We start from the raw sequence: 576,716 nt of genomic DNA on the forward strand, positions 1-576,716 counted from the left end.
TACATGCACGTGCATACAGATATATACAGGCGTGCATGTGCATATAAATTAAAATAAACAAGAAATAGAATTTATTATGAATACTCATTCTTGGTTCCTGTTCCTCAAATGATGTCAAGTTTTCAACCAAACCAGAATTTTCTGGGCAGGTGTCTCTTTTTTTCTTTTCCATTGTGCAGCATAGAAAGGGACAAAGGAGCAGCTTCAATGCTGGGTCTTTGGTACTGTAGGAGTTAGTTTGCACGGCCAACTTTTTTTAAAAAGCAGCTTTCTTCAGTGTGGCTGTAGGAGACATAGGAAGTCACCTCTGCCCTGAGTGCTAAGCACGATAGAATTCTTCAACAGTTGTGCCAAGTGATCTTCACGCTTTGGTGTGACTCAGAACTATCTAGGGAACTTGTTAAAAATAGAGACGCCTAGGTCCCTTGCCACAGGTTCAGAGTCAGCATGTTGGTGTGGGCACTGTGTTTTTAATGGTCTCCTGGGATGACCCTTGAATCTTCCAAAGGTTGAAAATAAGTGCTGTTTCTAGGACCCAGAATCCCATGAACTTTGCATTGCTTCTGTGCCCACTGGTCAGGGCTTTCTTGCTCTTTTAAGATTTTCTTAACAAGAGACTGGGGAGGCGAGTCAATGGGGGTCTTTGATAGGGTCTCCAGTGCTGCAAAGAGACACCATGATCATGGCAACTCTTAGAAAGGAAAACATTTAATTGGAACTGGCTCATGGTTCAGAGGTTTAGTCTGTTATCATCATGACAGAAAACATGGTGGCATGCAAGCAGACATGGTGCTGAGGAGGTAGCTGAGAGCTCTACACTGGTTCTGCAGGAAGAGAGAGTGACACCGGGCCTGGTTTGAGCATCTGAAATCTCAAAGCCCACCCCTGGTGACACACTTCCTTCAACAAGGCTACCCCTACTCCAACAGGGGCACACTTCCTAATAGTGCCACTCCCTATGGGTCTATGGGGGCCCTTTTCATCCAAACTACCACCATCACAGTGGACAAGAGCACTTGTTGTATAAGCATGGGGATCTGAGTTCAAATCCTAGCGTCCATATAAAAAGTCAGGTATATTGTTCACCTGTTGGCAAACTCCATGATCCCCCCACCATTAAAACCTCTGCAGTGCTGGTGACAGCAGGGTAGCAGGTGGAGACAAGAGGATCACTGGGACTCACTGCTCACCAGCCTGGTTTCAGGGCCACTGAGAGACCATGTCCCCAAGGGAATACGGTGGAGTATGTCAGAGCAAGACACCCAAGGTCCTCTTGTACTCTCTGTGATCATGTGGATGCAAACATATACCATACACCCACACAACGTGTTTATCATGTTGAGATACATTGATGAGCCATGGGAAGACCCCACCACACCCCCTTGCCACCGAGTAAACAAAATAATAGTCTGTAGATCAGTAAGGGCAAGAAGGCCTCCACCATGTCTTGAGGTTAGCAGATTGCAGTAGATTTTAAATACCAGGAAGGTAATTGTGTTTGGGAAGATGTAAATACTTTCTCTTTGGTTAGGTAGAAAGACATACTAGGCTCTCAACTGGAGGTGGTCTCTCTTCTCACTGTGGATTCTTCTTTCCAGAGTGTCTGTCTGGATTTTGTCTACATGGGGCGTCTGGTTCAGTTATTTCACTGAGTCTACCCAGCGAGGTTGTGTCAGAAGTCAGCCATATGGTGGTGTGTGAGGCATGAGGATTGCCAAAGTTGGAGACCAACCTGACTTGGGCTATAGCATGACATCTTTTCTAGAAACAAAGACCAAAAAAGTGTGTTAGTTTGACTAACATGTCCTTTCTTTTTAAAAAATACATCATTAAGAGTATTTTGACTCCAAGGAAACAGTGTCTTCCAGGGCTGTTGTTGGTTTCTTTTATTCTTTACTGTTTAGGGTGGGGAGGTTGCCACCCAATTCCCAAATAAATGCATGGAGTCTTATTCTTACTTATAAATGCCCAGCCTAAGCTTGGCTTATTTCTAGCAAGCGTTTGTTAAGTCAGATTATCCCATCTACCTTTTGCCTATAGGCATTTACCTTACTATATACCTTTCTTTACCTCTTACCCCATGGCTTGCTGTTTACCTGTGTGACTGGCCGCTGGAGTCTTCCTCCTTCTCTTGCTCCTAGATCTACGTCTTCCCAGATTTCTCCTACTATTTACTCTCTCTGTCTGCCAGCCCTGCCTACCTTTCACCTGCCTAGCTATTGGCCGTTCAGCTCTTTATTAGACCAATCAGGTGGTTCAGACAGGCAAAGTAACACAGTTTCACAGAGTTGAACAAATGTAACATAAAAGACACAACCCATTTTGCTTCGTTAAACACATAAAAAAGGCAATGCATCTTTAACTAATATTCTACAACACAGAACTAAAAATCATATGAGCTCACAAAGACTGGGGCAGCCCTTACAGACCTGCATAGGGTCAAGCAAGATGGAGTCCCAGCACTGATGTGTGTGGGGTGCACATGGTCTCCCACCCCTAACCAGGAGTCTCTGTAACTGATACCTACTGCCAGAAGAAAAGAAGTCAGTTTTCTCCAAGGTACATTAACTACATTTCAGGGAAGGCCCCACATCCGGGAGTATTTGGCCAACACAAAATGAACTCGATAATATGTTTGTCTCACTTTGCTTTATTTGGGCTTTTTTTGTCTTAATGGTTTTTACTTCTTTATTTTGATTTTCCTTTTTGTGTTGTGTGAGTGCATGTTTCTTGTTTTATTTTGTTTTGGGGTATTTGTTTTAAAGAGAGAGAGAAAGAATGCAAAGTTGGGTGGGGAGGATCTTGGGGAGACTTTGGGAGGAATTGATGGAGGGAAAACATAATAAAAATGTACTGTATGAAAATTTTATTTCATAAAAGGGAAAATGATTAATTTTAAATTGTATGTGTGTGCACATGAGTGCAGTGCCCACAAAGCCCACAAGAGGGCGATGGATTCCCTGGAGAGGGATTTTCAGGTATTTGGGTCTAATGTGAGTACTAAGAAAACAACTTAGGTCTTCTGCAAGAGCAGGAAGGCCTCTTAAGTAGTTAGACATTTCTCCAGATCTTATTTTTTATTGTTTTTATCGAGCCATACATTTTCTCCACTTCCCTCCCTTCCCCCCTCTCTCTTTCTACCTCTCCTATGACCCCCATGCTCCCAATTTACTCAGGAGATCTTGTCTTTTTCACCTTCTTATGTAGATCCATATATGTCTCTCTTAGGGTCCTGTTTGTTGTCTGGGGTTGTGGACTGTAGGCTGGTTTTTCTTTCCTTTATGTCTAAAAGCCACTTATGAGTGAGTACATATTATATTAGTCTTTCTGGGTCTGGGTTACCTCACTCAATGTGATGTTTTCCAGATCTATTCATTTGCCTGAAAATTTCAAAATGTCATTATTATTTTTTACCACTGTGTAGTACTCCATTGTGTAAATGTACCACATTTTCTTTATCTATTCTTCGATTGCAGGGCATCTAGGTTGTCGCAGGTTCTGGTTATTACAAACAATGCTGCTATGAACATAGCTGAGCACATGTCCTTATGGTATGATTGAACTCCTTTTGGATGTATGCCCAACAGCGCTATTGCTAGGTAGATTATTTTCTAATTGCCTGAGAAATCACCATACTGTTTACCAAAGAGGCTGTACCAGTTTGCACTCCCACCAGCAATGCAGGAGTGTTCCCTTTACCCCACAACCTCTTCAGCATAAGTCGTCATTGGTGTTTTTGATCTTGGCAATTCTGACAGGTGTAAGATGGAATCTCAGAGTTGTTTTGATTTGTATTACTCTGATGGCTAAGGATGCTGAACATTTCCCCTAAGTGTCTTTCAGCCCTTTGAGATTTGTCTATTGAGAGTTCTCTGTTTAGGTCTATACCCCATTCTTAAAAATTGGATTATTTGTTCTTTTGATGACCAATTTCTTGATTTCTTTGTATATTTTGGAGATCAGCCCTCTGTCCGATGTGGAGTTGGTGAAGATCTTTTCCTGTTCTGTAGGCTGTCGTTTTGTCTTGTTGACCATGTCCTTTGCTGAACAGAAGCTTCTCAGTTTCAGGAGGTCTCATGTATTAATTGTTTCTCTCAGTGTCTGTGCTACTGGGATTATATTTAGGAAGTGGTCTCCTGTGCCAATGCATTCAAGTCTCAGCTCTTATTTTTTATTTATGTGTATGTGGGTGGAGGGGAAGGGTGTGCACATGTGAATGTGGGTGCCTGTTTGACCCAGAGGAGGGCATTGGGTCCCCTGGAGCTGGAGTTATATTTAGTTGTGAACCACCAGATGTGGGTGCTGGGAACAGAACTTGGGTCCTCGGCTGTAGCAAAAAGTTCTCTCAATTGATGAGTGATGTCTTCAGTCTACATGTTTGTATGTGCTTGTATGTATGTGTGCATGCTTGTTCACGCATGTGAAAATGCACATGTGTGCATAAGCATGTGCATGCAGGAGCATGTTGAGGTCAGAGGTCAACCCTGTCTTTCCTCAGGAGTTGTCCACTTCCTTTGAGACAGGGTCTCTCACCAGGACTTGGGGAGGGGGGATCTGGCTGGTAGGTCCAGGGGGGATCAGGCTGGTAGGTCCAGGGATCCTCCTGTCTTCCTCCCTGCAGTGCTGGTACAGCAAGCACATACCACATCTAGCTTTTTTCCCCCCACATGACTTCTGCAAATTGCACCGAGGCCCTTATGCTACAAGGCGGGTAGTTCACTGACTCAGCTATCACCCAGCCCTGCTTTTGTTCTTTCCTGGTCCCTGAGGGAAGAGAGTCCACCAGACTGCCCTTGCTCAGCCACTTGCCACCTGCTGCCTGGAAAAAAAAAAAAGTCACAGGTAAAGCCTCTAACAGCATCATCCGCGTGAGTCAGCGGGCTGTTGTTCCGGCACAGCTTAACGAGGGGACTGAAGGGTGTAATTTGCTGGAACACGCGCACTCTCCCCGTGAATAATTACATCGCAACCCACACACTTCTGGGGACCCAGAATTCATCTTAAACCAAACGCTTCTTTGTCGTCTTCTGTCTGAAGAACGACAGCTGCTCCCTAGTCAGGAGCGAGGGGTGGTGGGCAGAGGGGTGGCGTGAATGGAAAAACAAGTGTTGGAGGGAAGCTGTTGCTTCCTGCGTCATTCCCCGCCCCTCCACCGTGATGAAATGCCTAGATGATTTATTATTGTGGATCTGGATGCAAGCCAAAAGAGGAGATAGCCCTGGTGATGTCTGGTCAGCTACATTCCCAAACCTGGCAGACCTTTATCTCCTACATCTTACTCCAGCCTGATTTTGGATCAAGGGTCCCCTGGTTTTTTGCTTGTTTGGTTTGTTTTTGTTTTTTTTGGTTTTGTTTTATTTTGTGTGTGTGTGTGTGTGTGTGTGTGTGTGTGTGTGTCTTAGTCAGTGTTCTATTACTGTGAACAGACACTATAACCAACACAATTCTTATAAAGCATTTAATTGGGGTTGACTTACAGTTTCAGAGGTTAGTTCGTCAGCATCATGGCGGAGAACATGGTGGCACACATGATGCTGGAGCAGTAGCTGAGACTTATACATCTTGATCTGTAAGCTTCAGACACCGAGATAGACACTAGGCCTGGCTCGGGCATTTGAATCTCTAAGCCCATCCCCAGCAACACACCTCCTCCAAGGACATATACCTTTCATCTTTCCAAACAGTTCTTCAACTGGGGACTAGGCATGCAAATATATGAGTCTATGTGAGCCGTTCTCATTTCAACCATCACTCTCTCTGTGTGTGTATATTTGTGTATGTGTGTGTGTGTGTGTGTGTGTGTGTGTGTGTGTGCAGTAGGCACTCATGGGTGGGTGAGTGGATGCATGGACTGATGCATGGGTGGATTCAGAGTTCATTCAGTGGCCTGCTCGGTCACTCTCTACCTCTGTCCTAGTTAACTTCAGCTGTCCATTTGACACAGCCTGGAGTCATCTGGGAGGTGAACCTTAACCGAGGAATTGCTTAAATCAGATGGGCCTGTTGGAACGTCTGGGGGCCCTGATTCACTGTGGAAAGCACCATTCCCTAGGCAGGTGGTCTGGGATTATGTAAGAAGGGCCGACTAAGCAAGAGCCTGTGAGTGTGAGCGAGCCAACACACAGCATCCTTCATGGTTCCTGCTGATTTGACTGTGAAGTGAATTCTTTGGTCAGAGGTAATAATGTGTACAGTAATAAGGAGACCTGCCTTCAGCTTCCTGCTGTCCTGACTTCCCCCAGGGTGATAGATTGTGACTGGACACATAAGCTCTAGAAGCCCTTTCTTCTCCCAAGTTGCTTCTTGCCAGTGTTCATCACAGAAACAGAAGTAAACAAAAGCAGTCTTCCTCTGTTACTTGCTAACTCTGTCCTCCACCCCAGTCCCTGAAGATGTTCATTTAGTACAAGGACCTCCATTCTCCTCCTGGTTTCCTGTTTATATTTTATCTGTCATTGCTGAATCTCTTCAGAGAGCAGCCTTCATCTGTGCCCAGCATCAAACTGTCCAAGAAGACTTTTGTCAATATTGTTGGTAGTGATTTTCTTTCTGTGGACATATTTGAAAAGAGTGAGGTTAGAAATATTGATATTTGTGTGATTTCCTCCCCTGCTTTTATACTTAGAAAGGTCTCCTGCAACCTCAAAGGAGAGGAATGTGATCTCACAATTTCTTCCTATGGCTTCTTCCTTTCTATTTAACTCTCTCATCTTTCTGCAATATATTTATCTTGGCAATATCCAAAGACTTGAAATGCCATTCTGATTACTTACTGAATATTAATATCTACTTCATGTGTCTTTCAGAGTCTATTGCTTGTCTCTGTGTGTGACATTATCTATATATAGCATGTATGTGTGTGTACATATGTATATGTCAGTGTGCATGCACATGTATGCACCTATCCATGTAGGGGTCAAATGTCAACACTGGGTGTCTTCCTCAATTACTTTTCACCTTATTTTTTTTTAAGATTGGATATCTTTTTTTAATGATTTATTTATTTTTGCTTCATGTGCATTGATGTCCTGCTTGCACATGTGTCTGCGTGAGGGTGCTGGAGCCCCCGGAACTGGAGTTACAGACAGTTGTGGATTGCCTTGTGGGTCCTGCCTGGGAATTGGATCTAGGTTCTCAATCTAGGTTCTCAAGATTGGGTCTCTTGGTAAACCCAGATATCATCAATTTGGCCAGATGAACTGCTCAACAAGCTACAGTTATTGATCTGTATGCACCTACCCCTCTAGCCTGGGAATACACACACACACACACCACCACCACCACCACCACCACCATCATCACTACCATCGTGTTCTTTTATAGAGATGCTGGAAACCAGAACTCATGACCAAGTCATCTCCCTGGCTCAGTGGTAGATCACTCACCTAGAGTCTTATAGAGAGACCCGTGTTTATTTAGTTTTGTTCTACGCTGTTATTTTTTCCCATTCTTATACCAGAAGCAAAAAGTGTCTCGTGTGTGTTTTCTTGAGCTTTGACATAAAACTGGTTATGTAACAGATGATCAATAAATATCTGCTGCATGGATTTATGATTGAAGACTCGAGCAGTGGATGAATTCAGAGAGAATCATTACAAGATTCTGCTAAAGCGTTTTTAGAGTGGGTTACCTTGACACCACAAACAAGCAAAACTAATAGGCACTCAATAAAATATTTAATATGTAATAGGAATTTTGATGTGTCCATTAATTTTCCCATAGCTGTGATAAGATACCCGACAAAATGACTTAAGGAAGACAATGTTTACTCACAGTTCAAGGATGCAGTCTGTGATGGTGGGGGAGGCATGGCAGCAAGAGCCTGAGGTGGTTGGTCACATTGTATCCACTGTCAGGAAGCACACTCATTGGGGGATTCTTGGCAATCAACCTATCAGTCATACATACACCCAGCCCTTATTGTTAAGATTCTAGGACAAGACTGTTACTGAGACCTGTCCTCAGCCCCTCACTGGGAGAATCAGGGCAAAGGCTCTACTGCTGTGTTACACTCCAACCCCTCACTGGGGGATTCTAGGCAGGTGCTCTACCACTGAGTCACACCCCAGCTCCTCACTGGGGGATTCTAGGCAGGTGCTCTACCACTGAGTCACACCCCAGCCCCTCACTGGGGGATTCTAGGCAGGTGCTCTACCACTGAGTCACACCCAAACCCTCACTGGGGGATTCTAGGCAGGTGTTCTACCACTGAGCCACACCTCAGCCCCTCACTGGGGAATTCTAGGCAGATGCTCTACCACTGAGCCACACCTCAACCCCTCACTGGGGGATTCTAGGCAGGTGCTCTACCACTGACCCACACCCCAGCCCCTCATGGGGGATTCTAGGTAGGTGTTCTACCACTGAGCCACACCCCAGCCCCTCACTGGGGGATTCTAGGCAGATGCTCTACCACTGAGTCACACCCTAGCCCCTCAGTGGGGGATTCTAGGCAGGGCCTCTACCACTGAGCCACACCCCAGCCCCTCACTGGGGGATTCTAGGTAGATAATCTGCTACTAAGCCACACCCTCAGGCTTGCTTTCAGTTTCTTAAACTACCAACATAATTTTCACCCCAAACCTTTACTGGACCTGTGGTTCTGTGCCGTGTCTCCCAGAACTGCTTATTTCTTGTCATTCAGAACTTTAGCCACCTGCTATCTTCTCAGACAGACCTGCACTGACCCCCTAGACAAAGCATACCCACCTCCAGCCCGCTGTCAGTCTCTATACCAACAGTGTCTTTCAATGATTCAATAATACTTTTTATCTAATTTTTGAAGGTTTTTGTCCAACAATGGGCATTCTACTTCCCTAAAATGTAAACTTTGTAGGAATCATTTTAAAAATCCTTTCTTCTTCTTCTTTTTTTTTTCTTCAAAATCTGTCTCACGTAAATGTTAAAAGACGGGCACATGATGCCACATAGCCTAACCAGTTCATGTGACACCACATTATAAATGTAGGTAGAGATGTACGCATACACCTGTACCCAGACAGGCACACCTTTCTCCCCAATCACCTGGGTAATTACAGCCAGCATAGTATTTCAACCTAAATACGGTTTCTTACATTTCCCAAGATCAACACATGCCTTGCAGAATATCACTATGCCCCCTCTCTTAAAACCTAACAGTTTCAAATTTTCATCTATTATACAGTCCAACATTCTCCTGGTGCCCTGAAAATGTCTTTTTCTTTCTGTCACTTTTACCTTCCCCCTGATCTGGGCTCCATTAACAGCCACACTCTGCACTCAGCTGTGATGGCTCCTCAGTCTTTTATATTTACTTTGCCCATTAATTTTTCATGGTGTTGACTCGTCTGAAATCTCTAAATTCTTCAAAGAGTTTGAGGAGCTCATCTGTCCTGTAGAGTGTGCGGCCCTGTGAGTGTGTCTAGGCACCTCCCTGTTGTGTTAGCCTGCTCCTTCTCTTTGGGGGGAAGATGTACACATGTGTGTAGATCTGTGTACAGAGGGACACAGACGAGAGTTTGTGCATATGTACATACATGTACAGATTATCAGTTGACCTTGGGGTCTTCCTGAATTACTCTCTACCTTATGTATCAAGGCAGGGTCTTTTTCCCTGAGATAAATATAGGAGGAGGGACCGCTTGTTCGTTCTGGCCACCCGGCTAGCTTAGCCTCGAAATAACCACACAGAAACTGTATTAATTAAATCAGTGCTTGGCTCATTACCTCTAATTTATTATCGGCTAACTGTTATGTTAATTTAACCCATTTCTATTAATCTGCGTATCACCATGTGGCAGCGGCTTACTGGGTAAAATTCCCAGCATCTGTTTTTGGTGGCTCTATGGCATCTCTCTGGCTCCACCCTTATTTCTCCCAGCATTCAGTTCTGTTTTCTCTGCCTACCTAAATTCTGCCCTATAAGCAGGCCAAGGAAGCTTCTTTATTCATTAATGGTAATGACAGCACACAGAGGGGACTCCCACACCACATAGACTTTACCAGTTTGGCCAGTCTGGCTTGCTAGTTTGCTTCAGGGATCTCCCATCTGCAATCCCAGCTTTGGGATTACAGGGGGACTGCGCATAATCCCACCTACCTGAGTTTTATGTGCATTTTGGAATCCTGAACTCCGCTCCTCATATTCTCATGGCAAGTCCTTTACCTGTCCAGCCATCTCCCAGCCCTGCTCACTGCCTCTTTCTGCATATTCCTGCATGTGCATACGCACGTGCATACTTCCCCCTTGTCATAAATTGGAGATTAAATGGCATTTGGCTTCTAAATACCTTCTCTTTTGTTTCTTAAGAATAATGATATTTCCCTCTTGTAATGCAACTGATGTCCTCTTTCTTAAGAAACCTAATGATTTCATAATTCCATCTATTATACATTCCAAGTTCTTCTAAGTGCCCTAAAAATATCTTTTTTTCTGACAGTTTTATTTTCCTTCCTGATTCACAAAGGGCCACAGTGTGCACTTGGGTATGATGTAAGACTAGGGCCAGGGAACTCCAAAGATCAGCCTGCTTGCCTTCCCAGTGCTGGGATTGGAGGTCGCGCCACCACACTTAGCTTTTTACACGGCTCCTGTGCGATCTGAACTCTAGGCCTCACGCTTGAGCTACCAGTAATTTACTAATTGAGTCATCTCCCAGGTCCTCTTGTTGTTTTAATACAGGGTCTTTGCTGTGTGACCTAAGCTGGCTTTAAACCCACAATCCTCTTTCCTCAACAGATGGGGGGTTGACATGCAGCTGTGTGCTACCATGTTCATCTGAGAAGCTACTTTTTAAACCGTTATACCACGAGCTCTGTCTGGCTTGAGAGCTGTAAGAAAAATAAATAGAGACTAGAGAGATGGTTCAGTAGGTCAAGGCCTCTGGTGCCAAGCTTGATGACTTGAGTTCAATTCCTGGAATCTGCATCCTAGTGGGAAAGAGAGAAATGACTCCCAAAAGTTATTCTCTGACATCTAATGTGTGCCAAAGCACACACACATGCGCACACACACACACACACACACACACACACACACACACACTAAAAAGTCAGAGGGGTAAAAGACAGGACCAGTTAAAAGTGACCCAGTGGGCTGTGAAGACCTGTGATGGTTAGTTTTTCTGTTTTGTTTTATTATTATTATATATGCACGAGAGTTCTGTCTTTGTGTTTGTCTATGCACCATACATATACTTGGTGCCCAGGGTCCAGAAGAAGGTGTGGTATCCCCTGAAGTTCCAGACAGTTGTGAACCACCATGTGAGTGTCAGGAACAGAACTTGGTTCCTCTAAAAGAGCAACAAGTGCTCCCAACCGTGGAACCATCTCTCAAGCCCTTTTTAAAACATGAAAACATCATTATGACCATTATTATAATTATTATAGAAAAGGCACACAGGTGCCATAGACCACATGTGGAGGAAAACTTATGGAAATCAGTTCTCTTCTCCCACCATGTGGGTACCAGGGATTGAACCCAGGTTGTCAGGCTTGGTAACAAATGCCTTCTACCCACTGAGCCACCTTGTCAGCACACATCTTTGTAGTTACAGGAAGAAAGTAATACAAACCAAGTTTCTGGGTTCTATGAAAAGCTTGGGGGGCACTATTATATAATAACCCTGCAGTGGAAGGCTGTGCCTCATAACAATGACCTTTCACATGTAAGTCAGACGTGGTTGTAGGCAGATTTTTCTGTCCCACCAGCCAGCTCCCAAATCATTCCAGTGAGATTTCTTAATTATGAAAGTTTGACTGATAGCTTAAGCTTGTTTCTAACTAGCTCTTATAACTTAAATTAACCCATTTCAATTAATTTGTTTTCTGCCTTGTGGCTTTACTACCTTTGCTCTGGCCTGCTATGCTGCTTCCTCTGAGTTGGGGCATCTCCTTGTGACTCCGCCCTTTTTCTTCCCAGCATTCTCTCTAACCCGAAAATCCTGCCTAGCTATTGGCCTGTTAGCTTTTTGCTAAACCAATCACAGTGAAATATCTTCATACCATGTAAAGGAATATTCCACTACACTTAGTCCCTGGAAGAATCTTTGAAACTGGCTCCATCTAAAGACCAGATTCTCACCTGCCATCCGTACAACAAAAGTGTCACCTTGGCATCACCAAGTCCAGAACTGAAGAGATCAATGCTTATTTGAAGTGTTTTAATCTAAATGTTCTTCCGTGGCCTTAGCTAAAGTGACTAAGTGCAGCATAAGAGAACCCAGTGTCAGTCTGAAGCATTTTTTTTCATTTAAATTTGCTTAGAGGTTAACTGTTTCCATTTATGGAGGACCCCACTTTTATAATGACTAGACTGTATAACATGTGGGCCGGCTTGTTAGGGTATCTGTTCCCGCCCGGTACCCCACAGCTGGCAAGTCTCAGAGAAAATCAATCACACAGAGATCTCTCTAAGTTATAAAGCTGATTGGCCCATTAAATCAGGCTACTTCTTAGCTCTTATAACTTATGTTACCCCATTATCCTTATCTACGTTAGCACATGGCTCAGTACCTTTTCCAGCGGGGCAGCTTACATCTTTCCTCTCCGGTGGTCTGGGCAGAACTGCGGAGGGAGCTTCCTGCTTGCCAGAATACTCCCAGTCTCTTTGCTCCACCCCTACTTCCTGTCTGGGTTTCCCGCCTATACTGTCTGCCTGGCCAATCAGTGTCTTATTAAAATATGATTGACAGAATACAGACAATTCTCCCACACCAAGACTGGGGAAGTTTGATGCCCTGGTTGCCCAAGTATTACCTCATAGAGAGCATTTCAAAGGGACTGAATGGCAAGATCCACTTTTGAGCTAGGAGGAGACTTCATGCAATGGGGTCTGGGAAAACTCCATTTTATACAGCTCTTCAGGAATCTTGGGTTAAAATGTGGAATAAATTGTGTACCTTTGTTTCTACTTCTCTTGTAAGACATACTAAAACTATAGAAAAGAGATTTTAAAAATATAATTGAGAAGGCTGGAAACATAACTCAATGATTAAGGGCATTAGATGATCTTCCAGAGGACCTGGGGTCAGACTCCAGGACCCACATGATGGCTCACAACTGTCTGCAATTCTACTTCCACGGGTTACAGTACCCTCTTTTTGCCTCCATGGGAGCCAGGCTTGCTTGAGGTGTCCAGATATACATGCAGATGACTCATCAATATGCAGAAAATTAAAAACAAATCAAAAAGCTTAAAAGATGTATTTTAGGGGCTGGTGACTTAGCTCAGTGAAAAAAGGTGCTTATAGCATCCAACCCCAGGGCCCACATGATAAAAGAAGAGCAGTTCCCTGAAACTCTGTTCTCTGACATTCACATGTGTGCCATGGCATGAACAGACACATACATATGCACACACGTATATAAGTGTAACAAAAATTGTTTGAAATTTATTTAGAATCCTGTTTCTATGTATAATACACACACACACACACACACACACAGAGAGAGAGAGAGACAGAGAGAGAGACAGAGAGAGAGAGAGAGAGATAGCAGCATCCCTTGCAAGTGCTAGGTACTTTGCCACTGAGATACATCTCCAGTTCCTGGATATTTTAATTTTGTAGTACTAATTATCTTCACACACACGCGTGTGCGTGCACACACACACACACACGTGTGTGTGTGCCATTTATTGACATACTATTAAAATAAAAATATTATTATATATTAATAAAATAGAATCAAGGGACTAGAGAGATGGCCCAACAGTTAAGAGTATATGCTTTAGCAAAGGCCTCATGTTCAGTTCCCAGCACTGACTTCAGACAGCTCACAACTGCTTACAACCCCAGTTCCAGGGCATCCGATGCCCTCTTCTGGTCTCTAAAGTCACCTGCATACATACCTATAGGTACATACCCTCCTACCCCCCACACATATGGACATATTTAAAAATTGTTTAAATAGAATAAAAACAGATCATAAAACAAATAAACCTGAAAGGACTGTTATGTGATTATAATGATTCTTTCACTTGGAGACTGTTTAATTTTCCAACAGTCTTAATAGACAGCGCTTCGCTAGAGCCAAGAACAGGGAGGCTAGATACAAAACGAGGACCACTGACTTTGTGTCACTGTTTCTCATGGTTTAGTGGAAGAGGCTGACTCTAGGTCAAGAGAAACCCTTCACATTGCTAAGTGAAATGACAGCACTGCTCTGAGCTCAAGGAAACAGAGAAGAAGGTGAGAGGGTGTGAAGGCTGGTTGGGAAATATTTTCTGAGTGGCATGTCCCTTAAATTGGGTCTGGAGGGATGAAGCATCGTAGAGAGGCAGAGGCTTACATGAAGTCATAGCACAGAGTGTCTGTGGTGAAGGCCAGAGACCAGAAGCGACATGTAGAATATGAAAGAAACAATGACTCCTTGTTGCAGGAGGGCAACAGAAACATGGAAGGTAGAACATGAGGCTGGAGAAGGAAGGATCTAGCTTGGAAGTTCAAGTTCCTAGAATTGGTCATTGTTCTAAGAGGGCAGAGCTAGATGTGTTTAGCTTTGCCTCTTTGGTTACTCCATGAAAATCAGGTTTGAAAGTGTTTTAGTTATTTCTCTATTATTGTGTTTAGACAACATGACCAAGGCAACTTATAGAGGAAAGATTATTTGGGGCTTACAGTTCCAGAGGGTTGAGCCCATGATCATCATGACAGAGAGCATGTAGCAGGCAGGTAGGCAGGCACAGTGTTGGAGCAGTATCTGAGTGCTCACATCTTGAGATACAACCATGAGGCAGAGACAACACACTTGGAATGGCATGAACTTTTAAAATCTCAAAATCTACCCCCAAACAGTGACACACCTCCTCCAACAAGGCCACACCTCCTAATCCTTCCCAAACAATTCCACTAACTGGAAACCAAGTATTAAAATACACGAACCCATGGAAGGCATTCTCATTCAAACTTTCACAGTAGAGTACTAGTAAGAAGTGATGGAACCAGGCGACAACAGGTATCCAGCTAAAGGACAATAGTGATGGAAGGCATGGAGAGGGTGATCCACTTTTATGGAACAAGAAGTAAACTCAATAGAACTTGGGATGGATTGACATCACTGGGAACCATTGGGCAGGTGAGGGCAAGGAATCTGGAGATTTGAGATTCTGTCTAACATATTTGAATAGATGAATGATCTAGAAAGGTGGGAAAAGCTGGATCAAAAATAAGGTATCCAGGTAGGGAGGCAGAGAATGTTACCATGATATATTCTCTTGAGTATATAAACTCCAAGTCCATCTTGAAATGGTCCTGCTAAGCAAAGTCTTCTGGGTGCTTTGCCCAACTCCTTAGGACAATGGACATCAAGATTGTCAACCGAGGTTTTTGTCCTGCTCCAATCTTGAATCCATTCAGTCCCAAAGAAATACACAGAAGTCTACATTAATCATAAACTGGTTGGCCTATTAGCTTAGGCTTCTTATTAACTCTTATAACTTATATTAGCCCATAATTCTTGTCTGTGTTAACCATGTGGCTTGGTACCTTTTTCAGCGAGGTGTCCTCATCTTGCTTCCTCTGTGTCTGGGTGATAGCTGCAGACTGAGCTTTTCTCTTCCCAGAATTCTCCCATTCTCATCACCCTGCCTCTACTTCCTGCCTGTCTACTGGCCAATCAGCATTATCCCATGGCACTTCCCCCCCTTTTCTCAAAACAAGAACTCTGAATCGAATCTCCTTTGTTTAGCTTTTCTCCTGACCATTTTCCATAACAATGTGTAACTAACATTCTAAACAAAGGCAAACATTCATGATCCATTTTTGGGGGGGAATGTGGTATAGTTTTCCCGGCTATTTCTTGCTGATTGGGGGTACTCATAATTATACAGGGACCTAAAGAAAATTTAGAATTGCAATCAAGTCCTGACTGGAAAATTCTGAGTCTTGATCATCTCAGCTAGCAGTCTTAAAACTGTTCTGGTTGTAGAACTCAGAGGAAACTCCAACGGAGGATCATCTGGACCATCTGCTCCTATTGGAGATTTCTCAGAGGGGTCTTCCTTGATCAAACCTCATTTTTCTTAGCCCAGAATGAATCCACAGCCTCCCATTTCCTGTGGAAACAAAAACAAAATCTCTTCTCCAAAGTAACATATCTTTTGACCTACATTTTGAAGTCAAAACATTTTCAAAATATGTATGTTGGATTAATCCAGCAACATTTATAATCGAATGTCTTTTAGCAGCTGTTGCTTCTTCCTCAGCATACAAACAATTTAAAGACAACACAATAACATACAGTATCCAGAATCTCTGTGTATTTTTCATCTGTACGTGACTTTATTTAAAACTCTATTTCTTTTATTTTTATTTTTAATTTTTGACTTTTTGAGGCTAGGTTTCTCTGTGTCTCTTTGGATGTCCTGGCACTCACTCTGTAGACCAGGTTGTCCTTGAAGTCACAGGGATCCACCTGCCTCTCCCTCTCAAGTGTTGGGATTAAAGGTGTGTGCTACTCTCTTCCTTTCTTTTTATTTTAAGGACTTTATTCTTTTTCTTTTCTTTCCCAAGTCTACATATATTTTTAAACACATTGTAAACCATTTAGAGGTTTTCTTCATCTTTGAATCTATCTTTACTGTATATCTCTTTTTCTGACCAAATGAGCGTTTAATTTGCTAAATGATATGGCTAGGTTTAAAGCTGTGGCATTGAAGGCTGGATCCATCCCATTCCTTAGCTTTCTAAGAGTCTAGCTTCATGGCAGAGGTACTGGCTGAAGGCATATTTATTGCCACAACTCTATGGCGTTTCAATGTCCCGCCACCACCAAGAAGCATGCTGTCAGCTATTGATAAACACCATTTAAGAGTTTGGTGGCAGGGTCTCTTAAAAGAGCTGCAAGGTTTTGCAGCTAAAGCTGAGTCAGGAAGCTTCTCTTCAATGATATGTGTTTGTCTCTAGCAACAAGAGCCCACCTGAGAAAGTGCTGCTATCAATAAGCCATGCTTAACTCTATTCTTTTCTGTCTAGAATTACTTCCCAAGCTCTCTCAGGCTTTATGTGGATGCAGTTGTCCACGTGGGTGCCATTTTTTGACCGTGGTTTCTGTCCCTCTCAGTCCCACTGCCATTCAGTCCCAAAGAAACATACAGACGTCTACATTAATCATAAACTGGTTGGTCTATTAACTCAGGCTTCTTACTAACTCTTATAACTTATATTAGCCCATAATTCTTGTCCGTATTAGCAACATGGCTTGGTACCTTTTTCAGCAAGGCATTCTCATTTTGCTTCCTCTATGTCTGGGTGACGGCTGCCAACTGAGCCTTCCTTTTCCCAGAATTCTCCTATTCTCATCACCCTACCTCTACTTCCTGCCTGGTTGCCCTACCTATACTTTCTGCCTGACTACTGACCAATTATCATTTTATTAAAATACAAGTGATAGGGTACAGACCACTGTCCCACAGCACAAGGCGAAGTGTTTCTTTTTAGAAGGAGGCAAAATTGGAGCTGGAAAGTTCCAAGGGAGGGCTTCTTCCTGCCTTCATCATGTAAATACTTTTTCAAAGCTCAAGGGACCTTTTTTCCCCTCATTCTAATGCACATATATATTTCATACTTTAACTGTGTGCACAGATAGATGTAACAAAATTTATGCTTGGCATTGTTTTGTGTGTATTGAACAAACGTATGCCTAGATACATAAGCATATGTGTGTCTATGCATTTGAAACCAGAGGACAATGTTGTGTGTCTTCCTTCACCTTAATTTTTTGAGGCAGGAAATCTCACCTAACCTGAGATTTGCTGATTTGGCTGAGCTAGTTGGCAAAACACCAGGAATTCTATCTGTCTCTGCTTTCCTAGCACTGGGCTTACATATGCTTCTTATTGCCCCTATCTTTTTATTTTTTATGTTTACACACACACACACACACACACACACACACTTATATATTTAGTTTTTCAAGATGGGGTTTCTCTGTGTAGCCTTGGATGTCCTGGAACTCACTATGTAGACCAGGCTAGCCTTGAACTCACAGGGATCTGCCTGCCTCTGTCTCCTGAGAGCTAGGATTAAAGGCGTGCCCCACCACCATGTGGCTCATTTTTACATTTTTGAAAAAATATTTTTATTACGTGTACTGGTATTTGGCCTGCATGTATGTCTGTATGGGGGGAGTCAGATCCACTGGACACTGAGTTACAGACAGTTGTGAGCTGCTTTGTGTGTACTGAGAATTGAACCCTGGTCCTCTGAAAGAGCAGCCAGTGGTTAAGACCACCGAGGCACCTCTCCAGCCCCTTTCTATTTTTTAACTATTAGTTAATAATGGTTATCATCTTGGTAGAATCTAGAGTTATGTAGGAGACCATGCCTGTGAGGGACTGTCTAGTTAACTAAGGAGGGGAGAGTCACCATTAATGTGTGTCATTCGTCTCCCTCTGCTTCCTGACTGTGGATGCAATGTGACTGGCCACCTCCTGCTCCTGGTTCTGTGCCTCTCCTACCATGTGGGCTGCACTCTCAAACTGTAAGCACCAATAAGCCTTCCTCCCCTCCCCTGTTTCCTTTTGTCAGAGTAGTTTATCACAGACAGGAAATTTCCTAAGCACACATCGAATCGAAAACTCTCATGAGCATAAACTTTCCCTCTTCGAAATTCCACCCAGTTTAAACGCATCCTTCTGTGTGCTGAAAGCCACAAAGAATGATAGTCTTGACAGCATTACTCAGACAACATATGCCACCAATAATGGAGCCATAACTCAAGTGCGTGAAATTTTTTAAAAGATCTCACAGACCCAAAGGAAAAGAAGCAACAGAAATACGGAGATAAAAAAGTAGGCAGTCACGGTACAAAAGAAGATGCCCAGATGACGAATAACACGTTTGAAAAGGGGCTAATGTCATTAGTCATCAGAGAAATGCAAAGTAAATCAGTATTCATAAACCTCACACCTCCATCTGAATGGCTAAAAGCAGATAAACACGGCTGGGAGATGGTTCTCCCAGTATTCCAGCAGTAGAGTGCTCCTTGGGCAAACATGAGGATTCGAGTTCAGTCCCTCAGTATTCATATCAAAAGCCCAGTGTTGTGTTGCATGTCTACAATGCAGAGCCAGGGAGACAGAGGCAAGAGGGTCTTCAGGGCTTGCTGGCCAGACTAGTTCCATGGGAGACCCTGTCTAGGAAAATTAGATGGAGAGTAACTAAGAGAATCAGTCAATGCGCGCGCTCTCTCTCTCATAGACCAAATATAAAGGTAATCCCTGAGACTCTTCTGCTGGCAGAAGCTAGGTACAATCACAGCCCTCATGCACTGGCAGTAGGACTAAAGCTTTTGTGACCCTGTTAGCACTTTCTGCTAGGTTTCAATATAGAAACATATACAATCTCCACATCCCAGTAGGTTCACTAGGATATACACTTAAAGGAATTGTCAACGGGGCTGCAGATGTCCATGTGCTTGCTCAGTGTGCTTGACATCCTGGTTTCATCCCCAGTACTGTATCAACTGGCTTGTTGGTGCATGCCTGTAATCCCAGCATCTGGGAGGTAGAGACAAGAAGCTCAGTAGTTCAAGGTCATCCTCGGCTCTATAGCAAGTTGGAAAAACTTGCCTGGGTACATAAAACTCAGTCTCAAAAAAAAAAATGTATGGGCACCTTATTCAAAAGAAACTCATGACACTTGTATTAATTTGCTTTCACCAGTGTGATATCTGTGACCTAACAAAGAGAATCAAAGAGATGGGGGATTCAAAGGGATCAGTCAGTCCATGGTCAACTAGAGACAGGAACTTAGACAGAACGCAGTGATGGGAACACAATGACCATGGGAACATGTGGTAAAGGAGAGGTGTTCGTACCAGGACAGACAGGAGACAGTGAGATGGGGAGTGGCTCTGTACAGCACACCTGCAAATCCTCCTGGCCCTACTCCCCACATCCCCTCTACTCCCCCACCCCCGCTAGACTTCACCTCCTAAGTCTCCAGAACCTCCCCAAACAGCACCATCAATCATCTGGGGCCAAGCATTCAACACACAGGCCTATAAGGGATGCTTTTTATTCAAACCCTAATGATAGTCACAGTGGCAGTCTCTGTAATGGTCTTAAGGGCCATTTGTAAGAAATTGCAACATGGGCATTGCAGGCAAACTCTGTATCTTAGTTTCTCTCCCTGTGGCCCTGATAAAATACCCTGGGGAAAATGACTCAAGGAAAGCAGGGGCTATTCTTCCTCACAGTTGGAGGTACAATCCTTCATGGTAGGGAAGCTGAGACAGAAGTCGGAAGAAACTGGTGAATATCTGCTCTCATCTCGCTGTCTCTGTCTTACATAGTCTATGCTTCCCTGACAAGGAAATAGTCCTTCCCATGATATAAGTCTTGTACATCAATTAATGTTATCAAGATAATTGTCCACAACATGTCCTAAGGCATATTCCCCAAGTGATTCTGGATCAAGTTGTCAACTTAACAAATGTTCACCATCATGCTCTACAACTCTCAGATGAATGAGACAGACCCACAGTCAACCACCCAGCTGACCTTCACAGTCGAAATGTAGAAAGCTGCCTAGGCCAAAGGGTACATTATGTGTGATCCCACTGATCTAAGTCAAACAATTAGGTGTTGGAGGAGGGTCGCCTGTTGGTTCCCGGCTGCCCGGCTAGCTTAGATCCAAAATAATCACACAGAAACTGCATTAATTAAATCACTGCTTGGCCCATTAGTTCTAGCTCCTCATTGGCTATCTCTTACATATGAGTCTAACCCATTTCTATTAATCTGTGTATTGCCACGTGACAGTGGCTTACTGGCAAAGTTTCAGCATGTCTGACTCTAGCTGCAGCTCCATGGCTTCTCTCTGACCCTGTCTCTTTTCTCCCAGCATTCACTTTAGTTTTCCCTGCCTAGCTCTGTTCTTTTGCCCTATCACAGGCCAAGACAGTTTTCTTTATCCATTAACCAATGAAAGCAGCACGTAGACAGAAGGACCTCCCACAGTTTGGGAACTCAGCAATAGAGGGAATAGGGAAATGCAGGAAGTTAATAAAACTAAGAGAAAACCAAGCCTGTTTACAGAACATTCTCTCCTTGACCAAATTTGCCCATTTTTATGAGAACCCTTTTATTTTTATGAACTCTTTTGATCATATGTATATTTATGTTGTACGGAATGATAATTTGAGACATGTATACTTCATGCAACAAGCAGCTCTTTCTAAGAGTTTCTAAGAAATGTCTAATGGTTTCTAAGCCTTGTGGTGCATGCCTTTCATTTCAGCTCCTTAAGAACTTGAATCAGGAGGATGATAATTTCAAGGCCAGCTTGGGATACAAAGCAAGACTCTTAAAAAAAACTATAAAACCAGGCCATGAAGACACCAAGTTTGTGGCAATTTATACACCACCCCTAGGAGGCTAGTGTGGCAACCACCTACTTTGTAAATTGAGTATGCCATCTAGTTCTGTCAGGTCAACAGCACAGAGCTGAGGAGCCTGAACACCTATTAAACTGATTGTTTTGCTATCTCCTGTGTCTCAGTTCCTCATGGATAAAGGAGGTGGTTACAGCATTGACCTTAAAGGTCTTGAGGTTATAACAAGTCAAGTCATATAAAACAACAACAACAGACCACAGAGACAGCTCAGCTACATAGTGCTGGCCAACAGATCTGACTTTGGATCCTTGGAACCCTTCCAAAAGCCAGACATAGTGACACTATCATGTCTATCATCAATAGATGCATCTGTCTGTCTATCTATCTTTCTGTCATCTGTCAGTCCATGTATAATCTATCATCTATTTATCCATCTTCTATATGCCTATTATCTATTAAATATAGATGAGTAAGTGAATGGATACATAGATGATGGATGGATACATAGAAACATACATGGGTGGATGATAGAAGATAGGAGGTTGATATATAGGAGGGGAGAAGAGGGGAGGGAGAAGAGAGAGAGAGAGAGAGAGAGAGAGAGAGAGAGAGAGAGAGAGAGAGAGAGAGAGAGATATGAATCATCCCTGGAGCTCTCTGTTCAGTGAGAGAACAAATCATTGAGCTTGGGGTTTAGTGAAAGAACCTGCCTCAAAAAATAGGGTGGAAAGAGATGAAGGAAAACACTTGATGTCATCCTCCAGCCTCCACAGAAAAAGACAGAAGGACCACCTCCAGTCTGGGCCATTAACCAGGATAGAAAGAACAACACGAGAGGGTGTACCGGATGGTGTACCACAAGCAGTTAACCTCACTCTCATCTCTTCATTGGAGAATTTCCTCAAGTGTCTCAGCCTCAAATTGAATAATTTTCCAATTTCCTCCTTAAGGTAATTTTTTAAACTACTGAGCTTTATAGGCTGGAGCATGTGAGACACTGACTACTGTATGTCTTTTTAATTAGATCCTCTACATGATAATTAAAATCTCGCTCTGCATCCTAGCTATTCTTAAACTCTGCAGTGATGCTCTTCTGGCTGGAATTGAGCTGACCATCTGGAAGCAGTAAAATATCTTAACCTTAAAATGCGAGCTATCAGTTAGAGATACCACAAATGAGACTCGCTTGCCGTTTCTTTAATGGGGAAATGCCAGGGTTCCATCCTTCATTCTGTCTAATCAAGAAACTGCAGAGTCTCACAGTTGGAAGAAGGCTTCCAGAAGTCACGTGGGCCTTCTTCCTTCATCTCTGTAGAATAAGTCACGGCCCACCCTCCCACTGAGGGCCTTGGGGCACATGGCATTGCAGGGGGAAACTCCAAGCCTGTTCTTGGAAGCATCTTCGAATTTTTTTTTTTTTTGATTATTTGGGAGTTGGAGACAGAGCTCCAAAGCCTTGGAAGTATATGAGTGAAAATGAGATTGGCTGGAAGCTTAGAAATAATTGGAGAAGAGAGAAGGGAACATGAGGAAGAAATAAAGTGAGAAGAAGTTATGAAAGAGAGATGCTGAGGATGTAAAGAAGGATGGGTGAAGAAGGAAGCCCTTGATGTGGTACCCAAGAATCCTCACAATGGAGCCAGGCGTGGTGGCTCACAGGGACAATGTTAATGTTTGCTGTGGAGGGAAGACAATCATTGTAAGAGACCAGAAAATGGAGCAGAGGTTTTCCATTAGGGAATTTCTGCAAGGTGGTCCAGGAATCCCGACCATTAGCCAAGGAGTGTTATAGTTTGTCATCACAGAGCTTCAGCGGTGACAGGAGCCTGTCTCTGCTTCCCCAGCCCTGGGATGACAGACATGTGCCCTTCTCCTCAGGCGTGGATTTTGCGTGTGTGCTGGGGATCTGAATGCAGGTCTCCGTGCTCAGACAGTGTTCCACTTTCCTTTCTGCTGCTGAGATACAATACTCTGACAGAAAGCAAGTTAAAGGAGAAAGGGTTTGACTTCCAGTTAGAGAAATCGAGTCCGTCGCGATGAGGAAGCCATGGCTGCAGACTGAGGTGTCGTGGTGACAGCTGCAGGAGTCTAGCTGACCACGTGACAGCTATACTCAGGAAGCAGAGTGAGAACAGGAAGTGGAACCAGGCTGTACAACCCTAAGCTCTCCTCGGGTGACTGCTTCCTCCTGCCAGGCTCTGCCTCCTAAAGGTTCTATATGACGGCCACCAACTGGGGACCCCTATACAAACACATGAGCCTCTGGAGGACATTCATCATTCAAACCGCAGCATGTAGTAAGTCATTTGCTGAATGAGCCGTCTCCCCAACCTTGAAATTGATGCTTCCTGGCCTCCGAGTTTGGCATTCTATGCTCAGGTCTGTATTTTTCCATTTACGGTGACCCTGGGCCAAACACATGACTGTATTAATTAGTTTTCTTGTTCACATGGCAAAATACCTGAGAGAAGCGGTTTAAAGGAGATTTTTACTTGACTCACAGTTTCAGAAGGTTCAGTACATTGTGGTGGGGAAGGCACGGGGGGTTGGAATGCCTTGGTCCATAGCAAACGGAGTTTGGAGCTGCTTAGTTTTACCACAGCTGCTGACAAGGAGCAGAGAGACCTCATGCAGGAACCAGATGCAGATACTGCCTTCAAGGCAATTTATTTCTGCTGGCTAGACCACAGTTCCGAAGGTTCTGGAGCCTTCCAATACAGCACCACCAGTAGAGGACTATGTGTTCAAATACATTTCACAATCCTAACAGTGACTTTTATTAACTTTGGTTTTCTGACCTATAAGGTTTATGAGTTTGTCTATGATTTATGAGTTTATCTATAGGGTTTCTGGAGGATCCTGAGGCGATAGGAGTACCTGCTGTTGTTGTTGGTGTGTGTGCACATGTGTGTGCATATAAGTGCATGTACACATCTGCACACACGTATGTGGAGATCAGAGGTCTAAGTTAGATGTCTTCCTCTATCACCCTCCACCCTACTATCGAGTAGGGTCTCTCATTGACACATGAGCTCACTAATTCAGCAAGAAAAGATGGCCGGTGAGTCCCAGAAATCCTTGTCTCTGCCTTCCTAGTGCTAAGATTACAAGTAGGGCACAACTCCACATATGACTTTGTATGTGGTTGCTAAGGCTCGGAACTCACTAAGCAGTTTGCCTACTGTGCTTGCTCCCCAGGCTGTGGCTCTTGCTGTATATGTGGATTTTGGAGATGTTCACCTGTTCAAGGTCAGGGCAAAGCCTCTGAGATAAACCTCTGAGAAGCGTTCTACTGAGTGACGTTCTTCACGGGCACTGGCTGCTCTGGTGTTTGCCCCCTGACCCCGGAGCTCTGAGGCACAGAAATATTTTGCGTCAGGACCAAGCCTGTCTGGAGGAAGGTTGTAACCAGCAGTCCTGCTGGAGGGCAGCTGAGCCCTTTAGACTTAATGGTTTACAACCGGGGAGCTGCTGGTGCAAGCTGCAGTAACCTTGAGCTGACACTCCCCACTTCCCGGCGGAACACTATCAAGATTCTCTTAAACCATTCTTCCTCATTTTCTCTGCTGGGCACCTTGGTAGGAGGCTGGAACCAGCAGCCCAAACAGTCAGACAACTCACTGAGTCCCAATCCCTCCTCTTTCCCTTTTGAGTTTCTTTACCTTTCCACACTTCCTCTCCACCCTCTTCCCATCCAAACTTGATCCAGGGGACTAATTTAATTAGAATAAACCCCAGGTCTCTGAATATGCTAATCCTCCTCTCGAATGGCTGCTGTTTCCACTTCCTGCTGTCTTTTACAGCTCTGCTGAGTGCAATGAGCCTTAGCCAGAAGCTGGGATAGGAGGCTGACATCTTCCTTGTTGCCCTGAGCCTGTACTCATTTATTTGGTAGCAGGGCTGCTCCCTTTGATGAGGATAAATGGCCGCAATTGCTGACCCACAACCCGTGGTGTCTTCCGACTCCTTCCAGGAGTGCATCTGTTATTTGATTAAGGGGGGCGGTTGTGAAGGGATGAGGCATGGTTTCCTTTCTTACCAATTTGTGGATGTCAGGTAGATTCTTCGTTTTCTGGACTCAGTAGGACTTGAAAGGCTGAATGTTGGCTCGGGTCAAGGGATGTTTAATTCATTACCTGTGAGACTTTAATAGCCTCATCTAGGTCCTGGTGGGAGTTGTAGGTGGCTAATAACTTCCGAGAATGTTCTTTACTTTCTTCTCAATTCCCCTTTGTTCTTGCCCGCTATATATGGAAGTCAGATTTGAAAGAAAGGGAAGGAGTTTCTAGGCTGTAGTACTCCTACATGGCACCGCTTCTATCTCTGCCCCTCTTCCCTCCCACTCTGTGATAGTTTGAGAAATGACCCTCAAAGGCTCCTGTATTCCAACACTGGGTTTTCAACTGATTCTGTATGGGAAGGTTATAAGACTTAAGAAGGTGCTGTCATGGGGGAAGGGTGTCACTGTGGGTGAGCTTTGAAGGCTTATAGCCTAGCCCCACTTCCTGTTCTCTCTCCGTTTCCTGTGTGTATGTGAAAATGTGTTCAGCCAGCTTCCTGCTCTGGCTGCCATGGCTTCCTTACCATTATTCTATCCCCCTGGAACCATCAGCTAAAATAAACCCTTTCTTCTTTGAGTTGCTTTTGGTCATGATGTTTTATCACAGCAGCAGAAAAGTAACATGCACACACACACACACACACACACACACACACACACACATGCACTAAACACCAGAAAGTGAACTCGATATGGCACATATTAACTAATCATCCCCACAAACCTAGGTTAGTTCACATTAACTACTAGAGATGATCAGAAGATTCGGATCAGAAGATTCGGCTAGTTTCCATGGCCAGGATAATCCAAGTCACTCCCTACTGCCAACTGCATATGGCGGGAACAGAGTCCTCCACCTCATAGTAACAAACCACTCAGACTCAGTGTGATCAAAGTGAGTGAGGCAGATTGTTTAGGAGCTGTCCAGTTCTGGTACCCACAAACAAAATGGTAGACATGCCACCTAGTCCAAAACAGTCATGCATATACCTCTAAGCACAAACTGCTTCTCCCTCTTCCTCATTGGCTGGATGCTGGCAGAGGTTCAACTGTTGCCTCAGCCACCTAGGTCTCATTCACCCCTTCCCTTCCTTTCTTGTTGCCCACCCCAAGTTATGACCCATGTCCTGCTTGGCTGAGTTTTGATATCGTAGATGTGCTACTGTTCCCCCGTGAACATAACCGACTAAGCATCTGCCTTAAACCACCACCACCCTTAATGCCAGCACTTAGAAGTTCCCTGACCTGACATCAGCCTTTGGTTTAAATGTATGCTATCCAACAATCAGCTGCTGGGGCAGGAGAGCCTGCTGTCTCCGGTGGATCTAAAGTTTGTACTTACGTAAGACACTTTGTCATGAAAATGGACCACCATATTTTGTTTCTCACACACAGAAGAATAATATTCCTGTCCAAAATATAAAAGAATTCTTATGATTCAATGCACTCATAAATAGCTTATTGAAAAATAGAATTGAGGCCAGATGTGGTGGCGTAGACCTGCAATCCCAGTACTGTGGAGGCTGAGATAGGGGCTTCACAAATTTGAAAAATGCCTGGACTATGTAATGAGACCCATTCTAAAACAAAACAAGGGAAGGGAAGAAGGAAGGAAATGGGGGAAGAGAGATGGAAAGGGAAAGGAAGGGAGAACAGGAAGAAGGAATTTGAACAAATATTTCCTTGAAGAAAATCTTTAAATGATTTAAAAATATACCAGTATTTGTTATCATTCATTATCGGACAGAATGAAAATGACCCAGGCATGGTGGTAAACATCCTGGGCTGGCTAGTTTTATGTCAACTTGACACAAGCTAAAGTCATCTCAGTTAAGGAAATGCCTTCACAAGATGGGGCTCCAGGCAAACTTGTGGGGCGTTTTCATAATTAGTGATTGATGGAGGAGGGTCCAATGCATTGTGGACAGTGCCTTCCCTGGGCTCTACAGGAAAGCAGGCTGAGAAAGCCATGAGGAGCAAGCCTGTAAGCAGCATCTTCCATGGCCTCTGTATCAGCCCCTGCCTCCAGGTTCTTGCCTTGCATGACTTCCTGTCCAAACATCCTTCAGTGATGGACTACAGTGTAGAAGTATGAGCCAAATGAACTCTTTCCTCCCCGACTTGTTTTTGATGTTCCATCAAAGCAATAGAACCCTAACTAGGACGAATCCCAATACTTGGTAGGCTGAGGCGGAAGACTTGATTTAATTTCAAGGCCAGCCTGGGCTACAAAGTGAGACCCTGTCTAAAACCACACCACCACCAAACCCACAATAAGGAGCCACGTTTTCCCCACAATGATGGCCCAAATGAAAAAATACGAGCCGTATTGGCAAGGATGTAGAGTAGTTCGGTGGTTTCCTACGGAAGAAGATGTGTTCACCATGTTTTGCTGCAGTTATATGCCTAGGCATGAACTCAGGACACACAAAACTATGTTCCAATCAAGGCTTGTCAGGAGAGCAAGATGGGTCAGTGAGTAAAAGCGCCACACAGCAAGCCTGACAATTCAGGTTTGATTCCAAGAGCCCCCATGGTGGAAGGAGAGAACTGACTCCCACAAGTTGTCCTCTGACTGCTATGTACAAGACAGAGTACGTGCATACATGCACATATGTGTACATGTTCACACACCTGAGTAAGATAAAATAAAAGGAAATTAGAACAAAAAAGGCCTGTACATGAATGTTCTTAGCAGTTTTACTCCTAACAGTAAAACGTGAATCTCTAAGGTCCCTAACATGGCACTTAGGGGCAGCGCCCTGCTACTACAGGTCTGTAACTTTAGTTACTTCAGAGACTGAGGGAGAAGGGTCATAAATTTAAGACCTGTCCGAACTACGGGGGGAGGTCCGGGCAACCTTTAGCAACTTAGTGAGACCCGGTCTTAAATGACAACAAGAGAATCAGGAATATAATTCAGTGGTAGAGTGTTTGCCTAGCACACACAAGGCCTTCAACTTCAGTGCCAGCAGTATCAAAAATAGATTAAAACATTAGGTCTTGGGAAAGAAACCGGAATGTCTCCAGGTAATTGAACATTACTTTTAATCACAGAACAAAGAGTGAGTTATTGATATGTGCTGCAATACGGATTAATATCAAAATAGTTGTTCTGAGTGAAAGAAAAAGTACACATTGCGTAATTTCATTTATATGTAAACCAAATCAGCTTGTGTCTGGAAACAGAGTTTAGAGAGACCCGGTTAGTTCCATGGGTGCAGAAGGGAACTTGCTGGAGGGACGAAAACTGCCTGTCTTTCCCACAGCGTTCGCTGCTTTGGATGTTACAAACCCACAGCAACTCTTTACTCACTGCTGTGGCCCGATCCCTGGCAGAAGTGACTTCAGGAAGGAAAGGTTTCTTGTGGCTCACAGTCCAAGGACGCAGTCCGTCATGGTGGGGAAGGCATGGCAGGAGGAACGTGAGGCAGCTGGAAGCTGAGAGAGAAGAACGTGGGTGCTCAGCTCACTTCCCTTTGATGTGGATCAGGACCCCAACCTGTAGGGTGCTTCTGACCACATTCAGGGCAGAATAGGACCCCCTGCTAACCCTCTCTGGAAACACCCTCACAGATATACCTGAAGGTGTGTTTCCATGGTGACTCTAAGCCCATAAAAAGCCTGGCTTTGCAACTAGCGCCTGTAATCCCAGTTCTGAAAAGGCAGACAGGCATGTCCCTGGGGCTTGGTGGCCAGTGAGTCATGCTGAACCGGGTTCTGTGAGAGATCTCGTCTCAAAAACTACGGTGGCAAAAATAAAATAGTGAGCTGCTGAAGAAGACACCTGATGTCAACCCCTGCCCCACACCATGCACATGCGCGCACACGCGCACACACAGACATACGCACACACACGAGGTGTATCGAAGAGCAGACTGTGGTTTCCTATAAAACCACACCAGTTATGTTAGGAATAAAGCCTAGTCGTTTGTAAGAGGCAGGCTCGAGTAGAAAAGCAATGGTCTCTGAACTCTGGAAATGTCAGTTCATGTGACTTTTTTTTTTATATACGTCTGTGTTGAAGAATTGAATACACTAAGCTCTGTGAAGTTATTATGGGTCTGGAAGGCACGGGGCAGATGGTTTTATGTTGGGTTTATGAATATCTATAAAGAAATACCTCCACATACTCTGTACACTGGCCACAAAGAGGTTTTCTCTTTCCATCACATTCAAATACTTCTTGTATTTCTTTTTATAGGAATCAAAGTCTCGATATATATAACGGCAGGCAGGACTAAATTCCAGGACAAATTGTCTGTATTTCAGCTGGAGCATAAGCGTGAACCCCTGTGGTACAAGCCCGGTGTCCCATCCAACCAGAAGCTGTTCATGCATTTTCCCTCTTCCTTCCTTTCCCTCTCCTCTGTCTTTCTCTTTCCCCCACTCCCCTCCCTTCTCCCTTCTCCTCTACATCCCCTGCCCTCCCTCCCTGCTTCCCTCTCCCCTGCCCTCCCCTTTCTCCTCTTTTCTCCCTTTTCCCCTCCTTTCCCTTTTGATGCTGGGGATTAAATATAGGATTTCACACATGCTTCACAAATTCTCTATTAGAGAGCTATATCCTTAGACTTTTACTTTTAAAATTATTAACGTTCCTTGTTTTTTACCTTGATTAATTTTTTTCATTGACAATTTCATATCTGCCTATAATGCTGGCTCTCATAGCCACCCGTTTTAATTTTCCTTCCTCTTCTGTCATCTCCGTCCTCCCTCCACACCCTCCCTATTTTCTGTCTTTTTCTTTTGTTTTGTTTTGTGACACACTGATTTTTAACAAGGGCAGTCTATGTGGCCTCATATTTGGAACTGTCATTTGTAACCTGACAGACCCTCTTTTGGGTATGCCAGTGAAGGCAATGACTGTCCCTCCTCCAGGGTCTACCAGTTGCTGACAGTTTAACAGAAAGGATTAGGGCCTCGTGAGGCCACCACTGATCCATTATTGGCAGTTGATAGGACCAGCCTTGTACAGACTCAGCACAGGCAACCACAGATGCTGTGAGAACTGTGGACCCTGCAAAGTACAATACCAACCTGCCATGCAAAATGTGCCCACTGAGGCAACAGTGGCACAGCTGTTATGGGAGTAATAAACTGCTCTTGGATTGGTTTAAAGGCCTGCTCCACAGGAGAAAATTCATGACACGCACTATAATTCCAGGAGTAGTTAAGAAGTCAGGCAGCGGTGGTGCATGTCTTTAATTCCAGCACCTGGGAGGCAGAGGTAGGTAATCTCTGAGTTCAAGGCCAGCCTGCTTTATAGGGTGAGCTCCAGGACAGAGCCAGGGCTGCAGAGAGAAATGCTGTCTCAAAAGCAAACATGCAAACAAACAAGCAAACAGCATGGTCTCTTAGGGTACCTGGGACTCATCAGTTTGACTTTCGTGGCTGTCAGGCAAGCTCTAGAGATTTTCCTGTCTCTACCTCCACAGTGCTGGGATTACAGGTATGTGTCACTGTAATAGTCATGGTTCTCTCGAGGAACAGAACTCCTAGGATATACATACATGGGATATTGTACATGTAACATATTTACATATATACATATTAGCATTGAAATATATATGTGCTTAATATATTTATATTACATATACTTGCATATATATCACATTACATATTACATATAAATTACATACACACACACTTATGTAATATTATATATTACATAAGTACATATGTTAATATATGTATTAAATATACACATATTTGTTATACACATATATGGAATTTATTCAAATGGCTTCAAGGCTGTGTTCTGGCTAGTTCAACAATGGCTTCCTTTTGATGCAAAGGCCAAACATCCTGTAGATGTTCATTCTACAAGGCTGGATGTCTCAGTTGGTCTTCAGTCTATGTTGGAATCCCAGAGAAGTATGTTCTCATCTCATAATCGTGAAGGAATGCCCCAATGGCAGAATAGATGATCTTCTCTGATATGGGATTCCCCTCTGTATGCTGTGAATATCTTTTATCACCATTGGTTAACTAAAAAAAAAAATCTGCTTTGGCCTATTAGCCTAGGTTTCTTATTAACCAGCTCTTATATCTTAAATTATCTTATATCTTAAATTAACTTATTTCTATTTCTCATGGTTTGTTACTTCTTGCCTCTTGAGTGGCAACATGGCATCTACCTACTCCACCTTCTTTCCTCCTCTATGTCTGCTTGAATTTCCCACCTTGCTATATTCTGCCCTGCCAAAAGCCAAAACAACTTCTTTATTAATCAGTGGCAATAAAACATATTCACAGCATGCAGAGGGGAATCCCACATCATTTGTTAAGTGTGAGGACAAATGAAAACAAACACAAAAAGCTTTCTTTTTTCATGTCCTTTTATGTGGGCTACCATCAGAAAGAAATAGTCAAATTAACAACTAATTATTCATCACAGCTACCTGTTCAGTTCTCTTTTCTTTTTTCTTAAATATGGGTCCTAAGGAATCAAACTCAGGTCCTCACACTTGCATAGCAAGTGCTTTACCCACTGAGTCACATCCTCAGCCTCCATTTATGTATTTCTTTACCCATTTAACCAGTGTTACTGTGTAAATCACTACACAGATACAGAATATGGCTTTTAGCTATACTTTTCTGGCACCAAGCAAAGAAATGTGAGTGAATAGTTACAAGGATGGTAAACAATCACTGTGCCATAGCATCTAAACAGATGTTCAATCACTGTGCCCTAGCATCTAGACAGTGTGCAGTCACTGTGCTGTAGCATCTAGACAGATGTGCAGTCACTGTGCCATAACATCCAGACAGATGTGCAATCACTGTGCTGTAGCATCTAGACAGATGTGCAATCACTGTGCCCTAGCTTCTAGACAGATGTGCAATTACAGTACCATATCATCTAGACAGATGTGCAATCACTGTGTCGTAGTATCTAGACAGATGTGCAGTCACTGTGCCATGGCATCTAGACAGATGTGCAATCACTGTGTCATAGCATCTAGACATGTGTGCAGTCACTGTGTCATAGCATCTAGACAGATGTGTAATCACTGTGCTATAGCATCTAGACATGTGTGCAGTCACTGTGCCATAGCATCTAGACATGTGTGCAGTCACTGTGCCATAGCATCTAGACATGTGTGCAGTCACTGTGTCATAGCATCTAGACATGTGTGCAGTCACTGTGTCATAGCATCTAGACAGATGTGCAGTCACTGTGCTGTAGTATCTAGGTAGATGAGCATAAGTGGCACATATTAGGATTTCTTTGGAGGAATGGGATGCTAGGCTGGAACTTTGCTTTTTTTAAAGTTTTTAAACATTTTAAATTTGTAATGCTGTATATGTATGTATGTGTGTTTGTGTGCATGTGCGCACGCACGTGCACACGTGTGTGCTTGAGGGCATATATGAACCATAGCACAGGTGTGAAGGTCAGAGGACCTCAGGTGCTGGGGTCACCTTCCACCTTGTTTGAGGAGGGGTCTTCTTGCTCACCACTGTGTATCCCAGGCTAGCTCTCCCGTGAACATCAGGGGATTCTCTATTCTCTGCAATCCCATCTCTATGCTGGAGGCTGGGACCACAGATCCAGGTTCTCCATGCCTGACTTTAGGTGGGTTCTGAGAATCCTAACTCAGGTCCTCAGGGTGGAGCAGCAGGCACTTTACCTCTGAGCCATCTTCCAGCCCAGGACATATTACTGTAATGTAACCTCAGGACAGTCATAGAATTCCATCACTCCCAATAGTCCTTTCAGTCATTGATCCATTGATAGATTATTGATAGCCAGAGAACTATGATCCAGACTCTTCTGAGCACACTGCACTAGGAATCATGGCCTCAGAACAAAGATATTTGTAGTTTAACTGAACTTCATAAAGAAGAAAAATTTGAGGATCCATCTGAGATAATCCCTCCCTCCCTCTGGCCATCCCTTTCTTCCTCCCTCCCTCCCTCTGGCCCCCTCTCCCTCCCTCCCTTCTTCCCTCTCTCTCTCCCTCCCTCCCTCCCTCCCTCCCTCCCTCCCTCCCTCCCTCCCTCCCTCCTCTGTCCTTTATCCTCCATCTTTTCCCACTCTCTCTTTTCTTTTTAGAGACACGGTCTCACTTGCACTGCTCTCCTTCCTCAGCCTCAGATTTTCTAACTTAAAATCTTGAAACACTCGAGTGTGGATGGTACACGACTGTGATTCCCAGCACTCAGGTGGCCGAGGCAGGAGGATCATGAGTTTGAAGCCAGTCTTAGCTACCTAGTGAGTTCCAAGCATGCCTAGGCTACGTAGTGGGACCGTGTCTCACAACACGATCAGTAAAAATAAACGAGTTTTTTTCCCTTAAAGTCAAGAACCAATCTGTTCCTTGGCGACAGAAGGGAAACACAGCCCTCACCTCCTGGTGATAGGCCACTCAGACACAGATATGTTGTTTTGCTGATTTCTCTAACAGGACTGGGGCAGATGGTATAAGAACAGAGGGAACTGATGGTTGGGGGAGCATCACCACCCCTTTTGGGAGACTGAAGGACAGGGCTCTGTGATGTTCTTTCATCTATGTGGATGTATTTTATATCTCTGTGGGCCTGTGAATTTACCCGGCAGGCAGAACTGATTTAATTCATTTTTTTTCCTATCTGTTCAATCTTCGTTCATAGAAACATGTGGGTCTCTGCCCTGAGTCTTTTCTCCACCAGACTCTGAAGCTATGTGATAGTTCTGCCAGCCTTGGCTCTCTCGACACTGCGCTGCCTTCAGAGCTGTAGGCTCACAACAGATACTCAACGACTTACATTCTTCTATATACACTCAGTCGTGTAGATCCCCAGACTCAACCAACTGCAAATGGAAAATAGCAGGAGGAGAAGGGGAGCTGGGGATTTGGCTTAGTCAGTGAGGAGAGTGCTTCCTGTCCAGGAATGAGACCTGAGGTAGGTCCTCAGAACCCACCGAGGGCTGAACATGGTCGCACACAGTGTCCTCCCAACACTGAGATGCTGAGACGGAGGGTGGATTAGGAGACTCCTGAGGAGTTAACAGAACAGATAGCCTGGCACACCCAGCAGTAAACAAGAGACCTTGGCTCAAACCATAAAAGGTGAGAACACCGGAAGCTGCCCTCTGATACCCACAAGCATCCTGTGCCAAACACACATCACACATACAAATTTCATCTATACTAATCTTTATTTCCCTTATCATTGTTCCCTAAATAAAGCAATACCAATGATTCCCACAGCAATTACATCATGCTAGCATTAGTGAGCTAGAGAGCACTTTTGTTTTAATTTTGGTTTTCTGATTTTTGTTTTGAAAGAGGGTCTCACTCTGAAGTCAGTGCTGGCCTGGAATTCATGTATGATTCTCTTCCCTCAGCCTTCCAACCACTGGGACTACAGTCACTCAGCACCCCAGCTGCCTTAGGCAGACAATTTAAAAGGACATAGAATGATGTAAATAGTTCATACCACATCATTTTATGTAAAAGATTAGCATTCGTTACTTTTTAATTTAGCCTCACCTAAATTCTTAGAACAGGGTCGAAAGGCAGCCAGATTCTTTGCCAGAATAACACACAAATGGCCTCTAGCCCAGTTGCTGCTAAAGTCCTTGCTTCCCTTGGAAACACTGTGAGCCAGGTCTCTACCGTCTACATTTTCTCTGAGCCCAGCTGTCGTTTAGGCTCCCATTAGAAAAACCTGTGAAGCTCTGTTTACAGCAATCAAACACTTTCCTAGCTCAAACTTCTAAAGTACCCCACGGTCCTCCAAAAACCAATACAGTCATGTTCTTCACAGTGACATTCCTACTGTCCCTAGTCCAGACTTCTGTATTGTTACTTTTTGCTGACCAAAGTGACTTGTAGAAGAGATCATTTGGCTTACAGTTCCAGTGGAGAATCTATGACAGACATGGAAACCTTGAGGAAGATGTGACAGCTGGCAGTCAGATCTGGAAGATGACATATCACATCTCCAACCACACACAGAAAGCAAAAAGAAACTGAATTGGAAGTGGAGCAAGGTTATAAACTCTCAAAACCTGGCTCTCAGTTGTTGTGGAATATTAACTATGTAAAAAAGTGTTACATTTGTTTATGCTGTGAAGCATTACTTTAACTGTGTAAAAGGGTGTTACATTTGTTTCTTTGATTCTGCTGCTTTTGATAATGATGTAAATATATGTTACTTTTGTTTATGCTGCATTTGTTGAACTATGTAAGCATGTGTTGCTGTTTCACCTTGCCTGCCTAAGGCACCTGATTGGGCTAATAAAAAGCTAAACAATCAATAGCTAGACAGAGAAAGGATAGGTGGGGCTGTTAGGTAGAAAATAAATAGGAGAAGGAATCTAGGCTGAGAGAGAGAGAGAGAGAGAGAGAGAGAGAGAGAGAGAGAGAGAGAGAAGAACAAGGGAGAAAGAGAGGAGCAAGGAGCAAGCCAGGGGCCAGAAACCAGCCAGTCATCAGGCATCCAGACACTGGAGGCAGCAGGAGATAAAACCTACAGAAAGAAAGGTAAAAAGACCCATGGCAAAAGGTAGATAAAGAGAAACAGATTAAAATTAAAGCTCAGGTAAGGCTGAACATTCAAAACTAATAATAAGTCTCCGTGTCATGATTTAGGAGCTGGTTGGTGGCCCAAAAAGAAAAAAACCTGTTACACCTAGTGACATACTTCCTCTAGCAAGGCTGCACCTTTTGAGGGTTCCATAACCCTCCCAAACAGCAGTACCAACTTGGAGCCACATATTCAAATGCAAAGGCTACATGGGGTGTTTTTTATTTTTCTATCAGTAAATGGCAATGAACCCAGGTGGGTATGACACCCAGCTATGGTCGTATTTCCAAACTGGAGTAATAAATTTAAAGAATGGGGAACAGAGTTCAAGTAATGGGGAAGTTTACAGGCCAGTTCCAACTTCAGAGCTTTTGATTTTTACCCTAGCTAGCCAGGGACTTCATGGGCCCCTCTGGCCTAGATGAGCTGGTAATTTCATGAGTTATCTATAGGATTTTCTCTCCTCAGCATACACAAGCAGTCTGTGGAGCATCTGTGTTCACAAAAGACTATCTACATTCTAATCTCAAGGAGTGGCCAATGATCATGGACACAGCAAGAGCTACCTTTTCATGCAGACACACTCAGACACGCTCAAGTCCTATAACCCTGCAGTTAAAACTCTATCCTGTATTGAAAATGTAGCTCAGTGGTAGAGCCCCTGCCTAGAATCCCCCAGTGAGGGGCTAAGTGTGGCTCAGTGGTAGAGCATCTGCCTAGAATCCCCCAGTGAGGGTCTGGGGTGTGGCTCAGTGATGGAGCCCCTGCCTAGAATCCCCCAGTGAGGGGCTGGGGTGTGGTTCAGTGGTAGAGCACCTGCCTAGAATCCCCCAGTGAGGGTCTGGGGTGTGGCTCAGTAGTGGATCCCCTGCCTAGAATCCCCCAGTGAGGGTCTGGGGTGTGGCTCAGTGGTGGAGCCCCTGCCTAGAATCCTCCAGTGAGGGGCTGGGGTGTGGCTCAGTGGTGGAGCCCCTGCCTAGAATCCCCCAGTGAGGGGCTGGGGTGTGGTTCAGAGGTAGAATCCCTGCCTAGAATCCCCCAGTGAGGGGCTAGGTGTGGCTCAGTGGTAGAGCATCTTCCTAGAATCCCCCAGTGAGGGTCTGGGGTGTGGCTCAGTGGTGGAGCCCCTGCCTAGAATCCTCCAGTGAGGGTCTGGGGTGTGGCTCAGTGGTGGAGCCCCTGCCTAGAATCCCCCAGTGAGGGGCTGGGGTGTGGTTCAGAGGTAGAACCCCTGCCTAGAATCCCCCAGTGAGGGGCTGGGGTGTGGCTCAGTGGTAGAGCACCACCCTCCATCTATTATCTTCAGTGCAGGCCTTTTTGTTTTATCCTATTGCTTTTCTACATGAGTATCCATTCTTCATTGCATAAAAACAAACAGTTCACAGTCTGGGCATGGTGGTATGCCCCTGTAACCCTAGTCCTTGAGAAGATGAGGCAGGAGGATCATAAGTTTTAGGCCAGTCTGGGCTACATAGTGAGATTGAGCTCAAAAATCATACCCAAAACCAAACCTAATCCAACCAAACCAAATTTCCCTTGCATCTCAATACCTGAAGATTCCCATGTTATAGAAACCGTGGTGAAATTAGTATGGTACGCTATCCTCTGACTACGTTGTCTCATATCTTGGGAGGGAGGGGGATGCAGGAAGGGTGATCCACAAACGTGGGATTGAGCAAGGACAGCACATCTTCCAGCCCTTCAACAGCTAGCCTCTCCCGAGGCTCTGACACTGGCTGCCCTGGGTCTTCAGTGAACAACTGTGGAGACCTGGCCTCAACTGGTCCCTGATGATCTGAAGGCCTTGAAAGCCAGGGTTTCCTCGCACCCAGCTTCACTCTTACTTCACAGATGTCTAAAAGTGATTTTTCCATGCTTTTTGATATTTTTTTTGGTACTTGGTTCACTGTAGATTATAAAAAGTCAATACCCTAAGGATCTTGTTGAGCAGGCTCCAAAGAAATGAAAAATAAAACTGGAGGCCAGTGAGTTGGCTCAGGGAGGTAAAGGTGCTCGTTGCCAAGTTCGACCACTTGGGTTCAATCCCCGAAACCTGCAGAGCAGAAGGAGAGAAATGACTCCTCCATGTTGTCCTCTGAGCTCCACATGTGGGCTGTGGCTAAAATACACACCCAGACACATACGCGGCTAAGTAGATTTTGAAATGGGAGGAAATGGAACTAGAGAGACATCTTACTGCTCTCTTAGGAGAAGCGGAATTGGAATCTGTCTTAGTTAGGGTTTTTAATGCTGTGGAGAGACACCACGACCAAAGCAACTCTTAAAAGGGAAACGTTTAATTGGGCCTGGCTTACAGTTTCAGAGGTTTAGTCCATTGTCATCATGGTGGGAAGCATGGTGGTAGGCAAGCAGACATGGTGCTTGAGAGGTAGCTGGGAGTTCTACATCTTGACCCACAGGTAGAAGGAAACTGAGACGTACTGACGAGACCTGAGCTTCTGAGACCTTAAAGCCTGACCCATCATCAGTGATATACTTTCTCCAACAAGGTCATACCTACTCCAATAATGCCACATCCCCTAATAGTGCCACCCCCTAGGTGCCAAGCATTTAAACACATGAGTCTATTGAGCCCACACCTATTCAAACACCATAGGATTCAAGTACCCCTCAGCAGTGACTCACAAACACTTGTAACTCTAGTTCAAGGAATCAAATACCTCCTTCTGGTCTCTATGGGCTTACACACACACACACACACACACACACACACACACACACACACACACGTGTGTGTATGCACACATGCTCACATGCCCAATGCACACTAATAGTGGAATAAAAAGAAAAGAATAAGATATTAAAAAAGAAATGAAGATTGTTATGGTTTTTCAGGCTCCCCCCATCCTTTCCTTTCCTCCTTCCCTCCCTTTCTTTGGGGATTAAACTGAGGACCTCACAAATGTCCAACAAGTACTGTATCAGTCAGCTTTATCCCTGTAATTTTCCCCTTTATTTTTATTTTAAGGTAGGACCCTTGCCAAACTGCCCAGCCTGGCCTTGAGTGAAAGGTCCTCCTGTCTCCCTCAGACCTCTGAGCAGCAGACCACACGCACACCACCAAGCCTGGCCTTCCATGGATCTTTTTTTCCCAGTGTGAAAAACTGTAAAGGTGCTTGCTGCTGTTGTTTAAAATAACAAGCAACAACAACAGAAAACATCCCCCGCAAACAAACAAAAAATTCTCTGCTGAAATGGAGGGCCCCGCTTGGAGACAGTGACTGCCATCCCAGGACTTGGCACGTGAGGTCAAGAGAGTCAAGAATCAGGAGTTAGGGACCAGCCCAGGCTAAGCCAGACTGAATAAACAAAGAAACACCAAAATTCTAACAAAGTCCAAACAAACACAGACCAAAAACACCCCCTCTCCCCTTTATAAGAAACCCAAGCGAACCTGGAACTTACTTTGCAGCTGCGGAGCTTTCTAGTTCCTGATCCTCCTGCCTCTACTCCCTAAACGTTGGGCTGCTAGGTTTGCCACCAGCAAGACTGGGTTGTGAAGAATGGGGGATCCAGCTGAGGTCTAAGCAAGCACTCAACTTGAGGTTCAACAACAGAACTACAACCCAACCCCAAACCCCAAACCCACCCACTCTTCCTCGCCCTGCCCCAAATAGAAGCCTAAACCCAAACCAACCAAACAAAACTAATCAAGGATCGACAATAAACTTTCATGGGGTAGGAAGAATGAAGGGAAAGCACCCTGAATTCACTGGACTCTGTTGGCAGCCTGGTTTCTTTCTCTGGCCTAACAAATTAAAGAATCAGAGGGCAGGTTTGGATTCCAGTCTTTGGCACTCCCGGGTCTCCAGAAAAGGAAGAGGTTGTGGAGACCCATTAGGGCCATAAATCCGTGTGCTACTAAAACGATGTTTACTGAAGTGTAGGTGAGCACAGAAGCCGCAACTAGGATGGTCACAAGTCTCCCAGGGCCCTAGCAAGAAGGACACAAGGCCTGGCTCCGAAAGTAGCGGAATCCGAGTCTCCAGGCCAGATTTTCCCTCTAGCCATTCCGGGCCAAGCTAAGCAGAGCAGCTTAGCCAAGAGAAAGGAACGTCTTCCTCGTCTGCCGGGATGGAACAAACCCGCCGGTTCAGAGAGCGCTGAGAACCCCAAGGGTCCCTCGCAGCCCTTAGCAGCCAACATGACTTGACTGCTCCCGGGTCCCGCGCGCTGCCCACTCTCTCCTGACGCCCCCACCCTTTCCGGGTGCGCGCGCAAGAGCGGGCCAGCTTCCCTTGGCTGTGCGCTCCGCAGCCTGCGGGTGGCAGCGGCGGTGGCGACTGTCTCTCGGGGAAGAGGGTGACCAAGGGACCGCGGAGGAGGAGTCGGCGCCGCAGCCGCTCCCCTCGGGACCGCGCCCCGCCGTCCGTCACCACCTGAGCATCCCCCTCCTGTCTCCCCAGCTGCTCCGGTCTATCCCACCATCCCCCTGGGAGACAGTGTGTACTCTCAGTGCCGCAGCAGCGGTGTCATTGCGTCCAGTGATCGGGACACTCGGATCTTGGTTCCCCTGGGGGCTTGGGACGAGCGGCACCGGCCGTGGTGACAGGCGGCGGAGGCACCAGCGCGCATCCCTCCCCCGCGACGTTTAGCGAAGCGTGTAGCAAACTGGTGTGACTTTGGAGGTCCGACTCTTCCTTCCGGCCAGCCTCGCGACGCGCCACCTCCTGAGACAGGCCAGTGTGTCCGGCAGGCCCGGAGGCTCGTGTGGGGACTTGGAACGTGTTCGGTAACCCGTGGCGCTGTGCGCACTGGTGAGTTTTGCGGGCGGGGTGGGGGCGGAGAGGACGCAGCGCTGGGTTCCTGCTCCCGCCCCTTTCCTGCCCCCCCCCCCCACTTTGAGAGAGTCATTGAGATTTAAGCGTGACTGCGGAGTCTGGAGGATGCGGGCAGTGGAAGCGGGCTTTTCCTCCTCCCGGAGTGATGGAGAGGGCCGGTGAGCTGAACAAAGACACCCGCCCGGAGGAGCAGGTCCTCTGCTGAAGAACGCTGTCCTAACCCCGCGACGGGCGCCTGCGGGAGTGTCAGCGGTGCAACTCCAGGAGTGGCGCGCTCTTCCGCCGGCGGGCGCAGAGCTGGAGCAAGGCACCTGCGCGCCACTCCCGCCACGTCTCTGGAGCATCCCGACTACCTTCGGGCTGTTCCTGAAGGTCCACGTCTCCAGAGGTCCAAAATCCAAAGACGACTTGTTCTGGGAGAGACCCCGGGACCTTTATCTTTTGCTGCCTCTTAGAAGTGACGGCGTGCTGTGGACGAAGCAGGCATTTCAGGGACACTTTTGCAAACCAGGGGCTTTCCATGTGAGTGATCACGCTTGGTCCCCAACAGCTGTGTCTTCCCAGTGGTCTCTGTCGCCTGAGCATCGGCGTTTTGTAGCCGGCAGCAGCTGGGATTCCTCCAACCCACTCCTGGCCATTGTCAGGTGTGAAGGGTCTGCAAGGTCTTGGGCTGCCCTGTGCCTCCCAGGTGAGGCTGGTAGAGGCGTGGGTCCAGGGAAAGGACCAGCCGTGTTGTTTGATGGCTTCACTGAGGAGAGTCAAAGTGTTGTTGGTGTTGAACTTGATAGCGGTGGCCGGCTTTGTGATCTTCTTGGCTAAGTGCCGGCCTATCGCGGTGCGCAGCGGAGACGCCTTCCACGAGATCCGGCCTCGCGCAGAGGTGGCTAACCTCAGTGCGCACAGCGCCAGCCCCATCCAGGATGCGGTCCTGAAGCGCCTGTCGCTGCTGGAGGACATCGTCTACCGGCAGCTTAATGGTAAGGACGTGCCCTGATGCCCGTGGGTCGCTGTGCGTGCGGGGTCACAGGGTGATCTCCCTGGCTCTCTGTGCTCTGTGTACTCTAAGCTGACATCTGAATGATGTCTCCCTTCCATTCCGGTTCAGTGTCTGGGACTATTGTAGAAACTACTACCTGCTTCTTTCCCATAATACACTCAAACTGGAAGTTTGGTCTTAGGCTAGAAACATGTCACTACAGTTGACTCTGTTTCTGCTTGTGACTTGACTCTAGCTTCGACAGGATGGACTGCAGGCTAGGGACATCTAGGGGGGAAATAGCTGTCCGTGCATGGTGTTTGATGGGGGAGCTGGTAGCGAAGTGGATGCCGTGACTTGTAAAGTGAAGGCTTGAATGGGTACAATATCCCTTTAGGTTGAATGCATCACTGAGAAGGCAGACTCTTCCCTTCCCTCGGCCTGGGTGCGGGGTGAGATTCTGAACCAAGCAACAACCGAGGATCAAGTTCTCAGTGAGTCTGGGAAGCAGATGCTCACTCACAAAGTTCAGACAAACAAGGAGGCACGGCATCTAGGTTTGTAGCATTTTCCAGAACCCGTCCCATCTAAACTATTCTAAAGGAGTTACCGTAAAAGAGAAGGACCAGTGGAACTCATCACTGTTTCCGTGTGGTTCAAGGAACTCATGGTCCCTGTGCACTTGCTGTCTTCAGGGTGTCACATCATCTGTCTAGTATAAAGAAGACTCAGCCAGTACACACGCCCAGCCCTCTCCTCCCTTCCCAACCTTTTGCAGGTTTCCATGGCCAGGAACTGCCAGCTGTTATAATGACTGATAATAATTCTTGGCTGTGTACTAGAGAGACATTACAAGCTCTGCGCGTTCAATGGTAGGACACTACCGTTAGTCCAAGGAGGTTCCGGCCCCTCCCTCACAGGAGAACCCAGCAAACCAGACGGGGGAAGTTAACCACACTGCCTGTGTACTGATGTCAGTAAGTAGTACTTTAGAGGCTGGTTGACCACAGAGTCCTTGTTCTTGGCTACAAGGCACAGATTTCTTTTCTTGTGTCTGTGGTCTGTGTGCAGGAATGTGTGTGTGTGTGTGCACGTGCGTGCACATAGAGGGCAGGGGTCAATCTGGAATATTATTCCTCAGAAATATTTACCTTGGATATTTTGATACGGGGTCTCTCACTGACCTGGTGCTCGCAGAGTGAGGCTGGTCAATCAGCATGCCCAGAGATCCAACTGTTTCTACCTCTGGCTCTGTGATTACGAGGACATGCTACCATTAAAAAAAAAATGTTGGCTTTGGGGACCGAACTCAGAGCTCCTCGTGCTTGCAAAGCAAGTGTTTTACCACCTGAGCCACCTTCCTGGTCCCAAAGCACACATTTCTGTCTATAGCCTCCTACTTTGAATTTAAAAGTGTGTGTGTATGTGTATATGTATGTGTGGGTGTGCGTGCATGCGTGCATGAGTGTGTGTGTGTGTTGTGTTATGTGTTTTGGGATGGTGAATACATACCACAGACCACATATAGAGGTCAGAGAACAACATAGGACAGTCAACTCTCTTCATCTACCACGGGGTCCTGGATGGTCTCAGGTCCTCAGGTCTAATTGCCTTTGCCCACTAAGCCATCTCACGGCTGGCTCTGAGTTTTAAAGTATAATAGTTTTTTTTTTTTGATAAATGAACTACATGGATCTGTAAAGTTTACATATAACCCGTGTAAACTTGGGTTGGGGACCAGACTTCACCTGTCTTCACTGGTGAGAGTGACAGGTCAGCCTCAGGACAAGTGGCTGGGGACTAGGGAAGACAGCTTTTTTCTTGCCCTTTGATGAGGGGGATGTGGGCAGCCTCCTGCAATCATGAAAAGATGTCATAGTGTCCTTAGTACCATATCATTAGTTTCCAGGGGGCTTTGAACTTGCACCTGTAGTGTGGAGTTGTGGCCCTAATTACACCTCTCACAGGTAATGAGACCAGACCACCAGGGCAGCCCAGCAAGGCAGTGCTGAAGCTCTGCTCCCAAGACCTCAAGACGAAATGAAGAGAGCAAGATTAAATCCTTCAGTTCATTTCTAGAGCAACTAGAAGAGCATGCTCTCAACACTCCAGAGGTGGGGCAGGAGGATCAGAAGTCTAGGGCCAGCCTGGCTAAGTGAGGAGAGCTGGGAGGTTGAAATTATTTTCTTTCTGCATAAATCCCCACAGAAGCACATTCATAAGACACCCCCAAAAGAGACAGCGCTTGCTGTCTCTCAAGCTACATTCAGGAACACATTAGTTTGTAGCAGGTCATCTTAGTAAGAGTTTCCATTAGTGACATAAAATACGTTATGGCCACACCTTTAATGGCAATTATAAAAGTTCTGTGTGGTACTATTTATTTATGTATTAACTAATGTGTTCATTGACTTATTGTGGTGGGAATGCATATGCACACGCATACATGTGGAAGCTGGGAGTCAGTCCCTAGTATCTTCCTCAGTCCCTTCTCTGCCTTGTTCTTTGAGACACAGTCTCTCACTGAACCGGGAGCCTGCCATTCTGGCTAGACTGGCTGACCGGCAAACCTCTGTGACTATCTTTTCTCAGCCTCCCCCGCGCTAGGATTAAAGTCTTGTGCAGCAAGCACTTTACCCAATGGAGTCATTTTCTCGGACCACTCTGCAGTGTTTTCTAAAGGTAGCAGATATGCATGACTTTCTTAGCATTTGCAGCGACCCTGCGAGGCACCTGCCCTTCTTTGTCCCTTTGAGACTTGCTGGCAGTTACCCAGTGACTATTAGGGCTTTAAAATGACTCTGGAACTTGTTGCCTGAAGGTGGAGGCTCTTAGCTGCTATTCTACTCTCCTGCCGGGACATTACTTATCAAAATCCCTTGCAGGGTCTGTGTGTTTGCAGAATTCAGGGCTCCATGTCCTAGGGGCTTCTTTTCAAAAGGCAGGGGGTAAGGGCTGAGACTTTGCCTGTAATGAACGTCTTACTCTCTCCATCAGACACCCCTCTTTGCCTATACCAAACCTAGCAAAGGCACACGACACACTCAGATTGCAAAGTCAGCTGGCCGGGTGGGACTTGCGAGAAGCCAAGATTTGCTTCCAAGGGGCTCTGGGTCTGGCTTCTTTCCCTGAGCCTTTTGCTTTGCAGAGAAAGCCCATGCTAGGGAGATGCAGGTGTAGCTCAGTTGGTAGAGCCTTTGCCTAGCTTGCACAGGGCCCTAAATTCTATCCCTAGCACTGCATAAACCAGGAATGGTGGCACCAACTTCTAAGCTCAGCCCTAGGGAGGAGAAAGGAGGATTAAGACTTCAAGATCATCCTTGGCTACCTATGGAGGCCAGCCTGGGCTACATGAATCTGTTTCAGCATGAAAGGTTGGTGAGATTTCCCGGGCAGGGAGTAGGGTGGGTAGGAAGGTAGAAAAAAAAATGATTGGTTGAGTGGAGAGCTAGAAGAGGAAGGCTGGGAGCTGGCTCAGTGACGTTCAGTTGAGAGTTTTCCTGGACAAGCTATGACTTCAATCTGTCTTCCAGGACCCTGTGTGTGATTTGTAGGGGCGCACAACCTGGAGAGCGAGAACAAGGAAAGGTTGTGGTGTGGAGAAAACCCTCCCCATCTCTACCCTGCCCTCAGGGGCACCAGTCTTTGTTCTTGTTTTGAGGACTGCTTATTCTATTGATTGTACCAGGCTGCCTGCTGTACCAGGAGGCTGGGGGAGCCGGGAGGTAGAACTCTTCCTGGTATACAGAGAGCTGTGACCAGGGCTTCAGTGAGGCTTAGGCTGTGCACCTGACCCATTGCCACTGACAACAAAGAAGGAGACCTCGTTGAGCTCAGGGTTCCTTATTCCTCAGCTAGAGTGAGGCACTGGGCACATAGCAACTCATAGCCAACTTCTTAGTGCTATATGAAGCTGGCATTTTTAAAGTTGCTCGGAGCTGGTCTAGGGGTATAGTTCAGTGGCAGAATGCTTGCCTAGTGTGTGCAAGGTCCCGAGTTTGATCTCCGGAGCAACAAAAGACATACAAATAAACAAACAAAAAGCCATTCGGGTTACTTAAAGCCTTCCTGTGGCCTCTGGGCTCTAGCAGGAGAAATTCATAAAGATTCCACCAACCTCTGGGCTTTGGTTTGCTTGATTGTTTTTGCTTGTTTGAGGTTGTGCTTTGAGGCTGGATCCATGTAGCCTAGACTAGCCTGAAGCTCCCCTAAGTAGCCAAGGATGATTTTGAACTCCTGATCCTCCCGCCTCCACCTTCTCAGTGCTGGGATCACAGGTCTGCCCAGGCTGTTTTCTCTGAGGCTCTCCATCTTTCTACTCATAATTGGCGTCACCTCTGGCTCTTTGCTGAGACCCCCGTCATTGACCTTAGGCTCTGTAGCCTACACATTGCAATTCAGTCTTTGAGAAGAGCTGGTTTTACTGACTTCTCTGCATAGTCCTCAATTCTGTCCAACCTTTCAGGCTTGGCTCTTGCGGCTTGTCAAATGTTATGTTAAGCTGTTCAAGGTTTTAGTGATGGTCATTTTGCAGCCTTAGCCTGAACTCTTATGCCTCAGTGGGTTTAACTTTGGAGTCCAGAAATGACTCAAGGCTTTTTTTAAGGGACTGGGGTCCTATTTTAGACTTCTGCATCCCACCCTGTCTCTTACCATCTGTGCGTTGCATATATGGTGGGCAGTTGAGGTTTATTGATAGCTGGATGGAAGCTGAGTTTTACAAAGGAAACGATAGCCCCAGAGAAAATAGCCTTCAGATTGTGAAGGCTGGGATGGGTGGTGTGGCGAAAGGAGGGGGCGGGAAGGACTTAACTCGGAAGACTGAGTATAAGAAGCTGTCTTGTCTTCGTCACACTGCCTCAGTTTTCTTGCCGATGCCTTCTTGCCTGCTCTCATCTTGCTTCCACCATCTTGGCTCTGCCTTCTGGCCAGTGCTTTCTTGCTTCTGACACATTGCCTCCATCATGCTGTTCCCACTATCTTGTCTAAACCGCCTTTCCTCTCTGCCTTGTCTCCCCCGTCTTACCCTCACCAGTTTGCCTTCCCTACCTTGCCCTTGCTATCTGCCTCCCCCATCTTGCCTGTACCGTCTTGAAGTTCATCTAATCTTCTTTCTTCCTGAATTAAAGGAACCAAAGGAGCTTGGAAGTAAGGTGGTATACCAGGTTAGACACTAGACCAGGTTAGACACTAGCCAGTATCAGTATATTTGGGTGTATGACTTTGTATTATGAATATAGTTTTAATATTCTTTTCTGTAGCATAAAATCAATCTATAGAACATCTGGAAAAATCTTTTAAGAATCATACAGAAGAAAGCAAAACTCTTTAAAAATCTGTTAAAGCCGTTGCCCAGTGGTTCTTATAGACACAGACACTGATTTCGTGGTTGCTGTTGGAATTCCCCGGTCACGAGGTACGTGATGTTTGGTTTCCTGTCATCTTTTCTGTCACCTTCTAAGGAAGTTATTTATTTCTCTCATTTTAGAGATGAGAAAGGTGAGAAATAGAGATATTGTTAGATTTAGCTGGTGTGATCCACTAAGATGCAGGCAGAGTGGAGGATTAGGAATATGACTTTCTCCCTTCACCCAGAACCATTGCGATGAGTGGAGGGGAGTGGAGGAGGGACCCGTGCCAGCCTCGCTCCCCCCTCAAAGTCCCCAGCACAGTGAATTGGAAGTAGGAACACCCGAGCTTCGGCCCTGTTCTCTGTCAGCCCTGGGCAGCTGTGTCGTAAGAGGAAATGCAATTGATTTGGAGTTAGTTTCCAAATTTAGATTTCAGAAGGATATTGAATAGAAGCCGGGCTGCTTGGAGAAATTGAAAAATCCTCGCGGAAATAGACAGAAGTCAAAATTACCTCTCCTGCTCCTGCCTCTAAGCCACACGAGTGGACGGAGCCAAAGTCTAAAACTGCAAAGAAGAAGAGGGAAAATTAAAAAAAAAAAGGACAAAAAACAAAAACTAAAACATTCCCAGATAACCCAAGGGCTATGTGCCAAAATTCTCCAGGCAGGGAGAGTGAGTTGGCACAGTGGGCACAGAGGGAAAATCTGCTCTCTCTTGACTGCAGGTTAGAGCCAGAAAAAGCAGGATTGTGGGCAGTCCAGGCTGGTCTCAAGCACCCTATATAGCTGAGGGCGACCTGCAACTCCTGATCCTCCTGCCTTCACTTCTATGGTGCTGGGGTGGCTGGTATGCATCCCGATGACCAGGTTGTGTTTTGGGTTTTGTTTTTTCAATGTTGGGATAGAGTCTAAGGCTTTGCATATGTGTTAAGACAACCCTCGACTAGCAGAGATGTTCCCAGGCCAAGGCTGTTCTTTGGTGAGTGGCAGAGCCCAACCCAGCATTGTTTCCCTCTCCTACCTGGATAATGGTATACTTACATAGACCTTGGATGCTAAGTGGTACCTGCATGTCCTTGCGGGAAGGACTAAAGGAGAAGACAGCGTTTGTATTAAACCCAGCCACTACATGACTGCCGGGCAGAGAGATCAGTGGGAAGAGCACCTGCTGTTCTTATAAAGGGCTGGGGTTTGGCTCCCAGGAGCCTCTTCCATTCCAGGGGATCCTGCACCCTCCTCTGACCGCCGCAGGTACCAGGCACGCATATACCTCCATGCAGCCAAAACAGTCATGCGGATAAAACCAGAGTAATAAATACATCTTGAAAAGCCTCAACCACTGGGTTGATGGCTCAGTAGTTAAGAGCCCTGACTGCTTTGGCAGAGGACTTAAGTTCTATTTCCACCATGCTGGGCGACTCACAGTCACCCTAGCTCTAGAGCTGTGGCACTCAACCTTCCTAATACTGTGTGTGGCCCTTTAATACAGCCCCTCATGTTGTAGTGACCCCCTCATCATAAAATTATTTTTATTGCTATTTCATAGCTGTGATTTTGCTACTGTTATGAGTTGTGATGTCAATATCTAGTATGCAGGGTATCAGATATGCAACCCCTGTGAAAGGGCCCTTTGATCCCTCCACACACACCCCCCCCCAAAGGATTGGGGACTGAGGTTGAGAATGGCTGCCTGAGGGGGGGGTCTAAAGGCCTCTTCTGGTCTCCGAGGGCACCTGCACACACAGAAACAGACACATACATAAAAATAAAGATTAACCTTTAAATCAACAAACAAAGCCAAAAACAAACAAACAAACAACGCTAATCACTAGAGGGAAGTCAAGTTTGCACACCTTCTCTACGCTCAGTCTAGACATTCAACAGGGCCTGGAGGCAAGGTTGGCCAGTGTTCTAGAAGGTTTGATCCGTGGAGGTGTGGGTGGGTTGAGGGAGAGGGGGTGGGATGGGAGGGTGGAGCCGAGTGCTTTTCCTTTCTCCCTGGCATCTGGGTGAAGCTGGCTCCTCCCGGAGAAATGGGGAACTCTTTTCTTGGACAGCATGGACCTGTGCAGATAGGTCTGAGCAGTGTTGAGTGTTGGACACCCTGTCAGTGGGGAGCAGCTGCCTCCTGCCCAGTTCGGGGGTAGCAGGGGAAGCAGCCAGCATTAGCTGTCATGATCATGATCATCTTCATCATCATCATCATCATCATCATCATCATCATCATCATCATCATTGTTGCCATCATCGTCATTGAAGAGATCCAACCGCCCCAGACCTGTGCTTGCGGCCACACGGGGACACTACTTATTAAAAAGGGAGAAGGCTTAGCCGTGAGTGTGAAGAATGACAAGGAGAAAAGGGAGCATGGGCATGGGAGGCCTGAGTCCCCGAGACAGCTGAGATCAGACAACCTGCGAGTCTTTAAGATGCCTGCAGAAGAAAGGTTGTGGAAGAGTGTCAGACAGGGCCGGTTTCATTTCCAGAGCTGTCAAGTTATGAATGCTGTGATTTTAGGTCACTGGCTCCACTTTTTCACTCTAAAGTGGGGTCATGGTATGTCAGGATGAATTGAGAATAAAAACAGAGGGTATAGGGGGCGGGGGTGGTAGTCCGGTTGGTGCCCTGCTTTATATTCTTCAAGCATGAGGACCTGAATTCGAATCCTCAGACACCACATTGAAAAAGAATCTGGGTGTGGTGGCATGCACTTCCAATCTCAATGCCGGGGAGATGGTGACAGGGAGATCCTGGGCTTCCCAATCTGGCCAACCTAGTGTAATCATGACTCTAGGCTTGGTGAGTCATGTCTTGTCTCCGAAAGTCTGGTGGATGGGGCCCCAGGAACATCCCCCAAAGTTAGCCGCTGGCATCCACATATACATGCACATGTTTACAAACATAAGCATGTGCACCTACATATTTGTGCACACTGCTCATATGGGCTGACATTTGTGGCCATGCATGCACACATATGCACAGGAATACCCATGCTGGCGGCAGCTGTGGCAATGCCAACTGGCTTAAAGGGACCAGTGGGATGACACCCCATCATATTCCTGATGTTGGTAGACGTCTTGGGCCACAGTAGCTACTCAGTAAGTTCTTCCGAGCAAGCCAACAAACAGCAGGAGCTGTTTGAGAGCCAAGTGTGACCCTGGTTATCTGATCCCAGAGGAGTAAGTAAGGGCTCTTTTTGCTCTAATTTTCTTGAACTCCATCTACTAATATTTTTTGTTGTTATTTTTTGAGACCAGGTCTTATGTAGTCTAGATAGACCTCACACTCCTCCCTTTTCAGCCTCCCCGCTCTATGGGTTATAGCTGGGTATCATCCTGACTGGCTCTGCTATGTCCTGTCTTTGATATGGTGACATGATAGCATCTATAAAATTCACATATGAGAATTTTGTGTTACAGAGATATTGCGAAATCAGTCTCATAATGTTCTAAGGAGGCTGCTGATTTTGTGTGGGGCTGTGGCTTGTACAAACCTGCTAGACTAATTCGTGGTCCCTTTTCTTTTCCGTGTGTTTGCCTGGAGCTGTCCTTTATGTCATTTTTCTTCCTCCTCTCATTACCCCGCCCCTCGCCTTACAACGGCAGCACTTTTGAGGCCTAGGAGAAGGAATGGCAGCCTATTACAGCAGCCTACCCCTTAGCCAAGGTTTCATTGTCTGCAGTTTTAATTACTAGAGGCCATTGGCAATCGGCAGTATAATAAGATCTTTTGAGAAAAAGAAAGAGGGGAGAAGGGGAGGGGAGAGAGAGAGAGAGAGAGAGAGAGAGAGAGAGAGAGAGAGAGATTGAGAGAGTTGGAGCTGCTCACATAACTTTTATTATGGTCTATTGTTGTAATTGACTCTTTTATTACTAGTTACCGTTATTAAACTATCGATCTGCTTCATTTATTAGTTGAGTTTAATTATAGGTATACTGTGTGTGTGAGTGTGTGTGTGTGTGTGTGTGTGTGTGTGAGAGAGAGAGAGAGTGTTTGTGTGAGTGTGTGTGTGGACTGTGTGTGTGAGTGTGTGTGTATGAGTGTGTGTGAGTGTGTGTATATGAGCGTGTGTGTGAATGTGTGTGTGGAGTGTGTGTGTGTGAGTGTGTGAGTGTGTGAGAGTGTGTGTGTGTGGAGTGTGTGTGAGTGTGTGTGTGTGTGTGTGTGTGTGTATGAGAGTGAATGCAGGTGTGCATGTGGAGTTCAGGGGACAACCTCAGGTGTCACTTTCTACCCTGTTTGAGACAAGGTCTCTTGTTGCATATGTCAGGCTAGCTGACCTGAGAGCTCCTGGGAATTCTACTGCCTGCACCTTGTCTTTTGCCATAGAAGCATTGAGATTATAGAGATACACTACAGTGCCTGGCTTTGGATAGGTTTATAGGGTATGAACTCAGGTCCTCAAACTTGCATGCATGGAAAGTGCTTTACTCTCTAAATCACCTGTTCAGTCCAAGATTTTGTTTGCTTTGTCTTGTAACAGAGAATACAGTATTGGAGTTATTAGCTTTATATTACTGTAATACATAGTGGAAATAAATCAACATATGGAGAGGAGATTCTCATCTGGGTTGGTATGATCTGTAGTTTCAGGTGATCCCTAGGAGATTGTGGGTGCCTTGTTGTGTGTCAAGTCTCCCTTACAATGGATGCTGGGCGCTCACCTTGGTGAGTTAACATGTCCTTGCCACTAGGTGTGGACTACATGGCAGAAACAGGGAGAAGAGTAGATAGTGCCTACCTAGACTTTGCATGGTACTTAGAAACATCAGTGTGTGCATGTGAATGTATGTGTACATATGTGTTCATGTGTGCATAACTGCATGAGTGTCCAGCTGCACATGTATACACAAGTGTGTGGGGTGTGTGTGTGTGTGTGTGTGTCTGTGTGTGTCTGTGTTTGTAGGCTAAAGTCAACCTTGGCTATCATTCCTCTAACTCCTGTTCACATTTACTTTTAGACAATGCCTATCAATTGCCTAGAGATTGCAGATAAGGTTAGGCTGGCTGGCCAGTGGCACCCCAGTGCTGGGATTACACGTATGTACCACTACACCTAGATTTTTATATTAGTTCTGGGCATGAAACCAGTGCCTCTTGCTTGCAAGACAAGCGCTTTGCTAGTTGGGTCTCTTTCAGTCTGTCTGTGATTTTAAAGAATGCTAGACTAAGAATGGATGTGATTGGCTGGAGAGGTGGCTCAGCAGTTAAGAGTGCTTGCTACTTAACCTTGAGGCAAATTCATATCCCACAGTCTCCTTGGATGGATCACAAACACCTATAATTACAGCTTCAAGGGTACCATCTGACTACCAGGAGTCTTCTCCACACGTGTACACACATACTCCCACCTCCCACATGCAGGTGCAGGATCATATGTATGCATGGGTATAGAGGTCAGAGATTGACTTTGCATGTCTTCCTCAATTGATGTTTTACCTATTTGTATGCACATCCATGCGTATGCACGCCCCAGAGTACAGGTGCAGGTCAAAGGATAACTTTGGGAAGCTGGGTTCTCATCTTGTACCTTGTTGAGGTTGGGTCTCCTTTGTTATTTGGTAGCTGACCTGTGATCTTCTGGGCTCTTCGGTTTCTGTCTATTATGTTGCTGTAGAAGGTATGTCCCTGGACTTGTAGTTTAGTTTTTGTGACAGAGTCTCTTCTGGAACCCAGGGCTCACTGATATAGCTAGAATGGCTGGCCAGTGAACCTAAGGAAGCTTCTTGTCTCCACCTCCCAGTTCTGGGGTTACAGATGTACACTACCGCATCTGCCTCTTCACACAGGTTCTGAAGATCAAAATCAAGTCCTCATGCTTGTACAATAAGCACTGTAGTGGCTGAACTGTCTCCCCAGCCTGGATGCTTAAACTCTTATATTCGCTGGGAACCAAACTGGGGTTCTCTGCAAGAGCCAAGTACTTTTAACCACCAAGCCATTTCTCTAGCTCCTTCTCTCAAAATTTAAACGAAGAATCAAAAATATAATTTGAACATCCGTTACCTTTGTTATCTCTTTTATTCCCTCTTCCTCTTTCCTGCCCTAACACTTCGAATAAATGCAAGATCCCCATGGATAGACCTTCCTGTCCCGTAGCAATCACTTCCATCCATCTGTGGATGCTGGTAACATGTAGATGGCAGTCACCTTCGTCATAGGTAGAGTTATCCCTTTTAATAACAACCTTCCTAACTGCAGAGCCCCAGCTTCGCCATGCATGAGTACCAACGCTCTGTCATGATGATGGGTGGCCACATCCTTAAGTCACTATGGAACATGCCAACAGTGAGCATGTCCTGGAGTTCAAGACGAGCTCCACCATAGCCTCGAAGAGCAGGCCTAATGGTATGGTTAGCACTTACTTTAGAGTGTCCTGGGACTGTCCAGGTACAGCGTGTGTGCATGTGAGCCTCTCCTGGTGTTCCTCCCCGGTACAAAGGATACGAAGACAAATCAGAAGACCTGGATTTTAGGCCTATTCTCTTTCCTTTTTATTCCTTTGTGTGTGGGGCATGCATATATGTATGAGAATACATATGTATGCATTTGCCTGTGGAGGTTAGGGGTCCTTCTTAGCTGTGGTCCCCCAGGTCCACAGATCAGTGCCTAGTCTTCTAAGATAGGGATTCTTGCTGGCAGGGAATTTATCTACTAGGCTAGGCTGGCTGGCTGGCCAGTGAGCTTCAGGGGTCCATCCTCCCGTCTCTGTGGCTCCATTGCTAGGTTTACAAATACAACACTCACACACACACACATACACACTCACAAATATAAATTATTCATTCATCAGGATTCTCATGATGTTCTGCAGGGTCAGCTTTTAGCCCTTGATTTGTAGAGGGATATTGACATGCCTGACTTACTAGTTTGTAAGAGAATACATCTTGTTCATCTGTGTGTCATTGGGGAACTCATTTACAATCCTCCTGCCTCAGCCCCTCAAGGGCTGATACTGCAGGTACTGCAAACACCATATCCAACGCCACAACTTTTTATTGAGATCTGCTCTAGTTTTGTTCCGGTTGCTGTGACAAACGCCTTGATGAGAAACAACTCAGGGACCCAAAGGGCTTCTTTAGGCTTACAGTTCCAGAGGGATAAAGACCCTTATAGTGGGGAATGCACAGCAGCAGGAGCCTGACACCACCCTGACAGCCAGAATCCATACATAGAGAGAGGGAAAGAAGTCACACCAGGCTGTAAAGCCTCTAAACCCACCCCAGTGACACACTTCCTCCAGCAAGGCTCCGCCTCCTGAAGGTTACATAACCCCCCCCAAAAAACAGCGCCATCTACTGACAACCAAGTGTTCAAACACAGAAACTGAGGGAAGTTTTCTTGTTCCGACCACAGCATCTGATGCATTTCCTCCGCCAAACCTACTTATCTCATTATGTCCTGACTCATACACAAGGAAGCTGGACCTCAGGAGATTTAAATAAGTTGTCTGGAGACTCCCACCAGTAGCTCCATTCTACATCACCCGCCGCTACACGGCACGTACTGAGGCTGAGGTGTGAAAGAAGTATTTATTCGGCAGGTGGCAGCTGGTCCTGGGGCTGCTGAGGGGAAGTGGCCAGGAGTGAGGCAAGACTGCGAACCCTCTAGGCAGCCTATGGCAGGATGATGCGAGAGCGCCCTTCCTCAGGCTTAGCAGTTACCCATGTGTAAAGTTGTAAAGCTGTTAATTTTAGGGCTCTAAATTATGCTGTGTGAGCTTTAAATCCAGCCCATAATTAGAATAAAATGTGAGAAAAGTGAAATTGATATTAAGTTAATTAAAAGGCTTTGCTTATATTGCAAGGAAATTAGCACAACAGTGTGGGATTGCTGACACAGGCTCATTGTTAATTTCTTCTGTTTGGGCAATGCTCAGCAAGCCTCAGGCAAGCTTTGTTCTATGGCGGCTGCCCCCCCCCCCCACCTCCCGTAGACTTACTACTTGGATAGCTGATGGCACATTCCTCCAGTGGAATCACCAAGGTCGATCATGTATCCACCTGTTGGGGTAGCCAGGCTCAAGTCTGTATTTCTATTACAGGGTCTTGCTCTGTGATCTAGGCTAATATCAATCTCACGATTCTCCGGCCTCAGCCCTCTGGAGTTCTGGAATTGCAAGTGTAAAGGTGCCTGGATGCCCACCTGCGTCTGTATATGGGCATTTTATTTTTTCATTTTTTATGTTTATTTATTTATATATGTATGTATTTATTTATGCTGTGTCTGCTTTATTTGAGGCAGGGTCTCTCACTGACCTGGAGTTCATGCTGTAGGCTAAGCTAGCAGTAGGGCGAGCCCCAGGGTTCTGACTCTCTCTGCTTCTGCTTCTCTGAGCCTCCAAGTATATGCCACGGTATCAAGATTTTTAATTTTACTTTAAATCTGGATTCTGAGGACTGAGCTCAGGTTTTTATGTGTCAGGCAGGGGCTTGCTCATGCCGTGGCACACATGTGGAGGTCAGAGGGCAGCTTCCAGGGGTCAGTTCTCTTCTTCCAACATGTAGATCTCAGGGGTTCAAACTCAGGTCATCAGGCTTGATGGTACATGCTTCTACCTCCGCTCTGTTGCTGGCCTTGGTGATTTTTTAAAAAATGGATATGTATGGCTGTCTCTGTCTCTGTCTCTGTCTCTGTCTCTCTCTCTCTCTCTCTCTCTCTGTGTGTGTGAGAGAGAGAGAGAGAGAGAGAGAGAGAGAGAGAGAGAGAGAGAGAGAGATGTGGGGATGTGCATGGACATATGGAGGCCAGAGGGCAACCTTTAATATTGTTCCTTGGATTACTTTATTTGAGGCAGGCCAAGCTGGTTGGGTGGTGAGCTTCAGGATTCAGGATTCTGATGATCTCTGCTTCCTCTTCACTGAGAGTACAAGTGTGTGTCAACTGTATCCAGACTTGGTTTTTAAAATCTAGATTCTGAGGATTGAACTCAGATCCTTATCCTTGCAGGGCAAGCACTTTACCAGGTAAGCTTTCTCCCCAGGACTCAGTCTCTGTTTTCAGTACGATCAGCAAAAAATGAATTGCGCATAGACCACAAGTGAGGTGGTAGAAAGTGGCTGGAATGAGAGTCACCTATTTCCTTTTTAATTTAATTTTATCGTTGCTATTATTGTGAACTTTGTATGTGTATCTGTGTGTGGGTATGTGCCTGTGCATGTAGGTGCGTACGTAGTCTAAAAAGAGTGCATTGGAGCTCCTGATGCTGGAGTTGCAGTTGGCTGTGAGCTGCCTAATATGGGTGCTGGGAACTGAACTTGGGTCCTTTATAAGAGCAACAGCGCTTTGGACCAGGAAGCCATCTCTCCAGCCCCGAAAGTCACCTATTTGCAAGCCAACTTCTGTATTTGATCTGTTGTTGGCTTTAAGAAAGCAGGCTTCTTCTTAGCATCCCAGCATCCTGTTTACAGAGTGACGGCAGGGGCATAATCACTCTTACTTACGTTCCTCGTGGAGCCCAGGCAGTAAGTACTGAGATATAGACCGGCTGTTTGCATTTATAACAGCTAAATGATAGATGCGTTGTCTTTATTATGGCTGATAGAAACTGGCATTTTCCACGATGAAGCGAGGCAGAAAGGCGAGTTTAAGCATTAGCAATTAAAAACAAACAAACAGAAAGAAACAAGAAGCCCTGGCCGCTGCAGTCTCTGCATCCTAAATCATGCAAACATTTAAGTTTGTGCCAAAGTTGCCCAATTGCCTTTCGAGCAATTACCGAAATCCATTCAGAGATAAAAACGGAGTTCAGGGAAGACTATTTAAGAGCTCTTTAATGAGGTTAAAAACTTTATTAATTTGCCAAGTTTCTCTAAAATCCACTCTTTTTCTTCTTCTTCTTCTTTTTTTTGTTTGTTTGTGTTTTCTTGCCTACTCATCTTCCTGCGGTTGAACTGATTCCAGGAGTTTTTGAATAAAGGGGCAGAGAGGGCTCTGAAAGTATACAAACCTCAGGAATTATTTCTTTTCCTTCATTAGCTAAAGGTGAATATTCAGGGAGATGTAAGAACACTTGGGCTTTGTTTATTCTCTTTAAGCAATTTGATGTGAGAGCAAAAGCTGAGCAGTGGTTATAGTGGGTGGTTTAAATTAAACTCTTTTTTATTTTTTTAAGGCAAGATTCTGCGTTCCTTGGCTAGCCTTGAATTCACTCTAGCCCAGGCTGGCCTTGAACTTTGTGGCTTAGTGTAATGGCTAGCTTTAAAAGTCATTGTCTTAGGGTTTCTACTGCTGCAATAAAACACCATGACCAAAAGTAAGTTGGGGAGGAAAGGGTTTTATTTCCCTAACACTTTCCGGCAATAGTCCATCACTGAGGAAAGTCTGGGCAGGAACCTAGGGGAAAAAAATGAAGACAGGACCTAACTACTAACCATGAAGGAAGGCTGCTTATTAACTTGTTCGGTCTGCTTTGTTATACCCCAGGACCATCTGCCCAGAAGTGGTACCACTCACAACGGGGCCATGCCTTTCCCACATCAGTCATTTGTAACATGAAGGGCCGGCTTGTTGGGGTTTCTGTCTCGTCCGACACCCCAACAAGTCCGCAAACCCCAAAGAAAATCACACACAGGACTCCATAACATTATAAACTGATTGGCCCATTGGCTCAGGTTTCTTGTTAACTCTTATAGCTTATATTAACCCATCATTCTCATCTATGTTAACCATATGGCTTAGTACCTTTTTCAGCTGTCAGCTCACATGTTGCATCTTCGGTGATCTGGGCAGGAATGGCAGAGGAAGCTTCCTGCTTCCCAGAATATTCCTGTTCTCATCACCCTGCCTTTACTTCCTGTCTGGTTAACCCACCTATACTTCCTGCCTGGCCAATCAACATTTTATTAAAATACATGATTGACAGAATACAGACAATTCTCCCATACCATTTCCCTCTTTTTTTTTTTTTTAAAAAAAATCAGGCTTCTTATTAGTCCTTGTAACTTATATTAACCCATTATCGTTATCTATGTTAGCCACACGGCTCAGTATCTTTCTCAGCATGGCAGCTCACATGTTGCCTCTTCGGTGATCTGGGCAGGAATGGAGGAGGGAGGGAGCTTCCTCCCTAGCCTTATCCTATTCTCATTGCCCCGCCTCTACTTCCTGTCTGGTTGACCTGCCTATACTTCCTGCTTGGCTAATCAGCGTTTTATTAAAATACATGATTGACAGAATACAGACAATTCTCCCGCGCCAGTCATTAGTTAAGAAAATGTACCACAGGTTTCCGCAGGCTAATCTGGTGGAGGCATTTTATTATTTGAGGGTCACTGCTCACAAATGACTATAGTTCTGCCAAGTCAACATGAAACTAGCCAGTGCAGTTAACTTCATGTGACCTAGAATCACTTGGGAAGAGAATCTCAATGAGGGATTGTCTACATTGGACTAATTTATCCAAATGCCTATAGGGGATTGTTTTAATCTGAGTCAGTTCATGTAGGAAGACCCAGAATACTGTAGGCAGCACCATTCCCCAGGCAGAGGGTCCTAGACTTCATCAGAGTCAAGAAATCAACCCGAGCACAAGCAAGTAAGTGAGCCTGCATGCATGCATTCATTTCTCTCTGCTCTTGACTCTTGAGTGTGATGTAGCCAGTAGCTTTGGGTTCTTGTCACCTTGCCTTCTCTATACCACTGAGCAGTAACCTGGACCTGTGAGCTGAAACAAATCCTTTTTTTCCCCTAAGTTGTTGTTGTTACTGTTATTATCATTATTATTTTGGCCAGGGTATTTCATTACAGTAGCAGAAATGAAATGAGGTATACTTAGGCTGTCCTTGGACTCTGAATCCTTTTGTATCACTCCCCATACTGGGAGGCACTGTACATACCTGGCTTTTTAACTTCTTTATTCTCATCTTGCTCATCCAGATCTGAGCTTGCAAAACTTAAAGCTAGTCCATGTCTCATGGTCTCCCCATCCTGAAGCACCATTATTCACTCCTGCTTCTCTTTGGGGGGTCACAGGAGACATTAATCTGTTTGGTCTCCTCCCCTCAACACAAAAAAAGGATATAGAATTCACAGTTCATGTTTTCATTAAAGTGGAAGTTAACTTTTTCAGAAGTGTCTTTCTTGAAAGCCTAATCTAGAAAATTCTATGGCACTGAGTTCCAGACAAGGGTCAGAAAAGTGACCTGAACCTATCTATATAGCTCCTACCAAAACCACCTAAAATCCAGGACATTTTGTGCAATGGGCTATGAAGGGGTCCTGAAGTTAGATATAGTCTGTATTAGTCAGCTTTGCATTGCTGTGACAAAATAACTGAGGCTAGCAACTTAGAAAGAGGAGAGATTTATTTCAGTACATGGTTTGTTGGCCCATTGTTTGGGGGCCTTTAGCAAGTGGGAACATCATAGAGGACATTTGTGGCTGAGAAAGTTGCTTATGGATGACATAAAGATAAAGGGAAAAGGTGAAGGAGAGGGTCTGTGGATCCAATCTCTCTTTCAGGGGCATTCCCAGTGACCCTACTTTCACGCATTAGGTCCTGTTTCTTAATGGTTTGACCACTTCCTAATGGTGCTGTAGTCTGCCTCAACACATGGGCATCTGGATCACATTCTAGATGGAGACTATGCAAGAATCTCAAACATCCATTTGGGTTTTTCAGAAGGCCAAGACAAAGCTTTGGGTTTGGGTAACTCACAGTAATGGTTAATCTTCACGGTCAACTTGTCTAGTTGTAGAATGACCTGGGAGATGCACGCACCTCTTGGTATGTCTGTGAGAACATTTCTAGAGAGTTTTAGCCGAGAAGGAAAGATTCATCCCCAATGTGGGCGGCACCATCCTATAGGATAGGATACTTGATGGAATAAAAAAGAAAAAGAAAGAAAGAAAGTGAGCTGAGCACCAGCATCCATCTCTGTCTGCTTCCCGACTGGATACAGTGTGATCAGCTACTTCCTGCTGTTGCTCTTGTTTTTCCTGCCTTGGTAGACAGTGTCTTCAAAATGTGAGCCACAATAAACCACTCTTCTGTAAGTCGCTTTGGTCAGGTGTTCGTTTACAACAAAACGAAAGCAGCTAACACACTCAGGTGGCCTTGGTGAGTCTAAGTTTATCCATCTGGAGAGCAACCATTGTCCCTACAAATGCAACACAAAATCTCTGCAAAGTGAAATATATAAAATATCTTTAAAAGTAGCTTTGTGTAGAAGATTGTGGAATAGCGTTATTGATTTTGTGATGGTGACAATTATGGCCACCAAGGAACAAAGCTAGTAGTCCCCCCCCCACAGCTCAGCTTTGTCTCCTTAAAAATCTAAATAATGGAGAAATGTGTTCATGTTCTGAATTTTTTTTGGAATCAGAAAGACAGATTTGTGCCCGGCAGATGACTCAGTTGGGAAAGTGTTTGTTATATAATCACAGAGACCTGATTCTGGTCCCTAGAACTCAGGTGAAAATGTCAGATGTGGTAGCAGATGCTTGCAATTCCAACTGAGGAAGTGGATACAGGAGGCTCCCTGGGGCATACTAGCCAGTTACCCTGACCTAATGGATGAGCTGCAGGCCAATGAAAGACCCTGCCTTAAAAAACAAGGTGGATGGTTCCTGAAGAATAATTTCTAGGGTTGACCTCTGACCTCCCCCACGGATGTATCTACATGTACTTGCATACATAGGCATACCTAAATGTACACATACATTCACTAAATAAATACATAAGATGTATTTAAAGATAAGTGAGTACATTTCAGTGTAAATGATGATTAGAGCTGATCATATCTACATCTTTAAAATATTTCTCTCTCTCTCTCTCTCTCTCTCTCTCTCTCTCTCTCTGTGTGTGTGTGTGTGTGTGTGTGTGTGTGTGTGTGTGTGTGTGTGCATGTGAGTGCAGTACCCACCGAGGCCAGAAGAGGGCATCAGATTCCCTGAAGTTGGAGTTACAGGTGATTGTGAAAAACTTGATTTAGGTGCTGGGGACAGAACTTTAGTCTTTTACAAGATCAATCAGCAAATTCTCTTTACCATCAAGTCAGTTCGCAACTTTCAGATCTGCATCTTTAGGAAGCAGATCTAAAGGAACAGGAAGTGATTTTTCCATGGTTTTCAAAACATTATCTGTACTTTCTTTGACATTCTTCTGATCAGAAGGTGACATCTAGTCCCCTTCTAGTTGCTTATGGCTTTAGTATCTTACTTCTAGTGAACAGAATTTAGTGAAAGACTGTCTCATGATTTCTGAGGCTGCATCACAAAGACTAATAGACCCTCTGGCCTGGAAGCTCTCTGGGAAAGCCATGTTGGATGTCTGCCTGGAAAGAGATGGGCTCTCCAAAGAAGTAACCTGCTAGTGTTTGCCCACTCACCAGACACACACGATAGCTACTCTTCCTATCACTTTGACTCCCAGAACCCCCAGACTCCTCCGACTGATACCAAGTGATCTAATCTAGACACCAGATGTCCCCACTCCCAAATCTAGACCCAATGGCAAATTTACGAGCAAAATAAATGTGGCTCTTGGTTTAAGCTGCTAACTTTTTATACAGCAATAAATCACTGGTGCAAGAGGATAGTAGTATCCTTGTGCTTAATAAGGGTTTTTTCCCCCCTTTATAAAGCATAAGAATAGCTGGCTGCTCATGATGAAGGCATTGATAGCTGCACTAGCAGTCATGAAGGTAGCCACAGAGGGCACTTATTGGGCACTTGTTTAATGTACCAGTCACCGTGCTAAAGGCTTTATTTGGACATAAAAATGGGTAATGGGTTTCTCTGGCAAGTCTTGGATTCACCTGCCATCACTGGACTGTGAGTAAAAACCTGCTTACTACCGGGAAAGTTAGGCCAGCCAAGAATTTCAGATGTCTTGCAGCCAAGTCTCTGGCAGTTAGCCTGGACGACTGTGGAGCACTACTGGATACGGATCGGAGACTAGGGCTGTCTCTCGATGACGATGACTCCATCCCAGTGGACATCGCTTTGGTTGCTGTTACAGTTTGAACGTGAAGGGTCTCCCTCAGACTCAGGTGTTGAAAACTTGGTTCCCAGAGGGTGACGGTGTTCTGAGAGGTTGTGGAAACTTCAGGGCGGGGGCTAGGGAGTGAGTATTCAGATGGAAGAAGTAGATGGTAACAGACCTTTAGTGGGTATCTTGGGTTAGGAATTTTCCTAACGCGAGCTCTCTGCTGATGCAAAAATCCCAATCAAGTCAAATCACAACAAGCCAAACTTAAAAATATCCAGATTTAATGGGATTCCTGTGCTCTTGGGTGGCCCTGAGGGGAAACTGGGAAGCCGTGAGTGCGACCACCACCTGGGGGAGAAGAAAGAAGCCACAAGAGAAGCAGTTTAAATAGACTGGGGGAATGGTCAAGATTTTGGCGGGCTGTCTTGACACTCCTCTAGGGAGGAGTCAAGGCTTGGCGGGCACAGGGACAGGTCTCCAAAGATGGAGGCCAGAGACCAGGACTTGGGACTTACATCTTGTCCTTGATGTTTTTTATTGTTGTACACTCTCTCATTCCTATGTGACATAAAGACCTGTCTCTGAGTGATGTGGTGTAAACAGATGTTTTTGTCCCTCCTGGTCCCACAGCCGTTTAGTCCCAAAGAAACACACAGAGGCTTATATTAATAATAAACTATTCTTATATTATTAAGCAGTTTTAATTAGCTCAGGCTTATTATTAACTAGCTCTTACAGCTTAAATTAACCCATAATTCTTGTCTATGTTTAGCCATGTGGCTTGGTACCTTTTTTCAGTGTAACATTATTATTTTGCTTCCTTTGAGTATGGGTGGTGACTGCAGACTGAGCCTTTCCTCTTCTTAGAATTCTCCTAGTCTGGTTGCTCTGCCTTTACTTCCTGCCTGGCTACTGGCCAATCAGCATTTTATGAAACCAATTTGAGTGACAAATCTTTACAGGGTACAAGAGCATTATCCTACAGCATTGTGGAAAAGGTTTAGTCAGTAAAGTCATGAAACCCTGAGTGTGGATCCCCAGTACCCATGGACAAGCTGGGTATGGTATTGTGTACCTGTGAACCTGCTGCTGGAGAGGTTGAGAGAGTCAGGCCCACCCTTGGAGTTTACTGGGCAGACAGTGTAGCCTACTGGTGATCTCTGAGTTCAGTGAGAAATTCTGTCATAAGAAACACAGTAAAGAGTGACTGAGGAAGTTCCCCTATGTTTACCCGTGTCCTGTGTGCATGTGCAAATATACAAGTGTGCAAATAGTGGGCCGCTTGCTGCTTTAAGATGTGACTACACTGTAAACACACAGTAGATTTTCCTCTCCGAGGGTTAAATAAAATATACCTCAGTCTTCTTTTTTATTCTGATGATGCAGTGAGCTGGTTTAAATTATGGTCTCCTTGCAGAGGAAACAAATCACTTTTTCCAGAATGACAGCATCTCTTGTTCAATTCTTATTCTGTTTGAGTGAGCATATGCGTGGGCATGTGCTTGTGTGTGTGTGTGTGTGTGTGTGCACGCGCGCTCACACACACACACACACACACACATGATTGAACACATGCTGGAGTGAAGGGGATGTAACAAGCTATTGCTTCTCATGCTTGACTGACTTTCCTGTTTATGTGGGGAACTTTTGAAAGAACTTCCAATCCCCGGCTCCCTCAGCCTTGAGATTCAAAATTTACCAGTACAGGTTGGGGTATCTAAAATCTGAAAATACAAAATGTGATAAGCACCCAAATCTAACACTTTCTGGGCGATTGACATGCCAGATTCTTGAGTCTGGGTTACACATATTCAAGTGGTATGTTCATTTGTGTTTGTGTGTAGACACAGCACACACACACACACACACACACAGGTGAAAGTATGTGGGTGAGTGCCTATATATAGTAATGTTTTCATTTGGAAGTCAGTGTGCAACCTTGGCTATCATGCCTCGGATACTATTCACCTTAGTGTTTTTTTGAGACAGGATCTCTCCCTGGCCTGGGTCTCACAACGCTGGGTCTGTTGGCCCTTGTGAGTCCCAGGGAACCTCCCTTCTCTGCCTCCTCATAGCTGGGATTACAAGTGCATGCCACCATACCTGAGTTTGAAAACATACGTTATGGGTACAGAATTCAGGTCTTTATGTCAGCTGTGCAAGCATTTTACCTCCTGAGTCATCTCCTCAGCCCCTTGCCTGGTATATTCCAGTCAAATATTTGAAAATGTTATGTGCTTCCAATCCCAAGTATTTCAGATAAAATGGCACTTGAACCGTATTAGGTAAGAGTTCCTTTGGAGACAGGACTAGCTTCTTTTGTATCACTTGGACAAAAAATACATGAGCACCTCTCACAGGGAGTATCTATTTTGACTTGCAGTTTCAGGGAGTTCAGTCCATGGTCACTTGGCTCCACACACCTTGGCAGAACATCATGGTGGCCGGAGGGTGGGGCACAGTTGTTTTTTCACAGCGTGGTGGACAGGAAACAGATGCAAAAGGGATTTCTTTTAGCTCTGCCTCAGAGGGTTCAGTCTATGATGGTTTGGTCCTATGTACTGGAGCAGAACATCATGGTGGGAAGGTGTGGCAGAGCCTGGTCCTCACTTCTTGGCAGATGGCAAGCATAGGAGGAGGATACAGGAACAGGCTAGGGTAGGATGTAACCTTAAGGATTTGCCTCCTGTGACCTCCAATTGGACCTACCTTCTCTCTTTGACTCCATCCCAAGCATACTGTCACATAATAAATCCATCCAGGGATGAGTCCATTGATTAGCTCAGAGTCCTTGTGATCTATGATTTCTGGAAACTTCTTCACAGATACACCCAAAACTGTGCCTCACCAGACAGTCATGATTGACTATCACAGATGTGTATAGGCGTGTGTGCACGCATGTGTGTTCGTGTGTGCTTGGAGGTCAGAGGTCAACCTTGAGCATTCCCCTTCACCGCTCTCTGTGTCCTTTTTGACAGAGTCAGTCACAGAACCTGGGACTTGCCCAGTATGCTGAGCTGCCTGGATTCCTCCTGTCTCCATCTTTCAACACTAAGGTTGCAAACATATAACACCACACCTAGCTTTTTGTGTGACTGTTGGGGACAGAACAGAGGTCCTCCTGCTTGCACAGTGAGCATTTTACCAATGGAACCATCTCCCAAACCCAAGTAATCCTTATTTTACCTAATGGCTGGAAAGCTCAAGAATAGTGAAGCAAAGGGGACATTGAACCCTACGTGGTAGGACAGATTTGCACCATCCCGAGGCTCCCCAGGAAAGACACTGTGTATCCAGGGTCACTGTTACCTACAGTTTTGGGGCAGCCACTGTGATCCCTCCCTCCCTCTCTCCTTCCCCCCTCCCTCCCTCCCTCCTTCCCTCCCTCCTTCCTTTCTTCCTTCCTTCCTTCCTTCCTCTTTCCTCCTTCTCCTCCTCCTCCTCCTCTTTCTATTGCCTCTCTCTCTCTCTCTCTCTCTCTCTCTCTCTCTCTCTCTCTCTCTCTCTCCCTCTCCCCTTTCCCTCTGGATCTTTCTGTGTAGCCCATCATGACTTCATGATCACAATTGATCCTCCTGCCTTAGCTTCCTGAGTGATGTGCTCTAGCTTCTGACTCCTAGTGGATTTTTCTTTTATTTTTTTGAGACAGGGTTTCATGTAGCCCAGGCTAGCCTCAAAGTCTCTATATAGCCCAGGCTGGCCTTGAACTCTGGATCATGCTGCCTCCATCTCTTGAGTAGTGTGATTACAAGAGTGTGACACCATGCCTGGTCCTTGGGATGCTGGTGGTTAGATCCAGGACTTCTTGCCTTCTTGGCAAGCACTCTACCAACTGAGCCACACCCCCTTTCTCTCTTTTTTCTTTCTCTGTTGCTGAGGAGTCAATCCAGGGTCTTATGCCTGCTAAGCAAGTTGTTCCACCAGCGAGCCACACCCCAGCCCTTCGTAGTGGTGTTATTCCAGCCAGGTTCTCCATTACTGAGCCACACCCCTAGCTCCTTTTATGCTATTTAAAGTGAATCTGCCCCTTCCTTTGGGGCTTCCTTTGTGGGTTCATTGCAGTACTGATTTCCTTGATTGACATGCCAACAACGCCTTTGATCTTTCTCTTCATACCCAATAGCTACCCATAGCCAGTTGGTGTCAACTCCCCTTCCTGCATGCCATGTCTGCTGCCATCCTGTGCTCTCTCCCATCTCACTGGGACTGGCGGGACTGGCGTCTGGTTAAGTGTTTCAATCTCTTTGGTCTGTGAAGTGCTTTGCTCACTCAGACAAAGCAAGCCTTGTACCAGTCCCTCCTCTATTAACACCGTTACCTTAGCCGGTATTTTGTCCTGTATCACTGTCCTTGTGTATAGTGTGTATGTTTCGTATGTGTGGAAGCCAAAGGTTGATTTCAGGTGTCACCCTCGATTACTTCTAACCTAAAACAACAACAATACTCCCCCGCCCAAAAAAAAAAAAAAACCATTTAATGTGTGTAGTGCAAGTATATGTATATGTCATGGTGACTTGCAGGTGTAAGGTCTCTTTTTCTACCTTGAATCTCAGTAACTGAATTCAAATCATCGGGCTGTACCCACTGAGCTGTCTTTCCAGCTCCCACGTCTTTTTTGAGACAGGACTCTAACTGGCTGACTGGCCAGCAAGCCCCAGGGATCTGCCTGTCTCTACTTCCCCAGTACTGAGATTACGAGTATGCACAGCTTGCCCTGCTTTTCACTTGGGTTCTGGGAGATTGAACTCAGGTGGTCACGCTTGTATAGCAAGCAAGCATTTTCCTGACGGAGCCATCTTTCCAGCCTCTGAGCTACAGTTCTTAAAATGCCCGTTATCCCTCTGAAAAGAGATGCTCTTTGATAGGAAGGTGACATATCATGTCACAGTTTCTAAGAGCAGCAGGGTTGGACTCCCAGGAGAGGCTATGATGCCATGGGCAGAAATCATGTGTATATTTTATGAACTTTTCCAAATCTTTGGGCAAACCTTCCTAGTCTGGGCATTTCTTTTTCCATCTTTCCGAAATGTTCAACTTGGGTTTTACCATCCTTTTTATCCCCCTATCACACATAATGTCATCAGTTTATGTAATTTAATATGATTATATAATTACAGTAACAAGCACAGCTGGCATGAGGAGGTGGGGGGATGGCAAAGTTGTTGGCAGGTGCACAAGTCAAGTGACAAGAGCAGACGCAGGCAGGCCCAATAGGTATCTAGCAGCCCTGAAGCGGTGGAATGGAAGCATCCCCGGGCATTTGCGGTATCTGTGCTTGGCAGGGATGCGGGATGCCAGGCAGTGCGGTGAGTTAGTTAAGAAACTTCCTATTGGGCTGGAGATTTGGACCAGCTGGTAGAGTACTTGCTTAGTTGCACAAAGACCTAGGTTCCACCATCAGCACCAAATAGATTGTAAGTGGTGGTGCACATCTGTAATCCTATTCCCAGGAGCTGGAGGCAGGAGGATGGGAATTTGAGGGTCATCCTCTGTTGCATAGAGTTCTAGGTTAGCATGGGCTCTGTGAGACATTGTCGCCAGAGGGGCAGGGAGAGAGAGGGGGGAGGAGAGGGAAGGAGGGAGAGAGAGGGAGGGAGGAAGAGAGAAAGAGGGAGAAGGAGGGAGAGGGAGAGGGAGGAAGAGAAATTTTCTGTTGATTTAAGATGTTTGTTCTAGTAAATTGGGAAAACAGCAAAAATAGAAACACAAAAATAAACTAGTTACAATCCTACAGCCTTAAAATAATATTTTGTTCTTTTGATAAACATTATTGCATCTTTAAGAACACAGTGAAATAAATGCCAGTGTTTGTCTTCTATGCAGCTAGTAACACTGTGACATTGTCACCCTGTATTATTATATTTTTTTTCTGTTTGTCTTCTATACTGCTAATAATATGTTATCATTAATGTCGCCCTGTTATTCTATTAAATTATCCTGTTACTGAGGCAGAATACCACACATAAGCAACTTAAGGGTGGAAGGATGCATTTTGGCTCATGGTTTCCCAGGTATCTGTCATGACTGGGAGGGGATGGTAGACAGGAAGCAGAGGGAAAGTGGGAGGCTACAGAAAGAATCCAGGGCAAGACAGAGCCCCCAAGAGCTGGAAGAATGGCTCAGTAATTAAGAGCATAGACTGTCCTCACAGGAACTGAATGGTTCCCAGCACCCAGACTGGAGGCTCACCACCGCCAGTAACTTCAGTCAGGGCATCTGACGCCCTCTTCTGGCCTTTGCAGGCACTTGCAATGCAGTCATGCACATTTCTCTACACACACCATAAAAAACAAAACAGCACCCCAGGGACACCCCTGATGGTGACCAATTTCCAACTAGACACTATCTACCCTTCCCCACTTGCCAACGATGCCTTTGTGTTATGAATTCATCACGAGATTAGTCATTGATCATGCCAGAGCCATCAGCTCCAACAAGCTCTGGAGATGGCCTCGCAGTCACACCCTGATGTTCCCTTCAATGATTCCTTAGGTGTTTCTTAATCCAATCAGGCTGACAGTTAAAATCAACCACTGCGCTGATTAAAGGCCTTCTAAGCGCACATTCCTGGTGCTGTGTGTTATTTTCATTCAATCTTTCGCTATCGGCAGATACTTTTTAAATCCTTTGAAATGGCATGACACGAATAGTTTTTTTTTTTTTTTTGTAGAGTGCTTAATGTCCAATATCAAATGGAAATAGTCTCCTGTGGATTTTTTTTTTTAAAAAAAGCCAAAAGGTAGAGGCTTTTAAAAGGCTTTTGATGTATTTTGTCAAACTGTTTTTCCATTAGAGTTCCACTTCTGCCAGCCATGCGTAAAGTCTTTGTGGTACCTTGTTTTCCTCCACAGTGAATAGATATCAGAGTTTTTCAAATCTTTGCTAATTTGACAGATTACAATCACATTTTCTTTCATTTCCGTGATTGCCAGTGAGGTGCAAATTTTATTTTTTTTACCCCCAAATGCCATTCATTTGCATTTGTTTGAAAATTCACGTTCTGATTTCGCCGTTCAGAGTGGAGCCTGTCTGTTGATGAGTTCGATTGTTGATCTGCATGCATCTTGATAACTTGAAGAAGTTGTCTTTGTCTTTCACACCCAAGACGACTTTTCCATACGCACCATTTAACTCTTTATTGCTGAGATTTTTTAAAAATGAGATTTCCAGCTTGTACATTTTCACGCAACATTCCAATTTTTAACATTTTCCTCCCTTTAATGTCTTGAAAGATTTAAACTTTCCCCTCCATTTAAAAATTTTGTTATTGTCGTTATTTGTTGTTGTTGTTGTTGTTGTTGTTTATGTGCATGGGTGTGGTTGTGTGTGCATGCATATGCATGCAGGAACCTGCAAAGGTCAGAAGAGGGGGCTAGAGCTACAGGTGGCTACATGTGAGCCTCCGGTCCTCTGCAAGAGCAGTAGGTTTTCTTAATCACTGGGCCTTCTCCTAGGTGGGCGTGGTAGATTTGAAAGAAAATGGCCCCCAAAGGGAGTGGCACTATTAGGAGGTGTGGCCTCGTTGGAGTAGGTGTGGTCTGGTTGGAGGAAGTGTGTCACTGTGGGGGTGGACTTGAGGTCTCATATATGCTCAAGGCTCTCCCAGCGTCTCAGTTCACTTCCTGTTGCCTGCAGGTGTAGGACTTTCAGCTCCTTCACTCGCACCGTGTCTGCCTGCTCGCCACCACGTCCCACCATGATGATCATGGATTGATGATAATGGACTAATTCATCTAGGCTTTCAGGCCAGTGGGCCCCAGGGATCCTGCTGTCTTCACCCTCCCAGCACTGAGATTATTGGTACCTGCCATCACATCTGGCTTTTTACTCAGATTCTAGGGTGTTTAACACAGTGAACACCTTGCTGGCTGAGACTTCTCCCGTGCCCCTGAAGTATAATTTGAAGATAGAACTGATAGGGTATGATATTGAGGGAAGAGGACTGTCAGGGTGACACTAGTTTTTACTTTGTCAGAAAGAAGAGTGTCCCTTTCCCTCAATGAGTTTCATACCGAAGACAGAATACGTCCTGAGACTCCATGTATTTAAACTTCCCTAGTATGGTCTTGGTTGTAGCCCAGGCTGGCCTCAAAGTTGTAGTCTCCACAATTCAAAATATGATTCAGGGGCTCTGTGGTTGAAATAATTGCTATGCAAGCATGACAAACTGAGTTGGGATCCTCAACACCCACATAAAAGCTGGGCGTGGCGGGGTGTGCCTCGAACCCCTGCACTGGGGGATAGGAGACAGGCAGAATCTAGGGGCTCACTGTCTAGGCAACCCGGCCAAAATGGTGAGATGTGGGCTCAATGGAGGGCAACAGAGGAAGACATCTGGCATCAAATCTGTACTTTACACACTCATGTACAGATGCACACAACTGCACACACACATACCACACACACACACACACACACACACACACACACACGACTAAATAAAAAGTAGAAGGAGCACGGCCTAGCATATGTGAAGTCCTTAGGTTCAGTCCCCACTATTACCAGCATGCATGAGGCTGAGGCAGGAGGATTGCAACTTTGGGGTCAGCCTGGGTTACATAAGGAGTTAGTCACCAGCCGGACCTATGCTAAGAATATTTGCAGAGGAAGACCACACTGGGGGAGTGCAACTACCCAGAGCCTGCACGATGTATTCTGTCTTCAGTATGAAACTCACTGAGGGAACAAAGGTGCCAGCACACCGTCAGGCAGTCTGGTGACAGGGTGAGTGTGTGTGCATGTGACACGATTTTTATTTTGCTACCATCCCAGTTGTTCATTCCCTTTTTATTTTATTTTTAAGTTCTGTCTATGCGTTTGTCATGTGGGTGTTGCATATGGGTGAAGTACCCACAGAGGCCAGGAGGGGGCGTGAGCTTCCCTGGAGCTCAAGTTACAGGTGGTTGTGAGCCTCTCTGGAATTGAACTTGGGTCCTCTGCAAGAACAGTAAAGTGCTCTTAACTGCCGAGCCGTCTTTCCAGCCCCTCATTGCCTTTTAAAGATGACATTAAACCAACGAAGGATGCTTGCTGTGCTCTAGAGTGGGTTAAAGCCCATCTCATTTCTCGTGAGTGATTTCAATATTGCATAGCTCATTTATAATTGAATAATGGTGGCTCCCCCCTGCCGCCTCCATTTTGAAGGCATTCTCCAAAAAAAAAAAAAAATGCTGTTTTGTTTTTTCTTTCCAAAATAAACATGAATCTGCATGAGAGATCAGGAGTCTGTGGAAGGAATCGATAAAATTAACTGGAATTAGGTCTCATGTTTGAATGCATCACACATCACGATTAGGAGAGAGAGGAGAGAAAGAAGGGATGGGTTCAGAGAGGAGCTGGGTCTTGAAAGACCGACCTACTTCAAGGAGATGAATATTTAAAAATAAAAGCTTTGAAAATAATACATTTATATCACGGGGCCAACACTCACAGCAACAGAGGTATTTACGAGGAGCCTGCTTTTCTAAACCAGAGCCGCCTGGCTGGCGCTGTGCCTACAGGAGTACCTACCCTTCTGGAAGGAGCGCTAGGCTTCAAGTTTGAAGACGCGTGTTTTGTTTTAAATACATGTTTCAAGTTGGACCCTTTAACACTGCCTCCCTTGGATGCCTGGTGGTATGCTTCTATAATCTCAGCACGCAGGAGATCGAAGTAGGTGGCATAGCCTCAAGTCTGATCCCAGCCTGGGCTACACGTGGAGTTCCAGGCCAGAATGGGCTACTTAGCAAGATCTTGTTTCAAAAAAAAAAAAAAAAAAAAAAAAAACGAAACAAAACCTAAAGGCCGGGCATGGTTCTTTACATCTGTAACCCCTGCACATGAGAGGCTGAGGCCAAAGAACGCAGCAAAACCTTGAGACCCACGTGGTATCTGTGTGGTGAATTTCGTCTTTAGCTCAGGCTGGTCTTGAACTCATAAAGATCCTCTGCCTCTGTCTCTTGAGCTCTGAGATGGCAGGCCTATGTCAGCACACCAGCTTCCCTGCACTTTCGAATGAATTTGGATGCAGTCTCATTCTGGGAGGAGGCCTCATGCCTTTTCTTTTCTTGCTGGATTCGGTTTGCTTCTATTTAAAGTCATTGTGTCAGCCTCCAGAGGCTGGTGGCAGCAGACACCATTCCTGTCCCCATGGGAGGCACAGGCACTTTTACCTCCCAGCTTTTGGGGGTGGTTCTTTGCTCAGGTTTGGGGCAGTTTCTCATACTAATGCATTAATCAGATCCAGCTAAGGCTTGATGATACCTCTGTAGATCTGAGTCCTGTGTGGCTCTCTGCTCTCTGTGTGACCCAGTGATTCTGACTGCCTTGGTCTCTCTGGTCATTTTGGGATAGAGTGATTTCTGCAGCCCAAGCACTTGGGGAGGTGGAGGGAAGATCAGAGGTGTAAGGGCAGCCCCATATGAAACATTTGAGGCCAGCCTCGGTTTGAGGAGGCCCTGTCTGTGTTGACAACAATACCATCTGAATCTTGCATGTTGCGTGCATGTTTGTGTACATGGATCTCTAAAATAATGACAGGGTGTTTACTGCATCAATATTGGTATACTGATGGCTGATTGGGAACTGAGTTGTCCTTCCCCCTAAGTTCAAGGTATAGATAGCTTCAGGGGACAGAGATCTGGGATCTTCTGATCCTCAGAAATAGACTTTGTTTTCCCCTTGCAGTACGGGGGCTGGAACTGTTGAGCCTTCTGCGTGCTGGGCAAGCACTCCAACACTGATCTACGTCACCATAGACAGAGTTTGTCTTTTACTGTTTATTTCTGATATGAGCTTCCTGTAGGTAGCCCAAACCATCCTCAAACTCATAATCTTCCTGCCTCCGGCGCTAAAGTCCTTGGCTTACAGACTTCTACATTGTACTTGTTTGTCTATATATTTATTGTGCTGGGGGCTGATTCCAGGGTATTTCATATGCTAGACAAGTGCTCGTCTACTGAGCTACAGTTCCTTTTACTGCTTTCTTTGGTCTTGCAGTGATGGACCATAGAACCCGGGGCTTTGTGTGCGCCAGGCAATCGTTCTGCCAGTGAATTCCCTCACTGGTCCGCATTAGAAGTGTTTTACTTAGAAGTTATTCTAAAATTTATGTGCATGCATGTGAACCTGCATGAATATTTGTACACCATGCGCTTGCCTGTAGAGCTCAGAGGAGGGCATCAGACCTGGGGTCACAGGTGCTTATGAACTGCCTAACTTGGGTGCTGGGAACTGAACTTACATCTTCTTCAAGAGCACTGAGCCATCTTTTAAGTCCCAGTTTATAGGTATCTTAAACAGCCAAACTGTTTTGTTCTTTTTTTCCATTTTATTTTGTGTTGTTCTGTGTTAGATGTTATAGTGATTTCCCAATAAATGTAGTTAATTGAAAGCCTTTATGGGATCTTTATTTTTTTTTAATCTTGAAAAAACTGTGGTTTACAAAGATCTATTGTTGTCCTGGCTCTGTATGTAACTGAGGATGACCTTGGACCCTTGGTTCTTGCATCTACCAAGTGATGGGATTACCATGGGCCACCGTGCCCAGAATCTGGAATTTTCCTGCCATTACAATGCCTAGTGAGTTTGAGGGACTCAAAGCCCAAGAGAATTGGGGGGAAAAATAGGCCAAAGGCTATCTGTATGAATAATTATTTCAGAAACAGAATTTAAATTTCATTAGGCGTATTCTCATTAGAAAATTTTGATTTCCAATTACTTGCCTGTTACTGTGTGAGGCGAACTCGCTTATTATCACCACCAGGTCCCCCGCTCCATTCTCCTCGATCCCTGCTCGTAGCTATCATAGAATATACAATGAGTGGAGACTGGCTTTTTTAATCTCTTTGGACAATTTGCAGGCGTGCAGCCCACTGTAATGGAATTTGCGATGTTGTGCCGAAGGAATTTTTTGTTTTCTTCCGACTCTGAAGCCCCTGTGCTATTTGCTTTTGCTGTATTTGAGAAGGATTCTGGGCCGCTGCCAGGGACAGCTCGGAGTCACTTGTAACTATATTAGCCATACACACAGCTGCGTGGGCTGAAGATGAGGGTTACTGTTGGTGCCGGGTTGGGCGATGGCTTGTCTTTAATTATGGTGATGGGATTTGTAAAGGCATGGCCAGTCGGGGAAAGGTAGGCATCTGGGGATTACACAATCAGAGCAGTTTTGGAGTGTCTTGAGTTTCTATAGAAGTTTCCTTGACCAGCTTTGATTTTATATTTGGTTTAGAGTGATATTTTCAGAGAGAGAGAGCACACCTTTGTCTCCCTTGCTCACTCATCTATAGCTTCCTCTTCCTCTTTTTCTTCCTAATTTTTTTTTTAATTGAGACAGGGTTTTCCAATGTAGCCTATACTGGCATCATATTCTCCTGATCCTCTTGCTTTGACCTCTAGAGTCCTGAAGTTATGTGTGTGTATATACACATGTGCGTGCATGCATGCTCTGTGTGTATGTGTTTGTGTGCACGTAATGCTTCCAGATGCATGTGTATGGATGTTAGAGGTTAGCATCAGGTTGAAAAAGAATGGCTTATTGAATCTAGAGTTCACTGTTTTATCTAGGATGGCTGGGCAGTAAGTCCTAGGACCCTCCTGTCTCTATCTCTCTAGGACTAGAATTACAAGCATGAGCCACAATGTCCAAGGTTTATTTTGGTTTGTTTGTTTGTTTGTCTGTCTGTTTTTTTTTGTTTTTGTTTTTTTGAGGAACCAAACTCTGGTCCCCATGCTTACAAGGTAAACACTTTATTAACAAAGCAGTCTTCCCAGTACCCTGAGGATGTTGTTTTAGGAAGGATGCCCTGATTCTGTCCCTCATGCTAGTTTCCTGTCTGACTGTGTTGTCTCTTGCTCTTGAATAGACCTTGAGATATGTAGCAGGTGATCAGAAGGCAGTGCGATGTCTTAAGCCTCCAGAGCATTGATGGCCGGCGCTTATTGTCAACCCAACGTGATCGAGAATCACCCAGGAGACAGCTCTGTTCATATGTCAGTGAGAGAACTTCTGAGCTCATTGAGGAGGGAAGACCCACCCTGATTGTGGGCAGCACCAGTCCATGGACTGCTGTTCCAAAATGAATAAAAAGGAGAAAGCAAGTAGAGTGATAGCATTCATCTTGCAATGGCAATGCTAGCATTCATCTGGTTCTGTTTCCTGACTGTGGATACAATGTGACCCATTGCTCCACATTCCTACTGCCATGCATTCCTCGCCAAGATGGACTGTGTACCCTCAAACTGTGAGCCACAGTAAACCTGTTCTTCCTTAAGTTGCTCTTGCCAAATACTTTGTTGAAGCGCAAGAAAAATAACGAATGCAAGAAATATGGGCTAGCTAATTTTTTTTCCTTAATCAACTTACATAGAGCTTCAGGTATTTCATGACAAAAGAGGAAAAGGAAATATAGTTAGATTTGAACGTTGAATGTGGGGGACAAGGAACAGCAAGGACTGGGAGATAACCCTCAGATTTCTGCTTTGTGAATCTGAGAGGGTAGAGGGCAGTCAATGTGACAGACAGGACAAAGTCTGCCAGGAAAAGGGAGCTACTGAGAAAGGAGTTTGCTTTGGGGCCTCTTTGATTCGTTAGGGGATGCTTGCACATAGCTTCGGGAGCTATAAGCCCACAGATGTAGCTTCAGTGAGAATGGACAAGCATTTTCTAGGAGCTTTTGGATAATGTCGGATTGAGTGGGATTTTTCTGGTCTCTCTGGCTCTCCACAGAAATCTGCTATGAACTCTGAGCCCATGCCGAGGCAGCCAGCTTTAGATGTGTTCTGAAGCATGCTGGGAATGAAGTGGCTCTCAGCACTTGCTTAGCTGTGTGGTGTTAGGGTAGTCAGTCAGGACTTGGAGTTACTCAATTCATCTGGCAGCAAAGCTGTTGAGTTGGTATGATGAGACCTAAGAGAATTTAAGTGTATAGAAGACCAAGTGTTATGGCTTGACCCCGAAACACCTTGTACAAACTCATTTTTAAATGCTTGGTCTCCAGATGTTGGTGTTGTTGGAGGAAGTTATGGAACCTTTAGAAGTGAGACCTGACTGGAGGAAGTGGGCCACTGGGGGCGAGCCTTGCCGATTCGTAACTAGGCACTCTCTGCTTCCTGGGCTGCTGTAGGTGGGTGGCTCCTGCTATACACACTCCCCTATCACCATAACCTGGGTAAATCCACCAGATCTTTACCACAGTGATAGGCTGTGCCCTGTGAAGCTGTGAGCTAAAAGAAGCCCCTCCTTCATTGCGTTGTTTTTGCCGGGTTTCTGGCTACAGTGATGAGAAAAGCAGCTACATCAGCAACTTTCCCTCTTGGGATCTGAATGAGGAATGTCCCCCACAGGCTCATGCATTTAATTAACCACTTGGTCCCTGGCTGGCGGTGCTGCGTGTCCAACCATTAGGAGATGGAGCTTTGGTGGAGGGAATGGGTCTCTGGGAGTCAGGATTGAGGCTTTGTATCCAATTCCTACTAATGGCTCTTTGCTTTCTGACTGTGACTAGGCTGTGGCCAGCCAGATGCATGCTTCTGTAGAGATGCCTTCCCTTCATGATGGACTTTATCTGCCCTTCCTCCCCCAGAACTGTAAGCCTGAAAGAAAACCCTTCGTTCCTGAAGATGCTTTTGACAGGATATGTTATCCTAGCAATAGAAATAGCAACAACAACAACAACAACAACAACAAACCCAGTATGCCACCCTAAAATGTTCTGTCTGCAGGAAGGAAGATGTTTGGGTTACAGTTTCTAAACTCCAATTACTGAAGAGACATGGTTGCGAGCCAGAACCTGGGAAATATGTGTTTACTGAACTTTGTTGTTGCCTCTGGGTTTCCTATCAGCGTCACAGCTACTAGCGTACAGATTTCCCACCCATCCTCTACCAAGAGAAGTAAGGTCATCCAATTGAATCTAGCCTGACAGATGGTATATGCAGCACTGAATAGAATAGAGGGACTAGACCATGCTCACTGGGAACTTGAAAAATGGATGTTTCATTTCTTGAAATGTTTTGGAAAGTTATAGAACTGTAAAGTACATTAAAATAGATCTAAAATGTGTACTTATTCCTACTCAAATTAAGGAAATTATATTAATTAAAAAATACAGTGTTTGCTTGGTGATTTCAGTGACCTTATGAAAGATCTGATCCTATTGTTAATCCAGAGACTTCTGGATACATGCCATCCACAGCGTTCCTTTCTTTTTCTTTGAGATAATATTTAGAGGTATCAGTCCTTTAGAAAGAGGAGATTCCCTTAGCATTTAGACTTTTTAAACAAGATTTATTTTACTTTTAATTATGTGGATGTAGGGTATATGCACGTAAGTGAAGCTCCCACAGAGGCCAGATCCCCCTGGAACCGGTGTTACAGGCAGTCATGAGCTTGGTTGCTGGGAAATGAGCGTGGGTCCCCTGCAAGAGGAGTATGTGCTCTGAAGCAACGAGCCATTTCCCCATCCCCTAGAAAGTCTGATGGTGTAATTCAGCTTGTGACAAATTCTCTAATTTTGCTCCCTTGTGACAGCTTTATTTCATTTTCATATTTGATGGATTATTTTGCAGTACACAGGAGTCATGTAGGACTTTTAATGCCATCATTATACTGTCTTCTGCCCTCCATAGCTGCGGATGAGAAATTCACTGCTACCTGTGCTATTGTTCCCCCGTATGTAATGTGTCATTTCCCCCTCTATTTTCAAGATGTTAAAATGTGTTTATCTTAATATTTATCCTGCTTGGGGTTTATTAAGATTGTATCTATCAATTTGATTTTCAACAAACTCGAAGGTGTAGGTATATTTCTCCATCTCTTTTGCTCAGTTCTTTCCCCATTTTCCTCTGGAATCACAATGACATATATAATGAGTTGATTGGTATCATCACACAGACAGAGAACTGTGAAGCTCTGTTCATTTTTTTAATGTTTCCCCCCTCTCTCTTCTTTCTTTCTTTTTTCCTTCCTTCTTTTTTCTTTTCTTTCTTTCTGCTTTCTTTCTTTCTTTCTTTCTTTCTTTCTTTCTTTCTTTCTTTCTTTCTTTCTTTCTTTCTTTCTTTCTTATAGATAGGGTTTCCCTGTGTACCAACCCAGGCTGTCCTAGAATTTTCTCTGTAGACCAGGTTGGCCTCAAACTCACAGTGATCCACTTGCCTCAGCTTCCTGAGTGCTGGTATTAAAGGCCCTCACCCCTTTTCTTTCTTTAAAGTGACAATTTCTACAGATTGTCCTGACTTTTGATGACTAGTTTGCTGGTTTCCATCCTTTAGTAATCTTGTCCAATTAATGTAATGATCTTTTCATTTCTAGAATTCTTGTCTATTTTACATCGTTTCTTACTTTGACGTTGAGATTTCTTTGTGTGTGTGTATGTGCGCTGTGTATGCATGCTTTCCTCTGTGGTGTGTGTGTATACATATGTGTGTAGGTGCATGTGTATGTGCACATGCATGTGGAGGGTGGAGAGTGACATTAGGAGTCCCTTCAAATGTTCTCATGTTTATTTATTTATGGATAAGGTATTTCACCGATCATGGAGCTCATCAATTTGGCCAGACTTGCTTATCACCCAGGGGTTTGCCTGTTTCCACCTCCCCAGCATGGGAATTACAAGTGTGTGCTGCCATGCTTGGCATTTTTGTGGGTTCTATGGGATGGAACTCAGGTCTCTGTGTTTGTGTGATAAGCACCTTATGACTAGCCCATCTCCCCAGTCCCCAGAAAACCCTCTCTATCCATTCTTTCACTGAATGGACCCTGTGATTTTGGGGTAGAGGAGGCTTGACACATAATGTTTGGTGTGGTTTGGGTGTGACTTGTCCACCAAAGGCTCCTGCCTTGGAAGCAGGTATAGTAGTAATCTTTGGAGGTGGCAATATCTGAGGGGTGGGGCCTCGTGGGCAGAGATTAAGTCATGGCCACCTGAAAGGATTAAATCTGCTTTGGGGGTTGTTAGATCTGGTAAGAGTGACTTAATTCCCCATAGAGGGAGTCATTGGAAAACAGCAATCTTGACTCCTCTTCAAATCAGCCTTCTGCTTTTTCCCTCCTGCCATATGGCCCGCCTTTCTCTGTCGCTCTGTATCTTGTTCTGCCTTTCTCTCTTTGTCTTTGTCTCCTCACACATTTCATAGCCAGAAGTACTCACCAGGGTCCAAACATATGGAACCACCCAAACTTAGACTTCAGCTTCAGAGCCTGGGAGCTTCAAAACCCCTCTTATCTTTCTCTCTTTTTAATTTAATGTAGCTTTTTATGTGTATGTGTGTTTTGCCTGCATGCATGTATGCTCAGAAGAGGGCATTGAATTTCCTGGGGCTGGAGTTACAGATGATTGTGAGCTGGCATGAGGGTGTTGGGACCCAAGCCCAGTTCCTCTGCAGGAGCAGCAAGTGTTTTTAACTGGTAAGCCATTTCTCCAACCTTTCCCATCCTCACTTTTTAGCAATTAAGAAAAATCTTTTCCTTTTGTAAAGTATTTTGCTGTGTAACCCTAGCTGACCTAGAACTTGCTTTGTAGACCAGGCTGGCCTCGAACTCACAGAGATCTGTCTGCCTCTGCCTCCTGAGTGCTGGGATTAATGTGTGTGTCACTGTGCACAGCTTGATTTATTTTAATTGTATGTGGGGGCAGGCATGTGTGATATCTAGGGTGGTTATAGGCACATACTGTCATGCCTGACTTTTTACATGAGTACAGAGGATCTGAATTCAGATCCCCATTCTTTCATGGCAAGTACTTTATTAACAGATTTATCTCCTCAGTCTCCAGCCATAGGAATTTTGTCACAGCAGCACAGCATATACAGAGACAGTGCTCCCTAAATAAAGTTAAAATGGATCCATTGGTGATAATGAGGACAGCGTGTTTCCTGGCTTAAACCACAGACTGAACCTTTTTCTTTGAGTAATGTATTCCCAATTTTCTTCTGTCTTCTAGTGACCAGGTTTTGATCATCTTCCCTATATTCTGTAATAATTTACATTTAGTGCATAATTTATTTGCCTGTGTCTTGGTGGAGTTTCTGATTCAACAGGTCATGGATGGCTCCCAAATCTGCATTGTTAAAAAAAAACAATTTAAAAAATTGATCTAGTGCCTACATGAGGTGGGTGTGGGTATGCATGGCATGGCATACACGTGGAAAGTCATAGGACAACTTTGTGGAGTCCGTTCTTTTTTCATTGTTCCCTGGACTCAGGAGATTAAACTCAGATCATCAGACCTGGCGACAAGTGTCTTTACCTACTGAGTCATCTCATGGGCCTGAATCGATACTTTTGACTAACAGCAAATACCAGGGTGAGGCCACTGGCCCTGGGCTGCACCTTGAGAGTCAGCTGTACAAAGCCAAGGACACATTTAATGAACACTCCTACCTGCTCTTTCCTTGGAGTTGGTAGTAGTGAAGGATTTTGCACAAAGACTTTTCACCTAGTATTGTCAGGGGTATCTTTGGGATCATTAAATTTTATCTATCTATCTATCTATCTATCTATCTATCTATCTATCTATCTATCTATCTATCATCTATCTATCTATCTATCTATCTATCTATCTATCTATCTATCTATCTATCTATCTATCTATCATATCTACCTACCTACCTACCTATCTATCTATCTATCTATCTATCTATCTATCTATCTATCTATCTATCTATCTATCATATCTATCTATCTATCTATCTATCTATCTATCTATCTATCTATCTATCATCTATCTATCTATCTATCTATCTATTATCTATCTATCTATCTACCTACCTACCTACCTATTTATCTATCATCTATCTATCTATCTATCTATCTATCTATCTATCTATCTATCTATCTATCATATCTACCTATCTATCTATCTATCTATCTATCATCTATCTATCCATCTATCTATCTATCTATCCATCTATCTATCTATCTATCTATCTATCTATCTATTATCTATCTATCTATCTATCTATCTATCTATCTATCTATCTACCTACCTACCTATTTATCTATCATCTATCTATCTATCTATCTATCTATCTATCTATCTATCTATCTATCTGAAATCTACTTTATGGCTCACTTAATCTCCACAACCAAGAATCATGTTTCAAGAGCCTCATAGGTAACATTTTGAGAAAGCCACGTCCCCTGCCGTATATTCTCTGTGTTCAACTGTTAGACCTGGTTCTGGGTCATGGTGAAGGCAGAGCTGGGAGGTTTCAGCAGTTGTCAGGGTGTGGGGTGGGGTCCTCTTGAAATTCCAGATGCTCTCTAGCTAACTGCAGAATCATGATCTTATGTGTCATCTGGAAGCATATTCTGGTCACCATGCCAATTTATTAGAGAGTTTTATTGAGTTATTTAGAAAAGAATGCTTCCACGTGAAGGAACAGCTCAGCGTGTTCAGGGCTGGCAAGCAGAGCTGTGGGGTGGGGAGGGGAGTGGTAACAGCGCCTTTGAATACTGCATGTATTCCAAGTAGTCTTGTCCCAAGGAGCTCTCGAGAACACCAAGCAGACCCCTTGGCCTGGACCAAGGCTTTGCTGTTGTCCCATGATTCCTGTCTCTCCACCCAGACAGGTAACATATTCTCCCATCCACATGTGCTTAAAGTTGAAGGGCGTCCAATCCATTCTTCAGATGACTTCCCCATCCGCTGTGGTTCTTACGGGAGAGAATGGATTCCAAGCATTGTTCACGAAGACCCGACTCAGAGATCTCCCCCAGGCTAGAGTCAAGTGTCCCTCTGTAAGAATGAACAAAGCACACTGCCCAGCTGTACCACTTCTGGGTATATGCCTACAGGAATCTCAGCCTAGAGATAGCTGCATATTCAATGTGTGGAAGCAGCCTAGGTGTCTGTGGTAGTCTGAATGAGAACTGGCCCCCATAGGCTCATATATTTGAATGCTTAGTCATCAGGGAGTGGCATTTCTTGAGAAGGATTAGGGGGTGTGGCCTTGTTGGAAAAAGGATGCTCCTGTTTTTGTTTTGTTTTGTTTGAGGTTTCAAAAGCCCAAGTAAGGTCAGTGTCACTCTTCTCACTGTCTGTGGATCTGGATGAAGAACTCTCAGCCTACTGCTCCCACACCATGTCTGCCTGCATGCTACCATGCTTCCTGCCATGTTGATGATGAACTAAACCTCTGAAACTGTAAGCCAGCCCCATTAAATGCTTTCCTTTATAAAAGTTGCCATGGTCGTGATATCTCTTCATATTGATAGAATAGTGAATGTCCATCAAAAGATGGTTGGATAAAATGTGTGGGGTGTGTGTGTGTGTGTGTGTGTGTGTGTGTGTGTGTGTAGTGAAATAGTATTTGGGCATAAAAACTAAAATTAACTTTTTAACTGCCAGCCCATCTATGTGTATATGTGTGATAATTTTACTTTGTTATTTCAAACTAGAAGGTACAATTGCATCCCTTTTGTTAGAGTTTCTGTTTGGAATGCTGTCACTATCCTTCCCCAAGCCCCTGTGTGTTAAAGATTCACTCCTAGGTTGGTGCTGTTGGGAGATGGTGAACCCCTGAAGAGGTGACTTAGTGGGATGTTATAGCTCTTGCTCTCTCTCTTTCTCATGCTGGTAACTGCCATCATGGAATGCTGCCTCACCGCAGGCCGCAAAGCATGGGACTGGCTTCTCCAAAGCTCTGAGCCAACACAAACCTTCCTCCTTCTTTTTTTTTCAAGATTTATTTTGTTTTTAATTATGTGTAGTTGAGTGTTTATGACTGCCTGGTGTGTGTGCTAGGAACTAAACTTGGATCCTCTGCAAGAGCAGTATACACTCTTAACAACTGAGCCATTTCTCCAGCCTTTCTTTTCCTTCTCTTCCTCCTCCTCCTCTTCCTTCTCCTCCTCTTCTTCCTCCTCCTCCTCCTCTTCTTCTCCTTCTCCTCCTCTTCCTCTTCTTTTTTCTCCTCCTCCTCTTCCTCCTCCTTCTTCTTCTTCCTTTTTCTCTTCCTCCCTTTTCTTTCCTTTCTTACTTATTTACTTTAAACATTTTATTAATTGTGTGTGTGTATATAGAGGTGTGTGTATGTGTGTGGGGGTGTGGGTGTACAGTACCAAGGCACACATGAAGATCAGAGAACAGCTTGTAGGTGTGGTTCTCTCCTTCCATCAGGGGTAGAAATCAGAGGCCATCAGCCTCGGCAGCAAGAGCCTCCACTTACTGAGGCATCTTTTCCATTGATAGCCCTGGGTATTTGTTACAGTAACAGAGACTGAGTGACATACTCTCCATTCCTTACCCTCCATCCCCTTCCGCTTCTCTTCTGGAGAATGGGACACTTGGGTCAGAGTCTAGGATGGAGAGGGCCTGAGGTTCCAGCTTCTTCATAAAAGCATGGTCTCTGCTTTCTCTCACCTCTGCTGCAGCCCTAAAAGGATTGAGTCTCCCTCCTGGACCAGGCCAAGTCTCTTGCTGTTTCTGCTTTATCTTATTTGAGCTCTGTGGCTACAAGCTGGGGTATTTTAGATTTGGGGTTCATGGCAAATGGGACCTTGAACATGATCCTAAGTGCCAACCAGTTTTGATGTTCATCTTCCATTGGCCTTTACTTGGCTGTTCAGCACTGGAGACAGTGGAAAGGAAAGATGGTCCCAGTTTATGGGAACTCCAGACTCAATCCCCTAATGTGGAAGTTGGTAGGAGTTACTTTCCTAGTTAGTACTGAAATGAAAGAAGGGTTTGGACCTGTACAAACAAATGTAGCAACCTGGTCTTCTATGTCAAGACTGGTGATGTCTTGGGAAAATATTTATTTTCCCTAAGGCAAGAAAGACCAAGCATGCTGTAACTTGGCAACTCTGTCTCTGTGGACATACATACTGGAAGCCATCTTTTTAGTCTTTCGTTCTCCCCCTTCCAGATTCCTTCTTCTGTTTCTTTCTGGATTTAATATATTATTTCACTCTTTACTATTTTAATGTGTATGTTATGTGCATGTATGTATATGCATGCTTCTCCCCACCTCCATGTGTGTGTACCTATATGACTGTACATGTGGAGGGCCAAGGTGGATGTTGGGGGTCATCCTCAATGTTTCTTTCCATCTTACTCATTGAAGAGGAGTCTCTCAGTCAAAGCCAGCACTTGCCCACTTGAATAATCTCTCTCTAGACAGCTTGCTCTGGGATCCCCTGTCACTGCCTTCCAAAGCTGGGATTAGAGGCAGCTGCCATGCCTGCCTGGCATTTTTGTAGTTTCTGGGCATCTGAACTGCTCCAGTCCTTACACGTATGCAGCAAGTGATCTGAGCACTTGAGCCGCTTCCCCCAGTTCCTAGATTTACTATTTTAAAACAAACTTGATTCCACACCTGCAGTGTGGAAAGGTACTGTATATACAAAGAGATGCCATCCTTGAATCATGAGAGATTGCTTAAAACTGGTAATTGGGTAAGAAGATCTGGGAGGAAGAGGATGAGAATAACGGGGCCTGCGAGGTGGCTCAGTCAGTAAAGTTCTGGTCTTACAAGCAATGGGACCCAAGTTTGATTCCTGGGGGGATAAAGGCAGCTATGGTGGAGAAGTATAGCGGGTGGATTCCTGATGTAGAACTAGGTCCTTCTGAACAAAACAGCCACCATCTTCATCGATGGATCTTCTTGTAAAATCCATCATGGTTGGGCTTGTTTGCATTCCCTCACAGAAGGAGGGGTTAGGGAAGGTTAACAGACCCTCATCTGAGATCCTTGCCACTCCTCCAAGCCACTTGAGTACAATTCTGCCATAATTACATGTATGCTTAGGAGCTCTGGATCTTGCAGGTCCTGGAATATATACCCTGGGGGAGGTTAATCGAAGGGGCTCTCTGTTGGTTAGTGTTTGTAAACATGGCATACCTAGAGTTGCCTGGGAAGAGGGAGCCTCAGATTGAGGAATTGCCTCCATCAGATTGGCCTGTGAGGAAGTATGGAGGGCTTTTTCTTGATTAATGATTGATGTGGGAGGACCCCACACACCATGCAATGCCTGGTCATGTGTCCTGGGTTGTTAAAAAAAAATAGACTGAGCAAGACATGAACCGAGCCAGTAAGTAGAATTCCACCATGGCCTCTACTTCATTCAGTTCCTGCCTCCAGGTTCCTGTCTGACTTTCCTCAGTGACCGACTGTGGTCCGGAAATAGAACGAAATAAATCTTTTCCTCTTCATGTTGCTTTGGTCATGGTGTTTTATCACAGCATCAGGAAGCAAGCTAGAATAGGAAGCCATCATCTCTTCTGGGTGAAGATTTCCCAGGGCCACTGCTGCGGATCCCCTATGCTCCTTTAGGAAACCCTTTACCCATGCTCTGCAAGCAAGCTCAATAGACTGATTTGCTCCCCAGGAGGAACACTGGCCACCTTGACCTACTCTGAGTTCAAGGTCAGCGATATCTTAATCACAAGGTGGAGGCATCTGAGAAGCATTAGTTGATTTTGTCTTCTGGCTTCTACATGTATTCACGCACACACGTACACACACATGCACACGCACACACATTCATGCACGTTATGCATGCATGCACACACAGAGGCACAGACTCACATACCCTCCCCTCAGAGAACCTTGAGAGAGACTAAGTAGACTCCTCCCCCAACTTGAGTTCCGCTGCAGTCTGTCTGCTTTGCTTATTTATATCGTTGTTGGGAATTTGGCTTCAGTGGTTCATTTTCAAAGTAGCCTCTGAAATAGTTTTCTAATATTATCCCCTCCACCCTTCATCCATCTTCCACTGTGGGATTCTTTGGGGAGTACAGGGTGTGCTTCCATCAACTCCTGCTGGCTGGAATACAGGCTGTACTTGTCCTGAGTGATGCCAGAAAATGATGGATGACTGGGCTTCCCGTGGAGGGTCAGGTCACTTGACACATTGAAATAGCCATTGCTTTGGACACATCACAAGGTCCCTAGCCAAAAGTGTATCTCATAAGAAACAGGGCCAGTGAGGATAGGGAAGGGCTTTAACAGAGAGGTAGCCTAATTTAAATGGAAAATACATTTAATGGTCTGGGAAGTGTGTAATGTGTGGGGGAGGGTATGCACAAAGTACAGTGTGTGTGGAGGTCAGAGGAGACCGCGGAGAAGTCGTTTCTCTCCCTCCTCCATATGGATCATGGGGGTTGAACTCAGGTCACCAGGCTTGGTGGCAGCCTTTTTTGCCTACTGAACCATCTTGGTGGCTCCACCTTGTTTTAGGAGTTAGGGTTTCAAAAGTTGCTTCTGTCAGCCATTTGTCCCTGCCATTAGGAAAGTAACTAAGATATAGATATCACTCCCTAGAGAATAGGCACACTCAGAGAAATGGAGGCCGGAGGGCCTTTGGTCATCAAAGTGGTGTGCAAGAAGAAGGGCCACCTCATTATCATTGTTGCTCTGGGCATGCTCCCAGGGGCTCCATTAAGGTCTGTCTCAGTTAGAACACCAAGGGAAGGGTTGACTTAGCTTCTACACTGCTTCCCCTGAGCCTCTTGGACTTGAACTTTTAAACTACACTGGATGTGTCTTTCAGGAATGTTTGAGCAAAGACTGGATGTGAAATAAATATGAACATGATTGTTTTTTTTGAGGAACAACTGACTATTAAGAAACATCTGCACAAGATAATCTTAAATATTAATGTGAAGCTGGGGCTATTTAGAATCCAAAGGGAAGAGAAAGAGCCTACCCTGGCTTTCTTGCGATAAACGGTTTCGACTTTTTAGTTTAACATGTAATTTGCTTAAATAATGAAATCCATAGTTGTGTATGGAGGTCAGAGGACAGCTTGCTGGGGTCACCTCTCCCATTCTACCATGCAGGTCCTGGGGGTTGAACTCTGGTCCCCAGGCTTGACAGCAAGTGCCTTTATGTTCTGAGTCATTTTACAGGTCCCTGTGTTTTTTAAATGGTTTTTAAAATGTTCTTTAATAGTTTGGCTTGAGAGTAATAAAGGGCAATTTATGAGGTTGAAACTCTGATGTTCCTTTTTAGATTTAATTTATTTTTAATTAAAATATAATCACATCATTTCCTCCTCCCTCTTCTCTCTCCAAGCCCTTCCAGGTTCCCCTGCCTCCCTTTCAAATTTGTAACTTCAATTTCTTTAATTACCATTGTTGCACACATACACAAATAAATATATAAATATGACCTGTTAAGTCTGCTTAGCACTGCTTGTGTGTATATATTTTTACAGATGACTGTTTAGTATTGAATAACCAATTAGGGGAAGATTAAGTCTCCTTCTATCACCTAAGGGATAGGACCCCCTCTAATTTTCCCATCCATATTAGCATGTTAACTGGTGTTGTCATTGTCCAGGTCCTGATTTGAAAGTCATATGGTTAAGATTTTATGGGTGTAGCTTCCCTGTTATATCTAGAAGACACAATCTCTGACTGTTCCAATCTTTCCACCCTCTCTTCTTCAACGTTCCCAGTTGGGGCTAGGCTCCCCACAATCCGTGGTTTTCTGCATTTTAACCAGTTGTAGCTTGTTGTAGTGGCCTCCATCTGCGGGGTAAAAAAAGCTCCTTTGATGAGAGGTGAGAGCCTCACTTACCTGTGGGTATAATTATTTAGAATGCAGTAATAAATTATAATGGTTTAGCAAATGTGACAATATTAAGTTCTCTCCTAAGACCCATGACCTCACTAGCCATGAGCAGTTGGCTAGGTTTCCAGAACCAGGTACGACTTCCCTCCTGTTGATCGCATCTTAAGTCCATTTAGAGAGCCGTTGGTGACTGCAGGGATGCGAGGGCCACTATTGCACCTTTAAGGGTATCTCGCCATACTGGTCAGTGTGCTGCTTCATAGGTGCCAAGCTGGGTAGAACTTCAGATTACTTTCCTCTCAGCAGTTTGTGTAGCATCTTCTGATAGTGTGAAAGCTAGTCCCCAGAGAGGAGGCTTTCAAGTCCTATCTACCTCAGTTCTCTCAAGTCCTGTGTCTACAGTGTGTGGTGGCTTCAGAAAAGGGACTTCCTTTCAACTTCTGGAAGGCAACCAAGGGTCTGTATTGCTTCGGGAGTCACTTGAATTATCTAGATAAACAGTTCCGAAAGAGATGTCTTATGCTTGATAGTGGGGTTTTGTTAATCTATGGCTCTTGGAAATATCATTACCACCCCAAGTAGCATAACTTCATTTAAACTGTGTGTGTGTGTGTGTGAGAGAGAGAGAGAGAACAAATGCCTTTATGTGTACTATATATAATCTTAGATAAATATAAAACATGATTTATGTGCCTTTTCTAAACATTCTTAATTTTATTTATTCATCCTTCTTCCCACCATCTTCTGCATTGTCCTCCTCCTCCCTGTCCCCAGTTCAAGCTCCCCACCTATTTTCCCATTTCAGACTCATCAGCAAAGGCCTTCAGGTTCTGAATCATCTCACAGGCCCCCATACTTGCCCCCTGCAAGATCTCATGTAGGTCAGCCTAACCTCAGACTCACTAAGAAGCTGAACATGACCTTGGACACATCTTCCTGCTCCCCAGTGCTGCGGTTACAAATACATGTCACTGTGAGACCTAAAAAGCCATAGATCTTGTGTGTGTGTAGTTTGATCCGTTTTGATAAGTGTGTATTATGTAGCCCATGCTCCACTCCAGCCATGTAGAGAACAAGTGTATTCCCCAGAAATTCTTGGTCGTCTTCTTCTTCTTCTTCTTCTTCTTCTTCTTCTTCTTCTTCTTCTTCTTCTTCTTCTTCTTCTTCTTCTTCTTCTTCTTCTTCTTCTCCTTCTCCTTCTCCTTCTCCTTCTCCTTCTCCTTCTCCTTCTCCTTCTCCTTCTCCTTCTCCTTCTCCCTCTCCCTCTCCCTCTCCCTCTCCCTCTCCCTCTCCCTCTCCCTCTCCCTCTCCCTCTCCCTCTCCCTCTCCCTCCCCCTCCCCCTCTCCCTCTCCCTCCCCCTCCCCCTCTCCCTCCCCCTCTCCCTCTCCCCCATCTCTCTCTCTGTATGTGTGTGTGCATGCACATGGTCCAAAGATTGACTTCAGGTGTCTTAATCTTATGTTTTTGACAGATACCCTGGAAGGCTAGGGATCCAAAGTAATCCTCCTGTCTTTGCCCCCTATCCAACTGCTGGGATTACAGGCCTGCGCTGCCACAGCGGCATTTCTTTCGTGGGTTCTGGGGTTAGATTTCAGATCCTCTTCCTTGCAAGGCAGACAATTGAGCTGTTTCCCCAGCCCCATTCTGGTATTTTTAACCTGTTAATTAGTTTTGTCAAGAACTTCACGAGGATGAGTCCTGAGATACATAGTTCCTTGTTTCTCCATTTTTCTCCCCCTCCCATTGAGCGTGTTTCCCCCTTTTATTTTTGTCAGAGTTCTGCAGTTTTTATAGCATAGCAGATAGTAAGTATGTTAGATTTGGCAACCACCGAGGTTCTGTACTAATTACTTAAATGTGCTGTCATGGAAAGAAAGTAGCTGTAGGAATATGTAATTGACTGAGCGTGACTATGTTTCAATAAACCTTTATTTAGAAAACAACAGGTGGCTAGTCTGCAAGGATAAGTGAGCGCTCCTCTGATGAATATTATCTTGTTTCTCAATTTTATTTTTAATCTTAATTGTGTGTGTGTGTGTGTGTGTGTGTGTGTGTGTGTGAGAGAGAGAGAGAGAGAGAGAGAGAGAGAGAGAGAGAGAGAGAGAGAGAGAGAGAGAGAGAAAGAGAATGATGACTGCAGGGGCTAGAAACGGGCATCAGAGCTCCTAGGGCTGGAGTTATAGTTATATAATTACCATTGTAGATGCTGGGAACTGACCTCAGTCTCTCTGCAAGAGCAGTATGCACTCTTAACCCCTGAGCCATCTCTCCAACCAGACTCTCATTTCTTTTTATTGCTGACTAGCATTCCCTGTATGGGTGGATCACAATGTATTTATCGAATAACTCCAACCATTGCTCATCTGATGGGCCAGATCGTGTTTTGTGTGTGTGTGTGTGTGTGTGTGTGTGTGTGTGTGTGTGTGTGTACAGACACTGTCAGTGGCCAGAAAAGAGTGTTAGATTCCTTGGAACTAGAGTTGCAGGCACCTGTGAACCATCTGAATGTGGGTGTTGAGAACCAAATGTGGATCCTCTGGGTGAGCAATGAATGCTTTTAATTGCCAAGCTACCCCTCTGGCCTCTACCATGGACATTTTGTACATGACTCGCATATTTGAGTGTAGTTGGTTGTTTTTTACTCTTTTGCTCTTTGGGGATCACCACCCAGCTCCCAAATAAATTACATGGGGGGGGATTTATTCTTACTTATAAGTGTCCAGCCTTAGCTTGGCTTTTTCTAGCCAGCCTTTCTTAACTTAAATTGTCCTGTCTATCTTTTGTCTCTGGGCCTTTATCTTTCTCTGCTTCTTTCTCCGTGGCTTGCTTGTCGCTGGGTGGCTGGTCCCTGATGTCCTCCTCTCCTCCTCTCTTCTTGTTGCTTGATCTTCTCTTCCCAGGTTTCTCCTTTTATTTATTCTCTCTGCCGCCAGCCCTGCCTATTCTTTCTCCTGTCTTGCTATTGGCCATTCAGCTCTTTATTAGACCAATCAGGTGTTTTAGACAGGCAAAGTATCACAGCTTCACAGAGTTAAACAAATGCAGCATAAAAGAATGTGACACATCTTTGCATCACTAAACAAACAGCATAAACAAATGTAATACATCCTAAAATAATGTCCCACAATATTTGAGTTTTGATTTCTCTCGTATAAATATCTAGGTGGGTGTGGGATCACTGAGCCACAAGGTGGTTGGCTGTTTAACTCTGAAACTGCTTTACAGTTTAACAAAATCCAATGTGAGCGTTCTAGTTGCTCCTTGTTTTTTTGCCAGTATTTGGTGGTGTTAGTTTTTCCATTTTAGCTGTTGTGGTGGGCAGGGAAGGTATCTCTATTCCTGTGCTTTGAAGACTTATTGATTGACATAACCCAGTATCTTTATTTCTGAGATAGCAAGCTGCCGTTGATCTGTAAGATGTTAATAGCCCTCACTTCACCAGTATGTGTGTACTCAGAACTGTTGGCAGATCATATCTTGGTCATTAATCCTCCGCTTTGTTGACATGAACGATGTGAACCGATGCCCAGGTACCTTTTTGGATGTGAGTGCTGAACTTATGCGATTTGGCTCAGCTGGTGGCACAGATCTGACCTTACTAATGGTTTTTCATAAATGCCAGGATCCTTCTCCCTCCAGAGCCTAGAAATCAGGCCAGTCCTCATTTACGGAAACAGTCACTGCAGATTCTGAGGCCTTTCTCCCTTGAGAGCCTGGGGTTCAGGCCTACCCACCCCCCACCTTCACCCCTATTTCTTGAAACACCCCCTGCCATCTGGCTGATTCCTCCCTCTGGAGGTAAGATCGAGAAAGCACACCCATATGCTGTGGGTTATTCTGTTTGTGTTTGGATGTGGAGTTTAATTTGTATCAGAAAATAGCAGCGTTCTTATTCCATTGATTTTTTTTTGCCTCTTTTTGTCAGAGGGAAGAATGAAAGCTGGGAAATGAGTTACAGGAATAGCAAGCGAATAATAAGATAATGTGTTTTGGTCGGTGTGCTGTTACAGAAGGATGCGTGTTTTACTGTCCTTCCATCTGTGTTGACACAAAGCAGACTGGATCCTGGTATCAGTGTGGTATTTTAGAGATAGAGAGCGTTTCCTGTACACGTGTTCTCGGTAATAAAAGGAACCCCTCAAACCAGTTTTGAGTGACTAGGATGTCTATTTTATGAGTGAGGAGTCCGAGGGTCATGGAGGTCTCCCGAGGAGCCCCCGAGTTGCTGCAATAGGATGCTGTGCTTAGGGAAATAGGTTTTGCAAAAATTCCTTGGTTTGTCACATGCTTCTTTTTAGCTATTATGTCCCCATCCACCTGGGGAAGAGGGAACATGGGGTTGGATTGTCAAGATCAAATAAAACTCCTTATAGCAACTGGAAGATGGAGAAGGAAGGAATAGGTAAGGAAGAGAGCGTCATCAGTGACTCATCCTGAAGTAAGACAACCTAATGCTGGGGCCAGTGGGTAAAAGTGCTTGCTACTGAGTCTGATGACCCAAGTTCAAATCCCTAAGACCCATATAGCCTTATATAGTCTCGCATGCACACACACACATACACACAGAGATAGAGATAGAGAGAGAGAGAGAGAGAGAGAGAGAGAGAGAGAGAGAGAGAGAGAGAGATCCAGGATAGTCAGGACTACACAGAAAAATCATGTCTCAAAAAATCAGAAGGAGGAGGAGGAAGAACCCAATACTTACATTACTAGTGAGGATGTGGTGTGACCCTGGGCGGTCCTGTTTCTCACTGTACCTTCATTTCTCACCTGTGAAATTAGGTTCTTAGGCATGAGCTTCTCTCTCCTTCCTAGTTTGAATGGAACTCAGTTCCTCTGCAAGATCAGGACAGGTACACTGTTAACTGCTGAGTCATCTCTCTAGCCCCCACAACTATGTTTGAAGCTGGTTAAGCTACTTAATACAGTGTGTAAATATATGGATCAGCTTATATCTGTGTGTGTTCATATGTATGTATGTGCACGAAGCAGGTATGTGTGCATGAAACATGTATGTGGGGAGGCCACTGGACAGGGCAGGTGTTTTTCCTTGGAACCCATCCATCTTTTGATTGTATGTTTGTATGTATGATGTATGTATGTATGTGTTTGTTGAGACTGGGTAGCTCACTAGCATGGAGCTCAGCAAATAGACTAGGTCAGCTGGCCAGAGATCCTCGGAGAGCCTCCTGTCTCTGTCATCCCAGCCTTGTCGTTAGAATCATGCGTCACCCTGCCCACCTTTTCCCGTGGCTGCTGGGAGAATCAAACTCAGGTTCTCAAGGTTATGGGACAAGCACATCACTGAGCTGTCTCCCCAGTCCCTTTAGTATTATATGCTAGCTCCTCATCTCGACAAAAAGAGACTGAAAATACTGGCTTCTCTGGGATGTAACTTGTGCTAATTGAGAACAACCCCATGGTTGCCCTCTGTAAGGGCTGTACGCTTCTTTTCTGCTGTCTCGTCAAGAGCCCATGGCTGATCAATAAAGGTCTGATGGTTCCATGGCTGTCACTTAAGAACATAAAGACCTTTAGATCTCTAGTATCCGCTCCTCAACCATTGGGTTATAGTCACACTCTCTGTTGATGTGGAGTCTAAGTATGGCCTTCCCTCCCTCTCCCTCCCTTTCCCTCTCTCCCTCCTTCCTTTCTTTATTCCCCTCCCCTCCCCTCCCTTTCCTTTCTCTCCTGAGACAGAGTCTCATGTAGCCCAGACTTGCTTCACACTCACTGTGTGGCTAAGGTTTATCTTTAACTCCTGACCCTCCCTCCTCTAACTCTTACTACTGTGAACCACTGCATGTGATTTATGTGGTGTTGGGTCAAGAGCTTGGGACTTTGGGCATGGCCAGGCAAGTGCTCTACCAACTGTTATACCCCTAACCCCGAATTCACCTTGCTAAATTGTTTCCAGTTCCTGCTGCTCTCGGGTTATACTGGGAGAATTCCTGCATTGGTCAGCAGTCTCGTACCAGCATAACTGTTTCTGGCTGAGATCCACGTCTCTTCTCTGTCGAGAGTGACTCATTTAAGCACTTCAGGATGCTGCTTGAACTCTGATGAAGCGGCCAAGGGGACTGAGCCTAATGGACAAGGCTGGAAGCTCTCAGTGTTTTCTTGAAAGTTTCACAAAGGACCATTCATTTCCCGTGGAATGACTTTTATGCATTTGCATGGTTCCCTTGTTTGGCTCATGTTAGGAGCACCATAGGTCTTACTATTGTCACTTTTAAAGCCCACTGGTCCATATAAGTTGTTTGAGGAAGTCTTCGCAGATTAGGGTTCATAACCTGTGTATTTGTGTATCTCACAATGCAGCTGTCATCTATGTATGTATGTGTCTATGCATGCTTGTATATAGCTATGTATGTGTGCATGTTTGTATGTCTTATCTATCTATCTATTTATCTATCTATCTATCTTCTATCTATCCATCTATCATCTATCAGTCTATCTATCATCTATCTATGTCGTCTGTATTGATTTATCTCTCATCTATTCATCATCTCTTTTTCATCTATCCATTTGCTTTCATTCATTTACTCGCCCCATCCATCCATCCATCCATCCATCCATCCATCCATCCATTCATCCACCCATCTTTCCTTCCTTGTACACATCAATACATACTGTTTTTTATCTGTTTACCCATTCATCATCTACCCACCCACCCACTCCTTCATCTCTTCATCCACTTACTCCATCCATCCACCTACCCACTCACTCACCCATTTACCCCTCCATTCATCCAACATTAAATGTGGTTAGACTGAAAAGATATAAGGAAAACGCAGGCCATGTTCCTTTAGTCAGAGGATTATTGGGCTGTAATAAAGCTCTTATTCCTTCTCTTCCTGGAAATGAAACATACACTCTCACACATTAGTTCTAGTGAGCTGAACTAATAGCTTGGTCCATTAGATTAATATTGACCCTTCCTGTATACACATCTCTTCAGAAAATGTTTTGGGAAATGTGCTGACTTCTCGAAGTAAAGGCACAAATGTCTCCAACCTGATCTCTTACGTTAAAAATCGATTCCTCCCGGAGAAGCTTTGCAGAGCCTCATGGTGCTGATGACAGGAAGCTTTTCTCTGAGTAAGCCTGCTGCTGTAGCAAGTTCTGTCATTGTATCAGGTTGCCTTAAAAGAGCAATGTCTGTTTCCGTAAGTCTGCCTCGTGGTTCGGGCATGATACGTTGGGATGGCATGTCTACAATAATGGATTCTCCACCTGCATTCATCTTTACTGTGCACCCACATTCATGCACATCCCTACAAATCATCCCAGAAATAATCTGGGATTCATGGACCAGCCACTTGATAGTATTTCTTGCTATGTAAGACTATAATTTGGATTACTATGTGTCTGCTGATAGGAACTTCTCTAATGATTCCTAGAGACTACATGCGTGTGTTCCCTTGAGTGCATACATGTGTGTATGTACACACCCATGTGCATGTATGTACTTGTGGAGGCAAGAAGTCAACTTTGTGTGTCATTCTTCAGGCACCAACCATATTGTTATTTGAGACAGGGTCTCTCGCTGGAACTCTGGGTTCACTGATTAATTTGCGTTGGCTGGATCCTCCTGTCTCAACCACCCTAGAACTTGGATTATAAGCATGTGCCACCAAGCCTGGTGTTTTTAAAAATTGCTTTTATTTTGTATGTGCATGTGTGTGAGTATGGTGTATGTGCATGCCTGGGGATGCCAGAGTAGGACATAAGGCATCCTGATCTATTTTCTCTGCCATATTTCTAGGCGACAAGGCATCTCATTGAGCCTGGAGGCTACCAAGCCCCAGTGATCCTCCTGACTCTGTCCTCACAGTGATGGGGATCAGAGTCCTGTGCGATCCCTCCTGACTATTTTCACATGGGTTCTGTTGACCTGTTCAGCCCTTGTGCTTGTGGAACAAGCCTCTCATGATCTGGATGGTCTGTCTAGCCACTAGAAGCTGGATTGTAATCATGGTATATGGCTTGTCACCCTGCAAAAGTGTTTACCAAGTTGGAGCTGAGCTTGGGTTAAAAACACCACATTTCCCTCTTTTCTTCTCCTCCTTCCATCTTTCCATGAATGCATGAAGCTATGTGCGTGGTTGTCATCACTATGGCTATTCAGATTATTTCTGCATTTTCCCTTCGCATCATGTGGTAAATGTCCTTTCTCACTCTTGCCTGGCTGTGATGACATAATTGCTCATTGTTTGATATGTCATTATGGCTGTCCCATTGTCTACCCGTGGATAGTAGGTCATTTCTGTTTTTTAAAACACTGAGTGCTCCCCTATGTAACATCTGTAACACAGACACGGAAAGGACTGCATTTTCTTCTTCTGAACTACTCACGTGTCCAGAACGCTGTGTTTATTGTTATTACTGTTAGTTTTAATTGCTCCTCATAACCAGGTATACTCTCTTCTCAAAGAATCAAGCCAGTTTGAGGATCTCTCTGCCAAAATTGGCCTGAATTTTTTTCCTTTGTGCTTTCTAATTTGGTAATTTGTTTTTATTACTGTTAAATTTTCATTCTCTGTTATGCTGAGATGAAACCCAGGATAGGTGAACACAAATCTCTGCCCACTGAGCTACATGCCCAACACTAATTTAATACATTTTAAATAGTATGCATACTGTTTGGACTGGCATTTAATTCATACCTCCATTAAACCCATGTCCAGTGACTGTCTTTGTAAAGAAGTTTGGTTCCAAATGGGACATGGTGGCTCCCCTCTGTATACCCAGCACGTGGGAGTCTGAAGGAGGAGGACGCAGAGTGCCAGGTGACCCTGGTCTACATCGTGATTTTGAGGCGAATGTGGACGGTGAAATCTTGTCTCAAACAAAAGCAAAAACAAACAAACAAAAGAAACAGCAACCTCAAAGCAACAAAGAGACTTTGCATTCATGTGTTCTCATATGTTCTAGAAACTGGTAGAAGATTTTCTTCTGCATGAGCTATTTATGTGCTCTCTGTGCCCCTGAGTGCATTTGTAATATGTACACAGATTTTCTAACGTTGATATTGTCATCCTTTCTGTGTATTTTATGCATTCTTAAGATTGCTAATTTCTCTAAAATTACATGTAATAATGCTTGCTGCAGAATGGGAACACGCATATTTATTGAATGAATGTTTGTTTTTCCTCTGAAGCTTCTGTTATTATAATTTTAAAAACTCGAGTTAAGAAAAGAATGTAATTTTGCTTCAGTCTATTTCTTCCTATTCGGCCTGTTGTACTTAGCATTGCTTTGTCAATGAACTTAGACTGAATTTGGATTTAAGCTAATTTTTCTTCATTTCATTCTTTCATTTTAGATGTAAATGTATGAAGCTGTATTTTATTATACTGTAGTAGAATTGGTGCTATATTCATTACTTTCTCGTTGCTCTCACCAAACACCTCACAAGATGCAACTTAAGAGAGGAAGGGTTTTTCGTGGCTCTCAGATCAAAGGTACAGCCCATCATGGTGCCAAGGCGTGGTGGTAGTAGTGTGTAGCAGCTGCTCACGTGGCGCTCACAGTCAGGAAGCAGAGAGAGAGGAATGCTGGTGCTCGCTTTCTCCTTTTGATTCAGTCTAGGATCATCTGAGCAAAGGCCTTGGGAGGGAGGAGACAACATGTCTCCTAAAGAATCACTAGTGCCTAGTGTTTGGCAGGGGGAGACGAGGAATGAGCTCCACGTCATCAGTTAGCAGCCCTAGGGGAACATGAGTACAATTTAAACGTGAAGACACATTGAGCTCCCGAAGCTGAGTCAGCATTCGTTTGAAATAGACTCGGCAGCCGCTGCCGTGGTGTTGCATGCCTATAATCCCAGTACTTGCAGCAGTGCATGAGTTTGAGGCCAGCCTGGGCTACATTATGGGACCCTATATCAGTTAAATCTCAAGTAGTAAAGACAATAATTATAACAACAACAACAACAACAATAAATGGTGACGATGGTAGAGACTTTGAAGTGTACTTCTCTTTCTACATCGTGTCCCACACAGACATTTGGAGCCGTAGGTATACGCATGCGCTGAGATACAGCAGATACCTACGGCCCGAGAAGAATGATGGAGGAATGTAGTGGGTGGGGTTCTACCCATAGATTCCTGTAACCACAACCCACACTCAGTCTGAACCATACCAACAAATCTTCCCAAAGAAACTGTACTGAGGATCAAACCACGGCCTGATGTATACTAGACAAATGCTGTACCGATGAGCCACGCCCCGAGCCCCAGCCTGGGGGAATTCTGGGTAGGAACTGAACCTACCTATGAACTGAACTCATAGGTCTGAGTGACCCATGAACTCCTTTCCTTTTTGTTAAAAATTTTGAAACAGGGACCTCTTGTGGCCTTAACTCACTAAGGTACCTTGGCAGATCTTGAACTCACCGTCCTCCTGCCTCAGCTTCCTGAGTTGTGAGATTATGGGCCTGCACACCAGCCTTTACTTAAACAAACACTTATAGCATAGCCTTTGTATCATGTCTGGGCCCATGTATGCACAACATTTAAAATCATTTATTTGTCTCTCTTTTCTGGTATAAACCAGCTCATTATTTTTATGACGTGATGTGGCCTTCCAGGAATGGGATCTTGATTTATGATATTATATTCGTGCAGAGCAAATAACTGATTTATGAGTCCTTGACTTGCTGCCTTTGTTTAATAATTGGCAGGTCAGAGGCTGGCACACTTCTTCTTCTAAAGGCTAGGGTGGAGTATTTTTAGCTCTAAGGGACATATGGTCTCTGTCACAATGACATAGCTGCCACATCACAGGAACGCCTCTGTAGATTGTGTAAACAAAGGAGTCCAGTGGCCCCATTCCAATAAAACTTTATTTTTAGACTGAAAAATTTGAATCTCCTATGATTTCCATATGTCTCTAAATATCCGTTAGCTTTCTGTTGCTGGAAACTCTAAGCTCAACCTCAGATGGAAAATACTGAGAAAAAAAAAACCAACAAATTCTGATCTTTCTTATCATTGCCCCCTAAATAATACAATATCACAACTGTTTACATACATTTACATTATATTAGGTATGCTAAATAATCTGGAGCTAATTCAAAGTAAACAGGAGATAGATTACATGCAAATATATTGTATAATTTATACAAATTATATGCAAATATGACACCTTTTACATAAGGGGCTTGAGCAAATTCTTGGTGTCTTAGGGTGAGGGGAGAGGGGGGAGCCTAGAGCAGATGTCCCTCCCCAAAACAAAAGATTATATTATTTTTCTTTGGGTGTAAAAATTAACATGCAAAACTCTTTTTAGCTCGTGGATCTCGTGCAGACAGGAATTGGCTAGGCTTGGGCTGCAGGTTATCCTCTTCTGACTTAGGGATCTGTTGAAGTCTCTCTTTCTTCATCACTGTGACCAAACAGCCACTGAAGGAAGGGTGTTATTGTGGCTCACAGTTTGAGAGCACCCAGTCCATCATGGCCATAGAAGGCATGGCGGTAGGCGTGTGAGGCGGCTCGTCACATTGCGGCTGGTGCTCAGCTCACCGTCTCCCTTTTATTCAGTCCCAGCTTATGGGCTGGCTCTGCTCACATTCAGGGTGAGACTTCCCTCCTCAGCTGAACCTCCTTGAACACACTCTCGGAAGACATACCTCTAGGCAATTCTAAGTCCAGTCAAGTTGACAGTTGACCTTCACAGACACGATTGAGAGTGGTCAGCTGAAAGTAGTCTGCATAGCTAAGGTTTCCTTAGCAAATTCTCTGTGCTAGGTCCTGTGCACTTGTCCTGTATTGACTTGCATAATTTTTGTAAAAAGTTCTGAATCATGCATGTATGTATTTGTGTGGAGAGACTGTTTAGTTGTGTGGAGAGACTGTGGCTACAATGAAACCTCCTTGTGGTTATTTATGGCTTGCATAATAGCAGGAAGCAATTTCAACTGAGGTTTGTGTGTCTGAGTTGAGTTTTAACTGTCAAGCCCTTATTCTTGAGTTTATGGGGTTAGTGTATAAGGCAGTGGGTAAAGTTTGCCATTGTAGATGGATGTTCCCACTGTTCAGTTGGTAAATCAGTTCCCTAGATTTTCGGAAAGTCTTCGAGCCATTAGCTCTGGAGCTCCTTACCCCTCCTTTTTATCTTTACTACCCCCGTATTCCTTTGCTTTTTTTTCTTTTCTTTCTCCTCCTCCCTCCCTCTGTCCCTTCCTCCTCATCTCCCTTCCCTTTCTCTCCTTTTCCTTTGTTCCTCTCTTTTTCCTTCTCTCTCCTTTTCCTTCTCTTTCTTTTCTTCCCTCCCTCCTCCGTTCTCCCCTCTGTCTCTTTCTTAGATTAGTTCTTTTTTCCCTCCCTTTTGAGCCATGTCTCACTTCACAGCCCTAGCTGGCCTGGAGCTCCATGTGGACCATACTGTTGTCCTTCATTCTGTCTCAGATTCCTGAGTTCTGCAGCTAGAGATGTGCATCAGCAGAGCTGGCCTTGTTCCCAACTGTGCTACAATAGGAAGAAGAAATTGCCTGCGCTTGAACCTGATACCACCCTTCCAAAGTTCAATGACCCTCAAGTTAACAGTGATCAGTTTTCTCACCTATGAGATGCACGCATGAGCCATCCTCATTACGAGGATTCCCTGGCAGACTGTGAGTGAGGTGCACAGCCCACAGATGGTAGATAAGAGTAAGCGTGCCTGTTCGCCCTGCAGAGTGGAGTGGGTCCCTCTGTGACAGTGTTTAACTCAGACTACAGATGCTGGAGGGATGATGGCTCAGGGGTGAATTTTCTCAAGAACTCAAGTCTCATTTCCAGCATGCATGTTGGCTGGCTCACAGCAGCCTGTAACTCCAGCGTTTCCAGCACCGTCTTCTGGCTTCTTCAGACACTGCACTCACTCTCTCACACCACACACACACACACACACACACACACACACACACACACACACACAAGTAAATTAAAAATTAAAAACCCATATAGTGCCGCTAAAAGAGCCATCCTCTGTTCTGTATGGGTGGCTTTGCTATGGAATAGGTGACATTTTATAGGCGAGCATAACACACATCACATTTACCCCCCCCCACTTTCCAAAAGGAAATGCAGAACAATTCCTCTGTTTACACAACTCTTAGTACACTGTCATGGTTACAGGATACAGCAGGATACAGGGTACTGCATGCCTGCTGCTGTTCTGTTCAGAACTCCTTTGCCAAGGGCTGGATGATAGCTCAGTGGGTTAAGCAAGTGCTTGCCACGTGACCATGAGGACCTGGGTTCAGATTCTCGGAGCCCTGGCAAAGCCTGGCGTTGTAGTTGATATGGATCAATAATCTCAGCATGGCTGTAAGTTGGGAGCAGAATCGCGCATGCCTAGCTTCGTGGGCACAACAGCGATGAGACCTCGCTCAAATAAAGTTGATGGTAAGGATCGGTACTTGAGGCCATCTTCTACCCTCTGCAGGCATGTCATAGCACACGAGTGCCCCCACTCACACACACATAATTCACACACAGGTCTCATGCGTACACAGAGATGTAAAAATCGAATTACCGTGCCACACCCTTACCGCTATTAAAATGCCCTGTAGAGTTCTCAGGCTCAGGAGAGTTCCTTGTCTCTGTGCCTATATATGTACAATTTCTTTTTTCTTTTAGAAGTGCGCTTCCCCCACTAATTAATATTTTATTTGAATTTTTCTTTCTCGTTGGCTTTCTATTTTAAACTTTTATGGGAACATATCAATTATCATTGGACTAAACTGTTTTGTGCTATGTCACTGTGCTCGGCTCTCAGGAGTGAATTCTTCCTGCCATCACTTGCTATGTATCAGGCCTAATCCTGTCATGTATTTTTGTTTTCCCCACTTTTTGTTGGCGCTCCCCCCACCACTTTCCAAAAGTATATCTGGTATATCAATAACCAGTTTTTGTGCTCATGTATCACTGTGAACATTTTTTTCTGTAGCCTTTATTCACACGTGACTGGTGTGGGAGAATTATCTGTATTGTGTCAATCATGTTTTAAATAAATGCTGATTGGTCAGGCAGGAGGTATAGGCGGGAAAACCAGACAGGAAGTAGAGGTGGAGCAAAGAGAACAGGAGTATTCTGGGAAGCAGGAAGCTTCTTCCACACACCTGCCCAGACCACTGAAGAAGCAACATGTGAGCTGACAGCTGGAGAAGGTACCAAGCCACATGGCTAACACAGACAAGAATTATGGGTTACCGTAAGATGTAAGAATTAGTTAATAAGAAGACTGAGCTAATGGGCCAATCAGTTTATAATCTTATGGAGTCCTGCGTGTGATTTTCTTTGGGGCTTGCCGGCTGTGGGGTACTGGGCAGGACAGAAATCCCAACAAGCATGCTCCTTCATGTTACACGTGGCCAGAGGGTTTGACTTCAGTCATCATTACTTTTCTTAATTTTTAAAGATGTACTTGAATTTTAATTATATGTCTTGTGGGTACACGGCTATGAGCCCGGGTGCCCCTGGGGGCCAGAAGAGGGCATCAAGTCTACTGGAGCTGAAATTCAAGGTGGTCGTAAACAATCTAATGTGAGTGCTGGGAACTGAACTTGGGGCCTCTTGCCAGAGCAGCAGGCGTTCTTCCTTGCTGAGCCATCTCTTGGGCGCTCTAATTACCTCCCTGTTCTTATTGACATGCAGAATATTATCAATCATATTGGAGCTGTTCCTTCCAGGTTTGGAGAGATGGCTCAGTATCAGAGCTCCTATCAGCCATTGGTGAGGTTCAGTCTGCAGCACTGGACAATCGGAGAAAGGAAGTTTTCTCCTTTCATGTAATGCCTCCTAATTCCCCACTGACCTAATCTTATCAGTTGTGTGTTCCAGATAGCTTTCTTTTGCTTCTAGTTCTTCTAGATTATAAAAATCCCAACAGCATAATTTTATGACAGAGACTCTATTAAACTCTTTGTATGTCTGGACCATTAGTTTTGATTATGTGATACATTTTACTGCATGTTATTTGTCCTGTCCAAATATGTATGCATGTTTGCATGCGTGTGCTTATGTGTGGAGGCCAGAGGTTGGTGTCAGGTATCTCTCTCCAAGACACTGTCTCTGAGGCATTGTCTCTCACTGAACTTGGAACTTTCCAATTTGGCTAGTCTAGCCTGCCAGCCTATCCTGGGGGCTTACTTGTACCTGCTTCCTAAATGGCAGAATCACAGGTAGACCACCAGCCATGTATGACTTTATGTAGCTTCTATGAACTCGCACTCCGTTCTTCGTGCTGTGTGACAAAATCTTTATTCACTGTTCCATCTCCCAGCCCCAGGATTTCTCTTGTCCCCAGTCCTGGGATTCCAATTTGGGTGGCCATGTTCAGCTCTCTGTCTGTCTGCCTGCCTGCCTTTCTGTCTGTCTGTCTGTCTCTGTCTCTGTCTCTCTCTCTGTGTATACATATGCAACGCATGCATACACACACACACACACACACACACACACACACACACACACATACACACACACGTGGAGGTGCATATGGAAGTCTGCTAACAACTTTCTTGAGTCAGTTCTTTCTCTTTCCATCGTGTGGGTCCCAGGGAATAAACTCAGGTCGTCAGACTTGGTGACAACACTTTTATCCAGCCGAGCCATCATGTTGGACCTTTAACTATTTGTTTGTTTAGCTAGTTATTCATTTATTTATCCATTCATTCATTGCATGGGTTCCAAAAATTATTTTCAGGTCTTGTGCATCATCGACAGAGTTATCTTTCTAACCCAATATTTTTTAATTTTCTGCTACCTTCCCCATTCTGGGTGTTGTTGGTGTTTTTGCCAGGACTACTGCTAGGGATTAATACTGAGGCCTTACATGTGCTAAGCAAGTATTCTACCATGGAGCTTTGGTCCCAGCCCTTTAGATCCTTCCCTTTTAATTTGAGTCTGACAACTTGTCTAGATACTTTGCCTGTTAGAATAGCTCTGATCACTACTTTGTTTTATTGAAGGCTGTGTAGCAGAATGTAGCTTGCCTGCGGTTTACATAACCAACCTGCTACGGACGGACATTGAGATGTTTCCATTTCTGTCCTCTCTCAACCATTTCTGCAGTTACCGTCCCCGCTGCAGCCCTTTCTGTGCTATTTATAATGTTTCTCCTCATAGAAACCTAGAAATAGGGTTCTCACTCAGAAGTTATGTCCATGTCAAATTGTAATAGATACCACTGTCCTAGTTAGACTCAACTGTCAGCTTGGCTCGGCCGAGAGCCACCTGAGAAGAGAATCTCCGTTGAGAGATGGTCCAGATCACAATGGCCTGTGAGCATTTCTAGGGGAGATTGTGTGGGTTGCTAATGGACATAGGAGGGCCCAGCCCACCGTGGGAAGGTGGCCATGGGCTGTATATATATAAAAATCTAGCTATGTATGTTTGTTAGCTTTTTGTCAGCTTGACACTTCTTTGGTCTTCTGGAAAGAGGGAATGTTAACTAAGAAAACCTCCACCAGACTGGCCAGATAGGCAATGCTTTGGGGGACATTTTCTTGATTAACATTGATGTGAGAGGTCCCAGGTCACTGTGGGTGGTGCCACCCCTGGGCAGGTGGCCCTGGGTTGCACAAGAAAGCAAGATGAGCCACCCCGTCAGTCAGTGGTACTCCTCCAGGTCTCTGCTTCTGTTCCTGCTTGCCTTCCTGCCCCAGCTCTACTCAGTGACGTCAGATAAACCCTTTCCTCTCCAAGCTGTTTTGGGTTAGAGCAGCTAGTGGTTCGCAACTGTCCTATTGCTGCGGCCCTTTAATGCAGTTCCTCATGTTGTGGTGATCTCCCCCCACACCGTAAAATTATTTTTGTTGCTACTTCATAACTGTAATTTTGCTATGTTATGAATCATAATGTAAATAGCTGTGTTTTCTAATGGTCTTGGGTGACCCCTGTGAACAGGTCATTTTCCTCCAAAGGGGTCGTGACCCACAGGTTGAGAGCTACTGGGGTAGACGTTTATTTCCATTATTTATTTCCATTGTTTTATCCCGGCAATGGAAGAAAATTAGATCCCGGCCTGCTGTTCTCTCACCAGGGCCGCACCAGGCAGAGAATTCTCTGTTCTCATTTCATGTCTGTTTATGTGCCGAGTTGCTTGTTGTCACTATTTTGTATTCTGGATATTAATCCTTTGTCATATTTTATTTGAATGGTAAATATTTGCTTCCAGTGTTCCACTTGGCTTTTAGCTTTCTTGCTGGTTTTTACTTTTTAATCTTATTTTCCCAGTGCAATGAAATTTCTCAATTTCTTTGCATACTTCAGGTGTTTCCATGTATGAGATGCAATTTTCTGACTTCCTCGTAATTTATTTTGGATCTCATTACTATGTCTTCAGATGCCTGGGGATTCATTGTTTTTCCTGGATTTAGGAGGAAGGTGCTGATGTTGGGAGCATTGTGGGGTAGAAGAGAATTGTCCTCAGGGATGATGCTCAGGCAGGTGGGTGACTGCTCTTCTGGGGTTTTTTGTAGTTTGGATTGCATCTGCCTCAAAATTTATTTGCATGTGTATATGTGCAAATGCATATAAATAATATATGTATATTTGTGTGTGCACATGTGCATAATATATTTGTGTGTACATTTGTGTATGTATATGTATATGTGTATATGTATATGTATGTGTGCAAGTGCATGTGGCCACTGTGTACATGTATGTGTGAAGGCCAACCTCAGATGTTGTTTCTCAAGCCCTGTCTGTCGTATACTTTTGAGACAGTGTCTTTCACCGACCAAGAACTTACCAAACAGACTAGGCTAACTGGCTAGCAAGTCCTTGGAATCTACCCATCTCCACTTCCCTAATAGTGGATGGGATCATAAGCATGAGCTACCAGGCCTAACTTATTTTACATGGCTCTAGGTATCCAAGTCAAACACTTCCGCTTGTGAAGCAAGCAAGTTACCAGCTGCACTGTGCTTCTAACATATGATAACATATAGTTTATATTTTAAAGTCCAGCCTCCATACTTCAGAATGAGACTGCTTTTTGAAATAGGGACTTTAAAGAGGTAATGAAAGTTAGATGAAATCTTCAAGGTGGGCCTTGGTGTGATCTGAGTGTGAAATGTCCCCACAGGCTTGTCTGTCTAAGCCCTTGGGCCCCAGCAGGTGGCACTGTTTTGATAGACTGTGGAATCTTTAAGAGGAGGGGTTTTGCAGAAGGGAGTAGATCACTCTGGGGTGGGCCTTGAGGCTTTCTAGCCTGACCTCACTTCCCATTAACGTTCTGCTTTCGGAGTGTCGAAACATGTGACCACAATCCTCATGGCTGGCAGGGAAATGGTCCGCACGAGATGAAGAATTCTCGGTTCTGCTGGCACTGGGTCGAAACTTCCAGAATTTGACCTCTGGATTTATTTCTTACACATTTCAACACAGCAAGAACTTTTGGGAAAAGGTTTCCACGTGACAGTTATCACAAAAAGCTTTAGGTATAGCTATACAGAGACTTCCTAGCGTCGTAACAAAACACCCATGACCTTTACAATAATGTTCTCTTACCTGTACTATAATGAGTTCTATTGACTGATAAACAGTGCTCAAAGAAAGAACCTAAGGAGGAGTGGTCTATAATAAATATCAGGATAGATTCTGCTGGTGGAGGATGCCGTATAATTGGGACCTCTTTCATAAGGACAAATCCTATTCACTGATAGACGAAGCTCAGGATTGGGGCCTGAATAAATGTCCAGGATTAGAGGGTGATTCAGGAAGGCTGGCTCCATAGAATAGCCAAAAGATCACCACATTGCCACACAACATTCACTCTAGCATCCTGGGTGACCAGGCGGCAGTCCTGTCCTTCCTTTGAGCAGTGCCTTCTACAGGTACTGGGGATCGGATTCAGGTTGTCAGGCTTGGTGCAAGCTCTTCCCGCTGGTCACCCACTGAGCAGCCTTGCTCGTCCAACTTTGATAATTTTGAAGGGAGCTGGTTGGGTTTCTGGTGACTATGACACAACACAACCCTTATTTCTGGTGTCTTCTCTTCTACGTGTGTTGTTTGGGCTTCTGCGTTCCATCATGAGTTGAGATAAAATGAGGTCCTCCCCAGATGTAGCCACCTGATTCTAGACCTCCCAGCCTCCATAACTGAGAACGCAAATAAACGTCTCTCTTTTTCAGCTACTTAGCCTCGGGGTTCTAGGGCAGCAACAGAATGTGAGCTATGACAACAGTGCCAGAAAGGGGAACCGCTTTGTTTCCGATTTAGTCAGCCTTCTCCTGCGGTGACAAAAAACTGCTGAATACAATGTAAGGATTTTTTTTTTCCTTACCAGACAGGCTCCATTGCTGCTTGGTTCAAGCAGAGGCAAAATAACATGGCAGGGAACATGTTGTAGGGCACAGCTTCTCATCTCATGGTGGCCAGGAAGAGGAGAGAGAGAAAGATGGCGAAGCTGGGTGGGGGAGTCAGAAAGAGGAAAGAGGTTGAGGAAGAGGAGGGTTCAGAGAGGAGAGATATCCTTTCTGGACACACGCCATGACCATGCCCTCGGCAGAGGCACCTTGGGTGGGGGACACTTCACATCCAAACCCCAACACTGTGATAGGAGCAACAAGAAGACAGGTCCCCCTTTGCTAGGACGATGACGTGTTGAAAACAGGGCAGCTGGTTCCGTGGCAGCCGCGCTGTCATTCTGAGTTCAGAGAGAAGTCATTGCTGTAGTATCTCTGGGAAGAGCCCGGGAGTGAAGCCAGCCCTGGTTGGAGGAGCAAACCCAGTGAATCTCTCTGAGTTTTGATTGAGTTACTGCTACAGCCTCCTTCAACACAGCCCACTCATGGACCAAAATACTCCCTTTATGACTGTAGCTGATTTGCAAAGCTTTCCTGACACCTTTGTTAGTAACTAATATGGTCTTTTTTAAAAATGTGCATTTCTACCTTAGGTTTGCAGGCAGAATGTGCGATGGTTTATTATATCTGAATCGATCTGCAAATATTTTGAAGCAAACACATCTTATTCTCTTTCTGCGCCAGAAAGAGCTTTTTGCTGCTTAATGATGGCAAAAATTACATAGGAAACTGCCTTTGTTTGACATCTGAGATGTTCGGGGTTGTAAACTCCCCGCCACAGGGCTTCTCTCAGTTAGAAATGCCAATTAAGTTCAGTCAATAAATAAGGCTGCATGGTAGTCTCCACACACAGAGCGGTACTGTACTGTGGCGCTGAAGATGCTTCCAAAAATGCCTTGTTGAGGTGAATGACACAGCTTCCTTTAGATCAAGACATTGTATCTTGGGAAATTATTTCACAAAAGTAAGTGCATTAGGACTCTGTAGAAAAACAGAAATTATAGAATGAATTTATCTATTTATTTATCTATCATCTATCTTTCAATCATCTATCCATCTAGGTGTATCTATATTTAAATATAAATCTATAGATAGATAATAGATAGATAGATATAGATAGATGATAGACAGATAGGAGATAGATAAGTAGATAGATAGATAGATAGATAGATAGATAGATAGATAGATAGATAGAGATAGGACTTATTAGAATGCCTTAAAGGCTGTGATCCAACCAGTCCAACACTGTCTACCATCAGAAGGTCCTAGAATCCAGTTCAGTCTACAAGACTGGATGTCTCAGCTGGTCCTCAGTATACACCAGAATCCTGAAGTAGTAGTGAATGCCGGTGCCAGTGAAGGAATGAACTTGCTAGCAAGAGCAAGAACAAGCAAGAAAAGAAAGAACCATGTTCTTCTTTCTGTATCCTTTATACAGGTTGCCAGCAAAAGGTGTGGTCCAGATTAAAGGTGGAGCTCCGTACCTCGAAAGATGTGGATGTACAGCTTTCCAGTTGATAGGTTAGATTAGAAGTGGGTCTTCCTACTTCAAATCCTTAATTAAGAAAGAATCTTTCACAGGTGTGCCTCGTCATTGGGGTTTTAATTAAGTCCACATGTAATTCAGTTGACTACTGAAAACATCTGTCACACTAAGTATATAGTTGTGTTACACAGGAGGAAACGTATACAGGATACTCCAGTGCTAATAATACCGGGAAACATTTGGGTATTGGGAGAATGTGACCAATAAGGGCAATTTGTTACATTAATTACTGTAACATGAGGGGGCCTGCTTGTTGGGGGTTTCTGTCCTGCCCGGTTCCCACAGCTGTTTAGCCCCAAAGAACATCACACAGAAGTCTCCATAAGTTATAAACTGATTGGCCCATTATCTCAGGCTACTTATTAGCTCTTGTAGCTTATATTAACCCATTATTCTGATCTATTTTAGCCACATGGCTCAGTACCTTTCTCAGCCGGCAGGTCACATCCTGCTTCCTCGGTGGTCTGCACAGGACTGGAAGGAATCAGCTTCCTCCTTCCCAGAATTCTCCTGTTCTCATTGCATCACCTTTACTTCCTGTCTGGTTTTCCTGCCTGTACTTCCTGCCTGACCAATCAGCATTTATTTAAATTGACAGATTACAGACAATTCTCCCACACCAAATTATCACATATTCATACATCGGTATACAATGCAGCCATTAAATGGCGATGTTGATGTTTATTTTTGACATAACAATGTTTATAGCATTCTGATGTGTTAGAACAAAGACAAGTTATACCACAGTAAGAAAAGTAAGACATCTAAAAGAACATTGTGTAGGCCAGGAGAGATGGCCCAGCAGGTAAAAGGACATTACACTCTTGCAGAGGACCTAGGTTCAATTCCCAGCACCCACACGTGACTCTACTACTACAGTCTATAACTGCAACTCCAGGAGACACAATTCCCTCTTTTGGCCTCTTTAGGCCCTACACTTACATGCCATACTGCACCTAAGTAAAAGGCTTTCAAGTCCTCTCTTCCGTGTGTGTGTGTGTGTGTGTGTGTGTGTGTGTATTGACAAGCACATGTGTTCACATACATATGGAATCATAAGGATAACCCTAGGTCTTATTCTTCAGGAGTGGTATGTACCTTTTTTAAAAGAAAAGGTATTTCCTTGGCCTGAAGCTCAAAATCTTGTCTAGTCTAGGTGGCTGGCCAGTGACAGTTCCCACCTTCACCTCCCCAGGCTGGAGATTATGAGCTCATGCCCCCATATATAGCCTTCTCACGTGGGTTTTAAGGACTGACCTTAGATCCTCTTGTAAGACAAAAACTTTAGAATGAGCAATGCTTCACCCAAACCCTTTTAATGATTTTTGTTTTTAGTTTTTCTAAGTCAAATCATATTACTTATGAAATATTACATATTAATAAAGTTACTTAAGATAAAACTAGTTCTATGATACTATGACACTACACTGGAAACCTAAACATTTTAACCACTGTGGGCATGAGGTACCTCATTAATATTATATATGTACCAGTACATTCTTAGAGATCTGTGGTTTTGATATCGTATCTACCCGACTCTACACTGGGGTCAATATGGCTTGTCCTCACCAAAATTCATGTGAAGGTATGGTTCCTAATACAGCAGTTTTCGGGAGTGGGCACTAGTGGGAAATGTATGGAGACCGTGGATCAAGTCCTAAGGAATGGATTAATGCCTTTCTTTTGAAACTGGATTGGTTACCTCAAGAGTGGGTTGGTATGTTTTCTTTCAGTCATAAGATTGCCATTTTAGAGTAGAGAGTACCATGGCCTGGTAACCATGGCCATTAGGTCTCTAATTGAGACCTACTAGAGGTATCTCAGTCTACAGTAATAGTGATGAGCTATTGACACTCTCAGGTAGATCCAGGAAAATTTACATGACCCTTACCTGGGTTTTCAGTCATTACTCCTTTGTACTGTAAGGTTGCAAGGCATCTTGGGAGATACTAAAATATCTAGGAAGTGGAAGGTTAACGGAAAGGGGGACTCCAAGGTGCATCTTCCATGAGGTCATCATCTATGATGGGGTGGGACTAAGTGGTGATGCAGCCACTTTGGGGTCACCCTCATCCCTGTACGTAACCCCTTCCTCATGCTCAGTGCATAAACCCAATAAGCTCATTCCCTGGCTGAGTTGGACTTTGATGGAGAGATTACTTTGGTCTGTCGTCAGGGCCTTATCTGCAATGAGTAGATGTTTGCTGGTGTCTCCCCAGGAAAAGTCAACCCTGTCCTTGTGTTCTGTCACCCTCTCATAGTCCAACTCATCCTCATTACCGCAAGTTGAAGCCACACCTGGCCCTCATCAAGGACGGCTGTCTCGTCTTGGGCTTCTGGGCCTACAGACGGTGAGCCAAAACAAATACCTATCTTAAAGATTACACCCAGGCATTCTGTTAGAGCAATGGAAAACACACAAAGGCACACCTGTCTTGTCCTTCCCAAGGGCTGGCCTGGGAACCCTGGGGTGCACATTAGCTTATCTTTGAGACAGCATGGACAAGTCTTTGAAGCCCACCAGACAGTCTTTGAGTTCAGGATTACTTAGGCTTGGGGGAGGGGGGTCTCACTGGAGTGCTTTCATTTCCAATTAATACCAGTCCTATATCCTCTCAGGACAAGATGAAGTGGGCTTCTCCTATTCGGTACCTATGCAATAATAAATGACTTATAACTTGCCCCGTGAGGTCTGAAAGATGCCATCAGCTATGGTGGTTTCTCTGCAAAATGTCCCTCATAGGCTCATGTGTAGGAGGAACACTAGGTTCTCAGCTAGTGATGCTGACTGCAGAGAGGATGGAACTATTAGGGGGCGGGGCTTAGCTGGAAGAAGTGGATTGTGGGAGATAGTCTTCAAAGTTGAAGGCTGGCTCTCTGTCTGGCCCTAGCTCTCTCTTTCTGCTCCCTAACAGCTGTTATGGTGCAATTAGCCACTTAAGTCTGAAACTTCCCCTTGAGCAATTTCTGCCACCATGATGTACTGTATCCCCTGAACTATGAACCACAATGAATCCTGCTTCCTTCAGGTGTTTCTGTCACCGTGAGACCAGTAACTAAATAAAGGAGACAGATGGGGAAGGGTTTCTGGTCCTCTAAGGTCTCATTTGGAAATGAAGCTGGAATGTCTTCCTTTGCCGTTCATCCTTCTGAAGTCAGCAGACCCACACAGCTTTGGAATAAAGGAAAGCTGGAGTGGAGGGTGTGCATGTCCCTCTAGCCTGTGAGACCCGCCTCAGGGTCTGTGGTTAACACCTTCAGGTGTAAACACTGGGGAATTCCCTGGGCTATCTGGATGCTGACTTATTCTTCCATTAGGAGCTCTGATGAACCACCTTTCTGCCGTTTTCTCCCACTTTTCTGTGGACACATAGTTAGATGCACTCGGCTCTTTTTTCCACAAGCCATTGATTACGCCTCTTTGGCAAGGGGCCTCCGTTATCCCTCCTGCTCCTTTGCCTGATGGCTTCCTCCTGTCGGCACCTACCATTTGATTTGATTTGATGGTGTTGCAGCATGAGGCTCCCACATCATTTCTGCCTGTTAAGCAAACATGTATTTCTGGGATGGATGTTTTTAATTGAATGAAACACAGTCTAATGAGGGTCAGCTGCAGCCGTGAATTTTTTTATGGGCCATTTGCTGAGCAGCACATCCAATGCAGACTCCTGTGTTCAGCCAAGAGAGTCAGGTTGAGTCCGTATGGCAGCACGTTGGTCAAGGTTTTGCTGGCTTTGGTGTGCTAAGGTTTCTGGCTGTGAGCCACCATGGTGCTGGCCCTGTGACATGCCTTATTCTCTAGGCTCCTGTTTTCTTGGTATAAACAGGAAGTAATTCGCTCAATAGAGGAGAGACAGTGGTCCTGGGAGACCTCAGTTTGGAACATGCTCCAAAGTCCTTCTCCAAGATACAGCTGGGTGAGGAAGGAAGACCTTGCTTGGGGTGTGTGTGTGTGTGTGTGTGTGTGTGTGTGTGCACATGTGTGCATGTGTATGAAATAGGTGAGTTTCAGAAGGTGAGTTGGGAAATACTCTCTCCTCACCATTTCAAAATGTATGTGTACACACATGTGTGTGTATATGAAACAGGTTGTATATGAAATAGGTGTGTATGTGAGATAGGTGTGTGGGGGTCAGGAAGTACTATGGGACTAAGGTATGCATCAGGAAATGAGGTAGAAAACTCTTCCTCCATGGTCTCAGTGTGTGTATGTCTGTGTATGTCTGTGTGTGTGTATGTACATTAATATGAAGTAGGGGTGTGTCAGGAAGTGAGGAGGAAAACCCACCCCCTTCGTAGTCTCAGTGAAGGAATCTGAGGCCTTTATTTCCGATTTAGAAGCCATTGTATAGGTTTCCTGTAGCCATGGTAACCAATCACCACATGCTTTGTGGATCAAATAACAGAAATTTACTTGCTCACAGTTTTCCGCGGTGCAGAAGCCAAGGTGTCCCCAATGTCACATTCCGATTGGATGCCATGAAAGGGAATCTCCTCCTTGTCTCTTCCAGCTCCTAGTGGCCAGGCATTCCTCAGCTCTTGCCCACATCGGTCCGTTCTTCAAGGCCAGGGTCTTCGAGTCTTGGCTTCTTCTTTGCCTGTTTCCTCTTCCTGTGTGTGTCTATTGAATCCTTCTTTCTTTAGAACAGCATAGGTTCACATTCAGGGCTATGTTAGTGGTGTTTTATCACAGTGACAAACATCTGACAGAAGCAACCTAGAGAGAAAGGAAGGATTCTTTTTGTGCACAGCTCCAGAGGCCTTGGTTACCATGGCGCAGAGGTCCTAGCAGGGCTGTTGTGGGATAATGCTTTTTGTACCCTGGAAAGATTTGTCACTCATATTGGTTTAATAAAATTCTGATTGGCCAGTAGCCAGGCAACCAGACTAGGAGAATTTTGGGAAGAGGAAAGGTAGAGACACAGTCACCAACCAGACATAGAGGAAGCAAGATGAGAATGCCTTACCAAGTCACATGGCCAAATGTAGAATTATGTATAATTCTATAGTTGTAAGAACTAGTTAGTAATAAGCCTGAGCAATAGGTCAAACAGTTTATAATTAATATAAGCCTATGTGTATTTATTTGGGACTGAACAGTTGCAGGACTGGGCAGGACAGAAACTTCCATCTACACAGGGCCTTTCACATCATGGCAGACAAGAACCAGAGAGCTTGACAGGAAAGGGCCTGTGATAATACACCTTCAAGGTCATGTCCCCGGTGACCTACTTCCTGCAGTTAGGCTCCACCTCTCCTTGAGTTTCTAGAACCTCCCAAAATAGCACCACCACATGTTCAACACATGGGATTGTGGGAGAAATTTTGTATTTAAACCATTAGAAGAGTCCACACGGCTCAGGCAAGTCAGTCCTGTCAGTCAAGGGCCTTCATATCGCCACACCTGAACTGACCGTTTCCACATGAGATGACTCTGATGGGCTCCAAAGGTTAGGACTAGCTCTCTTTGGGTGGCCATTTCTCAGTGTCTCACAACCCACTTTTACAACTCTCAGTGTTATCCTTAGCCAATACAGGTTGAATAACCTTTACCCTAAATTACTTTGGATTAGAACTGTTCTAGTCTTTAGATTGCTTTTAGATTTATATTATTATTATTATTTTTTTTAGAGACAAGGTTTCTCTGTGTAGTTGTCCTGGCTGTCCTGGAACTAGTTCTTGTAGACCAGGCTGATCTCGAACTCACAGAGACCTGCCTGCCTCTGCCTCCCAAGTGCTGGGATTAAAGGCGTGTGCCACCACCACCTGGCTAGATTTATTTTTTATATTTTGAATATTTGCATATACATAATGAGGAATGATGGGGTGGCATACACATTGAAAAGACATAGTGCATTAATGTTTCATATACATTTTACATATATATGCAATATTTCATATATATGCTTCATACACAGCACCTATCTGTTGCTGGAAGGTAATTTATTTCTTTTGTGTGTGTGCATGTGTGTATGCGTATATGTTGGAGAGTGTATGTGTGTAGGCATGCATGCAGGTGTGTGTTTATATGGAGGCTAGAGGTCAACCTTGGACACTGTGCTTCCCTGTTTTCTGAGACAGGGTCTCTCATTGCCCAGAACTCGTCTCTAATTCACCATGCTGGGGTGATAAGCACATGCTACCTACCACGTGCACCTTCTTTACAGAAGCACTGGGTTGAACCAATGTCCTTGTGTATGAAGCGAGCCCTTGACTGACAGAGACGACTCCCCAGTACCCCCCAGAAGAAAATTTTGCATACTACTTTTAGTTCACCTGGGTTTGGGTTGTGAGCAGGTGTGGAATTTTCCACTTGTGGAATCATGTTGACCTTCAGAAAACTTTTGATGTTGGAGTATTTGCGGTTTCACCATTTCAGGTTAGAGATGTCCAGCCTGTGTCCTCTCTCTCTCTCTCTCTCTCTCTCTCTCTCTCTCTCTCTCTCTCTGTGTGTGTGTGTGTGTGTGTGTGTGTGTGTGTGTGTGAGTTCATGGCCACTTTCCTGGCTTACCAGGGAGATGGCTCAGTTCTGACCCATAAGATGGAAGGGCAGTTCATCGGTGGGGACCCAGGACATACTCCCTTCCCTGGCAGAAAAAAAAATTAAGAGAGGTTCGTGGTACCATCACCACCCACATATTTAACCGTATACATGTTCTCTATGTGTGTGCATGCATGTGTGTGTGTGTGTACACGCATGCACGTGTGGAAGGCAGAGGTGAATCTCAGCTGCTATTTCTCAGGCACCATTCTCATCATCATTTTTGAGACAAAGTTTCTCATTGGTCTGAAACTCAGACTGGTGAAGCCCAGATATCTGCTTGTCTCTGTCTCCCAGTGACCAGTGTACAAGCTCCCACCATCATGCCTGGCCTGTTTATATGGGCATGAACTCAGGATCTCATGTTCTCAAGGCCAGAAGCATCTTCCCGACTGAGCTATCTCCCAGCCTCACCTCTTCCTCAGTATCTCTATATCATTACCAAATTCTATTTTCAGGCCCTGACTTGATTTCTTTATTTCGTTCAGCCCTTGGTTGTGTGTTTTCTTGAGCTTCAATCAGTTTGTTCCTGTCCTCTGTGTCCGTTCACTCAGAAAGTCTGTTTCTGGCCTCTTTAAAGTCTCTAAGCATGATTACAATCACTCTACTGAATTCTGTGTCTTGAATGCCATCAAAGCCTGTTCTCTTTGGGAACCCTTGATTTCTCAGGAGGAGTATTTTAACTTGTTTTCTTGCTGTTGCTTGTATTTCTCAAATTAGACCTGGGCATATGGATTTAGGTTGTTGCTTTTGTCTTTTGCTATGTGTTTTCAGCCCATCTGGCCAGGCCAATGCCTAGAGGTAGCTGGTAAGACTGTAACATTTAAGGGAGGATGGAATGGAGACAGAGTTTGTTGCCGAGCAACTCTCTTGCCAGGTCTCTGCTAGCCTGGGACAAGTAATTGAAGATAAATTGTAACAAGCTCTTAAGGCCAGATAGGGTCACAGGCAGTCTGGGCAGAAGGATTTTACCTAGTCCCTACCGGGTTCAGCAGAGCTGCATGGGGTCATTCATCTGGGGCATCCTTCCAGGTTTGTGGAAGAGTGGTGGACAGTGAGGATGGAATGATTCCATCCAACACGCACGCACACGCACACACACATCACACACACACACAGATGCACACACACGTGTGCACACACATGCGTGCACGCACACACACATACATCACACACACACACATACACACATACATATCACACACACACACTTCATTTTCATAGACAAGTTTTTACTTGTAACTCATGCTAGCCTTGAACTCAAGATAGACCCTCCTGCCTTAGCCCCTCAAGGCCTGGGATTTCAGGCTTGGGCCACTATAGGAGTTCACATCTTCGCCGTCTTCTTGTTCGAGTGCTGGGAGTGATGTAGCCATTTTACATCTATGGAAGGTGACCAGGAAGATCACCCAGAATCTGGCCTAACAGCCAGTGCTGTGACTGAGTCCTATCTTTCTGGATTATGCCACAGAGAGTCAAAGAGTTATAGTAGAGCACTGTTAACTGACTCAGGCTCCCCTTGGAGGGCTGTTCTTGTTTTTTTCTGGCAGGTGGCATTGGTCTGAACAGCCTTGGGGTGACAATAAGATGGGGCCCAATCTGGGTCCCTGAGTCATCTCTCAGAGCATTTTCTGGCACTTGCCTCGGTCACGGTGGATTTGAGCAGCTGCCGGCCACACCATTTGGCCAGAGGCCATGCTGTGCGCTTCACACTTTGGTAGCCAGTGAGTGGGTTTTGAAGAGCAAGGTCAAAGCGGGGAACTTCATCTGGTGCGACCTTGGGGACGTCTATGATGTGTTCCTGTTCTGGCTGTGAGTCTAGCAACTGTTCCCAATGATCTTGATGTTTTGGTGCAACAGCGGCACGGGGAGGCTGGAATCTACTAAAAGGTCCCAACTCAATTTAGCAATTTAAGTCTGTGCACGTAGCCATCCGTTAATCACATCTGGGACCCATGAGAATGTAGCTCAGGCTCCTGAAACCTTCAAAGGCTCAGCAACCTGTGTCATTACGCTAATTAGAGAGACCAGTAGGGCCTGGGAGATGACCCAACAGTTAGGAGTATATCCTGCCTCTCTGGAGGGTCCAAGTTCGGGTTCCATCATTCATGTTAGATAGGTTCACCATGTAACTCAAGCACTAGGCTCCCTACAGCCTCTCCTGGGCTTCACGGGCACGTGCAGTCATCCATGCACATATCCCCTCCCCACATATACATATAATTAAACATAAAATAAAGAAAATCCATTAAGGAAGAGTGAAACTGATTTCAAATCGGTGGAACCTCCATGTACATAGCCAGGGGCACAGTCGATAGCTCCGGTTCTGGAGAGGTGAAGGGGCAGAGGTAAAAGCATCACTGGGTCCCTTCTTAAAAGATGTCAGACTCCAGATTTGTGAGAGACCCTGTCCCAAAGCAATAACATAAAGTGTGATAGAGCAGGATTTCCCATGACCCTCTCTGGCCTCTGTGTGCACACGAGGGTGTACATCCGCACATTTGAACTCTTTAGCTTTTTTTCTCTTTGGTTGAAAGCAGACCCCTCTGGCCAGCATTTGTGACCTGATGCCACCCAGGTCTCCAGCACCCCATGTCTCACGTGCTAGCGTTGCTCTGGCTTGACTCTCTACTGCTTGTATTTGCTAAGGATCTGAAGTGACTTGGATAGAATTATGGCTGGAATAAATGATGTATGAAATGAGAAATCTTTGTCCAGGGCAGAAAGTAGGAGAGAGAGGGGGGGAGCCCCTCACAGAAGCAATTGCTTGGAATTAGTCTCTCCATGGTCAGAAACTGCTAAAGGAAATGATAGAGTCATCAGTTTGCTTGTTTGTTTGTTTTTACATTTACTGAAGAATCGGACATTTGTCAATACCTTTTCACTGCTTTCAGGCTCCCGGTGATGGAAAATAGATCTTAGACCAAGTGAAAAACTATCTCCCAGCCAGTCCAACCTAAGGTCTGTGTGCACAGAGGTGAAGCCCAGGGGAGTATCAGCAAGAGGCGTTTTCTCGGCCTGGGTTTCTCCTACCTGTTCAGGGTAACACTTCCTTCTACTTGTTTTCAAGTAGCCCCATTCTCTGGTCTTCGCACTACTTAAAATTTTGCTATCAGGGAGCTGCAGATATTGCTACAGTGCATTTGCTACAGTGCATGCCTGGCATCCAGAAAGCCTTGAGGTCCATCCCAGCACCATGTAAACCAGGCATGGTGGTGCCTACCTGCAAACTCAGCCTGTAGGAAGTAGAGGCAGGAGGATCAGAAGTTCAAGGTTGTCTTAGTTAGGGTTTCTATTGCTGTGAAGAGGCACCATGACCACGGTAACTCTTATAAAGGGAAACATTTAATTGGGGTGGCTTGCTTACAGTTTCAGAGGTTCTGTTTCAGTGCATTACGATCATAAGGGGAACATGGCAGCATGCGGGCTGAGAGTGCTGCATCTTACAGGCAACAGGAAGTTGACTGAGTCACCCTGAGGGAAGCTTGAGCAAAAGAGACCTTAAAGCCCGCCCCCCACACTTCCTCCAACAAGACCACATCTCCAAATAGTGCCCTTTAGGGGCCATTTTCTGTCAAATCACCACATTGGTCAAACTCTGCCCCATATCAAGTTTGAGGTGAACTTGGGCTACATGAAACCTGCTTCAAACATCAAAACCAAGCCAAAAAAAAAAAAATTATGTGCTAGCTGGGAACGTGCCTCAGTGATACAATGCCCTGGGTTTCATCTCCCGCACTGCAAAATAAATAAGCAATGAAAATCCAAGAAACAAGATAAAGATGAACTTAACAAGATGGTTCATATGAAGGTACTTGTCAAACCTGAGGACCCGAGGCTCAATCCTTGGGACTCATGGTGGAAAGGTCTGCGTTCTGTGAAGTTCTGTCTTGGAATGTCATGGACTATGTCCCTGATCTGCAGCAACAAATCCAGGCCATCCCTCAGCAGGAGCCCCCACCCCCATCCTTGGACCCTTTGTCTATCAGCTCTGGAAAGGTGTCTTGTGCTCTGCACATACATACATGCACACATGTGCGTGCGAGCACACACACACACACACATGCATACAACTAGTTGTTTAAGGATATAGCTCACTGGTAGCATACTTGTCTAACACGTACAATACCACAAATTCCATCCCAAATGGAATGGAAGGAAAATTTGTAGACAAAGGGATTGTTGTTGAATGGTATGAAATTGAGTTCTGGGGCCAAGTCAGGAAAAGAAGAGCTTTGTGTAACAAGAGGGAAGGCTGAGCTGGGGGTTTGGTTAGGTGATAGAGCACTTGCTTGGCATGTCAAGGTCCTGAGTTCCATCCTCCACAGAACAATAAAATCCCTGAGTGGGGGCTGGGCTTCCTGAGCGCTGCTAGCCATGAGTTTCAGCTGACCATCCACTGCACTCCTACAGCCGCTGCTGGATGGGCCCCATCTCTTTGTCAGGACAAGTTAGTAACCCTTCTTCCTTGGGGTTTCTATGGCTGCGATGAAACACCACAACCAAAGACCAAGGTGGGGAGGAAAGGCTTAATTTGGCTGACACTTCCACATAGCTGTTCATCACCAAAGGAGGTCAGGACAGGAACTCAAACAGGGCAGGAACCTGGAGGCAGGAACTGATGCAGACACCATGGAGGAGTTGCTCACTGGCTTGTTCCCTGTGCCTTATTCACCTGCCTTTTTATCGAACCCAGGACCACCAACCCTGGGACAGCCCCACCCCCACTGATCACTAATTAAGAAAATGCCTTATGGCCAGATCTTATGGAGGAGATATTTTCTCAACTGCGGCTCCTTCCTCTCTAACGACTCTAGCTTGTGTCAACAAGAATCAGCCAGTCCAGCTGCTATTGCGAGGCTACCTTTTCCCCTGCCGTTCTGCCTTGTACCTCCTGCATCCTGCTTTTGTGCTGAAGCTCTGTTTTAGAACGTCATGGACCGTGCCCCTGATCTGCAGCAACAAATCCAGGCCATCCCTCAGCAGGAGCCCCGTGCCCTTGGCCTCTTTGGCTATGCTTCTGAGAGGTGTTTGCAAAACCCCACTTCGGCTGCAATTGCTGACAGTTCACGTTCGAGAAAACGGTCAATGGAAGCCTCAGGAGGAGAGAAGCAATGCAAGCCAGGCCACAGAAGTCACTATGAGGCACAAAGGAAATGATCCCCATGAGGCGTTATTTTTGTCTCGGTACATGCTCATGGGGTGTCCTTGAGGGAGTTGCCTGACTATTCCATCTCCGTCACTGCCCTGGCCGAACCACTCACGCTGTTTGACAGGCTCACAGAGGTTCCCATGCTTCTCTGACAATGTATGAACACACTCTTAGGTTCTTCTAGGGGTTGGGTGCTGAGACCAGAAGGTAATGGTCTAAGTCATAAGAGGAACAGGAGTCTTCAAATCGTAGGCTGATTGTGAGCTTATCACTGCCATTTGGAAGCAGCTTCATTGACTGTTTATGACCCACATAACCTTATAGACTGCCAGTAAAAGAAATAGCTGGAACTTACTGACTGCCTACGGTATATACTTACTTAAGCATAGCCATTCCCTTAGCCCCCACCCCCACCCATTTTGGAACAGACTACCAGTATGAGGTCCAGGTTGGCCTGGAACCTCTAATCCTCCTGTCTCACTTTACAGGGTATTAGAATTAAAAGCATGCATCACCATGCTCAGTTCTTATTTTGTTTGTATTTATATGGTGTGTGCGTGTGTGTGTGAATTTGTGTGCATGCATGTATATGTATGTATATGGAGGTCAGAGGTTGACACCGGCTGTCTTCCTCAATTTTGCCCCGCCTTATTTTTGAGACAGAGTCTCAACCCTGAACCTCGAGCTCATTTAAGCTAGGCAGGTTGACCAACAAGCTCCAGGAATCTTCCTGTCCCCACTGTCACCAGTACTGGGGTTACAAACACGCACCTGCTTTTATGTGGGTGCTGTAGATCTGAACTTGGGCCCTCACACTTGTACAGCAAGCCCCCCAGCCTCTGAGCCATCTTCCCAGGCCCCCAACTCTACGAATTTGGACCAACTCTTTAAGCAGCAATATAAAACATATATACAAGTCTCTTCTCTTCGCACATGAAGTCCTGGCGATAGTTTAACTTCTTACTCCCAGGAGCAGAGCAGCCTGCCCCTGGGGGAACATCAGCTCAACCAAGCAGTGCTCAGACATGGTTTCACCCTGAGCCTTAGACTAGGGACTCAGACAAGCTGGGACACAAGAGGAGGCTGTGAAAACAGGTTTAAAAATAACTTTGCCGGCTCACACTTTGAAATTTAGGCCATCCACTCCGGAAACGACGAATGCCGTTCAAAAATGAACTTTTTTTTTTTTAACATTATTACTCTTCAAGAACAAAGTGGTATGTGATGAAGGAGTAGGGGGAAGTGGCTGTGTGTGGAGTTTATTAAAAATAAGTTGTCGTCTTCATCCTAGATTACATCTGAGGCCCTGGGAATTGCTACTTGGCTTTCTTACGTTGGCATGCTTTAAGGGACCCCGAATATACAGAAAGGAAAGGATAGCATCCAGCCTCACAAAAGTGACATTTTGCAATTTCTCCCTTTACCCTCTGGAATCTGTAAAGCTTCGTTAACTCCTTTGTGTTCATATCAAGTGGTCACAAACCAATGGGGGAATGTTCTCGAAATCGACAGGTGTCGATTGATTACACACTGCCCCAGCCACCTCAGCAGACAGGCGCTATCAATTGTATTTGTTTACCATGCTTTGTTTTGTTGACGTAGGGTCTCATGTAGCCCATACCAACCCTGAAGTCTCTATGTAGACAAAGACAGCCTTTGAATTTCTGATCCTCCTGCCTCTACCTCCACCAGTGCTGGAATTAGAGACATGCACCACCGCCTGGGGGTGGGACAGACAGAGTTCTGTGCATGCTAGGCAAGCACTCTACCCACTAAGCCACACCCCGGCCATGTCAATTATACTTAAATAAGGCATATGCTCAGATTCCAAACTCACTTTTTTTTTCTTCTACTTCTTCCCCAATCCCAGTTTCCATTTTATCCTATTGGAGATGAAACCCTATTCTTGTGTGTGCGCTAGACCAACATTCCTGTCCTAAGCCAGGTTCCCAGCTCCTCACTGTGGAAGAGTGGCAAGCCTTCTAGCACTGGGCCACGAACCTAGAAACAGTTGTGAGTGTCTGGAGGTTTAACAGTCTGTGGACCCTGGGGACTGGTTCTGGCTGGCTGGGCTATTTTGGATGTTCTACGTTCTGGCATTCTGATGGGCCAGTGCAATGAGGATCCGTAGCATCAGATCTGTGGCTAAATGAATGTCTCAGATTAGCTTTTGGAGATGGGATATTTTAAAAAGTACCACCTGAAAACAGAAATCTACAGGGACAGGCTGGCATGAAATTGTGAGAAATTGTCAAGAGAGATTTTTTTTTTTAAGAATCTGTGTTTTCATTCTTGCCCAGTGTGGTTGGGGTGCTGCCTAGCCCTGTGGGCTCCCAGCTACCTGCTCTTCTTGTGTGATGTGGTCAGCTGTACATCAGAAATCCTTACCATGAGTCATAGAAGCATCTCATTCCTCTGAACTAGTCATTTGTCTTCTGAGGGCTTATCGGACATCAATGTCAAAAGAGGAAAAAGAAAAGCTGCCTGATTTTAGCACCAAAAATTTAGGAACCCCTAAAGGCCAGTAGGCGTGGCAAAGACATTTAATGGCACCTTGTGGGGCTGGAGAGATGGCTTAGAGTCTGAGAGCATTTGCTGCTATTGCAGAGGACTAGGATTCGATTCCCAGTACCTATGCCAAGCACTTCACAACTGCCTGTAGCTCCAGCAAATCTAATGCCCCCTCCTGGCCTCTGTGGGCACTGCACCCACAAGTACACACCCCTGCCCCATACATATACTTAAAATAAAACAAACCTTTAAGTTCTGATAGGTTGTATTTTCCAGTACTGTAATTATGAATTCCCTATGAAATCTATTTGAATTAATTGCCTTTTATAACACAAATGAAACAAAATATAATGCAAAATTTTGTCTTCTCTGATTTATATATAAAATATATATGTACACACATGTCAATCACAGTGGCACACAGTTGTAGTCTTAGTATTCTGGAAGCTGAGGTAGAAGTACTAAGAGTTTGTGGCCAGCCTAGGCTACATAGTAAATTTGAGGCTAGCTTGGGCTATATAACGAGGCCCTGTCTCGAAATAAGTAAAGTTAAGCCTGATAATAAACTTTTGTAATTCCAGCACTCAGGAGAGGGGGGGCAGAAGATTCAAAAGCTCAAGATGCCCTTGAGCTACATGGTGCATTTAAGGCTAGCCTGGACTACATAAGACCTTGTCTTGAAAAACAAACAAGACAAAAAAGATGCATAAAATAGAAAGAAGCACTAACAGGTACTCAGCACATGTGCACACACATGCTCCCATGCATGCATGCACACATGCACGAGCGTGCGCAAACACACACACACACACACACACACACACACACACACACACACGGGGGTCTGGAAGGAACATACACACAGAAAATGAGAATGGTTGATAGGCCCCTGTGGGAACAACAGGAGCAAAATTTTTTTCTTTTTTAAAATAGCTTCAATTATTGTTGTAATGGCTCTGAAAGTCAAATCCTGCCTTTGTTTATGAATTGCTGTGTTTTTTCAGCTGATCAAGGGATATGATAGTTCATATATTAGCAGCCCGCTTCCCTCCAGCTTGTGTAGTAAAGCCTGTCTCTATACCAGCTTGTTCTGTCTTTTCTACCTTCCGCCTTTCCTCATTCAAATTGTTATTTTTCATTTTGGGTGTGTGTGCATGCATGTGCGAATGTGTGCATGTGTATGTATGTGTGTGCACATGTATGTATGTGCGTGTGTATGTGCCCTCTTGTGGACATCAGAGGACAACCTCAGGCGTCCACCCTCAAGCTCTGCCCACCTTGCTTTTGGAAACAGTGGCCTGGAACTTGCCAAGTCACCTGGGACTGGCCAGCAAGCCCCAGGAGGTTACCTGTCTCCACCTCCCTGGCTCTGGGTTTACTAGTTAGTGTACACCACTGCTCCCAGCCTTTTTCATGTGGCGCTTGGGAATTGGGGGGTTCTCATGCTTTCAAAGTTTGAGTTTTGCTGACCAAGTGGTCTCCCCAGACCTCCGTCCCACCCTCCTCAGGACTTACAGACAAGCTAGCGCTTAGCCACCTTGCAACGTCATTCCGAGCAGATCTGGGCCTTCAAAACCGCACGGCTCAACGCTGAAGGTGACGCGCATCACACAGCGTCCGGTATGTTCTCCTTGCCCCTGGCTTAGCTGCTTCTTTCCAGATGTGCTCTCAGTATCGGATAATGCACATCCCCCCTGGGCCTGGCATTTAGCGACAGTCCTGCTGATCGCCTTCTGCATCATCACAACATTTGTGTAATGAAGTCACGACAGAAAGCAATGAAAGCAACATTGGTGCCAGGAAGGTCGTGGTTACAGTGAGTGAAGCTCAGAGCTGATATATCTCCAGGCACTGGCCTCGCTTTAATGGGTTTCTAAGGTCGATTTTGAAGTTAGAACATATTTTACTGCTCTACTCTCTTATGAGTTAAATGTGTCTCTTGTGATGGAGATGCCTGCTTCCCAGCTCTGTGGAACTCCCTCTTCCATTATAAAAGTATTTTGCATATTTATTCCTCTGCTCATTAGCATGGATGAGATGTGTTGGTGGTTTCCAGTTTTACCTATTTCTATTTTCCCCCTTATATGTTTTTTTCTTTTCTTTTCTTTTCTGTTCTTTTTTGTACAGTCTACTGATAAATTAATATTAATTAATTAATTTTATTCTTTTCTTCAGTACTGGGATTGAGCCTAGGACCTTAGACATGTTAGGGAAAGACTCCACTACTGAGCCACACTTCAGCCCCTCACTGAGGGATTTTAGGAAGGAGCTCTACCACTGAGCCACACCCCAGCCCCTCACTTGGGGATTCTAGGCAGGGACTCTACCACTGAGCCACACCCCAGCCCCTCACTGGGGGATTCTAGGCAGGTGCTCTACCACTGAGCCACACCCTAGACCTCTTGGTGAGTCTAGCAAGTGTTCTATTCTAAGCTAAGCTCCGAGTCCTCCTTTTCTTTCTGTGAATTAAGGTTCCATTTAGTTGTACTGAATTGAATTCATTCTGTGGTGCTAGCTGTCCGTGAACTTTCTCTCTTCCTATTTCAGCCTGTCAAGTGGCTCCTATGTCAGGCCTGCACCCCCAGGCCTGGCTCTATTCATGACAGCTTTTGAGTCCAATCCTTCAAAACCTACATATTTGCTTATTTATAAATTATATGTGTGAGTCATTAGTGGATGATACATAAGAGAACAAACGAAAAGATGAATGAAGTAAGGCAGCTGGCGAAGTGACTTCTATCACATATTCTTTAACAGCACAGACATCCTCTGTGCTCTTTTTACAATGCTGTTACTGGTCATATTTTCAAAGAAGGCCATCTTAGTGAATATGCTTTATTATGTTTGACAATTTTAATGTAATACTGCGTGATATAATAATCCAAATGTCTGGCTTCAGTGCACTAGTTTTTGCTTTTAATAGTGAGAAAGGAACCCTCTAAAAATATATGGATCCGGGTTGGAGAGGTTTGAAGTTCATGGTACTCACTAAATGGTGACAGTCAGGTTTTTCAGCACCCTGCATGGATTATGCACAGATTCGGTGGAAGGAAATTCAGCTAGCAAATTTCCTTTTCTCAGGATGCAGCAATGAATGCCCTTCATTACTTTTTCTTCAGATTAACTTTTAAATTTTTTTATGTGTGTGTGTGCATGCATGCCATGTATGTAAGTATATGTATGCCATGTGTGTGAGTCATCTCTCCAATCCCACTATCAACGTTTTTAACCAGTGAGTTCAAAACTTGCCAACATTCTTTGTTTGAGTGGCACTGCCAAAGCCACACAAAACCCTCTCCAGGATTCATAAATATACACATGTGAGTTTCTAGTAAGCCATATTCCAAAATTTTCCAGAATAAATAATTAATTAGTCATAGACATATATTTTTCAGAACACTTCTCTGATGGTAAAGACTTTTGTTATTTTTCTCACTCATTCTTAAAATGCCATCCTTGGGGGAGATGGCTTAGCGGTTCATAGCACTTGCTACCTTCACAGAGGGCTTTGAATCCCACTTCCCATGACAGGAAGCTCACAAGGTCCTGTACCTTTCACTCCAGGACATCTGATGCCCTCTTCTGGACTCTGTGAACATCCCCTTCCCACATGAACATGCACATAAATAAAAATAAAAAATTAAACCTTAAAATATTTTTAGTGCTGTCTCTTCCTTGAAAGAAAAACATGTTTCTACTTTTTTCTGGAACTATCTGCTGGATGCTCTATGCATATTTGTATCTGCCTGTCTTCTAAGAATGGGCTATCAAATTATGCGTTTAATGAGAATGCCATTTACTGTTAAATTTGCAGAGGATCTGAGTTCTTCGAGAGATGACCTGCAAACTTCTGCATGTTTCCTAACGGATATAGGTTATTGCTTATTTTGTTAAAGGAAAAGTATAACATTATGACTAAATTTTAAAATATTTGTTTTGCGATGGGAGCAGTGAAGGTCAGTTTAAATTGTCAACTTGACGTAATCTAAACTTGTCTGGGAAAAGACTCTCAATGAGGGATTGTCTCGATCAGGTTTGTCTATGAAGGGTTGCCTCTGTTACACTATCTGAGGTGAAAAGATGTGCCCACTGTGGGTGGCACCATTCCCTAGGTTGGGGTACTGAACTGTGTAAGAGTAGGGAAAGTAAATAGGGCACAAGCAAGCAAGCATGTATTTATTTGTTTCTTTGTGTTCTTGACTGTGAATGCAACTAGCTACTTTAAGTTCTTGTTATCTTGGCTTCCCTTCAATGATGGTCATAAACCCATTCTCCTTTAAGTTACTTTTGTCAGTTACTATTTTTTATCACAGCATCAGGAAAAGAAACTAGTATCATAGCCTCCTGTGCACTTTGCTCCAGTAACTTTCTGTGCTAGTTTTTTGCCAACTTGACACAAATTAGAGTCACCTGGGAAAAGGGAACCTGAGTTGAGGAACTGCCTCCATCAGATTGACCAGGAGGCAAGTCTGCTGGGTTTTTTCTTAATTAATGATTGATGTGAGAGGGTTCAGCCCGCTGTGGGTGGTGCTACGCCTGGAGCCCTGGTCGTGGGTTGTATAAGAAAGCAGGTTGAGCCAGCCATGAGGAACAAGCCCGAAAACACTGATCCTCTTTGGCTACTGGTTCAGTTCTTACCTGCAGGTTCCAGCCTTGAGTTATTGCCCTGGATTCCGTCAGTGATGGACTCTAACCTGTAAGTTAGATAAAGTCAGTAGGCCAGATTGCCTGGCCAGAGAGCCCCAGGGATTCTCCCTTCTCTACTTCCCAAATGCTGACATCACTACTATCTGGATTTTCTTTGTGGGCTCTGGGAATTGAACTCAAGTCCTCATGCGTGTGTGACAAGCACTTAATTGGCTTAACTGACTGATTCATCTTTCCAGTCCTCTCGGGATTTTTTTGTTTTTGTTTTTGTTATTTTTTTTTTAGTTTTTGGTTTTTTTGGTGTGTGTGTTTTGAGGCCAGGTCTTTCTTTGTAGCCCAGGCTGGTCTCAAATTCATAGCCTTCTTCCTGCTCAGCCTTCTCAATGGTTGGGATTCCAGATGTAAGCCACCGGGCCTGGTATGTTAAAAAGCCATTTAATTTAGCATGTAAAATGGCCGCAAATCTTTTGTTGATGACTCATAAAAATAGCATTTAATATATGTCATTATGGAGAGGGAATCTAGCAAGTAACTCAGATTCCACCCACCAGGATGCTGTGGGCATCATGTTCACGTGCTCGTCCACTCTGTGTGGGGCTCTACCGGCTGCTGTTTCCTAGGGAAGGAGCATGTCGAACTCGCTGCCAGGGTGTTCTCTGTGTTTGGATGAAGCCTGGTCTTTTCTCTCATGTGTCTTCTGATTTTTTGAAGTCAGCTGGGAATCTTGACAGAAAATTAAGATGTTTAGTTGGGGGAACAACTGGAACTTACTGAAGTCACATCTGGCTGGGTGTTAAAGGTTACTGGAGAGAGCAGCAATTGTTTTTCCCTTTCTGTTTTGTTTTAAAATGCAGTGGTAGGATGGGGACATGGTACAGGGGTTAAACTGCTTGCTGTCCAAGCGTGAGGATCAGAGTTTGGTCCCCAGAACCCATGTAAATGCTGGGCGCGCATGGTAGCCCACCAGTAAGAATCAGCCTAAAACTGCCCAGTGTCAATTCGTATGTGTAAATGGAAGATATCATTTTTTTAAAAAAAATATAAAATATTGATTCTGAAACCTGCCTGGGCCCAACTCTTGGGCATAAATCTGACCCTCTATGCTCCTCCCACCGCCCTGTGGATTTTTCTGGGACTCATCAATATATTGCCAGTATATAGAGGTGACTCTAACTCCCAGGAGAGTTGTAACTCGTTCTGGAAATCTGGAAACTAGAAGGTCAGTGGAACTCAGCCACAACTGTCTGTCCAAGTCACACCACACTGCTACTCCGAGAAGAAGGTTATGGGTACAGTTAAAGCAAGAGCTTCCCTCACACAGCCCAGATAGTCATGGACGTCCGCCAAGTGAAGTCTTCCCTCCCTGCCAGCATCAGCTGTGAGAGGCAATGTCGGCGAGTGGGGCGGAATCACAGAATGTCACATTAGTACGTTTGTCAATGTATTACCGTCCCCGTCACTCACCCATCCCACAACATATATAAAGGACCTGGGCCAGGAAGGAGCTCAAGCTGAAGTTCGTGAGATGCAAATAGCCTGCTGCCATCTTGCCGCCTGGAAGCTGTGATAGACAGCACTTTGCCCCGATGCGGTTCAAGTCTGCGGCAGTGAATGTGTAGGACTGCCTTAGCTTCTTGGCTTGTTATTCGTGTGTCTGCCGCTGCTGTTGTTTTAATAGAACGTCTTTTTGACAATTCTGTGCAGGTATGCCGTGTATCTTGATCATCTCCACCCCAAATCCCCCTCCCATTCCAGCCAGGTACCCCCAACACCTCCCCTTCCCCCGTTAATGTTTTCTCCTTTGGTGAATAACCCACTGTGTCTGATTAGTACTGCCTGCTAGAACGTTAACTGATCCTGATCTTGTGCACGTGACCATAGTGGCAGTGAGTTTATGAGTTCAATGGCCTTGTGTCCAGAAGACAGCAAGTCACAGCACTCCTCCCCAGCCTTCAGGGCTTACATTTTATCCCACCTCCTCTTTCATGACACACTCTGAATCTTGGAGGGGTGGGGCTAGGAGGGGTGGGGTTAATACAGATGCCCCAGTTCAGCCTGAGCACCCAGTGGTCACTATCTTTCAACACTTGGACGAGTTATGAGTTTCTGCATTAACTGCTGACCACTTCAGAGAGAAGCTTTTCTGGTCAAGACGTGGCTCACGTTTGGAGGAAGACACGCGCCGTCATAGTGAGGAAGACATGGCAGTGGGAGCGGCTCAGGGCTAGAGGATCAGTAGCAGCCTCGTGGGGCTGCTTGCTAACATTTTCTAAGACCAGAAAGCAGAAAAAAAAAATGAATAGTAGAATCCAGTTGGATCCTTCTGTTTCCGTTTTTGTTTAGTCCAGGTCCTCAGCTGATAGGATGGTGCGGCCCACGTGAAGGCGGGGCTTCTGCCTCCTGTCAACATCTCTGAATGTTTGCATTACAGACAAATACACTAATTCCCTAGGCTGTCCTTAATGCAGCCAAGCTAGTAATTAAAAATTACCATCACATGGCCTTGCAGTGGACTTGGGAGAGGAATCTCCACCGGGAGTGTTATCCACAGTGTGGTCCCAGAGAAGATAACTCCTGGCGGGCGGGGGGATTCTCAGAAGTTAACTAGGGCTATTCCAGCTGAAGGCCACGCCGGTTGAAGGAACAGCATTGGTGAGGGCTTGATCTTGTCTGCTTAGCTCAGTATCCTCAATCTTCCCGTCTTAATGTGGATTGAAATGTGGGTGAATGGGGTGGGGGGATGAAACTAGGTTGAGTCTTGGGTATCTTAATCCCCAAGTGTTTGCCCTGAGGGGTGTATATATTTCTTAGTGTTCTGATATTGCAGGCCAGCCTGGGCTACAGAGGGAGTTCAAGGCCAGCCCGAGCAACCCAGTGAGCCCCTGTCTCAAAGCAGTATTTATAAAAGGGCTGGGGGCATATCTCAGTGGCAGCGTGTTTGCCTATGCGGACATGACTCCAGTGGAGAACCTAGGATCCCCCAGGAAGGGGCTGTGTGGTATGACTCAGGTAGAGAACATTTCAGAGTGTCAACGAGTTTCTTTGAAAGTATGACCCCTGCCCTGCATTGTTGTAGAAATTCCTGAGATACCATCTGTGTTGGGTGGCTGAGCACTCAGCTTGGCCACTTCTGGACTCTTTGATTAACGCAGAAATCAGTTCTGTTGTGTGGCTCAGAATTTGTAGGCTCCACTAATTTTAAAAGCTGATATTTAAGGACTCTGGTGTAACTCCAGCGTGTTCTTTTTTGGGGGGAAATGGGTGCAGGATATTTCAATTTAATTCATTCTACCTTCTCATTTTTCACACCAGTTGTCTTATTATTCTTAACTATTATTAAAAGGAATGATAAAATGCAATTAACCATCTGGGACATATTCCTGCTTCCTATTAGTCAGGGCATCTATTATAAAACCTCTCTAAAGTTCAGCTTTGGAAATAAATTCTCTAAGTAGGTGGATTAGCTAATGAATTATTCTTCTCTAAAAATGATTGGCTATTTTTTTTTCTTCACCCAAGACAGGACTTCCAGTGGCTATTCATCAAAGTGGGGAAAAGTAGAAGCAAAAAAAAAAAAAAAAAAAAGACCAAGTTGTCTGTATAATATACTGCGTAAGAGCTGTGGATTTGATATGATTTTTATAAGGCTTCTGTATCAGGCTTTGCCGCTCATATTTATGGGTTTAGCAGGTAACCTTGGCTTCAGGGAGATAAGTCTGTATTCATACAGAATGCTTGTGTGAGGTCCCTTAGCAGTCAGTATTTCTATTCATTCCTTTCTGTGGGAGTGGGAAGACTGGAGATGGCTCTGAACAGTGGAAATGTCGGAGGTCCCTGCTTAGCTCATGGAGGTCCCACAGTTGATTTTATGCTTGTTTTGAGATGTGATCAAGAAGGAATTATATCATGGGCTACTGTCTCCATGCCATCTGTGATGTGACTTTTCTTGTGGAGATGTAAATGAATGTCTTTTTACCCCAGATAATACACCAATGACAGACCCAAGAAATGAGTCCAAATACGGTGAACCAATGTGTTTATTTGGCTTATTCCCAGAAAGATTGACGAGGGGTTACTTACAAGAGTCTTACTGGGGGATTCTAGGCAGGTGTTCTATCACTGAGCCACACCCCAGCCCTTCACTGGGGGATTCTAGGCAGGTGCTCTGTAGGTGCTTCTTCTAGGGTAGAACACATGATCATGTCTCCTAGAGTTCAGAGGCTCCCGCCCTGTCATCTGTCAGAAGAACCGCGTGACTTTTGACCGCTCCATCTGAAGCTGTTCGCTGTTCTCTGGAATCCCCACAGCACGAAGCCGAGTCATGTCCAGGAGAGAGCATTTCATGCTCCGTGAACCCTTCCACGATTTCTCATTAGCCTGATAAGGTTTAATTCATTTCTTTTCATGAAGCTCCGATAAAGGTAGCTTACAAGTGAGCTGTGTTCAACACATAAAGTCCCCTTTGTGTGGCAAGCCCCACACTAGACTCTGAAGATCCAGGAAGGAGTGAAGCATGAACCTAGAAGTTCTCCATGCTCATGATAAAGACAGCTATGGGCTCATAGTTGCAGCACAGCTCACAAAAAATCCACTTAACAAAGGGGTTATATCATAGTGGGGAAGGTATGGTGGCAGGAGTGTGAGGCAGCTGGTCACGGGACACCCATAGTCAGGAAGCAGAGAGGGATAGACGCTGGTGTTCAGCTCACTTTCCCCTTTTCATTCAGTGCAGGACCCCAGACCGTGAGATCACGCCGCCCACATTCAGGGTGGGTCTTCCCGCCTCAATTTAAACTCTGTGGAAACATCCGCACAGACACATGCAAAGGCTCGTGTCTTCAATGATTCCCTTTCCTGCTGCACTGATGGTATTAACCATCGTGGGGGATATCAGAGGTCCCAGGTCTTAGGAGCCGGGACAAGTCCCTTTGGAGGCATGAGGAATTTCAGAGGGGTGTCGTTTGTGCTGGGATTTGATGTACTACAAGCATTTGACAGGTGGAAAGCCAGGTGAAGCAATAGGGAAGGCACATAAGATCCAAAGGACATAGACAGAAACACGACTTGATGGGTCATGGGATAAGGGCACTGGAACTGCGGCTCAGCAGTTAGCAGTGTATATTGGTCTTCCAGAGGATCCACGTTAGATTACCAGCACCCAGGTTGGGCAGCAGCACGGCACCCTAAAATTCCAGCTCCGTGGACCCACACGGTCTGGCTTCCGTGAGCACCTGCAGTCACATTCATATGAACACATACACTACATCTATAATTACAAAAAGATAAATAAATCTGTAGGAAAAAGGAATGTCACACGTGACGATTCGTGATTTTCTTTCTATGTGTACATGTGTGTGTGACAGGCTGTGAGGGTGGGAGCGCAGGGCGCATGTGGAGGTCAGAGGACTACTTAGCATGTACAGTTTTGCGTTTCCACCCTTGTGTGGATTCATAGGATGGAACTCGGCTTGCGGGGTGAATGCCTGTCCTTACTGAGTTATCGTGCCAGCCTTCACGTGCTTCTTGCCCCTGATATTCAGGTCGTGAGTCCCCAGGACATAGGAGAGGAGGCTGAGCATGAAGCCCTTTCTGGTGATATTTAATGTTATAGCACATGCCTTAGACTCCAAGCATGGAATGCAGGGCTCAGTGCAGAAGCGGCAGGAAGTCCCCGCAGGAGGGGCATCTAGGAACTTTATGCTCAAATAAGTGTTGAAAGCCAGGAATTAAATAAAGCTGCAGGTGTCTTCGTAAGTGGGATATGGAATTTGGAAAACACAAAATGTGTTGTTTTAGCCATGGAACAGTGATTGTGTTCCTCTCTACCTCCATATGTATTGTGTAAGTGTGTGTGTGTGTGTGTGTGTGTGTGTGTGTGAAGTTGGTTCTGTCCTACTATGTAGTTTCTGGGGCTCAAACTCAAGTCATTGGTCCTGCTAACAAGTGGCCCTATTATCCACTGAACTATCTCACTAGAACCCTGGTTGTATATTCTTGTTTTGTGCGAGGACGTCTTTTCTCTCCAAACAGAAGGAGGAGAAATGGTGTCTGGCTGCCATTCCTATCCAAGATTGGCTGGACAGCATCGTCTTGCCCCGGTTGCCCGAGATTATAGAAACTGAAGATAACAGAGTGTGGATACATGAAGTGTGTCTCATTAAAGTGTTCAAGGAGGCCAGCAGTGATAACCTGTCATCCCAGCTACTCAGGATCACAAGTTCAAGAGGAGGTTGTGAAAAAGAGTGAGTTCAAGGCTAACCTGGACGAGTAGTGAGACTCTGTTTCAAAATGAAAATTGAAAAGAGGGCTGGGGAATGTAGCTCAGTGGTAGGGCACTTCTATAGCATGAAGGAAGCTGCAGAGTTAATACTTGTAACTTCAAAACATGGAAAAATGTTTATGTGGAAGAGGAGTCCTGCAGCCTCTTATTCTGTCCTATGTATAAAAATATTAAGATGAAATGCCAAAATTAACTCTAACATTAAGAGAAGATAGAAAAGACATCTCTCTCTATGTCTGACCCACACCCCAGCCCCTCACTGGGGGATTCTAGGCAGGGCCTCTACCACTGAGCCACACCCCAGTCCCTCACTGGGGGATTCTAGGCAGGGGCTCTACCACTGAGCCACACCCCAGCCCCTCACCGGGGGATTCCATGCAGGTGTTCTACCACAGAGCCACACTCCCCGGTCTTTAGATATTTCCAAGCACAAGAAGAATTCTTCTTGCCCTGGTGGCCTTAGGGACAGTCTCAGAATGCAATGGAATAGCTTCCCTTGAACCATTGATGTTGTATAGTATTGTAGCAGATTGTTCAGAAAGAGTGAAGCTGCCTATATGGGGAGGTGAAGACATTAAGGTCATTGTTAAGGGGATTTGTTTGTCTTGGCTGTGGGTTCCACCCAGTGACTGGCCATGTCTATACCCATCGGGAATGTCAACAGATGTCTTCATTCCTCTCTCATTCTTCTTTCCATCTGGCCCCCAGGAGAGGGTCTGATCTGGGAAGACACTAGAAGTTAGTTGAGTAGGCAGCTGATTGACAGTCAGCCTCTGCTTTCATTATTTCAGTGGGCGGAATCTACCTGCAGGCAAATTTGAGGAAAGTATTTTTAGTAAAGACAGCTGTTTTCCAGGGACCTAGGTTCCTCGAAATGCTCGGCTCCTCCTCTTCTATGTCAGATTTGATCATTCTGCAACACTGCCTCCCTCCCTCCCTCCCTCCCTCCCTCCCTCCCTCCCTCCCTCCCTCCCTCCCTTTTCCCTCCTTCTTTTCTTTTTTCCCTCCCTTGTTCCTCCTTTTCTATATCCCTCCTCTCTTCCTTCTTTCCCCTCCTCTTCTTTCTCCTGTTTTCTTTCCAGTTCTACTTCTCTCCTTACTCTTTCCCCTTATGCTAGGACTCCCAACATCGCAGCAGTTGAACCCACGGCACCCTGCGGAAGCCAGCATGCCTGCACTAAGTCCCACCCCTACCTCTGAATCATTTTCTTTTTCGACTCTACACTACTTCGATTCTAAAGGGTTTTAAACAGTTTAATATCTAGGGCTAGACATGGTGGCATACATCTGTAATCCCAGCATTGGAGGTGCTGAGGCAGAAGGATTGCTGTGGGTTCAAGTCCAGACTGGATTTAGAGTGAGCTCCAGGCCAGCTTGACTGTCTTGTATGACAGACCTTGTGTCAAACAAACAAAGAAACAAAAAACCAACAATGTAATAAAAAAAAACTTTCAGTGTATAAAGGCAACATTCTGTTGAGTGTCAAACACCCTAGCCAGTCTTAGTAGTACAGACCTTAGAATTCTGCCCAGGAGACTATGGTGGGAGGATTCCAGGCTCAAGGATAGCCTGGGCTAAGGGTGGTGTTCAAGGCTAGCCTGGGCATCTTCATGCGAGCATATCTCAACACAAAAAGTAGAAAACAAGAACTGAAGATATATCTCAGTGGTAGAGTGCTTGAGTTACAAGCATCCCCGGTACCGTAAAAAAACAACAATGCAAACCCTTCCGGTCCCTGATGGGCCATGATGGGAATGGTTCTCCTATTTGTCTGTGAGTCCTCGGAGAGCTTGATAAATTCCCGTGTCTGGTTTCACCTAGTAGTATCAGACCGTAAAATTGATCTTTTAGAGCATCAGAAGCTTTGAGAGCTCTTTCCGTGTTTTCAGCTTGCTGGCCAGTCCAGGCCCCTGGCCAGAGCTGGTTGGCCTCACTTCCATTTTAGGCTGTAAAGAGGTTGAGCCATGCAGCTTCCAGGCCCAGCACCTGCAGGCTGAGCGCCCCAGGCAGTGTCTTGATCCTCTGGAAAAAAGCTCTTTAAAAAAATATTTTTCAGTGTGTGTATGTGTGTGTGTGTGTGTGTGTGTGTGTGTGTCCATGTCCTTGTACACATGAGTATAGTGCTCACTGAAGCTTGGTCTCAGGTCTCAATGTGGTTTCTGCAAACTAAACTCAGGTCCTCTGCAAGAGCCCTAATTGCCTAGCGATCTCTCCAGTTCTAGGAGTGTTTGCCAGCGGCTGATGTCATCCTCCTGGGTCCTCGGATTGCTGTCTGGTCTTGTAGTTGTGACAGTAATAATAATAGTGGTGATGATGGCCAGAACTCTTTTAGAATCTAGACCTGCTTGCACTTGGCCTTCTGGTAGGGGTTGGTCTAAACCAGTGGTTCCCAACCTTCCAAATGCTATGACCCTTTAACATAGTTCTTCATGTTGTGGTGATCCCCAAACATAAAATCGTTTTCATTGCTACTTCATAACTGCAAATTCGCTACTGTTTTGAATCATAATGCAAATAGTTGTGCTTTCTGATGAACTTAGGCAACCCCTACGAAAGGGTTGTTTGACCCCAAAGGGGGCCGTGACCAACAGATTAAGAACCACTGGTCTAAACTCTCTTACTTATGGTGAGAATGGGCCTCCTGCAACACAAGGGTGGCCTTGAACTCTTAATCCTCCTACCTCCACCTACTCAGTGCTAGGATTATAGGAAGCTACCCCATGCCCCATTTATATGGTGCTGGGGAATGAACCCAGGATGTGTGTATACTAGGCAAGCAGTGTAGCAGCTGAGCTAAATCTCCAGCGTTGTTTTTGGCTTTGTAAGATGGGGTTATCCTTGAATTCATATAGGGCTAAGGATAGTCTGATCCCGCTGCTTCTACCTCTTAGGTGCTGAGATTAAAGGCATGCCCTACCAGACCCAGCGTGCTCTACGATCTTTGCGCCTGAATTCTATTTCCCTCTCTGAGAAGCCATAAGCAGTGGTTGCTATATTTACCTCAGCCTGGTCCCACGGACACCTGTGTGGCACTCAGTGACATTGGTGTGTCATGCTGGAGTAAAAGTGAGGCACGGGGTGATGATGAGAGAGTCTTCCGCTCCATTCTGGGAGCCCTGGGCATGAATAGGGTATTCCTATTATCCCAACTCACACCTGGGGAGACCTGCCTACCACACACAACGGTGATGATGGAAAGGGGCATGACGGGACTGGTAAGATGGCTCAGTGGTTAGGAATGTGTACTGCTCTTCACAGAGGATCTAAGTCCAGCTCCCAGGACCCAGAGAGCTCACAGCCAACGGTAACTCCAGCTCTAAGGGATCCAATGCCCTCTTTTGGCCTCTAAGGGCACCTTATGCTCATATGCTATAAAGATTTTTTTCCCATGCCCACATCACTCACCATGACAAGAATACAGACGTTGTTCCCAGATAGGTATGGTTTTGATTCTCGGATTCCGTTCTCTGCTCCCCAGGTGACGTTCTCTGCAAATCCACGCATCAAAGTCTCAACTTCTAGGTCCTCACAGAATGTGTTCGTTTTTTGTTAGGTGAGGTCTTTAGAGATTGTTACAGTGAGACCCGTGGAGTGTAACTGTCATAGCTCTTTTTTCATGACTGATCTAGCTGTTAAGGACCTTTTAGAGCGTTGATGAGACACGCCTCTGGGCTGGGCTGGGAGGGGGTTACCAGAAAGGTTGAAATGAACAGGGCAGACACATCCTAACGGTAGGCAGTGCCTTCCCGTGAGTTGGATCCCTGGACTGAATAAAAAGGGTGAATGTGAGCCAAGAAATAACATTCTCTTGTTTCCTGGTGGTGGATCTAAAGTGACTAGCTGCCTCACACTCCTGCCACCACCAACCAGGAGGGACTGTGCCCTTGAACGGAGAGCCAGTAGTCGAGCCAGTAGTCGCCTTTCCTTAAGTCATCTTTATCAGGTAATTTATCACAGCACCGGGAAGAGTGACTAACCCAACTGGCCTCCTTTATCTCGGTCACGCCCATCAAGAGAATGCATTCGAGGCCTTCAGTCGACTGCAGTAGTCTGGCTTACACCTCCTGGCCTTTGAAACTCTTTCTGGAATCCTTCTGGGACACAGAGATGTCTGTACTCATCAACATTCACCAGGTCTCAGAGTGTCAGGCTTTGATACATAGTGTCATTCGTTAGTCTGGAAGTTGTTAGCATGTTGTGTACGGTGTTTGCCAAGGGGAGATGCTAGCTCTGGGGACTTCATCGATTCACGTGTAAACATTTGGGTGTCCATGATGAGGCCAGGGAGGCACCCTCTCCCTGCTACCCTGAAATAACAGTGACTCTGTTAACCTTGGCTAAGCTTGGCTGATACTTTATTTCCCTCTCTTCCGAGAGGCTGTCGAGTCTTGAAAATGGGTGTAGATCAACTTCAGTGCTGGAAATGACTCTGAAATAATTTATGAGGGAGGAATCATTGAACTGGAACTATCAGGCAGCGAGTTCCTTGCCTGTGTATCACCAGAGATGGGCTTTCCTTAAGGTAATGGTCCCATGTCTGTTCCAGTAGCATCTGCTGATGGAGCTTGCACCTCTCTGTCTCCTGTGACTTTTTCAGTGTATGCTTTAAAAAAATATTATCCTGTTTATTCTTTAAGACTTAGAAAACGGTAGATTTCTATGTTTAATAATGGGCCATTCCTGAGGAGTTGGCTCTGTTGTTAAGTGCTCGTCATGTCGCTTGAGAAACTAAGTTTAATCCCCAGTACTCATGTAAAGGCTGGAGCAGTGGCGTGTACATAATCCCACAGCTGAATAAGCAGAGACAGGAGCCTCCCTTGGGCTCCCTAGCCAGCAAGCCTAGCCAAACTGGCCAAACTGTTAAGCCCCAGATCCCAGTGGGAGACCCTGCCTCACAAAACAAGGCAGACAGTAGCTCAGAAATGACCTTGAAGTTAACCTTTGCCTCCACACTCACGTGCACACTCATGCACACAACTCCCCACCCCACCCCAACGCACACTTGTTGCCCAACCAGCCTAGGCCAATGGGTGAGCACCAGTTCTCAGAGACCCTCTCAAAAGTAAGATGGATGTCACCTAATGAATGACGCCTAGGGTTGTCCTCTGGCTTTTACACACGTGTGTAAGTGTATACACACACACACACACACACACACACACACACACAGAGAGAGAGAGAGAGAGAGAGAGAGAGAGAGAGAGACCTAAAGCCATGCAAGTTCGGAAAATCGCACGATGGAGTTAATCTATGCATTACTGAGCCTCAGCAATTCTTATGCCTTCCAGCACTCTACATGCTTCGTTCTGCCTCTTTCAGCAGATTTATTTGAGGTAGTAGATGTTTGCTGAGTGGACAAATAAGCGAATTAAGTAAAAGTGTTAAAGAGTAATTGCCATTTGATCTATAACAGAAGACCTCAGCTTTCTTTGGTTTAAGATACTCCTTCTGAACACACTCTGAAGTTCAACTGAAGAGAATAAATAAAGAAAAGGAACTTAAGTACATTAAAATCTGCATGCTGAGTTAGTTTTGTCCTTGTCTTATGTGACCATATTTAGTCAGACCAAAACAAACAAACAAAAAAAACCCCAAAAGAATGCAAGACATGTCCCCGATTTTTAAAGAAACAATTCTTACATAAATCTTTTTCACATTTTATTTTTATTATTTTAGTTATGTGTTTTCCTTACAAAAATGCAAAAGAGTCATGGTTTATGGACTCACAAGTCTTCTAAAGGGAGAATTGATTGTCTCTTAGGGTTTTCCAGAGCTGTTCATGGTGATATGCATTTGTCATCTCCATTTATGAGGAGGCTTAGGCAGGATTTGAAGTTCAAGGCTAGTGTGGGCAACGTAGTAAAACCTTGTCTCAAATTAAAGAATCAAAAGAAGTTACAGGGCATGGCTCAATAGTAGAGCATTTGCCTAGAATCCCCAAGTGAGGGGTTCAGGACGTAGCTTAGTGGTAGAACACTTGCCTAGAATCCCCAGTGAGGGGCTGGGGTGTGGCTCAGTGGTAGAGCCTCTGCCTAGAATCCCCCAGTGAGGGACTGGGGTGTGGCTCAGTGGTAGAGCACCTACCTCGAATCCCCCATTGAGGAGCTGGGGCGTGGTTCAGTGGTAGAGCCCCAGCCTAGTATGTCTCATCACCAGGGGGACGTTGACAGTATATACAACTGAGTATCTATGAGCACAGTCAAGATACAGAACAGCTAGGCTTGCAATCCTTTAACCCTTTTCCATTCCATTACTCCCTTCAGCTCTTTGAGGCTCTTTACACCACTGAATTCTTTGGGAATCCCTCTCTACAGCACTTTTTATAAATTTTGCGCCCTCCATGGGTATCCCAGATGATGCATATACATCTGAGGATTCAAAGCTAATATCCACAAATGAGAGAAAGCATGCTGTTTGTCGTTCTGGGTCCTGAGTTACCTCACTCAGAATGATGGTTTCTTGCTCCATCCATGGGCCTGTTAATTTCACTGTGAATAAGGTGCAGAGAATGTGAGACTGGTATGCTTGGCCCTAAATCACACACACACACACACACACACACACACACACACACACACACACACTCATATACATACATGTACACATACACACACATATCCGCACATACAAACACATACATACACACACATACATGTACACATACACACACACACACACACACACACACACACACCAGGGATCGTTTGAAAGAGGTAGAAAGAATGTAAAATCCAGAGGCAGAGATGACTACAGGAAAGCAGTGTTTTCTGGGCACAGCAGGCCAGCTGTATGAACGGAGTCTCAGTGGTTGTGACAGCATATGCTGCACAAGACCTGCCCAAGCTCAAGCCAGACAGAATGCCAGCAGGGACAGAGAGACGAGCGTGAAGTCCCAGTCTTAGCTGAGGAGCTCTTGGCGACAGAAAACTGCCGAGAGAGGGAGAGGCAGGTTTCTTTAAGGATGCGGTCCCTGGCAGGTCAACCATGCTACAGTAGAAGGCCACACATTCCAGAGTATAGAGGCAACGCAAATTGGAATCAATTGAGTTGAAAGAAAGAAAGGAAGGAAGGAAGAAAGAAAGAAAGAAAGAAAGAAAGAAAGAAAGAAAGAAAGAAAGAAAGAAAGAAAGAGAGAGAAAGAAAGAAAAGAAAGAAAGAAGAAAGAAGACACAATGTTGTTGCATGGGTAGAGAAGGATCTGGGACTGGGAGGAGTTTGGGAGGAATATCATCAAAATACATTGTATGAAATCCTTAAAGAAATAATTAAAACTTGCAAGCAAACACAAAAAGGCTAAAGATGTCCCTCGTTTGTAGGGAGCCTATGACAGGTGCCGGGGTCCCTCCCCAGACACCCCTAGGAACCTATTTCTCCTGCTAGTTTCTCCCTCCATTATCAGAAAGTAGGCAGCAGAATCTCTTTGCCACTCATCTGTGGGGCTCTTCAACCAAAACCTGGGTTTGAGGACCGGGCAGAGTAACGGGGTAGATGAAAGATGCGTGAGACTCTCCCCTACTCATTGCAAGCTGGTCCCTGCTTCTTCAACCAAATGTAAGAGATGAGCCCCCCTCTGGACCACCCTGCTGGAGAGTAAAATAGCCCTCACAGGAAAAATTCAACCCAGAGAAGGAAGGGCGTGGTCATTTCCACTGCTCTCGAGTTCTGCTGGCTCCAACCTCATCACCAAGTAAAGCCTCCCTGTGATTGGCACTGAAGGTTGAGGAAACTGTTCCTTTACTCTCTTTCTGGTTTTTGTTTATTTCGCGTGTATATAATCACACAACCACGCAGTGAAGACTGCTCAGGGTAGCGGCTGAAGGCCAGCCTGGGCCACTGGGATTTTTAATATAGAATCTGTCCCCGCATCTCCCAGCATCCCGCGGCCTCCCTCCCCACTTCCTAGAATCCAATCCCCTTGAAATGTTATTGCAGACCTTGATCCAATTTCAAACACTGTCAACTCTTGCTCATAAAAGAAGCTGTGTATATAGCTTCTAGATTGTTCCTGTCCCCCCTCCCTCCGCTTGGACCGTTCATTTTTATAGCTCAACGCTATTCCCAGTTGGTTCCGACAGGAAAGAATGGGAGATGGTGAAGTGGAGAGGGCATTATTTTCTCCTGGTTAAAGCTCGGATGAAATTTTGGCTAAAATGTAGCTTTTGGGCCTGTCCGGGGATTTGAATTATCCTTGCTATTCCCCCTTTTGACTGTGAGCAGAGTCAGCAAAGGGTTGGATGAAGGTGAACAATGGGGTACTTCTGTTTGCGGTCTGTGGTTTCTGTTCTCTTAGACTGCGTTCAGAGTTTCTATGGAACAAAAATTCTTAGGATCTGAGTTCTCACTTGTACTTTGGAGCCAACAAATGGTTCTTTTGGGGGGAAGTGAGGGGGAAAAAAAAGGGAACGAAATAAAGAGCCTTTTGGCAAAGCGTTCCTTTGATCGGGCATGAAAAGTTTTATTGTTACTGATGGTCAAATACAATAGTGACATTTCTCAGAAATCTTCTCAAACGAGACAATGTGCGTGAGAGTGTGTTTGTATGAGAGGGGACGGCGATATGAATCATGAGCCTCCACTGCCTTCCACTTTTCATTTTTCGAGGTTGGTTTCAAAGATGTACACCCACGGGAAAATGCCTGGTTTGTAGGCCTTGCAAATGCTATGACTTGTGTTCATGAGGTTTAAGTGCTGTGGTGTTCATGTGCATTCTAAGCAGAGTTATATCTCTGGCACTGCCGGGAGGCTAGACATTCACCATTTCTAGGATATCAGTGTTCCCACCATGCTCTGTTTTAAGCAGTGCTGTTGGGTAATCACTCTGGGGCTAGGGTGAAGGCATGCCTTGGTTATTTCTGACTTTGCTAACTTTCCTGGAATAAGCAGTCCTAACGGAGGCCCATTATAAGCAGTTCTGTGTTGGTAGGCAGCTTTGGGTCTCGAGTTAAGGTGTGCATTGGCAGTTTGTAGCTTTTTGTCAATTTCCCTGGTGTAAATACCCCCACCACGGCCTTTTTCAAGCTAGCAATGCTTGCCAGTGTCTTTGCACATAGCTTAAACATGAGACTGCCAGCTCCAGCGTACCTTCCCCTCCCACGACATTCTTCTGCTTCTTACATGTGATTTTCCCCACATATCCCTTGTAGGATACCAAGAGTGTAGCATCTCTATTAGTATACACACTAACATTATAAAGTGCATCATGAGATGTGGCTTGGCAGCTCAGGATCTCTAGACTCTCGTGCGTTGATGCAGACCCACAAGACTGCGGATGCTCTAGGTCATAGACAGACGCCCTCAGCAGAAACGGTCTGGGTGACTGGTAGCTCGAGATTTCTTTCTGATTTGAATTTCAGAGTGAGGATGACAACTCTTTGAAAACTAAGTTAGTTATTCAACCAACAACGTCATGAGAGGGGTGTGCTGGGGACTGCGCTTCTCCCTGGAGGTACAAAGCGCCCAGTCCTTTCCCTAAAGCCCTTGGGCTGATACGGGGTGGACAGGAGAGTTATGTCTGAGAGCAAATCTTCCAAATGATGTCTTTGCTGGAAGGTTTTGCCTCCTGCCACCTCGGTCACTGGCTCATCCCTAGGATTTCAGTTCCCTCCTGGGTCAAGGAAATGTAGCAGTCTTTTCTTCATAGCAGGGTGTAGTGGCCATCCCTGCAGTAAGAGTTGTACTATTGCCTCTGGACCTGTTGAAGATGTGATTTCCAGAGCCTCACCTCAGTTTCCGAGAGTAGAAGCTCTGGGGTGGGCTCACCCATGGGACTATGTTCAGCAAGTCCTGCAGGTGATGCTAATGCTGTTGTCAACTTTCTGGAGACTCACTGAGGCGCAGGGCTAGTTAGGGTTCCAGTGGGGGGATTTATAAACACAGCCCAGCTCCTGTCATGTAAACTGTTCCATGTTATGACAGCTCCACTGGGGATGCAGGAGGGCAGAGAGCAGTGTGTGTGTGTGTGTGTGTGTGTGTGTGTGTTCTCCCGTGCTCACCTGTGTATATGTGCCTGCATGTGGAAGCCAGAGAACAACCTCAGGTATCATTCTTTGAGTCATATATTTATTTTGATATAGGATCTCTTACTGCCCTGGAATTTACCAAATAGGCTGCCTGGTCAGTGAGTGCCAGAGGATCCACCTACCCCCATGCCCCTACTTCTGGGATTCCAAGTGTATGTAATCATGCCCAGCATCCCCCCCCAATCTGTGTGTGTGTGTGTGTTTGTCTGTGTATGTATGTGTGTTTGTATGAGCATGAGCATATGTGTGAGTGCGTATGTGCATATGTATGTGTGTTTGTATGTGTGCGTGCGTGTGTGTGTGTGTGTGTGTTTGTATGTGAATGGGTGTATGTGTGTGTGTGTGTGTGTGTGTGTGTGTATGCACACATGCACAGATACCTATGAAGGTTAAGGCTGATGTTGCAAACCATCCTCCATGATTCTTCTACCTTGTTCACTGAGGCAAGGTCCTTCAGCCAAAAACCAAACCCTGAGAAATCCCTAGTCTTGCTACAGCCTGCTCTTGCATGTTTTCATTCCACGGCTGGGGTCACAGGCAGGCTGCTGCACCTGCCTGGCATTTGAAGTGATTCTGTGGAAAGGGTTTTAATCACTGTGTTATTGTCCTTGCCCGTGCCGGCACTTTTTTACTTTGTATTGGGGGAGTTGCCAAACTCGGTTTCTTAAGCTGCCAGGCATGCGTACTGAGCCCTCTCCCCAGGCCCAGCAACGTTATTTGGAGTGGTCTGTGCACAGGCCTTCTGCTGGCGAGGCTGTCTGAAGTTGGTGAGGGAGAGAGAAAAGGATGCAGAGTTGCTTCTTTAGCTCATAACCAACTGGCTTCACGTCCATCAACTCCACTTCCCTCCCATCAAATGGGACCATTTGTTTGCCTGAATTCTTGGGATGCTTTGGAGACTTCGTCTTCCTGAATAGAGGAGGAGGAATTGAAGTACGTGCTGGGTCCTTCTTTCTTGCACAGCTGCATTCCCTGTGCTTCCCAAACTCTCTCTCTCTCATGGCCTTTGTAACACTTGGTAATGCAGCAACTTAACGCCTCTGTACTATAATCCACACTTATCTTTGGCTTCTCTGGTCCATCAAACCATTAACACCCAGAAGCAGAGAGCGTTTCTAATGCTGTCCTCTCTCCAGATCCTTTGACTGACAGCCAGCCCCTATCAGGCCATAGAAGGGTTTGGCAGCTGGGCAAGTGGAGGGTCACTGGAGAGTGAGGGTTCTGAGGTTAGGCGTGGTCCAAGCCTATAATCACAGCACTTGGGGAGGGTGAGTTGGAGGCCAGTCTAAGCTACTGAGTGAAATCCAGTCTCAAGAATAAAACAAAACAGAACAGAACAAGGATCTAGAGAGATGGCTCAGCAGGTAAGAGTACTTGCTGCCCTTGCGGAGGACCAGAACTCAGTTCCCAGCACCCACATCAGGCAGCTCACAATCAATTCCAGTTCCACTGCTGGATCTCATGCCCTATTTGGTCTTCTGTGGGCCCTTGCATACATGTGGGGGACACACACACACAGAGAGAGGGTGGGGAGGCAGAGAAAATAAATATATTTTAAAGCTAAAAATAAAAAAAGAAACGAAGCAAAATTAAACAGAAGGTATATAGTATCAGGCGAATCTGAACCCATTACAGATATGCCAAGAGAGTCAGAATGAGTTCCACAGTTTGCCTGAAAGTTCTTTGGAGTTCTCAAAGCTCTACGAGAGTCCATTAAGAGTAGACATCTGTCTCAAGGAGCAGGGGGCATTTCCCTTCTAGGAATAGTGACTGCCATTGTCTTTATCACCCCAGTGCCCATCTGTGGGCTCCCTCCCACTTGCTGGCTTGCTGCTTCTATGCTGCGGGTGGCCATCCCTGCAGGAAGACCGCCCATCTTCAGGGGAGAGGGGAACTCGCGATCCGCTGTTGCTTTGCAATTTGAAAACATAATCTCCGTGCAGAATCTGTGCTTAGAATCTCCTATAATTGAACATTTGCTTTGTGCTCCTCTCTGAAGATGCTTGGGAGAAGGTCAAACACGGAAGCTCAGCTGAGCTTTGAGGTGTGCTCAGGGGAGGAGGATTAAGGATACAATAATAAGCCATGTAGAGATTAATCCTGATGATCAACTTAATTGGATCAAGAGACCTCCCACCCCACCCTAGGAGATGTGTAAAGTATACTGCTGGGTATGTCTATGAGGATGTTTCCAGAGAGGATTATGCAGGTAAAGGTGGAAGACCCGCCCCGAGTGTGGATGGCATCATCCCTTAGGTTGGCAGCCTGGGTGGGAGGGCCAGAGATGGGTCGGCGGTTCAGAACACTTGCTGCTCTCAGTAGACCCGAGTTTAGTTTCTAGCCCCCAGCAGCTCACAGCTGTAGCTCCAGTTCCTGAAAATCAGACACTCTCTTCTGGTTTCCACGGGCACCAGGCATATGTGTCATGCACAGACATCCATGCAAGAATACATAAAAAGGGCGGGCTGGGGAGGAGAAAGCCGGCCAGCACAAGATCGGAGTTCTGTCTGCTTCCTGGCTGCTGTGAGGTGAGATGCTCTGCTCCCCAGTGTTCACACTGTTTGGATGCTCTGAGTGCTGGGATGAAAGGCTTGTGCCACCAAGCTTGGCTTTGACGGTACCAAAGTCACAGGGCCAGTGGACTACGCACCGACCTTCTCAAACCATGAACCAACCAAAGTAAATCCTTTCTGCCTTAAATTGTTTCGTATACTTTTCACAAGAATAAAAAACAACCCAAATAACAACAGCTACAGCGAGAATAGTGCTTCTCTTGTGTTCATTATCATGTTTCTGCTTAATCTAAATAGCAGCCCTTTAAACCAGTCATTTTATCAGGACCTGTTTGCAGATGACTCAAAGGAGGTTCAGAGGGACATGTATTCTGTGTGTATGTGGAGGCCAAAGGAAGATTGCACGTTTTGTATCTCAGAAGCTGTCCATCCTGTTTATTGAGACAAAGGCTCTGTTGGCCTGGAGCTCACCAAGTAAGCTCGGCCTCCTCCCTAGTGAGCCCCAAGAATAGCTGCCTCTGCTTCCCCGTCACTGGAATTATAAGCATGTGTCACAGAGCCTGGATATGTTTTTGTTTTTTCCATAGGTTCTAGAGACCAAGCTCAGGTCTCTGTGCGTGTAAGGTGGGCCTTTTCATTATGAAAGTATCTCCCCAACCTGTCAGAGAGGTGTGTTGTCTTTCCTCAGGTCACCTGCACCCTTCTATTAATTTCTCAGGTAGTTTTCCACAAATTGCCTTCTTGAAAACTGGAACTAAGTGGCTCCAGACAACAGAGACTTATGCCTTTCTCACACGTTTTAGAACTTAGAAATCTGAAATCAAAACCAGCATAGGACCATACTTCTGTTGAAGTTTTCCTAACCTCTTCTAGCTTCTGGTGGTTGAATGTCTACATTGGGTTGAGATGTCTACATGTCTGTAGAGATGGCCTCAATTGAGTTAATTGTTGTGGAGAGACCCAGCCTACTGGGGGTGGCATCATTCCCTAGGCAGGCTTTAACTGTTTAAGACCAGAAAAATCTAGCTCAGTCCAAGCAATCCATCACGTGAGCATGCATGCCTTCATGTCTCTGTGGATGTGATGTGACTGTTTGACTTCTAGTGATAGACCGTGACCTGGGCTTGAGAGATAAAATAAGCTCCTTCTCCTTCCCTAAGTTGCTTTAAACAAAACTTTATTTTTAAAATTGTATGGTTGCACATGCATCATCTGTGTGGGTGTAAATATGTGAGAACAGTGCCAGCAAAAGCCAGAAGAGGGCGTCCACTGCCCTGGAGCTGAAATTACAGGTAGTCGTGAGCCACCTGATATGGGTGCTGGGAACTGAACTTGGGTCCTTGGTACATGCTCTTAACCACCTAGCCATCTCTCCGGTTCCCTAGGTTGCTTCCTGTCAGGGTATTTTTATCCCCACATTGGAACTGAAACTAGGCCATAAGTGAAGAGGCAGAGAGAACCCTTGTCATCTGTGGTTGCTGTTGGATAAAAGAACTCACCGCAGCTCTCCAGTGCAGTTATCATGCCAAGGAGGCAGAGGTAAAAGATGCCATTTGGTTCCAGCTCCTGCGGATGCAAGCATATCATCACTCTACTGGCCTCTGCAACCCTCAGATGCACAAGATAGAGCAGGGCTTCTCAACCTTCCCAGTGCTGCGACCCCAACCATAAAGTGATTGTAATTGCTACTTCATAACTGTAATTTTTCTACTGTTGCGGATAGTTTTTGAGGAGGTAGAGGTTTGCTAAAGGGGTCATGACCCACAGGTTAAGAACCACAGATCTAGAGAAAGGAATTCCAGGGCCATGGCTGCAGATGTGAGTGCATTTGGTCCCCATGTGTTATGGTCCCCAAAGTGTCATTGGACTGATGAACGCCCTCATTATAGAACAAAAACAGCAACAAGCATCGTGTAGAAACAGGGAGACTTCCTTTGCCATCTTCTGACACCTCTCACTTTGGGCTTTGTGACCTCATCACTGAGTCAAGCCCCTTCCCTGAAGCCATGGCAGCCCCTACATGTTGCATTCCCTGATGTTGGAGAGTGCACCTGTAATTTTGAATTTGTGAGAAAATTATATACATTTTCTGATATCTGAAAAATCCATTTTGACCTAACCACCTCTCAGTGGAACTATTTATGACTTTCTACTTGATGTTTTGAAAACTCATTTGAAAGATACAAGAAAAAATTGACCCATAAATTTCAGGTTAGTTTCCTGGGATAAATGTGGCCTCCCTGCTGAGACAGTTCTATCCTGAAACACATCCAATCCCTTCCCACCTTATGATAGCCCAGGTCACAGATTGTTATCCTGTGAATTTTCTATGTCTTCCCCACCCAACTTTTGCCTAGGTGGTGGATGAGAATACCACTCCATGTGGTTGCCTGGGGTAGTCCTTAAAAATGGCTTCCTTGGAGTGTGTTAGTTATTTTTCTTATCACTGTGATCCAATATCTGACCAGAAGCGACTTAAGGAGGATTTATTTTAGCTCACTGTTTGAGGGGATACAGTTCATCATGGCGGGTGTTCTAGCTTAATTTGTATTGCTGTGATTAAACACCTTGACCAAAAGCATCTTGTGTGTGTGTGTGTGTGGGGGGGGTTATATGGTTTACAATCCCAGTCCATTACATAATAACTACAGTCCATTATTGTGAAATAAGTCAAGGCAGGAACTTAAAGCATCTCATACATAGTTAGGAGCAGAGATGCAATGAGTGCACAGATCTTAGCTTGCTTGCCCCCACCGAGCTGTCTCCTGTCGTAAACAGTTCAGACCTTTTTGTCTAGGGAATGGTGCTGCCCACAGTGGACTGCCTCCCCCAGCATCAATTCACAACCACTATAGACATACCCACAGTCTAATGGAAACTGGACAACGCCTCAACTGAGGAACTTTTATCAGATGATTCTAGGCTGTGGCAAACTGACAAAAACTGACAGCGAGGAAGGCATGGAGGGCTTCTCACTATGACAGAGGGAACTTGCTCATGTCTGGGTGGATCAGGAAGCAGAGACAGAGATGACTCTGGTTCTCAGATTGCTTTCTCCTTTTCCCTTTCATTCAGTCTGGGACCCCAGCCCATGGGAGGGTGCTGTTCCTGCAGGGTGAGTCTCCTCTCCTCAGTTTATCCTCTTTAGAAGCAGCTTCACAGACACCCCAGAGGGATGCTTTATGAATGCCATAATCTAGTCAAGTAGACACTCAGAATTAACCATCATCATATGAGACAAATCCTACAAACATCCGTGGGTTTCAGGAGGCTTCGGGAAAGCCAAAACCCATTTTGTAAAATGCTTTCTTGTTTGAGCTAAACCCCTGGCAAAAGCCTGTTCCTCATAATGACAATTGGCAGGCTCCTGGCTCCCGACAGTGAGAGAAGGACCTAGGTGGCCTGCCTGATTTTCAGTTCAACTTAACAAGCATTCGGGGTTTGGGACGCAACCAGATGGAGACCTTTGTGCTTGGTGGGATCAACAGAGATTGAATTCACATAGCGGAGTGAAGGGGGATCAGACACAGAGAGGCAAAGAAGGGAATCTTATTATTCCTTGCCCCTCCATCACTTAATCCTCTGCTGTGCACTAGTAGGTGCTCGCTTCCCATTTTTAGGATGGAGGAATGAAAAATCGTTTAGCAACTCAAAGAGCTTGGTGCATGGTTAGCAAAGAGCTTGGTGCATGGCTATTTGACAAAAGGAGACTCAGCGAAGGGAAGAAACATGTGCAGGTGGGCTGGGGTTGAGAAATGATTCCAGGGGGTGCAATGATTGAGAGATGAATGCCTCAACTTCGGGAGAGGCCAAGGAGCCCCTGAGCATCTGTCTGTTTTCAGGTGAAGCCAACAAGGTAGTAGAACTGTCCATGGGAAGATGCCAAAGCCACCAAGGAGCAGCATGCTGGGTTGGTGACTTCTATCATTGCTGTAATAAAATACCTGACAAAAAGCAGCTCAAGGAAGGGGATTATTTCTGGCTCACGGTCTAAAGGAATACAGTCCATCATGGCAGTGAGTTCTCAGTGGTGGGAGCAGGAGGAAGCTGGTCGCATTGCCTCTGCAGTCAAGAAGCAGAGAGACATACATGCTCTCCGTTTTCTTTCTTCTTTGTATTCAGTCTGGGATGGCACTTCCTTGTGGAGGGTTTAGTTAAACCCCTCTGGGAACCATCTCACAGACTAACATGCTCACTCTAAATCCAGTCAAGATGACAATGGAGATTATCCATCTCAGATGGGGATCTTAGAGGTGACCTGAGATGGCAGGGCAGGAGTCATGAGGAGACTTGGATGGTGGGTGAAGGAAACTCTGGGCCACAGGAAAGCGGGATTTGGGAAAGACAGACACCAGAAGAGTGGCCAGGAGACTCAGAAAATGGTGCTTGAGCTGAGGAAATGCTCAGATTTACAGATGTTCTGTAGGCACATGATTCCCAGAACTCACTTCCCCGTGAGGCTGCTAGAACCCAGTTCTGCTCATAGCTTCCAGAGCCTAGCCCTCCATTGGCTTTGAGAACCAGAAGAGAAGAATCATGCTATCATCATGCTATGTCCTCCGGAGCTAGAGTTACAGATGATTCTAGGGGACTCCACTTTGTGTCAGGAACTAACTCTGGTCCTCTGTAAGCGCACACAGCAAGTACTCTTAAGCAGTGAGCTGTCTCCCCGGCCCATCTTCAAAGTTCTTTAAAACCCTTCTGTTAGGATGGCCTCTAATTCTGTGGGGCTTTGGTTAGGACCCAATTCTAGTAACTCTAAACACTGGCCCGTGAAAATGATGGCCCGGCTGCAATCAGTCTTCCCATCTACGAGCAGTCTGTGCTTCCTCATTGCTTCCAACACTTTATTTCTTTCTAGACGTTTATTGCCTGAGGTATTCCTGGATAATTATTATGTTAATATTTTAGCTTGTATTTTTCTCTCTCATTATGCATTCTAATTGCTATTTCTTTAGGAAAGTTGGTGGCTTTCATTTTCTGTGTTCTCCATACCTATCTCCATATTACTGAATTTCTATACTTACTTCCAGAGTTATTTTGATTATTCCATGCTTTCTAGGTATTTAATCACATATTTGAAATGCAAATCATGCTAGCATTCTTTGCCATGATAAGTTTGAATTTCCAAATGATCATATTTTTTTTTAACTTTTAACCATTTCTTTTACTTTATTCTTCTGTGTTTTGATTCATTAGGTTTTTATTTTATCCTCACTTTTCATTTTCTATTTGCTTTCTTTATTTCTTAGCTCCATCGGTAGAGAATGCTGGGTTCATTTATTACAATATTTTCTAGTTTAATACCAAAAATAATTAAGGCTGTAAATGTAACTTTGTCGTAGATTATTTCCTATATATTTGGATGTCATATTTTCATCCTCGTTTGTAACTAGATTGGATGAATCATTTTCCCAATTTCTTTTTTCTGCACTGATGTCATGGGAGAGGGAAATCAATAGCAAATAAACAGTCTGTAAATTGTCACTAGAGAACAAGTTTCCCAGCCAGGCTGGGAAAAACCATGAATAGGAACAGCACAGATAGCCAAGAGGTATGGGTTTGAATCTGAAATGCGCAATGGGCCCATGACGTTTCAGCTCTTCTTCTCTGGATCATGGTGTTATTTTAAAGGCTGTGGCACCTTTAAGAAGTGGAGCCTAGTTGGAGAAAGTAGGTAACTGGACTGGGCCCGTAATTATACCCAGCCCTGGTTCATGCCATGGTCGGCCTGATTGGCCATGGTGTCCATAAACAACTGCTTCACGCTCCATCCGCCATGCATGGGGCCACTCTGTATGGTCCTCCCACCATAGTGGATTGAGACACCTGAGCCGTGAGCCAACATCCATCCTCCCTCTCCCTCTCACAAGGGGTTTCTATTGTTGGGTTTTGTCCCAACAACGAGAAAGGGAGTCGGGCGCGTGACTCAGCAGAGCGCTTGTGCTGCGAGCGTAATACCCGAGTTTGGATTCCTGGAGCCCACAGCCATCTGAATGCCCTGCTTGTGCTTACACTCCCAGGGATGGGGAAACAGGACACAGAGACAGGCAGATCCTTAGCAGCTCCTTGGCTAAATCGCTTAGCTGACCTGGTGAAGCCCCAGGCCAATGACAGGCCCTGTTTCAAACCAGAGACGGAAGGTCCCTGAGAAATAACCCCAGGGGCTGTCCTCCCACCCCCACACATATGTTCATGCATGTGCTGTTGCTGTGATCACACACCCTGACCGAAAACAACTTCAGAGGGGAAAGAATTGATCTGGTTTATACCTCCAGGCCATAAACAAACAAACAAAAACCAGCTGGACATCATCAATTTAAACAACCAAGCAAGAAACCCATCAAGTAACTAACTAGCCATCTAACCAACCAGGAAGTAGAAAAACTTTTCTTAATGGAGGGCATACCTCCTACCCAGGAATTTTGTCTGCTTGGAATATCTTCTTCCAACACATATCCATCGCCAGTGTGGCTCTCATAAATGGTTTATTTCTTCTCTCCAAAATCTCCTTGTCAAACCTATTACTGGGTGGTGGTAACAGTGTATTTCCAGTTTACTGTCTGGCTATGCTGGTAGTGGCTTAGGGAGTTTGTTTTACCTTTTGGCTTGCATCTGGAACAGCTCGATAAATCCTTTGCTCTAGAAACATCTTAGTCTCAAAAGTCTGAGTTGACAATACAAAATAATAATAATAAAAAGAAATATAAAGGGCTAGGTTCTGGTTCAGTAGCTGAGGGGAAGTTTTGACACCTCCAGGGGCTGTTCTTAGATAGGAACACTTTCTTTTTGTTTCTGGTTCACAGCCCATGACTCCCTCTGAGCTGGCCTCGGAGGACCTCTTGACAGATTGTCCTGTCTTCTCCATGTCTTATTCATAGGTGGCTTTCCAGTTCCAAGGGCAAAGTTGTGTTCCTCTCTCTCTCTCTCTCTCTCTCTCTCTCTCTCTCTCTATATATATATATATATATATATATATATAGATATATAGATATATAGATATATAGATATAGATATATAGATATATAAACTTTATTTAATTCCATCAGTTTCATGCAACATCCACCTACCCCTCTCTACCAGCCTTCTGCGCCCTGTAAGATTATAGGATATTGGTTAACATTTATTTTGAGTAAAAAGGAAGCTTATGATGATTAATCTGGATTGACAAACTGATTGGGTTAAGAGCCACTGTCCTAGTTTCCTTTTATTGTTGCAATAAACACGATGACCAGAAGCCACTTGGGGGAGGAAAAGGTTTATTTGATTGATATATCCTGAGTCACAGTCCATTGAGGGAAGTCTAGGCAGGAGCTAAAGCAGAGACCGTAGCAATAGACTCCATAATGGTTTGCTTCCTGTGGCTTGCTTATTCTGCTTTCTTTTGCCACCCAGGACTTCTTGCCCAGAATCTGCGTCATCCCCTGTGGTCTGGGCCCTCCCACGTCAATCACTGATCAAGAAAACGCCCCCACAGACTTGCCTACAGGCCAATCTTCTGGAGGTGTTTTCTCAATGAAGGTTCCCGTTTCCCAGATGGCTCTGGTATGCATCAGGTAGATAAGAGAGCTGACCAACATAGTCACCCAGGAGATTCAGAAACCATCCCTCTGGGCATGACTGTGGCCATGTTTCCAGAAACTGTTCCATCCTGGAAGTTCTTGTCTCGCTAATCCGTGTTTCCTCTTGCTGGTGTATGGGACTGTGAGCAGACTGTTGAGAGGTGTTCTGACTATGGAAAAGGGGATCTGGTTGGAGGAAATGATTCTTTGTGGGTGTACCTTGGAAGTGTATTTCTTGGCCTTGGCCCCCTTTTGTTCCTTCCCTTGGAAACCATTATACTGTCTTCATTTCTGCACAAGGCCTCCCATGATGTTCTGACTCACAGTGGTCAAGAAACTTTGTATCCAGTTGACCACAGATGGAGCCTTCTGAAACTGAGAGTCAGATAGCATCATTTCTTCTTTCAATTACATTGGGTCCTTTGTCACAGTGTCATACAGCCCTGTAGTGGGGCAAATGAAAGACTATTGTAGTAACAATAGTACTACAGTGTCTAAGCAGCCTACCTGCTTGAAGGTTCCTAGCCGGTGGGTAGTGCTGTGGTGTGGGACAATTGTCTATATTCTGTCAGTTATGTTTTAAATAAATGCTGATTGGTCAGTAGCCAGGCAGGAAGTATAGGCAGGACAACCAGACAGGAAGTAGAGGTGGGTCAATGAGAACAGGAGAATTCTGGGAAGGAGGAGCCCATTCCTCCCCAGTCCTGTCCCAATCACAGAAAAAGGAAGATGTGATTGCCCCACTGAAAAAGGTACCGAGCCATGTGGCTAACATAGATAAGAATAACGGGTTAATATAACTTTTAAAAGTTAATAAGAAACCTGAGCTAATGGGCCAATCAGTTTATTGTTAATATAGGCCTCTGCGTGATTTCTTTGGAGCTAAATGGCTATGAGACCTGGTGGGAGGACAGAAACCAGGCAGGACAGAAACCCAGTCAACAGTGCTGACAATGCCCAGGGGGTTTGCACTTCTCTGTAGACAGGCATGTGAGGGCATGTGAACAGACCATGAACTTGCAGAACCAACAATCCCCGCTCAAGTTATTGACTAGTAAAGTTATTACCATTTATTAGCGTTGTGGCTTACAGCAAGCAGCTGAGAGGCCAGGTAGGTTCCTCCTACAGTGAGGGTGGGACAGCAGCAGGTTCACTTCTAAGTCCACATGGGCCCCCAGTTAGCTAGGATATCCCTGGCTGACTTTTCATGTGTGTATATGTGTTCATGTGTGTGTGAGTGAGTGAATATATCCATGTATGTACACATGTTTGGAGGCTACAGGTCACCCTCAGATGGTATTTCTCAAGAGCAGCTCATCTTGGTTTTTGTTTCTTTTTTCTTTTGCTTTTCTTTTTTCCTTTTTCTTTTTTGAGACAGAGTCTCCCACTGACCTGAAAGCCACCAACTAGACTAGGTGACCAATAAGTCCCAGGGGTCCTCCTGTCTTTTCCTCCCCAATTCTGGGATTATAAGCATGTGCCACCATGCCCAGGTGTTTTCACAAAGAGCGAGGATTGAACTCAGGTCTTCTTGTTTAGCAAAGCCCTTCATTAAAGCCCAATCATCTCCCCAGCCCCATGGTTATTTTTAACATCAACATTTCCATGTTTCTTCTGGACAGCATTTGGAGTCCTCTGGTCTATGGTGTTCTGCCACAGTGTTCGAGAGTATGGGAGATACTGTTTATGCCACTTTATCCTGGAAAGAGGGCTACGAGGCCTGGAATAGTTCTGCCAATGTATAGACAAGGAAACTGAGGTTTATGCAGTTAGCACTTGCTATTTTGCAGATTGGAAAGTATTGGCTGTGTGCCTGCTATGCCCAGTACACTACGATACTGTCTAGGATGCATTAGTGTGTATGCCTGTTTTTCCTATGCTGTCAATGATAGCTTAGCCTGTGTCTGCTGTGACAGGGTTAATGATGAAGCCTAGGACTTGTTAATGTGCATACTCATTTTTTTCCTATGCCGTCAGTGATAGCATGTGCCCACCATGGCAGGGTTAATGATGAAGTCTAGGGCTCGTTAGTGTGTGTGCCCATTTTTCCTAGGCTGTCAGTGATAGCATGTGCCCACCATGGCAGGGTTAATGATAAATTCACTGCTTTACTTGTTGGTTTGATTAAACACTGTGAAAAGCAGCTTCAGGAAGGCAGAGTTGCTTTTGGTTCACAGTTTGAAGGTTCAGTCCATCCCAGCGGAGAAGGGATGGGGGAAGGAATGTGACCAATTGGTCACACTAGGTCGACAGTCAGGAAGCAGAGAGACAAATGCTGGCATTCAGATCACTTTTTTCTCTTTTTATCCGGCCCAGGTCTCTAACCCATGGAATAGTGTTATCCAAATTTAAGGGAGAGTTTCCCTCATTAATTTGTCAATTCCAGAAGCTCTCCCATTGGCCCGTGCAGAGACTCATCACCTAGGTGACTGTATATCCCATGACGTTGACACTCAATACTAACCAGTGACAGGACTTAGTTTGGGAAGACCTGTATAGTGAATGAACACCATGCGTCACATGTACTGTGTGTCCAGTTGTCGCACCGTACGGTGTGTCCATGGGTCAGCGATTTTTGACACCCTGGAGGCCTTAGCACTGGAAAGCTGGTCCCTCCTTCATGCCCAACCATGAGGGTACAAATGATGGCTGTGTTCCCTGCAGCTTCTGAGGAACGATGGGAACTGCTCTGATGCCGCCTCTGGGAGTGGAGACTCCTTTACTAATTCAGGATGGAGGGAGTGTGCTCTCCTTAAACCAAGGAAGCTCTGGGCCTGAGGTGTTTTTCTCTCTTCAAGGAGATTTGAGTTTTAAAACTGAGGCGGGTACTTTTGGAGTGCTGGAGATGCCAGGAGAGAAGTTTCCTGTCCCAAGTCTCTCTCTCTGTCAGAGCAAAGATGGCTGATATTTTTCTGAGTCACCAAGTATCGAAGGCTCGTGAGTTTAGACAGGGTAACACATGGAACTGGACTATTTTCTGATGTTCATAAGTGGGAAACAGCTGTTCTTCCTAGCTTTGGAGATGCTGTTTGCTTTTCGAGCACAGACACACACACACACACACACACACACACACACACACGTTATCAAAATGCTGTTAGAAAAAAAAATCAAATATTGTATACAATCTTCCTAAAAGGAGACACACAAAAGGGAGAGCCAGGATCCAAGCCATGCGTCTACTCACAGAATAGACCTGCTCCTTTGTACAGGATCCTAGCCATGCTTCTACTCACAGAATAGACCTTCTGATCGTATGTCCTGGATCCCAGCCATGCATCTACTCAGAGAATAGACCTTCTGCTCATATATATGCCCAGAATCTGCAAAGCTCATTTGTGCAGGTGTACTTGGGATCTGCTGTGACACTGACCTTCTCCAGGCTTCATTCCCCTCTGACCACAGCTAAGGAAATAGCTGAGGAGATGCCAGCCTTTGGACCAGCCTCAGCAGCAGGAATGCCTCCTTTTTGATTGTTTTTCTGAAGCCCCTTTCCTTCTGTTCTTCAGAAGCCATTTTAAGAATGAATAATACCCAGCCCATTACCTTCTGAAGTATTAATAGTGAAGGACTTAACACTGCCTTTTTAGTCTTTGTTTTCTGCCAGTTTAAATATGGAAAGAGGTCTTCTGGGGCTGTGTTAGTCAGCTCTCTGTTAATATAACAAATGGCTTGAGGCTTTCTACTTGTAAAGCGTGTATTTAGTTCATGATTTTGAGACACCAGTACATGGCAAAAGGCTCCATTGCTTTGATATCTGAGAGAGAAGTTAGGTGGATGCAAGAGAAGAAGACAAAACCACTCACACCATCAGCCAGGAAGTAAAGAGAGGGCCTGGGGTCCCACAGTCCCACCTGAAGACATGTCCTAAGTAAAGACTTATCATTGCCGGGCAATGGTGGCACATGCCTTTAACCCCAGAACTTGGGAGGCAGAAGCAGTCTGATCTCTGTGAGTCCAAGACCAACATGGTCTACAAGAACTAGTTCCAGGACAGGCTCCAAAGCTACAGAGAAACCCTGTCTCGAAAAACCAAGAAAAAGAAAGAAAGAAAAAAAGAAGGAAGGAAGGAAGGAAGGAAGGAAGGAAGGAAGGAAGGAAGGAAGGAAGGAAGGAAGGAAGGAAAAGATTTACCATTAAGGTCTGCCCCTTAAAAGATCCATTTGCCAGGCTGGAGAGATGGCTCAGTTAAGAGCACTGGCTGCTCTTCCAGAGGTCCTGAGTTCAATTCCTAGCAACCACATTGTGGATCACAATCATCAATAATGATATCTGGTGCCCTCTTCTGGTGTGCAGGCATGCATGCAGGCAGAACACTGTATGCATAATAAATAAATCTTAAAAACAAAAGATTTATAGCCTCCCTATGATACCAACCCAGTACTAAAGACTTCTCTTGTCAGAATTTCTTTCTGTTACTTCCATTTTTCTTGTTTGAGAATTTCATTCACAGTTTGATCCTTGAGACAGGGTCTCATTATGTAATATCCAGGTTAGCCTTGAATTCTTGGTCTTCCTGACACACTGTCCCAAGTCCTGGGATTGAAGGCATGTGCTGCCACACCTTGGGAGACCCATTTTTTTCTTAAAGCATTTGGGTATATATATATATATATATATATATATATATATATATATATATATATATATATATATATGATTTCGGGGCTGACCACTTGGTATTAGGTAACCAATTCGGGGACCTCATCCCTAGGGAAAACTATTTCTCTAGTTCTCAACAATTCTTAGTTGCCTGTGTTCTTTGACTATGGATATGGCTCTGTGAGATTTTTCCCCTTCCACGTGAGTATGTCTGTTGGCATTGTCCTTGTTCAGGTCTTGTTTTAGGAAGCCGTCTTGCTGAGGAATCATGGGTGGAGCATCCCTGCCATTTCCAGGAGACACAATCTCACAGCAGATCTACTGGTCCTAACAGTTTTTCTGCCTCCTCTTCCACAATGTTTCAGAGCTTTAGGTGTCCCAGTTGTGCCCATTGGGCATGGTCACCCCACAATCAGTTGTTTTCAGGGTTTCTAGCCAGTTGCAGCCTCCTGTAATAGTCTTTGTCTGTTGCAAAGAGTTTGTTTGATGGTGAATGAGAGCTGCAGTTATCTGTGTGCATGAGAATGATTATTTAGGATGCAGGTAGGAAGTGGTTTAGTAAAGGGACTTCTGCTCTGAGGTCCATGAGCTCGCTAGCCATGGGGAGCTCGCTAGCCATGGGGAGCTCGCTAGCCATGGGGAGCTCGCTAGCCATGGGGAGCTCGCTAGCCATGGGGAGCTCGCTAGCCATGGGGAGCTGGCTAGGTTTCCAGTACCAGGCATGATTTCCCTCCTGCTGAGTGAGTCTTAAGTTCCATTAGCCAAATGTTGCTTACAGACGGATAGGAGACCTAACTCTTAGCATCTCTACCTTTGCCGGCCAATTACCCAAGCCATAGCAAAGGTGAAGAGCGTTTCATTTGGGCACGATGGCTTCGTCCTAGAGATCTGATGAACAGTCTGTCGTTGACAGTACAGTGTTGTGCACTTGAAAAGCTACGGAGAAGGCGGAGTTCATGTGCAGTGTCCTGAGGACAATGCAAGGAAATGAAAATGCATGATGGGAAGTTGAGGTGAACTGAAGAGCACACACAGGCCCAAAAAGAATGTCACTGTCTGTTCCATTAACCTCTTCCGAACGGCTTCTCTGCTTTTAACCCAGAGGAGGAGGCAGAGAAAACCGACCTTGACAGTGACTTTGAAAAAATCATTTAAGTAGTTACAGGAGCAGGATCGTAAACCATGAAAGCTTGTTATTTAAACACCAAGGTTTGTGTTTTGGAGGAGAGTGGTAGCATGGTGAGATGGTTCAGTGGGTAAATGCGCTTGATTCCATGTCTGATAACCTGTGCTTCATTGCTGGGACTCACATGGTGGTGGGAGAGAGAGGATTCCTGCATGTTGTCCTCTGCCTCCATATATACACCTTGGCAAGTGTACACACACGTACACACACACACACACACGCACATGCACATGCACGCACGCACGCACGCATGCCTGCACTCAGTGAATAAAATGTTTTAAAAATAAAAGAGTTCACCAGGCATGGTAGTACACTCCTTTAATCCCACTCCTTGGGAGGCAGAGACAGGTGGATCTCTGTGACTTAGAGGCCAGTCTGGTCTACAGAGTGAGTTACAGGACAGCTAGAGCTGTTACAAGAGAAGCCCTGTCTCAGGAAACAAACAAAACAAAACAAAACAGTTCTGTAATTTTATACAAACAAAACAAAAGAATTCTGTAATTTTATTTTGTGTGTGTGCAGTTGTGTGTGTTTGTGTGTGTGTGTGTGTATGTGTGTGTGTGTGTGTGCATTCATGCATGTGAAGACCAGAGGATAACCATGAGTATCTTTTAGCTGCTGTTAACCTTGTTTTGTGAACCAGGGTCTCTCACTGACCTGGAACTTGCTGGTTCAGCTCAGCTGGCTGTCTAGTGACCCCTGAAGATCTTCCTCTCTTCGTCTATGCAGTTCTGGCATTACAGGTTCATATCACTGTGCTCAGTTTTTTGTTTTTGTTTTTGTTTTGTTTTGTTTTTTTGATGTGGGTTTTGGGGCTCAGTTCAGACCCTTATGCTTACACAGTAAGTACTTTACCAAGTAAGTTGTCCCCTCAATCCCGAGTTTCACAGTTTTAAATGATCACGTCGGAGTGCTGCACACCCAATTCAGAACCTGTAAGACAGAACTTGCTGCCCTTGCAGGGAACCTGGCTTCATTCTCCAGCACCCACTTGGGCTGTCTCCAAACCACCTGTTATCACTCTAGTCCCAGTTACAACGCGCTCCTCTTGTCTCTGCAGGTACTGCACCCACATGCGCATATGCCAAGATTTACATATGCTTTAGAAAACCTTCTCTTCATTGTCCTTGGCACTGCCGATCTGACTTCTGCTTCTGAACCTTGATAATATGGTATCATAGAAGGTCAGTGTCGTGCCACTTGCCGGGGAGTCAAGAAAAGATTTTCTATTGAGCCTTACTGCAGCATCCCTTTCCGGAGAGGAGCAAACCTCTGCTGTCAGTTGATGAGGGCCGGAGAGGAGGCTCAGCAGCTGAGAGCCCATGGCGCGCTTCTAGAGGACCTGAGTTCGGTTTCCAGCATCCATATCGGGTGTCTCCAAACTGTCTGTAACTCCAGTTCCATAGTATCTAATAACATCCTCTGGTTTTTGTGGGTATTTGCACACACACACACACACAAATTAAAATAAATCTTTAAAAAAATTGATGGAATTCAGATCCTGTGCTTGGCACTCAGTTGTTATAGGAATAGTGATTGCCATACATGTTATTAATAGACTAAAACTCTTACACATACGCTCGCTTCAGTGCGTTGGACGTTCTGGACTTACTCATGCCATTTCATTGCTTTCTTTTTATTTTAGTTAGAAATTATTTGCGAGAGAAATTAGTCAATCCATTTTGAAAGAGGGATCCCTTGGTTGGGGTCAATAGTCTGGTGTGTGGACGAGAACTACTTGAAGAGACAGCAAGACTCTTGGGGGAAAGGTGGCCTGGTCAGGCCGAGAGGACAAGTGCCAGGTTCTGAATGTGGTGGTGAGCGCTGGTAACCCACCTGAGGCAGGAGAATTGTGAGCCGGAGGACAGCCTGGGCTACACCGTGAGAGCCTGACTCCCAAAGGGGGTGTATGTGTCCGAGGAGGTAGCTCAGCGGGTAAAGTGCTCGCCGCACAAGCTTCAGGAACTGAGTTTGACTTCTGAGAACCTGTGTAAAAGCCAACCACTATGGCATGTGTCTGCAATCCTGTCACTCCTACAGTAAGAAAAGTGGGGAGCGGGGAGGGGGAGCAGAGACTGAAGAACTCCTGGGAGCTCGTGGGCTAGATAGCCTTGTGCATACGGTGCAAACGGCAGGAGACTCTGTCTCCAACAAGGTCAGAGGAGGAGACGGACATTTGAGGTTATCTTCTGATTTTGACTCGTGCACTGTGGCTTGCACACCCACTCCCCACAAACAACAACATAAAATAACCCTCAACCAAGGGACTGAAGAGATGCCTCAGGAGTTTTAGAGGGAGCATTATTCTTGAAGAGGACCCAACTTTGGTTTCTAGTACCCATGTTGGACAGCTCACAACCACCTGTAACTCAGCTCCAGGTGATCCAGCGCCCTCTTCTGGCCTCTGCAGGCACCTGCATTCATATGCAAATACCCCCACACAGACATAAACATACACAAAAATAAAAATAAAATAAAATCTTTAAAAATTAAAATTAAAAGTCTTTAAAGAAGAACACAATTAAATTTAATATACTTCTGACTTATGCCAGGAAGATGTCAGAGCCTGCCTCTAATGTTTAATGTAGTGATTTTACATACTTAGCATCTGTATTTCTTCATTGATTATTTCTTTATTTATTTATGATAAGCAATTCCATTGCTCTGTGTTGTTGGAAAATCACCGTCTTTGTTTCTCGGTGACTCACAGTGACTGGAGTCCCAGCTGACACGGCTATTCTGTTTGATAAAGACCCACATTCCGTGGAGGACTTGACCCCAAAGATTTCACAGTAGCCCTTGAAATCGCTCTTTCCAGAACTCGGACAACATAAACGATGCATTTCTCTCCGCAGTATCCCAGTAGCAGCTAACTCCCCGGGGGCAGCAGTGAGGCAAGTATTTTAAAAACAACTCTGCTAAACGTATCCCAGGACTGGGAACCGCAGTCAGCTTTTATTTCTCCACCTGGAATTCAAGGTGCACATGCCTGGGTTTGTGTCTACCAGTCTGTCTCTCAAGAAGGGACTCAGGGTTTTCCCCTCTAATTTCCCAACTCCTCCTCTTAGCACATCTCACTGCTTTGGATGAAAACCACACATTTCTGATCTTCAATCAGCCCTGTTATTGATATTCGAAAGCATTTCAATTTAGAAGATGGGGGGGGGTCTCATTCATTCAGTGATTCACTGGTTCTTTGACCCACTTTTAAGAGTTTGTTTGTGTGTGGACATGTTTGGGAACATGCGTGTGCATATGTTTGTGTGTGGAATGGTCATGCATGTGCATAAGAGCTAGAAGTAGTATGGGGTCTCTTCCTCTTGCTCTGTCTTAGTTTTTTAGAGACAGTATCTGTAATTGAGACTGGAGCATGCTTTTGACCTAGACAAGCTCGGCAGTGAGCCCAGGCCTGCTCTTGCCTCTGCCACCCCAGTGCTGGGAATACAGGCGGGCCTCACCGTGCCCAGGTTTTACATGAGTGCAGGCAATTAAACTCTGGTACTCATGCCTGATCTGCGGGTGCTTTAGAGAGAGACTGAGCTGTCTCCCCAGACCCACATGGTTTGAAGGGCAACCTCATGTGTGTCCATCCGGCCTTGAACTTGATACAGCCACACTATGTAGTCAAGGGTGATTTTGAACTCCTGATTTTCCTGCCTCTTCTTCTTTTACGTATGTATGTATGTATGTATTCATTCATTCACTTACTTTGTGGTGTTAGTGGTTAAACCCAGGGCCTTGTACATGTCAGGGTTATCAGATTCTTCATTGCTGTGGTAAAGGGTTTGTGTTGGTTCATGGTTTCAGAGGATACCATAGTGGGGAAGGCAATAGACACATCTACAGAGCAGAAAGCAAAGAGGCATAACTGGGGCGGCGGTATAGCCCTTAAGGGTCTCTTCTAGCATCCTACACACACCAGAAAATCCCTGCTTCCCAGAGCTTCAATACCCCCACTCCGAAAGAGTTCCACCAGCTGAGAACCCAATGGCTTGAGACATGATCCTATGGAGGACATTGCAGACCTAAGCCATGGCACCAAGAAGAGTCCAATCACTGTGTCTGGCAGATTTCTGTGCCTATGACTAAATACCTGAGATAAACAACTTAAAAAAGAAAGAAAGAAAGAAAGAAAAAAGAAAGAAAGAAAGAAAGAAAGAAAGATTATTTCAGCTAGAGATTTCAGTGTCTAGTCACTTCCATTGTGTCTGAGTCTGTAGCAAGGAAGAAGATGGTGGATAGAAGGTGGTTAAGCTACTCTTGGAAGCCAGGAAGAAGACGAGGAGGGAGAGGAGAGAGACAGAGAAAGAAGCACACAGAGAATGTGAAACAAAGAAGAGACAGAGAGAACGAGAGTGGGAGAGACAACTCTAATGAGAGACAGACAGAGAGGCGAGAGAATGAGAAATCGAGATGCAGACAGACAGCAGACACTGGAGCCAGAGTGTGACCTACAGAGACACTCTCAGCCACCCATTTCATCAAACTAGGCTCCACCTTCCCAATGCCCCCTTACGGTGACTCCATTACTACACCCATCCATGGATGAGGTTGGAGCTGTCAGTAGTCAATCACTTCCCCAAAGTTCCACTTCTCCTCTCTGCTGCCACCAGGACCAAGTCTTCACCAATTGACATTTGAGGGACACTCCTAAATCATATGAAAACAACCACCGAACAGCATTCGTGGCATTTCTACTGAGTAACTTTTGAGTCATCACAAGCACCAGTGTGCACTGTACTGTGTGCTCATGTGTGAAGCCAAGCGGGAAGGGATGGAGGGATGGAGAGATGGTGTTGGGATCAGTCAGGGGACTAAAGACTTGAGAAAGCTTATATCGCTTAATCAGGATCCTTTATAGGTCTCCTATAAATGTTTGACAGCATCCAAGGGATGGAAAAGCCACTGAAGATGAAATGCTACCTCCAATCCTGTTAGGACATTCTCTGAGGGCATCATTGTGGGGCAGCATCGGGTTCAGTCTGTGGGGAGCTGTACTACTTACTGACTTTTACCATCATTGTGAGAAACTGCCTGACAAAAACCACTTAGGGAAAGAAGGGTTTCCTTCACTCACTGTTTGAGGGTGGAGCCCATCACGGCAGGGAAGGCACGAGGCAGCTGGTACCGTGGCATCCAACACAGAGGAGGCCCAGAGAGATGGATGCTGGTGTTCAGTTCGCTTTCTCCCTTTTATTCAGAACAGGACCCCAGTTATGGGATGGAGGTGCCTAAATTTAGGGTGGTTCTTCCCTCCTTGGTTATTTCTCTCTGAAAACCCCCTTACAGACTTGGCCAGAGGTATCTGTTCTAGGTGATTTGGAGTCTAGCCAAACCGACAGTGAAAACAGACCTACACAATTAACAAGCTAAAAATCATAGGCTAGAGAGAGAACTCAGTACTTAAGAGCACTTGCTGCTCTTTTAGAGGACCCAGGTTCAAATCCCAGAGCCCATGTGATGCCTCACAACCATCTGCCACTCCACTTCCAGGGAGATGCAATGCTCCTCTGCCCTCCAAAGGCACTGAGTATGCTCATGATGCGCAGATACGCAAGCAGGCACTCACACGTACATGCAAAATCAAAATAAACACATCTCTTCTAATGGTCTGTGTCTCTGCGCTAAGGGTGTCTTCACAGCCTGAAGTGATTGTATTTCGGTTCCTTACCCCCCATGTTTGGGTTGGGACACCATCTGCTATGTGAGACCCAGTTGGCAGTTTTACCTGCAAGTCCAGTATTTCACTTACAAACCACCGGGAGAAAAATCAAAAGGATAGGCGTTAGATGAGATATGCCTACAGGCACAGCTAAAGATGTAGTTATGGATCATAAAATTAAATGTCTGAATCCCTAACTCAGTCATGTATCTTCTATCGAATGTAATCCGATTTTAAGGCTTGTAATTTCTCTTGTTCCTTCGGGTTCTTCCCCTTCGCAGTCTTGCTTGTAGGATTAGGAGTGAATTTTAATATAAATTTTCTTATACTAGCCAATTTATGCATTCGTTCTTCCTGAGGGTTATTCTACAGAAGTTGTAGAACAGATCCAGCCGCAGGCTTAAGTGCTGTAATTTTTTATCTAGGGATGATCCATGGCTAGAATCCAATTTTCCACCCCGGGGAGGGCAGGGTGGCAGAGTGTAACTAGAACGTTTTCTAAAGTGTAATATCATCAGCAGGTATGTGTTGTGGAATATTATGTTAACTGGGCAAAGATGTGTTACATTTGTTTGTGCTGTGGAATATTGCTTTAACTGTGTAAATATGTGTTACATTTGTTTATGCTACACTTGTTTGATGATGTAAGGATGCGTGTTTAATTACGTAAACATGTGTTGCATTTGTTTTACCTCGCCTGCTTAAGGGCACCTGATTGGTCTGATAAAAAGCTGGATGGCCAATAGCTAGGCAGAAAAGGGATGGGCGGGACTGCTGGGCAGAGAAAATAAATAGGAGAGGAGAAAGAGGGAAGAAGGAGACAGGAGAGGAAGAAGAAGGAGAGAGACACACCCGGGGTCAGAAGCCAGGCGGTCACCAACCAGCCAAAGACAGCATGAAAGTTAAGACATATAGAGAAAGAGAGAGAGAAAGAGAAAGAGAGAGAGAGAAAGAGAGAGAGAGAGAGAGAGAGAGAGAGAGAGAGAGAGAGAGAGAGAGAGGAAAATCCTTGATGCAAAAGTTAGATGATAAAGAAAAACAGGTTGTGTTTTAAGAGTTAGCAAGAAATGAGCCTAAGCTAGGCTGGGCATTTATAACTAAGAATAAGTCTCTGTGTCATGATTTGGGAGCTAATTCGTGGCTAAAAGAAAAGGCCTGGGTCAAGTATGTTGCGGGTATTTTTATTTTCCTTTGTTTTGTGACAGTGTCTCATGTAGCTCAGGCTGCCCTGGAACTTACTGTGTAGAGAAGGATGGCCTTGAACTCCTGATCCTGTCAGTATGGAGTTGCTGGAGATGGAATACAGGGCCTCGATGCTTGACAAACACTCCACCAACTGAACAGCAGCTCTAGAACCCTCATTTGCAGGTTTCTTCAAATTTGGGTCTGGGAGCTGTTCTGCTATGTCTCTACTGCCTATGCAGAAACAGAAAGTCCATGAACCCTTTTCCTCCCTGCCTGGGCACTTGATAGATATCAAACAGCACCAAAGAGCAAGGGAAAGGCCCTCTTGGATGCTGGCCACTTTTTCCAGGGCAGATAGTTGGAAAGCAATACTGTTTGTCAAACTGGTAGCCTGGTGTCCCAAGGAATGAAAAGGTGTCCATATATAACTAGAATGTTCAGGAGATTAACTAAGAGTGCATCAACTGATGGCCTGGAAGTGTTTCTTCTCTTATTTTTTTCTTAATGGGCAGCCCCAGGAATGCATGCATGCTAGATATGTGCTTTACCACTAAGTGACACTTCAGTGCCTCCTGGGGGATTCTAGGCAGGTACTCTACCACTGAGCCACACCCCAGCCCCTCACTGGGGGATTCTAGGCAGGTGCTCTACTACTGAGCCACACCCCAGCCCCTCACTGGGGGATTCTAGGCAGGGGCTCTACCACTGAGCCACACCCCAGCCCCTCACTGGGGGATTCTAGGCAGGGGCTCGACCACTGAGCCACACCCCAGCCCCTCACTGGGGGATTCTAGGCAGGTGCTCTACTACTGAGCCACATCCCAGCCCCTCACTGAGGGATTTTAGGCAGATGCTCTACCACTGAGCCACACCCCAACACCTCACTGTCCCAGGACTCACCTGGGAGAGTCCAGGCAGGCATTTTACAACTAAGATGTATCCCCAGCCTCCTTCTGGCCTTTTGTTTTGGCAAGGGATCCCACTAAGTTGCCCAGGCTGGCTTTGAACTCAGTCTATGGCCCAAGATGCCCCTGAGCCAGCCTCCTGAGCTGCTGAGACTGTACTGCAAGACCCAGCTGTTTTGACACTTTAAAAAATTGTAGAATTTGTAGAAAACCGCTGAAAATTTAAGCCAGGGAATATCAAAATTTGTCTCCATTAAGAAATAAACCATGGTAAAATACCCACAACCAAGTGTAGCATCTTCCCTGTTTCTGAGCATGCAGGTTGGGAGGTTGCTGTGAAGATGTCTCCAGACACTTTCTATCTTAGAAGAGGAAACTCTGCCAAGTCACAGCACCTTGTCCTTTGTCCTCCCAGAACCGGACAACCACTCTTCTACCTGTCTCTACACATTTGACTGCTCTTGGTATTTCCGATAAAGAAAACCCCAGTGTTTGTCCTCATGGGACTGGTTTTTTTCTCTCTTCAACTTAGAAGAACGTCCTTGAGATTCACCCCTGTTTTCATGAGTCAGAATTTCCTTCCCTTTTGTAGAGCTGAAGAAAATTGCATCATATAAATGCACCATATTTTGTCTGTCCATCCGTGTGACACCTTTACCCCGTCTCTTGGCTAGCGCAAACAGCTCTACTATGGTCATGAGTGTGTAGAATCATGTTCAAGTTTGGGCTGTAAATTTATTGGACATATACCAAGATGTGTAGTTGCTGGGTCATGTAATCTTTTTTGTTTTGTCTGGAATACAATCTCATTTGCCCCGGAAACTGTATTATTTCACATTCCCCTCATCAGTGCACAAGATAAACAGCCTATCCACATCCTCACTATAGTGATTTATTCTCTGTGTGTATTTGTGTGTACGTGTGTGTGTGTGTGTGTGTGTGTGTAGCACAGAGGAAAACCTTGGGTGGTGTTCTGTCTTATTCTTTTGAGGCAATGTCTCTCACTGATCCCAAAGCTCACTATTTGGTAGACTACATGGCCTTAGTTCCCAGGGATCCTCCTGTCTCTGCCTCCTCAACCCTGAGTTAACAGGTAGGTGCTTAACTTTCAGCGTGGGTTCTGGAGATGAAACTCAGGTTCTCCCGCTTGTAAGGCAAGCATGCTACCAATTGAGCCATCTCCTCAGCCCTGTGTTTTGTTTGTTTGACTTTCGTGGGGAGCGGGGGTTATTTTTGATAGTTGAGTCCTGGTAGGTTTAACATGGTGTTTACATTATTGAACATGTGTTTGGTGTACGTTACTATGCTGGGTTCTGGTTACAGAGGTAATGCGACCTGGTCCTGGTCTCTACAGTGAAAGACAGAGGAGACTCATGCTCTGTTGAAGGCACTTGGAAGAGTCAGATCTAGCGTAGAGTGGATACAGTGAATGAAAGCATATTGGGTGTGTGTTATGTGTGTGGTGTGTGCATGTGTGCACGTGCACATGAATGTGTGTGTGTGTATGCACGCACACGAGTGCACGCTTGTGTATGTGCCATAACAGGCATACAGAGGTCAGATGACAACCTTATGTATTTGTCCTTACCTTCCACCTTGTTTGAGGCAGACAGGGTCTCTTATTGCCTCCCATTGTATACTCCAGAGTAGCTGATCCACAAGCTCCCAGAGATTTCTCCTGTCTCTGCCTCCCATCTCACTATATGGGCATTGTGGTTCCAGATTCATACACTACCAAGTCCAGCTTTATGTGGATTCTGGAATCTGAACTCAGATCCTACGCTCGCATGGCAAGGACTTTAGCCACTAAGTCATCTCCCAAGGCCTCCAGAGAAAATATTATAAAGGTGTTTTGTAAAACAACGTTAATAAAAATAGGACCAGAAAATAAGCAGTTAAATTCAAAGTCCAGGGGCTAGAAAGATAGCTCAGCAGTTAGAAATGCTTGCTGCTCTTAAAGAAGATCAGAGTATGGTTCTCAGTAACCACATTAGGTGGCTCACAACTGCCTGTAAGGGCAGCTCCCAAGTAATCAAATGCCCGCTTCCGGTCTCCTTGGGCATGGCACTCACATGTGTGTATCCACACAGATACAGCACATAATTAAAAACTAAATAAATGTTTTTAAGAATTTAAAGTTCAAGTGATTGGAGGGATTTTGCTTAGGGTACTGCTCTCAGGACAGAACAATGCTTAGACTTTTTTCATTTATGCAATTCTGAGAGTTTAAAGGTTAGTTCCCTGGGAGATTTGGTTTATGATTTCCAGTTATCAGAAAGAGTTCATACCCAACAGGGGGTGGTAGCACATACCAGTGACCTCAGTCGCTCAGGAGGTAGAAATAGGAAATGTCAAGACTTCATGACAATCCTGTGATACTGAGTCCCATTCTCAAAGTAAAAATTGAGCATGAAACTCTAAGGTAGAATGTTTGCCTGGGATTTGCAAAGCTCTGGGGAGAGAGAGAGAGAGAGAGAGAGAGAGAGAGAGAGAGAGAGAGAGAGAGAGAGAGAGCGCAACACACCCGTTAGGGAGTAAAGGTAAGGGCCCAGCAGGGAATAGGTGAGAAGTGTTGTATTGAGCCTGTTCCAGGAATGGTGTGTGTTGAATGTTTAACCCAGGGAACTGTGAGTGTCCCGGGTCTGAGGGAAGTTTGTGCATGGAGACAAGTATATGGAAGGCCCAGTGACCAGGTGGCAAGTCAGAAAAGAGTTTCCCAGTTATGAAGACCTGCCTTTTAGGAATGGTGCTATTCTTGTCCCGGAGACTCACACTTCTCAAGGATCCTTACAAAGGAAGAAGGCGGCCAGGAATGGCAGTTTAGGCAAGGGAGCCATCTGGCTTCCAGTGTCTGTGGTCTCACCCGGGGTTTGGAGGCTTCATCTCCATACCCAGACCAGCTGGCCGCTTCCATTTACATTCCCCAGAGTCGCCTCTTATATCACACGTAACTTCCATGCCTGAGATGGGGTGGGGAGAGAGAGAGGGAAGAGGAGAGAGAGAGGAGGGAAGAAAAAAGGGAGAAGGGGTTAAGAAAGAGGGGAGAGAGAGGAAGAGGAAAGAGAGAGAAAGAGGAGGGAGGAAAAGAGAAGAGAAGGGTAGGAAGAGAAAGAGAGAGAAGGAGCGAGGAAAGAGGGAAGAGAGAATTCATTTCTTTTTCCCATCTGGGACCCCAGCCAGCTGTGTGGTACCCACATTCGGTGACGTTCCAACCTCCTCAGGTCACTGACATACACACTTCTCTGAGGACGCCCTCATAGGCACACTCAGAAGTTATGAGTCATCAGCCCTTCAAGCATCTTTTAATCCTGTCAGGTAGATGCCCCATATATTCACCACACTTCCAAGTATAGAATGATATGATGATAATGCTTACGTCAAGGAACTTGTGACAAAGGGTAAAAGGAGATTGAGAATAAACTTGGGGATCTTGTCACTGTAAATAGTGTGAGCTACAGAACTTAGTTGCAGTTGACAAAAGTGTAGCCAAATGTGATTTTTTTTTCTCGTTTTTATTTTTTTAGAGATAGTGTTTCAATTTTCCTGCCTCAGCGTCCAAAGTACTGGGATCACAGGTCTACATCACCACATCCAGTTAGTATCTAGTCAAAGATGGTCTGGAACTCTCAGTCTCCTGCCTCAGCCTCCCAAGTGCTAGGATTACAAGTGTGTGCAGCCACATCCTCCTGAACCTGTTTTTTTTTTTTTATCACCCAACACCACCAAAGGATAATTACCCATTCACATAGCTCATATTGTCACCGATGTAAAGAAGTCAGAAACATCACAGCTCTTCCTCCTGCCGGGACACTGATGAAATATTCCTAAAACTGTCACGGGACACATGTCCTGAGTCATACGTCTGAGTGCTCAATGGTATCATCTTAGTTGATGTGATCTCACATTCTCTGTGCCTTTTTTGGATTGGCTAGCAAATAACAGAACACCTACCATTGTGTCAAACAGTGAGGGCCTTTCTTACTCACTTAACAGGGACTCTAGAGGACCCAGATCCATCGTTCATTTGTCAACTCAGATGGGTGACTCTTTCCAGGTGGTTGTATCTCTTCCCTATGGCTGAACCAAACATCATGTCCTCTGTTTATCACCTGGCATAGTGTGTGTGTGTGTGTGTGTGTGTGTGTGTGTGTGTGTGTGTGTGTATGTGTGTGTGTGCACCCATGTATGCGTGTAGCAGTTGGCTTGGGAGTCATTCCTCAGTTGCTATCCACTTTATATATTGAATCCACCAAAGTCCAAATTGGTGAAACACAATGAGTTATTGGACTAACCAACAAGGGTATGGGTGGAGGTAATTTATAGGACCATAGGTGACCCAAAGGCAGTTGCATCATGGGAAAGCCCATCCGGCATGGTCGATAACACACAAAAGCCACATCCCTAGAACTCACTACCCAATTTTCAGTCATTTCTAGCAAAGAGTCTCTCTTCCCTAGCAATTGCTGCTGCTTTGTATAAGCTCAGAGAGGCATCTTGTGCATATTGTAAGTTTCTGCTTTCTGAGACTTGTAAGGTTTATGTATTTCCTGAGCCTTCTAGGAAGACTTCCCTCCAGGAGAGATTGCTACACAAAGGTGTGTGTTGTGCTTTGAATGTGAAATGTCCCTCATAAAGGTCACATGTTTGAACATTTTGGTCCCCAGTGGGTAGTGCTGCTTCAGGAAGTTGTAGAACCTTTGAGCTATGGGGCCTAACCATCTGTCTGTCTGTCCACAATGGTGGGGTTTCTACTCACATTCGCACTGCTATAGACAGAGTGGCTCCTGCAACCATGCTCCCCCCCATCCCCCGAATGGACTATACCCTCTGAGACCGTGAGCCAAGACAAACCCTTTCTCTCCCAACTTGATTCTACCAGGTATTTTGCCATAGCACCGAGAAAAGTATGTATTCAATACAATTGATCTTCTCTAATGTGTTTGACCTTCAGTTGGCAGAACCTGGGCACGCAGAGCTCATGCGTGGGTGGGTCACCCTAGCTGTACGTACTCACTCACCATCTCTTGTGTGTATGGGGCAGAAGTCTGGGAAGTGGATCTATTTTGTTTGTGGCTAAATTTCTAGGTCCAGGGTGTAGAAAGAGCGCACACTGTTTGAAGATATGAACGAGTCTTTTATGTTCTGTTGTGTTCCATGTGTCCTTGTCTCTCTTTCCAGACCTCTTGTTGTGACGTTCTCCCCAGTGGTGCTCACTGAATGCTGCATGGGCTTGGCAGGTGAGGGCACTCCATAGAGAGAGTTGTGAAATCTCAGTGTGGCGGAGAATCACCAATAATTTCCTTTTAGATGTGTGTGCATGGGGGTGGGGTGGGGTTGTTCCACTGTATGCTTGTGCCCGTGAAGGCCAGAAGAGAGTCGTTGATTTCCTGGAGCTACAGTGACAGGCAGGTGTGAGCTACCTGACGTGGGTGCTGGCTGACAAATTTAGGTCCTCTGCAAGAGCAGCTAGTGCTCTTAACCACTGAGCCATCTCTCCAGCCCCACAAATACTTTTCTATTTGTTGCACTCTTTATTTCTGCTTTTTGTTTGTTTGTTTGCTTGCTTTTATTTTTCGAGACAGGGTTTTTACGCAATCCTGGCTGTCCTGGAACTTGCTCTGTAGCCCAGGTTAGCCTTGAACTCACAGAGATCTGCCTGTCTCTGCCTCCTGAGTGCTGGGATTAAAGGTGAGTGCCCCAACCACCTGGCATTTTTTGGTTCTTTCTCACCATGTGTGACTATTTTATTCTGAGTCATATTGACTTCTTAGTTCTCATAATAAAAATCATCATAAAAATTATTCTCAGGGGCCTGCATTTTTTTTTAAACCTGTTAAGTAGTACAGATATATCTCAGGTCCCGTCTGGACTGTAAATATCAGACCATCATGGCTGCATCTGGTCTGCATCTGCAAAGGCTTCCTGGGTGCCTTTCCTCTCTAGAGATTTATTTGAGTTCTTACAAAGACACTGTTTTATGGTGGATTGGAAAAAAAAAAAAAGCAAAGGAAAAAGACACAATCAGGGAAGGTCAGAGTTTCCCTTGTACTGTAGCCATCTACCCTACCCAGTGAAGACACATTAGCAGACAACGCTCTGGCTCCTTGTTAGGAAAGAATGATTATCAAGGAGAAAAACAGCTTTGGGGAGAAACAGAAATCTTCTGTGTATCAGGTTGAATTCCTGTAAAGGGGACTTTTGACCTAAAAAAACAGTGAGCCATTGCTTAATAGAAGCTAACTGGGGAAGAGGGCAAACTAGCTTGGGAAAAAAATGTATATTGAACTATTGAGTAGAGTTTTGCATAGGAATGCAGTTTGCATAACAATAAAGGTATCTAATTCCAGGCTGTCACTGTCCTGGGAACTAGGCCAGAAGAGTCACACTGTGGATGCCCAGCCCCTCAGAAACCCAGTTTTAAAAGGAAATTAAATGTGAAGGGTTGAGTTCTGTAGTTGTTAGTCTTGGGAAGGGATGGGAGGGGACATTTCTGTGGCGTGGCATGCAGTGCCTGGGAAATGCATGAGGAAAACATTAGGTTTTCTGCTTGGAGAAGAAGTATTCCCCTAATGGATTTTGAGAAAAGATTATTTAGTATCAGGTCCCCACTGGCCTTATGGCAAGGGGGGAGGTGGGGCTTTACATTCATCCTCATAGATAAGATGAATGTTGTTGCCTTTTGGAAGTCTGAAATATTATTGAAATGCATATTTTTGTCTTTAATCTATTGCTCTGCAGACAATGGAATGGAAAAGTTAATTATTCCCGGAGAAGAGAAAATTGGGTATGCATGTGTGTAGCCATGATACTAACTGCTTTCAATTTGTTTGAACTAAGCAGCATAAACAGGACACCTAGAAACTTTAGTTCAATGAGGAATGTATGTATTATGTATGGATAGATATTGTAGGCATTATGGATCAATAGATGTGTATAGATCATGGGTAGATGTACATATAGATGTTTATTTATGTGTGAATATATATTTATGTATTGCAAATAAGTATATTTATATGCATATGTGTGTGCAAATGAATAGATAGGTATATTCATATATGGACAGAAGATAAATGGTTAGATGAGTGTATTTATGTATGTATATATGGTTATATAGATGGCTGGATAGAGGGGTGGATAAATGGTAGATTGTGTATGTATGTATAGATGTATGAATATAGATGACAAGTGGAAATATGAATATATGTGTTCATGTGTGATGGGTGCACACATGTATGATATGCATATATGTATGTATGAATGCCTGAATGCATAAATAGATCAATGAATGAATAGATAAATGTAGATAGATAGATATAGATGAATAAATGTATGTATGGATCAATGTATGTGTATGTCTTCAAGTATAGATGGATAGAAGGATGGATGATGGATTAATAGATGGGTGGATGGATGAATGGATGATTGAAGGATGGATGGGTGGATTGAAGAATGGAAGTAAAAGTGGATGGATAGGTGGATTGATGGAGAACTGGATCCAGGGTTATCCAGAGTTGGATTCCCCAACAAAGACAGAAAGAGTCAGGGTTCCTTTTTTTTAGCTCACTGAGTCTGATTAGTGTTACCTGTTAGAATGGTGGCCAATTTTGTTGGCTTGTCTTGCGCAGGTCTGTTTCTGAATAGACGCATTCTAAGTACACTCACTCATTGTGGCTCTTTGGGGCCGGAAACTGGCATTCCCCCCCCCCCCAGCATTGAAGAAAGGAGTTTATTGGGAAGTAAGGAAACACATGCGCACAGCAGACATACAGACAAAAAGGCCCCCTACAAAGTGGAGGGACCCTTGAAAAGCTGAAGAATCTAGTCTCTTCTCCGAGGCTGGAGTTTTAAATCCTTCAAAGAGTCTTTCTCCCCTAATTTAGGGTTCGTCAGTTTTAAAGAAAGATAGGATGGTTGATTGGCTGGCTACTATTGGGTACCTGTCCTGATCTAGCCTTGAACTTTTTAAGCCAATCCGTCAGCAGAGGACCTGCCGGTGGGAGACAGACAAAAGCCACCAAGCCTTTGTTTTATTGTTTATTTTCTCTATTTTTCTTTTATATTTTTCCCATACAATATATGGGAAAAATTTGCTCTCCCCCAACTCCTCTGAGATCCTCCCATCTCCCCTCCCATCCAAATCCACACCCTTTCTGTCTCTAGTTAGAAAACAGGCAGACTAAAGAGTACTAATAAAATGAGATAAAACACAAACAAGCAAACAAAAGAGAAAAAGCCAAAGAAAAACCACAAGAAACATGTATAGACACAGAGACATACATGTGTATACACATGTACATACATATGTGTATACATAGGAATCTCATAAAAGCACAAAACTGGAAGTCATAATTATGTATGTGTGTACATAAATATACACACATCTATACACACATACACACATATATATATACATATGTGTATACACACACATATATGTACACATGTACATATGTATGTATATATACACATACACATATAAACTGTTAGAATTCTAGCATTACACTGACCCTACCTCCTGTCAGCTGGCACAATGCATTCACTGATATTCAGGCAACTACTTAGTCAGCCCAGAGGCCCTACAGCTGTGTAGGCTGCGTCCTGCGATGTGTGACTCTGTCATATTTGCGTGGCTGCGCAAGGCTCTGTAAGCATCCACGTGCAAAGTTTCCCTTTTGAACTAGCTGCACCTACCAATTCCTTGACTTCCTTTCTCCATTGGTCGCCACAACCCCCTCTCACCCCTTCTTCTCTCTAATAAACTTTCACGTGGGTTTGTTATACTCTGTGACTCATTCCTCATCGCAGCCAACGCCAAACAACAACAACAAACACGCACGCACACACACACACACACACACACACATACATACACATATATATGTAACATGAGAAGACTGAGCCTGCTTGTTTGTGTTTCTGTCCTGCCTGGCCCCCCAGCTGTTTAGTCCCAAAGAAAAATCACACAAGAGAGATCTCTATAAGTTATAAAGCTGATTGCTCCATTAAGTCAGGCTACTTATTAGCTTACTCTCACATCTTGATTAACCCATTTTTCTGATCTATTTTAGCCATATGGCTCAGTACCTTTTTCAGTGGAGCAGATCACATCCTGCTGCTTTGGTGGCCTGGGCAGGAGAGGGAGGAATCAGCTTCCTCCTCCCCAGAATTCTCCTGCTCTCCTTGCATCATTTCCACTTCCTGTCTGGTTTTCCCACCTACACCTCCTGCCTGGCCAATGAGCGTTTATTTAAAACATGATTGACAGAATACAGACAATTCTCCCGCACCATATATATATATATATATATATATATATATATATACATATACATGCAAAGAACCTGTAAAACTTTTAAAAATAATTCCCTAATTATTCCCTAAGACAAAGAACCTTGAAAGTCACTGGGTTTGTTTTGTGTTGGTCATCTATTGCTGGGTATGGGGCCTGTTTTTTTGTTTTTTTGTTTTTGTTGTTGTTGTTTGGTTTGGTTTTGTTTTTTTTTAACCTTCGGGTTTTTTTCCTTATTTATTTATTTAAAGACTTTCCACTTCCTCCCCTCCTCCCAATACCCTCCCGCTCCCCCCACTCCCTCTCCTCCTCCCTCCCCAATACCAAGAGCAGTCAGGGTTTCCTGCCCTGTGGGAAATCCAAGTTCCTCCCCCCTCCCTCCAGGTCCAGGAAGGTGAGCATCCAAACAGACCAGGATCCCGAAAAGCCAGTCCATGCAAACGAATCAAGACCCAGTGCCATTGTCAATGACTTCTCAGTTAGCCCCCATTTCAGCCACATTCAGAGAATCCGGTTTGATCACACGCTCGTTCAGTCCCAGTCCAGCTGGCCTTGGTGCGCTCTCATTCGATCAGTCCCCTTGTAGCAGTGGGTGAATGCACCCTTCGTGGTCCTGACTTCCTTTTTCATGTTCTCCTTCCTTCTGCTCTTCATTTGGACCTTGGGGGCTCAGTCCAGTGCTCCAATGGGGGTCTCCATCTCTATCTCCATCCATCGTCGGATGAAGGTTCCCTCTGGTTCTGCTTTCGTTGCTCACGATCTCCCTCCCTCTGCTTTTCATTTGGACCTATCTCCATTTGATAATAGCTTACAAAGGAAAAATTAGTTCTCTCCTACCGAGTCACACTGGGGATACTCACCACTGTTAGGGTCAGGCAGTGGTGGTAAAGGCTATCATGCTATGTACTCAGGAGGCAGAGGCAGGAGGATCTCTATGAGTTCGATGTCAGCCTGGTCTACACAGAAAGTTCTAGGACAGGCTCCAAAAAGTGACAGAAAAACCCTGTCACAAAAACTGTAAGCCCATAGTAAGTCTTTTCCTCCCATAAGCTGTTTCTGTTAGGGATCTTAACACAGCAACAGGAAGGAACCTAAGAGAGAAAACGTTCTCCTCTCTGTATCCTCAGGAGTCTCCTGGGATGATGTATCCAAAGGTTCTACTTATTTGTTCATTTAAATTCATCAGCAGGTGAAGAGAGAGGAGAGGAAGGGATGTGTGTTCCTCCCTGGAATCCTTACCTCTAATCTGTCTGTTTCTATCATCTGGGGCCTCCAGCTGTGGAAGGGACTAAGGTCATGATGTTTTAATCTTGATTGACAACTTTGATGGGATTTAGAATCACCACGGGAACAAAGGATACTCCCTGGGTCCCATCCATCTAAGTTTCTAGATTAAGTTTTTTGAGGTGGGAAGAGGTACCCTGAGGTCCTGTGTGCTGAGATTCTGGACTGAGTAAAAGGGAGAAAGCGAGCGGAGCACCAGCATTCGTCTCCGAGGACAGCAGCATTTCCTCTGCCTTTATGCACAGAAGCAGGACCAGTGAGTACGGAGCGGAAGGTAGAAGCCAGTGTGGCCTCTGTTTAGAGAACACATGAAGGCACACCATGGAGAAGGCTGCTTTGCTGTGCGAGGCTGGTTCCCATCCTGCAACACTGTGGAAGACAGACGCATTGCCAACTCCAGCACCAGAGTGGCCCATTCAGCAGTCCAAGAGCCTGGGTGTTTGCGTGTTTGCTCATTTTGTATTTAGATAGAGCATTATGGTGGCTCTTCTTGAATTTATCAATTCTCCAAGAAATTGGATTTCGCCATTCGTAAATCTGGTGGATAAATCTTAGGCTTGTGCTTATATTGCCTTGTCTGGGAACCCAAATAAGGAATTTTGTAACAGGCTAGGGATGTGCTTCGCTGCTTGATAGAATGCTTACTTGTCATGCAAAGAACACTGGTTTGGGGCTAGACAGACAGCTCAGCACTTGCCTTTGCAGAGGACCAGCACCCACTCACACTGGTTGTCTCATAACCATCTGTAACTCCAGCACAAAGGAATTATATGCCCTCTTCTGGCCTCCTTTAGTGCAGGTGTCCACCCAAACACACACACACACACACACACACACACACACACATCACATACACACATTTGGAGACCATGTCGCATCTCAAAAATCAAAAACGCGAAAAAGGCTTGTTTATTTCAACTTAAAACTTAATAAGGAACCAGTCAGCCCAATCCATAAGTGGACTAATGAAGTAGACAGACAGTTCTCAAAAGATCAAACATACATGGCCAATACAGGTAAGGGGGAAAAACTCAACTTTACAGAAGTCACAGAAATGCAAGTTAAGCATACACCAAGAGTCCATCTTACCACAGTCAGAATGGCAGTCATTAAAACAATAGGGCGTTGCAGACTGTTAGGCCCAAAGTCCAGGTCCCCAGAACATCACCACAAGACCGTATCAGATGCAAAAGCAAAGAGTCTTTATTGCAAGTTAACTTGGGTTTCTTTGTCTGTCAGAAGCAGCAGCAGTAGCAGCGACAAGGACTGCAGCAACAAAACAGTGTAGGAGAGACACCCCGATACCCCCCCCCCAGCAGCAAAAAGTTGGGGTTTATATAGGGGAAGAGACTTGGGGAATTCCAAGTCTCTGGGCTTGTGATTGGCTGTCTCTGAGTGTGGTGAGGGGAATTCCAGACTTCCAGCCTTGGGATTGGCTGCCCCTATGGCAGAAAGGGATTTTCAGGCCTAAGAAGCATTCCCAATTACCAGTAATTGTTTGAGGGGAATTCCAAGCCTCTAGATGCTCGGTGATTGGTCCTTTTTCCCTGCTCAGGGATTGGCTGGTTTTGGTGTCAGGGGCAGAGATGACTCTGATTATGGAGCCAAACTGTGTTTCTTTCTTTGGTTCTTTTTACCTTTTTTGACTCTAGTTTTGGGACCAGGACAAATATCTTTGGTACACTCTAAATCTAGGGGCTTAGTGTGTTCTTTTGGTTCTGTTTTCAGATGAAGCAGAACACATCAGATGGGGGAGGGGGAACCCGAATTAAATAATCCCACACTAGCTCTGAATAAGGTTTTCCTTTATTAAAAGGGAAACTCATGGATCACAACAAGGAAGTAGGAACAAAGTCCAACATCCAGATGTGATGCACAGGAAGGGGGGTGAGTGGGCAGGACCGCCGCTTTTTGGTACCTAAAGCCACACCCACCTAGTCCAGCCTCTCAAAGGCCATTGGCTGAAGGAGTTCTCCATCATTCAGGCTCTGGGAATTTTCCTCCAGTTCTAGGTTCTGAGGCAAAGTATCTCTTTCTTGGTCTCTGGTCCCATTTTTAGGGTGTGTTTCTTTCCCTGGCTCTGAACCTGGAGCCCGGCTGCTCAGAGGTTGTACTAGGGCTATAGACTCGCTGTATCTGTGCCAGTCTGGGCTTCTCAGAGACATGACTTGACAGTTAAGAACATTGCTGCTTTTGCACTGGACCTAAGTTTGGTTCTGTGCTTCCAGTTCAACCAGTTCCACCACTGATGGGAGTGCAAACTGGTCCAGTCACTATGGAAATCAGTACAGCCATTTCTGGAAAAACTAAAATTAGGACAACCGTATGACCCGACGGTACCACTCCAAGGTATTTACCAGAAGGACCCCAAGTAGGTTCATCACATAAACACACATCAATGTCGGTTGCAATGTCACTACAGCTAAAGTGTGCAGCCAGCCTAGGTGTGCAAAAGTGAAGGAGTGGATAAGGAAAATATGATGTATGTAATGGGCACGCAATGGAATTTTTTCCTACGTTGTAACATTTAAAATGTACGAATGTGTGTACACATGTATGTGAGGATGCAAGCATCTATGTGCATGAGAGTGGATGCAAAAAGAGGTGTTGGGAGTTTTTCATTTCTCTCCCTTAGTACAGGTCTCTCAATGAACCTGGAGCTTGCCATATTTTATGTTATAGTTGAATATGACCAGACTTGGCTTTTCACATGAGTGCTGGCTTGGTATCTGGAATCAGACCCTCATACCAATACACCAAGTCCTTTTTACTCACTGAGCCATCTCTCCAGCATCCCACAGTGGATTTTTTTTAATCCATGAAATACAAAGTTATGCCATTCACTAGAAGATGGATGTAACCAATGATCATTAAGTTAATTAAGCCAGTCTCAGAAAGACACATATGATATTTCTTCTTTCATTTGTGGTTTCTAGATCTTATATAGATAAAATAAAATCACAACTTGAAAGATCTGAGGCTGTCTGGAGAGGACGGGGAACTAATGGGAGTGGGAGGGGCGAGAGAGGAGAGGAGGGGAATTTGGAAGGCTGTGCAATCTCTGTAATGTGAAGATGTAAGGACTAAATTCAAAGAGGAATTTGTGGTTTCTCTGTCATGACCCAGTGTTGGGAGGCGTGAATCCAGGGTTGAGACCTCATGATTTCCCATCTGTCTGAGTCACAGGGCGTCACAAAAGAGACAGCTTTCAGAGATATGTACTCGTACGATTCCACATTTTTCATCGGCTGACGAATGGCTGGAATCCTGAGCCCGTCTCCCGTTTTCACAGGGGAGTCATAGGGCCAGAAGCAGGAAGGGTTCTAAGGAGGTTTCGGATGCTTCCATCTTTTTGGTTTGGGTCTCCATTGGCAGCCTGCACTTCGAGGAGAGTTCTGTCTGCAGATGTTGTCTGGGCAGAGTGGAACAGGGCAGAGGGGTTCAGCCTGGGGTCTGGGTTTCTGGACCTTCTGACTCCGTTGTGCTGCTGATGCTGGTATTAGACCACTCCCGACCTTCCTGAGCTCTGACCTTCTTTCTTGGTATTTGTTTCCCCAGAACACTGCTAGAATAGAAGCGGTTTTCCCCACTTCTGTCTGTGGAAGACTCCTGAGGAAAGCTATGGACATAGGCTGCTTCCTCATCTTTCAAAAAATGTTTTGGAAATTGTATTTTACTTACTTGTTGTATGTAATGGGCTGTGGACAGAGGACATAGAAGCCAAAGACCTCTTGTGGAAGTCAGGTCTCTGTCTGCCACGTGGGTCTCAGACGTTGAACTTAGCTCTTCAGGCTTGTCAGCAGGCGCATCTCACTGGTCCTGCCTTTTCTCTCTTACCCATCTCTCCTCTGCTCTCCTCACCTCACCTCTCCGTTCCCTTCCCCTCTGCTTCCTGCTTCCCTGCCTCACTCCTTCCCTTTTCCCTCTTTTTCTTCCTCCCCCTCTCTCTTCCCCTTCCCCCCTTTCCTCTTTCTCTCCTTCCCTCTCTTCCTCCCTCCCGTTCTCCCTCCCTCCCACACTATAATGTTTTTATTATTATTTTACCCAGCACCTTCTTCAAGTGGTGCTTATGAATGCTTCTTTTAGAGTGGGTGTTTTATTGTTTCCAGCTCTCCAAGTCAGTGAGGAATGGCCTTGGTTATGTGTGACACAAATGGCTTCAGGGAAGAAAGCAGCAGAAGCTCTGTCCTCCGCAGCCTCCTTCCCTTGTCCTCCCTCTTCCTCGGTGGGTCAGAAATTGCTCTCCGTCCTCCAATTCTCATACCCCTTGTTTTTTTTTATGCCTGGGACCAGATGTGTTTCCGTGTTCATAGGTTTTCAGATTTAGAAATATTTGTATCCATGTTGTCAGTTCATTACCCCTAATAGTGGCACACAGCTGGGATCCCTGTCTTGGGAGGTGGGAGACCGATCAGGGCCACTCACGACTGCCATTGGGCGACCTTTTCTGGGGAGACATGGATATAGATCTATTTGCCCCAGACAAGGAAAGAAGAACAGACTAAAGAAAAGATTTCACCCGCATCCCGGTTGGGGAACCAGAGTCTATTGAGGTTACTTAGCAGCATAGGTGGGGGGTTACTGACAGAAGCATGCGAGAGGGGCTACTCACACTAGCTCGTGTGACTCAAAGGCAGCTGTGTCCCCCCAGAGAGCCCACCCAAGCATGGCTAAGGAGTCTGGCTTCCCTGGAGTTCCCTGCGCAACTTGCAAGCAGCTCTGCCAGTCTCTTCCCCCCGGAAGTTGGTACTGTTTGTATAACCTTGGGGAGAGGCCTTGTGAACTTTGTAACTTTCTCAAGTTTCTGAGTTCAGAAGCTTTGAGTCTTAAGGAAACTCTGCTCAAGAGGGAACGCTTCACTTCAGAGCAAATAGCTGTGTAACAGCTACATTGAAACTGACTGTAATCCTGGGCTCTTTTTTTTTTTAACCATTCAAAAATTTATACTTTCTCCCCTCCTCCCATTCTCCTCCCCCACCCTCCTTAAGAAGGAGTCCAAGGCTCTCTCCCCTCCATCCAGGCCTAGGAAGGTGTGCATCCAAATAGATTAGGGTTCCAAAAAACCAGTACATGCAGTAGAAACAGGTCCCAGTGCCATTATCGATGGCTTCTCAGTCTGCGCCCATTGGCAGCCACATTCAGAGAGTCCAATTTGATCACACACTCGTTCAGTCCCGGTCCAGCTGGATTTGGTGAGCTCCCATTAGATCAGGCACACTGTCTCAGTGGGTGGGCCAATCCCTCATGGTCCTGACTTCCTTCAATCCTGGGTTCTTAACATGCTTGTATTAGATACTTTCGGTTGCCGTGACCCAGGCAACTTATAGATCAAAAAGAAAAAGGTTTATTTGGGCTTATCATTCTAGGGAGTTGAGGTTCATAACGGGGTGGGGGCAGCATGGCAACAGGTGGCCGACATGGTGGCTAGAGCTGGAAGCTGAGTGCACAAACTGGAAACAGGAAGTGCATCGGGAATGGTTTAAAGCTTTGACCCCTAAAGGCCCACCCCAGCGACAGACTTCCTCCAGCAAGGCCGCATTTCCTAAATAGTGCATCAACTGGAAAGTAAGTATTTCAGAATTTGAGCTGATCGGAGACAGTATCATTTGAACTGCCACAACCCTCATTTCCAAATGCAAAACCCGCAACAACAAAGGAAAATTGGTTTTTTTTTTTTTTTTTTGAGCATCTTCTTGGCATTCAAAAGGTCTCATATCTCGGAGCACTTGGAATTTTCAGATTCGCAATGACTGTCACTCGTGTGTGGATTTACATATATGCTAATAGAAATCTACTGATGAAAGCTAGTGTTGCTCACACACAGGCATCCCTACCTAACCTCTCTCCCCAGCATTAAAGCTAGTGTGTTCTTGCAAGGACCAGGAGAGGGAGTCTACTCCGGAGCCCAGGGGACTGGGTGGTGTGGAGCCCATCTGGCCTATGTGCATCATTGCACACACATGGACACCTGCAGATCCCTCACGTCCAGGTAGAGACCTGTCTTCCCCAGCTGTGTCTTCCTACCCTGGCTCCGTTCTCTTCTCCCTTGTACGCTTCTCGAACCAACATGAGGCTAAGTGACACAATTAACCCGTGTGATACAATTAGCCTGTATGATCCATGTTCTTCATCCATCTGCTCCGAGCGAGGCCCGATGACTGCCAACCCCTTCCTCTCTTCATTAGAAATATTCATTTCACCCACACACTTGGCAGGTTGGCAGCCGGAGTAAGCCAGAGGCATATGTTAATCACTTTCACACACAGGGCAAGGCGGGAGGGGGCATGTTTGTGCCAGGGTTTGCTTGGCAAGGAGAGTGAAACTCAGGCCCTTTCGGTCCTCCGCATCACAGTCAAGAAAAAGCTGAAAAGTTCATTTCACTTAACATAACGATCTTCAATTCCTTTTATTTCCCCGCCAAGGACCAAATTTTGTTTTTGAATGAAACTCATCTGTGTGGGTACACCGCAGGCATCTTTATCTATGCATCCATTGGTGGGCATGTTGTCTGGTTGCCTGTCTTGGTTATGGTAAGCAGTACTTACCATATGGTAAACATGAGTGTATAAATCTCTCTGTGGTGTACTGACTTACCTTCTGTCAAGTGTACACTCAGGAGTGGCATACCTGGGTTATGTGGTAGTGTTATTTGGTTTTTGATTTCTGCAGTTGCTTTGCTCTGTTCATACGAGCAGCATGCAAGGTTATTTCTACCAACATTTTAATGGTGTATTTCCTTTCTCCCTTCTTCCTTCCTTCCGTCCTTCCTTCCTTTCTTCCTTTACTTCTTGCTCTCATCCTTTTGGCTTCCCTGAGATAGTATCTTGCTACATAGCCCTAGCTGGCCTGGAACTCACCATGTAGGCTAGCCTTAAACTCGCAAAGGTCTGTCTACTGCTGCCTCCTGAGTGCTGGGATTAAAGGCATGCTCCATCCTGCCCTGCAAGAGTGCATTCAATTAAAATTTTTATGTGTATGTCTGTTTTGACAGCATGCTTTTCTGCGTACCATATGCATACCTGGTATCTCAGAAACCAGAAGGGCATGTCAGATCTGCTGGGACTGGAGTTACAGATGGTTGTGAGTCACCATGTGGGTGCTTGGAATTGAACCCAGGTCTGCTAGAAGAACAGCCAGTGTTCTTAATCCATGAGCCATCTTTTCAGTCTCAAAAGTGCATTTGCTTAAGATGCACTTGGTGAGCGAATCCAGAAACCCAAGTTCAAGATCCTGGCTAAGTAACTTCAGTGACTTCAGCACATTTCGTATCCTCACAGAATCTCAACGTTCTCACCCACCGAATGAGGATAAAATGAAATAATCTTTGTCGCAAGATTCCAGGAAGTACAAAGTTCATAATACATGTAAGACATGCCATTTTGAATAAAACAGCAGTTTGGGAATTTATGGACGGTTTGTTCCAAAGGTACTTGGAGCCCATCACAGTGATTCATCACTCCTGGAACGGAAAAGGCTGCGTGAACAGCTCAGCTAATGGACAAAAATGTACTCCGAGTGTTCCGAGCTGCAGGGGATGCACAACCAGGGAACCTATTATTCATTGTGCTGTCTTCTAGGCCACAATCCAACAGTGCGTGGCCATGTGTTAGCAACTGACTTTGTCCCCCCTCAGATTCTGCGGTGAAGCCCTGACTGTCAGTGGGACAGCATTGTGTGACTGTTTTTTTTTGAGACGTGAATAAGCATCTGTTCCTCTCAGATGGGCATTGACAATGAATCAAAGAAATAAGGCGCTGCAACCAGAGCTCAGTGAGCCGTGAGTTTTCGGGGGTGGCCTACAGGAATGTGGATACGGCAACTCAAAGGCAGCTGCATCATTCCAAACCCCTCCCTGAGCATGAGTGACAGCCCATGAGATCCTTATCCCTAAAATTCCCTGAACAAAGAGCTGTGGGCAGCTCTGTGATCAGAGAGTCCTCTCTCCCCAGTGATTGTTACTGTTTTAATAGCCTTGGGGAAGTATGGGTGGATTTCTTTTTTGCCAGCTCAAAAATAATGACATGGAGACTTATTATTAATTATGAAAGCTTGGCCTTAGCTTAGGGTTTTCCCCGACTAGCTCTAATAAATAATTTAACACATTTATATTGATCTATATTCTGCCACCTGGCATTACCTTTCTCTGTACTGCCCATCCTGCTTCTCCTAGTCTGATTGGCAACTCTGCCTCTCTTCTTCCCAGAGTCCTCTCTGTCCCCGGAAGTCCCGCCTAACTTCTTCCTGTTTAGCTATTGGCCATTCAGCTCTTTATTACACCAATCACCGCAGGACATCTTCACATAGTGTACAATTATCTCATAACAGGGAAGGGCACTGTGAATCCTGTAAGTTTGGGGGACTTCCTCTGTTATTGTTGTGTCAGCAGTTTCCTCTGAGATGAAGACCTTCCTTCCTGCAGTTCCTTCACTAAGATACATTGTGTTGGCAGGGAGGGGAAACAATAAGGATGTTTAAGCTTGAGAAGCAAAGAAAGCAAAATAGCTCCAGGATGTGCATGAAACAGTATAGATTCACTAGCTAACCACCTGCCCAAGTCCACTTATAAGCAGTAAGGATGGCTTATATATTAGCCTGTATATGAAGAGCAAGGACACTCTTAGATAAGCTGACCTGCATAGAAGAAATAGACACCACGTGATCTGCCTAGAACAGAGGTCCTCAACCTGCCTAATGCTGCCACTTTTTAATGCAGTTCCTCATGATGTGCTGACCCCACACAATATTATTTTTGTTGCTACTTTGTAACTGTAACTTTTCTACTATTATGTTGGGTTTTTTTGTTTTTGTTTTTTTTGGGGGGGGGGTTGAGACAGGGTTTCCCTGTAGCTTTGGAGCCTGTTCTGGAACTAGCTCTTGTAGACCAGACCGGCCTCGAACTCACAGAGATCCTCCTGCCTCTGCTTCCCGAGTACTGGGATTAAAGATGTGCGTCACCACTGCTTGACTACTATTATGAATCATAATGTAAATATCTGTGTTTTCTGATGTTCTTAGGCGGCCTATCTGAAAGGGTCTTTCAACCCCCAGAGGGGTTGCAGCCTACAGGTTGAGAACCACTGGTCTAGAAAAAAATACAGATCAGCGAAGCTGCCTGAAGAAGACACTCTCCTGCAGGCTAGGTGGTGCTTCAGGTCCAATTTTATGAACTATCATCCATGCTGGGGTGGGCTTTGGTGATGCAGCTATCTTTGAGTCATTTCTGTTTCTTTAAGTAACCCCTCACCCATATTCCTGAAGGTTGCCCTAATAAAACTCATTGATTCACAAAGTTGGACTTCAATGGTTTATGCACTGCTGTTGATTCCTTATCTGGGGTGAGCAGACAGTTATCCATATCTCCACAGGGAGGGTGTCACACAACACTTGTGAGTTTTGTTTACTTTCTGAGTCTTCACAGAATGTTTTAAATCTCCAAGGACCGATGGTACTTGGAGGCTAGCCCCTTGGGAATTTAGAAGGTATTGATGGTGGATCTAAAAAATAGAGAAGGAGAGAGGCAAGGGACTTAGTGGTAGATGCATGATAGGATGCATGAGGCCCTGGGTTCAGTCCCAAACACTGACATGTACACCCACATGCACACATGCATGCTCACTCGCACACACACACACACACACACACACACACACACACACACACGACTGTATCACATGAAGACACTGCCAACTTAGCTGATTAGAAACCAGGAGGGCAGCTGCATTATTTACTTCATAACTGCTGTGGGGAGACACCAGATAAAAGTCACGTAAGGAAAGAAGTGTTTATTGTTCATAGTTTGAGGCTGCGGTCCATCATAGTAGGGACAGCATGGTGGCAGGACCATGAGGCTGCTGGTCACATTGCACCCACAGTCAGGAAGAAGACGAGAGATGAATACTGCTGTTCTGCTAATTTTTTCCCTTCTTATTCGGTCTGGGATCCCAGCCATGGAGTGGTGCTGCCCTTGTTTAGGACGGGTCTCCCTACCTCACTGGAGCCAATATAGAAACTCCAATGTCCTTAGAGATGATTCTAGATCCCGTCAACTTGATATTAGCTGTCACAATAGCCCAATTTAACCAAGGCACAGTGGCGCACACCTGTATCCCAGAATTAGCAAGCTGAGGCATGAGGATCAAGAGATTGAATCCAGCCTGGGCTACATACTGAGGAGCTTTGGGTCAGCCCGAGCAGCATAGAGCAACCCTATTTCAAAAAATAGTCAGAGCCATAGAAAATGAAAACAAGACCAAAGTCTGCCAGCAGCTTCAGGTGTTATGCTGGTTACTTTTTGTCTTTTTGACACAGACTTAGACATATCTGGGAAGAGGAGATTTAATTGCAGAATTGTCTCCATCAAACTGTCCTGTGAGGCCTTTTCTTGATTAACGACTGGCATGGGAGGGCCCAGCCCACAATGCCATCATACAGGCGGTCCTGGGTGCAATCCAAGCAAGCCACAGAGAGCAAGCCAGTAAGCAGCATTCCCCCATGGTTCCTACCTCTGCTCTTGCTTACATTCCTGCCCTGCTCTCCCTCAATAATAGACCGTGATTGGAGTGTAGAAGCCAAGCAAAGCCCTTCCCTCAGCAAGTTTGTCTTGTTACTGTTTTATTACAACCACGGAGAAGCAAACTGAGGCAAGCCTTTGGAGCCATGAGGTACTAACGACTACCTTAAACCAATAATATTGTTATTGTAGCCCAGGCTGGCTCTACCATCACAGGACACTTGGTAACACATTAATATCAGGATGAAGTTTAGCCTGGGACCAAAGCAAAGATAAAAAGCCACCTCATAGTAAGAGTGTGTGTGTGTGTGTGTGTGTGTGTGTGTGTGTTCTTAAAGGCCAGAAGAGGGCATTGGATTTCCTTGATGCTGGAGTTCCAGTTGGTTGTAGGCCACCTGATGTGAGCACTGGGAATCAAACCCGGGTCCTCTACAAGAACAACAAGCACTCTTAACTGCTGAGCCATTTCTCCAGGCCCCAGTTGAATTCTTTGTGTTTTCATGTGTATTTGTGTGTATATGTTTATGTATCTGTGGATGCACACACATGTGTATGTATCTGTGTTTGCACACGGAGACCAAAGGTTGAACTCAAATGTTGTTCCTTGGTGCTGTTTACCTTTTGGGTCTTGACTGTTCAATGAGGTTAGCCGGTCAATGAGCCTCAAAGATCTGCCTGTCTGCAACTGTCTATTGCTGGAACTGCCAGCATACACCACGATACCCACCTCTTTTTTAAGTATGAATTCCTGGAATTAAACTCAGGTTCTCCTGCTTGCAGAGCAAACATTTTACCAACTGAACTATCACCGCAGTCTGTATTTGAATTTTTATGACTTCATTCTCTCTATTAAGGCTGGTGTAACCTTCGGACATCGCAGCTAGCAAGCTGGGAGGATGCAGGATGGAAATGTCAGAATCACCATCATAATGCAGCTGCCAACAAATGTTAAGATCACTGCGCTAATATATGAACTGGGGGGGATCAATGATCCGACTGAGTTCACGGAGCGATGCCGGCTGAGTTCTGCTGTGTCACCAGGACATTTCCGTGTCAAGCTAGAGCTGCGGTTCTCAACCTTCCGAAGGCTGCCACCCTTTAATACAGTTACTCAGGCTGCGGTGACCCCCCAACCATAACATTGTTTTCGTGGCTACTTCATAACCATAATTTTGTTACTGTCCCAAGTTGTGATGTAACTGTCTGATGTGCAGGATATCAAATAGGCAACTCCCAAAGGGGTCGGGACCCACAGGTTGAGAACTGCTGACCTCGCTCATGGGGATGTGTTTCACCAGCCGCTATAGAGAGCGCTCAATCACTTCTTCACAGACTTGTTTTGATAATTCAGCAGCACATTCATGTGCATAATATATATGCTTGCTGTGCACCGGGCTGTGTGCAAGACACCAAAGGACCATTCCTCTCTGTAAGAGCCCTTCTCCTATGTGTATGACAATCAAAGGCTAATAAATATGCTATCAGTCACACCATTTGATTGAGACTGAGAATTCTGTTGAGATTTTCATTGCCCCGTAGAGCACATTTTGATAGTCTAGATGGGCGGGTGTTCAAAAATGGTGACAAACTAGGCCTACTGCTGCAGGTCTATAAATTCCACTTCTAGGAAGGCTGAGACAGGAGGATTACAAATTCCATGTCTGTCTGAGACACACAGTAAATTTAAAGCCAGGCTGGACAACTTAGTGAGAGTCTGTCTAAGAAAGTAAAACAAAGGTGGGCATGTGTCCGTGGTGGAGGTGTTGGCTAGAACCCTCCAGTGAAGGGCCAGCGGTGTGGCTGGTTGGTAGGGTGTTTGCCTGGTATGCACATGAATCCCTAGATTCAATTCCCAGTAGCCCTCAGTGTTGAGTGCAGTCACTGAAAGTTTGTAGTCATCAGGAGGGCTTGGGATAGTTTAAACAAAGAATGCAGTGGGGAGGTGAGTTAGGCACAGCACTGGGGGTCTGCTAATAGCCCCTTCCAGTGTGCGGACTCTTTCAGGCTGTCTTCCATGGGCCACATGAGTGTTGCTCAAATAAAGATCATGTCTGCATGCTGAAAGATTCGTTCTGTAGATCACTTTGAGAGCCAAGGGTGGTAACTTGAGCAAGAGATGAGATGCCCTGAGCTTCTCCAAGGGGCAGCATAAGTGTAGAAGAGGAAGTATGTCAAGAGACTTGTTGGGGTTGTAGAGATGGCTCAGCAGTTAAGGGAGCTTGTTGCTTTTCTAGAGGACTTGGGTTTGGTTCCCAGCACCCTCATTGAACAATTCATACTCAATTTTGACTCTAGCTCTGGAATATCTAATACCTTCTTCTGGTCTCCTCAGGCACTGAGGTAGATTCACACACACACACACACACACACACACACACACACACACACACACACACACCCCAAAAGCAAAAACAAGGCGAGCCATCTACAAAAGGACATCTGATCCTTTTTAACACATTGTATGAAACATGTTCTTAATGCCACCACATTGCAGCTGAGGCAGGGTGATTGCTGTGAGTTGGAGCCTGCCTAGGCAACATAGTGAATTCCCAGCCAGAAAGGACTACAGAGAGATCATGTCTAAAAACAACAACAACAAAAAGAACACAAAACAAAGAAGACAATCAACAAAACAAACAAAAAAAACCAAAAAAAAAAAACAAGACAAAAGACACCAACAGAAAAGTATACTTTTGGACTGCGGGGGTAGTGGTAGAGGCCCTGGGTTCGATTCCCAGCACCGAGATGGATGAATGGCTATTTGACTTGAGTAAAGAATTTAAAATATTTTGCCATACATGCGTGCGTGTGGAGAAAGCAGATTAGAATATGACACTCTTGTGTATGTTCAGCCCGTGTATTAACGTGCCATTTGCTGCTGTGTGTATAATAGACTCTTGTCAATTGAATTAATTATCACTGTTGTTGGTATCCAGAATGTTGCTAAACTCTCTGGCAGCAGTATTTCCCGACTCGCTTTTCTGTGTCTCCATCTTAATTATCGGAGCTGTTCCTTGCGCTTGATAGAGAGGGCAGCAAGCCCCATTTCTGGCATATTTTCTGTATTTACCTCAATCCATTTGTGTGTGTGTGTGTGTGTGTGTGTGTGTGTGTGTGTGTGTGAGTGTGTGTGTGTGTGTGCTTCTGAGGCAAAGTCTCATGTATTCCAGGATGCCTTCAGACTTGCTGTGTAGCCAAGGACGACCTTGAACTCCTCCTGGTTCTCCATCCTCTACTTACTGAGTGCCAGGAGCACAGGCAGGCATCACTATGCCTGGTCCATGCGGTGCAGGGGATGAAACTGAAGGCTTTGGATGTGCCAGGAAAACACTCTACCAACTGAGTTCCCCTGCCTTTACTGCAATTATTATTCTGGCTTCTGAAAATAAAAGGCTTCTCCTCATAAAATAGTGGAAATTGGCCAGGAATAAATGTGGAATTCTTGCTATTATGCACACAGCTGTGTTTTCCATGGTCTATCACTTTCCAAATGCTTTAGCGTAGGTGGAATCTGTCCAGGGCTGGGACTGAAGGGGTAGCTGAGTCTCGAGTCTCTCTTAAGGAAACCCCTTTAATCTGTGGAATTCAACTGAACACTAGAACTTGACACGCTTGGCTTATTGATTAACCATGTGAATTGTGGTGTGTGTGTGTGCATGAACATTTGTAAGGGCATTTGGAAGTATACATATATACATGTGTGTTTGTATAGATGAGTGTGTGAATATATTTTTGTGTAGGAATGCATGCATGTGTTTGTGCATATGGGAGTGTGTATAAATGTGTCTATGTATTTATGAGCTGAGTGTATAACAAAGTTTTTAATGGTTTTTGTATATGTGTGCACGTGTGTGTGTGTGTGTGTGTGTGTGTGTGTGTGTACACATTCTGTTCCGGCTGAGTTACTTTGTGAGCCGCCAGGGCCCCGGATCACACCAGCTGTATAGTCTCTAGTCTGGAATTTGTGTTTGTTCTAAGTCTCATTCCTATTTCTGGAAGAGTAATGCTGGCTATTGTAAACACAGAAGTTTCAACTGCAGTCCCCAAGAAAACAATGTCCTCGAGTGTGTGGAGGGAGGCGATGATTTACACTCTGGGCTGTTTGTGTTTGCTGCCACGCTAGAGCTGTTGCAGCTCATTTGGAATCTATGACCAGTGTGGACTGGGAGGATTTATTTTTCGCTGAGAAACTGTAAAGCCTTTGAACCTCACAGGATTTCTGGACCCTGTAGGATAGACGGACCCAATCCATCACCTATGTGAAAGTAGCCCCAGAGGGCTGGAGAGGATGCTCAGTAGAGAGTGTGCTTATCTAGTTTGCACGGGGCCTAGGTCCCACCCCGGCACCACGTTAACCTAGTGTGGTAGAGCGTGCCTGAGATCTCAGGACTCTAGAAATGAACACAGTAGGCCAAAGGTTACTGTCATCTTTATGATGTGGTGAGTACAAGGCCAGCTTGAGAGATGTGGGACCTTGCCGTAAAAAGTAAGATAGTTGGGCAGTGGTGGTGCACAACTTTAATCCCAGCATTTGGGAGGCTGATACAGACAAATCTCTATGAGTTCAAGGTCAGCCTGGGCTTCAAGAGCTAGTTCCAGGACAGGCTCCAAAGCTACAGAGAAATCCTATCTTGAAAAACCAAAAATAAGATAGTCCCTGATCTTAATAGAAGGAAATTTCTTTTTTCTCTCCCTCCCTCCCTTCCTCCCTCCCTCCTCCCTCCCTCCTTTCTTTTGTTTGCTTTGCTTTGCTTTCTCTGTGTAGACCTGGCCATCCTGGACTTGCTCTGTAGACCAGGCTGACCTCAGACTCAGAGATCATTCTGTATCTCCCTCCCTAGTACTAGGAATAAAGATGCGAGCCACCACTGCCTGGATTTTTTTTCATTTTTCTTTTTTCCTAATATTTCGAAAGTTTAAAGATTTTAATCTCATTTTCACTGTTTCATGTTTGGTCAATATCTGAGGAAAAGAAATCCCTTGCGCTGGTGGGTTGGCCCAGCAGGAAAAAACAGTTGCTTGAGTTCCATCTCTAGGATCCACATGGGGGAAGGAGAGAACTGACCACTGGGAGTTACCCTCTGTCCGCCATATGTGCTCCGCGCCATAGCTATGTAAGACACTGATGCAAACTAAATAAAGAAATGTAACAAGAAGTCTAAAAAGAACGATTTTATTATCTCACCTCCCAGCAAGCATCTGAATTTCTTTGCAGTGATCAAATTAGCATTAATTGTATTGGCATGACTATGGTCAAAACATCTGTAAAACCTACCTAGGGCAGGGAAGGGTTTTTTTTGGGGGAGGGGTCCCTGATTTCAGGAGGTTATGGTCACTTAGTGCCGAGAGCATAAGCAGAGCGCCATGGTGGTGGGCGCGTGTGGCAGAGAGAGTGTTCACCTCCTTTCCAACAGGAAGCAGATCACACGAGCTCTTCAGCTCAGTTACAGTCTTCAAAGGTATGGCTGAAGTGACGTCCACAAGACAAACCCCACTCCCTAGAGTTTCTAGAACCGTCCGAAACAGCACCCCTAGCTGGGAGCCAAGCATTTAAGCCCAGCAATCCTCCTGTCCCAGCTCAGGGGACTGGGGTTGCAGGCTTATGTGCACTTATGTCTGGCTGTTTACCTGGGTGCAAGGATCCGAACTCAGGTCCTCCGACTTGCACAGAAGGCATTCTAGACCACAGACTCATCTCCCCAGCTCTATTTCTCTCTTTTGAAAAACTATAATTTTTCTCAATCTTACTACCCTTTATTGTCTTCTAGACTTAAGTAACAGCACTAACGAAAACCAGCAGAGACTGGAGAATTGGCTTGGTGGTTAAGAACATGAACTGCTCTTTTATAGGTCCTGAGTTTGGGTTCCAGTGCTCATGTTGGGTGGCTCACAATTGCCTCTCATTCCAGTTCCAGGCATCTGATGCCCTCTGCTGTTCTTCCCAAGAACCTGCACTTTTATGTGCATACCCACACAGATACACATCCTTTACAATTAAGGGGATGCTGGAGAGAGAGCTCAGACAGTAAAGGCACTTGCCACCAACCTGAACAACTGAGTTCATTCCCTAAGACCCATATGATAGAAGGAGAGAAACAAACTGTCACAACTTTTTCTATGACACATACTCACACACACACACACACACACACACAAATAAATAAATTTAATTTTTAAAAAATTAATAAGAAAATGGACTTGGAGTACAGCACAGTATGAGTGTGATTGCCCAGCTAACGTGCACAGGGCTCTGAATTCAAATCCCATCACCCTTCCCAGGGAGGGTAAATTGTATTGAATAGTATCGTATGCTCCTACTGCTCTGTCTTCCAATTAGGAGACATTCTCATTGCCAGTTTATATAGGCTGCGTTTTATTCCCCTTAGTAAAATGTCCTTATAGTCTTATTGGTTATTGCTGGAGCGGATGCAGTATTGTTGCTGTTATAAATAGGTCCCCGGCAATATCATCTATTCTGGTTAGTTATTGTGGGAATAAAAAGCTCTTGTTAATACAAGATCGTTACATCTTCCACCCAGGCGTCCTCACCGGGAGGCAGCCTTGCTTCCTCCTTCTTTTCTTTATTACCCTGGAGATACTTCCCTCCCTGGCAGGGATGTCTTTAGCGCCTCTAAAGTCCTTTCGGCAACACCCAGGTGGCCCTTTTCAGGCTTGATTTCTCTGTGTCACTCCTTAGTGTCTGTCCCCTTCTTCATGACTATAGATTCATTGTTATATTTACTCTTCTTTTAGATGGCCTTTTTTCAGGGTTAGTTAATGTGAGTGTGTGTGTGTGTGTGTGTGTGTGTGTGTGTGTGTGTAAAAAGAGATCAAAATCAGATGTTTTTACAGAGACAAGGTCTCATTAGCTTGAAATTGGTCAAGAAGCCCAGGCTGACTTGCCAGTGAACCCCAGGGATCCGTTTCCTCAATGCTGGGGTTATAACTGTGCTCTGCTGTGCTGGACTTATATATGAGGGTTCTAAGGAGCAAACTTGGGTCCTTGTTCTTTAAGTGCTTTATGCCAAAGAACAGGGTGCACTTTTGGAAAAGAAGCATCGCTCGCTCTCCCTCCCCCCCCCCCCCGTGTGTGTGTGTGTGTGTGTGTGTGTGTGTGTGTGTATCTCTCTCTCTCTCTCTCTCTCTCTCTCTCTCTCTCTCTCTGTGTGTGTGTGTGTGTGTGTGTGTACTCATTGATATTGACAGTCAGGTCAACTTGACCTTATCCGGAATCACCTAGGAGACACACTTCTGTCTGTGATGAGGTTTCTAGATTGGGTTAATTGAGGAAGTAAGACCCTCCCTAAATGTGGGTAGCACAATCCCATCAGATGAAGTCCCAGACCGAATAGAAAGGAGAGAGCGGGCCAAGCATCAACATGTATCTCCCTCTGTTTCCTGGGGATGCCATGTGTCCAGCTGCCTCACACTCTGGCCACCACGCCTTCACTTCCTGAAAGAGTGTACTCTCAGCCTCTAAGTCAGAATAAACCCTTCTTTTCTTGAGTTGCATTTGTTAGGTTCCTTCCTCACAGCAGCAAGGAGGTGACTAATACAGTGGGGTCATCTCTCTAGATTCCAGTGGCAACATCCTGGGCTGAAGACTAATGTGGCCCGTCATCCTTGGACTTGAACTTTTATTTGTCTTTGCCAGTGGTTTCTGGGAGCTTGCTAAGTAAACACATTAAAATCCTGCGGAAATTTGTGCTGCCTTGTTGCCTCTCTCTGGCAGATGAAATTGGGGGGAAAAATGGGAACTCATGGACCACGAAATATATAATTCATAGCTGTCACATTGTGCTGGGAGACATGGTGTTGCTTTTGTGTGTGTGTGAGGTTGCTAAGTGGGAGTGTTTCATCCTGGGAAGAAATCATGCCCCAGTGGGGAGGGACATTGCATTAGGAACCAATTTCCCCACATGTCCTTAATTCAATGGACATGTATTCTTCATTTTATTTCTGTTATTTTGCATGCATATGTGTGTGTGCATATTCATGTCCATGTGGTTGTATGCGATTGCCAAAGGTCAGCCTTGATCATCATTCCTGTGGTGCTATGAACCTTGATTTTAGAGACAGAGTCTCTTACTGGGGTCTAAAGTATACCAGTTTGACTAGACTGTCTGATCAGTGAGTTGTGCCCCCATTCCTTCATTGAGGAATTCTAGACAGGTGCTCTACCATTAAGCTACATGCCCAGCCCCTCACTGAGGAATTCTGAGCTGATACTTTACCAATTGGCCACGCCCCCAGTCTCTTTGGGGAATTCTAAGCAGGTGCTCTACCACTGAGCTACACGCCAGCCCCTCACTGGGGGATTCTAGGCAGGTGTCCTACCACTGAGATATACCACCAGCCCGTAACTGAGAGTTTATAGACAAGTATTTTATAATTGAGCCAGATACCTGCCCAGTTCTTTTACTATACTAATAATGATAATAATAATAATAATAATAATAATAATAATAATAACAGCAATAATCCATGCTTCCTTTCTAAGTACACTCTTTAATGGAATCCCTATTTTTACAGATACCTCTGTTTCAGTTTTATTTCTCCAGGGAACTGGGAGTCCCCCCATACATCAACCTTTAGTCAATGATTAACTCATCTTTCCTTTCTCGACAGACTGTCTCCATTTTCTTTTTAACTCATTCAGGAGTTTCCCTTTCTTACAAGCGAGGCTCTGCATTTTACACAATTTAAAATCATTTTATTGAGTGTTTCTTTGTTTTGCTGGAAAGTTTTTATGTGCACCCTTACATTTTGTCTTGTTAGGAACAGAATGGCTGTTTTTCACAAGCTGTGTGTTTATGACTCTGTGAGGGTGTTTTATAGATCTGCAGTATTCAGCTATTGGAAGTGTCCTGTGATCCCAGCTCTCAGGAGACCATGTGGCTCTGCTGCACCCAAGGAGCCTGCCTTCCTTCTTACATATATATATATATATATATATATATATATATGTGTGTGTGTGTGTGTGTGTGTGTGTGTGTGTGTGTGTGTGTATGAATATATAGAATTATATGTATATGCATAGTTATACGCACATATTTACATACACATATCTGTGCATGCACATGTGTATATATATATCAACTCTATCATCTGTCATCAATCTATCTATATATCTACATAGCTACCTAATCTCCTGTTGATCATGTATCTGTATTTATATATCTATATTATTTATCTCTCTGTCAATCACATATCTATCTACTTATCTATTATCTGTCTTCTGTTTTTCTGTTGCTTATCGTCTGTGTATCTATCATAAGTCATCTATCACCTATCTGTCTATTTAGCTATTGTCTGTCATAGCTATCATCTATCATCTGTCTCTCCACCATATATCTACATGTCCAACATCTATCTATCTATCCATCTGTCTGTCTATCTATCTTCTATTATCTATTATATCATCTATCTATTTATCATCTTTCATATCTATCATCTATCTATAAATCATATATAGATGTGTCCATCATCTAAACAGGTATCTCTGTCTCCTTATTTGTCTACTATATGTAGTAATATGGACCACCACGCATGGACACTTTATTCTTTTTGTTGCCTTGTACTCCACTGTACGCCAGCATTACAACTTGCTTACACTTGGGTAAACAGCTATGAGCCATTGGTTTGGTTCTGTGTGAATATACATGTTTATTTTGCTTTGATGTACACCCAGGAGTAAGCCCCTTGGTCTTATGATCACTGTGTTTGGCATGTTGAAGAATTACTCAGTTCTTTTCCATTTTCCATTCCTCTAGTATTGCTCTGTCCCTAGTGTTTTTATTTTATTTATTTATTTTTCTGGGCCAGGAAACTGAAGTCATACTCCTCCTGTCTCCACGTCCTGGGAAATGGAATGGCATGTGTGCACTGCCTTGTGTGTACTGCCTGTGTGCACTGCCTTGCTTGGCACCAAAGGATCTTAAACTCAAACCTAAGTGCTTGAGTTTGACTAAGGCAGCTGTTTGAGCATGGTAAAGATGATGATGTCTGGGTCTTTTTTCCTGTGTCAAAGTGCAGTGTGAGACCGATGACAAGAACGTAGGCAAGAAGGGAAGATCTCAGTTGACGGGCTGTCTGCTGGGATGGGAGCTAAGAGCTGAGAGTCCAAGTATGAGAACCATAGGAACCATTCACAGGCCGCACAGCGCTGCTCTGGGTTGAGCCACGCTGCTTTGATTTTGTCGGTGCACGAATGCATTCCCATTTGCAGTGATGCCTGGAATCGAGGGTGCACCTTGATAGTTTGTGATGCTGAATCTCACACAGCCCAAGAAGAATCGTTGACTTTGACTTGCCCAAGAATGTCTTCCTGTGAGTTTGGGTCCACTTGAGATCAGTAGCTGCCTATTCTTAAAACTAAAGTGATCCATATTCTTGCGGTCCGTTTTGGAAATGAAGGGCTGGGGATGTGGCTCAGTGGGCAAGCAGTTGTGTGGAATCACCTGGAGAAGGACTAGGGACCTCAACCATCAGTATAGTGCCTGCCTAGAATCCTCCAGAAAGAAACTGAGTATGTGATTCGGTGATTAAAAAAAAAATTGTGTGTCAGAGGCCCTGGTTCAATTCCCAGGACTCCAGAGCGTGTGCATGTGTGTGTATAGTAAGTGGCTTGTATATTTACAACCAATGAGAGCCATAAGCACACATTTTCCTAGCTAAGTAACTTAACCTCTCACAGCTCTGCCATTTATACTTACTCCTCAAGGTCTTTATGGGATTATGTGACAATGGACAGGGGCCTACCAACATCCTGGGGACTGCAGCTGCTCAGAGACCGTTGCCATGGAGGGCTCCCTCCTTGTGTATTGTTGCTTATAATGCTTACGGGCATTTTTCTCTTCGCAATTTACTCTCAAGCACTTTGTGTTTCCCTTTGCCATTGAGATGGAAGTTAAATAAAACCATTAGGCAAAGAGTCACGTCAAGTCCTAGCTTGTGCTTTTAGCTCATGATGAAATTAACCTGTTTTTTTTCCTAGTTCAACCGCAGCAATTCTCACCCCCCCCCCCCACACACGCGCGCGCGCACTGAACCCCTCCACCTGCTACCTGGTGGTTCCCTGATATTATTAAGTGTGCGAGGTTCTTGGAACTTCCCCCTTCCTGCAGACCTAATCTGGCTGTGACTGTCCCAAAGAGAAAGGGGAGATGGGCACGGATAAGGTCCCACATTCATTTCATTTCTTGACTTCCTTTTGGTTTTTATTTCTCCAAGTCTCAGTGGTCTCTGTCTTCAAAAGAACCATGAGGCTCCCAGTAAATATTGAGATGTGAACCCCAAAGCTTGGCATAGCCTGGGCCTTTCTCTCCGTAGAAATATCCCCACTAGCACATGAGCCGGATACTTGGGGTCCAGCCCTGTAATGCCAGCACACAGGAGGTGTGGAGGCAGAAGATTGGGAGTTCAAGGTCATCCTCAGTTACATAGTGAGTTCAAAGTCAGCCCGGGCTACAGCAGACCCTACCTCTGGATACATACCCTCCAAGCATATATACAGACTATGTAAACTGAGGTCATAATTTTTTTTATGTGCTAAGATATATTAGATCTTAATTGAAGCTCTGTCGGAGGTCACATGATATATCTAGAAGAGGTGTTTTAGACTAACTCTTTCTCCTCCTTCTTTGTAGGGTTATCCAAATCACTCGGCCTCATCGAAGGGTATGGTGGGCGGGGCAAAGGAGGCCTTCCTGCCACCCTTTCCCCCTCTGAAGAAGAAAAAGCCAAAGGGCCTCATGAGAAGTACGGCTACAATTCCTACCTCAGCGAAAAGATCTCCTTAGATCGCTCTATTCCCGATTATCGTCCAACTAAGTAAGTTACAGCTGAGCCCTGGCAAGGGGCTGGCTAGCTTTGTCTTAACCTGTGATGCTTTCTCATCTATTTGTAACCACAGAGGGATCTTCTGTGTTGAACCGTCTCTTCTATAATCAATCAAGGGCTTTCGTTGCTTAGGAAATACCGGCTGAATAAAAAGTTAAGGGCTGGTGATGCGGCTCAAATGATATCGTACTTGCCTCCTGTGAGTTCTGGAATGAAGTCCGTCACCGACACTTCAGGAGTAGTGGCACAGCCCCTGAATCCAGCACTGGACAAGTGGAGTCAGGAGTATCAGGAACTCAGGACTGGGGTAGGAGGCCAGCCTGGGCTAGGTAGTTAGTTTGAAACCAGCCTGGGCTACATGATTCCATCTCAAAAAAGAAAGAGTACAACTGTTATATAAGTAATTTAAAAAGTATAGAAAGATCCTCAATACAAAAATTCTTAAATTTAAAATACCACCATGGTATCCTTACCTAAGCATGGTAATTGTCGAAGTTTTGATGTCTATTATCTTTTCTCTATCCATCAACTATCTATCTGTCTGTCTGTCTGTCTATCTACCTGTATCTGTCATCTACCTGTCTATTCTCTATCTGTTGAACTTTATATTTCATATTTACTGGTTTTCAAGACACTGTCTTACAGTGTAGCTCAAGCAAGCTAAAACTTACTATGTAGTCCAAGTCAGTCTCAAACACATAATCAATCCTCCTGCCTCATCTCCCCACCCCCACCAGATGATGGGTTTACAGACATGAGTCACTATGCCTAGCATATTGATAATATTATATATCATCACATACCAATACATGATAACACTAAAATATTACCATTAAGTCTGTTTTCTATAGATTATGAGTGACGTATCAGCTTTGTCTTCTTTATTTGACATCATAACACAAGCACACGTGTAAACGTTTGTATTCTTATGTGTACACATATGTGTGTAGGGGGCGTCCAGGCAAGCGTGTGCATGTAGACGTGGAAAACAGAGGTAGATGACAACTATCCTCTCCTACCTCCCTCCACCTTAGTTTTTGAGACGGGGTCTCTTACTGAATATGAAGCTTACTGATTCATCTGGGTTAGCTGACTGGCCAGTGAGCCCTAGACATCCTCCTGCCTCTGTCTTCCCAGGGATTGTAAGAACATGCTGCCAGCCTTGGTACTTTCATGAGTCCTGGGGATCAAACTCGGCTCCTCATGCTTTCACAGCGATGGTTTTACCCCCTGAGCCATCTCTCCAGCCCCATAAGCTTTTGATATAACTCATTATGATCATTTTGTCCATAACTGGATATTTAGGCTGTTTTTGCTATCTGATTGTTGTGTGTGATACTGATCAATCTTTTCTCACTCGTGTCTATGTATTCATCTGGTACTTACTTCCAAGTCTTGAATCCAAAGGAAATATATTGGAGGCTCTATTACAGTGGTCCTCCACCTTCCTAATACTGCCACCCTTGAATACTGTTCCTTGTGTGGTTACCCAAACCATAAGATTATTTTTGTGACTGTATCATAAGTGGAATTTTGCTACTGTTATGAAACGTAATGCAAATAGCCATGTTTTCGGGTGGTCCACCTCCAAAGAGATCCATGACCCACAGATAGAGAACCACTTCTCTAGGTCTAGCTAGCATTAGATAGTTTATCTTTCAAAGAATTATAGTAATTCCCTTTTTGTTGTTAGTGTTCTTTTTTAATTATTCTTGAGAATTTCATACACATATACAATGAAAGATATGGCCATATCTTTCTCCACTTCAAGCCTCAAATTCCCCAGATAATCTCCTTCAACATGCCCCAAACATCATATCTTTTTATTCATAAGCATGTGGGTGTAGAGACAGCCACTGGGGCACAGGTAACCTACAAGTTCATATGCCGAAAGGATAGTGACCCTCCCACTCTTAGCAGCCACCAAATTCCAATAGCTCCTCCACTAAGGGTGGGCTTGACACCCTCTCCCATCTAAGTAGAGCTTCAAAAGTCCCTATTTACTATGTAAGAGCTCACTCTGGTTTCTCAAATCTCCATTTTCTTTAGATTTTCAATGTCTCCTTTTTATTCCCATTTAGAATGTGCCCTCGCTGGCGGTAGATTATTTCTTTTTTTCAAATGGGTTTTGTGCAAATCAGTTAAGTATCCTGGTTACTGAGAAAAATAAATTCAAGATAAAGAAAATTATCTTAAATGGATTTAAAATTACAGCATTAGCCGAGAAACCCGTTAAATCTCTCTCTCTCTGCCTAATAAGCGCACATTCATTTTGAATCACTGGGAAAAAATATACATCACCCCCTTTTCATGCTATTTTGTCTTCCTGGACTTGTGTTCTCAGAAAACATCTGGCGGTTTTCACTTCCTGGTGCTTTCTGATTAGCCTTTCTTATTTCCATGTTGGCAAATAAACACGGCCCTGTGTTTCACTCTCTGATGAGACTGGAAAGGCCTCCAACATGCAGTGTATTAGAAACGGCTCAACTGAACAGATGTCAATGAGTATCCATTATGCACCCAGTGATGCTGCACCACGGAGATGCAATCCTGCAAGGGACATAGTCCGAGTTGACTCACTTCTTGTCTGGGGAGGGAGACAGGCAAACAAGGCCGTCATTCCAGTGCAAGGTGACCTATGTGGTGTGAGACCCCGTGGCACGACTTTTTTCTGGGGAGCTTGACAAATGTCTGTTCTCTCGAGATACAGAGACTTTTCTTGTTGCTGTGACAAAATGTCTAATAAGAAGACATTTAAGGGAGAAAGAATCCATTTTGGCTCACAGTTCAAGGGTACAAATCATCATCATGGGGAAAGCATGGTGGCAGGAGTGTGAGACAGCTAGTCACATCGAATAGGAGGGGGAGAGAGAGAGACAGGGACAGAGACAGACAGAAAGACAGAGAGAGACAGAGAGAGAGAGAGAGAGAGAGAGAGAGAGAGAGAGAGAGAGAGGCATTCAGGCTCTGTCTTCCCACCCCACTTAGCTCTGTCTAGAAACTCCTTTGCAGACATGTCATGAGAATTGTTTTCTATAGTCATTTGGAATCCTACCAAGATGGCAGTTGAGATTAGCCATTCCAGGCACTAATGTCAGACCATCAGTGCTCGGTGCACAATGAGTTTACTTGAGGTCATTTACAGGAGCATGGGTAGCCTCCAGTGGCAACACTACCAAAGAAAATGCCTCCCTTCCCCAGCAACCATTAACTGCCAATAGATCCTCAGGGAGGAGTGGGGCTTTGTGAGCCTCTCCCCGCAATGATGGAACATTAATCCATCCCGTCTAGCACCAGTCTCTTGCAGGGAGAATTCAAGGGAGCAACACTCATGCCATTCCTGGAGAACAGTAGCCTACTGTAACCATGACAACTGTACACGCAGGGTGTGAAGGAAGGGTCTGAGCTCCTCTTGCTTGAGGTGATATCCCCAAGCTAAGGAAAGCTTGAAGGATACGTGGGATGAAACATCTAAAGAGGAGAGAGAGTAGGCTAAGAATGGACCAGACCAGGAGGACAACAAGCAAACTTTGGGTGTGGTTCTCTGCAGTCGAAAGTCTCAGCATCTCCGAGTGGTGTAGCTTGGTGGAGTGAACCCACATTCCCTTCTGGTTCCTCCTGAAGCTGCTAAAATGATGGGAAAGAGGCACAGAGCACAGAAAGGGAAAACTAAGTAAGATCATTGGTGCGGTCATTTGAATGTAATTGGCCCCCGTAGTTAGGGAGTGGCCCTATTAGGAGGTGTGGTTTTATTGGAGTGGGTATGGCCTTGCTGAAGGGAGGGAATCATTGTGGAGGTAGACTTTGAGGTTTCCCGTGCCTGAGATACAACCCAGAGTCTCAGGCCACTTCCTGTTGCCTGCAGAATGTAGGACTCTCAGCTACAACTCCAACGTCCCTTCCGCCTGCATCTTGCCAGGCTCCCTGCCATGATGATAATGGACTGAGCCTCTGAAACTGTAAGCGAGCCGCCACAATTAAATGTTTTCCTTTATAAGAGTTACCATCATCATGATAGAAACCCTAACTAAGACAATTGGTGGCATCGCCCAGCAAACACCTGCAGGACTTTGGAAGGTGGAAAGAGGATGGATAGATGGTAGTTGGCAGATAGATAGAGAAACTGAGACCTAACTTCCCACGTGAGACACGTGGAGGTTTGCTTTAGTTTTATTTCTATGGCTGTGATAAATACCCTTGCAAAACGCAGTTTAAGGAAGAAGGATTTCTTTGGCTTATAATGCCAATGAACAGTGCAGCATTTCAGAGGACTTAAGACAGGGACTCAAGCAGTTAGTCCTGTCACAGTCATAGTCAAGAACAAACAAAAAAAATGCATCCTATCTAGCTTATTTGCTTGCTGGTGGTTCTCAGTTATATACCCAGAGTCCAGCCCCCAAAATACTGCCACTCATATTCGGGGTGGGCCCTCCCACCTCAATTAACAATCTAGACCCTCACACACATGCCAACCTGATATAAGCAGTCCCTCACTAGATTTTTCTCTTGTGGTGATTGATTCTCCATTGTCCAGTTGATAGGTAAAACTACCGCTCACCAGACTGCTAGAGCAGAAGAGTACAACCTGATCAGTTTGCCGAAGACCCACTGCTGCCATGACTTTCCAGGGGAGACATGACACGAACAGTGTCTCCTCACCTAGGTACGACTATCACATCGGACCAAATAATGATTCCACTGAACTCCAACTTGGTCAACTGATGAGTTTTTTGGGGTTTAATTTCAAAGCACAGGTGACAGGTAGCTTCCAGGGCCACGAATGAGCCCAGAGCAGCTGTACCACCAAAGCCCATCTCATAATGGATGGCCGCCTCAATGGATGCTGCATCGTGGAGACACACCTTCATCTTCCACTTCCGAGATAGTCTAGCCTCTCTCAAGATCCCTCGCAGCTGGTGGTGAGCCAGGAAGAGTGATGGCCAGGATCCCTGATGACGGTCTCAAAAGCCTCCACGCCCTACGTCTGCTCGGAAACGCTAACTTCATTACTATTACCACAGACCTAGCTAGCTGTCATCGATCACTGTGGTTTTGCTCGAGCTGTTGTCATAGCTACCAGGCCAAGTATTATCTCTACTTCCAAACGAAGGCGGGATGGTCATATGCTTTCTGGAAGAAAAGCCATGTACTACCACCCAGGACCTGGACAGGAGAAGACAGGTTTTTCTTATGACTGGATGTGGGTAGGAATGGGGGATTGTAGTCAGGTCCCTATTTTCTGTTGTTCTAGTTTCTTTACTGTTGCTATGATCAACCATTCTGACCAAAATCAGCTGGGGAGGAAATGGTTTGTTTCATTTTACGCTTTCAGGTCACAATTCATCATCCAAGGAAGTCAGGGCAGAAATTCAAGGGAAGAGCTCAAAACAGAAACCATGAGGTATATCACATGCTCGATTATTGGCATGTTCATACTCTGTTAGATATAACCCAAGGCCACCTGTCTAGGAATGGTGCCGCCCACAGTGGGCTGGGCTCTCCCACCTATATCAATGACTAATTACAACAATCCTCCCGCAGACTGCCTCCCCCCACAGGCCAGTCTGATCTGGGTGATCTCTCAGCTGAGGACTTCCTCTCCTAGGGCTCTAGGCTCTGTCAAGGTGACAATTAAAGCTATCCTTTCATAGCTTTCATTTTAATACCTGCCTTCACATCTTCATAACCAGAACCTGTTCCTGTCCTTTGCCCTCCAAACTCTAGTTTATAGAGGTAGCCTCTGTCAGACTGTACTCAGTATCTGGGTGGTGGTGATGCACGCCTATAATCCCAGGTCTCCGAAGGCAGAGGCAGGCGAATCTCTGTGAGTTCAAGGGCACCCTGATCTACAGAGCTACTTCCAGGACAGCCAGGACTGTTACACAGAGAAACCCTGTCTCGAAAAACAAACCAATAAACAAAAAAGAATATACTCAATGGAGAAATTTTCCAGCCTTGAGACCTTTCTAGTCTCTCTCACTTCTGCATATTAAAGTTACGGAATCCACTTGGCAGAAACCAAGCTGACTTAAGGAAGAGGCCAATGGATGACAGCAGGGGAGACTCAGCCTGTTGTTAAACTTCATCTTCATACAACATTACTCATTTTTTGTTTGCGATGTGTGTACGTGTGTACGTGTGTGTGTGTGTGTGTGTGTGTATTTGCAGATAGTGCAGGTCAATCTCAAGTCTGGTTCCTCCGGTGTTTTCCGCTTGTTTATTTGAGGCAGGATCTGTCCCTAGGACCACGGCTTGCCTCTACTAGGCTGACTAGCTAGCAAGCCCCAGGGAGCCTCCTGTCTGTCTCTACTTCCTCAGTGTCCCATTATAGGTGTGTCCACACACCTGGGCTTCTGTGTGGGTTCTTAGGACCAGACTCACGTCCTCAAGCTTGCAAGAAAAGCACGGCACTGACTAAATCATCTCCCCAGTCCCAGCACACTCACTCTGAGACAAGAGAGATAAACGCCCCAGACATCCTTTCAAAGAGTCCATTATCAACAAATAAACAAACAGCAACAATGGGGGGAAAAAAACCTTAACAATAATAACAAATGGCATTCGGGGGAAGCAAAGAGACTCTAGGCTTTAAAACTATAATTGACTTCCAGGGATCACAGGCTGCTTTGTTTACGAAATGAGAACATTTCTGTTACAGAAATAACCATAATCAAAATAAATCCCATAAGTTTAAAATTGAGCCAAAAATAGGCAAGTCTGCGAAGGGTTGGAAAATAGCATTGAGGAAATCATTTGGATAAGTAGCGATAAAAGAAACTGGAAAAAATGGAGAGGGGAGAAAAATGCGGGTCTGCCCACCTGTATCACCCATCATCCAAGGCCCAGGGAACGTGGCGGAAGGGGGTAAGGAATGGGGAGAAGTGTGCTGTTGTGTGGACAGGAGTTGGCTGCTGTGCACATGAATTGACTGCGGCTGTGGTTACCTGCAGACCGTCAAGCCAACATAAAGTCGGATTCCACTAGGCAGCAGAAAGTTAACTCTTTGGGTTAGAAACAGAAAGAAAGGGAGTGAGGTCAGGTGCGTGTGGAGGGGGTAACAGATGTGTTGCCGGATGTTCCTGTTTCGTGTTTGTTGCTGTCAAAAACCACACTGACTGAAAGTCACATGGGTGAGGAGTGTTTATTCAACTTACAAGCCTAGATCATCATCTGTCACTGAGGGAAGCCAAGGTGGGAGTTAAGGTAGGCTTTCTTATTATTCTATATCTGTACCTATTATTGCATCTTATCAAGGCACTTAACAGCCAGCAATTACAGAAGAAAGCATGGAGGAATGCTGCTTACTGGCTTGCTCGCATGGCTTGCTCAGCCTGCTTTCTTATAGCAGGGCCAGACCAGGGGTGGCAGCACTCACAGTGAGCTGGGCCCTCCCATATCAATCATCAATTCAGAGTGAGCACCACAGACTTGGCTACAGGCCAATCTGGTGGGGACCTTTTCTCAATTAAGGTTTCCTCTTTCCAAATAGCTCTAGCTTGTGTCAGATTGATGTAAGACCCTGCACACCAGAGAAGCAAAGTAAAGCCAGGGCTGGGGAGATGGCTCGGTGGGTAAACACGAAGACCTGAATTCAGATCCCCAGCACACACCCAGATCTGGGCATGGAGGCACGCATCTGTAACTGTACCGTCAAGGGAGTGGGAACAGAGAGCCCTCCGGATTTTGCTGACAAACCAGTTGACACATTTGCTGAATTCTGGATCCAGGGAGAGACCCTGTCTTCAGTAGTAAGGCGGGAACTCACAGAAGACACTCAACGTGGATCTTTGTCCTCTATCTGTGCATGCACACTTTTGCACACATGTGTGCACACACAGAGGTTTGTTTGTTAAATAAAGTAGTAGCAAACAAACAAGACAAGAAATGGCACCTGAGTCATTGTTGTTCGGAAAAACAGAGAATACAGAAGTGATATGAAATAGTCTATGCTCCGTTTTAATAAAATAAAAGTTCAACTAAGTCAAAATATGTCTGCAGAATTCCATGAGACTATAATAGAAGTGCAATATGTGGGAATATGGTATGTGGACTGGCAAGACGGCACATGTAGTAAAGTCACTTGCTCCCAAGCCCAGTGACCTGGGTTTTATTCCTGTAGCCCACCTAACGGAAGGAGAGAACCAGTTCCTGCAAGCTGTTCCCTGACTTACACACACACACATAAATTAATAACAGCAATTAAAAGTAAAGATGAATATTATAAGCAAGGCAATTAGATATAGTGAGGGAGGTTAAAAATTTTATTGAATAGTGCTATCCCATGTTCTCTTGTTTATTTTTGGAAGCTCTTTGTGGGATAAATCTGAAAGTGGAATTTGGTGTGATTCAGAGAATTGCCCACAGGCTATACAAGATAAAGTTACTCTTTGCAAGTTCTGAGTGCCACACAAAAAGTGACCAAATTAACCTGTGTTGTCTGCAGATTAGTTCCCCCTATCAAAGAGTGGCAAGAAGCTATTTTTTTGGAGTAAGCTTCTCCAAAAATGAGCCTTGGGGTGCAGGAGAGAGAACTGTCTGGGGTTCTAACATCTTCTCTCTTCTAAGGAAGTGGTCTCCCAGTGGGTGGCGTCCTGTGTTAAGTCCCCTCAAAACTCTCCCAAGGATTGTGTTTGGGGAGCGGATTAAAGTAGATGGATTTTATTAGAGTTTTAAGCAGAACTCCAGTTGTTTTCATTCTAACTGCACTTGAGAAAATCGTTTTCCTAATACATATGAACGATATCAAGGGTAGTTTTAAAATTAACCCCTTGTTTGTCAAATCTCCTTCTGGAACTTGTTTCTCTTTTACTCTTTATTTGAATTCTACAGATCCCTTCCTATGGCTGGGACAGACACTTTAAATCCGTCTGAATCTGGAAGTGTCAATCTTTCCATTTTTTTTTCATTTCCCGAGTGCTTTAAAGCTGAGGAAGATAGCATCCCTCCCAAAGCTTATAAATATTCCATTCCGGCTCGGTCGTCTCTGATTGTCTTCCATCTCACCCTCCATCCACAGAGAATTTATTGCAGAATATGACACAGGTTTGGGAGCTTTTGTTCCAAATGTCTGTACATCTTCACTTACTTATTTATTTATTTTGTACAAAATGGCCTTTTCAGAGTAATTTTGTAAGCAGTCCCCTTTCTCTCCTTGTGGGGAGGGGAATGCATTGCTTTTCATGGTTTTTTTTTTTTTCATACAGGTGGTAATTTTCCAGGTTGTACGTGTATTCTTTTGGTCCATATCTCTTATTTTCCTTTTCCATTTTTTGTTTTAAAATAAATTATTAAAAATGGCTGCATGACTGATGTCCCCTGGTTGTCACAGAGAAGCAAACCATAGCTAGGTCTGTAGGACATCAAAGATGGTGGGAAGGCAGGTATGTGGGCTGTTTAAAGTGATTTTGGGCCAGGTCCAGAAAGACAAAGATAAGAGACCGAGGGGCCCTAGAAGCAGAAGAGCCCTGCAGAAATGACCTTTATTTTTACTGTTTTTATTACTTATTTAATTCTGTATTCAACACAATAATCATTGTATGTTTATGGAGTGAGGGGTGATAATTGGATGTGCGTATATGTGATGATCAAATCAGAGTAGTTGGATTTCAGACTCATTAACCGTTGCGCGTGTCTCAATGGGATTCCCCAGATTCCTCTTTGCTGGCTCTCCATGAGATGTGTAACAAGCCACCGCTTCTGGCCATTGTGCTGCAGTGAACCAGTAATTCTGTATTATGTGGAGGTGGGACTGGAACCCAGGGCCTCACACATGCAGACAAGCGTTCTGCCAAGGAGCTGCATTGCCAGCACTTGTAGTGGCATTCTTTAAAGCTCTCTCTCTCTCTCTGTGTGTGTGTGTCTGTCTGTCTGTCTGTCTGTTTCTTTATTGCTCAGGATTTAACCCATGGATATGTGCGCACACAGGTATATGCATGCGTGTGTGTGTATCTGTCTATTGCTGGGGATTTAACCAATGGATATGTGTGCACACACACAGGTATAGGTTTGTGTGTGTGTGTGTGCGCATGCGCGCACGCATGGTCAGAGAACAACCTCAAGTCTTGATCCTCAGTCTCCACCTTGCTTGAGGTGGAGTCTCTCACTTTTCTCCTCATTAGCTGGCCTCGGAGCTTCTGGGAATTCCCATCTCTAGCTCCCATCTTGCCACAGGTACACTGGGATCACTAACAGGTACTATAATCTAATTCTGAACCACACTCCTAGCCCCACACTGGGGGATTCTAGGTGTGTGTGCCATCACTAAACTATACTCTTAAACCCAGCTTTCTATGATATCTGGGGATTTGAACTCAGGTCTTCAGGTGTACGCAGCAACCCATTAAGCCATCTCTTTAGCCCGCTTGACTGAAGTTTTTTGTTTTTTTTTTGGTTATTTCATTCATTTATTTACTGACTGTGTGTGTGTACGTGTGCGCACATTTGCATCATGGTGCATGTGTGAAAGTCAGAGAACAGCTTGTGGGTGTTGGTTCTCTCCACAATCTTCATGTAGGTCCTGGGGATTGAACTAACTCAGGTCACAAGCCTTAGCAACTTTCCCCAGCCTCTTTGATAAGTACTTTTCCCCTCCCTATTTGATGAGGCCACACCCATGTATAATTAAGAACATGTAGTATTTGCCTTCCTGAATCTGGCTTATTTCTCTTGACATGCTATTTTCTACTTCCATGCCTGCTGTAGCCATGAAGAGAATTTGATTTTTCTCTGGATGCATAGTGCTCCACCATGTAGACATACTACATTGTCTCTATCTACTCATGATAACGGATAGCTCAGCTGCTTCCATGTCTGGGTCCTCTGCAAGAGCAGCAAGTGCTCTTGACTACTGAACCATCTTCCCAGCCCTCTCCTACATTTTCTTTTAGTAGATGTGTGTTTCACAATGAGGCCATTGATCGATTTTCATGGGTATTTCTTGTATGCCATAAGAGAGGGGGCTCTAAGTTCATTCCTCTGCACACCACGGTGACGCCCATTGAAGAGGTAAATGTTTTCCCTCCAGTGTATATTTTTGACACTTTGGTGGGTAGTCAGCTAGGCCTGGTGCTACTGGCTTGTCCATCCCAGCCACTCAGGAGCTGAAACAGATGGGTAGAAAGCTCAAGGCCAGCCAGGCTTACAAAGGGAGTCCTGGGACATATGGGGAAAATAGTAAAACATTACCTCAAAATAAAAGGAAAACATGGTTTGGAGTGTGACTCAGCAACAGGGCACCTGCCTAGAATCCCCCAGTGAGGGGCCAGGAGTGTGACGTAATCTTAGAGTTGTACAGCATGTGCACATCTCTGGGTTCCGTCCCCAAAACTAAAAGATATGGAGGAGGAGGAAGAGGAAGAGACTTCCACAGAATCAGCAAAATGCAGCAGTTAAGTAGATGTGGATGAGAGGTGCATGCAGCAGTTTCTCACTCGAAAGGTGAACTTGCATTTGTGGTACTGCAGATTGAATCGTGGGTTCCCCATGTAAAAAGCAGGCACCACAACCCTGAGCCATCATCCCCTCGTGTGATGGTTCAAGCTTGGGGATGTACAGTGGAAGTGATTTTCCTAATTGGGAGTAAGGATCCCCCCCCCCCATGGTTCATATTTCATAGAGAGGATGGTGCCTCTGCTTGTCCACAGATTTCCATGGTTACCGTTTCCTTGAGATGACCACATGATGTACATCTGTCCGGCTTCGTTGACTATTTGCCAGTGTGTATGAGTGAGGTTGATGATTACAGCATCCAGCCAAAGCTCTCTAACTCCTGGATCCTATCCCTTGTCCTGATGTACCATTCAGGTGATGCTGTGTTCGTCATCTGGGTGTTCGGTTATCCCACAATCTGGGAGAGGGACCACCTTGGTAGAGGGAAATCTGTCTGCTTATTAAAGCTATTACTGAGACTCCTGTGCAGGCTTTCATACCACGCCTTCCTGTTCAGACAGTGTGTGTTATTGATGGGCAATTCCTACTCTTGTCATCTCCAGTTTCTCCTTTGGCCTCCTGTTTAATAAATCCACATGTCAGGGTTCTTTGGCATTCACTTTGCTTCACCAAGAAAGGGTCCTTTTTATTTTTTTAATCCCCCCCCCCCCCCGCCACCCTGATTATAGCCAATTATATCCCAGCAATGTCTCTTCTATGCATGAATATGTGAGGCATCTGTGGAATGTCATCATGCTGAGCTTGGGTGCCTGCAGGTCGGTTCTGGATCGAGCATGGGGGCGGGGATGAAGTAATACAAGCAAAAGTGGCTTGTCTCCTTAGTGTGACAAACACCTGACAAACACAGTTCAAGGAAGAAGGGTTTATTCTGGCTTGTAATTTGAAGAGACAGCATGTCACGGCAGAGAAGGCTAAGACACAGGATTGTGAGAGGCCTGATCACAGAGCATCCATAGTCAGGAGGCAGAGAGAGAGAGACGGATGCTGGTGTTCAGCTCCCTGTCTCCTTTCTATGCATCCAGGGATTCCAACTCATGGAATGGTGCCCTAGACATTAAGAGTGAGTATTCCCACTTCAGTTAATCCTATCTAGACACTCGCTCATACACATGCCCAATGGCTTGTTTCTGTGGTGATTCTAGAGCTGGTTGAGCTGACAACCTCTATTGACCAGGTATTTTAAGTGGCATCTCTGGGCCTATATGGGTCATGATGCTATGTTTCAATGGAAGGAGACTTTCCAGATTTTCTTCCCATGAAAGAACATGTATGATCATTGGCCACGTGACCAGACCTTTTCTGTATGAATCATATATCTGATGATTGGTGTACCTTGGTTAGTTTCCTTTTACTGCTTCCTTCCTTCCTTCCTTCCTTCCTTCCTTCCTTCCTTCCTTCCTTCCTTCTTTCCTTTCTTTCTTTCTTTTCTCTCTCTCTCCCAATCTTCCTTCCTCCCCTCTCTCTTTCTTTCTTTTTCTATTTGCAGTATTGGGGGATTCTAGGCAGATGCTATTCCACTGAGCCACACTCCAGCCCCTCACTGGGGAATTCTAGGAAATTCTATGAAGGTACTCCACCACTGCCCCATGCCCCTAGTCCCTGCTTTTCACATGGCTTCAAAGTGACTTACAGAAAGTGAAACATCCTAGGTGCGACTTTCTCTTTCAAAGACGCTCACCCAGAGGGAAGCTGTCCAATAAATACTCGCTGGTTGAAATAATAAATAGGTCCAGGCTCAGGAGCCTGTCTGATTCACTGAGCACGATAATTATTCCCTTTTATTGACTGCCTTTTATGTTTTTGTCACTGTGCTGCATGTTTTATTGATCTCATTTTAATTTAACCACTCTCTGAAGTAGCTGTTCCCATCTTTGTTTTATAAATGAGGCAAGGGGGGCTTGGAGACGTTCAGAAGCCTGCCTTAGGTCACATAGGTACTGTGGAGCCCTGACCCATGCCCACCTGTGTGCTGTGTGAGACTATGCTCACAGCTTGTCTCCATCATGCACTCTCTCTAAAGATGCCATGCCTACCCTCACCTCCCACATCTGCAGAATGGAACCTTCTAATCACACTGGTATTGATAACCTTCCGTGCCTGCAACATAGAAGCTTGTACTCACAGTGGTATTGCCAGGTAGGGAAGAAATTATGTATCTCTTCCCTCTCTCTTTATCTCTCTGTCTCAGACTGTCTGTCTTTCTTTGTGTGTCTGTTTCTGTCCAATCCCTCTCCCTCCATTCCTCTCTCCCTTCCTGTGTGTATATATTCCACTGCTTTAATTTTCTTATGTTGATCCCCTTTATGACATCTGGCTAGCATCTTAGTACCAAAAGGGCTGTCTGTGAAATCTGATGAGTTATATGTTGTTATATGAGTTACATGTAGTGTATATAGTATGTTGTATGATAAAGTTTAAACTATTTACAGGACATCATAATTTTTACTTTGCTCTGAAAAGAAATTAACAATAATACCAGGTTTAGGAAACGTTTTACAGTGGAATTTATTTAGCCAAGAGGTCTGTGATGGGTAATCTTCATTGTCAATGGGATTTAGAATAGCCAAGCAACACATCCTTGGGAGTGTCTCGTTCTAGAAAGGTTTAGCTGAGGAGGAAATGCCCCCCCCAAAGTTGAGTGGTACAGCTCCATGAGCTGGGATCCTGAGTGACTGCAAAAGTCACTTTATCCCTCTCTGCTGTTCCAACCTCATGCACCTAACATGTAGCCTTTACCGCAGAACTAGGGTTCTCAGTGTATTTATCAGCCGACTTCAAAGTGATGCTGGAATTGAACATAGTGACTATCCTGGTGTCTATAGACCTTCAGTACTTGGTGGTAACTTTGCAGGCTACTGTGTAGCATTTTTTACCTTATGTCCTGGAGGGAGACTCATCATGACTCAAGAAGTCAACAATTTGCTAGTCTCAGGAAGTTTCTGAAACTCACAACTTTGCATCCATTGAAGACTGCTGGGAGAGAAGAATCTCCCATCATCCACCCTGCTTGCAAAGAGCTCCACGGCTGCAGCTTTTGCGAGTCATCACCCATCCTCGAGTGGGTTTTACAGTGACAAAGACGCCTTTGAATCATGTATGCTTTTGTAAGTAACTCTTCATCCATGCTTCCATAAAGAACACCAGAAAACTCATTCTTGTACTTTGGTAGAATTTTTCATTTGCTCTGTCATTGGGGCCCTGTCTGGTGCCAGGAGATGTTTGTTCAGGTCCTGCTCAGGAAACGTACTCAAAAGATGGGTTTGTCACTGTGAGAGGGCATTCAAAACTAATGCTTTCTCCTCATGGGTTCGTGGGGAGTTCAACAGTGGAGCCCATAACTGGTGATTCATGGGGTGGGTGGGGGGTTCTTAGTGTCTCATTGCAATGTTAAGCTCTATGGAGGGGGGACTTGATCCTAAATTAGTGATCACGTGTTTACCTCCCTGCACTTACCTGGAAAAGTAATGGTCTGCTCAGTGAAGAGCTAGGGGAAATGTTCTCCCTCAACCGTGTGTCTCCTAGTTTCCTTTCTGCTGCTGTGACAAACACCATGGCCAATGGCAGTTCAGGGAAAGAAGCAATTTACTTGCCTTGCACTTTCAGGTCATAGGGCATCATGGAAGGAAGTCCTGACAGGAACTCGAAGAAGGGATCTGAGGGGCAGAAACCATGGAGGAGCACTGCTTGCTGGCTGTCTGAAAGGCTCAGGCTTAGCTAGATTTTTTTCTTTTTTAATGCAGCTCAGGACTACATGCCTAGGGAATGGTGCCGCCCACAATGGGCTGAGTCCTCCTGTATTAGTCAGCCATCAAGACAAATCCCACAGACATGGCCACAGGCCAATCTGGTCTAGGCAATTCCTCAGTCTAGACATTCCTTTCAGATGACTGGAGGCTGTGTCAAAATGACAATGAAAGCGAACTGGGTCAATACCTTTCTCTACCTAGAGAATAATCAATAGGCCCCAGGGTCTGCCAGCATGACAGACATTTTATGTATAGAGACCTCCATTCTTTGTGATTTGCAAATACAGTGGAGATTCCTCAATGTGACAGCGAGAGAAAGCCATGAAAAGTTATGGAAAAGATGAGATCTGCATCCGGGTCAGACTGGACAATAATGTGGGCTTCTGCAAGAACAGGAGAGAGGGACTAAATTCATGCATTCATGGGAACACCACTAGTGTGCCACACATGGAGAAGCAGGCACTTCACACTGCAGATGGCATGTTCTTTTAGTTAATTCAGAGAAAAAAAAAACACCTCATCATCCAACAGGGCTTTGAAGATTAACACAGGGGGGAAATAAAAGATCAGGGCATATGGAGAGAACATATTTGTTCTTGGAAAATCAGGAGAAAATGTTTAATGTCATCCTAACCTCATCTGCATAAAAATAGTCTTACGCGGTGAATTAGATGAAAGCAAAAGAAGACTATGTGACGGAACCCGTCCTGTTCCGAGCACCGTCTCATTACCAAGAGTGTAAGTAATGCAGCTGAATACATAAATTCCAAGTTGTGTCGAGGAGATGTCCTAAAGTTATTATGCCTAGGGGATTTCTTCAGTGGTGGATGCCGTGCTGATAACATAATGTGATATGTTTGCAGGGGTAGCACTTTTGCTGCAGGCCTGACCCCTGGTTAAACAAAACAGCTTGTTCTAGCCTCATTTCTGTTGCTGTGATGAAATACCCTAATTAGGAAAGGAATGGTTTCTTTCAGCTCACAATTACAGTTATTGTGGGAAGTTTAAGTTAAGGTAAAGCATCACCCTTTTCTTGCCAGCAGCAGGGAAAGAGGAATGAGAGCAGGCATCCTTGCTTGCTTCACCTCAGCTGGCTTTCTCCTCTCTTATAGATATCAGGACCACTTACCTAGGGAATGATGCCACCTACAACGGGCTGGTCTTCCTATATCAATTAATCATGCAGGCAGTCCTCCATGGATATGCCAACCTGATTTAGGTAACTCCTCAGTAAGACTCTCTTCAGAAGGAACTCTAGGTTGTGCCAAGTGACAGTTAAGACGGGTGCCAGGCTGTCTGTAGCTCTCAAGTGTTTCACGAGCATGGGAGATTTTTAGTTGCACCGTCTCATTTAGACCACTGACTCTGAAGAAGTTTTACATCAGCCCTGACTGATCTGTGACGTGTGTAGCCCCACTCTGCACGTAGGGACAACTGAGGACTGAACTCAGGTCAACAGTCTTGCTGTCAAGCACCTTTAATCTGGGTTGTCTCACTAGTCCCCTCTGTTGCTTTCGTAGGACTCAAAAATGACCATGTTGACCACAGGCCCTAGTGTGATTTCATTAGTGGGTGTCTTTGTGTGTTTGTGGAGGAAAAAGAATACTGATACTTGGTAATGGGACTGCCTGGCTATTTGGGATTCACTCGGGTTCCCTTTTATTTGTTTTTCCATTCTTACTGTGCGTCCAAGGCTACCTTTTCTGTCATCTGGTCCTCTCTCAGTCCAGTGCCTCTAATGCTCAATCACTCAGAGGCCGTCATTACTGCAGGTACTTGATATACCAGGGAACTCCATTTTTTTCCCCACATTGTCATACCAGAACTAGACTTTCTATTTATTTATTTATTGATTGATTGATTTATGATCCATCCTGGCTTCTTGCCAGATTCCTTCTTTGTTCCATACAGGGTTTCCCTATCTGTCCTTTTTCTGTGAAAGGCGATAAGGAAGGAGTAGGGGAATGAACAGTCACTGGTAGTCTGTGATTATTTTTCTACTTACATGTGAGGTTTTAAGGAATCTATGTTTTATCACAGTGCTGTAGTTTGGGGGAGCTGTTTTTTGTTTGTTTGTTTTGTTTTATACCTGTGCAATGTGCTGAATTTATGGACCAGCAATTTATCATTATTGCTGAAAAAACAAACATTTCTTTGTTCTCTCTCTCTCTCTGTCTCTCTCTCTCTGTCTCTGTCTCTCTCTGTCTCTGTCTCTCTCTCTCTCTCTCTCTCTCTGTGTGTGTGTGTAGGATTTGTCACACACATGTTATTACACACTTGTGGCAGTAGAGGACAACTTGCAAGAGTAAGTTCATTCCTCCACCACATAGAGATAAACTCAGGTCTTCAGGTTTGACTACCTGTGCCTTTTCCAATTAGCTATCTCACCAGCACTCAGTGTTTTCTTAGTGGGAATGTCTTAGAATCTAAACCTATGCTGATAGATCTTTCCCCTACGTCAATAGAGCACATGAACCCCAGTCCTTCAAGTCTCTTATTGAGATAGAGACTTCTAGGCTGCGCTGTGTACAGACTGCCTTAGAATCCAATACATACACTTCAAGGACATCTAAAATCCTGTGCACATTAAGTTTGAATCATTGGTTGTGTTGCTTACTGTCTTAGTCAATGTTCTGTTGCTGTGAAGAGACACCATGACCACGGCAACTCTTATAAAGGTCAGTATTTAGTTAGGGGTTGCTTACAGCTTCAGAGGTTTCGTCCGTTATCATCTGGAAGCATAAGAGCATGCAGGGAGACCTGGTGCTGGAGAGGAGCTGAGAATTCTACGTGTGGATCCTTAGGCAGCAGAAACAGAAGAGAGGCACTTGGCTTGACTTGGGCTTCTGAAACCTCAAAGTCACTCCCCTAGTAGCACACTTCCTCCAACAAGGCCACACCCACTCCAACAAGGCCATACCTTCTATTCTCTCTCTAATAGTACCACTTCTAATGATCAAGCATTCAAATACTTGAACCTAGAGGGGCCATTCCTATTCAAGCTATCACACCTCCCTCACTCATTACTTCGACTAGAAACCACTTGTGATGGCTTTGATATTGATTGTCAATTTAATAGTATCTAGAATCATCTTAGAGGCTTATTTCTGAGCATGTCTATTAGGAACTTTCTAGATTATGTTAATTTAGGAGGGAAGACCCGCCCTGAATGTGGCCAGTACCACCTCACAGACTGGGGTCCTGGACTGAATAAGCAGGAGAAAGCAAGTTGAGCACCAGCGTCCATCTCTCTCTGTTTCCTGACTGTGGATTCAATGTGACCAGTCACCTCACACTCTGGCCACCATGCTTTCCCCATATACTCCGAAATTGTGATTCTTCCTTATTTACCTTTTCTTCATTTTTGTCGTCAGTTATTTTGCAGGACAATAAGAAGGAGAATTAATATTGCATGCTTCTTCAGGGAGGGGAGGTTTATTTTAACTCAGAGCTTGAAAGAGTGCACAGTCCTTCATGGTGGAGAAGGTGAGGTGGGAATCATGGCTGCCACGTGGTGTGGCTGAGACTCCTCCATCCATCTTCACCTGACAAGCAGCAGAGACAGACAGGACACAGGTCCTGTCTGTAAACCCTCAAGGTCCACTTGCGCTAATCCACTTCCTTCTATGAGTCTCTGCCCCCTAAAGGTCTCACAGCTTCTCTAAACAGTGCCACCAGCTGGTGGTCAAGTGTCAAAATATATGAGCCTGTGTGGGACACTCTATATTCAAACTACAACCCCAATATATGTGGTAAATGTATATTAAATGGTAAATGGTATATTTAAAACTAAGGTACAGGTCGGTTTTCTCTTATTAGAAATTTGGGGGATCAGAATGCATCAGATTTAGGAACCTGATGGATTGGGGAATCTTTGAGGAAGTGTTCCTGGCTGTGCACCCCAATTCTGGTTTGTGAATAAAGTTGTTCAGCATGTGTGCAAGAATATCACTAATGAACAACCATAATATTTAGATGCTTTGGGAGACTACCATCATATTTATGGACCTGAATATGCCATTTATTAATATGATTCATTTTTACATTACTTTTAATTTTTTGAGATTATGATTATATGACTTCCTCCTTTCCTTTTCTCCCTCCAAACTCTTCCATATAACCTTCCTTGCTCTTTAAAATTCGTGACCTCTTGTTTCGTTAATTAACAAATATATATGTGTCTATATTTATAAATACATAATACAACCTGCTCAGTCTGTATGCTTGTATGTGTTTGCATGGCTGACCATTTGGTACTGAGTATCCAACTGGTGTGTTCTTCCCTGGGAAAGACTGCTTCTCCCACTCTCAGCATTCCTTGGCTGCCTGTGGAGGGTCAAGGTCTTGTGGTCTTTCTCCTGCACGCATTAGCATGTCTGTTGTTCTTGTCCTTGTTCCGCTCCCATTTAGACATTCATGTAGGGGAGACTTAGTGTGTAGCTCCTGACATTACTAGGAGGCACTGTCTTACATCCAACTCTTCATTCCTCTGGCTCTTGCAATCTGTCTACCCAGTGTTCTCTGAGCCTTGGGTTCAGGAGCTGTTTTGTAGATATATCTAGGACTGGACTTCACAACTCTGCATTTTGATTGGTTGTTGTCTTCTGTAATGGTCTCTGTCTGTTGCAAAGAGGTATGTTTTTGTTTGCTTGTTTGTTTGTTTCTGTTTTTGGTAAGGAATAAGGACTGTACTTACCTATGTATATAAGGACAAATATTTAGATGTGGTTAGTAAAGTGGTAGTTTTAGGTTCTCCTCAATATCTATGAACTCACTAGTCCTGCATAGTTGGCTAGGTTTCCCTGGTGTTGAAGAAGTCTTAAATCCAATTATAGAGCTGTTGGGTACTACCAAAGTAATTTTACTTTTTTAACTGTGTCAGTTTATCTGTGTCTGTTTGTGCCAAAAGTACTCAAATGTCTTTGGAGGTCAGAAAGGGTATCAGATCATCTGCAGCTGAAGTTACAAGTGATTGTGAGCCGCCTAGTATGGATGCTGGGAGCTAAACTTGGGTCCTCTTGAATAACAGCAATTATTCTTAACCACTGAGTAATCTCTTCAGCCCTTGTCATTCATTAATGTATACATTCAATTAGAACATGTTGATCATCAATAAGTTACTAGTCTGACAGCTCCCATGAGTAACAGTTGTTGTTTTATGGGTTCAATGGTTGGCCAACAGGTTTTTGACACCCCATCTGTATCTATATCTGTATCATCTATACATCTATCATATCTATCTATCTATCTATCGATCGATCTATCTATGTCTGTATAGATATATGAAGATATATAGATAGATATGTATAGATAGATAGATAGATAGATAGATATAAAATTTGCATTTTTATTTAGCATAGGGACACTGGCAGTCTAACATGTGAAGCCCTTCAGTGCCTGTAATGTCACACAATTCATGGTGACTTCCCATGGCTGTATGTCTCCAGTACTTGCATTTACATTCCCTGAGAACTTGGAAGTGACATTTAAAAAATTGCTTGTGTACACAGATGCACATGTATAGTGTGTGCATCTGGGAGCCACGGGACAAGCCTGGGTGCCCTTGTCATTCCTCAGCATGTTACTCAGCAGCATCTCTCATTGTCCTGGAATGGACCAAGTAGGCTAAGCTAGCTGGTCAGTGAGTCCTGGATACGCATCTGTCTCCACCTCCCCAGACTGGGATTACAAGCATGTGCCATCAAATAGCTTTTTAATGTGAGTTCTGGGGATCCAGCTCCCAAGGGCAATCTTGAACTCTTGATCCTTCCACTTCTGCCTCCTGAGTGATGGGATCAAAAGCTTAGACGCTGTGTGTATGGTATTGGAGCTGGAACCAGAATGGCATACACGGTAGGCAAGCACTCTACCAACTGAACTGCATCCTGACAACTCCTCTCTTTCCCTCTTTTTTCCTTTTTCTTAAAAAGAAAGTTTGAGGCAGATTCTCTTGATGTCCAGGCCAGCCTCAAAATTTCTAAGTGGCCAAGGGTGACTTTGGGCTCTTGAATTTCTTGCCTCCACCTCCCAAATGTTGGATAACAGGCATGTGCCACCACGCCCCACTGGACCAATTCAGTTCAAACACTGGAGATCACAAGAGGTCTTTATGTACAACTATGGTGTCGGATTGTGTTCAGTAGGTTAATGTCAGCTCTGTGTGGCTTCCATTGTATTCGGTCGCATTGTATGAAATTGCTGGTACTTGTCCCGAAACGACAATTTCATCCAATACAGTTTACTGCTTCCATCCTTTGACATTTGGCCCTGCATACCATTGAGCTAGTGGCTTCCTTAATGACAACAGTCAGGTAGCCACACTCTTTCTCTTCATCATGGGTGAATTATTTATTTAGCTCCAGCTTGTCAGGTTCTTTAGAAAAGGAAGTTCTTATGTCCTGAGGCCAGGTGAATTATTCACGTTTAACTGAAAGATCAGTTGTGGCTTTCGCCGTGTCTGAGTGCTTCTTGACTTCTGGGGTCACATTTCAATGAGCCACGGTAAGCTGAATATATCATAAGTGAAAATGAAAATGCAGGGCAGGGGAGAGGACTCGGTGCGAAAAGTGCTCGCTTGCTAAGCAGGCGTGAGAACCAGAGTTCAGATTCCTGGAACCCTAGCCATGCTGGGCGAGCGTGTCAGCTGCTTGTAATCTCAGCCTTGGAATGGGAGGGAGCACAGGAGATCCTTAGAGCAAGCTGGCTAGCTAGACTAGCCATATTGGGGAGCTCTGGATTTGACTGATAGCCCCTGTCTCAATGAATAAAGTGGAAGAGCAATGGAGGTTGATGCTTGACATCGACTTTGAACTTCGACATGCATGTACATGAGTGCCACACACACACACAAAATATGTGTACATTCATGCATCACAGATACACACACACACATACGCAAAATGGAAAAGCAGAAAATTAGAATGGGTAAGCCTGGATTCCCAATAGTCAGAAGGTTGAGGCAGAAGGGTAGGTTTTAGGCCAGCCTGGGCTACATGAAACCCTGTCTCAAAAATCAATTAAATGTAAGGGGTAAAAGGCACTTAACATGCAAGCATCATGAATAGATCTATCTATCTATCCAAAACTCACCAAAAGCTGAATATATGGTGCATATTTACCATCTCAACCATCCTACAGTGAAGTGGGGGGAGTGTGCAGAGTCAGAAGAATCCTATAGAGTCTTCCAGGCGAGGTAACCTGGGACTCAAAACACAACAGCAAAACCAAGAGAGACCATGCCTCCCAGTGGAGGAAGGTGAGAGCAAACTCCCGAAAGGTTTCTTCTGACCTTCCTCATGTTCACTATGGTGTGTTTTCATGTGGGCAGAGGCCCCAGCACTCACATCAGGAGGCAGAGAAAGGACAATGCCTGGCAGCTTGGGACCAGGTAGCCTGGCATCCATAATGGTGACCACTAAGAGACCTGGTCTGAAGCAAGGTCCAAAGTGAGGAGGCAAGGGTACCTGAGTGCTTCCACAGATCCAGGAGTGCACCCAGTCTCACACACACACACACACACACACACACACACACACACACACACGAATGAATGCGCACATACACAAATCTGTCTGTCTGTCTGTCTCTCTCTCTCTCTCTCTCTCTCACACACACACACACGAATGAATGCACACATACACAAATCTGTCTGTCTGTCTGTCTGTCTGTCTGTCTGTCTGTCTGTCTCTCTCTCTCACACACACACACCCCTACCCCTACCCCTACCACATGGTACATGAGTCTTGAATTCTAGTTGAGATTTGGGAGGGTTGTGTGCTTGATCCTCATGGCTCCCTTGGGAAGTGAGCCATCGGAGAGCATCGACTCTACTTTTTTAAGCTGACTGTCTGGGCTGGACCCTCTCCTCTTTGTCTCCTCTGCTCTTTTGTGCTCGCCCCCCAGTTTTAAGAAGCCTTCTTCAATGAAGCTGCTGTGCAGTAGACTAAGAGGTTGAAGAGAGGGAGAGTAAGACAGGCTGCCCGAGTGCAGGGACTTCCGGTCTGTTTGCAGAAACTTGCCGATCTGACTGTTCCACTCAGTGGGATGAAATGAGTATGAGCCCAAGATCCCATTGAGCTCATAGATAGAGACATGCAGAGACAGAGAGACCAGAAGGAAAGAGAGGAGAGGTAGGGAGGAAGAAAAAGAGAACAGAGAGGGGAAAGGGGAAGAGAAACGAAAGGAAGAGAAAGACAAAGAGGAGAGAGAGAGAAGGAGTGGAGTGTAGGGATGTAACTTGGGCATTTGTTTATGGGCTTGAACTATGGTTGGCATCAAGTGCCCTTCATACCTTCAAGAATCAGACTCAAGGAGCAGGGCAGATGGTTCTATGAGCAACACTGCCTGTTTTTCAAGCTCAAGGACCTGAATTTGAATCTGAGAATCCACTGTTTTTGTTTTTTTAAAGGAAGATGTTGGGGATTGCTGGCTGCCAGCCTGTCTCCAGGTTCAGTTGGAGGCCCTGCCTCAGGGGAGTAAGATGGAGAGGGATTGAGCAGGACGCCCAACACTGCCCTCTGGCCTCTATAATGGCGCATGTGTACACACACACACATGCACGCACATGCACACACAAACGCACTTACATGTTCACACGCACATGTATGCACATATTCAGACTTTTCTCAGGCAGAAGATTGTTTTTGCCTTTGTGCTTACACACTTCTGGGTGAGGGCTTCCGTGTACAAACTTACATCATGCCTGTGAGCACATATGTGCATACTCAAGCAACTTGATGGCTCCATCCTCCCCACCCTCCGACCACATTACAGCAAATGTATTTAACAGCCATTAGAATGTGTGCGCCCGCTCCGTACACATCTCCCCAGACAACAGAGCTCTCCTCAACAGCAGCCTAAGTAATTCTAAAGACTAAAGCTGCTGATTTGCGAAGCTCTGTGGTTTGTTTGCATCCTGCAAAAATCAAGATTAACGAAGAAATTCACTGGTCCCATGTCGTTCCCTTAAAGCGTGTGCGCAGGCCTGAGGAAGCACAGCAGACAGGCATGGCTGTGGGACCCAGCAAGACTCCAGATTCCTTTTATGGATTCCTACCATTCCTCTTAGAAAGGCATCTCAGGAAAACATCTATGTTTATTTGTACAGAAAGTGCTTCATGTAGCCTTTTTCACTAACACGCATGGCCAATTTGTGGCCATTAGAGGGACAGCTTAGGTCTTAAAGGCTGCACCACAGTTGTCACTGAATGAGTGTTGACCACACATTGACTCTTTCTCCCAACTCTAGAGATAGGATCCCGAACTAGTTGCTTTCCGATTTTCCTTCCATGTCTATCTTAATTTTCTTTCTGTTGTTAACGATAAACCATTCTGACCAATAGCAACTTGGGGGGAAAGGTTTTTCAGCTTATACTTCCATGTCACAATCCATCACTGAGGGAAGTCAGGACAGTCACTTGATGGAGAAGCACAAAGCAGAAACCATGAGAGGAACCCCCCCCCCCCTTGCTGGCTGGCTCTCAGACTCATGGGCAGCTAACTTTCTTAGATAGCCCAGAACTGCTTGCCTAGGGAATGATGCTGCCCACAGTAGTCTGAGCCCTTCAACGTCAATTAATAATCAAGACAGTCCCCTGCAGGATTCCCCAAAGGCCAATCTGATCTGGGGAATCCCTCCATTAAGGCTCTCTTCCCAGAAGACTCTAGGCTGTGTGAGGTTGACAATTAAGACTAACCAGGATAATGTCTAACATGTTAATTTGTTTAGGAACTAGTGTTTGGGGAGCATAAATGCGTCCCAAGTTGACCGAGGCACAAGAAGACAAATACAATGGCTATGAGTCAAAGCCCTTGACCGCAGAGCAGAGAAATGTTTTCCAAATACTTCCTGGTTACATTAAAGAGACCAGTAGCCAAGGATGGCTGCCATATTGGATGACTTTCTTGATGGAGCTAAGGTTACCATTGTGTGTGTGTACATGTTTCATGTATGTGTGTGTTGGTGTATTCACATGTATTCATGTGTAGGAGAGGAGGCCAGAGGTCTATATCAGGCATCTTGCCTCAGTTGCTCTTTGGTTTTTAAGTGTATGTTTGTGTGTCTGCATGTGAGTATGAAAATATGTATGCAGGAGCTCAGGGAGGTCAGGAGAGGGCTCTGGATCCCCTAGAACTGGAGTTCACAGGCAGTGGGAAGTCACTCGGGAACTAAATTCCAGTCCTCTAAGTGAGTCCTTTCAGCTGACTGAACCCTTTCTCACTGGCCTAGAGTTAGGCTAGGCTGGGTGGCAAGTGAACCTTAGGGAGCTGTCTGTCTTTCCCTCCACATTGCTGGGGCTGTAGGTACAACCACACCCGGCTTTTCACATAGGCTCTGGGATCGAATGCGTAACCTCATGCTTGCAAGGGAATCTCTTTATGACCGAACCATTTCCCCAGTCTCTGGACATCTTTATAAATGCATTTCCTGGTAGAGTCAAAGTTGGCATCCATTTCCAATGCTGAAGGAACTGCTGGTGAAGAATCAGGCCACTACTTAACATTTTTTGTTTGTTTGTTGTTTCGTGAGTCACAAGGGTTGCTCTGATCTACCTTCTTCTCAGCTTGCATTTTCCTCCGTTTTCGTTGCTTGTCTTCCCTCACTATAGTTAAATAACTTTTTAGCAGCTCAAAAGTGACAGACCAGAGATTCAAACCCAAGCTTCAACCGGATTTTCTGGTCTGCCCTCGTTTCCTGACGTTTTGGGTCTTGGTAATGGTATGTGATTTAGTTCTCCCTTATTCTAAGTAACTCAGGTGAAGCATCTGATGCAACCCTTCGATTCAGAAGCTTGCTTTCTCCTTACCAATTATCTCTGCTGGGGCCTGTGTCACCCTTCTCCCACAAGACCACAAGGTCTCTGGGTGTGAGGGACACAGGGCACATGCGTGTGTACATGTGGAGGCCAGAGATGAGTATGGAGTGTCTTCTTCAACTGCTTTGCATCATATTTTCTGAGACCATGTTTTTGTTTTTTGGGTTTTTTTTTTGTTTTTTGTTTTTGTTTTTGTTTTTTGTTTTTTGTTTTTTGTTTTTTTTCCAGTGAATCTGAGGCTTACATATCAAGCTGGGCTGACTGGCCAGTGAGCCCCACCCCCACCCCCAGTCACCTGGGATTTACCTGTCTCTTTTCCCAGTGCTGGGTTTACAGGCATGCCTCGTTATGCCTTGCTTTTTACATGAGTGCTGGGGTTCTGAACTCAGGTCCGTATTCTTATGCAGCAAACACTTCAATCCCAGAGCCCTCTCCACAGTCTCCCCACCCCAAAGTAGCTGAGATCATATGGAATTCACAATGCAGCATAGCGTTCAGGGAAGTGACAACCTTCTTATGCCAGCACGTTTAGATGAAGTGGCAAAATAGAAGGTTTTTTTTTTTTTAGACACATGGCTAAAATGCTTTCCATTGGAGTCATTTGGCCATTGCTTGTGACAGAGATTTTGAGCCACACATCTGATAGGAGTCAAATGCCTTAGGAAGGGAGGCGCCAGCACAGCCATCCTGGGGGTGTCGCCATGCTTCCTGCCTGCACTCTTCCCTGCTGGTAGACTGGGTAAAAAGACTCCCGAGCATGAAGGAGTAGAAACAGTGGGGCTTATGTCTTGGGACTGAATACCTAGGGGGGACTCCTTTTGAAACTACTTATTGGGGCTAACGAGATGACTTAGTGGTTAAGAGCCTTTAAAATTATTTTTAAGTTGTGTGTGTGTGTGTGTGTGAGTGTGAGTGTGTGTGTGTGTGTGTGTGTGTGTGTGTGTAAGCGCGCACATATATGCATGTACACACAGGTGACTACAGAGTCCAAAGAGGGAGTTTGGTCAAGGTTTCAATCCACGTTGGCAGGGAAGGTCGAAGCAAGTGTGTGACAGAGACCATTTCTATTGTGATAGACCAGGGAGTAAAGAGGAAGTGGCCAGTATGGATGTGATTCTGGGGCCTCAGCCCATGCTAACCTACCTAGTTCAGCTCTGTCTCCCCAGGCTTACCCTGCCTTTTAAAATAGAACCCTCATTTATGAACCAAATGTTCAAAACTTGAACCTGTAGGCTACAATTCCAAGTGAAACCACAAGGCAGGGAGTGTCTGTTTCCACTTGGTAGTTTATTCTCTCTTTCTCTCTCTCTCTCTCTCTCTCTCTCTCTCTCTCTCTCTCTCTCTGTGTGTGTGTGTGTGTGTGTGGTGGTATGTATTTGTGGGCCTGCATGTGTCATAGAGCATGCGTGGAGGTCAAAGGACAATGTACGGGAATTAGTTCTCCCCTTCCAATGTGTGGGTCCCAGGGATTGACCTCAAACTATCAGACTTAGTGGTAAGCGCCTTTACCTACAGAGCCATCTTGCCTGCCGTGAGGTGATATTGCCTTTCCTTGTACCGTTCAGTCTCTGAAACCCCATTTCTTGTTTAGATTCTGTACTTTTTCTGCCCTGCTTTTGCACAAAGCTCCTTGTCTGTGGAGACAGCCCCCCTTCTCCCAGCTCTCTATTTGCGAGCCATCCCCTGCCCCGGAAGTTACCTACCAGTGTTTTACAGTCCAGATCACATTTTATCTCCTGTGTCAAACTTTCCTGGGTCCCCATCCATCTCTCCCAAACAGAAATCAGCTTCCAGAGCCTCCTGTGAACAAACCCCTTGCACGGCATTTATCTTTTCGTTGTCGTAATCGTGACTTACACATTTCTCTTAGGGAACTCTAAGTTTTTCCAGGAGGAGATAGTAAGGGAAAAAAATAAGTTCTGGAGCCAGGGTTACGGCTCCTTGAGCAAAGGACTTGCTACCCAAGGGTGAAGACCTGAGTTCAAATCCCCAGAACCCACATAAAGTTGGACAGGACAGTGATCCCAGATCTCCTAACCGAGAAGGGAAATAGAGGCAGGAGAATCCCCCAAAGCTTGTGGTCCTGCTAATCTGCCGTATATGACGTTGTGCAGGAGACACTTACCCGAAGAGGTGGCACAGCATTCAAGAACACTTCTTGCTATTGCAGGGGACCTGTGTTTGCTTACCCACATCCACATATGGCGGCACACAAACACCTGTAACCTCAACTCTAGGTGGTCTAAGATCCACTTCTGTCCTCCGGGGATGCCCACATGCCTGCCTTCACTCCCATACACACATATGTACATACATAAATTTTAAAAAATCTTTTTTAAAGAGAGAGAGAGAGAGAGAGAGAGAGAGAGAGAGAGAGAGAGAGAGAGAGAGAGATTGTCTCAAACAAGGTGGGAGGCAAGGCCTGACTGCTATCCAGGGTGCTGAGGCACTCATGTGCACCCAGCTACACATAGAGGGTGGTGTTGTTAATTCTGCATCCTCAGCACCTTGTAGGTCCATGACAGATGCTAGCTTTTCAAATGTCATGGCAAAGCTAATGTCTGTGGATGATGCAGATATGCCCGTCCTTTGATCTGTTCAAAATGAAGGAACAGAGAGTCATCTCCCATCTGTGATCAGAATCGAGACATAGCTGCTCCGTGCCGTTTCCTGGGATTTTTTCCCCCATTGGCAAAGCCAGTGGAATGAAAACCATTTAGAAATAAATAAAGTCACCATCCCTGGGAAGAGGAGATTCTTCCCCAATGATCTGATGTGGCATCTTCAACCAGGCATAACAGGTACCCGGGAGCGGATTTAGTTTTCCTACAATTACAGGCCCCTCGTTAAATCTTTGACATCCCCAAGCTAAATGCTCTGCAATCCATTGCAGGCATGGGCCACCAGAATAGTGTATTAATCAATTTTCTGTCACTGTAAGAAAGTGCCCGAGGCAAATTGACTTATAAAAAGAAAAGGTTTATTTTATCTCAAAAGTTTTAGAGCTTTCCATTTTTGATTGATGGTCCTCACGCAGTGGTTTGAATCAGAAATGTCTCATAGGCTTTTGTTTTGAATGTTTGCTCTCCAGCTGGTGTGGTGCTGTTTTAGAAGGTTCTGGAAACTTCAGGAGATGGTACCTGCCTAGCAAGTCTAAGGCACGAGGGGTGGTTTGGTGGTTGAACCTATTAGCCTAGCTGTGGGTCCTGACTCACTTGCATGTCTAGGTTGCCTTGGCGTGCACAGCCTTGGCCACATTCTCTTGTCTGATGATCAGCCCATGGGCCTTGGGAGGATGCTTAAGATTTACTCTCAGGCCAGGATGAAACTCGGTTGAGAGAATGCTCAGTTTACAATCATAGGACCTGTGTTACATCCCCAGAGCCCAGTTGAGAAAATGCCAGTTGTGAGGGTGCATGCTTGTAATTCCAGTGCTGGAGTGGTGGATATATACAAACATACACACACACACACCACATATGTGTGTGCATACACACATACAAGCACACACATGTGCATGCACATATACACACTTATATGCACATACACGCACACACATATACACACATACACACATGCATATGAATGTGCACATACATGCACAAACATGTGTGCACACACTCATACATGTGTGTGCGTGCACATGTGCATATGCACACGTGCACATGTGCATGTCCACACACACATATGTGCACACGCAACCACTTAAATGTAATCCAGAAAGAGTTTTTTAAAGACAGGAATTGTTAGGGCTGAAGCGTGACATTTAGTCTTGCCATCAGGGACCCTGCGCTGTGTGTTTATTACAGTTTCTCTACCTCCCTTTCCAGCCCAAAACATGAGGAGTTGAGTCTTCCCAGCAAACTCCAAGTCTGTCTGAGGTGTAACCTGCTGCATTTTATGAAGAAAGACAGCAAGTCCTGGATCATTAAGCAGAATAAAGATTGTATTGCGAATGCATCTTGGAGGGAAGGGGAAGAATTCTTGTAGACAGAAAGACAAGGAGAAATTAGCGTGTGTGTATGTGTGTGTGCGTGTGTGTGTGTGTGTGTGTGTGTGTGTGTCCAGGATAGGGCATCAGATTCTGTAGCACTGAAGTAAAAGGTGGTTGCAACCTGCCTGACCTGGATGCTGCAACCTAACTCAGGTCCTCTGCAAAAACAGCCTATGTTCTTCAGCCCCCCTCCCACGACTTCACCAACAAGCATGGACTGTCTGTCATGTTGGTGTTTACTCAGATTTCTGTCTCTAGCTGTGGTCACAGAGGCTGATAGGTGGTGACAGGGCGTGTCTCTTCATGACACTTACGTCATGCCATGTGAACGTCTGAGACCTCGGTCAAGCATGTCAGTTCCCTGTAATTTTGCAACGAGCCTTTATCATCCATCAATTCATCTGCCCCAGTCATTTTTGCCATGATATATTGCTCATTATCACAAAGTAAGAACAGAGGCACGGGGCGTGGCTCAGTTGGGGCGAGTCTTTGCTGTGCATGCATGAGCACCTGAATTCAGATCCCCGGCATCCGCCTAAAATGTCGGGTGTGAGCACACAAACCTTTCACTCTAGTGTGTGCGATGTGGGGGTGGGGAGAAGACAGGAGGATTTCCGGAGCTTGCTGGCCACGAGCCTAGCCCCGGGTTCAGTGAGAGACGACGACTCAGGAAGGTGGGGGGGGGGGGTGACAAAGTTGGACATCTGACATTTCCTTCTGGCTCCCATGAGTGTGCATCTCCATACACACGTGTACACCACAATACATACATTCATACGCATGTGCGTGCGCAAACACACACAGACACCCACAGAGAGAAAGACAGAAAACGATACAGAAATGATGCAAATGACATAATTTCTACTTGGAGACAAAATAGTATTTGTTTTACAGTGAACATCTTATGACCATGGAGGTTCGACCGGCTTCTGCAAGGTTGTTTTTTTTTTAGTTATATCTTCTACTCGCTCATTTGTTTGCTTTGTTTTAGTCTGTTTAGCTAATAATTCTTTTTCAAAAACATTTATCTCTGTGTGTGCAAGCACACGTGCACGTGCACACATGTACATGCCTGAGAGTGCAGTGCCCACAGAGCAGAAGAAGACATTCGATCCCCGGAACCGAAGTTGCAGTGTTTGCGAGCTGCCTGATACGGGAGCTGGGAATTTTACTTGGTGCTCTTACTTTACTCGGATGCTGTTAACCGCTCAGCCATGTCTCCGGTCTTAATTATACTTCTTGAATTTTCATTTTTAAATGATGTAAGGCGGTTTTCTCTTCAGCTATTGCTGTAAATTATTTTTCATTTGTAATTTGCTGTATCTTCATTTTCTTTGAGGGGCATGAGTCTGCGCTATTATTAGCCTACTATGTTTCAACTTGGGAATTCTTTGACATCCAGAATCTGTAGATACTCATAGTTTCTCTTATATTTGGAATTCTAAACTTAGCTTTTTAAGTGTAAAATTAATCTCAGAGTGTGTTCAGAGGGTAGATGCTCATGGTTTTATCCGATAGAGACTAGAATCCCAGCAGCCTTGACAGATAAATTCTCTCCTTTGGTTTGTTGTCAGTCCTTGACATAGATTATCTGAGACGCATCTATCTCTTGGTTCTGTTTTCTCTCTCAGAACCCACGATGTAAATGAGGATAGCCTTGAACTCCAATCCTCCTGCCTCTGCCTCTAGAGTGCTGATTGCCGGTGTGCACCACCATGCCCCCTTGATGTCGTGGTGACTGTGGAACCCAGAGTTTGCTAGACAAAGAAAACGGAAAACAAATCAAACAATAAAACAACAAACCCTTTACAAAGGTTTGGATTGCATGGGAGTGGCGGAGAAGGGGCAGATTTTCTTCCGCTGAAAAGAGAGAGTTTCATGTCATGGCCTTCATTTCTGGAAGGAGCCCGGCTGGCCAAGTACGAGGCTGGCTGGGCCTTAAAGCAGGCTGTTTGTTCTCCCCAGATTGCATCATTTCTCACTGTCCCTCCAGCCCTCCTGCAGCAGCGGGGCCAACCCCTCTCCTTCCACTGGGTTTCAAAAGGTACCAGGTTAGCTGCCTCCTGGTAATGTTGGGGGCGTCTCTCTTGCCTTGAGTGTGTGGAGGTTTTCTTAGCTGTGACCTAAAACTGTCTGCATCAATTTACTCTTAATTATTTTTGCAGATTCTATTTGTGGACCACTGCTTAATAAAACTCTAGGGGTTTTCTTGTCTCTCTTTTTTACTTTGGTACGATAAAAATCAGCTGTATCAGACCCAAGTGGAACCATCTACTAAACTGAGGGTCTAGCAGCTATTCCCCCATGCCCACTGTATGCCTGTGTGTGTCCCCCATTCTCTTTCATGAGAGAGAGTGTCAACTATGGTCAGAACCCAGAATAAAGGTAAATCCACACCCTTTCATTAAAAGAAAGGAAGGGGGAAGGAAGGAAGAAAAAGAGACGGGGGAAGGAAGGAAAGAAGGAAGGAAAAGAGAGAAAGAGAGAGAGTTAGGGAGGGAGAAAAGGAAGGAAGGAAAAGAAAGAGAGAGGAAGAAAGGAAAGAAAGAAGGAAAAGAAAAAGAGAGAGGGAGGAAGGAAGGAAAGAAGAAAGGAAGAGAAAGAGAGAGAGAGAGAGAGAGAGAGAAAGAGAGAGAGAGAAAGGAAGGAATTCTGCCCATAAAGGTGTGGAAGTTTCTTACCTATGCTGGAATCTCCCACTGTACCTTAATATGGCTAAGGAGAGTTGGGTCTCTTGGATTTGGGGGCTAAAGATGCTTGTCCTGTCTTTAGAAAAGTAGCTCTTTATGATTCAGAGAAAAATACTTCCTAGGTAGCCATGGAACCAGGAAATGAGCCATCCAAAAATAAAAATACCTTGGGGGAATATTCCAGAATAAATGTTTGTAGGAACCAGGCTGGCAGGGAAGGCACGGGGCTTTGTGTGATCTTAGCATGGTGTTGCGCACCAGCAGAGGTGTTCTTTTGGTCCTGGTTCAACCCTTCCCAGCCTTCTCCAGAACTGAGCTATCTAAAGGTACCAATTCCCTCCCCAGGATGCTAAGACTAACTGCATACCCTTGTAACCTCATGCTTTAATTTCTGGAGTGTCTCTGGGGGTCCCTGGATCCTAAGATAAGCACTCATATGATGGAGTGGACTGAATTTCCATTGCTGAGAAGAGCATCACCAAGATGGATAGGGCCGACCCCGGGAGCTCTCGTGCCAGAGTAGGCCGTTTGTCAGAAGGCCTAGCTAATGAGGTATGTGGCTCCTCTGATAGGAACCATGGAGCTCCAGAGGAAATTAAACCACCCTGCAAAGGGTGCCTTCTCCCCCACCCCCCAATAATGAGAGCGCCAAGCAAGGGACAGCGCGGATCTGTGTTATTCTACCCCGTGTCTCATTTTGCAAAGTCTGCTGTTGCTAAAAATGACACTGTTCTAAGATACAGGAAAGGCTTGATGAGGAGGGAGAAGCGTAACTAGAGCGCCCGCCAGGCTGAGGGATGTACTTGACCCAAGCAGCGTGGAGCATTTGAGCCCTGATTAGTAAATCAAGAGAGACAGGCGCACGGTTGTGCCGGAGTCGTCTTTTAAGCCTGGAAGAGCTGTCACCCACATCATAACTGTGGTGGAAAATAAGTGATACCTTTGATCGAGCGAATAGCAGCTGGGGTAAATACAGAAGGGGTCGGGGGAGAGTTTTTCTTCTGCGTTTCACATGTAGTTCTGGGAAAACAAAAAGGAAAAAGAGTGATGGTTGCCCCGGAGAGAGCGAGAAGAGGATTGTGGGAAGGGATAGAAAACAGCAAAGGAGAGGCATTGGGAATCAAAATGGAGGACTAGGAACCCTGCTAGGTGTCAGGGCTTAAGGGCGGAGGGATAGGTGGATTGACTGATAGAGTATTTTAGGCAAAACGAAGTTTGTGTGCACAGAGGGGCAGCATTCCTGGGTGTAGGACTTATGTATAGGACTGGGCAGGGAGGAGAGGTGGGGCTGGAGAGAAGGGTTGGGGCTCAACCTAGGTGCTGTGTTCAGTTCCTTCTCTGTACTGTGACCAACATCTAACAGAAAGAACCAAAGAGAGGAAGGGACTGTGTTGGCTTCTGGTTGTATCAGTCGTCAACTAGAGCTTGCAGGGTGGACAGAGCACAGCGGTTCACATCACAGCAGGCAGGGAGCAGAAAGAGGATGCGGGAAGGAGCTGAGATAAAGTCTAGCTCCCTGGAACCTCAGTGACTGACCTCTCCCCTTTCACCACCTCCCTATAACACCATGCTGTCATGAATCCATGAAGGGACGAAGTCACATATTAAGTCAGAGCCTTCCTTCTAGTCTCATTCACCGTGATAAAAAGAAACCTAGAAAACAAAAAACAAACACACAAAACCAAAATGCCCAAAAGCAACAACAACAACAACAACAAACCTTAAGGCAGAAGAAATTCATATTTTCACTCCCAATTCCAGGTCACTGCCCATCACTGTGAGAAGCCTAGGCAGGAATCCGCAGCACCTAGTTGCATTGTATCCACAGCCAAGAACACAGAGAAATGAATTCATGCATCCCTTCCAGTCAGCCCACTCTCTAATTGTAGACTGTTCAGAACCCACCCTAGGGGATGGTGCTGCCCACAGTGGGCTGTGTCTTCCCGAATCAAGTAATGGCTTCGAGGCAGTCTCCCGCAGACATGCCCGCAGGCCAGCCCTGTTTGGACAATCCTTCCTTGAGACTCTCTTTCCAGATGATCCCAGGCTGTATTGAGTTGACAATTAAAACTAATCATCACACTACTGAAGCACTCCTGCTGCCACACCTTCTCTTCTGAGCTGACTGAGAGGGAGGTTTTAAGTAGGCTCCTTCAGATGGAAATACCCATCCGGAATGAGAGCTGAGCACCAGTGATCCTCTCTCTCTCTTTCTAGCTGTGGGTGCAACTGATCAACTACCTTCTGCTCCTCCTGCCATGCCCTCCCCATCATGAGAGAATATGCCAGCGAAATGTGATTAAAATAAACACCCTTGTCCTGAGGTTGCTTTCGGTAGGTAATTTAGCACAGCAGAGAAAAGAGTCACTGACCTACACACCAAGGGCTACCAGAGGGAAGGAAATACCAGAGCAGTCCCGGAATTGGAGGTCTAAGAGGGTCTCATGGGAGAAAGGAGAGAAAACTGTTAGGAAGGAACACTGTGGGGGCTGAGGTGGAGAGGAGCTGACTACAGCGTTTCTGGCATGGCAGGGAAAGCTGGCGAAGGTCAGAGGAGTGTGGAGAGAATCGCATTATAGCAACAGTAACCCTAGTAAGGTGATTCTGAATATTCCTTGGGGTGGGTCAGAGGCTCCAAAGCTCTGAGAGGAAGGAGGGGTTCCAGTGACAGTGTTTCACGAGATAGGACACTCCAGTCAGTTGCAAATCTCTCTCCCAAAGTAGAGAGCAGTGTGCTTGTCATGGCTCCTCAGAGGAAGGTGAGCAAGAGGGTGTGTGTGTGTGTGTGTGTGTGTGTGTGTGTGTGTGTAGAAAGAGAGAGAAAGAGGATAGGGTATATGTGTATATGACACACAGAGAGGCAATGTGGTATGTGTTGTGTGTGTGTGTGTGTGTGTTGAGAGAGAGAAAGAAAGAAGAAAAGGAAGTAGCAAATTGAGAGAGATGGAGAAATGGTGGTGTAAAGAGAGAGATAAGATAGACTGAGAGACAGATGGCAAGAACAGTGAAAATGGAAAGATGGAGTTGGAGAAAAAGACATAGAGAGATGTAGAAAGATGAGAAATAATGGGGGAGGGATAAAGAGATGGAGAAAAACAGGGAGGAAGGTAGAGAGAGAGATGAACAGTGGAGATACAGATGCAGAGAGAAAGGAGAGATCAAGAGATCAGACAGAATTAAAAAGGAGGGAGGGAGAAAGATGGAGCAATAGGGAGATAGAAAGAGGAGGAGAGAGGGAAGGAGGGAGGGAGGGAGGGAAGAAGGGAATGAGGGAGGAAGGGAGGGAGAAGGGGAAGATGAAGAGACAGAGAAATGGAAAGACAAAGAGGTTGGGGAAGAGAGACAGACTTCCCACCCCCTTTTCTTCCTTTTAAGACAGGATCTCATTATGTAGCCCTGAATGAACTTGAATTTACTATATAGCCCAGACTGACTTTGAACTTGTAGCTATCCTCCTGCCTTTGCCTCCAAAGTACTGGGGTTGCAGTTTCGTGCCACCATATCCATCTTGAATTAGTTTTTTTTCCCTTCTGGTTAAGTTACCATCTTGCCTTGCTTAAGTGCACATCCTTGTGTTTTGAAGCAAGATCACCATTTGTCTCTAGAACTTCTTCCGTCTTGCAACAAGAAGCTCAAAACTCACTAGAGAACTCTATTTTCTTCCATTTCTTCTGTGGTTTGCGCTGGTGATCTCTCAAAGGAGAGTCTGTGTCTAGGTCACCATCAGTGATGGGACTCTGGGCATTTTTGGTATCAGGTGAACCAAGTCCGGTGGCTTGCTTGGGAAGAGAGGAAGGAGATGGTGGTGGTTACCAGAGTTGATGGTCACATCTCAGGGTCACAACCAGAATGGACAGGGGCAATGAATGTGCACTGTTCCAGGAGTCTGTTGCCAAGTTCTTCATTGCTGCTGTTGTCCGATAATTCCATACACGTGTATAATGTCCTTTATTGACTGACTCCTTTGTCTTTTCTCTTTTCCCAATCCCACTGATTCCTGTCTTTTCCCACCCCCACAAATCCATCTCCTATTTTCATGTCTTGTTTGTTTGTTTAGCTTTTTTGTGACCCACTCCTTGTGCATGGTGAGGGGTTATTATAGGGGCTTAAGAAACCTACCAGTGTCTACACTACCAAAGAGAATGTCTCTCCCTCCAGCAGCAACCTCCTACCGCAAGCCTGTAGATCCTCAGGGAGGAGCAGGAACTTGGGAGCTCCTCCCCAATCTATGCTGGGATGTTTCCCACCTTGATCTTGTACAGGGAGTCACAGGTTCCGTGAGTTCGTGAGTGCCATGGCCATCTCCAGGGGACAGCATTTCATTATATTCTTCCACATCTTCTCTTAGCTTCTTTCTGTGCCCTTTATTTTTCCTTTAGTTTCCTTTCCCCGTGGGAACAGCCGCATTGGTAATCTATTCAACCCAGGAGTACCCCATTTCTTTTGAGAAGAGAAACTTAGTTTTTAATTTCTCTGGATCCTCCGTTAGGTCTTGGGTATCGATTAAAATTGATCCCCCCACACATGTACTCACTCATAAGTGGTTTTTAAACAAAAAGCAAAGGAAAATAGCCTACAAATCACAATCCCAGAGAATCTAGATAACAATGAGGACCTTAAGAGAGACATACATAGATCTAATCTACATGGGAAGTAGAAAAAGGCAAGATCTCCTGAGTAAATTGGGAGCATGGGGACCATGGGAAAGGCTTGAAGGGAGGGGAGAGGCAGGGAGAGGAACAGAGAAAAATGTAGAACTCAATAAAAATCAGTAAAAAAAAGAAAAAAAGAAAAAAAAGAAAAACAGAAAAAGAAAAATTGACCTCCCACTTAAGACTCTGTGCTTATTTGAATAATAGGCCCCCCTTAAGTCTCCAACATGTGAACATTTGATCCCCAGTTGGTGACTATTAGAGGAAGCTCAAGAGGAATGGCTTTCCTGGAAGCAGGATGTCACTGGGGGTAAGCTTTGAGGTTTCAAAGATTCATGCTATTTCCAACTTTCTCCACTTGCTGTTTTGTGGTCCCACATGTGAGCCCTCTCAGCTTGCTGCTCCAACCTCCTCTGCCTGCTACCACTGATGTGCCAACATGGACTCTAACCCTCTGGAACCACAAGCCTAAAATAAACTCTTTGTTTTACAAGTTGCCTTGGTCATGATGCTTTACCACAGCCATAGAAAAATAACTAATGCAGATCCCTTCCCTGCCAACCATCTGTTTACGTAAAGGACTGTTTATTGATGACTGACTAGTTATCAAAAGGAGATACATTGTTTCGGAGAAGAGATCTGAGACTGTGTTGGTACAAGTTACACCTGGCACACTCCAGGATGGATTCTGGGCTGTTTGCTGTTTGTGAGAAGTGTTTTCCATTCCCCATGCTAGTGTCTTAGATTTAGCATCACCTCTAGTTCCCTTTCTGTTGCTGAGATAAAACACCCTGACCGAAAGCAACTCTGGGGAGGAAAGGGTTACAGTCTATTGCTGTAGGGACTTAAGGCATCACATCCATAGTTAAGAGCAGTAAGAGAATAAATACATGTATCTTTGCCTGCTTACTTGCTCTCTGTTGTCTTTCTCCTCTCTTATACTATCTGGGTCTCCCTAACTAGGAAATGGTAACAGCTCAAACCATGAGACTCGATGTCTCTGTAGTCTGAATGGTGAAGTACTGGGGGATTCATAGGGAGCCATATTAGAAGGCTGAAGAAGCTGACGTCAGTGAAGGGTGGTTGCTGCCACAGTGGCCCGGCATAGATGCACTTGCTATCAAGGCATAAAGGAACGCACACAGTGATGCTTTCCCATTGGAGTTCTCTATATCCAGGCTGTTGTAGAAGGGGAAGCCAGCTCTGGGGAAGCATCTGCCCAGCAGAATGTCTCTTAGTATATCCCAGATCCAATCAAGTTAACATCAATGAACTCCATCCTGGAGTAGAACCAGACTCCACTGCTCATGGGTAGAGATGGCTCAATACAGAGAGTGCTCTGTCTTTTCCTTTTTGCCTGCAAGGACTGGAGGCTGTTAAAATAACAGACCAGCCCTGGGGAAGTGGCTCAGTTGGTAGAATGCTTGCCCAGCATGCCCAAAGCCCGAGGTACCATTCCCAGCACTACACAAACAAGGTATGACAGTGCCACCTCTAACCCTAGCGCTGGAGAGGTAGAGGCAGGAAGGTTGGACATTCAAGTTCAACTCTGGCCACCTGAGTGGCAGGAGACCCTGTATCAAAAATAATATAAAAATTAAAAATGAAGTCAAACAGGACCAAAGAAGTAAGCTCAGCTAGGCATGAGCTCCGTGGTCCCTCATCTTCAGGATGGGGAGTAATGGGCTGAGATGGAGCAGCTGCCAAGCTGCCAGACTCCCAGGCTGAGCATGCAAGAGTAAGTCCTGAGAGGCCCTCATTTCTTGGATCACCACTCAGTCAATGAGATGGCTTCCGCCAACAGCTCACAAGCCTATCAATGAATGGCCATTCGTATCCCTCCTGCGTCCCTCAGCAGTGGATTTATGGAGCCATAGCAAAAATAAGGCTGTGTGATCCATGAATCCCTGAACATTCTCCTCAGGAGGCAGGGGTGTATATCGTAAGAAAACTTTATTCTCTTCTGAAAATTGCCAGTGTGATTCATGCGGCCTGACACAGCCCAAGCTGTTCAGCATAAAGAAACAGACGTAGTTCGCCCTCCCTCCCCAGTATGTCCCTCCCACTCTATCCCTTTGTCTCATTTCCTTTGTTCAAGTCCTCCACCCTTCCGTCTATGCCCCGCGCCATCTCCTGGAAGCAGGATGAGTTGGATCTTTGTACTCCTTTTGTGTATGTACGTGTGTGTGTGTGCGCGCGCGCGAGCACGCATGTGTGTGTGTGCATGCATGCATTCACATGTACAAGTAGAGGCCAGCTATTATTTCTAGGGTGTTGTCTGTCTTGTTTATTTTATTTCCTATTTGATTTTAAAGTTTCATTATGTGAGTGCATGTTTTTGTCTCCGTGGATGTCTGTGCACCACATGCATGCCCGATGCTCTTAAAGACCAGAGAGGTGTCAGATTCCATAGAAGTAGAACGATAGACAGTTCTATGTTCACATGGTGCTGCTGGTAATCGAACCTGGCTCTTCTATAGGAGCAGACAGTGCTAGTAAGTCATCCTCCAGTGTGTGTAGGGTATATGTGTGTGTGTGTGTGTGTGTGTGTGTGTGCATAATCAGATGTGTGTGGGTTCATGTGTGTATGGTTGCACATACATGTACATCCATGTGGAGGTCCAATGTCAGGAATCATCCTCCCTTACTCTTCCACTTTATTCACTGAGGCAGGCTCTCTCAATCAATCCCAGAGCTTGCCAATGCAGCTAGTCTCTCTTGACTACTTACTCTGGAGATTCTCTGCCTTCGCCATCCATGCCTGGAATTACAGGTGCACTGCCATGCTCAGCAGGCCTTTACATGGATTCCAGTCCTCAGGCTTGTACTGCAAGTGAGCACCTTCCCAGCCCTTAGTTAGTCAGTTAGTTTGTTTTTCAAAGAGGGTTTCGTACTAGCTGGAACTCACCAAGTAGGTAGTTTGAATAGTCGATGAACCCCAGGGAACTTCCTGCCTCTGCTTCCCAGCACTGGGATTATAAGCATGGACCACCACACCAAACTTTTTTTTTTCCTTTATGTGGGTTCTGGACATTGGAGTCAGGTCCGCATGTCTGCATGGCAAGGACTTTACCAATTAAGCCATCTGTCCCCAAACTGTGGCTTGTTTTTCAAATAAACCTCTCAAGACATTCGTCTGTGGGGACTTTTCAGATTCCCACTATAACAGCACAGAAGCCTGGATGTTAGGCAGGAGGGTATAGGTGGATGTGTGCCCCATATTGGTGTTTGCTTTTTCCTTTGGAGCGATAAATTTGGGTGATGTAGGTGGGATCTTTTAACTCTTCATTGCTTGGGTTTATTTCCCAATTCTTAGAAAAGAAGACTGCAGGAAGGTCAGACACACAGCACAGTTGGTAAAGTGCTCCTGCGGTCCACTGAGACCTAGCTGCAGCCCCACGGCATGTAATCTGAGTCTGGTGGTACAGAGCTGCAATGGTAGCACCAGGGAGGGAAGACAGGGAGGAAGGCCAGTAGTGCAATGTTATCCTCGGCTTCGCGGTGAGTCTGAGGTCAGCCTGGGATACCAGAGGCCTTGTCGAAGAGACAGACAGACAGACAGACAGACAGGCACTAAGGGAGAGTGATGGTTTCTTGCCTTGTCAAAACCTGGTAAGAAATTAGCTAGAATCTTCTGTGTTCAGCCACATCTTGTGTGCGTTCCTTTTCTATTAATTTTCTTAAAGTTTCATTTCATATGTATGCATTTGTGTTCCTGAGGGGCCTGTGTGTGAGCCACATGAATGCAGGTGTCCGTGGACGCTAAGAGATGGCATCAGATCCCCCTTGAACTGAAGTTGCAGGCACTTGGGAGTAGCTCCGGGTGTAGAACCAGAACCTTGGTCTTCAGCAAGAGCAGTGCCTTTAACCTCTGAGCCATCTCTCCAGCCTCTCGAGTGCTGTCCTGCTTTCTCTGACAGCCTTCCTGTTCTCCCTTCCCCAGGTGCAAGGAGCTCAAATACTCCAAGGAGTTGCCCCAGATATCCATCATCTTCATCTTCGTGAATGAGGCCCTGTCTGTGATCCTGCGGTCAGTCCACAGTGCTGTCAATCACACACCCACACACCTGCTGAAAGAGATCATCCTGGTGGATGACAACAGTGACGAAGGTACGGGGGAGGACAGTCTGCCTGCAGGACTCCGTGCCAGCAGGAAAGAAATGCCACTTGTGTTCCCAAGGGAACCATGCTGGTGTCCATGTCTCTTGCTCCCTGGAGCATATGGGAGGAAGGGAGAGTCCTGGCAAACATGGGTACATGACTATTTGGGTCCTCAGTGGATCTGTGCTTGCTGGTTTTAACTGTCTGCTTGATACAAACTAGAATCAGCTGGTAAGAGAGTCTATTATCTAGATCAGGTTGGCGCATGGGTATATTTATGGGGCATTGTCTTGATTGTTAATTAGGAGGGTCCAGCCCATTGCAGGTGGCCTCATTCCCTAAGAAAGGGATCCTGAACTATATAAGTCAGGAGAAAAGGTCAAATGAGAACAATCAAACAATCAAACCTGCTTCCTCTCTTGACTGCGGGTAAGATGTGACTAGCCCTCTAATCTTGAATAGTGAGCCAAATAAACTGTCTTCTCCTAAATTGCTTTTTGGTCTTCAAGGTGTTTTATCACAACAGCAACAACAACAACAACAACATGGAGTTAGAACAGGCTCTTATAAAATTACTAGGTGGATGTCCATTGGGGAGAAATATTAGTAGGTAGAGTGCCTTCCCCACAAGCGTGAAGACCTTATTTTGATTTCTCAGAGTCCATGTCTTTAAAAAGCCATGTGTGGCATGTTGACACGTGCTTGTGGTGCTAACATTGCAGAGGCAGAGACAGGCAGGTCTCTGGGGCTCAGTGTCCACCCAGCTTCACCCAATCAGTGTGTGCTAAGGCAGTAAGAGACCCTGTCTCAAAAAACAAAGTGTCCAGCTCCTGAGGAATGATACCTGAGGAATGATACTGTGAGGAGTCCTATGGCCTCCACACACATTCACATATGTGGGCAAGTGCATTTGTGCACACACAACAAGTGCACACACAGGTGCAAAATTAAATAAATGGATAAATAAAGTTACCGGAGTTAATCATGATGGCCCATGATACCTCTAATCCTAGCACTTGGGAGCCTGAGGGAGGAGGATCGTGTGTTTTAGACAAAGTTGGGCTAAATGGTAAGTTTTTCTCGGCCTGGGCTACATAGTGAGACCTTACCTAAACAACAAAAGAAAACCAACCAAACAAGAGTGGATAGATCCTCAGCTTGGATCTATTAATTTCCCTTTCATGTCACCAAAAGAACACAAAGAGGAAGGTCTAAATTCTTCCGACTCCACCTTTTCCAACAACAACAAAATTGTCCTTAGAACTGGTGAGATGGTTCAGTGCTTGCTATGAAAAGTTGAAGACTTGAGTTTGATCCCTAGATTCTGCCTGTATGCAAGGCTTAGTGGTGTGCACCCATAACCCCAAGGCTGGTGGAGGCAGGAGAATCCCTGGAGCTTACTGACCAGTTAGCCTAGCTGAATCAGTAAGCTTCCAGTTCAGTGAGTGGGGAGCTCTCAAAATGAAAAGGTGAAGGCTGAAGACATTCCACCTTAATATTCATCTCTGGCCTGAACACCCCCCACCCCATGCGTGTATGTCTGTAAGTATGTCTGTGTCTGTGTGATTCTGTGTGACTTTGTGTGTGTGGTTCTGTGTGACTGTGTGTGTGTGTGTCTCTGTTAAGAACACATTTTGTTTTAGAATTCCCCCACTGGGTCACTGAGCCTAAAACGGTGGCAAGTGAAAATGAGCCGTGTCAGGTCAAAAGACCTTTTGAATTCAGTGCACCTAGAGACAGTGGGTTGATTAAAATAGAAGGCAAGCAAGAATTTTGGTATGATTACAAAACTCATAGGATGTCCTGAGACAACATCATACAAAAGTACATTGATCAGGTGTGCAGACATAGGCACTGATAATCACGCTCTTGTATCTGCTCACAATGTGCCCACCACAGGGAGAAATCCCTCTGAGCTCAGGACAGACGTGACAACTGCAGAGTGAGCCTACTGAAGGCCCAGGAGGATAATCTTCCAAGTGTTCATAGGATTAGGGGTGCCTAAGCCTCTTGCGCTGAGTAGAGAGATTACCCCACAAGGTGCTCTAGGGTTTGAAAGAAGATGAGCTCTCTTTGGTCTTTTCCGTAGCCTGATCTCCAGGAGACAGGGTCTGAATCAGCCTAGAAGCAGGGAGTTTCCCTCAGGGATACTTCAGAACTGCTGGATGATCCCCAAAGACTTGGTGAGCTGTGCTCCTGGGCTCAGTAATCTGTCTCCTCTGGGTTATCATTTAATGCATATGAATTGATCACTGAATAGATTTTAGTACTATAGTTTTCTCCCTTTACTCTTTCCTTCCCTCCCTCCCTCCCTTCCTCTCTTTTTCCTTCCCTCATTCCCTTCTTCCCTCCCTCCCTTCCTTCCTTCCTTCTTTCCTTCCTTCCTTCCTTCCTTTCTTCTTTTCTTGACAAGGTCTCATGTAGCCCAAGTTTTCCTCAAACTATGTATCTAAGGATGACCTTGAACCACTGATCCTCCTGCTTCTACCTCCCAAGTCTTGGGGTGACAGGCATATGCCAGTATACCAGTATAGGAAACTTTATGTCTTATGGTCATGGTGGTCATTTTGTGGGTGAGAGCGTGGGGATCATAGTTTAGAATCCCTGGATGAAATAACCCGTTCTTGTGCCTGTTTCTGAAGGTGCTGCTTTGGGTGGTGTTTCAGGCCTAGATAAAGCTAGTGGAGGGGTTGGTATAATGGCATAGTGGTAAAGAGCACTTGCTGCTCTTCCAGAGGACTTGAGCTCCAGTTCCAGGGGATCTGATGCCCTCTTCTGGCCTCTGTGTGCACCTGCACTCATGTGCACATACCCACATGCACACATGCAGACATACACATAATTTAAAAAAAAAACAAAGTAAATTTTCGAACTAACAAATAATCTTTACTAGAGAAGAAAAAAAGGAGAGAAGTGTTTGATTGAGTCAGACCATAAGGTTAATTCCTGTTTATCATCCTTTATTGACCTCAATGACCCAGGGGACCAGAGTCGACTATACGAATACCGTTTCTCTCTTATCATTTCTGGCTTCTAGTTCCCATATTTTCTCCACTCTACAAACACATTTTTCCTTTCACAGAATTCAGTACCCTCTCTGTTGTGTTTGTTTTAGTCAGACATTCTTCATATCTGCTCTTGTGTAGATGCCGTATATTTAATAACCCCACACACTATAATAACAATGCTAAATTCCAGCTGAGCACCAGTTGTGTGTGTGCTTGCTTAGATAAACCCTGAGCTGGATGTATGTTAAGAATCTGAGATAATGATATTTTCAAATCTCCCACAATGACTGCTGCTTTGTCATGGCTCCCGAATACTGTCTGTTTTTAGCTGTTGTTTGGTAGCTGCAGGTCTGTACCCATGGCCTTCTGTGTCCACCATAGTTTTCACCATCACAGAACGTTCTCTTGACCTTAGAAGCATTTTTTTTTCACTTCAAGTTTAGTTCTTCAAGATTCTTGGCGTTACTCTCATTTAACGTCTGTTCAAATTTGATTAAAACATTCTCTATTTCTTCCAGACTAATAATTGTTTTCTGATATTAAAGGAATAAATATTCTTTGTAAGGAAATGGAGACATATCAAAAAGCAAATATAACTGAAAAACAGATACTAACCAGAGACGAATTCATTCATACTTTCTTCCTTCTAAGTGTCGACTTAATGTAGGTAAGATCTGATAATGCAAACAGGTGAATATTCTGCTTTTTTCACTTCCTCCCTGCGGTGTTAAATGTAATCACTTCTGTTTTTATTATAAATGTGTCTACAGACATCATTGTAAGGAGGTCTGAGTGGTCCGTCGTGAAGTTAGCTGGTCTCAGGCCGTAAGTGAATATGGGAGGGGATACACAGCCCATGTTAAAGTGTTTAATTTTTTTCTTTTAAAATTTATTTACTTCATGTCTATTGATGGTTCCACTGTATGCATATCTATGCACCATGTTTGTACCTCAGGCCTCAGAGGCTAGAAGAGGGCATCAAATCCCCTAGGACTGTAGTTATAGATGGTTAGAGGGCCCTGGGACTTGAACTCAGGTCCTCTGGAAGAGTGGCCAGTGTTCATTACTGCTGAGCCATCTCTCCAACCCTGATTTAAAATTTTTAATTATATTTGATTTTTTTAGAGGTGACATGCACACATGATAATGAGTATTTGAAATCAGAGGAAACCTAAGAAACTGGTTCTCTCCTCCCAGCCTGGGACTCCCAGGGATGGAACTCAGGTTGTCAGGCCTGCCAGAAGGTGCCTTTACCCGATGGCCTATCTCTCCAGCCCAGACTGTTTTATTTTTACGTAAGGTCATTCTTCATTCAGGTTGTGCACTGACACTGTGTATTAACCTTCAATGGCTTTGTTCATCTTTTTGAGAAACTGACAGACTACCTTACCCCATATCTGTGATACGTTAAATTCAAGTTGTGTGCAATTCCTGTGCTTGATCCATCACACCAGATCACTCAAGCAAAACTAGTCAATGCTTTCTCCTCGTCGGATGCAGTTTCTGCTCCCTGACCTCATACCATTTGGTACTGAGAGCATCTTCCTCCTTAAAATAGTTCTCTTGATACACCCACACAGTTCTGATTCCATGTCAAACGTTCGTTAGCCATGTCGAGGGAATCAGACCTAGGAGAGGCCTAGGGAAGACTCCAGGAACAAGAGAAACCGAGGAAGGAGGATTGCAAGTTTAATAACACATTACCTACTGAGTTGATAATCAGCCTAGGCAAGATAGTCTTAAAAATTTGCAAAGTATAAAAGATCTTGGAATACAGATAAGCAGTAGAGCCCCTGCCTAGAATCCCCCAGTGAGGACTGGGTTGTGGCTCAGTGGTAGAGCCCCTGCCTAGAATCCCCCAGTGAGGGGCTGGGGTGTGGCTCAGGGGTAGAGCCCCTGCCTAGAATCCCCCAGTGAGGGGCTGGGGTATGGTTCAGGGGTAGAGCACCTGCCTAGAATCCCCCAGTGAGGGGCTGGGGTGTGGCTCAGTGGTAGAGCCCCTACCTAGAATCTCCCAGTGAGGGGAGGGGGTGTGGCTCAGTGGTAGAGCCCCTGCCTAGAATCCCCCAGTGAGGGGCTGGGGTGTGGCTCAGTGGTAGAGCCCCTACCTAGAATCTCCCAGTGAGGGGAGGGGGTGTGGCTCAGTGGTAGAGCCCCTGCCTAGAATCCCCCAGTGAGGGGCTGGGGTGTGGCTCAGTGGTAGGGCCCCTGCCTAGGATCCCCCAGTGAGGGGCTGGGGTGTGGCTCAGTGGTAGACAGAGAGAATTGGAGGAGACACCTAGAAGAAGTGACACCTAAGTAAGTTTACCAGAAGTTCCAAATACCTGGCCACAGAGTTGGTCTCTGCACCACTGTCATTTGGAGCTCCTTCCCCTGTCCTTCTGGTAGTTTCCTGCCTCCTCTCCAATGCTTCACCCCATGCCTGTCTTCTTCTCCACTAGTGTGCTTATACAGGTAAAGCACCACCTCTAGAAGCTTCCTGAGAGAAAGACTTCGAGGCAGAGAAAATCATTTGAGATGCAGCATAAAGATGTCGTTCTCCCTGTCTTCTGTGTGATAGGTGGTGTGGTAGAGTTAAATGTCACTTTAAGAATTTTAGTGGCTTTGCTCTGATATTTTCTTTCTGCTGTGTGTGCGTGTGTGTGTGTGCGCGCGCGTGCGTGCGTGCGTGTGTGTGTGTTTTAAAGAGGAATCAAAGATATTTTAATCCCTGATCTTTTGCACGCCCTCCCCCCTTCTTCCTCTCTGGAAGCTTGTAGAATCATTTTCTCCCTAGATCTTTGAATGTTACACACATGAACTGGTACAGGTCAGGTTTAATCCAGAAGACTGGCCCCAGTATAACTTTAGGTTACTTTTTCTTGTCCATTTTTCATGTATGCTTACACCACACACACACACACACACACACACACACACACACGCTACTTGAGTTTTGTTAACTTGACACAAACCTAGACATATCTGGGAAGAAAGTATCTTACCGAGGAAAAATGCCTGTGTAAGATGTTTTCCTAATTAGTGATTGATGGGGGGAGAGTTCAATCCATGGTGGACGGTGCCACCCCCAGGCAGGTGGTCCTGGATGGTATAAGAAAGCAGGCTCAACAAGCATGAGAGGCAAGCCAGTAAGCAGCATTCCTCCAGGTTCCTGCCTCCAGGTTCCTGCCTCCAGGTTCCTGCCTCCAGAGTCCCTTCACAAGAGCTATAAGCTGAAATAAGCCCTTTCATCCATGTGTTTCTTTTGATCAGATAGTTTTATCATATCCATGGAATCTCTAAGGCAGCACATATGTAGTGTGTGTGTGTGTGTGTGTGTGTGTGTGTGTGTGTGTGCATGCACATGCTTGCGCATGCATGTATAGGCTCAAGATTGCTGTGAGAGATCTCCCTCTACTCTCACCTTATTTATTGAGGCAGGGTCTCTCTGTCAAACCCAAAGCTAAGCTGGTTGATATGTCTCATCTCGTTAGTTTACTTCAGGGATTACCTGCCTCTGCCTTTCGGTGTCAAATTGCAGGTAGACCACCAGGGCCACCATATTGAGCTTCTGGGGAGCCCAACTCTGCTCTTCATGGGTGTGTGGCAAGCACTTTAACTTTTTAAAAATCAGTCTTCAGATTTAAAAAAAAACAGTGAATTTTATTTTCATTTGTGTGTATGTGTGTGTGCATACACATATGTCCACACTGTAGGGACCCCTGTTAGGCCCGAGAAAAGCTTCAGATGCCCTGGGTGTGGGTGTTGCAAACTTAGGTCCTCTGAAAGAGCAGCAAGGGCCCTTAACCACTGAATCAGCTCTCCAGTCCCTAAACTTTTTCCCCTCTCAGACAGGGTTTTATCCTGTACTCCAGGAAACCCTCATACTCATAGTGATCCTCCTGTCTCTCAAGCGCTGGAATGACAGGAATGTTGACTGTATCAGGTTGATTGTTTTGGTTTTGAGGATTCTCACTCTGAAACTCAGTCTGCCCTGGAACACCTGGTCTCCTCTCTCTGCCTCCTGAGCACTGGGACACAGGTGTCCATCAACACACCTAATTGGTTCGTTTGCGTGTTTTTATTAATATGTATTAACTGTATGGAGGAATGGGTTTCATTATACCATTTTCGTACACGTAAATAATATATTTTGGTGATAGTCACTGCCCTAGGACTCTTCTCACCTTCCCCTCTCCTCTTTTGCCCTCCCAACACCCCCAGGAGTCCCCCCTCTATTTGTGTCTTTCCCCACATATGAGAGATTACACCTCAACTCAACCCAGCCCATGAGCTTCTGACTGGAGCGCCTCAAGGGATGGAGAGCCCAGATTAGCCTGGCCTGCGACCATGCCCGTGAAAGATCTGTTTTGGGTGTTAATTGCTGCACAAGGGCTCAGCCCATGGTGAGAGGCACAGTCCCTAGGCAGGTGCTCCTGGACAATATAAGAAAGTTAGCCATACACAAGCCGTGGCGTGAGTCAGCACAGTGTTCCTCCACGGTTTACTTCAGGTTCATCTCTCAAATTCCCTCCCAGGATCCCTCAACAGTGAACTGTGACCTGGAAGTATAAAGCCAGCTCCTTCCTCCTCAGGAATTTTTTTTTTTTTTTTTTTTTTTTTTTTTTTGGTCAGAATGTCTTATCACAGCAACAGATAGCAAACTAGAATACTGTCTCCTTATGTGTTTTTCCTTCCCTTCTTCCTTGTCTGCTGTTGTTTCAGCCTTGGATGTCTTAGCTCAGAGGTTCTCAACCTGTGGGTCGTGACCTCTTTAGGGGGTCACATATCAGGTACACTGCATATCAGATATTTACATTATGATTCATAACAGTAGCAAAATTACAGTTATGAAGTAGCAATGAAAATAATTTTATGGTTGGGAGTCACCACAACATGAGGAACTGTATTAAAGGGCCACAGCATTAGGAGGATTGAGAATCACTAACTTTGAAACGTCCTTTTCCTCTGCTTCCTTTGCTTTTTCCTTCATTTTCTTTTTGTTCCCCTCTCTACCACTGTCTTAAACATTTCCTGCTCTCATAACGTTAGTTCCCAGTAGTCTTTTTTTTTTAATTCCCCAAAAGTTCCCTCCTGTAACATATTGTCTTGACTTAATGGAAGCAATATGTTTTCTTATTCCCTGCAGGATGGTGATAGTGTGTGTGTGTGTGCGTGTGTGTGCGTGTGTGTGTGATTTTGCTTTTAGTTTTTCTTCCTGGACAGTCCTTTTCCACGAATGGCCTTTCTCTCTCTCATCTTTACTTTTTAATCTTCTGAGTTGGCAGTGTGCCCCAGATGTCTAAGATGTCCATTGAGCCTCGTTTTCTACTCATAGTGACCCCTGAAATGACACTTGCACAACCAGGAGTTGGGTGAGGATGGAGATTTACCAATTAATGAGCACCAAAGTTCAGTGAAGGTGAGTGGAGTGCTGGAGACAGTAGCAATTGCTGTACAGCATTCTGTGCTGGTGAGCTCAACCCTTCAGACAGCTAAACTATGATCTTTCATGCTGTTTTATCGTAATTTTAATTTCTTTTCATTCTTTCTATGGTGCTGAGGATGAAATCTAAAACTTTGCTGTACCATGCCTTCAACTTCTCACAGGGAAGAGTCTAGACTAGTACTCTGCTCTGAGCCCCACCCCAGATCCTCACTAGGGAATTCTAGGCAGGGGCTCTACTACTGAGCCACACCCCAGCCCCTCACTGGGGGATTCTAGGCAGGGACTCTATTGATGAGCTACTTCTCCAACCTTGATTGTTTTTGTTCTTTTGTTGAGACAGAGTCTTACTATATAGCCCAGGCTGGCCTTGAACTCATGTGCCTCCTGCCTCAGTTTCCCTAGTGTTGGAACTTATGGATATGTCCTACCTTATCTAGTGATTATCACACATTTTATAAAGTTGATTAAACAGAATCATGGACTAGAATTTCTAAAGCTGTGAACCAAAGTAGACCTTTTCTTTCCATGTGTATAGAAAAAGATATGCATTTTATTGCCAGAAAACTGACTAACACCCTACCTGCGACCAGGCATCATCTTGTGGGTTTCTGTGATCGGGTTGGTTATATAATTTGTCACTAACACTGTCTTTAGAACAAGCACACCTGGCAGTGGGTGGCCTCTCTTGTTCAGTTGTGTTCACAAGTTGAAAGCAGTGTGGCTTGGGTTAAGAAACTTTTTTTTTTTTGAGTGGAAGGTTCTACCCTCTGGTCTTCTAGAAAGGATTTTGGGAAAACATCCACCTGGCATTGTTCGCTTTTCTTCTGGGTTTATAACTGCAGCGATAGAAGAAGCCTTATGTTTGCGGGAGATAGCATTCTCCCTGTGTGGGTGAGGCCCTGATTGACAGAGGCGGGAGATGCCCTGTTATCACACAGCTCCATGCTTGGTCAGGCACTCATCCTGTGAGCATCACCCACCTTTTCTCCTACCTGGAAAGAGCTTCCCTAATCATAAGCAATTCTTGTTGTTACTTCCAGGCAGATCACCGCAGTTTGACAGCCCCTGCTTGGTGGCTCTGTCACCATGGTTAGGTGACACATTTGCATTTACATGCTTGTGCTTTTAGGCTACATGATGAAGGAAGCAGAAAGGACCATGTATATATATCTATGAGAGGGAGAGAGAGAGAGAGAGAGAGAGAGAGAGAGAGAGAGAGAGAGAGAGAGAGACCTAGCCAAAGCCTTCTATGCCACCTGACTCTCAAAAGAAGAATAAGGGCTCAAGAGATGGCTTGGTGGTTAAGAGCACTTGCTGATCTTGCAGAGGAGCTAAAATTGAGTGGCTCACAACTACCTGTAACTCCAACTCTAGGAGATTTGACACTTTCTTCTGACCTTCATGGGCATCTGCACCCACTTGTAGGCACCCACAGACACACACACACACACACACACACACACACACACACACACACATACACACACAGAGAGAGAGAGAGAGAGAGAGATAAAAATCTTTTTTTTAAAAAAGGGAAACTGGACAAATGCAGCATAACAAACACCATTTAATTTTGAATCAAATATAAACTTGTAGGAAAAGATGAGATGATGCACTAAGGCCTATCTACCTTTACCTTAGTAATGTCTACCATTCCATTCAGGACTTCCATTGACTCAAATTTGATCTGAAACTCTCATCCTGACTTCAACTGCTCTGTGGTTGTTGTGTTTTATTTAGTTCTATTGTGGTTTTCATTTATTTGTTTTTCAATTTCTGAAGAGTAATCCCTGGGCTTTGTGAAATCCATCATTGGAAGAATCTATGCAAGTGTTCCACTGCTGAGCAATGACCCCAGCCCCTCACTGGGGGATTCTAGGCAGGTGCTCTACCACTGAGCCACACACCAGCTCCTCACTGGGGGATTCTAGACAGGGGCTCTACCACTGAGCCACACCCCAGCCCCTCACTGGGGGATTCTAGACAGGGGCTCTACCACTGAGCCACACCCCAGCCCCTCACTGGGGGATTCTAGACAGGGGCTCTACCACTGAGCCACACCCCAGCCCCTCACTGGGGGATTCTAGACAGGGGCTCTACCACTGAGCCACACCCCAGCCCCTCACTGGGGGATTCTAGACAGGGGCTCTACCACTGAGCCACACCCCAGCCCCTCACTGGGGGATTCTAGACAGGGGCTCTACCACTGAGCCACACCCCAACCCCTCACTGGGGGATTCTAGGCAGGTACTCTACCACTGAGCCACACTCCAGCCTTTCACTGGAGGACTCTAGGCAGATGATGTACTGGTGGGATGCATACTCGATCCCTTACAGAGAGCTTCAGTTCCTTTGCTGCTCACTTCTGTTGCTGTTTGTTTCTGAGACAGGTCTCTTACTTGTCAGTATTTTGGTAAGAGATTAGCCTGGCTCTCCAGTGCACTCTGGGATCTACCAGTTTCCGCCTTTCCTGGCCTAGGATTCCAATTAAACATTGCCATGTCCAGCAATTTTGTTATAAAATGTAGATTCTGGAGAGTTGGTCCTGATCCTTGTAGAGCAGTGGTTCTCAACCTGTGGGTCATGACCCCCAAAGACCATCAGAGCACACAGATATTTACACTGTGATTCATAACAGAAGCAAAGTTGCAGTTTTAAAGTAGCAATGAAGACAGTTGGGGGTCCCCACAACATGGGGAATTGTATTAAAGGGTCGCAGCAATTAGAAAGGTTGAGAACCACTGTTGAAGAGCAATTATTATCCTAACAGAGTCGTGCCCCACATCTCTGTTACATATCTTTCTATGTTTCCCTTCAATAGAAGAGATGTGACCATTTCTCCAAGCCGTTTCTGGAACACCCGTGCAACACTTCAGTGTGAGCATTTCCTGAAAACTCACTGGGCATTTTGCATAGGACTCTCCCTGTGAGTCCAGATCCCCCAGTGCCAGAGAAAGGGAACTGGTCACATGACTGGCTTTAGTTATTCCATCCCTGATTGTCATTGCATTTAAAGAAAACTCCAGGAAGGAGCAGCCTGGTGCTGAGATGCCTCCCTGTGGTCTTGGGAGCATTTCCTGTCTTTGATTTGTTCTGCTTTCACCCCTTAATGACGGCAACTCCTGCTATTTCAGGAGAAGAGGTTTGCTGGCTTCAGAGCCTTCAGAATCAATATCACAGTAAATAAGAAACATAATGAAAGAAAAACGCACTCCAGCCTGTAGACAAATTTTATCGCTTAAGTTCATATGTTGTTAGGGTCGGCTGCAGATACCAGATTTTCGACTGATTGTGTCCCCCTCCTCCGTGTGTGTGTGTGTGTGTGTGTGTGTGTGTGTGTGTGTGTGTGTGAATGTGTAGGTCAGAGAACTGGCTCAGATCAGATATCATTCCTCAGGTGCTAACTACTTTTTCTTCTTTCTTTCCTTCTTCCTTCCTTCCTTTCTTTTTTCTTTCTTTTCCTTCCTTCCCCCACCCTCTTTTTTTTTTTTTTTGAGATAGTATTTGTCACTTATCTGGAAGCAGTAAACCTTGTAGATCTGCCTTTTTGGCCTCCCAAGCACCTCTAGGATTACAAGTTTGTTCTGAACATTGCTTTTTGTAAAAAAAAAAAAAAAACAACTTCTGGGGGTTGAATTTAAGTCCTCATGACTGTATGGTAGGCATTTTACTCACTGAGAGGTCTCCAGACCTTGACTGTTTTTTGTGTGGATAGAATGGCAAATGCCATCTTAATTTGTGATAGCCACCTGTAGACAGAATGAGGCTTCCGTGTCAGTTTCTGTAACTTGTACTAATCTACTATTTTTAAAAAGTAAACATGTTTATTTATTTGTGGGCATGCATGCTGCAGAACATGCGTGGCAATCAGAGGACAATCGGGTGGGCCAGTTCTCTCACGTGGGTATCGGAGATGGAACGTAGGTTATTAAGCTTGGGCGCGAGTACCTCTATACACTGAGCTATCTCACTGGCACTCAAGAGGAAATTCGGAATGGAAGAAGTAGAAAGTGTGAAATTTTAAACAATGGCGTTCAAAGCCACAGAGGTTTTCCTTTCCCCAGCGTCTTCTTCGTGGATTCACCACTCGGAGTAATGGATTGAGTTCAGCCCTTTGGTATTCTGGACCTCGTGTCTCTTCTACTTCTTTTGTGCCTTTGGATTTCTTATTTCTCTCCTTTTATCTCACCATATAGCATTGACTGTAAATGCTTTCATATACCACAAAAAACATTCCTTTTAAACCTTCTCCAGTCTTTTCTGAAGCTTCTGACTCCTGCCTCTCCCCCACTCCCTTTTATTCCTATTCATCATAGTCAACAAGTACATTATTTAAGATAGTAAAGCGGGGAGATGCTCAGAGACTAAAATATGTGAGATACCCTTCTTCTGTGTTATTACTTTCCACAAGTGTGTGTGTGTGTGTGTGTGTGTGTGTGTGTGTGTGTGTGTGTTATGCATGCAGGCATGTATGTATATCTGTATGTGTGTGTGTTATGCATGCAGGTATATATATGTGTATATATATATATGTGTGTGTGTTATATGTGTTCATGTGTATATAGACACACTCTTGTGTACATGTTCATACATACATATATGAGGAAACAAGAGCTGATAATATGTGCTTTCCTTGATCATTCTCCTCTTTACTTACTGAGGCAGGGTCTCTCACTGAACCCAGACTTACCAACTCCAGCTAGTCTGACTCGTTAGCTTGCCTCAGGCATCCCTTGTCTCACCTCCCAAGTACTGGATTACAGGTAGCTACCATACATACATACCTGACTTTTACTTGGGTTCTGAGAATCTAAATTCCAGTCTTCCAGTTTGCACACAGCAAGCACTTTATCTGCTAAGCCATCCCCACAGCCCAATATCAAGGAGTCATTCCTGCGTGTGTCCTTGCTCTGGATCTACTTTGATTCTGGGATCTCAGAGATGGACACGTCCACGTCTCAGCAGTGGGACTATTGCAAGACTTCTGTGACATCACGACTCATCCAGTTTGGTGATTGTGAGGTTCCTCTTCACTGCCAACTTGAACGTCTTGCCTCTGATATGCCTCTGGTTGTACCTGTAAGGGTGTTTACAGAGAGGAATAACTTAGGACTGAAGACCCCGAATGTGGGTGGGGCAATCCTATAAACTGTGGTCTCAGAATTAATAAAAAGAAATCCAGATGAGCCCCACTATTCCCTTTTCTCTGCTTCTTTATCCACTACAATGTGAACAGGCAGCCTCGGGCTCCTCCTGCCACACCCTCCCTACCGTGACAGAATGAATCCTTTTAAATTGTGGGCCAAAACAAAGCCCTCTTCTTGTGAGGCCTTGGTCACAGCTCTGAGAAGAGTAACTAACACAGTGCTGTTACCTAAACTCCACAGTGTTCCCTTGATACTTTAGCCCATGTGCCACTACTACAGAAAGCATTGGCTGCTGTCAACAGAAGGCAACCTAGAAGGGTCAATAGCCACTTCCAATTCAGAACATGAGCCTGTCCTCCTGGACCAGTATCCTATGAGTGATGGAAACTCCTGTAGATGGAGGCTGCATTTCTGTTTCCTAGCCACCCAGACCCGAATAATTACACAAAACTTTATTAATTACCACATTGTTTGGCCAACAGCTCAGGAATATTCCTAGCTAGCTCTTACATCTTAAATGAACCCATTTGTATTATTTTATATTTTACCATGAGGCTGGTGGTTTGTTACTTCACATCTTGCTTCTTGGGTGGCTACATGGTGTCTACCTTACTCAGCCTTCTTTATCCCTGCATTCAGTTTAGTTTTCCAACTCAGCTATATTCTGCCCTGCCATAGGCCAAAGCCACTTCTTTATTAACCAATGGTAAGAAAACATTCATAGCATACATAGGGGATCCCACATCAGACCCCTATCCCTCTTCACCATCAGGATTTCAGGTTCCAAATGGAGTGTTGTGGTGATTAGCTTTAATTGTCAACTTTTACAACTTGAATCACTTGTGGGGAGAGTCTTAGTGAAGGATTGTCCACACTGGCTGGGCTGTGGATATATCTGTATGGAGTCATTCTTGTTTTTAAAATATCTTATATTTATTAAAACTTTATTGTAAATAACTTGCAAATAAAAAACTATCACACAATGAAATTGACCAGACTCAAAGTCTATACATCTCAAAGACAACAATGACAATAGCAAAACTTACATATAGTTAGAGTACCCATTCTGAAGCTTTGGGACTTCACATTGGATTGGAAACTTCTAATATTGATTATATTTTTATGGACTTATCTACCAAGAAAAAAAAACAAACAAAAAATGAAAAATCCATGACAGAGTTAAAAGTAGAAAAGCAATTCGTTTTACATCTTCTTTCATGGCTCCATACACATGCCCACCACATGTATTCAGCCCTTCCTTACCACCCAATATTTACCTGTCCTTATTTCCTTTTATGCGTGTTATATTATACATGTGGGGGATTGTCTTGGTTGTTAATTGATTTGGGAAGACCCAGCCCACAGTCAGTGGCACCATTTTCTAGTCAGGGGTGTTTTGAACGGCGAAAGAGTAGAGAAATAAAGTATGGTATAGGTAGGCAAACAAGGGAGCAAGCAAACATGCACGCATGCATGCATGCATTTCTGTCTTCTCTTAACTGTGACTATGATGTGACTGGCTGTTTGAAGCACTGATAGACTGTAATCTGGATTGTGAGTTGAAGTAAATCTTTCTTCCTCTAAGTTTCTTGATGACAGGTGTTTTATCATAGCAAGAGAAATAGAATTAGGACAAAGGGCATGCATTTTTCTGGGTATTTTATACTTAGTCACATTTCACATTTGTTCTTCATATATCCCTAGGTGTGGAGCAAGATGGGACACACTGGTAGTTTCTCCAAATATGCTGCAGAGTCTCCGAAAGGAGTAGATCCTCAAGACAAATATATGACAAGTGTCAGAAGGTTCCCACGAACAGAGAGATGCCAAATCTCATAATTTCACAGGAGTCAGATGTGGGCAAACACATCACTTACAAATGTCATAAGCTTGGAAAGTTTACTGACTCTTTCTTCGCCCCTTTGCACTGCTATGACAAAACCCTTGAGACTGGATAATTAACGGCAGTGTAGAATTTAGTGTTTGTGGTTCTGAGACCCAGGAAGTCCCAGGTCGAGGCCCCAGCAGATTAGATGTCTGGTAAAGGCCTGGTCTTTATTTGTGTCTTTACACAGCAATAGGGATCAGCTAGTTTTTTGTGGCTCTTTCGTAAGGGTATGAATCTCATTCATGAGCCTCTCTGTTATACATTCATCTCTCATCAAGAAGGATAGCTTCTATCGCTGTTGTTACACCACTGGACCTTGAAAGAGAACCTTGTACATGATTAGCAAGAGCACTCCTAATTGGGCCACAACCCCAGGTCATCAGTGGAGCAATTAGGCAGGTGAGCCACAACTGCAAACCCTCTCTGCAGAGTCTAGGCAAGAACACCACTGCTGAATCATGACCCCAGCCCCTCACTGGAAGATTCTAGGCATACACTCTCCCACTGAGCCACACCCCAACCCCTCACTGGGGGATTCTAGGCAGGTGCTCTACCACTGAGCCACACTCCAGCCCCTCACTGGAGGATTCTAGGCATATACTCTCCCACTGAGCCACACCCCAGCCTCTCACTGGGGGGATTCTATGTATTCTACTTCTGAACTATATCCTTTGTCCCTTTTTAGATTTTAGTTCGAGACTTTGTCTCATTATGTAGCCTAGTCTGACCTTGAACTCACAATTCTCCTGTCAAGTACTGATGTTACAGACACATTCCACTATGCATGGGCACGGGTTTAGTTCCCATCTTACGTCACTGGGGTGACACACACCCTTTCTAGACCTCCACTTCCTTATCTATAAACTGATGATCAGAACCCTTTTACTTAAACAGAGCTGCCAAGAGGGCAGGAAGAGTTGGAATAGGCAAAGTCATAGTCACCGATGACCCTCCATAAAGACTTGAAACACATTAAAGAAAGAATCATGGCTTGCTAAAGTCTGTGAGACATTCTCATTAGATTATGAAAGGGGGTCTAATCTCATTGAATGGTATATTCTGGAGCCTTTCCTGATTAGCTGACATTTTTTCTCAGCTTCATTAGCAATTTGGGGATATAAATATTTCATTAGTGATACATCCAAGTCGAGTGCTTGGTATGTTTAAAAGAAAAAAAGTGGTTATCAGGGTAGAAACTCTGTCTTTCCAAAGCCCCTCTCAGCAGGCTTACAGTTTTGACTCCTCCTTGTTCGGGATACACTTCACAGCCACCGAAGGAACCCACCTATATGTTTATGTATTCTATAAAGAAATGATCTTATTTTATTTTTAAATTATGTGTATGTCTGTGTGGGGCATGTGCATGCGTAAATATAGGTGCCTGTGGAGGCCAGGAGGGGGCGTCAGATCCCATGGAACTAGAGTGCAGGTGATTCTAAGTGTCCTGACAGGGAACTAAACTTGGATCCTCTGGGACAGCAGGGTTCACTTTTAACCACGGAGCCATCTCTCCAGCCCATACTTTTGTAAAAGTATAAAAATAAGAGCTTTTGTTTCTTGTATAAAGAGGAATCTCCCAAAGTATATAAAATTCACAAATCTGAATTCATTTATTTTAAAAGACAAAAACAAATCCTAATTTTTAAATATTCTTTCATTTATTTGTATATATGTGTATGTGTGTAGGAGCACTTGTGTGTCAGGATACATGTACAGATGTGTAATCACACACACAGGGGGGTAGAGGGCAACTTTAGCTGTTCTTCAGGCATTGTTGGCCTTGATTTGTTTGTTTGTTTTTGAGACAATATCTCTCACTGGCTTGGAACACACAATCCACCAGTCTCACCCTTCCTAGAGCTAGAACCATAAGCCAAGATACTATGTGTACATGGATTTAAAAACATACCAAAATTCATTATTTTTAATTGCGTGTGTACATGTACATGTGTGTGTATACATGTGCATGTATGTTCGTGTGTGTGTGTGTGCACACGAGATTGTGAGTGTTCTTGAAGTCCAGAGAAAGGTGCTGTATCCCCGAGCTGTGATTACAGGTAGTCTGTGAGCTGCCTTGTGTCTTCTGGGAACCAACCCCCATCCTCTGTAAGAGCAATACATGCTCTTAAGGACTGAGCCCTCTCTCCAGCTTCATGCCCGAATGTTTGATCCCCATGAGCTCTGGGGATCAGAATCAGTTCTTTGGGTTTTCACAGTAAGCGCTGCATCCAGCAAGCCGTCTCCGTTACCCCAACCCCTAATTTCGACGGTAATATTTAGAAATGTTGTTACTGGTTTATCACAGAGGGGAAGGCATGGTGGCTAGAGGGGCTTTTAGCTGAGGTGGTCCACACGGTGGCTGGAGGGAGGGTGTCCAGTGATAGAGAGCAAGGGGTGACTCACTCTGATCTGGGTGGAGCAGGAAGCTGTGGAAGCAGAGCGCCAGCCCTCACCTGGCTTGTTTTCCTCATCTTCTTCCTTTTAAGCAGCCTGCACTGTCTGTGACTTTCCTAGACAGACACAACACACACATCTATTCACTCCAGAGTGAGAATATGCAGCCGACCAAAACAACGGTTCCACCAAAATCCAACCGGTAAACCAATGGGTTTTCTTGGTGTTATTAACATTCTTGGGTGACCGGTTACTTACAGGGCAGGGATGACTCAAGCGTAGCTGCATCATCCACAAGCCCATCCCCGTATGGATGGCGACTCGGGAAAGCTGAAGTCCTGGAGTTGTCTGGCATGGCTTGCTGCCGGCTCAACGGCTCTCCTCCCAGCAGCTCAGCTGGTCCTCCCCTCTCCCAGTGCTTTTTATTGCTTCTGTAACACCAACGGGGAAGGGTCTGGTGACCCCTGAGTCTCACGCCCCCTACCTCCTTCATGCACAACCACAGCAGGGTACCATTGTCACTAAAGATGGGCTCCCCCACCCCATCTGTTAATCATCTCACCTCTGGAAACTGCTACAGACGTACCCCAAAGATGTGCCTCTGTAAATCTTAATCCAATCAAGGCGACTGTGAAGATTAGCTAGGCATTGGTCCTGGTTTGGCTGCATTTTCTATAGTTAGTGAGCTGGTTATTTTAGGCATGAAGATCTTTCCTTGCACACCTGGGAATCCAGGAATTTTAAGTCTATTTTTTTGTCACTGATTTGCACATACATAAGATATGAAAATATCTCAGGAAAAAAAAAATGATGCTTAGGAAATGTAAAGTATCCTGATGAATGTCTGTGATAAAATCATGTCTTCTGAGCTGAGTGTCATTGAACCCCGGTCTCGGTGAACAGGGAGCCCTCACCACAGGTACAATCAAAGTCTGGTATGGGAAAGTTATGGGGTGCTACCAAGATGCAGGTACTCAGTGCTGCAATCCACTCACCCAGCCTGAAGGGATTTTGTTTTGAGGCCAAGTTCACATAGCTGAGGATGACCCCAAACTCCTGAATCTTCTGCCTCTACCACCAGAACACTGAGATTTCAAGTAGGGATCACAATGAACAGTTCCCATTGGAAGGTTCCATTGGGAGGAGGAAGCTTATCTAAGTGTTATATTAGATCCTTCCAGACAGGTGGTAGCTTTTGGTGACCCAGGAGAGTGCAGAGAGCTGACCAGGAGCAAGGATCAACCATGGAGAAATTGATCGGTGGTGTCTCACTTAGCTTTAACTGTTAACTTGACATCGCCTAGAGTCGCCTTAATTAAGGGACTGTCTGGGTCAGATTGGCAATCGGCATGTCACAGGGAAGAACATTCTCTTGATTTGTATTGATATAGGAGAGCCCAGCCCACTGTGGGTGGCACCATTCCCTGGGTAGGTTGTCCCGGGCTATGTAAGAAAGCCAGACAAGCATGAACCTGTTGGAGATCCAGCAAGGAGCATCCCTGGTGATTCCTATTGTACTTCCTTGACTGAGAGTGAGTTCTCTCACACAGCTTCCTTCTGGCCTCCCCATACATGTGCCATGCTGCGCGCGCGCGCGCGCGCGCGCGCACACACACACACACACACACACACACACACATCTCTTCCCTTCCACAACAATGGGAGATAAAATGTCTTTTAAATACTTTAAGAGTGAGCAAGGCTAGCAGACACAAGAGGCAAACTCTGAGTCAGAAAACGATATCAGTGGTCACCAGGGGCTGGGGCAGGGGAAAATGAAAGTCTCTAGAGCAGTGGTTCTCAACCTTCCTAATGCTGCAACTCTTTGATACGCTACGGTGACCAGGCCCCCACCTCCACACCAGCCATAAAATGATTTTCATTGCTACTTCATAACTGTCATTTGTTAGTGTTAAGAATCACAATGTAAATATCTGATTTTCCAATGGTCTTAGGCGACCCCTGAAAAAGGGTCATTCTACCACCCCAGAAGGGTTGTGACCCCCAGGTTGAGAACCACCGCTTTGGCAGACTCAGGACTTATGATTGACATGATCGAGCATGCCTAGGACACGTTGGGTGTGCTTAAGACTACTGACCTGAACTTTGTTCAGATGTTTCAAATGGTACCTTTTTGTTATGTGTGCTTCAGAAACTTCCTGTGTTGGCATAAAACCCCTCAGCAAACCCCACTGAGGCTGGCTCTATTACACCAGCTTCAAGACAAGCCAGGGAACTTACATTTTCACAGGCTCCCAGGTGACTCGGACTCTGAGGATGCCTGGCTCGGAGGCAGCCCCTGTTGTTCTGTTTTCTAATTGGAACACACCATATGCACTATTCGCTCAGTCCCAGCTGCCACAGCCCACACGTTCCCAGGGAGCAGCAGGTCCCTTATCTCAGCAGCTGTTGGCAGGGAGTGATGTCAGTAATCAGATTGGGAGAGGGGGTGGCTGATGGCAGCAGCAGTAATAAAACCCTGATTTGGGCATTACAGTTGTCACCCACCGCTTACCTGAAATTTTGCATTATACAGTTTGGGTTACCTTCAGTTAATTACGGTGCCAATATTTTAAAAATTAAGTAGAAACTTCCAAAAACAAATAGTCTATAGGTTTTAAAGATTTGTTTAGTTCTGTGCTCATACACTCACATAGACACAGAGAAACACATACACACCCAAACACACACACAAACACTGATGCACACGCACACAATTTCTCAGGCTATAACTTAGACCTGACGTGCAAATTAATGTTCTAGAACACTCTCAAGCTCAGACCAATTCTTTATGCATCCACAAGTTGTGAGATGAGAGGCTTTGATTATTCTCAGCCCGCAGCCCTCACGACCGTGAGGGTGGAGAGGTGAGATTGTTGTGCAGTGTGGATCCATGAACTCCACCAGTCCCTGGCCAAATGGCCACCTTCCAAGCCCATGTCCATGTGGCCCAGGGCTTCTTGCGTTGCTTTTTAAAGTAGGTGGAGCGAGTCTCCTGGGTTAGCCCTTTGTTCTTGTACAGGGTCTTGAGACAAGGGAATACCAAGGGAGTATTCTGTAACACTGGGGGAGCATTAGGAGTCTGGATAGAATTCCGTAGTAACAACCTCCCCTGTTAGTTTGAACCCTTCTCATTTCCAGTTTACACTAAGCTTGGGTGGCAGTTGTTGCTTTTATTGCTAAGAAGCAGTTGCTCCCCCCCTTTGCTCGTCCCTTCTGATCATGGGTGGCATCTGCTTCCTCCTCCCCCTCCCCAACTCCCCCAAATACTGTTTATCAAAACCCTCAGCCACATAAGGATTCCCAAATGGCACCTGGCCAATTTAGTATTGGATTTCCTCTAGTCCTGGAAGGTAAACATTTATCTCTGCAGAAATAGGTCTTTGCTTTCTTATTTGAGGAAAAAAAAAAACTTACACCAAGTGTTAGTCTTATTTAGTTTATTTTTTTTTTCCAGTGTTGGGAGTGGAAGTGCTCTACCACTGAGCAGCACCCCAGTCCTTTTTATTTGTGTGTGTGTGTGTGTGTGTACTATATGCATGCATATGCACACATATATTTCTGTGTAGGCATGTATTGAGGTCAAGGGTTGATGCTGGGTATTTTCTTCCCGAATCTCTCTCCATTTTAATCCCTTGAAACAAGGTCTTTCACTAAACCTGGTGCTAGATGGGCCGTCAAGGGATCTCCTAGTATCCGCCCTCCCCACCTACTAGACTATTGGGATTACAGGCTCCTGCCACCATGCCTGCCTTTATAATAGGTTCCGAGGATCCAATCTCAAGTCCTCACGCTTGTGCAGTGAGTGATTTAGCGCGAGCCATCTCCCCAGGCCCATTCCTTTCTCAGAAGCTATTTTCCAATGAATAGTATTTAATCCATCGCCACTGGCAGGATTTCCTCTTGGCCACCTTATTAACTGCTTTCTAGTAGGCTTATCATTCTTTGCCCAGGTGAAAGAGTTCACCTGCCCTGCAGTGGTATACTTCTCTGTGTGTTAATGTGTGGTGAAGTAGGGTGTGCACGTCCCCGCTACCCCCTGCCTAACTTTACCCTATCTCCCTTAATTCTCCCAATCCAAATCAATAGCTCCTTTCTGTGGCTCGTGGAATCACTTTCATCTGTAGCCATTTTTTTTTTGTCATCTCTGACATGGCTTCCTCAGGCTGTCTGCCCAGGTCTGAAACCCCCATTCAGATGCCTTTAAGCTGTGTAGAGGGAAAGTAGAGAAATAAGAATCATTGTGAGGGGCCACAAGATGGCTCACAGATAGCAGCGCTTGCCAGCCTGTGTGACAGCTTGAGCTCCCTCCTCAGACCCGTACGCTGGGAAGAGAGAAGCCCTTCCTGCAAGTTGCCCTCCGACTTCTACATACACGCCGTGGCCCATACTGGAGCGGGGAAGGGTTAGCGTTTAAACAGATGAGTGTTGGCATGGAGGACCATGCACAGACCTTCTCCTCCTGTCATCCCAGCCCTTGACTGACAGGAGTTTCCATAACACTCTGTCTTTTTTTCCCTCACTTCTCCCTGTTCATCAGAACACCCCATCCTCTCTTCTTCCAGCAGCCACATGGCTGTACCTTTAAGGAACAAAACCCATGACACAGAGAGGCCAGCCTGAAAGCAAATGCCTTTAAATTGGCAAAAAAGCTGCCAGGTATTCTTAAGGTGCACAGGATCTATACAGTTTCTGTGAAAGGAACTGTTAGAGCACTATACAGTAAAGCCACATTGAAGAGCCGTGTACAGTGGTGCATGCCTCTAGGACTACCGCTGAAGGGGCAGAGGCCGGAGGATCCCTGCATCTAGCTGAATCAGCAAGATCCAGGTTCAGTGAGAGGTTCTGTCTTAAACAAGCAAGCAAACAAACAAACAGAAAGCACAAGGTGGTGGCACACACCTTTAATCTCAGCACTAGGGAGGCAGAGACTGGCTTCTTGCTGAAGAGGATGTTGAGTTCTCCGTGGAACGTCTTTTCTCTTTTCTTCCACTTCCTTTACACCCTTTATTAGTTTCTTTTCTAGTGGCGATGGCGAGATACCTGATAAAAGCGATGTGAGGAAGGAAGGGCTTATTGCGGCTCACGGTTTGAGGGTGCACAGTCCATCCTTGGGAGGACGGCATGAGAGAGTGGGGCAACTGGTCCTCTTGCACCTGCAGTCGGGAAGCAGAGAGGGATGAAGGCTGGTACTCAGCTCGCCTCCTCATTTTCATTCAGTCCGGGATCCCAGCCCATATGCGGTGCCATCCACGTCCAGTATGGGGCTTCCTGCTTCCATCAACCTAAGAGGTTACCTCATCGATGTGCCCAAATGTATGTCTTTCTAGATGAGTCTAGATTCTGCCAAATTGACGGTCAGTGTTAACCAGTTACATGTGTCATAGCACAGCTGTCTTAGATGTGGACGTGGAGATGTATTCTAGCTTCCTAACTGCCAGAGAGTTAAAATTCTTCACATGCCAACTTTTTTTTTTTTTTTTTTTGCAATCAAGGAACTTTCTAGAGGCGTATAAATATCCTGGTGTTTTATAATATCTATTTTCAATGCTTTTAAGCTATGCATATTTGTATATTTGGTGTGAATATGTACAAATGTATGCAGATGTCTATGGAGGTCAAAAGAGAGCATCAGGTCCCCTGGAGCTGGAGTTTCAGGTGGTTTTGAGCTGCCAGTGTGGGTGCTGGGACCTGAACTCTGGCAGTTTCCTTGAAGTGTTAGGACTCTGAACTACTGAATATCTACCCAGCCCTATCACAGTGTTTGGGATGCAGGTCTAAGGTGATTTATTCATGCATGTCTTGTATTTTGTCCTTTATAGAGGAGCTGAAGGCCCCCTTGGAAGAGTATGTCCACAAACGCTACCCTGGGCTGGTGAAGGTGGTACGCAATCAAAAGAGAGAAGGCCTGATCCGAGCACGCATCGAGGGCTGGAAGGTGGCCACTGGACAGGTCACTGGCTTTTTCGATGCCCATGTGGAATTCACTGCTGGCTGGTAGGTCATGAGCCAAAACGTATTATGTAGCAAGAGCTGAATCTGGGAGGTGGGGCATTTCACCTGTTTCTTCCGGAGCCACTGGAAGAAAGGAGAAGGGGTGCTTGGTGAGAAGGCCATTGGGATAAAGTTCAAAAGCAAGAAAATGAATCACGGGCTGGTTTTCTAGACACTGTTATTGTTATCATCAGTCTGTGAGTCACTTTTCTCATCACTGTGACCAAACATACCTGGCTAAAGCAACTTACAAAAGAAAGAAACTTTAGCTCCTGTCTGAGGGTGTGGTCCGTCATGATGGGGAAGTCATGGCAGCAGGAGTGAGAGGCAGCCACAGTCAGGGAACACAGAGAGATGAACACTGGTGCTCAGCTCACTTTCTCATTTTTATTCAATCTAGGACCTCAGCTCATAAGATTATGCCATCTATACTCAGGGTGGGTCTCCCCACTTCAGTGAACCCAAGTTAGAAGCTACTTCACGAGCATGCCCTCCCAGACATCGGTTTTGATGCTAGATCCTGCCAAGGTAACAATTAGGATTAACCATCATGATCATTGTGGTGGTTAGTAAATTCAAAGCCAGCCTGGGACACGTGAGTCCCTGTCTCAAAAATAAGGCATTTCTCTAAAACAGTAGCAACAGATAGGGACTGGAGAAATGACTTGGTGGCGAAGAGTACTAACTTCTCTGGCAAAGGACCCAACTGTGTCTGGGTTACGTATGGGGTAGAGGGAGCTATGTGTGCGTGTACAGGTGTATGTGTGCATGCGTATTGAGGTCAGAGATAACCTCGGGTGTCATTCTCCAGGTGTTATCCACCCTAGTTTTCAAAGCAGGGTTTCTCACTGCCATAAAACTCACCTCGTAGGCTAAATGACTGTCCAGTGAGTCTCAGGGAACCTCCTATCTCTGCCTTCCCTGGGCTGGGATTACAAGGGTGTGCCGCCATGTCTGGCTTTTTTACACATGTTCTGAGGATTGAACTTGGGTCCTCATGCTTGCATAGAAATTACTTCACTAATTAACCTATTTCCCCAGCCCTTCTCCCATCTAGAGATTGGCCTCTACTCCCTGCCTGTCAACCAGTCCCCTCCCCTCCATCACTTTCCCTCCTAACCACTTCTCCCATCTCACACCCACTCTGCTGGGACGGCCCCCTCTCTACCTCGGTGCGGTGCATTCTCAGTCACCCTCAGGAATGCAATGGATCTCTGAATTCATTCTTGGGTGTGTTTGACTATGTAATCCCTGTGTAATCCTAACTGGCCTAGAATTCAATACGTAGCCCAGGCTAGCCTTGCATTTAAAGTGAGCCTCCTGCCTCCATCTCCTGAGAGCTGGGATTACGGGGTGCACCACCTCACCTGGCCACTTACTGTGTCTGTGACGCTGGTCTAGGCTGGGGACGTGCCTGGTTCAGGTGGCTCCTCTCTCGGAATTTTCCATTGTCACACTGAAGTAGTCCCGTCAGTCAACACAATGGGCATTCCAAACTGGCAATATTTGGCATCTTCCTTGAAAGGCATCATCTAACTTGGGCCTGCAGAGTCTAATTCCTCTGTGGTCTAATTCTAACAAGGCTCTGATGTCAGCCTTTGCCATGCCGACTTCCTTTCTACACTGCAGCCAAAGGATTCCACGTCCCTTTCTGAATTAAAACCCTTATGTGTTTCCTCATTAGAGACAGCATGTCTCACCATTTACTGGGTAAAAGAATCTCCACGGTGACCCAGGACAATAAAGATGCCTCTATTCTCCTTGTGGCTTTTGAACTGGGTATTTCTTTGGCTCCGTTTGAATGTCTTCTGTGTCCTGGGATCTAAGGAGAACTTCAGCCTGGGTCTGAAGAGAGAGGGAGCTGTTAATAAGGTGTGTGAGCAGCTGAGTCAGCACCTTGGAACCCAGGTGAAAAAGCCAGGCTGGTCGTGCACACTGCCCTGGAGAAGCCGAGTAAGGAGCTAGCCTAGCCTGGTTATGAGGCCTCAGTAACAGGAGAGATGGGGATCGAAGAATTGACAGTCGAGGCCGTTACCTGGCACACATGAACATTTACATGTGTGTGCACATGCCTTCTGTGCCGGTTAATTTTTATCAACTTGACACAAACTAGAGTCACCTGGGAAGAAGGAACTTCAGTTGAGGAGTTGCCTCCATCAGATTGGCCTACGGGTATGTCTGTAGGGTCATCCCTGGGCGGGTGATAGAAGTATATTATAGGCCATCGAAGAAAGTAGCCAAGCAAGCCAGGGGAAGCAAGCCAGTAGCACATAGCCCATGATAATTTGGCTCTGGGCCGTCGACGTTTCAACTTTCCACAGCCACATGCCATGGAGCATGTATGGAGATGCAACAACACCTTGCAGGAACTGGTTCTCCCCTCCCACTATCTGGATCCCAGAGATGGAACTCAGGTTGTTAGGCCTGGTGGCAAGCGCCTTTACCCACTGAGCCACCCCGCCAGCGCAATCACGAAAGTTCTAGACAACCGGTCAGACATATAGAGTCTCTGACCCAGGGGAGAGCTTCAGTCCACCCTTGAGATAGCTATCCAAGTTTCTCCTTAGCCCTGACACTGTTACCTATGTCCACATCTCTTTGGCAGAGCAACTCACATGTGGAAGTTAGCCCCCATTAGGGGGATCAAGATTTGTCAAGTGAGTAGAGGACACACAGTAGGGTTACAGGACACTCCAGGGTATAGTTGGGGATCAGGAAATGAGAAAGGTCCTGGGCTGTGGAAACACTGTTTGAAGGTGATGGGGGATGGGTCCCCTGAGAGAGTGCTTGCTGTGTAAGCATGAGGGTGTGCATCCAGATCCCCAGCACTGATGTCACTGAAGGAAAAAAAAAGGCCAGGGATGGCCCTGTGTGTGCCTATAACCCCGATGTTGTCATGGGTGGAGGGAGACAAGAGGTTTGCTGAGGCTCATTGGCTGCCAGGCTAGTTCTAGGCTCACCGGCAGACCCTGTTCTGAGTTACTAAGGTGGAAAATTATGGAGCAGGACACCTGACGTCCTCCTCTAGTCTCCACTTTGACGCACAGGCAGGCACATCTGCATACACACATGCACACGCACCACACACACAAAGAGTACAATGCATTGTCGTCGCAAGTGTGGAAGCATCACAGTGAAACCCATTGCTTTGAAGGCTCACTTAAAATATTAATTTCGTCTTTCAAATAAAAGCGCAAAAGAGGGACTGGGGAAACGATTGGTCGGTTGGGGTCTTGTGAGGCAAGCATGAGAATCTGAGTTCTGGTTCCCAGCACCCACAGGAAAGGCTGGGTACAGTGGTGAGTGCCCGTAATCCCCACCCTGGGGAGGCGGAGACAGGCAGATCCCTGCGGTTTACTGGTCATCCAGCCTAGTGGGATCCATGAACTCTGAGTTGATTGAGAAACCCTGTCTCAGATAAATAAGATGGAGGGCCCAGACTGGAAAGACGACTTGATGGTTAAAAGTGGTTGCTGCTCTCCCAGAGGACCTGAGTTCAGCTCCCAGCACAAACACCAGGCAGCTCACAGCCAGCTCCTGGAGAACGCAGTCCCACACACAGACAGTACACACATATACATGAACAAAAATATCGTTAAAAAGAAAACAGTAAGAAGAAAGTGGATCAGGATCAAGAATGACACCTGACAGTGACCTCCGCATATGTGAGCACACCCATGTGTACGCACACCCATGTGTACTTGTACACATATGTTCTCACACACATGAATACGTACACACAAAGAACACCACACACATGCAATACCAAATTTAAGAAAGAGTAAAAAAAAAAAAATTTAAAAGAGCAGGAAGTGAGCCAGCCTCCTTACTTAGAAAAAGGAGGCATGGTTTCTCTGGACAGGTGACATTGTCCCTAAGCTCCTTGGTGGCTCTGCTTTCTGCTGGCTGCCAAGAGCAGCACACACACACCCCCCCCCCCCCGCCCCCAGAGAGAATCTCTCCAGTGACGACATGAGGGAGAACGCTGTAGAGGCTGAGGGGAATAATTTCCCTCTGGCTTCCACCTCCACCATGTGTGTAAAAAGTATCGAAGGCAGTCAATGGCCCAGGGTATATTTTATTGCTCATTTTAAATAGAAAGATGAGCTGAGCCAACAGGTAATTCAATAGCTGCAAATGAAAAGAGATTGTTGCCGGCTGTACGTTCTCATTATTCTTCCAAAGAGCACAAAGAAATGGGATTTTTCCACTTGACTCTTTTCCAAAGTCTACGCTCTGGTCCAAGCGGCAAGATTAATGTCTCGGCTTCCAGGAGCCATCTTGAGCTTCTAGGATGCTGAAAGGGATTCCTTCCTGGGATCGGCCTCACGGACACACGGTGGCTGGACCATCTGCTCTGGGCTAAGCCAGCCAGCTAACACCTTGAAACCCGAGCCTGTTCAAGCCGGCTGCAGCCTTGCTGGAGGAGGCACAGCTGGGAGTCGAGATTTGCCTGACTCTGGGTTTAATTAGTTCCAAGCCTTCTGCTGCAGACCAATCAGATCCTTTTAAGCAATCAATTAGATCATCAATTAAAACAACAAAAATAGTCGAGCCCACACAAAGAAACTAATGAAGCTGCTTATTAAATCCAGCCCAGGGATGACCTATTTGAGGATAGGAAATTTAGTACCAGCAGAAAGAGAAAGAAAAAGACATCAGCAAGAGGTGGCAGACTGTGTTCTGAGGAGGAAACCGTATAGAACTGCTGGTCATACAGAGATGGGAACTGTGCTTGTGATGAAAAAAGTAAATAATAAATTAAAACGGCTCGGGGCTGGAGAGATGGCACAGCACTTACAGCTCTGACAGAGGACCTGAGTTTGGTTCCCAGGATGCACACCAGGGGGCTTACAACCGCCTGGAGCTCCCTCTTCTGCCCTCCAAGGACCCTGAAGTCACAAGCACACATCCACAAAATATTCCTGCCAGGCTTCTCCTGTCCACACAGGCATCATGATAGTGATTTTGCTACGAGTGAGTACTGCACACTTGAAAACACGTCCAGAGTGTTCATGAATACGGATCCGTTGGTAGAGGGCTTTCCTAGCGTGCGTGCGCTAAGTCCTAGGTTCTATCCCGAGCACCATATAAACCAGGCATTTTAAATTAGAGGCTGAGGCGTGCTTCTAATTCCAACACCTAGTAGGTAGAGGCAGGAAGGTTGGCAGTTCTAGGACAGCCTGGGCTACATGGGAGTTCAGGGCCAGCCTGGGCAACTTAACAGAACAGTCTTAAAATAAAAACATAATCGGGCTAGGGATGTAGTTTGATTGGTCGGCTGCTTGTCTAACAGGCGGGAGACCCTGGGCTAGATCGCCAGGCTTACATAGAAGGGCTGTGGTGGTGCGTTCTTGTCATTGCAGTACCAGGGGAGTGGAGACAGGAGGACCAGGAGCTCAGGTTCCTCCTCTTCTACACAGCCTTTGAGGCCAGGCTGGGGTACGTGGAAGCCTGACTCAAAACAACCTGGAAACCAAACCTAGAAACTGTCATGGCCGCCGCATACTCAAACTCTCGTCAGTCACACGCTTTGAGTACCTCGGTTTCCTTCCCAGTTCCAGCCTTCGGTTTGTCTTCATTTGCGGCAGTTTTAGAAGCCTGCTGGCTGACGCGTGCCCCCAGGAGACAGAGTTTGACGGTGACTTCTCTGCTTTTGCAGGGCCGAGCCTGTCCTGTCCCGCATCCAGGAAAACCGGAAGCGGGTCATCCTCCCCTCCATCGACAACATCAAGCAGGACAATTTCGAAGTGCAGCGCTACGAGAACTCCGCCCACGGGTACAGCTGGGAGCTGTGGTGCATGTACATCAGCCCCCCGAAAGACTGGTGGGACGCCGGCGACCCCTCTCTCCCCATCAGGTCTGTGGCAAGTAAGCTCTGGTGGGGCTGGGAAAGATCTGCCGGACATTGAGACCCCAGGCCCAAGGGGCAACTTGAGCCACGGAGCAAGGCTGGGAGAGGCCGGCAAAGGCTGGCGCGGTGGTGTGCAAGCAGCTCCCCGAGGAGTGATGGTGCCTTAGGACCATCATTCCTGGCTGAGGGAGACAATTGCAGTTTATTGCAGCAGCTACCCTTCTTAGGCGCCGCTTTCATATGGCTGCAATGAAAGTTTAAAATTGGTAATAATCCAGTTTTTCAGCCTTCCTCGGGTGTTAGACGGCTTCACAGTCTATGATCTTGCCTACCCTTGGTTAACCTTTGTGAAAACACTAAATTATCTCAACGTCTCGGCTCAACATCGGCAATAAAATCGCATCTGCAAAGATTTTTCCTATAGTGTCGCATTGACAGGTAGTAGAGATCGGGGTATGGCGTGGGGGAGGAGGCAACATCGTTCTACTGAGTGTCAAACTGACTTTTTGTTTTAATTTTTATTTCTGATAACTGGGGGAGATGTACTTGTGCCGTGGCACACGTGTGGAGGTCAGAGGACAGCTTTGTAGAGTTGGTGCTCCCCTTTCACCTATATCTAGGTTCTGGGATCAAAGTTGGGGTGGCAAGCTTGCATGGGAAGCACCATTATTTGCTGAACTATCACACACACACACACACACACACACACACACACACACATACGTCAGAGGATGTCGGCCATCATTCCTCAGGCATCTTCATTTGAAGCAGTGCTTCTTATTGGCATGGAACTTTGCCACGATGCCAGGCTAGCTGGTCAGCGAGCTTCCAGAGAACTCCTGTATGTGTCTCACATCTCATTATTACTGCGATTACAACGGTGGTGCCTGGCTTTTAGGTGGTCTCTTGGGATCAAACTGGGGTCATCACTTCTGTGAGACAATCACTTTACCAACTGAGCCATCTTCCCAACTCTTTTTTTGTTTGTTTGTTTGTTTTCTTTTGTTTTTCAAGACAGGGTTTCTCTGTGTAACAGTCCTGGCTGTCCTGGAACTCCCTTTGTAGACCAGGCTGGCCTCAGACTAGCTGAGAGCCATCTGTTTCTGCTTCCCAAGTGCTGGGATTAAAGGAATACACCACCATGTCCCAGAAGTCCAGTCCCAAACTCTTAAAATAGGAAATAGTCTGTCTTTAGTCATTAGAGGTGGAAAGGGCAGCTTCTTCAAGTCTGACTTTAGTGAAAGTTTTTTTTTTTTCATATCAATCAGGAAAGCAAGGAGAAAGCAAGGTGGGTGTAGACTCTGTCTTGGTTTGCAAATCTGTGATAAACAAAATATGTTAGTTTTTCAAATTCCTATGACAAGTATCTGAGAAAAAAATCAACTTAAGAAAAACAAGATGTGCTTTTTTTGGAAACAGGGTCTCACTATGTGGTTCTGGTTGTTCTGAGACTCACTATGTAGACCAGGCTGACCTCGAACTCACAGAGATCCTTTCTCTTCTGCGGCCCAAATGTTGGGATTAAAGGTGTGTGCCGCCACACCTGGCTGGAAAACAAGATTGGTTTTAAGTCATCATTTCAGAGGCAAGTCTATTATGGCAGGAGCAGCATGGTAGAGGGGAGCAGCTCACAGCCTAGAGGCAGGAAACAGAAAGAGAGAGAATGCCTGTTCCAGCTGCCTTTCTCTTCCCTCCCCCTTTAATTCCAGCAGGTACCCAGCTTTGTGGCATGGTGCTGCTCACATTTAGGGTGGCTCTTCCCTCTTTCTCACTTCTGTCGCAGACACACCCGGAGATGTGTTTTAATAATCTCCTAGAAGTCTCTCAAGCCAATTAAGTCAATGGCCAAAATTAACAACCTATCCTAGCTAGCTTGACACAGCCTTGAGTCACCTGGGAAAAGAGTCTCGGTTGAGAGATGGCCTAGATCAGATTGACCTATGGACACTTTGGTGGGAGATTGTCTTGATTGTTCATTTGTGTAGTAAGGCCCTGTCCACTGTGGACGGCACCATTCCCTGAGCTAGTGGTCCTGCATTAGTAAGCTAACCCAGCATGGGCTGGGGAGCACAAGCCAGTAAGCAGCATTCCTTAAGATTTCTACTTCCGGTTCCTTCTTGAGCCTCTGCCCTCAGTGATAAGCTGAGACCTGGAAGTATAAGCCAAATAAACCCTTTCCTTCACTACGTTGCTTTTTGTTTGGAATATTTTATCACAGCCACAAAAAGAAAACTGGAGTATCATCCCACCGGAGATGGGTTTGAGAAGTCTTTTTGACTTTCCGTCTCAAGCTAGAAGCTGAAAAGCTGCCTGAGAGTGTCACAACCAATGAGCAGGTGCAAAAACCACGGAAGGTGGACTTTGAGGGCCATCTCAAAGGAAGCTGTGTCATAGCTCAGTTCAGCTCTTTCTGCAGCGTTCCAGAATGATCCCTCGGCTGTCTGCAGGTCGTAGCGTAGACTCATCACTGAGGCATTCCCTGAGAGCCAAGGTACAACCCACAGAGATATTTAAACTTTATTAGAGAGTGTGTGAAGACCCAATGACCTTCGGGACTTAAAGACATTAAGTTTCGTATTTTTAGTCAAATGATCCTTCCTCCCTCATGTCCTTCAGACACAGGGAGAGGCTGGTCCCCTGTTATGACTGAAAGAATGAGGTGATAACTGGGAGGGTTGGTCACAGTAAGGAACTTTGATGGCCTACTACCATTGTGTGTGTGTGTGTGAGTGTGTGTGTGTGTGTGTGTGTGTGTGTGTATAATAGTGACAATAAAACAAGGGCCTTAAACAAGTTCTGCTGCTAGCTCTTCACTGGAGTATTCCAGACAAGTATTCTTCCTCTCAACCACGCCCCCAGCCCCTCAATGTAAGATTCTAGGCAAGTGCTTCTCCTGAGTCAAGCCCTCGGCCCCTCAATGGGGAATTCTCAGAACTCTATGGTTGATCCAGAGCCCCAGTTATTCACTGGAGGTTTCTAGGCAGGTGTCCTTACACTGAGGTGTCTCTGCTCTTGCCCCTCAGTGGACACTTGTTCTGCCTCTGAGGCACACCATCATTCCCTCGTGGAAGGATTCTCATCAAAAGAGCGATCGCTGAGCTACACTCTTAGCTAAGGTGAAATGGCCGGTGGACATGGGCCCGTCTGCGCAGGAAGGCTCTGTGTGAAACAGGAACTGGCGTCTCTCAACTTGCTGCCCCATTACCAGATGATTAATATGTGCTTTAAAGACTCAAGAACATAGAGTTGTGATCCTGAGCCATTAATATTACATGAGTTTCCGATGTACAAAATGGGAGCATGCACCAGTGGTCTCCTCTTTGTGTGTCTTTACTTACCAGACACTTAATTTGTTAATGGTTGGTAGGGAGATTTAATTGTCGGAAAGGAGTTTTATGGGCCAGCTGATATTATTAAGCTGATATAATGTGCTTTCTTAATCATGAGGACATGGTCATTTCTCCTCCATCCAGTAATGCCAAGATGTTAGTGGTTATGATTATACTCTATTGAAGGGTACAGGGAGCCTGTCACATTCCAAATAGCATAGCCTAGATAAAGCGTTGCATACTAGATTTCCAGGTAGGGGATGGAGGATAGGAAGTTTCACCCTGGGGGCCCAAGAGCGCTTGCTGCTCTAGCAGAGGACCCAAACGCAGTTCCCAGAATCCACGTTGGGGCACCAAGCAATCACCTGTCACTCCAGCTTCAGGAAATTCAGTGCCCTCATCTGACACTGTACTTCCGTGCATAAACCCACACAGGTACACATCTGTGCATGTAAACAAAAACATCAAAACTTTCAGGAAGCTTTGCTTTAGGGGAGCATAGTTCGTTTCTTTTCACTTTTTATTTGGGGATAGGGTCTTTATAAGTGGCATAGGCTGGCCTTGAACTTATTCTTTAGACCAGACAGGACCTTGTGATCCTCCTGCCTCAGCCTCTGGGACAGCTAAGATGACAGGCCTGCACCACCGCACCCAGCCTGTATTATTGTGCCCTCTGACCTAAGGAGCTATTTGCTAAAGTTTTCTGTTGGTTCTCTGTCCTTTATTGTCTACAGCTGAGACTTCAGGTGAGTGTGGGCAGGTGACCTCAAAGAAAACAAAGGCCCCATGTAATTAGGGATGGTTAGAAAACACATCCTGGCCCAAGGAGGCACCTGCCTCCAGCCCCATGTGTTACTATAGAGAGAACCAAAATGGCTGGCCTCCAGCCTTTTGAAAAGTTTTCTTTTTGTGTGTATATATATGTATCTGTGTGTGTATGTATATGTATGTATGTATATGTGTGAGTTTATGTCACATGTGTGCAGGTGCCCATGAAGTTCAGAAAGGAGCATCAGTTCCCTTAGATCTGGAATTACAGTTGGTTGTGAGCTGCCCCACAAGGATGCTAGGAACGAAATATAGTCCCACTGGAAGAACAACAAGCTCTTTTAAGCATGGTGCCTTCTGAAACAGGATCTAGTGGAGACCTGATCTTGAGCTTGCTGTGTAGTTAAAGAGGACCTTAAATTCTTATCTTCCTACCTTCACTTTCAGAGAGCTGAGTTTATGTGGTGCTGAAGATAGAATCCAGGACTTCGTGTACGCCGGGCACATGTTACATGGGTTGAGTTATATTCCCAGCTATGTATTCCTAGATCAGAATTTTTATGAAGTCTTCTGACTTCAAATGTCCAGGACTGCGTTGCCTTGTCAGGGTTTCTATTGCTGTGAAGAGACACCATGACCATGGCAACTCCTATAAAGGTAAACATTTAATTGGGGTGGCTCACAGTTCAGAGGTTTAGCTTGTTATTATCATCATGATGGGACGTGTGCAGGCAGATATGGTGCTGGCGAGGTAGCTGAGAGGGCTACATCTTGCAGGTAACAGGAAGTAGTCTGATGTCACACTGAGCAAAAGACCTTGAAGTCCACCCCCACAACGGCACACTTCCTCCAACAAGGCCTCACCTCCTAATAATATCACTCACTTTGGGGGCCATTTTCTTTCAAACCATCACATGTGCCATGCTTCAAGGTGGCATTGCGGAACTGGGGAGATGGTTTAGTGGAGAAAACACTTGCTGAGGACCTGAGTTTCATTATCCAGAACCCTCATAAAGCTGGATGCAGAAGTGTATGTCTGTAACCTCAGCACTTTAAAGAAAGACTTACAGACTTTTGATTGTTCTTATTCTTACATGAATGTGCCTGTAGAAGTTTGTGTGCACTGTGTACATGCCGGAGCCTTTGGTGACCAGAAAAGGGCATCAGATCCCCTGAAGCTGGCGTAGCTGGCAGCTGTGAAAGCCAGATGTGGGTGCTGAGGACTGAACCTGAGTCTTCTGAAAAAGCAGTAAGCATTCTTAACCTCTGAGCCATCTCTCCAGACCCCGTCCTGGCACTCATAGAGTAAGATGGAGACAGAGTAAGGAAAATCCCTGGATCTTCTTGTGGTGGTCTGAATGAAAGTGGGTTGCATAGGCTCACAGGGAGTGACATTATTTGAAAGGATTGGGACACTTGGTCTTACTGGAGTAAGCCTGGCCTTATTGGAGGAAGTGTGTCACTGGGGGCAGTTTTTGAGCCAGAACCCAGTGACTCACTCTCTCCTCTTGCTGCCTGCTGATCCTGCTGATCTCGGCTGCCTTTCTAACAACATGCCTGCCTGCATGCTGCCATGTTTCCTATCAGGATGATAATGGACTAAACCTTTGAACTGTAAGCCAGCCCCAACTAAATGTTTTCTTTTATAAGAGTTGCCATGGGCATGGTGTCTCTTCACAGCAGTAGAAACTCCAACTAAGACACTCATGGATCATCTAGCCTGGTGTATGCAGTGGAAAACAACAAAGAGACCTGTCTCAAACAAAGCAAAGCAGAAAGTGAGAATTGACCCTCCAGGTTGTCCTCTGACCTACAACATCACACACACACACACACACACACACACACACACACACACATTGATTAAAAAGAACAGTTGGCATTTGCCTAGTTAGGCCTCTAGAGTAGAGTATGGTCCTTGCTCTGTGCTCGCCCCATGGATACAGTCACCATTCCCAGGATGGCTGTACTTCTCATATGGGAGTTGTGGGCTTCTATGATAGTTGGTTTATTGTGGGGTTGAAATATTTGGGAGAAAGGACACAGGAAACTATAGGAGAAACGTAGTAAGCCTTCTTGGAGGCTCTAGAGCCCAATCCCATGCACGTGTCCCAAGTCTTTTCTTCTGAGATTTCTTGGTAAGAGAGTTTGTAATGCCCTGGCATAGCTCTTGCATCTGTGGAGGAAAGGTCCAGAATCTCTGTTTTAGTCTCCAGTGGTTTTCCAGAGAGATGGCTCTTGATCTATCCACGTCAACAGCACCAATGGGTGCAATACGTAAAGAGCCTCTTTGATAGCTTGATGAAAGCCACAGGCCCCTTTACCCAGAAGCTGTGTCAGTGGCGAGGACAGGGCATATACATTCCCTTTAGTTTATAAATGCCCTCGAACCAGTGTCCTGAGAAGCTCTCGGACTCCCGAGGTGGACCACCATTCAGTGTTTCCTTCTGGCTTTCCTAGTGGGGTGGCCTTTCCTTATCCACTCATCAGTGTTGAAAGCCTTACAAAGCCAGACCCACAGCTGACTGTTGTGTAGCTGGTGCTCTGGTGTCTAATGAACACCCAGCACTTGAACATTGGTGGATACATGGGCAAGTGGCAGAGGAGGTTCGGGAGAGAGGTCGGGTTTCATAAATAATGAGAAAAGGATTGAGGGCTGGAGGATGCCTCTGTCCATAAAGTCCCTGCTGTGTAAGTGGGAGTGGGCAACTGACTTTGGAAAAAATCTCGTTTTGTTGCTTTGGGCTTGTAATCCTAGTGCTGGGAAGAAGGAAGTAGGTAAAGTCCTAGGGCTCAGTGTCCAGCCAACCTAGCCTAATGTACGAGCTCCATATTCAGGGAGAGACCCTGTCTTAGAAAACAAGGTGGATGGTACCAGAAAGAACATCTGGGGTTGACCTCTATGATGGGGGAGGTCCTTCTCTCTCTGTGTTGATTTTATTGGTTAATGAATAAAGAACTGCTTTGAGCCTATAGCAGGGAAGAACAGAACTAGGTGGGGAAAGCTAGGCTGTGTGCTGGGAGAAAGGAGGGTGGAGCCGAGAAGACGCCATGGAGCCACAGCCAGAGATAGACGTGCTGAAACTTTGCTGGTAGGCCACACGACCTCATGGTGATATACAGATTAATAGAAATGAGTTAAATTAATATATAAGAGTTAGCCAATGAGAAGCTAGAGCTAATGGGCCAAGCCGTGATTTAATTAATACAGTTTCTGTGTGATTATTTCAGGTCTAAGTTAGCTAAGCAGCCGAAAACCAACAAGCAGCCCTCCTTGCAATACCTCTGGCCTCTGCATGCATGAGCACACACATACATAAGCAACTACCCACCCCACACATACACACACAAATGCAATCCTTTTGAACGAACTAATTCTATTAGTCTTAACATTATGTGCATGGATGTGGAAAATCAGCCAAGATGAGCGTGGAGGGGAGCATGCGTCTAGACTCGAGGGCACTAGGCTAGGTGCACCAGGTATTTACAAACACCTGGCTCAGTTCAGCAGCTGAGTGCCAGAGCTGTCAGCTTTGAATCTGCTGATCTGAGGGTCTCTCTCCAGCTGTGAGACCCCCAAGACTCTCACCAGGAAAGGACAGGGGACATGAGGTGTTGTGATGTCTGAAGGGAGAATTTCACTGCACCTTGCTTTTGGAGCCTCGTCTGCACACCGCGCCAGGCATTTTCTGTGAATTGACAGTGGGGGCCTCCCCGTTCCGTGTTAGGTGACCTTGTAATTAGCGACACTGCTCGTTAATAACCAATTCAAGATGATGAGTAACAATTAGCAATCCTTAATCCAACATATAATTTGATGATAAATTATAAGGTACCGGAGTGTCAGAGCCTGGGAGAGTCATTTAGTCGGAAGAATTGCCCTGGGTGTGCATAGCGCTGAGATTTCACTTTCTGTGCTGAGATATATGTACGGGGAGAAGGCTACTTTTCCCTCCCTGGGGGAACGTGACAAGCTTACACAAGAGGAAAGCTTTGAGTGACAAAATAGACCTTTTTCTTAAGGCTTTAAAATAGACATCTTTTTCTATATATCAGCATATATATTTTAGGCATTAACTGTGTTCAGCTTTATGGTAGGTACTTCCACAGGGACAGTCCTGGTTAAATGATAAGACTCTTATCCTGAAAGGATCTGGAGACTGAGTGGGGCTCAGTGGGGAAAGCGCTTGCAGTGCAAGCATGTGGACCCGGGTCTCAGCCTCAGAATCCGTGTTAAAAAGCCCTGGCCTGATGGTGCGGACTTCTAGTCCCAGAGCTGGTGGAGACGGGGCAGGAGGATCCCGAAGGCTTGCTGGCCAGCCTACCTATATCAGGAATGGGGCGGGGAGGGGTGTCGGTGAGAGACCCTGTCTCAGGAAAACAAGGTAGACAGCACCTGAGGAATGAAATATGAAACTGACCGTTGGTCTCCACATGGACATGCACATGCATGCACCTGTGCATACCTGCATATCCACCTTCCCCCCCCCCACACACACACACACAACAGCTTGATTGGAGACACAGACCCAAGTTCATGTGATAATCCTGTTCTGGTTAGTGGGGATTTGTGGAAGGAAGGTAGTAGATTTTTTGTGATTGTCTTGGAGGGAAATCTCATATGAACCTTATGGAATTTTTGTGTGCAATGTTGGCCGTTTATATCGCAAATATCTTTAGCATCCCATGGGTTGAAGGAGTGGTACCCAGATGTGGCATCATTTGAGAGGTGGTCTCATTAGCATCATAGATGGGTTGACTTGTTGATGGGTGTGCTGATGAATGTGCTCTTAGGAGGCATCATAGTCTCTCTCTCTCTCTCTCTCTCTCTCTCTCTCTCTCTCTCACACACACACACACACACACACACACACACACACACACCTGCCCTCACTCATTCCGTTTTCTCTTTGTCTCTCCCTTTCTGTCTATCTCCTTCTTCTATGTACTTGTGCACTCAAGATTTCTTGCCCTCCCCCATCTATCCTTTCCTTTCCCTCCACCATAACGTTTTTCCCTCACCACAGTCTAAAACCTAACCGGGTCAGTCAGCTACGGACCAAGAGCTCTAACACTTGACCAGGATAACTCTTCCCTCCTTTAAATTATTATTTGCAGCTGCTTGATCAGAGTGACAAACAAAACAAGGCAAAACAAAAGCCCCAAGTGGCAGAGTCTGTGTTTCACACAAGGCAAATCTACTAATCCCCATAGCATCCCTAGAAACGCTGTTATTCTTGCTTGCTTGTTTGTTTTTGAGACTGGGTCTTAGGAATCTGAGGCTGTCTTTCTAGTGACTGAACTCTCTAGTAGCTGAAGATGACCTTAGACTCCTGAGTCTCCTGTCCCCACCTTCCAAGTGCAAGTATGTACTGTACCCCTGCTTTATGCAGCGTGAGGACAGAACCCAGGGCTTCTTGAATGTTGGTACAATGCTCTACCCAATGAGCCCAGCCCTACTCCTGGTCCTTGTTTCACAAATGGGCCTTCTCAGGTCCTTGCCCACAGTCACTCACTGGGTAAGAGGTACAGCTGGGACTCGTGGAGGAACGGGCAGAGCAAGGGATGAGGGAAAGATTCCGGACTGAATCTGAGTGTTACATAGAGCCATACCACACACTGGCAAGGGCTGTAGGCAATCCTGGTGTTGTGGATGAGGCTAGCCAATCTCAGTGTAGTGAGGGATTCGAACAGGAAAGGGGAGTTGGTAAGATGATCTGTACTGGACCAAATGGAGCCTGTCATGGTTCTCCAGATACCTGGATACCTTTTAGCCATAGGTCTACCCTGCACCGCATATTCCACAACCACCTGCTCACAGTGCTCAGAGTGTAGGTGCAGGACTTACCCAATGACAGTGAGTATCTTCCAAAGGTTTTCAAGTATCATCTGCAGGAAGAATAGAGCCTAAGATACAACACATTTTTTAGGTTTTAGACAGATTCATGAAGTCGCCTGGGCTGTCTTTCAGCTCATAACCCTCCTGCTTCAGCCTCCTGATAGCTAGGATTACAGGCTTGACAAAGCAGAGGTTCTTTTTTAAAAAAAAATACTTACTTGTATGTGCATGAGTGTTTGCATGTGAACATGTGTGCGTGTGTGAATGCATGACTGTCATAGCTCTCTCCTACCAAGTAGGTCTTTGGAATCGAACTCATGTTCTCAGGCTTGGCGGCAAGCACCTTCACCACTGAGCCATCTCATCTGTTCAAAGGAGAGATGGTCTTCAGTGTCAAGGAATTATTGGTATAGGAAACAAAAGGATACCCCCTCCTCATGCCAGCCTCTCCAGAGACTGTGACAGAATAGAGGTGTGGTTGTAGTCATGGTTTAAACACTTCTTTGGGGGTGAAGTCAATTCAACCCCCTGACACTGTCTGGTCCCTTGAACCATAGCCCGGTTAGTTCACTATTCCTTTTTGCACTGAACATTCGGGCCGCATCTACACAGCTTTCTATTGGAAACAAAATTCCCAGGCAGTGCCCTGAGGCTACAGCAGCACCTGCAAGGCAATCATTCTTCCATTTGACAAGAGGAGAGGGACCTGTCTCCATCAGCCAACACGGGCCGCGACAGCTCGCAGTAGAAGGTAGATTAATCTGAACCATGTAGCAGCAGAGATGGTCCTTTATCCCAGCAGAGAGTTCTGATGTGGTGGGCTGCCTCAGAGTAGACAAGCTGTACTTAAAACTGAAAGAGTTTTTAAAAATGGGAGATACTTTGCCTTTGAGTTAAAGGTGAGATTTGTGAGATATAGCTGGCCATAAATTGAGAAAGCAGGGTACCATTAATTTTATCAAGTTGGTTTGGCAGAAGGGAGAGAGATAGGGTTTAGATCCCTGAATTGCAGCAGATTGGGAAATGTAAGCTTCAGCTCTTTTTGGTTTTTTGTTTTGTTTTGTTGGTTGTGTATGTGTGTGTACATGCACAAGAGCACATGTGCATGTATACATGCCTGTGTGATGTATATACACATGCGTACAGGTTTGCAGAGGCCAGAAAAGGACATAAGATATCCTACTCTACCTTGTTTTCTTGAGGTAAGTTCTTTTACTGAATCTGGAGCTAGGCTGGTGGCCATCAAGTCCCAGGGATCCTTTTTCCTCTGTCTCCCATGGTGATAGAATTACAGGCTAAGGTAACAGGTTTTTGTGTATTTGCCACACCAAACTTTCTATGTGGGTGCTGAGGATTCAAACTCAGATCCTTATGCTTGTGTAACAAGCACTGTTAGCCACTTAGCCTTCGTGTCAGCCCCTGTAGCCTTTATTTTGTTAGCTCTTCATTTTTCGGTATAGTATTGGGGATTGGACTCAGGGTCTTGTCCCACCAAGTTATGTTGGTCTCTAGCCCTTCGTTTTATTTTGAGATTGAGTCTTACTAAGTTTCCCTGCCTGATATCAAACTCACTGTAAAGTCCAGGATGACTTCAAACCCTTAATCCTCCTGCCTTAGTCTCCGAAGTAGCTGGGATGACAAGCCTGCACCCTACACCTGAGCTTTAATCCCCTTCCCAGATTATTCCAGAATGTGTTATGTTTCTGGCCTTCCCGCATGCTTTCCTTCTCCTGTCTTTTCTTCCTGTTCCTCATTTCCTCCTCCTCCACTCTCAAAGCCCAAAGGGTACCTATGGGAGACTCTCATCTTGGGTTCAGAGTAGAATGTGACTTTGACTGACTTCTTACAACTCCGTCTAATGAAAGAAAGCTCCTTGCTGACTTGTTTACAGGCTCGTGCCTAGAGCTAGCTGTCTTACATAGCCCTACATCACCTGCTTAGGGAGTGGTGCCGCCAATGGTGGGCTGAACCCTCTTGCATCAATTAGCAATCAAGACAACACCCTGCACACATGCTCACAGGTCAGTCTGATGTGCACAATTCCTCTCCTGAAGCTCTCCTCTCAAATGACTCTAGGCTCTGTCAAATTGACATTAAATCTAACTTGGATTTCAGATATTTGGCCCCAGCAACCTAGAAAGCAGCTAACAATCCTCTGATGGTTCTTACTAAACCTTACAGTTGGAAAGCAGGTGCTATAGACACAAAGCTGGGTTTGGAGCCGGCCCTTACCTACTGTCCTGTCACTGAAATGTAAGAAGGTATGACCGTTTCACTTCTGTTAGGTTAACAAGAAAGTAAATAGACCTGAGAACAATAGTGGCACATACCTGTCATGCCAGCTCCTTGGAAGGCTGAGGTAGAAGACTGCAAGGTAGAGAACAGTGTGGGTTACAGAATGACGCCAAGGACAGGCTATATAACTTAGGAAAATCAATGGATATACCTTTGTAGTAGAGCCCCTGCCTGGAATCCCCAGTGAGGGACTGGGGTGTGGCTCAGTGGTAGAGTCCCTGCCTGGAATCCCCAGTGAGGGACTGGGGTGTGGCTCAGTGGTAGAGCCCCTGCCTAGAATCCCCAGTGAAGGGCTGGGGTGTGGCTCAGGGACACAGCACATACCTAGAATCCCCTAGCGAAGGACTGGAGTTTGGTTCACAAGTACAGTTCCTGCCTAACATGGGTAAGGCCCATGGTTTAATCGTTAGTATTGCAAAAGGGAGGGAAAAAAAAAAACATGGGGAAGAAAGGAAATGGAGTTTTACTTTAATACCTGGGAAGGTGGTAAATTTTGATAGCAGATCTCCCAATGTCTTTCCTAAATAACACAGGCTATTTTCATCCCATTGTCCCAATTGAGTTTTTAAGGCCCAGAAGTATCCAGCCGACTTTCTCAAGATAAGAAAATGTGGGCTGACACCTCGCAACATCTAGTTGGAATTTTAGGTTGTAGTCTTCCTTCTTTATTCCTTGTTGCCAAAGTGACTCTAAAAATAGCTGCTGCTACCAGGCACACGGGCAGTCGGGAGCTGTCTTCTTCACTCCTTGTGAGAAGCCCGGGTTCCCGTAACATCAAGTCATTCTTCTGGCACGTTCTCAAACCAAAGAAAGACTGTGACAAGCTTGTTGAACATGTAAGAATAGCACAACCACTCCACGTACCTGCTTGTGCAGTGGACCCTTCAAAGGGCCTGCAGCACAGGCAGCTTGTGAGGCCCTGGGTAGCTCATCCTCACAGGAGGCCCTTCATAGACTTGGTTGGGTGCCCCGGGGCAGCATTTTGGAGTCTGACTTCAGTGCAAGAAGTTCAATGGTCTCGGAAATGCCTAAGAAGTTCCCCCTTAAAGGAAGAAGCAGAGAAATGTTTCTTCCCTGTCTCTCATTAATTGAGCTTCCTACCGCGGTGGCTGCGGTGAGCGTGGGAGGGCTGGGCTTGCAGGTGAGGGGCTCCCGGGTGTGAGCAACACTGAAATCTCCCCGGCGAGGATGAGCTCTGAGAAAGGCGTTCCTCTGGAAGCCGGCTTCATCTCCAGTGTGAACTCAACCTAGTCCCCTTTGTGAGCTTGATTTCTCTCTCTCTCTCTCCCCTTTCTTTCCTTTATTTTATTTATTTATTTATTTGTGTGTGAGTGTTTGGTTTTGGTGCTGGGTATTGGGCAGAGAGCCTTGTGCTGCTAGGCAAACACTTTACAACTGAGCTTTACACCCCAGCTCCTCAAAGGTGGATTCTACTTAAGTATTCTACCACCGAGCTGTGACCCCAACCCCTGGGCTCCCCACACCCCAGCCCCTCACTGGGGGATTCTAGGCAGCTGCTCTACCACTGAGCCACACCCTAGCCCCTCACTGAGGGATTCTAGGCAGCTGCTCTACCACTGAGTCACACTCCAGCCCCTCACTGGGGGATTCTAGGCAGGGGCTCTACCACTGAGCCACACCCCAGCCCCTCACTGGGGGATTCTAGGCAGGGGCTCTACTACTGAGCCATGCTCCCAGCCCCATGTTTGTAAACCTACATCCATAATGCCTTAGAAATTCCTAGCCTGACTCAGAGAGATTCTTGGCCTCTTTGCCTACTATCTTTCCCAGCTTCCCTAGAAAGTCTTTCTGAAATGTGGGGATGAGTGAGTGTATCACACCAGTGACCAAAAGGGAAATCTTAAAACCCTTGCTTGCAGCATCCTTCCTTCTCTGGGTCATTGCCCCTAGCCTGGCTGGTTACTCCTTATGCTACAGTGTTCCTGGTAGACATTCACGGCTGGCTTCATATGCAACCTTACTCCAGTCTGATGAGCAATCTTCTCAGTTCTCCATAGCCATTCCTGTCTGCAGACCCCCTCCCTGAACCTCAGCCATGGTCCCCTGCCATTCCAGCCTCAGCTGCAACCTCATTCCCTCGCCCCCGCCCCCCCCACCCCCCGCCCCCCTCCTGCTCAGGGAAGAGCATCAGCTGCTCCGGTGGCTTCCAGCTCCACCCCCGCCTTCCCTCCCCCAGGAATGGAGCAGAAGGATTAAAGCACTTGGCCTCCCGCCACATGGCTTCTGAAGCATCATGTTCCCCTTCGTAAGGACGCCCCAGATGGAGGCTGTGAGGCCATCTGTGGGGCGCACTCCATCCACAGCCCCCATAGAGAACAGCAGAATAGCCCACTCTGCTCCGGGCACAGAAGTCACTGGGGGGCGCCTGCATTTCTTCCCATCTGCTTCCTCCTTCCATGGCTCCTGCGGTAGAAGAGCAACCTACAAGCTGCCCTGGCTGAGGCACTGACCCCTCGCTCCGTCCCAGAAGGTGACTAAAAGCAGCACGGAGGTCTGGCCTCTCCACCTTCCTCCTGTGTCTACCTCCTTCCTGATTCCGTACAGATGTGTGGACACCCAAGGACCGAGTCTTCCCTCACCTGCCTCATCCCTCTTCGATGCTGAAAGCATGAATAAGTCATTTTCCTGCTCCTGCAGTTACCCTGGATACCTCACACAGAATCCTCTTGGGCCAGAACACCTCCAAGTGAAGACAGCTGTCTGCTGTGGAGACGCTGCCTCTGGAGCAAGAGTGATGGTCTCCTGAGGACTGGTTTGTCCTTGAGCTACAGTAAGAACTTTCTGGAACTACCTGGCAAAGCCAGAGCTGAGACAATGATGATCATACTTCACTTTGACCAGGACTGCTTAATTAGACCTAGCCCCACACCCTCCTGCTACTGTTCCTCTATTTTATTTATATACAGTGGTCAGCCTGCATGTTTGCTTGAAGGCCAGAAGAGGGCGCCAGATCTCATTGCAATCTCTGGTTGTGAGCCATCATGTGGTTGCTGGGAATTGAACTCAGGATCTTTAGAAGAGCAGCTAGAGCTCTATCTCTCCAGCACTATCTCCCTCTATTTTAACCTAAAGCTCAATCAGTACCCAGGGATGAACCTGGACTCTCTGGGCTCCTTTATCTGCTCCTCTTCCCGATGCCTTGATTCAGTTTCCTTCCTCTGCTTCTCACTGTTATTCCTGTATTTAGTTGGCCTACTGGGGGAGCTATGGATTTGGCTCAGTTAGTAAAGTGTTTGCCTAACATGCAGGATGCCTTGGGTTCCAAACCTCACATCAGAGGGAGCAGAGTAGAGCATTCCTGTAATCCTAACACATAGGAGGTAGAGGCAGAAGACTCAGGAGCTCAAAGTCATCCTCAGAAACCTAGTGACTTTGAGACAATCCTGGGCTGCACGACACCTTGTCTGAAAAACAAATAGCAACAACAACAACAAAACAAGGTAAAGGTATATTGGGATAGGAGGTGACCTCATGTCTAGCCTCTTGGGGATGCCAGAGTCCTAGCTTTTACCTATGTCACAATTATAGTTACAAAAGAATATTAGGTGGGAAACTGTGGGCTTTATCCTTCTCCCCCGAGTCTTAGCTGGGCCACACCTGTTCTTTCTATGTAGACAGGAGCCCTAGGCTCTGGCTTCTCCATCATTTCCATTATCTCTTAAATGAGGAAGCAAAGGAGACTGGGGAGATAGCTCAGGCAGTAAAATGCTTTCCATGCAATATGGGGACCTGGGTTCCAGCCTCCAAACTCCCACAGAAGCTGAGCGATGCACAATTGCAATGTAGAGCTGCGTGGAGCGAGGGCTTTGTCCCCAGTGAGTGAAGCGAAGCCAGGCACCTCCAAGTTCAGTGAGAAACCTTGTTTCAGAAATAGAGGAAGGCGTCGGATGCTGACCTCTGGCCTCTACGTTCACACACACACGTTTTCTGCCATCACACACACACACACACACACACACACACACACACACACACACACTCATAAGGACAGGTAAAAGAACTGAGAAACACAATAATGAGCTGGCTGTATCTGCGAGCAGAGGTCACCCCGCCCCAGCAGAGAAAGTCACATGTACAGCTTCCCAACTGTGGCCTCATTTCCAGACCGAAGAGCAGGATATCCCTGAAGACAGTTGCTTCCCCCAGGCTCCTCTCCAGTGCCAGGGATCAGAGATAGAGGGGCATGGCAGTGAGACCTCTTTCATTAACGTGACCTCATTCTTTGCCCTAATTCCCAGAGACCTCTTCTTTGCTGCCCCTCTCTCTCATCTGCATCCTGCAGCTCAGCTGGGTTCCTGGTTAGCCCTGGTAGGACTATCTCTGACCCCGATGTTGTGAGCTGGGAAGTGGCGCTTATTACTTCATATAAAACTGGGTGTAGTGGAGACAGGAGGATCGCGAGTTCAAGGTCACTCTCAGGTGCATAGTGAGTTTGAGGCCACCCTGAGCTACGTGCTACTTTGTCCCCAAAATAAAAACAATAGTTGGTATATCTATATTGGGATAAGTGATTCTCAAGCCTCGCTTGTTGGGGCAGCCGGAGTCCTGACTTTTGACACAAAACTGTTTATAAAAGAACCTTAAAAATAGAAACTCAGGGACTGGGTTTGAGGGCTCACCTCAGGACTTCAAAACCTTTTCTGCACCAGCATTTTGGTCTTCAGTGGGTCTTGTGTGCAGCACCCTGTCTTCCTTGCAGCTTGAAGCATCTCTCCATTCCCTGGCATCAGTACCTCTATCAGGTTGCCTGCACTGCGTCCCAGATTATTAGAAATTGATGCACATCCTAAAATCCACATTTCTGAGCCCTGTTTCTTTATCGGTCTGACTGAGCTTCTTTTAGTCATGCTTAGGATATAAATAGAAGCTCTAAAGGTTTGAATTTTTTTTTAAAACAATTGTTTGACAGCTTCATACATTTATATAATGAGCTTTTGTCGTTTTCACTCTCTCTGCCACTGGAACACTTCCGCCTAGAAACCCAGTGTTTAAACACGTGGGCCTATGGGAGATAAGTCACATTCAGACCACCGCACTAAATAGTAAAGTAAATAGGAATGCCACTTTCAGGCACAAAGCCTGCCTCACCCCTTGCACCTCTGTCAACAAAGAATACAAAGAAAAAAGCCCCTGGGAACTCAGATCTTTCCATATTTTTTTTCCATATTGCTCACATCACCCTCCGTGATTATCTTTAACTTACATTCTGAGAAAAATATGGGTGCAGCTCGATGGGTAGTGCTCACCAGCTTGTGTGAAGATGTGGGTTCCATCCTCAGCTCCGCATGAACAGGGCATGATAGCACACACCTATAATCCTAGTATGCAGGGGGTGGAGGAAGAAGGAACCGAAGTTAAAGATCACCCTTGGCTACCTAGCAGGTTGGAGCCCAGCCTGGAGTACCTAGCAGGTTGGAGCCCAGCCTGGACTGCGCAAAACTCTGTCTCAAAAATAGAAATGTATGTTTCTTTCTCTTCCCCATTGCCTTCCCCTAGCACCTTAACCGTGATGCTCAGAGCATCTGCTCTCCCGGCTCAGTAAGTTAACCCGTAGACTTCTCTTAGTCCACTCTTTCCGTTCTTTCATTGCCAAAACCAAGAACTTGCAAAAGGAACTCAGCGTGCCAGCAGGATTGATTACCAGGCTTCATGGGCAGGAGGACGTCCGTACCCTTGTTCATCAAACCCTGGAGGGTTTTCTTCGGAGTTACTGGGCACAGGAAATCAAGTTTCTCTACCGTCTGTCATCTCCAAGAGACAGGGATACTTGCTTGAAGAAACTTCAAATCGCAGAGACTTCAAAGCTAAAGAAGATGAGGAGGGTGGAGAAGAGGCTGACAGCCGTGGAATTAGAGCTCCCTAAATTGTCTGCAGAGATTTCGGAGAGGGGTGGCTTTTTTTTTTTTCAGATGTCATCTTCCAGGCCAACTGAAAAGAACAAGGGCAGAGACTAGGAGCCTAGAGACTTTTAAAATCATATTGTAAAACCGGCTTGTAATGATGTATTCGTTGTAAAATTTATGCTGTGTTCATTGTAAATTTAATATTCATTGTAAAAATTAAAAATACAACAGAGGATTAGCTAATCAGTCACCACGCAGTCCAGTGATAACCACTGTTAATATTTTATGAAGACGGCACATATTTTACTTTTTTTTATGTCTATAAAAAATTCATGCACGTGCATCTCAAAAGTCAAGTGTGTGTTCTCTGAGTCTCCACCTGCTCTCCAGAGGGACAGCTATGGTTTCTTTAATTTGTGTGTGTGTGTGTGTGTGTGTGTGTGTGTGTGTATGTGTGTCATTGTCAACCTTGAGTGTCATCCTTTGGACAGTCTACCTTGTTTTTTTGAGGCAGCGTCTCTTAATGAACTGGAGACACCAAGTAGACCAGGTTGTCTGTCAAGCCAGAACCAGGGATCCCCCTGCCTCTACCTCCCCAGTGTGAGGCTTGTAAGCATGCACAGTCAAATCTAGCCTTTTCAGCTGGGTTCTGCTGAACCCAGGTTCTCATTCTTCCAAGGCAAACAGTTAACTGACTGAGCTATCTCCCTAGTCTTTTTTTTTCCTTAGGTTTCTGAAGCAAGAATTCAGTATGTGACCCAAGCTGGCTTTGAACTCAAAGCCATCATCCTGCTTCAGCTACCTGAGTGTGAAGATGATAGTCATGAGCCCATGGGCTGGGCTTTATATAGTGGTTTTGTTCACGTCTGTGTCTCTACCTTAGCTCTAGTTGTACATTGAGAGTTAGAAATTGCTTCTGAACTTTCTTCCGTGGTGGAATAAGGAATTAATGCTGGCTCTCTGTCTGACACTAATTGGGCTCCCTACGATTCTATTCAATTCTGACACTAACCCCCAGAGTTAGCTTCACACTCCAAAGGTTTAAAGATTCAGTCTCAAAAGAAATGGCTTCATTTCAACACCCTGGGTGAGTGTTAGGTCTCCAGAGATTTAGCGATGCTTCCGTGTCCAGTTTGTAAGTGTTCAGGACTTCCCACTTCCTCCCTTCAGGCTCCATACTTCGCTAGAGTGATGCAAGACTCCAGAAAACAATTCCTGAGCCATCGCTAGTTACTATGAAATACAAAGCCCAAGAAGTCAATGGGAGAGGTGCTGTTGAGTTTTGGATGAGCCATGGCTCCCGTAGGCACGTCTGAACACTCACTCTCCAATGTTGCACAGTTTAAGGTTGTAGAAAACTTAAGAAGAAGGTAGGTAGGTCCTTCCTGGAGGAAGTATGCCACTGGGAACAAGCTTTGAGGATTTGTAGCCTGGACTTACTTCCTGCTTTTGTTTTCCCTCCCCCCCCCCACTTCCTCCCTCCTCTTCCTGTACATGGATGGAGTGTAACCTCTACTCCCTGCCAGGCACAGTTCATTCTCCTGTTCTCTCATGCTGAGGGCTCTGTCCCTCTGAAACTGTGAGCCAAAATAAGCCCTTTCTACCTAAGGTTGCTTTGATCACAGCAAGAGAGAAGCCTAGGACAAGATCTAAGGTACAAGGATGGAGCTCCCATGAGTTTTGAACCTTATCTCGGGATATTTTTAAATAGGGGTATCAACAAGCATGGTGGGCTCAATGCATGGCTAATGTAATGGAATTCAGTGTCTAGCTCCTGCCCTCTCTCTAGAGGCTGGGGAAGGGGTAGATCGGCATATCTTTAAGTAATTTAGTATGTGCCTGTCTGAAATGTTTGAATGACATAGTCCAAATCTGAGTGATTTTTATCTCAGAATCTGAGACTCTATTCCATTGTGTTCTAACAGCACTACCAGCAAGAATTCTAGAGCCACCCTGTTTCCTGGTTTATTTGGATGTGATTCGCCCCTTCCTCTTTTGAAATCCTTTTATTCCAGGTATTCTGAGCTGCTTAGTTTTCATGACGGTGAGTTCTGGAGTAGTCTGTGTTATTCCGTTGTACTGGGCATCTGCTAAGAACATTCCAGTGAGAATTTCTATACTTTTTTTTTTTTTGCATCTTGTTCATGTGTATGTGTGTGTTCCACTTTTGGAAGTTAAATTTGGCTATTGAATCTTCCTTACGAACTGATTGTTTATTGAGTTTTGGAGAGTATTTCTTTTTTCGTTTTCTCTTTTGTCCTTCAGCTGTGATCTGGGGTGTATCTTTAGCTTTGTTTTCTAAGCATTTTATTTCTGCTTTTGTGTTTTTGTGTGCAGGAGTCTTTTAAATCTCTACTAGTCCTCAGCTGGGGTGCCCAGATCTTACTTCAAGAATGCAGTATTTTATGAAATTATCTGAGGATATGAATGCCATTTTTCAAAATGAAAACTATATTATACACATACACGTGCACACATATATGTATGTATGTATGTATATATATATATATATAAACATAATATCTATTCAGAGAATCTAGGTAGACTTGAGTACAAATGAGTACACAACATAATTCATTTCTTCTTTATAAGTTTCCAAACTCCCGTGTCTGCAATTGTTTATGAATCAGTCACACTTCAATAATGTGCTTTTAAAAAGAAGTACATATCAAATATAAGACAAAATAATCTGCAGTGTTGGCAGTCGGCAGCCAGGAAATGCCCAGGAGGGGCCTGGGAGAGTAATCCTCTTTGCTTCCTTGCTTTGGATATTGGCTGAAAGGAATGAGTTCAGGCTGTGGAAGCCGGAGAGCTAAGCGCGTGAGATGTGTTCATTCCTGTATACCTGCTTCACTCCAGTCAAAAATCTATGAAACACTTCTCACTCAAGCCCCAGGACCTGAGTTCGGATCCCCGGAATCCACATAATACCTGCTCTCCCATAGCGTGATGGGGACACTTGAGGGCCATCCAGTCTGATGATGCCGGAGTAAACAACCTGAGGTCCTATCTCAGACAAGGTACAAGGTGAGGAGAGACACTGAAGGTTGTCCCCTGTGCATGCTGTGGCATGTGTGTGCCCACACAGACACATAGGAATGAACATATATGCATATATATCCACATACATTACACATACACATTTTTTTAAAAGGAGAAAGAAACAAGAACTGGAGAGATGGCTCTACAGCCAGGAGTATTTGCTGCTCTAGCAGAGGTTTGGTTCCCAGCACCCATAGCTGGCAGCTCACAACCACTTAAAACTCCAGCTCCAGGGCAGCTAACAACTCTGGCCTCTGCTGACACTGGCGGCACAGATAGGCGCAAAGATATACACACATCTCATGCTCTAAAAGACAATAATGCTAGAAAATGGCCTATTTCCCAAACTCTGATTCATTCCAATAATTCTTGTTGTTTTTCTTGTTCCTTGTTCTTTCCAGGAAGTTAATCGCATTATGTACGAATAAGTGTAATTTTCTCCCTCCGTCTCCTATCATTACGTTTTAACAGTTTTTGTCTTAACTGCAGTCTGAAGACCAATATTGAGTATTAATGACATCCTCACATCGTCAGCTCATTCTCGACTTAATGAGGTGCCTGGAGTGTGTCGCTGCTACCACTCACCCTGGTTGTTTGTTTTAAATAGACATCAGGTTAAGGAAATTATCTTTCTAATTTACTACGAGGTGTTCTTGAGAACAACAGCAAAAAGAAAGGAGAGACTTGTGTGTTTGGGGTATTTATTTAAGAGATTATGTTTTTCCCTTTATTAAAAATTTGAATTATGTTAATAGACCATCTAAAATGTATTGTGGCTGGAGAGGCGGCTCTGTGGTTAAGGGCACTTGCTGCCGAGTCAGCTCTCCAGCCACCTGGGCTCAGTCCCTAGGTTCCTAGCACTCAAATTGGATGGCCTATAACTCCAGCTCTAGAGGGTCTAATACCCTCTTCTGGCTCACAAACCACCTTCCACCCCCACCCGCACTCATATATACACATATACACACCACCACCCTCAACATGCATACACACATATGCACCCCTTCTGTACACACACACAAGCACACATATATACACATATGCACCCCTTCTACACACATACACACACATGTGTCCACACATATGCACCCCTTCTACACACATACACACACACACACACACACACATATACAAGCATGCTCATGTCCATAACTCGTATAAACATTAAAAATTAAAATGTTTTTCTTAAAGAATATGTTTCCATTTTCTTTCTTTTCTTACCCCCATGTTCGTATGTTGGGGACAGAGGTGAATATTGGGTGTCTTTCTCACCTTTTTTTTTTGAGACAGGATCTCTCACTGAACCTTTAGCTCAGGAAGCTCCCTTAGCTGCCTGGCCATAGAGCCAGAGATCTTTCTGTCTCTGCCCTTCCAGTGCTGGCATTGCAGGTGTGCACAACCACATGGGGCTTTCTTTGCCTGTGTTTTGGGGACCAAATACAGGGCATCCTGATTGCAAGGCAAGTGCTCTTATCAACTGAGCCTTCTCCTTACTCCCTGGTCTCCTTTTCCTCCATTTTCTTTTATCCCCTCCCCCCGTTTTGTTTTTCAAAGGTGCCTGACAACTTTAAATTCTGTAGCGTTTTTCTATCTTATGAAAATGGACCTATTTAATTCTTGGTCCCACTGTGTCCAGGGTCTGTGTACACTGGGATGCTTGACAGCCTCCACAGGGGTTTAACGCTTCCCTCTGTTCCTGTTTTTTGCTCTCTCAAAATCTTCTGTTTGGACATTTCTTCCCTTATTAAAATATTTGCCTCTTTACACATGACTAAAGCCCTCCTCTCCATCCCAGTGGGTGTATATGTGTATATACGTGTGTGTGTGTGTGTGTGTGTGTGTGTGTGAGCATGCGCGCATGCTCATGTGTGGTGTGCGCGCATGCGTGTGTGTACGCACACGCCTTTCTCCTCTCTCCTTTTAAAATGAGATTGAATTTTTAAATCTTTCCAAGGGAGTAACTCTATTTATTCATTCCCCTCCTACTCTGTATTTGAGTTCTACAAATTTGTTTTGTGCCTCCCCCTTCCCCTGCTCCCCTTTCTGGATTGCTTGCTCACTTTCCACCCTTTTGAACTGAAATCCTGTTTTATTTATTTTCCTTTTGTTTTTCTTAATAGCTAAAGCATTTAATGCTTTGGATTTTCCTTCGAGTGCTGATCTGCCACAGCTCATAAGCTTCCACATGGAGTGTTAGACTTGTCACTATTTTTTAAATAGTGTATGACTCCAGGTTTTATTTTTTTACTTTGAGCTAAGAGAAATTTAAATGTATTTTTCATAACCAAATGATCTGGTTTTAAAATGTAAATCTTTTATTTTTTAATTCCTTGCTAACCTTGAGTTATGATGATTTTCTTTTTAGTGTTAACAACTTTGTGGGATGTCTAACATTTTTGATTGATTATAATAATATTCTTTTGGGGAAAAATAATGTGTTTGAATTCTATCCATTGGGTAGAAAAATGGGTTTGCATTTAACAAAGTCATTTGTGTTTACTGCCACGGTTTGTCTCCAAGGAGTAGAGAACTGAGCAGAGATACAATGTTCGTTCTGTCAGGGTGTCCTATGGAAGGAACATGGATGGAGGTTGCTGGCCCAGGAACCCTGAAGCAAGCAAAAAACTCCCTGCTTTTTCATTCCTTCATTTTATTTACTTTAATGTGCTAAGTGAGCTCTTTACCACTGAGTCACACCCCAGTTCCTCACTGGGGGATTCTAGGCAGGGGCTTCTACCACTGAGCCACACTCCAGCCCCTCACTGGGGATTCTAGGCAGGTGCTCTAACACTGAGCCATATCACAGCCCCTCACTGGGGGATTCTAGGCTGGAGCTCTACCACTGAGCCACACCCCAGCCCCTCACTGGGGGATTCTAGGCAGGTGCTCTACCACTGAGTCACACCCCAGCCCCTCACTGGGGATTCTAGGCAGGTGCTCTAACACTGAGCCACATTCCAGTCCCTCACTGGGGGATTCTAGGCTGGAGCTCTACCACTGAGCCACACCCCAGCCCCTCACTGGGGGATTCTAGGCAGGTGCTCTAACACTGAGCCACATTCTAGTCCCTCACTAGGGGATTCTAGGCTGGAGCTCTACCACTGAGCCGCACCCCAGCCCCTCATTGGGGATTCTAGGCAGGTGCTCCATCACTGAACCACACCCTCAACCCCTCACTGGGGATTCTAGGCAGGTGCTCTACCACTGAGTCACACCCCAGCCCCTCACTGGGGATTTTAGGCAGCTGCTTACCTTTGATCTACACTCCTAGACATCATCTTCAATATTTTTTTTTGAGACAGGGTTTCACTATGTAGCCTATGTAGGTTTCACTATGTAGGCTGCCCTCAAACTCAGTGTGTAGACCAGGCTCTCTTCAGTGTTGTCAGTCCACATGCCTTGGTCTCCTAAGTGTTGGGACTACAGGCCTGCCCTCCCAGGCCTGCTCTGGCTCTTTCCATTTTTCCTCTCTCCCTCTCTCCTTCCCTTCCTCCCTCCCTTCTTCCCTTCCTATCATCTTTTCTTCCTTCCTTCCATCCTTTTATCCTTCCTTCCTTTCCCCTTCTCTTCCTTGTTCCTTCTCTTCCTTTTCTCTGGCAAGCTTTTGCAGGACAGCCTTGTCTTTCTGTGTGTTGTTACCTGGTAGCTCTGTTCATGTGTCACCCGGACTTAAATCAACTACCGTTTCTAGTGGAATCTGGACCACTCTGGCTTTAAGATGATTCTGTCTTGTCTTTTCTATGTCCCCATTCACTCACAGAAGAACTAATCCCAGTTAAGAGGCTGTCAACTTAATTCCACAGTGGCTTCTAAAGGCATAGCCTTTGCATGTGAGTAGATTGTATTAGGCAGTTGGGTGCATCTCTCTGCTTGAATACAGGTGGTTTGAAGAGAGGAAGGAGGTACCACATAGTTATATATGTGTGTGTTCTCACTATTCTGATCTTCTGACCCCCCAACTATAAGGTACGCAGGATGATTGGCATTGCCAGTTTGACAGAATCTGAAATTACCTAGCAGATGGACCTCTAGGCATAACTGTTGGCAATATCTTGATTGAATTAATTGAGGTATGGAGGCCTGTCCACTGAAGGTGGCACCAAGCCTTGGCTGGAGTTACGGACAATACACATGGAGAAAGGGTGCCAAGAGGCAGCATGTGTTCATCACTCTTTGTTTTTCAAGTGTGGGTACAGTGTGACCAGCTACATCAAGTTCCTGCTGTACTAGATGGCCACCGTGATTGACACTACCCTGGAACTGTGGCATCGAATAAACCCTTTCCCCCTTAAGTTGCTTTTGTTAGGTCACTTTATCATAACAACAGGAAAGAAACTAAGACATGAAGTAAAACATACCGCCTCGGGTATTAGGTTATAGTCATAAAGAACTGATTACCACATTGGCCCTGGATTCTTCATCAATTTTAATATTTTGCATTGCGATATTCATCATTTTCTTTGTTCCCATCTAGAAATGTGTGACCCCCAGACTGGAAAGTCCAGGAAGATAAGTGTCATGCTTACCTTATTGGTGATCTATAACATGAACCCATATCTTGGTCATAGTAAGTACAGTGTTTTGCATTAACCGAAGTGGAGAGAGGATCCCTGGGCTATGGAGCATACAAGCTAGATCTCATTTTGAATGTCATTCATAATTATATTCCAGCTATTCTCTTTGCCTAGCATAACTGAGTCGAAGGGAAAACTGGATTCCAAAATATTCGTGATTGACATTCCTCAACATGTAACCTTTGTGCTTAAGATAGCAAGGCGGGGGCAGATGTGAAGGAGGCTGTGAAGACTCCCGCACACGTAGAATGCTCTTCCCTGCTCCTCTTCTTGGTTGTTTCTACCCTTTTAGCTGCACCTTCTTCTCCCTTTGCATAAGTCCTCAGAGCAGATTAAGTACTGCCCTTGTTTAATTTCTGTTACCCTAACAGATAACAATACCGTAACAGAAAACAAGTTCGAGAATAAAAGGTTTGTTGTAGCTCATACTATAAATCATGGTTCATCGTTGTAAGTTGCGACAGCAGGAGGTTCCCACAGCAAGACATCTCATGTCCGTAGTCAAGCAGAGAAAGAATGAATGCATGAATGCTTTCACGCTTGCTTGTGCTCTTCTTGATTCTAGACCAGAATGCTATGCCTAGGGAATGGTGCCACTCACAATGGGCTAACAATAGCCCATTGTGTTTACAGCTCTGACTTTGCTACATCCCAGTGCTCCACAACCACAAGGTTCCACCCAATCTACCCTTGTAGAATCTTCAGTACAGGTGTGACTTTTTACTTGGGAACGGTAGCTTACAAGTCCCCGGTGGCCTGTCCGCACTCCCTTATGACAGATCTCTTTGTGTCTGGGCTCTGCTCTGTGACTGACACGTACCCGTCTCTTAAATCCATTCATGGTATAATTCAGAAAGTTCATGGAACAACTTTAATGTGTCCCAGGGTATGAATAATTTCCAGGTGTCAAAAGATAAAATTACAATAATTCCATTTTAGAGATCTTAATTGACTTTACCTGAAATCCTAGATCCAGCCAACACTTGTTCCCAGAATGTCAGGCTAGCAGAAGGATTTGATTTTACATTCCTAAAGGAGCCAGCCGAGACAATGGAAAGCAGATGGGTTCTTGTAAAGAGAAGGGGGAGGGGGGAGAAATACTAGATTGGTTGCAATCGGGCTACAACAAGCTATTTTTCTATAAGGATTAAAGGAAAAGAGACTTTATTAACATCTTACTGAATACTGGCTTGTTGAGAGAAATTTGGGTGTCAGCCCACTCTTGATTTCTCAGCAGGTCGGGAAACAACTTAGTTCCATTTTGGTCTTTGCCATAAACAACCGAATTACACAGTTAGAGTTCAGCGAGTACTTCGGAGGTCAACCCATGAGAGATGCGTAGCTCGTGGAGATGGGCCTCATTTAGCAGGGCGATAAGGGATACCACCACCAGAGGTGTGTGTGATGGAGATACCGTATGTAGCAGGGTGATTAGGTATACTGCCTTCTGAATGTGCTAGCTGTCTTCATTGTAGATTTCTTGTGTGAAGAGCTCTTTCCCTCACATTCCAGCTTGGGGGTTCTTCCCACAGCACTGCAGTGTGTTAATTGTTTGCTGGGCACGATTCCCCCTGCATGTTGGTATATTGGCTGACTTCTTTCAGCAATCTGTGATTAGGTAAGAAAGTAATCACAGTCAATTCCCTTACACGCTCAACCAGGTCTTTGTATAAATTTAGAAGTCTGCCCCCTTGAAATTATTTTCCCTTTAGAGAGTTAGTCAGTGTTAGTGTCCAGGCAAAGAGACATCTATCGAGATGTTCACAGAAGCCCAAGGACAAGTATTAGAGCGTATCTGAAGTTGCTGATCCATACACAGCTCTCAGGGAGATAGAGAACAAGAGTGTCCTGGATCCCCTCTGCCAGCAGATGGGAAAGCGCTGTCCCAAGCAGCTAACCTCACATTAACCTTAAGCCATGCCTATTCTTTGCTTTCCAGTCTGTTAACTAAAGACCTTTGCTTTCAAGCTTCTCGCACTGTACCCTCCACCACCACCCTCTGGTCACAGTCTCACTTCCATAACCTTGGACCCTTGTGTTGCCATGGCAACGGCTCTGCCCTTATCACTTAGTCTAGGAATGCGCTTCTGACCAATGAGAGCTATTCTTGTAACTCCTTCTTTGGCTTCAAGCCTGGGGGAGGCTTTTTGGTTTTTTTTGTTGTTGTTGTTGTTATTGTTTTTTCGTTTTTTTTTTTTTTTTTTTGAGAGACTAGACAAAAGAAGTAGTAGCTGGAGAGAAGCTAACAGAAATGAGCAGAGATGTAGAAGGATAAGAATGTAGGAAAAATATGAATGTAGAAAAATGAAGGAGGAGGAAGAAGAAGAGAGAAGAAGCATGGAGAAGTTAGAAGTAGGACCACATTACTAGAGTAGAGACAGAACAGAAAAAAGCACATGAACAGAGGAAACGTGGGTGAGATGATTCTTGTCCTATAGCCCTCAGCCTTTGGTTCTGCTTTTTGTAGCACCTCTTTTGGACCCTGAGTGAAGACTTTTAAGGCTGCACCTTGAAAGGTTCAATAGGTCATGTATGAATTTAGCACGAATGATCTCATCTTGATATGTTTGGTCTATTAGGGGCTTGCGGTGATCAGTTTTAAATGTCAACTTGGCACACTCTGCCTAGCATCATCTGGAAGGGAGTCTCAAGAAGAAAACATCTAGATTAGGTTGGCCCATGGCGCGTCTGTGGGCGATTGTCTTGATTGTGTTCATTGATGTGAGAGACCCAGCCTGGAAGTAAGTGACACCATTCCTTCAGCAGGGCATCCTGGAATGTATACCATGGAGAAAATGAACTGAGCACTGGATGCATGCATCCTTTGATCTCTATTCCCTGTTTTGGAGGGGATATGACCAGCTACCCCAAGCCTCGGCTGCTGTGACCCCCCCTGGATGTGATAGATTGTAACTTGGACTGTGAGCCAAAGCAAACCCCTCCTCCTCTGAGTTGCTTATGCCAGAGTCTTTAGTCATAGCCACATGAAAATAAGTTAACACAGGACACAGTGTAAGAGTCTAATCTCTAACAGTGGACTCCTGTAATTTTTTTTTTTAAACATCTAATCCCACTCCCTCATACCCTCTCTCTCCAGAGTTTCCTTATATAATTGGCCTCAAACTCTCTATGTAGCTCAGGTTGGCTTCAAAATCGCTGCATTGATCAGGTTAACCCCAACCTCAAAATCCTTCTGCTTCTACCAACTGAGTGTGGGGTTTATAGGCGTGTACCAGCCCTTCTCAGACAATAGGCCCTCAGTTGTCACCAAGCAATCTTCAGTGAGCAGGAGATGAGTTCTTATGGGGAAGAGTCTGTGGTTGGAGCTAAGGATCAGAACATGCTTAGCCCTGTATTTGAATCTTCTGTACAAAATAGATAGATGGATGGATGGATGGATGGATGGATGGAAGATAGATAGATAGATAGATAGATAGATAGATAGATAGATAGATAGATAGATAGCACAAAAGCTAATTGGACTAGATTCCATCTTTAATTCAATTCCAGTACTTGTTTCATCTTTGACCTGGTTAGATCAGCGAGCCATTGATATGCATGGAAGTCTCTGGAGAGATCTCCAACTCCTGGGGCTCCTGTGAACGTTCAGCTAAGCACTATGTCTGAAACCATTCCTCTGCGATGTGGGATTCTGCGCGCTGTCAGCTCTGCCTTACACTTCTGAAAATCAAGTGTGGAGGCTGGGGAAAAATGAGTGCTGATGCCGTTGCCTTTACATTTTTAAAACACAGTCTCTTTGTGGAAAGGACACGTTACCTAGGGCCGCAGGCATCTGCAAGACTAGTCTCACTTCTGTCGCTATGATAGAACACTCCAAACAAAAGCAACGTGAAGGAGAGAGAAGGTTTAGTTGGCATGCACTCTCAGGTCACAGTCCACCATTGAGGGACATCAAGGCAGGAACTCAAGCCCAAAACCTGGAGATAAGACTGATGGCTTTTCCACACAGAATGACTTATGGCCAAGGAACTCACTTCACAACCAGATACACATGGCAGAAACCGTGAAGGTTGCTGTTTGCTGGCTCACTCATAGGCCCATACTCAGCTGGCTTCACAACCACCTGCCAAAGGAATGGTGCTACCCACAGTGGGCAGACACTCCTATGTCAGCTGATAATCAAGACAGTCCCCCTAGATATACCCACGGACTAACCTGATAAAGACAATGCCTCAGTTGTGCCAGGTTGACAGTTCAAACGAGTCAGTACAATTCTCACCCAAGATTGCCCACAATTATGATAAATACAGGAAAGGATATCTTAAAGTGGGGAGTATTTTTTGGCTTATTTTTTTCAGCTGTGATCTTCTTGGTGTATTGTGCGCAGCTTGTGCTAAGACAGAGCAGAATAGCAGCCCAGGCGTGTAATAGAACATAGATAGCTACCCACTTCATGGGGTTCAGGTACCAGGGGTCAAGATTTGCCCTTCCAAGGGGACCTCAGTGACTCACTTTCTCTAAGTTTACTCTGCCATCACAGTTCCATCACTTTCCAGAGTCTGTTTAAAATTTGAATCCATCAATGGATTGAGTTATTGATTAGCCCAAAGCCCTTGTGATCCGATCACCTCAGGACATACTCTCCAGGACACTCCAGGCTCTACTTTTCTAAGTTCACTTGTCTTCAGAAAATTTAAGAGATTTATCAAGATCATACAGGCTCTTAAAGGAGATCTAGTTCAAGGGCCAGTGTGCTATGGGGTTACACTATGTCTGCTTAATTGGCTTTTCCAAGAGGCCCGAAGGATGCTACAGACTGATTCAAGAGTTGGGCAAATGTCTTCTGTAATAACTTGTTTATGGAATGGATATGTGTGTCCCCAACGGTCTATAGATAGAAATCCTAAAGTCAGTGTGATGATACAAGGGGGTGGGCCCCAGCCACCATGAAAGAGATCAATGCTCTTCTGAGACAACCCAGACAGTTCCTCCATCCATGCTGTTAGGTGAGGGAAGAGAGAAGATACAGTCAGCGAACCAGGAAGCAGACTTTTGCCAGATACCAAATCCATCAGAGACTTAATTGATCCTCAAAGTCCTAGTCTTTCTATTTACAAGCCACACAGTATGTAGTTTCGCGGTACAGTTTCCTTCAGTCACCAAGATAACCTACTACATTAAAAATGAACCATAAAGGGGATGGGGCCGAAGAGAAATCTCAGCAGCAAAGATTGAGCACTTGTTGTACTTACAGAGGGCTGGAGTTGGGGTACCCAACTCACATGGTGGCCTATAACTGGTAACTCTAGTTTCAGAGGGATCCTAATACATATTGTGCACATAAACGTGGGCAGGCACACACACATATGTGTAAATAAAACAAAATAAATAAATATTTAAAATGAGCCATAAGGAGCTGGGGATATAGTTCAGTAGGCAAACTGGTAGCCACGTACGTGTGAGGACCTGAAGTTCAGTCCCCAGCACACACAGTAGTGTGCACTGGCAGTCACGGCCTCCGGGGCAGGCAGGGGTAGGCAGGTCTCTGGGGACTTGCTGATCAGCAAGTCTGGCTGGAACCGGTGACCTCCAGGTCAGTGAAAGATCCTGTCTTAGAAATGCACAGTGGACAACGCCTGAGGACCTATGCCTGAATCTGACCTCTGGCTGCTACATGTACGCGCGCGCGCGCGCGCGCACGCGCGCACACACACACACACACACACACACACACACACACACGCACACGCACACACACACACCCGTAAGAAAGAAGCACAGAGCAGCCCCCATGAGTATAGACCTGAAAAGGCACCTGGTGGGAGAAACACAGGCTTTCCTCTCCCGCTTCGGAATCTAATCATAAAATGTAAATATTAGGAAAGAATCAACACACATATGCAAACTGAAAAATAAATACCTATGATGGGAAAAACAAAAGGCTGTTTGTTGTCCACCATCCACAGCTGCAGAGAAGGGACCACTTAAAGGGTGTTTTGTTTGCCAAATAGGATGCCAAACTTCAAAACTAAGATCAGACCATCTAAGGAAGTAACCCGCTTAGCATAAGAAGTTCTAAAAGAAGTGAAGTAGGAGGAGGCGCGGCTAGTGTGGTGGTTACTTTTTAGCTGTCAATTCGATACGACCTTGAGCCACCTGGGAAGAGAACCTTAATGGAGAAATTACTTACATCAGGTTGGCCTGTGAGCATGTCTGTAGAGGAGTGGCGTGACTTTTAGTTGATATGGGAAGACTCAGCCCGCTATGGGTGGTACCATTCCCTGGCCATGTCTGGGAAGTGTGTGTGGGGTCCTGAACTGTATAAGAGAGGAGAGAATACCCAAGCACCCTTGCATGCATTTATTTCTCACTGCTCATGATTGTGAATATTATGTCATCAGCCGCCTTGAGCTCCTGCCAATGTGACTACTTCTCTGTTGTCATGTGCACTAACCCAGGCTTATAAGCCAGATAGCCCCTTCTTCCCCTAATTGCTTTGTCTTGGAGTGTTTTATCACAGCACCAGAAGGAAGCCAGGAGAGCCAGTGGGGAATAGAGAGTGGTCTTTGGTGGTTAAGAGCAGCTGTCTTCTGTTTTACCGTGAAGCATTTCCTATACAGCCTTATTTGTCTGCCAGAAGCTTAGGCTAAATGCTCCAGATTTTTCTGTTTTAAAAACAATGAATTCTCTTTCCTTATTAATCTTGTTTACCAGTTAGTAGCAATTGTTTGTTTTTATTAAAAATAAGATAAGTCAGGAGTTTTAGTTTCTTTCTTTTTTCTTTCTTTTTTCTTTTTTTTTCTTTTTTGTTATTGCCATGAGAAAACCAAAAACAGGGTTTATTTGGCTTATACTTCTAAGTCACAGTCCATCATCGAGGGAAGCAAGGACGGGAACTCAAGCAGGAAACCATAGAGGAATGCTGCTGGCTCGCTTTCTGGCTCATCTTCTAGCCCGCGCTCAGCTAGTTTCCTTTTGCAGTCCGGGACCACTTGCTCAGGGGATGGTGCTGCCCACAGTGTACTGGGCCTCCCTTCATCAATTAACAACTAAGATAACCCCTTCATAGACCAATCCATCTGGAAAATTCCTTAGTAGACACTCCCTTTCTCAGGTAAATCTAGACCGTTGTCAAGTTGACAAAGCTAGCTACAATACCAGTTATGGTGGAATGTGTAGCTGGAGGTCTCTCTCTCTCACTCGCCAGTTTCTGAACATCCACTCTGAGACTTGGTATTAATTATAAGCTGTTTGGCCTATTAGCTCAGGCTTATTATTAACTAGTTCTTACAACTTAAATTAACCCATTTCTATTATTCTATATTTTACCATGAGACTCATGACTTGTTACGTCATGCTTTGTTTCTCCAGCAGCTGCTGTCATCTCTCTGACTCCGCCTTCTTTTTTCCTTTATCTTCACCCGGAGTTCCCACCTGGCTCTATTCTGTCTGCCTATTGGCCAAATGAGCTTCTTTATTAACCAATGGTAAGAAAACATATTCACAACATACAGAAGGGCATCCCATATCAGGGCGGTGACTGCAATCCTACTACTCAGGAAGCTAAGGCAGAAGAACTGTGGGTATTAGGTCTCTATGTGCATGTGTATGAACACACACACGAAACAGGGAGACCCAGTGATCTCACTGTGCAAAGACATGATATGGACCTAAGTGTTATTCAATGTGTAAATCACTCACTCTTGCGCTAGATGCCCAGGATCAGATACCAGAGTTGACCTGTGGTTCCCAGGTTCTGACTTGCAGGACCATAGAAGCCCTTGGGCGTCTGTATCTGGAGTTCTCCAGCCTGCCTGCTCATTTTCTGGTTCTTTTGACCTATACCTAGCCACCACAGCCAGAGAGGTGTAGTATCCTCTGCACCTGCTTTGGCCCACCTGTTGCAAGCGTACAAACACCATGTTGGCCAGAGTACCATTTTTTTTCCAGGTATAATAGTTGACTTTGAACACCTGCCAAGAGATGCCAAAGCCACTCTCCCCTGTGAGCCCTGGAAATCCTATCTCATGGGTGTTAGACAAACACGTTTACTAACGATCGGAGCAGCGAAGGGAAGGAGAGGGTCGCATGAGCGACATTACATCTTTCTTAAGCAAGAAGTGTTGAAATAAATAGTTGATCTCCTGTGCTCTTTTCTCACCAAGAAACCAAGCACTTAACGACTTCTCCGGTAAGTACTCAGGAAAGGGAGGTGATGATAGGGGAGTTTCTCAGAGGCAGAGCATTGCATCCTTCATCCAAAGTGACTCCCAAGACCATTTGAAGAATGACAGCTGAAGGCTGTGGCTCTCTTTCATGTGCGCATTAATTCAGCATCCTTTTTGTCAGTGGGGGCATAAATATACATCATTTAAATTATTATGGGAAGTCAGAAATAAGACCCCTATTAACATATCCACGGGGGAGGAATGGGTAAGTCCTGCATGACTGCTCAGTTCCTGCTGTTTCCTGGGAGCTGAAACAGGTCAGGCGGAGCCCTCCTGCTGAGTGCCTCCTGCCCCCCTGCCTTCTGTGCTCCAGTTCTGAAGGGTCATTCCCAGCCAGTCACTTTATCTCAGTCTCTCTTTTACACGTGTCTCAACAGGTCTGAGTTATTGTGTAAAGGCTATCTACTAGCTGGAGACCCTCTAGGACATGAAGTGTGTCTTTAGTTTGGAATGCAGTTAAAGGTGGCTTGGTTGGCTAGATGATCTGTCTTCTTCAAGGAGGCAGAGGGCTGAGAAGGCAGAGCAGATCCTGGCATATCATCATAGTGGGTGTCATTGCCTCTCCAAGCCACAGATACATCTTTCTAGGGTCCACTAGGTCTATTGGCAAAAGACACAGCCCTATAGCACTACCTGAGGTGTTCTCCCAACTTAGGAACCTCCGTCCAAGTAAAGCTACATCCTGGACAACAGTGCAGAAAAAAAATTTCAGGACCTGTGAGCATGAAGCAAAGTTAAAGTTAGCAAGCTTATGAAGGAGAGAGAAGTGTTAGGTCCAAAAGAAACTCGGGACAAATGGCTGTGGTGCCTGTTAGCATACCAAAGCACGTGGCAGCCTCCAGCCTTTCACAGCATCACAAATACCTGTCAGCAAAGACCATGCTGGCATCCTGGTTCTTCTCACCCATCCCCCTCCCCTGAACTTCTGCTGCTGTTGGGCTTCCCTTCCCCCAGCTTCCCATTCCTACACAACCCTGCCTTAAAGCCATGGGCTCTCTTGGCTCCCTAGGTCCCCTCTCTCTACCCACTCCCCTTGGTCCTCCTCTCTTGCATTCACCTCCCCACTCCTCTCATGACCCTGTCCACTTTGCTGGCCATGTTCAGTTGTTTTCTCTCCCTGCTCTGGATTCTTCTAGAAGCCTCTGACTGTGAAAGACCCCCGAAGTGGGGAGACTCTCACTCAAGTCTCAGGATAACACAACCCCCTAAGAACTCACGAGAAACCGTCCTTGCTGCAGTCACACGAGGTTTATTGACAGGAAGCAGCATGCTGGCACCGAGACTCATTCCATGCAGGGGTAGAGGAGTTCGGCCCTGAGTAGCTGGGAGAAGGGGTATTTAGGGGAAGAAACCACAACCCAAAGAGGGTAGGGAGAGCGTCATTGGAAAATTCCAAAAACACCAGTGATAATCACAAGGGGGTAACTCCCTGTTTCTCAAGATTATTCTCAAGATTACAATCTAACTTTATGGTCAGCTAGTTCCTGGAACAGTCACTGAACCGGATAACCTAGATTTTTGGCTCTTCTCTTCCTGCTAGATTTTTGGCTCTATTCTTCCTGTTAGAAGGGTCTGGATTTATCCAGTTTTTTCATCTGTATTCTCCTACATGTCTATAATAAAAAACCTTCCCCTCAATCATACTTTGGAGAGGTCATGCCCTTCCTTTATACAATACGGGGCAGAACATGTTTCAGATTTAAATAGGGAGGGAGGGATAAGACAGCACATGTTCCTTCCATACCTGCATGTGGGTTCCTTTAGAAAGGGTTGTGTGTGAAGGAGACATGGCATCCTGGATGGCTCAGGGGTCTCTAATTGATAAGCATCTCAGCCCAGCTCCAGGAGTCCTGAACCGTACAGGATGTCTTATCTTGCGAGAAATCTTTCGGATAAAGATCAAAGGTATACCATGCCCAGTCTTGTAAGGCGTGTCAATCATCTGGAAATCCCTGGGGAGCACCAACTTGTTAGAGACTTGAGAAGTAAGATAAAGCTCATCAAAACTGTAGATTGACACCGTAGTCCCTTTGGCTGTTGTCCATCCTCAGCTCTTGAGAGCCTGCCCCACTCTATTCTGCCATGCACGTTCTCTGTCTTCCCCACTGCTCTGTGTGTGACACTGAGTTCTTTCAATGTCCCTCACAGCGATGCTCCTCTCCTTAATTCCTGTCCTTTCCCTTGTTGTCACCTCTCTGTCATGGGGTTTGTTTACACCCAAGGCTCCCTAGTCGCACATTCTCTCCCAGGTCACCATCTGGGTTACCTCTAGGTCATACCAAGCAAACTGTTGAGCAGAGTGTATGTTGGCGTTGCAAACACACAGACCCCTTTCTAAATATGAAGGTGAAATTAGCTCTTGTGTTATAGAATGTAAAGAGCCCCATCTGCCCCATTGCCATTCCTTCAGGGATGTATGCTAGAGAGGGACTAGCCAGCCACTTACCTGGCAGCCTTTCTTGGATGACCCCTGTGTGTTAGCTACTGTTTTGCTGCTGTAGTAAAGTAATCTAACAAAAGCGGTTTAAGGAAGAAAGGGTGCTTTCCTAGCTCACAGTGTGAGGGTACATCATGGTGGAAAGGCATGGCCGCAGGCATGAGGCACTGCATCCACAGTCAGGAAGCAGAGAGAGAAGGATGCTGGTGCTCAGCTTACCCCTCACTATGTATCTCTGTCTGACCTGGAACTTGCTATGTAGACCAGGCTGGCTTCAGACTCATGGAGATCCACCTGCCTCTGCCTCTCGAATGCTGGGATCAATGGTCTGTACCTCCATAATTGGCCTACTTTCTTATTTTTAATTCAGTCCAGGACCCCAGATTAGGAGATGCTGCTGCCTACATTCAGGACAGGTCTTATCGTAATTAACCAGTCTGGAAACTCCCTCACAAACATGCCTCAGAGATTTATCTCCTGATGCGTCTAGATCTCAGCAAGTTGGCCCTTGACATCAGCCATCACACCAGTGTTGGGGAGAGATGTCGTAAACACCTTTTAAGGTGTACCTTGGCTCCCCATCTTAAGTTGGTACCTGGTCTCCATCTTCCATAGTGCCAAAGGTGAGGAACTTGGCTCTAGGCTCAGAGTCCTGTGAGGGCTCTTGGAGATGGTCAAGTTCAGAGAACTTGCAATGGAATCTCCAGGTCACTCAGGGTCAGATAAGGGAAGCCCAGGAGCTATGGGATCCCAGGAGCTACAGGATGTGAGTCTGTAGTAGCTCTTCTTAATTTGTTATCTACTGACTATTTTAGTAACCTGGATGCCTCTGCAGTTCGTAGAGCATGTAGGTAATATCCCGAGTAGGTCATCAGGGCAATTTTATCTGGAAACTGGGCCATTTAAAAAAAGTGTGAAAATAATTGTTTATTTTTTATTCCTCCTCTTTGTGTATCTGAACAATAAAGATCTGACAGTGGGTCTTAGGCCATTGATGGTGCTAGGTAGGAGTACATCATCCTGGCCACCCCTACCAAGCATCCACTGGAAGCACACCAGAAAAGTGTGTAAGGCTCCATTGTCTGAAAATCTTTCTGGCATGAGCTGGTTTGATTTCTGACCACAGCACATTCATTGAAGTAGATAGGGTAAAGGATTTCTTTATTTATTAAGAATGTTACTGAGAGGCTAGGGAGCTGACTCAGCAGTTTATAGTGCATACACAGATCTCACAGAGGACCTTAACTGGGTTCCTACACCCACATCAGATAGCTCACTATTGCTTATAACTGCATCTCCGGGAGATATGATGCCCTCTTTTGGCCTTTTTGGGCAACTGCACTCACATGCATAAACCCACACGTAGGCATACATCTCGTTTAAAAATAATAAGAAAAAGCATGTTGTTGAGAAGACTTACTGTGGTATTTTCTGTTTAGCCTTTACTCGGCTCTATTTAAAGAATATAGAATTTCAGGTTCAAATTATGCTAAGTTCAGTAGCTATTTCTGGAAGTTGGGGTTTTAAATTAACAACAGCTATCTTACTTATGAACATAATTTTCTTGTGTTTAAGGGAGTTTCTACCTTGTGAGTCCTGCCTACTTAGGGCTAAATGGAAGCCAGTCTTTCTGTCTCCCTTACACCCAAGACCCACAGTATGAACCTGGCTTTCCTAATCAGACCTACATGCATAGAAATAAGAGAGGCTATTATTGGGTTTTCTGCTGTAATAATTGACTACCTGGGGCCAGATACTTACAAAGGAAAGAAGTTTATTTAGTACGGTGCCATTTCTGGTGAGGGCCCCTCCTAACTACACCAGACCATAGATAGCATCGTGGTGAGAATGTGTGGGAAGGAGAAAAAAAAAAAACAAAAACAAAAAACGGCATGGTGATATCAGGTGACCGCCAAGTTCCAACTCTTCCAGAGTCTTTCACCTATCGTCTTTGCCACAGGTAGCACCAGGTCCCCAATGTATGAGTCCTGGGGGGGAGGCATGCTGGGTATGGCCACATCCCAACTATAGCAGGGAGAGCATGAGGGAGAGAATCTAACTTCATTCATTCCTTCTAACAATTTCTTATGGACCCGAGACTGACACCACTCTCCACTTGACTGAGGAATGACCTTGGACTTCTGATCCTCCTATTTCTACCTCTGGAGTGCTGATGACAGCTACGCACTGCTATGCCTATTTGTGCCAGGTTGGGGATTGAACTCAGGGCATCCTGAATGCTAGGCAATTCCTCTACCCACTGAGCTATAGTCCCAGGTTGAAAGGCAAGAGAGACTTCTCCTTAGTGATATTTGGTTTGGGACCTCCTTCACTGAAGTTCTTTTTTGTTAACTAGCCAGTGGTGGTTCGGGAGACTGTAGCTGGAAGCAATGCCTGATGAAGGAGAGATGTTACCATAGAGACATCTCATAGATCACTTTTCAGTTTTATGGCATTCTTACTGTAACCATCAGACATACCCTTCCCACCTCTACACTGCCTGCACTAACCAATAGGTTTTGAAAGATCCCTCTAATCATCGTGACTTAAAATAGATGAGAAGTTGTCCTTTGTAGTCAGGTTTGATCAGAGCTTTACAGAGAAGGGCTTTGCCCAGATCACAGTGGCCAAGTCCGTGATGGGACGCGTCACTACACATGGACGTTTTTAAACAGGTCTCTGCTGGAGAGGCAAAGACAACTGGACCTCTGGAGCTCCCTGGCCAGCCGGTCTGTACTTGGCAAACTCCAGCCCCCAGTGAGACCTGGTTTTGGTGATGGATTCTTTTCTGCCACCAATTTAAAGAATAAAAGGCCAGGAAAAGCAAGGTCCATTACACAGCCAAGTTTCATTGAAAGCAGAAGCAAGTGTGTACATGTGTACACACATGCACACATACACACGCACACATACACACACACACACACACACACACACACACACACACTGAGAGAGTGAAAGACTTCCCAAGAATGTATGGGGATGGGGGTGTGTATCTAGGGGTAGGGTGGCTCCCCTTTCTCCCTCAAAACTAGCTGATTCAGGCTCTTGTGGGGAATCAGATAATCTGAAAAAAAAAGGAGTTTGCTGATTCTAACCACTGAATCCTACCATCTTACCCCCATGGGAGATTGGAAAGACCCACTGTATAATACCCCTGGCCCTAAAAATCCCACCAAATGTCTTGGAAAGGGAAAAGAATCTGGAAGTTAGCTGTCCTAAATGTTTAAGTGAGAAATTCCTTAATCTGCCTAGAGCCTCTTTTCCCTGACTATCTGCCTGCTGTAGATCTGCTTGTCTGACTCCTAGTCTCACACTTACACACACACACACACACACACACACACACACACACAAGCATACACGCCAAGCACATACACACAAGCACACACACCAACCACACAAACCAATCACACACACACCAACCACATACATACAAGTACACACACCAACCACACACCATACATACACACTAACCACATACCATATACCTACCACACACACATAAGCATACCAACCACACACACCAACCACACACACACCAACCACACACACACCAGCCACACACACACCAACCACACACACACACCAACTATACACACACACTCACCAACTATGCATACATACCAACCACACACATACACACCAACCACACACATACCACACATATACACACATACACACCAACCATGCACACATACCAATCACACACATACACCACATGCACATACACACACACATAAGCACACAAACCATATACACATCAACCACACACAATATACACCAACCACACACCCATAAGCATACAAACCACACACACCAACCACACACTGTACACCATACACACAGGCCTGAGTGTATCTCAGTGTTAGTTTTTGCTATCAGTGAGGTTCTGAGCTCAATCCTTATTATCTCCCCACAAAAAAAAATCAAATAAATTTAAAACAAAAACTAATCCCCCACAACCCAGAATATCACTTTTTCAGCCTGTATCTACCCGAGATATCTACTTGCCACAACCTAGAACCACCGGGAAAGAAGTCTCACTGAAGAATTTTCTAGATAGAGGTGGCCTGTGGGCATGAATTTGAAAGACTGAAGACCCAGCCCTCCATGGGTAGTGCCATCCCCTCTGCTGGTCTCTGAACTGCATAGGACTAGAGAAAACTGGATAGAAAGAAGCAGGCATCCTGGGTGCGGTTTGCTCTGCTTTTGGCTATGGGTGTGACTGACTAATGGCTTGGGTCCCTTCTTTGATGTCCCTAAAATAACACACTGTGGCCTGGAAGTGTAAACTGAGATAAACCCCTTTATTTTTCCTTAAATTGTTTTTGTTGAAGGTGTTTTATCACAACAACAGAACTGAAACTAGGATGATTCAGTGGCGGCTATGTCCTAAAAGCTTCTTGGGAAAAAACCGCAGAGCTGAGATGGTAGGAGAGATAGAGTCCTTGATGGGAGCCTAGCATGGCTTCCAGCGCCACTCAGGCAGCCAATTGATTCAGGCATGAGAGTTGGCCGGTGGTGAATACCACGGCCCTGCCATTTTCATCTGGCACTTCAGAGAGAAACCTCTGTAATTCTATTTCAGTGAGTGTCTCCTCTTTTTCTCACTGGAACTCATTTGCTTGCAATGAGAAGGAGGGCAGTACCCCTATCAAAATGCAGAGACCAACAGTAAGACTCCTGGACGATGTTAGGAGAGATGGCCCCCAAGTTCATGCTCCCATCAGTAAGAAAATCGCATTCAAATGGGCCTAGTCTTAAAAGGCTGCTGGTAGCTTCTGAGTCAAGGGTGTCTGGTGTTCCACATCATGGCCTCTGTGGAGCTGTTGTTCTAGGAAGTGTCACATGGGAAATACCATGCCAAAACTACTTTCCTGGCCCGATATCACATTCTCTTGTGTGACCCGAATTGAACCATCGTTTCTTTCCATCTCCTTTGGAATTGTTTTGAACACTTTTGCTCAATCTATGGAACAAACTCTTAATCAGCTGAAGAGCTCTGACCTTTGAGAAGCTGTCTCTGCCATGGAGTGCGCGTCTGCCACCTGGTTATTTTATTCATGATTTCCAGGTCATGATAATACCAGTTGAGCTGCCTGTTAAAACAATGTCTCCAGGAATAGTCACAGGTCTATAATTCTTTGGAAGCTCCTCTGAATATACTCTTAGTGGTATCTCTCTTGGGCACATATATTTGGAGTAGGAGGGCCTTCTGTTTATGTGTTTCTTTCATTGGTCAAATAAAGAAACTGCCTTGGCCTTTTGATAGGACAGCAGCTTAGATAGGCAGAGTAGACTGAACAGAATGCTGGGAGAAAGAAAGCAGAGTCAGGCAGATGCCATGATTCTCTGGCCCGAGACAGATGTAGGTTAGAATCTTGCCCATAAGCCACAGTCTCGTGATGCTACACAGATTATTAAAAATGGGTTAATCAAGATGTGAGAGTTAGTCAATAAGAGGCTAAAACTAATGGACCAGGCAGTGTTTAAATGAATACAGTTTCCAAGTAATTATTTCAGGTAAACTAGCCTGGAGCCGGGCAGCAGGAAGCGGCCCACCGCTCCCTTTTACAACATATATTAGCTATGTTTCTCACCGCAGTGACCACAACACTTGAACATTATGGTGAACAGGAAGTGTATTTATTATCTTATATCATGATGGTGTCTTGGTTAGGGTTTCTATTGCATAAGACACCATGACCATTGCAACTCTTATAAAAGAAAACATTTAATTGGGGCTGGCTTACAGGTTCCGAGGTTTAGTCCATTATTGTCATGGCAGGAAACATGGTGGTGCTTAGACAGACATGGTGCTGGAGAAGGAGCAGAGAGTTCTACAGCTGGTCCTGCAAGCAGTAGAAAGAGAAAGAGAGATGCTTGGCCTGGCTTGAGCTTTTGAAACCTCAAAGACCACCTCCAGTGATATAATTTCTCCAACAAGGCCATACCTCCTAATAGTGCCACTCCTTGGTAACCAAGCATACAAAACTATGAGTCTTTGGGGCTCTCCTATTCATAACACCACATGTGGACAGGAAGTAGATCAGCTCACATCATGGTGAACAGGAAGTAGATTAATTCACATCATGGTGGACAAAAAGTAGATCAGCTCACATCGTGGTAGACAGGAAGTAGATGAGCTCACATCATGGTGGACAGGAAGTAGATTAATTCACATCATGGTGGACAAAAAGTAGATCAGCTCACATCGTGGTAGACAGGAAGTAGATCAGCTCACATCATGGTGGACAGGAAGTAGATCAGTTCACATCGTGGTAGACAGGAAGTAGATCAATTCATATTATGGTAGAGAGAAACGGGTAAGTTCATAGCATGACAGACAGGAAGCAACTTATGATGGTGGCCAGGAATCTCCTCTAACTTTCTTCTGCTTTATTTTTATTCCTTCCTGGTTCTTGGCCTATGGTATGGTGCCACCCACCTTCAGGATAGGTCTTTCCACATCAATCAGTCTTCTCTAGAATCTCCCTCACAGACATGCTGAGGAATATTCACCTCCAAAGTGATTCTAATCCAGTCATGTTGTCAATGGAGATGAACCATCCCAGCAGGTTCTGGAGTTGATCCTCCTGACCTCTGTCATGATACCTTTTTCTAATCTTCTGTTTTTCTGTCCTGTTCCCCACGTGAAGTTTTTGTTTGCTACTGATGCCATAAATAGCCAATGTCATAGGTGGCACAGTGCCTACAGTATTCAAATCTGCCTGTGTCCCCTAACGATGCTTTGGTGAAAACATGTTGGCTGCTACTGAAAGCCCTTAGTGTCTCTAGTCAAGGACTTTGTCTCTTCTCAGTGTCTGGTGCCTGTGGAGGCCTTGTGCTTTCAAACCTCTGAAAGAGCTGTTTCACAGCTACCTGGGCTAGCACAGCCCTCCAGAGAGGAGGAGTTATTGAAGCCTCCCTGGAACAATGAAGGAACCCACAGACCTCCTCTTGAGCCAGCCTCACCTCTCTGCGTGGAGTCCTCATACCTTGTGCTACCTCTCAGCAGAGAGCTTGGAATTCCAGAAAAGACCACTGGAGGAATATTTTCAAAAGACTCATCTGGGCAGATTGGCTTAGGGCAACTAAACTTCCCAGAATTGTCTGCCTTAAACATTTGCCACTATAGTGGTCCACAGAGAGAGACGCTAGGGGAGATGTGATGTGGAGGATGGAAGTGAAGGGCAGCCGCTTTGGAACTCACACAGTTGGCATTCATCTGTCCCTAAGCCTGGCTGGTGTGTTCAGCTCTATGATGATATCTGGGGCTACTACAAGACTCCCAAAGGCATCAAGCCATCCTCCTTGTCTCCAGCTCAAGTTTGCCAGTTCCAGTTTGTCCTCATTCCTTACTTTATATACATTGTCCCCTTCCTGGATGTTTCCCATGTGGACTGCTAGTGCCAGCATCAGATGAAAAGCCTTCAAGAGGTTGCTGAGATCAGATCCCTGCTGCAGGTGATAGATGTAAGCGTGTGTATGCCCATAGACACCTGGACTGTGTGGCTATTTGTATGCATGTTTTGAGCTTGTTGGTGCTTTTTGCTCCATATAAAATAGGCATGGCTTGTCTGACGTCTTAGCCACTGTTCTGTTGCTGTGAAGAGACACCACGACCAAGGCGACTCGTATGAAAGAAATCGCTGAACTGGGGCTTCCTTATGGTTTCAGAGGTTTAGTCCATTGCTATCGTGGCGGAGAGCATGGAGCCTGCAGGCAGACACTGGAACAGTAGCTGAGGACTATGTCTTCATTCACAGACTTGGAGAGAGGAGAGAGGTAGAGGGGGAGAGGGAGGGAGGGAGGGAGGGAAAGAGAGAGAGAGAGAGAGAGAGAGAGAGAGAGAGAGAGAGAGAGGGAGAGAGAGAGAGGGAGAAGGAGGTAGAGGGAGAGAAAGAGGGAGAGAGTGAGAGAAAGAGGGAGAGAGTGAGAGAGAGAGGGAGAGAGTGAGAGAGAGAGGAGAGAGAGGGAGAGGGAGAGAGAGGGAGGGAGAGGGAGAGAGAGAGAGGGAGAAGGAGGTAGAGGGAGAGAAAGAGGGAGAGAGTGAGAGAAAGAGGGAGAGAGTGAGAGAGAGAGGGAGAGAGTGAGAGAGAGAGGAGAGAGAGGGAGAGGGAGAGAGAGGGAGGGAGAGAGAGGGAGAAGGAGGTAGAGGAAGAGAGAGAGAGAGGGAGGGGGGAGAGGGAGGGAGAGGAAGAGAGGGAGAGAGAGAGGGAGAGAGAGGAAAAAACAGGGAGAGAGAGAGGGAGAGAGGGAGAGAGAGGGAGAAGGAGGTAGAGGGAGAGAGAGAGGGAGAGAGAGAAAAAAACAGGGAGAGAGAGAGAGGGAGAACGAGGTAGAGGGAGAGAGTGAGGGAGAGGGAGAGAGAGGAAAAAAGAGGGACAGAGAGAGAGAGGGAGAAGGAGATAGAGGGAGAGAGTGAGGGAGAGGGAGAGAGAGGAAAAAAGAGGGACAGAGAGAGAGAGGGAGAAGGAGGTAGAGGGAGAGAGTGAGGGAGAGGGAGAGAGAGGAAAAAAGAGGGACAGAGAGAGAGAGGGAGAAGGAGGTAGAGGGAGAGAGTGAGAGAGAGAGTGAGAGGGAGAGAGGGAGGGAGAGGGAGAGAGGGAGAGAGGGAGAGAGGGGGAGAGAGAGAGAGAGAGAGAGGAGATTGGGCTTGGTGTGGGCTTTTGAGACCTCAAATTTCACCTCCAGTAACATACTTCTGACCAACAAGGCCACACCTCCTAATTCTTTTAATCCTTTCAAATAGTACCACTCCCTGGTGACTGAGCATTCAAATGTCTGATCCTATGGGGGTGGGGCACATTTTTATTCAAACTGTCGCACCTACCCACCTTCAATAGGCCATTTAAATAGTCTAATAAGAGTGAAAAGTAGAGGAGATTGGCAAAGAGATTCAGTGACCCCAAGTCCATCTTTGAGATACTGGGAAGTGGTTTAGGTTTAAGTAACCAGGCAAGAGGTATGGATAACTGAGCCATCCTGGTCAAGGTATGGTCCCACCCATCACTGGCCCATCCTTGTCTCAGCCCCAGTCTCTCCTACAAGGTGGTCTGACAAGTTGTCAGAAAACTCTTTCCAGGAGATAAACTCCCACGTTGTCTGGCTCCAGACATCAGCCTCCACCTTCTCCCATCACACCATGCCTGCCAGTACCCAGTTTCTTGGGGTCTGTTGATCCAGTGGTCTGATAGGCAAAGGGAAGGGCATGGATCTCTTTAGGATACCTTCTCTCCTACCTGGGCTTTGGTTTTGTGTTAGGGTTACAGGGTTATAGGACCTAACACTGCTCAATTAAAGAGTGGCTGGATAGAGTAGCTGTAGGTGAAAGAATTGGTAGAGATTCGGTTGTCCTGGGCAGGGTTGTGTGATACTCGTGGGGCAGCTTCTCACAGCGGGCCGCCTTTCCCAGCTAATGATTTGTAGTGATCTGTGTCCTGGTCAGAAAGTTCACGCCATTACTTATGTTTGTGCGCTGCCTTGTTCCCCAGAAGATTTAAGGCAATTGCATACCCCAGAAAATCAATCCATTCTCTGAGTTCTGGGGAGAGCAGGACTCTGTTGTCAGCACAGGTAGGTCAGCTTGGTTAAACGGTTGTGGTGGACTGAGCCTACCAGGGTAACAGGAAAAAGATTGGCAGGTGGTTGAAGAATTCACATGTTAGAACAAAATAGGAATGGTAGCTTTTTTAAAACTGTTTTTTAAAAGCATGTGTATACATATTGTTGTGCGCATGAGTACAGCATCTAGAGAGGCCAGTGGTGGCTGGGGACCAAACTTAGGTCCATGCACTTAAACACTGAGCCATCTTTCTTTCCAATGGTTTACTAAGTACATTGCAAGAGGGCATCAAGCATGCAGGAACCTGAGTATCAACAACATAGCACAGGGTAATGGGTTTTGGGGATCTCCATGTGAGAATAACTCATGGCTAATGTAATGGTCTGTTCTGTTCCTGTAAGAGACAAACGACGCCCACTCCCTCCCCTGTCTACCAAGGCAAGCTGATCTTCAGCTTCCAGCCTGTGTCCTTTCCTTTTCTGTCTTTCCCCCATGAAGAGGCAGCTTCTGCCTTGCTCCATTCTCCCCACTTCTCCCCTTCCCCCTTCTCTCTCTGTTCTTCCCCCTTCTCCCCTTTCCCACTCCCCTTCCCTTCCATAACCCACTAAATAAATATCCAACTTTACTCTGTATGGCTTGCCCATCCATCTCTGTCTCTCACCCACTGGGGCTCCCTGCTTGGGCAGCCACTTGGAGAATTGTACCATCCCTGCCTAGAACTGACTGCTCTTGGGGTCTTGCTGCCCACCCGCCTGCCCGCCCACCCGCCCGCCCGCCCACCTGCCCGCCCACCCGCCCGCCCGCCCACCTGCCCACCTGCCCGCCCACCCATGTGGTCTTGTAGTCTCATGGCCTGAAAGTAGGCCACTGTGCCCCTCGGGGAACCTGCAGCATTTTTACTTTCACCATTACAGTTAGGGTGAGTTTTCTCTCTGTGTTTTCTATTCAGTTTCCTGATATATAATTCACATCAAGAGGATGGGGGGGCAGTCTAGATGAGCAGCTCTGGGAGGTTAGTGTGACCCACTGTGCAGGTAATTACCAGTATACCATCTCTACCACACAAATGTGGGGTCATGTAAATGAGGACTGTGCAAATAAGTGCAGTGCTGGTCAAAGTCCAAGGACAAATTACCCACAGTATTTCACAGACAGCAGTTTGGAATGCTTAGATCGTGCTTGTGACATTTTCCTAGTGGGACCAGTTCTATTATCTGCTCTCTTATTTCCTCAATCCTTGACTCCCCCACCCCGGTCAAGGACTAGGTCACACACACACACACACACACACACACACACGACAACTTGTGGAGTTTTTTCTGTCCCAGGGATGGAACTCAGCATCTCAATCTATGGCTTCAATCCACCTGGTGCCCCTGGGCTCTCATGGGCTTGTCCAACGGAGAGCAACTACAGAGGTAGTTTCTCAGAGCCCAGAGAAGTAGATTACTGCCCAAATCGTATGGATGTTTTCTATTTTATTTTACTTTATTTCATTTTATTTGATGTGTATGCAGGAGTATGTGTGTCAAATATCAACCTATGATGATTCTCTGTTTTGAGGCATGATCACTCTCTGGCCTGAGTATGACTGATTAGGCTAGGCTGGTCAGTCAGTGAGGTCCAGAGATCTGTCTGTCTCCACCTAGCCAGTGCTGGGATTATAGACACATGCTGCCGTGCTCAGCTTGTTGCATGGTGCTGGGAACTGACATCAAATCTACATGCTTGTAAGACAAGCACTCTACTGACTTCACCATCTTCCCAGCCCTCCGACTCTTTTTCAGAACTAAAGCTGTAGTTATTAATCCTGCAGACATGAAGAGAAAGATGACGGATCCAAATCATTGTGGCCAAATTAATTAAAGCAAGCATTTTTATTTGTATACACGAGCTGTCTCCCCCTAAAGGGTCAGCCTTGGGCATGGGTAAGATAAAGGTATTTATAGTTCAGGGTAGGTTTCCAAATGAAAAATTTGACAAGCAAATAGGTTACAGAAGCAGAAGATAGGCGTAACAAGTTGGTCATAACAACCCCATGAAATAAAGGCCTGGTTGGAAGGTGGGCATAACAAGGTGGTTATAACAACTTTTTAAAACAAAGGCGTGGTTGTTTCCTGGAACAGGCAGTACAGAAACTGTTTTGTGCACTCTAATCCTGATCCCCATGGAGCGATGTGTCAGGTTGTTTATTTCCAGGGAAGAATGAAGCCTATCAGGCTTTTGATAAGGGGTGGGGCGGGGGGGAGGGAAGAGGCCAAGGATAGACTTTTCTCTGTACCCTACATCAAACAATAATAATGACAGTCAAAAGAAAGAAAGAAAGAAAGAAAAAAGCTGCCTTCCTTGAGCTCCTGCTATATTCCAGGCACTTTGCTAACCTCTGTGATTCATAACTTAGCTATATATAGCTATATATCTACCTTCTATCTATCATATCTATCCATCCACTAATTAGCACAGTAGTTAATTAATTAGTTAACTTATTGAGACAAGGTTCTACTAAGTAGGCTAGACGTGTAATAATCTCCCTGCCTTGCCTCTCCACTACTGGGAGTAGAAGCAGGCAGGACCATGTGCCCCCAAACTTTTGTAATATATTATCACTTAAACTAATGAGGACTCCCCACCTCTAACCGAGGAGTTGTCAACAGCTGATGGCTCCTAGGGAAAGAGGGTCAGTTTTCTCTAAAGGTGTAGCCCCTGGTAGGTCAGTACTCCAGTGGGTAACCCCACACCCATGACTATCCAGCAGAACAAACTGGCCTCGGTTTAATACAAGAGGAAGATATGAAGTTGAGAAAGGAGTAGGGAAGGGAGAGATTGTTCTAGGAGGAGTTGGGGACAGAATGGAGGTGGTGGTGAACATGTGTGAAACTCTCAAGGAATTAATTTTAAAAACCCAATATATTAAAAACTAAACTAGTGAGGGAAACATAGTCCTTGCATTTTGTTGTTGTTGTGACTTTATAGATGGGGCTGGACATGGTAGAGCAAGACAGTAATACCCAGGCCCAAGCCTGGGGCTCTGACTAGGTCTGGGAAGAAAGTATTTTATTTTGGTTCATCCCTGGAAAGTGTGCATATTTGTAGGTCAGCAAGGCTACTTGCCTCTCTACTTACATTTAAAACTAGCAATAATAGAGGTTGGAGAGATGGCTCAGTTGGTAAGAAGAGCCCTTGCTATACAAGCATGGAGACCTGCCTGGGTTCATATCCTCAGCAGCTGTGTAAATAGCTGGATATGGTAGCATGTAACCCCAGTGTTACCGGCTTTTGGAGAAAGAGACAGAGGGTCCCTGGGGGGCTTGCTCAGGCTTCACATGTAAGACCCTGTCTCAGGAGAATAAGGTGGGGACTGATAAAGCAGAACACCAGACACCTTCCTCTGGCCAACACACACGCACACAAGCACACACTCACACACACACTCTCACACACACGCACACACACAGAAACACTCATACACACGTACACACACACTCACACACACTCACACGCACACACACATGCACACAGAAACACACACACGCACACACTCACACACGCACACACACACAACTTTTCCTGTATGGTATAGCTCCCTTCCCAATTTCCCATCAGATGTGTGGGGCTTATCACTATAGCAAAGAAGAAGCTCTTGGGTGGGTGTATTTTCTAATAGAGACGGATAAAAACCAGAAGCCAGGGGACCACTGAGTGCCATCTGGGCAAAACGAACTCCAAGAAGCAAAAGAGCAACCTGCCTCTGTTTCCATGTTTTTGGTGCATAAGGACAAGGTTTCAACACATCTTGGAATGTCCATATGAGGACTATGAGGGGTCTTACAGAGGGAAGGGCTGGGTCTCACTGGGATGGGCAGGTGGCCACAGGGACCGGGAAGAAGGCACATAACCCTGAGCTGTGCAACCAGAATCACTGATGGGGCCAGAGAAGGTATCACTGCGTTGTCTCTCACTGGCAGGATGGAGAGTCTACAGCACTAGAGGGTAGTGGACCTGTCTAAGAAAAGCTTCAGGCCACATGACTCAGGTGACCACACCTAGGTGAGGGCACATGACATGGGTTGAACCAACAGGAGCCTCAATGGGGACAGGGCTTCTGCCTGGCCCCAGCATCAATGCCAATTTCAGCCTCCTTCCCTGCCATCTGCTCCCCTAGGACCAGCTTCCAAAGGTAGGTGAATTAGGCTGATAAATAAGTAAGAAAGAAGAGATGTTTACAATCAAGCACACTTATCTTCCCTGGCCCAGGAGAAGGCAGTGTGATGAGGGGACTTAAGAACTTGGAAATTTACCTGCTGAAGATGACATGGCTGCTTACCATCTATTTTAGTTCTTTTCTTTTCTTTTTGTTGTTGTTTTTTTAACGCTGGTCTCAGTTACTGATGTTTTAGTTCTTTTCATTCGTACTGAGGTAGTATACTTAACAAAAGCAACTTAAAGAAGAAAGGCTTTATTTTGGCTCACATGCAGTCCATTATGGCAACGTAGGCGTGGCAACGGGAGGATGAGGCAGTCAATCACATTCCACTCACAGTCAGGGAGCAGAGAGAGATGGATACTGGTGCTCAGCTCACTTTCCCCTTTGTATTCAGTCTGGATCCCCCAGGCCACGGGATGATGCTTCCCAGATTCGAGAAGGGTCTTTCCAAGTAGAAACTTTCTCACAGATAGTTGACCATCAAACCACCATCCGATCTATTCAGAAGCAAAGGCTGAAGAAACCGACCCTGTGTGAGAGGGCCTGCCCTTCCTTCACACACTGGTGTATGCTGACATCGCGTGGCACCAGTGGCTGTTCTAAACAGTGCATATGCTTCTTCCGGTCTCTGGAGGCTGGAAGTTCAAAATCAAGGTGTGAGGCTGTTGGTGTATTCTGATGCCTGCCTTTCTCCATCACTTGAGGATGGCTGGATTCTCTGAATTTTATACCATCTTCAGTGTGTGTGTGTGTGTGTGTGTGTGTGCATCCTAATCTCCTCTTTGTTCAAGGACACCAGTCACTGGGTTAGTTTATTAGTCTTCTTTCTGTCATTGTGGCAAAATACCCGAGAGAAACAACCTTTAAATTAAGGAAAGGTTTATTCTGCTTCACAGCGTCAAAGATTTCAATGCGTGGTCATCGGGGTGGATTCATTCAGGCCTGGGGTGAATCAGAATTATCACCATTGGGAGCATCATTTCCTGGGAGGAGAGGGGGGGGCGGCAGCGGAGGAGGGATGTAAAGAGGAAAGAGATAAAAGAGAGAGAGAGAGAGAGAGAGAGAGAGAGAGAGAGAGAGAGAGAGAGGAGAGAGAGAGGGGAGTCAGGGAGGGTAAGGGCCAAAATAAAACCCCAGGAACATTGTCTACCTCCTTCATGCCCATCACCTTCCAATCGTCCATCTAATTACAAACCTATGAATGGGTGAATCTTTCATAACATCATAAGCTTCTTGGTTCAATCAATCTCTTCCCAAAGCCCTGCCTCTGACATCATTTCACTGGGGATTAAATGCTCCATATATGCATCTTTGGGGGACAATTCCCATTCAAATTGAACAGGATCTGCTTTAATGACCTTGTTTTCATTCATTTTCATCTTCCTAGACCGCCCTCTAAATATAGTTCCTCTCTAAGGTACAAGGGACCAAGGTTCCAACGTGTACATTTTCAGACTATACCACGTAGCCCATAATAACCGTGAGATAGATATGGGATGAGTCACTGTGGTCCATTGGGAACTGTGCTGTTATTCTAGAGCGCACGCAACAGCCTGCCAAGCGTGGTGATGTCTGTTGCCGCAGCCCACACCTATTACAATTTCTGATTCTGAATAAGGTCAGGAGGGACCGGCACACCATCTCTGGGGCTCCCTCCAGAGCAGGCAGCTGGATGAGGCCAAGTCCCTCTGTATTCATCCTACAGATGGCTGAGCATGGCGGGAAGACCATTCACACTGTACCGCTGTTCTCCGGAAAGGGCAGTGTGCGAAACAGGTTTAGCACAAATCTATTTGAAAAAAGTGTGTGTGTGTGTGTGTGTACGTGGAAGCCAGAAGTTGGCATTGTGTGTCTTCCTTAATTACCCCTCACCTTATCTCTTGACATAGGGTCTCTCATTTAATCTAGAACTTTTCTATTACGCTTGGCTAATTGGCCCATGCCCCAGGGATCCTTGTCTCTGCTTCCCCAGTGGTAGGATTACAAGAGTACCCCACCACATCTAGATTTTTACATCATGGCTGCTTGGGATCTGAATTCAAGTCCTCATGCTTACCAAGTAAGACCTCCCTAGGCCTACCTGTTTTTGTTTTTGTGTTTAGCAGTGTGCTTTAGTTAAGACACAGTCTCTCCAACACATTTATACTTAACTTTGTGAGGTGCACACACACACACACACACACACACACACACACACGGCCATGCTGGAGGTGTAGCTCTATGGTACAGTCCTTGCCTGGTCCCCAGCTCAGCCCCCAGTACCACAGGGAGGGAACAGGTAGAGAACAAAGAAAAGGCAAAAATGTAGAGAAAGTGGAGGCTTAGCCTTGCGTTGTATTGTGGGAATTTGGATTTCTGGACCAAGTCTTAGATATTAAGAAGTGTGAGTTATGAGTGTAAAAGAGAATGTCCTGCCTAGGGCACAGGTGAACATTCTCTCAGGGTCAAGACAGACAGCATTGGGGTGTGACCGTATCTTGCAGATGCTGAGCTGGAGGGGATCCTAGGTATATCTGGGAAACAACACAGAAAGAATTATTGGGCGGCATCAGAAACCCCCAGAGATGGATGTTCTAGACGGAGTGAAAGGACTGCATCAAAGAGAAGAATAGTATAGGAACAGGTGACATTTAAGGTCCCTGTTCACCCCAAGATACTGTGGTCCTGTAAAAATGCAGACGCTCTGAGTTAAGCTATCTTTGAGGACACGGTGACATTTGATGCTAAGAGCGTCTGTTGATATTTTCTTTGAAATCTACACTGTGCCGTCTCTACCTGTAAAGGTGACCCGCAGGACGGTGGGATGCTTTGTGAAGTCTCCATGGCAACCCTTTCAGCAGCAGTCCATGTGTCTGGAGGGTCTGGAGACGGAAAAGCAGTGGAGCGTTATTTTTTCTTCTCCAAAGCTCATGTAACTACCGTTTGATCAGGTGGCACCATTCTCTTACATCTCTCTATCACCTGCAGCGAAGGGCACCCATTCCGGCAGGGTATGCGGCGTGTGGCCGCAATGCACTGGTATTTTGCATAAGCCAATAACGTTTCCAGTCTCAGACAGTTTATAGACTACATTGTCAGTGGGGATAATTAGTGCAACCTGTACCCAATGCATACAGAATGTGGACTCAGCTCCCTGCCAGGAAAACCACAACCCGGTCCTTTCATAGTGAACACTCAGGAGCATTCCAGGAAAGAGTGTCAAAATGCTCTGCTACTAAGAGTGTGGGCAAGACCCTCTTGCCCTTGGTCTTTGCCTACTGGAAAAGGACTCCCAATTGGACCTTCCCTAAGGCCCCAGAGTGGTTTCCGGTCCACACCCTTCCTCTATAAGCCAAGCCCAGCTCACTTATTGCTCCCCACTGGCTGCTTTCCCCAGCAAAATTCCCAGAAGGATTCTGGGCAATTTCTTGCAATTTTTTTAAAATTGTTTTTTTTTTTTATTTCACTCTTGGATGCCTGATTTACTGTTTTATGATACTTCATAGTGTTTCACAGAGTGCTCCGTCCATCTGTCCAAAGTAGCAGCTCAGGGACGCTCTGATTTCTCCAAAGAGCCTTGGTTTTACTCCATGATTTTAAACTTTGAGACACACTTTTTACTTTGGTTTTCTCTGACCACCACCACCATTGTCATGGTTATATTTAATAGTTGCAAACTCCACAAAATCTAGAATCTAGGATGCAAGCCTCTTGGACATGTCTGTGGGGGAGCTTCTAGAGTGTGCTAATTGTGGTGGGAAAAACCCAGCCTAAACTCGGCAGCCGCACCCATAGACGACATAGACTCCTACATCTATAGACTACATAGAATACAAAGGATAAAAGTGAACTAAGCACCAGCCTACATCTCTCTCTGCTTCCTGACTGTGGACACAATGTGACCAGCCTCCTCACATTCCCGCTGCCATGCCTCCATCATGATGATGGGCTGTACCCTCTAGATCGTGACCCCCTAACGAACACCTCCTTTATGCTCTTTCTGTCAGCTCACAGCAATATAAATATAACTGCAAGGCTATAGGTCCCTTTGGAGAAGTAAGAGTCTCAGATACATTGAGGAGGAGCCAGTAATGGAGAAGGAGAAGGAAGAGTCTGTGAATAAGGAGACCCAGGAGAATGTGAGCGCTTTGACTCACCCTCTGTCTTAGTTGGGGTTTCTATTGCTGTGAAGAGACACATAGCCACCTCTTACAAGGGAAAACATTTAATGGGGTAGCTTGCTTACAGTTTCAGAGGTTCAGTCCATAGTGGGACATGGCAGCATGCAGGCAGACACGGTGCTGGAGAGTTCTACATCTTGCCCAGGCACCAGGAAGTGGTCTGAGACACTGGGTGTGACTTGAGCATATTTGACTTCAAAGTCCACCCCCACAGTGACACACTTCCTCCACCAATGCCATACCTACTCCAACAAGGTCACACCTCTGAATAGTGCCACTCTCTATGAGCTGATGGGATAATTACACTGAGACTACCTACCACACCCTCTGGGTCCCCTGTCTTGAGTGTCTCTCCACCTCTTCCACCCTCTGCTGCTCCCACATGAGGTTGTGCCACTGGTCTGGCTCCCTCTATCATTCTCCTGCACACCATAGCCTGCAGACTGGCTCACTGCCATCCCTCCTTGGCACACTCTAATTTATATCCTACAAGGAAATCCCAGGGTTTTGTGTGAGTACAAATTGGATCAACTCCCACCCCCAGCTTGAGCACTCTCACACTAAATCCTACAGCGGCTCGCTTGGCTTTGGGGATTACAAATCTAATCCTTGACTTGGCCCACCATGCTCTCTGTGTGTGGTCTAATCTGGTAGCTTCTGGCCCACCTGAGTACTCTCACTCTTCATTTTGTCTTTTACCTTGAGGCCTTCCTGTCTCTTGGCTGTACATCTCCCCATGCCCACCCCGCCCACTCCTGCTACAGGGCATTTGCACTCAGAGCTCCACTGCAAGGTTGGCCTCTGTCCCACCTGTTACATTCTCCTATTTGCTCAGAGTGAGACTGTTCTAGAATCTGAGCATTCAAAGCCAACTTCCTCTAGTGTGTGCAGTTAGACATCACATGACCCTACCTAAATCATGTGGTTATTCGATTATGGACCTTATTAGTCACTTACTTTGTTGCTGTGACAAAAGCAACTTAAGGAAGAGTTTGTTGTGGCTCACGGTTTGAGGGCGCACAGCCCATCATGGCGGGAAGGTGTGAGCATTTTGCCAACTGGTCACATGGCATCCACAGTCAGGAAGGAGAGAGAGAGAGACAATTGCTGATGCTCAGTTCACTTTCTCCTTTTTATTCAATCCAGGCAAGGTGATGGCCACATTTAGGATGGTCCTTCCCAAGTCCGCTAACCCATTCTAGAACCACCCTTGAAGACATGCCCAGAGATTTATTTCCATGGCGATTCTAAGTAGCATCAAGGTGACAATCAAGATTAACTGTCGTACCTCTTCCGCCTTGGAGCCTTTTCCTAAGTGTCTAGCTTCAGAGAGCTTCATTAAAAATAAAAAAAAAAAAGTGAGGAAGCAGAGAGGTAGGAAGGAAATCATTCACTGCACGTCTGCAGCACCAAGCCGCATTTCTGAACACTGGGCTGGCATTTCTTCCCACTCTGCAGTGAGCCTTCTAGACACTCAGAAATGCCAAAGTCACAGGCTCCATGGCTGTGGAGAATTAAAACAAAACTGGCAGACACCAGCTGGACATAGGAAGGTACCCCAGAAGGTTTAAGGTTAGGTCTTAAACTAACGTGAACCATTCCCCTCCCACAAAGGCTCAACACCTGATATGTAGTAGATGATGCTGTTAGGGGAGGTTATAGAACCTTAGGGAGGTAAAACCTTACTGAAGAGAGAACATCTCTGCAGGTTGGAGGGTTTGTAGTCTCACTTCCTATTCTCTCTCTCTCTCTCTCCTTGCTGACTTTTGGGCTAGCCTCACACTCCTGTCACCACGACCTCCACATCCTTTCTGGATGTATCCCCTCTAGAACTGTGAGTCAGAATAAGCCCTTTCTTCCCCAACTTGCCTTTTGTTGGGACATTTTTGTTTCTTTGTTTGCTTTGTTTTTTGAGACAGGGTTTCTCTGTAGCTTTGGAGCCTGTCCTGGAACTAGCTCTTGCAGACCAGGCTGTCCTCTAACTCACAGAGATTCGCCTGCGTCTGCCTCCCAAATGTTGGGATTAAAGACGTGCACCACCACTGCCTGGTGTTTGTCAGGGTATTTTTTTTTATCACAACCACAGACCAGTCACTAATACAGGTCTCCATCTCTCTCTCCCTTTCCTGAATACATGCTGCTTGATTTTGACCCTGAAATTCTTTTCTATTTTTTTAGACAGTAAAAATTAAATGGAGGCACTGGGAGATGTCTCCGTAAAGTGCTTGCTCTCTCTCTCTCTCTCTCTCTCTCTCTCTCTCTCTCTCTTTCTCATGTGTGTGTGTGTGTGTGTGTGTGTGTGTGTGTGTGTGTTTTGTTTATGCAAGCATGAGGTTCTCAGTTTAGATTTCCAGCATCTACATGAACTCCTGGGCATGGTATGAATCTGTAACCGCAGCACAGTGGCTGGATGGAGACAGGAGGATTCCCTGGAGCTTATTAACGAGACATCCTAGTCAAATTGGTGAGCTCCAGGTTCAATGGGAGACCCTGCCTCAAAATCTAAGGTGACTAGTGATAGAGGATACCCAATGCCTATCTCTGGCATGTGTGCGCGTGCGCACACACACATGCACACACACAAAATTTTGTAAAGAAAATTAAATTGAACTCCAATAAAGGAAAGCCAGATAGATGAGTTCAACCTGGATGGTTTCTGCAGAAAACCTCTTCGAAGGTCCCAGGAAGTGTGGAGAGGGATGGCCCTGATAAAACTGCTGAGTGACGAAGGCACACACAACACTGAGCACACGCACACAACACTGAGCACACGCACACAACACTGAGCACACGCACACAACACTGAGCACACGCACACAACACTGAGCACACGCACACAACACTGAGCACACGCACACAACACTGAGCACACACGCACACAACACTGAGCACACGCACACAACACTGAGCACACGCACACAACACTGAGCATACACGCACACACGCACTCCCAGAGCAGTCTGGCCTGTGAATCCTTTTTGCTGCTGCTGTTAGCTGCATACTAAGAAAATGAAACCGGATTGTACCGGTGGATGTAGTGGGCCCTGAGCCTGCCAGTTGCCCCATTTGTGAGCTGTGTCCTTTTAATGGCGGGCATTTACATCTCCTGATTACCTATTTATCACCTGTCAGATCAAAGAATGACCTAGAACAGTGTGTCGTCCCCCCCCCTCAGAGAAAGAGCTGCTTGGCTGGGAAGCCTTTGGGAAGAAGGGGAGGTGTTTCCCCCAGGATAAGCCTAATTGTTTTAAGCAGGGGGAGCGGGGTGCCCCACACCTTGGATCAGCATTCAGCTGGCGGGCCTCAGTTAAGCTCCTGTGACAGGATAATCTCCTTTGTTCTGCGCCCAGGGAAGATATTCTCTGCGTTATTAGACAAGCCAATGAAGATAAAACAAAATATTAACTATTTTAAGCCGTGTCAGTCCACCCCAAAGAAATGAAGCCGCCTCGCCGTGTGTCGTGTTTCTTCTCCTAATGAGCTGGAGGCAGTCCGGTTGGCTGATGGCTGCAGCGCCGCTGATGGCTACAGTACCCCCCCCCCCCCCCCCCGGAGACCACAAGCTTCCCGTCCCAGCTTTCTTGGAGCCCAAGTTTGGGACCACAAGACCAGAGTCTGGCACTGGTGGCGCACACCTTTAATCCCAGCACTCAGGAGGTGGAGGCAGGCGGATCTCTGTGAGTTCGAGGACAGCCTGGTCTGCGAAGCAAGTTACAGGACAGTCAGGGTTGTTACACCGAGAAACCCTGTCTAGAAAAACAAACAAACAAACAAACAAAACAACAAAACAGAAACAGAAACACCAGAGCAGGGACAAACACACCTTATGTGGTGGCTAGCAAAGACTAGGCGCTTCAGGAAGGGGCTGGGCTCTGTTACCCTGCTTGTTGGTTGAGGTCATTATTTCAACTCTCTACCTACAGCAGTCCAGGAAGGGGTCCCACAGGGACACAGCCCCTGCACCAGCTGACAGCCACTGCACAGGGGCTTAAAGTCCATCTGGTTCCCCACTTGTCTCCTTCCCTTCACCTCCTCCCCTGAGAATCAAGATGGTCACTTCCCATGTCACACCCAGAAGTCATACCCAGGACACCTGTCACCCCTGGAAGTCACCCTTCTTGCTCCCACTGTGGCGTTGTGTGTCTGAGACCTGCAGCAGAGACTCTCTCCATCTTCTCAGCCTCCACTGTCCTGATGTCCCCACTGGTATATCTTTCATTTTGTGACTATGAAAAGCCCATGATGGCACGTGGTCTTGGGGGCACCTTCAGTCTGCATTCCCAATCTATGAGCACTCATATCCGGCCCTAAGTCAGCTTGCTTTCTCACTGAGGTGGCGACTGTTTTTGTTTTGAGGTTTTTGGTTTCAGAAGTTTCTAGAAAAAGATTGAGTGCAACTTCCTGGCCCTTGTATAAACACAGGTGTCTGTGTGTTCGTCTGTGCCCCAGTATGTGCATACACGGATAGTGCCATGTGTGTGCACGCACATGTCCGAGTGTGTCTGTATGTTTCTGAGACCACATGTGTGCACACAGCCCTTCTCCAGCTTTATATCCTGGGGCTCCATTGTACTGGAGCCCCCCCACTTTGCCAACCCCAGCATTCAGCCCCATGGGCGGCATTTATATTTGTTATCTTACTTAATCCACCATCAGATGTTTACCAAGTGATGCTATTATCCTGTTTGTGACCGAGGAAACTCGGGTCTTTCCTGAGCCTTCGATTTACCCGAAGTCACAGGGCTTTCAAGATAGGAGCTGAAGCTGGGGTGTAGGCTTAGAGCCCATTCCCTGGGTGCCATTGTCCCCCAGAGACCCAGGCCTGGGGCTGTGAGACAAGGGAACAGATCCTGAACAGTGTGCGAAGGCAGGAGAGGAAGGTGACACCATGGCTGCCTCCAAAGAGGGGATGACAGCCACAAGTCACCAGGACTCACCTGCCAGGGACCTTGAGGAACTGTGTGCAGCGCCCTTCAGTGTCTCCCTGGGAGAGGAGAGGACCCTGGGGATCCTCAGTGGATATTTCTATTGTTTGTGAAGGTTTGTTTGCTGGTTTGAGGTGGGGTCTGTCGCTTTGTCCTTTCTAGGAGGCTCTATCATACTGCCCCAGCTACATCAGACCTCACGGTGTAATCCAGGTTGTTGTGAAACTGGTGGTCCTCCTGTCTCAGCGTCCTGAGGGCTAGGGTTACAGCTATGCACCAGCTAAGCCCTCCTACCTCCTTATTCTGCCCTGCCTCCAACCAAGCATCCCATAGCAGCTATTCTCTGTCACTTCTTCTAGGTCACTGCTTCTCAGCCTCCCTAACATTGCAACCCTTTAATACAGTTCCTCGGGTCATAGTGACCCCCCCCCAGCCATAAAATTGTTTCTGTTGCTACTTTATAACTATAATTTTGCTACTGTTAGGAATTATAATATACAAACCTGTGTTTTCCGATAGTTTTAGGTGACCCCGTGAAAGGGTCATTTGACTCCCAGAAGAATCGCGACCTTAGAACCGCTGTTCTAAGTGGTGATGAGCCGTATCCTCTTAGGGTGTTCTTTTATTTGCCCATCCTTTTTCAGGTGGGCAGGAGGATAATGCAGAATTGGATCACAGGCCTCTCTGAGTTGAGACTGGAACAAGGAGATTGCACCCTCTTGGCAGTTTCTGGGAACACCCTGAGCTAGGGGATCAAATATGTGGACAGGGTATAGAAGCAAGCTTGGAATGAGCAAGGACCAGATAGGGTGCCGGAGCCTGGAGTGTGGGGGTTCCGGGGAGTGGGATGAAGATGAGTGGAAGGAATTGAAGAGATCCTCTGCCCATGCTGGGGATCTGGGGGAGAAGTTTGGGTTTCACCCAGCATCACGGTGTAAGCCTGCAATCCCAGCACTTAGGGGGTAAGAGGGGCAGTTTGGGGGCATCCTTGGCTACATAGTTCAAGGCCAGCCTGTACTACCAGAGACCCTGTCTCAAAAAAAAAAAATATCAGAGACAAGATAACAGGCCAATCTCATCTGTACAATCCCTCAGTGGAGACTCCCTTCTCAGGTGAGTCTAGGCTGTGTTTCACTGACCACGAAGGCTAACTAGGAAATACTCCATCTCCCTAACGTTGATGAGGTTACCCTTTCTTGCCAAGCTGGGCCATGGCATGTGATCACGACAGTAGTTCATTTAGGGTAGTGGTGTCTCCCCTGGCTCCTAATATCTTTCACCAGCCTGAATGTCTACATGTCACAAAAGGGCTGTAGGTAGGCTCCCCTACCATCTTACCTAGAGAGGTACTTGTGTGCTGGGTGGGGGTGGGGGGACTTATGTCTATTTTTTTCCATCAGCCAAAATATCCTGGAAGGTTAGCGTTGTTTCTCAACTGCCTTAGTTTCCCGGCTTGGAGCCTGGTGTGAGATACCATTGATTTTATTGTTCTTCTGCTGTACCTGTGGGACGTGACCTGGATGGGCTGCTCCTCATCTAGTTGTTGCTCCCAGGCAGAGCCGGTCCTTAACTCCCCTCTGACACTCTTGGCTCCCCGCCTGTGGGGAGGTTGTCAGTGGATGGCGATAAGGTGGTGACCAAGGGGAGAAGCCAGCCTGGGGCTCAGGTCTGCTGCTGGGGGGGGGAATATTTCACTCCCCTCAAGCAGCTCCAGACCCCTCTAGTGACAGCCTACTTCCTTTCCTGAGTGCTGCCATTCCCCCAAGACAGCAAACGGGAAGTGAAAGACTACATTAAAGAGCATTTCTATGCAATTAAAACACATTAAAATGGCAATTAAGTTTCGCAAACAGCCTTCTCTGTGTTCTGGGTTGATTAAGCTGTTTGGGTTACTTTCCAAGTGTGCTTGTTGTAACTAAAGGCTGAGCTGTCTGTTTTTTTATGGATGGACCCCTTCCATGGGAGACAAGGGACTCTCAGTTCCAATTTTTTTTTTCTTTCTCCCGTGGAAATGACACGTTGTTTTCATTTTCAGTTCTTAATTGTGAAAGAGTTCAAGTATGTTTGAAATTGTGGAGCATGGTCTGCTTTGCGTGCACACACACACACACACACACACACACACACACACACACCGCCGCTGCCATGCATCAGTGCTGACAGAATGAGCATCCCTAACTCTTGAATTTTCCCTAAGTGAGCAAAGACTGACCTGAGCCTGGGGTCCCTTATGCAGAGCAGGTGATACAGTGACCTCACAGGTATCCACACTACAGGAAAGAATGAGAGGTCTCATCATAGGACAGCTTCTGAAAGCTCTGTGAAAGATGGGGTTTGACCCCTGCTAGGAGCTACAAGACAGGCAGGAAGGTCAAGGCGGGGAGGGTGATGTGGACTATTATCTTCCCAGCATGCATTGCTGGCGTACTCTTGACCACTCAGCTGCTGGGATGGCCCACAGGAGAGTCGGCCATATACTGGGCCCTTTAAAGTTCTGTTACGGATGGAGAGGAGGCCCATGCTATAAGTTCCAACCCTCCCTGAGGATCTATAAGATGTCAGCCGTTACTGGGAGAATCGTTTTCTTTCTTTAGTGGTGTAGCTGCCAACAGGTTACTCCTGCTCCTATCAGTGACTTCTCAACACCAATACTGTCCCAACCCTAGTTGAAGTCAGTTGCTTTGTCCTATCTGAAGTGAGTAGATGTTGGCTCGTGTCTCCCAGCTAAAATTCCTTCACTGGGGGAAGAGGAGGCAAACTTGAGCAGGGAAGCGTCTGAGCAGGTCATCAGGGCTTCCCTAAAAAGATGAGGCAATGGCGATTTATTCTTCGCTCAAGAGAGAAGCTCCACAAGGCCTTTGAGGCGGTGCTGACACAAGGCAGTTGAATTTACAGAAACAGAATGCATCCCGAGGCTCCCCTGCCCCCCCACCTCTTTATGTGTCCCTCTTATTTTCTACAGAGTCGCCTAATTTTCAATTTCCCTTGATTTCTGGAGGAGATAATTATCTGAGTTCTAAGCAGAAATTGCCTCCCCAGGGAACCCGCGGTGGTGGCTCACTCTACTTCACAGATGTCCCGACCAGCTGATATCCATAATATCCTGTTCCCTATGGTCCTGGGTAAACTGTACATGAATAAATCCAGTGGGTACCAATAGTTACTCTAGAGTCACAAGCCTGGCAGGTGATATGCAAGTCAGTATGATTTGAGACTGGGTTCAGGCACATAGTGAGTCACTAAGATGATTTTGTAGATTTTCTTTCTCTCTCTCTCTCTCTCTCTCTCTCTCTCTCTCTCTCTCTCTCTCTTTCTCTCTTTCTCCCTCTCCTGTTTCTCTTTCTTTCTTTCTTTTTTTTTTGGAAACAGGATTTTTCTTTTCTTTTTATTCCCCCAAAACAGGATTTCTCTGTGTAGCCCTGACTGTCTGGAACTCACTCTGTAGACCAGACCAGGCTGGTCTTGAACTCACAGAGATCTACCTGCCTCTGCCTCCTGAGTGCTGGGATTAAAGGCATGTGTCACCACTACTGGACTTTTAATTTTTTAATTTTTAATTTTTTTTTTTAGATTTTCTTTTTAAAACCAACTTTCTTCTGAAGACGCAATCACCTTTCTTTTCGGGTGGAGGTTCAAAGGATGGATACCTAGAATACTGTATATGTTCATATTAAATTTAATTATTTAATGTGTGTGTGTGTGCGTGTGTGCACATGTGCATATGTAAGCACTACATGAGTGCAGATACCTGCAGGATTCAGAAGAGGGGATCAGATTCCCCAGAACCTGAATTGCAGGTGGCTGTGAGCCATCTGACGTGTGTGTTAGAAATTAGATCCCTGCTCTGTGGAAGAACAAAACGCGCACTCTTAATCACCGAGTCATCTCTCTGGCCCCCAATATTTAGAGCCCTTATTAGCATATGTCTTAATTGGGCTTACTGATGCTGCGATGAAACACCATGACCAAAAGCAACCTGGGGAGGAAAGGGTTATTTGGCTTACGTATCCTGAGTCACAGTTCATTGAAGGAAGCCAAGGCAGAAACTCAAACTGGGCGGGAACCTGGAGACAGGAGCAGATCTACAAGCCATCAAGGGGTGCTGCTTGCTCAACCTGCTTTCTTATTGAACCTGGACCACCAGCTGAGGGATGGGCACCCCCCACAATGAACTGGACCCTTCCCCAACAATTACTAATTAAGAAACTACCCTACAGGCTTGCCTGCCTATAGCCTGGTCTTATGGATGTGATTTTTTCAATTGAGGTTCCTTTCTCTCAGATGACTCTAGCTTGTGTCAAGTTGACATAAAACTAGGCAGCACCACATATATTCATTGTATAAAACAATGGGTTTCATTTTGGCTTTATGTATGTCATAGAGTTTGTTTATATTCACTCTCCCATTACCCTGTTTCCTCCCACCCATTCTTCTAGTGGTTCCAAAGAGTCTGTCTGTCTGTCTATCTATCCATCTACCTACCTACCTATCTATATCTATATATTTATGTATATATATATTGAAAAGTCTCTAGATTCTGTTTATGAGAGAAAACATGCCCTCTTTGTCTTTCTGAGCCTGGCTCATTTTGCATAATGAAATGATTGACAGTTCCATCCATGTCCTGCAAATATCCTGGTTTCATTTCTCCTTAGGGCTAAATAAAACTTTGCTGAAGAAGACATCACATTCTCTTTCCCCGTCCTTCTCTTGATGGCATCTTGGCTGGCTCATGGATGTCTTGGCTACTGTGGGTGGTGCAACAAGGGACTTGGACATGCAAGCATCTCTGTTGTCTGCTGACTTAGGGTCCTTTGCACGTATACCCAGCAGTTGTATGGCTGGGTCTTATGGTGGGTTTATTTTATTTTAGGTCATAGTTCAAGGTCCAGTCCCTCATGACAGGGAAGGCAAGGCCAAAAGAGCTTGAAACGAGAGGTTTGAACATCGCCGCCACAAGCAGGAAACAGAGAGGGACGAAGGCACTGTCTCTGCCAGTTCCGGTCTAGTTTTCTGAGCAACCTTTATACCGATTCTCATAACAGTGACACTAATCCATTGCCCTTTTCCCCGCTGCCTCCTCCCAGCATTTGTTTGAACATCATTTATTTTTAAAGTGGTTAAAAACCTTTGCCTGGAAGGAAGCCGGAGGGTGTGCTGGGTACCAGTAAATAGCCCTGCTTCTTGACTGGATTCAGTAAGTGGTCTCATTAGTGAGAATTGCCAGGTCCTGCCTCTGTTTTCACGTTCACCCTGTCTGATGGCTGGGCTGGGGAGGAAAAGAGATCGTTTTTATCTTCAGGAACCACAGGGCTCTTCAAGGTATTGACTAAGGCGCATCTTTCATTAGTTATGTGCGTGCGTATGTGTGTGTATGCGTGTGTGTATGTTGTTTGTGTGTGTAGGCCAAAAGTTGACCTTGGTTGTCTTCCTTTTTCCTTCTTTACCTTACTTTTTAATTTATTATATTTTTATTTATTTGTGTGTGTATGTGTGTTTGTGTGTGTGTGTATTCATGTGCCCACACACCCACTATTTTATTCTAGTTCATAGTTCAAGATCCAGTCCATCATGAGAGGAAAGGCAAGGCAGCACACTCAGTCATCTCACAATACCTCTGTGGAGGTCAGAGGACAACTGTCGAGGATTAGTGGCCCTTCTATCATATGGGGCCCAGGGATTGAACTCACGGTGTCAGGCTTGATGGCAGGTACCTTTACGCACTGAACTATCTCACTGGTCTGTTACCTCAGTTTTGGAGACATGGTTGCTTACTGAACCCAAAGCTCACCAAGCCAGCCAGGGGGACTATTGAATACTGCTGAACAGTGAGTCTTGTGGCTCTTCCTGGCTCTGCCTCCTCCCTCAGCACTGGGTTGTACCTGTGAGCCACAGAACACACCTTTAAAAAAACAAAAAGCAAAATATGGGTTCCAGGGATTGAACTCAGATCTCTGTGCTTGCATGACAGGCACTTTCCTGGCAGCCATCTTCCCAGCCCCTCAGCAAGGCAGATTCCTAATGAAAATGGTACCTCCCTATGGTCTAAGGGCAGGGAAGGTGAAACAGAACCTGGCATAATACATGTCACTCTCGGGGTATGAGAAGCATGATCCAGAACAGAAGAACTCAGTTATAGAAACTCCTATATACACACACAACGATAAATTCATGGGGATGTGGAATTGGAAATGTCGGTGGCCCTTAGGCAAGCCAAAGGCATCAGTATTCATGAATTCACCTAGATATTCCTCCCTGGAGCTATTTATTGAGTTCTTACTATGTGCGGAGTTTCATAAAATCGAATCGCTCAGCTAGAGATGTTCCAAGCCTTCCTAGAGTTCACATTCAAGGATAAAGATGAAATATTGGGAGGTCATTTGAATACTGTGGGGTTTGATGGTGACATTGGGGCCCCTAGGGACTTATATTTGGGAGACCTCTGATCCTGTGTGGGCCTCTTCATGATCTCATTATTAGAAAATAATGCTAGGGTTCCGCATAAAGGTGATTTGAGCTGGACTTCAGAGCAGAAGACTCAGCATTGGTCAAGGGAAGGTATGTTTGAGGCGGGGGGGGGGAGGGGTGCTCCTGACAGAAACCAATAGAATAGACAGTAAGGAAAGACAGGGTAATGGGGAGGGGCTACTTTGTCCTAGAATCCTAGTAAGATGGCCATTTTATTCTCAGTGAGTGCGGTTCATGGAAAGAAACAGGCAGGAGTCTGGGTTTGGATATCGCACAAGAGGATAAAGACCCGAGATGCAGAGACACAGCAGGAAATGTTGTGCAGAAATGGGACGGAGTCAAGCGGTGGTGGCTTGTGTCTTTAATCTTAGCACTTGGGAGGCAGATCTCTGAGTCTGAAGCCAGCCTGGTCTGCAAAGCAAGTTCCAAGACAGCTAACGTTGTTACACAGAGAAACTCTGTCTTGAAAAACAAAACAGCAACAAAACAGGCATAACTGGATATCAACATGCAGATGAATGAAAATAAATCCATATCTGTTACCACACACAAAACTCAAGTCCAAATCGATGAAAGGCTGCAACATAAAACTAACCACATTGACCCTCAAAGAAGAGAAAGTGGGAAGTATACTTGAACTCATTGGCACAGGAGTCCACTTCTTAAATATAACTCCAGTAGCAAAGACATTGAGAGCAACAATTAATAAATGGGACCTTCTGTAAAGCAAAGGACATGGTCAACAAGACAAAACAGCAGCCTACAAAATGGGAAAAGATCTTCACTAACCCCACATCAGACAGAGGACTGATCTCCAAAATATACAAAGAACTCAAGAGACTTGACATCAAAAGAACAAATAATCTAATAAAAAATGGGTACAGACCTAAACAGAGACTCTCAACAGATAAATCTCTAATGGCTGTAAGACACTTAAGGAAATACTCAACATCCTTAGCCATCAGAGAAATGCAAATCAAAACGACCCTGAGATTCCATTTTATACCTGTCAGAATGGCCGAGATCAAAAACACTGATGACAGTTTATGCCGGAGAGGATGTGGGGTAAGGGGAACATTCTTCCATTGCTGGTGGGTGTGCAAACTTGTACACAACTGCTTTGGAAATCAGTATGGCAATTTCTTAGAAAATTAGGAAGCAATCTACCTCATGACCCAGCAATACTGATGTTGGATATATACCCAAAAGATGTTCAATCATACCACAAGGACATGAACTCAACTATGTTCATAGCAGCATTATTTGTCATAGCCAGAACCTGGAAACAACCTAGATGCCCCTCAACCAAAGAATGGATAAAGAAAATGTAGTACATTTACACAATGGAGTACTACACAGCGGTAAAAAAAAAATAATGACATCTTGAAATTTGTGTGCAAGTGGATGAATCTAGAAAGCATCATATTGAGTGAGGTAAGCCAGACCCAGAAAGACAAATATAATATGTACTCACTCATAAGTGGCTTCTATACATAAAGCAAAGAAAAAAAACCAACCTATCACCTAGAACCCCAGACAACCTAGACAACAAAGAGGACCCTAAGAGAGACATACATGAATCTACATAGGAAGGAGAGAAAGACATGATCTCCTGAGTAAATTGGGAGTATGGGGTTCACAGGAAAAAATGGAATAGAAGGGAGAGGAGAAAAGAGTGCGGAAAAAATGTATAACTCAATGAAAACAATAAAAATATTTAACAAAAGTAAGTGGGACAGAGTGACAGAGAGTAGGAAAGCTAGGGTGGACCTTAGGCTGGGTTTTGCTGGACAGCAGCTGGTGTTCTCTCTGTTCTGGCTCACCACACAGCCTCTAGTAGATTCTACAGATGGGTCAGGACAAGATTTTGGCACTTTGAGAACAGAAATGTTCTCCACAAGGAGTAAAAGCTGCCCATGGGGGAATCAGCGAGGACCCACAGGACTCACTGAGCAGCCTGGGTGTGTGTGTGTGTGTGTGTGTGTGTGTGTGTGTGTGCGTACAATAAGTTTTAGAGCTGGAGAGATGACTCAGTGGTTCAGAGCCCTTGCTGCTCCTCCAGAGGACCTGACTTCAGTTCCCAGCACTCACATGGCAGCTCACAATCACCTGTAACCCCAGTTTCAGGGAGTCCATCTCCTTTTTTCTGATTTCTGTGGGCATCAAGCACACAAGCGGTACACAGACATCTATACAGGTGAACCACTCATATGTAGAAAATAGGGTTTTTTCATTTAAAATATATAAATAAAAGACATTAGATTATTTGTGTGTGCAGTGACCATGTGTTGGGGAAACGCGGAGATTCAAGGTCAATGCTGGAAATCCTCCTACCTTATTCTCTGAGGTGGGACGCAGAGCCCACCAGTTCGGCTAGTCTCACTAGTCAGCTTGCTCTGGGGAGTCTCAGTCATTGACACCCAAGTCTAGAATCACAGGTGGACTGCCATGCCCAGCCAGGATTTGATGTGGATTTCTGGGGAAACTCTGGTCCTCATCTTTTTGGAACAAGTGCTTATTAACCTCCGAGCCATCTCTCTGCCCCTCTTCTTTATTTGAGAGACAGCTTTATTTCTGTAAACTTTGTGTTGGCACATGTTGTACATTTGGAGTATTGTCCCCATTACCCCCTCCCCCCATTTTCTCACTCTTTCCCACTCTCCGTAGCTCCCTGTGCTCCCTTAGATAGCTTCAGGTCTTCCATGGTATGTGAATATTTATGATTTTATGTAGCTAATAAGATCCAGGAACCACAAGTGATTTATTCAAAGGACCCCAAGCCAACACTTCACAGAAACTTGTACATCCATCTTCACGATTTCACTATTCATAATGATCAAGTTAAGAAACCAACCTTACTGTCCAGCAACAGGCATACATGCCTACACAATGCCTACAGCCACCTATAACTCCAGCTCTAGGGCAGTCTGATGCCCTTCTCTGGCCACTGTGGGCACGCTCACACATATTGTATGTACTCACATAACACATATACACAGAATTTTTTTTAAAAAAAATTAAAGCAGAATGAAATTTTATTGCTTGTGGGAAAATGGATGTAACTAGAGAGAATCCTATTAGGTGAATTAATCCGATCTCAGAAAGAGCCGTCCTGATCTTGTACTCTCCGCACCTCCTCTGTCAAAACTGCGGTAACATTGTGCCCACACAGGGCCCACCTGCCAGTTCCCCTGTTTGCCTTGCACGAGGACCATGGTAACATCAGATCGCCGCCGCGAAACCCAGCTCTGGGCCAGCTGCCCGCTTTCCGTTCGTCCTTTCTAGACTTCTACCCAGGCTCAGAGCCCAGCCCTCACTCCATGCTGGCTTGCTCGGCTGATTGCTTCTTGCTGGTACATTGGATGGCACGTTGGATGCCATCCATCAGCCTGTAAGGAAAGGACAGAGATTCCCCAGCTGATGCCACTGTGTTGATGACACCTCTGAAATGGTGACAGATGGTCTGCATTAAGAGTGTGACTGTGGGGGGCTGGGGAGATGGCACATTGGTTAAGAGCACTTGCTTCTCCAGAGGACATGAGGTTCTTTCCCAGCATCCATACCGGGCAGATCCGAGCTGCCTGTAACTGTAGCTCTAGGGGACCCGACTCATCTTTCTGGCCTCTACTGGCACCAATAGACGCATTCACGTACCACCCCCACCACCCACCCCACCCTCACTCATTCGAATACCACCCTCCAATCCCACCTCATTCACACACCACTCTCCACCGCCTGCAGCAAACACACAGAGAGACACATGAATCAGTAGATCTCAACCTTCCTGATGCTGCGACCCTTTAATTACAGTCCCTCGTGTCGTGATGACCCCCCAACCATAACATTATTTTCGTTGCTACTTCATGCCTATAATGTTGCTGCTGTTATGAATTATGAAGTAAATATCTGTGTTGTCGGATGCTCTTAGGCGACCCCTGTGACGGGGTCACGGCCCACAGGTTGGGAATTACCAAAACAAATAAAAAAGAAGAAAGACTTCGAAATAAATGTCCTGTGAAGGGAAGCCTCTCGTTGCGTGGATTGTTTATCTCGCCCTAAGGTCTGGATTCTAGAAGTCACAGAACATTAGTTCATGAAGGTCCCCGAAAAGCTTTCCTGTCTAAATGTTTCATTTCACAAACAAACCCCAAAGCACACAGGGATTGACGGACTTGCCAAGGCCTCGTCTCTAATTAGTGGCAACAGGGAAAATACAATCAGTGCTCTTCGCATGGAGCCACGGAGCCACAGAGCCACAGAGCCACGGAGCCTTCTGGTCTGTTTTTCTTCTCTTGGAAGAAAGAATATGCCAGAAACCCACCAAGTTGGCCAGTGCTCCTTAGCACGCAGTTGATTCTAGCCTTCAAATAGCCCTCCAGCCTCCCTGAACATTCGAGAGAATTGCTAGCTTTTTCCCACTTCGTTGGTGAGCTACCGTTCCAGCCCGTGTGTGGAGGGGGGGTACACACACATGTGCTCACATATGTTTGCATACGCTAGGGAAGTCAGAGGACAACCTAGGGTGTCATGCCCCAGGTTCGGCCTTCCTTGTTATTTTTCTTAAAGATTTCTTTTTATGTATGCGTATGTCTGAGTGTTTGTGTGTATAAGTCCCTGTGTTCCAGTGTCTGCAGAAATCAAAAAAAGGCATTGGGTTCCTTGGAACTGCTGAGTGTGAGTCACCCTAAACGGGGCTGGGAACCAAACTCTGGTCTTGTGCAAGAGCGGTCTACGCTCACTCCAGCCCTCCTGCCCACCTTTTGTTTTCTTTTGGAGACAGGATCTCTCATTGTTCTTCAATTCACTAGAAAACCTAGACCACCTGGCTAGCAATCCTGTCTCCATCTTTCCACCTTTGGGATTATAAGCATGTGCCACCATGCTCAGTTGTTTGTTTTTTTTTTCCTACATGAGTTCTGATGCATGAGCTCAGGTCACGCTTGAACACCAAGCATTTTACCATCTGAGCTTCCTCCCCAGTCCCAGCCCTTGATTTTTTTGAGACAGACTCTCAATATGTAGGCTAAGCTGGCCTCAAACTCAGGAGCTTCCTGCCTCTGTCCCTTGATCACCAGGATTGCAGGAACGTGCCACCAAGTCTGCCTCTTTGGTCATTTCTTGATTCATTCGGAGAGTCTGTTGTGGAGACCAGCAGCTCTCTAAACTCATGTCCTAGATCACCTTCATGAGCATCCAGAGTGGAGCTAACTCATCAAACTCTAAATGCCACGTCAGGGCTATAGCCCAGCAGTCTTTGCTTTGTCCTGGTGATTCCGCCATCACTTCTATCAGAGGATCACTGATGGAGGCTCGCTCCAGTAGATAGGACTCTTCCCATAGTCCATGCATGGTTCTGGTAACCGCCCCTGGTATACCAGATGCCTCTTTCAAGCATTTGGTCCTCATCCCTGCTAAAAGATGTCCAAGAAAGTAAGTATGCTTGATCTCTGAGAGAATAACATTTCTGTTTTGAACCTAGGAAAAATATGAGAGGGACTTGTCTGTGTGCATCTGATTTATACGGAGGTGACAGGTGTATTTTATCTTAATACTGGCTGGCTTTCTTGTTTGTTTTTACCCATTTTTTTAAACCTCTCTATGTCATTTTGATTTGTGCCTGCATTGGTTGGTTGCTTTTTTTTTTTTTCACTGCTATGATAAAATACCCGACAAAGCGACCCAAGGAAAGACGAGTGTCTTGGCTCCCAGGTTGAGGGAATACCATCCATCGTGGTGGGAAGGCTTGGCAGGGGGATACTGAGGCAGTTGGTCACATGGCCCCCACAGTCAAGAAGCAGAGAGAGAGATGAATGCTGGTTGGTGCTCAGCTCACTTTCTCCTTTTTATTCAGCCCAGGACTCCAGCCCATGGGCTCCACTTAGGGAGTATGTTCCCATCTCCATTAATCTAATTGAAAAGCTCTCACACACACGTACCCGGATTCCCATGGTGATTCCAGGTTCTGATAAGTTAAGCATCAATATTAACCATAACAGTGCATGTTGTCTGTAAGAAGTATGCAATTATTGTTTTAGAACTCAGGGTCTTGTAGGTTACAAGTCTAAATAGTATATACGCTTATGGACAAATGTGATTAACATTGATCCAGCATTCTACTTTGTCTCTCCTTTTAATTTAAACTCTATTTCTGAGAATTTCATGAATCAATTTGGAACACATTCACTCTCCAGTTCCTCCCAGATCCAACCCTCTTCCCTATCCACCCCAACATTGTGTTTTCATTTAAAACAAAACCCAGCACCACAGAGTCGAATTTGTGCTGCCAATATACTTACTCTTGAATGTGACGCCATCACCAAAATGTGTACCGACTAGGATTTGTTTTTCTTTTATGTATGCATACGTGGATTCGTGCCCCACTTGTCCGTATGTGCACCACATGCATGAAGATGCCTGTAGAGGCCGGAAGAGGGTGTCGCATGCCCTGGAGATGGACTTACAGGCAGTCGTGCGTGCTGTTCGAAGTTAATACTGGAAACCAAATTCAGGTCCATTGAGAGAGCAGCGAGCAATCTTAACTACTTAGCCGTTCATGCCCCGTGCCTCTTTCTTACACATAGCTTGACGTAAACATTTTCTTTCCTTTCCCCTGTCCTAGTTCGGTTTCTGATGCTGTGGAAGAACAAAAGCAATCTGGGGAAGAAATGGTTCATTTGGCTAATAGATGGCAGGCTTGTCATCTAGGGAAGCCAGGGCAGGAGCTGGAGCAGAGGCCACGGAGGAGCGCTGAGTACTGGCTTGCTCACAGGCTCACGTTTAGCTCTTTCTTATCCAGCCCAGGCCCACCTGCCTACAGATTGCACTGCCCACAGGAGGCTGGGCCCTCCTATATCAACTAGCAATCAGAAAACGCCACACAGACATGCCCATTGGCCAGCCTGATGGAGCGAATTCTTCAGCTGAGGTTTCATCTTCCCAGGTTGCGTCAAGTTGATAGTGGAAGCTGACGGCGATGTCTTCTCTGTCGTCTCTGAAGCTTTGGAAAATACTCATCTTCTTACAATATATGTATTTATTTGGAGAAAGGGCATCAGGTAGCTCAGGATGTACATGAAATCACTATGGAGTTGAGTATGACTTTGAACTCCTGTCCTCCTGCCTCTGCCTCCCTAGTGTACCGTTATATGCACAATGGGGAGATTTATACCTCTGTGCTCAATTTCCACAGTCCTGGGGATGGAACCCAAGGTTTGGTGAATTCTGGGTAAGCACGCCGCCCACTGAGCTACCACCTTACCTATCGCAGCTCTCTGTGTAGATCTGGCTAGCCTCAAACTTATAATCCTCCTGCCTCAGCCTTTCAGGTCCCTTTTTTCTGTCAGCCCTGTTGCTTTATGTTTGCAAGCACACCGTAAAGTGTCTGTATCTTTCAATATATCTTCACTGTCAGGTCTTCTCTATCGCCTGCCTTCGCACTAAATAAAAGTAGTGAGCTCCTGTAAATCCATCCTGCTGTTTCGTCTCCCCCTTCTTTCCCTGCTCTCTTTTGACAAAATCTAAGACTTGAGGCTTACATTATTCTGTTAGTGATTAAAATTTACACCCTGTGAAAATGGCATCGACTTCCATAACTGAGCAGATAATGATTATTAGATCGAGTAGAGGTAGATGTTTTTAGTGCCAAACTGAATTTTTTTCTATGACGTCTCCCTCCCTCCCTCCCTCCCTCTCTCTCTCTCTCTCTCTCTCTCTCTCTCTCTCTCTCTCTCTCTGTGTGTGTGTGTGTGTGTGTGTGTGTTCATATGTGCAGGTGTGGCTAAAGACAACCTTGGCTACCATTTCTCAGGTGTTTTATTTATTTGTCTTTAGATTCATCTATTTTATTTTATGTATATGAATGTTTTGCCTTCATGTATACAATATTTGTGCCTGGTGCCCACGAAGGCTGAAGAGGGCATTAGATCCCCTGGATCTGGAATTATAGATGGTTGCGATCCACCATGTGGGTTCTGGGAATCAAATCTGGGTCTTCTGCAAGAACAGCAAGTGCTCTTAACCACCGAGCAATCTCTCCGGGTCCCCACCTTATTTGGGGGGACAGGGTCACTCCCTAGCCTGGAACTCATCAAGTAGGCTATGATGGCTGGCCAGTGAGCCCAAGAAATCTTCCTGTCTCTACCTTCCCAACCTAGGTTTACAAGTACATGCTACCATACCTAGATTTTACATGGGTTATGGGGATTAAACTCAGGCCCTTATGCTTACATGGCAAGTAATTTACTGATTGCCCTAGTTAATTCTAAACGTGAGCTTTTATGACCTAAAATCACCCCGATAGAGAGCCTCACTTGAGGAACTGTCTAGATGAGGTTGTTGTCTAGACCTGTCATATTTGTGGGAGACTGTCTAGTTTGCTAATTAAAGTAGGGAGCCCGCTGTGGGTGGCACCATTCCCTGGGCTGTTGTGATTCTTGAATAGTGTAGGAGAGGAGAACGCGAGTTGAGAATGAGAAAAAGCAGGCAAGGGTATGCTTCTTCTCCCTCTGCTCTCGACTGGGTCTGTGATATTTTGAGTTCCTATTCCAAGTTGCCTTCAAGGACGAATTACAACTTGGAGTTATAAGTCCCTCTGCTCTCCTAAGTTGTTTTGGGCCAAGATGTTTTTATCAGAGCAGCATAAATAAAGCAAGAACCCTGCCTGAGCCCCATCCCAGCTCTTCCGTCTTCATTTGATTCTTCCTTCAGAAGGATGTTAGCCATTTTCCCCAGAAGAACATTTTCCCGGCTGCCGATTATCCACAGGAATAGAAACAAGGACCAGGCTTATTTCAATTCCCTTTTCTCTTTCAGAAAATTGACTTCATTTTCAAAATCTGTAGCAAATTCCTCCCAGAGAGGTCAACCCCATTCAGAAGCTGGGGAAAGATTTCTCAGGTTGAAAATGTAGATCGCAGCATCTGCGTTTACAGAGTGCTCCCCACATGTCCAGATAGCCTGACTGCATGGCTGTCCTGCCGCAGTCACACAGGATTGAAGTCATCCTGATGGGGCCAGTAAGATGGCTCAGTGGGAAAAGGGGCTTGCCACCAAGCCTGAGGACCGAGTTCGAGCCCCAGAACCCACATGGTGGAAATGAAAACCAAATCTTACAGGTTATCTCCTTATCTCTCCGACACACACACACAGACACACACACACACACACACACGATATAAATGTATTATCAATAAAAACCCATCCTTATCCCTAATTAAAATATGTTAATAAAATATTTTTTTAAAAAATCCCTGGGAAAAGTTTACACTGGCCATTAAGGACTACTAATTGACAGAAGAAGAGTATTTAAGCAAACTCGTGAAGAAATGCTCCCCATTTAAATAAGAGGAACTGCCATGTGCTCAGGATGACGTGAGCTCAGCCCTCTGAGACTGACATCGGGTTCCCAGGGACCTCAGGAAAAGCCTTCAGCCCTGGATTTCAGAGCTGCATTCTCCTCCTCTCTGGCCTGGCTCCCATCCACCCCCTCGTGGGCTGGCAGGGAAGGCTTACTTTACTCTTGACTTCCCAGGCTCTTGTCAACTTCTAGCTGTCTTTTCCAGCTGTGCTCATTTCAGAGCCGGTTTGTTAATAAATATTTGCCATCTTCATCCACCTTAAAATAGAGCGAAATCTTACAGTGTTTGCAGTCCGAGTGAGATGGGGGAATGTGGCTTTTATTCAGAGATCTCAATCTTATTTTTGAAATGCACACATGTGTACATACACTTACACACACACACACACTTTCATGGGACACTCACAAGTGCCATACCCACTTTGCATGCACACTGCCTGTCCACACACGTTCTTTTCAAAAATATTTATTTTGTGTGCACACAGGCAGAGGCTGGGATAAGGCATTGGGTCCTCTGCAGCTGCAGTTATAGGTGGTTGGGAGCCACCTGATATGGGTGCAGGAAACTCAACTCTGATCCTTTATAAGAACAGTGTCCTTAACCACCAAGTCATTTCCCAGCCCCACACAGAGATTTTCTTCCACAACCCTCTTTCTGTATTTATTTTTTTCTTCAGTTTGGAATAAGGTTAGTGCGACTGAGGGTTTTTTGTGTTTGTTTGTTGTTTAAACAAATTTTTCTCAGTTCCAGGCAAGCTAGTCAAATCTAGTGCCAAATGCAAAGAATCGTCTTAGGGCAGCTCATACCTTGCAAGCTATGGTGTAGGATTTTATGCTACTATCTTTGTGTGTATGTGTCTGTGTGCGTGCCTGGGTCCATACATGTGCAGAGACTGCATGTGTGTGCAGAGGCTGGAGGTCAGTGTTGGGTATTTTCCTTACTGGCTCTCCACTTTGTTTTAATTTTCTTTACGTACCTGTGTGTGTATATGCAGGAGTACATTGGGGGGTAGTGGTCCCCACCGTGGCCAGAAAAGAGTGTCACAACCCTTGGAGCTGGAATTACAGAAGGTTGCGAGCCCCTTGTGGGCACTGGGAGCCAAACTGGGTCCTCTGGAAGAGCATCTAATGTCTTAACTCCTGCGCCGTCTCTCCTGCCCCTCCACCTTATTTTTTGAGGCAGGTACGCTCACTGAATTAGGAGTTCAATGACTCAGCTATACTAACTGATGAGCAATCTCCAGGGATCCTCCTGCTTCTGCCTACCCAATACCAGGATTACAAGCGCAGACCACCATGCCTAATTTTTTTACGTGGATGCTGGAGATTCAAATTTGAGCTCTCAAGCACTTTACCAACCGAACCATCTCCCCAGTCTTCATGTTGCTATCTTTCATATCTTAATTCACTGCTATCCGAAAATCATATTGAAATGGGCTGGAAGTTCTTACTATTCTGTGTAAAAAAAAAGAAAACCTGTTTTCTTCCATAGAAGACCTCGGTCGTCTGTAACAACTCAGTTTCTCTGCCTTCGATTTCAGACGTGGTATTTCTTGTGTTTATCTCCTCTGGGAGCGAGTACTCCATTAGATACAGTGCTCCATGAGTTCCCTTTTTCATCAGCAGTAGAAATGCAGCAGGAGGGCACTTTGCTCTGTTCTGCAGGATCAGCTGTGATCTCATATCCCCGTGGCCCCGAGGAAGTGCCACTGTTGCTCTTGTTGCCTGTCACCCACAGGTTGGGGGAGTTGCTTTAACTCTTGGGAAGCCCGCTGCCTGACCTGCTGTCTGTCCTCTGCGACGCTTATTGCTCACTTACTGTTGCAAGAACTCAGGTGGCATTCCGATGGCTTCCCTGCCCTCTCCTTCCAGGAGGGAATATAAAGAACCTGCCAGCCCCATTGTGATGGACTGTCGGGAGGCACAGCTGATCTCAGGATGACAGCGGCTGCTCAGCACAGCGGCTGCTCAGCATGGAGGATCACATTCTACAATATTTTCAAACCAGGGAACAAGCCTAAAGACCACAAAGATGACTGGTGTCACACCCAGGAAAACAACAGCTCGTCACATAAACAGACAGGAGCAAATTAGAACCAGGCACAGGGCTGCCTTTGTAAGTGCACCGAAAACAGCCCTCACTGCATCCATCAGTTCCCGTGGGAGCAATCGGACTCAAGAAACCACGCCAGAGCAGCTCTGCTCGGTAAATACCAGCCAGCTCCACTTAGGACTCCGATTGTTGTAAGGTGGTCTGGCTTTGTTCTGTTGCTGTGTCCAAGGCCATGGCCAAAATCAGCTTAAGAAAGGAGAGGGTTTATGTCTGTTTACAGCAGCGGTTCTCAACCTGTGGGTTGTGACCCCACAGGGATCACATATCAGATATCTAGTGTGTCAGGTCTTTACATCACAATTCATAACAGTAGCCAAAATTACATTTATGGAGAAGCAGTGAGAATAACTTTGTGGTTGTGGAGGATCACTACCACATGAGGAAATGTATTAACGGGTCAGGGTTGCAGCATTAGGAAGAGTCCTTCACTGAGAGAAGTCGGGGCAGGACCGTAAACAGGACATCGAAGCAGAAATCACTGCTTGCTGGCTCCCTCTCTCACTCATGATTAGTAAGCTTTCTTATAAATCCCCGGGTCACCTGTCTATGACTGTCTTCAGACTCCAGTGAGCCAGGCGCTCCTACTTCACTTGATGGTCAAGACAGTCTCCCCCAGGAGTGTCCATGGGCCATTCTGGTCCGGGAAATGCCTCAGTTGAGACTCCCTTCTCAGGTAATTCTAGACTCCAGCTACCAGTTAAACCTGACGAGGACAGAGAGGGTGTTGGAAGGCCTAGTGAAAGTTCATTACCAAGCAATAGCCTCCCACACAGCAGGGAAAGATCTTTGACGGAATGGGTAGACGAATTCATAATTTTCATGGAAAAAAAAATGGTGATGCTCTATCCAGAAAAGGCATAGCAATGTAAAAGTTAAGCCATGCAATCTCAGGTTAGATGGGAAATAAAGCATCGGCTCACATATAAAGTGGATGCAGAAGGTTCCAGTGAGTGAGATGGTCCACGTAGCAGTCAGAGCAAAGAGAACGATAAAGTGCCTAGTCTTCATCTGGTGCCAGTGAGATGTGCAGACGTATATTATGAAGGACAACTTTTGCCTGCTCCAAGCTTCAGAAAGCCTTCTTCAGCTCCAGGGACCCTGCAGCGTCTTAAGAAACACCTTGTGGAGGAGATTGTGCATGCGGCCTGTGTCTCCTTCGCTGCTGAAGGTTGAGTGCAGAATGTTGCCGTGTAGCCCGGTAATTAATAATCCGTGAATTGTAGTCCTGTTCACTTCAGTATTTGTAAAGATAATTACTTAATCAAGAATTCATTGTTACCAACGTGTTAAGTTTGGCTCCTGGGGGTTCTCTAGGGAAAGCTTTTGAAGTATAAATACCTATAAAATGCAAATATATTTTTGTTTTAAAATAAAGATTAATTATGATGATTATGGTAGAAGTCTTTCACTAAGCAAACGAGATTTATGATTAGAAAGATAAACAAAAACACACAATTAATTAGTTGGTGAGTGTTCCAGTTAGGCCACACCGGCGTTAGGCAACTCGTGGCTCCTCCCACTCACCTGGCAGATTGCTGCCTAAGGACAGGGTTTCAATGAGAAAGTGGACAAATCCTGGGTCCCTGCTGTTCCTTGACACACTTTTGCCCCAAAGATTTTAGCTATGAAAGCTTGGTTTCAGTTGGGATCGTCTCTAGTCTTTTTGGTTTTTAGTATGTTGCTTAACATTGAGTTAATTGTATATGTGTCTGTTGGTCTTCTTTCTCTCTCTCTCTCTCTCTCTCTCTCTCTCTCTCTCACACACACACACACACACACACACACACACACACCCCATTCCTTTGTTATGCCCATGTAGGAAAAAACAAAAGGATTGAAAAATGTTTTTCACATTTGCTTTCTGTGGCTGTGACAAAATGCTCTGACCCAAACCAACACGGGGAGGAAAGGGGATGCCTCGTCCATTGCATGACTCTGGGGACAGACCAGACTGGGACAGCAAGGGAATGAAGAAGACACAAACAGAGACAGACACACAAATAGTAAGGTTGGGAATCCGGTGGTCTGGGCTCTTTGTTGGAGATAAAAAAACAAAAACAAAAACAAAAACAAAAACAAAAAAAATCATAGAACCTGAAGCTCTGAATGTTTATTTGCTAGAGATGAGTGGAGAGACAGGGCTAGTATCCACAGCTGAACAAGGAGGCGGGGTTATTACACACATATAAAGAGGCAGGATTTATGTTACGGCTAAAGCGGGGTTCTCAGCCTTCCTAATGCTGCCACCCTTTAACACAGTCCCTCACGTTATGGTGACCCCCAACCGTACAATTGTTTTCATTGCTACTCTATAACTGTAATCTTGCTACTGTTACGGATCCTCGTGTAAACAGATATCTGATATGCAGGGTATATGATATGTGACCCCTGTGAAAGGGTCATTCCACCCCCAAAGGGGTCACAGCCCACAGGTTGAGAACCAATAAACTAGATTAAGAAACCAGGTTTAGCTAACCTTTGTAAAGAACAGTAAATATCCGGAGATGGGGGCTAGAAAGCTATGGTGGATATTTCTGCACACACTACTAACATCTCTGCAAGGACCAGATGAAGGGTTTGGCATTTCTTCACGGGCCTGAGGCTTTAGAGCTCTTGACATGGCCTTGCCTGTGTCAACAATATTCATTCTCTCAGGACTTCATGCCTTACACTTCCAGGTCAGTCTGTCATTGAGAGAAGACAGGGTGGGGATTCAAGGCAGGAGCTGGAAGCCAAAGCCATAGGGGTGCTACTCTCTGGCTTGCTTAGCCCTGGACATCAATTGGCAATTTTAGACTTATTTATTTTGGTGTATGGTGTTCTATCTGCACGTACACCTGCACACCAGAAGAGAGCACCAGATCACATCTATCCCATGTGGTGACTGGGAATTGAACTCAGGACTTCTGGAAAAGCTGCCAGTGCTCTTAACCCTGGAGCCATCTCTCCAGCCCCTAATTTAAAAACAAAACAAAACAAACAAACAAACAAAAAAAACAGCCCACAGGCCACTTTGATATAGACAATCCCTCAGTTGAAATTAGTAACTGAGCAAAATGTGCCCATTACTCCATCCACAACCCATTTGAGGGGGAGAAGAGGACGCCCTCAAATTCCCTTTATTCAAACTCTCAAACCCAGGGTGTTTAGAAATAGATCTCCCGATGACAATTTAAACTAGCTCAAAGAACTTGAGATTGTCTCTTGACTTCAAAGATTCTCCCGTCGAGGACAAGCTGAGGAATACAGACAAGAGCACACACAAGTTGGTAATACAATATTACCAACTCATGAATTTATTAAACTATAAAGGCTTGCATCTGCCTTCCCTGCCAGAAGCCATAAAAATCAACACGAAGCATAATGTATTAGGAAATTGGTTTGAGAGGCCGTCTACACGATGGATTCTTGCATCTTATACAGATGATGATACACTTTTTTTCCCTGTTGCATTTCCGGTTGCTTTAACAATTTCAGAGTTGCACCCATCCCCTGAGACATCCAGAGGAAAGTCTCTTTCTCCAGCAATTACAGTCTCTTCACAGACTCCCCTCCTCGAGAGAGGTTCTGTGTAGCATAAGGTCGATTATGTTAGTCTTGGCTTGCTGGTTGGAACTGGCTGGTTTTCGCTGGGAGCCAAGAGGCCCAACACTGTGTGTAGACCGCAGGAGTGCTTCTCCACACTTCCTTCATGGGCTGTGTGATGTCATCAGCTGCTTACCCAGTTTCAAAGGTCTCTAAGGCTCTGCAGGTTTACTTTGCTTGCTTATTTGGGGGTTCTGCAGGTTTTCTTCCTCTGTGTGTGTGTGTTGTATGTGTGCATGCATGTAGAGGCCGGAGGTCAACATCACACGTTTTTCTCAATTGTTCTTCACACTTATTTTTTTCTCAGACAGGATCTCTCACTGGCCTTGAAGCTAATGGACAAGGCTAGATGGCTCGTGAGCTTCAAGGATCCACTTGTCTCTGTTCTCTAACTCCCCAGCATTCAGGGTGCCTTCAGGTACCTCCACACTGCCTTTTTACATGGCGGCTTAGTTAGCTTTGACTGTCAACTTGACACACCCTCGAGTCACCTGAGAAGGACGTCTCAGTTGAGGGATTTTCTACAGTAGAGTGGCCTGTAGACCTGTCTTCGAGGAAATAGCTCGATTGTTGATTATGTAGGAGGATCCAGCCAGCTGTGGGCAGCACCATTCCCTGGGCCAGCAGGAAAGACAGTTCAGTATGAACCTTTGAACAAGGGACAAGCCAGCAAGCAGTGTCCTTTCATGGTTCCTGCTGTACTTTGTGGCTAATTTCTTGTTGAGAGGTTGTGCTGTGTGGAACAGCAAGCAGGCCTGACTTCAGCATCCTGTCTTGAGTTTTCTTCCATAACTTCGCTCAGTGATGGACTGTGACCTCAAAGTGTAAGCCAAATAATCTGCTTCTTTTCCATTTGCTTTTGCTCACTGGTTTTTACCATGGTAACAGAAATAAAACTCAAATGATGGATTCTAAGGGTCCATCCCAGGTCCCCATGCTTGTCCGACAGATACACTGAGCATCCCTCCCCCATCGCCTGTTGGAGTTCTTTACATGCATAGTTTTGTTTTTTTGCATTGAGTCTCTGCCTCAGACACTGACTAAATGCGACCTTTTCCCTCTCCTCTCATTGGCTGAAACCACTTCTGGGACTTGGTGCACCCCTCCGTTATATTTTTAAACTATTGTGATTGGGGGGGAGTGTGAAGTTTTATGTTTCTATTTTTGCAATTAGAAGGACATGTGAGCACAACTCAGGGTGTTGTTTCCCAAAATAATAGAAGCCAAAATGTCTTAGCTATTGATTGATTTCTTTGCTTGAACCTCAGAGCCAAGAGAATGTTAGGTAAGGTAGGGTCAAATAGAATTCATGTCATCCCCCACGAGGGCAAGGGATGCTGTGGTCTCTTGTGTGGGTGGCCACAGTTGTGTTTCTTCACCCACCCCCACATATCTAGGCCCTCAGATATTTCCACCAGAACCCAAACCCACACTTTAGACTGACTGGAAAATTTTGCTTCTTCTGCGTTTTCACCAATCATATCACTTGAAGAGATCATGACATGAGTGGGTACTGGCCAGATGTGACTGAACATCTGGATCGAGTGCCTATTGTTCTCTGTTCCTTTGTCTGAAATGTCATGCAGGTTTGCATTTTCTGGGATGCCAAGGAAACTCTAGTACATTTCTTCTATGCTCTGCGTCTCTGGATGCACATGTCATGCCTTCGCAGGTGTGTGCTGGTACATATGCACATGTGTGCTCCTAAAGGTAGAACACAGAGGCTAACCTTAGCTTTTTGCCTCAGGTGCCTGCTACCTTGTTTGCGTTAGGACTCAGAACTTGCCAATATTACTAGAATTGGTGGGCAGTACGCCCAGGGATCCACCTGTCTCTGCCTCCCCAATACTGGGATTACAACCATACATTGCCCAGCTTCTTTTTTCTTGAAAGCATGGGTTCTAGATATGTGCCTGGGAATAAATTAGGCCCTTATGCTTGCAAATGTTTAACTTTTCTTTCTGCTGGCATGGTAAAGCACTCTAACCAAAAACAACTTAGGGGGAAAATGGTTTATTTCTCGGATACAGTTCATTGTTAATAAAAGTCAAGACAGGAACTCAAGAACCTAAAGCAAAACCACGAATTGCTTTCTTGGCTGTTCTTAGGGTCACACTTGGCTAGCTTTCTTATACACACTAGCAGCCCAGTGAATGTTGCTTCCCACGGTGAGCTGGGACCTCCTATATTAGTTAGCAGTCAAAACAGTTTCCCATAGACATGCCCACAGGTCAATCTAACTCTAGGCAGTTAAACCAATAGTTAATACTGTCTAGGATATATAACAGCACTTTACTGGGGCCATCCCCTCAACTCCATTTCCCCCATTTCTAAGCATTCACACCTGCAGAGTGAAACACACACACACACACACACACACACAATGTTTGAAGACCACTGAGTTCTTTAACCAACATGGTTGGTCAAAGTTAACCCATGTGGTCATGTTCCTTTCTGACGTATGGCCTGGACCTGGCATTGCTGTCGTTGTCTTTAGAATTCACAGCAAACATCTGTGCTGGGAATCGAGGCAAGCATGCAGTTTCAGTCCTGTGGTCATGATTTCATTTTATCTGTTCATTCGGAAGACAGATGTCATTTGTGAGACAAGCGTCGAGACCCAACAGGGCCACTTAGCATTTTGACTGCGAGTGGGTAAATATTGAATGTTTCAGCACCTGAGGCTCATCTCCCCCAAGGTAATCTAATTTGTAGAAATAGATGCATTTAATTTTCAGTAGTTGGAAGTTTCTACTCCGTGTACTGCGACACCTTAGCTGTGTCTCTTTAACACCCCAGTCAGGCCATTATCAGAGCTTGTTTAGCAATAAAAATCAATGAATTCAGTGTAGCAACTCGTTTTATGACTCAACTGGTTGTGTTAACAATTGGTCTATTTGGGCATTTAGCTCTCAAAGATTAAAGACCAAACATCGATGAGTGTTCACAGCCAAGGAGAGTGTTTATCAGTTTTAGTGACTGCTATTCTCTGTAAGCTCTTTTTCCGCAGAGATAACGCTGGTGGCTAATCACCATTAATAGCAGTGTTTACCTGGGTTTCTGATGGCCTCCTATTCTGGAGCGGCTTCTACCTCAGCTTCCCACCCTTTCTCCAGCACAGCTTGAGTAGAAAGAACTCCAGGCTCCAAACACAGCAAAGACATGAACATCAGCCAGGGCTAAAGTGAGAACAGACGAGGTGAGCCATAGAACTGAGGTGCTCCTCATTTCATGGGGAAGAGAAAGACAGAAAATTTGCACTGTGGACTAACAAGAAGCCTGCCACCAAGCTTGACCTGAGTACAATCCTCAGACCCATCTGGTAGAAGGAGAGAACCAATTCCCACTCCTCTGACATCCAAATATGTCCTTTGGCACATGTACTCTCTCACAAATACATATGCTCACATACAAGAAGAAAATAAAAATATAATAAATAACAATAAAAAGAAAGTTTGCCCTTCGAGGATTAGGAGGTGACAGGCAGTTAGTTGGACTAGTACACGGTAGCACAAGCTCATTCATGGACTGATGCTGTGTGTTTAACCCTATCTTCTCCCTCTCCTTAAAGCAAGGACCCTGTGCTCTTGCCGTCTGTGGTTATTCTATATCTCTGGATATGCCAGACCCCCTGGAATACTCTGTATGATCCAAGCATACCATGTCCCCGTAGGCAACTCTTTATGTAGCAGTATGTGGTAGAGCCTGCTTACATCATGGTAGATGGGAAGTAGAGAGTATGACAGAGACCAGGCTCCACGTGTAAATTTCAGTCCTCACCCTTACTGGCTTACATAAAAATATGTGAAGCCCTAATTTCTTAAAAGTTCCACAGCCTCCCAGTGTCACCAGCTGAGGACTAAGTCCTTGATCATATGAGACTATGGTGAACATTGCAGATTCAAAACACAAGGTGCTGAATAACGGATTACAAATTCTCCAGCGAGGGGACTCTCTGTGCAGGCATCTTTGGGTACACAGGGCTTTGCATAGTGTGGTAGGTGGCATGGTGGCTCTTAGGAGGATTTCCCATCCTCAAGCCCACAGAACCCATAACTATGATTTTGTTCGGAAAGGAATTTTTTTTTCCTGTAAAAGTGATTGGATTGAGGGAGTAGGAATAAGAGCATTCTGTATTATCCAACTGGATTCCAAGGGAGGTGATAACTATCCTTGTAGTGGCGTAGGAGGAAAAGGCTCATGTTTAGAAGAGGATCCCCGTGAGGATCGGGGCTAGAGTTGAGGTATTCCATCATAAGCCAACGAACAACTGGAGTAGCTGGAGCAGGCAAAGCCAGAGACTCCTGTGGACTTGCAAAGACAGTACGCGCTATTTCGGCACTCATACTGGTTGTCTCATCTACTCTGAGAACATATTTTCCCCTTGAGACGAGGTTTCTCACTGGTCTGGTGGTGTGGGAGAATAGTCTGTATTCTGTCAATTATATTTTAAATAAATGCCGATTGGCCAGTAGTCAGGCAGGAAGTATAGGCGGGACCACCAGACAGGAAGTAGAGGTGAGTCAATGAGAACAGGAGAATTCTGGGAAGGAGAAAGCCCATGCCTCTGCAGTCGTAGCCCAGACACAGAAGAAGCAAGATGTGACTGCCTCACTGAAAAAGGAACTGAGCCATGTGGCTAACATAGACAAGAATAATAGGATAATATAAGTTATAAGAGTCAATAAAAGCCTGAGCTCATGGGCCAATCACTTTACAACTATTGGAGACCTCTGTGTGATTTCTTCGGTAGTTAACGATTGCGGGAACCAGGTAGGACAGAAAACCCTGCCAACAGCCTGGAACTTGTGTAGTAGTTTTGCTGCCTAGCCAGAAAGGCCCAGGAGATCTGCCTGTCTCTGCTTCCCCAATGCTGGGATGACAAGTGTGTGCCACCATGCCTGAATGATTCACCTGAGTTCCTAGAATCAAATGCAGTTCATCAGGCACATGACCAAACCATCTACCCATCCCCTGAGACAAAACATTTTCATGTAAGGAGACCCATTTTGGGAGGGAGTTAAAATGATCCTAAGATATTATTATTATTATTATTATTATTATTATTATTATTATTATTATACATCCCTCAGTAGCTATAGATGGTTGATCCTAGCCCCCCCCCAAAGGTACTCAGATACATGGATGGATGGCCATGACCATTATGTGAAACAATCAGTTCTACAAAGAACCTCAGTACAGATAGGTGTGGTGGAACATGTCTGTCATTCCCAACACTCAGGGAGGCTATGACAACAGGATCATGAAGTCAAGTCAAACTCGGGTTACAAAGCAAGGCCCTATCTGATTTTTTTTAAAAAAAAAAGGAAAATGGAAGAATATCTGCGTATCTCCCTATCTACTTTTGATTGTCTCTAGGTTAGTTATAATTTCATGTGCATGTTATATAAATAATTGGTACCCTGTATTGTTGGGGAGGGGAGTAACAACAAGAAATACCATGTCTACATACACTGTTCACTATAACATAGTATTTTCTTATTCCAAATTTCTGTTCATGTAGCCTAAGACAGAGGCTTAATTTTTTCCCCCACAGCTGGGTAAATAGATGTATACCACCATGTTGGTTCTTTGTCTATTACTGTGACTAAATATCTTAAAGGAAGTGATTTGAGGTAGGAGCATTGTTTCTGGCTCCCAGTTTGAGAGGATCTTGTCCCTCATGGTGATAGGCATGGTTTCTAACTCGGAAGCAGAAACAAGAATATACTTTCTCCTTTTCACATTTTTATTCAGTGCTGATCCCCAGCCCATAGGGTGGTGCGTCCACTATTCAGGGTGAGTCTTCCCTCCTCAGGTCATCGTCTTGAGAAATACCCTTCACACTGGAGGTAACCATCACAGTTACCTTGTCTGGGTCTTTTGTTCTGAGTGTTTCTTGGCCTGTGGTTGGTTGAGTCTATGGGTGTAGAAGCTTGTCTTAGTCAGGGATGCTGAGTTGGAGCACCATATTTAAGAAGCATGTTGGACAGGAAAGGGTTTGGACAGCTTATGCTCCCACATCACATTTCATCATCAAAGGAAGTCAGACAGGAACCCAAGCAGGGCAGGAACCTGGAACCAGGAACTGATGCAGAGGCCGTGGAGAGATGCTGCTTACGTGCTTGCTTCTTATGGCTTACTCGGTCTGTTTTCTTACAGAACCCAGGCCCACAGTCCAGGGTTGGCACCACCCAGAATAAACTGGGAACTCCCCTCAAAAAATCATTAAATAAGAAAATACCCTATAGGCTTGCCTACAGCCCAATCTTACGGAGGCATTTCCTCAACTGAGGCTCCCTCCTCTCTGATGACTCTAGCTTATATCAAGTTGACATGAAACCAGCCAGCACAAAGCTCCGTGCTGTCCAGCGTCACCCTGTACTGCAATTGGCACCAAGCAGGCACTCGGCTCTGAAGCGCTTGAATATTGAGCATCTCATGCTTGCCACACACGGAGTGCGTAATGAGAGCCAAGAGCAAAGAGAAATTCTAAACATACCTTCTGCTCTGAGCGCGTGTCTGTGATGTTCCGGGAGGCAGTTTAGAGATTCTATTTCAAGCACCCTGCTCCTACACAAGGGATCAGACAGCTTGCGAGTCCCTCAGCCCCTAAGCCAGCAACAAGCAGCTGCAGTGTGGGTCTCTGTGCTTCCGGGTCTCAGCAGGGGTGCGGAGAGCCAGCATTCCACTTCATGCATCTTCCTCTGACAGGACACAGCAGATCGCAGAGCAGAAGAGGCCAAAGACATTATCAATTAACCTAATAAAAGTGATTTACAAGCCTTTAAACTTGAGAGTGAGCTCGGCGGCTGAAAAAGCTCTCTCTGCTACCTTGAAGTGATGGAATCAAATGGTCAATTGTCCTTCACAACCTTCCATTTTTTTTTGGCATGCCTTAGTGAGAGTACCTCTTCCATTGACAAATTAACCTTTGTTATGTCCAAATCCATGAAGTCCCCTCAAGGCCAACAAGGAAACCAAGTCCCATATGTAAAAGCAATGTGCCTTGATTTTAATCAAGTTTGCAAACTCGGTCTCGCCACATGTCCAGTGTATTGGAATAACCGGAGAGCCCTGAGCTCAATTAGAACTGGGTTTTTATAGTAGTAAAGGTGGGGGTGAGGGGTTTCTGAGGTTCAGGACCTCTGATTGACTGACACCTGTCTAGGGGTGTCCTGGTGAATGTGCCCTGGCAGGTGATCCTATCTACAATGGTTGGAATGCCAGGCATTTCCTTTGAATGGTCTGTTCTTGAGTGGGAGTCGGGTAATCTCAGCTTGTGGTTCCTCCTGCAGCCAGGCATTGTTTCAGGGTAAACTACTGAGACTCTGGCCTCTTATTAAATTAATCAATGGCCGAGTTCTACTCTGGCAAAGAGCTTCCTTTGGGTGACCTGTCTATACTTAGCTTATCATGACTGGCACCCACACCTTCATTTGGCAGAAGGGTTCCCACAATTTTCCCTTTTTCAAGTTCCTTCCTGCTGCATCCCCAGCCTCAGGTTATGCCAACAGGAAGGGGAATAGTTTTGGCTCAGCAGTAGTTTCTGACTATACTTAATATAAGCTCAAGACTTTTGTCTAAGAAAGCTTTCCCAGAGACCCTAATGCTGCGACCCTCATGCTGTGGTGACCCCAACTATAAAATTATTTTTGGTTGCTACTTCATACCTGTAAATTTGTCACTGGTATGAATATCATGTAAACATCCAATATGTTGAATATATAATATGTGACCTCTGCAAAGGGATTGTTCAGTCCCCCAAACGGGTCATGACCCACAGGTTGAGAACCTCTGCTCTGTGTTGTCCCAGCTGGTCTGGAACTCATTGCAAAGCCCAGGTCAGCCTATCAGCCTTGGACTCTTGTCATTCTCTTGCCTCTACCTCCTGCCTGCTGAGATTATAGGCATGTGCCACTCAACTAGTCTAGGCTGCGAGGTTTTTTTTTTAAAAAAATATATTTATTTTGTTTATGTGCATATAAATGTGTGTGTGTGTGTGTGTGTGTGTGTGTGTGTGTGTGTGTGTGTGTGTGTACAGGTGAGTGCAGGTAGCCTTGGAGGCCAGAAGAGGGCATTAGATCCTCTGGAGCTGAAGTCACAGGCAGTGAACAGTGCAGTGTGGGCGCTGGGAGCTGAACTTCAGGAAGAGAAGTATACACTCTTCACCTTTGATCCACCTCTCTAGCTACATAGGCAGAGTTCTTTAAAACATCTTTTAGGTTATAAAAATGAAAAACGTGCACTGTCAAAAAAATTCAAGCCCTTGGGAATTATATCATCTCAGAAAGTCCCTTGTCTTGTTCTTGTCTTCTGAACAGTTTTAGCGATGGCTCTTCAAACCCTGTTTTTTATGTGCTTATAGGTATATATGTGCACATGTACAAGCATACACTTATGAACATGCATAAGACCTATATATTCACGTATATAGACATAAGACATATATATTCACATATATTCAACCCACATTGTTTTCAACAGATATCCTTTAAATTTTTGTTACATTTATTTATTTAGTATTAATTAGAATCCTGAAGGAGCTGGATTCTGATATCAGTGAAGATGTGGCAGCAGTAGCAAAGTAGATGCTCTTACCAACAAGAGGCAAAGGCAGGCAGGCACACTGCTTTCCCTCCGCCCTCTATATCTGGACTGCTGTGGAAGATGCCACCAACTCTGTGGGATAGTCTCCTACTCTTGGTTAATCTCCCTCAGAAGCCAGCGGTGTGTCTCTTAGCTGATTCCAGATCCAGTCAAGTTGACAGGCAAGATTAACCATCATACATGGAAGCTTTTCCAGAGAGGACTGTAAGAAATATTGCTGGAGAGTGTGTCCTAAGGAGACCCACTCATTCATTCACTGTAGATGAATGAGATAAAGTAGTCCCACGCTAGTTCAGAATGGAGTATAATAAAGGGTTCTTTAATTAGGGCTAGACTCACAGATCAACAGTCCTCTGCACGGGTGGGGAACAGGAACCGAATCCAGCAGCCGAAAGAGAGAGACATCTGCCTGTATAGTACCAGAGACCACACCCAAGTGGACTGGCATCCTAAAGGCTATTAACTGAAGGAGTTCCCACAGCAATTCCAGAAATAACTGCAGACCACCTTCTAAGGGAAAACCATTTGTGGAAGGTGGACACGGCACTCAGGGGAACTAAGGAGAAGAGGTAGGTGGTGTCATGAACAGCTACAGTATACGACAGGAAGCAAGGAATTCTGAGAGGTAAAATTTGAAGCTTGCTGGAACCCAGAGAGGGGCACAGGGCTTGCCTCCATAGCATTTCTCTTCAGGTACAGGATAACACACTTCTCTGCAGTGAGACCATGACCATCCTAAGAAGTCATCCAAATGGTCAAAGATGTAGCAGGAGCAGGATTTAGGGATCTGGGTTTGACATTCTTCCTTTCCGTGTGTGTGTGTGATGCTGGGTAGGGGTATGAATTACCATAATGCACTTGTAGAGTTTAGAGGATGACATCATGGAGCCGGTTCTCTCCTCCCATCTTTACACAGGTCCTGGGATTGAACTCAGGTCGTCAGGCTTGTGTGGAAAGCACCTTTGCCTGATGAATTGTCTTGGTGGTCCTCCAACAACTTCTTCCTCCTCCTCCTCTCCCTCCTCCTCCTTCTTAAGACAGAGCCCGCCATTGAGCCTGGAAACCACCAATTCAGCTAGACTAGTCCCAGGAATTCACCCATCTCCACGTCCCCACTGCTAGGGTGATAGGCATGCACCATCATGCCCAGCTTATTATGTGAGTTCTGGGCCTCAGAGCCCTGTTCCTCATCTTGCATAGAAAACACTTTGACCACTGGGTCATCTTCCCAGTCCCACTCACCCTTTGAAAATTACAGTATGCAGCAGGTGTTTTGCAGACAGACTCACCCAGATTTGTTTTGCCATGGTTAAGAAATCCAGATCTGGATTAGATTTAAGATCCCAGCCAGGAGATATCTTGAATCTCAACAACTCAGGCATGTCAGCTGTTGTATTGTAGGAACTGGGCCTGTCTGGGTCAGGGTTTCTCACGAATGGACTGCTTGAGCAGATTGTCTCAGTCTTTAGAGGGAGAATATGCTTGGTTTTCTATAGATGGGATTTTCAGTGTCTCCAAGAGGCTACTATATATTGAGGGCTTGATTGTCAGCTTGTGGTGGTGTTGTGGTGGAACACTTAAGAGGCGCGGTATAGTGGAAGTTCACTGAGGGCATGGTCTCAGTCCTTTTCTTCCCAGCCGCCATGAAGTAAACCAGATGTCTACCATGATGTACTGAAGCTCTGAGCAAAAACCAGTCTCTCCTCTTTTTAAGTTGATCCTCTCAGGTATTTTGTTACCATAACAGGACCCTCACATAGTATCTTCAAAATAGAGCCCATAGTTTGAACGAATTTCATTTGCTCTTCTTTTGCTACTCAGTGTGGTGGTTTGAATGAGAAATGTCCCCACAGGCTCATGTGCTTGAACACGTGGTTCCCACTAGGTGGCGCTGTTTGGGGTTATAGAACTTTAAGGAGGCGGGGCCTTCTAGATGAAGTACATCACTGGGGCAGGCTTACTTCCTGCCCTACTTCCTTTTCCTTCTCTCTGCTTCCTGTCTGTGGAGGAACTGTTGTCAGCCAGTTTCCTGTTCCTGTCACCCATTTCCTACCTCTACAGCTACTACAGACTGCCTCCCTCTGTAATTGTAAGCCAGACTAAGTCCTTTCCTCCTTTAGGTTGGTTATTTTATCTCAATTACAGGAAAGTAGCTAGTAACTCATGATTGGGTTTTGGTTTCAATACTCAGCCACAAACATGCTTCTTATCTGTGTGCTGCCTATGTGCTTGACCCCGACCTATGCAGTTTATTGGGGGGAAATGAACTATACATGGTCTCCCTCCCCCCACCCCCAAAAGTGATAAAAGACCGCTAGGAATTCATACCGAGATGCCCAGCTTTCTGCAAATCTTGTCTCCTTCCATTGCACTGCAGGCTCTGTGTGATCAGAAAAAGGAGGTGCTCAAAACCCAGGCAGGAAAGTCACTTTCTGCTCTGGGCTAGCTTTGACCTGACAAAGTATTGAATCTGTTAACTTCTAGAAGTTTCCTCCATTAGTGCAACAGTGGCTATACTCCTTTTGATCAAGGTGAATAGCTATCAGGAAGGCATGTAGGAGAGGGAAGGAGTTTTAATTGCCAAGTTCCCTTTTGATTTTCAGTTTCACCCTTGTCAAGTGATACGATTTCCTGAAATCTGTCTGAGATCAGTGTCTTCTTCCCTAAGATGTCGAACTTAATACCCTTCACACCATGAGTGATGTCTATGAGGAGCCAATGAATCGAAGGAATTAACCTCACCGTCCTTCCCATATAAGACACAAAGCTTTGAAGGCGCTGCGTTAGGTAATTTCCATTCCTGTTGACAAGGGGCAGAAATTGACAAGCTTCTGGTGGCTTCCAGATGGTATTTCCATGCCAGGATCCAACCTCCCTGTGTCTTTATCTCCTTCTCTTCTCTCCCCCATCTCTTTACGTGCACTGGGGGGGATTTCATTGCACCCATATTCCATTATTTCATTTATCATTTTTTCTCTTCAGCTGTGTGCGATCCGCTTGGCTTCCCTGCTGTGCTCAGAATTCCAAAGGCTGCATTTTTTTCCACTTGCAGAAATTTTGTTTATTTTGTTTTGCTTTTTAAATTTATGCCTTTGACCCAAAATATCAGGAGAAATGTCGCCATGAAACTGGGTCTCATCTTCCAGCCGCATCAAAGGAAATGGTGTTAAGATTCTGGTCCCGGGCCAGTGAGATGGCTCAGTGGGTAAAGGCACCTGCTCCCAAGACCGATGGCCTGGGTTGATCCCAGGGACCCAAGTGGTGGAAAGAACCGACTCCTGCCAGCTGCCCTCTGGCTTCTCCATGTGCACTGGTGGCATGCGCTCACCCGCACGGCTCCCCCTGTGCGCACACAATATATTAAATAGCTGTAAAAGACGAGCATGTAAGTTTTGGTGTGTTCATAATACTTCCGGGCTGGGAGCTTGTTTATTTTTTTAACCATCTTAAAAGATTGTTTGGGAAGGGTATGTGCACATGAATGCAGAGCCCATGGAGGCTAAAAGTTGGCGTTGGATCCCCTCTAAATGAAGCTATAGGCAGTTGTGAGCTACCCCATGTGAATGCTGGGAACCATACTTGGACCCTCTGGAAGAACAGCAAGTACCCTTAACCACTGAGCCATCTCTCCAGTTCCTTGACTGCTTGTTCTGGGAGAGCTAATACAACAATGAAATTGCATCTATAGTTAATACTGACCAAATAATGACGTTTGATATTGAGATATGGATGGTGATTTTATGGTTGTAGTTACTGTGATCAAATTAATAGGCCTTAAAATTGAGGAAACACCTGCTTTCAGTAATAAAAAATGTATCAGGTTATATAAGGGCTCTGACATATTCTTTTGTGTTATTTACTTATTTATTTTTGTTTGTTTTTCAAGACAGGGCCTCACTATGTAGCTCTAGCTGTCCTGGAACTCACTATGTAGACCAGGCTGGCCTCAGACTCACATGTGCTGGGATTAAAGGCATGTGCCACCATGCCTGAACTTCATTTTTTTCTATAAGCTCTGGTCCTCATATTTCTAACCCCACTGTAATTTTTTAAAAGATTATTTCTATTATGAATAGGTGTGTCCTTGTATGGTTTTGTCCAAGCAGTGCAGCACCTAAAGAGGCCAAAAGGGGGCAGTAGATCCTCCTGGATCTGGAGTCATAGGGAGTTGTGAGCCGCCATGTGAGTGCTGGGAACTGAACTCAGGTCCTATGCAAGAATAGTGTTCTTTCTGGCTTAGCCTTCTCTCTCCAGCCCCAAGGCTCCTTTGTCTTCCATAGTTCTTGTTCTCTTGTCTTAAAACCCATTCTAATGTTTTCAATCATTTGGAAATTGCTATTTTGAAGTCTGTGTCTGATAGTTGCCTTGTTATCTTGAGTTCTTGGGCACTGTAGCCCTGTGCTATCTGCTGAGTTTTGTGGGTTTTGTGGGTTTTGTGGGTTTTGTAATTGTTGGTTATGATCTCATCCTCAGTGATGTCTCAGCTATGGGATTCTGGGCTTTTGACTCAAGGTTAAATGTGATTACATTTTATTCTCTGTGTGTGTGTGTATATATGCATGTGTGCATGAGCAAGTGCCGTAGCATGCATGTGAAAGTCTGATGATAGCTTGTAGAAGTCAGTTCTTTTCCACTAGGTGGGCCCTGGGTATTTATTAACCTGGCTGGTTGTCTCTTTTTGTGGCAAGCACCCTTGCCCACAAAGCCCTCTCGCTGGTTCCTTCAGTGTGCATTTCTTCTGCACAGTTTTGTATTTTCTCTCATTGGTCTCTCTTAGGTGTTACCAACTGGACCTAGAATTTCTGCGTGTGGTGTTTCCTGGCTGTGTGGCTATTGTAAATGGAAATCTCCAAATGTCCAGGGGCCAGTCATGAGGAGTTCCTAGAGACTGCTTTACTTAATGCCCCTAAGCAGAACTCTTGTATGATTTCTGCATCAGATCCTGCCTTGAGATTCCTGCCCTGCTTGGGTTCCTGTCCTGACCTCCTCTGATGATGAACTGTGATATGAAAACATAAGCTGAATGAATCCTTTCCTCCCCAACTTGCTTTGGTCGTGGTGTTTCATTATGGCAGTGGTGACCCTAATTAGATAACGTGGGGAAATTCCATACAACCCTAGATATGAAACTTTATATGTTTGGTATATAAATCAAGCATCTACTGATAATAAGTCATAACTTGAAGCACTTTGGAGAGATGGCTCAGCCATTAAGAGCCCTTGTAACCCTTGCAAGAGAACCTGAGTTTGGTTCCCAGTACTCTCCGGCAGCTCACAACAGCTGAGCACTGGGAATTGAGCTCAGAGCCTCTGAAAGGGTAACAAGCACATTTAACCAGTAGCCTTCTCTCCAGTCCCCAAGCATCTGAGGCTGAGTTCACAGGTGGCTGTTCCATGCCTGGGAATCTTTCCCTGCTGCAAATTGTTCAGTCTCCCCAATATTTCGTCACATAGCCCAATATGACATCATGACCCACAGTTTAAGAAGCTCGAGACATGCTTGGGTGAATCTGCATGTGTTTTTGACTGTTTTCAATTAGCTATTATTGTGTGCATGTGTGTGGGAGTGTGTGGACATAGTATGGGTATGTAGGTGTGTGCACCATGGTATGCGTGAGGAGGTCAGAGAACAACTTTATGGATTTTGTCTCCCCTCCAACTTTTATGTGGATTCTAGAGATCAAACTCAGGTCACTAGGCCTGTTCAGCAAACACGTTACCCAAGGGGCCATCTCACCAAGATGGGATTCACCTGTCTTTAAACAGCAGAAAAGCTGAGGCCTTAATTTTTTCGTTCTAGAACCACCGCATGCTTGGCAGGCACTCCGCCATGGGACTACAGCCACAGTCTCTGAGAATTTAATTCTTCCCCCTTTTTACTTTTTTCTTAAATTCTGTCACAAACTTAGTGCCGGACTCCTGGCTTCAGCCCGAAGTAGAAGATAGAGATGAGGGGAGAGAAAAAGGACCGTCACTGCGTTTTCAATGGTAGTGAAAACCATTTCTAACGATGAAGGAAATACAATAAACGTTATCTCGCAGAATGGAGTTCATTACTCGTTTTCTAGACTTTTCTAAACAATATACGGTGGGGGGGGGTTGTTAACTGTTTTCCATTTATTTCAAATAAAGAATTAAGTTGTACACAATGGCTTTTTGAGGATTTTTTTTTCCCTGATCATCTGAATTTAGTTGGGAGAAATGCAGAAGAGGTCTAAGCTCCTAAGGACTGTCAATATGCAGGGCCTCACCTCAGTGGTGACAAGCGGAAGCTCATGCTGGAGCCAAATATAGGTGGACCACAGTCTGGGGACACACACACACACACACACACACACACACACACACACACATGGGTTACCCCACATTCTGCGTTCCAATGCGGTAGTAGCTTGATGGTGGTTTTTAGTAGAAAAACAAAGTCATTACTTAAGACACTTTCCTCTGGAAAGACAACGCCATTACCTATGTATTTGGATGTTTTGCTTGCATGTTCATCTGCATGTCAGAAGAAGGCATCAGACCCCCTGAGGCTACAGGATGTAGACAGATGTGAGCCACCCGGCTGGTGCAAGGAATTGAACTTAGGCCCTCTGGAAAATCGACCAGTTCTCGTAACTGCTGAGCCATCTCTCCAGCAACCTCAATTAAGACATTTTTCAAATGCATTGCAGGAAACATAGATGAAGCAGGAAAATCTCTGTTCTTGGCCTCACTCACACTTAGCCTTTTAATTGGTAGACGTAGTGGTTTGTTAGTACATTTCAAAATACCTTGCCTGAGATTCAAAACAATGTTAGGACAAACACAGAGGAGGGCTAGGGATGGCTATTTAGAGGGCCGAAAATAGCCCAAGATAAATTGTGACTGGCCCCTGCACCTTCAACATCCCAACCTCCTCATGTTGATGATGTTCTAAAGTACTGGTTCTCAACCTTCCTAATGTTGCGACCCTTTGATACAGTTCCACATGTTGTGGTGACCCCAACCATAAAACTGTTTTTGTTACTACTTTATAACATTAATTTCGCTACTGTTATGAATCACAATATAAATATCTTTGTTCTCTTGTGGTCTTATGTGACCCCTATAAAAGGGTCATGAGACACCCCTCCCAAGGAGGTCACAGCCTTCAGGTTCAGAACTACTGTTCTAAGGCATTAAATGGCCTTGCAGAAGGCTCACCAGAACGTTCGGTTCTTTCTGAGGAAATTTGTTCACAAAATTGAGAGCATCCTTCATCACTGTAGTGTTTGAGTGGTTGAGAGGCATCACTGCCTTCCTACACCCACAAATGGAAATAACCACAAGCTGATCTTGGGTTTTTCTGCCAGGAAGTTACATAGGCTTTGCCCTGTGGCCATGGGCCCTGCCGTCACTGGCCAACCGGTGGTCAAGCTTTCTCTGTGATTTTCTTTATAACTTAGAATCAAGCATCTTTTCAGCCCTTCTCTTGGACGTGTACTTTATAAAGGGTTTACTTGATTTGCAATTGTGTGTGTCTATGAGTCTATGTATATAGGTGCAGTACCCATGGAGACCAGAAGAGGGCGTCAGATCCCTTGCAACTGGAGTTACAGGCAGTTGTGAGCCATGCGGTGTGGATACTGCAAGAGAAGTGTGCTCTCTTAAATGCTGAGCCATCTGTCCAGCCCTGTCTCTTGCTCATCTTTAAAGAGATTAACTCGGCTGCCTTCTGCACGAAGCAATATATAAAATATGTGAGCTTTGGAAGTATGGCATTCACTAAAAATGTCAAGAAAATAGATCAATTGGGATATTATACCATCAATATCAGAAAGCGCGTAGTAAGTGTAAGATCGTGAGCTTAACGACTTTCCTTAAAGCAATCATCTTTATTGAGGTATGGTCTCGTTACCTTCAGCGATCAACTTGACACAGCCTTCAGTCTCCTGAAAAGGGAGCCTCAACTGAACAATTGCCCAAAGCAGATTGGCCTCTGGGCATATCTGGGAGGAGGTGGATCTTCATTCTTAACTGATGCAGGAGTGCCCCGCCCACTGTGGGCAGCCACATTCCCTAGGCAGGTGGTCCTCGTCTGTATAAGGAAGCTAGCTAAGCATGAGCCCAAGAAAGCCAACAAACAAAATTCCTCCATGGCCTCTGCCTCAAGAAACGGCTACAGTTCCTGCCCCGGCATCCCTCAGTGACAGACTGTGACTTGGAAGTATAAATCAAGTAACTTTTCTTCCTCTACGTTGCTTTTTTTTTTTTTTTTTTTTTTTAGCAGTGGAAAGGCAACCAGAACAAGGTATTAGTTGATATACAGTGAATGCCACATTTGATCTATGTAATTTGGTGACCTTGACATACATACATCTGTGACTGCATCACCACCCCACGGTCAGGGCAATGCATGTATCCATCTTTCCCCCAAAAGCGTCTGGGTTCCTTTGGCACTTTGGCAGGACTGTTGTTTGACTGACTTTGCTCTTCTTGTAATGGGTCTTTATAAGGTGGTGCCAAGTCAGAAGAAGTAGGTCCCTAGGGGCAGCCTTGCAGGTAACACCTGCCCTCCTCTTCTGCTTGGCTCACACCAGGCTTGCATCACCCATTCCCACCACCACGGGCGCAGCACCTCCTGCCACCACACCTTCCCCAACGTGATGTGAGGTCAGAGGTCAGTGTTACCCAGACTGGCCAACAAACTCTAGAAATCTCTTTGTCACCAACACTTCAACGCCGGGGCTGCAGGAGCGCACCGCTGCCCCTGGCTCTTTCTGTGAGCGCTGGGGATCCAAACTCAGGTTCTCGCGTTGATACAGCAGGCTCTTGCCTGTTGTGCTGTCTCCCTAGCCTCTGTTATAGCAATGGCTTTGTAGCCCTAAAGCCTGAAGATTGCTCAGCCTCACCACCACAATACTAAGTTATTTTCCAGAAAAATGCTGGGCGCCCAAACTCACTCCATAGCCAAGGATACCTCCTGCCTTCGCCGGCCAATAGTGCTGAGATTACAGGTATCTGCCACTCCGCCCATGCTGTGTGATGCTGGGGGTGGACCCAGGGCTCTGAGTGTGCCAAACAAGCAGTCTCTGGCTCACCTAAAGCCCCAGCCCCCAAACTTGATTCTGTTTTTCTTTTATCCATCTTCCTTCCCTTTCTCTTCCTCCCTTCCTTTCCTATTTCTTTCCCTCCCTCGTCCTTTCTTGGCTTCCTTTCCCTCCTCCTTCCCTCTCTTTTGCTCTAGTAAAAAAAGATAAAACACTCAGGGCTTTGAACATACTAAGCAAGCAGGTCCTCCACCCCCTGAGCTGCATCCTCTCCCTTGTGACTCTTGTGTCCTTGTCTCCTTGCTTTTCGTGAGTGTGACAATCCATTATTCTTTCTCTGGAGACCAAAGCACAGTTTCAATTTCAATCCCAAGCCACATATATACATATATACATATGTATATATCAGCATTGACTTTCTTTCTCCACATCTGGATACAGCTTGCTCTTCAGCCCTCATTTTCACTCATGATGGAAAAAGAAAACCCATCTAGGTGTTTCAAGGTAGTCCTCGTTTCTTCCAATTGGAAACGTGATCACTTTCGGGAGAATTGCTCTGTTAAATTGGGTTTAAACATGCTATTCTCTGTAGGCACAATTCTTCCCCCTCCCTCTCCTCCCTCCCATCTTCAGTAAAGATGACAGCAGAGCGAAGGGAGCTGCGTCTGCCTTGTGCCCAAGGGAAATATCTCTGACAACAGGTCTTCCTTCGAGGATCTTTCTGCTTCTAGATGACCTAACACCTTGTACTTCTGGTTATTTTTCCTTTGAAGATTCATATGATTAATTGCGTGTCTTTGTCTACGTGGAGGGTGTGCACAGGTCATAGAGGCCGTCAGGTCACCTGGAGTTGGAGTGACAGGTGGCTGTGAGTCAGCTGCTGTGGGTGCTGGGAACGGAATCTCCAAAGAGCAATACATATACTCTTAACTGTTGAGCATCTCTCCAGCCCCATGACTGCAGTTACTAGGGATTTTTCCCCCTCTTCATAGCTGATCCCTTATCATGAACCCCAATATTGATGTCCTTCCATCTCTCCCTCCAGCATTCTGATTCTTCTCTTGTCCCTATTGAGTTTATTCCCCTTTCCCCCAAGGCTATGCAGAAACACCAGGGCTCCTTGCAATGCTGTTCTGTCTTTGGGCACTATGAGCATTATTTAAGATCCACTTTCTGCCTGAACATCAATCCCTCTACTATTTCTGCTCCCCTGCCTGGATTAAGACATCTGTTCTCTCACCTTCCTGCCCTTTAGCCCATTTTCTGGATCCCCCTCCCTCGTCTGTGAATTCCAATTGGAGCAGCCTAGCTGAGTGGCTTTGTCTTTCTTCTTTCTTCCAAGAAAAAAAACCACAAATTGGGTTTAAAAATGTACCCTATATGTAAGCCTCTCAGCCATGGCTGTACTTCAGATCAAGTCTGAATGTGGAGTGGTCCCGGCTGAGGACCGGTGGCTTTGGAAGCTCTCCAGAGGCTGGGGCGATGGTCCAGTTGCTAAAGTGCTTGCTGTGTGTTCTGTTGCAATAAGACATCTTGAGCAAAAGCAACGCAGAGGAGGAAGGAGTTTGTTTTGGCTTACAGTTCCACTCATCGGGGGAAATTGGGGCAGGTTCTCAAGCAGGAGCTGGAAGGTAGGACTGATGGTTCTTCTACACATTATTACCTCAGAATAAGGAACTCGCCCTAGCTAGAGAAACACAGCGGAAAACCTAGCGGAATGCTGCGTGTTGTCTTGCTCTCGGGGCTCACGCTTAGCTAGATTCTTACACCTGCCTAAGGAATGGTGCCCCCCCCCCAGTGGACAGTGCCTTCCCACATCCGTTAATAGTCAAGACACTCCCCTATAGACATGGCTACAGGTCAGTAGGATCTTGGCAGCTCCTCGGCTGAAGCTCTCTTACAGGACTCTAGACTGTGTCAAGCAAATTGACACTTACAACTAACTAGGACATTATGCAAGCATAGGACCCAAGTTCAAGCCCCAGAACCCACATAAATAGCCAGGCAAGGTGGGGCATACTTGTAATCCCAGCTCTGGGGAGATGGAGATAGGTGCATCCCTGGGACCGACTGGCCACACAGCCTGGCATACTTGTAAGACAAGTAAGTAACCTTGTCTCAAAGGAGGTAGAATAGCCTTTCTGAGAGATGACACTAGAGAATGCTGTCCTCTAGTCTCCATACACATGCACATACACATGTGTATGCACAGCACACCTGTGTGTCCACACGCGTCTGCACGCAGGAATACACTTGCATTTAAACAATAGTAACAAACCAGACTTACCCAGGTTGCCCTAAGCCAGTATTGACACCCACTGCAGGGCCATAGACCCCTTCCTGTGACTTCATATGGTAGCCATCTTTGATCTGTAAAGAGGATTTAGAGATTTATAAAATACTTCTCTCTCTGGTGGCTGACTCATGCACTTGAGACCCCGTTGAGACTGCTGCTTTAACAGTTAATCTCAAACGCTGGCTTTGCGGCCACAATAGACAATCTCTTTCAGTTCCTCCCACCCCGGCGTTGGCGTCTTTATCATCTCAAGGTTGTGGCTGCCTCCAGATGGCAAGGCTGGCGAAGGAGAGAGAAGCCCACACACCTTTCAAGGTAACTGTGGTGTCGTTCCACTCAAACCCCTTTCTTAAAGCGACTTGGGCAAGGCCGCCTGAGCCAGGGTCGAGAAAGGAAGGTGTTTGGATTCCGAATACAATTGTTATTCTTGGGCACACAGAGAGCTGATGCCGACAAACACCTAAAGGTTGGTGAAGTTTGTGGTGTTTGCTGAAGACTTCGCCGGGTCATCATCTCTTGGACCTCAGTGGGTTGAATAATTGCAACTCTGTGTGTGTGTGTGTGTGTGTGTGTGTGTGTGTGTGTGTGTGTGTGTGTGGTGTCTGGGAGGTGCACAGCTGTGTAGAGGGCAGAGGTAAACTTGAGTTGTCATTTCTCAGATGATATCCATGTTGGTTTTTGAGACAGGGTCTCTTGCTGGCCGCAAACTCACCAGTTAAACTGGGCAGGGTCGACACTGTGCCCCAGGGACCCACCCGTTTCTTCCTCCTGGATGCTGGGGTTGCAAGTACATGTCGCTGTATGCAATTTTTTTTTCGTTTAGTCTGGATTGTGGGAATCAAATTCAAGTGCTGGTGCTTGCAAGATGAACATTTCACGGACCGCACCTTGTCCCAGTCCCAACTGTACCTCTCTTAGAAACATCTTTTAGATGCTAAGGATGAATCCAGTGACTCTGCTTGTAGTAGATGTGAGGACTCTTGGAGCTGAATTTGTGATTGCATTGGTTGCTTTCATAACTGTGAGAAAACACTCAGGAAGAGGACACTTTGATGCTGGCTCACGGTCCTCCTTTACTCCTCTCTGGGACTCAGTTACAGTAAAACTGGTGACTACAAGGAATGCATTTTTGCTCCATGAAGGTTCAGTTTTTTGGCTCCCATCAAGACATTGGTGACAGATATTCATCTATAAAAATATTCCGCCCAGGAACGGGTAGGTGGCTAAGCTGCGAAAAGGCTTGCTACACAAACATGAGGGCCTAAGTTCAAACCTGGCCTCCTTTGCTTTCTATTGCTGAAGAAAACACAATGACCAAAAGCAACGTGGGAAGGAAGGGGTTTATCTCAGCTTACAGCTCTCCAGCTACACTGCATAACTGTGAGAAGCTGGGAGAAGAACTCAAAGCAGGAACTGGAGCAAAAACCATGGGCGAGCACTGCTTGCTGGCTTGCTTTCTGTGACTTGCTCAGATTTCCTCCTCTTCCTCCTCCTCCTACTCCTCTCCCTCCTCCTCCTCCTCTTCCTCTTCTTCTTCTTCTCCCTCTGATTCTTCTTCTTCTTCTATTTTATGTGTATGATTATTTTGCCTGGTGCTTGCAGAGGTCAGAAGAGGGCATCAGGGGATACCCTGGAACTGGAGCCATGGATGACTGTGAGCTATCATGAGTGCTGGGACCCAAACCTGGATCCTCTGTAAGAGCAGCACATGATCTCAACTGCTGAGCCATCTCTCCAGCTCCTCAGCTTGCTTTCTTATGAAACCCAGGACCACCTGTCCAGGGGTGCCACAATGGATTGGGCCCTCCCAAGTCAATCCTTAATCAAGAAAATGCCCACGCAGATTTGTCCACCGGTCAGTTTGATGGAGAGGCATTTTCTCAGTTGAGGTTCTCTCTTTCTGGATGTCCCCATCCCCAGCCTGTGTTTAGTTGACAAAAAAAAAAAAACTAACCAGCTGCTGGGTGGTGGTGGCTCACACCTTTAATACCAGCACTTGGGAGGCAGAAGCAGGCAAATAACTATGAGTTCGAGGCCAGCCTGGTCTACAAGAAGTAGTTCTAGGACAGTTAGGGCTATTACACAGAGAAACCCTGTCTCAAACAACAACAACAACAAAAACCTAATCAGCACACTACCATATAACCTATGTAAAAAGGCCAGGTATGGTAACGTGATGAATGAGGCAGAGGCAGGGAGATTCCCCAAAGCTCATGGTCCAGTCAGCCTAGTCAGCATGGCAAGCTTCAGGTTCGACGAGAGACTCTGCCTCAAAGCAAGGTGAACACACACACACACACACACACACACACACACACACACACACCCCTCATAGCTCTCTCTAACCAGACAGAAACAGTCTATGTTTCACTGAAATCAATCATAAACTTATTTTTTCCCAAAACATTTATCCAGCCATGTCTCATCTCACAAGTTAGTTAACTACACACCTAAAAAATATGTACCTCAGGCTGGAGAGATGGCGCTGAAGTTAAAACATGTACTGTTTGGTCAGAGGACCCAAATTCAGCTCCCGGTACCCATATAGGGCACTCCTGTAACTCCAGCTGTAACTCCAGGGATATGACGCCCTCTGCTGGGGACACACACACACACACACACACACACACATACACACACACACACACACTGCTTTAAGAAGTTCTGATAGCTGATAATGGCTTCACAGATCACATCTTAGAACATACCACGCTTTTACAAAAATACTCTTCAAAGACCTATCAGGGAATCACTTCCTCAAAGACTAAATCAAATGCGATTAGCAAAGAACCAATGTGTTATGCTGAGAAAATGACTCCTAGGAAGCATCCCACTGGAGAGGGTGGAAATGGTCTTTGTTTCAATGAAACAAGCCTGAGCAGAAACCAGTCAGCCAAGGAAGCAGGCACTGGAAACTGACAACTTCAATCCCTACTGACGGGTGGGTTTCTTTTTTCTTCCTCCAACTGTGAAAAATCACACTCGAGGAGAGAGAAGATGAGCCTTTCCTTTATCCCCCCACAAACAAAGGCTCTTAACACCCAGGCAGTCTGCTTCCCCCGTTGGTTCAGAGGAAGTTGTGCCAGGGCGAATTATCTCCCCAGCAACAAACGCGAAAAATGCTCCCTCCATTGAACCGCAAAGCTTTGGCCTTTGGGTCCGATCTGTGAGATATATGTGTGTCGAATACGGAGTTTGATTTTTTTTAAAAAAAGGCAGGGGTGCTAACCCTTCTGGTATTTATATGTGTAGCACAGACAAATGGAACTCTGAGTATTAAATTACTTTCCCGTGCAAGCTAAAACTCTCCAAGCCTGCCAACTCCTTCCCCCAAATTATATTTTTAGTGTTTAGCAGCCGCAAGTTCCCAAAAAAAGCTTCAGAATGGGACCTGTTGGTTCATGCGGTGGGAGCGCTCTTAGCTGCTGTTGGTTTTAGCTTTTCTGGTTGGGGAGGCAATAATGTACCAAGGAGTGGAAGGGAGTCTGCCACCACCAGGTAGCTCTGGGATCCTCACTGTTCATAGGAATGGAACTGTGCTTGGTCAGCTTTTTATTATTACTTCTACTGAAGTTTGGGTCGGAAATATTCCCTGAGTCATGGGTGTTAAAGACCTGCTCCCCAGCAAGGTGGCAATGAAAAGTTGTGGAACCTTTAAGAAAGGGATTCTGGGGGCTGGAGAGACAGATGGTCCAGCGGTCACGGAAGTTGACATTTAGAATCAACCTGAACAATCAGTAAATTACTTGCTATGTAAGTATAAGGGCCTGAGTTCAACCCCCATAACCCGTATAAAATGCCAGGTATGTATGGTAGAATGTACTCATAATCCCATTGCTGGAAACGGAGAGACAGGAAGATCCCTAGAGATCACTGACCAGCCAGCTTAGCCTACTTGGTGAGCTCCAGTCTAGGGAGAGACCCTGTCTCAAAATACCAAGGTGAAGGGCTGGAGAGATAGCTCATCAGTTAAGAACACTTCCTGTTGCATTTGCAGAAGACCTGAATTCAATTCTCAGCACCCATGTGGCAGGTTTGAACTATCCATAATTCCAGTTTCAGTGGAGCAGATGTTCTCTTCTGGCTTTCATAGGCACTAGGCACATGCATGGTATACAGACATACATGCGGACAAAACGGTGTGTGTGTGTGTGTGTATGAATAAATAATTTTTAAAGAAATGGACTCTGAGAAGATGGTTTTTTTTTTTTTTTTGGTAAAATACTTACCCTTTAAGCCTGCGGGCATGAGGACCTGAATCCCACTGAGAACAGGCATAACAATGCCATACCTTGGGGCTAGAGAGATGTCATTGGTTAAGAGCACATACTGCTCTTTCAGAGGACTGAGGTTCGATTCTCAGCACCCACATGGTCGCTAACAATGGTCAGTAATTACAGTTCCAGAGACTCTGAGTCCCCTCCTGACCTCTACAAGCACCAGGTACACATGCGGCAGTGCACACACGGACACATGTGTAAACAAAACACTCTTACACAGTAAAAAAAAAATCTTTTAAAGCTATTTTTTTAAAGTGGGCAGCCAATAGTCCAGCTCCAAGTCAGTGAGAGTCTCTCTCTTTCAAAAATAAGGTGGACAGCCCCTGAAGAATGTCACCTAAGGCCATCATCTGACCTCCACATCCATGTGCACCTGTACACACACACACACACACACACACACACACACACACACACACACACACAGGCTGTTGGGGATGTCCTTGGATAGTTCTTTTCCTCTCTTCCTGCCCTCTGGCCAGGAGACAGTTTTTCTCTGCCGTACCTACCTTGCCCTTGCACTTCAGCAAGTGCCCCTTGCTGAAGTTGGCCGGCCAGGTGGCTCAGCAGCTCAAGGGCCTTACAGCAAGGCTGACAACCTGAGTTCATTCCAGGGGACTCACATGATGGAAGGAGAGAACTGGCTCTTGAAAGTTATCCTCTGACCCCAGTAATAGTCATAGTAATAATCGTAACAATAAAATAATAAATACTAAGAAAGCAATGGAACTACTAAATAGAGGTTGAAATCTTTTAAGCCCAAATAAACTTTTTTTTTCTTTGTAAGCGAATGATCTCGGGTGTTTTGCTATAGCAAGAGAACGAACGCTAGATAAGCACAATCTCTGAGTGTCAGGTCCCGCGGACAGGGAATGGGCTTAATGACATCTCTAAAGTAGTGACACTTTGAGGATTACGAATCTCCCCAAAGTAGTGAGGTTCTCAATAGAGGAATTTGCTGGACTGAACAACCTGCAGCACATAGTTCTCCACCCTCCTCTCTATACCAACCGGTGTCCTTAACATCCAGCTTCTGGACCCGAAGGTCAGCATCCCCTGATGGACCTCACACTGTTTATGGGGAAGCACATAGGGAATCAGTGGAGCGTGACGTTCCCACAATATGCACTGTAGTAAGTGGGATGTTAACAGCGAAGATGCCTATTGTCAAAGAAGTTGACACACTGCTCCTCAGTTCTGTGCCTGGAGGACCGGTCCTAGGACCCACCACCGCGACCCAATCCAGTATGCTCAAGTCTCTTACATAGACAGTGTGGTGTTCCCGCAACACTGACATCTTCCTGGGCCAGTAATCGTCTCAACACTGAAAACCTCAGCATGATATCAACATGAAAGTGTGCATTATAATCTTAGCGACTAAGGGTGAGAAGGAAAGTCTGGACATGTTCAGTACAGATGCAATTTCATTTCCAGTTGATGTAGAACCAGGTCCATGGGTGTCAAGCCTATGAGCAGAGGGCTGACAGCGCCAGCTGCTGAAAGCCCCGGGGCTGCTGATACTCGGAGAGTAGGAGTCGCTGAAGCTGATGCAGAGATGTCTGTGAGGATGCTGTGGATTGAAACCGGGACCTTGTGTCGGCTAAATAACTGTGCTGTGGCTTGGCCATGCCACCAGCCCTTCCCTGCGGGATTCTAAACAGGAACTCTACTGCCGTGACCCTCCCATAACTCCACACTGAGTGGTTCTAGCAGGTCATCAACCGCTGAGCTGCTTCTCCAGCCCCTCGCTGGGGGAGTCTAGGTAGGAACTCCTCCAAGAAGTCTCTTCCAGCAGTCTCTTACACACTATAGGTGTGTACTGGTTACCTATCTTGTGGCTATGGCAAAATACCAGACAAAAGTAACTACAGGAAGGGAGGTTTTGTTTTTGCTTCACAGTTTGAGTGGATACAGTCTATCGGGGTATGGAAGTTACAGCAGCAGAAATTAGAAGTCACATTGCACTCATATTTAGTCTAGAACCCCAGACTATTGAATGGTGACATTCTGTTCAGGGTGGGTCTTCCCACCTGCGGTAGTTTGAATGTAACTGGCCTCCCTAAGCTCATAGGGAGTGGTACTATTAGGAGGTGTGGCCTCGTTGAAGTAGTTATGACCTTATTAGAGGAAGTGTGCCACAGTGGGGGTGGGTTTTCAGGTCTCATATGCTCAAGTTATGCCTAGTTCAGTTCACTTCCTGTTGTCCAGGGATCAAGATGTTGTTCCTTCTTCACTCTCAGCTCCTTCTCCAGCACCACATCAGCCTGCATGCCACCCTGTCCCTACCATGACGGTGATGACCTAAACCTCTGAAAGCCCCCAGTTAAGTGTTTTTGTTTATAAGTGTTGCCATGGTCAGGGGGTCTCTTCATAGCACAATAGAAACGATAAGGCATCTCCTCAAAGAACCCAATCTAAAAACTCCCTCACAGACATGCCCAGAGGTTTGTCTTCAAAGTGGTTCCAGGTCCCTTCAAGTTAATAATCATTGTCATTCATCTTGGGTTAAAGATAATATTTTGGCCCACATCTTAGAAGGTCTCATTCCTTCTATCATGACTGGGAAAACATGGAGGAGTTCATGGTGGGAGTTTGTGACAGAGACTTCTTACATTACAGAGGCTGGAAGTCGGGTCTGAGGTATGACCTTCAAATCCCTACCCCTGCAGTGACCTACCTCTTTCACCTGGGCCCCGCCCCCAGAGGTCCTCTCAAATAGCCTGTGGGGGATAGTTTAGATTCACACATAGAAGATGTAGAAGCAAACAGCGCCAAGCTCTTGGTCAAACCCATGAAAAAGACCAGCCTGGAAACCCGGAAAGCTTGATCCCTCTGAATGGGAATTCTCGTGGCCACCACCCATGCCTGGCTGACTCTCTCTTCCTTCCTGCCTCTCCGTCAGCTGGACTGGTTGTGTGTGGTGCATATATTTTGTATAATCGCAACAATAAAAGCGATTGTTTTTAATTTCTGTTCTTCTCCTCTGTAATGGAGCTATTAGGGCATTGGCAGATTCCCTTAATATGATTATCATTTTTGAATGATTTTGAGTGGAAATGTTTGTGCTAATGGTAGTAATTGCAGTTGAGTTTGAAAAAATGAGGATGTACGCAGGCGTTCAAGAATCTCATCATCCCCGGCGTGCTATTGACTACGGCTCACATGGCTGGACAGGTGGCACGGATGCCCATGGTGGAAGTGAGGCCACACTTTGTTCTCGGCTCACCAATGGTGAGGATGAGGCTAGCTCACCTGACACCGGACACAGCAGGTCTCGTTGTGTCAAAGCGGCAACTTCCTGCCAGGGAACTGGTTCTCCCAGGCAAAGGACAGCTGATCATTTTAAGTCCATTCAGATGGCCCCGGAATAGCAAGCGGTTGTGGTCTGAATTGATTAGCAATGACAATGCTGGCTGGCCCAGCCTCAACTCATTAGCGTAACCTAGGCTGGGTGTGAATTAACTATGTAGCTGAAGCTAAACTCACTTAGTACCCTAGATAGGCCTCATGTATATGATGTGTTCTAGCCTGACTTTAAGTTTACCATGTAGCCCATGCTATCCTTGAACTCACTATGTTGCCCAGGTTGGCCTTGAACTTATTATACAGCTCAGGCTGGCCTTGAACTTGAGACATAGTAAAGGGTTGCCTTGAACTCTCTCTGTAGCCAGGCTGTCCTTGAATTCACAAACCCTTCTGCCTCCACCTTCCTCCTGCTGGGATTTTAAATGTATACCACTATGCCCAGCTTGACTGTGCGTGTATCTTTTAACTACTAAGTCTCCACATCTTTTTACCAATTAGTCACAATGTTTGACTAGGACTGTCACTTGTTCCTAGCATTATGAGGTTACCCCCACAGCACTTTGTTTACATTTGTTTCAAAGGGGCCTCATCCTAGGGCTCCTTTCAGCTTCGCCTTCCCACAGTCAGTCAGATTCCTTGACACTGTGACAGATTCCAAACACAACTTCTTCACAAGATGCTATCAGCAGTGGCGTGACTCTTTGTTCTGCATCAGGATCAGCCTCCCGACCCTTGCCTTCAAGTTCTGGTGAAGTACCCAGGATGCAGACAGACAGGACAGGCTTCCTCTGGTCTCCTGAGGACCAGCACCTCCCTGAAGAGCTGTCTTTCCTTAGTCCTGTCTCAGTGGGGAAGCATTTCAGCTCTGTTGGAGCAAAGATACCCATAGACATGAATACTCTCCTCTCTGAGTCCTCTTCCTTCTTAAGACACCAGCTTCCAGGTCTAGTGTCTCCAGACAGAGCATGGATATTGGATCCTTTGGATTTTGGACTCTAGGCTAGTTATTTTACCCATTGCTGTGACCGAATACCTGACAAACACAACTTAAGAAAGGAAGGGTTTATTTAGGCTCACAGTTTGAGGGCACAGTCCATGCTGGCATCGGGAGCACGAGGCTCCTGGCCACACTGTATCCACAGTCAGGAAGCAACCAGAAACGATGCAGCTGCTTACTTTGCCCTCCCCTTTTCATTCAGTTCAGAGCACCAGCCCATGGGATGGTGCCGCCCTCCACTTGCGGAGGACCGATCCTTTCTTCCTCAGTTAAGCCTCTCTGGAAACACCCTCAGAAGCACAACCGTGGGTGTGTCTCCTAGGTGATTCCAAACCCAGCGTGTTAACGTTGAAAATTAACCATCACATATCCTCTCATTTACCTTCATGCTTCAAGTTTAACCATTCCTGTCTGTTCCCTGGGTCGAGCAGAATAGAGCTGTGCCTCGCACCGAAATTCCTTTAGAGAGCCTCTCTGGACCTCCGCGGAGTTACTCTGCTCTTTTGGGAGTACAGGGAGAACACCATGCGTGAGACTGGTCTTTACCATGTTTAATCATGGTTCTGGGATATCCCCGGGTGCATACACTCCCTGTTCTTCTGCAGCTAAAAGGCAGCCTTATGGAGAGATGAGGAGTGGGGAAATTGAGGACTCAAAAAGAACTAGAGCAGAAATCCCTGCATACTTCATGAGTGTCTGAAAGAAAAAAAAAAGACGTCACCTTCCTACACATTGACGATCTTGCTTCTTTCTTTCTCCCACAGGACACCAGCCATGATTGGCTGCTCATTCGTGGTCAACAGGAAGTTCTTCGGTGAAATTGGTCTGCTGGACCCTGGGATGGATGTGTATGGAGGAGAGAATATTGAACTTGGAATCAAGGTGGGTAATTTGGCATCCCTTCCTCCTGGTTTGTGATGTGAACTTCACCCTTGAGGTATGTTCCAAGCTTTTTAAGCCTATCAAGTGTGGGTTGTTTATCCCTGTCCATTCCAGCGGAGAGATTTAAGCAGAGACATCGAGACTTCTTCAGTGTGGATGACTTGGGCTTTCCGTCTCTAAAGACTGACCCTTGTATCTCATGTTTAGTGACCTGCTCTGGATGATAAGTAGAGAGCCTGGTGCTTTTATCTGTTTAATTTCTTCTCAAAACCAAGTTGTCTCCTGAATTAAAATTTCTATCCAAAGTATCTTGATGGTGTTGTGGGTTAATTTTAATTGTCAACTTGATATAACCTAGAATCACCTGAGAAGAGTCTTCATGAGGAGTTTTCTAGATAAGTTTGGCCTGTCGGCTTGTCTGTAGAGGATTGTCTCCAATTGTCGGTGGATGAAGGAAGACCCAGTCCACTATGGGAGGCACTACTCCTTAGGCAAAGGATCCTGAACAGTGTAAGAGAGCTGAAGGCAAGAGAGGAATGAAGGGTGTATTTGTCCTCTCTCTGCTCTCGGCTATGGGTGCAATGTGACCAGATGCTTAAGTTCTTGACTTGACTTCCCCAAAATAATATATCTGGAATTGTAAACCAAATAAACCCTTCCTTCTCAGTATTGAGTTTGGTTATGGTATTTGTCACAGCAACAGAAATGCAACCAGAGCAACTCTCTACCTTATTCCCTAGAGACAGGGTCCCTCGCTGAGCCTCCAGCTAGACTAGACCAGCAAGCCACAGCAGTTCTCCTTGGCTTCACTTTACATAGTCCTGGAGTTAAGTAAGCAATGGCCAGCTTTTTACTTAGGTGCTGGGGATTTGAACTCAGGTCTTCATGCTTGCACAAGTGTTCTTACCTCCAGATCCATGTCCCCATCTTTTTCTTGAATACAAGAATGATATGAACAGGTGCACACACTCTGATAACAGTGCCAATGAAGGGTTAAAGGTTACATCAGGGGAGAAAGTGTGGGGATGGAGTTTAAGCATTGTCCTTGCAGAAGTAGATGTGTGGCTGGAGGGGTCACCAGGGACAAGAGGGGCCCCCCACATTTGAGGCCAATTCAGGTTGTTCTCAGTGGCTGTAAAGCTTGTTGCTGAAGTTCATTAGAGCGATGCTCCTCTGCCCACACTCACAGACAGGTTTCCTTTCCCCTTTTCCTTTGACTCGTAGGCTTTGCTAGGCTGTCCTTGAAGCTGTATATCTTGAAGCTGTTTAGTCTGTGATGTTTTGATAGACGTACAGTGTGAAATGATCAGTATCATTGAGCTAATTAACATACCTGCACCTATGGAGTTGCTGCTAGCGAGAGATGAACATAAGATCTGATCTCTTAAGTCAGTGGTTCTCAACCTTCCAGAAGCTACAACCCTTTAATGTGGTTCTTCATGCTGTGGTGACCCCCCAACCATAACATTATGTTCATTGATACTTCATAAGTATAATTTTGCTGCTGTTATAAATCATAATGTAAACGTCTGTGTTTTCTGATGGGTCTCAGCGACCCCCGTGAAAGGGTCATTTGTTCCTCAAGGGGATCGTGATCCACAGGTTGAGAACACTGTCTTAGAAAATCAGGAGAGTTTGGCTTGTTTGTGACACCCGGGATGGAACTCAGGGCTTTGAATGCCAGGCAAGTTTTCTATCAATGCTTAAACTCTTTTGGTGTGTGTACAATGGACTTATTATAACTATACATAAGTAAACAAATCTTTTCTTTCTTAAATTGTACATTCAGGGTTTTTCAATTTTTCATGCATGTGCATGTGTGTAGCATACCTGATTTTGTATGTGTATGCACATGGAAGCCCCAGGTTCATGTATGGAATCATCTTCTATCATTCTTTTACCTTATTCATAGAGGCAGGATCTCCCAATCAAACCTAGAGTTCATCAATGTGAATAGTGTTGCTTGCTAGCTTGCTCTGTGGATCTTCTGCCTCCTCCTTCCAAGGCTGAAATTACAGATGGTCTTCCATGCACACCTGACATTTACATCAGTTTCTGGGGATCTGAACCCCAATCCTCAAGCTTGTGATCCAGGCTTATGTCAGGTATTTTTATCACAGCAACAAAAGGTAGCTAATACACCAGAGCTCCCTGTTAAGTGAAAGAAGTGGATGCACACTGCTTTGTTTTATAGGTTATATCCCTTGTTTACACAGCATGGAGCAAACACTAGCTAAATAATAAATGTACCGTTAGGAAATCGATTCCCATTCTACCAGTTCTGGTGGTATGAGCCTGCCATTCTGGCACTTGGAAGGCAGAGCTGAGTTGATAATGAATTCAAAGTCAGCCTAGGCTACAGGGAGAGCTTGTGTTGAAAAGAAGAAAGGGCAAGAAATTAAAAGGAGAGAAATAAGGGAAGGAGGAAAAAGAGAGGAAGGAAGGAAGGAAGGAAAGAAGAAAAAGAGGGGTAGAGAGAGAGGAGGAAGCGGGGAGGAAGTAGTGGAGAATTTTCTACATACTCCAATATGATTTTCACCCATTGTACACGTTCACGTGTGTATATAATTTCACCTATAAAAATTACACAGAGGGCTGGCAAGATGGCACAGTGGGTAAGGGGTGCTCCAGGGAGCCTGACAGCCTCCAGAATCCACACAGAAGTTGTCCTCTGACCATCACATGTGTGCCACGGTATGGGCACGCCTCAGAAATAAATCAGCACATTTTAAAAAGGAAAGAAATACCAGGCCTGTGGGGTATTTCGATGTCTGACTTGCTATCATTCTACACTTTACAGCAATGTTTGTTATGCGAATGCTGTCTTTTCTTGGAAGTTGTTTTTTTTTGTTTTTTTGTTTTTTTTTTTCAGAACAGGGAGTTTTCTTCTGGTTCAGAAACCTAAAGAAGCAGAGCTGGCTCTCCAGCGAGTGTTTGCTTCCATGCAAAGCAGCCAGATGCCTGGGACTAAAACAGTCAATGGAGTGGCAGGGTCAGAGGCAACCAAAACCATACATTGCTCAGGGCTGGGAAGGGAAAATAGAGCAGAACTTGAAAGACTGGATGTTTTCCTGGGTAATGCTAATCAGAAACCACTGACAAAACATGTGACAATAGCATCGGGATCTTTTCTTATTATATTGTGTGTGTACACATGTGTATGTATATGTTTGCAAATGTTGTGTTACATTTGTGTGTGTGTGTGTGTGTAGCGGTCAGAGGACAACTTACAGGAGTTGATTCTCTCCTTCCACCCTGCGGAGTTCTGGGAATGGAGCTCAGGTTATTAGGCATGGAGGCAAGCCTTTACCTACTGAATGGACCATCTCACCAGTCCAAATGTCTGAATCTTAAGAGAGAAAAGATCTCCAAGGAAAGAAGAGATAAATTACTTTTAGATAAGGTGAAATGAGATGTTATTCGATTTTTCCACTGTATTAGTTAGTTTCCAGAGAAAAGGTGTAATGTATAATGAACTCTTACAATATAGGAGTATCTCTAAGCCTTGTCCTACAGCAGTCTCTAAGGAGAAATGGAGAGAGACGGTCCCTTCCAGGCTACCAGAAAATGGAAGTTTACTTACTCTCTTATTCTCCTTTATTCATGAACCTAAAGAACCCTCTCAAATAGTTCCACCAGCCTGGGACTCGGTGTTCAATCTCATGGACCCTTGGCAGAGAATTCTTATTCAAACCATCATATATGTTGTAGGAGGAAGGCTTGTTCATCCTGGTCACTCAGAACTGAAATAATAACACAGAAAATGTATTATTAAATCACTGCTTGGCCGTTAGTTCTAGCTTCTTATTGGCTAACTCTTACATCTTAATTTAACCCATTTTTATTAATCTGTGTATTGCCACGAGGCTGTGGCTTACCCAGAAAAGTTCCAGCGTCTATCTCTGGCAGGGCTACATGGCTTCTTCCTGACTCTTCCTCCTTTCTCCCAGCATTCAGTTTAGTTTTCCCCACCTAGTTCTGTTCCCCTATAGCTCTGCTATAGGCCCAAAGCAGTTCCTTTATTAACCAATGATATTCACAGCATACAGAGGGGGATCCCACATCACCTCCCCTTTTCTGTTTAAATAAAAAAGGTTTTAACTTTAACATAGTAAAATTACATATACAAAACAGGTATTAAGCAAGAATTACAATATTTATTTTGTAGATATATACTTTATCTTTTATTATAACTAAGGAAAACTATAACTATAAATTTTTCAACTCTATCAAAGACTCCAGGAGGATATAATATTACCTAAATAAACAATAAGTTCATTGTAAGCAACTTCTAAAACTCTAGAATTGACAGAGACATCTCACTACCTGGACAGTCACCCAAGTTTTTCTGTACCATTGGGGCATCCATCTTTAGCCTACAGGGCCATAGTATCCAGCAGACTTTTCCATAAAGCAGGAAATTTCAAAGACAGTTCCACCTATATTGGCAGTTTGTCAGTAACTTTCTTCTGTGTCCTGAAGAATGTCTAGCAGACTCTTTCATGAAGCAGGAACCCCAAAAGATCATCTCACTTTTAGGCAACTTTAGCAGTTATTTCTCTGTGGGTCCTGCATATCCAGTTCATCAAGCAGTCCAGGCAAGAGCAGTTTCTTGGCCAAATGGCCAACCAACTCCATAAGGAGCCTCTTCAATGCCCATCTCCCTCTTGAAGTAGATTGGTGCTGCCAGATGAGTCTCATTGTCATGAAAAGTCCTAAATTCTTAAAACACTTTAAATGCCATATTTGTAGTCTTTGAAAGATTTGAAGAATTTCTATCCATCTGAAATACATTTCTGTACATCTAAAAAAAAATCTAACTAACATGACTACAAGCTTGATTACCTATTAACCTATATTTCTTAATTATAAACTACATTTTAAAATGAGCTGCACAAACACAATACCTTAATCAAGAGCAGAAATATATGTATATATATACATATATGTGTGTGTATATATATACACACACACCAAACAACCCTTCCTTGTTCTCTCAATGTCCAAAAGACATGAAGAACTAGAAATCATTTGTAGAACAAACTGGATTCTCTTTGGGTACAATATCTACAATTGTGTAGAGTTAGATTTTATTATTCATTTATTATCATGTGTATGTGGGTGAAGCATGTGAGTTGTGGTATGTCTGTATGTGTGGAGGTCAGAAGATGGCTTGCAGGAGTTGGTTCTCTCCTTCTGTCACATGGGTCCCAGAGATCAAACTCGGGTCATCAGCTTTGGCAGCAAACACCTTTATCTGCCAAGCCCTCACACTGGTCTCTAAAGTTAAATTCTTTCTACCTTGACTGAGTAAATTTCTTAATTTTCTTCTACCCCTTCAAGATAAATTGTCATTGTGATATGAATTCTCTCTCTCTCTCTCTCTCTCTCTCTCTCTCTCTCTCTCTCTCTCTCTCTCTCTCTCTCTCTCTCTCTCTCCTTCTTTCTTTCTTTCTTCTCTCTCTCTCTCTCTGTCTGTCTCTCTCTCTGGTTTTTCATTTCTCTGTGTAGACTTGACTGTTCTAGAACTCCCCCTGTAGACCAGGGTGGCCTGAAACTCACAGAAGTCCACCTATATTTGCTACCCAAGTGTTGGCATTAAAGGCATGTGCTACTAACACCCGGCCATTTCTGTCCAACTTTCTTTCTTTTCTCCCTTCCTTCCTTCTTTTTTTTAATAATTTAATTTATTCATTTAATTTTTATGTGTGTTAGTATTTGACCTGTGTATATGTCTGTGTGAGGGAGTCAGGTCCACTTGAACTGGAATTGCAAACAGTTGTGAGCTGTCATGTGAATGCTGGGAATCGAACCAAGGTTCTTTGGGAGAACAACCGGTGCTCTTACCCACTCTCTGCAGCCTTTATTTCCTTTCTTTTAATTCAACATTTTCTTAAGGAAATTTGAAACACACTAAAAAAAAAACAGAACAATATAATGATTCCAAATGCATGAATTCCTCAAGTTAAATGAATGTCAACATTTTGCTGTGTTTGGGATATTTTTTCTACTAACTTCCTGCTGCTTTAAAAGCAAATTCCCAGACATGAACCTAAAACTACTTTTGGTTCTCTACTAACATATAAAGACTTTCTTAAACCATAATAGACTTAATGTAACATGACACTTAACAAAATTTAATATTCATATTTTCACAAAAATATTCCTCGAAATGCTGTCACATTTTCTCAGACAGCACATTGTCTTAACACTTGGTTTGTTCAAATGAGACTTCAAACGAGATCTGCCTACATATCACACTTCCTTGGTGTCTCGTAAGTATCTTTTAATCTCTTCCCCATATAATTACACACTGTTCATTTTTTGAAGATTTATTTTATTGTTTTTAGTCATGTTTGTATGGGGGGGTAGATGCATGTGAGTGCAGGTGCCTGTGAAGGCCAGAAGAGGATGTTGTGACCCCTGGAGCTGAAGTTACAGGTGCTTGTGAGATACCAACATGGAAGCTGGGAACTAGACGTGGTCTTCTGTATAACCACTGAATCATCTCTCCAACTCCATTTCTCTCTCTTATTTTAAAAGAAGCTATCATTTGTCTTATAAAGTTTTGCACAATCTGGATTTGGATAAATCTATTCCCCTTGGCATCTTTAACTGGTGACTCTAATCATAAGAAGATGTAGAAAGGTTTTTGCTTGATACTTCTGTTTCTACTTTCTTCATCTCCTTTGTATGCCAGAAATCAACCATAAAAACTCTACCCCCTGAGTCATATCTCAAGTACTTAGATACAGAAAGTTGATTCTAGTCATCTTTCCATCTCTCCCTCCTTCCCTTTCTCTCTACTTCCTGTCCCTTTTCCTCCCTCCCTTTCTCGCTCTGCTTTTGTCTTAGTCTATGTTTTATTGCTGCGAAGAGACAGTATGACCACAGCAATTCTCTCCAAGAAAGCATTTAGTTGGGACTGGCTTATAGTTTCAGTTGTTTAGTCCATTATCATCATGGCGGGGAGCATGGTGGCACACAGGCAGACATGGTACTGTGGAAGTGGCTGAGAGTTCTACAGGCTGGATCCACAGGCTTCAAGAAGAGAGACACTCGGTCTGGCTTGGGTTTTGAAACCTCAAAGCTCACCCTTAGTGACACATTTCCTCTTGCAAGGCCACACCTATTCCAGTAAGGCCACACCTCCTAATCCTTCTCAAGCATTGCTACTCTTTGAAGAACTAACTAAGCATTCAAATGCATGAGCCTGTAGGGGGGGAATTCTTATTCAGACCACCACAGTTCTTTCCTCCTTTCCTCCTTCCTGCCTTCTTTCTATTGTTCTTCTCTTGCTCCCTCCCTCTCCCTTCCTTATACCCCTCTCTTCCCTTTTACCCTACCTCCTCCCTTCCTTTCTTACTCTTTCTTCTCTCTTCCTTCATTTCTTCCCATATTTCTTCTTTTCCTCCCTCTTCTTTCCTCCCTCTCTCCCTTTCCCCTTCTCTCCCCCCTCACAGGCCAGCAAACCATAGATGGTGCTGTGCTCTTCCTGCCAATGTATTAGTAGAGCTAGCACAGTTCCCAATTGTCCTGTTTTAGTGGTGTTAGGATACAATGCTGGACTCAGGTGTTGTCAGCTTGACTGATGCATTATAAAATTCCCCATCAACCTTTCATCTAATTAATGGTGTCAGCAGCACCAGCATCTTCCCCTACATCCATTATTTCATTAGTGCCTGGGAAATAGTGATTTTCTTTTTTAACAATCTGTGTCCGTTCTGCATTGCTAAGCTGTAACTCTTCATCAGAAAGCTTTCCTCTTCCGATGTTTGGATAGCTGAAACACACTTCAAGTCAGAAAAGCTTGGCAAATGCTCATTCCTTCTTTATACTTAAACACTTTTTAGAAAGATGTCGGTGCCATGGCAACTTCTAAAGTTGACCAAAGAGGTCATTTTATTTCCTGGTAATTTGGTGTCAAAAAATTTTAAATATACTTTTTATGTGTCTAAATCCATTATAGTCATTTTCCCACCCTATATGTATTTTTATGGAGGCATAATTTAATATAATAAAACCACAGCGATTGTCAGTCTTAAGTGGAAGGTTCCCACATTTGCATAAACCTCTACAATCATCTCCCAATGTGACATTGAACATAATCTGCCTGGGAAGAGCCCCCCTTGGCTCCTCGGTTCTTTCTGCTTCCCCAGACCCTTCCATCTAGGTTATAATGTTCTGATACCCTGTGCCACTGGTCAGTGGAGAAGATGCCAGAGCCCAGTGAAAATGGCATCAGAATATTTAGACTGTATTGTAGCTAGCCACATTCAACTCAGTTCGAGTTTCTGAGATTCTTCCATGTGGTTGCTGCATGAACCAGAAACTCTATGTTTTAAAAAGACAGGCTCTCACTTTGTAGACCAGGCTAGCCTTGAATGCACAGAAACCCACTAGCCTCCACTTCCTCAGTGCTAGGATTAAAGCCACTATATCCAGCTTCATTCTTTTTTCACTGTGACTTAGTTTATTATTATCATTGTGTTTGTGTAAGGGGCATTGTGTACAATTTATGGAGTCGATTCTCTCCTCTCAAATCTATATGGGTTTGAGGGATTGAACTCAGGTTGCCAGACTTGCTTGATGGTTACCCTTGCCCACTGAGCCATCTCCACAGCCTAGGTGGTGCATTCTTTGGACTATTGAGAAGGAAAGATTTTACTGTGGGAATACAAGGTGACCCTTTGTTTTCATTTCCCTGCTGAGGAACTGTTGGGTCATTTTCAATCTGGAATTATTATGAGGATTCCCTTACATACCCTTTTTTTGGGGGAGTACATGTTTTGATTTTGCTCAAGTAAATGTCTAGGGACTGAGTAACTAGGGTAGTAAGAAGATGCCTGTTTAAGGTTTTAAAAAGCCATCAAGCCTTCTAAGTTTGCAGTTTTTAAGACAAACATGGTGATACATGCCTGTAATCCCACCACTCAGGAATCAGGTACAATCAATGGGGCTTGCCTGCTAGCCAGCTTAGCCTAGTGTGTGACCTCCGGGTCAGGGAGACACTCTGTCTCAAACAGAACAAGGAGGATGGTGCCCGAGGAATGGCAACTGATGTTGACCTCTCTGGCCTTCACATGAAGGCACACACGCAAGAACACTCACATGCATGAATGCAAACATGCAAAAGTCCTGTTGATCAGTACTAACCCTGTGGCTCTTCACAGACAGTACAGGCTCTTGTGCTTCCGAGACTCCTGTTAGTCACAATTGATCTCAAGTTCCAGGTGGCAACAGTGGGATGAACAGACATCAAGTAATTGTCCAAGGAGACTCAGAACACAGCTTGAAGTTCTGTAACGGTTTCCACAGACTGCCTGAAATACTTATCTTTTCACGACTGGGGCAACTATGTCAACACTGCTGATATACAGTGATGTCAGCATCTAGTACAATGGTTCTCAGCCTGTGGGTCCTGACCCCTTTGGTGGGGTCACATATGAGATATCTGCAAATCAGATATTTACATTTTGATTCATAACTGCAGCAAAATTGCAGTTATGAAGTAAAAACAAAATAATGGTTTGGGGATCACCAGAACACAAAGAACTATATTAAAGGATCGCAGCATTAAGAAGGTGGAGAAACACTGATCTAGTAGACACTCAGGGCTGGATAAACATAGCTCCTAAAACAATCCTATTTGTAATAAATAGGGTGTTGGCCATCTGCTACATGCACACATGGCTTTGGGGGCTTGGTCCAGACTAGGGTAGTGAGGAAATGCAGAAATGACTGACAGACACCCAGAAAAGCTGGGGTGTGGCTCTCTGCTAGAGAAGAACCGTAGCACCCTGGAAATTTCACCTCTGTATTGTATAGAGTTGAACAGGGAGGCAGGCTTATTACGTACAGGTGAACAAGGAGGTGAAGCTCATGCTTTATGGCTGAACAAGGAGACCGGCTTAGCTAGCTTCCGTGGGAGCAGTCTCCAGGCTGTGAATAACCGGGGAGAGAAAGCTACTGTGGACACTTTTTGTACATGCTCTCAGTATCCACACACTGACAAGAACAGCAGGCTTCACCCTGTCCCTCTAAGACTCACCCCTGGGGAAAAGACTGTGCCATTCCTCCATGGGTTCAAGGCGCTGGGGTCCTCGGCAGAACTGATCCCAGATCAACAACACACAGGATTTTCCCCACACAAGGCTCCCTCTACCACAGTCTTTATATACACACACCAGCATGTACCATGCCTGCCCCTCACAGTCCGTGCCACACACTCTCTTGTATATGAGCACTGTACTTACGTAATAAACAAAAATGTGTTTGAGATGGCATGAAATTGGATTTCCTCATCCATAAATTGTGTGATGTTTATGTCTAAGCTATAGTTCAAGAAACAGAACTGCTCTGTTGATATTTTTATAAATGGCGTCTAATGTATTTCTATTAAGAGGAGATACATTTGCTCTGCCAGAATGTGTTATCATAATAGCCACACCATTTACTCTACCGCTGGAAAATTATGTGGGTTATTCTGCTTGGAATTTCACTCGCCCACTCCCCGGCCTGCCAGATTCGATCATAAATGATCTCGGACGTCTGTGAGTTATTTTATAAGAAGCATCCATCTATTTTTACAACTCCAGAAACTCTGTCACTCTTATTCATCTCCCTGGGAATAAAGCAATAATTTGATTCCCTGTAAACGTGAACTTGAATTTATACCATTCTCTCCACTCAAGACTTCACTGACGGAGAGGAGATTTATACCTGTGTTTCTGGGCCAGGAGATTAGAAGGTGGTATCCTGGTGTGCTTCTTGGCATTTTTCACTATTTTCCTGGAGAAACCAGAAATGATACTCAGAGTGCTACTGTTCTGTTTTGGATAAAACTGTTTTATTTTCTGTTAGCGTAAGCGTGTTGAATACCACAGCACAAAGAGCAGCAAGCATTCTGAGCTCTTCCCTGCTGCCCTCCGTCGACTGGGGAGGATGCACACAGAAACGCTCTGGGTGCTGAGATGGGCTCCCACCCCAGGGGACTTCTAATCCAACTGTTTAAAATCCCAGAGCTTCCTCAGCAAAACAGAGGAATGCCCCAGAGCCCCTTGGATATTTGCTACCTCTCAGGAAAGCCAACGGACTCCGTCTCTGGTGTTCCATCCTTTGGGCCATGGAGACGTGCTTGTATGAGAAATCCTGTCTCCTCCCTTCTTTGCTTCCTGAGACACTAAGAGGGAAGATGTCGGCCATGTTGTGACTGTGAAAGGTCCCCCACAGGCTCATGTCTTTGAATACTTGGTCACCAGCTGGTGGTGCTATCCGGAAGCTTGTGGGATCTTTAGGACAAGGAGCCTATGTCGCTGGACAGGGGGTGAGCCTTGGAGGTGACAGACTTCCCTGGATACCAACTAAGGTTTCTTCCTAGTCCACTAAAATGTGAGCATCCCCACTGACACACTCCTGCCACCATGGTGGACTGAAGAGGGAGCTGTGAGCCTTTCTTTCTTAATAGTACCCTGTTGCGTATCATCACAGTGAGAAGAGAAGCCACACACACAGTGCCCATGTCAGCTGCCTATGGTCCTGAGGGAGATCAAGGCTATTTGTGCTTAGAATGGAGGATTCTTCCAGCATTATATTAGTCAAGTAAGATCCTGGCACTCTCTCTACTTCTTAAATTGTAGGACAGAGTCTCAGTAGATAGCGCAGGTTGTCCTTGAACTTCCTGTGTAGCCCAGGCTGACTTTGAATTCACTGTGTAGCTCAGGCTGGCCTTGAACTTGCCATGTAGCCCAGGATGCTCTACGTCTCTTTAGTGGCTAGAGTTGCAGGCATACATCGCTAGACCTGGCTGGTTCCTCTTCTTGAATCCAAGCCTCCCCTGCTGCTTTTAAGTTGTGGTCATGGTGACATCTCATGGGTCCGTGGTCTAATAGCAGCGACATGAGAATAATTATAATGGAGAGTGATGTGTGTCCTCTGCAAGTCACAATGAGACTCTGTCCCATCTTCTTCCTGGCTCCTGGTGGTGACCACCAGATACTTTGCACCCTGCCTTGCAGCAATATCCCTCCTTGTCTGCTTCTATAATCAAGTGCCATTCCCTATTTCTTTGTGTCTCCTCTTCTGTGGTGGTTTTAATGAGAAATGTCCCCCATAGGCTCATGTGTTTGAACACTTGTTCCCCAGCAGGTGGCACTGTTTGGGGTGGTTGCAGAGCCTTTAGGAGGTGTGACCTTGCTGGAAGACGTACATCACTAGGGATGTGCTTTGAGAAGTATCTATAGCCTCACCCCACTTCCTGTTCTGTCTCTCTGCTTCCTGTGTGTGGATGAAAATGTGATCGGCCGGCTTCCTATTGGCTGTCATGCCATTCCTTCACCACCATGATAGACACTGTCCCTTTGAAACAAATAGCTACTACGATAAACCCTCTCCAAACTGCTGTTGATTATGGCATTTCATCACAGTGGTAGGAAAGGAACAAGTGCATCTTCTTGTCAGAATGCCAGTCTTACTGGATTAAGCCAGCTTCCTCCTGTTAACTTGATTACAGCTGCAAAGACCAGCTGTAGATAAAGTTGAATGCATAGCCCTCCGAAGTAGGATGCCATCCTGTCATCTGGGCATCACATGGCAACCTCCGTGTACTATTTCCTGTCAGAACTGATGGCTCAGGGGAGAAAATAATTGCATATATGGGTGGCGTGTGATGCAGCTACCACTGGAAAATGGAATAACTTGGCGCTCATCTTGTCTGTGTCTGTACCCTGACAGTTGCTCAACACCAGGAGTGGGTTCCTCACCTACTTGGTGCAGGCCTTTTTCTTTACCCCCAAGCTCTTCTGGTCTTGAAATAGCCTGACAGTTTTAGAACATCCTGCATCCCGCCCTGCCTTGCCATGAGGCAGTTCCATTCCTTACTCGGAGGACAGATGCAGCTTCCTTATTCATAAGACGCTTACATACATACTCCCCTGTGACTAGGCTGTCTCTCTCCTCTGCAGCAAGAAAGTATGTCATTAACACACCATACTCCGACTCTGTCAACTGGACAGCCTGGAGTCAGCTGAGAGGGGCGTCTCAACTGGGTGTTCCAGATGAGGCTGATCTGTTGCCTGGGCTGTGACAGGCTGTCTTGAATGTTAATTGATGCAGGATGGCCCAGTCCATTGTGAGCAGCACCATACCTATGCAGGTGGTCCTGGGCTATATAAGAAAGCTATCTGCTCACTAATCTGAGACCTGAATAGTCAGAGGTATCTGATGTATTGACAATGACAATCTGGCTGGAGGCTAGATATTAAGTAATTCAATCTACAGATAGTAATAAATAGGGGATCTTACCCAAAGGAAGATTACCGAGGGTTCTGGGAAAGAATATGAGTTTGAGGAGGGGGTGTTGAGAGCTGGAGAAATGGCACTACAGTTAAGAGTGTGCACTGCTTCATTTCCCAGCATCCTCTTTGGAACTTTATAACCATCTGTAACTCCAGATTTGGGAATCCAGTGCCCTCTTCTGACCATCATGGACACAGAGTTCATGTGCATACCAACACACAGACTCACACACATGCACACAAATAATAAACTCACTCTTCAAATTTAGAGAATGAAGTGATAGGGATGGGTGTCTGGGGAGAGACTGGGGCGTTTGTGGTCCGGAATGACCCTCACTCAGGCGTGATACTGAAGAACAAACCGAAAGGAAGAAGAAAGTACCTGGGGTTGGGCCGGTTGCAGCCCCTGCACATCTTCCTTAGAGCGACTGCAGAGTGGGGCGGGACCAGGCTTGGCTGCACAGCCTCAGACAGACTTTTCCAGCCACCCCACGCCAGGTTGGCTCAGCCAGATCCTTTCACACTTGGTTAGCAAATCCATATGCTCTTGGCTTCCCCTGGAGCCTGTCTCCAGAGTTCTTTCTTCTCCTAAACTGGTGATCTTTTCGGGAAAGAATTTTACGACCATCCCTTTAATAACACAGACTATTTCCCTGCCCAAACTCTATATCCACAGAAAGCAGTGATGCTATTTCATGTTGCACTTTTTAGAAGGTACTGCCGTCTTTTCAGACTCCAAAGTTTTAGCTATTTTTATCCTTACATGCTGCAGAAAGAGTCTTGTTTCAGGTCTGAAGGGCCTATTGCTGGGTTAGTGGAGCCCAGACCCCGCCCAGCATGCACTTTAAAACAACTTGACCCTGCTTTGATGGCCAGTGGTAACCTGGGAAGGCTCTAAAAGTTGTGTCTTTGATGTTTTCTCTTTGAAGAAACTTTCTGTGATGTGTGGCTATTTGGAGCATTTCAAATTAGGAGTGGAATTGTTATAAGTGTATGTGTGTGTGTGCATGTGTGCGTGTAGGGGTGTGATGTGATGTGTGTGTGTGTGTGTGTGTGTGTGTATGTATGTAAGTGCAGGCATGTACATACCATAATATGTGTGTGGAGAGACAACCTCTGGTCTCTGTCTTTATATTCTGCAGGATTTCTTATTGTTTGGTGATGAGCACACTAGGCTACCCAGCCCTTTAGCTTCCACAGTCCCCTGTGTGCCTCCCCTCTCACTGGGTAATAGCAGTGCTGTGTTTATAGACATGCACTACAGTGTCTGGATCCACATGGGGGTCCTAGGAATTTGAATGCAGGTCTTCATGCTTGCTCACGTGGCAAATGCTTTACCCACTGGGCCATCTCCCTAGCCCCAAGAATGAACTTACGACCATAGAATTTGCAGTGTTGGTGTCTCCCAGACGTTTCTTGCGTGTCCAGCTCTCTCCCATTTCCCCTCTCCTCCCCAACCCCATTTGAATCCATATTGCAGGGGAGATCATAATCAAATGAGACCAAGTGCAGGTTCATGGTTAAAATGGTAGAGTTCTGTTGGAGGACACCGTGTTCTTGTCTTCTACACAACGAGATGCCTTTGTTCCTTGTCAGCTAGCCAGAGCTCAAACCTCAACAGTAACAAGACATTTGCCATTTTCTCTTCAGTCAATGCCCATGTTACAAGCAAGGATCTGAGTCCGGAGAATATCTGCTGAAATGTACAGGTTTCTGTGTTCTGGAAGAAAGAAGTGAACCAGAGAAACATGGATAATGAAATATAGACAGACTTGGAGGAATAGGAGTGGGGTAAAGAGCTGGTGAGAGGGGTAGTGGGGGGAACGGAGTCCCAGACGACCATAACCCTTTATTGGTTATTCACATAACATCCACCTTTTCCAGTGTTAGTGGTCACTGGATTTTTTCCATACATGCTCTGGAGTTGGGATCCACATTTTTTAAACCAGACCTACCGCACTCTTCAGTGCTAATGTTTAACCTTAAAGAAACGTTGGCTTAGTAACAGCATTGTTTATCCTTCTCTTGCTCTTTCATTGATATATTTGACTCTTAGTCACAGCAGGGGATTGATTCTGAGATACTTCACCCCTTGGGTTTTATTGTTATATAACCATAACAATATGCCTGTTATATAACCAGGCATAGTGGTTGCGATATTAACTTTAAAAGCCAAGTTGTCAAAACCAAAACTCACCTGGGAAGATTATGCCAATTGAGAATCTGTCCAGATCAGGATGGCCTATGGGCATTTGTATAAGAGACTGTCTATTGTTAGTTGATTACAGTCCACTATGGGCGGTGCTATTCCCTAAGTTGATCCCGAACTGTGTAAGAGAGAAAGTTAGCTAAGATTAAGCAAGTAAGGATCTATGTATTCATTTTCTCTCTGCCCTTGATTATGGGAACTGTGCGACTGGCTGTGTGAGCCCCTGCCTTGACTTGAGTCCCGCATTGGTGGACTGTAGCTTGGAAGTGTGAGACGATAGGCCTTTGCCTCCCTTATGTTGCTTTAGTAAGGTGTCTTTTATCACAGCTGCAGAAAAGAAACTGGGAGGGGGGAGAGGTGATGTAGGAGGCTACCTAGGAGTTTAAGACTAGCTAGACTACAGAGTTAGAATGTGCTTCAAAAGAAAGTAAATTTTCTTTGCCTGTATTTGTATGTAACTTTTAACAATCCTCTCATATATGTTTAATCATCTCTAGATTTGTAAATCACATGTAATAGAATCTAAGTACTATGTAAATAGTTATTATACCATACTGTTTCAGGGGGAAAAGGCTTACTTTTTCTTATTACTTCGGTTCCAGCTGGGTTGGATCCATGATTACAGAATTGGGACTGATTATGTTTACAGAGTAAGAAAGCACCTACAAGGTTGAGAGCAGAGAATGTGGGGTTCTTAAGACATGTGATGGACAGTATTTTATACTAGGATATTAACACTAGACTTTGGAGAACAGGCACATGAAAAGTTATGGCTTAAAGTGACATGTTTGTATGTCAGGTTGACAAGGAGTGTACCGTGTTGGTTAGTTTTAACTGTCAACTTGACACACACTGTAGACTCACCCGGGAAAGAGTCTTAATGAGGAATTTTCTAGATCAGGTTGGCCTATGGATATATCTGTGGAAGGGTTGTCTTGATTTTTAATTGATGAAGGAAGAGTCAGCCCCCTGTAGGAGGCATCGTTACCTAGACAAAGGGCCCTGAAACCTAGCTAGCTGAGAGCAAGCAAGCAAACAAGGGAAGATGTGTTTGTTCTCTTTGCTCTTGACTATAGATGTGACATTACCAACTGCTTGAGTCTGTGCCTCGAATGCCCTTCAGTGATGGACTGTAACCCCAATTTATAGGTCAGATAAACCCTTTCTACCCTAAGTTATTATTTATCAGGGTATTTTATCACAGGAACAGAAAGGAAACTAGACCAGGACATAAAGGTGAGGAGGTCCGGCCGGATAGTGTCATACAGGCTTGCAATGACAGCTACCCATGAAGTGGAGGCAGAAGGATGAGAAATTCAGTACCTTCCCAGGAAACTTAGTGAAGCCATGTCTCAAAAGAAAAGGTATAAACAGGACAGGGATGTAATGCAGGGGTAGGGTGCTTCCTTCACATGCACAAGGCCCTGTGTTCAATCCCCATCTCTCTCTCTTTCTCCTCTCTCTCTAACACACACACACACACACACATACAAACTCTCTCTCTCTCTCTCTCTCTCTCTCTCTCTCTCTCTCTTTCTCTCTCTCATACACACATAGAACAAAAACCATTAAAGGTAAAGAAATCAAAGAAGAGGAAGAAGAATTTGGTGATTACCATGAGGCATAAAGGGACATTGATTCAGGAGTACGTGGAACGTTCTGCTATTTCAGAAGAGGACTGCAGAGTCTGTGGGATCCAGACTGTATCCCAACTATACCTTCAAAAACCAACAGGAGGAATAACATTCCGTAGGAAGAAAGATTCATTAAAACCGAGCTCAAGCACAAAGAGTTAACATAAGTTCACAGTGGAACAAGCTCAGAGATTATAGTCTGCAATTAGTTCATTCACGCTACTGCAAACATTCTCCTCTCTATTATGGGTCTGTCCTGTGTATGACCAGTGTGCTCAGATGATAGGTTCACAGCAGACAAAGGTCTGGGAGGCTCTCAGCGCAATATATTTTAGTGAAATTGTCCCATCTTTCACCAAAGCATGTCTGACTTTATTGACTTTTTGTGGTATCTAAGCTTATCGCTTGGACTAACTGCTCACTCCTGTCTCCAGGAGTGCTGTTCATTGTCAGGTCTTACTGCAGTCTTCTGTCTCCTAGTCGGCCTGACACCCTCCTGCCCCTCTGCCTTCCATGTTGAGGAATACTTCTTGGCAGGTCTTTGGGATTATGGGGTTGATGCTATTCTATGTTGCCTCATCGTACTTAACCCTTCTTCATCCATTTACACACAGAGACAAACACACACACATACACACACACACACACACACACAAAGAGAGACAGAGATATGCAGACAGAGAGATGCACACATGTCGGGAGAGACACACAGATACACACAGAGACAGAGAGAGACAGAGATACAGAAAGAGAAACAGATACACATAGAGACAGAGAGAGACACAGACGCACACAGAGGCAGAGAGAGACACAGAAATACACACAGAGACACAGAGAGACACAAAGATACACACAGAGACACAGAGAGACACACAGAGACAGAGAGACACACAGATACGCACAGAGACAGAGAGACACACAGAGACATAGAGACAGAGATACACACAGAGGCATACAGAGGCAAAGAGACAGATAACACACACAGATACACACAGAGACAAAGAGAAATAGAGATACACGCACATAGACACACATACACACACACACACACACAGAGAGAGAGAGAGAGAGAGAGAGAGAGAGAGAGAGGAACATACTATTTTGATTCATTTGCTCCCAGTTTGGTTTCACAAAAGGATAAAATTATACACTAAATGTAATTTAAAGACTCAGCTGAATGTGATAGCTAATGTGATAAGTCTCAACTTGACAGGATTGAGACTCACCCAGGGGACAGGCCTCTGGGCATGGCTATGATTGGGCTAACTGAGCTGAGACGACCTCAGCTGTGGTTTCACCTATCCAGTTGACCCAGGTCCTGGGCTGAATAAGAAGGAGAAAGTGAGCTGAGCACCAGCATTCATGTGCATCTGCTCCCTGGCTGTGGATGCGATATGACCGGCTCCTCATACTCCTGCCGTCACACCTTCCACCACGACAGCCTGTTTCCTCAAACTGTGACCCATGGTCAACCCTTCCTCCCTTAAGCTGCTGCGGACAGGCGTTCTGTCACGACAGCAATGGATGCGATTCAGGAAAAGGATCTCACCTCATTCTGAAAGAAAGAAAAGGATCAAGTGCTTTCATGGGCAGAGTGGAGAGAGTAGCTCTATATGCAGAAAGGAACTGAGTAAAACACCGAGAATTAAAAATAGATTGGCTATTTTAACATTGCCGTTCTCTTAAAAGCTAAAGACTAGAGAGATGACTCAGCAGTTATCAGCCCTTCCTGTTCTTGCAGAGGACCTGAGTTCTGTTCCCAGCACCCATATCAGGCAGTTCTCAATCATCTGTGTCTTAGTTTGGATTTTAAATTGCTGTGAAGAGACAACATGACAAACAGCAACTCATAAAGAAAACAGTTAGTTGGGATGGCTTGCTTACAGTTTCAGAGGTTCAGTCCATTATCATCATGATGGGGAGCATGGTGGCGTACAGGCAGATGTGGTACTGGAAGAATAGCTGAGAATCCTATATCTTGCAGGCAACAGGAAGTTGACTGAGAGCCACACTGAGGGAAGCTTGAGCAAAAGAGACCTCAAAGCCCGCCCCCACAGTGACACACTTCTTCCAGCAAGGCCATATCTCCTAATAGTTCCACTCCCTTTGGGGGCCATTTTCTTTCAAATCACCACAGTCTGTAACTCCACCTCCAGGGGGATTTCATGTCTCCTCTTTTGGCCTCATGCTCATGTGCAAATACCCACAATGAGACATAAAAGCAAAGTTAAAGTTAACAGCAGAAGTGGTTTTCTTATCGTGTTGGCTGAAGGATTTGCCTGTTTTCACTCTCTGATTTCCCAGGTCAAATGGACAATTTAACTTTCCCTTGGCAGTGTAGAATTTCACTATGAATGACTCTGAGTCCATCTGAACCAATGCAGGAACTCAATCCAAACCAACCTCCTTCCATTGGCTTTATTTAAGGAATCACGAGTCTCTCATCAGGGTGAGAAGGTTTGATACATCCGGGATCCATTTGCAGCAGAAATGGAATGGATGGTTGAGACAGCTACACAACTGCTTCTGGATGTCCAAGATGGAGCCATGGTAGAAAGATTATTAAAAATATTTCGAATGGCCTTAGAGGCTAAGAGTTCCATTGTGAACTCACTGAACTCACAATAGCTTGAGCCCAGAAAACATTTTATAATACAAAAAGTTCAGTTGTGGGAGCTTGACGATTCAACTAACTTATTCCTAACTCAGGTTACAGATGAGAAACAAGTTATGGATTCCCCATCAGACAGAAGAGAACATCATGTCTATTCATAAGAAACAGGGTGGTATTCACCAGAAAGTGTAAGCAACGCAGGAGAAACTGGGTCGTATTTCTTTGAGTTGCACTGAAGAGTAAACTACTGCTGCCAAAGAGCCAGGTGTGGTGGTGGCTGGGGCGCTGAGGCAGGGAGATATGCCAAGCTTGAGTTCACTTTCAGGCTGATCACTCACTGTCTGCTTGTATTGACCCAGCCATGCACTCATTTGAATTTTGTGGTGGTTAATCGTGATTGTCAACTGGGAGGGATTGAGAGACATCTAGGAGATCAGTGCACACACCTCTGAGTATGTCTGCGAGGGATTCCCAAAAGACAATTCAATGAGGGCTCTGAACTAATCAGTGATTTAATACATTGATGGGTTCAAAATTTAAATATGTTATTGAAAGGGGTGGAACCTCCAACCTGGTGTTCTGTATGAGTTGGAGAATGATCTAAGGTAACTATGTTTTCAGCTCTGAATGAGGAGTTTGTGAAATGCATGATAAGACAAAACAAAATAATTAATATCTAAAGAGAGGGAGAGAGAAAGGGGGAAGACAGAGAAAGACAGAGGGCAAAACATCAGCAGGTTGGGCACTTACAACATCCTAGGAAAACCAATTTGGGAAGGCAGCATCATCAAATCAAGTGTTCACAGCATCCAACAGAACCCAACTGTGGAAGCTGCAGCCATCAGCTAGATTCCAGACTGAGCTCTCTCTCTCCATGGCTGAGTTTCTCATGGCTGAATGTCCAGCTTCTCTCACCCACTGCAGGCACTTTTATAACTTTTATATCATGGTACAAACACTAGTGACCTCTGTTGGAAACAGTTCACTTTCTGGCTGTTCTCAAGGACATGATGTTTTCACTCTTGGGCTGGTGTTTTCTCTTCCCTTCCTGTCACTAAGTCAAGGAGGCCAGCACTTCCTCAGACAAGGGCGTTTGAAGGACAGTTTGAGGCAAACATGCTTAAGTCTGAAATGGGGAGCAAGGAGGGAACCTTGATTTCAGGGCCAGCTTTTCGGTGAGCTCAAATATCACGTGGCAGTTTGCCTGTACAATCTATGGTTACATTTGGAAGGAAGAAATAGGTCCCTTTTGTGGGGCAGGCATATCTCAGGATTCTATCTTCCCTGGGCCCCTTGCTGCTATGGTTGCATTCTATTCCCTGTCTACCCTAATGTGCAGGGTTTTGCTGTGCACCACAGTCCTCCCTTCACTGTGGATAGAAAACAGAAGATACAATAAATGCTCCCTGCTGTTGCTTTGTCACAGTGGGAAAAGTAACTAACAGAAACACCCGGGGCTGTCTGATAGAAGCCATACAGTCTGGGAGGCGCTCACTCCATGTTCTGTACTACAGGGTTACTCTGTCTCTCTGGCATGTTGGCTCAGAAATGAGCGCATTTATTCTGCATATTTTTCTTGGATTTGCTTATGAAGTTTGTGGATTCAGGATAAATCTGCACCTGAGCAATCATCAGACATCAGTCAATGGTGTGGGACAATGGTCTGTATTCTGTCAATTATATTTTAAATAAACGCTGATTGGTCAGTAGCCAGGCAGGAAGTATAGGGAGGACAACCAGACAGGAAGTAGAGGCGGGTCAATGAAAACAGGAGAATTCTGGGAAGAAGGAAGCCCATTCCTCTGCAGTTGTGACCCTGCCACAGAGGAAGCAAGATGTGACTGCCCCGCTGAAAAAAGTACCAAGTCACATGGCTAACATAGACAAGAATAATATGGGCTAATATACATTATAAGAGTTAATAAAAAGCCTGAGCTAATGGGCCAATCAGTTTATAACTAATGTAGACCTCTGGTGATTTCTTTGGGACCTAATGATTGCAAGAACCAGGTAGGACAGAAACTCAGTCAACAGGTCAACCTTAAAGATGACTGGAGGCACAATGCCTCAGTGAGCTTCCACCGCCAATTTGATACAGCCCAGAATTATTCAAGAAGAGAGAACTCAATTGAGGAACTTCCTAGATCAGATTGGCCTGTGGCCATGTCTGCAGACAGATTGTCTTGGTTGTTAATTGATGTAAGAGGGCTTAGTCCATTGTGGGAAGCACCATTCCTTACATAGAGGTCCTGAGCCATATAAGAAAGCTAGCTGAGCATGAATCTGCCTGCCAGTCAGCAATCAACAACCTCCATGGTTCCTACTGTGCTTCTTTGGCTATAAAGCGAGTTCCTTACTCAGAAGTTATGCCGTGTAGAAAAGCAAGCTGTCTTGGCTTCTGGTTCCTGCCTTGAGTTCCTCCCTTGTCAACCCTCAGTGATGGGCTGACTGTGGCCTAGACTTGTAAGTTCAATAAACCATTTTCTCCACAAGTTGCTTCTGATTAGGGTGTTTTTTTTTTATCATAGTAACAGGAAACTAAAACAACCCTTTTATACTTATTTTATTTATTTATTTATTTGGATTTTGTTTGTTTTTTGTTTGTGTTGGGTTTTGTTTTGGTTTTTGACACAGGGTGTCTGTGGCAACAGCTCTGATTGTCCTAGAACTTGCTCTGTACACCAGGCTGGCCTTGAACTCACAGAGATACACCTGCCTCTGCCTCCCAAGTGCTGGGATTAAAGATGTGCACCCCCGCCCAGCTAGAACAGCCCTTTTGTAAGTGGTGACCCCTGAAACAGGCAAGGAAGCAACCGCCATGGTAGGAAGAATCCAAGAGCGAGAAATCAGTGAATCAGACTTGCTACAAGACGATGAATGTAATCCCACATTTATCCACACACGGCAACCTGAGGAAGAGAGAATGTGAAGGAAATTACATAGCTGGCATGAAAAGTGTAATTAGGCTTTAATCATAGTCAACAAACATTTATTCATAATTATATGAGGAATAAGTGAACACATGTAAGTATTAGAACTTTAATATATTCTAAGGAGGAAGGGAGTCAATGTGCCTATACATCAGTCACCAAAACATTGCTATGCCAAGCTGCAAAGTGTTCATAGATAGAAAATGTAGAAAATTTGTACATATCATTCTCTGATCACAATATAAATGGATGACAGAGGATTAAATACAAAGACCTGTGAGGGGAAGAAGTTATACACCTTTGAAAATGTCCCCAGACACTGCATCCAAAGATAAAATAGATATCCAAACCTATCCCAACAGTACTTAGCAGAGCTAAGGATCCTTATGTGCCAACTGACTCTCGCCATAAATCTTTACTCATATGAGCTCCCCTGTCAGGTTTGGCTTGAAAAAGTTTTTTTTTTAAAATTTGTTTCATTTTTGTAATACTGAAGATTAAAGTTACCACCTCACATAAACAAAGCAAGCAGCTCCATCCTTCACTGGAGGAGTCTAAGCAGAAGATCTACCACTGAGCTACACCCCAGCCCCTCACTGGGGGTTTCTAGGCAGGGGCTCTACCACTGAACCACACCCCAGCCCCTCACTGGGAGATTCTAGGCAGGTGCTCTACCACTGAGCCACACCCCAGCCCCTCACTGGAGATTCTAAGAAGGGGCTCTCCCACTGAGCCACACCCTCAACTCCTCACTGGATGATTAAAGGCAGGTGCTCTATCACTGAGCCATACCCTCAGCCCCTCACTGGGGGATTCTAGGCAGGGGCTCAACCACTGAGCCATACCCCAGCCCCTCACTGGGGGATTCTAGGCAGGGGCTCTACCACTGAACCACACCCCACCCCTCACTGGGGGATTCTAGGCCGGGGTTCTACCACTGAGCCAGCCCTCAGCCCTTCACTGGGGGATTCTAGGCAGGGGCTCTACCACTGAGCCATGCCCTCAGCCCCTCACTGGGGGAGTCTATACAAGCATTCTACCAATGAGCTACAGCCCCAAATCTTCTTATTTGGAGATAAGCTCTCCCTTAAGTTGCCCATTCCGACCTTGGAGTCACCCTGTAGTTCAGTTAGTCCTTGGACTTGTTATTCTCCTGCCTCAGCTTCCTAAGTAGCTGAGATTACCAACCTGAAACTTCAGGCACAGCTGACACTGTAACATCCTAGACAAATGTGTCTTTCGCTTCTCTATTGATTAGTTACTTTAGAGCAGCCCCCCTGTCTCCATGAATGCCTCTGCTGGTCCTTTGTCCCACTGCAATGCCTGGAGCACGGAAGTACAGAATAGCTGTTTCCAGATGTCAGATATTCCTTCTCAGGGCCTTCAGCAGCCATTCACTAAGGAAAATAAATGAATAAACAGTATTTCTTTTATTTTGGGTTTAATGCATAAACCCTCCTTTCCCAAGAAAGGAAAGTGTATGGCTGTGAAGTTAGACTGTTAGTTTTTTATTATGATGATAAAGGGCTATGACTACAAGTAGCTTAGAGGGAAACGAGTTTATTTTGAGCCACAGTTCCAAAGGGATAGAGTCCATAGTGATAGAGAGTCATGGCGGCAGAAACTTGAGACCACTCTGGCAGTTCGAAGCAGAGAGATCACATTTCAGCTGCACACAGGAAGCAACGAGAAAGAACAGGAAGTAGGGTGAGGCTACAGACCCTCAAAGCCTGCCTCCAGTGACGTACTTCCTCCAACAAAACTGCACTTCCTGAAAGTTCCGTAACTTTCTTAAGCAGTGCCCCCAGCTGGGCACCAGGTGGTTTAAACATGTGAGCATAAAGGAGATATATCACGTTCAGACCACCGTATGAGCGCACTCAGATCCAGCCAGAGCTCGGCTTTTCATCATTTCCCTAACCTTTCTGTTGAAGCAGTCAAGTGCACATTTGTTCTGAGGAGATTCAAACAAATGTCTGCATACCCCAGATAGGGCATGAAGACCAGAAACAAATTGTTTCAACCAAGGGTGACTTGGTGAAACACTGAATTTCCCTAGAGCTAGCCTTCTGAACAGCCTGTGCACGTGGAAATTGCCTGTTAGACAGTCAGGACTGGCCTCTTCATATTCTGCCTGTGGGTTCTTTTTTTGTTTGTTTGTTTTAGCATGGACAGCTGGCCTCCAGCTTCATGCTGTTCTTGCATTTTTTTTTGTCAAATTCAAGGGGAATGCATGGAGAAGAGATTGTGATTAGCAAGCCATTGTGCAGCTATTCAGATAAACCACAGACTGTTTAGCATACTGGCTAGATGAAAGGTATCATTGTATTAATAGGTTTAATTTGACATAATTATTTGATGCACTGAGAACCTGAAGTGATCCATTCCTTCCAGAACATCATTGTCCTCCACTGTGGCAGACAGTGAGAGACTACATCGCTGCTTCTATTTCCCGTTGGAAAGGAAAGGACATTTGGGCTGTCACGTTGATGGAAAACCAGGATAACTTCCCCCTTTGATTCCTTTCATCCCTTTCCCTGCCGGCATAGACATCAGCTGGGTTAGGGGAGACCTTCTGCCTGAACTACTTGGCATTCTCTGTTTGCCGGTCCCCAGAAATGACAAGCATTTCCTTTTTCAGGTCAGAGAATGAAAATTCTATTTTCCAAGCCATCGGGGTCCTCAGGTATGAAGAAATCCTCCCCTGGGAGCCACAGTCTAAAGGTGGACGACTCTAGTCACCCCACTCCCCTGTCCCCAGACTAGAGCAGCCACTGCCGATGCCAGGAGGCCCCCTGCTCTGAATCCAAGCCAACCCTGGTTGCTGGTTCCAATTAAAAAGCAATTGCATTCCCAGCAGTTCAAGACTACAGCCAAAAATCCAGCCTGCTCAGAAAAGGCACGATCTTTTTTTTTTTCAGAAGCAGTTATTCCACAAAAGGACTAGATGCTACCCATGAGAGCCAGCGACAACACAGACATGGTCGTGTGTTGCAAAAATTATAGACGTTCAGAGACAAAACCAAAACAGAGATGCCCTGGATTCTCTGGTGACTGCCGTGAGACTTGTTGGTCTTCGTGATTCTTTTTCCCCTACCCTCCCACATTTATTAGAGAATAAACAGGAGCTGACCTTTTGTCAGGCAGCGAGGAGCCAGAGCAATCAAATTAAGGAAATCAAAGGCGAGAAGGTCAGGGGGTCAGTATTAACCATCCTGGGGAGCTGTCACCCAAGGCTGCCTCAGCCAAGTGAGCATCCATCCATCGCTCCAGGAGCAGTCTGTGCTTTCTGAGAAGACCAATGAGCAGGCAGAGCTGGGATGGTGGCTCCTAGATCCCAGAAAAGCCAGGTATTAAAACTCCCCCACTTGGAAGGTAAGAACCCCCAAATGGATATGTATGCCTGCCTGTAAGGTCAGCATGTGGGAGGCGGAAGCAGATGGATTGTTAGTTCCATGTCAGCCTGGGGTACATAGAAATACTGTTTCTAAAGGGAGAGGAGAGGAGGAGAAAGGGGTGCAGACAGAGGGTGGTAGAGGAGGAGAAAGAGGACCAGACAAAGAAAGCAAAGAGGGAGGGGCAGCCAGACAAGGAGAAGCAAACAGAGGAGGAGAGAGGGAACGCAGAATCGCCTCCACCTTGGTTCGGTTTTAGGTCTGTCCCATTTGTCTCAAGTGGTTGAAACTCTGGGCATTCCTTTTGAGGTGTTTTTTTAAAAAAACAAACAAACAAACAAACAAACAAAACAAAAAAAGTTGTTTTAGTGATTTTGATTCTTATTTATGTGTATACGTATGATTTCCTGGTAGAGTCCAGAAGAAAGTATCAGATCCCCTGGAACTGTTAGTCTGGGCTATTGTGAGCAACCTGATGTGGTTGCTGAAAACTGAATTGGGGTCCTCTGTGAAAGCAGCAAGTGTTCTTAATCTCTAAGCCGGTGTATCCCAACCTTCCTGACGCAGTGGCCCTTTAATACAGTTCCTCATGTTGTGGTGACCCCCAACCATAAGATTATTTTTGTTGCTACCTCATAACTGTAATCGTGCTACTGTTGTGAATCATAATGTAACTATGTAATAGGGTCGCGACCCACAGGTTAAGAATCACCCCTCTGAGCCATTGCTTCAGCATCAAGAGTTTTTTTTAAAATATTTATTTATTATGTATACAATATTCTGTCTGTGTGTATGCTGCAGGCCAGAAGAGGGCACCAGACAGTTGTGAGCCACCATGTGGTTGCCAGGAATTGAACTCAGGACCTTTTGAAGAGCAGGCAATGCTCTTAACCTCTGAGCCATCTTTCCAGCCCCCAGCATCAAGAGTTTTATTTTTCATCTAAGTGATCTAGGATTTTATGATAAGACCATTCAACCATATCACCAATAAATAAACACAGATCATCCTATGATTCATAATTTGGGAATGTGACTCACTAAAGTTCATCAACCCCTTTTTCTTCATCTGGAAAGGTCACTGAGCTCGGGCATGGGGACACACTTGTAATCTCAGCGCAGAAGATGCGAAAGCAGGAGGATCATGAGTTCGATCCAGCATGGGCTCTTCGGGAGAGCAGGAAACCGTGTCTAAAATCAACAACAAAGAAGGAAAGAAGAAAGAAAGCCTTTTATTTATGCATTTTCCCTCTTTGAGACAGGGTCTCATTATGTATCCCTGGCTGACCTGGTACTTGTTATGTAGATCACGCTAGCCTCAAACTCACATAGATCAACCTGCTTTTGTCTCCTGAGTGCGGGGGTCAAGGGTATATGACACCTTGCCTGTCAAGAAGGAAGGAAGGAAAGAAAGAATGAATGAATGATTTATTTTGGCTCAGTTTCAGAGGTCTGGTTCATTGAAGAATGGCTTCTGTGTGCTTGGGCAGAACATTGTGGCTGTGGAATGTGTGTTGAAGTCTCTTCTTTCCTTTTTAGAAGACAGGAAGCAAAGAAATGGGGATACACAGAGGAATCAGGGCAAAATATAGTTAAGGCACACACTTCCAGTAATCCACTTCTTACCAAAGCCCCATCTACTTATCAGTACTTCCCAATAGCATCACCATTGACTTTTACCATGTGTGAGAAAGAACCACAAGATACACAACGAAACCCACTGTAAGAGTTTTATTAATAAAGAGAAGGAGGAAAGAGGGGCGCGCACAGTCCTTCTTGAAAGTAAGCTAAGGTGAAAGTGTGGAGTGGGAATGTCCGGTTCTTAAAGACCATCTAGCTCCTGGGCATAGGGACTTACTTAGCCAAGTCACGCATAGATTACATGATCACGCTGCACGTAGATTTAGTAGGGCGTAAGACCCTAGGGTGACTAGGTTGTTTGCCTGAATGCTGATGGTGCCTGCGCAATTGTGGGACCTGGAAGTGCTAATGCCTGGGGTGACTAAGCATTCTACCTGAATGCTGATGGCTGTAGGACCCCGGATGTGATGAACGTAACAACAGCCATGTTATAAATCATTCAAGGAATCCATTGATTAGCCCAGAGCCCTCATAATCTTTCATTGCCCTTGCTGTTTTCCTCACAGCCACACCATGAGGGTGTGCTTTACTGTTCACCTAGGTAGTCTTGGTCCAACCAAATTGATCAGCATATGTCCTGTGAAGAGGGTGTCCTGCTTATCGCCCTGACATAGCCCAGAGTCATCTAAGAGGAGTCTCAGTCAAGGGATTTTCAAGACCAGAGTGGCCTGTGATCCTATCTGTGAGGGATTCTCTTGATTGATAATTGACACTGGGGAGCCCAGCCCACTGTGGGCGGCACCATCCCTAGAAAGATGGTCCTGGCCTATATAAGCTGAACAAGAGAATGAGACTGAAGCAGAGAACGTGACAGCAATCAGCATTGCTCCACAGTTTCTACCTCTGTGTCCTGGCCCTGACTTTCCTTGATGGTGGGATGTGACCTGGGTGTGGATAATGAAGTAACATCTTCCTCCCTTAAATTGCTGTTTGTCACTGTATTTATCATATGCAAGAGAGGAAGTAGGACAGAGAGAAAACTGGGCCCAGTGCATGCCTATATCATGTGTTGGCCATCATAGACACCTTCACCATCCATGGCATTCTCTATTGTGTATGGATGCTGTGTTGGGAACCCTGGACTCTGAGACTCCAAGGTAGCCTTACAGATTCTCTATAGAGTCATCATGTTCCCACACTTAACAACGAAGGGACAGCAAACACTGTGTTCAGTAGATTCTCAACCCTCAGTGGAGATTGTACCTATGGGTTGGATACTTGAACCATCTCTTTGGCCACCATGGTCGTTCTCTAAGAAATGAATCAGGAAGTCAACCCCATGGTCAATCAAAAAGAAGATCATGTCTTAGGCCTCCGCTGCCCAGGAATGTGAGCTGAGGCCTCAGTCATGATCCTTATTTTTCTTGTCTCGTTTCTGTTGCTGTAATAAAACACTGACTAAAGGCAGCTTAGGGGAGCAGAGTGTTTATTTTCATTTTCGTTTCCAGGTCCTAGACCGTCAATGAGGAAAGTCAGGGCAGGAAGCTTGCAGGAAGGATAACTTGCTATTTGAAGCAACATTAGTTACAACCAGAAAACTCATTCAGCCAAGGAGTTAGAGCAGGAAACATGAAGGAATGCTGATTGGTGGCTCAGTCCCAGGTTCACACACATGTGATTTCTCATGTATCCAAGGCCCGTCGCCCAGGGAATGGTGCCACCCACAGTGAGCTGAGCCCTCCTACATCAATTAACATCAAAACACAGACATGCACACAGGCCTTCTCCTCTCACATCTATCATTGTGTATGTACGTGTGTCCGTGTATGCGTGTGGCTGACAGTCAGTGCCAGGTGTTTCCCTGTGATGCTCTCCGCTTAGTTCTAAGATGGGGTTTCTCACTGAACCTTGAGTTCAATGATTTGGATATGCTGACTGCCGGGCACTGCGACCTGAGACTCTTGCTGTTTTCACCTCCCATAACACTGGGATTACATCCACACACCACCATACCCAGATTTTATATGGGTGCTGGGGATCTGAACTCAGATCTCACCCTTGAATAGCAGGCACAACAGACTAAGCCATATCCCCATACGTCCTTATCATTTTGTGGGATGAAGGAGATTCCGAAGGAAGGGGTGAAGTCCCATCTATTTCTCCTTGCTCCTAAGCTTTGTTGGGGCGGTCATGTGATGCTGCCGCAAATTGCTTCCCTTTGATCTTGGTGTTCTGTGGGAAAGGAGCATGGGAACTGGTCGCTTTTATCTCCCATTCATATCCTGATTGTTTTTCACAATTTCTGAACCATTTGCACCTGGGAATCATTTTTAAAATAAGGTGGGATTTGTAGGGGTTGTGTCAGACATTTTAGTGGGGGAAAAATTATAATCGCTAGCAGCATAAAGCTTTGCAAGAGTTGCCTTCCTGCCAACCTCTTCTGCGCTTCTGGTTGTCATTCTTTTCTGAAACCAGCACGTACTTTTTCCACTTTGGATAAATACCAGGTTTATCCGAGTCTCAATTCACACGGCTTGCAGATTCAGATCACACTGAAATCCAAATGACTGCCTTTGAGACAATGGCCTTTGTGTGGCTGCTAATGGAGGATTTACTCTACAGCTCCAGAGACAGGATTTGGGTCTGGGATTTCACTGGGTTGCACTTTATTGTGAACTCAGTTAATTATGAGCTAAAGTCATATATTCAAATGCATATGTAAGAAATACAGCCTGGCTCTATTTTAATTGAATCTTTCCATGAAGAATTTTAGCTGAGTTTTCATGCAGTCTGAACAACTCTGCTGTTCCTCTTTTCTGAGCAGCATTCTTCTCTCTCTCTCTCTCTCTCTCTCTCTCTCTCTCTCTCTCTCCCTCTCTCCCTCTCTCTCTCCTTTGCCTTATGTCTGTGTTCCACAGCCCCCTTAATGTCTCCTTTTCTTCTCAGCATACTTGAAATGTTTTTAATTGCTTTATTAGCTTCTTTCTCCTTAGGATTACAATAGAGAACCTCTGGTCTATTTGTGCATCAGTTTATCTCCTAAGTAACCTCCCATGGTGTCTAGAATGTTATCGGTCTTACCAATGTAAGAAAACCATGTAGGATGGAGAGACGGGTGGGTGGGTGGCTAAACAAATGACTTTATAGATTAATGATTGGGGCGATCAGATAAATGGCCATATAGTTGGGTAGACATTTGGATGGCTGAATTAATAGATGGCTGGGGGGGAGGTAGGGTAGACAAGTGGATAAATGAGTGGATGAATGGATGGGTGAGTGCATAGATAGATGGAGAGGTGAATGATTGAGGTGATCAGACAGATGGGTAGGTGAGTAGATGGATGATTGGTAGCGGATGGATGGATGGTTGGATGGATGGATGGATGGATGGATGGATGGATGGATGGATGGATGGATAATGAATTGGTGTACAGATGAAAGTAGATGCATAGGTATATAGGGTGAATGGGAGAGTCGATGGACAGTCAATGAGTGAGTGGATGGCTAGATGAAGAGGTGTGGATGGGTGAATAGATGGATGAATAGGGTGAGTAGATAAAGGGATAACTGGGCAGTAGATGAAAGCAAGTATTTCCCTCTTGTCCCTTTCTGACAGTACAGAATACAACACCCTAGGGCAAAAATACAGCCTTAGTCATCAGTTAAAGAGTACCTTGCTCTCCCTGTCTTCCACACTGGTCACATACTGTGTCTCTAGGAAAGGACTCTTGTCATCATTCCGTAGAAGTTCAAAAGAGTACCCTTTCTTTGATCATGATCATTGAAGCTCATGTTCTTTTAAATTGTCCTTCCTGAACAGATGAATGTTGAGGGACCTGTTTATCTTCCATTCCTTGGATACGAGGGGCCAGTAGACCCCATGTTGTAGTCTAACCAATTCCTTTGCTGTAAGAACTTTACTCATATTTGATATTTTGAAATCGGGGTCTATCAGCAAAAGAACACGGTGGGCAGGACCACAGGCTGCACATCTTTGAGTGCAACCTACAGGAGACAGGGGTCCAGTACAAACTCTTTCTGCATGGGTGAGGACCTCAGACTGCTTCAGCATGGTATGCCATGCCACAGAACAGGCAGAGAGCCTACTTGTGGGCCAACACTAGGAGACCATCTATTGAATTAATTATGCTTCCCTAGGCATTTATTCCTGGGGTCTTCCTAGCCTTGAAAACAGGAGCACACTTCTCTAAGCTTGGAAAGCTTCAAGGCTGGCTGAGATCAGTGGGAACGCAGGCTCTTCAGAAGTCCTGTTGTCCTTGGGATGTGTAGCCTGGCCTGTCACTCCGCTGTGGGCTCGTTCTCATTCACACCTGCGCTTTTGTGAGCTTCTGAAGTCTCTACCACATGAGGTGCCCTTCCGTGTCACATTTGCACCTGATACTTCCAGCATGTGGCATCTCCCAAGAGCTGACCTGGCTCTGTTGGATTGTCCTTGATCACTCCTGTCATCATGGCAATGAAATACCTGGCAGAATAGCTTAAAAGGATGCTGTGTTCCTTTTTGCTCATGGCTCCTATTCAAGGTCTTTTAAAATGGAAAGTCTTGTGTGCATGCACACGCATTCAGGTCAGATGGAGGGGGCACGTGTGTAACATATGCTCATGTGGAGATTAGAGGAGAGCCTCAGATCATCTCCATCTTGTTTGAGGATTAAATTAAAGTTTCTTTAATTGTTTACAACTACGTATGCCATGTATGGGCTGACTGGCCCATGAGCTTCTGGGGTATGTGGTTCATTTTTTTTTTTCAGTTTGACCCAAGCTCGAGTCATCCTAGAAGAGGAAACCTCACCTGAAAAAATGTTCCCATCAGATGGCCTGCAGGCATGATTGTGGGACGTTTTCTTGATTAATGATGATGTGGAGGGCCCAGCCCACTAAGGGCAGTGCCACTTGTAGGCTGGTGGTCCTGGGCAATAGAAGAAAGCAGGCTGAAAGAACCATAGGGAGCAAGCCAGTGAACAGAGTTGTTCCACGACTTCTGCTTCACTTTCCCACCTTGATTTCCTTTCATAATGGGCTAAAATCTGTAAGCTAAGATAAACCATTTCCTGCCCAAGCTGGTTTGCATCATGATGTTTATCATAGCAATAGAAGCCTAGCGATGCCTGTGGGGTTTCTTCTGTCTCCACCTCCCACACCATCGCAGGAGTACTGGGATTACAGATGGCTCTTCTGCACCCACCTTCACACAGATCTTACAGATTCACACTCAGGTCGCCATGCTTGCTTTACCCACTGAGCCGTCTCTCCAGACCCAAGTTCTTCCCTCTGAATGTGTGCAGTATGGGATCCGCATCAACATCCATCTCCCCTTCCGACTCCCTTGATTTGGACCTTGTCTGTCCTTTCACTTTGGGGGTCCATGCTCCCTGACAAAGGACCTCACATTGTCCTGTGCACAGAGCTGGGGTGAGCACCAGGATTTCCGAGTATGGCACTTCTCCCTCTGTGGGTTATTAGCTGTGTGGCTTGGAGGAAAGTTACTTCATATCCCAGCGCCTTTTCCTCCTGAAGGAGGTTAACAAAAGCACCTACTTCCCAGGCAGCTCCAGAGAGCATAAGCTGCTGTTATAGCTCTCAGCAGGAGTACATCTCAGCAGGGATGCACTTGGGAAATAAGAGCCTGTCTTGTGCGCAAACGTGCGTATTCAAACGCATACCAGCTGCTCTGGGTATAGGACCCAGGGCCTTCTTTGTACACTCTGAGATATCACCCTCACCCTGAGCTAGATCTCCAGCCACCATCATCATTTTATAATTTGGGGAATGGTACCCAGGACTTTGCACATGCTAGGCTAAGTACTCTACCGCTAAGGTACATCCTCAGTCACCACCACCACCACCACCATTTTGTAATGCTGGGGATGGTACCCAGAGCCTTGCATATACTAGGCAAGCACTCTTATCTCTGAGCTACAACCTCAGGCATCATCATCATCATCATCATCATCATCATCATATTATTATTATTATTATTATTATTATTATTATTATTATTATTATTATTATTGGTAATGCTGAGGATGGTATCCAGGTCCTTGGTTTTACGTGCCAAGGAAGCATTCTACCACTGAGCTACATCCCCAGCCTTTACTTTTACACTTTTATTTTGTCTTAGGATCTTATTATATCACCCTGGCTGGCCATAAACTCTATGTCCACTAGGTCTCTGTCTCCTAAATAGCAAGAATTACAAAAGTCCAAGCACCATATCCAGCTGCAGGGCTAAAAACAATGGAGGATCAGGCTGTGCTGTGTCCGTTCTATCAATATCTGTCACTTTAGACGATAGAATATAAAATTTTTATATTAAATTATCCAAATCTGATAATTATAATTCATGTCAGTATTATAGCACATTTTGTCAAAAAAAATAACTTTTTCAAAACATAAAAAAGAAAATTGGCAAAGCCAGGTAAGCTAGTGCATGCCTATAATCCATGCTTGTAGTAAAAAGGAGTGAAGGCTGCTTCTGCCCGGCTAGCTTAACCCCCAAAATAACCACACGGAAATTGTATTCATTTAAACACTGCCTGGCCTCTTATTGGCTGACTCTCACATCTTGATTCAACCCATTTCTAATAATCTGTATGTCACCACGAGACTGTGGCTTACTGGGAGAGATTCAGCATGTCTGACCTGGTGCTGGCTCCATGGTGGCTCTCTCTGTCTCTTCCTCCTTTCTCCCAGCATTCTGTTCTGTCTACTCCACCTATCTAAGCTGCTGTCCTATCAAAAGGCCAAGGCAGTCTCTTTATTTAACCAATGAAAGCAACACATAGAAAGAAGACCCTCCTCCACCACATGCTACACAGCCGGACCCCATCTCAGAAACAAGAAAAATTAGAAGATATGCTGGTTGGTTTTAATCATCAACTTTACACAACCTAGGACACCTGGAAATGGGGACTCTATGGAGGAATTATCTAGATCAGATTGGTCCATGGGCATATCTGGGTAGGATCATTTTGATTGTTAACTGGTGTACGAGGACCCAGCCCACTGTGTGCAGCACCATTCTCTAGACAGAATAACTTGAACGTTACATGAAAAAAGAAAACTGACTGAGAGTAAACAAGCAAGGCTCCCTGCATTCATTCTCTGTCTGCCCTTGATGGTGGATTTGATGCTTTAAGTCCCTCCCTGATTTCCCACAGTAATGGGCTACAGCCTTGAATTGTAAGCCAAGTAAGGCCTTCCCTTCTCTAAGCTGCTTTCTGCCGAGGTATTTTATCATAGCATCAGAAATAAGACTAATACAGAAGGAGAACACCGTTTGATCTTGTAAAACTTGGGTTCCACCCATCACTACAGCAACGACATTGTCCCACATGACAGTGGTATCTAGAAGATTCTACTATTCACCCATGAGACAATGAAAGTTCAAAGAGGGAAACAGGTGGACCCTTTCATTGATGTCATTTTCCTTTATTTAACTTTTGGAGCTGGGGGATCTTGCTATGTTGCCCAGAGCTGATCTCACACTCAACAATCCTTCTGCCTCAGGCTGCTCAGTGCTAAGATTACAGGCATGTTCCATCATACCGGCCTTCAAGAAACCCTGTCAAAGATCTGTGATCCCATGGGCTGTGCTTTGACAATTACAGAGCACAGCCATACTAATGTTGCTAGCTTAGCTTTTGTAAAATTAGGAATTGAATATCTGCCTCATCTTCAGGGCACTATGTATTCATTTCTCCATTCTTTCTAAATTGCTAATCACCTTGTGACAGCTTTGCATTCTCATCAAGGGCAATGAGGAAGAAAAAGCCTAGCAGGTGCCTAGGAAAATTTCTGGACAGATACCCTCGGGAACACTGGGTTTCAGCCTTGAGCCCATGAACTGGGTTATTGTGAGCAAGGTGTCTTTCTTTTCTGGACTTCTTTGTTTCAATAGACGGAATAAATGAGTTCAACAGGCCCCAGAACCCAGCCATCCGCATTTCTTAGAGACTCTAAACCTTCCCCATCTGATGCCTTTCTCATCTGTTACAGGATAATTGTGCCCTCCAAAACTGTCTGTGTTGAAGCTTTACTCTCTAAATTCCCAGAATGCAACTGGATTCAGAGATAGGGTCTTTGATACAAAATAACGTCACTAAGGTGGGTTTCAGTCCAATGTAATGAGTGTGATAACCACACACACACACACACACACACACATACACACACACACACACACACATGCACAGAGCCACAGCCACAGGAAGGCACAAAGGGCAAAGTCAGACACAAGCCAAAGAGAGAGACATCAGAAGAAACCATCCTATCTAGCAGCCAGTTACGTGGCAGGTTAAGGCACGAGGATTATAGTTCCAAGCCTATCCTGGGCCACAGAGGAAGCTCAAGGCCATCTTGGGTAACTTAGTGACACCAATCTCAACATAAACTGTTAAAGAGTGAGAGAAGGTTTGGGAGACAGCTCAGAATACCCGCCCCCCCAACTGTCACTCTTCTTGCCTTGTAAGAATGAGGATCTAAGTCTGATCATCAATTTCTGTTTAAAACGCCATTCGTGATGATTAATCATTGTAGTCCTTGAGCTGGGGAGGTATAGTTAGGTGGATCCTAGGGGCTCCCGGGCCAGCAAGCCTAGCCCACTTTCTGAGCTTCAGGCCAGTGAGAAACCCAGTCTCAAAAGACAGAGTGTCCGGTATCTAATAAAAGACACCCAAGGCTGACCTCTGATCTCCACATGCTCACATATATGCACACCTGCACATACCATTCTCCACACATGCACAAGCAGAATTTTAGAGCAGTAGGATTTGGGATGCAACTCAGTAGATGTGGCTGTTTAGCTCATTCTCTGGCTGCTAATACAGGGGACCGAGAAAGTGAGAAATTATGGGTGTATTAGTTATGCCTTTTATTGCTGTTGGTCTTAATCTTCAACACCATAGAAAGAAAGGGTGAAGGAAGGAGAGGAAAAGAAGGAAGGAATGAAGGAGCAGAGGTTGGTTGCTGACACACTTATTATTTTCTCGGGCTTCTCTGCTGAGAGAAAACACATTTCTGTTACATAAAGCCACCAGTCAGCAACATTGTGTCAAGATGACCCTGGAACAGGTGTGAACTGTCCATGCATTCCACTGGCCTGAGACTAGGCATCATTTCAAATCTGTTGCTGTGGGCCCCAAGTTACATCTTTGTTTTCAACATAATTCCCTGGGGAAGAAAGAATGATCACTGTGTAAGGACATAATCGGAAGACTCTTCTAGAAAGAATCCACAGTCTGGGCAGCTCATGGTGTGTAGACACTAAATTGTGACTGTAAAGCTCATTTTCTTTGGCTGCGAGTCAAGGCAGGGGAGCAAGTGGGAAATTATGGGTGTATTGTTTACTTTTCTCAATACCGTGGCAACTGACTGGAAACAACTTAAGGTTAATTGAGGCTCACTGAGAATACAGTCCAATCTGGTGGGAAGGCGTGGTAGCAGGAGTCTGGGGCATCTGGTCACATTGTATCCACAGTCAGGAAGCAGAAAGTTTAAAGACTAGTTTTACATCAATTTGACCCAAGCTAGTGTCATTTGGGAACAGGGGGCTTCAGTTGAGAAAATGGTCCCACCATATTGAGCTATAGGCTATGGGCATTTACTTAATTAATGATTGGTGTAGGAGAGCCTAGCCCATTGTGGATGACATCACTCCTGGGCAGGTAGTCCTGTGCGGTATAAGAAAGCAAGCTGGGCAAGACACGAGGAGCAAGCCAGTAAGCAGTACTCCTTCATGGTCTCTGCTTCAGTTCCTGCTCCAGGTTCCTGCCCTGACTTCTCTGAGTGATGGAGTAGATTTGGACACTTAAATAAACCATGTCCTCCCCAAGTTGCTTTTGGTCATGGTGTTTCATCACAGAATTAGAAACACTAAGCCAGAGATGGATGCTGGTGCTCAGCTCACTTTCTCCTTTTTATTCAGTCTGCAAACTGATGAATGGTGATGCCCGAGGCCACTCAGAACCATAATGTTGCTGAGAGCTCTCAGCATCACTACATATTTGTACAGAATGTGAAAATGAGTTAGCCCATGGACATGGACCCAGTGAAGCAGCTGGTAGAGTTGGCCATAACCAACACACAAGTGCTCTGCTAAAAATATAGGGGGCACCCCAGAACTCAAATGGCAGGCCAAAACCTCCAGAGACGGAAACCAGCAAAGAGCAAACGTGTTTGGATCCTTCAGAACAAGCCAGAAATTATGGAGCTGAGTCAGGTGCGAGCTGAAGTTGCCAGGGAAAATCAGTATATTGTAAAAGCCTTGCCCATGTTAAATTTCCCGCAAGGCCGGTTGATTGATTGGAACTTCTGTCATTGTGGAGAATTAGCAGGTTTTGGGTCCAGAGCTACGTTATCTCGGGCTGTCTCTAGCCCCCTTAATCCGCCCCTCATTGTATTGCTCACCATTGTGTTTGACCTAACCACTGTGTGACTGTTAAACAAACCCTTTCAGAAATGTACAAACAGATCCTGGGTGTCCACCAGCTCAGAGGCTAAGAACGTCATCGGATAGCATCTGACTTGCCGCTCTGCTGTAGTCCAGCTACCTGTGTTTCTATAGAGTACTTTGGTTTGCGATTTTCTTTCTCCATTACTGCAAAAGTTTCATGCAACTATTACTCCATTTGGCGCAATCAGAATCTGTGCTCCTAGGCCATGGTCACCATCTTTGGATCCAGAATCAACCCTTTGAGGCAAGAATTTTTCACATTAGCACAAGGAGGGGTACCGTTCAGGATTTAAGACAAGCAAATCAGATGGAGGCAACATAGTTGGATTTCAGTGCAAGAATTCTGAATCAGTGATGAGTGTGTAAGCTCAGCCATATGCACTTCAAACCTCACACTGAGCTAAGAGTTCTGGCCGTCTCTACCGGGCTGTGCTCTGGCACTGGGGACACAACGTGGGAGAAGAGTCAGGCAGAGAGAGAGAGAGAGAGAGAGAGAGAGAGAGAGAGAGAGAGAGAGATCAAATCAATGTGGAAAAGTCTAGTTACCAGAGAGAGAGGGGGCAACCCCTCCCCACCAAGGCTATGTATAAGGGGCAGCGCATGCACAAGCAAAGCAAGTGGATATGCAAATATGAGAGCAGGGGGCACTATGCAAATGACCCATAAAATGTCATGATGCTGCCGGGAGCAGGGATGCTGTTGAGCTCTGACCTAGTCCATCTCTCCAGTCCACTTTCCTTCTCAGGAGTGTCTTTGTCTTAATAAACTGCCTGTTTTATAGCTATCCATATGCCGTTGGTCCAGTGCTTCACCAGGGCACCAAAGGCTGGGAATGTCAGCCTGTGCCCTCCATACTCACATCCCTGAACATAAAAACAGGAGTGAACAGAACAAGCCTAGGCTGTGGAGGAAGAAGGCAACTGATATATAATTTAAATCAGGGAGACAAATGTTGGAAGTGGGGTAGATTGTTTTGAATGGCACGGGCAGGAGTAAGGAATAAGTGTTTATGTACTTGATGAAAATAAAGGCAAAGCCATGGATTTCTGAGGGAAGAATATCCCGTGCATGTTGTAATTTGAATGGGAACCTGTTGTCTGAAATTTCTGTCCTGTCAGGTTCCCACAGTCATTAAGTCCCAAAGATATCACACAGAGGTCTACATTAGTCACAAACTGATTGGCCCATTAGCTCAGACTTCTTATTAACTCTTATAACTTATATTAGCCCATTATTCCTGTCTATGTTAGCCACGTGGCTCGGTACCTTATTAAGGGAGGCAGTTACATCTTGCTTGCTCTGTGACTGGGTCATGACTGCAGAGGAATGGGCTTTCCTCTTCCCAGAATTCTCTTGTTCTCATTGACCCGCCTCTACTTCCTGTCTGGTTATCCTGCTTATACTTCCTGCCTGGCTACTGGCCAACCAGCATTTATTTAAAATATAATTGTCAGAATACAGACCATTGTCCAACACCAGGAACCATCTCCCACGGATGCATGAATCTCAACACTTGGTCCCCAGTTGGTGGTACTGTTTGGGAAGACTGAGACCTCTAGGAACTATAGCCTTCCTGGAGGAAGTATGTCACTGTGGGTGGGCTTTGGGGGCATATATCATGCCTCCACTTCCTGTTCTCTCTGCTTCCTAAATGCAAATGGCTTCCTAGCTGCTAGGCCAGCTTCATGCTCCTGTGGCTATGCTTTCTCCACAATGATACACTGTACCCACTCTCTGGAACTACGAGCCAATAAAATAAAATAAAAACCTTTCTTTCCTAACTTGTGTCCTTGTCAGGGAATTGTGGCAACAGAAAAGTAACTAATAAATATAGAAAGCACAGCCAGTGCAGACACTGTGTGGCCCAGTTGTGGACTAAGAGAGAAGCCAGTGTGGTTAGACCCAAAAGGCTATAGAAGGATAAAAGACCGGACAATGGAGGAGGGTCCTCAATAGGGAATTTTCACCAGCATGATCCAGAAATCCCAAAAGCTAGCCAAAGAATGCTGTAACCTGGCACCACAGAGCGGCAGTCCGACATGCTGTGACCGTAGCCTTGGAACGGGACTGAGCTCCGGTTTGCTTTGATTTGCATGACTGATTTGCATAGCTCATATTTGCATCGCAGAGGTTTACACAACTGGAGGCTGTGTGCAAGCAGCTCATGCTAACCTCCCAGCACTGTACACCTGCCAAGCTGGACTGCCCTTCTTGACACAGTGTGAATTACTGCACACGAACACACTCGCCATGCTGGGGAAGGCTTCTCCCAGTGGGATGCCCTGCAGCCCATTCCCCATTCCAGCTGCTGTCTGGCCTGTTTCCTTCTTACAGTGCACTTAGGAAACTATTCCAAGTCTAATCTAAAAGGAGAGTTCACCCCCAATACTGTAGTGGCTGGCCAGCCTAACCTTACAAACAAGAGGACAGAAGGGCAGGAAGGTGAGTTGATCAGTTCTTTTCTGCCATCATGACAAAATATTTGAAGTCTATTTTGCTGCATAGTTTCAGATTTCAGTCGTAGTCCATTGGTCTGTGGGCAAGCCAGTGGAACGTTCACTTGATTAGTGATTAATATGAGATGGCCCAGTCTACCAATGCCACCCCAGGGTCCATTTTCTTGGAGTGTTTAAGCAAGCCATAAAGCACAAATCAGTAAAGCAGCAAATCTCCATGGCCTTTGCACAGGTTCCCGCCTTGACTTCCTGGATGCATGAGTACAAGCTTTAAAATGAAATAAATAAATAGAAACAATGACACCCCTCCAAGTTGCCTTTGGCCATGGTGTCACCGCAATAGAAAAGTAACTGACACACTCATGAAGCTGGATCCACCAATGAACTAACTCACTGGTGACGTCTGAACCTTAATGATCCACCCATTGACTAGATACAAGCCTTCATTGATCCATATCCATCAATGGGCTGATTCTTTGATGAGGTCCAAGCCCTAAGGATCCACATCCCCTCAATGAACTGATCCACTGAGGAGACCTGAGTCTTGTAGAGAGGGAAAGGGAGTGGGTGGAAGTGTGAAGAAGGGGGGAAGGAGACAAGAGGAGGGAGGAGATAGAGCGGGAGAGGGGGGAAGAAAAGGGGAGACAAGGGGATGAAAGAAAGGAGGGATGGAAATGAAAGAATGATAGAAGGGAGAGCGGGAGAGAAGGAAGGACACCTAGGGCATTAATACAGCACACTTCTGGGTGTCTCCAGTAGGGTATTTCCGGTGAAAGAAAGGTCTATCCTAGATGTCCACAGAACTGTCCCATGAACTGGGGCCCCTGATGAAATAGAAAAGGGAAAGGAGGAAGACAGCTGAGCGCCAGCGTTACCCATCTCCACCTCCTGATTGGCCAGGACATGAACAAGCAGGCTCCTCCCACCACAAACAGAAACGGGTCTCATTACCATGCCTCCCCCACCATGATGGACTGTGTCCCCTGGACTATGAACCAGAATAAACTCTTCCTTGTTTCTTGTCGGGTCTTTGATCTCAGCAACAAGAAGGAACTAATAGATCCTCTGTCTCTTATTCACCTGTCCCAGATTCAGCTCAACTACAGCTTGAGAGTCTGCCCTTTGCATGGGGCTGGCAAAATGGCTTGTGGTTAAGAGCATGTACTGAGTTTGCAGAGGACCGAGGTTCGGTCTTTGGCCCTCACTGGGTGATACACCACCACAAGTAACTCCAGCCCCAGGGGATCAGATGCCCTCTTCTGGCCTTTGCAGGCAATTACACACAAGCACTCATACATAGTCCCACACAGATAAACAGATACATATAATTAAAATCAAATATAAAGAACTTAAATTCTAGGAAGGGACATTCAAATCATGCTCCCTTGTATGGATGCTTTTAGAAGGCACAGACTGAGAGCCATGGGCGGACTTCAAGTATGCTGATGCGTTTGGTAGCACTCCCCTGGCATCTGTCTGGATAAGGAGTAAAGTTCTTTGACCACGCAGTGAATGTTCAAGGGGGAAAGGCAGCTGAGGAAATGAAGGTGGCGGCCAGTATTTACCACCTCATCATTTATTTATTCGGAAAGATTGCCTGCTCTCGCTGCTAATCTTCATATAACATGCCTCATTGCCCTCCACAGGCCCCCGGAGGACTCGCCTAGCATTTGTTTGGTTGAATTCGTTCTTGAAGTCCTGTTTTCTGGTTGCTCATTACTTGCTTGCCTGGAAATGCTAGAGAGAAAGTGAGCAATGTGAGAACCGAGCCTTTAACTCATTCGTGCTGGCTGGTAACAGAGCCAGGGTACAGCTGGCATCTGCAGTCCAGAAGCTGAACAGAAAACCCCATTCATACGCTTGGTTTGGAACGGCATGCTTTTTTTTTTCTTTAAGTATGAGAGCAGCCTGCCCTAAGTGTGGTAGTCAGGTATTCCTCACAAGGCAAATACTCAAGAGGGGGTGGGGCTGGAGAGGTGGCTCTGCAGTTAGGGGTATTTGTACTTTTCTGGAGGACCTAAAATTGCTTCCCAGCTCCCACGTCATATTGTTTATGTCTGCCGGTCATCCCAGATCCAGGGCATTCGATGTCCTCTTCTGGTCTCATGTGCACTTATATGTTCATGTGCATACACATACACACGTACACACACACACATACAGAGAGAGAGAGAAAGAGAGAGAGAGAGAGAGAGAGAGAGAGAGAGAGACATGCATGCTCACACATCTGGTCACGCGGGATAAATCCTTCAAAAAAATGAAAGAAGCGCTCTTTTCCTCAGTGATCTACTTCTTCCAGCTAGATCCCACCAAGCATCTTCTCCCACGCCCCAGTAATGCAGACAGGTTATGAATCTGTTAGTAGATGGACCTATGGATAAACTTGGAGCTTTCATGATCTAATTACCTTCAAAGATTTGATTCACCTGCTCAGAATCAACCACCCTTGAGCCTGCTGGGGCCATTTCATACCAAGACCACATCGGAAGGTAAAGTGGCACTATAGGAATAGAAGTTTGTGTGTAGGGCCTAAGCTCTACCCACCCAGGGCACACACATCATAGTGGAGTCTCCTTCTAGGACTCCTCCCTCTCTTATACTCGGGTCATCAGGTCTCCCGTCCCCCACCGCTGATCTTAGCATCCTCCCCAAACTCCAAATCCCAGTTCCCACCTGTATTGGTTATTTCTCTTGTTGCGACAACCTTCTGGACAAACGCAATTTAGAGAAAGAAGGAAAGGTTGAACCCAGGCTCACGCTTCAAGAGTACTGCCATCCATCCTGGCAAGGAAGTCACGAGAGCGAGGCATGTCGTCTCCTAGGTGACTGTAGATGCAGACAAGCTGATAATGAAGACAGACCACACCACCTGCCCGAGCTCCAGTCCTCGCCCTATCCTTCCTTCAGGATCTGCATCCTTAGGTTCAGCCTGTTTGCTTCCTCCAGTGTTCCACATTCTTTTCTCTTGTCTTAGGTTTATTTATTATGTATAGTGTTCTGCCTGCATGTAACCCTGCAGGCCAGAAGAGGGCACCAGATCTCACTATAGATGGTTGTGAGCCACCAGATGGTTGCTGGGAATTGAACTCAGGTCCTCTGGAAGAGCAGCCAGTGCTCTTAACCATGAAATTATCTCTCTAACCCATGAGTCATATTCTCATAGAGACAGAAGGAGGAGAGCCAGGATGTGACAGTCTGGGAATTTCCCTGCACTGGCAAGGAAGGCTGTTTGAACAGGGCAGTCTCCAAGGCCCCTCACTTCTAAGAGTCCCACAACACCTCCCTCAACTTCCTGAACCTCCTTTTGAGACCTCGTCCCTAAACCATTGACCCCTTGGCTCATTCTCTCAACATCTATGCCTTGCTAAACTTCATAAGCCATTGGCAATCGGCCTTTGATCCTGGGAGGCTCATAAACTTTCTCTAGAAGGGATCCTGGGCATTGTCACCAAGAATTGCCTCCAGTCTTCCAGCGGTCAGGGGTCAGTATCCAGTGAACTCTGTTCCCTCTTTCTCTGTTGTGTCCAACGAGATCACTAGATACAAAGGGAAGGACAGGTCACTTATCACCACTGGTTTAGGGAGGGGAGTTGTGGGCTTGTCTTACATCCTGGAAGCTATAACCCCAGGGATCTGAAGTCTGCCTGCTGGTGTAATAGAGGCCTTCTCTTTGAATAAGGACTCAGTGAATCCAGGTAGGCTGGTGGAAGACCGTGCAACAGGCCACAACAGAAATTTCCAGTTCTTTGTTAGAAGCCACTCTAAGGAGACTGGATTGGAGAGGCATGGTTTATGTGGCTTACAGTTTCAAATTGCAGTCTCTCACTTTGGGGAAATCAAAGAAGGAACCCAAACAACAAGCCATATCACATCTGCCGACAAGAGCAGAGAGAAGATGTTTACATCCTCGCTTGCTGGTACTTAACATCTAAGTTCCTCCTCTCGTATATTGTCCAGGATCACCTGCCCAGAGAATGGTGGCACCCACAGTGGGCTGGGCCCTCTTACATCATTTAATGTTCAATCTCATAGTTTTCAGGCCTTCTCAGATTGACAGTTAGCATTAACTAGAACAGAAGTAGAGAGAGAATAGGAAAAGGAGGGGAGGGAGAAGACCGCAAAAGACCATAGAGGGTACATAGCATTCAAGTACATTATATGTCTATATCACAGTGAAATACCTTACTCTGTCCAGTTAATATACACTGATGATTAAAAGAAAGGCTGGGTCAGTGAGCTTAGTTGGTAAAACTCTTATCATGCAAGGGTGAAGACCTGGGTTCGAGTCCCAGACCCCTTGTAAAACAAGGGTATGCTTGTAATCCCAGCGATGGTGAGATGGGAAGCAGAGTCTAGCAGATCCCCGGAAGCTTGCTGGCTAGCTAGCGTGGCCTACTTGACCAAGTTCAGGACAGTGAGAGACCTTGTCTTGAAAGAAAACTGGAAGGCACCTGAGGAATGACCCCTGAGGTTGTCTTCTGGTCAACACACATATGTGTACACATGTACACAGACATCATGACACACACCACTACATGCCCCCATACAAAATTATTAATTAGTTTAATTAAGTCCAAAGACAACGAGTACTACTAGTAAAATGGAGATGTAGAAAAAAAAAGAATTTTTTTCTTTTTGCTTTCAGTGTGTGCATGCGTGTGCACGTGTGTGTGTGTTGTGGTATACATGTGCAGCTCAGAGGACAGTCCTCAGGATTCAGTTCGCTCTTCTGTCTGATGGGTCCCAGGGATGGCGCACTTCAGGCCCTTGGGCTTTAGAGCGAGGATTGCTGAGCTTTCTCATGGATCGATCCCCAAGTCAAGGGACGTCCAGCACACCACAGTGGGGATGTGAATTTGTAGTCACTGTGGGAACACCATGAGTTCGCTGACAATGAGGTGAGACTCCCGAGAGCCCCTCCCACCGAGTCTCGCTCTCCTCTCCCCTGCCGGTCGCAGAAAACAACCCCACCATTTAGCAAGGCTCCATCTTCTCCCAGAATGCCTCTGCAGTGCCTGCTGCTGTCCCAGAGAAAAACAGATGCCCATCTTCTGAGACTGGTGTCTCAATTTTGCCTCCAGAGGCTCCCATGCTGAGCAACTACAAAAGGAGGACTTGGTGGGGGTGCGGGCACAGTTCATCTCTCATAGGTGAAGCCAAGCTCTCTGCCCCCTCTGCCACCCAATAGGGCCTGGTGACCATGGCGTATAGCTGAAAACAGTGTGCAAGACATGCATTAAGTTATCAAATCCTTGTCACGTACACGGAATCCCATTAACCCCAGGACGGACCAAAATGCTAGCTAGAAGTAGCCAACCCTCTGGCGACCCTGAAGAATTGGTCCTCCTTGTCGAATGGAGATTTCCGTTATGAGTCCGCCCACTGGAGCAATTTTCTTGGCGTCTCATCAAAGGAGACAAGATCTGACAGGATGAGGAATGGACGGTTGGCTGTGGAAAGGCTGCAGCCCGGTCCGCGCACACACCGCACCACTGGCACCATTTTCTCTGAGTCAGGGTAATCACGCTTTACAACCGAGAAACTACGCTATTTAGGAAATTAGGGTACGTGTGAAAACGAAGGCGGGATAGGGAGGGTGAAACTGCTGCCAGAAAGATAAACCGTGATCCGTGCTTCCTGGCGGAATTGTTGAGAATTTGGGTTCCGCTGGTTTTTCATCAATGCAAACTTTTATTTTAATTATTAGTTAATCTTTAAATTATTTGTGTGTGTTCATGTGCACATGAGTACAGTGCCTGCCAAAAGAGGGTGTCAAATGCCCGGCATTTTGTGAGTTGCCTGATGGGGATGCTGGGGACAGAACTCACGTCCCCGGCAAGAGCAGCATAGCTCTTGATTCCTTAAGCGTGGAACCATCTCTCCAGCCCCCAGTGTAAGTTATTGAGCCAATCGTTTATCACAATCCCTCTGTAAAGAATAGAAAAGGCTCAGCCTAGATATAGTCGGGAGGGCCTTGGTCCTGTGGTATGGGACAGTTCTGTATTCTGTCAATTATATTTTAAATAAATACTGATTGGCCCATAGCCAAACAGGAAGTAGAGGTGGGGCAATGATAACAGGAGTATTCTAGGAAGAAAGAAGCTCCTTTCCCAGTCCTGCCCAGATCACAGAAGAAGCAAAATGTAACCTGCCCCACTGAAAGAGGTACCAAACCATGTGGCTAACATATACTAGAATAATGGGCTAATATAAGTTATAATTGGCCCTGAGCTAATGGGCCAATCGGTTTATAACTTATGTAGACTCTCTGTGTGGTTTCTTTGGGGCTTACCGGCTGTGGGAAAAGGGCAGGACATAAACCCCAACAAGCAGGCCCTAATGCTATAGTCCTGCCTCAAAGCAATGTGCTAGACTTTATTGCCTTCCTGTGGGAAGCCTTATCCTCTCTGAGGAGTGGATAGGGGTGGGGTGGGGAGGAAGGTGGAGGGAGCAGGAGGAGGGGAAGGAGTTGGAACTGGGATTGGTATGTAAAATGAGAAAAGGTAGTTTTTTTAAATAAATTAATCTTAAAAAAGAATGAAAAATATCAAAACATCTGCAGACTTCACAAGCTGAATGAAGGTCAGGTGCCTCTTGGGCTTGCTCCCACCTCTTGTAAAAAAATAACAAAAGTCATGTTTGTGGAGACAGAAAAAAAACTCCTGAGATCTGAACTTAAAGATTTGTAAGTAGAGCTGAGCATGGTGGAACATGCCTGTTGTTTCAGTACCCAGAGGGTGGGGTAGGAGGATTGCTGTGAGTTGGAGACCAGTCTGCGTTACAGAATGTGACCCTATTTCGAAAACAAAATTTTAGGGTCTGATTTGATAGCTCAGCAAGTAAAGGCATTGGCCACCAAGCCTGAGGACTTGAATTTGATCCCAAGGGTTCAAAGGGTAGAAGGAGAGGGTCAAACCTTGAAAGTTGTCTTTCGATCTCCCCGTGAGTACTGTGGTGTAAATATACACATATATTCACAAGCCCACACACACATAAATAAATGTAATTTTAAAAAATCTGAATACAAAAAAATACTGCTTAAGCTCAAGCAAGCATATTCGGTATTTTTACACAAGGAAAAATAAAAAGTCTTACACCAAAGAAACTAATGCAGGTTCCTCCCTGGGTTCGCTTGAAGCCTAGGAGCAAAGTTGGCTGTTTTGATCAGGCTGGCTTTGATTGTCAGGGAGCTGTCTATGAATGGATGGCGCACCTGCGCCTTCCACCTCTCAGACACTGTGGGAGCCAGACTGTCAGCCCTTGGCGGCGGCAGCAACAGCTGTCAGTAGGCAAGAGATGACATTTCGGACCCCGAGTCCTAGGAGATACACAGGACACAGTGTTAGGCGAGCCAAAACAAGACAGCACCAGAAAGAACTGCTTAAACATTTAAAAGACTTTGTCACCTTTTTCAGCTTTTGCCACAGGCTGCCTGTTCCAACAGATTTCTCAATGTGAAACTGGTCCCCAAGCGGGGCCAAGAACTGAATGGAATGGGAGAGGTCAGGAAGTTTGCAATATCCCAGGGCAGGATCCCACTTCCATGGACAATGGGGGACGGATTGTTTTCCAGGAGGGAACCAAATGAAATGACTCAAAGTTCAGTGAGGCTGTTAGCCTCTGTTTACTAAATCTTTCAAAAGCCGGGGCTTCTCAGAATTCAACAGCTTGCAGTTCAGAGTAAGGACTGCGGAGCGCCTGGGGCAAACCACTCAGGTCCCTGGAACATGCGGAATTCCAAATCTCTGTGGTTTAATGTGGAAAAAAAAATCTGGGCTGGAAAAATGGCTAAGGAGGTAAAGGTGCTTGCTGCCAAGGCTGACGATCTGAGTTCAGTCCCTGGAACCCACATGTTGGGAAGAGAGAACCAATTCCCATACGTTGTTCTGTGACCTCCACATGGACACATTCCTCCTCCAAATAAATAAATAATAACAGATTAAGAATCCATGGTGTGGCTGGGCATGTATCTCAATGGAGGAGTGATTGACCAACATTTATAAGCAAGGCCCTGTCTTTGGTTCCCTAGCACTTAAATTCATGGAGGGGAGAGAAAACGGCTCAATGGGTCCATTACTTGCCTTGTAATTAAGAGGTCCTGAGTCTGGGTCCCTAGCACACATTCAAAAAATATGAGCAGGCAGTATGTGGTTGTAAATCTCAGAGACAGGATGCTCGGGTGGGGGAGATAACTGTGCAGACAGATCTTTAGAACTCATTGACCAACCAGTATAGCTAAATAAATGAATTGAGGGTTCAATGGGAGCCCTGTCTCAAAAAAAATAAAGTGAAAGGTGTTCAAGAGAGACACCTGATTAGACCTCTGGACTCTACATGCACACACAAACATACACATATATACATGCATATACACACATATCCACACTTAAAGACATACATACATACATACATGCATACATACATACATACATATACCACACAAGCCCAGAAAGCAAATTCATGGTAGATGTTGGCAGGGAACCTAATATGTGATCTTTAGAAGATCTCAGCTCCTTCCACACTGTGGCTCCCCTCCCTTCAGTGGGTAGCTTCCGAGTCTGACCATGCGGTGGGGAACAGGATGGAGAAGGGACACTGTCTTCGAAGCCACAGAAGGTGAATGATGAGAAGGAAGACCCTTACAGCCAAGCCAGCTAAAGGGGAGGCTGAAAATGGGGTGCCCAGGAGACTGTGGCGCCCACACTTTGGTTGCTGTCACTAACCAGAAGCAGACACTGCCCGTCACTAGTAGAAGGCTCCTTCTTAAGGAGCTCGTCATATGTGGCTAAGACTGGCTCATCGATGGAAGGGCATCAGTGAGGCCTCTGCTGGTTAGTTTTAACTGTCGACTTGCCGCATTCAGAATCACCTAGAAAGGTTTTCTAGATTAGGTTGGAATGTGGGCCTGTGCATGGGAGATTTGACTTCTTAATTAGCATAGGGGGACGCAGCCCATTATGGGTGGGTACCAACCTCCGAGGAGATAATTCTCTAACCCCCCACTGCACACTTTGGAGGGCCATGGACCACAGGAGGTTACGAAATCAAGCTGATCTCGAGCGAGCATGCGTTCATTTCTCTCTTTGCTCTTGGCTGCGGATGGGATCAGCTGCTTGACTTCCAGGAAGTGACGGGCTGTACCTTGGGGAGCTGTTCGTGGAAATAAACCCTTTCTCCCTACTCTGCTTTTTGGCAGGATATTTTCTCGTAGCAACAGAAATACGGCTAGAACGGGGACCCAGCGTGACGTTTCTTCTAAATAAAGGGACTGAGAGCTACCTTCGTCTCAGAGTAGGAGGGAAGCACTCTGTTGAGGGATGTGTCCCTGAGAGGTTGTGACGTCAACTGATAGAACTCACCAGCAGGGGGCGCAAAGCCACTAGACCCGCAGCGACTGAGATTGTAGAACAGCTCTGAGAATCCAGGCTTGTGGGAACCTATACAGGTCTTTGCTTCAGCTGTGGTCTTTGGTTTGAGGGGACATAGTCCATTGTGGTGGGGAAGGCACACAGTAGGAGCATGAGGCAGCTGGTCACGTGGCATCTACAGTCAGGAGGCAGAGAGAGATGGATGCTGGTGCTCGGCTCACTTCCTTTCTGCTCAGTCTAGGACCCCAGCCTAGATAGGGGGATGTCACACTAATTCAGGCAGGCCTTCTCTCCTCTGTTAAGGCTCTCTGAAAACGTGCCTGCAGACACACTCAGAAGTGTGTCTCCAACTGTCCAAGTTGGCAGTGGTGATTAGCCATCGCACACTGTCTAAAATCACTATGGAAACCGGGACCGTAATTAAGATCGTAAATGCTCTTATAGAGGACCCAAGTTCTGTTCCTAATTTCCATGTGAGGCAGATCACAATTGCCCAATATAACTTCAGGTCCAAGAGTCCGTGGACACCAAACACACACACACACACACACACACACACACACACACACACACACACACACACGGGATCAGTTTTTTAAAAGATGTAAATACCAGCTTCCAAGTCACAGCATACACTCTCAAAGCTGTGGCCTTTGGCGTTGAAGATGGAATTAAATATAATTCACTCTCCTGTGGCTGAGCATAGATTATCTATAATTACACTCTAACAGCTGCTTTCTAATCCTCAGCAAAATGCACGCTAAATGGCGGTAGAAGGGAGGATGATATGCATAGATAGGAAAGTGAATACAATGTCATCACCTGCCTACCTTCTGGAGACTTCCATGTGAAGGTGTTAAGACAGCTTCCAGCCCTTTCCTGACGTTTGCTGTAGTGTTCGGCACTGAGGAACCAGTGAAGGCTGTGGCCTCTGTCAGTGGGCTCCTTGTTCTATTGCCTTCCTATCCCTGGCAGCATTTCACTCAGAATGCTGGCCCTCATAAACGTGTATATGATGTTGGGTTCAATGGCTGAAGGCAAATTGTTGTAAGTTTACCATCAGGTTCTGGGAACACAAAGAGCAATAAAATGCTTCATGTCTGCGTAGTTGGAGTTGCTGTAGGGGAAGGGGGGAGGGTGTGTTTGGATGGACACCCTCGTTACTCTTGTGCGGCTGTGATAAAAAATACCTGGTTAAGGTCTGGAGCGGTGGCTCGGCGGCTGAGAGCATATACTTCTCTTATGGAGGACCTGAGTTTGGTTCCCGGAACCCATGTTAGCTGGCTCACGACCAACTGTAAGTCTAGATCCAGGCAATCTGATACCATCCGCTCACCTCTGCACAAGCACACAGACACACATAAATACTAAAGTTTATTTTTCAAAATATGATGATCAAAGCAGTCTAAGGAAGTGTTTTGGCTTACATTTAGAGAAACATTCCACCATGGTGGCGGAGTCAAAGCCACAAGGCACGTGGCAGGCAAAGTCAGAAGAAGAAAGCAGAGAAGGCGTGTGTTCAGCTCACTTTCTCCATTGTTCCCTGGCCCGTGGTCAAGATGCATCTTCCACACATGAGCTGAGCCAGTCAGGACCGACCCTCACAGACAATCTCAGAGCACTTAATCTAGAGCACTGGCTCTCAAACTTCCTAATGCTGCGTCCCCTTAATGCAGTTCCTTGAAAGACCCCGAAGTAGGGAGACTCTCACTCAAGTCTCGGGATAACATGCCTCCCCACCAGGAACTCACAAGAGACTGTCCTTGCTGCAATCACAGGAGGTTTATTGACAGGAACCAGCACGCTGGGGCCGAAACTCATTTCCCGTGCAGGGGTAGAGGAGTTCGACCCCGAGTAGCTGGGAGAGGGGGCATTTAGGGAAAGAAACCACAGCCCAAAGGGGGTAGGGAGGGCGTCATTGGAAAATTCCAAAAATACCAGTGATCATTGGGAAATACCAGTGATAATCACAAGGGGGTAACTCCCCATTTCTCAAGATTATTCTCAGGATTATAATCTAACTTTATGTTCAGCTAATTCCTGGAACAGAGTCACTGAAACGGCTAACCTAGATTTTTGGTTTTTCTCTCGCTGCTAGATTTTTGGCTCTATTTTTCTGCTAGAGGGATCTGGATTTATCTGGGTCTTTCATCCTCATGTTGCAGTGATCCTCCCCAAAACCATAAAATTATTTTCATTGTTGCTTCATAACTGCAATTTTGCTACTGTTATGAAGCATAAAGTAAATATCCAATATACAGGGTATCACATAAAGCAAATATCCAATATACAGGGTATCTGATATGTGGCCCCTCTGAAAGAGTCATTCAACCCCCAAAGGAGTCACGACCCACAGGTTGAGAACCAGTGAACTAAATGATGCCTCAGACATGTCAGGAGGTTTATATCTCACGTGATTCTGGATCCCATGAAGATGGCAATTATTAAGCATCACAGTGTGGATCTGAGTCCTGAGGAACATCCAATGATGTTTTTAGGTTTTTGTGTCCAGAATGAAAAAATATAATTGTACTAGAGATACACAGTTAAAAGGAGGAATAGAGATGGTTTATTTAGAAAAGGGACCAGGCCAGTGAGATACATCTGATTGTAGGGACACTTGCTAACAAGCCTAATGCCCTGAGAACAGTCTCCAGAACTCAGGTGGTCGAAGGAGAAAATCAACACCCACAAGTCATCCTCTGACCTCCACCTGCACTGTGGGACATGTGTAAGGACACACTCATGCACATGGACACACACACATGCACAAAAAAAATAATTTTTAAAGTGAATGGTACTTCCAAAGCTGAGAGTGGTCTAGCAGGGTGGGCAGAGGTAGCCACTTAAACATGCTGGTCCAGGAGATGCAAGACTCATTTCCTTCAGAGCTGCCTCTCCTGTGGGCTTTTCTCAAACACTCTGATTGGCATAGCCCAGGTGGGGAAGAGACTCCAGTCTCTGCCAACTGCTGCTTCTTTCGTGGGCTGATCTTAAAGCTTTATTATATTTTATTTACTCTGCATGTGTGCACAAGTCCCACAGTGTGTGCGGAGGTCAGTGGACAACTTGTGGAGTCAATTTTCTCCCTCCGCCTATGGGTTGCAGGGAATGGAACTCCTGTACGCAAATGCCGTCAGCTACTACTGAGTCATCTTTTCAATCCTTCATATGTTAATAATCTTTTATTAACATATTGTGTTATTATTAATTATTATGTTATTAATAATTATTGATACTCATTATTATGTTATTAATAATGCTGTTGTCCCTGGTCTCCACCACAGCACAAAGAGAAGAAGGGATTTGAAGCAGGAATAAGATTTTAGGCGGGAGAGAAGGGGGGAATGGAACAGAAATGAAGGGATTTGAGGAAAGAGGAAGACAGAGCAAATAGAACTTAAACATGCATAAAGATTACATGGGATTTTTTTTTATCTAACACAGAAGCCTGATCATGTGTGACAATAGCATGCTATTCCACTGGGTGGTAAAGCCATAATGATTTTTTAACTGATAATAAGTTCAGGCCAGTATGATTCTCCTCTCTCTCATATAGCTTGTCTTTTAAATACAATTAAAATAAATTTAAAAACAACAATAAAAAAGAAAAGAAAAGAAAAAGGAACCCTTTCAGTCCCTGGTCTCTGCTCAATGAATCCGGCTGCTTTCAATAATGCCTCTCTTTCCTCCTCGGAATCACATGTCACTTACCAAGGTTCATTTTAATTCCTCAGCCTGTACGAAGAGAAATGACTTGCATCGACCCAACCGGCAGTGGAATCTAGATGTTTAGAGGTTCTCGCCGCTGCGGTACTTAAATTGAGATATGTCTCAAGATTTGCATTTGTAAATCCTGTTCCTGAGAAACTGTAATAAATAAAGCCCCAGATTGAAATTGAATTTTTGCAAAAAGGAACGTAGGAGGAAAGCTACGGCGCATCCATCCAGGTGTGGAAGAGAAGATGCGTTTAAACAGGTCCAGGGGAGACACAAAATACTAGGGGTCATTACCAGTGGCAGGGACTGGGATGGACAAGTGTTCCCAAGAAGTCCCAGAGAAGAAAGGGATGAACAAAACAAACTATGTTCTTAGCCAGATACCTTGTTATTTTTTTTCTAGTCATATTTTACCAAAACATAGAAGGCTAAAATTTACCTATACTTAGATGACCCAGTGGGTTTATCTGTATATGAGTTCTGCATTGAGAGATCCATAGATGTTACGTTCTATTGTTATTGTTATTAGCATGTTGTTGTTGTTATTTTGTCCATAACCCAGGACCTCGTTCAGACGATGCAGCCGCTTTACCGCCAAACCCCACCCGAGCACTGAAGGGATCGTAGGCAGGTGTTCTACTACTGAAATACACCCCAGCCTTCTTCTTAAATATTATTTTGAGGAAGTCTCACTAAGTTGCCCAAGCAGTACTTGGAACTTGCCGGGACCTCTCTGCCTCCATCTCCCAAGTACCTAAGAAGACTAAAGTGTGCCGCTAGGCCCCGCTCGCTGTTGCTTTGCTCTGTAGAAATGAATTTAGATGGATCTCAGAGTGACCTTATGAGGGACACAGATGACATTCGGGAGAGATGGTCCTCAGATTGCAGAAATGCACACCCTTAAGGGAAGGAGGAGAAAGCCCTGTGTGTGTCAACAACCTGAGAGACCATCTTTAGGGCTCGTGTGTGAATGGGGATTCTGGAGAAGAAGGTGGGGTGAGCCCCACACTGTTCCCAAAGTCTCAGAAGACTGCTATAAAGTTCATGGCATCCTGTGTGTCTCATAAATACCAAGAATGTCACACAGGCTGGGCACAGAGCTCAGTGCTAGATCACTCACCTAGCCTGCACAGGGCCCCAGGATGAGGTGCACGTCACAACCAGAAGTCGTGTCCTTCACTATTACCTAATTCCAGAAAATGAATGAACTCCCCCACACATACACACATTCACCTTTCCTTAAGAACTGAGCGTAATATTCTTTATAAGCTTAATTTTGTGTGTCTGCTTGTGTTTTGTTCATGTATGTGCTGTATGTGCCTATGGATGTGGAGGCCAGAAGACAACCTTGGGGTGTCCACCAGATGTTGTCAGCTCTTCTGTGAGACGGAGTTTCTCACTGCCTGGAGATTATCAAGGAGGCTGGGTCGGCTGGCCAGTGAACATAGGGGTTCCTCCTGCCTCCACCTCCCCAGAGCTGGGTTTGCAAGCACAAGCTGTCAGGCCTGGCTATCTCCCAGGGTTGAACTTGGGTATTCATTCTTGCATGGCAAGTACTTTCCCAACTCAACAACAAGCCCCAGCCCTTACATTTATTAATTCCTTAAAAGGACATATTTTTACTGTTTTTATTTATGCATTCACATATGAGTGAATACCACTTTTGTGCAGGTGCCCACAGAAGCCAGAAGAGAAACACGCACACACACACACACACACACACACACACACACACACCACAAAGAGAAAAGGGAGGGAATGAGAGAGATGACATCAGAGGAACCAAGCCAAGTTCTCCCAAAGGCCTGAGCTCATAATAAAAACAGCAAAGTCACCGAAGGAGAAATTGGACAAGCCAGACATATTGAAATGTAGTGGCTACTTTTTTTTATCGCTGTGGCCAAGTACCTGACAAGAAGCAACTTTAAGAGGGGGTTTATTGTGACTCACAGGTCAGGGATTCAGTCCATCGTGGCGGGGAGACGTGGCCGCAGGAACATGAGGCAGCTAGTCATGTTGCTTCCTCAGTAAGGAGTTAGAGATGAACGCTGGTGCTTGGCCACTTTCTTCTTTTCATCCAGCCCAGGATGCCAGTCTATACAATGGTGTCACCCAAGTTCAAGGTTAAGCCTCTCTTCCTCAGTTAACCCAGTCTAGAAACTCCCTTATAGACATGCCCGGGGGGGTTGTCTTCTAGATGACTCTAGATCCATTCAGACTGACAGTCATATTAAATGTCATAGTTAGCTTTGATGGTCAACTTGCTGCAGCTTAGACTCATGTGAGAGTAGAAGCGTCAGCTGAGTAATTACCTAGATGAGACTGGTCTGTGGGCCTGTCTGGGAGGATTGTCTTGATGGTTAGTCAATGTAGGAGGGTCCAGTCCACTGTGGATGGCGCCATTCCCTAGGTAGGTGGTCCTGGGTTGTATAAGAAAACTATCTAAGCTTGACCCTATGAGTGTACCGGTAAGCAGTATTCCATATTTCCTGCCTTCCAGTTCTTGCTAAAGTTCCTGCCCTGATTTCTCTCAGTGATAGGCTGTGACCTGGAAGTGTAAGCCAGATGCGCCCTTTACTCCTTCAGTCGCTTGGTCAGGGTGTCTTATCACAGCAATCAAAAGGAAACTAGGACCTATGCCAAAGGTGCTCAATCACTGCAGTGGCCTCTGGGATATCCTCTGCCGCACTGATCAAGTCTCTGTGCCTTCAGGTGTGGCTCTGCGGTGGCAGCATGGAGGTCCTTCCGTGCTCGCGGGTGGCTCACATCGAGCGGAAGAAGAAGCCCTACAACAGCAACATCGGCTTCTACACCAAGAGGAACGCGCTCCGGGTAGCCGAGGTCTGGATGGACGACTACAAGTCTCATGTGTACATCGCGTGGAATCTGCCTCTGGAGGTAGGAGCAGGCGCCTTTCCCTGTCAACCTAGCACAATAAGCTTGACACTCGGGCAGACCACAGACCCCCTTAAATAAGCCAATGGTTCTTCCATTGCCAAGGCTAACAGACGTCTGTGCCTGCGTGTTAGATCCTCTTAGCACCAGGGCAGCAATAGGGAGGCGTCAATCCACTTACAAAGACTGACAGGTCTTGTGGCTGTGTTAATCCAAATCTGCCAGGGACAAGCCTTTACTGAAAGCTGTGACTCGTGTTTCCAGCCTTACCTCTCTCATACATTCTGCCCGTGGCTCCAGGAAAATCTCTGGCTACTGCAGGCTCCCAGGAGGAACCCCATGGCTGTGCCCACCTGGATCTGAATCCCACCTCTGCCTCTTGATGGATGGAATCTTCCCTGACCACTTCTCAGAGAGTAACAGTAAAATAGGATGGTGCCAGGTCTTCCTTCCCCGTTTCAGTAGGCGGCATCAGAGCAACAGAGTAAAGCTGAATGTGTGCAAGGTTTGAGTGAAAGATAAATGCATATAAATTGTATTATTGTAACAGCTCTCCCCCTCGCCAGTACTTATGGTTGAACCTCGGGGTTTCTGTATGCTAGGAAAGCACCCTTCAGCCCCTCACTGGGGGATTCCAGGCAGGGGCTCTACCACTGAGCCACACCCAGCCCCTCACTGGGGGATTCTAGACAGGGGCTCTACCACTGAGCCACACCCTAGCCCCTCACTGGGGGATTCTAGGCAGATGCTGCATTGAACCACACCCAGACCCTCCCTGGGGGATTCTAGGCAGGTGTTCTACCACTGAGTCACACTCTAGCTCCTCACTGGGGGACTCTAGGCAGGTGATCTACCACTGTGTCACACCCCAGCCCCTCACTGGGGAATTCTAGGCAGGTGCTCTACTACTGAGTCACACCCTAGTCCCTCACTGGGGGATTCTAGGCAGGTGCTCTACCACTGAGTCACACCCCAGACCCTCACTGGGAGGTTCTAGGCAGGTGCTCTACCACTGAGTCACACCAAAGCCCCTCACTGAGAGATTCTAGGCAGGTGCTCTACCACTGAACCACACCCCAGCCCCTCACTGGGGGATTCTGTAGAGGGGCTCTACCACTGAGCCATGACCTCTGCCCCTGGTCCTGGGGAATTCTAGAGAGATGCTCTACCTCTGAGCTATACCTCCAACCACTGCTTTTCATTTTGCGACAGGGCACCACTAAATTGCTCAGGTTGGCCTTGAATTCCCTCAGCAGGCCAGGCTAATTGTGAACCTTTGACCTTCCCACCTCAGCCTCCCAAGTAGCTAAACCAACACTGTAGCCCCATCCCACTTCACATTACAGGTGTTGAACTCCATCCTGAAGAGTTGCTTCCCCCTCCTTTCGCACTGCATCGTCATTGAACGTGTTGTGTCTTCACATATGTTTAACTTACCCTTATTTATTTAGTTTACGTGGGGGAAAGGATGCGACAGTGGGCATTGTATGGAGGTCAAGAACAGCTTGTGCAAGAGGGTTCTCTCCTTCCACCAAGCAGGTCCAGGGGTCATCAAGCTTGTCAGTAAGCCCTTCTACTCACTAAGCCATCTCGCCAGCCCAAGCTTTCACATACTCTTGTCATGTAACGTTGGGTCACCTTTGATGAGCCCTTAGTCCATCCCAGATGCTTGATAAATTTTTTTATTTACAACAGCTCGTTTAATCTCACGACAATAAAGAGTTCTGCCTGGATTTTCTACATCTGTAGAACGTTAATTGTTCAGATGTTCATACTCACCCCACGGGGCCATAGTGGCAAACAAATGGAGCACAGAATAGAATTTTGACCATCTTAAATAGTCTGTAAATGCTGACTTGTTAGGAGCCTACTGTTCTGCCCATTTTACAGACAAGAGACTTGGGAATTTGGGAGGCTCATGGCACTTGTTTAAGGTCATACACAAAACTCAGGAGCAAGAATGTAAGCTCAGGGTCAGAGAGATGGCTCCGTGGTAAGAGTGCTGCAGCCCTTGCATAAGACCAGACAGAGTCCAGATGCCAGTGCCCATTTCAGTGGCTCTTAATCACCTGTAACTCCAGCTCTAGGGGAGTCTGTTGCCCTCTTCTGGCCACCATGGGCATTGCACTCATGTACACAGTCTCACATACTACATATACATTAACTAGAAGTAAATTTTCTTAAGTAAGGAATATGAGAATATTTACTCAAATTATCAGGCAAGGGAGTGAACTCATACCCCTGGTGAGCCAGTGTTAGGTCATTTATGTTTTCTAGAGAAAAATCTAGAATTGTAAGTTTTATCTGTCTTGTGGGTTCCTTTTCTAGAATAAAGCGCCCAACAAAAGCAACTTATGGAAAGATTCTGTCATTGATTTGTCTGTTTTTTCAAGGCAGGATTTCTCTGTGTGACCCCCAGCTGTCTTAGAACTCACTTTGTAGACCAGGCTGGCCTCAAACTCACAGAGACACGCCTGCCTCTGCCCCCCCCCCCCGGTGCTGGGATTATAGGTGTGCACCACCACACCTACTTAAGATGCTTACTGTGGCTCAAGAGTGTAAGGGTCTAGTCCATCATGTTGGGGAAGGCATGGTGTCAGGAGTCTGAGGCAGGTGGTCACATGGCATCCACGGACAGGAAGCAGAGAGAGATGGATGTTGGTGCTCAGTTCACTTTCTCCTTGGTATTCAGTCTGGAACCCCAGCCCATGGGATGAAGCTATCCACGTTCAGGGTGGGTCTTCCATCCTCAAGTGGACCCAGTCTAGAGACTCCCTCATAGACATGCCCAGAAGTGCTGTTCTAGATCCTGTCAACCTGACTGTCAACATTAGCTGTCACCCTTCGAGTCACAAGAGCCGAGTTCTCGTCGCTCTTGCCCAGCGGCGTGTCCTACAATCCCTGCTTGGCCCTGGGGTACTTGGAAGGAAGTTTTAAAGACTAGAACTCTTACACAGGACTGAGCACCCTAGTGAACCTCATGAACACCGTGTTCAAAAGAACAGACATGGAAGAGTTTGGGATTTGTGGTTTACATATGAAGGATGTTCAGCCAATAAAAGTTATGCAAATATTTTGTGGTCCAGAAAAAAAATTCTAAATCTTCTTTTGTGGGGAGCATTGAGGCAGTCTCATTATGAAACGAGCCCTGGATGGTTGGGAACTAAATCCTAAATCTGAACTGAACTAGAAACACATCCAGTCCTAAGACATTCTCTTCTTCCTTCTTTTACTTCCTTCCTCCTTCCCTCTCTCCCTCCCTTTCTTCCTTTCTCCTCTTTTCCATACTTCCTCCTTCTCCCTTCTACTTCTACCTTTTTCCCTTCCTCCCCCTCCCCCCACCCCTTTCTGTGCTTTGACAGGATCTCACTGAACAGCCCAGGCTGCTCTCAGATCACGATCCTCTTCTCTCAGCCTCCCGATGCTGGGATGACAGGCCTGTGCCACACTCCCAGCCTAAGCACGGGGATAGACGAAGCACATGCACACTGTAGATGCTGTTTCCCCCCACATACAGACTATGACCAAGTTTTATTTATAAACTTGCACAATAAGAGACCAACAGCCATGTCTAATAATAAAATAGCGTGATCAGAACAAAATCCTTTGATGAAATTTTCTTCAAACGTATGAATTGTTTGCTTCTGGAATTTTCCATTAAGAATTTTTTGGACTGTGATTGATCATAGGTAAGTGAAGTCAAATAACACGAAAGAACAGTTGGTTGGCTGGTTCCAGATCACTAGGCCATCATTATGAGTGCAATCTTGCCATGCTTTTAGCAAATGACCATTTTTTAGCCAAGTGTATAATCCGTACACTGGAGAAATGAAGGCACCAGGATCAAGAGTTCGAGGTCATTTAAATTGACCTTGATGCACAGCCAGTTTGAGACCAGCCTAGACTACTCGAGATTCTGTATTTAAAAAGAGGAGGAGAAGGAGGGAAAGAAGGAGGAGGAGAAGAAGAGAAGAAGAAAAGGGGCCATTTTCAGCTAAGTAAGTTGGCACAAACCTGCACTGCCAACTCTAGAGGAGATAAATCAAGGAGGGTTATGAGATCAAGTCCAGCATGGGCTATAGTGTGAGGTTATGACTCTAACAATCAGTCTAACAAATTAATCATGGCAAGCACATTCAAGCAAAGAGCTACATAGTGTTTTCAGGCTTGCCTTGAAGTAGTCATAAGTATGATATTTAAAGAATTTTTATAGAGATTGCTCCATGGGTAAAAAAGCATTTTTACTGTGACAGAATGAGGACCTGAGTTCAAATCCCCAGCATCTATGTAGAGTCAGCCATAGCCACTCATGCCTGGAACCCCAGCATTGAGAGGAGGAGACAGGCAGATCCTGGAATATTTTGGTCAGTGACTTCAGCTTCAGAGAGATTATGTGTCAACACAAGAACAGAAAGATGAGGTTGAGAATGATAGAGAAAGACAACCAGTGTTCTGCTGTTGGCCCTGCATATGATGTATAAGCATGCAAATCACACACACAGACACACACACATGTGCACACACAACACATAAATATACCCTTACACACATATAAACACACCCAACATAAATACATACACACAGATACACATATACATATATACATTCACAGACAAGCACACCTCTATACACAAACACACCCCTACACACAGACATACACATGCATACACACGTACTTAAAATCCTTATCTGAGGACTGACGAAATCTTGATGGAGTAACTTCTTAGCTGTTCTCAGTGTTCCCCCCCCAAGTCCCACCTGACTTCCCTTCCCAGCCTGGCCTGTGTCCTTTGACTCACAGTCGTCTTGGGGCTGAGACCGAGGCTCATATTTTAGATACTTTATTTCCCCTGTCATCATCCAGCAAACCCATTACAGGTTCATTTCAATAAAAGCAGAGTGAATTATTCATCAGAACATCATCACACGGAAAATTATTTTCTCCCCTGCATATAATGAGCTTCGCAGAGTGCCCACAAAGAGGGACGTCACGCGCCAGGGAAAGACGAAGGAGCCTAGACACATTTATTTTCTTGTCACCAAAAACAATTCCTGCAATAATTGTCTTGGCTAATCACCGAGGGCCTGTGAAATAGAAGGATCCCAGAGGGTAGGTTGTTGCTATCCTTTGTGTCCTGGGTCCTTAACCCCAAGGGTGATAAAGACGGAGAACTGTCTAGAGACGCCTGTCCAGTCTTCCTACATGTGCTCCATGGGGCAGGTATATATATAATCTCCAGCTTAGGTTTAAGAGACACAGCGCGTCTGCTGAAGCTAGCCTTCTGAGCACTACTAGGCTCTGGGCAGGGGATGTAACTCAGTCGGTCGGGTGTGCGCTAGAACACACAAAGCCCTGGGCTCTTTCCTTTGTGCTGCATAAACCAGGTATAGTGGTGCACACTTGTAATCTCGGCACTTCAGAGATGAAGGCAGGCGGATCAGGAGTTCGAAGTCATCCTTAGCTATATAGCAAGCTCTAGGCTAGCCTGAGCTACACAGGACCCTATGCAATGGTTGGTTTTTAATGCCAACTTGAGACAATCTGGGAAGAGAGTCTTAACGGGAGATTGCCTACAGGTATGTCTGTCGGGGGCTGTCTTGATTTTTAATCGAGGTGGAAGACCCACCCTGGAAGTGGGCCGCGCCGTTTCCTGGACTGGACCGTGGACCGTGTAGGAGGGAAGAAAGCCAGCTGAGGCAGCAGGGGTGCATTGTTTTCTTTGCTCTGTGGATGTGACTGGCTGCTGAGTCCCTGCCTTGACTTTCCCCCAAATAATGAATGGTCGCCTGGAGTTGTAAGCCAGATAAGCCCTTTCCTTGCCCAAGTTGCTTTTGGTCAGGGTGTTTTATCACAGCAATAGAAATAAAGCTATAACACTCCTCAAAAAATAAAAACAAAAACCGGTACAGACTCCAAATCTCCTAGATTCCCTCTCTGAAAGTAACTCTGTCCGCACAAGCCCCTGGCTGGCGTTCCATGCCACTAATGCCCATTGTCTCTCTGCTTGCAGAATCCAGGGATCGATATAGGGGACGTCTCGGAAAGAAAAGCGTTAAGGAAGAGTTTGAAGTGTAAGAATTTCCAGTGGTACTTGGACCACGTCTACCCGGAAATGAGAAGATACAACAATACTATTGCTTATGGGGAGGTAAGGTGGAGTTCACTCGAGGGACAGCAGAGCCCTCCTCCCTTTCTCCCCTTGGCGATTCCTGGAGGTCCAAGGCTCAGGCAGGGATGAGTCTGTGGCTGTCTTCTCTGCCCAAGAGATGATGGTTTTGAGATGTTTTGACACTGAGGGCTTCTGGGTCGTGTAAGTAGAGACACTGAGCAGGAAGCTGGGCACAGCAAGAGTCAGGGAACAGAGGATATGGCTCAGTGGTAGGGCACTCGTTTAGCATGCTCTACTTGATTCCCTGGGTTAAATCCCCAGCGACAGACAGACAGACAGACACACACACACACACACACACACACACACACACACACACACGAGGTGGGAAGCAGGGAGCTAGGTGTGATATACATATCTATAATTCTAACAATTAAGGGCACTGAGGCAGGATTGCCATGAGCATGTATTATATATTGAGTTTATATTCAGGCCAGTTTAGATTATTTAACATGATCCTATCTCAAAAGAGAGAGGGGGAGGCTGGGGTTAGACTAGAGCTTCTATTCCTCACTGTTGTGGGCTGCGGCCAAGTAGTGATAAAGAGAAGAAAAGGAAGGAAGGAAGGAAGGAAGGAAGGAAGGAAGGAAGGAAGGAAGGAAGGAAGGAAGGAAGGAAGCAAAGGAAAGGTGGAATTCTCAGATTTTCTGTTCTGAGGCATTTAACATTCTAAAGCAGTTGGGCTTGTTAGCACATGCCTTTAATACCAGCATTTAGGAGTAGAAGCAGAGAATCAAGAGTTCAAAACCAACTTCAGCTACATAGTGAATTTAGGGCTAGCACAAGCCACACAAGACTGCCCCATCCTAGACAAACTCGACAACGGCAAAACATGTCTTTTGCGCTAATGGCTAGACTCTCATTCTAGTAAGTTGTGGCCAGCCACCTGGCTCCTCCCAGGTTTCATTTCTTAGTATATAAAAGCGAGAGAAATGAAATGGGGGTGCTGGGCAGAATGATGAGCCCTGGTGTGTAGGGTCTGTAGATCCGCAGGCAACATGTGTTGGTCATTGCTAATGCATGCTAACTGCCTTCTCCTCCCTTCTCTGAAGTAAAAGGGTTTGAAGGAAGATCAAGTGTGAAGGAGACATCAGGAAATGAGCAGGGATTTGTCTTAACTGTGTGAATAGTTTAGCTCTTTGTAAAAGAAGCCAGGGCCGGGGAAGGTGGTACAGTCAGCAGAGCGCTGGCCCCACACATGTGGAGCCTGGGTTCCATTCCCTGTACTGCAAACATCAGCATGGCACAACTGTAATCAGTTTGAGGTTATTGTCAGCTGCATAGTGAGGTCAAGGCTGACCTGGGCTACAGGAGATCCTGTCTCAAAGCCTCCCCCCAAAATAATGACACGAAACCAGTCATATAGCCATGCAGATAAATCTGATATATCCAAACGGAGATGGGCTCTCTAAGAATGAAAGCTGTCAGAGGAACAGCAGAGAAAACAGATAATTGATCTGAGCCCATAAAGAAATATAACCCACCCTCCAAATGTGGAAATGTTCTGCCAAGCTGGAAATTTGTACATCACAAATCTTACAAATGAACAGTAATTTATGTAGTATGTAGTAAGCCCTACAATTCAATTTAAATAAAATAATTGATTTAAATAACCAAAAAATCCCCCAAAGAAAAATTGACCAGATGTCTTAGTTATTTTTTCCCATTGCTGTGAGGAGACACCATGAACAAGGCAACTTAGAAAGGAAAGCATCTGCCAGGCAGTAGTGGCAGCACACACCTCTAATCCCAGAACTCAGAAGACAGAGGCAGGTGGATCTCTGAGTTCGAGGCCACCCTGGTCTACAGATCGAGTTCCAGGACAGCCAGAGCTACACGGGGAAACTCTGACTTGAAAAACAAAAAATATAAAGCAAACGAGAAAGAGGAAAAAGAAGAGAGATCATTTCACTGGGGGCTTGCTTTCAGAGGGTAAGTCCGTGACATTGAAGAGAAAGACGAGGATGTTTAAACCGGCCCGTCACACTGTGACCCTGGGCTGTTGTCACAGGACAAACTGCAGAGAGACACAGCCGCAGCTGTTGCCCATGGTAGACCTATAAACTGTTTGGGTGGGGATTTGAGTATTTTGTTTGTAAAGATTTATTTTTATTATTTTATCTATTTGCATACACACAAGTAAATGTGTGCAGGTGCCCTCAGAGGCCATAGAGAATCGGGTATGGGTGCCCTGGAAACGTAGTTATCAAAGGTTGTGAGCTACCTGATGTGGTTGCTGGGAAGCAAACCTGGGTCCCTTGAAAGAGGGGTACGTGCTCTTAACTGCAGAGCCATCGCTCCAGGCCCTAGCAGTGTTTTCATAGATACCATTTCCACAATATTCTTGTGATAACTTCATAATTAGAAGGAAAAATGTTTTTTTTTTAAAAAAATCAAAGACTGACTGTGAAAAGTTGGGGTTAAAGAGGTGGCTCAGTGAATAAGGGCACTTGTCACCAAGCACTTGTCCCTAAGCACTTGTCACCTGAGTTCAGCTCCCAGGACTCATGGGATGGATGGAGAGAACTGACTCTGGCAAGGTGCCCTCTGACCTTCACATGTAACCTACCTACCTACATACACACACATATGCACACATGCACACACAGGCACTCATACAATGCACACACATGCACTCATACACATGCGCATACATGTACATGCACACACGTACACCTTACACACACACCTTACACACATGCACTCATACACATACATGCACACACATACACCTTACACACACACCTTACACACATGCACTCATACACATACATGCACACACATACACCTTACACACACACACCTTACACACGTGCACTCATACACATACATGCACACACATACACCTTACACACACACATACCTTATACACATGCACTCATACACATACATGCACACACAAACACCTTACACACACACACCTTATACACATGTACTCATACACATACACATGCACACACATACATACAAATGCACACACATACACACATATATACACCATACACACACAAATACTCTCTCCCTCTCACACACACACACACTCTCACACACACACACACTCATACACACTGAGTATGTTTCTTGCTAGAAAAGGGATAATCTGGCTGGGAATCCCAGAGATGCACCTGTCTCTGCTCCCTCCATGTTAGGATTACAAGCATGAACCATAATGTCTACCTTTTTATATGGGTTCTGGGTTTCAAACTCAAGTCCCTACGCTTGCAAACCAAGCACCTTGCCTGTGCCATCTTCCAGCCCAACAGTAGTGGTCCTGTTTGTCTTTCTGATTATGATTTTTCATGCTCTCTGCCAGAAATGACCCAAAAAACTGATCTCAAGTCTCTAGAGTTAATTAAAACCAGCACTGGTGTTGGGACCCACTTATGATTTGTTTATACAGCTGCCCTGATCCTGATTCCACCCCTCTGAGAGGACTTTAAACCCAAGACCCATGGGACCTATGGTCCTGTATCCAAATATTCCCTTAAGGTTAGGGAGATGGTTCATTTAATAAAGTGATTGCCTGAGTTTGATCCCCAAAACTCACGTAAACAAACAAGAACAAACATAGGGTATGGTGGTGTATACTTTTAATCTTTGCAGCACTGGGGAGGCCGAGACAAGAAGATCCTTGAGGCTTTTACATGGTGAACTCCGGGTAGTTAGAAACCCTGTCTCAATAAGCATCACCTGATATAGTCCTCTGGTGTCTATAGGCATGTACACATACATGTGCATCTGCACATTCATGAACAGCACACTCAGAGTTCTCTGATATCTTCTTGTTAAAGATTTATGTATCTTTATTTTATATGTATGGGTGTTTCTCTGCATGCATGCCTGTGCACCATGTACATGCAGTACCTGCAGGGGCCAGAAGAGGGCACTGTAGATCCTCTGGAACTGGAGTTATAGACGGTTGTTATCTGTTGTGTGGGTGCTGAGAGCCAAAGCTGAATCCTCTGCAAGAGTTACAAGTGCTCTTAACTGACAAATCATCTCTCCAGCCCCTGTCTCCTTAAAAAAGATTATTATTTATGTGTATATGTGTTTGTGTGGGAGTGGGTATGGACATATGAGTGCAGTGCCTGTGGATACCAGAAGAGGGCAGCAGGTACCCTGGGCTGGAGTTACAAGTGGTTGTGAGCCATCAGACTTGGGTTCTGGGAACTGAACTCAGGCCCTCATTAAGAGTGACTAATGCTCTTTACCACTAAGCTATTGCTCCAGTCCCCTGACATGTCCTTTGATGTGGGAGATGGCAGAGGGTCAGGGGTGGAGGTCAGGCTTTCCAGGACCCAGACACAGGACTCACGCCCAAGACACCCACTGTATGGCTTTGTGACTTATTGGCTCACAGATTCAAGCACCAATCCTTACTTGGAAGGACTGTGCATGGCTGCTCTATCATGAAGTCATAGCCAAGGGACATCATGGCGGTGGCTGGGAAGATGCCTCTCTCCTAGGCAGTTTCTGATGGGTACAATTCATCTCCTCCTGCAGCTCCGTAACAATAAGGCCAAGGATGTCTGCCTGGATCAGGGGCCACTGGAGAACCACACAGCAATCCTGTACCCATGCCACGGCTGGGGACCACAGGTAGGATCACATGTTCGACCAGAAGTAAAATCCACAGCCCCCGGGCTCATGGGACTTCTGGAAATGTCTCTTACCCATTGTTCCACATCCTGTGATTTCTTTTTAAAGAATGTAGATGTTTCCCTGGCTGTGTCATTAAAGAAGGCAGTTTACTGTGAGGGTTAATATTGATTGTCAGCCTGGCAGGATTGGGAATCACCCACGAGACGGCCCTCTGGGTGTGTCTGTCAGGGAAGTTCTAGAACGGGGTAGTTTGGCTTGAAGGCACACACAGAATGTGTACAGCACCATTCCATGAGTTGGGGAGGGGGTCCCAGGATGAATACAAAGGGGAAAGTGAGCTGAGCACCAGCATCCATCTCCCGCCCCTTCCTGACTGTGGATGCCACGTGACCAGCTGCCACAGGCTGCTGCCACTGTGCCCTCACCATCATGATGGGCTGCGCCCTCCAACTTCGAGCCACGGCGAACCCCTCCATTCTTCCTCCCTTCCTTCAGCTGCCCTTGTCAAGCATGCTGTAATGGCCGTGATAAGAGTAACTCCATAGCTTGTCACATCCATACACATGTTCAGGGGGTCAATGTGTCAATGTGTATGTTACATATTGAAGAGAAAATTAGGATAAGCTTTAGAGTCATTTGCTAACAGACAGATATGTACCATATTGTGTCATTCAAATCAAAATTACCTACCTACTAACCATGAAGAAACAACAAGGACCCTTTTTAATTTTTTTTCAAGACAGTGTTTCTCTGGAGACCCTTTTAAAATATGTGTGTGTGTGTGTGTGTGTGTGTGTGTGTGTGTTTCAGTATGAGCACCAAGGCATGCAGTGCCCAGGTAGGCCAGGAGAGGGCATCAGATCCCTTGAACTTGGAGTTAAAGGCAGTTTTTCATTGTACAACATAAGTGCTTGGAATTGAACCTGGGTTCTCTGCAAGAGTAGCAAACACTCTTGTCTACTAAACCAGCTCTTCAGCCCCACAGAGACCCTTTGGAGACGCCAGCTGCCATGCCTACCCTGAAAGTTCTTCCCTACTTTGGTGGGTAAATACTAGTACAAGGGCAGAGCTCTCACCAAGAAGGAAGAAAGTGTATACAGGCTGTCTGAGAACACGTAAGGCAGCTTGAAAGGGGGCAAAATGGAGAGGCTGAGGAAATAAATCCCCCTTGATAACTCGGCATGAGTAAGCAGAGAAAGAGTACGTGTGTGCGCGTGCACGCATGCATGCTACTTCTAAGGACTTGGCAGAACTTCCCGAAGAACAGGGAGGAAATATATACCCAAACACCATTAGGCTTGGCTTTCACAGACAGAGTAAATGTTCTGTCAGTCAGCCGTCACAAAAGGCAAGTTACAAACTGGGAAAGCATTTATGCCCCCTTCCTGAAGACCGAGAGAGTCAGTGCTAAGTTGATGTATTAGTTACTTTTCTTACAACTGTGGCCAAACCCTGACAAGAAACCATGTAAGAGCTAGACAGTTAAAGAGAGGGTCCCTGGGGGCTTTCTGGCCAGGCAGTCTGGTCAAATCATTGAGTTTCAGGTTTAAAGAAACCCTATCTCAAAAGACAAAGTAGAAAATGATAGAGGAACAAAAGCCTGATGATGACCTCTGACCTCACGCATATGCATACACACTCACAAGCACACACCTGCACACCTAGAAAAGACTGTTCAGAGGTAGGACATTTATCTAGCATGCTCAAAGACCTTAGTTAGATACATTGCACCGTAAAAATAAAATTTTAATTAAAAAGTACTTTAAAGAAGGCCTAAGTAGACCCAGACATAGTGGTGCATGCCTGTAATACTAGTAGTTGAAAAAATCAGGATATTGACTTTGAGACCAGCCTGGGTGACATAGGACCACCACAACAAAACAACAGGATCTGATGAGATGGCTCAGTGGTTCCTAGCAGATTTTGCTTTGTGGAATTCGGTTCCCAGCTTCCATGTGTGCCAGCTCACAGCTCCGTCTCCAAGGGAGCTGTCACCCTCTTCTGGCATCCATGGGAAAGTCCATTCCCATGTGCACATACATCCCCCGTCACTCCACAGACAACTAAATAAACATTGACAAATGAAAGAATGCATCCAAGTGGAATGGCCATCCACATTCTCCTCCCACCCTCAGCAGGAGCCGGAGGAGCCGGGCACCCACCGCTTTTCCTTCCTGGTGGAAGGTGCCTGGCACGGCACAGTCCCAGCGCCTCCGTTGTGAAGTAACTAGACTTCATCTTTCGTCCGTCCCACCTGTGAACGGGATGTCCCCGTCACCTCCTTGATTGCAGAAGGGCACTAGACTTAGGCTTCTTGCTGCCATCTCTAACCCGCCCTTCTCGGGTGAACTCCCCTAACAACATCGGCTGCTTTCTGTGAGCTGATTTTGAAAGCAGGACTAAGAGTGATTTCAGTTCCTCCTGCAAGCTCTGAGTGTGTGTTTGGCTCGGTACTCCAGCTGCCAACCAGGCTGAGCCCCCACTACCCCCTTGAAGGTCTCTCTTTCCTTCTCAAAGCTGTTCCTTCGGATCGAGGAGTCCCCTCTCCCCCTACCAGGCACACTGGCATCTTTCTCCACTGCTCCATAAATACCACGGGCAGGGGCTGAATCATGCTTCCAGACCCAGGCAAGTCCCAGAAGAAAAGATGGGCGTTCCACGGTCATTGTTAGCTTAATTAATGGACTCTATGTTGTAATTTATTATCAAGCAGCAATTAAACAGAGATAAAATAGGCACCATGGAGGATAATTTCCTGTCTTGTAGCATGTGTTTATCAACAAGATGGAAGTAGTTCCTGGCTACTCAGAGTGCCTGCTTGCTCTGAAGTGTCTGCCACAAGCTCATTAAGACTCTCATTTTTGTCTGATTAATAATTGGAATTAGACAAAGATCCATATTTTCCTGAGCCTAAGTTTTTTTAAGATTTTAAAATAATTTATGTGCATGTCTGCGTGCACATGTGTGTTTGTGAGTGTGCCTGCCAGTGCCCTCAGAGGCTAGAAGAGGTTGTCAGATCCCCTGGAGCTGGAGTTACGGGTGATTGTGAGCTGCCTGATGTGGGTGCTGGGGACCAAGTATGTGGGAGACATTTCAGATTCAAGTCATAGCAGTAGGCCATAGATTCCACCCTTATGCCAGGATTAGGCTCATATCTAGGGTGGTCACAGGAAAACCCAACAAGAGGACTAATTGACCATGATGTTGGCTTCATTTGTACCCTCTTGGTGTGTTTGTGTGTGTGTGTGTGTGTGTGTGCATATATGTGAATAAATACATGTAGAGACCAGAGGTCAACTTTGGGTATCATTCCTAAGGTGCCTTCCATCTTGCATTTGAGACAGGGCCTCTCACTGGCCTGGAGTTCACCCAGAGTAGGCAAGGCTGCCTGGATGTTGAGACCTGGGGATCCTCCTATCTTCACTTCCCCAACACTGGAATTACAAGTGTGCATCATCATCATCATCATCATCATCACACACACACACACACACACACATACATACAATATATAACTTTTTTATGTGTATGTATGTGAAGGTCTGTCTGTGTATGCATCATGTGTACCCAGTCACACAGAGGCCAGAAAATGGCATTAGATCCCCTGGAACTAGAGTATCAGGTGACTGTGAGCCACTTGACATGACAGTAATAGGTTCTGGTATTGAACTCAAGTCCTCATACTTGCGCAGCAGACCAAGTGGGCCATCTCCCAGTTCCCCGTTCCCTTCTCTGCCCCTTCCAGTCCAGCCAGTCCACCTTCCCCAGGCAGTTTCCGATTACCCTGAGAGGCAGGTCACTGCCCCCAGGACCTCAGATCTTCGCTCTGTTAGGGCATGCAGGTTGCTCTTTCAAATCCCTCCAGCTTGACCAGGATGTTCACGGAATTTGCCTGCACATTCGAATGCATGGAAAGTGGAAACATCCCAGGAGGTTGTGAAGAAACCCCACGGACAGGGCAGGTCCATCCCTGATGGGATTTTAGACTGACTTGATCCTGTGTAGGCAACGGTAGCGGCTGGGGAGATCTTAGGTACGACAGCCACTTCACATCCAGGGGATAGCATTTCAAAGCTCTCCTCCCCATCCTCCGGCTCTCTATGTTCTTCTGCCTCCTCCAGTTTGGAGGGAGGAAGGTGGATAGAGCTGTCTCATCGGTGGTTTAGTCTCAAAGACACACGTTCTCAGCGTTTTGACTGATTGTGAGTCCCTCCATCAACTACTGCCCACTGTGGAAAGAGACTGGCCATTCTGAAAGCAATTTTGCATGGAATTGGTTCCCATTTGAGGAGTGTCCAGCTCTGTTCTGGGGCGTGAGGGGTTGGGGATGACTTTCTGGTCAGATGGTGTTTGAGTTTGAACCTTGTTCTTGTGGAAAAAATTCCTTTAACAATGTAAGAGAAGAGGGTACCAGTTCAAGGGTACCACCCATCATGACAAGGGAGGCATGGTGGCAGAAAGGGCTGTGGGAGGAGGCAGCAGGGATGTAAGGTTGTTAGTCACTTCTTGGTGGGTCTGGAGAAATAGAAGGGGAATTACCAGAGTTTCTCTCTCTCTGTCTCTCTGTCTCTCTCTCTCTCTCACTCTCTTTCCTCTTTCTTTTTCCCCTCTTTCTCTCCTACTTGTGAGGATTGTGGGAATTTGTATACATGTGTATATGTATATGGAGAAACCCTATCCCATCATCATGAGGATTACAGACTTTTTACATGGGTTTTGGGGATCAAACTTGAGTCCTCATGCTTGCAAGGCAAACTGCTTACTAAGTGAACCATCTCCAAGGCCTGATTATCTTTTTTTTTCCATTTTTATTACCCCAGCCTATGGGTTGGTGCTGCCCATAGAGTGGATTTTCTCTCCTCAGTTAAACTTCCTGGGCACACCCTTCCAAACCAACCTAAAAGTGTTCCTCGTTAATGCCCTAGTCTTTTATTTATTTATTTATTTTTGCTGTGTGTGGTGTGCACATGCACACGCATGCCTATGCGCTCATACACAGAGTCAGAGGAAAACCTACAGGAGTCATTCTCTCTTCCATCTGAACTCCAAGAATCGAACTCAAGTCCCGAGGCTGGGCAGCAAACACCTCCACTAAGTGAGCCATCTTGCCAGGCCTTTTGGCGTTTCTTAATCCAACTGAGCTGACAATAGGAATCAGCCATTCTCAGGGCCAGGTACATCATTGTCCCCTTTCCTGTCCTCTCTGTTGGTGTGCCTTACTCTCTCTCACTTTTTTTCTGAGACACTCACGTTCCTTCTCTCAGTTAATCTGTCACCGGAATGACACATAAGAATTCTTTTTGTCCCCTAATTAAATGTAATCTGATCTCGGACTCCCTCTTCAGTGGCTTCATCTTGGAAGCGATGCATCATATAAATGCCTTGTCAATATGATGCATTGTGCCAATAAGACATTCACACCCTGATGGAATGGCATGGCCCAGTGAGCTATTAGCTCAGGGAAGGCAGAGGCAGAAGCGAATGACAGCCAGAAGGCTGTTGCCTTTCAAATCCAATCCTGTGAATGCTGAGGGATGGAGACAGACATGGTGAGCATGGTGAAGCGCGCTCCCAGGGAAAGATGCCTTTGCACAGAAAGCAGCCTTGGGATTCCAGGAATATGCCTCTGCTACTTGGTAACAATAGATGTCCCTTTTGCCTGGGACATGCCCACTTTATTTTAAAGATTTGTTTCTTTTTAATTGTGTGTGTGTGTGTGTGTGTGTGTGTGTGTGAATGAGTGCAATATCTTTGGAGACCAGAAGGGGTGCCAGATATCCTGAAGCAGTTGTGAGTGGCCTGACATGGATGCTGTGAACCAAACATAGGTCCTTGGGTTCTCTGTAAGAACAACCACTGGACTATTATCCCCAGACCTATTAGCTTCATCTTTAAAAATGCACAATCTTATCTCAGTTTTTATATAATTGCATCTTGAAAGGTCTTTCAAATAAAATGTAGTCTTTGTGGGGTGTGTGTGTGTGTGTGTTCCTGTGTATAAATGAGCATTTTTGTGTTGGAGTGTGCACAGACATGTATGTGAAGGCTTGTGGAGGTCAGAGATCAGCCTTAGATGCTTTTTTTTTAAAGCACCAAGTCCCAACCCCAACCACTCATGCGGGATTCTAGGCAAGTACCATAAGCACAGAGACACACCTCCAGTCTCCATCTTCCTTTTTCACTTGAAATAAGGCTTCACTAAGGCTAGCTGTGAAATCGCCCATCATAGCCTCGGCTCATCTTGAACTTGAACCTGCCTCAAGTTCCTGAGTCGGAATCCGAGATAGGATCCCAGGCCTCTGTCACCAAGCCCGTATCTGTGTGAAGATCATTTTCAAAGACCTTGTTCATTTGAAATGGAAAGGGTTCAAGTCCGCAGCAAATCGGGGTGGGTCCTAAAAAGGCTGGTGCTGTTCATTCCAGCCAATGGGTTCCCACCAGAGGAGGCCATCGGAAGAGGAACATGACCGCCACTTGTAGTCCGAGCATTCGGCACACAGAGACATAGATGCCCTGGGACAAGGCGGATAGCTCAACTCACCCAAATCAGTGAACTCTGTTCAGTATGAAGTGGAGGGCTATTGAGGAAGATTCCTGGTATTATTCCCTGGCCTCTACATGCATGCACACACAGATGTGACCGCAAACATGTGCACACACATACACATGAAAAATGAAAACCAGAGACATCCAGTAACGGTAGAGAGAGATCTGGTAGGAGCAGAGTAGGGGCAGAGGGACCTGATGCACACTCAGCCCACACATGCAGCCTGTAAGCACCCAGTGGGAGAAAATCATTGGAGATGCTCTGCTGTCCTGCAGGGCTGGAGAGGCACATGGGGCATCAGCTCTTGCACAGAGGACTTTGGGTCAGAGCAAGAAACTCAGAGTGTCCACGTGCTGCTGGGAATGTTCCAGAGTTAGGAAATATCAAACATGTGAGGCCACATTGCCATCTATGAAGACAATAACTAAATAATCAAAGTGTCTAGTGAAATAGAAGCAAGGCTCCGGTTCTCCAATGGTGCGCACTATTGCTTTTATGCTGAACCCGAATGTAAGTAGTGCCCAGTGTAGAAGGTTCCTGTCCGTTGTTAGCCTGCCATTTCCTCTTCAGAGCAGCTCAGGAGAGGTTCTGGAGGGACACCTCGGGATTCACAAGAATCGTTGCTGCTCTTGCAGAGGACTCAAACTCAATTCCTAGCATCCACATCAGGCAGTACACAGTTGCTTATAGCTCCGGCTCCAGGGGATCTGACGCCCCCTCCTGGCCTCTGTGGACACTGCACTTCAGTGCACATATATGTGTACATTACTTAAAAAAATAAAACGTTAGAAAAAGACGGGTGCTGGAGAAAACCATTTCTGTATTCAGGATAGATAGTCACAGTCGTAAGAAACCATTCTTGTCACATCTCAGGTGAACACTAAGCTAACACAGCGGCTGAAGGAGCAGGTTGGAATCAACAGGACACACCCCCATCTCCTGAACAGAAGGTACACAGTCTTCATTCCTCGCTGAGCCTGGCTCTCCATGCTAACTGTGCCTGATTTTAAAGTGACGGGAGAGCCCCTTAATGGCCGAGGCTTTGCGAGCCACGTTTTTATCGGCCATTTAATGGATTTTTCAATGCGTTCCAGAGCCATTTCGCAATTATTGTCAGATTTTTGTTTATCTGGCTGTAACCTGAATATTTCAGTTCTCCCTCAAGGCTGCTAAATCTGGGTTAATAGTTGTGAGTCTCTCTTAGATCATCTCAACTAGAAAATGCTTTTCCCCTCTAAATGAGAATTAATTGTACTTGATGGTGGAGGTTTTAGTTTTCCTCATGCATTAGGGTTGTGGATAATGGTGTTCATGTCTTCTCCTGGGCCCACCAGGCAGAAGATAGAGTGATCCTACCCCATTCAAAGATATTTAGCTAGCACTGGCTCTTTGTACATGCTTTTCTTGGTCCTCATGGTATTAAAAAATGGGAGGGATGCTGTTAGTCTAAAAACTACCAGGGCTGGGGAGATGACCTGATCACCAAAGTGCTTGGCACACAAGGACGAGGACCTGAGTTCAATCCCCAGCACCCACACCAAAGAGTCAGGTTCATGGTTTTAATTTCAGCTCTGTCAAGGTGGATGCAGGGAGATCCGTGGTATTCATTGGCCAGTCATTCTTGCCTACTCAGTGAGTTCTGGGAAAGTGAGAATCCAATCTCGAAAAGTCAGGTGCATGGCACCTGAGGGATGACACCCCAGGCTGACCTCTGACCTCCACACGTAGTATGTGCACACATGCGCATGTGCATCTACACACAAATGTGTGCACCCACATGAACAAGTGCACATGGAGACAATATAGTTATATCTGTGGCTAGAGTAGAAACGTGAACTGGTCAAGAATGGCTCACAGTCTGCATAGTGGGGCCAGGGGGTCAAGAACAGAGAGAAGGTGAGTGAGGCAGATTTCGACGAACCAGGAGAGACCGTCTAAAACAAATGGAAACATAGGCACCCAGGGTCCAGGCCGAGGGGCAGGAGACTGCAGGGCCATGGTGTCCCCTGCAGGTCTGGAAGAGATGCCGTCTAACAGAGTCATGGGATGACGAGGAGGCTGGCGGAAACCCAGGCACATTTGGGATGTGAGTCTGTGTGGGTGTGCTTGGTGGGCCTGACCACGGCCTTCAGAAAGCAGTCCTTAAGGAAACATGCAGGGCCCATTGTTTGGTGTGGCCATGAAATCCCAGAGGCCTGACTGTGCTCGGAGAAGCTGTCCAAACAGCAGCTATGCACGAATGGTAAAACTTCAGGCAGCGGAATGTAGAGAAAAGATCATCAACAAAGAGCGAGGGCTACCGAGATGGTTCGGCAGGGGATGGTGTGTACACCAAACCCGACAGCCTGGGTTCCATCCCCACGACCCACATGGTGGAAGGAGAGAATGGATCCTTGTAAGCTGTCCTCTGACTTCTTCTAGTCACACCTGTCCACACGAGATCAAATACGATGCTAAATTAATAAATACATAAATAAGAACAACACTAGCGGCCACAGCATAAAAAAAATAAAGACAAAATGCTTGAGAATAAATCCAACCGAAGACACACAAGACCTATCCACCGAAAAATATAAGACATCATAGAAAGGCATTCCAGCCCTAGGGGGAAAGATCTTGGAGCATGGAGTAGAAGAACAAACGCTATTAAGGTGGCTCCCCTCCCCCAAGACGGTGCCCAGGTGCAATGCAATCCTGCCAGAATTCCACCTACCTTATTTTTTTTTTTTGCAGAAATTGAAAATACGATTCTAAAATTGATTTGAAAACACAGGAGATGCAGCATAGACAAAACAGTGCTGATTGCGAGGAATTAAATTTAAGACATGTGCTTCAGAGTTGTAGCAACCCACGCTGTGAGGGTCAGGAAAGTGGGCCAGAGGTTAGAGGGCTTTCTGGACAAATGTGGAGACAGGAGGGCAGGCCCCCAGAACCCCAGAAAAATGCCAAGTCGACATGGTGATCCATTTGTAATTCCAGCCTCGGAGACAAGCAGATCCCAAAGCAGGCAAGACAGCGAGAGTAGCCACATCGGCTTTGACTGACAGACCCTGCCTCCATGATTAAAATGAAATGCAATCAAGACAGACGCCTAATGTCAACATCCGCCCCCCACACGTGTACACATACCTTCAAACACACCCTATCCATGCAAAAGCATTCATACATGTGCACATACCACACACATATGAACACAAAGAGAGAGAGGGGGTGCTATAATGGAAGAAAGACCCAGAGATCAATGGAATAGCATTGAAAGCCCCTAAGTAAATCCTTACATTCACAGGCAACTGACTTCTGACGAGGGTGACATGAGACTCTTTTCAACAAATGGTGCCGAGACAACTAGACACACACATGAGAAAGAGCGGATTTGGACGCTTCCCTTAGATCATCTAGAAAAAGAGCTCACCATGGATCAAAGGCCCAACTAAATATAAGAGCAAAACTGATGAAAGCCATAGAAAACACAGGAAGGGATAAATGCTCCTGACCTTGGCGCTGTCGATGGTTTCTCAGATACATCAAAAGTGCAAACAAACAGAGAGAACAAACATTATTATCAAAATTAAAGACACTCTGTGCTTCAAAGGATACTGTCGATACAGTGAAAAACTCACAGGATGGAGCGAAGTGTTCAGTGTTCCGTCCTCTGACAAAGCTCGAGTGTCCAGATGTGCGAGGAATTTTTGGATCTCGTGGAAGAAAGGGAAAGAAGACAGGAGGAGAAAGGGTTAAAAAAGAAACTAAGGAGAAATGGAAAGGAGAGAAGAAGGAAGAGAAAAAGGAAAGAAAAGGAAAGGCCTGCAGGATGGCTCTGTGAGTGAAGATGTTTGCTTCCGAGTCTGGTTAATTGTATTCAATCCCAGGACCCACATGTGAGAGCAGAGAACCTGCTCCTGAGCCTCTCCTTTGACCTCCGCTCCCACATGCACATGTGTGCATGCACGCATGCACATACACACGCACACAAAGAAGCACACCTCAGACAACTCGTTTTTAAAGCAGACAAAGGTCCTCAATGGGCGTTTTCCGGAAGAATATATGAAACAGCCAATATGATGTTTAGCACTGTAAATTACCAGAGAAGTGCAAATGAAAACCGCAATGGCCAATTCTCACTCTCCAGGATGACTAAAATAAAAATCAAAGCAGGCAATCACAAGATGGGGTCAGAACGTGGGAAATTTGTACCCCAGTTTGTTAATGAGTGTCAAGTGGTGTCATTGCTTTGGAAGACAATTAGACAGTTACTGAGATTGTTCCACACAGAGTTGCCATATGACCTCAAATGAGCAATTCCAACGATTGCTATACACCTGAGAAAAGGGAAAATCTGTAGCCTGTGTCTTACTGGGGAGACGTGAGCAGACTCTACCCACCCCAGATAGGGGTGATAAGAAATCAAAGAAACTCTCGGTGAACCAGTGAACCTTTGGGGGTGGCTGCAGAGTTGCTGATGAGTGGATACTGCCAGCATGACACCCACCTACCTGTTTGTGTGACGGCTCATGAAGTCACTGTGTCCAACAAACAGGCAGCTCAGCTGGTTACAGGTCTTCTTCTCCATCGTCTGTTACTGTTTGTATGGTCTCCCCCTCCCTCCCCGCTTTGCAGTCTCCTAAATTTCGGGAACTTCCTGGAACTTTTCATTTTGCTTCCTTCCTGAGTCTTAAGATGCTTCCTTGGGAGGAAGGGATGTTTTCAGTTTAGAGAGAATTACTGCACAACATGTAAATACCACACACACACACATACACACACACACACACACACACACACACACACACACACACACGATGACATTCCATGCCAGTGAGATTCATAATGCCCAGAGAGGAAACAACCCAAATGCCATTGAGTGGTAAGTGAAGGCAAAAGGGTGTGGTTTAATCACATCTGAGAAAGAGGGACCAGGGTGCCTGAATCCACGCGCACCCAATGAGCTGTGGCTCGAACAATAAGAGGAGTCACAGAGGAAGAGAGAGAACCACACAGGGGGCTTGGCTTGGAAACTTGAAGCCAGAACATTCTGGAGGAAAGTCAAAGAGTAGTCTGTCCAAGCATGGAAATACCTGAAGCAATGTCTTGGAGGCAGAGAACCAAGCATGATGAATGTGGCTTAGAAGCCACAGCAGTAGGCAGACTACACCATGATAGCGCCCAACCCGGGTCTGAGACAAAACAGCCTTTGACAGCGGGTCCTGGGTCCACTACTCTCCAAATTACAACTGAAAAGTAGACAAAAAAATGGGTCTGATAGCATCACTTCCCCTTCTCATCTCTGCTACAAAAATACCAGCCACAAATGCGGTAGTAGACGGATTCGTTTTGACTCATGGTTTCAGAGGGTCTTAGTGCATCACCATGGGGCAAGCATGGTGGAGCAACTCACATCCTGGTAGATGGCACATGTGGAGACCGTCTACGTCATGACTGACCATGACCCAGCATGAGATAGCAAGCATTCAGGGATAACAGATCTACAAAGATGTCCCCTGGTGACCCACTTTCTTCCTCTAGCAATGCCCCTACCCCCTAAGTGTTTGACAAACTCCAAAAATGGCATCACCAATGGGGGACCAAAACATGAACCCCTGCGTCATTTCACTCAAATCCACCTACCATCTTTCATGCCATGAAAACATTCTGGGTAATGGCCCACGAACCCAGCAGAACCTCTGTATATCGATGTGAAAATCCCACCAGGAGCTCATCTGTCTACTTGGCACAGCCTAGAGTCACCTGAAGAGGGAATCTCATTTGGGGATTGCACATATTCCATTGGATTGTGGGTGTGTCTGTGGGAGACTGTTAATAAATGCAGGAGGGCCCAGCCCACTGTGGGCAGCTCCATTCCCTAGGCAGGTGGCCCTGAACTAACTGAGCACAGACCTCTGAGCCGTCCAGAAAGGAGCATTCTTCCATACTTTCTGCTTCAAGTTCTTGTTTGAGTTTTTGCCTTACTCCCCTCGGGGATGAACTATAACCTGGAAGTATAAGATGAAATAAACTCTGCCTTCCCCATGTTGCTCCCCCCCCCTTCTTTCTTTTTTGGTTTTGTTTTTTCGCGACAGGATTTCTCTGTGTATCATCTTGACTGTCCTGGAACTTGCTTTATAAACCAGGCTGGCCTTGAACTCACTGAGATCCACCTGCCTCTGCCTCCTGATTAAAGGCATGTGCCACCATGGCCCAGCTCCCTAAGTGGCTTTTGGTCAGATTTTTTTTTCCCATGGCAGCAGAAATGAAACGAGAACACGGCCCTCTTGCCTGCCCTCTCTGATGCCAGCATGGCTTGGGCTGGCATCTGATTTTCACTGGTTTTAGTATAGTGGGTCTGCCTGTCATACCCTAGCTGTCCTCAGAAGGGAACCTCTCACTCCGAGAGCATCAAGCACTGCTCTTTAAACATCTGGGTCACAGATATGCTCAGTTAATTAATGTTCTTAGCGCAGCTCATTTGCCTGCTGGATAATAGATTGATTCATAATTTCAATAAGCAGCTGTGTATATCTTTCCCTGGAACATAAAGGCGGCCCGCTGTCATTCATCAATTTGCATTTGGGTGAATCGAAACATACTCGGGGCAATGTTGTTTGGGGAGGGGAAGGGAGGGCTTCTGAGCGTCTCACCACTTTGCCGCGAACAATTACTCTGATTTGGAACTAATTTGCGTGTAGAGCACACGTTCATAGCATCTCTCTCAAGGACACTTAAGCTCGCTACTGCATGTGCGAGGGGAGCGGGAAGGCTCCCTTTGGGGATCAGAGCCAAGGGTTTCTGAGGAGCTTTCACCGAGAGACGAGAACCCCTCCAGGAAATCTCAGCACCTGAGAAGAGTCACCCCCGTTTCTGCGCACAGCCCTTGTGTCTGGTCCCTTCGCTCGCTGCTGTGACAAAAACACCTGACCTCAAAACATAAGGAAGAAAGGGCTGATTGGGGCCCACACCTAAGGGACAGCCATGCTGGCGATGGCGTAATAACAACGGGTCACACAGAATCCGGAGTTAGGAAGCAGAGGGGGAAGGATGCTGGGGCTCGGCTGACTTTCTCCTTTTTCTTCAGTTCAGGATCTCAGTCTGAGAATGGTGCCACTCACATTGAAGGTGGGCCTTCCCACCTCAATTCACTCCCAGAGGAACCTTTATGGGCATGCCCAGAGGTTTGGATTCGGGATGATTCTAGATCCTGTCAACTTGCTATTTGATGTTACTTGTCGTCTCCTACTGTCTTCTTGGCTGATTCCTAAGCAGAAGCTCCCAGGCTCTGTAGAAGGTTCAGTGGTTTTCCAGAAGTCTAAAAAGTCACTTCTGCTGAGCTCTAGGGCCAGGGAGGGAGGAGTTGTGATGTGGTGTATCAGTGTCCGGGCACAGCTAGCTCATGGTTCTCCTACAGTAGGCTGTCCTATGTGTTAGGCATTTGGGGGCAACTGTGGAATGGACAGAGAGTTAAGGTAAAGCTGGGGACCTGAACTATATTGCCTCTTAGGGCCTCGCCTTTTCCCTCTCTCTTGCTACTCTCTCTCCTCCACAGCTCGCCCGCTACACCAAGGAAGGCTTCCTGCACTTGGGCGCTCTGGGGACCACCACGCTCCTCCCTGACACCCGCTGCCTGGTGGACAACTCCAAGAGCCGGTTGCCTCAGCTCCTCGACTGTGACAAGGTCAAGAGCAGCTTGTACAAGCGGTGGAACTTCATTCAGGTGAGCCCTCTGGGGACGGGGCTGAGGGAGGAGCAAGATCCTACCAACCACGGGGGAGGGAGTCATGGTGCTATGTCCCCAAGGCTCCCTACACCATGCCACTGGGGAGTCAGCTCTGCCAGTCCTGGGCCAAGCTCACAGACCAATTCCAGGACCACTGGAGGAAGGGTTTCTGTGAGAAGTAGCCTGCCTGATTCCATTGCCAGTGTTGGGGCTGCTTAGGGCAAATCCATAGAGAGGATTCCTGAATGCTGCTGTGCACTGTCAAGCAGGGTTGAGAAAGTCAGCTCTCAGGTAGCCCTGGAAATTTCTGTGTAGGTACACACTCCCGTGTATGCAGGTATGCATACATATACATGCTTGTGGAGGTCAGAGGGGAACCTTCAGGTCCCAACTGCCTTGATTTTTTTAAGATTTTATTTATTTTCAATTATGTGTGTGTGCGCATGAATGCCCTGCTCACTGAGGCCACAAGGAGGTGCCAGATCCTCTGGAGCAGAAGTTACAGATGGTGGGAACTGCCCAAAGGGTGGGCTGGGAACTGAACTTGGATCCTCTGGAAGAGCAGCAAGTGCTGTTAAGAGCAGAGCCTTGTCCCCAGCCCCTTCATCCCTGACCCTGGTGGGTTTTGTTTTTGAGACAGCGCTCTTACCTGCTTAAAAGTTGCCAAGTAGGCGAGGCTTGCTAGCCAGTGAGCTCCGGGGATCTTCCTGCTTCAGCCTCCCCAGAACTGGGATTACAGATATGCATTGCTATGCATAGCTTTTTAATTTAGGTTTTGAAAATCAAACTCAGGTCTGCATGCCTGCATGGCAAACATGTGCACGTGCGCATATACATAGGTACACACACACACACACACACACACACACACACGCACACCTGTCAGAAGACAGTTTGAAGGAGTTAGCTCTTCTCTTCCAAGATGGACTTCGGGTCATCAGGCTTGGCAAGCGCTGACCCCACCCTGATCCCAGGAAATCTCTATCCTGCCTCAGTCACCCCCAGTTTCCCCTACCTGGTTCAGCCACTCAAACATGGTGGCCCCCATGTTCCCTTCCACTGTGGGAGAATGTGGGTGGGATTTGTTCCCCGACGAGAAGTCACAAATACAGGTGCTATGTTGGTAAAAGCTCTCTCTGCCCCCCTCTCCTTCTTTCTTTCTTTTCTTTCCTCCCAGAATGGAGCCATTATGAATAAGGGCACTGGGCGCTGCCTGGAGGTGGAGAACCGGGGCTTGGCCGGCATTGACCTCATCCTCCGAAGCTGTACGGGACAGAGGTGGACAATCAAGAACTCCATCAAGTAGATGGAAGGGACGAGGGCATGTGGTGCCCAGAGCCAGGACGGGGCCTGGCGATCCTCAGAACCAGCCACATGGTGGAGAGACAGCAGGCGCCCAGAGAGTGCTCAGCGGACCTCCCAGGGCTCCTCCAGGACAGCCCTGGATAAAGATGCTAAGTCCCTCTCAGGCATCCAGCCTGTACGCTTCGGAGATCTCCCCTCACTCTTGTGTGGGAGACCAGGAGCTGCATCTGCTGCATACCAAGAGGCGAGACTGCCTTTTTCTCTCTGCCATTTCATCTCCCACCCAGCGCCAGCAGCTGGGTCTGGCAGGGTCTCTCTCTCTCTCTCTCTCTCTCTCTCTCTCTCTCTCTCTCTCTCTCATCTCATTCTTTGCTGCAGCTGCTTGTGAAACTCACCCTGGCCCTCCAAGAAATGGGGGGTGGGCATTGGGGCTTTAACCACATCCTAGCTCCCTCTTGGAGAAGGAGGAGGCAATGAGACCCTGAGACGTCACTTCTGCTGAGGACACTTTGGCCCAGATACCCGGTTGTATGCCAAGGCAGCCCACCACCTAGACCATCCCAGCAAGATGGCTTTGGGACAAGTGTTCTGGACTCCTCTGGATTCCTCTTGAGGCTCCCTGCCTCCATCACCTGGAGTCCCAAATATGAACAGCACCTGCCTGCGTCTAGAGGGAGCCAAATCAACTAAGCATGCAAGATGCTCCCAGTACCTCGTCAGTACAGCCAGGGTCAAGGTGTCCTGGTTCCATGGATCAGCAAGGGTCCTCCGTGCAGGACAGAAGGGCTGAAGAGTCAGCCTAGCAAAGGGCACAGGACCTTCCGCGATGCTTAGCCCTCAGCTCCCTCAGCTCGTATCCCCCCTCGCTCTGCTGGCTGATGGGGGACAGAAGCAGCAGTTTCCTCTTGAAAGAGTGATGCTTTCCAATTGCCCTCTGGTTAGGGTGCACTTATAAATCAGAGTTAATATATGGATGTGTCTGCATGCGCGGGAAAGCAAGAGTGCGTGCCTGCCTGGGTGATGCGTGTGACCGGGTGCCGTGTTGGTGTGCCTGAGCGTGTGCGTGTGCTGGCGCAGAAGTAGCGGTGTGGTTTCGGGCTTGTGGCTTCATTGCTCACTGGATGGGGAGGAGGATGCCTAGAAGTATGGGGTGGGTGGTCCCATGTCCCTGGATCACTGGCCCGGAGGACGTGGCTGGGTCTTGCCTGCTAGGGTACCCTTTCTCTGTCTCCCCACCCCCATCCACTACTGTCCTTGGCCAACTCCCGCCCAGAGCCAAATCCTGTAGGTGCCCAGTATGAGATCCAGTGTCTCATTTGGTGGTATCTCTATTGGGGATCATTCCTCACCCCATGTCCCCTCCTTGTGAAATAAATGTGTTAGCAATCCCACAATGCAAACGTCAGCCTCATCTGCCTTTTGGTTTTCACAAACTGTTGTTTGCTTTTGTTGTTATTTTGCAACTGGGGATCAAATCCAACTCAAGCACTCCACCCTTCAACTACATATCCCCAACACATAGACTTGGTTCTTCCCACACCCAGTGACGGCAGTAGAATTTCTGAGACATGGAGTGTTTCTTTGGCTTAGAGGCAGTTAAGTTTGGTTTGAGACAAAGCCTTGCTCTATAGACCAGGGTTAACATTCTCTGACAAAAAGCATGTTCGGGGAGGAAATGCATTATGTGACTCACAATTCCAGGTTACAATCCTTCATTGCAGAAAAGTCAAAGCAGGAATCTAAAGCAGCTAGTCACCTCTACACCTCTATGTCCAGTCAAGATCAGAGAGATAGGAATGCAGGTGTGTTAACCTGTGCTAAACACAATTTCTCCGCTGTTATATAGTTCAGGACCTCCTGCGTAGGGAATGATGCTGCCCACAGTGGTCTGGGTCTTCCTACATCAATTAACTTAAGACAGTCCTCACAGACCTTCCCACCGTGCAATCCAGTGTAGACAATCCCTACTGAGACTGTCTTCCCAGGACGTGTCAAGTTGACAACTGAAGCTAGTCACGTCTCCAACGTGCCCATCTGGGTTTGGTCTTACTAAAGATAAACAAACAAACATCCTCGCAGCTAGGTTTGAGGCAAAGCCTGCCTACTCGTCCAACATCTATTCAAACCTGCATAGAACTTGACATCTAACCCTGGCTCACCCCCACCCCCTTTGCTGACCTCAGGTTATGAGGTCAAGTTGTTCAGAAAGCCATGAGTCTGGCTCTGCACACCTGGCCTGGCCACCTCACCTTCTCCTTCTATTGCCTCCAGCCACTTCCACCGTCCTTGGTGCACACAGTGCCTCCCAGGCGTTCATAGAGAAGTTGAATCCCACAAGACGCCTTGTTATGGTAATGGTGGGCCCCTGTGTCTTGACTCTTTTATAGGAAGAAACCAGGAAGGGCCATCTTCGTTAATGTCGAGAGACAGAGAGACGGGGAGGGAGAAGGAAAGGGAGAGAGAGATGGATGTAGAGGTAAACATAGGTATCAGTTACCATATTCCTAGTGTGTTCATTGAGACCTGGGCTCTGACTGTACACTTATGGAAAATGTCTATTCTCAGCTGTCACCTAAGTACCCTTGTCTCAGGGTAACTGAAGGGCAAACAGCTTGAGAACTTTGGGTTTGGGGAGCGATGGAGAAGGGGAGGAGACCGTTGGCAGGCCAGAGACCATGCAAGCTTTGTTAGACTGCTGTACAAAACCTCCCAAGGTAGCACCATGTGGGGAAGAACGGCTGGTGTCCTGGGACCTCAGTGCTGTGAAGCATCGGGGCAGGGTTGCCGTGTGGTGCTGAATGCTGGATTTGGTCTCTTGGGAAGTTAATCCCCTATGGGTATCAGCCCCAGGCTTTAAATCTGAGCCGTGCTCTTTGGTCCCAGGGTCCAGGAGCTGTGATGGCCATTCTCATAAGCACTCTGTGTCATCAGCTTCCTCCCAAAGCCTGGGGTCAGCAGCCAGGTCATCCTGTGGTTCTGCCCGATGACACAGGTTACAAGTGGCTGGAGGTCGAGGGAGAAAAGAGGAATTGGTGAAGCCGGAGAAGGAGGGAGGGAACAGAAAGATTGGCTGCAGTGGATTTGAATGGGAAATGTCCCCCGGAGAGTCATGGGTTTGAACACTTGGTCCTCAGAAGGTTGTAAAAGCTTGGGAGCTAAGGCTTTGCTAGAGGATTTGAGTCTCTGGGGACAGGCTTCAAGGGCTTTCGTTCTTACTGGTGTGTGTGACTGTCCTGTCAGAGGACAGTCTGAGTGTCAGACCTCACCTTCTACCATGCTTGAGGCAGTGCCTCTTGCTGGTCAACACTGCATATGCCAGAGTATTTGGCGTGTGAACTTGTGGGGGAACGCTCTTGCCTCTTCTTCCTGGCTTACTATAGAGTGCTGGGATTACAGACATGTGTTGTCACAACCAGTTTTACGTGGCTTTAGGGGAACCCTGTACCACATTAGCTATCTCCCCAGCCCTTTGATTCCCACCCCCGACTGGGCTTCTCTGTGTAGCCCTGGAACTCACTCTGTAGACCAGGCTGGTCTTGAACTCAGACCCTCCTGTCTCTGCCTCCCACACCCAGCTAGCCCTGCCATTCTTCTGGTAAAGACTTCTCATCAACACTCTGCTCCTAGACTGTGGATACAATGTGCCCAGACTGCACACAATCACGCAGCCATCCCTTTCCTGCCATCATGGCCTATACTCCTTCTCAAACCATGAGCCAACATAGCTTTTAATCAGGGGCTTTGTCATGAAGAAGGAAAGTTGGTAACACAGAGCCCTGGGGGAATCTTTGGTCCCAAGTCTGTTGGGAGTGTGGGGATGTCCCAGTGATGCCATTTTCCCCAATAACAGCAGAGCAGCAAGCTCCAAGCATTCAGCTCAAAGAGAGCATGTGGTCTTTTCCCAAAAACTTGTATGTGGCATAGTTAGAGACACAGCGTATTGGTTTCTTACCCTCACCCCATCTTGGCCTCAGAGGTGGCTATGGCAGGGGGTGTTGGGCTCTAAATCCTTTCACTGTCCCCCTTCTTCCTTTCCACACTGACACACATACACACACACACACACACACACACACACACACACACACACACTACTGTCTGTGACCCATTCTCTTTTCTCCAATTAATTCCTTAATCTCATAAATAGTACTTCTGAGAAATGCCCAAGCTGTCAAAGCCTGTGCCTTTGAATCTGTGTGTTATGTCGCAAATGTCTTCATTATGACTGTGCTTAACTCTGGGGCCTAGAAAAGGGACAACATGAAGCTGGGCATGGTGACACAGATCTGTAATCCCAGCATTTGGGAGGCTGAGGCAGGAGGTAAGCCGCGAGTTTGAGGCCAGATATATTGTCAGTGCCAGGTCAGCGGGGAGTGTATAGTGAGACCAAGTCTCAAAGGCCATGGAGGAGAAACCATGAAAGGGAGGGAGGGAGGAAGGGAAGGGGAGGAGAGATGGAAAGAGAAGGGAACAGAGAGAAGAAAGAGGAGGGAAGGGGAAGGGAGGGGAGGAGAGGGGAGGAGAGGGGAGGGGAGGGGAGGAGAGGGGAGAAAAGGGGAGGGGAGGGCAAGGGAGGGGAGGAGAGGGGAGGGGAGGGGAAGGGAGGGGAGGGGAGGGCAAGGGAGGGGAGGAGAGGGGAGGGGAGGGGAAGGGATGGAAGGGGAAGGGAGGGGAGGGGAAGAGAGGGAAAGGAGAGGGGGAGGGGAGGGGAAGGGAGGGGAGGGGAGGGGAAGAGAGGGAGAGGAGAGGGGAGGGAAGGGGAGGAGAGGGGAGGAGAGGAGAGGGAGAGGAGGAGTAGAAAAGGCGGACGCAGCAGCATGGAAACTGGCGGTCATCCTGCCATCTACTGTGATTTCTAAGCCCACTTCGTTCACCTGCTACATTTCCCACTATACTTGAAAAAAAATTCCCGTTTCACGAAGTTGAGCCCCACAAGACCAGGCCACTCTGCTAAGACTGTGCAAGCACACGTTGTCCCCAGTTTATACACCATGCACCTTTCTTGGACTAAATGACAGGAAGGGCTAAATGACAGCGGGCTGGGGGCAGGGCTGTTGGAGCCTGCTGAGGTAGCCAGGTGCCCAGAGTCTGCTCACGGCTGAGCTCCAAATCACCAGCTCCCAGTCCGCTGGCTTCTCCTCTCCTCCCTTGAAAACTGCTCTTTCATTGATTACGTAACTTTTCTAGATCTCAGTTAGGGGCCGATGGGAGATTTTTCATTCTGTAACACCATCTCAATGCCATTTGACAAGTGTATTTAATCACTTCTCCTGTGGGGTGCTCTGTGCAATTTCTTTTAGAAATTAGAGCAGGGCAGTGGTGGTGCCACACTGAGTCCCAATACTTGGGAGGCAGAGGCAGGTGAGGATAGCTTGGTCTACAGAGCTAGTTCTAGGACAACCTGGGCTACACAGAGAAACTCTGTTTTGAACAACAACAAAGAAAGCTAAAAAAAAAAAAAAAGACATGTACAAAACACACACACACAAGGAGAGAGAGAGAGAGAGAGACGTTAACTGATAAAATGTTTAAGGGATTGGAAAGATGGTTCAGCGATTAAGACAACTTGCTGCTCTTACAGAGGACCTGGTTTTAATTCTCAACACCCACGTGGCAGCTCACAACCACCCGTAACTCTAGTTCTAGGGGATCCAAAACTTTCTCCGGCCTCTGTGGTGTTGTATGTATACACTGCACAGATATACCCGCAGGCAAAACACTCACATACAGAAAATAAAAATAAAAATTGTTAAATGTTTAAGATTAAAACCCTGTATGTGTGTGCATGCATTGGTGTGTGGGTATGAGCATGTGACTACAGGTGCTTGCAACAGCCAGAGGCATCAGGATCCCTGGAACCGGTTGTTACAGGTGGTTGTGAGTCACCCAACTTGGGCGCTGGAAACTGAGCTCAGGTCCTGTGCCAGAGTACCAAACTCCCTTAACCACCGAACCATCCCTGTAGACCCTATTTTTTTTTAATACAAATCTAGGCATACCTGGGCATGGTGGTGGCCACCTTTAAATCCAGCACTCAAAGGCAGAGGAAGATGAATCTCTATAAGTTCGAGTCAGACTGGTCTACATAGTTAAGTTCCAGACCAGCCACATATACATAGTCAGACACCATCTCAGCAAAACAAACAGAAATCAGCAGGCATAGTAATTTGTTCTTGTAATTCCACACTGGGGAAGAGAGGAAAGGTTCCCTGGCATTTTTTGGCTGTCAGTCTGGCCTTTTCAACAAGTACCAGGTCAATGAGGGTACTGCCTCAAAACCATAGTGGACAATACCTGAGGAATTACAGCAATAGTTAACCTCTGAGCCACTTACACATGCTTAATATGTGGACGTATATGCACCTGCCTACATCACACACACACACACACACACACATTTGTGTACATTCTTAATTAAAAGTGAAAGAAAGGGCAGAAAGGGGAAGGGGAAAGGGGGCAGGTGGGAAGGATAAAATCACAGTAAAAATGTATTGAGAATTTGCAAGTTGTGATAACAAACAGATGCCAATATCTCTGTCTTTTGCAACTCATATCTGAGGGGCTGGAGAGATGGTTCAGTGGTTAAGAGCATGTTGCTGTTGTTTTAGAATACATGAGTTCAGTTTCCAGCACCCACACCAATCACCAATCAGTTCACAACAACCAACTCCATGGGATCTGATGCCCTCTTCTGGCCCCTGGAGGCACTGCACTCATGTGAACATAGCCCCTGACATATATGTAATTAAAAACTGTAACAGCTAAAATCTTTAGAACTCATACTTGAAAGATAAAAACAGATGCAATTACTTAAAGTTCCTATTCCAGGGTTGGCATGAGTCTGGAAGGAGGAGGGGGAATCAATCTAAGCATTCAACATCAGCAGATTCTCTTACTCTTGCCCCTCAAAAGGTCGATTGTGAAGCTTACACATAGCACTCCCAGCTTGACATCTCTGCTTTCAGTTGACAGTGGCTCCCGATGCTCATCACTCAAGCAGAGAATGCCAAGGAATATCAAAAGAAGCCAGAGGGGAATTGTGGGTACTGCAGGTGTTTTCTGAACTCAGGAGGCTGCCATCCCAGACTCTTGTTACCACTATCCTTAATAACTTATCAAGGGTTTCTATTGCCACAGGATCAAAATATCATCTAACTACCCACCCTATACTGGCTTCTCTCCTTGTTGGTGTGACAACATGCCCAATCAAAGCAGTTTAAGGATATGAGGGTTTGCCGTGGCTCTCAGTTTGAGAGGATACAGTCCTTCATGGGACAGTTGGCAGCTGGTATTTAAGGCAGCAGGTCACATGGTATCCGCAGTCAGGAAGCAGAGAGAGATGAATGCTGGAGCTTGCTTTCTCCTTTATAGTCTCTCCAGGACCCCAGCCCATGGGACGGGCACCACTCACAGTTAGGGGTGGGTCTTCCTCCCTCAGTTAACCCAATCAGACAACTTCCTCAGAGATGCAGCCAAAGGTTTCTATAGTGATTATCGACCCTGTCAAGTTGATAAAACTATTACGTTCCCTGTGTGTGATTGCTCACCTGTCCAGGGTCAGCCTGTCATATTCTGGAGACAGATTATGTTAGGGCAGAAAGTCTTTTCCTGTCAGGAAGCTAACAAGGGCCTGGAAGTCAGGAACCTCCTCTCACTGCCCAGTCCTCTGCACTACCAAGGCCTCCTCGACTTGTCAGTAATAACTATTCAGAGGCCACAGCAGGCCAGATGTGGTGAGATCCGCCTGGAATCTCAGCACTCAGAAGGGTGAAGAAGACAGTATCAAAAGGAAAAGTCCAGCCTGAGTACATAGTGAGCTCCAGGGCAGCCTGGGCTACATAGCAAGCATATAAATAAGCAAACCTGTGTATGTAGCAAACGTGTGTGTGAACGCGAGACCCCGTTCGATGTGAAGTGTCTCCCATAGGCTCATGTGTTTGAACATGGGAGTCCCAGCTGGTGGTATGTTGGGGAAGGCAGTAGATAGAACCCTTCCAGCATGGGATTTGCCCGGTGGATGGAGGCATTGTGGGTGAGCCTGAAAGTTTGTAGCCCAGTCCCATTCTGGTCCGTTTTGGTTCTTCCTCGTCTACCATGGGAGGCGCCTCCACTACCTACTCTCGTCACTATGAATTTCACAGTGTCTTCCCTACCGTGATGGGCTGAAGTCCTGAGCCAAAATAAAACCTTGTCCCTTTAAGTTGCTTCTGTGAGGTATCTTGTCAGACTCGTGACAGAAGTAAGTAAAGCAATAACGGAATGCTTCAAGGCTCAGTGTGCCTTCCTCAAGCCGCTGCCTGTGCCTGGGAGGGAGACAAACTGTTCTACTGATAGCAACACCATCAGTGCATCAGTCTGCTTCTCCCTCTCAGAGAAAGAGTTAACTGCCCTTAATAAGAAAGTCACGTGGCATTTCCTGCCGGACTAAGCAGAGATGGTGGAAAAGTTTTAGCTGAGTTTCTTAGTTGAAACGGAGTCTGATTTTGCTTAGACTCGGTTTCCCAGCAATGGAAGGCCTGATAGGGGAACGGGAGAGATAGTTTATCAGTGAACAATGCCTCCTGCTACTGAGAGGAAGTGAGTTCAGTTCCCAGCACCCTCAGCAGGCTCACAACCACCTGTGACACCACCCCCTGCAAAGGAATGGTTGCCCTTTTCTGGCCTCCGAACACACCTGCATTCACGTGCGCATACCCAACCCCCACCCCACCCCTCTGAGCACACCTGCATTCACGTGCACACACCCAACCCCCCCACCCCACCAAGCACATCTGCATTCATGTGCACACACCCAACCCCCACCCCACCCCTCTGAGCACACCTGCATTCACGTGCACACACCCAACTCCCTCACCCCTGCCCCATATACATAAATAAAAATTAAAAACAAATCTTGTCTTAAAGCAAGAAAAATTTAGCTGAAGATATGAGTAATTACCTTGTTCAAACATAAAATGTGGGGCCTGGGGAGAAGGCTGAGGAGGCTAAGCCACTTGCTAACAGGCCTGGCGATCTGAGTTTAATTCCTAGAACCCCCATGGCGGAAGAGAGACCACCTGAAGGTTGTCCTCTGACTCCCCATGTGCACTGTGTCACAAGTGTCACCCTTCACACACAAAACACATAAACAGATATAAAAAACCTTTGACATATGTTCATACATGATTTTTATGTGACTATATAAAATCTAGGAACCACACATCAGAAAGGACATATTTATTAGCTCTCTCTCTGAGACTGAGTTCACTTAATGATTCTCCTACATGGCACAGGTGGAATCTATAAGGAATAGAAAAGTAAATAACTCACAATCCTCGGGTCAGGATTGACCCTTACTTATTATTGTAATGTCTTATGTAAGCACAAGATGGCTTCTGCTCCTAGGTCTGGGACACCTATCAAATAAAAATAAATTTACAATTGGACACAAGCATTGCTACAACGCTAACAGAATTCAAATTAGCAGCGTCCATTACACCTGTCTGCCTCGTGACTCGCCGGAGCCTGTTACTGCTTATGCCATGAATGTGGTACCAACCAGCGGCACCAGAGTTTCCTCTATGCCTTGTCATAATGGTTCTTCCCCCCACTTTCCCACAGCTCACAGATTTTGAGCATTTATTTATTGTTTACTATCCGTCCATCACACGGCTAAGGATAATGGACACGCAGGTCGCTTATGGGACAGGCTACGTTTTCATATTGTGCTGCCTGGCAATCGTGTCATTGTGCAAATGCCCTGAAGTCTACAGAAACACACACAGCAGCAAACACAGCTGTAATGTCCACGGGAGAAATTAATCAGTCACATCTTTGTGTGAATATGGTCATGAGACGAGTAAAGGGAGTGAAGCGGACAGACCCTGGTCTCCGGGGATTGGTCTCTAATGGTGTCTGTTTGAAACGGACACATTTGTATTGCAACCTCCACTCTCAGGCTGGAGAGATGGCTCAGCTAGGGTGCTTCTTAGATCTTTTGCCAGCTGGACATGGGCTAGAATCACCTGGGAAGAGAGAACCTCTGTGGAGATAATCCCTCCATCACATTATCCAGCCAGCATGTCTGGAGTGGGCATTTTCTTGACTGGCCATTGATGTGGGAGGACCCAGCACACTGTGGGCTTGCTGTAGAAAGCAGGCTGACCGGGCACGAGCACTGGCTGCGTTGCCAGAGGACTTGGGGTTCAATCCCCATCATCCCCGTGATGTCCCACAGCCAGTTCCAGGGGATCTGATGCCCTCTTCTGGCCTCTTTTGGCACCAGACACTGAAGTGATACACAGACAAACACAAAGGCAAACCAGCCATAATAAAATAAAATGAATACATTTTATTTTATGTAAAATAAAAACAAAATTAAAGCTTTTTAAAAAAAAATGTTTGAAGAAAGAAATGAGGGCCAGCGGGCTGAGCAAGCCATGGGAAGCACGCCAGTAACCATGCTGTCTGTTTCAGTCCCTGCCCTGAGCTTCTACCTCAGCTTTCCCGAAAGCCAAATAAACTTTTTCATCCCCAAGTTGCTTTTGTTCGGTGTTTTATCACAGCAACAGAGACACAAACTAGGACAGCTGGTGAGGTTCGTGAGGGCCTGAAGTCAATCCCTAAAACACATACAAGAAGCAGGGTATGCTATAGACACAAGCGCCACACATACAGGTTGGAAGAGCAAGTGAGTGAAGAGTCTTCCACCTGAACTGCCCCAACCTCCAGGCCCTAAGCCAGAGTACATCCTGTGCCCCTTCCACTCCCATCTCAGCCCCAGCAAGGCAGCTGGGCCTTGCCCTCAACTCTGGTGGAACTCCACTGCTCTGGTGCAGGCTGCTCCACCCCCGCTGCCACCCATTGGACTCTGTTTCCACAAGACCTGCTCCACCACCCAAATCCACCTACCCCAGCATCCTCCCCATGGACAGCCCTCCCCCACAACATCAGCAGACCCTATGGGTACGAGTACTACCCATGCTAGTTGGAAGAACAGTGCCCAGCAGCTGATCAGCAGCCCCTATAGGCACAGATACCACCTACACCAATTGGATGAACAGGTGGAACAGGCACAGCCCACACCAATTGGAAGAACAGACTCCATAGGCACAAGTAAAGACCACATCAGCCAGAAGGAATAGAGGATACGATGGATTTAGGCACCCAAATGCTCACGAACCTCATCTGAGACAACCTTACCAGACCTGACAACCAGCCAATCACCAGAACCCTTGGTCATTCAGGCCAAAACACAATAAATGAGACAAATAATAAAGGAACAAAAGACCCATCCAACAAAGATATTGTAAGAATCAACACCTGTGCTAACCCCAGATGGGTAAATGCCAGTGTAATAATACATTCAACAGGGCTGGAGAGATGGCTCTTCCAGAAGTCCTGAGTTCAATTCCCAACAACCACATGATGGCTCACAACCATCTGTAATGAGGTCTGGTGCCCTCTTGTGGTGTAGGCATACATGTAGACAGAATATTGTATACATAATAAATAAATAAAATTTTAAAAAAAGAATACATTCAACAACATAAAGGGCGTCATGGCCCAGTGGTCCTACAACAGCAAGACTTGGACATCCCAATGCAGTCAAAGCAGAAGAAAGCAGCCTTAAAACTAACTTGTCGAAGATAACAGAGGCCCTTAAAGAAATTCAGGAAAAGACAAAAAAAAAATGGAAGAAATCAATAAATCCGTTAAAGAAAAACAAGAAAGAAAACACCCAAACAGATAAAGAAAACAGTTCAAGATTTGAAAATTGAAATATAGAGGCAATATAGAAAACACAAACAGCCGGGTGGTGGTGGTGCACACCTTTAATCCCAGCACTTGGAAGGAGGAGATAGCTGGATCTCTGTGAGTTCAAGGTCAGCCTGGTCTACAGAGTGAGTTCCAGTACAAGCCCCAAAGAGAAACTTAACCAAAAAACAAACAAAGAAACAAAAAAACCACAAACCAAGGCAATTCTGGAAATGGAAAATCTGGGTAAGCAAACAGGAACTACAGATGCAAGCATCACCAACAGAACACAAAAGATGACAGAGAGAATCTCAAGCAATGAGGATATGATAGAAGAAATAGATTTATTGATCAAAGAAAATGATAAATCTAAAAAATTCTTAACACAAAACATTCAGGAAATCTGAGAAATCATGAAAAGACCAAATCTAAGAATAATAGGGATAGAAGAAGGAAAAGAAGTTTAGCTAGCTCAAAGGCACAGAAAATATATTCAATAAAATCTAGAAGAAAACTTTCCCAACTTAAGGAAGGACATGCATATGAAGGTACAAGAAGCTTACAGAGCACTAAATAGACTGGACCAAAAACAACAATAACAAAAAAGTACCCTCGCCACATAATAATCAAAAATAAAATAGCCAAGAAACATATGAAGGCAGAATTACACCCAACTTCTCAGTGGAAGCTCTAAAAAGCCAGAAGGTCCTGAAGAGATGTTTTGCACACACTAAGGGACCACAGATGCCATCCCAGACTATTACAGACAGCAAAACTTTCAATCATCATAGACAGAGAAAAACAAGATATTCCATAACAAAACCAGATTTAAAACAATACCTATTCAAAATACCTACAGAAAGTACTAGAAGGAAAACTCCAACCCAAGGAAGTTACTTAGCTTCCCACGAAAACACAGGCAGTAGATAATCTCACATTAGCAAAACCCAAAGAAGGGAAACACACACATGCTACCACCATCACCAACAAAGCAAAAAAAAAAAAAAAAATAACAGGAATTAATAATCATTGGTCATTAATATCTCCTAATATCAACGGACTCAATTTGCCTATAAAAAGATACAGGCTAACAGAATGGATACGAAAACAGGATTCATCCTTCTGATGCATACAAGAAACACACTTCAACCTCAAAGACAAACATAAAGGGTTGTTAAAAGATTTTCCAACCAAATGGACCTAAGAAGCAAGCTGGTGTAGCTTTCCTAATATTTAACAAAACAGACTTCAGACTAAAATTAATCAGAAGAGATGGAGAAGGACATTTCATATTCACCACAGGAAAAATCCATCAAGATGAAGTCTTGATTCTGAACATTTATGCCACAAATACAACGGCACCCACATCTGTAAGAGAAGCATTGCTAAAGTTTAATCACACATCAAACCCCACACACTAATAGTGGGAGACTTCAACACCTCACTCTCACCAGTGGAAGGGTCTGCCAGGCAGAAACTTAACAGAGAAATAAGAGAACTAACAGATGTTATGGCTCGAATGGGCTTAACAGGCATCTATGGAACATTTCACCTCAACACAAAAGAATATGCCTTCTTCTCAGCACCTCATGGAACCTTCTCTAAAACTGACCACATGCTCAGTAACAAAGCAAATCCCATCAGATACAAAAAAAAAAAAAAAAAAAAAAAGGAATAGCCCTCTGTATCTTATCGGATTACCGTGGGTTAAAATTAGAATTCAACAACACAAACTACAGAAAGTCTACAAACTCATGGACACTGAACAACTCCCAACTGAATCATCACTGGGTCAAGGAAGAAGTAAGAAAAAAATTAAAGACTTCCTAGAATTCAATGAAAATGAATTCACAACATACGCAGGTTGATGGGACACTATGAGAGCAGTGCTAAGAGGAAAGGTCCTAGCCCTAAGTGTTAAGTTTTTCAGGCCTGACAAACCTCTCCACCAATGCAATAATCCAAATCAGACCAAATCCAATCAAATTAGAAGAAGCCCAGGTTTAATGGATGCCAGTTTAAATAGCCTATGGGAGTGGTCTTGACCTCCCTGGGGAGGGTCACCATTTGGCGGGCTTTCTTGGAGGTGGAGTCTAGACTGTGGCAACTCCCAGGGGAGGGGGAACTTGGAACTTTCCACCAAATATTCCAGATTCCTGTATAAGGGAGGTGCCAGGGAGCTGAGGTGACGCTTCCAACCAAACACTAAGTGCCTACATAAAGAAAGTGGAGAAATCTCACACTAGTGACTTAACAGCACACCTGAAAGCTCTAGAGCAAACTCACCCAGGAGGAGCAGACGGAAGGAAATAATCAAACTCAGGGCTGAAAGTAATAGAATAGAAACAAAGAGAACACTACAAAGAATCAAGGAAAAAAAGGAGTTGGTTCTCTGAGAAAATCAACAAGATAGACAAACCCTTATCTAAACTAACCAAAGGGCAGAGAAAAAATATTGAAATTAGCAAAATCAGATGTGTTCCATCATACCCAGTTTTATGCAACAACTGGGGATCAAACCCAGAGCTCTGTACATGCGAGGCAAACACACTACCAACTAAGTTACATCTCCAGTCTAGACAGATGGCTCAGCGGTTAAGAGCACTGGTTGTTCTTTCAAAGGTCCCAAGTTCAATTCCCAGCAATCATCTATAATGGGATGAGATCTAGTACCCTCCTTTGGCCTGCAGGCAGAACACTGTATACATAATAAATAAATCTTTAAAAAAAAAAAAGCCGGGCTGTGGTGATGCACGCCTTTAATCCCAGCACTCAGTAGGCAGATCTCTGTGAGTTCGAGTCCTGCCTGGTCTACAAGAGCAAGTTCCAGGACAGGCTCCAAAACTACAGAGAAATCCTATATTGAAAAACAAGCAAACAAACAAAACAAACAAAAAATAATCTTTGAAAAAAACAACACAACTTGAAAAAAACAACACAACAAAATCAGAAATGAAAGGAGGGAACATAACAGACGCTGAGGAAATCCAGAGAATCTTTACTTCAAAAATCTGTTCTGCACAAAGTTGGAAAGTCTAAAAGACATGAACAATACTAAAATTAAATCAAGACCAGCTAAACAACTGAAATAGACCTATGACCCCTAAGGAAATAGGAGCAGTCATTAAAAACCTCCCAAGCAGAAAAGCCCAGGACCAGGTGGTTTCAGCATAGAATTCTACCAGAATTTCAAAAACTACCAATACTCCTCAGCAGAAACAGAAGGAACATTGTCAATTCTTTTTATGAGGTTATGGTTACCCTTATACCCAAATGACTCAAAGAAAGAGAATTACACACTAATCTCCTTCATGAACATTGATGCAAAAAAGTACTCAGTTAAAGAAAACCCGGTAAACTGAATCCAAGAGTACATAGAAGAAAATCATCACCATGATCAAGTCGGCTTCATCCCAGAGATACAAGGATGGTTCAACATAGGAAAATTTGACAATGTAAGCCACCATATAAACAAACTAAAAGAAAAACACACACACATGATTATCTTAGTAGATGCTGAAAAAACCTTTGACAAAATCCAACATCCCTTTCTCATGATCAAAGTCTCGGAGAGATCAGAAATAGAAGGAACATACCTCACCAATATAAAGGCAATATACAGCAAGTCAACAACCTGCATCAAAATAAATGCAGAGCAGTATGGGGGGAGGTGGGTTAAACCGGTTGATCCAGGTGCCTCCTCCCAAGGCAGTCAGTAGGAAATACAGCATCCGACAGGTGCTTGGGGGAAAGAAAGAAGCAGGACATTCTCAGGTCTGCTGATGGGGGGCACCACACTGCTTGTGCCGGCTCTATTTCCTGATCTCATCACAGAGACGTTAGGACAGATAGAATACCTGCATAATTAAATAATACATATAACTACAGAGGTCAGTAATACACAGCTATTACGAGGACTAAGTATAACGGAAGATGATTTGGGGTTTTGATTTGCAATATTCCAACTCTCTCCAATCCCAAGTCAGTCATCTCTCAGCAGTCAGTCAACTGCAGGATATACAATACAGAGGTGGCCTTTTCAGAGAACTTCAGTTCCCAGAGGCTAAAAATGAATGAGTAAATCTACAAAGAGGTGTATCTGGTTCCACAGGCTTTAACCTCAGTCACTCCTACTCAGGAGGGGGAGGCAGGAGAAGACAGGGAATTTTCAGCCGTCAAGAACCCTGCAGAGGTCCTAAACGCCTTTCCCAGCACTCACTTTGGATGGCTCACAACTGCCTGGGACTCCAGCTTTAGGGCATTTGATGCTTCTGGCCTCTGAGCACACCTGCGTTCATGTGCACGTACCCAGACATAGGCGGGCACATACGCCTAATTGTATTAAAGAAACAAGCAAGCAAAAAGGAAATCTCAAAAAAGAAGAGAAAACCTTGGCTGCAGAGTGAGTTCAAGGCCAGCCTGGGGACGACTCAGTGAGACGCTGTCTCAAAAGAAAAAGGGAAAAGGAAGTTGGAGATGAACTCAGTGGTAGAGCATGCTTAGTACGTGCAAGGCTTTGAAGTCCACCCCTAACACTGGAGGAAAGAAGGAAGGGGAGAGGAAGGGAGGAGAGTAAAGAGAGGGGAGAGGAGATGGAGGAGGAGAGAGGATGAACAGAGAAGGAAAGAGGAAAGGGGAAGAGACTGACTGAGAAAGAAACCTGGGAAAGACAATTTCCCTCCCTGGCTCGGCAGACAGCTGCCTGCTCACTGGCTCCCCCTATTGGACATTCATGTTACTTTCAACCGCATCCCTCTAAGCCCCACCAGCCGCAAAACAGAGCACGTGACCCGAAGCTGGGTCTCATCCCGAAGTAGAGTGCAGTGTGGAGGATGCCAAGGACTATGATGCAGTGTAAAATGAAGGGGCGGTGCTCAGCCCTCCTTTCTAGGGACTCGTCTCGGGGGCCAGAGGACCACGCACCAGGAGAGAGATGAGTGCTGAGAGCTTGGGGCAGCGGAAGGTCTGAGAGCGAGTCTCTGGCACCCCCTGCTGGCACCTGAATTTGATGTCTGCGACTTTCTTTCCTCTTTTAACTGCTGAGCCACCCCTCCAGGTTCTGATTTTGATTCTCCTGCCTCATTCTCCTGAATAGGAGCAGCTGAGATGAAAAGCCTGTGGAACTAGATAGACACAGTTCCTTTTAATTTACCCATCTGTTTTTAGTGCCCGTGAACGAACCTTCTCTGAAGAAGCCGCCTCTGCATTGAAGATCCTGCAGGCTGACATGAGAATTTTGTGACTGTAGAGTTGTAGCACTGCAAATTCAAAATGAAATTATCTCGAGTTATTTGCAAAGAAAGCCTGGTGGTTGTGATGCCTCCTGCATGGTTTCTGGAAGGGAATGATCTGTGGAGAACAGAACCAGGTGGTACCTTGGTCTTGGGCTCTGACTGAGTTGACCTTGGGCCTCCAAGCATTTATGGAAACCTTCAGGCATACATGCACATGCCTCTCTGTGTGTATGTGTGCATGTGTGTGTGTGTGTGTATGCTTATGTGGGTGTGTGTGCATATGTGTGGAGACCAGAAGTCAGAATCAAGTGTCTTCCTCTATTGCTTTCCATCTTACGGTTTTATTGTGTATGTATGTATTGTTATATGTGCATGTATTTATGTGTTGTATGCGCATGTGTGTATGTGTCATATATGCATATGTGTGTACCTGTTGTGTGTGTCTGTATGTGTGCAAGTGCATGCATGAAGGTTCAGAAGAAAATGTTGGGTGTCCCTCTCTATCTACCTCATCCTTTCTTAAGACAGGATATCTCTCATTGAGCCTAGAGTAAGGCCAGCAGCCAGCAAACCCCAATGACACCACCACCATCCCACCACCCATCTCTGCCCCAACACTGGGATTACACATGGCTACATCAGGCTTTTTCTGTGGGTGCTGGGATTTGAACTCAGGTCCTCATACTTATGCAGTGAAGTATCTAACTCCCAGCTCCCAGCCATCTCTCCAGCCCCTCCAACTTATTTGAGATGGCATCTCTTATAGAATCTGGAGCTCACTGGTTAAACTAAGCTAGCTGGCCAGTGGCCCCAGGGATCCTCCTGCCTCTGTTCCAGGGATGAGGTTCCAAACCAAGGATACAGTGCCTGTTTTTATTTGTTTGTTTGTTTGTTTGTTTATATATGGACACCAAGGACCACAATTCATGTCTGCGTAGTAGACACTTTACCATTTTACTGCACTGTCTCCCCAGGTACTTCCAAACATTTTTAACCTTTTCCATACCAGAGAACCTTTGGCAGTCTGTTGACGCCTACAAACGACCTTCCTAGAAAAACGTTTTTTTTCTTTTTCTAAAAGCAGAGTGGCCTTTCTTCTAGACAGAATTGGTACTCTATAGCTCTTAAAACAGGGAGTGCATCTACCTGGAAGTGGGTCTGATCACTCTTCCACCCCAGCATGGGCTCTGACTTTCTGCCTGTGTAGACAGAGGCTGCTGTCTTACCTCGTTCTGCAGTCATTCAGTCCCAACAAAATACAACAGAGGCTTATATTAATTATAAACTCTTAGCTCAGACTTATTATTAACTAGCTCTTATAATTTAAATTAACACATAATTCTTATCTATGCTTAGCCACATGGCTTGGTGCCTTTTCTCAGTGCAGCCTTCTCATCTTGCTTCCTCTGAGTCTGGGTGGTAACTGACTCTCTGCCTTCCCTCTTCCCAGAATTCTCCTAGTCTTGTTGCTCTGCCTATACTTCCTGCCTGGCTACTGGCCAATCAATGTTTTATTAAAACCAATACTGGCCAATCAGCCTTTTATTAAAGCAATACGAGTGACAGATCTTTACAGTGTACAAGAGCCTGTCTGCAGCAATAAGTATCCTAAAGTAAATGCTAAGTAAAAAGAGAAGCCAGGGATCTCCTCACCCCCAAGCCTGGATTTCCCCACAAGTTGGAGGTTGCACGCTGCGCCTTTTGTCCACTAGATGTCGCTGCTGCGGCATTTGTTTCTGAAGCAAGGAAACCTGACCTGCAGTTTAAGGCCAACCTGAATTACATAGTGAGAACCCACTCCTGAGACACACACACACACACACACACACACACACACACCCGAAGGTCTTTAGTTTATGAGCCTGGGGTTGAGCGGTGAGCTGGTCAGAGTGAGAAGGTAGTCCTTTGAAGGTTCCTTGAGAATGGGGAGAGTGGAGAAGTTGTCTTGCCTAAAGGTAATGAGTGGGGCCTGCCACCATTTAACTGGACTTAGGGACTTTCTTGGATCGCTGGCTTCAGCCAGCGTGGAAACGGTCCTGAGGGTATTTCTGGATAGGGGCATCCCAGATAAGGAAACAAGCTGGGTGACTCTGTTGTTCTGTCTGCAGCGCTTTTTCATTTGTCTGGAAATACTGAATTGGGGTAAGGCTCATAGTGGGGTGGTGTTAAAAATAAAGAAAAACTGAGGGGAGGGCAGCCGTCATCTGTGCGGCTCCTCGCAGCAGCTAGAGAGGCTGTGACCTAACATGATCCGTGGCTAGAACAAGCTGCCTGGGATCCCCACCAACAGGAAAGCGCTTCAGACCCACCTCCCAGGGTGCAAAGCGAGCCCACCGAAGAGGGCAGTCTTCCGGGATTTGGTTTCCTCGAGACACCGAGGGCCACATAGTTTAAGCAGTACTAAGAGGAAAGAAGTGGCGCCCTGGTGGGAAGAGGGACAAGCGATAGATAAAGGACTCAGCAGCCACAGTAGATGACTGGGGTTTCATCCCTAAGGGACACACCACCACCATCTCTGCTGGTGCTGGGGCTCAGAATTTCAGCCGTACTCCCTGGTCAGTGAAGCCCGAACTCGGGTCTTCTCACTTGTGCAGTGAGCGCCTTACTCACAGGGCCGTCTCCCCAGTTCTCTCTCTCTCTCTCTCTCTCTCTCTCTCTCTCTCTCTCTCTCTCGCTCTCTCTCTCTCTCTCTCTCTCTCTCTCTCTCTCTCTCTCTCACTCTCTATGTGTGTGTGTGTGTGTGTGCGCGCGCGCGCGCGCGCGCGTGCTTTCTTTTCATCTGGACTCCACGTATGAGATAAAAGTATGATGCTTGTCTTTCTCGGCTTGGTTTATTTCACTTAATTTGATGACTTCCAGTTCTATTCATTTTCCTGAAAATGGCCTAGAAATGCCTCGCTGAGCCTATGCACCGCGTCTTTTTTTATCCATTTATCCATTCAGCAGTTACTGAGCACCTTGGCTGATTCTACATCCTGGTCGTTGTGATGCTGGTTCTCCCAGAAACATTATCATTGAAACAGTTCTATAATTGGTGGTGAAGCACGATTAATAAAAACCTAGAGACAGAAATTGGGATTCAACCTGAAGGTCAGAAAAGCAAAACGGCCAGCCACTGGCTCTTACCTCTACCTCAGTCCGAAATGGCGATCCTGCCTCCAGGAATCTCAGAATGGGACTGACTGAGAGCTGTCTCCTCCTGTTTTATATTTCTCTCTAGTTTTGGGATTAAGGTCGTGTACCACTACCGCCTGGTTTCTATGACAAACTAGTGTGGCTACTGGGATTAAAGGCATGTGCCATTGCTGCCAGGTCTGGAAGGTTGGCCAGTGTGGCTGTTTTACTTTTCTGATCTTCAGGCAAACTTTGTTTATTAAAATACAAATGAAATGCCACTGATAGGTGGAATATTTGGTTCCTGAAGAGGCTGAGAAGATGAGTTACTGTGTTTGAGTGGCAGGGGTGGAGCCTTCGTAGCTGAGTACACACACACATTCACACACACACACGACTGCATGTTCCAATTATCCAATTACTTTAAGAGTGGTTTTATAATGTGAGCCAGCCTTCACAATATATGCAGATAGATAGATGATAGATAGATAGATAGATAGATAGATGATAGATAGATAGATAGATAGATAGATAGATAGATAGATAGATAGATAGATAGATAGATCTACTTGGTTTTGAGACAAAGTCTCATCCTGAGACAAAGTTGGCCCAGGCTAACCTTAACCTGATGATCCTCCTGCCTCAGCTACCTAAACGCCAGGTATACAAGAGTGCACCATCATTCTCAGCTTTATTTTTCCTCCTTCCCTCGCTCCCTTTCTTCCTTGTTTCCACTCCTTCACTCCCACCTCTACACAGCACACTTGTGGACTCAGGTGATCCTCCTGCCTCAGTGCCTATGGCAGGGATGACAGGTGTGTGACAACACATCTGGTGTGTCTGGCCTCCGATGTGCCCTCTCGCCCTTTCCACCTTTGCCCAGAGTTGAAATAGCATGTGATTGGTGCAGCAGGATGAGGATGTTATAAAGAGACCCCTGCATCTCAATCTGACTGTAAGACTAGTGAGACAATAGACACCCCTCCCCAAATGTGAATTTCTCCAGGAATCTCACGCTGGAAAAAGGAAGAGGCACCAGCCAGAGGAGAACATCTGGGAAGAGATTCATGGAGCTAACTTACACCATACAGGACGAGACTGAATCCCAGACAAGCATGGGTCACTGGAGGACAGGACACACCTTAGTCAGGACAACTTAGGGACACATACCCCTAGCTCTCTACTTAAGCTTTAATTTTACTTCCAGAGCCCAAAGATGGACATGAGGGGAGGGTCCTAGTTAGGTTTCTCTTGCTGTAAAGAGACACCATGACCACGGCAATTCTTATAAAGGAGACCTTTTACCTGGGGCTGGCTTACAGTTCAGAGGTTTAGTCCATTATTGTCATAGTGGGAAGCATGGTGGCCTTTGGGCATCTAGGTCCTCAGGCAGCAGGAAGAAACAGTGACACACTGGCCACGCCTGAGTATCTGACACTTCAAAGCCCACTCCAGTGGCACGCTTCCTCCAACAAACCACACCTACTCCAACAAGGCCACACCTTCTAATAGTGCCACTCTCTAGGGCCTTTGGGGGCCGTTTTTTACTCAAACCACCACAGGGGCTCACCAGACCTTTTTATCCTTCTTCCCAAAGTGTCCACATTGAATAAATGCCCCTTTTCTGCTGCTTTCCACCAAAAGTGTGGCTGTCTTAATTGGCTTATTGAATCTATGGATTGGGGCACAGGCTGTGTTCCCTAAGTTTAGGATCAAGCACACAATCCTGGTCATACGTACCACCTCACCATAGACTCCCCCAGCCCCCACCTCACCATAGACTCCCCCAGCCCCCACCTCACCATAGACTCCCCCAGCCCCCACCTCACCATAGACTCCCCCAGCCCCCACCTCGCCATAGACTCCCCCAGCCCCCACCTCGCCATAGACTCCCCCAGCCCCCACCTCGCCATAGACTCCCCCAGCCCCCACCTCGCCATAGACTCCCCCAGCCCCCACCTCGCCATAGACTCCCCCAGCCCCCACCTCGCCATAGACTCCCCCAGCCCCCACCTCGCCATAGACTCCCCCAGCCCCCACCTCACCATAGACTCCCCCAGCCCCCACCTCACCATAGACTCCCCCAGCCCCCACCTCACCATAGACTCCCCCAGCCCCCACCTCACCATAGACTCCCCCAGCCCCCACCTCACCATAGACTCCCCCAGCCCCCACCTCACCATAGACTCTCCCAGCCCCCACCTCACCATAGACTCCCCCAGCCTCCACCTCACCATAAGTTTAGGATCAAGCACACAATCCTGGTCATACATACCACCTCGCCATAGACTCCCCCAGCCCCCACCTCACCATAGACTCCCCCAGCCCCCACCTCACCATAGACTCTCCCAGCCCCCACCTCACCATAGACTCCCCCAGCCTTCACCTCACCATAGACTCCCCCAGCCTCCAGGACCAGGCACGAGACGCATCCCTTTCACCACCAAGTTTCCCGCCTGTGACAGTAACGGGAAATAAGCGTGGGACAAGTAGTCCCTGGTGGCATCACGTATTTTGGAGCATTTCTTTCGCCCTGGTCTTCAATTCTCGAAAGCACAATTACTAAGAAGTGAGGAGGAGGGTGCGTCCACCCCCGCTGGAAATGGACGACAGAGAAACTAAGTCTCAGCCCCGGCTGCAGCGGAGCTGGCTGGGCCACGTGTGTGACTCAGGCAGACAGGAGACAGGCTGTTCCGTGTATTCTAAATGAGATCTGTGGGTGTGTCTCGGAGTGGGTGACTTCGGTTTGAGTCAGAAAACCTCTGTCTTGATTTCCTCCATGCCTGTCTCTGTACCAGGCTTTTTCTTTTGGGCCACCAACCAGCTCCCAAATCATGACATGGAGACTTATTATTAGTCATAAATGCTCGGCCTCGCTTAGGCTAATTCCTGTATTGCTCTCTTTAACTTAAACTATCCTGTTTCTCTTCAGGTGCCTTTTGCCTCGGGGCATTTTACCTTTCTCTCTTTCTGTGTGTCACACTTTCCAGCTTCCTCCAGTGTCTGTCTGTCTGGCAGCTACCTGGCGTATGGCCACAGGCATGTCCCTTTCTTTTCCCATTGTTCCTTTCTCCTTCCGTCCTTTCTAAAATTCCTCCTATTTATTCTCTCTGCCCCCCAGCACCACCCATCCCTCTCCCGTCTAGCTATTGGTCATTCAGCTTTTATTAGACCAATCAGATGCCTTAGACAGGCAAGCTACAACAGCAACACATCTTTACATAATTAAACAAGTGCAACACATCTTCACATAGCTGAAGTGATATTCAACAACATGCCTCGGGTCTTCTGGCGAGGCCATTCCACCTTGAAGGCACTCCAGTGTTTGTAGGTGGGTAGGGGGCAGACAGCACAAATACAGCACAATCCAATAAGCCAGGAATGATCGACATTTAGGGGTTGGGTTCAGAACACAGCATGCATCTCTGTCGCCAATCTCCCTTTGGTCCTGGATGGCTTGCAATCCCAGTACTCAGGACCTTTGACCCCCCTGTCCCCTAGAACATGGCATTTCTATGCGGGACACACAAGAACGGTGACCCTCGCATGACAGAAGGAGACCAGGACCAAGGATTAAGAGAGGCCAGGGCCGGGTTCTCAGGACTGAGATGCAGACAGAACCTTGCTCATTCTGTTCCCAGAGGTTTGAGAGATCAGAGATTCATGGGCAGGGACTGGAGAGGTGGCTCATCATAGATACCTGACCATCTGTGTTCCGTTCCCAGAACTCATTAGGTGTGAGGGGAAAACGGGCTTTCAAAGGTTATTCTCTGACCTCCATTCACATACACAGACAAATAGTAAGTAAATAGATATATAGACAGATGATAGACAGACAGACAGACCGAAGAAAACCTGCATAAGACACTGTGAAGATCAGGGTGTGTCAGAGGGCACGACTCTGAAATTGGTAAACACTGCACATTCTGATAGATCAAAGATATCCTCTCTCTGCTTTGGGCTGAAAACTGATTAAAGCTACCCCCCCCCAGGACTCCTGCAATTAAATCTGCAACCTGGAATTCTGATTTGCCTTAACTGTGAAGTTTTATTTAATAACTGCATTAAGTAAAAGTTTCCAAAGCTCTGCTAATGAAATGCAGCAAGAAGCAGCGAGAGCCTGGAATCAGTCCAGGATAGCGTGATTTTTGAAGTCTCTTCAGCATTTCCAGCCCTGAGCCAGCCCCCAACTCAGAACAGGCAGACGAATTCCGCAATGACAGCTCTGTGCCACCAGAGGGCCCTCGGCGTGCGGCGTACAAGTGCGTCGGAGCTATCGGTAGGGGGCGCTCGCCGCCTGCAGGAAGCTCCCCAAACAGGCCAGAAAGATTAATTGTGTAACCCTCAGACAAGCGTCCCATCTTTCTAACTTTATGTTTCATCTGCAAAAATTCCAATTTCAGGACTATGATTTTCTAAGTCTCTGGGAAGACCTAGGAGAGAGAGTTTTGGGTGAAGGCGATTTCGGGAGTAAAGGAAGGAAGGGAGAAATGAAAAGGGAAGAGAGCAGAGTAGAAAGTAGGGAACAGAGATTCACTCCAGTCACCTCAGCTACTTGGAAACCTGAGATTGAGGCTAGCCTGAGCAATTTATACGCTCCTCCCGCCCCGCTCCCTTCCCCCTTTCCCCTTCCCCAGGTCGTGTGGGACCGAGGATGTGGCTCAGCAGTAAGGGGCTTGCCTAACATGAACAAGGCGCCAAGTTCGACTCTCGACCTTCACCAAATAAAACAGAAAACAAGAGAGAAGACACCTCCACCGACAATCTAACCTTGAGTTACATGTGGTGCTCACCTGTCACCCCAGCATTTGGGCTTGAGGCAGAGAGAAAACAGTGAGTTCAAGGCCAGCCTGGGCTACATAGGAAGCTCCTGTTTCAAACAATAAAACTTTAATCCTGGCGAAGCCCTTCATGGTAGCATCATGAAGATGCAGTGGTGAATCTGGAAGCTTCTTTTTAATGCCAGCTGTTGGCATTTCCATGTGACTCCTCCCTCAGTATTGCACAGCCAGGGCATCCAGATTCAGTCCTGATAGAAACCACCTCTGCAGTGTGTTTCCTCCATAGATTTCCTGGCCTCAGTTTCCCCATCTGAACATAGAATAAAACAAAAAACAACTCCATTGGTTTTTACAGTCCTTTGTTTTTGCCTTGGCATTTCAATCAGTCAGGGTTCTAACCTTCCCCCAGCTCAGACATTAACAGTGCTAGGGGAGTTTTAGACTATTAGACCTTGGCACTCCCCCCACCCCATCCCTGCTGAGCAGAGGTAATTGGTCTGCGGTGGAGCAATGCAGCAAACATTTTTTTTAAAAAAAAAAAAAAAAAGATCCCTGGGTGACTCTAATGCACTGCTGAGTTCAGAACCTCTGGCATCAAATTCCCCTGCTGGGAACTCTGCAAACTGGTGAGTCCCTGTCCAATGCATCTCCTGTGTGGAAACACAGACTGGGATAAATGCCAGGAGCACGGTGTTTGGAGGGCACATTTGGAGGGCAGCGAGTGGGCCAGTCCCAGTGCACCCAAAAATAAATCGGCTTCAATTGGACAGTCGTGAATTTGGTCTTCCTACCTGAGAATTAGATTTTCAGACTGAACACTGTGGTGCACGTGAGGAGGTCCAGGGAGTCAATCACCTTGCAGGAGTTGATTCTCTCTTTCCATCATGTGGCTCCCATAGTCCAAAATCAGGTCACCAGACTTGCATGATAAGATCTTCTGCCCATGAAGCCATCTTGCTATCCTTCATTTTATTTCTGAGACTGGGTCTCAGGTAGCCCAGACTGATCTCAAACTTGATATGTAGTAGACACTGGCCTTGAACTTCGGCTCTTCCTGCCTCCACCCTCTATGTGCTAGGGTTACAGGCATGTACCTTCATGCCTGCTTTATGTGGTTCTGGGGATGGAACCCAGGGTTTCTGCAGGGATTCTGCCTGATAAACTGGAACCCCTCATCCACACAGCATTGACCCTGAGTGTGTCTGTACTGAGAAGTGACTGCAAATGGATTTTTGAGTCACTGGATGTGTGAACATGCATTTGTCATGAGGACACTTAGAAAATTTTCCCAGACACAGTCGGAACCATGCTGAGGGTCCCACACTCCAGAGAGGGAGAAAGGGGGGGCCCACTGTGACCACACTGATTCAGCCAGAGACATCTTTCTGGGCTATTCTGCTTTCTCGGGTTTGTTTGTGAGCTTCTGTTTGTTTGTTTTGTTTTTTTCAAGACAGAGTTTCTCTGTGTAACTGAGAAACTGACTGTCCTAGAACTCGCTTTGTAGACCAGGCTGGCTTCAAACTCACTGAGATCTGCCTGCCTCTGCCTCATGAGTGCAGGGATTAAAGGCATGGGCCACAGCCCCCTAGAGGGTTGTGTGTTTTTAGCTGTGTGTGTGTTTAAACACCTGGGTAGGAAATTCAGCTGTGTTTTATCCTCCAACCTCCTTCTCCAAAACATGAAGAAAGTTCCCTCTAATGATGGGTTATTTGGCTTTTCATTTCTTGGGCAAGATCAATGCTTTGTGTGGGTTGAGTTGAGACTTTCTTGCCAATCGGCTTGGATTTAAGTGGGCCAGCTGACTTTGGGGTTTGTGAAAGTCAAAACAACCAAACTTGCCCAAGTTGTGGCTGTGAGACCTTCCAGAAACCACAGAGAAAACTCACAGGGGGAAAGAAAGCGAAACCACATGAGATCAACTTCATTTCAGCCTTGGAAGTTCCTGGAACTCATGTAGGAAAGCCCAGGTTTGGCAATGAGTCAGTTCAGTGACTGAATGAAAGGTCACACTTAGTTTACACACTTAGTTTACATGCAGCCTGGGGCAGCAGGAGGCTGATGCCACACTGTGTAGCTATGTGAGGCATTCGGAGGATTTAAGATTATGCAGTCCCCGATCCTTCACAGAGTTGAGCTCTATCTTGTCTGGACTCTGTTCTTAGTGCTTACTGAGACAAGCCCTTGCTATATAGGTCAGGGGAGCTTGGTGTTCATTGTGTAGCCTCATTTGACCCAAGCCCGTGGTTCTCCAGCCTTCTTCTCCAAAGCATGTACTTGGCCTTTGGGGTGAAAGGGTGATTGTTACCAGGGCTGTTAAGATCAGAGGTCATGTCCAGGCAGCCATACCAAGCCAGGTTTGGCCACTTACCTCTTTAGGCCATTTAAACAGACTAGTTCAAAGGAAATGCAGAGACCAGATATTTATCCAGAGGCCCAGTGACCCCCACCGAGTTCAGGGTCCTGACATGAGATTTAGAGAGCATAAGGGCTGGGAGTAGATCACTTAATGGGTAAGAGAGTTCACTACACATGAGTTCGAATTCCCAGCAGCCAAAAGAACAAAAGCTGGGCATGCTCACGCCTGTGCCTGTTGCTTGTAGGGCTGTGTGGGGTGAGATGGGAGGTACTTTGGGCTTGCTGGCTGTTATCTGAACTCCAGGCTGAGTGAGGGATTCTGTCTCAAGGGAATAAGGTAGAGAATGGGAGAGGACACTGGACATTGTTCTCTGACCTCCAAATGCATGGGCATGCCTGTATAACAGATGTGCATACACACACACACACACACACACACACACACACACACACACACACCTAAGCAGTTCTTGGTCAGGTGTGGTCTCCCTCATCGCTGGCCCATCTTTGCTCCAGCTCCAGGTTCTCCGGCAAGATGGTCCGACCATTTTCAGAACGGAGTATAATGTTGACCTGGAAGACAAGCTTCCCCTCTGACTGGCACCAGGCATTAGCCTTTGCCTACTCGAGCTTGAGATTCCCTGTGGGAAATGCCAATCCCCTGGGGTCCTTTGTAACAGTCCAATAACCAGAGGGAGGGCACGTGTCTCTTTAGAGTACCTCCTGTCCTACGTGGTGCTTACCTGTAGCATGGAGGGCCAGCTTGTTGGGGTATCTGTCCCACTTGGTACCCCACTGCCAGCAAGCCCCAAAGAAAATCACACAGAGTCTACATTAGGTTATAAAACTGATTGGTCCATTAGCTCAGTCTTCTTATTAGCTCTTGTAGCTTATATTAACCCATTGTTCTTATTTATGCTAGCCACGTAGCTCGGTACCTTTCACAGTAGGGCAGGTCACAAGTTGCTTCTTTGGTGGTCTGGACTGGACTGGGAGGAATGGGCTTCCTTCTTCCTAGAATTCTCCTGTTCTCATTGCTCTGCCTCTACTTCCTTTATTCAAAATAAACAGATTGACAGAATACAGATAATTCTCCCACACCACTTACCCAGCTCCCCACTCTGCCTCATGAACTGAGTCTTCTTCAACCTTGGTAAGTCTGTGAATGCAGAGAAGACACTAACAGCCTTAGTTTCCTCCCTGAGGAGACACACAAGGTCAGGTGCCTCCTGGAACTAGCCTACTCACTCTCAGGGGATGACTTTGTTTGATCCCTACCATGCAGGCTCCCAAGGCTCCCTGGTGCCTTCCCGTGCTCTCTGTTTGTGAAGAGGAAGGGGACAATCTATGGTAAGAATCTACACACGCCTGCAAAGGGGAGAAGGGAGGAAGGTGTGGATGGTGGACACAGCATCAAAACATGAACTCTGAGACTGAGAACATGGCTCAGTTGGTAAAGGGCTCACCTGGCATCTAAGAAGCCCCAGATCCCATCCCAGGGTTCTAGAAACCAGGCTGGGTGCCACATGCTTATAATGATAGCACTATGGAGACCTGGAAGATCATAAGGCTCCACAGAGACTCTGAGAGCAGCCCGGGCTACATGAGATCTTGTCTCCAAACAAACAAATAAGCATAAAGCTGGGGACCATGACACGTGCCTACTAAATCCAGGACTGAGGAGGCAGGAGCAAGAAGACATCCTTGGCTATGTGGCGAGTTCAAACGCAGCCTGGGCTACACAAGACCCTGTTTCTGTAAATAGAGAAATAAAGTAAACAGGCTCCAACTTTTCTGGTTGGTGGCAGTCCCCTCTAGTCGCTGCTTCCTGCCTCTCCTCCAGCTTCCAGGATGTGGAGAGACCCTTCACAAGACTTCGCACACTGCCGCTATCACACTGATGCCCCACTCGAACACACAGGGCTGGGCCGCCAAGGATTGAGCCCTTTAAAACTAAGAGCCAAAACAAAAGTCTCTCCCTAGAGTTGTCCCTGTAAGGTATTTTGGTGACAGGGATGTCAAAGTCACGAACACAAGGCTGGGCTGGCTGTCCTCTCTCACCCTGTTTTGAATCCGTCTTCCTATGTGCACCCTAGTTCTGCTGGGGAACCCAGCAGATACCCATTGTATCTCTCATGGATTCATGTGGTCTCCTCATGCTGTGCCTCTGTATCTCCACATATGCTGATCCCCTGCCTGGTAGTCACTGTGCCTGCTTTCCTTTCCAGCAAAGCTTGCCTGTGGGTAGTCTGTCATGAGTTTAGCAGTGTGTGTGTGTGTGTGTGTGTGTGTGTGTGTGTGTGTGTGTGTGTCACACTCTCACCCTGGTTTGTGTGTAGTTAGAGGACACATTTACACGAGTTGTTCTCTCCTTCCACATGTCTGTCCTAAGAACTGAACTCAGATCAGCAGGCTTGGCCACAAATGCCTTAATCTATTGAACCAACTCCCTGGCACTCTACCCTATTATTTGAGACACATCACTCACTGATCCTGAAACTCACCAACTCACCTAGAGTACCTGACCTTCGAGCCCCAGGGAGCTCCTGTCTCCATCTCCCCCAGAGTGGAAGTTACCTGCATGTGCCGCTAAGCCCTCTTTTTGATTTAGGTGCTGGGGATGGCTCAGGTCCTCATGTTTATACAAGCATTTTACTGACTGAGTCATCTCCCCAGGTCCAAAGTTGTCTTAATTACCACGTCGGCTCCGAAGCCAGGAGACAAGTCATATTTCCCACCATATGTTCCGCCGCCGTCAGTTTATTTTCTGGATGCCAATCATCCCGCTTCAGAGGCTCTCTGCTCAACAGGCTCGGCCACCTTCTGTACCCGCTGCTTCTCAGATCTGTTGAACTGTCTCCTGTGGGGCCCCGGGAACACATCTCAAGACCCACTGCAGACCAGATCATAAATTATGAAGCGATTCTCTCATCAAAAGGAAAAAAAGAACTTTTATTTTTTTCTATTGCATAAATAACGGTAAATTAGACTCTTTTTTTAAATAAGATTATATATTTACAGACAAGATTAGTTACAGAAAACATCTGGTACATATATGGCAGTCATTTTCCCTTTATACAGTAAGATAACATGTGAATAATATCGCTTCATTGGATCACTTACGTTGCATGCCAAGTTCATTTATATTAATATTTACATTTGATATAAAGATAATTTTTTTTAAATTTCACTAACCTGCTGTCTCACCACTTAATAGCAGAAAAATCACCAAACTCACACTACATGGAGGAAACAAAAGAATGTAAATGAGGTAAGATGGGAACTCGAGATGCATGATTGACATCTGACTGGAACATTCTGGAAGGAGAGGCGAGAAGCTCCTGTTTAGAACAGTCTTTACCTGTGCTTCTGAGACACCCAGCAGGTAGGGGTCCAAATCCCAGCCATTTACATCTGTGCTTTGAGAATCAGTTTATGTCAATGACCTGTCCCCACCTGTGGACTAAGCTCTCCCACACCTGGCAGGACCAGCCTTTCAGAGTCTGAACAGCTTCCACGAACATGACCTTGGATCAGTCCTTGGGCAATTAGCTTCTTTCTGAATTCAGAATTTGGGTCAGAGAAATCAACCCCCCGGCCTGAGGAGTCACTGGAAAGTTCTCCAATGGTCCCAGAGTTCTCCATCTATGTGAACTTGTACCAGGAGCTGAGTGAATCTTTTCCCGACAGGTCTTTTCAGGGAAGAGCAATGGGGTTGCGTGGGAACACCGACTAGATCTCAGGCTGCCTCGGGGATCAAGAACTAAGCAGGAACCAGGAGTTTATTATTCCCATGGTTTTGTTTAGGAGACAAGGTCCTCACGCTTTAGCCCAGGCTGACCTGGAACTCACAGGCTACTCTGGAACTTGCCACAGTCTTTCTGCCTCTGCGTCCCATGTTTTGGGATTGAAGGGCTGTGCCCCTGTGTCTGGCTCAAACAGGCTTGGAGGTGGCATGAAGAAGAAGGGGCAAAGACTTGGGTACCCGTGAACTGCTGCGTCCCTGCCTAGGTCTCTTGCTATGGTTGGAGCATTGCTGTGGCAGGCATCTTTGTCCAACTCCAGTCTTAGGCATCTAAAGAACAGCTTCAGATGGCTGGTCCTGCACCCCAGACTCGTCATCGACTTCCTGAAACTCGTTAGAGATGGTAGCTTTCTGCCCTCTGTAGGATTATGAATGATTCTAAGCCAGGACCACATCCACCTGAACTGCTTCCAAGCCAGTGATCAGGGGGAGCGTAAGGTGGTAATTAATGCTGGGGAGACAGCATGGGCGTGCACACCCTTTATCTGGGGAGTTTCCAATTAGGCATCCTCAGATAGATTTTTGGGAATCTGGATTTTATCTCAACCTACAATCTCATAAATTCAGATTCCATATGACCTTTATCCGGGGAACCAAATCTCCTTCATTGTCAGGCTGGCCAAAACAAGGAGACATAGAAGCTCATCTTGATTCAGTCAACTTTTGGACAACAAACAAAAATGCATCTCACCTGTGTGACATGCGACACGTTGGCTGGGAACCAGAGGGCACAGTTTCCTTCACAAATAGTGGACACCGACAGGAACACACAGTTGCCCCTTGGGACTCATGTCACAAAACATGCTACCCCGAATGATGCAACACACAGGAGGACTTTGCAACCTTCTCTATTGGAGATGGCTTATCCCCTGGCTCCTAGCAAAAAAGATCCTATTTCTGGTACCCTTCCCAAATGACAGTTCTGTCTCCCTTTGGTTTTTCTATTCTGTTCTCTGGCCTCTGTTCACAGGTTTCAGAGGCTTGGGCAAGACGTGCTGGAGCTGGCAGGGGACAGCACCCACCCAGAGGAGGTACCACCCTCCTATTGGTGGCCACATGGCTTGTGACTGAGAACATGTTGATGGGCGGTACATTCCTTGGACATTCCCAAAGTAGGCCAGATATACAGGACCTAGAATCTAGCAGCCCTTAAAGAACATTCTCTAACAGGTCCAAGGATGGAGCAAACATCCAGGTGAAACCTGCTTTCTCTGAAATATTCTTTCCCAATTAGCCCATACTTTCTGAAAAATTCTAGTACCTGTCTCCTTTCTAGAGATCCCTTCCCTATCCCTGCCCCTCCCCCGACTCTGTGTTTGCAAGCAGAGCTCAGTCCAACTTGTTCTGGGGAAGAGGATGTCCTTGAACTCCTATTCTGAGTTCCTGCCCCTCCCAACTGCTAGAATTACAGGCATGCCCGATTAGCCCTGCTTGGACAACTTCTGAAAACATAAAGGACTGGTTTGGAAGCCAAGACATCCACCTGAAGAAAAGGTTGACCCTATCCAGAATGTGGGCTGTCTTCTGTTGACAAGCTCACCAGGAGAGGAGCTGGATAAGCAATGTTGAGATACAGGGGGCTGCTTTGTGAAACTGATTTTTTTCTTTCCCCTTTGAGTGGGAATAAATCTTAGTGTGGTAGCTCATGCTAGCCCAGAACTCTGTTTGTAGCCCAGGCTTGCCTAGAACTTAACTATTTCACTCAGACTGGCCTTGAACTTGCTCTGCAATCCAGGCAAATGTTGAACTTCAATCATCACACCTCCGTTTGTCAACTGCCAGGCATTACAAGCATGTTCTCCCGTGTCTGGCCGGATTCTTTGTAGTATTTTAAGATAGAACCAATATTAAATATAAACCATTGGCATTAACATGACGGTAATGCAATTGCAGTAAGCATAGGACCCAAGGAGAAGGCCTAGGTAGCTGGTCCACCTGTGCTCTTCCTCCAAACCAACTGTGCGTGGCAAAGGCCACATAGCTGAGAACAGTCCCCTGAGTGTTAGTCAAAGTGCGGATGGAATGAAGCTAAGCAGTTGTGACACTCACATGAACATGGGGATGGGGTGGCCTAGCTTCTCCTCTACTCTGTCCTGACTATAAATAATTCAAGTTAAAAACTCTAATGGCTGCATAGCTTGCCTACTGCACATGGATTTTTTCTCCCCGCGGAGGAGGGGAGCCGGGGAATCAACGCGGAGGAAGAACAAATGGCTGTGAATTCTGGACTCTCAGCCCTGTAGGGCTTCCTGGAAGAGGCCAGTGGAAAATCGCTGATCTGAAGTTGCTTGCGACGGATGCGCGGATGCTTCCCAGGGAATGGAGTTCTGTGGTCTTCCAGATCATTATAAACAGTGTGTGCCAAAGTCTAGAAGATTCATCGGAGCTCATCTGTTACCGTTATCATAGCATCATATAAAAATAAGGACCCTTTTCACGAGAAGGTTCCAGACTCTCTGTGTATCTTAGGCAGCAGGGTAGATCGAGTAGCTGTGGACCGTTAGGGACATGGTGTAGGGACAAGACCTAATATGATTTGAGGTACAAAACTTAGCACTTTCATCACGGGCCCACGAGGAAGCAGTCCACATGTGACATGCAGCCAGACACCGCCAAGCCAACCCATCCCGGGAAGCACACCCAACAATCACCTTACTCATTTTCTCATGATGCCCTCATAGGGTCCCGGGGGCACTATCTTTGATTCAAAAACAATGTACGCAATACTCTTTGATTTAGGACCTGAGTCTGGATTTGAGCCCATAGCAGGAGAATGCAATAAAAGCCAGTTTCTCTCTCTGCTCTTAGATTTTCCAATCCCTTTGAGGGTCCACTGACTGGGACAATGAGGATTGAGAATGGGACTAGTGGCTGCGGGCTAGAAGGGATGCTCTCCTCAACATACTCTGCCTTTCTTTCCTTCTTTCTTTCTCTCTTTCTTTCTTTCCTTCCTTCCTTCCTTATTTCTCTCTTTCTTTCTTTCTTTGATCCCATCCTTTCAGATACTAGATTACCTGCCATGTAAACTCTGAGACAGGAGCAGGTATGGCAGACGCCTAGGAGATGCCCTGGTCCCTGCATATAGGTCTATAGGTCACCCAGGACGTCTTGCAATCGCCGAACTTGCCCAGGAACTCCTGAGAGCCACGGTTCACCTCAGTTCTTCTTTCTAGCTTACAGGACGGGAGAGTGTCAACAAGCAAGCAAATACTTTTAAGGATTACAAGTTTAGCATGTGTTTCGGCCCGCCAGATGATGTGGGGTGGGTTTACCCCTCCCATATGGAGAAAGTCTTGTTCTTGGAGGTGAGATAAAGGATAGAGGTGAGGAGGCTACCATCCAGGGCTTACTCCTTTTCTCCTGAGTTGGGGGGGCAAGGACTCATTCAAATACAACAGGGAAAGGTAAGGAAATCATGCATATTCTTCAGAGGTCAATTCCCCATCTCAGCAGGAGCTGGATTCTGGGAGTCAAGAGTGCAGGCAGGTAGGATATACAGTGTCCTTTAAGAAAATGTTCCCTATGTTTGTACCTTGGCAAACTCAGGGAAGATGCAATGTTTCCATGGCAATCTCTTATAGTTGTCACATGGTACTTGCACGCATTCTGGAAGCCATCATTAACAGTTCCAGGGTGGAATCCCGACTGGGGATTCGATCTACCTCCAGGGACAGTGAGGGGATAGCTTGTTTGAAGGTTACTGGGTTCAGAGGCAGCCTGCCTTTCTGTCCCATGTCACATGCTGTCCTAGTGTCTGACATTCATGGAGGTCTCGGGGTATGGAGCTGAGCTGGTAGCAAGAACGAGCCAGTCAGTGAATCACCTCATGGCTGGGTAGCCTCTGTCACCGATTCCCAAGGCAGCAAAAACTGAGGCCCCTGGCTCTCCCTCAGAGGGTGCCTGAGCAAGTATGGGAGGCAAAACTTTCTGGAATCATCAGCCAACCAGCTCCTCCTTTCCAGTAACTGTCCTGAGAATATTAGAGGGTCATGAACCTCGGGGTAACATTTGCGTGAACAGACCAGGGAGTGGGGCTGCCTGGAAAATAATCCTGACACCCTAAATACATCAAAGACAGATATACAAGCAAAGCAGTTAGCAGGCGGGCCAACTAAATGCCACTAGACCTGGTTTCCTGCCCTGCTGTATTCAGTCGCTGGGTGCTGCAGATGAGGAGGATGCTGGGAGACTAACTTCTGGGCCATCAGAGAGACTCTGATGGCTGTTTTCCTATCATTCTTCCATGCAATTGGGAAAGATGTTAGAGGGTTTTGTTTTGTTTTGTTTTGTTTTTAAAGGGAATGGGTACTCATGCCCTTCTTGTAGGGTGCAGGCTTCCTTTTTTAACATTATTACATCTCCATTCATTGCTGAAGGAATCTAAACTTTTCATCTTTGGGGATCAGCCTCCTTCAGAATGGGGCAGATGTTGCAGAAAGCAACATTTGAAGACATCTATATGTCCCCCCTCAGTAGCTAATCTCAGTTGCAGCATGGCTTCCGCCCCCTTTTAGGTCCTTAGAATCCTGCACTTCCGATGCCTTCGCCTGGTTTCTCCAGCATGCTCCCAAGAGGATGCAGTTTGGAGTTTCAAACATCAGCAAGTGATAGGGAAGCATGCCACTGCCAGCTCTGCTTGCCTTCTTGCGCACACCCGGCAGAGAGAAGACCATGGCTCCAGGAAGAAACTTAGGGGGAGGGAAGTTGTGCGGTGTATTAATATTCTGTGTCTCTTCCTGTTCTAGTGCAGGAGTCTGGTCCTAAGGGGACCATGGTGACTCAGCCTAGGGAAGAAACGGAAAGGGCAGGTTGGCAGAGGGCACCGTAAGAAAGGCAGGCCGGCTGCTGCCTGGATGTGCCAGACTCCAGGCAGTTTTATGAAGTGACTCTGTGCCCCTTTGGGCTCTTAGGACCTCTGACTTGCTCTCTCTTGCCTATGCTATGGCTCAAACCTAGTTTGACTTGTGCTCTTAGTGAATATTCACACCCTACAGTGGGAAAATATCTACAGCCGCCCTCCACACGATTGCGTGGAGGGCTGTAGAGGTGAGCTAGAGGAAGACCCTAGGAGGAGAACTTGCATGATCCAAGTCTAAGGCGGCAATAAGGAGGGAGAAGGGAGGGAAGCTGGGCTAGAGGAATATGGCATCGCACCAAAAAAACCCTACCCGGCTGCAGGAGAGAGAGAGAGGCTGCTGGCGCCTCAATGTGCCTGGAAGAAAGGGTAAGGAAGGAGGAAGGAGGATCAGGAAGCTTCCGGCTGAGATCCAAAGAAGCAGGAGCAGGACTACTTCACTACAGAGATAAAGACTTGGGCTCAGAAAAGCACAAAGGGAACTAGCACTTCTATAGGTGACAGGCAATCTGACCACTCACACTCGAATTCATAGGGAATCTAGGAAAACTGAAAGAAACGAGAGTCTCAGCCCGATGCTGAAAACAGACCCCAACAGAAGTGCCCTGTGGTCAGGAGTTGAGTCTCCACCACATCAACCACGCCCATCAAACACCTCTCTCTCTCTCTCTCTCTCTCTCTCTCTCTCTCTCTCTCTCTCTCTCTCTCTCCTTTCTCTTTAAACGAATCTCTGGCATAATCTGAATATCATGAGCTATTAAGCAAAATCCAGCCCAGAGAGCCATGTGATCCTTCCAGTTTTTCTGCTCCAGGTTCTAGGCCTCTTTCTCTTAGCTGGGGAAAGACTCATTAAGAAAGTCCAGAAGGAGGGAAGGGTTTAGGTGTACACCAATCTTAACTTACAGATCTTGTCTAGCATGGCGACTCAGAGGGCCTCTGTTACTTTGGATGCCTGGGGTGTAGGCCTCCTTGCCACCAGGCTCAATCCTTCCCCTCCCCCAGTAGCTTCACCGTTTGCTCCAAAGAAGCAGGGATGGGTGTGAGTTAGAGGACAAGTTCCGGTCCAAAGTAAGTGGTTAGGGAAGAACAGCATCAAACACAGAGAAGTCACTTGTCTGTCTATGCTTCTGGGTTACAGACACACCCGGGTTATAGATTTTTTTTTTTTCTTTTCTCTAATGGTGGCACAGGCAAGAAAAGCTGGGAGCCAGGCTCTCTGCAGATTCCAAGATGCTGGTGCGGGATGGACTTCAGAAACAGAAAGCCAAGTGCCAAGGAAACCAACCGAGAGCGCCCCAGCTCTTCCGACAGGAGTCCTGTAGAAAAGGCAATAAGACCAGCAGTGGCTACAAGGAGCTTGCGCCCTGCCTAATGGCTTTCCCTCTCATGCCTTGGGGGGAGGGGTCTCCACGGGGTGGAGGAAGGAAGCCAGGGTGAGATAGAAAGTCCCCTTTTCTGTAGCAACCCAGAGGTCAACCTCAGCAGGGAGTTTCTTTGGGTCCCTGGGTTGAAAGAATCGGGGCCTGGATGGAGGTGAGTGTTGTTCATATTTGTCTTTTCTTTCTCGCTCTGCGATGCCACCACGATACTTGGATGGCTCCTGGAATTCCAAGACGAAAAGAAAGCAGTCTTTTTCCCCCTTCGGAGTTGCTTACTGGCGGTTGAAGCAATAATTGAGAACTCCCGGGTATTTATTGCATTGGGAAACAAAACCATGAAAGCATTTGAAGACAGCCCTTTAGTGTCCCTGCCAAGGAGATGGAGTTGATCCGTGATCCCGGTTACACTACAAACTTGAGTTCTTTACTGAACTGTACCAACAACTGCATCCATCCATAGGTCCAGATCTCCGGTGTGGAGGAACAGAGTCTGCCCGCGGGGCATGCACATGCGCAGTGAGCTGGCAACGCGGTTGTGGCTGGTGGGAGGCTGCTACTCCATGCCGCTCCGCAGGATCTGGTTGGCTGCAATCAGCATGACGCTTATGATGAAGGCCATGGCGAAGGCGCAGATGAGGCTCTTGCGGACGCAGGTCTGCCGGTTCTGCTTCTGTGAGTGGACTGGGGTCAGGGTGGGGAGAAGAGAGAACAGAGAGAGAGCTTGAGACGGCTGTATGTTTTCTACACAGCATAGGCTGTGGCTGGTCTCACCGACTCAGGTGGTGGATATTATGGGACTCTTAGCAACTGCTGAGCAGAAACTTCTGGTGAAAGGTATAAGATGGTAAAACATCCCTACCAGAACTGTAGTCCGTGAGATGTTTAGAGAAAGATTTAGACATCTGGATATAATGGACCTACAGTGAGTTTCGGAGACAACGACTTTTGTAACATTCCAGAATGAGTTTCAGAAAAGACACCGTGCGGCATTATCATCCGCTTTCTGTAACCAGCACTGATAGATGAGGTTTGGAAGCTTCCCGCATATGGTATGTGTGTCTTGTTTGTACCTGTACACATGCCTGTGGAGAACAGAGGACAGTCCGTCTTGATTTTTGATACACTCTTACCAGCTGGGAATTTGCCTAATAGCCTAGGCTGGCGGTGCAGCCAGCCCCAGCAAGCCACCTGTCTACCTCCCCAGTACTGTGATTACAAGCGCATGCTACCACATCTATGTAAAAATCAGTTTCTCCTGCTTGCAAGACAAGCATTTTACCAAACCGAGCTGGCTCCCCGGTGTGCTTTTGGAGACTCAATCACCTCTCAATAGTGCCATCACTTGGGGACCAAGTCTTCAACACAGGAGCATCAAGAAGACACCTCATAGCTAAACAGGACACGGGGGAGGTTGATACAAAAGGCACTGTCCTGTTCATTGTGGAGTCACTGAATCAGGTCACTGGGAGGGAGTCTGGGAGTTCGCATCTTAATAAGCTCTTCCAGGGTCTGGACAACTTTCGGTTGATTTGATAGGCCTGGATGGAGGTCGAATTGCCAGAGACAAAAGAGGGGTGTGTGAGCATGCGTGTGTGCGTGTGTAGTGTCTGTGGTTTATGCTTGTGGTGTTGAGAATCATGGTCTTTCAGATTTACCTACTAAAGAAGACTAGGGACTTGGGATAAGACTTGGCTAGGAAAGTGTTTGCTGTGTAAGCATGAGGACCCGAGTTCAATCCCCAGAAACCACAAAAAAACAAACAAACAAACAAAAAAAAAAACTGGGCATGGTGGCAAATGCTTGTGGTCCCATCCCAGAGCTGGAGAGGGAGAGGCAGGTAGGTCTTGGGGCTCCCTGGCCAGCCAACCCAGCGTACTTGATGAGTTCCAGACCGGCCAGGCGGGTGGCCTCCATGTACTTGCACATCCACACAATACACACTCACATACGTGTGTGTGGACACCAAGAAGTTTGGCAAAGCCAGATGTGGTGGTGCATTCCAGTAATGCTAGCTACATGAAGTCAGGCAGTCAGGAGAATTGTGAGTTTGAGGCATGATTTGGCTACATAGTGAGACTCTGTCTCAAAACAAAATAATAAAGCATTTTTTAAAAAGTGAGAGAGAGAGAGAGAGAAAGAGAGAGAGAGAGAGAGAGAGAGAGAGAGAGAGAAGAAGGAGGCAGGGAGGGAGGGAGGGTGGCAGGGAGGGAAAAAGGAAGGAAGGAAGAAAAAAATCAGGCTGACAAGATGGCCCATGGGTAAGGAGCTTGCCATCTGGCCTGATCACCTGAGTTTGCTCCTGGAGACTCACATGGTACAAAAGGGTGAAAACTGATTCCTGAAAGCTGGCCTCTGACCACCACAAGAGCGACCTCCCCCACACCATTAACACAATAAATTAAATAAATAAATAAATAGTGCTTAAAGGAAGCAGATACATAGAAGACTGGAAAGAGGAATGGACCAGTCGGGCCTCTCAAGAACACGAAGCCCAGTGTCTTGCTCCAGTGTCTCCCGCCATGCTGGGACTCCCCCGGACCATGTAGAAATAACAGACTAATGAGTAGGAATCAGGCCATGTTTTCAAAGCCAAAAAGAGCCTTCCTGGGAGGAAGGGCCCAAGGGTTTATCAAGGATCTCTGAAAATTACTGTCAAGCCAGATCCACCGTGAGCCTGTGCCCCCAGCCATGGCTCTGGTTCCCTCTCCAATTTGCCAAAATCCTCTACCCAGAATCCCCTAAGTCTCGTCTTGTTATCGTTAATCCTCCTGGATCCACCAGGCTTGTGCTTCCCCTGGGTGACTTAGGAGTGTTTTTGTGGTTCGATTCTCCAATTACTGATTAGCTCTGGGTTTTAAGCTCTTAGCTGAAGGAGGAAATTTTGTTTGGTGTGGAGATGGGCTTCTCTGGGAGTAGACACATTGAAAGAACAAAACACCAACTCTTAGAGAGGGCAAAAGAGATGGTGTTTAAGAAGGAGAGGATGGGCATGGGGCTCAGTTGGTGAAGTGCTTGCCCAGCATGCTGACACCCTGGGCTCCTTCCTCAGTGTTGCATTAAGAAAGAGTAGGGGTGCACACCTGCAAACTCAGCACCCAGGAGGTGGAGGCAGGAGGATCAGACGTTCAAGGTCATCCTTGGCTACAAAGCCAGCTCCAGCCCAGCTGGGGATCCATGAGACCCTAGTTAAACAAACGATGAACCAGAAAAAAAAATGAACTGCAGATGTGATTGTGGCTTGTTGAGGACCAGCTGAGGTATTCCGGGCCTGGGCCTGTGTAGAAATTGTCCTGCCGCACTCCATCCTGAGTGTCTGTGAAAACCTTCAGCCACAGAAAATGCTGGCCCAAGGGGGAACGTGTTCATGAAACCCTTTCTTTTTGAAGGATACTCAGGAAACAAGGTAACAGGTGACAGGCTTTTATCCCCCGTTAAGTTGTGGCTATGACGTGTCTCCCACACATTGATGTGTGTGAACATGTGGTCCCCTGCTGGTGGTGCTGTCTGGGGACCCTTCAGGAGATGGGAGTGAGTCACTCAGGGGGTCGACACAGTCACACTTCCTGTCTTCCTGTTCCTGACCTTCCTAAGCAAGGTCCTCATGCCTGCAGTGATGAGCTGCCTCTACCCGGAGCCCCGCCCCTCTGACAGACTGTATTAAACGCTGAGACCAAATAAATCTGCCTCCCTTAGATTGACTGAATTCCTGTGAGGATTCAGTCATACAGATGAGAAAGGTGACTAACATATCCCAGCAATGTCACTTCCTCTTTGATCTCAGAATCCTTCAAAGCCTGGGAAGGGAGAGATAAGAGGTGCCTGAGAATCCAGACAGGCGTGTCCAGCCTTCTGACACCGTGGAACAATGCTGTCATCTATAAAGTTCACGCTAGACAACTGTACTATTCGTTGTTGTTGGGGTTTTTTTAATCACGCCCGCAAGCGATACAATGTTTTAAGCAAGCGATACAATGTTTTAACTAACTTTACAGTTTGGTGTTGGGCTGTGTCTGTAGCTATCATCAGCTGCAAGGCAAGCATGCCGAATAAGCTATAAGGGCTGCAAACTGGGCGTGCCACAGTTAGAACAATGTCCTATAAGCGGAGGAGGCCTTCTAGAACATTCTGAGGCCATACTAAATTGGAAACAGATCCGAACTGAAACCTGTAAGTCCAGCTCAGTATCGGGTGGAAGATTGTTTTGCAGTGAACCCGGACATCACCAGAGAGCAGAAATTGTACGGTGGAGCAAAAAATATAATATCTTTTGTGGCTGAACCTAACACTCAATTTCCTTATTTATAAAATAGGGATAATAAGAGTCACCTTGGAAGAGATTTAAAGACAAAAAAGAATTTAACTTCGAGAAAGGATATTGCTTGTGCCCAATTCCGGCTGACTTTCTCCTTTAAAAACCCAAGCTGGTTTATTTCATATGTGTGGGCATGTGTGTGTGTGTGTGTGCAAGTGTGTGAACACCTTGGGTGTCTTTCCCCAGGTACCACTCACCTTCTTGTTGAGACAGGAACTTGTCATTTAGGTTAGACTGACTAGTCGTGTCCCTGCCTCTGCAGCATGGGGGTTCCAGGTGCATGCCACCATGCCCTGCCTAGTTCACACAGATTCTGGGGATGGAATTTAGGTCCTTATACTTGCAAGGCAGATACTCTATAGACTGAGCCATCTCCCTAGCCCTAGAATTCATGTTGAGTTTTTGGACATCCCTTAATGAGCTGGTTATTGTGCTGATTTTATGTGCACGGTGCACGCAGACTTGGATCTCGCACAGGCTGGGTGTGGTGTCTTTCCATAGATGCAGAGCCTCCGGGGCCAAGCAGCCAAGCAGCAAACGCCAATGGCATTTGACAAATAACAGAGATGAGATTTGAACCCATGGTTTGCTCTGCCTTACAAGCTCAAAACCTCTGCAAACACTCTCCCTGACCCTCTGCTTGGTGACAGCGAACAGGTATCAGAGACTTGGTGTGGCTGGCAGGGGCCTGAGCCAGGACCTGGTTCATTTTCTTGCAACTCTCTTAAGGCCCATCATTGACAATTTTATATTTGCATTGCATTATAATTGCATCAAATAAATATTATGTATTCTTCGTGTCTATTCTTTTCTTTCTGAGACCTGGCCTTGAACCTAGAGCCTCTTGTATGCTGGAGAAGTCACTGCCACTGAGCTATAGCCTCTGAGTCACAGTTTCACCCCTTGTTTGTTTTATTTTGTAACTTGATATCATTGTTTTGGAGACAGTATCTATCTTACTATGAAGTCCAGAATTTCCTTCAGCTTGCAGCAACTGAAGCTAGAGGCTGCCTCAGCCTCTCAGACTGTCTGGAATTTAGGCACGAGGCACCATGCATGTTTATTTACTTAAAGATTTATTTTTATTTTATTTATGTGTATGCCTGTGTATAGCATGTGGTTGTGAGTTCCCAAGGAGGCCAGAAGAGGGCGCCAGATCCCTTAGAGCTGGAGTTGCGGGAAGTTGTGAGCCACTCAATATGGGTGCCGGGAACTGAACTCCTTTGCAGGAGAGCAGCATGTACTCTTAATTGTTGCGCCCTCTCCCCTGTCCTTTCCTTTAGAGCTGTACTTGTTAAACTTGCTATGTGCCCAGCAGGCTTTGAACTCACTCTGGCTCTCAGTCTGGCACTTAGCAGCTCTGAGAAAGTCTAAACTCTGAACTTTAGTTTCCCTTCCTATAAAGGGAGCTAACAATAGGAGTTCTAGGCACTAAAAGAATTAATTGAGAAGCTGGGGACATGGTTCATTCCATAGAGTGCTTGTTACACATGTATGAGGACCTGGATTGAATCACCAAAACCTATGTAAAAAGCTGGGCCGGGTGGCACCTGAACTCCAGTTTCCCTGTACTGGGGAGGCAGAGACAGGTGCATTCCGGGGGCTCACCGACCAGTCAGTATAGCTGAATTGCTGAGCTCCAGGCTAGTGAGAGAAACCTATCTCTAGAAGGGTGAAGATGAAACCTTAGGATGACCTCTGACCTACACGCATGTATACACACACACATGTATACACACATGCATACACACATGTATACACACAATGTATACACACATGCATAAAACTTAAAAATAATAAAATAGTCTGGGCAGTGGTAGCGCATGCCTTTAATCCCAGCACCAGGGAAGCAGAGGTACGAGGATCTCTATAAGTTCGAGGCCAGCCTGGTCTGCAGAGTGAGTTCCAGGACAGTCAGAGCTACACAGAGAAACCCTGTCTCGAAAAGCTAAAATAAATAAAATATAAATAATGAAGCAAAACCAAATCAACCACAAAGATTGATGAGCTGCCCCGACTGAGAGCTATGCCCCACCATGGATGACTAGAGAAACACCAGCCTGCCTACGTGCCTCCCCTGGGGCTGGAGGAAATGCCTGCTTCTTTATTCTCCCATTCTCTGCCGCTTCCAGCGCAGAGCCGAGCTCACCTCAGATGCTTGCAGGCCTCTCCTGCACTTCTTACCTTCACCAATTCCTCCTGAACTGACACCAGGCTCACCTTCCCAGGGCCCTGCTTGGTATGCAGCACCGCTCCCTGCAGACATCCCGCACATCCCTGTGCTGGCTGCCATCCCAGGAGTCCTGTCTCCAGCTGCCCCACTCAGCTGGGAAGGCCACATCTCACTCCTACACCCTTCTTGCCGACCTTCCCGCATCCCTTCCCTTCCTTCTTCTCATTTTCCTCTCTCTTCCCCTTCCTACCCTCCCCTCCCTTCCCGTTCTCCCATGTTACCGTGGTGCTGGACTATTGAACCTGGGGCCCCACACATCTTAAGCACACTCTGTGCCACCTCGCTCCCTCCTTTATTTTAATAACCCGATGCTTAATATCTACTTCTTATTAGTCTAGCTACACAGTTCACATATCAGAAACAACACACTTCTAAAGCTGGGTAGCCACCATCACTGTTTAACACAGAAACATTGCCGCCACCCGAAGAAGAAGCCCAATGCTCATGAATATCATTTATCCTTCTCCTCTGTCCCCAGCCCCAGGCAGCCACTGACCTTTCCGGTCCTGTGGATTTGCCTGCTAAACGTGTTGTTGCATGGCAAAAACTGCAGAATGTGGACTCTTGTGTCTCCTCTGTCTACTTTACAGACTGGAGATTTGTCTGTATTGTGGGTTGCATGAGCATTTCATTTTTTAAAACTTTTGAGACAGGGTCTCATGCAGCCCCGGGCTGGCCTCGTTCTTGCTATGCAGCCAAGGATGACCTTGAACTCCTGATCCTGATCAGGTCTGGCACTACAGGCATGTACCAATATGCCTGGCATCATCTCATTTCTTTCTACTGATTAACAATATGACATGATACGTTTTGTTTTTAAGTTCATTACTTAAGGGCATTTGGATGGTTTTGATTTTTTTTGTCTATTTTGAACATTTGTGTGCATGTGTGTGTATGTATGTGTGCAGATGTACACGTGTGTGTAGGTGCTTTCTGTCTGAGGGCGTGGCACATGTATTCGCATGCACATGGAAGCTCCAAGCTGACATCAATCTCTTGGGAATCTTGGGACTCTCTTGGGATCGGAATCATCTCCACAGCCCTCATGTACATGTTTTAAGAGAGCCCTACCTTCTGAGGTCCCCTGGCTACAGACTTAGGAGTAGGATGGCTGGTTTATATATTAATCCCATGTTTAATCTTGGTGAGTTGGCTCTGTCGGGGATCATGCTATATAGATTGTTTTTATGTCCATCTTCCCATTATAGTTCAAGCATTCTTTTTAGTAATCGACAGACCAAGTGAGCAAGTGGGCTGCAGGGGGCTGTGCAGGATGTACCAGTTGAGGTTCTGTTTTCTTGCCTCCACCCCTATCCCCCCACTGGTTAACCAGCCCTATAAACCAATGGACTCTGTCTGCTGGCAGGACCTGGCTTTGCAAGGGTTTCCTTTTAGTGACAGTCTGTCTTTGCACTTCTTATTTTAGCACCAACTCACACAGCTCCACTTGGCAAATGACACGGTGGCTCTGGGATTCTTCCCTTGGACACAGGAGTCTGCAGAGATGTTGACACTGGCTAGCTGGGCAACTTACGTGGTCTCTAATGAGTTTGCAATCCCTCTGGTTCTGTGTGGATGCTGGCAACTGGGCAGCTTGTCTGTAGAGCTAATGGCTTGAGGGTGAGGGGAACTGATTCATGAATCTGGTGCAGATCTTCCGCACTAGCATTCCAGTAGGAACTCTGAGTTTCAGGAATGGGTACACAAAGTGGGCGAAACCAACTCCAGCTCCTGCGATTCTCAGTATGAACCAGGACCACCCAGTCTGGAAGCTATGATTGCTTTCAGAACCTTTTGGATTAGATACTTTGAGTGTCCTGTGGTTTGAATGTGAGATGTCCCTCACAGGCTGGTGTGTTTGAACATGTGGTCTCCACTAGATGGTGCTAGTCAATCTGGGGGAGAGTGTGGATCCTATCGGAGATGGGCCTTACAGGAGGAAGTGAGTACTGGTGGGAGGGACTTGAGGTTTTGAAACCAAGCCCCACTTCCTGTCCCCTCTCTGCTTTTTGGCCTATCGAGATATGAAGTGTCTCAGACACAGGCTCCTACTAACATGAACGGCATCATGCCTTCCCCACCATGCTGAACCATGGCTCTTCAAACTGTGAGAGAAAATAAGCCCTTCTCCATCAACCTGTTTTTTCTCTCAAGTGTTTGATCCCAGCACTGAGCAAAAGTAATACCCGGTCTAGGAAAATGGCTCTTGACACAGATGGAGCCAACTGAAAGGGACTTTTCTTTTTACTTTTAAAAATGAATTTATTTTTATTTAGGCACCTGTGTATATGCACAAATGTGCAGGGTGTTAGATCCCCTGGAGCTGGAGTTACAAGTGGTTGTGAGCTGCCCTCAAACTTGAGCGGTATGTGTCTTTAACCACTGAGCCATCTCTCTAGCTCTTATTTTTTCCAGTAAAGATTTACAGATTTAGTGTGTGTGTGTGTGTGTGTGTGTGTGTGTGTGTGTGTGTGTGCCTTTGCACGCAGAGGCCAGAGGAGGGCATCCAATCCCTCAGAGCTGGAGTTGCAGGTAAGCATTTGGCCGTGGGATCTAAGCTCCAGTCCTCACGATCCACAAGCTCTCTTAACCACTGAGCTATCGCTCCAGCCTGGATAGGGAAGATAGGACTCTACCTTGCTGATGTTAGGTAGCATCACCAGGGGAGACCTGCAGGGGGAGACAGAGGATGGAACTGTAGGGAGTGGAATGAGGTTGGCATTTTATGATGCTTCTGTCCATCATAACCTCTGCGTCTACAATTCAAAGCCAGTTTGCTGGTGCCACAAAACCTCGCTCTCCTCCTCTTGACTCTTATGCTCTTCGGACAGCTGTGACTTGTTTCTGAGGGTCCTACCCTGGGCTCCTGGTGTACAAGTAACGTGCTATGTTGACCTTCTAACTGTCCTTCTTTTCCTGTTGATGGTATCTTGCACATTCTGTTTCTGGGATCTGTACTGCTCCATGCAGTGGGGCTCTCATCCCAAGACTTTGCCTTCTAACCCATCACAAGCCAGAAGGAACAAGAATGGTGCACAGCTCTTGGTATATCTGGGGTGGACATGGGGGTTAAATAGGTTTGAGAAGGGATTCTTTTGGGGGGTGAGGATGAGTCCTGGGAGGGGGAATCCTGTTATCTTCTGAGCTTGGCCAAGAATGAAGCCAATAGAGAGGAAGGAGAGGAAGAGAGAGTGACAAGAGGGAGAAGACAAGACACAGGGAAGGAGGGAGGGAAATGGAGGAGGATGAAGGGGGAGGAGAAGGAGGGAGGAAGGAGGAGAAGGGGAAAGAGGATGAATAATGAGGAGAAGAAAGATAAGGAAGAGGAGGGAGAGGAGCTGTTTTGAATACTTATCAAAAACAATTCTCTGGGTCTTTGGTATCACAGAATCTCAATTGGTCCTCAGAAAATCTGTGTACAAAGTTGTTGTAGAAAACCTAGTGAGCCCCCAGATAGAATAAAAATTCTTCACTTTCCAACTGATGCCCTAACTCTGTTTTCAAATGTTGCTTTGTAAGTTTTCCACAGACTACCAGGCTCAGCTTCACATTTACCCCCTGCTCAAGTCAAAGGCTTAGGTTTTATTTCAGGAAAGTCACAGGGCAGGCCAGCTAGAAGCAGATGGTCTGGGCGACATCTTGTGCCCTTTTCATTTGGATGGGCCCAACGCATCCATAATGAATTCCCAGGTGACAAGGGAGGTTGCATTATCCAGGTGAGCACTTGCTGACCACCGGACAGGAACATTGTGACTTCAGAAGGGATGACTGCCCTGGTGACCTTGGATTTTACTACAGAATTCTCCCTGATCTCCCGCTGGGCCCCGACATGTTTGTATCTAAGTATAACTGCCACTGTAAAATATTTGAATTGAATAGCTAAGAAGAAACAAAACTCAGAGAGATCAAATGACAAGACCACATGACATATTTCATTCCTCACCAGTGTGACTGTGCTGGCTAATATTAATTATTAATGTCACTAGATCTCCAGTGAACCTCTGGGCACACCTGTGAGAGATGCTTTTGATTATGTTAATTAATGTGGGAGGAGTCCTAAAAGCGGGCAGTACCATTCCCTGGGCTTGGGTTGCATAAAGAGGGGGAAAGTTAGATGAACAGGAGCATGCATTACTCCCTGCTTCCTAACTGCAGGTGCAACGTGTCCAGCTGCCTCATGCTTCTGTTGTCTAGACTTTCTCAACATGGTGGACCATACCCTGGAACAGCGAGCCCAACCAACCCTTTCTTCCTTAGGCTGTTTTGGCGAGGATATTTTACCACAGCAATAGAAAATGAATCAAGTAGCCAAATGCCTGACAGAAACAAAGAAAGACAGGTAAATGGTGGCTCCTGGCTTCGGAGACTTCAGTCCACAGTCTCTTGGTCCCACATGCTCGGGAAAAACATTATGGTGTTAGAAGTAATGGCAGAGGAGAGCTGTTCACATCATAGCTGACTAGAAGCCTGGAGAGAGACAGGAAGTGGCCAGAGATAATATACTCCCAAGGACCCAACCCCAGCGACATATTTTCCTTTAGATCACATCACTTCAGGTATGATGTCCCATACCACAAACTTTCCAGAACTCCCCAAACAGCATCACCACCTGGGGACCATGGTTCAAATTGTGCATCTAAGCCAGACGGTGGTGGCACACACCTTTAATCCCAGCACTCAGGAGGCAGAGGCAGGCGGATCTCTGTGAGTTCGAGGCCAGCCTGATCTACAGAGAGAGTTCTAGAACAGCCAGAGCTACACAGAGCAACTCTGTCTCAACAAACCAAACACCAATTAAAAAATGAATAAATAAATAAATAAGAAGAAAATCATGAGTCTATATGACATTCATGTTCAAGCCGTATCGCAGTCAGGACAGAGCTGTCCGAGTACTCCAGAGATCTAACTTCCTTGACCTTTGCTCCTCTTTCATCAGATGGAGACTCAGCAGGCGCAAAGAGGCTCAGCCATCTCCTTCCCAGAAACTACTTATTTCTCAGCGTCCTAGTTTTGTCTCTGTAGCTGTGACAGATGCCTGCAGGAAAAAGCAACTTAGGGAAGGAAGGGCCTGTCTTGGCTCCCAGTCCCCAGTTACAGGCCAGCGTTGTGAGGAAGTTGCAGCAGGCACTCGAAGCATCATATCCGCTATCGAGAGCAGAGAGAGAAAGTGCCTGGGTCCTTGCTTGCCTGTTCTCAGCTACCTTTCTTCTCGGTTTCACAGTTCAAGACTCCGTGCCCCAGGAACGATGCTGCTCACAGTATCTGGATCTTTTCCTATCAGTGGGCTTAAGACAATCCCCCACAGACACCTGACCTAGATAATCCCACACTGAGGATCTCCTCTCAGGCAACTGTAGGTTGCGACAAGTTGACAATTAAAAACTAATCAGATGGGACAGAGGTTTAAGAACGTGTACTTCTCTTAAGAACTACAGTTTGACCAGGCAGTAGTGAAGCACACCTTTAATCCCAGCACATGGGAGGCCGAGGCAGGCAGATCTCTGTGAGTTCGAGGCCAGCCTGGTCTACAGAGTTCCAGGACAGCCAGGACTGTTACACAGAGAAACCTTGTCTCGAAAAACCAGAAAACAAAACAAAACAAACAAAAACCCTACAGATTGGTTCCAGCACCCACATCAGGCAGCTGCCTGTCACTCCAGGGGACCAGATACCCTCTTCTGGCTTCCAAAAGCACTATACGTATGTGCACATGTGCACACAGATTCACACACAGTTGGAGATAAAAATAAAAATATTTAAAAAGCTAACCACCACACCCAGGTGGTGACTTTTGTTCCGCTTTGCTCCTGTGCCCGTTGTCAGAATGTCTAGGGCAGTTCTGCAAGACGGGAGGGACTCCAATGACAGAAAACGGGATGGGGGGACCTTTTCCCGAGAGGATCACACAACCCTGCTCTTCTCTATTTGACTTCCAGACGCCATTTGATTTCACCAGCAGTGAGATAGAAAACAGAAAAGGACCACGGAATGCTACTTGATAGAGAGATTTTGGAACGGCTCCCGCAAGGGACCTCTAGAGGTGAATGAAAAAACCGGGGCACTGGGGAGATGGCTCGGTCAGAAAAGTTCATGGAGACCTGAATCATGATCCCCTAAGACCCATGGAAAATGCCAAGCATGACAGCACACATCTGTCATCCTGCTGCTGAGGAGAGACGCGGCAGGATCTCTGGGGTTTGCTTGCCAGTCAGGGCAGCTGAGTGAACGGACTTCAGTTTCAGCAAGAGACTCTGCCCCGAAAATAAGGTGGATGGTCACAGGATGTCAATATCTGGCCTCTGCATACACACACGTGCACAACTCCCCTCCACTCTCACACACACACACACACACTTAAGATAAAATAAGGTGGATGGTCACAGGATGTCAATATCTGGCCTCCACATATACATACGAGCATGCACAATTCCTCTCCACACACACACACACACACACACACACACACACTCATACATACACACTCTCTCTCTCTCTCTCTCTCTCTCACACACACACACACACACACACACACACACTCATACACACATACACACTTAAGATAAAACCTTATCCAGTAGGTGAGGGCTCAAGCCTTTCTCTAACCACTGTTAGACAAGAGGCTTCATCTTGCTGAGCCTCAGTTTTCTCATCTATAACCACGAGGGTAAAATGAGCCCTATCTGGGAGCTGTGACCAGGTGGCCATGGCACTCTGTAATGAATGCAGCAACTGAGGTGACCCAGCCAGGTGATCCAATGTCATCCGTTCTAGTTACATACAACAGTTTGACCACAGTGAGTCTTGTCTTCTTGGGTGTTTAAAGACAAGAAAGCAAGGGCTGAAGATATGGCTCAGCCATTAGCAGCACTTGCTCCTTTTGCAGAGGACCCAAGTTCAGTTGCCAACACCCAAACTGGGCAGCTCGCAACCACCTGTAACTTTAGCTTCACAGGATCTGGATCCAACAGCCTCTTCTAGCCTCCGTTGGCTATTTGAATACAGGTAGCACACACACACACACACGTGCATGCACACACAGATAGAGAGAGTGTGTAAGCTGGGGGTGGTAGTGGCACGTGCCTTTAATCCCAGCACCCAGGAGGCAGATCACTATGAATTCAAGGCCAGCCTGGTCTATGGAATGAATTCCAGGCCAGCCAGGACTACACAGTGAGACCCTCTGACTATAAGTAAATAAACAAACAGACAGGCAGACAAATGACCTACCTTAAAAAATAAGTTGATTGTTACATCACCTTTTTGCAATACTAGCCCTGGAGAGGCAAAGACAGGAGGATGGCTGTGCCTCACCTAGCTGAACTGTTGAGTTCCATGTGAATGCAAGAGATTCTGTCTTAAAAACTAAAGTGGAGTCTATCGTAACAACAGCAAGGTTGTCCTCTGGTCTCCACAGTTCCATATGTATACACACACACACACACACACACACACACATGCACCTGCACACACATAAATACACACATACACTTAAATAAAAAGAAAGAAAACAAATCAAGTCTGGTAGTAGAAACGGTAAAGCTAGCTGCGGGGGAGGGGGAAGAGGCAGATTTCAAGTTCAAGGCAGCCCTGAACTACACTGAATGTCACACCACCCTGGGGATCTTAACAAGACCCTGTCTTGAAAAGTAAAGGGGCTGGTCAGAGATATGATTCAGTGGGTGAATAACCTGAGCCGCATCCCTGAGTCTCAGGTGGTGGAAGACGGAGCAAACTCCCCTAAGTTGTCCTCCAACTCCACCTGTGTGCCATTACTCAGGTGTCACCAACCCAGCCCCTGCCCGTACACACACACACACACACACACACACACACACACACACACACACACACAATTAATTAATTAATGTTAAACATAGGAAAAGGAGAGCTGAGAGCGTGTACCTCAGTGGGAAAGCACTTGGCTAGCATGCACAGAACCTCAGATATAGCCCCCCTTAGTATTACAAAAATAATATTAATTAAAAAATTCATTAACCTCAAGAAGCCTCAGCATTGAGTATGTAAAAAAAAAACTCTGCTGATGGCTAAGTATGATATTTTAATGTAATTATCACATACCAGTTTCCTCTTTTCATTAGACCAGCTGTTATCCTCTAAAATAGTTTTTAGTTGAGTGTGTGTGTGTGCGTGTGCATTTGTGTGTGTGTGAGCATGTGTGCTTGTGTGCATATGTGTGTGTTTGTGTGTATGTGTGTGCGGGGGCGTGTGTGATGCGAGCACGGGTGCCCTCTGAGTCCACAGGAAGGCCTTGGATCCACTGGAGATGAAGATACAGATGGCTGTGATACACCTGCTGTGGGTGTTGGAACTCAAACTTGGGGACTTTGCAAGCACCATGTTTTCTTAGACACCGAACCACCTCTCTAGCCCCCAAACCGTTGGTTTTCAAAGTGTGAAAGAGGGATAGACTTTTTAACTTCCCAGGACCTCTTGGGTGACTAGAAAATAAACTTTGAATTCCCCTCATTTTTTTTTCATGAGGCCAAGAAATCTTGACCCTCCCTGTGTCTCTTCTTGCAGCTCAGACAATTGCTCCTTCTGTTAGCCCTTTGGTCAGGTTGCTGAAAGGGCTCCATCCCTCAGCTCTTTCTGGTCAATGCAACCGAGAAGCCCAGAGCTTATCCTTCCCAGGGATTCTGTGAAGCAGATGTAATTATCCTGACATATGTAGATGAGGGAACACAGAGGAGTTACACAGTTTGCCCAAGGTCATTCAATTAGCCAATGACAGATTCAGTGGGCTCCTTCCACCATGCCTGAAGCAGCTAGCCTCCAGTGAGCAACAGCAAATCGCCCCAAAGCCACAGAGCCAACTCCGGACTCAGAATGATCCCAGAAAGGACAAGGTCCATACAAGATCTTCTGAAACTGGAAGTCTGAACCCTATATGGTGGAATGTGCAATAATCTGAGAGCTCTAGGGATTGAGACAAAAGAATCTTGAGTTTGAATGAGTCTAAGTATAACCCAGGCTACATATGGAGACTATATCTCACAAGCATGCCAAATAGCAGCAGCAGCAACGACAAGAAAATCTAACAAAAAAGGAGGATGAGAAGGGAGAGGAAGAGGAGCAGGAGGAGAAGAAAGGAGGAGGAGCAAGAGGAGGAGGGGAAAGGAGGAGGAGGAATAGAAGGAGGAGAAAGGGAAGGGGAAGGAGGAAGAGGAGGAGGAGGGGAAGGAGGAGAGGAAGGAGAAGGAAAAGGAGAAGGAGAAGGGAAGGGAAGGGAAGGGAAGGGAAGGGAAGGGAAGGGAAGGGAAGGGAAGGGAGGAAGGAACGAAGAAAGAAAGAAAAGAAGGAAGGAGGGGCTAGAGCGATGGCTCCGTATTGGCTTGAGGTGCCTGCTGTATAAGATGAGGACCGGAGTTCGATCCCTAGCAGTCACAGAAAGGCTGGCACAGCACCACAGGTCTCTAACTCCAGCACTGGTGAGGTAGCAAGAGTTGGGCTCTAGGAACTCACTGGTCAGAGCCAACCGCACTGAAACAGTGAGCTCCAGATTCAGTGAGACACCTTGTCTCCCAAAACAAGAACTTGATAGCGGAAGATGCCTGGCACCGACTTCTGGTTGCTGCAGGAATGGGCGTTTGTACTCCATTCCCACGTGTGTACATGACCTCTGCACACAAAAGGAAAAAAGAAAGGAGGAAGAAGTGAAAACAAACGCACAAGGCAGAATTAGAGACACTGTATCTATTAACTTGGCCCTGACTTTTTAAGCGTTGGGACAAAGCTGCTTCTTGTCCCGAAGATTGGTAACTACAGGGCACGTGGAGGCCCTGGGTGAGCTGCCCAGGCAGGTGCACCTACCTCCTTCAAACTCCGTCTGGCAGTTCCCGGAGGTCTCGTTCAGGCTCTCCTCCTCGTTGATAATGATGTTCTCGATGTCCTTCATCGTCAAGTGATCCCGGAAGGCGTGGTACAGGATGTGCTTCAGCTCCTCCAGGGTGACCCTTTGCATATCAAACTGCAGAGACAAAGAACCGCAAGAGGGCTGTGAAAATGGGTGCGAACTCAGCTGGGATGCCATCGGCGTGCCCGGAAGCTCCCCGAGAAAATGAGTTTTGGGATACCAGATGAGCAGCGTTCCGTCTGCTCGGCTCCCAGCATATGCGCGGTCAGAGTGAGTGAAATATAGCCTCCTTCATTTAGGAGACAAAGAGTAGAAGCTACTTGCTGGCTGGATTGATCATCAACCAGCCATCTGCTGTCAAGCCCCCCCCGCCGCATTTTAGGTTCTATAGCGTGGTACCATACTTTAGACCACGCATATGTTTCTAACATTCTATCATTTTGCAAGAAACCAGCCATTCCCATCTTGAGTTTCCACTTTGGACAATTGCATATGCTTCCGTTTTTTTTTTTTTCATCATTTCCGAAGGAACCAGCAATTCCGATTTTGCTTTAAAGTGTGAACTTGTACATGTCTGCTGGGGTTTGACTGTGAATTCCCTCCCCACCATCCCTCCAACAGAGTTACCGTGTTGGAAGTCTTGTCTCAGTGCTATGGTGATGAGGTAGGAGAAACTTTAAGAAGTGGGACATGGGGCTAGAGAGTTTGTTCTGTGTTAAGAACACTTTCTGCTTGTCCGGAGGACCTGAGTTTGGTTACTAACATCTATGTTGGGCAACTCACAACTGTCTGCAACTCCAGCTAAAGGGAATCAGACTTCCTTTCCTGGTCTCTGAGAGTACATGCTCACACATGGTGCACATGCATCTATGCAGGACCACATACATACACAGATAGGAAAGACTGAATATTATTTAAAAAAAGAGATGGGACTTGGTGGCTGGTTGGGTCACTGAAGGGTGCCTCAGTTCCAAGATGGGTCTCATGGTTTTTTCTGGTTGTGTGTGTGTGTGTGTGTGCATGGATGCACACAAGTGAGTCTATGTATATGTATGCATACACATATATATATACATGGGTGCACATGCATGTGGAGGCTGGATGTTGTCTGGAGTAATCTTCCATTGCTTTTCCACCTAATTCACTGAGGCAGGCTCTCTCAATCAAATTCAGAGCTTGCCAATAGGGCTAATCCCTCTAGCCAGCTTGCTAGATCCCCTGTTCACATATCCCCAAGGCTGGATTACAGGTATATATGCCACCATGCCAACTGTGCATCTCCCTGGGTTCTAAGGCACTGGACACTGGTCTTCAGGCTTGCGTGGCAAGAGCTTTAACCACTGAGTTATCCCCCCAGCCCCACAAGTATAACTGTTATAAAAGCCCAAGTCACTTTCTGACTTCCTGTCTTCCCATATGATCTCTCCTGCATGTGTTTCTGCCATTGTGATGGTGTCTACTTCAAGGCCTTCATTAGTGGCAAGGGAGAGGTGGTACCCTGCTCTTGCCTTTCCAATGCTAGAGCCTGCATCAGTGTCTTCTCTGCAGAAGGGATTCCACTACAGTGATGGACAATGACCTAATACAGTAGAGTCATTATTTTTCTCATTGCTATGACCAAACACCCAGCAAGGCGGCATCAGGAAGCATTGGTTTATCTGAGCTCACAGTTCAAAATGACACAGTCCACCAAGGTGGGGAAGGCACAGGCAACAGGAACTTGAGGCAGCCAGTCACCTTGCATCCAGAATCAGAGAGAGAGGGATGCTGGTGCTCAATTCACTCTCACCTTTGTACCCAGTCTCAGATCTCAGCCCATGGGATGGAAGGTGGATTCACCTCCATCAGTGAACTTAACCTGGGAACTTCCTCCCAGACATGCTCCAGAGGTTTCTATCCTGTGTGAGTCTACATCCTATCGAGTCGACAGTCAAGATTAATTAACCATCACACAAAGGGAGGTAATGGGGGCCCATGACTGAAACGAGTCCACACAACACTGAAAGCCAAGTCCTACACATTTCCCTCTCCTTCCTGCCTTTTCAAGCATTTGAAAAGTATGCACCTAGTTCTAGGAAATTAAATTGAGTTACTGAAACTTATTGGGAAAGTCAAGATGATTCAAGTCGAAAGCCCTGTGTGAATCAGAGCAACAGATGGGCATTTGGATGTTGGATGTGTTTTCTGCATTATAGTTTAGTGACTTGTCACAAAACCAGGCACAATGTCCCTTCACATTGGATAAATGAGGAATGTAACCCACGTGCAGGAACGAGGCACAAAGATGGCAGAGGAGAATAATTCTGATGCGAAAATGGGGATCCTGTCTTAGCTAGGCTTAACTGTCAACTTGACACAGTCTAGAGTCTCCTTAGAAAGAAGTCTCAAAGGGAGGGATGGTCCAGATCAGATCGGCCTGTGCGAATGTTTACGGGGAACTGCCTTGACTGTTAATGAATGGTTGTGTGCGTGTGTGTGTGTGTGTGTGTATGCATGTGTGTGTGCATGCATGTGTGTGTGCGTGCACATACACATACACCACTGTGGGTGGTACCGTTCCATGAATAGGTGGCTCTGGGGCTGTGAGCAAGCCCAGATATAAGCCCTTTCCTATCCAAGTTTTGGGTCAGAGTGATTTATCAGGGCAACAGAATAAAGTCAGAACAGATCCTCTGCCATGGTCAGAGATGAGTAATGTTGACGTCAATCAGATTCTTTGGGGGAAGAAATGAGTCATTACTTCTTAGAAGACCAATGTAAGAGGTGGAGCACTGCCTGGAGAAAAATTAGACCACTTTAAAGAGCTTTCTGACATTCAGAAACTCGGCAAAAAGATGGACTAGAGGCTAGGAGATGGGAAATAAAGATACAAGTTCCCTGGCTCCACTGTTTAGGCTGAGTCTTATAATCACTAGAAAATCCTGTGGCACACTGGACAGTGATGGCATGTGCCTTTAAGCCCAGTACTTGGGAGGTAGAGGCAGGCAGATTTCTGAGTTCAAAGATAGCTAAGGCTGCAGAGAGAAGCCTTGTCTAGAAAAACAAAACAAACAAAATACACTGTGGCTTGTAAAGCAAATGTTCCTCAGCAGCAATCGGTAGAAGACTTGGTCCCTAGCTGCTGGTGATGTTGAGAGGAGACTGAATCAAGGCGTTGGCTTTGTCTACGAATTATTAGTGAGTCCATAGCTGAATGGATCCTGTAGTGTGAGATGTGTTTCTGTATATGTGTTGCTTTTATTGGTTGATGAATCAAGCTGCTTTGGCCTAGGGCAGAATATAGCCAGGCTGGAAGAGATATAGAGAGAGAGTGTAGGTGAAGTCAAGGAGATGCCATGTAGCTGCTGAATGAAACCAACACCAGAAACTTTGCAGTAAGCCACAGCTTCGAGGTGATACACAGATTAATAGAAATGGGTTATTTAAGATGCAAGGGTTAGCTAGAAATATGCCTGAGTCATCAGTCAAACAGTGTTGTAATTAAAATAAAAGCAACTGCTGAACTTTCCAAAAGATGGGACAGTCCTTCAGGGTTCCTGATGCACAGGAGAAACTTCCAGACATTCTGCAGGACACAGAAGAAAGCAACGGATGAACTTGACAAGGTAGAACAGATCATCAAATTTCCTATTTCATGGAAAAGTCTGCGGGATACTATGGGCCTGTAGGCTGAAGATGGATTCCCCAACAGTACAGAAGACTTTGGGCAATTACCCAGGCAGCAAGATGTCTCTGTCAATTCTAGAACTTTGGAAGTTGCTTACATTGCACTTCCTGTTTACTCAAGTAATATTATTTCCCTTCTCAGGCCTTTGATGGGGTTGAAGACTAGATAGTCATAGGTACTTTCCTCTCATGACTTAGCCAAGTCATTTTTAATATAAGACTTAGACTCCTTAGGATAGGATAACTATTGAAATATTTAGCATATGTTTTTTGTTTGATATTGCTCATACTGGTTGTAATTCTAATTATTATATTTGCTTTTGCCCCTTCTTTTCCCTGGACAATACTTTATATGTGTTATTATTGTATATAGTTTTCTACTAATCTTAGAACTCTCTTATTTAGACAAAAGGGGGAGGTGCTGTGGGGATTCCTTCAGCCCATAGCCTTTAAGATACCAGCCCACTTTGAGCATGGTCTAATGTACTATAAATGCAGACAAAAAGCGTGTGTGGCCCTCTTGGCTGCTGGATTTGATTCCCCTTCCCAGTGCATGCAGAGGACTGTGGAATGCTACCCCTTTTGTGAGTTTATCCCCAAATAAATAAACCTTATTATACGCCATTACAGGCTATTGTGGAGCTCTTTTGTATGCCAACAGTCCTGCTTCTTGAGTCACTAGAAGTGTGTATTTCAAGACTTGAGAGTCTTCTGTGTGTTTCTGTCTTTCTCTGTATTTTCTTCTTTAAGTCGCTGTGCCCCCTCTCTTCCCATTGCCCCCCTTTCCACCTCTATCACTATTCATGTTCTCTCTGTGTGTTTATGTTTACCTTTGTTTCTCTGTCTGATTGTCTCTCTGTCTCTGTCTCTGTTTATCTCTCTTCTCTTTTTTTCTCTCTCTCCTGGCCATCATGAGGTGGGCAATTTTCATCTGCCACTCTCCAACTTCAACTCAAGCTCATATTAACAGACTCAGGGGATCATGAACTGAAACACCTTCAACCTCAAGCTCAGATAGACTCTTCTCCTTACAATAGTGTCTCTTGACTATTTTGCTACAGTGACACATGACCATCTAACATAGGGTATAAACACCTAAACAAACCTCGCAGAGCAATTTCCCCTATTTTATCTGTATTGGCAGGGTACCAATACAGTTTTTTTTAAACAAACTTTAAAAAGTTTATAGAACAGGAACGTGGCACCAATAGGTATTTCTCCCACGATGACCCATCACTTCAGTGTTCATATTTTTCTTGAGCTACTTTTAGAATTTTATACTATTTTTGGAGAAAATAGTCCAAAAACTGTCCACAAGCTTCTCGTTATTTTTAGCGTGTCATTATGCACAGTAGACCCACATTTTAAAATTCCCTTCAAGACTGACTGTAGCATAGTGGCTGTGGCTGTTGCACAGCTGGTAGAGTCCTCTCCTACCATCCACAAAGCCCTGAGTTCTATCTCAGCCTACGTAAGTCATGGGTGGTGGCCTATCTGCCCATAACACCAGCACTGAGGAAGAGGGGCAAGAGGAACAAAAGTTCAAAGTTATCTCTGGCTACATAGCAAGTTTGAAGTCAATCTTGGTAGCATTATTTTTTTATAAAAAAAAAATCACTTATGCCCTATCACTTATAATTCTATGTGTTTCTCTTTTCTGCTTTTGATGTAATTGTGTTTTGTTTTGTGGCTCATAGAGAATGCAGCGTTTACATATTCATGCTTTGGACAGCTAAGACATTTTCCATTAAGTAAATCTCTATTAAACTAATTTATAATAATTAGTTTATCTTTACTAATTATATTATGTAGTCATAAAATTATAATCTTTCCTTCCCATACCCTTATTTTTTTATTTACATGTTTGTCAAAAAACTATGAATAACATTTCATAGCCTGTGAAAAGAAATGTCTGCCCATTAATTATTCTTCTAGCCATAATACTGTTTTCAATGAGTTTGTCCTTAGTATAAAATATTAGTCTTTCATGAAATGAATCGCTGTGGAGGATGGCACTGAGATAGAGAAGCAGATGTGAGCAAGTCATAGCACACCCTGCTCACAAACCCCAATAGCACATCCTGCTCACAAACCCCATTAGCACACCCTGCTCACAAACCCCAATAGCACACTCTGCTTACAAGAAAATTTAAGTTCAGATTAGTACATGCTGTGCAAAGATGGATTGATACCTCCCCCCAGAAAGTTGGGAATGAATCATAGAAGGTTTCTTGAAAATGTATATGGAATTGAAGACCTAAAGTAAATGTTCAGAGGGAGATGTCTCAGCCCATAAAGTTCTTGCTGTACAAGTGTGAGGACCTGAGTTCAAACCCCAAAACTCATCAGGATGGCCTATGGGTATGTCTGCGGGGCTTATCTTGATTGCTGACTGATTTGGAAGGATCCAGCCCACCATGGGTGGCACCATTCCCTAGGCAAGGGGGCCTGAGCTGTATGAGAGAGGAGAAAGCAAGCACATGAACATCCAGGATTTACTTTTCTGTGTTGTAGACTATGGGTGTGGCATGACTTCCTGCTTCTCCTACGTGATGGATTGTAACCTGAATTGTGAGCTAAAATAGACTCTCTCCCCCATAAGTCATTTTTTATCAGGTTATTTGATTACAGCAATGAACAATTAAATGGAACAATTGGACACAATGGTACATGTAATCCAAGCACTGGTGAGGAAAGGGCTAGAGACAGGAGGCTCACCCAGTTAGACTGCTGGGTGAGCTTCAGGCCAATGAGAAGGATAATTGAATGAAATGTATGTCCTGTCAATGCTGAAACATGCATGGCAGCCCATATATGGTGGTTCTGTTGAACTTGTCCATATTGGGTTTCATGGTCTAAGTTGATGAGGATGACTGACCAGGTCTCTCCTCCCAATAGAAAACTTGGTGGATGGTGTTCCTGAGGAAGGACAGGAGAAGTGGTCCTCTGACCTCTACACATGTGTGTATGTGTGCACGCATGTGCACACGCACACACACACACACACACATGAAAGCAAGAAGAAAGGAAAGAAGGAAGGAAGAAAAAAGAAGAGAAGAGAAAAAGGAAAGGAACAGAAAAAGAAAAGAAAGGAAAGAATAGAACAGAATAGAATAGAAAAGAAAAGCAAGCCAACTTAGATTTCCAGGTATGTTAGGATGGGTGTACACTATTTATCTTCCATTGTCCACTTGACACATCTGGAGTCTTTGATTCCCCTGAGAGGAAAGCCTTGCTGAAGGACTGACCTGAGCAGTCAATCTGTGGGCATCTCTATAGGGGATTATTTTGATTCTTAGTTGATGTAGAGCCCAGCCCACTGTGGCACCATTCTCTGGACTGATGATCCTGGGCTGTATACAAAGCAGTTGGCTGAGTATGGTCTTTGAGCAAGCATGCTCTATGGTTCCTGCCTCCAGTCCTGAGTTCCTGCCCTAATTTCCCTCCAGGAGGATTATGACCTGCAAGTACAAACTAAAATAAACCTTTTCCTCCTGTGAGCAAGTTGATTTTTTGTAACTAGATGTTTCCTTCCTGCCTGCCAGTTCCCGAATAACCACACTGAGACTTAATATAAATTACAAACTGTTTGGCTTATTAACTCAAGATTATTATTAACTAGTTCTTACAACTTAAATTAACCCATTCTATTATTCTATATTTTACCGTGTGGTCATGGTGTTGCCTCACATCTTGCTTCCCCCAGCTTGATGGCATTTCCCTGACTCCACCCTTTTTCTCCCTGTTTCTCTGTGTGGATGTCCTGCCTGGCTCTATTCTGCCTGGCCATTGGCCAAATCAGCTTCTTTATTAACCAATGATAATCAAACATATTCACAACATCCAGAGGGCATCCCACATCACTTTTTGTCCTCTTTTTTTCTTTGTTTTGTTGTTGTTGTTCTTGTTTTGTGGGGGGGCATCCCAAGACCCAGTGGTGCAGAAACCTGGGCATAGTCACTGACTGGTCAAACCTGGGTCCACATATCCCTCAAAGGCCCATATGTTAAAGCCATGGTTTACTGTCATGATGTTACTGAGAGGTGTTGGAATATTTTAAGGGATAGAGTCTAGAAGAAGGTCCTCTGGTTACTACAGGGGGATTACAGTCACTTTAAGAGGATCGCAGGACTCTAGGTTCTTCCTTTCCCTTTTTCTTCAGGACTATGGTTGGGCATTTTATACAACCACATATTCCCTACCATGATCAGCTGATCTTCCCGCAACCACAGAAGTACCAAAAGTACAAAAGTGTACTGGCCTTAAAGGCCACTGAAGATGGACCCCCACCTCCTGTGTCTAGTCCCCTGGTGACATTGAAAAGGTCAACATCACAGTTGCTCTGAGGTGGAGGAGTCTGAGCTGTGTTGAGGTCCATTAGGACAAATCTTCCTGGTCAAAAGAACGATATCTGGATGCTGGGGAAATGGTTCAGCTGCTAAGCATAGACACAGAGCCCATCGGTGAGGAAACTCACAACTCCCTGTAACTCCAGCTGCAGGGGGTTTGATGCCCTCTTCTGTCCTCTTCTGGTACTGCACTCAAGTGCATACATAAACACAACTAAAAATAAAAATAAGCATTAATTTTTTAAAAAAGAAGAATGAAATCTAGCTCTGACCCTGAGCAGAGGCTTTTTTTAATAAATTATTTTGAAGTTATTCAAATTATTATTACATGCTATTGCTTTCTCTTTTAAGAGTCCAGGCTGGGAGATGGTGGCGCATGCCTTTAATTCTAGCACTTGGGAGGCAGAGGCAGGCTGATCTGTGAGTTCGAGACCAGTCTGGTTAACAGAGTGGGTTCTAGGATAGCCAAGGCTGTTACACAGAGAAACCCTCTCTAGAAATACACATAAAACACAAACAACAACAACAACAACAAAAAAACTATCAATCACCTGGCCCAAGTCTATTTCCAAAGAAAATTGATTCACCGGAAGCCATGCTAAGGAGAAGAGATGAATAACTATCCCCTTAGTGAGGCCTAGCATCCCTGAGTCCTTCCCCCACACAGTTGCTCTCAGAGCACCCTGTAGCACTGTGGCTGGCCTACTTTTCTGAGTTACTTAGAAAAGTGTAACTTTATCTTTGAAGATATAACTATCATCATTAGTGTTTGTGTGTGTATATATACCACATGTTGTATGGATACCCATAGAGTCAAGAGAAGGGTATTAGGTCTCTTGGGGCATGTTACAGGTGGCTGTGAGCCACCCAATGTGGGGCACAAACTCTGGTCCTCTGTAAAAGCTGCCTGTGCTCTTAACCCCCGAGCCATCTTTCCAGCCCCCACCCTGCTTTCTTCTCTCCTTATTTCCCGAAAATGACCAAAGTCTGATCATGCTTCCCCACACACTCTCCTCTCTCATCCTCTGCCTCTGACTTAGAGAGAGGTGACAAGCTAAATTTTGGGTGTGTTCCCTGGTGCTCCCTGAGCGACAATTCCCGCATAACAACTAGGGGATGGAGTGTAGACGTGACAGCCTAATGATACGGATTCAGAAGCCATTTGTGTTAGGCTGACAATAAAAGTCACCTGAAGGATGACAACCCCAGAGAGGAGTATATGGAGAATGAAGATGCCTAGACAAGGGCTCAGAGGTCACAAAGGTCAGCAGGTGAGCAGCCTCCGCCACAGAACATTCAGGGAGTGTCTTGGATGCCACACAAAATATCTAAAGGTTTCTTGAAATGACCTAGGCTTTTTGCAAAATGCTACGCTGACGTCGGGACAGACACGTTTTCTTTCTGTATGAATATGTTATAGCCAAGCTAGTCTGACTGACAAGTTCCAGGCAGCGGCAGAAAAGCAGGCGGCATTTGAAGAATGACAACTAAGGTTGTCCCTTTTGTGGCTTCCAACCTCCCCGTGTGTTTTACAGGCATGGATCTAGAAAGAAGAGCAGCGTTCACGTAAAAATAGACTGAATTTGGGCATGGCTGCCTCTCAGTTAGTAGAGTGTTTGCCTGGATGCATGGAATCCTTGGCTCTATCCCTAGGACACATAAACCAGGTTTCCTGACACTTACCTGTAACCCCAGGCCCTGGGATAATGGGAAATTCAAGGTCATCCTTAGTCTGAGGCCAGCCTGGGTTATGTGGACCCTTATCTGCTTAGGACACAGGACTCAGATTATTCTAGCTGGATTGAATCTGAAACCACCTTCCTGCAGCCTAGCTTCAAGAGTACCAAACAGGATTATGCAAGTTGCTAAGGGAGGGGAACAGTTAAAGGTCCTATCCAACTGTGACACCTAGGAACCACAAAAATGACCAGCATGGCAAGATCGCCACGAAGGTGCAATCGTGGCACCCGCATACTGGCAGTAACCAACAGTTGCCTAAGTGGGTTTAGGGCCCACTCAATAGGAGGGGAATTATGCCTGATCTAGTCAACTCCCAAGGGCTAGTGTGGTCATGGACCTTAGAAGAGAATCTACTACTGCCACTTTGCTAGACAAGTATAGTTATTAACTACATCCTAAATCTTATCCTTATACCCACAGATACATAGAGCTATCACTTTCCATCAAAAAGGTCTCTTTGTAGCAAACGGAAGCCATCCCAGAAAACTACAACTGGGCACATCAGGGGTCAACGGGTTGTGGGGATCCCAGCCCCTATGGATCTGCAGCACAGCTCCGGCCTCTATGGCTCAAGGAACATCTTGGAAGAGGGGACGGAAAGACTGTCAGAGTCAGAATATGAGGATATCTGCTGTGTGTCTTTTTCTCTGCACAAACAAGGCCTGAACAATAGCAATATCAAAAGACAGGCTAATGGGAAAGTGGGGAATCTCACAGGGTCTCAGCCCTACACACACAAAAAAAAACTGCAAACAACCAATAACTGCCTGGAGAGGAAAAGTTCACCTCTCGCAGGGATGAGCCTCCTGATTGGCTATCCAATATGGAGTAGTCAGCTCTGAAATCATGTGTGTGTGTGTGTGTGTGTGTGTGTGTGTGTACATACACAAATAACAAAAATGGGCCCAGGAGTAGGATTTATATATTTGTCAACATATATATGCATATATATGTAACAACAATAGAGGTAAAGGCTATCAATCTGACAGCACGGTGTGTGGTGGTGGGAGAAACATGAGCATCTGGAGGGAAGAGAAGGAAGTGAAAAAGTGACAGAATTATAATTTAAAATGTAAACTAAATACATTAAAAAATTAGGCTTACACTCTCTGCTTCACAATAATGGGAATGTACGCCATTTCCAAATACTAATATATGCATGCTTGGTTCTCTTTGGTTTGCGTCTTCCCGCTTGCCAGATTTTTCCCATCCTTATGTCTTCCTTTTTCTTTTGTGCACAGTGCCTATGGCAGGCTTCATTTTGATTAAACTAGGAGGCCTCTTCCTGGTTATCAGATAGATGGCTTAACTGGCAATTTCATAAGATCAAATTCAGGAAAATGGAATTGCCTCTTTCTCCTCCCTGTGTGAGACGAGAAGGTCCGTTCCCCTTACTTCCAGACTTCTTCCTGTGCCTCAGCCATTGGGTTTAACTCGAGATTTGCAATGACACATCGAGGGCGTTCCTGCTAGCTGGGCATGGTGGTGCATACCTCCAGTTCCAGCATTCTGAAGGCTGAGACCAAGGCAGGTGGGTCTCTATGAGTTTGAAGCTGGCCTGGCCTACATAGCTAGTTCTAGGACAGCCTAGTCTACATAGCACATTTTCAGGGATATATATATAGTGCATTCCTGTCTCAAAATTACACTTCCCACCCTAAAACATACCCCTTGTGTCTTTTTGCAGAAAAATACTGACTCTGCACTGAATTTGAGGGTGTGGTTTATAACCACAGATCGCTACCTCAAGATCTGAATGGACTTCACCCCTCACTTCCATTCATCCGGAACTGTCCTACCTCAGGGCACCCGACTCTCACGGTATTAAAAACAGCTGCCAAGGGGGCGCTTGTGCATGTTGCCTCTCCTGAGAGATCTCATAACTATTTAAAATTTTCTATTATTTCTACAAATTAATTAACTTAGCGTGCTTGTGTATATGTATGTACATGTGTCAGGGCACACATGTGGAGGTCTGAACACAACCTAGAGGAACTGGTTTTCCCCTTCGAACACGTGGGTCCTGAATATGGAGCTCAGGTCACCGGGATCGATGGCACATGCCTTTACTCCCTGAGCCATTTTTCTGACCCAAGACATTATGTTTTTCACAGTGTCTTTCAAAAGTAATTAGGGGTGTATTTTTAAAAACTATATAGGTGTATTATCGGCATGTATGTCAGTGTATCATGTGCATTCCATGTCTGGAAAGGCCAAAAGAGGGCACCAGATCCCCTGAGACTGGACTCACCATAGCTGTGAGCCACCCTATGCATTCTGGGAATCAAACCTGGGTCCTCTGGGAGAGTGACAGGTGACAGGTGTACTCAACCTTGAGCCATCTCTCCAGCCCTATGATACCTTTCCTCCTCCGGTCTCCTGTAACAGACACTTTGTCTTAGTATAACATCCTAGAATTGCCAAGATGTCCCCTCACTGATGCCTGAGGTGGTGATGTGGGTACAGCTGAGTTAGTTGAGTCCACATACTTGTACACATACACACACGCACATGACACAAGATGCACACTCAAAGTTGAGCTGCTATTTCTAGCTCTGCTTGGCGTTGGGTAGTTGACCCAAGTTTTCTTCTTCTATATCTTTTATCCATTTTCCAGCCAATTGACTCAGCCAATGAAACATCCAAGGGATGTTTATTTGCCCTTGAGATTTAAAAACACATATGGCTTCTGTGCCATATGTGGACACATGTTTCTGCATTCATCTTGGCTTGAGTTGAGCCAGGGTTTTTCATCTTTATACCAACATTGCATTCTGTCTCCTGTGTGCTTCCTCGCAGCCCACAACCGTTTCGACAATGGCTTCCCCTTTGTTCGAGTTTGATTTTTCCTCTTCAATACAAATTAGTATTAAGCAGCTGTCTGTCCCATGATGCTACACGTTTCATCTCTTCCTCAATCATTTGCATGTCCGTGTTCTGGATGGTACAGTTCTTTTTTGTTCTCTCCCCATACAGATAATTCAGTTTCTTTTAGCTTTTTATTTTTATTTATACATGTACATGTATACACTTGTGTGTGCACGCGTGTGTGCATATGTGCATGAGCATGCACTCAGATGCCCTCAGAGTCCAGAAGAGAGCACTGGATCCCTTGGAGCAGGAGATACAGGTGGTTGTGAACCACCCAGTGTGGGTGCTGGGAACCAAATTCAGGTCCTTTGCAAGAGCATTCCATGCTTTTAACAGTGTGCCATTTCTTCAGTCCTTTCCTTTTTTTAAAAAAAAGTTTGATTTTATATTTACCAATGTGTTTGTGACCCCCACCGTGTATGTGTGTGTGTGTGTGTGTGTGTGTAACTGCAGTACCCATTCAGGTCAGAAGAGGGCATCAGAGTCCTAGAAGCTGGATGCAGGTGACTGTGCTTCCCTGATGTGGGCGCTAAACATTTATCTCAGGTTCTCTGAAAGAGCCATGAGTGGCCTTTCCCACAGAGTCATCTCTTAAGTCCCTCATTCTGCTTTTCATTGGTTGTGTCAAAGACCAGTTCTGTGCTTTTATTTTGATTCTGTGCATGCTTTCTCTGGCAATTCTAGTCTTTTTTTCTTGCTCCAAAGTGTCAACATTTACTGTCTTTCTATGTTTTTCTTTCATATAAATACATGGTGCATACACATGTGTGTGTGATGTCGCACATGCCTTCAGGTCAGAGAAGGAATCTCTTGTCTTGCTCGATCACTTTCTACCTTATTCCCTCAAGGCAGGGTCTCTCACTGAACCTGGAACTAGACTGGCAAACCCCAGTGATTTTCCTGTCTCTATCCCCCCAACAATGTTGAGGTTACAGGTACACATGGCCATGCCCAGCTTTTTACGTGGGTGTTGGGGATTTGAACTCAGGTCCTCATGCTTTCAGGGCAAGTGTTTTTATCTACTGAGCCATTTCCCCTGCCCTCTGCCCTCCCCCGGCCCCTGATAAGTTCCAAACAGCTTTTTATGCATCATCTTTTCAGGTTAAAATGTGAAGAAAAGCCATAAGTGTACCTTCTGCAAATTCTCCCTTGATTCAATTTTATTTTTCTTTTCTATTAATACAGTTTTAACTTTATTCATTTATTATTTCTATACATATGGGTGTTTTGCCTGCATATGTGTCTGTGTACCACATGGCATGCAGTGCTCACAGAAGCCAGAAGAGAGTGCTGCATTGCTTAGAATTGGAGTTACAGATGGTTGTAAGTTGTCATGTGGGTGCTGGAAATAAACCCCAGTCCTCTGGAAGAGCAGTCAGTGTTCTGAGCCACCTCTCCAGCTCTCTTGATTTAATTTTCAAGGGCAAGTAATTCTATTTTTCTAGGACATAAGTGAGGTGTGTGTGTGTGTGGGAGGGGTGCACATGTGTGTTCATGTCTGGAAACCAGAGGGAAACCTTGGGTTGTTTAAGAACAGGTGTTACTTTATAGCCTAGGCTAGCCTGGAAATCACTCTAAAAGTCCAGGCTAGCCTCAAAGTCTTGATTTTTCTTTCTCCTCAGTGTCTTTGGTGCTAGGATTACAAGCTCAATCACCATCCCTAGCTTTCAATTTAATTTTGTCTGCTTCTGTGTCGGTCTCTTTCAGTTAGTGAAGAACCCTGGGAAGATACGCACCACCTCTAAAACAGTGGCTAAACGCAAGCATGCAGATGCATCATATGTGCTTGTTGAATGACTACATGTTAGCCTTCCATTTCTACTTCCTCCCTTTCCTTTCCCTGCAAATTCATCGGGAGGCCAGGAAAAGTATCTTCTGCAAGAAGACTCCCAGTGGAGACTCCCAGTGGAGAAAAGAAATTGAGCTCCTGTTCTCACTGTGATAGGAGCCTCAGGGGGCCCTAGCTGCAGTGAAGTCCTGAATTCGGAACAAGATGAAAGCCAGGCCACTAAAAGCACAAAGCCTGAGGCTCGCCACAGGCTGCCTGTGAGGTCTCCCCCAACCCTGACTCCCGCAGAGACCAGCACTGTGGGGGACCGCATCTTCTCTGACCAGCTTTTAGGTTAATCCTCCACTGGTTCCAACTTTCATAGGCCTGGAATTCACTTCACGGTGCAATTTAATTCACCTTGAGGGAGCTGGTGACAGGGGTCAAATAGGCTCCAGAATATTCAATAGCCTTTGCTCTTCCCTCTGTCTAGTTAAAAAGGTGATATTCTACTGTTGTACAGTAATAAGTTCCTTCAGCTGGAACATTTCCTCCAGGAAGAGGGGCCCATGAGACTCTGGAAGTAAGCAAACCACACTTGCTCCGGGAAGCCGGATTCTAGTCGGCAGCTCCCCATAGTTTTGGAAGCAATGACCAATGATGGGAAGAAGACTGTGACCATCACCATTCCAGCAACCTGAAGGAGATGCTCTAGTATGTCCAGCTACCTATAAATCCTGCAGAGAGAGCTCTGGGGCTTCAGTTGTGCTGTCAACCATGCTGGGGTGGGCGTTTTGGTGACATGGCTGTTTTTTTTAAGTCATCCATATTTCTGTAGGTCACCGCTCACACTTACTCCTGAAGTGACCCTAGGGAACTCATCAGTTCCCCAAGTTAGACTTTGATGGCATCATTACTTTGGTCTGTCAAGGGCTCCCTACCAGAGCTGAGCAGACATTTTTCTCATGTCTCCTGGTGAAAAGCCTCACCTACAACATCCATCTGCCAAGAGCAAGAGCTGCCCAGAAGTTCAATATGACAAAACACCTCCCCTTGGAAGCAGGGCTCTTTCCAACCCACAGTAAGAACCTGTAGTCTGGGCATACTTACAGTGCCTGGGGCAGCTGAGTGCCTCCTCCTACATGGATGAGCCACCTCATAAGTTTACACTGGCACAACCAAAAAAAAAGGACTTAAGAAGAAAAGTGTCCCCCAAGCACCACTTAGGTCGTTTCACCACATTCTGCGGTCTTCCGTTCATCCTTGGCTGCACACTGTCAACAGCACACATGCCTCTGCTGCACATCGACGCCACTGTTAACGGTGCTCTTCATATGGCACAGGAAGCCCCAGCATGTTCAAAGGAGCTTCCAAAAGTTTTCCTAGCTCCAGACTTTCCCCAACACGGAACATTAAACAGTGAGCCTGAAGTGAACGTATTGTGAAATATCCGGATTTATGATTCTTGCCTGATACCCAGCAGGAACATCTTAAGCAAGAGTTTGCTTTGGCTCACAGTTCAAGGGCACACAGTCCATCATGGAGGGGAAGGCATGGTGGCAAGGTCTGGAGACAGCATTGTGCTCACACTCAGGAACTATAGTAGGGGGACGTGGGTTGGGCTATAAAACCTCCAGCATTGCCCATGCTGACTCATTTCCTCTAGTGAAGGTTATAGAGATTAAAAATAAATAAATAAATAAATAAATAAATAAATAAATAAATAAATAAAATAGGAAAAGAGTGCCACCTTCTGGGTCACAAGTGTTAAAACACGTAAGCCTGTGGGGGACACTTAAGATTTAAGCCCATAGGACTCCTTTGCGCTAAGAATGAAGAAACGGGATCATAAGAAGCCTATAACCCAAACTGTTTAGTCAGGTGAATGGGATGAGGAAATGGAGGGTTGATTCTGAGGATAATTAGAGTTGGTGGTTCAGGTCTATCTGGACTCAGGTGTGTCTGTGATGGCCAACTGTGCACTGCCAACTTGACAGGATCTGAAATCACCTAGAAGACACTCCTCCAGGTGTGTCTGTGAAGGCACTTCCAGAAAAGACTTAACTGAGAGGAGGGGAGACCCACCCTGAATGAAGGCAGCCCCGTCCACTAGGCTGGGGTCTCAGACTGAATGGAAAAGAGACAGTGAGCCGAGACCAGCATTCACCTCTCTCTGCTTTATAGTGGATGCCACGTGACCAACCACCTCACGCTCCTGCTGCCATCCCTGCCCTGCCACCCTTGAGCTGTGAGCCACAACGAAGTCTTTCTGCTTTCAGTGGCTTTTGTGACAGCAATGAGAGAAGACACTAATACACCATCTCTTCCTCCCCTGACATGGGGGTACACGGACAGAAGGACAGGGGCATCCTGTATTCTTTGACCTTGCTGGGTACCATCAGCTGAACAGAATTCAGTTAATGCTTTGGCCTCTGCCAGTTCCCCTAGTACCCCAGCTCTGGGAAAGAAAAAGACTCTCCATCAGACCCAAACAAAGATTGAGCACCTATTGACTGCCATGGTCTGGAAGGAATTTTCCACCAGCTACGAGGCCCATGGAGCAGACACATAATTCAGAATCTTCAGCTGACACCGGAGCTGTGAAGTTTCCCTCAGGACATTATCTGAGGGAAAGCAAGGAGGAGGCTGCACTGGCCTCACCAGGCCCCCGGTGAGGACCATCCAAGGTAGACTCATATGGGGGTTGCGGCAATACTTCTCTTTCACAAGAAAGCCTTGGTCAAGGCAACACTGCCCGACTGGTCCCTGAGGAAGCGGGGGGTGAACTGATGTCGCCTGGAAGTTCAGATTTCTTTATATGAGTGTGGGAGGGGGTGCCTATGCACACATATGCCTTCATGTGGAAGTCAGAGGTCAACATCATTGGTCTTTCTCAATCATTGTCTACCTTGTCCTTTCTCTCCAGACGAGGTCTCTCAGGGAACCCGGAGCTTACCAGTTTGGCTAGACCTGCTAAAGAGAAGCCTCAGGGATGTTCCTCATCTTCCCAGTTCCCAAGAGTACCAGGGTTACCGACAAGTGCCACCACACCTGGAGCTAGACTGTGTAAGGGTGAAGAGAGCTGAGAGCAAGCAAGAAACTAGCAACTAGGACGCACAGATGCATTGATTTTCTTCCCCCTCCGTTCTTGACTGTGGATATGATGTGGCTAGCTGCCCGAGTTCCCGCCTTGACTTCACCCATCAAGGGCTGACACTTGGCAGTGTAAGCTATTAACCCTTTTCTTCTTTAAACTGCTTTTTCTCAGGGTGTTTTATCACAACAACCAAATGAAACTGGAAGGCAGAGAGATCCACCCATGCTAGAACATGCTTACAATCCTGACACTTTCGCAGTTGAGGCAGAAGGGACTACCCAGAGTTTAGGGCTAGCCTAGGTTATATAGTAGAATCCAGATTAACCCCAGTCAATGCTATCAGTACCACGTTTCAATTTCAATGAATTAAAATCTACAAGAAGACATGCTTTGGACACATGCAAATAGTGGACCATTGTGTTGATATAGAAGAGACTTGAAGAGCTAAAGATTTCATCATAGGGCTGGTGAGAGGGTTCAGGAAGTAAGAGCCACCAAGCCTGGCCATCTGAGTTCCATCCCCTGGGGCCTACATGATGAAAGGAAAGAACTAACTCCTGCAAGTTGTCCTCAGACCTCTCACACACACCGTGGACATATTCATCCCCCTCAAAAAATACAAGAAGAAGAAGGAGAAGGAGAAGGCGAAGGTGAAGACGAAGACGAAGAAGAAGAAGAAGAAGGTGATGAAGACTTATATTCTGGAATGAATCCCTTGACAATTTTGGGGGTGGGGACAAACGTGTATGTGAGACTCCTAGGTCCTGCTTGCTGTAGGCAGTACTGAGACACCTTAGGAAATAAAAAAGAGAAAAATACTCTTTTCCTGCAAACCTTACAATACAACTGGGGAGACAGAAAATACCCAAAGAAGCACCTAAAATAGTTTGGCGTGGTGGCACATGGCTGTAACCCAGGCCCTTAGAGGGCTGAGGCAGGAGGACTACCGTGAGTCTGAGGCTGATTTGGACCTCATAGTGAGACCCTGTCTTTTTTTTCTGTGATCTTCCCCAAAACACACAAGATGGGGAGACAGGCTTAGGGACAAAAGGAAGCACAAAGGACACTGGGAGACACTGGGCAGCTGTTTGAAGGAAGGAATTCAGACACAGGCTATGAAAGGAGTTGACTTGTGATGTGGGAGTCCTCTCTGTGCTGTGATTACCATTACTGAATAAAGAAACTGCTTTGGACCTATAGCAAGGCAGAACTTAGGTAGGCAGGGAAAGCAAAACTGAATGCTGGGAGGAAGAGAGGCGGGGTCAGAGAGAGGCCAAGGAGCAGGAGATAAGTGCTGTAAACTGTACCTGGTAAGCCACAGCCACGTGGCGATATACAGATTAATAGAAATGGGCTCAATTAAGATATTAGAGCTAGCCAATAAGAAGCTAGAGCTAACGGGCCAAACAGTGATTTAATTAATACAGTTTCTGTGTGATTATTTTGGTTCTAAGCTGGTCAGGCAGCCGGGAACTGACAAGCGGCTCTCTCCTAGAACAGACTTGGAGTGTGGGTTGTTGGAGCCAGAGAGGAGCACACACATTCCCACTGAATATGCAGCAATAATAATAATAATAATAATAATAATAATAATAATAATAATAATAATAAAAAGTGTCTCCTTTGGAATTTGAGCTATAAGCACTATGTAGGAGTGTCCCAGTAAAGCAATGGGTGTAGTTTGGGAGTACAGGTCAAAGGGGAGGTCCGTTACAGAGCTCAGTGCTCAGTTTCAGCAGCTGTTAACAATGGAAGCCAGAGAGCAAACTAGTAACTCACTAACGTGCTCGCCCTTTGCACCAGCACAGCCCGTCTCCCTGGAGGGTGTGGCATGCAAGACGTCAGAGAAAGCAGCGGCTTCTGTTCTCTCAAACTTCATTTGATGACCGGCTGAACTGCAACCTGGAAGATACCAACATTCCAACCCCAGGAGCCTCATCTGGCATTCAGTTAATTTTATTCTCAGCTTGACACCATCTAGAATCTCCTGGGCAGGGTCTCAACGAGGGAGTGTCCAGGTCAGGTTGACCCGTGAGTGGGACTGGAGGGGACTGAGGGGACTGTCTCGTCTGCTAATGGATGTGGGAAGAAGCAGTCTGAAAGCGCATGGCACTACTTGTGGGCTTGGGTCCTGAACTGAGTTAGGAGTAGACAGCGAGGAGCACCAAGCATGCGCACTCGTTCCTCTCTGCTACTGACTATGGGTGTGGCTGTCCCAAGCCCCTGCCATTGTGACTTCTCTGCAGGGACTGACTGTAACCTGGAATTTTGAACTAATGTAAATCTTTCATCTTGAAGTTGCTTTTCCTCGGCGACATCTCACTCTGATGCTCAGGTGGCCTTGAAGGTCACTGTGTAGCCCGTGAGACCTAGAACTCACTATGTTGCTCAAGTAGACCTAGAATTCAGTATTTAATCCATGATGGTCATAAACTTACAAACCTTGTGACACAGCCTTTCAAGTACTAGGATTATAACTGTGTACCACCACGCCTGGCCAAAAAAATGGGGGGCGGGCACAGTTTTTTATAGCTTGCAGATTTTGGTACCCTGGCTTTTTGTTGGATTGAGACACACAAGGGAAAAGTTAAGGGTAATCAAAACCACTTGGTTGGTAATCTTAGAGGTAACAATAAATAAATGAACAAATGAATGAATGAATGAATGAATGAATACATACATGCATACATACGTACATAAAACAAAAACTCCTGATAGGTCTACACATGGTATTTGTAGAACACGACCTATGTGTGTGGTATATTAACATGTATTCTTATATTTAAATGTGTTTGGGGTTATTAACTCTATTCCTGGTTATATCTATTTGACTCTGTGGTTATAAAAATGTCTCTGACAAGATTGCCTGACAAAATTGGGAGCATGGGGGTGAAGGGAGAAGGGAGGGTGCGAAGGGTAGAGGAGTAGAGAAGGGGTGGAGGGAGGAGAACTTGAGGGACCCGGATAGTTGAGACGGAGGAAGGACGGAGATGAGAGCAAGGAAAGAGATATCTCTATTAAGGGAGCAATTATGGGACTAATAAGAAACCTGGCACTAGAGAAATTCTCAGGAATCCACAAGAATGATCCCAGCTAACACCCTAAGCAATAGAGGAGAGGGTGCCCGAACTGGCCTTGCCCTGTAGTCAGACTGATGAATATCTTAAATATCACCATAGAACCTTTATCCAGCAACATATGGAAACAGAGGCAGAGACCCACAGAGGAGCACTAGGCTGAGCTTCCAAAGTCCAGTTGAAGAGTGGGAGGAATGAGAATATGAACAAAGAGGTCAAGACCATGATGGGGACACCCACTGAAACAGTTTACCTGAGCTAATAGGAGCTCACCAACTCCATTCAGCCAGACAGGGAAGAAACCAGCATAGGTCCAAGCTAGACCCTCTGAATGTGGGTGACAGTTGTATGGCTGGGGCAGACTACAGGGCTATTGGTAGTGGCACCAGGATTTATCCCTGCTGCTTGTACTGTTTTTTTGGGAACCTATTCTCTTTGGATGGATACCTTGCTCAGCCTAGATATAGTGGGGAGGGCCTTGGATCTTACCCCAAAGCAATGTGCCTTACCCTCTCTGAGGAGTAGATGGGGGCGGTAGGGGTATAGAAGAAGGGGATGGAAGGAGGGGAAGGATTGGGAACTGGGACTGGTATGTAAAATGAAAAAAAAGATACATATTCTTTTTTAAGAAAATAAGATAAATTTTAAAAACTCTCTCTGCATGCAAGCTTTTGGTTTCAACTATACACTAAGGACTATGGAACTTACTACAATAAAGTCCACTATGACACATTAAACCAGTTGATGGGAGCTGGAAGGATGACTCGGCACTTACTAATGCTTGCTGCTCTTGCAGAGGGGGACCCAAGTTCGGTTTTAAGCATCCACACTAGGCAGCTCACAACTACTTGTAATTCCTAGTCAGGGGATTTGATGTCTGCTTTTGGTTCCTGTGGACACCATTCTCTTTCTGTCTCTCATCTATCTATCTTTAGCTCTCTCTCTCTTTCATCACACACACACACACACACACACACACACACACACACACACTTTTAATTTTTTTTAAAAATAAACCCCAGCTGATATTCTGATCCACGCCCAGAGTCCTTTCACAACACCTCAAAGGACAAACATGGCAGTTCCAGAAGACGAGGTGACCTCCCTCAGTCATCAGCCTCCCCATGCAGATATATGCAGGGGAGGTCAACAGGTGCCTGTTGGGGTCTAACAGACTCACAGCCCAGGAAGGGTCCTTCTATTAACTACCTGGGTATCCCTTCACAGCTCACAGGTCATTTCCCAGCTTAGATTCTGTAACTCTATCTACTTAATAGATAGTAAGAATAATTTAAAAAAATACAGGGTTGGGAGGATGGCTCACAGGTACAGTGATCTCTGCACAGATGTAAGGAGCTGAGTTAGGATAAACCAGATGTAGTCATGCACATCTGTAATCACGTGATCCTTTAGAAAGACGGGAGGCAGAGATAGGAGAATCCCTGAGAGCTCGATGACCACATGCAGAAGCAAATGAGAGACCGTGTTTCAAACAAGGTGGAAGGTAAGCACAGATACCTGAGACTATCTTCTGACCTGCAAATGCATCATGATGCAGGCATGCTAGTATTCACATACACAAGAACACACACACACACACACACACACACACACACACGGATAAAGAAAAAGAATAAGAATAGAAATAATAAGATAATAGAGTAATGGTGTCTTCAGTCTTACAAAGACCTGATAAGGCTCAAACACAATGAGAAATCTTAAATGACATAAAAAATGCCAAGCAGTACAGATAAACTATGCAATTTTAATAGACCCGCTGGTGACAGGACAGTTAAATTCATCTCCTTTTAAATATTTTCTAATTTTTATGTGTATGCATTCTTCCATGAATATATGCATATGCATCTCATGTATGCAAGTATCTGCAGAGGCCAGAAGAGGGCGCTGAATCACTTAGAACCGAAGTGAGCCGCCCTGTGGGTGCTGGAAACCAAACCCAGGTCCTCTGCAAGAACAGCAAGTGTTCTTAACCACCCAGCCATCTCTCCAGTCCTAGGGAAAACTCGATGCTATTTATTTGTATGTGGATGTGCCTGTGTGAGTTTCTGTGCACCCTGAATCTGCCAATGTCTGCAGAGAGCAGAAGAGGGTGCCGGGTTACCTGGAGCTATCAGAGGAGGTTGTCAGCTGCTGGGTACCAAACTCGGTGCCTATAAGAGCAGTGAGTGCTCTTAACCACTGAAGCATCTCTCCAGTCCCTTCTCTCCATACCTGTGACTAGATCTTTCCCCAGAAGACCAAGGGATTCAACAGAGAATTTTCTCTGAGAATCACGAAACTTAAGCTCCTCTGAGTGAGAAAAGACCTGCTTTTACCTCCTTGAAAGAATGTCATTCATACTTTGAGGCTTTCCCTGACAGTTTCTGTCTGGCACTCCACACAGCGGCAGGATGGATAGCTCAGTATTACTTGCCTCCTTCAGCACGTACCATTTCCCCATCATCCAAGACAAGCAATTACTTCTGAGATGGCTCATCTTAAGTAGTCTGGACTAGACTTGAATTCAAGAACCTCTTGGCTTTTTTTGGCATCATTGGTGTCTCCCCCTCTCTTTCCTCTCTTCTCTCCCTTTCTCTCTCCCTCTCCCCCTCTCCCTCTTTATCTCCTTGATCCCCTCTTTCTTTCTTACTTTCTTCCACACGCGTGGCAGGTGCTCTACCACTGAGCCACACCCCAGCCCCTCACTGGGGATTCTAGGCAGGTGCTCTACCACTGAGCCACACCCCAGCCCCTCACTGGGGGATTCTAGGCAGGGGCTCTACCACTGAGCTACACCCCATCCCCTCACTGGGGATTCTAGGCAGGTGCTCTACCACTGAGCCACACCCCAGCCCCTCTCTGGGGGATTCTAGGCAGGGGCTCTACCACTGAGCCACGCCCCAGTCCCTCACTGGGGGATTCTAGGCAGGGGCTCTACCACTGAGCCACGCCCCAGCCCCTTACTGGGGAATTCTAGGCAGGGCTCTACCACTGAGCCACGCCCCAGCCCCTCACTGGGGGATTCTAGGCAGGGGCTCTACCACTGAGCCACACCCCAGCCCCTCACTGGGGGATTCTAGGCAGGTGCTCTACCACTGAGCCACGCCCCAGCCCCTCACTGGGGGATTCTAGGCAGGTGCTCTACAACTGAGCCACACACCAGCCCCTCACTGGAGGATCCTGGCAAAATGCTCGATCACTGAGCCACATGCCCAGTTCCATATCGAGAGATTTTAGCCATGTTCTCATCTGCTGAACCACGTGCCCAGTCCTCCTTTTTGCATTTGAGGCAGGGTCTCACTAAATTGCCCAGGTTGATCTTGAATTTGCCATCCTCCTGCCTCAGTCTTGAGAGGAGCTAGGATCACAGGCTAGTCTCCAGGGCAGAGCCTACAGCTAACATTTGCTGAATAAATGAACACACTGTCTGGGAAAATGTATAATATATCCAATGTATTGAGAAAAATTTCTCTTTATAAAGGAAAAACAAACAGCAAATGGAAGCGCCCAATGAAATGGGTCACAATGACGTCAGGGTGGTAGCAACAACACCAGGGTGACTCCAGAAACAGGAAGTGGATAAAATCCAGTGACAATTGTCCAAACATAGAGAATTCAGGAGTGCATGATAAGGAGTCTGAATGAAGGAAAAGAAAAACAGAAAAGGGACCACACAGAGTAGAAGGAAAGAGAAGACTGGACAGGGTGGCTTTCTCCACTCCAGGCTGGGTGGAGGAAAAACTCCCATCTGGAGCTGGAGTTCTGTGCATCTCACCCACACTCCAGAAATGCCATCAACCATGTTAAAAATGAAAAATGAAGTGTGTGGTTCTGAATGAAAAATTGAGACTAAGGGGTCAACGAGTGGGTAAAGGCGCTTGCTGCGAAACCCAGAGACCCCAGTTCGATCCCTGGGAAAAGAGCCCTGACTTCTACAAATCGTCCTCTCACCTCCACATGAATGCCATACATACACACTCACACATAAGTATACATAAGAAATAAAATATATCAGAGACGGCTCGGTCAGTAAAAGGCCTGCTGTGCAAGAGTGAGGATTTGACTGTACACCTACCTCCCATGGCACCCATGGAAAAGCTGAGCAGGGCAATGCCTTTCTATAGCTTCAGCAGTAGGGGGCAGACGGTAGGGGTTGGGGGCTCTGGCCAGTCAGCCTGGCAGAACCAATGAGCTACAGCTTTCGGGTGAGTCCCCGACTCTAAGAAAGAAAAAGTAGTAAAGTTGTCAAGGAAAACACCCAGTGTTGACCTCTGGGGCTTCACATGTGTGTTTATAGGAGCAAACACACACACACACATACCCATGCACACACACCCTTCAAGATGCAAAACCAACTCGGCTATGTCTTTTCTTAGAACCCAAACTTAAGACTATAACACCCTTTTGATTCCAAGATGGAACCCCGTGGGGTCAGCAACCCTGTCCTTCTGGCTTCACAGTGGCCCTCTGATCTTACTGGGTCATAAACGCAGACTTGGTTTTGGTCACTGAAACACAGATATGGCATGAGGGAACATGGCCCAGTTCTCTATTTGAGGAACCCAACCACAAACATGGCCCTTGGTGGCTCCCTGCCCTCTGCTTCTATAGTATAACCCATGGCTGAGCTGTGCCACTTCCTGTTGTTGGAACCAGACTGGGGGTGTGGCATGCAGGCAAATGACTGTCCCTTCTGCTTGCTCCATTGCTTCTTGAACAAGGACTGTGGTTAAAAACAGAGATCTTGTGCCTTAAGGATGATGTCAGAAACACAGCATGTGTGAAGCAGTAGAATTTGTCATTTTTGAAACAAGATATGAAAATCAGTCTTCTGGGTAAGTCGTGGTCTCATCTCTGTGCATGTGTGTTTGTGCACATGCATGTGCACACATTACACACACACACACACACACACACACACACACACACGGCATAATGGGCCCAGAAGATGACTTAGATCCTGGGCTGCTACTGAGGAGTTATCTGTCTTATCTTTTTGTATACAAGATTTTGTAAATACTTAAGTATTTAATTTAAGTACGATTTATTTTTTTAGTTAGTTTTTTGAGACAGGTTTTCTCTGCATAACATTCCTGACTGTCCTGGAACAATCTCTGTAGACCAGGCTGGTTTCAGACTCAAAAGATCTGTCTGACTCTGTCTCCCAAGTGCTGGGATTAAAGGCATGGACCACCACCATCTGGTTAAATATTTTTTACATATAAGATTTTTTTTTTTATTGACCTGGACTCACCAATCAGCTAGAATGGCTGACTAGTGAGTTCCAGGTATTCTTTTGTCTGTGCCTCTCCAGCACTGGGGTTATAACCACGGTGCCCGACTGTTCACATGACCCCTCTGCTTGGATAACAAGCCCTTACCTGCTGAATCATCCCCAAAGTCCCTAGCCTGCCTCTGTTAACAAACAGGTCACAGCCACAGCAGGTGGCATTGCATCTGAGCTCCCGCATTGTGCCTGAGGCTAAGCTGTATAATGTTGTATTTATTGGGTTCTATTACACATCCTGGCCTCATCTTTTTAAGTTTTATTTGTTGCCTGTGAAATTTTAATCAGCTAAAGCAAAACAAACACATTATAAACACGAGATAATGGAGGCCATAAAACCAACAGCTCCATATTAAATACTTAGAAAAAAAAAAGAGGAAGGCTGTGATCACATCTAGAGTGTCAACGTGAAGGGAATAGGGAAGAAACGCATCTACTCTGACAGACGGGGCATGGTGAGGACTTCAGAGTCGCCATGGGGTAGACCGAGGACCTTTCGTCTCAAGCTGCTGACATTGTGTATCATCGCAGGGGAAAACAGCTGGGGGTTATAATTTGGAAGATTAACGAGATGGGCAATATTCGCCATCATGTTGACAGGATCTAGAACCACAGGAGAGATAACCCTCTGGACATGTCTATAAGGGACTATCTAGATTAACCTGTCTGAGGTAGGGAGACCCACCCTAGCTGTGGGTGGACCCATCCGATGGGTTGACGTTGTGTGGTGGCATCAGAGAAAGGAAGTAGCACTGTGCCTCTTCCAGCTTACTGTAGTGTGACCAGTGATGTCATACGCCGGTTGCCCTCACTTCCCTCACCATAAAGGACTGTGCTCTCAAATTGTGAGCCAACATTAACCCATCTTCATAGTAGTTGCTTTGGTCAAGTGTTTTGCTGTAGCAGTGAGGAAGGAAAGGGACAAAGCCAGGCTGTTGCTGTCCCATTAGTACTGGGCATGACTATGTGACTCTCTTTGGAATACAAACACACTTGCTTTGGGCAGTGGCAGTGGGTGAATCCTCCTGCACCAGTCATGTCTCCGTGAGAAAAGTGTTCCCTGGATCTCTCTTACTGGGCATCAGAATGAAGTCATAGAGGTGATGAGACCCAAGGAACTCTTGAAGAAAAATGACCCAGCCAAGCCCAACCTCAGTCGACTGGGTTCACTTAGCTTACAGATCCATAACCATCAGAATAAATGCTTCTTGGGACAGTCTATTGAGTGCTACAGTGATTCATTGCACAATATCGTTCTCAGGGTTTGCATGTGCAAGGTTGCCCACAGGCTCCTGTAATGAACAGTTGGTCTCCAGCTAGTGGCAGGGTTTGTGGGGGGGTTCTGGAGTCTAGGTGGAGGACCTAACCTGGTCCTTGGTTCCTCTTATCTTTCCCTGCTTCCTGTAAACCACGAGGTGGACCACTATGCTGTTGCCGCCATTACGGTCTCTCATCACAGACTCAGAAGCGATGCCACCAACTGGAATCTCCAAAATGGTGGGCCAGATTGAGTCCGCCCTCCTTTGAAGTTATGCCAGGCACACTTTGAGGCTGAATAGATGGCTCAGTTGATTAAGTGCTTACCATGCAAGCATGGGTGTCTGAGTTCGATGCTTAGAACCCACCTCTTTAAAAAAAAAAAAATCTGGGCATACATGGGGTGTATGTTTATAATGTCAGCACTGGGGAAACAGAGGGGAGAATTCCTGGGGTTTGCTGTTCAGCCAGTCTTGTTTACTTGGTGAGTTCCAGGCCAGAGAGAGACCCTGTCTCAAAAAAACAAGAGGGACAACCCCCGGGGAATGATAACTAGGGTTGTATCTGGTCTCTACAGGCATGTATACACATCTTCAGCACACATATAGATGCACACATGGAAAAACTCCTGGCTTGCCTATTTTGCATTATGGAAAATTCTATACCATCAGTTAGTAACGCTCGTGTACATGAAAATAAGTGAACACAGAGTTTGAAATTGATGCAGAAGATTTAAACCATCAACATCGCAGGAGATTGGAGGCCTTTGGAGACGAAAGAAAACACGTTTTGGAAGGCAAATTTAGGAAGTAAAAGTAGACATGACATAACAATTGCTCTGATAGCTACGCACATGATTACTACTTCACACATGTGCACAATCCTACACATATGTGCACAGACGCACATGGGTGCACACACACACATACACACACACACACACACACACACACACACACACACACACAGGTTAGTTTTATTGACACAATCCGGAGTCACCTGAGACGAGAGAGTCAATGAGAGGTTGCCTAGATTGGCTTGGCCTGGGGCATGCCTGTTGAATTGTCTTAAGTAAATAATGGGGAGACCCCAGACCACTCCCTAGGCAGGGGGCCTGAACAGTGTAACAGTGGAGAAACTGAGCCCAGCAAGTGAGTAAGCAAACCACCAAGCAAGCACACACTCTCATCTCTCTGCTCCTGACTAGATTTGATGTGAGCAACCTTGAGGTCCCTGCCTTGACTTCCCCACCATAATGGACTGTAACCTGGAATTTTAAGCCGAAATAAACTTCCCCTCCTAAGCGGCTTTTGATCGGGGCACTCTACCACAGCAGCAGAGCTGAAACTAGGGCACACGCACAAATGTGTTTGCTGGTTAGAAAGAAAACTAGTTAATATATAAGAAGCGGTGTATTTTAGAATCCAAAAGAAAGCAATAGCAGAGCCAAGAGCCAGTGAAGGAGACATTTACAGCTGAGAAAATAGACTCAGTGCCTCGGGTGTCAAAATAAATATCATTAGTTCTGTCAGGCGGAAAAAAAAAAGATTGAGGGATAAAAAGATGTAAGAATAGATGATAGGCATGAAGAATTCAGGATAGAAACATATGGAAGATTAATCTCTCTGAATAGCAGTGTTGAAATGCAATAGAAACAATACCCTAAAATGTCCTTCAGTTGAAAAAAAAAAAGAATCTCTAGGGAAGTTGGCTCGGAGGCTAAGGGGGAGCACCCGTCCGCAACTTCAGCTCCAATGGATTTGACGCCCTCTTCTGGCATCTCTGGGCAACTGTATACACATTTATTTTTCTCTTTTTTTTTCACATATAATTTTTTTAAAAAATCCTAAAAAAATCTGAGACAGAGACCCACATTGGAGCACTGGACTGAGTTCCCAAGGTCCAAATGAGAAGCAGAAGGAGGGAGAACATGAGCAGGGAAATCAGGACCTTGAGGGGTGCGTTCACCCACGGAGACGGTGGGACTGATCTAATGAGAGCTCACCATGGCCGGCTGGACTGGGACTGAATGAGCATGTGATCAGACCGGACTCTCTGAATGTGACTGACAATGAGGGCTGACTGAGAAGTTAAAAACAATGGCACTGGGTTTTGATTCTACTGCATGTACTGGCTTTTGGGGAGTCTGGTCTGTTTGGATGCTCACCTTTATAGACCTGGATGGAGAGGGGAGGGCCTTGGACTTCCCACAGGGAAGGGCACCCTGACTTGTCTTAGGATTGGAGATGGAGGGGGAGTGGGAGGGAAATGGAAGGAGGGGAGGAGGTGGAAACTTTTAATAAATAAATAAATAAATAAACCTGCCTGTCAAGATTTTATAGTTAATTAGGTAATATAACTTAAAAGACATCTATCTTAGACATTTTTTTTTTTATTTTTTGAGACAGGGTTTCTCTGTAGTTTTTGGTGCCTGTCCTGGAACTAGCTCTTGTAGACCAAGCTGGCCTCGAACTCACAGGGATTCGCCTGCCTCTGCCTCCCGAGTGCAGGGATTAAAGGCGTGCGCCACCACCGCCCGGCTTATCTTAGACATATTTTGAGGATTGAGGTCTATGTAGACCAGGCTGGCCTCGAACTCACAGAGATCCGCCTGCCTCTGCCTCCCAAGTGCTAGGATTAAAGGAATGCGTCACCACTTCCTGGCAGATTGAAGTGTTTCTAATGGAAGAAGAAAAACTTCCTAAAATACATAGATATAAAAATGGGCTCTCATTTCTCCCCTTATGGCTTCTGCCAGGGCTGCTGCATACAGCGGCCAGCTGCCAATTTCAGAAGATGCCACCCCATAATAAGGGTGAAAATAAGGTGGGCTTTACCCCCCGAAGGAAGGAAGTGGCAGTTCCTGACAGTGTGCCTGTGTAATTTTGGATGCCTTCATGTGACGGAGAAGGGCCTCCCTCGGGACCTCAGATCTCTGGCAGCAGTGAGTTCCAGCATGTAATATATGCAGGCCCTCTGACATGAAGTTCCTAATTAGAAAACTGCAGCTCAGATAACAAGAAAAGGTGGAGTCACTGGGGATGGGGAGATGGTTTCATTGGTAAAGTACTTGTCTCGCTGCACCGGAACCGGAGTCTGGGTCCTCCACACCCACATAAGGCCCAGGCACAGTGCTGGCAACCTCTAACCCCAGCACTGGGCAGGCAGAGGGAGGTTCCTGGGAGCTCACTGCCCAGCCAGTCTAGCCTAATCGGTGAGTTCTCACTTCAGTGAGAGACCCAGTCCTCCCAGATGAAGCACAGGTAAGATGACTCCCATGATACCAAGCCACCAAGCCTGAGTTCAGTTTCTGGAACCCCATGGTAGAAAGAGAAAACTGACTCCTGTAAGTTGTCCTCTGGTTCCCCCATATATACTACGGAACACACGCACACACACATACACACACCACATACATACTATACACACTCATACACACACACACACACACATACACACAACACATATACACCTATCACGCATACACACCACACACACACACACACACACACACAAAAAAAACCTGGATTCACTATAGGGTAAGAAAAACTTTCTTGGACTTCTTGGCATGCCTACATCGTAGGAACCAATAGAGAGAGAGGCCACTGAGATTTCAGTAGGAGTCTGGCATCTGGTAAGGTGATGATTCATCCACAGAGGACAACGGACTATGACTCAGCCATGCACATGGTCACAAAGCATGGCATCTTCTGCCCGGCCTCTGCAAATCACATAAAATGAACCATGGCCCTGTGGGAGATGAATCAGCATAGATTTCATAATTAGTGGGAAGCCTGGCCTGGTGGTACATGCCTGTTATCCCAGCTACTGGGGGAGGTTGAGGCAGGAGGATTGAAAAGTCAAGGCCAACCCTGTCAACACAGGGAGCGAAAATTTCAGAATAACAAGTGAAAAGAGGTTTAGCAGTTGCCTAGCGTCGGTCATGCTCTGGGTTCAGTATGTAATGAATTAAAAAAAGGGTGTGCGTGTTGCATATGTATGTGTTGTGTATATTGTGTATGTGTGTTGTGTGTGTATGTGTGTGGTGTATATGTGAGTTGTGTGTATGTGTATATGTGTTGTGTATGTGTTGTGTATATTGTGTATGTGTGTTGTGTGTGTATGTGTATATGCGTTGTGTATGTGTGCATATGTGTGGTGTATATGTGTGTGTTGTATGTGTATGTATATGTGTGTTGTATATGTGTGCATAACATGCTGTAAGAAGTTAGAACCATTGCAATATATTATTTAATTAAGTGCTAAAACTGAGACAATAGTCTAAGATGCAAATAAGATGGAAACATACTGTAAAAACCCAACCACAAACTGATTTAAACTGGTATTACATTAAGCAAAGGTCAAAACTTTGGAGCGGTGAGGATATAGAGGATATAGAAGGGATTGCTTCCCTCTCGCTATTTGAATGGAAGTAACCTCTTTGCCTAATGCACCAGTAATTGACAATGTTAAATGAGAGCTGTGGTAATAGGAAAATTCAAATTAATAGCCCCAGATAGCTTATCATCTTAGTAGGGACATTTGCAAGGAAACAACTCACAAAGCTCCCAAAATTCGTTTGAAGTGATATAATCGACAAACAGTCGTCTGATTGAGGCTGATTTGGAAGGCTACGAGGGGTCACTGTGTAGTCTCAGGCTACAAGAACCTTCAGAACTGGGGAGACTGTTTACACCTGACAATAGAAAGCCTGGCTCCTCTGCTTCCTCCTGTCCAGGGCTGTAAGACCCTCAGAGCTGTCTACTTCCAGGACTGCTCAAGGTTCATTCAGTTCATGGTTCAAGGGATCATTTAGTTACCCACAATCAATCACCAATTCCAAGATCAATGACTCCCAGTCCAACTTAATCAAACACCTACCCTCAGTTCTGAAACATCAGAAGATAACACCCGACTCACTCTTTTCGTAGAGGGGCTAAGGATGGCTAGATACATCAAAGACTTCCTTGTGTCTAAAGGACAAAATTATTTGAAGGAGGATGTTGGAGTTTAAACATGAAACGTCTCCCACAGGCTTACATGTCTGAAAACTGGTCCTCCACTGGTGGCAGTGTTTGGCAAGGTTGTAGAACCTTTAGAAGGAAGTGGACCACTAAGGGTGGGCCTTAAGGGTTTATAGCCCAGCCGCACTTCCTGTCCATCCCCTGCTTCCAGAGAGATGTAATGTGAGCAGCTTCCCCTTGCTCCAGCTGCCCTATCTTCCCCTCCATAACGACGATTATATTCTCTAGAACTGTAGTCCCAAAGAACGCCTTTCTTCCTTAAGTTTCTGCTTCTCAGGTATTTCCTCACAGCAAGGAGAAATGTCACAAAAACAGATGTGATTCATCCAAGGTAGCACGGAATTATAGCTAGGCCATGGGGAGGGGGATATTAGAAGTTGTGTATGTCACTGCATGAGAAGGGGCTCTTGCCTCCACAGAGCTGATTCCCCGTGGCACCCTTCTTGAATTCTCCTCTGACTCTCCCCAGCTGTCATCTGGCCTGAGTTCTCAGAAATCAACACCTCCATTCTCACAGGGACATGGCATTTGTTTTATAAAATGAGGAGGGTGGACAAAGCTATTGGGTGCTTTTCCCTGTGGCTTAGCCAACTGGGAAGCTGGTAGCCCGACTAGTGGGGCGCCAAGACGAGACATCTGAGTTATAGTTGATGCTAAATTCAGAAAAGCTCTGTGTTACCTGGAGCCCAGCTAGAAGCAAGCAGTGGTGCATTGGCTTCTGAGCGGTGCATCCACTCACTGTGCAAGGATACCGCAAGCTGTGTCTGTCACTCATCCCTGGATAACATGCTGATGACCTCAGAGAGGCAGGGTTTCTTGAAGCTTTCCCCTCCTAGACCCCCCCACCCTCACTGTTGGAACTTCCATAAGTAATTCTCCAAAGGAGCAGATAGGTCAATTCTAAAAACCTCAGTATTGCCAAAATTTGGAGCTATAGCTTCTCCTCATAATACCACTCAGATTGCTAACTTGATTACGTTAGTTATGACACTGCACTTTAACCCAAAAGTATCTCTACACTTTATAATGCTGTTTTGATAATTGGTGAAGGAAAAATTTTAGATCTCCAGAAATCTAGGACAGGAGGAAGTTACTTAAGTTTTTTTCTCAACTATGTGTTTGTTTATAAAGGTAGAAGCCATGTGTGGTGGTGTGTGCTTGGAACCCTGACACAGGCTGATGCAGGAGGATTGACACAGTGGAGGTCAGCTTAGGCCCTGTCTCAGAGCCATCATAAATAATACGTAATAAACAAGTACATAAAGGCAGAGGTATGAACATGCATACCAGACATCTCCAAAGGAATACATGGGACAAAACCCAACTGGGTAATGAGGAGATTTCTCAGAGGTTAAAACGCTTGTTCCACAAGCATGAAAACCAGAGTCCAGATCCCAGAGTCAAGGAAATGCTTGGCAAGTAGGGTATCCTGCCTGTAACCTCAGTACTCAGGAGGCGGACACAAGACATCTCCAGGATTAGTTACGCTAGCTGAATGGCTGAGCTCCACTTCCAGCAAAAGACCCTGCTTCGGTGTATAAGGTGGACAGTCCCAATGTCAACCTCCGGTACCACATGCACACGTGTAGACAAACATGAGCACTTGTACATATACCTGCACGCACACATCTGGATACTGTAGTCACACACATGCATGTCACACAATACACATACAAGAAAACCCACCCTAACCGAGAGTAACAGATTTCACTAAGAACACTGATTTCAGCCAAAACGAGATCCGAGGTCATCGACTCTTTACAGCGAAATGTGATTGCTGTCTTACACAGTGTCTTCTTTTCAAAAGACTCAAACAACATGGAGGGTGGGGGTGGTTCAGTGGGTAAGACCACTTCCTGAACAAGCATGACGACCCAAGTTTGAATCCCCAGCACCCGTGTAAAAGCTGGGCACAAGGCACACGTCTGTAACCCCGGTAGTAGGTGACTGTGGTGGTTGGAATGAAAATGGCTGCTGTAGGTTCATATATTTGAGCATTTGGTCCCCAGTTGGTGGAACTATTTTTGAAAGGAATAGGAGCTCTCTCTCTCTCTCTCTCTCTCTCTCTCTCTCTCTCTCTCTCTCTCTCCCTCCCTCCCTCCCTCCCTCCCTCCCTGTGTGTGTGTGAGTGTATGTGTGTGTGTCTGTCTTATGGTTATATCTCAATCTGTGAGCTCTTAGTGGCTGACTCAGCACTGTCCCTGCCTGCCTGCTACCACGCCCCCCACCATGATGCTCATGGACTCACCCTCTGGAACTGAAAGGCCCAAAGACACCCTTTCTTCTATAACTTGACTTGATCATGGTATTTTCTCATAGAAAAGTAACCAAGATAGTGACAGGGGTGCAGAGATCATGATAGTATAGAATTGAATGGTTAAAAGCAAAGATTCTTGAACCCAAATATCTGATTATTTATGTGTGTATTTATTTTGGATTTGCAATACTGAGGCTTTCAAGAAAATACCAGCCAAACTTTTCTATATTTGAAAAATACTTCCATTTTTAGAGTCTTTTAAAGGAGTACTCTCCTAACTCAGACATCTGAGGGGATGTTGGGCAGGGTCATGAGGACATGAGTTCCACCCCCGGAAATCATATAAAAAAAAAGTCTGAGTGCATAACAAGCTCTTTTCACACTAAGCCATTTTCCCAGTTCTAAATATTATATTTTTTTTAAAAAATTATGTGTTTATGCACTTGAGTGCAGCGTCTGTAGGTCAGAAGAGGACACTAGACCTTCTGGGGCCGGAGTTACTGATAGTTGTGAGCCACCCATGAGGATGGTGGGAACTGAACTTTGGTCTTCTGCAGGAGTTCTTAACTGCTGAGCCATTTCTCCAGGCCACCCTTAACATATTAGATTTTTGACCATACATTCTTTATGTATCTCCTCGCCTTTAGCACCATTGAAATCAATGCTGCATTGCTCAGAGTTAAGAATTCAGTGCAGGAAGATGGTGAAACACTGTTAGAATGAGAATTCAGTCTGAGAGTCAAGGGAATTTAAATAGTGTGTCTGGATGTGTTGAATGGGTGCTATAGCCCCCATTTCTGGTTGCTAGTTCTGCCTTGGGCATTTTGCAGTTTTTAATCTATCTGCAAGTCCTCAAAGGAGGTTTGCTCTAACCATCCCTTCATTTCTGTCCACAGCCAACTGTCTCCTGAGTTCCTTTGTCCTCTCCTCCTCCTCTTGGCCCAGTTACCCATGCTCACTTAATCAGGCCAGAGGCTGAGGCAGAGACAGGCCGATGGCCCCAGGCAAAGGCTATGCGATTCTTCATTAATGTTAATGAAAAATAAGCTGTTCTTCCTTTGTAGAAAGGTCCAAGGACCAAAGGATCCTTCACTGAGATATTTGATAAAAACACAAAACAATAATTAGAAATGGAAAAGGGTGGAATAAGTAATAACTATTTTCCTGATGATTCAGTGACTACGAGGAGAATGCCACATTCACAGGAACACTGGCTGCTGCATTCACGTTAGCGAGGAGGCGAGCCAAGGAGCTGCAGAGTCTTGGCATGTAAGAATTCATATCAGAATTTTACAGGCTTGAACTGAGCAAGCCTACTTGAGTCCACGGCAGAAGTGCTTCTCGGGTTGGGCATCATTTTTTTTCATTTGTTTCTTTGTGTCCCAGTTTAAATACGAAGTGCCCCCAGGCAGTTACGTGTAAAAATATAGGGTCCCAGGTGGTAGAGCTATTTTGAGAGGTCACAGAAACTTTAGAAAGTGTGGTCAAGCTAGAGGAAGTAGTTATCTTGTGGAGGGGAGCAGGTCTTATCATAGGCCCCCTTTCTGTCTTGCTCTCTTGTTAACTTTTCTACCATAGGTGTAGAATTCCCTGCACCATATGCTCCTGCCACCGTTACTTTCTGTCCAAGCATGTAAGTCATGTGATCATAGACAAATCCTCCAAAATCATGAGCTAAAACAACTCTTTGCTCCTATAAGTTGCTCCTGACAGGTATTAGTAATGGTAACAGTAATCTACACATATCGAGCCTCACCTGAGCTCTGTCCTGTACTTGTGTCATGTGCAGCTATCTTTAGAAACACAGGTTGTAGGGGTACTCATTGTTGGGTCCCCAGAGGACAGGCCTTCGCACCCCCACTTGATCTGTTTTGCACTCTTGCAGTTGGTTGAAAACAGGAACAAAAACAAGAACAATCTGTTGTTCTCAGCAATGTTTCTAAGGATGTTTACCCCTAAGCCATTGAATTATGGTGATGAGCTTCCTGCTTTTGCTAGCTTGGCCTCCCCTGCTGAGGGCTATAAATACTGTGTGAGAAAGTGGAAAAAAGGCTTGTCTGCAGAACCTGAAGTTGTGTTGTGTATTAATCCCGATGTCCCTCACTCAGAAGAATGACAGTTGTCATGCTGGCGCAGCACCCATCTGATCATTCTATGGACTGTGATTTCCTCTTCATCTTCTGACCCCTGGTTGAACTCATGGGTATATAAAATCAAGACTCTTTAGTGTTGATGTCATCTTGAGAGACTCCAAATCCATGAGATCTCCCAGGTCCTCCTCTCATTCCAAACTTGACTATATATCAATGAAGGATGTTTGGTGTTCAATAGTGATTGTTGACTTGACAAGCATCATCATGGAAACACACCCGAGTCTGTCTGCGAGGGATTATCTGAACTAGGTTGATTGAAGAAATGACCCACTCTTGCGGCTGGTTTTAATGTCTACTTGCCACAAATGAATCATTTGAGTAGGGAGACTCACCTAAAGAATCATCCTGACTGCGTTGATTGATGTGGGAATATCCACCCATTTTGGATGGTACCTTTTGGTATCAGTTCAGAGATAAAAGGGTTCATTTTGCCTTCTGCTTCCTTGACCTTCCTCTTGCCACAGAGTGGATGTTCCCTGCTGCTGCTTCTGCTAATGATGATGATGATGATGATGATGATGATGATGATTCCTTAGCTGATAACAGAATTGGAGTCTCCAAGCTCTTAAAGGGGGTTAGAGGACTAGATTCCATGATTCTGTTCCTCTAGAGAACCCCAGCTAAAACACTCACCATGAATATGGGCAGCACCATCCCACAGGCTGGGGTCTTGGACTGAATAAAGAGAAAGTGAGCTGAACATCAGCATCCCTCTCTCTGCTTCTTGACTGCAGAGTTAAGGTGAGCAGTTGTCTCAAGCTTCTGCTGCCACGCCTTTGCCCACCACAGTGGACTCTGTCCCCTCAAGCTGTGGGGATAAATCTGCCTCCCTTATGTTTTGTTGTTGTTGTTGCTTTGTTTGGTTTTGGTTGTTTGTTTGAGATAAGGTTTCACTGTGAAGCTCTGACTGGATTGGAACTCATTTTGTTGAGCAGGCTGACCTTGAACTCAAACAGGCCTGCCTGCCTTGCCTTCCTAGTGCTGAGATTAAAGACATGTACTACATATGTCGTCTTAAATTATTTCTTGTTGGGCATTCTGTTGCAGCAATAAGGAAAATAACTGATAGATGTCAGACCAGAACTAATTTTTTTCCCCAAAAATTACCTTTTCTGGCAATCTAATCCTGCATCCACGTGAATGTATTTGGGTAAAGAGAGGAAGGAATGACCACCCTGGGTCCTAATTGAACCCATAATGGTGATGCAATAGTCCCTATGACAAAACATACCAAGCATGCACCACGCGGGTAGTTAAGAATGGATCAGCAGGCCAGCATCATGTCATGAAACATTTAAGGACACCCAGGCACTGCCAAAATGGAAAGGCAGAAGGCAAGGGGTTCAGAACAATCTCCCCAAAAGCCTCTATCCAGAGAACAAATGGTGATGCTCCTGTGGTCACAGCCACAGATGAGCAAGCATGGATGGATTCATGAAACACAGGCTCACACCAAAGTAAATCCTCCAGTTCAAGGCTGTCCACCCATTCCACGTGCATTGCTGCAGAGAGGAAAGAAACTCAGGGCATCTCTATGACCCTGTGTGTGAAGATGTGTGTCCGACCTTGACAGCAGGACACCACTTTCCGTGAAGGAAAAAAGTGCTATGTGTATACAAGTGTGCCTACATATGTATGCATATCACATCAAGCAAAGAACAATTGTGACAGTTTTGTCATATTGACACAACCTAGAATCACCTGGAAAAAGGGTCTCAATGAGGAATTGTCTAAGGTCAGGTTGGTCTGTGGGAGAATATCTTGACTAGGAAAGACCCAGCCTGAAAGTGGGTGGCCCTAGACTGTGGAAGAGTAGAGGGAGCTAGCTGAGCAACAAGCATGCATGCGTTCGTTTTCTTGTTGCTCTTGGCTGTGGTTGCTATGTGACCGGTGGTGCCAAACTCCTGCACTGTTATTTCCATGCAGGGATGGACTGTAGCCTGGAATTAGGAGACAAAGTTAACTTTTTACTGCCTCAAAACTGCAGCCATTTCTCATTCAGACCACTGTTGCCTATAAGTTGCTGGCTTATGGGATGTGCCTGACTCCTTAAGGGTTGGTGAAACTTTACCTACTATGTGACTTTCTGCTGTGTCTCTGAGGCCTAAGCCGGATTTTGCTTCTTATAGCCAGCAAAGGAATCCGCTGTAAGCCACCTGGGCTCCCAGACTTGCTCTGCTCCGCGACTTCTAGGGTAGAGCCGAGAAAAGATCTGCTTATATAAACAGCTCTTAAAAGATGGAGGATAAATGCCAATGAGCAGGACAGCAAGTGTTGGAAATGCAAATGAAAACTCCGCTGAGATTCCATCTCACCCCAGTCAGAATGACTATCATTAAGATAATATACAGTAAATGCTGGCAAGATGTGGAAATGAAAGCTGCCAGTGGGAGGGCAAGGGGCTGAGAGTGTGCCCCAGAGGAGGAGTGCCTGTCTAGAAATCTCTCTCTGAGGGGCTGGGGCACAGCCCAATTGGACAGAACTTGCCTAGAATGTAGGAGACAGAAAGAGGCAGGAAGGAAGAAGGCAGGGAGGAAGAGAGGGAGGGAGGAAAGAAGGGAGGGAGGGAAAGAGGGAGGGAGAGAGAAGGAGAAAGGAAGAAGAGGGGGAGGGAGGGAGGAAGAGAGGGAGGGGAGGGAGAGAGAAAGAGAGAAGGGGTAGGGGGAAGGAAGAGAGGGAGGGAGGGGGAGGAAGGGAGGAGGAAGAAGGGAGAGAGGGAGGGAGGAAGAGAGGGGGAGGGAGGAAAAGAGAGGGGGAAGGGAGGGGGAGGGAGGGAGGAGGAGGAAGGAGAAGAGGGAGGGAGGAAGGGAGGGAGGGAGGAAGAAAGGGAGTGAGAAGGAGGGGATGAGTCAGGAGGAGGAATTCAAAGAGACACAAATGCTTAAGGATATATTGATATTAAATGGATGCTAAGTATTTAATAATTTGATCATTGTGCATTATGTACATAAAATACATCTGTAGAGAATTACCACCATACCCCATAAGCATCTATAATTAATATATAGCAATAAAAACATTAAGCAACTGAAAACCAAGGTCACCCTTAAGCAGATCCAGAAAAATGCAATTACAATTACTTCTTTACACTGCCTTTGTGTGAAATGCTTCATAACTAAAGATTAATTTGTAGGGAGGACAAAGGTAAAATGATGAGACGTCAACAGTAGCTGTCTTTGAAGAGCAGAATCCCTTTTCTCCTACCTCCTCATTTTCAACATTTTTCAAAAACATTGAATCTTTGTTACTTTCATAATTAGGAAGAAAACACAAACTCCATTTTGAAAAAGTCATGTAGCCAATCAACCAAGGTAAATAGGAAAGTACTCAGGAGAAAAATGGATGAGGGATGCCTCTGATGAAATGGAGACAGAAAACGCATAAGATTTGGTCAAATCTCATTAACTGGTACTTTACTTATTCTGAATTAATTAGTGGGCAACTGGGTTAGGGCCTTGCACTGTCAGCAAGGAGAGATTATTTGGTACCCAGTGGTATTCCAGTTTTAATGATATTTAAATCCTGTGTTTTGATGACATGTGCTTTTTCCTTTAATTAGTCTTTTTTTTTGATAAAGGTCTTACTATGTCACCTTGGGTATCCTTTAACTTGCGATAATCCTCCTGCCTCAGCCTTCTGAGTGCTAGAATGACAGACGTGCGCCACCATATCTAGCTGAAAACATACAAAGCATCAATTATATATCAAACAAGAAGTGTTTTTGATTTCTTACAATAATGGGATCAAACCCAGGACCCTGTGTGTAAGGTTTAATGCAAACACTAGAATGATCACTCAACTACAATCTGGCTTCTCATTGCGGATTCTAGACAGGGGCTCTACCACTGATCCACAACCCAGCCCCTCACTGGGGGATTCTAGGCAGGTGCTCTACCACTGATCCACAACCCAGACCCTCACTGGGGGATTCTAGGCAGGGTCTCTACCACTGAGCCACACCCCAGCCCCTCACTGGGGGATTCTAGGCAGGGGCTCTACCACTGAACCACGCCCCAGCCCCTCACTGGGGGATTCTAGGCAGGGGCTCTACCACTGAGCCACACCCCAGCCCCTCACTGGGGGATTCTAGGCAGGGGCTCTACCACTGAGTCATGCTCCCAACTCTCACTGTGGCAGTTGAGTCATGCCCCCTAGGCCTTTAACCTGTGTCTTTAAGGCAGGGGACATGCTTTCTTCACATTTGTTTCCTCTTTCCATCCCTCGGTCTAGACCTTTGACTGGCGGCAGAGAATGCACACCTGTTGAGGGGATGATTAAGCCAACAAGGTAAGCAAAACTGCAGGGAGATTTGTGATTCACTTAAGAGAACAAACTCTTTAATAGCTGTTGGCTCATTAAGTGTTGAAGTAAATATTGTAGCTAATTAAATACAGCTTTATTTATTCGCTTTCACAAGACCCAGCAGAACATCAATTACCAAATAAAAAATTAATGAATCAAACAGCTTTAAAATTATTCAATGTAATATTTGCTAGTGCTCACTGACCACCTTTTCCAATTAGTGTGCAATTATCATAAAGTTTTGTTTGCCAAGGATCTCTAACCTATGGGAGTTTTCTCAAATACTGGCTACATCATTCAGGTCTTGAGTTATTCGATCTTTCACCCACATACCTAGGTGTAATGGGGGAATAGTCAGTCCACTGGTTGGGCATACTCCTGTTTTAATTTTCCTGTTGCTGTGAAAGAAAGAAGGAAAGAAGGAAGGAAGGAAGGAAGGAAGGAAGGAAGGAAGGAAGGAAGGAAGGAAGGAAGGAAGGAAGGAAAGGAAGAAAAGAAAGAGAAAAGGAAGAGCCTGACAAAAACAACTTGGGGAGAAAGGATTTATTTGGCTCACAATTCCAGATATAGTTCATTATGGTGGGGAAATCACAGTAGAAGAAGCTCAGACAGTTGGTCACATGACAGGCAGACTCAGAAGACAGCAATGAATGCACACATGCTTACTACTGGGCAGCTCCATTTCTCGATAAAAAGATTTATTTTAACTTTGTGTATTTGTGTCGGTGTGGAGTTTGCGCCCTGGGCAGGACCTATCAGGGAGGAGAGGAAATCTGGAGGGATGAGGGAGCCTAGAAAATGTCTTACCCAGAGCCCTGTCCCTCCTTCTGGGGCTCCTCCCATGCCAGGGATGGGGACTATTTGTTTGTTACAATAAAGTCTATAGTTTTGTTCTCTTTTTTCCCTCCTGTGTTGACTGGTATTTCTCAGTTCCTGTCAGTTTGCAGCTGTTTCTTTCACTCATCAGGCATGCCCAGGATCTGTAACCGTCGCTTTCTGCCAGAGACCTTCTGCTGGCGGCCTCTGCTCTCCTGTCCCCTGCCCCAGGTCTCCAGGTGTCACAGTCTCTCGGGGGTCTCTTACTCTTCAACTATCACTTTACTTTGCCGTTTGAGTGGTTCTTATTTCTAGAACATAAAATTCTTTGGTGGTCCCACCGAATGGACCAGACAGTACCGCCCTCACCCAAGATCCCCATAATACTGCAACAAAAGTATTTTGTTTTTTATTTTTTTTAACAAAAGTATTTTATATCAATACTGAGCCAAATCTGATTTCTCCCCTTTAATACAGTTCAGGATCTCTCAAATAAGGAATGGTGCCATCCACAATGGGCAAGTCTTTCAGCTTCAATGAACATAGCCAAGATAATGTCCCTTAGGCATGCCAAGAAGTCCTTCTCTCTCACGGTTGTAGGTTTTGTCAGGTTGACAACACTAAACATCACCACGACACTGTAAATTCGTTGTCTCCTCCTCCACGGTGCCCTCGCCACTGCCCAGCCATGAGATCATATCGCACTTTATTCCCAAAGCCTCTCCCTTAACAACACAGCTCACACAATCTCCTGTCCCCTACGCCCACTCCACTCCATTCTTCCACCCCTTTCTTCTGTAGCTGAGCAGGGCTTTCTACCTTGTAGAAAACATTAAGTCACTTTGTATACATTTCTCTACAGATTTGTCAATGCCCCAGCTACGATATGTGTCCCCAAAAGCGTTCTCTATTAGAAACACTGTCCTGACCTTTAATTCAGATGTGGTTTGTGCACCCTACAGAGAAACATCTGTCTAACGGAAGCTTGGTCCCCAGTGTGGCTGGTGCTAGAGGGAGGTGGGGAGCCTTCAAGACGAGCACACACACAATGAAATTTTATCCAGCTACAAAGGAAAAGGGAATTCAGAATTTTGCTGGAAAAGAGGCAAAACTGAAAAATATTACATTAAGCGAGTTGGCCCCAGGCTCATAAAGACAAACCCCACAGGTTACCTCCTATATGTGAATCCTAGCTTCTACGTTTTATATATGTGTATTTTTGTGGGAGGCCAGGAAACTAGAAAGGGGCCAACGAGAGGGAAATAAAGAGACTTAAAGGAGGGAGGTGGGGGATGGAGAGCCGACTATCTGACATAGAAATATTTAAGTGGAGATGGAGGGCAGGAAGGTGACGGAGACGACAGACAGGGGAGTCGATCAAAACAAAGAAAATGTTATGCAGACCCGTATCTTGTAAGATAATTAAAAATAAACAGGAAAAGGGGTAGGGAAGAAGTTGGTCCTGGCGGTGCTTAGGAAATAGGGTGCACCACTCTTTAGAGTGCTGACCCCACAGCATGAATTAGTACTCCAGAGGGTGAATTCATATAAAACAACAAAATGGGTAAAATGGGTAAGTGTTGATTATTCAAGCGTGATCACAAAGGCCACGTGGCGGAGAGAACCAGCTCCAGCTGGGTGCCCTTTGACCTCCACACACAGGACACTGTAGTTCCCCGAACACAAATAAGCAAGAAAATAAACAAGTAAACAAACAAATGCAATGAAACTTTAACAACAATAACAAGAAAGTAACAAGGACGGAGAGATGCCTCAGCAAGCAAAAACATCTGCCCAGATCCCTGGAGCCCATATAAAAAGCTGGATGCTGTGTCAAATATCTGAAACCCCAGCACTCCAAGATGGGAGGAAGAGACAGGAGAATGATGGGAAATCATGGTCTGTCTGTGAGACCCTCACCCCTTATTCTCAAAGGGATGAGAAACACAGACTAGCTTCACGTTCCCAGAAAGATAGTGTGTCTCCCCCCCCCCCCGCCCCCCGCCACCACCCCGGGAAATTCCAAAACACAAAGACACTCAGCCAGCCACCTGGTGATAAAGACTGCGGAGTAACCTTGCTCTGAAAACGAAGAGCAAGCTGACCTAGCAGGATGGGAAAGAACAAAAGACCTTGCACCCGTGCCAAAATGGCTCTGAAAGGCTTGCTTGTAGTTCTACCTTTAAAGTTCTACCTTTAAAACTAACCCCCCACCCCCACCCCCCGCAAGGGAACTTTTTAACTTCTTTCTCTCTACCATACTGTTATGGGTACTGGAGAAGTTCCTGGCTAGCCCGTACTTACAATAAAGGAGTAACCTTGCTTTTGCCATCCGGTCTTCTTTGGTTTCCTGGGGGTCGTGATCTGGGCACAATGTGTCTAGCTTTGAGTATATAAAGCAGCAAAAGGAAAAAAAAAGGAAAAAACAAAACAAAACAACAGGAGACCCAGCCTCAACAAGGTGGAAGTTACAAACTGACTCTTCAAAGTTGTTTTCTAACCTCCACATATGTGCCATAGCATGTACATTCCTCCCTCCCTCCCTCCCTCCCTTTCTCTCTCTCTCTCTTTCTCTCTCTTTCTCTCTCTCTCTCTCTTTCTAAAGATTCACTTGATTTGCATGTCTCTATGGTGCAGGTGTCCACAGAGGCCAGAAGAGGGCAGGCATCCCCTGAAGACAGAGTTTCAGGTGGTTGTGAGTTGCCCAGTGGGGTGGTAGGAACCAAACTTGGATCCTCTGCAAGAGCAGGAAGTGTTCTCATCCCCTAAGATACGTCTGCAGCCCTGAATAAACAAATATGAACAGGAACAATGCCGATCCCTTTCTGCTCCCTGGCTGCCTCTCTTGCTGCAGGGTCTCTCCATCTTGTACAAGTTCTCACCATGGTGCCACCTACGATATTGTGATGTGTGGGGTGGGGGGGGGGGGAGCTGCCTAATTTTGAATTTTGTTCCACCAAAGCACTGGGATCAAGGCTTCGTCATGAGAACTCTTCTAGTTCGCCCAAACTATGGCAAGGATCAAGCCTTCAAGACAGCACTTTGCCGTTCCTTCTTTATGTCCCGCTAGACCCAGTCTTCCATGTGAGACGTAACCCAGCCTCACTTGTTCCTCTGGAGTTCATGTTTCTTCTCCACACCATCAGCTTTGCTGGGTCTCCTCCATCAGCATACAAATGAGCTGTCATTTTTCCTCCATTTCAAGAACGAAAATAGAAATTTAAACTCCTCGTCACCCCGTGTCCCTTCCCATCCTGCCTCTTGTCTCACCTCAACAGCCAAATTCACCCCTAAGAATTCAGGGTGCTTATTGTCTGACGAGTCTCTTGCACATGCAGCTCATCGCGACACCCAGAACTCTTAGTCGAGGTCATCAACGAACTCCATGGTGATATGCAACGGTTTGTTTGTTCTGCGTTTGTCAGTAGGCAGCAGGGTTATAGCCCAGCTCAGCTTCTGGTCCTCTCTCTGTTTCCTGCCTCAGCCACCACGGCGGACCACATCCCCTCAAACCATCAGCCAAAACAACCTCTCCTGCCCTAAGTGACTTTATGTTAAGTATTTGGTCACAGCAATAAGAAAAGTAACCAATAAAAGTTACATGGAACTTCTAGCTTTTCTTACCAAGTCTTGGCAGCTCAGTGAATTCCAAGTCTGTCTCCCCAGTTGCTCAGGTGCAAATTTTAAATTTTAGTTGAGTCCCGCCACGACTCGCCTCTGTTAGATGCTCTTATCTCTTTCCAAATGTATCCAGCATCTGGCCATTTCTCCCTACCTCACTGCTACTCTGTGTGCTGGACCAATTTCCTCAGAATCGAAACATTACTTCCAGGAGGGAGGCCCATGAGACTCAGAAAGTGAGGAAATGCCCCAAGTTCAGTGAAGCCGCAACTTTATAGATGATCCCTGAGGGCATCTCAAGGTCATAGAGGCAGCGAATGAGCTGGGCAGGAGACTCCAACCAGCCAAGCTCTCCCGAGTCAGGACTCACATGGAGGTGGGCGTTTCAGTGATGTGGCTGCCTTGAAATCATCCACTCCTCTAACTCTTCACCCACACTCCCATCAGTAACCCCAATATCAACCCATCGGTTCACCAAGCTAGACTTTGGAGTGATTGCTGCTGTGGGTTCTAGGGTAAGCCGCTAAGCGTGTCTGATCTCCTCAGGAAAAGTCTCACATGACACGATGCTGGTCCAAGTCACCAGTAGCTCCCGTTTCAACTCTTGTCAATGATGTCTGATGGGTCCCCTGCTTCCACTCAGCGTCCCTCTTAGTCCACAGAACAGCTGGCAGCTAGAGTGATCCTGTTGGTCTGTGTCCAGTTACGTCACTGTCCTCAGAGCTCTCCAGTGGATTTCTTTCTCTAACATGGGACGAAGTCCTGCCGCTGAAAGCCATTTTCCCCACCTTATACGTCTAACTCAGTCTAACTCATCAACTTTCTCAATTGGTTAATGCTACTTGATTTACAGCGAGCTTTTAATTTATACGTAGCTTGTGGTCATTGTATTGTTCTCATGAACTCTAGAACTTATTTTCAGAAGTTGGATTTTTGTTTGTTTGTTTTGGTTTTTCAAGACAGGGTTTCTCTGTAGCTTTCAAACCTGTCCTGGAACTAGTTCTTGTAGACCAGGCTGGCCTCAAACTCACAGAGATCCGCCTGCCTCTGCCTCCCGTGTGCTGGGATTAAAGGCATGCGCCACCACTGCCCCGCTAGAAGTTGGTTATTTTTGAAAATAATATTGATGGTAGATTTATCCCCTTCTTTAGTATATAAAAGTCTGAGACAAGACTTCTTTTGCTGTACCAGTACATATTGGGTACTCAGTAAATATTTGCTGAATCGATTTTCTTTAGGTTGAGTGTAACTTTTTTTTTTTGAGACAAGGTTTCTCTGTAGCTTTGGTGGCTGTCCTGGAACTCACCCTGTAGACCAGGTTGGCCTCAAACTCACAGAGATCCGCCTGCCTCTGCCTTCCAAGTGCTGGGATTAAAGGCATGTGCCACCACTGCCCGGCCTTTGAGTGTAACATTTTTAAGAGCCAAAGTTTGCTTTTATTTTAATTTTGTCATTGGAATTATTGAACTTTTGTGTGCATGAATAGATGTGATCATGTGAGCGGGGGGGGCACCATGTGGCACAGTGTATGTGTTGTGGAGAGGTCAGAGGATAACTTGTGGGAATCAGTCCTCTCCTTCCACCATGTGGTCGTAGAGACTGAACTCAGGCCATCAGACTTGGTAGGAGGAGCTTATCCACTGAGCCATCTTGTGGGCCCAGTCTTTATCCATTGAGCCATCTTGTGGGCCCCATCTTCTTCTATTTTAAATATTCTCAGAATTTGTTCTCTGCACTCTCTACATCCTCGCCTTAATTTATTATACAATCTACTGTTTCCCTGAAACATGAAATGTCACTTTTCTATATTAAATTATGTCACAAAAAAATCGTGTCATTAGAGACAGTTAATGTCATCCTTTCATTAAGTGTACCAGATTGCTGGGCTTTTATAGTCTGTCTGCCAAAAGACTGTTTATCATGAACTTTTCCTTGCTGACGTCTCTGGGTTCCTTACTTGATTTTGAAGAAAAATAACCGAAAGAGTTTGGGGAGTTCTTCTGATCTCCCAGAGAGATGGACAAGGTTTGCAGCACCTTTTACTGTGGGCACAGTCACGGTGCGGTCAGCCATTGCGTGGTATTGTAATTTTGTTCTGTTGCAGTTAAAACACTATGGCCGAAAACGGCTTGAGGAGCACAGGGCTTGTTTGTCGTCTACTTCCAGATCCCGGGCCATCACTGAGCTCAGTGAGAGCAGAAACTTAAGACCAGAACCTGGAGGCAGCAACCACAAAGGCATGCTGCTTACCGACTTGCTGCCCGCCTCACACACAGGTTCATGCTCAGCCAGCTCTCTCATCTGCCTAGGCCTGCCTGTCTAGGGATAGTGCTGCCCACAGTGGGCTGGGTCCTCCACAGCAATTAACAATCAAGTCAAGACAATCCCTCGCAGTCCTATCCACAGGCCAGACTGGTCTAGTGCAGTCCTTCACTGCGGTTCTCCTCTCAGAGGACTCTGGGCTGTGTCAAGGTGACAAATAATGCTGACAGGACCCTTGCCTGTCAGTACCTCTTCATGGACCCCCGCAGAAACAAAAGGAGTAGTTAGTGTTCCTCCTTAGAGGGTTCACATGAAAGTGAACAGTTAGAAGTCTGGTTTGGGGAAGACGGCTCAGTGGAGATATGAATTTGAATCCCCAGAATCAATGTAAAAAAATGGAATGTGGAAGGGAAGCCTAGTCAAGAGTCTCCTCAGATCCTGTGCCAGCTAGTCCGGTACACATCGCAACAAGCAAGGGGCTCTGTCTCTAACATGGTGGAAGGTGCAGTCGGAAACCTGGATTCTCCTCTGACAGTTACATATGCACTATGGCACCCAGAAATCTGCGCTCTAACCCAAAATGATATTTAAAAAATTGTAGCATTCTCAACATCAAGCCAACTAGGACTGCATCCTCCAACACATCACACACATGCCTCCCACATACATGAATACACACTCCCCTCAAACACACACACACACATGCAAAGACAAAAGAGATTTGGAAATCTGAAGCTACCGGGCTGGAATTAAAATCCAAATATTTCCCTCTGAGACCAGGGGTTTCTCACCAAACACACATCAAAAAGGTGCTGAAAATGCAGAAGTAAGACTGGCACAATGGCTGAGCAGGTAAAGGCACTTACCACCAGGCCTGATGACCCGAGTTCAATCCCAGGACTCGGTGCAAGGAGAGGGCTAATGCCTGCAAGATGTTCTCTGACTGCCACTGCACACTGTAGCACAAGGGCACCCTCACACACATGTATACAGACATGAAATGAACGTGATACAATTTTAAATACATCAGTCACTGGGGGTCCTGCTTAGTGGGGCTGTGGACAAAACCAGAGGCTTTCACACACATCTGGCAAATGCTCGACCGCTGGGTTACATAACTATGTGATACTTATTGAAAATGGGCATCCCCAGGCGTCTCTCTAGACCTCCCGACTCAGAACCCTAGAGGGCGGCGCCCAGAAATCTATAGCACACAGTAGACTCAGAGACCCACCATGCTGCCTGCTTTGTAAAGAGAGTAGAATACATTCATCCCTCCGTATCCATGGCAGACGGACCCAGAAACACCTGTGGAGACCTGCTGTGACAATGCTTCCTTTTCCAATAAAAGATCTATTTTTATTTTTAACTGTGTGTGTAGGAGGGTCTGTACACACGAGTGTTGGTGTCCAAGGAGTCCAGGAAAGGGTGTTAGTTCCCCTGGATCTGGAGTTACAAGTGGTTGTGACCCACCCAACGTGGGCGCTGGGAACTAAACTCCAGTCATCTGGAGGAGCAGCAGTGTTCTTAATGGCTGAACCGTCTTTCCAGTCCCCAAGGACGCTTATTTATATAAAATGGCGTGAATTATCTTGCCGGGTGCGTATCCTCCCATATGCTTTAAATTATCTCTGTATAACTTATTACAGCTAATGCAATGGAAATGCAATGCAAATAGCAGCTATACTGTATTGTCTAGGGACTAATGACAAGAAAAACTGCCTGCGCACGTTGAGTAGAGACATAATTATATCTCGGGATATATTTGATACACGGTTGGTTGAATCTATGAATACTGAACCTACAGATACAGAAAACCAACTGTCGTCTCTTGAGATTTTATTCCATAGGGGAAGTGCTACTACTTAAAATTTTTAAATTGTGTTTATTTGTTTTGTGTCTGTGTACTTTGTGTATGTGTGTGTGTGGCATGTGTGCACCCGCACGCGTACGTGCGTGTGTGTGTGTGGGGGGGAAGTGTACATGCCATGGAGAACATATGAAGGGCAGAGGACAACGTATGGGATTCTTTTCTTTCCTTCTACCATATGAGTCCCAAAGATTGAATACAGGTCATCAGGCTTGAAAGCCTTACCCACTGAGCCATCTTGCCACCCGAGATTATTCTCTGTTATTCCTGTGTCACTAATTTATAGCTACTCTACAGTGGAGAGCCAAAGGATGTTCTTAATCAGATAAACTTACATGTTGGATGAACCTGAACTACATCATAGCTGAGCTGTGATCAGTTAACAGATGTGTTCCATCTAACGCCAAAGGATGTCAGAGGGTTGAGGAGAAAAGGGGACCCTCATCTGCTGCTGGTTAGAATGCAAACTAATGCAGTCATTGAGGAAATTGGTATGGAGGTTTTTCAAAAATAAAAATAAAAATTGAACTATCATATGACCCAGTTTTACCAGTCCTGGGCATACACCCCCAGGGTTCCATATCTTATAAGAGAGATACTTGATCAAGTATCTAGAACGAAAACACCTCTGTATATTAAAATAGTACCAAAGCATAGCAGTAAATATTAACACAGATTGGAAAGAGAACTAGGAAGGTTCGATTTTATTTTGCTGTTTTTATTTTCAGTGACATCTGGAGGGTCTAATATTTATTAGAAGCATGTGCTAGTTGGCTTTAACTATCAGTTTGATACATAGAGTCATCTGAGAAAGGGAGTCTCGATTTAGGAACTGCCCAGACCAGACTAGCCTGTGGACATCTCTGCGTGGGAATGTCGTGATTGTTAATTGTAGTCCATTGTAGGTGGTACCATTCCCTGGGCACATGGTCCTGGACTGTATAAGAAAGCTAAACATGAACCAGAGAACAAGACAGCAAGCAATGTTCCTCCAGGGTCTCTGCTGTAAGCTCCTTCTCAAGTCTCTTCCCTGACTTGGTAAAAGATTGTAACCTGGAAGTGTAAGCCAAATAAAACGCTTGCTTTTTCCAAGTTGCTTTTGGTCATAGTGTTTGTCATAGCAACAGAAAAGAACTTGGAACACAACAAAAACCAACAGGGAAGAAATACAGGAGAAGAAATAAAACTATGCTTTTGTAAGCCAGGTACACACGGTGGCACACACCCTTAATCCCAGCATTCAGGAGGCAGAGACAGGAGGATCTCTGAGTTGGAGGCCAACCTGGTCTATAGAGTGTGAGTTCCAGGACAGCTGGAATTACACAGAGAGACCCTGTCTCAAAAACCAATCAACCAAATAAACAAACAAAACAAAACCAAAAATAAAACAAACCAAAAAACCAAGCAAACAGGGAACCAGTCCCCGCGTCCTCCAAAAACTAACTATGGTTTTCCTTAAAATGTTCCCACTAAAGCATGGCATTTGAATAAGATAAGGTAGCAAAATGCAACACAAATACTAAGTTTACCTTGCATTTTCTCTTCAATTTTAGAAACAAAAGCATAGAGGTATAATGGAAAAATTACTTAATATCATGAGCTAAAACAATAAATTACTATGAGTAAATTGGCAAGAAAGTTGACATTATGAAAAATGGCAACAATAAAAACATAATTGATGAAGGAATGAAGAAGAATTTATTCTTAGACATAAAGACTGAATATCATTTTTAAAAATTCCAGTTTTTAAAGGGAGAGACAGCTTGGCAGGTATTTGCCATCATGACTAACAACCTGAGTTTGGTCCCTGGGAGCCATACAGTAGGAGAGAAACAACTGAAGTTGTCCTCTGACCTCCGCTGGTTCTCAGCTGCACAAGGGCACTACTCCCCCACATATACAATTAAATAAATGTGGAAAATATCAGTTATGTTAATGTTAATGTAACATTAGTCTTCATTATCACCTTAACATGTTAGGGAGTCCCCTGGGAGACACACCTCTGGGTATGGCTATGAGGGTGTTTCCAAAGAGGTTTAGCACTAGAGTCTATTGGAAGGATGCTTTATAAGTATAGCTAATGGGACAACTTGGGCCTTCTCTCAAACACTGAGAAGAGTCTCATGAGACCTTAGTTCAGAGGCAGTGTCTGCTGAGGTTTCACACCTACCTGGTTACTAAGTGTTCACCATAAAAGGGAAGGGAATGTGTTGTGTGTTCTTTACTCCTAGAAATTGCGAGAAAGAGCTAGGGTGATCTCATAATTCTTTACCCAAAATAGGAAACACTTAAAAACTATTCTCTCTCTCTCTCTCTCTCTCTCTCTCTCTCTCTCTCTCTCTCTCTCTCTCTCGTTGTCCTGGAATTTGACATGTAGCTGAGGATGACCTTGAGTTTCTGATCCAGGTGGTGGGATTACAGGCATGTGCCCCCATACCCCACCATACTAGGGAATGAACCCAGGGTCTCACACATGGTAGGCAAAAACTCTCCCCTAAGAGCTCCAGTTCCCAAAGGAACACATTTCACATGAAATCATTACAGTTGGACAAGGGGAGTTTTCCATGAACCAATGAGACCACTCAGGTGGCACTCTTCAAACCATCACTGAGATGGGACCACACACCTCATGGGGAAGCTGTGGGTGGCACCAAATCCTTAGAGGTTGCAACAGAGGGAAGTAACCAGCTGGAACGAAGGTGGTTTTCACTGGATGTAGGAGGCTGCTGGTAAGCAGTCCTGAGCAAGTGAAGGGTAGCGAGTGTCATTGAAAGTGTGGAAGTACCCAGGTGAGAAAGAGGTGACCTTAACCATCTGCCAAGCACAGAGAGCCGGGACACTGGATCCTCACAGCGGTTCAGTGACTAAGACTGATGACCACCATTCCTGTCCCTGTCCCTGCTGCTGTCCCTGTGGTGGGTGCTATAGAAACCACAGGTTTGGGGGCTTCAGGGAGGTCAGGAGCACTGATGAGGAGAGAAAAACCAGTCAACCAAGCCCGTTCAAACAAACTGGGAAGGGAGGGCGTGCGGGCAACGGTGAGTTCCGAATCAATGTGCGGTTTTGCTCACAAAACACTTCAACAAGTGATCACAGCAGGGTGTGTGTACTGGTGGACGTTCATGTGTGTGTGTTCATGTGTGCTTTTGTGTTATGTATGTTCGAGTATGTGTATGACTATGTGCATATATATGTGCACGTTCATATGTCCTCTCTCTCTCTCTTTCTCTCTCTCTCTCTCTCTCTCTCTCTCTGTGTGTGTGTGTGTGTGTGTGTGTGTGTGTGTAGTCCAGAGATCAACCTTGAACTCATTCCTCAGGAGCCATCTACCTTGTTTATTGAGCAAGGGTTTCTCACTGGAATATGGGGCTTGCCAGTTCATCTGGTCTAGCTGACCAGCTGGGTCCCAGGGGCCTACCCCTGTTTCCCCCTTCCCCCATGCTCTAGGATTGCAGGCACACACCACCATGTCTGGATTTTGCTTGCCTATCATGCTGGAGATAAAACCTGGGTTCTCAAGCTTGTGTGGCCAGCACTTTACAGACTGAGCCATCTCCCCAGCATCACAGAGAACTTTCTTCTCTTTATTGCAGATGTAGGCTGTGTGTGCAAACCCCAGCAGGCATTTGAGGGCCAGGCCACATGTGCTGAGGGAACAAGACAACTTCTGGGAGTAGGTTCTCTTCCTACATCACATGGACCCTTGGCAGCAAGCTCTTTTACCTCCTGAGCCATCTTGCTGACCCACAGAGGACATTGTCATTACCTAACTGTGACCTGAAAGATCTGAACATGCAATCATTTGATGCACGAGTTAAAAGAAAATTAAAGGATAAGAAAACACAAGACTAGAGTTGCCTATTCTAAGAAAGCATTTGTTCTGTCTGAGAATTACGTAATAATGTAAGATTTAAACAAATAACAATTGGAAATTGTTATTTCCAATAAATAAAAGTTGGAAAAACTTGAGGAGTGCCCCCCCATTAGAATAATGTTATCTCTGTGCTCAGAGTAAGGGACACCATGTCTTGGGCCATGCTGACTAGTTTCAATACCTTAAATATCATGGTGGGGCGCTCACAGGATAGCCTAGCCAAATTCTCCTGTAAGATGTATGAGAGGTAGGAGCTTGTTTAGAGAGGGACAGAGGTTCTTTCCAGGAGTGGAGAGGAAGGGGCTGGGGAGATAGTTCAGTTGGTAAGGCACAGGACCTCAGTTTGATCCTTAAACCTCATGTTAAAAACAAAAAAAGCCAGGCATGGTGGTACTTGTTTGCAATTCCAGCACTAGGGAGGCAGAAACAGTCAGATCCCTCAACTTTGCTGGTCAGACTTCTAAGCTATTTTGCAAACTGACAAAATATTGAGACAAGTGAGAGACCTTGTCTCAATAAACAAATGAACAACAACAGCAAACTCTGGCCAGCGCCTGAGGAATAACACCCGAGGTTGTCTTCTGATCTACACACGAACACACACACACACACACACACACACACACACACACACACACGAATGTGAAGGCAGTGAGATGACACCTGTCACAAAGCCTGGGAACCTGCATTTGGTCCCTGGATCTACACAATAAAAGATGAGAACCAACTCTTAGAAGATGGCAACCGACCTCCACATGTGGGCTGTGACATGCGAGTCACTTCTATGGATGTGTGGATGAATGAATGCAATACAATTTTGTTTGTTTTTGAAGCAGTCTCTCTATATAGCCTTGGCTCTCCCAGAACTCACCAAGGAGACCAGAAGTCTACACGCTTCTGTCTCTCGCGTGCTGGGATTGAAGGTGCACCCTACTAGTTTGCTTGTGAGGTTTCTGAATGTTAGAATAACCCAGTCCCTCCCTTGGCTATTTCCCCAGAAGTATCAGGAGAATGAGCAGGCTGATCAGTCCTCAAGCACAGAAAACAAACGGAAAAGATGTGCTGAGGACCAGCAGGGTTCGAGGCATGTCAAAGAGGCAACATAGCATCAGCAGAAGCAAAGGGCAAAACAATTACCATGGCAACCTCCATAGCACTCTGGGTACCACGCTGATTCCTACACCCCCCCCCAGGGATGAAACCTGAGTCAGAATTCCTTGCCACTCTGCTTAGGGGAATGCAGAGGTGGGCAGAATTTGACTGAAGAACACCGTGTATTTGGGCTACAAACATCTACGCACCACAAGGCAGATCTGAGAAAAGCGGGCATTCAAGACTCTTGCATTTCCCCACAATTGCTCAAGGTTGATTAGTTTGATCCCTAAACTGTGCTCATCAATGTTAAGGTGAGACTTGAGGGAAGAATTAGCCCGACTTGGTACTAATTCTACATTCTAGAGCATTCTCCTCGGGTCAATTCTATTCCCTCTGCCAGCTTGTCTTCCGGCTCGGGAGGTACATGATTACTTCCTCATTACTCTCAAGTGCACTCTGCTCTGCCTGTCTGTGCCTGTGTGTCCCCAGCTGTCCTTTAAATTCAGGAATCATCCGAGATTCACACACATCTGTTAGCATTCTTCCCCTTGGCCTCTCCTTCCCTCTATTGCTCTCTCCCTCTCTCTTTCAGTTTTTCACAACAGGATCTCATGTATCCCGGGGTGTCCTTGAGCTCACTATGGGTGAACGTAAACTTCTCATCCGCTGCCTCTATCTCCCGAGTGCTGGGATGACAGGTGTGCACTAACACACCTAGTTTAGCTTTTGCTGGGGATTGAACCCAGAGCTTTGTGTATGCCAGGCAGACATTCCACCAGACATTTAGCTTATGCATTGACAGTGGCATCCTCAGTGTCTAGGAAAGAACATCGCGCAAGACAGGGCAATCTAACATATCGGTGCACTGCAAACACACGATCAAGGTCTTGGTTAGCTAGAGTGTGTGTGGGTCGAGCAAAAGGCTGTCTTTAAGGGTCCTACAGCTCAAGATCTCTCTAAGTCTCTAAAATGTAAATGTCTTTCTTCTTCTTCCTATTAACTTGGGAATACAAAGAGCAGGGAAACGTCCACGTTTAACTCTTGAGAGGTCCAAATCTTGGAAGATATGAGCCCTCCACAAAGCCACTGGACATGGCTGAAGATTTACCCTACCATCTGAGTTAGCCTTATCAACTACACAGGCTAGACTCATCTGAGAGGAAATGCCTCTACTGAAGAACTGCCTAGATCAGATGGTTTATGGACATGTCTGTGCAAGATCGTCTTGTTAATTGATGTAGGAGGGTCCAGCCCACTATGGGTAGCAACATCCTTAACTAAGTGAGCCTGGGCTATATAAGAAAGCTAGCCGAAGATGTGCTAGCAAGTGAGCAGCAAGTAGCATCCTCCATGGCTTCAGATGCACTTCCTTGGCTGTGAGTGAGGTCCCTGATTAAGAGTGATGCTGTCTTCAGCTTCCTGCTTGAGTTCCTGTCCCAATTTCCCTCGATGACGACCTGTGACCCGGAAACAGAAGCCAAATAAGTCCTTTCCTCCCCTACACTGTGGCCAGAGTGTTTTATCATGGCGTCAGGATGAAGCTAAAATGCATACCAAAGTACAACAACTATGGGAATTTAAAAAAAAAAAAGTGGGACAAAAGCCACAGACTCTTGGACGAGAGGCAGTGGACAATGAGGGGTCACTAGAACCCCAGTTTGGACCAACTGGTCTCTGGGGGCTTGGGGACAGTTGCATGTTTTTCTCTTAGAAAGTGAGTTCTGTGTGGGCTGGAGCGGCACACTCAGGAAAGTGCTGATCTTAGCACATGAAGTCTAAACAAAAACAATCATCCGTGATCCCCTGGACTGGAGGAAGGAGCTCATCTAATGTTTTGGATGATCACACGCCCGGGCTGGCTGGCTCTGTGATTCTATTTTCATCCTGTCTCCTCTTCGGGGAGAGATTAGCCAGAGCTCTGCAGAAGTTGCCCTTCAGCCTAAAACTGGGGAAGGAATTGCAAAAGAAACAAATCCATCTCCATGGTAACAGGCAGGTGACCACCCTGGTCAAGAGGAGCATGAGACGACTTGATCCACTCCCCATCATAGACTCCTGGCTTTAAAATGTTGAGAGGTGAAAAAGAAGCTCATTCGAGGGTCCAGGAAAGACAGCTCAGAAGAATTCAGGATGGGTTCCAGAGCCTCGCAAACAACCCAACACAACTTCAGCAGGATGCTCAAAGAAGGTAGCGAGTTCCCTCTGCTCTGATGGGAGCCAGCAAAGCCTCATTCCCAGGTGACCTATAAAGCCCTTACCCCCTGTGGCCGGCTGTCCGCTTTGAAAGATTCACCATTAAACCCAGCTGGATCCAGCTGACAATCAGGAAGTCAGAGAAATACAAAGAGATTGTGTAGTCTGAAGTGCCCCAGAAGGGAAGGGATGGGGCTGAGACAGCTCATCCATCAGTATCAATAGTGGGAGCCTGTGTAGATTCAACTGCCTGGTAGACACCCATGCTCCTCTACGTAGCCCTAAGAAATCCACTGGTTCACTTAAGCTAGACTGGAATGGAATCATATCTTGGCTCTGTTATCTGTGCTCATTCTGGAACAAACAGATATTTGTCCACGTCTCTGCAGGAAAAGTCATAGAACAAGGTGCAACGCTCCGGCCGCTCCTGTCCCTTAGCATGTCATGTGCCTGTTTTAAAAGAGTCCAGGTGAATCTTCTGGGTTTCGTCCATTCATATCAACAGTGACTGCATGCTTGCTACCTTAGAAGTGTGGTGTCCAGCCCTGAGGGTCCCTAGGGACTGAGTGTGAAGGGCTGTTTGTTCTTGAAGCCATTCTAGCCTACTGGAGGACAAAGATATGCCTCCGAACTGGAGGACAAAGATATGCCTCCGAACTGGAGGACAAAGATATGCCTCCGAACCACAAGTCTGTGAACACGACAACACAGCATTAGATAAACAGTGAACTCAGAATTTATGAGACAACACAATGAATCCACCACAATGGCGAGGAGCTGCTTTCAAGGATGAGATTTTGCTATGGAAATCTTATAACAGAGACAATCCTTTGTTCTCCTGTCCTTTCAGATCCACTCCCTTCTCCCAGTCTCCACTCCCTCCCAACTTCGGGTACATTTAAAAAAAATTCAACCAGTTGAATTCATGTTGTCCATATACTCCTGGGTGTGGGGCATAGCTGGGGAGTGTAGTTGAACCACCAGGGTCACCACCTAAGGAAAATGGACATCCCCTCTCCTGCTCATAGAGCCTCAGTTAGGGATGGTGGTTCATGAGCCCCCACTCTCCATGCTAGAACACTGACTTGGCTTGATTTTGTGCAGATCTTGCAGGAGCAACCACAGCAGCTGTGAACTAGTGAGTTCAACAGTCAAGAAGATGATGTTTCCCTCAGGTCCTTCCATCCTGACCTCCGGCTCTAACGCCCTTTCTGCTCCCTCTCCTATGAGAGTCCTTGCGACTTGGGAGGAGAAATTCTAAATGCGATATGTGATGGTTAATTTCCACTTGGCTGGATTTTAAAAAGGCCTAGTAGTGAGGCACGCCATCTTGTTTTGGGTCTGTCTGCCATCTTGTTTCCAGGAAGGGCTGAGGTTAACTCACCGTGAGTGGGCTACAGGAATCAAAGCAGGAGGCGCTTGTAACTGTGTGTTAAGGAAGTTGCTGTGCACGTGGAAGGGAGTAGGGGCAGGTAAGAAGGATCAGAGAGATCTGGGATCAGCTGGAGCTGGAGAGGTGAGACAAGGATGATGAGGCCTACCCCAGGTGATGGCGACCCATTATGTAACCCATCATGTGTGCACACGAGATGGGCTGCCACTGAAGGAGGATGTTGTATAAGTTACCTGTCTGCTGCTGTGAGAAAACACCCTAACGAAAGTAACTTAAGCAAGAAAGGGGCTCCTTGGGCTTACCATTCCAGGGGGATGCAGTTTATTCTGGTGGGAAAGACAAGGCAAGGGTAAACGAAAGCATGATGCAGGAACAGGAAGTTGGACGATCGTCTCTCCACACACGCATAGGAAGCAGAGACAGAGGCAGGAATTAAGGCCAGGCAATAAAACCTCAAAGTCAGTGGCATACTTTCCCCAGCAAGGCTGCACCTCCTAAAAGTTCCATAACCTTCTCAAACAGCGCCACCTTCTGGAGACCAGGTATACAAATACATGAGCCTATGGAGGACATTTCTCATCAAACTACAGCAGCTGCTACTTTCTTGTCACTGTGACCAACTACTTGGTAGAAACTGTCTACGGATGTGACTTTGGTCACTTTACTTAGCTGGGTACCATGGCCGTGGGGAGCAGAAGGCAGAGGAAAGTTAACAGGGAAGCAGGGACTCAGGCAAGAGACAGCTAGGGATAACATCCCCCATGACCCACCTCCATCCTTCAGCTGGGCTGACCTGGTAGACGTTCCATACTTTCCCCCAAATAACTGCAGAAATACAATCCCTAGAATATTTTATATCCAAATCAGAGCAAAGAGTATGTCTTATGATGAATGGGTTGGAATGTCTATGGAAAA

At 45.7% G+C, this 576,716-nt stretch overlaps 2 protein-coding genes across 14 annotated transcripts in view; one reads left to right on the top strand and one right to left on the bottom strand.

The window, feature by feature from the left end:
- The first annotated feature begins 39,966 nt into the window (after positions 1-39,966).
- Positions 39,967-465,551, top strand: Galnt17 (polypeptide N-acetylgalactosaminyltransferase 17). The gene is made up of 11 exons (XM_048433766.3): positions 39,967-41,675; positions 199,801-199,984; positions 241,281-241,447; positions 265,126-265,300; positions 270,960-271,157; positions 381,134-381,251; positions 437,637-437,822; positions 443,831-443,968; positions 448,493-448,588; positions 462,676-462,843; positions 464,024-465,551. Exons 1-11 carry the CDS (start codon positions 41,438-41,440, stop codon positions 464,150-464,152), a joined length of 1,797 nt encoding a protein of 598 aa, XP_048289723.1. The 5' UTR covers positions 39,967-41,437; the 3' UTR covers positions 464,153-465,551.
- Positions 465,552-494,302: 28,751 nt separating this feature from the next.
- Caln1 (calneuron 1) overlaps positions 494,303-576,716 on the bottom strand; it is a 474,585-nt gene continuing 392,171 nt past the window's right edge. For all 13 annotated transcript variants that reach the window (XM_085681960.2, XM_085681948.2, XM_085681927.2 and 10 more), the window contains 2 exons: positions 517,787-517,943; positions 494,303-502,091 (listed from right to left, as the gene is read on the bottom strand). In XM_085681960.2, the coding sequence (XP_085538086.1) occupies positions 501,964-502,091; positions 517,787-517,943 (285 nt within the window). In that variant the 3' untranslated portion in view covers positions 494,303-501,963. The remainder of the gene's footprint in view (positions 502,092-517,786; positions 517,944-576,716) is intronic.

Source organism: Myodes glareolus, chromosome 2 (assembly GCF_982192425.1).
Source record: "Myodes glareolus chromosome 2, mMyoGla1.1, whole genome shotgun sequence".
Classification (NCBI taxonomy): Eukaryota; Metazoa; Chordata; class Mammalia; order Rodentia; family Cricetidae; genus Myodes; species Myodes glareolus.

Bases quoted from the DNA above. Each gene is read 5' to 3' on its own strand.
- Galnt17 (XM_048433766.3), top strand. From the start codon at position 41,438: ATGGCTTCACTGAGGAGAGTCAAAGTGTTGTTGGTGTTGAACTTGATA. The intron at 41,676-199,800 runs GTAAGGACGTGC...CCTTCTTTGTAG, and splicing joins CGTCTACCGGCAGCTTAATG to GGTTATCCAAATCACTCGGC. The intron at 265,301-270,959 runs GTAGGTCATGAG...CTGCTTTTGCAG, and splicing joins GTGGAATTCACTGCTGGCTG to GGCCGAGCCTGTCCTGTCCC.